Source organism: Thamnophis sirtalis, unplaced genomic scaffold (assembly GCF_051295495.1).
Source record: "Thamnophis sirtalis isolate CommonGarterSnake01/CBP01778 unplaced genomic scaffold, rThaSir2_p1.2 scaffold_11, whole genome shotgun sequence".
Lineage (NCBI taxonomy): Eukaryota > Metazoa > Chordata > Lepidosauria > Squamata > Natricidae > Thamnophis > Thamnophis sirtalis.
In genome coordinates this window covers 41,519,089-42,006,675 of record NW_028261391.1, presented here as the reverse complement: position 1 = coordinate 42,006,675, position 487,587 = coordinate 41,519,089, and the positions used below count along the sequence as shown (strand labels likewise).

General features: G+C 38.2%; 8 protein-coding genes and 1 non-coding gene across 25 annotated transcripts; 2 read left to right on the top strand and 7 right to left on the bottom strand.

Moving 5' to 3' along the window:
- Positions 1 to 700: 700 nt before the first annotated feature.
- On the bottom strand, positions 701 to 89,587 carry DGKD (diacylglycerol kinase delta). Of its 3 annotated transcripts, XM_087725660.1 has the most exons (30): positions 89,408 to 89,587; positions 74,191 to 74,301; positions 62,620 to 62,700; positions 36,889 to 36,993; positions 35,111 to 35,243; positions 34,587 to 34,693; positions 32,201 to 32,326; positions 31,386 to 31,488; positions 30,834 to 30,996; positions 29,583 to 29,691; positions 28,529 to 28,668; positions 27,320 to 27,404; positions 26,589 to 26,683; positions 26,399 to 26,498; positions 26,028 to 26,301; positions 23,855 to 24,016; positions 22,400 to 22,528; positions 21,097 to 21,193; positions 18,675 to 18,785; positions 18,422 to 18,518; positions 17,353 to 17,460; positions 16,850 to 16,963; positions 16,366 to 16,500; positions 15,516 to 15,667; positions 11,969 to 12,080; positions 11,782 to 11,874; positions 10,142 to 10,261; positions 9,717 to 9,831; positions 7,135 to 7,265; positions 701 to 4,774 (listed from the first exon to the last, which is right to left on the bottom strand). In XM_087725660.1, exons 1-30 carry the CDS (start codon positions 89,585 to 89,587, stop codon positions 4,685 to 4,687), a joined length of 3,678 nt encoding a protein of 1,225 aa, XP_087581786.1. In that variant the 3' UTR covers positions 701 to 4,684. The 3 variants fall into 3 exon arrangements, with proteins under 3 accessions (XP_087581786.1, XP_087581788.1, XP_087581787.1); XM_087725662.1 differs by lacking the exon at positions 7,135 to 7,265 and having other exon boundaries at positions 89,408 to 89,539; XM_087725661.1 differs by lacking the exons at positions 62,620 to 62,700; positions 74,191 to 74,301; positions 89,408 to 89,587 and adding an exon at positions 41,182 to 41,237.
- A 2,712-nt stretch (positions 89,588 to 92,299) lies between these two features.
- SAG (S-antigen visual arrestin) lies at positions 92,300 to 112,785 on the bottom strand. 7 transcript variants are annotated; one of them, XM_087725657.1, is made up of 15 exons: positions 111,942 to 112,785; positions 109,583 to 109,786; positions 107,866 to 107,926; positions 107,743 to 107,787; positions 106,446 to 106,639; positions 105,587 to 105,646; positions 104,185 to 104,252; positions 103,406 to 103,541; positions 103,164 to 103,248; positions 102,283 to 102,355; positions 101,515 to 101,652; positions 101,030 to 101,107; positions 99,944 to 99,967; positions 99,230 to 99,294; positions 92,300 to 93,050 (listed from the first exon to the last, which is right to left on the bottom strand). In XM_087725657.1, the coding sequence occupies exons 2-15, from the start codon at positions 109,691 to 109,693 to the stop codon at positions 93,004 to 93,006; spliced, it is 1,185 nt and encodes a 394-aa protein (XP_087581783.1). In that variant the 5' UTR covers positions 109,694 to 109,786; positions 111,942 to 112,785; the 3' UTR covers positions 92,300 to 93,003. The 7 variants fall into 7 exon arrangements, with proteins under 7 accessions (XP_087581783.1, XP_087581784.1, XP_087581782.1 ...); XM_087725658.1 differs by having other exon boundaries at positions 109,583 to 109,710; XM_087725656.1 differs by lacking the exon at positions 111,942 to 112,785 and adding an exon at positions 111,493 to 111,932.
- Positions 112,786 to 116,155: 3,370 nt separating this feature from the next.
- Positions 116,156 to 139,320, bottom strand: ATG16L1 (autophagy related 16 like 1). 5 transcript variants are annotated; one of them, XM_087725653.1, is made up of 20 exons: positions 139,300 to 139,320; positions 138,171 to 138,395; positions 136,781 to 136,874; positions 135,334 to 135,439; positions 134,651 to 134,724; positions 134,311 to 134,562; positions 133,288 to 133,353; positions 131,843 to 131,929; positions 130,409 to 130,465; positions 130,178 to 130,225; positions 129,384 to 129,486; positions 127,158 to 127,263; positions 126,561 to 126,631; positions 124,896 to 124,967; positions 122,699 to 122,819; positions 119,519 to 119,624; positions 118,724 to 118,873; positions 118,380 to 118,427; positions 117,855 to 117,956; positions 116,156 to 117,520 (listed from the first exon to the last, which is right to left on the bottom strand). In XM_087725653.1, the coding sequence occupies exons 2-20, from the start codon at positions 138,283 to 138,285 to the stop codon at positions 117,427 to 117,429; spliced, it is 1,872 nt and encodes a 623-aa protein (XP_087581779.1). In that variant the 5' UTR covers positions 138,286 to 138,395; positions 139,300 to 139,320; the 3' UTR covers positions 116,156 to 117,426. The 5 variants fall into 5 exon arrangements, with proteins under 5 accessions (XP_087581779.1, XP_013929617.2, XP_087581780.1 ...); XM_014074142.2 differs by lacking the exon at positions 139,300 to 139,320 and adding an exon at positions 138,735 to 139,129; XM_087725654.1 differs by lacking the exons at positions 134,311 to 134,562; positions 139,300 to 139,320 and adding an exon at positions 138,735 to 139,130.
- Positions 125,282 to 125,549, bottom strand: LOC148043627 (small Cajal body-specific RNA 6). Its single transcript, XR_015698113.1, has one exon.
- Positions 139,321 to 150,374: 11,054 nt separating the features above from the next.
- INPP5D (inositol polyphosphate-5-phosphatase D) lies at positions 150,375 to 235,748 on the bottom strand. The gene is made up of 28 exons (XM_087725652.1): positions 235,517 to 235,748; positions 230,579 to 230,642; positions 213,490 to 213,640; positions 207,025 to 207,190; positions 198,134 to 198,274; positions 197,517 to 197,601; positions 196,183 to 196,251; positions 195,554 to 195,625; positions 194,574 to 194,697; positions 189,220 to 189,326; positions 186,204 to 186,306; positions 181,443 to 181,639; positions 180,003 to 180,120; positions 175,949 to 176,045; positions 170,307 to 170,445; positions 168,474 to 168,582; positions 167,929 to 168,017; positions 167,685 to 167,766; positions 166,350 to 166,439; positions 166,116 to 166,229; positions 163,873 to 163,955; positions 162,671 to 162,758; positions 161,813 to 161,962; positions 158,659 to 158,755; positions 156,375 to 156,491; positions 154,217 to 154,468; positions 153,157 to 153,721; positions 150,375 to 152,398 (listed from the first exon to the last, which is right to left on the bottom strand). Exons 1-28 carry the CDS (start codon positions 235,648 to 235,650, stop codon positions 152,396 to 152,398), a joined length of 3,606 nt encoding a protein of 1,201 aa, XP_087581778.1. The 5' UTR covers positions 235,651 to 235,748; the 3' UTR covers positions 150,375 to 152,395.
- A 19,810-nt stretch (positions 235,749 to 255,558) lies between these two features.
- NGEF (neuronal guanine nucleotide exchange factor) lies at positions 255,559 to 326,239 on the top strand. 2 transcript variants are annotated; one of them, XM_087725651.1, is made up of 16 exons: positions 255,559 to 255,747; positions 272,691 to 273,030; positions 279,826 to 279,955; positions 287,178 to 287,426; positions 288,101 to 288,243; positions 294,920 to 295,194; positions 307,019 to 307,179; positions 308,430 to 308,582; positions 312,978 to 313,107; positions 313,467 to 313,541; positions 316,287 to 316,376; positions 317,265 to 317,428; positions 319,219 to 319,374; positions 322,754 to 322,833; positions 323,324 to 323,428; positions 324,200 to 326,239. In XM_087725651.1, the coding sequence occupies exons 2-16, from the start codon at positions 272,763 to 272,765 to the stop codon at positions 324,370 to 324,372; spliced, it is 2,352 nt and encodes a 783-aa protein (XP_087581777.1). In that variant the 5' UTR covers positions 255,559 to 255,747; positions 272,691 to 272,762; the 3' UTR covers positions 324,373 to 326,239. The 2 variants fall into 2 exon arrangements, with proteins under 2 accessions (XP_087581777.1, XP_013928584.1); XM_014073109.2 differs by lacking the exons at positions 255,559 to 255,747; positions 272,691 to 273,030; positions 279,826 to 279,955; positions 287,178 to 287,426 and adding an exon at positions 287,736 to 287,882.
- A 24,952-nt stretch (positions 326,240 to 351,191) lies between these two features.
- Positions 351,192 to 444,298, bottom strand: GIGYF2 (GRB10 interacting GYF protein 2). Of its 4 annotated transcripts, none has more exons than XM_087725646.1 (28): positions 444,208 to 444,298; positions 433,588 to 433,645; positions 419,208 to 419,337; positions 413,122 to 413,217; positions 410,173 to 410,290; positions 407,685 to 407,796; positions 406,478 to 406,518; positions 385,331 to 385,510; positions 377,881 to 378,098; positions 377,634 to 377,796; positions 377,361 to 377,549; positions 376,186 to 376,370; positions 373,449 to 373,608; positions 372,224 to 372,390; positions 369,170 to 369,261; positions 367,308 to 367,415; positions 366,316 to 366,410; positions 363,766 to 363,866; positions 362,979 to 363,137; positions 359,823 to 359,978; positions 358,956 to 359,189; positions 356,136 to 356,258; positions 355,668 to 355,907; positions 355,375 to 355,583; positions 354,271 to 354,425; positions 353,619 to 353,779; positions 353,146 to 353,293; positions 351,192 to 352,323 (listed from the first exon to the last, which is right to left on the bottom strand). In XM_087725646.1, the coding sequence occupies exons 2-28, from the start codon at positions 433,626 to 433,628 to the stop codon at positions 352,256 to 352,258; spliced, it is 3,849 nt and encodes a 1,282-aa protein (XP_087581772.1). In that variant the 5' UTR covers positions 433,629 to 433,645; positions 444,208 to 444,298; the 3' UTR covers positions 351,192 to 352,255. The 4 variants fall into 4 exon arrangements, with proteins under 4 accessions (XP_087581772.1, XP_087581771.1, XP_087581774.1 ...); XM_087725645.1 differs by having other exon boundaries at positions 359,823 to 359,981; positions 444,208 to 444,297; XM_087725648.1 differs by lacking the exon at positions 362,979 to 363,137 and having other exon boundaries at positions 359,823 to 359,981.
- Positions 393,147 to 403,929, top strand: KCNJ13 (potassium inwardly rectifying channel subfamily J member 13). Its single transcript, XM_087725650.1, has 3 exons — positions 393,147 to 393,344; positions 401,238 to 401,718; positions 402,557 to 403,929. The coding sequence occupies exons 2-3, from the start codon at positions 401,241 to 401,243 to the stop codon at positions 403,174 to 403,176; spliced, it is 1,098 nt and encodes a 365-aa protein (XP_087581776.1). The 5' UTR covers positions 393,147 to 393,344; positions 401,238 to 401,240; the 3' UTR covers positions 403,177 to 403,929.
- Positions 444,299 to 448,991: 4,693 nt separating the features above from the next.
- EFHD1 (EF-hand domain family member D1) lies at positions 448,992 to 481,057 on the bottom strand. The gene is made up of 4 exons (XM_014052856.2): positions 480,624 to 481,057; positions 460,419 to 460,566; positions 451,727 to 451,861; positions 448,992 to 451,439 (listed from the first exon to the last, which is right to left on the bottom strand). The coding sequence occupies exons 1-4, from the start codon at positions 480,953 to 480,955 to the stop codon at positions 451,305 to 451,307; spliced, it is 750 nt and encodes a 249-aa protein (XP_013908331.2). The 5' UTR covers positions 480,956 to 481,057; the 3' UTR covers positions 448,992 to 451,304.
- Positions 481,058 to 487,587: the final 6,530 nt, after the last annotated feature.

Sequence of the window (487,587 nt, the reverse complement as noted above, 5' to 3'; positions counted from 1 at the left end):
ATATAATCTATTATAGGAATTCCTACCTGCCAGTATGATAATAGCCTTGAAATTGAAACAGAGTAAAGCCTGCAACATCAGAAACTTTTCACTGCTTATGAGATGAACATAATAACCACCACCACCCTTTGTTTTAAACAAGAAATAACTGGAATCAGTTAAACAACTCCTAATAATCACAATAAGCTCAGTACTTTGGCCTATTTCCTCTTTCCAACTATATTATGAAACCAAAAATGTAATTGTGCTAGTTAAAATGATGCAGTGGTAGATATCTTGTAACATTCAGACAACCAAGTTTGATTATGTGACTACTTTCTCACCATGAGCTAGGAAATGGCATCATTGTTTGCAAGAATAGGAGCTTGTTTATTAACTTATTTCCCACAATAGACCATATGGCTTGGTTTTGGCTGAAATTGCATGAATCCAATATACTAAGAGAGTTTGTTAAGCTATGGTTTAGCATGCTAATAGCACCCATAAACTCTGCATTATTTTTAATTTTATACCATACTACCAAAATGAATAAATTGCATTATGTATGATTCAGTCCATAACAGAAAAGAACAATTATAAAAAATCATCAGTACCCAGAGTAGGTGAATGTGAATCTCCATGCAATTAAGTATTTTAGAGCTACACCTCACAAGTCTTGATGTTATCAATAATGTATCTTATTTGTTTTTAACCACAAGAGTAGAGAAAAACATATTTTATTTATCAGACACTTGGGAGTTTGAGACTTAGAAAAATAACCGGTGATATTCTCATATACTGTATTATAAGGATTAAAGTTAGAAATGCAGGTCCAGCTTCTTCTTTTTTCCCCCCTTCTCAGGTTTTAGAATGGAGATCATTCAGTAAGGCACCTTTTGTGTCTCTAAACAAATTATGGTTGCTAGGGTTGCTAGAGGCTGTAATCCAAAATCCAAAATGTGATATTAAAGTGCCCAGTTCAGGATGTTTCAAAAATATTTTTTCCTTCTTCTAATTTAAGATGTCTAAAAGAGAAAAGTAAAAAACCAATATTCTCCATAGGGAAAAAGTATTGAGAATTGCCTAAGAAAATATATGAAAAGCTGCAATTGCAATTGTCAGACACAGAAAATCATGTCAGTCATCTGAATTAAAATCCCCATTTTTAACAGTGAAATTCACGACAATCTGGCTATAAACAACAATGAGCAAGAAAATTGGCTATATATATATATTCTCCTAATAAACCATCCGTTGCATGTGGTTACAGTTAGGCATCTTTATTGTTCTTCTTAAAACCAAGCTTACATTTTTCTATTTGTTTTACTTTGTTGTTGTATTTTTAAAATACTTTGTGTACTTCATCTCAATAATAAAGCAAATTATAAAATTACATTTACCAACTTTAAGCTAATCTACTTTGTGTGGTATTTTATGGATAAATATTCCTTGAATTTCTTAGATGAAAAATTGATACACTTCTAATGAAATGCTTCCAAGTTCTTTACAGAGAATCACAATGCATATCATAAAGTACAAAGTATTAAGGACTACAACTATGGTTTCAGGCAGCCTCTCTCCCTTTCTCTCCCTCCCCCCATTCTCTCCACCTCTGCCCATAAATTGGTGGGCATTACAGATGCTATTCAGTCTAGTTATACTTCAAGATCCTTCTATAATTTTAAGGTCAGTTTTACTTAATACATTTGCATTTCTCTCACTACTGACAAGCCATATTAAATACTGTTTCTCTAATTACTATAGCAACAAATCAATTATTTACAGCAAGATCAGAAAGAGATTGTCTTTATATACAAGAACATTATATTTACAACAATCAACTGCAAAATATGTACAAACAAGAGATGCTTTCACGGTAATGACAGTATAAATTAAATAATAAATAGCATGTTATATTCTTAAGGCACAATACCTTCTTTCCCAAACTGTACAGGAATTAAATGTTTCCCTATGCTTTTGTCTGATCACTGCAATAGTTATATTTCCCCTGTAGAACAGTTATCACGGTTAACAATACACACATCAAATGACTTATAAAAACAACTCTTTTTTTTACATCACAAATATCTGTTAAGATACGAGTTTTGTGTAAACAGTCTTTAATTTACCATTCATACTATATTCACTTTTAAATAATACTCAAATCATTTCAAAATAATACAGGTGTTAGAGGTTTTCAAGGGACAGCCAGCAATGTGTGCCTTTTCAGTTCCTATTGGAGAAGTAAAATTAGTGGAATTTTACTTGGTGAGAAACCATTGCCAAAAATGTGAATAATTTCATTCAATTTAAACATATTAATAATTTGGCGGGAATCCTATGCATATACTGAGAATTTCTTAAATAACCAAGCATGGAAGTGTATTTCACTTTCATGTAGTTGTCAAATAACTGCAATGAATTCAAAAGTGATCTTTCAGGAGCAAAAAATATAACCAGATTAAAGCAAACACAAATAGATTTTATCCAGTTAATTGTCCCTGTCAATGGAATCCCTTTGATAAGCATAAATAGGGATAGGGACAATTCTTTCATCTGCAGTCTGTGCTATGTCCTTAAAACCTCACTGTTAAACAATATGGTTTCCCGGAACAACTTTTGGTGAGTACAGGAGTTTGGTTGCAAACTATATTCTGCAGAAAGGACCATTTATTTAGATCTTTACTTAAAAACCTTTTAATCATATCATTATCAAGATTGTAATTTTTATATCAAAAGCCATTTCAAAGAGAACAGACTATATAGAACAGATTACGTGTTGTAGAGGTAATGTTTGTTATTCCTGTCCTACTCTTTTTTCTGTACTGGTTTTGTAGTTTTTTGATATGGTTAGATGACTAATCAATAAAGTTTGTTGATTGTGGTAAGTCCAGGAGATTTTATTTACAATTGAAATGTTAATTTTTTTTCAAATTCACAGTATGTTATTAAAATACAGTTACTTCCGACGTTGGCACTTTCTAGGGTAAATACTTTTTCTTATTATATTCTACCAAGTTCTCTGAAATTTAATGGACCAATTCAAATGTTATGGCTCACAATTTAATGAAGTGCCAAGAAACATTAGCTTGAGCAATCCAACTGTGTATTTTTGCCCTCAAAACAGAACACCTTATACTTTTTTATAAAATAAAAAATACAATAAAATAGAAACTTTACATTGCCAAATTGAAAGCTCTGGTATATCATGGCACTTTTTAATACTTCCTTCCTTAAGGAAAAAACTCAGCTTCAAATAAACAATACTAGATACTCCAAATACCATGTAAGGCAGATAAATAACACATAGTGTCAATCTGATGCAGCTATACTGTTCATGAAATTTGGGATTCAGGACTTCCATTATGTAGAAAGGGATTTAACTATATAGGTCAACAAAAAAGAGGCCAAGATAGAAAATTATCCTTACTTATTAATATCTTGGAATGCGATGGTGTTAATACAAGTTTAAAAGCTAATTTATTATGAAAACTCAAATTATGACAGAACTCTGCAAATGCAGATATTGAAAGAGTGATGACTCTCAAATTCAGCATAGATTAAAAAGGGGGGAAATGCCAGGTTATGTCAAAAGAGAAAGGTAAGACTATTCAGGATAAGAACAATTTAGTCAAACATTCCTAATTTCACATGATTTTTAAAAGAAACACATAGCAAGCACTATAATTCTTCTATGGTTAAAGTTTAGAAATTCATCCCTTTTTACTGCATTTTTCCTAAAATTATATATTGATTTTATTCCCTGAGGTGTTCAATGGGAAATGGAAGAAATTGCCATATGTTTATCATCAACAATAAAGTGCTGTTTTCTACTTGACTGACATATTTTCATTATAATCATAGCAATTTTTTTTAAAAAATACTGGAGAATTAACTTTCTGATGTATATGCATTGAACAACAGTACTGTTAAGGGTCAGCATATTCTGCTAACTTGGAGCATTTCTGGGTCCTTCCCACGTTTCTCCAGGGACTGATGTTTTAAACAACAATATTAGTATCCATGAATATTAGACAGCAGAACCAGAAAAGAACAAGGCAGATTTAGACAAGTGGTTATATGCATTTCTGGCACCGAAAAAAAACTGTCAGGAAAATGCATGATAAAAGAGTCTCTTCCTAATTTAAGTCCTATGGCAGTTATTACAAAGGTTATGTATTAACTGTATAATCGGTGAATTAATTTTTAAAAATTTCCTAAATAGTAGATTTACAAATGCCCTTTTTTCATTTTTGACATCTAATTTTATAGTTGTGCATGCTTGAAAAACAGGTGTTTTCATTACTCTTAATGCCTGTCACAATTCTTAAATCATGGTGTCTTTAGCATTGACTTTGGTGACTTAACTCTCCCTCAAAAGTTGTGGATCCATAGGCTGGTTTACCAATCTTGACTGACAGAAATCAGTGAGGATGCTCAGCATCAAGAGTATTCAAGTTTGAATAAAGGACACTGAGACTGAGGAAGTCAAGTAACACCTAGTCTAGCAAAGTGTGACTTGTAGAGTAGATTGCACTCTATGCCACATCAGAACAGTAGCACCATAAAAAGCTGGATGTGAGCTCTGAACACTGATACTATTTGGCTGTTCCACAGGGACAACCTCCTGAGCATATGTGCCCTGTCAGCTTTCAATTGTGCAGAGATCAGGAGGAATGGTAGAAGCAGGCTCCAAAAACAGTGTTTAAGCCTCGGTGACAGGAATATTCTTGCTCAGCTCCTTGATCCCATGTAATATTCTCTTCATGTGACCCACTTTGGTTACTCCTAGATCCTGAAAAAAAATGATAAGGATAAATTTAGTTCATGAAAAACTAGTCAACTGTAGAATACATATTAGTTGAATCATCCCCATAATGAGAAAAAAACAGAAGCATCTCAGAAATCAGTGCTTGAGAAAACAAGATATATTACAGAATATACTTTAAGTAGACATTATTCAGAGGCACAAATTTATCAACTGCACAGGAACAAAACTAGGAATGCAAAAAGCTTAATTCAAACAGCAATCAAGCTACACACACAAACACATTATTTCATAAAATGAATCAGGAAAACATGTAATTCAATGCAAATAAAAGCCACAGTTTTTATTATTACCCATATCCTCCCCAGATACTTCTATGTTCATAGGAATCGTATCTTCCCAATGCTAAATAAATCTTAGCATATTATGTTTACTTAGTGTGAAAACCTATACAGATAGTCAAAGTCAAAATAGAACTATACAGACTCAGTAAGGTATTTAATGCTAATCCAGGTATACATAACCTCATAAATTGCAAAATATATTTCCAATCATCATTTATAATGAGTTTATTAAGGCAGAGCTTCTTTGAATGATTTGAACTGCCTCTTCCTAGATTTCTTGTCACCTGAGTTGAATTGCTATTCCTAAGATAACCTGCCAATAGGTTTATATTCTATCTCTTGATGGTTTATGTCTAGTCCCTTCTGTTATTTTCCCTTTCTCCCTTTTTCCTTCTCATACTTGGATCTAGTTTTGATTTCCTGCTAGATTTGTAGCTTTGCTGTTACCGTTTGATGGTAATAAGAAGCAGAAATCTACAAGAGAATTTTATGATGATATTCATTGTCCACAAAAATGTGGATTCATTCGGAACAGGTGTGATAGTCATATTAACAGTTGTACTTCCCTGAATCCTATTATTAGTGGAGTTGAATTCTGCATAGAAACAAAATTCATTTGTCTTGCACTAACCTAAAACTATATTATGTATCCTAGAATAGGATACATTTCCTCATAGCAATAATTAAAATATGGCTACTACTTAATAACAATATATACCGTATATTTTGGAATATAAGACGTACCTTTTTGCCTCAAAAAAGAGGCTGAAAATCTAGGTGCGTCTTATACATCGAATACAGCATTTTTTGCCTCCTGAAGCCCCACCCCCTTCACCAAAATGGCTGTGCACACCCATATGGAGGCTATCAGAGAGCTCCTGGGGGCTGAGGAGGTAAGAAATGAGCAAAAAATGGGTTGTTTTTGCCCCCCCCCCCGGTGCCCAGCAATACTCTATAAGCCTCTGTAAGGCTATGCATGCATTTTTTTTGACAAAAAAGGGCCCGTTTTCACAAAAATGGGGCATTTTTTGCTCATTTTTGGCCTCCCCCACCAAGGAGCACTCTGCACCCCTCCCCAGGCTATTCGTGCCTTTTTAAAAAAAAACAACGGGCCATTTTCGGGAGGTTTGCAGAGTGCAAAAACTTTTTTTTCTTTTTGGAAAGCTCTTTAACTGATTGATGAGAATTACATTGATCAAGTGCTCTGCCAGTAGAAACAAAGTCTTAGGTGCTGCAGATTGTCAGAGATTTCCTTCTCCAGCACATGGATAAATATACCTGGAAACATCTAGAGCCGAGGTGGCGCAGTGGTTAGGGTGCAGTACTGCAGGCCACTTCAGCTGACTGTTATCTGCAGTTCAGTGGTTCAAATTTCACCGGCTCAAGGTTTACTCAGCCTTCCATCCTTCTGAGGTGGGTGAAATGAGGACCCAGACTGTGGGGGCAATATATTGACTCTGTAAACTGCTTAGAGAGGGCTGAAAGCCCTATGAAGCGGTATATAAGTCTAACTGCTATTGCTATTGCTATCTACCTACCTATCTACTTTCTGTCTCTTTCTCTCCCTACCTATCTACTGTATTTCTATCTCTCTCTATTTCTCTCTCTTCCTTTATCTGTCTACCTAGCTATGTAACTACTCTCTCTTCCTACCTACCTACTGTATTTCTCTCTCTTTCTCTACGACTCTACCTACCTACTTTTTTTTTTAAAAAAAATCATCTTCAAAACCTTGGTGCATCTTATACTCCGGTGCATCTTATACTCCAAAAAATATGGTACTTTATCAAGGAATTGTACAGGAATAGTATATTTCAAGCAATGGCAGTTGATTCTAGGAGATGCAATAGTGCTGAATTTCAGGTATACTCTATACCCTAAGGTTTGGTGTGTATATTTTACCAAAAACCTCTTCTTTTATATCCTAAAAACAAATATATTACTCTGTCTAAAACCACCTCTGCAGACCAGCTCCAAGGACAGTCAGCAGTGGATGCCATGTAAATGCAAATGGCTATTTTGATGAATTCTTTATGAAAGTACCTTGAGATCTCTCCGTTCCAGATGCAGGAGCTCAGAGCCCCGGACGTCATGCCGGATGAATATATCTTTATACTCACAAAGACTGAGATGTTCAAGCCAGGCTGCAACCTCCTCTGTTCCCCAGAGGTGAACTGTCAGAGATGGAAAAGCAGGGACATTGAGTACCCCAAAGCCCAGAGGAAAGATAAGTGAAAAAGGTGATCAGCAGCAAAGACCAAAGAAGCACGAAAGTGAAAGGCAAAACAGTACTAACATATCTTAGAAAGAATAGTTCACTGATTCCAAAATAAGGAAAAGCTAAAAAGTTGAAGACACTGTCTTAAATGGAGGCCAGATAATTTCTGAGATCAAGGAAGTAACTTGCCAATAGCTTGCACTTCCAATTCAGGGACACATGCTTTTGCTCTACATGGGGCAGCCCTTGAAGAGCATTCGGAGACTTCAACTTGTCCAGAATGCAGCCGCGCGAGCGATTGTGGGTGTACCTCGATACACCCACGTTACACCTATCCTCCGCGAGCTGCACTGGCTTCCAATCGGTCTCCGGATACGCTTCAAGGTGCTAGTTATCACTTATAAAGCCCTTCATGGTATTGGACCTGGGTACTTGAGAGACCGCCTGCTGCCAATTACCTCCCAAAGACCCATTAGATCGCACAGGGTTGGCCTCCTCCGGGTTCCGTCTACCAGCCAATGCCATCTGGCTACGACCCGGGGGAGGACCTTCTCTGTTGCAGCTCCGGCCCTTTGGAACGAACTCCCCGCGGAGATTCGGACCCTCACCTCTCTCCTGGCCTTCCGAAAAGCCGTTAAAACCTGGCTGTGTCGGCAGGCCTGGGATTGATGAGCTCCCTTCCCCTCTCGACAGGTGTGGTTGTTGGCTATCTTAAATGCTTGTCTTGTATTTGTGTGTTCCCTTTCCCGCTTGAGTTGTTCGCCACCCTGAGTCCCTTTTGGGAATAGGGCGGCATATAAATAAAACAAACCTCAACCTCAACCTACTCAAAAGCAAATACTAAGAAGTTTGGATGTTTGCAATACTAAGAAGTGTCTACCTATATTAATAAAGTTTATTCAGGAAAAATATGATGCAAAATGTAAGGGATTTGTTTATCCAAGTTTACTTTTGTCATCAAAATAGATCAACATTGACAGAATGTAAAATTCCACCTTTTAAAATGTGTGCCCTAAATTTTTAGCCCAAACATATTTAGTTAATTCTGACACAATGAACTTCCTTTGCTGTATGAAAAGTCTACAATCCTATGTTCAAGATCTTGTTATCCACATACTGTCTGGAGATGGCTTTTTCCATATAGTACCTTTTGGTAATCAATTCTTAAAGAATTTAATCTCTGAGACTCATCCTTAATGAGCCTCTGACAGAGAAAACCCATGTTCAGATAGATGCATTATAATAACCATGTGTCTGAAATTGGTTTAAAGAAGAAATTATTAAGATTCCTACATTTCATTTAGATTTGTTATTAACCAACATTAACCTGTTATTATTAATTGACAGGCTAATTAACCAATTAGCTTGCGAAACCTTGGTAAAAGGCTTAGTTATAACACATCATAAATATTAATAAAGGTTTCAATCCAATCAGTAAATTTTCTTTAATATACAATAATGGCTCATGAATAGAGGAAACTTAAGAATTAATGGTCTTTATAGTTCCTTATATCAAAGAAACAGATATTGTGAATGTCTTATTGCATGCATCTGAACCAAGAAATCCCTTGCATCTGCCTAGAAAATCAACATATCTATGTGGGCACTATTTTTGTGGTTTAGGGAGAAAAAATGCCTGGACAAAAACAGCCAGCTATCCAGCCTTTCTATTAGCTTTTAAATAAGAAATAGAATAACAGAATCTAAAAAGCTAAAGGCAAAAGAGAGAACACTGAAATGTCAGAAAACCAGTAGGAAGATAAATAACATCATTAGCTCCATAGAATGCTGAAAGATATAAGCCAACAAATCAACTAAGATAATTGGGAAAAGATTACCCTGATTCCATTTTAACTTTGATTTGAAAAGGTGTTTTTTTTAAATGTCATACTAAAAATGAAAATTAAAGCTCAGGATGCATAAATGAAGATGCAGAATCCTGGGACAATGAGATATAAGATGTAATTAAAGCTTGGTAGAGAATCAATGAGAGAAAATCAATAACCAAATCTGGAAACATTAGCATGGGGGATATGGAGTTATGCAGGCTTGGGTTCAACAATCACTTCAGTTTTTAAAATTTCCAAATTTCCAATAAACCTCTTTGACCATCCAAAAATGTCCAGTATTTCAAAGTCCTAAATTCTATTTGCGGTGTGTTCTTAGTTTCTATACTTTATTCAGTCTAGTAGTATGATACAAATACAAATACAGTAATCTGCTCCAGAAAAGTAAAACACATGTTTAATATAAAAGAAAAGAAGACCTATAGCAGAAAAGTATGGAATATATAAGGAATCAGAAGAGACGCATTGTTTCTTGTGGAAAGCACATCAAAATGCATGGGCACATTTGGATATATAGGGATGTAAAGAAAGGCAAAGAGGAATGCAAAAACAGATGGTACCCGGCAATCCCAAGCTACTGCTTGTCTCCTTATTCTTGTTGTTTTTATCCTTTTTAAATTTCACCAGACGAAATTTGCCGCTTCGGCTGCGTTTAGAATAATCCAGCATTTGGTTCTACAGAAAAGAGAAACCACAATATTTTTGTAGACTTTCAATTTATATAGGAAACCCCCCCCCCCCAAATGTTCATTCATTTTATCAGACTCTTCTGCTGCCCATCTTGCCATAAGGTAACTCTGGACAGCTTACAGTCATAAAATATATCTACATAAATAACTACAAATTAAGGACACGTGGGGAGGGTGGGAGTGGAATGGGGGGAGATGGAATCTGTTGTTAATCAACTGCTTCCATTGTGTTGTTCCCCACTTGGGGCCCTAAAACACCCTGAGCATAACCATAGATACTCCCTCTAACAAGTTACCTCTTCATCACTGGGCTCCATGAGTTGCCACAGCCATGGAATATCTGCTAGTTTCCTTATGTGAAAGTCCATATCTGTCAATGCAGCTTGGAGCTGTTCTTTCTGGGGAGGATCCAACTGCTACATCAGAAATGAAAATGTGAGGACACAGTTAAGACCTATAATCTGAACCGAGACCTGTCTAACCTGTAACAGAACTACCATAAAGTACATTAATATCATGATTTTTTCTGTTTTGTTGCTTAAATATTCTTCTCTAAATGTTCAAACATGGCATAGAAACAATATGGCAAAAAATACCAAAGGTTAAGAAAAGCTGGCCTTATGCCACCAAGGTGGCGCAGTGATTAAATGCAGCACTGCAGGCTACTTCAGCTGACTGCAGTTCAGCAGTTCGGCTGTTCAAATCTCACTGGCTCAGGGTTGATTCAGCCTTCCATCCTTCCGAGGTGGGTAAAATGAGGACCCAGATTGTTGGGGGCAATATGCTGACTCTGTAAACCGCTTAGAGAGGGCTGAAAGCCCTATGAAGCGGTATATAAGTCTAACTGCTATTGCTATTGCTATTCCCATAACAAAGGTATTTTTTTGTGACAAAAGAAAAATATACCAAATCTGGCTTAACCCAACCATTCAACGCAGCACTTCATATCTTCTTACCCTTATGAACGATCCTTGCTTTCTCCACAGCAATACCATGCTGCATACATTACCTTTTTCTCTTTAAACTTTTAATCTATGGACAAACAACTATACTCTGCACAAATTCTACTTCAGGCAATTGTACCTTGATGTGAAAAATAAATCTTAATAGACTTATTGTCCAAGAATACAGAAATCCTTTTGCTCTTTGCTTCAGTTTTGCATCTAATTAATTTCATTAAATTCAAATGAAGCATTACGAGTTTTGTAACAAGTTAGACCTTACATTCATTAATTAACTTTGATTTTAGAAGATGATTCTGGCTAATGCAGAATTTATAATGAATCTTATGAAAATTAATATTAAATGATCGTTCTCAATAGCTGTTTCCTTTTCTAAATTCATTTAACACGTTTGAATATGTATTCTGAGAAAAATTTAGTAACAATTTGTTTAGAAATTAAAATATCTGAAAGCTAAGGCATAAATAAGTGTAAAGAATAGCTCAACCACCTTTTTTAAAGCCTCTGCCCAATTATAAACAGATCCTATGTTTACAAAGTGATAGGTGATCTTATGCTAGAATTACTGTCTGTTGTTGTTGGCAGGTTTTGTGCTCGACTTTCAATTGTGAACAATTCCTGGAATTATGTCGCAAGTGCAAACATTTCAATGAAAGAGACCCAAATGGACTTTATAATGTCAAATGATCTTTTGTGGAATACAGAATTTATAAATGGAAACGAGGAGAGCAAGGGAGCGGATTCAAGGACAGATCAGACAGGTACTCATTCACACACCTTTTAACCATTAACTTTATGAAGAATGAACAGCCAATGTCAGAATAATGTACCTAGTATTTACAGAGAGGAGAATGATAAGTGTTGTCCAGTATTAAAGGCCAGTACTTCAATAATGAAGCAAATTATTCTTAGTGAGGACAAGTAAGATAAATAACACAACCAAACATAAATATTTCATGGTATTTTTTTCTTACCAGAGCCATTTTTCCAGCCAGAAGAAGTTCTGTTTCATTGTGCAAGGCTTTCACATTATTTACCATTTCTACTACAAGGTTGCAGTTCAGGCCCTGTAGAAAGATTGTATACATAAGAACTGGAAGCTACAAACCCAATCAGGCAATGTAAGACAGTCAAAATGCACTGCAAATTACAAAGTAGTACCTCTGTAGACTTGGATTTTGCATACACTTTGTCCATAGATTTGGAGCTAGCATTGACAGCATGAGCAAGTTCTTGTTCCATATCCTGGAATGCTTGGGCTATTTCTCGAATGCTGTAGGAAAAAGTAAGAGAATGACTATTGGGTTACCTGAAGGGTCGTTCTCTGTGCATTATGGAAGTGTCCAAGCATGGGGTTAACTGTCACACTGCCCAAGGACTTGATTGAAATTCTTGGCCATGCCTCCTGGCTTCCTGTAGCTTTTCAGCTTTTTCAATGAAGGCATGGTCCCGTCGGAACTCAGGTTCACATGGATGCAAATCCTCCGACAAATAAGGAAACAGTCTAGTCTGGAAGTCTGTACCCCAGGATGGGGTTGGACACTCCCGCAGTGCACAGAGAAAAACCCTTCAGGTAAGCCAATGATCATTCTCCTATGCACTGCTTGGAGGGTCCAAGCATGGGACATACCCAAGCTAAATGTCACTTGGCGGGTCGAACTCAATTGTCATTAGAAAGAATACTCTATAAGACCGGAATGATTAACTCCATTTGACGTGATCACCTCCCAACAGTCGGCAAACAGTTGTAGCCAGCCCCCTATGGGAGGGTCCGTCTGGTGGTCATTTGTTGCGACGGTAGGGCCTGTTAGCCGAACCGCCTCAAAATAGCCAACTGTGGAAGGGTTGGTAATGACCCCTGTCATAAAATGGTTGTCTATTCTGTACCCAGTCCGATCCTTGGGGGTAGGGACGCTGGAAGGAGAAGGAAGCGACTTGTGAATCTGATGCTCAAAATAATTGTTTGTGAAAGGAAGGGGACCTACGGTCAGGTTTGCGGGAGACTGAAGGCATCACCTTTTTATTATCTTAATTCTCAATTAAAATTGGATCTAAAGATTTCCCAAATAGTTTGCCACCTTAAAGGGAGCGGAGGCCAGCTTCCACTTGGACCTCATGTCCGCATTCCAATGGCAAAAGCCAGAAGGGCCAGCAGGTGGTAACATTAGATGTCAAGATCCTGGACATAAATTTCACCACATTGAGGGACGCATCTGCGGTATACTAGGCTGCGGCCACTATCTTGTTAACATCTTGATGCAGCCTGGTGTCCCCTGGATGAAAACAAGTGAGAAGTTAGCAAAGCCAGGCAATGGAGGCCCTGCTAAAAAAGGAAGCCGAGGTGGAAGCCCCAATAGCCCACACCGCAGCCTGGTGGGTCTTGTGGCAGACTTTCTCGGCTTACTTATACTCCGCCTTAAGGCCCTCCAACAGCTTGGGCGGGAGAACAGACATGGAGGTAAGAGCAGCTGTGGGAGCGTCTATTGCAAGGAGCTTGAGAAGATCCTCCAGGCTGCGGTCAATGGCATAAAGTCGCTTGTCATTGCCCCCTGGGGTAGCCCAGGTAGCCAGCTGCACCCACTGGCGCTGCGCTACTAGGAGCCGAGGTGCTCAGTGCTTAGGGTGCAGTACTGCAGGCCATTTCAGCTGACTGTTATCTGCAGTTCAGCAGTTCTAATCTCACCGGCTCAAGGTTGACTCAGCCTTCCATCCTTCTGAGGTGGGTGAAATGAGGACCCAGACTGTAGGGGCGATATGCTGACTCTGTAAACCGCTTACAGAGGGCTGAAAGCCCTATGAAGCGGTATATAAGTCTAACTGCTATTGCTATTGCTACTACATCCTTGAAAAGTTTAGGGGCTGGGACCAAGTCCTGGGCCTGAATGTTGTCATCAAACAGCCCCCCCACTGGGATCAGAGAGATCGATGATCCCCTGGTAGCTGGTGGGGAAACCTCCTGATGAGTGATCACCTTAGACTTATGCAAAATAGATTTGAACAATGAGGGTTTAAACAACCCACAAAGGCAGGTTGTCTGGAACCAATCCTTCATCTCCAGACAGGTCAGGTTCCACCAGATCGTCTTCCTCCAAGACAGCGCTAGCCACTGAGGGAGGAGGCAAAGCACGCTCATGTGCTCTGGACCTGCTTCTATGCCCCTTGGCTGATCTATTGTCATGTTCTTTCATCCCCTGGGCGATGCCCTGAGAGATTGCTGTGGTGACTACCTCCCGAATCTCTGCTAATAAGGATGGGCTCTGGTCTGCCACCGGGCGGGTCCCTGCCATGGTGGCAGAAGAAGAAGATGGGGTCCTAGGGAGCACTGGAAGAGAAGGAGAAGGGGAATCCCTGTCCTCCATAACATCACAGCCAAAAAGATCTGCTCCCTCCCCAAGGTAAGGAGAATGGGGCCTGGAGTCCCCAAAGGATCTATCTGGGGACAAGCCTTGAAGATCTCCCCCACAGGAAGACAAAGGGGGTTCAGATGGATCAGGGTCCTAGCTCCCTGGGGACTCAGGTGTATCAGCTTGATGAACTTGAGCTACAGCCAGTGTGCCTTTGGGCCCTGCTAGGTTGATGATCTGGGGCCCGCTGGTGCCTGGAGGCCTCTCTATCTTGGCCTGCAGCCACCTGTCTGGTATAGAGGCGCTGTCTATTCTCCTTAAGGGCCTCCCTAGCAGCCTGCCTGCCTTCCTGTGCATGGCCTATCCTGCACTGAGGTTGGGTCTTCAGGCTCTGGAGCTTCCATGATGGCCTCCTCTTCCATTGCTGCCCGATTTGGCAGCCGAAAACCCCCAAGGATGAAAGATAGCCTAAGATGTGGGGAGGGGGGAGGATGGCAGCCCCACTCACCACCACACCAAAGGGCAAGCGTGTGCCAGCCAGTCACAATGCTGCTTGAACAGGGCTGGAACAAGTGTGGTGAGTCACAGGTAGGTACACAGCACGTGGAGGGTGGCAGCAGCCAAGGCCTCCGAAAGCTGCTCTGATCCAAAGCCTCCTCTCTGATATGTTCGGCTGCTAAAAAACCTGGGAATTAGTCAAACAAAATGGCCACCGGAAGTGTGGCAAAATGGCCACGCCCAGTAAGCCATGCGGCCCAACTGAGACCTTCTCAAAATGGCCGTGCTCAGGAGATATGCAGCAGGGCCTCAGGGCTTCCCAAACAGTCGAGCCCAACAGAAAACTTACTGCATGGTCTGGAACCTTGCCACTGGTTGCACTGAAGCTGGACGGGTTGCTGAAGCCTTGGACAAGCCCACTGGTGAAGAGAAACAGTCCCGGTGCGAGGCGCAGCCCCAGAGAAGGCAATAAAGCCGCTGGGGGCTGAAGGCTAGCACCTCTAACCAGAGAGGTAAATACAACCTATCAATCAACTAAAACACTAGGAAAGAAAGGAAGTAAAAGTAAAACACTCTAAGGAGCCAAACACAATAGGAAAAGAGGGGGAAAAAACTCTCAAACTAAGGAGCTATAGTAAAATGTGCCCTGATGGGCTTTAGAATGAATTGAAAAACTGAAGCTAAGGGAAGTCAGGAGGCATGGCCAAGAATTTCAATCCAGTTCTTGGGCAGTGTGACAGAATTTAACCCCATGCTTAGACACTCCAAGAAGTGCACAGGAGAATAGGTGAAATGCAAAGAACAAACTTTCTAGGATGTCTTATTCTGGTGCTACCTTCTCTACTGGTGACAGGAAAGGGCCTTACCTGTGAATCAGAGTTCCAGCTGCTCTGCAAAACTGATTAATGAGAGTTGATTCTTCCTCAGATATAATCTCAGGATGCAGAGTGAAAGAGGGAGGTCTGGGCAGTTCACACTTTTGTTTGTCTTCCCAAGACTTTAGGGTATTTTCAAATGCCTAGGGGGAGAGGAAAGGGACAAGAGCCCATTTGCTTTTTAGAAGAAAATATATTTGTGTATGTGTGTGTACCAGGGGTGGGTTCCAGCTGCCACTACTGCTGGTTCACTCATGGACGTGCTGCGCGCCCACACACGCGCTCATGGACGTGCTGCGCCCCAGAGCTGCGTGCTCTGTGCATGCACAGAAGGCAAAAACAAGATGGCGCTGCCGAGAGAACCGGTTTGGGGGCGTGGCACGCCTGGGTCACTGCCAGTGACCTAGGCTGCCAAGTTACTACCGGTTCGGCCGAATCGGCCCAAACCAGTAGGGACCCACCTCTGGTGTGTACAGTATATGTATAGTTTTTTCCTTATAGAATAATCCATTTATATAATAAAAATTACATCCAAACCTTTGGGCATGGGCATGTTTGGAGATTGAGATGGAGTTAGTTTTACTTTGCTGAAAAAATAACAGAGTGATAGGACATATGAATGAGTAACAAATTATTATTATATGAGCTTCTGTGGGGGGGGGGGAGCCCACTTCATCAAATACATGTTACAGAAATATGTGTTTTAGAAAATGCAAATAGTGGTGGCAATCAACTTAACAGGGGTTATCTACTATTGATGTTATAAATATTTTGCCACTGGATAAGGAAATTCACAAAGTGGGATATCTAACCCATATTCTTATTAGGTGGATTCTCTTACCCTGTCTCTGGTTAATGTTTGTGCCCTGTTTTTATGAACAATCCAAATATATCCTGGGGGCTGAATCCAAGCCTCTCCATCAACTTGCACAGGGACTCCCTCATCTCCGAGGATTGCAATCTTCACAGTTCGGCACTAAAAAAAAAAAATCTAGTTTTAATTACATCCTAAAATTGTAAAAGCAACTTACAAAACGATGTCTGCTTTATGCTACCCAAAATATATTTTATATGTCCAATATAAATAAAAGATTTCCCCCAAAATGGTATTACTGCTCATACTAAGTGTACGGATTTCTAAGATCTAACTAAAATAGAACATTATTTAGAAACCAACCTATATGGAACTTCGTTGATTACTGTCTTTACTAATCTTTGAACCTTTAACATAGAACTGTCAGGTTTAACTTTTATATAATACTTAATTTTCTATAGTCCTCTCAAAGGAAATCATCTTATAGATAAAAAATAAACTTAGTAAACACCTGGGCTATCCGATGATGCTGAAGATTAATTACACGAGAGACAGCCATCTGCATACTTCCAAATACTGCAACCACTTCTAGGATCTTATCATCAAAAGAAGGAGCTGTAAATGTCTACAGTAGCAAAGAGAATTAAACAAATTAGAGTTGCTTCAATGGATTCTTTTTGCTCTCAATCATGACAAACGAGGAAGCAATATATAGACATGTTGTACTTTAAAAGGCATATGTGTATTGTAATTCTACAGAAAATGGAACAAAATAATACATTCTTCATTCTTAAAGTAAAAAAAAAAGACAAATGCAAAAGAAGCAGATTTTACTTTTCATGTCACCACTGGTGACTTCATGTTACTGCTAGTCAAAAAAAAAATTAAAACCATAGAAACAATAAGAATATTCTTATGAGTTCATGAAATTATGAAAAGATGAAAACGAATGCTTTGTTTCAGTATTCAGTATCAAAAAAGGTCAAAAAAGATGGAAAGGTGAGAAATACTCACATCATCTTCTTTAGTTCCTCCCCAGAAGTTTGTGCCTCCTGCATAGCTGGGGATGTTGAGGACAGCAATTCCTTGAAGACTGGGCAAAGGGATTGGACGCCCATCACACTATACAATATAAAGCCAATTTTATGTAAAGTTTTAACCACAGTTTCATAGTCTTGATTAGTAAAACATCTTTAAAATGCTAGAGAACGAAGGCAACTGATCAGAATTAATTTGGGAACTTTCTACATGGTATCACTGCTGATGGGAGGAAATATTTATAATTAGAATTTTTAAAGAAATATCATAATATTTCTCACCAATGAGCTAATCCCCGTGTAGACATTAGCATTTGGTTAAAAAAGAACCTGAAATCTTTCTACCAAAATAAAATAATGAAGGGGAATTCATTGCAATCTTTCTTAAAAATTCTAAAGTCATTTCTAAATAACTTCTATTATGAATATATGAAAATGAATTAAAGATCCAATACATTTTAAATATTGTGAACGGGTCCATAAATTTTAATGTGATTTTATTTAACATAATTTTGCATTAAAATATATAAATGATTTCTAATGCTCATCAAATTCAGCAATTCTGTATTTGTATCAGTAAGTATCAGTGAAATACAGCAAAAAATTAGGCGGTGCAGAACATTCAAAGAGCACTTCATAAAGTGTCAAAATGCATTTCCTCAAAGCACTGAGACAGCTGAGTCCTCCAGTAGTTTCAGGCTGACTGTTTTAGGTTCTTTCTCAGATTGTTTAAACTTATCTGCTCATGTACAGCTATTCTGTTTAACCAGCGGTCTCAGTGGAAGTGTTGTCCATGCAGCCTGGGAAGGCCTCTAAAACAGGTATGCTGAGCTTTGTAGAGAACATGGCTGTTTCAGGAAAGGTACTCCATTCACATAGGTATGTTTTACAAAACCCTAATAGCTAACAGAAAACTATTTGCAATTTTAAGGCACTCAAGTATGTTTAAAAGATATAACATGAAAATCACAAACCATAGCGCACAATCAAAAAGTTCATCTGTTCACTTCAAATAATTTTTCAAAAGGCTATTTTAAATACATTACCTCTAACAAAACCTTCTGTTCTAAGTTTTTGTAAGTTCTGTGTAGCAGTTCCTTTGTCCCAAGAACTCCGTACCACATCATATTTTTTGTACGACTTCTAATAAAGGGAAATAGAAGTAAAATTAAATATATGAAAATTATCACTAAAAATGTCACAATTACTTATAAAACAAGAAGTATTAAAGGAAGTATAGATGTATATTTGCAGTTAATAGGGAAAAGGTTTAAAACAATATAAAATAGATTGTACTACCTGCATTTCTCTGGATGTTCATCACGCTTGTTGTTGAAATCCAAAGAAATTTTTGCATCCAAGCCAATTCCAAAATAATTATTCATGACACATTTCTCTATGTAGCAATCACTGCAAGATGAATGATATCATAAACAAATTGTTTTCATGTGATGGAATAGTGTAGCATCCTTTCTATTTTCTATCCATATTGCAACACTGTATTTATTTATTTACTTAATTACTTAACTTATATTCCACCAAACTCACTGTTACAGTAACTCTGGGTGGAAACACACACACACACACACACACACACACACACACACACACACACACACACACGAATATGATTTCCATTGAATAAAGAAACAACAGAACTAAAAACAAAGTAGAAGCTGAATGAATAATAATATATGAATTTGTTCTTGAAGATATCAGAAACATGGCTGGCCATGAATTGAACGATAAAGAAAAATATTGTGAACAATGGTGGTGTAGACTACATCCTCTAGCTTAATTCTGGCTTCTAATTTCTTTTGCTTACTCCTTCCTATTCTTTTTCTGAACTCAATGTGCTCAACCTGAATGTTGTAATGGCTACCTACCTACCTACCTACCTACCTACCTACCTACCTACCTACCTACCTACCTACCTATAAATCTATCTATGTATCTATCTATCAGTGACGTGCGGTGAGGATTACGTTTGGTGAGGTAAGAGCCTGGCAGTGGCAAGAACGTCCCCGCCACTGCTGCGCTCCCCCACCTCGCCCCCCGCCTCCTCCTCTTTTCTTCAACTCCTGCCAACCTCCCTGCTTCCCCGCGTCTCCATTTCCATATGAATCGCGCCCGCACGAAGCGAGCCCACTGCTGACAAAGCCATAAAGAAGCCGGAAAACAGCCGCCTACATTCAGGGCTCAGCCAGTTGCAGGAAAGCCCCCGCCCCATGCCCTCTCCTCATGAAACCTGCTCGGGGCGCCCTCGGTGCCAACCAAGAGCCAACCCAATTAATTCCCCTTCGCCTCCATAGCCCATTTCCCCCTGGCACATTGCTCTCTACTTGGCAATGCCATTCTTTATTTTTTTAAAAAATAAGTAAAAAGGGGGAAACCGGTTGGAAGTGGGAGGTTTTTTTGGGGTTGGGAGGCGGAGAAGGGCGCCTCGAAAAGAAAAGCAGAGGTTGAATCATGCCGTGACTGGCGGGGGCCTGATTCTTCGTTAGCGGCCGTTCATGAAACGGCTTGGGGGGAGGGAACACCCGCAGCGGACGGGGATGGAGGTGGCGGGTCGAGGCGGGGGAGTGCAGCAGTGGCGGGGACATCCCCGTCTCTGTGTCCGCCAGGTGTCTCACGTTTATGCCCGCCATAAATGCGAGATGCCTAGCGGACACAGTGGCGGGGGTGCTGCTTCTCGCCGCTGCCGCGCTCTGCCGCCTCGCTCCCACCTCCTCCGTCCCCCCTGTGTCCGCCAGGCGTCTTGCGTTTATGGCGGACATAAACATGAGATGCCTGTGGGACACAGCGGCGGGGACGGCGAGGTGGCAGCCGGCGAAGAAAGGGAAGAGAAAGGGAAGAAAGGGAAGAGGGGAGCAGGAAGGGACTCCCGTTGGGGGGTGGGAGAGGGCTGCCCCTCTCTTCTCAAACAAGGCTGCTGTCCCTGCCTCCGCCCCTTCCCTCTCTTCTCAAACAAACTCTCTCTCAAATTGAGAGAGTTTGTTTGAGTGAAGTGAAGAAAGAAACACACACACACACAAATTACTCACAATAAAACATTACTTACAAATTACAATAACTTTGAATTCCTCCCCCCTGCCCTCTCCCTCTGACCCACATACCTTCCAGCTGCGTCAAAAATGCAAGATTTGGTCTAGCCAGGGCCAGGCAGGCTAGGATAGTTGCTGCTAGAGTCACCACGTGGATGACTCTGCTTAAATGTTTTTAAAAAGCCTCTAAGCCCTCTGCAGCAGGAGGCGAGAGAATCACGTGCCTCATTTGCATAAGAAATTTTTCGCTTTTTAACCCTTGCTTAACTCTTAAAAGGCGAAAAATTCCTTATGCAAAGGAGGCCCATAGTTCTCTAGCCTCCCCCTACAGTTAACACTAAGCAGACTCAAAGTCACTGTGACTTGGAGTCTGGCAGCAACTACCTTGGCCTTTTTAATTATTTTAAAAAATTCTTTCCTATTCTTCCTGAGACTGGTGAGGCCCCACCTCCCCTGCCTCCAGTGACTGCACATCCCTGCTATCTATGTATCTATTTATGTATCCATCCATCCATCCATCCATCCATCCATCCATCCACCCACATAATTTAAAGATATTTTCAGTCTTCTTTGTACTCCAGCTAGTAACAAATATTAAATATATAACATCCTTATTTTAACTTATGTAGTGAGTAATGGGAAGATCTATTTCCTTTATTCCTATCTTAAACACTCACAGATTTTCTGGTTCAGGGTTAAATGGATCTGCGTTGATCAACAACCGGCTGATGACAGAACCTCCTGGTAGAGAGCCAGATGTCCCAGCACGGATATCTGCCAATAGAATGCAGAAGTTACAGGAAATACTATACAAGTTAAGAAGTGTGGCAGAACAAAGCAGATTTACAAATTAAGTTTACCTGCAAAATCAACAAGATATTACTTCTAAGTATGAAACATCATTTCATGTTTCTATGATTGTTGAAAGGTAATGAAGAAACAGAACTTGATTTTTTAATTTAAAAAACTACATTTAGTGCTAGTCCAGGGGTGGGTTCCTGCCAGTTCTAACCTTTTCTATAGAAGAGGTTCCACAAATCTACAGTGCCGTTTAGAACCGGTTCCAGCTCCCTCCCCCCACCCATCCGCACATAATCAAGATGAAGAGTGAGAAGAGGAATTCTGGGAGTTGACGTCCACAAGTCTTAAAGCTTTCAAGTTTGAACACCTCTGGGGGTTTTTTTTCTAAAGGGTTAGGGGTGCAAGGATCTTATAACTTGACAGATTTAAGACTCGCATACTTCAATGCCAGAGTTCCTGAGCCAACATGACTGGAGAAAGAATTCTGGGAGTTGAAGTCCACAAGTCTTAAAGCTGTCAAGTTTGAACACCCCTGGGGTTTTTTTTCCTAAAGGGTTAGGGATGCAAGGGTCTTGTAACTTGACAGCTTTAAGACTTGCATGCTTCAAATGCCAGAGTTTCTGAGCCAACATTTTGGTTGCTAAGAACCTTGTTAAGTGAGTTTCACCACATTTTACAAGTTGGCCACGCCCACCTAGTCACATGGCTGGCAAGCCACTCCCACCAGGTCACATGACTGGCAGGCCACTCCCACAAAGCAGGCCACACCTACAGAAGAGGTTCTAAAAAAATTTGAAACCCACCACTGTGCTAGTCCTATACAAAAAGAGATTCAAGCACAGTTTCAGTACACAAAAATTGATTCCAACACTTTTTCCTGTGTTTTCCCGTATCATCCAATGGAAAGCTGTGAATGATTTCCACATATCTTTGAAAGCAAAGTTTGTTTCATCATTTAAAAAGTCTTAATTTAAAACATAGCACAATATACAGGTATTAATTGTACCTGTATTTAACAAGGATGATTTTTTAACGTATGCAAAACAACTGTAACGACTGATACATTTTCTGGACCTAAAGTGATTAAAGTTACTTGATTTATGTGCTCACCACTGACTGTGAAACATATAATCATGCAATCCTATTTTGATTAAATGGAAAGAGGGTTATTGAACTCACAGGGGTAGATGATCTTTGCATTCAACATTGGCAAGCTGTCTCGGGTTCCTGCTTGTGGAGGGAGAGAGGCAGAGCTTCCTACTGATATACTTCCTTTATTTATTAGTCTTTCACAAGGAGACTTGATAACTGAAAAATATAAAAAAGACTTTAGAAACTACAGCATACTATCTATCTTTGCTGCAATGCTGTCTATGCTCCTTGAGAGACATCTAGTTCACTATGAATCCTCACCAGATATTGTTTTCTTTTTGAGTAAACAGCAAAAGGATAATTAGGAGTTTGATTTCACAAATTTACAAACAAATCTAATAAGATTTCAAATAAAAGAGTTTGAAATAAAATTTTGAAATCAATAAGAATCCTTCCTATGCTGTCATTTTAAATTCTTTTAAAAAGACCTGCAAAAGTAATAGCACTTAGACTTATATACCGCTTCACAGTGTTTTACAGCTCTCTCTAAGCAGTTTAGAGTCAGCATGTTGCCCCCAACAATCTGGGTCCTCATTTTACCGACCTTGGAAGAATGGAAGGCTGAGTCAACTTTGAGCTGGTGAGAATCAAACGGCAATCAGCAAAATTAGCCTGCAATACTGCATTGTAACCACTGCACCAGCAGGGTTCTTAAGATAGTAATATGAAGGTTGAACATTAGAGCTAACCCGAAAGAATTAAAGATTGCAACTGAAGGAGAAGTATACTTAAATTTGACTTAACAGAACAGAGCAAAATGCTTTAACATTGGATACACTGAAGTACAGGTACCACTTGACTTACGACCATTCATTTAACAACAGTCTGAAATTATGAGGGCCATAGAATGCGGGTTTCATGTCCTGTAAAGTACCTTTGACCATTGAAAAATGTTGCAGCACTACCATCCCAGCAGTCAGTTTTGCGATCTGACAGCTTGGCAACCTGTTCGCATTTATGGTTAGTTGTCAAGTGCCCTGTGATCATGTGATTGCCACTTGCATTATTCTCTGCTAGCTTCCCCAGAAAGCTAATTAGGAAGTCAACAGGGAAGGTTGCAAGCTGCTGCTACCTACCGTAGAATTGTGAGTCTCTCCTAGCAGGCACATCTTTGAGAGAGAAAAGGACTACCTGCTGGGACGGAATTTTAGCTATGTATAGAGCTGAAATCACACTTCCAGCTTTAGGCAGCCCTTTAAGAGTAAAAGGGTTCTTTACTATCTGAGGGAAGGAGAACTCCTCTGGCAGAAACAGAGATCCTGAAGATCTAAGCTCTATTCCTTTAAAAGTGTTTCCTTTTTTTGTAGCTCTTTTGTTCTATTAAAACAAAATCTATTAGAGTATAATCATTCAGTTGACCATCCAACAGAGATCATATAGCACTTGATAAATTTTTTTAAAATGAAATTTGACAAGTAGGTTCTGGAAATAGGCTTATAAGGAAACGGGAGATAAATAACCTGGTGTACAGAAGAGGTTTACCTTTCCGATGGCTTCTCCCTTTTGGAAATCCATAGTTGCCAATGTGTGAAGACTGTAAATTGATTTTGTTCTCATTCCTTAGATCCTTTCCTTCTTCAGGGGTGGAAAAGCCCAGAAGAAAGCTTGTCTGTTCTTGGGTTTGAGCATTCTGTTCATCAACAGCTACAAAGTAAAACAGAAACAGAGTCAGGTATCTTTGCTCATGCTATCCTGGGGGAACTAGCCAAGCAAAATATTTTCTTCAAGGTAGTAACTCAAGTGTGCTTTATTGGATGGAAGAATGCTCGAATCACTTGCTTTTATCATTTGCTTTTAACAATACTCCATAAAAAAAAGATCAGGTTGCTTATTATTTTTTGGTAAATATGCAGGGCAGTGTAAAGTTGTTTTTGTGAAAGTTATAGTATGGTGGACTGGGACATATTATTAGCAGCAACAACTATAGGTAAGGATGAAATATTTCAATCCCATTCTATACAAACTATCTGCATCATTTGGGAAGATAGTTCCCTCAAGAAAGGAACGAGATAATAGAACATAGCAGTGCCCCAGAAGTAGCCTTTTAGTGATGAAAGAAAAATATATAATATTTTATATTTTATAAAAATATAGGAGTGTTTGCTTTCAAGAATAAATAAATATATCTTCCAGAGATTGAAGGTATTATTTCAATCTGGAATATAACTCCCTGTACTGTACATGGATAATATGAGGTCCCAGTGCTGAAAGTTGTTCTAAACAATCATGTGAGAGAACATCCAGCCACAAGAGGACACTTAAGAGCAATTTACAAAATCATTTTGAAAATGCAAACAATTTTGAAAGTGCAAACAAATGAGGGAAACTTCTGGCATACCTAACAGAAGGGAAGAAGGAAAGTGATTAAAAAATGAACACTGGAAATGGGCTTCTGTACATACATAGTACAAATACAGAAGCTCTTTAAGTATCTGGACTGAAATAGCATATCTGAAAGAGCTTTTTAACTAGAGCATCATAAATTGAAGCACCCTTTTGAAACTCTACACAGCACTTCTGGAAACCAAATGAAAGATATTTTAGGGGGAAAAGCTTCTTTTTCTAAAACCTTTTTTATAGAAAAAACACCATGTAAAACTGGATTACAATAGTAATAAATGCATGATTATACTATTTATTATTTATTTGGAATTAAAAATTAATAAATCACCAGGTGCAAATGTCACATTATCAAGAATTTCAATATGAGTAATTATTTATATATAGCATTTGATTCTACGGGAAAGTATTATTATAGACCTTAAATGGATACAAAAAGTGCAACTATTTACTATTGCTTCCACTCACATAATTTTAATGTTATTGTTATCTCTTATTAGTTATTGATCTTATTGTTATTATGTTTTATTTTAAAAAAATATTATTTATGTATTGAATCATTATATTGTAAAGTACCATAACAATGCCTGCTTCATAATAAGCGACCCGATATTGTAATACAAAAAGCAATGATTTATTAACAGCTTCATTAGGCATTCTTAATTAGGCATTTTTTATTCGCAGCCAACTTTTTTGCTTTCTTTATCTACTTTTGAACTTTGCCCATGTTTCTGTCTTCTCTTCAGTCTGTCATAAATCTCGTTATCCAATAGCTTTATTCATCTCAACCCAGCTATTGTAATCTGAGATCCCGCTCTGCTGATGCTCTGCATGGAATGTCAACACAGAGAGTTGACATATATATTGGAATCTGACTTGGAAAATCCTTAAAAAGCTGGTATAAATAAATAAAATATAACCATGGTGAATCTTCTGACAAAAAAGCATTAATTAAAACCAGTGCCATTATTCTCAGCAAATTACAAACATTTTGTAAATTATTGTCTGAAGACACTGGAGGGCACTTACTTGACAAATGTGAAACAATACCTATTGAAAGCAAATTAGCATGGCTTTTATAAAGGGAATTCTTGCCTTGTTAGAACTTCTGTTAGAACTTCAAGAATTGGTAAATATGAAGATATGAAGCTTTGGTCTACATAGGACAATGTGACATTAGAGGGATAGGTAATTAGTTGCTTTAGAAAAATAAAATTTTTAGAACACAGCACTTCTATTTTAAGAATACAGCTCTTAAATCCCAAGTCTATAGAAAGACAATAGAGGTAGTTATTTCAGGCAGTAGCTGAATTACCTTTTTCTGCATGCTCAATAATTTGACGAATGGCTTTTTTTAGACTGTTGGCTCTCAACATTAGCTGTTCACGTGGTCTAAATATCTGAGTACGAGCAATACAGGAAGACCCTGCTGACAGTTCAGTAGAAGTATCACAAGCAATGCCAGAACCATCACCATCTTCTGTTTCTTCTGCAATGGTGGGAGGTGGGTTTGGCAAAGATGATGAAGCTTGAGATTCTTCATTCAGTGTCTTCAAAAGTGAGTCCAGCTTCTCTTTCAAAACAGAGCACTACAAGGAGAAAGAAAAATGTGTACAGTGATTGTATAGCATAGGTCTATGTGTGTATGAGAGAAAGAAAATGACACCCCCCCCGCCCCCAAAATACCTTTCTGGCCATCACTTCTGACTCCTCCGAACTTTCTGGTGCTCTTTCATATGCTTTCCCTACTCGAGCTACAAAATCTTTCACAGTCTCACAGAGCACCCTAAAGAAGGCAGAAGAAATATACAGTAATAATCAATTCTCATTCACAACATCTAGCTTCTATCAGATAAGCTTTCTTCTTAATACTTACTTGGCTGATGAGATGACTACTGAGTGTTGGTCAGATGTCAAAATTTTAGATAAATGAGCAGCCACAGAGTCTTCATAGAAAAGTATCTGTTGTACCTTGTGAAAGTAAACAGAGAAAATTGTATTATTTCTGCCAATAATGCAAAGCACAAAATTAGAATTTATACATGCTCAATAAAAATGCAGTCATGATTTCAATTTATTCTATGGGGAACATTATACAAGATTGTACAAGGTGATAGAAAAGCATCTTTTCTGATGGGGGCAGGTTACAGATATTTTTTTAAAAAAACTAAAATAAAAGTTACAGCATATTCAGACCAGTGAAATGACTGTAGTAAAACAAGAATGGGGAACATGTAAACCTTTAGATCAGGGGTGTAAAACTTGTGTCATATTGTCATCACGTGACGTATCATGACTTTCCCCCCCTTTGCTAAAACAGGAATGAGCGTGGTCGATGTGTGATGCATTTGGCCTGCAGGCTTTGAGTTTGATACTCCTACTTTATATCTAACTTTACCTTCTCCTATTTTAAACTTCAAATCTGTTCAATTGTTTTGTTTGAACTTCTGTGAATACCTTTCATCTACATAAAGCACCATATCCCTCTTTAGTGCTCTAAAGATTATATATTTTAAAGTTCGTATGAATTTTTGCTTTATTTTATTACCTCAGTTTCCAGTTTAATTTTTTCCCCTTACAATTTCTCCTTGTTTAATAATTACCTACCTCGGAACTTTCACTGAAATCTTCAAGAACTGTAGTAGCTGATGTTTGACGCGGGAGTTTTGTTTCGTATACCATAATGCTCCATCTAGTAAAAAATATTTATTACACATATTACTACAAATCAGATTCTGTTTACTATTAAAATGCATAGCAGATACAACTGATTTTGATCTTTTAAAATGATAAAAAATGTGTGAATTCAGGATCAGTAAGCATGAATATTCACAGGCCCACATATGTATACTTACATATAGATAACATCAGAGTGGGTTGCTCCCGGTTTGGCCCAAATTGGGCAAACCGGTAGTAGTGGCGGCAGTAGGCTCCGCACGGGAGCGTGCCCGAACCGGTAGTAAAAAATTTGGCAACCCACCACTGGATAACATACATAAATACACATGCATTATATTCATGCAGAGTAAGCACTGAAGTTCATTTTCCCTACATCCAGTAAAATGGCCTTAAATTACTAGCAAAAGATCACAGTAATATTTACTCAAAGCAATTCCTAATCTTAAGAAATTCTAAATACACATGGTACATAATTACATAAGTATTGACTGCTACAGAAATCATAAAATTTTAAATACCATACTAAAAACAGAGTTAATGCTTTTTAGTTTAACATTTAATGCATAACTATTAAGTAGGATGTAACTAATATTGTTACAGAGCAAGGCACATATCCTCATAAAATTTTCAGACTTTACTATTCTGAATATTACCATTTATAATACCCAAGTAAATCAGATAATGCACATTAAAATTATAAATCAAACAAATTAGATTAATACTCTCTTTAAAAATACCCCTTCCAGTATTAAACTTGAACACATTCTGCCAATGTACAAAAGGCAGACATATACTTTTTTAGCTTGGAATATAAAAGCTTTTACTTAAACAGCATTTTCAGGACTGCAGAATGGCACACTATAGTGACACAACTGATCCTCCTACATAACCAAGCTTTGTTAACACACTTGTAAAATTTAAGACATCTAAACATAATGCACAAATGCCAACCATGCTGAAAGTCAGATTCCATCAGGTAATAAAGAACGATATTCAAGCTTGCATATAAAAATATGTATCTCTAGGCCTTTTATATCAACTTATGTAAAAGGAAGTTTCGAAGACCTAGGTCTTCTAAAGTGACTGATCTTTTTGGGTGTTAAGTTCAGATAGTGAATGGCAATATATGTCATTTACCTATCAAGCATTTTGGTACTGGCCCTTTCCAGCTTTTCCAATATTTGAGGAAGTTGAGTATCATCATCACAAGCAGATCCCCAGCCTAGCACACGTGCAAGGTCGTTGCCAGTACCTAAAGGCAAGACACCCAACTGACACTACATATAGGAAGGAAAAAGAAAAACAAAGCATAACCAAAAGAGCTTTATTGAAAACAGTCACAAAAGAGAAACACTGAAGAAACACTTTCTAATTTTATTAAGGCATAAAGATGCATGAAATAATATTACCTGATAAAAAGATTAATATGTCATTCATACTATATCCACATTTTTGCATATTCTCCCTTTTATTCTCTGCCAACTGGAGTTTCCTCAGTGAATATCTAATTTGTGTGCTCCCTTTACACATAAAGTATTTATTAAAATATTTTTTCTGCATCATTCTTTTAACAGATTTGTTCAAAAGGCCCTATTTGAAGTCTTTTTCATTATCTCTTCAATCCTCACTGTAATTATGGGGTTGCATGAATGCATGAATGCATTATTATATAACTTTCATTTTAAAACTTTTCTAAGTATCTAAAGTTTTTGTTTTCCTTCTTTATAGGGCTGGCAACAATCAGAACAAAGCTGCTATTTCTTAATACTGAATGAGTGGATGATTAACTAATTTTAATTACAGATGTTATTAACGATGCATTTAACCTCTGGCCAAAGTTTAACATTTTAGTTTTATTGCTATGATGCTGTTGTTATTTTGATACAATAAATAATTGCACTTAATTGGCAGTATCTTTTAAGAAAATAGCTATTTAAGGCTAATGAAATAGCAGCCTAGGAATCCTTTTAAATATGTCAGGACAGAATTCTATTTGCCAGGCTATTTATGCACTATTAATTAATAACAAGGGGCTTCCCAATTTTATCATGAAAGTGTGAAAACCCCATGTTTGCCATATAAACTTTCAACACTTCATTGTTTTTCTTAACATTTTGGCATAAATGTTTGTCCTTTGGGGGGATTTATCCTTTTTCACATAGAGATAAACACTCTTGGATTAGAAAGTCACCTGTTTATGGAGACTGAGGCTATCAATTTCAGAGAGAACCCATCCAACGCTTCCATCCCCACCACACACCAGAATTCGGAAAGTGTCAAATTTCTGAAATAAACGTAAACTGAACAGGGAAAAAAATACCATTAAAGATATTATTCAAATTTTAGAATGCTATTAATTAAAATCCATTTTTTGCATTTTCTGCATTTTCAGGAATAATGAAAACATTTATTGAATTTTTAATTAATCTGAATAGGTGCTGAATTACAGGGTCATATAATGAACACAAAGTACTGTTCTTTATTAAGTGGCTATGTCTAAAAAAAACCAATTTTGTGCATTTCAACAAACAAATGATGTTATGGAGCCTTGTAAAGGACAAGTTATTATTTTTATGTAGATGTGAATGGAACACATTGGACAACTGCTCAATGAATGAGCACTTCCTTTGCATGCAGAAGATGTTAAATTAAAGGCCTTCAGTGGCAAATGTTATGGTACTAGGCTAGATAAATAATTTGAAATTATCTAAAATATCTTCATACATATGAAATCATTCTTATTCAAAAAATAATTAAATGTCAATTAAAACAATTAAATATAAGAAAATGACAACAGTTCTGAGAAGACTGTGTTAATGTTTAACATTGTCCATACCTATTGATAAAATATACTCACAGAAATAACCTAAATAATAATGGCAGTGCAATATTTCTTATGGACAAATGTTTATATAAAAGTAAGCTCAATATAAATGTGCGCAAAACAAAAAGTCTTGTTTTGAATCTAAAACAAACAAGTTGCATTTCAAAAGTTCAGTCAAACCATTTTAGGAAGATTGTGATTTGATAGAAGTACCAGGTTTCAGCCAATAAAAAACCTGGAAGGTTGCTGTAACAGAATAGGGCAATGCTGTTGCTGTTGCACCCTCTCTTCTCTTCCACTGTCTCTTCCCAATCCTCATTATTCACTCTTAGCCAGCACCCATTTATTTGCTTGTTCTTACCTACAAATTCAACCCCTCAATTTCCCAGCAATTGCTGTTTCCTATCTCTTCTGAAAGACGTGCCATCATCCAATAGTCCTAATATTTTTTCTGTTCCTCCACTGCTGAAAAACTGTGGTCTGTAACACAACTCCATCTCCAGATCAAACATATGCACTTTAGCTGTATGCCCACACCAAAACCAATGTTTCAAATTGGTTATTCTGAGCACAAGATAAGAATGGTTAATTTTCAAAACTAGAATACAATTTGCCTACCCAAGATGAGGTCCTCCATTCATAAGATCAAAGACTTGCGCAGGATTTAACAGTTGTTTGAATCTTCGTAGGAACTTTACACCCTGGTTGTCTCCACTTTTTGAGTTGACAAAGACCAACAAAGGGCTTGTACAAGAAGGGGGACAAGTGGCTTTCCAAAAACCTGGAGGAAAAAAACAATGGTTGAGGAAGATTAATCATTAAACTATTTACAGAAGATTTATTCTAACTCTTGTTTTACCATTATGGCCTAACCTAAAAGATAAGACAAACTGATTTTTAAAAATTATTTTACAAATAATTAGTTTGAAACTGAAGTATATAAAATACAGATCTGATCTGCAATAAAATGCTGTAGTACAAATCTTTTTTAAGGGTCCAGATAGCCAGAATATTCTATTTCTTCCTTCCCATCACCGGGTATTCCAGTTCTTTTATCTAACTGTAACTCAGTGTGCCATAAGCAATAAATATGTTCAGTCATCAGAGAATACTTCTTAATTCCTGCTCTTGTGACAATACTGACACATAATAGCAACTGCAATGACTTACCATCAGAATCAATGCTGTTGAGAGCTGTGGGAGGGATGACAGACACTTTACAAAGGCCAAGGGGGCATTTTGTTGGTAATAGGTCTCTGCATGAGGTATGTACCTGTAACAATAAAATCACACACATTAAATTTTGTAGTGCTTGGTTTCTGACTTTTCATTTGCTTTTCTAATATTTTCCCACACAATAATACAGATATAAAATATCAGGAAATTTATTATGTTTAAGATTTGCATTGAAGATACAGTGATACATTGTCCTGTATTAGTGTACTTCATAATTAAGGTATGCCTTGCCAAAACACAAGACAGCCTATTAAGGCAAGGCCTTAGTTAAGTTTCAAATTCCAAATTTGAAAGGATTCAAGAATATTTATTAATTTTTCAAATGGGATTTTTTTAAACAAGGCACTTGTAAACAAGCCAACCATTTATTAAATCTCCTTTATTCAACGTAAGAAAATTATTGGTTCTAACATTTATTGCAGCTTGACGCTCCTGGTCATAATTGTTCCACATTTTATTATGAATGGCATTTTCTCATAACTACTTAGAACAGTGGTTCCCAAACTTGGCAACTTTAAGACTTGTGGACTTCAACTCCCAGAGATCTCCAGCCAGAAGAGCTAGCTGGAGAATTCTGGGAGTTGAAGTCCACAAGTCTTAAAGTTGCCAAGTTTGGGAACCACTGACTTAGAAGAAGGGTATTTGGCAAAAAAGAAAAAAACGAAATGCTTCCTCAACTTATGAAAATACACCTGTAACATATACCAAAGGAGAGCTAAATCGCTCAACAATGCACCATAATTACATACCATGGCTTTGCACCAAAGACAACGCCAGTCTTGCAAGCGTAGGACACTGCCACATGTTTTATCACACACTGTACATTTGGCACTCACAGGTAGATTTCCTTCCAGCCACTGATGTGGCATTGAAATCTGTTCAACCAAAATTAATTTTTCAACAAGACAGTTTTAAGAGCCATTACAATATAAACAGATATTGCTTCTTATGTTGAATACACAAATCCCTTATTTTATAACACTTTCAATAATAGCATATATTCATGTAGTTTGGAATACAGATCTGCCTTCTTAAATGCCTAAAATAGCTCTGGTGGATTAAATCAGGATTGTAGGATAGAATGCATATTTCCGGGCAAATTTTTAGAAATCTGACAGTCAGCTTACCAGTTCATCTTGTGGGTTCCCATGAAAACTAAATACCGTATTTTTGGGAGTATAGGACACACATAAGACGCACCAAGGTTTTGAAGAGGCAAATTTAAAAAAAGTAGGTAGGTAGGTAGATAGAAGGATAAGAGAGGGAGAGAAAGAGAGACAAATACAGTAGGTAGGGAGGGAGGGAGGGAGAGAGAGTAATTAGGTAGGTAGGTAGATAGATAAACGGATAGAGAGAGCAAAATAGAGAGAGATAGAGAGGGAGTGAGTGTAGGTAGGTAGGTAGAGGGAGAGAGAGAGAAATAAAGAGATAGAGAGAGAGAAATACAGTAGATAGGTAGGGAGGGAGGGAGAGTAGGTAGGTTGGTAGGTAGAGGGATAGAGAGAGAAATACAGTAGATAGGTAAGGAGAGAGTAGTTAGGTAGGTAGGTAGGTAGAGAAAGGGATAGAGAGAGAGAAATAGAGAGAAATACAGTAGGTAAGTAGGGAGAGGGAGTGTAGGTGGGTAGGTAGAGAGATAGAGAAAGAGAAATAGAGAGAAATACAGTAGACAGGGAGAGAGAGAGAGAGTAGTTAGTTAGGTAGGTAGGTAGGTAGGTAGATAAAAGGATATATAGAGAGAAAATAGAGTGAGAGAGAGAGAAATACAATAGATAGGTAGGGAGTGTGTGTTTGTGTGTAGGTAGGTAGGTAGATAGGTAGGTAGAGGGATAGAGAGAGAAAAATAGAGGTAGACAGAAATACAGTAGATAGCTAGGTGTTTCTGCTGGTACAGCACTTGATCAATATAATTCTCATCAATCAGTCAAACAGCTTTCCAAAAGGGGGGAAACGTTTTTGCACTCTGCAAACCTCCCCAAAATGGCCCATTTTTCACGAAAACGGGCCTGTTCCCCCTCGCGCAAAAAGACATGAATAGCCTTGGGAGGGCTTGCAGAGTGCTCGGGGGGGGGGGGGAAGCAAAAACAAGCAAAAATTGGCCCATTTTTTGTCAAAAATATTGCATGCATAGCCTTTTGGAGGTTTATAGAGTGCTGCTGGGGGCTGTGGGGAAATGGCCTGTTTTTTGCTCATTTCTACCTCCCCAGCCCTCAGGAGCTCTCTAAAAGCCTCCATAATGGTATGCACGGCCATTTTGGTGAAGCGGCGGGGCTTCGGGATGCAAAAAATGCTGTATTCAGTATATAAGACACACCCACCAATTTTCAGCCTTTTGGGGGGGGGGGGGAAGGTGAATCTTATACCGAAAAATACGACAGTCAACTATACTTTCTTCTTTTCCTAAAATTTCTCTTATGTTCTTATTTAGAGAAGAAGAGAAATGAGGAACTCTTTCCCTGCTTCTTAACATATTCAAATATTAGTGCAACTTACAGAAATCAATCTCTCTCTCTCTCAAACTCTTTAAATCAGGTTAAACAAACAAGACAGGATGAATTTCTGCAAGAGTTTAAAGAAGGTAGGAAGCAGCAGCAGAGATTTTACTTGAAGCTCTTTTTTTACAGCAGTATCAGTTAGAGAAGCACTTCTATACCACACTTTATACATCTATCATGGGGCTCAAAGAACATAAAATATCTTTTTTCAGTCTCACTATTGCTAGGTATGATTTATTGTTTAGTCAAAGATGAATGAAAAAAGTTATCACCTCTTCTTCAAGGCTTATTGAATTCCAAAGAACTTGGAAAGAGCCAGGCAAGATATTCTTCAAATGTCTGTTTGGCATTTCTTTGATTATTGGATTGATATATTTCCATCATTTCAAGATCACCAACAATTTCTAACCTCAGGAGTAGCTGCCATTTTTAAGTAAACAGCATACAATAGTTTCTGAACTGGATGAAGTGGGAGCATCATAGAAATGTTAGAAAAAAATAAATACTCATGCACTCCAGAAAGTTAAAAATATTCCTCACTGAAACCTTCAGACTGTCTTAGCAGGGAAGTTCCCTATTCATTGTGCTTTCAATACCCTTGGTAAAAAAAACACCCTTTGAAAAATGTTATTTTACATACCCCATCTTCCTCTTCAATGATATCCTTCCCAATGGATGCCAGCGTTGTCCATTTGCAGTTATTAGTTGCCCGGACAGCACATCTCTTATGAGCCTTAAATTTGCACACTAACAACAACAAAAAAAGCGTGTGTGTATTGGGAAAAGCACATAATGAATTAAGCTGTGAGAAATTGTATTTCTTGTCTTTTGCATTCTTCATTTTTGGTGTCGGATTTTGTTTATTTATTTTTGGTTTTGGGCCAGTTTCTTACTTATTGGCAGAATCAAGAATCCATAAACTGGAAGCACCTATAGAATCAAATCCTAACATGTTTTACTCATTACTATTTATAACTACAGCCATTTAATTTTTTATGAGTTTTATGAGCCTCTTTGCCAAATATCAGAGTATAAAATAAAACACTTCACTTCTATTAAAATTATTTTTACTATTATTATCTAATTAATGGATAATAGATTTTATAAGTTAATGTAAGCCCATAATTTCATGTGCCAACGAAGTTATTATAAATAAATATTTACCTTCACAGGACAGCCCATGAGATGTGACCCCAGATAATGCCTCTCGACACACATTGCAGTATGTTGGACGTGCATGCGAGCAAGCATACCAGTTATGCATTCCTGAAAAATGGTCCATACTGTACTGGGTAGACTGCAAATTAAATTTTAAAAAAAAACTGAAGATGATTTAAAAATAAATATAACTTAAAATAAAATACTCATTTCAGTTTTATGAATCACGTTTTGTTTCAATACAAAGTTTATTAAATACAGAAAAACTGAGGAGTAGAGGTTTAGAGGTTTATTAACATTTATAGGCCGCCCTTTTCCCTGAGGGGACTCAGGGCGGCTTACATAAAATCAAGGGGGGGGGGAAATACAAACAATCACGTAGACAAACATAAAGTAAAATAATGAGCAACATTCATTCATCATTCAGGAGGGGCAATTATCTTTGTCCCCAGGCCTGACGGGCTAGCCAGGTCTTAAGGGCTATGCGGAAGGCCTGGACGGTGGTGAGAGTACGAATCTCCACGGGGAGATCATTCCAAAGGGTCGGAGCTACAACTGAAAAGGCTCTCCTCCTTGTAGTTGCCAGCCGGCACTGGCTGGCAGATGGAACTCGGAGGAGGCCCAGTCTGTGAGATCTAATTGGTCGCAGGGAGGTAATTGGCAGAAGGCAGTCTCTCAAGTACGCAGATCCACTACCATGGAGGGCTTTATGGGTGACTAGTAGCACCTTGAAGCGCACCCGGAGATCGACAGGTAGCCAGCGCAGCTCGCGGAGGATAGGTGTTATGTGGGTGAACCAAGGTGCACCCACGATCACTCGCGCGGCCGCGTTCTGGACTAGCTGAAGTCGCCGGATGCTCTTCAAGGGCAGCCCCATGTAGAGCACATTGCAGTATTCCAGCCTAGAGGTCACAAGGGCCCGAGTGACTGTTGTGAGAGCCTCCCGATTCAGGTAGGGTCGCAACTGGCGCACCAGGCGAACCTGGGCAAATGCCCCCCTGGTCACAGCCGTCAGATGGTGGTCAAAGGACAGCTGTGGATCCAGGAGGACTCCCAAGTTGCGAACCCTCTCTGAGGGGTATAGAATTTGACCCCCCAGCCTGAGCGATGGAGTACTGGTCGAATTGTTGGGAGGGAAGCACAACAGCCACTCGGTCTTTTCCGGGTTGAGTACAAGCTTGTTAGCCCTCATCCAGTCCATAATGGCCTCAAGGCCTCGGTTCATCACGTCCGCCGCTTCATTGAGTTGGCACGGGGCGGACAGATACAACTGGGTATCGTCCGCATATTGATGGTATCTTATCCCGTGCCTGCGAATGATCTCTCCCAGTGGTTTCATGTAGATGTTGAATAGTAGGGGGGATAAGACCGAACCCTGAGGCACCCCATATGTTAGGGGCCTAGGGGTCGATCTCTGCCCCCCCACTAACACCGACTGCGACCTGTCTGAGAGGTAGGAGGAGAACCACCGCAGCACGGTGCCTCCCACTCCCACCTCCCGCAGTCATCGCAGAAGGATACCATGGTCGATGGTATCGAAAGCCACTGAGAGGTCAAGGAGAACCAGGATGGAGGGATGTCCTCCATCTCTGGCTCTCCAAAGATCATCGGTCAATGCGACCAAAGCGGTTTCTGTGCTGTAACCGGGTCTGAAGCCTGACTGGAAGGGGTCAAGATAAGTAAGAATGTCATTTCATAATTCAAGTGAGGAAAAAAGGTAAATAAACTGAACAGTACAGTGGGGAGAATGTAAGAAATGGATCTATATTTTTAACAAACATTACCTCAAAATGTTCACGATTCTGTACAGTTTTTAGTGCAGCAATCCAGTCTTCCATTTCTTTTCTGTTGTCAGCACATAAAATGAGTTTTCGACATGGGGTAATAACCTGTAAGGTAAGAACATTGTGTCCAAATCCCAGAAATACTAGATGAGAAGGGAAACAACAAACACCTACCTTATTAGAGTTTCAATTTCCAAAACAGCAGACTACTTTATCAGAGATTCTGATTCTGGAGAGATAAAAGTATGCTATGATACTCTAGGATAACACTTTTTGTATAGTTTATGGGAAACTGTCCAGAGTGACTCTAAGTAAATGTGTCAGTGCAACATTTAATCATAGTATTAGTATATGATTAGAGATACAAGTGAGCAGAGATATCCTATTGCGCACATTCATTAACAGTCTGCCCCCCCCCAATTCTACATAATATTTCATTCAAACTTAACATGGCCCCTGAGACATGAAGACACATTTACATACTATAATTAGAGTTTAAAACAATGTCTGAGGAAACAAAGTAAGCTATTTTGAAGGTTTACACAAAAAGAGTTAAAACTCAAGAGATTCTCTTGAGGATAGAAACAATAACAACTATAAAACCCCCAAGACTATCCCTTTCCCAACTTTGAACTGCTCCAAACATTCTCCATTCATTGTAACATAGCAGCATGATACTCTCCCAACCACTTTTATCACCATAGGTATGCAATTTGCCTTGGTTCAATTGATAAAACTTCCCTTTTCAAACAGTAAAAATTTGCATTCCTATATTAGAGAAATGAATCCATGTCTTCAGCTTTTGAAATATGTGTCATGCAATTTTCAATATATACACAGATAAATAATGCTATGTGTTTCACAGATACACATACAAAGAGGGGTCAATCAAAGTAATGAGCTACAGTGCAATATAATTACACACACCAAAAACCGGTGGTGCACAGTGGTTAGAATGCAGTATTGCAGGCTAAATCTGCCAACTGCTAGCAATTCGATCCTGACCGATTCAAGGTTGACTGAGCCTTCATCTTCTGAGATAAGTCAAATGAGGACCAAGATTGTTGGGGGCAATTTGCTGATTCTGTAAATCACTTAGAGAAGTCTGCAAAGCAATGTGAAGTGGTATATAAATTTAAGTGCTATTGTTATTGCTATATTTCTCATTTGTGTGACTATATTATCTAATATGGCCTAACAGATTCTGGCTAGTTCCCAAACAAGAACCTATGTTAACTAACATACACACTTTACAGAAACATAATAATAATAATAATAATAATATCCATTCTCTGACTTCTGTTTTACTTACCAATCATCCTAAATATAACAGAACAATTACTCTTCTGTGTTCTTGTTTTGAAAACTGGGAATCACAAATCTTGTTTATATAGAGCCAAGGTGGCGCAGTGGTTAAATGCAGCACTGCAGGCTACTTCAGCTGACTGTAGTTCTGCAGTTTGGCTGTTCAAATCTCACAGGCTCAGGGTTGACTCAGCCTTCCATCCTTCCGAGGTGGGTAAAATGAGGACCCGGATTGTTGTTGGGGGCAATATGCTGACTCTGTAAACTGCTTAGAGAGGGCTGAAAGCCCTATGAAGCGGTATATAAGTCTAACTGCTATTGTTATAGGGAAACTGGCAATGAATCTGATCTACAATAAATCCTGAACCATCTTTTGCCTATTTGTGAAGCAAAGAGCACAAGAACAATGCATTCTTTCCACATTGTTTAAACTATATTACTTTAGTAGAAGCCAAACAATCTAATGTACTGAGCCATACATTAAATAAGCTATATGCTCAACCCTACAAAGACCAAAGGATTTCTTTATCCAAAGCTCCTGAGCTGCCAAATAATAGATAATAAGTATGGAAGTAGCGACAGAAGGTAGCATTCTGTGAGGCATATATAATTTGCCACAGAAAGACAAAGATACAATGAAATTAGCACATTAAGAATTTGTAATATCAACCTGACAGAGGACTCCTGACAGAAAACAGTGACTGTTGCTTGAATGTGTTACATTTTCTTTGTATTTTATAATCTCTAATTTCTGAATTTTGTAATTTATAGTAAGATAAATCTATGACAATATTTAGCAATTTTTAAAGATAGGATTTATCCCAGAATCAACACAATCTGGGACTGAATAGTTTGAGTTACCATGACCAACTTAATTGGGAAGTAAAATTATGGCTACAAAAGGCAGATTATGCCTTTTCTCAATCTGAATTGCAATTCTATTTCCTAGTATGTGTTAATGAGAATGCATTAAAATTAAAGGAAAAGGTCAATTAATGAAAAGAAATGAGATGGAAAATCATGTAGAATACATAAAATTGTGATAGAACATAGTAGTCTGGATTCCCAGGAGAGAGGGGATACAGTTCAGAGCACTAAGAGGCAGCTCAGTTCAGATAGTTTGTATAATACAAAGAGGGTGAAGATAGACCCTTTCTAATAGTTTTCAAAATATATGCTTAATGTAGATACTTGAATGCTTCACTTTGGCAAGATTCTGTGTACAGGTATGGAATAATAAAATAATCTGCTTAGAAGTATCATCATGAGTTTCCCATTTTTGGATCCAACAAAAAATAGATTATTCCCAGTATAAGATTATTAAACACACACTGTAGAGCACTAAGTGGCAGAACCAAGGGCTTTCTAAAAGATATGGCCCTGAAGCAAGGTATCATAATCTCAGGCCTACTAAATCCCAACACAGGCCACAGCCAAAACATATACTAAACAGGTAAATCAAGACAGTAAGTCATCCAGCAGGCTAATGACCAAATCAAACACAAGCATGCCATCAAAAAAGAAATGTATAGGACACATTTTTCTGGAAGATTACTTTATAAACAGGAAAAGTTACAGATGAGATTAATCTCAAATGCAATCTGGGAATCCATGACAGGATATAAAAATAACCATGTACCCTTTATCGCTATTAGTCCCCCTTTACAGACATCATACAGATACAGGAAACATACAGACAAAAATATCCTGCAAAATAAATACACAAAAGGGTTGATCTAATTAAGCAATCCTAAAATTAGAATGCATACATAAAAACAGTCTATATATACAGACAGCTGAATTCCAGCATGTTCTATAATAAGAGCCTACTATTTTTTTGGCTAGAAATGATGAAGATTGTAGTCCAAGTCATCTGAGTGGCACCAAATTACAAAAGACAGACCAAGTGAAAATATTTTAAAAAATTACTGTACAGGAATATAGACTAAATATTTTCTAAAAGTATTTTATTATGATAAAAAGGGAAAAAATTGGAAAATTCTCCTAAAAATAAAGAAAAATACTACCTACTTTACAATTGTGTTGAAGAGTTTAGATGGGTTTAGTCAATTTTTAAAATTCTGAATGAATTTGAAATTGCTTCAATGATTTTAAATTTTTCTACTGACAGGTTTTATATAAATTATTTTTAAATGTGATTATTAACAATCTGATTTGAATATGAAAAAGTAACTAGATCAATCTTTATGTGCTTATAATGTAAAACAATTGTCATCTATGATTAAAACATAAGATTCATGACCGAAATGTATCAGATTCAAATTCTTTCAATTCTTATTTGTCTTTCACTATCATACACACAACGTATTTACTAATTCATGTTGAAAAACCAGTATGAAGCACAGAGAATAAAATATAAGAATACAAAACATATATAACAATCATCATATTGCTTCCATGCTCAATTAGCTTATTGAAGATAAAATGCATATTAAGCCAAAACTTAAATGCTGTTTTAGATTGAAAGTCACCACCATCTGACACAAATTTTATGTATACTGTCATTCTACCTCAGAGCAATCTAAATATATTCAATAATCAAAATTTTCTTATCATTGCTAATCTCATTCAAATAAACATAAGCCTTTAAAGAAAAAAACTGAAGAAAAATGAATAAGAGTAAAATGAGTATGTGAAATAACTTTCCCTATTTCAAAATACTAAATTAAACTCTATGTTCCCCATTTTATTTTTATTGTTAAAACAATCTCTTTTTAAAAATTCATTTCCAAAGAGAAAGAAATTTAAGATTTATTGTTTCATTTTGATTCTTTCACTGTATCAGTATAATTTTCCCAATATTTGTCAAGTGCTCTGAACATTTTCCAAAAAGAAATAAGGGCTTTGTAAAACATGTAATAAAATGTCCTTTTATCGAGACAAATGACACAATGACCAAGAGAGAGAAAAGCAAATAAATGTTACATTCGCTGGGTCTAGATTGGCTTAAAATATGTAGAAACATACCTCACACAAGGTAGTCAAAATGAATCTGCTAAATATAGCTATCCTGATGCAGCCGGCTTCTGAAAACAACCAATACTGTGTGTGACAGAGACTGATAAGTATAGCTGTTTCCTCTTTACTCACATCCTGCTTCAACATAGCTTTGTGTCTTATTTGGAGTTCCCAAGAATTTCAGAACTTTAAAAACAAGCTATAAGTAGGATATAAAATAAAATGCAATTCTGCAAATAAAATTGACTAATAACTTTTGTGTTTAACAGCCACGTTATTCATGTCAAAGTTAGAACTACACACTTCTGTTACTTCAATTACTATTCAGGTCCCATTTAATATTTTTTTTATCAGTGAGGACATAAGGAAAATCAGGAAATTCTCACCAGCACAATTATAAAATAAAAGATTTGATGGGACAAAGACATCAAAGTAGTAACCAAAGAGTAGATGGAAGCCTCTAACATAAGACTAACAATTTAATTAAACATAGCATTAAAGATATATCCATCTCACAAAAGGAAAACAGAGAATGACAACTGTTGGGGCTCAAATTTGTGTCACTATCTAAGAAACTCACCACAAGGAAAAGAACCCAAGTGATAAATCACAGATCTGACTCCAAAAGCACATAAAGAATGGAATTAAAAACAATTCATAGAGTAAAAGCCGTGATTTGGAGAAAAATCTCAAAAGATACATACATATAAACATGAACTATTGAAATAAACTGAGGCAAAACTAATCTTGCCCTCCAATGGAAAAATGGATCCATTTTGAGGAATTAGTCCAAAGCACAAAAAAATCAAGTTTCAAAAGAAACATTTCAGAACTAAAAACTACTGAACTTTCTACAATTGCTCATATACAAAGGCAAAAGGCCACAGAGTTATTTTTCCTTCCTTTTCTCTTTTTTAAAAGAAAAATTGAACTGGTTGGCTGGGCATATTAAAAAAAATGAATTTCCAATCTGCTTCTTTTTCAGAGAATATGTATTCATTTGAGACTCGGGAATGCTACAGAATGGAAGGCATGAGGACACAGTATCACAGTTGAGCTTCAGGGCATATAAAAAATTAAACAGGAGTACAGGATTCAGCAGGTAAGGGCAGAGATGATGGGATACAGTGGTATTCACAGATACAAATGACTGATCTTAAGCTTACTTTATCTAAATAATGTAAAATGCATGATTTTATTACAATTGTCAAATACATTCTCTAGTACAGTGGTGGCTAACCCTTTTCTAAAGCTGTGACAAAACTGTGTGTGTGTGCGTGCAATTGTGCACGCGTCCCCACCCACCTGCGTGAGCAACCCCCAACCTGCACATGCGCAAGCAACCCTCCCACTGTGCATGTGAAAATGGCCTCCCCCGGCCTTCTGGAAAGCCGAAAATTAGCTGGCCTGTGCATGCATGCACGCCAGAGCTGAGGACTGCCATGCTGGCAAATATGGTATCCATGTGCCACCTGTGACATGTGTGTCAAAGGTTCGCCATCATGGTTCTAGTATAATGAAAACCTGGAGCAGTTGCTGACTTGTAATCAGATTAGTTTTTACTATGATATAATTTTCTAAAATATGCCAATAAACAGTGATGTAAGTGATATTTCTACGCGGAGATTAAAATATAAGAAAGTAATCCCCAAATGTATACAAATTTATATAAAATTAACAATAAATAGAATACTATAATCCAAATATAAAAATGAATAGGCAGTTATAAATCATTTTCCTACAACACCTTCATCAAATTGAAAAAATTGCTATAAAAACATCCAAAATATTGGATGCTTTGAGAGTTATATGTGAAATGAGCCTTAAATATAGAATTTAATATTTTTGCAAGCTTATCTTTTATCAGTCATTTAATATCTTTTGCAAAAAACTTCAACTTACTATGGTATGTAATTATTTTTCTCTAGACTCAAACTCTCCAAATATGTCATAGCTCATCATCTCAATTATAGCTTATCCTGGTAATTATTTCTGTAAAGTTAAAATTGGTGACTTCTTTTACATTGAGAACTTCAACTGAAGATCATCTATTAAATACTATAAGCCAAAAATATGTAAAAACATCTGTTTTTCCCTCTTTTTGACAACTTCCTCTGTCCAAGACAAATACATAACTAGTTTCTTTTATCCTTGTCCCTCAACTTCTTTCCCCAGAGATCTGAACTGATCACTTAGACATGCTAGGTTTTTATGGTAAAGCTTAGGATGTCAGTTTGCCAACTTCCACTACAAAACAAAGCTTTGCCTCCCAATGAAGTTCAATGCAAATCAATATTCCCGGGGGGGAGGGGGAAGACTATACAAATTGGCAAATAGATTCTGATCTACCATTAAATTTTACTAGAAAAGAATTAAACAATTATTTAGGGTAGCTATTTTGCCTCTATTACCATGAATAAGCAAAAACACTTTCTTTAGCCACAGAGACAAAAATGTGATCTGATTAACATTACTCATAATGTTACAACTGCTATTGGGTATGTATACTTACAATAATGCTAAGCATATCTAGTGCAGCATTGCAGGTTTCATTTTATGTAGTAAAAAAAATAATACTTAAAACATAAGTAAACTTACAAAACTTGCTTGACCTGGAAAAAAAAAAGAATGACAAAGAACTGTTTGAACAGGAAGTAATGAGGGTTTTAAAACATTACCTTTAGCTCTTTGAAAAACTCTCTGTACCTCACCTTAATTCGTTCAAATAAAATGTGAGACTGTAGTAACAAGTGAAACAACTTTCTGATTGCTTCCTTGTTAATATTTATCATTCAGCCTCACCCATAGTTAATTCCATATTCCATATTGCTCTCTCTGTCTTATCTTTTCTTATTTTGCAGTAAAGTTGCTGACATGAGACTGCATTCTCTGGGAAGAGAGTCCTCTCCCAGCTCAGGGTCAAATTCCTTTCTCTAGCTCTAAGACAATTTTAAACAAACCAGAGTTGTAGCAAAACTAATAAAAGATCCATACAGTAGTTGGAAAAATGCAAAAGAAACAGTCTCTTTCTAACCCAAATCTCAGAAAACTAAAATATGATTTAGAAATCCCTAAGCATATTCCTCATTTTGAAACTTAAATTTCAGTAGCCAAATAAGTTTCATTTTCTTATGGATTTAGATCTGGCATGTTCCTTTCAAATTAGTTGCATGAGTAACCAACACTTCTTCCTGAAGTGGTTCCTATGTCTTAATGGGTTAGAACAGGGGTGTCAAATTTGATTTAATCAGGTTGTGTTTGACCTTGGGGGCAGGGGTGGTCGTGGCCAGGGTACGTGTGGCCAGCTCGACATTCAATCATGTCAGGGGCACCTGTGATGGCCCAAACACTCTGCCAGCGAAAATGGGCTCCCAAGCTCCGTTTTCAGATGCGACGTTCTCCTGCAACCCTCTGCCAGTGAAAATGGAGCTCATAAAGGCCGCAGGTGGCCCTCCTGAGTTCTGTTTCGGCTGACAGAGGCACTGTGGCTTGGTCCTTGGTCCCCCCCAACGTGGGGATTGCTTGAGTGTATAAATGAGTGTGCTTGATTCGGAGGACCTGCCGGGAATTGCGGGGGCTATGGGGGTGGTTGAGGGGACCAAAGACACGGGAGAGGGTCGGGGTATTGCGGTCGTAACGGGGAGGGGCAGATACGGCGGGGACTTCAGGGCGGGCCATTACCGGGGAAGGAGGGTTCGCTATATTACAGAGATCCCTCCTTCCGGCCCTGGGAGTCCCACTCCAAGACCAGATGGCGTAAGTAGTCAGGACCCTGGTCTCAGGCTGTTGTCGCTAAATGCCAGGTCTGTTGTCCATAAAGCTCCTCTCGTCCGGGACTTAATTTTAGACGAGAGGGCAGACCTGGCATGTATTACTGAGACCTGGCTGGGCCCAGAGGGAGGAGTCCCCCTTGTAGAGCTGTGCCCAGAAGGATTTCAGGTGCTGCATCAGCCGAGAGCCCAGGGAAGGGGTGGGGGTGTGGCCGCCGTTATCCGGGAGTCGTTAGTTCCTCGTAGGGTCCCTGCCCCGAAGATTGTCGGGTGTGAGTCTTTGCTGTTAAAGTTGGACCTCAAGGGTCAAGTGGGTTTGCTGCTAACGTACCTGCCTCCCAACAGCGTTGCAGCAGCCCTCCCCTCGCTCCTCGAGTCGGTAGCCGAGCTGGCAGTTGAGTTCCCTAGGTTGATGGTCCTGGGGGACTTTAATTTGCCATCGCTCGGTGAAAACTCTGATGGGGCGCAGGAGTTCATGGCCTCCATGACAGCCATGGGCTTGACCCAAGTAATTCGAGGCCCAACCCACTCAGCGGGACACATGCTTGACCTTGTATTTCTCTCGGAGCAGTGGATTTATGACCTTGGTCTGAGGGGGAGCGACATCATACCCCTGTCGTGGTCAGACCACTGCCTACTGAGGCTCGACTTCCGGAGGCCAAACCCCCACTGTAGGGAGGAGGAACCGACCAGGTGGTTCCGCCCCAGGCGTCTTATGGAACCATCAAGGTTCCAGACAGAGCTTGAGGTTATTCCTGACACTTTCGCCCACAGTCCGGTGGAGACTCTGGCTGCTGCGTGGCACTCGGCAGCGTCAGAGGCCCTCGACCGGATTGCGCCACTGCGGCTCCTCCGTGGCGGCGGATCCCGGAGACCACCTTGGTTCACCGAGGAGCTCCGGGAGATGAAGCGCCGGAGGAGATGCCTAGAGCACCGTTGGAGGTCCGATAAGTCCGAATCGAACCGAGCAATGGTAACCACCTGCACCAGGGAATATACTAGGGCACTTAGGACAGCTAAGAGATCACATATAGCCACCCTGGTTGCATCCGCTGAGTCCCGTCCAGCCGCCCTGTTCAGGATAACCCGCTCCCTATTGAATAAAAGGGAGACGGGGGAACCCCTGCAGGGCAGAGCTGAAGAATATGCCCAATTCTTAGCGGACAAAATTGCTCGGTTTCGGTCGGACTTGGACTCCACACCTGCAGTTCCAGCCGAGGCACAGGGGGACCAAGTAGAACAGCTCTGGGTTGAGTTTCAGGACGTTACCCCCGGGGATGTGGACAAGGCCATGAGAGCTGTAAGTTCCTCCACCTGTGTTCTGGATCCGTGTCCCTCATGGCTGGTTGCTAACTGCAGTGAGGTGACACGAGGCTGGATCCAGGCGGTTGTAACCGCCTCCCTTCGGGAGGGGAACTTCCCCGCCGCACTGAAAGCGGCGGTGGTGAGACCCCTCCTGAAGAAACCATCTTTGGATCCAGCTGTTCTTAACAGCTATCGCCCGGTCTCCAACCTCCCCTTTCTGGGGAAGGTTGTTGAGAAGGTGGTGGCCTTCCAGCTCCAACGGTCCTTGGAGGAAGCAAACTATCTAGACCCCTTCCAGTCAGGCTTCAGACCCGGTTACAGCACAGAAACCGCTTTGGTCGCATTGATGGATGATCTCTGGAGGGCCAGAGATGAAGGACACTCCTCCATCCTGGTTCTCCTTGACCTCTCAGCGGCTTTCGATACCATCGACCATGGTATCCTTCTGCGACGACTGCGGGAGGTGGGAGTGGGAGGCACCGTGTTACGGTGGTTCTCCTCCTACCTCTCGGACAGGTCGCAGTCGGTGTTAGTGGGAGGGCAGAGATCGTCCCCAAGGCCCCTAAATTATGGGGTGCCGCAGGGTTCGGTCTTATCCCCCCTACTATTTAACATCTACATGAAACCGCTGGGAGAGATCATCCGCAGGCATGGGATTAGATACCATCAATATGCGGACGATACTCAATTGTATCTGTCCGCCCCGTGCCAAATCAATGAAGCGGTTGACGTGATGGGCCGGGGTCTTGAGGCCGTCATGGACTGGATGAGGATTAACAAGCTTGTGCTCAACCCAGAAAAGACCGAGTGGCTGTTGTGTTTTCCTCCCAAAGATTTGGCCAATATTCCAACACTCAGGCTGGGGGGTCAAATTTTACACCCCTCAGAGAGGGTCCGCAACTTGGGAGTCCTCCTGGATCCACAGCTGTCATTCGACCACCATTTAACGGCTGTGACCAGGGGGGCATTCGCCCAGGTACGCCTGGTGCGCCAGTTGCGACCCTACCTGAATCGGGAGGCCCTCACAACAGTCACTCGGGCCCTTGTGACCTCTAGGCTGGAATACTGCAATGTGCTCTACATGGGGCTGCCCTTGAGGAGCATCCGGCGACTTCAGTTAGTGCAGAACGCAGCCGCGCGAGTGATTGCGGGTGCACCTCGATTCACCCGCATAACACCTATCCTCCGCGAGCTGCGCTGGCTACCTGTCGATCTCCGGATGCGCTTCAAGGTGCTATTAATCACCCATAAAGCCCTACATGGCAGTGGATCTGGATACTTGAGAGACCGCCTTCTGCCGATTACCTCCCTACGACCTATAAGATCTCATAGACTAGGCCTCCTCCGTATTCCATCGGCCAGCCAATGTCGGCTGGCAACTACAAGGAGGAGGGCCTTCTCAGCAGTAGCCCCGACCCTTTGGAACGAGCTCCCCGTGGAGATTCGTACCCTCTCCACCGTCCAAGCCTTCCGCATAGCCTTGAAGAACTGGCTCGCCCGTCAGGCCTGGGGATAAGGATCGCTACCCCGCCCGAATGATGTATGCATGTTGTTTACTATTTTATTATATGTTGTTGTCTCAATGTTGTATTCCCCCCTCCCTGGTTTTCTGTGAGCCGCCCTGAGTCCCCTCAGGGAAAAGGGCGGCCTACAAATGCAAATAAAACCTCTAAAACCTCTAAACCTCCTTCACTGTTTTCAGGGTGGCCCTGTGGGCCAGATCTAAGCACCCTGCAGGCCAGATCAGGTCCCTGGGCCTTGAGTTTGACACCCTTGGGTTAGAATGATATTCCTAAAAATTACAAATACAGACCAAATTCACTTGTTATATAAGTTAACACAGCCTTCAGGATGGAAGTCTCATGCCCTGCAGATATTTTGCTCTTCAATTTCAGCAATTTTTTGCCGTTCTCCATTCTGGCTGATGGAGGTCAATGTAAAATAGCTGGAGGATATCTATATCTATCTATATCTATATCATCTATATCTATATCTATATCTATATCTATATCTATATCTATATCTAATCTAATCTAATCTATATCTATCTATCTATCTATCTATCTATCTATCTATCTATCTATCTATCTATCATCTATCTATCTATCTATCTATCTATCATCTATCATCTATCTATCTATCTATCTATCATCTATCTATCTATCTATCTATCTATCTATCATCTATCTATCTATCTATCTATCTATCTATCTATCTATCTAATCTATCTAATCTATCTATCATCTATCTATCTATCTATCTATCTATCTATCTATCTATCTATCTATCTATCTATCTATCTATCTATCTATCTATCTATCATCTATCCATATATCCATATATATCCATATATATACACACGTTGTGGCCCGGCAGGAGCTGTTGGAGCTGCTGCCAGACTCCGACAGCGAAGGGTCTTATGAGTCGGCCCTGGACAGGGTGCCGACTCCGAGCAGGGTGAGGAGAGACTGGTTGGCCACCAGGTGGCGGCAGAGCATTGGATCAGAGGGAGTGTTCAGGAAAACATGTGTGAGTTGTTTTAGGATGCACGCCGTCGAAGGGCTACTCGGCGAAAGAAGCAACTGCGTAATTGTAGGAGATGATTGCGCTTAGCTGATGGTGATTAAGATCCTCTCCTGATTATAAAAGAGACTGTTTGTGCCACGCCCTGTTGGCAGGAGTCAACGTTCATGAGTCAGAGAAACCAATTTGGAGAAGTGGTTTGCTGTGAGAGCTTGTTTGTATTGACTAGGTTTGTAAGAATTACTGTCAGAGTGCTTATCTCTTGTTTATTTTGGGCTTGCAGCCAATGAGAGTCTGGACTGATTAAAAGTATTCTTATTTACGTTTCCTTGTGGCTTTCATTCCTGAACGGAGAAGGGGGGGTCATACACATACACACACACACACACACACACACACACACACACACACACACACTTTATTTACGGTCACAGACCAAAACACGAGTACTACAAAAGAGACATAAGAAAATTGATCATAGCATCATAGCAATCAGTCACCAAAAGCTTAACTAAGGGAAGTTACAGTGTTCTCCTCTAATGGTTACAGCTCTTAAGAAAAAATTGGAAACCTGAGAGGTGATGTATGAGGAGCCATCTCCAAGGCTATATACAAACAAATTATAGCCATTAGGTCTAGAAGGGACAATTTGAAGAAGAGACAGTAACTTAGATCTGTCTGCGTTATACTGGGGCAAAATAGAAGGATGTGCTCCACAGTTTCGACCTCGGCTCTGTCACAAGAGCATAGCCACTCATTAATCGGGAGCCTCTTAACACGACCATCCAAAAGTGCTGAGGGCAAGACATTAAAGCGAGCTAGGGAAAAAGCTCTTCTATACTTGGGAATAGTTAAAGTATAAAAATTGGAAACCATCCTCAATCCATAATTATTAAGTTGGTTGAGAGTCAGGGAGGAGCAAGTTTTGTTGGCTCCGGCTCATAGATATTGTAAATCAATGTCCACAAGCCGTTGGACTACCCTAGATTGGGCGTCCTTAAGGCTGTAGTTTACCAAGGCATCCTCCGTAAAACTTAGCAGATGTAGTTTCTTCAGCAGCTCTTTCTCCCAGCGAGAAATATGGGACTCCACAAACGGCAGGGAGAGGTAACTGCCAGGAACTGCCAGAAAAACCATTTAAAGGTGTTAGTCCAGCCATACATTCCACCAATTGAATGCCCAGTTCCAGGTACATCGGGGCAAAACCAACACAAGGGGGAAGACCCAGAAGTTTTCTGAGAAAAGCAGCCTTGGATCTTTCAATGCAATCCTTGAAGCCCCATATCCATATGGGAATACCGTGAAGGGTTTGGGCCAAAGTTTTGGCTTTGTAAATACGTAGGGCAGAAGGAATGAACTGGCCATCCTGGGTATAAAAGAATCTTAAAATCTGCTGGTGACTACAGGAGGCCAAGTTCAGCACCTTGGTTCGCTGTCTAGTCCAGGCACCGGTGTTCTGAAGGAGAACCGCATCATCAGCGTAAAGAAGCAGGATCTTTGTAGTTGTTAGCTTTGGGGCGTGGGACTCAATATGTCCAATGTAACCGGCAAGGTCAGATTAAAATATATTAAACAAAAGAGGAACCAGAACACATCCCTGCCTTACTCCATTCTTAATTGGGCTAGGATTAGAGAGTTCTCCCTGCAGACCACACCTGACCTGGCTGGAGGTCTGATTGTACAAGGACCTAATTAAGAACAACAAACATCTGTCAATAGAACTTTTAAGCAGTTTTGACCACAACAGATCCCTAGGGACTGAGTCAAACGCTGACTTTAGGTTGATGAAAGCAGTGAAGAGTTTGCCACCTGGTATAGTAATATATTTGTCGACCAGGTGTGCTAGGACAAAGCAGTGATCCAGTGTGGCACAACCCGCTTTAAACCCAATTTGTTTGGCACCAATAATATTGGATTCCTCAACCCAAGTGAGGAGTCTGTGATGGAGATATTTAGCATACAATTTCCCAACAATGGAGAGCAGGCTTATGGGGCGATAGTCAGCTGGGTTGTTTCTATTTCCTCGTTTAAAAACTGGCACAATAATTGCTAAGCTCCAGGAGGTAGGTACCCTGCCAGAGGAATTAATATACATAAAGAGTCTTGCCAAAAGAGGAATGCACCATTCAGGATTGGATTTTAGCAGATCAGGGGGAATAGCATCAGGGCCAGGAGCTTTGCCTGACTTGAGTTCGGAGATAATCTCGGTGATCTCAGCATGGGTCACAGGTTGCCAGTCAGGGGGGCTACAGGAGACAGCTGTGGGTCAGGCACGGTCGAACTTGCTGACGCCTGATAAATTGCCAAGAAATGGTTTTCCTAGTCTCTGTTAGAGATACAGCAGAGAGGGAGTTCCTGATGGCCCGGCAAAGAGCTGGCAGCAATTTGCCAAAATAATCAGGTGTCCTTCTGCTGGATGGAGGAGAAGTAGATCCCATTTCTCTCTCTCTTTAGCTTTCTTTTTCTTAGCAATTAATCCTTTGTACTCCTGCTTCAGGCGGTAGTAGTCCTCTGGTGGGCGTTTGTCCCCTCGGTTGCGGTAGAGCAGGTAAATCCGTTTAATCTGGTTCCTAAGCATCAGGCAATCTTTGTCAAACCAAGAGTAACTTTGTGATTGATATAGACTACTCAGCCCACAGATGGTTCCAAGCTTCCTTTGGACACTGTTAATTAGTGATTCAAAGGCCAAGACTATCTCCAAGCCACTACTTGCTAGTACCTGAGTATACAAGTTGAGACACTCCGGAGATGATGAAAAGGAGTGAAACTTTCTTTCAGTATTGGGAGACCATTTGATCCTCCTTGTGTACGAGGCCACATAGGGATCTAATATCTGAGGGCCCCTAGGGAGATGTACATTTGAAAAAAGCTCAATAATTGTAACCAGGGGGTAGTGGTCGCTCTCCAGAAGACAGTCCACATAAAAAGCACGACTGCCTCTCTTAAAGGTTGAGATACCAGCACAAAATCAATAACACTACTCCCACATAAGGAACTAAAGGTAAATTTGCCAGCCAGATCACCTAGGACACGCCCATTAAGAATTATCTTGTTATGTTGGGCTGCTAGAAGGGCTAACTGAATGCCAGCAAAATTTGTTAATTCGTCCTTAGAATGTCTGGCTGAAGTCAGATGACCTATGGCCTGGAGTGTTTCTTGGGGTAGCCTCTATCGCTGGGGGGATTTGAGCTCCCAGATGGGCGTTAAAGTCACTCCCTATAAGGATGCATAATGCTGGGAATTTAGTTTTCATATAAGTAACATAGTTCTCCAGCGTGCCCCATTGAGCCTTGATATCGGCTTGCCTCCTCGTCGGGGTAAGATAAATACTGAACACTAACAGTTTGCTTTGTCCTTTCTTAATTAAAAGCACCATAGCTAAAGAGCCACAGGGGGGTAGTTCCTGTCTCCACTTTCATAGAAGTACAGACCAAACAAGCTAGACCACCCTTAGGCCTCCCTGCCGTAGATTGTCTAATAGCGGCCAATGAAATGGCCGTAAACTCTGGAAAGGATATCTTATCATAAGCCCAGGTCTCCTGGAGCAGGATCACATCACATGAATGGATATAGTTAGCAAATTCTGTAGTACCACACCTTTGCCTCCAGCCTGCAATGTTCCACGAAAGGCATTTGAGTATGGGGGGGGGGGGGGCACCAGGTTTACTAGTCATTCTGTGTGGTTAATTTTCTCCAGAGCACCCTTTGGATCCCAAAAAATACATCCATTATTAGATGGCAGGGTCATTCTCTTGCGAGGCAAAAGCAGGGGAAAAGAGAGGGGAGGCGAGCCTTGCTCATGGAGCTGTAAGGCTCTAAATGCACTCCAGTTCGTACTTGACTGGTTGCTTAGCTGGAAGGTATTCAGCAGTATCATCAAGCGGAGTTGCCCTGCATCTCCAGATTTACGAATTAAACATTTTGGAGAAAATGCCAATGGAGCTTCTGCTGGTAAATTAGTATAAACTCCCTGAGGTCCAAAGGAATCCTTGTCAGAGAGTGATAGACTCCAAAGCTTGAACTTAACTGCATCCGGATGCTTTATGATTTGGGCTCTTTCCGATTGAGGAAGCGCACTAAAGGAGCCAAAGAGCCGTGTCTCCTCCTGGTTCCAGAAGCCGTCCTGACACAGATCAGTCCCATAGATAGGTGGAATCCCAGAGACGTAGATGGAACCCATCTACGAAGAGACCTTGGGTGCCCTGAGCTGATGTCGCTTCTTTTGGGGCCACCTCTTCCCAGCTGATCAAATCAAGGGAAACTTCCTGGTAAGTTGTTACATGCTGTGAGGGGCTGATTTGGCCAGTTGTAGGAGGAGCAGTTAGCCTACCGTCTGACAGAACGCCAGCTGAGGGTTTTGCAGAAGTAGGTATATAACTAATACATGGTGCAATATCCAGAATAGCATTCAAAGTTGGCTCATTAATATATGCCACTGAGGATTTTTGGGGGGCAATAAATCTCCTGCCACTCACAAGTTGTTGATTACTCAAAAGTGGCTTAATCAATATATCTTTGAAGACTCTTCTTGACAAAATGCCAAAGGATCTTAACCAGGATCCTCTTCTGAACAGTAGTTTTGGAATGTTAGAATTATCGAAACTAAGTAGCACTCTGGTACAGTATTCAGGAGAGGGTAAAGGTTCAACCTTCTTCAAATCATCAGCTTTTAGCCCCAATAACTTTAATAGATGACCTCTCACCAGCTATATTGAACTCCAGTAAGGTAAATTGCCGTTAATGGGATTAATGATGAGGGCCACCTGTTTTGGCTGTAAGACCAGGCGGCTATTCGCGCCATAGGATGCGGAATTCAGTCTGTTGGTAGAATTTCGTTGACCAGGATTTCATTGGCCAGTGCTTTTATTAAAGCTTTTCCTGGGATTTGGCTGGGAACGCCCTGTCGCCTCCACAGACTGCCGAGCGATCATCCCAGAACACCCATTGGTAGTCCAGGAGACTAAGTAGTTTAAAGTACTTACTATTCTATCAAGCTGGAGCTGAATGCTTGCTGTAGTTTCTGCAACGAGAAAAGATTGCTGAGCCAAAAGTTCTACAAGGGTAGGCTCATGCAAGAGGTGGTTAGGAGCCGCAGTTTTCAAGTAAGTCTTCATTCTCAGCTTGGGGGCGACGCCTTCAGAAGCTCCCTGACCAGAAGACCAAGCCAAAACAAAGTCCTCAATCTTAGATTGCTTCAAGAAAGGCTGAAAAGCCAAGTCAACAGGAGATCTGCTCCTTTTCCTTGTCTGCTGCCCAGCTTCTTCTCCCATCCTTTTTAGGGCCTCCATTGGGGCAGGCACTCATAGTTTCCTCCTTCTCATTCCTTTCAACTCGGCGTAGTCCGAGAAGATTCTGTTGCTCCTGGGAGTTGTGTGGCTCTTCTGCAGCATCCGCATCCCGCCTCAAACTGAAGGATATTAGATTGACTATCCAGACAATCTCTCATGAGAATTAGGTAAGAATATACCAAATTTGTAAAACTGAAATATATTCTACCATTGCAGCTTTTTAAAAAAGGCAATGGCAATAAGGACTTTGTAGACCATATCTGCATTATCATTATAAATTAGATTATTAAACACAATCTACTCATTTATTGAAGTTGATTCTGAATTGTTTGTTATATAAATCGCCATTACAAATGTCAATCTAGGATAGGGGTAGTCAACCTTTTAATACCTACCGCCCACTTTTGTATCTCTGTTAGTAGTAAAATTTTCTAACCGCCCACCGGTTCCACAGTAATGGTGATTTATAAAGTAGGGAAGTCAATTAAATTTAAAAAAGGAAAGTGCTTCAGTATCGGACAAAACCCCTACCGCCCACCATGAAAGCTGGAACGCCCACAAGTGGGCGGTAGTGACCAGGTTGACTACCACTGATCTAGGATATCTATATCGCTGGTTTAGGTGTTAAAATGCCACCCTGACATCCTTGAAAGAAGTTTAGTATACTCGAGGATAAAAGGAAAACAGAGAGATAAGCCAAGTGACCCAAACAGGAAATGTAATATAATATAAAATAAAAACTGGCTCTTGCTCTATTTGCAGCTTTGCAAACAAATTACAAAGATATGCCGAGAACAAAAGAACATAACACAGTTCAATGTTCCTGTTTAATTCCATTCACATTTTAAAGTATATTTTAATGTAAAATTTAAATTTAAAATTAATTATTTCATTGGGTTAATGATGGTAAAAAAATAAATATCTTTCATAAATATATTGCCAACAGAAAACAATATATATAGCTCAGGGTTGAACTGTAGAGTCCTTAGTAATCTCTGAACACCAATCAAGCTTGGAGAGCACCAAGGACTCCATAATAAATATATTAAAACCTATATATCACATACAATGGAACCATGATGTTTATAAAATTATGATGTTTATAATATTAAAACGTTCTTATTAGAAAGGAACAATAAACCAAATAAAAAAGCTATATTAAAAATAAGGCTGTGCTTGTTCAGTTTTATACAGTTTCTAGAATCTGGGTTTCTTATTTTATATTTACAGGATTAAATGTATAAGTATAATCTTTATTGTCATTGTATTTAAGTACAACAAAATTGGTTATGTAGAGAATTTGTACTTTACTGCTTTATATTATTCATAAAATAAAATAGTAAAAATAAAATAAAATAAAATGTGATATGATTCACATTTCAAAAACTTCTAGCATATTGTGCTTTTTTCTTGTTTCAAAGAATAAATTCAATATTAAGCAGCAAAATGGGTATTTTATTCTCAAGGAAATATACCCACTCTACTACTAATGTAAGAATATGCCAGATGTATTGTTTCGTAGATTAAACATACTGAGAAAAAAGCAGGAAGAATTAGAGAATACTACAGCTGAAATCATTTTAAATGTTTTAAATGTTATAGTTAATAATGGCATAAATGCCCAAAAAATTACTGTTTGTTCTGCAGATAGAACTCCAGGTACCCACTATTTGATAAACAATTTTAAAGGTATCAAAATTTATAGAAATAAATGTTTTAAGTCGCTTAAATGTGGAAATTAGGTGTTACTTTATAATAAGAGTGCAAACTTCGGATCTGATCTTCCTCTCTTTCTGTGTTGGAAAATACAACATTTCTCTGGAAGCAATATTTTCTCTCATGTACTTTCAGTCCTAAAATGCATTCATTTATGCCATAACACAGAATAGAATAACACAGTGAAATCCATCAATGTTATCACTACAAAGTAACACAAAAAAACTGATAAACTTACTCTAAAATATCTGCTTCCTGATGGATTCTAATAATTAAGAGTATGAGGTCTTCTCTTTTCTTAAATAAAGTCACAATATCACCATCAATATTTTTCTATTCTATGTCCCTGAATTTGTGTCTTCTTTCTTTTAAAGAAAGTAAGTTATTAAAAATGTGGAACAATAACTAACAGGAATATTTCTTCCCTCAAACAAATTCTGGGAAATCTGATTCAAACTGATTAGCTTTATACTGAAGGAAAAGCAGGGGCAGAAATCTCCTGCTGGTAGAAAACTCAGGACACAGTCACTGCTGGGAAAACATGTTGTTTCCGGTCTGTGGTAGAGTCAAGAGGTGCTTCCTAGAAGAGAGTGCATGAAGACTTCCAGAGATGAACTCCACCCCTACCAGAAACACAGACTTCAGTTGTGGAGGGCAGTCCTTAAATAATGAACATAGTGGAAAACTCTGCCCATTGGCACAAGAGATTCTGTCTGCTTCTATACTATAAGCCTTAATCTGTGGCTGGGAACATTTCCCCTGGATTTTCCCTAACCTCAGAGGTAGCAAATATAGACTTGGTCTTGATATTTCAATGAAAGTAATTCAGAACAGATGAAAATGACATTCTTGGTGGACAAAAAAACTATCAACACATTTCCTCAGTTTTATTTTTAAATAATGATTTAATAGCAATAGCAGTTAGACTTATATACCGCTTCATAGGGCTTTCAGCCCTCTCTAAGCGGTTTACAGAGTCAGCATATTGCCCCCAACAACAATCCGGGTCCTCATTTTACCCACCTCGGAAGGATGGAAGGCTGAGTCAACCCTGAGCCGGTGAGATTTGAACAGCCGAACTGCAGAACTGCAGTCAGCTGAAGTAGCCTGCAGTGCTGCATTTAACCACTGCACCACCTCGGCAACAATTTAATGGGAGTAGAAACAGTTAATACTATCCAGTTTCTACAAAGTAGATATATATTATAGCTGTTTATGCTTTAAGAGTAATATTAACTATATAAAGTGGCTTCTTTAATAAAAAGCTTATTCATAAAATTAATTCAAGTTTTAAAGCACTATTTGTTTATCCAGTTCAGGAGGAGGCCTGAAAAAAGTCAGGATGCTTTAATGAGTAACAAGTTCATTAGATGCAGATACAGATACACATATACATACATACATACATACATACATACATACATACATACATACCAGTGGTGGGTTGCAAATCCCGTTTCAACCTCTATGGTTGGAATGGGACCGGGAGTGTTGTCATGGATGCGCGCAGCACGCGCACGCATGCGTTCAAGCGCCTCCATGATGCTCCAGTTGCTCCACGGAGCGTCACGCAGGCGCTGTAGGCGCCATGCGCCTGCACGGAGGCTTTTAAACTCCGGTAAGGAGCTTGGACAGGTGGGTGGGCTCTCCGGAGCATTGTACTGGAACGGTATCCGGTGCTCCAGGCTGGCTCCAGTACACTCGTACCAGGGCATACCACCTGCAACCCACCACTGATGCATACATCAGTGGTGGGTTGCAGGTGGCATTGTCCTCTGTGTTGCCTATGTAATTATGTATGTATATACATAATTACATAGGCAACACAGAGGACAATTTTTTTTTAATTCCACAAAACACATAGAAAGTATATACATTTTTGTATCTTCCTTATATCCTCTTATTTTCTCTCAACAAAATGACAGTTTTCAAGCAGAGAAAACTTTCTATTATCAAAGAAATATATAGTTGCTTGCAAGTCAAAAGTTTTATTTATTAATTAAATTTTGTCCAACTCCATAGCGTTTCCTGGCAATTTATAACAATAAAAAGAGTACAGTATTAAAATAACATAATAAAAAAGAAAGAATAGTGGTGTCAAAATAAAGCCACAGAATATAAAATCTTGCATACATACAGTATTTCGATAGGAGACCTATTACCCCCCCCAGGAAAAGGAAAAGTCATATTTTTAAAGACTATCCCTATGAGAATTAGATAAGTGCCATATGACAGTCTGAAGGGGATGCTGTTCTAGATGGCAAGCAACATGACAGAGAAAGCCAACAGTATTTGGCTAATAAATCAAATACACGCCCAACTTAAACCATATTCTAGTTGGTTTATAGCCAAGAATAAAGCATAATAAGAACAAAATAAACAATAACAGGAAAAAACAACAGAAAAACCTGGAACTACAGTCACAGTTCCTTGATTCAATCTACAACATTCTCCTCTCAATCTGACCTCACCATTTCTCAAGCTTTCAGAAGATAGCCAGATCTTAAGTCCTTTCCTGAAGGTTAAAAGTTGGAAATCTGTTGGATCTGGGAGAGGTGTTTCTTAAGGCATGGACTGCAATGGAGAAGGCGTGCTTCTAAAAGCAAGATAGCAATGTTTAAGGGAAGGGACCTATCTAGATACTTCACTGGGAAATGGTTTGCAGATAACCTAGTTCTAAATTAGATTAAAAAGAAAACTTGAGCAAAAGTTATCCTTTCCAATTACATTATTATGGGATTATTTACTTTTGTACCACCAATGTGTATAGAAGTTTATATTCCAACAGTAACACAATATGGCTGGGTGTCAATATGTATGGATTTTGGTCAGTTTAAGGATAATTATCTTATATGCTCCAGATGCTCTTTTGTCTGTGCTTTTTCTTCCTAAGGAAGCCATCTCAAATTTTTCATGGTATTTTGACTACAAAAAATTCTAAGGAAGAAAAAGCACAGACAAAAGACTAGCCTTTTGACAGTGAAATCAATTCCCTAATACTCTTCAGGTAAGAATCAATTTTATTATCTTTAGAAAAGGAGGGAGTTGACCACAGCTGGGAAAAATTGTTATTTAGCCAGTCACATAGTACGTAGATATTCCTTTTAAAATTGTATTTATTTTTAAATATTGATAATTGTTTGCACATCTCTGAGATTATGCATAAAATAGTTGATGACTTGTAACTATCTCATTTTTTTTGCATTTTAACTTATTTTATTAGGTTGTTTTGTTTTTTTAATTGATTATCCCATGGGTATAATATGGATAATATCAAACTGCAGTGTCCTGCAACCCTTTGGACCCCATGGACCTTTCTGTGGAGGAAGGTTTTTCTGTGGACCGGAGGGAGCATGGTTTTGCCTGCTGCCTGCATGCCACAAATGGGCTTTGCTTGTTTGTGTAGCCCAGGTGCTGGAATGCCACGGATCGGTGCCACTCCATGGATCAGGGGTTGGGCACTCCTACCATACTGCATTAACAATAGTGATAGCACTTAGACTTATATGTCACTTCATAGTACTTTACAGGCCGCTCTAAGTGATTTACAGAATCAGCATATGGCCCCCAACAATTTGGGTCTTCATTTTACTGACTTTGGAAGGATGGCTAAATTAACCTTGAGCCGGTGAAAATCGAACTGCTGGCAGTCAGCAGAATTAGTTGCAATACTGCATTCTAACCACTGTGCCACCATGGTTCAGTAGAAATATGGATACATGGGTAACTGGGTTTGGCTTATCTATGGATGGGCATATCCCTGAGTATGTACAATAACACTTTTTAAAGTGCCTGTATATCCTGCATATACGTGCTATAAATCTATCCAGGGATGAAGTGACCCTTGATTTTTTTAGCCAAAATACCATGAAAAACATGAGATGGCTTATCCCTGGGTTATACATTCTTAATAGTGTTTTGGTTGTAAATTCAAGGCTCACTTATCTACAAATGGATCTTATACACAAGTATATCATCATCATTATCATCATCATCATCCCATTGTCTATACCAGAGCTGTCAAACTCCCAGCCCGCAGGCGGGATGCATCATGTGCTGGCCACACCCACGCCCAGTTTAGCAAAGGGGGGGGAAGTCCTGATATATCACATGACGCTGCCGTGACAGTATGATTTTGACACCCCTGGTCTATTTACTGCAGGATGAAGGCCCTTTCCGTATGTTTTCAACCAATATGTTTGGAGTGTGTAATGTAATGTATGTATGTATGTATGTATGTATGTATGTATGTATGTATGTACGTACAAATATGTAATGATGTGAATCTTGAACTGTTTGACTTGTTTCTCGTGTTATATTAAGAAATGTTGAAAACTCATGGATATAGAGATATTCAGAGCTATTTTCCAGCTCTTCACAAATTACTCCCATTCTTTCTCCTGATACCACATAGAAATATTATATGCTTATGTTGTGATAGCAATAGCATTTATACACTTGCTTCACAGCCTTCTTTAAGCAGTTTACAGAGTCAGCATATTGCCCCCAACAATCTGGGCCCTCATTTTACCGACCTCGGAAGGATGGAAAACTGAGTCAACCTTGAGCCTGGTGAGATTTGAACTGCCAAACTGGAGTCAGCTGACAGTCAGCAGAAGTAGCCTGTAGTACTGCATTCTAACCACTGTGTCACCATAGTGATGATTCCTTTAGCAAACTTTTAAACTACAGATTACTTATTAACTTTTAAAATCTAAGCAAGAGATCTTCATATTTTATAGAGACTACAACCAAATTGAAATCAAAATTATAAACAAAATGATAGATTGTAATAAACTAAGCTTATGAGTCCTTCCTTCTTCTTTTTCTTCCTACAATTTTAAACACTGCCAAGCATGATAACTATCTGTGAGCAGCAGAACTGCATTGATTCAACAGGAAGTTCAACTGAATCCAAAATGAACTGTAGAAAGCTCCTAAACCAACATGTCTCATTTCTAAGTGTATCTAAAATGGTATGCCTTTTCTGTTCATGTACCTTCAAAGTATACAAATAACAAAGCTACAGAAAAACAAATTGAGAAGAAAATGCTACTCTTTAAAGATAAAACTACAGATTACCATATTTTTTTGGAGTATAAGATGCACTGGAGTATAAAACACACCAAGGTTTTAAAGAGGCAAATTAAAAAAAAAGTTTTTGTACTCTGCAAACCTCAAAAAAACATCCCATTTTTCACAAAAATGGGCCTATTTCCCCCCTTTAGGGGGCTTGCAGAGTGCTCGGGGGGGGGGGAATGGCTTGTTTTTTGTTTTAAAAAAGGGCATGGATAGCCTTTAGGAAGCTTATAAAGTGCTCCATGGGCAGGGGGGCGGTAAAATTGAGCAAAAAACAGGCCGTTTTTTGCTCATTTCTATCCTCCCCAGCCCCCAGGAGCTCTCTAAAAGCTTCCTACAAGCTATGCATGGCCATTCAGGAGGCAAAAAATGCTGTATTCAGTGTATAAGACACACCAAGATTTTCAGCCTCTTTTTTGAGGGGAAAAAGGTGCGTCTTATACTCCGAAAAATACAGTATATAAATGCTACCAAAGAAACTCAGTGGTATTGTCTTTTTATTTGTTAGGCAATTTTATAAGAGGTATTAATAAAATAACGATTTATTTTCCAGGCTAAAAACTATAATTTCATTTATTTTTATTCAACCTTTATTATGGAATCATTTTATGCAGTGATTGCAAGGGATCATAGAACTTATCTAGTCTATTCCTTTCCTAGTGAAGCAACCCATTGTTACAGCATTCTGGACAGTCTCTGTTTAAATATCTCCAGTGAAGGAGAATTCACTGCTTCTGAGGTAATCTGTTTCATTATTAAATAGTTCTTATGGTTAGAAACAATTTCTTGATGTTCAGCTGAAAGCTTATTTCTTGCAATTTAAAACTCTCATCTTTTGTCTTATGTTCTGAATTAATTCTGGTAGGTTATTTCCCATTTAACATGTGAAAGCCTTCAGATACTTGAAGGTAACCACCATATCTCCCCAAGGCCTTCTCTTCTCTAGGCTAAACATATCCACTGTCTCTGACTGTTCTTCCAGTCTTTCCTTCCAGGAACTTATCATTATAGTTGTTCTCGTCTGGACATGTTCCATTTGTCAATGTCCTTCTTAAAATGCACTGCATAGAAGCAGCCACTAAAAATTGTTATGCTATTCCCAAAGCTTGAAATAGTATGCTATACAGTAAGGTGCTTCAGCTTGTTGAGAGAATTTAAGAATTAATATAAATATAAAAGGAGAAACATTCACTTTTGAAAATCACTTTCCATTTTTAAAATAAAATAATTATATAACCATGCAAGATTATGGTACTGCAATAATGTTTAGAAACAGACTTCAAAATTAAAGTGTGGATCCATAAACACTCTTACAACATATTTTGGCAAGGTTTCATAGTTCTGGTGAATCCCTAGTTCCATTCATCAAATAATATTCTTTAAAAAGTATTTATTCCTATGGCACAGTATAAGTATCATATTTAAGACAAAAAATAAAACATCTAATAAATATAGAAACGGAATGAATTAAGGTAATATCTTATTAGCTTGCAGAATGGGAATTTGAACATATGCTAATTACATTTTGCCATACCCAGATATCAACAAGTCTGCAATATTAAAAGCAACTAGAGCTGCTAAGCACTTTTGTTTCATAATCTAAGCAACAGAATTACACACCACTATTCATAAAGAAAAATATACCTTCAAGCAAAATAATCCTTCCTGCCTTTGACCTTCCTTTGCTTTTCACTTTATGCTATCCCAAATAAGAATAATAAAACAAAGATATGCTTAATCGTGATATACATTGCATGAAATCTTACCGTGAAACTATTGTTGACATTTTTAGTGCTAGATTCTGCCACACTGGCATCTGTCAGATCCACCTCATCAAAAATAATTGACTGGAAAAATTTAAAAAGGTAAGAATTAATGCCAAGAACAAAAAGAAAATCTAATACATAAAATTTGGAGATTAACAGAACTATTAGAAGTAATTTCTTCACAGGAGATTTTCTCACCTATTTTACCAGACGGATAGCTAAATCTTTTAGAAGTGGCTGATGGACTGGAGGAATGGTAACATGACCTGTCCAAATGGTGCAATTAGGGTCTATGCTCTATGATGACACTCTATATCCATTTATCCCAGACATGTTCTATGAGTCAAAACACCATATAAAATCAGAGAAGCAGAATGCTGCCTATGCCTAGGATTATACTGGATATAATGATTTTATACTTCTACTCCCCACCATCTCTTTTGTTCACCAGCAGACATTTCATCTGCCCTCTGTTGTTACTGTGGAAGCTGGCTCTTGAAAGTTCCCTATGCATAAAACAGATGCCAGACTTGTTAAAAAGAACGTTGGTCCTTACCTGAATGTTTCTTTTCTGCAGCAAAGGCAGAAGGGGCTACAGCAGGGTTTAGTCACAGCCTGATTGGTCCAGAGACTGAGGGAATTTTCTTAAAGTCACAATCCTTTCCTATTGGCTCCCAGTTTCCTCGAGATCGAATGGAAGAGCTGTAATCTTATGTAAGGCAATAACCGGAGACACATTCAGAACCATACATACACCTCCCCCCGACCGCCCCTCGCCGGGCCTATCTGAACTTCCTAGGGTGGGATGTAGACCCCCATCTTCGCTGCAGAAAAGAAACATTCAGGTAAGGAACGTTCTTTTTCCCACAGCTTGGTGGGAGGGGCTACAGCAGGGACATACCCAAGCTAAGGGGATGAAGACCCTGGGATGAAGACCCTGGGAGAGGGGAGGTTGCCACCTGCTGAAGGAAACAATGCCCGAAAGACGCATCCGCCGAGGTGAAACGGTCCAAAAGGTAGTGTCGGATAAAGGGTGTCGGGGAGGCCCAGGTGGCTATCCTACAAATGTCCTCCAGGGGGGCCCTAGTGGCCCAAATGGCCGTGATAGCGGCACTGCGGGTGGAATGGGCCGTGATCCCTTGGGGCTAAATAGGCCTCACTAATGGCTTGTCTCAATCATCTACCAATGGTGGCAGACAAAACCCTAGCACCCAGTGTGCTGGGCTGAAAGGATAGAAAGAGTGCCTCTGACCGGCAGAAAGAGGATATGCACCTAAGGTAGATACGCAAGGCGCATCGTACATCCAGCCGGTGCCATAGGTATTCCCTCTCGTGAGAAGGAGAGGGGCAGAAGTTGGGAAGTATGATTTCCTGCGATCTATGAAACAGAGAGTTCACCTTCGGGATGAAGGTAGGGTCTAATCTAAGGACGACTCTGTCCTGGTGAAATTGGCAAAGGTCGTCCCTGGATGACAAAGCTCCCAACTCTGACATGCGTTGAGCGAGGTGACTGCGACGAGGAAAACTACCTTCAAGGTGAGGAATCTGAGGTGAACCGTCTTCAGAGGTTCGTAAGGGGCGCCCATGAGGGGCCTGAGTATGGTAGAAAGGTCCCATGTCAGGAAACGATGCATGGGGGGGGGGTGGATGCAACTTCGCCATCCCCCTGAGGAACCGCTTAACTAAGGGAACTTGGGACAACGAAAAATGACCATCCCCTGCCAGGATAGAGGAGAGGGCCGCCAACTGCCTACATAGGGTGTTATGGAAGAGGCCAAAATCCAGGCTCTGTTGAAGAAACTCTAGGACCTGGGTGACAAATGCATGGACAGGGGAGAGATGAAGTCTCTCGCACCAGGAGGCGAATGCCGACCACATGGAATTATATATCCGTGTGGTTGATGGTCGTCTGGCCGCTTCGATGGTGGAAAGAACCTTAGCTGAGAGGTGAGCCCCCCTTAGGAGGTGCCGCTCAAGTGCCAGGCAATCAGTTGGAGCCACTGGTGCTCCGGATAAACTAGGACCCCTTGGCACAGGGCCATCTCCTCGTGTGGAATCTCCACGGGGGAGAAATGGACAGCTGCCGGAGGTCTGCAAACCAAGACCACCTCGGCCAATACGGGGCTACTAGGATGATGTGTGCCCTCTCTAACATTACCTTCCTCAGGGCCCCTTGGATGAGAGGGAGGTGGGGAAAAGGCATAAAGGAGTCCCGGAGGCCAAGGGCTTCTGAGTGCGTCCGTCCCCTCCGCATTGCGCACTGGGAAGCAGGAGAAAAACCGGGACAGTTGTGCATTGTTCAGACTCGCGAACAGATCCACCAGCGGGTGGGCGAAGCGGTGGCAAATCTTGTGGAACGAGTGTCCTGCTTCTTGGTATTAGAAGGGAGAACCTTCTTCTTATCCTTGTTCTTCACAAGAATTGGTTCAAGTGAGTCCCTGAAAAGGTTAGCACCTGTAAAAGGAGCAGCAGCCAACCCTCACTTGGACTTGTCCATTTGCCAATTGCAAAGCCACAAGAGGCATCTAGATGTGACTGAAGTGGCCAACGCTCTGGATGCAAACTTGATGGAATCTAGGGTGGCATCTGCTGAAAACTGGGTGGCCGCAATAATTTTTGTCAGATCCTGATGGACCCGTTCATCTTGGATCGGGATGCGATCCTGTAACTGGCGCAGCCACATGACGGTTGTCTGGTTAAAATAGGAAGCAGCGGCCGCTGACTTAATCGCCCAGGCGGAAGCTATAAAATTTTTGTGTAAGATGAGTTCTGCTCGTTTATCCTCGGGCTTTAGTTTATCTGCCACATCACTGGAAATGATGGTGGAGGCGTTGGCCAGGAGTGCAATGGGAGGAGATATGGTTGGTAACTGAAGAGCCTTGGAAAATGCCTGCTCCATATTGTAGAAGCGGCGATCATTACTAGATTGGGCAAGGAGGATGGCCGGGCCCATTGGTTCTGAACTACCTCCAGGAAGAGGGGAGGAGCTGGAACCTCCTCTTTATCTGTATTGGGATTAATAAACATAGCAAGATTAGGGTCCCTCTGTTGAGAGACTGGTGGGGGCCCCGTGCCAATATGAGTAGTCTTCTTGGCCTTGTGTAAGAGGGGCTTGAAGGCCGGAGGTGTAAAGAGGCCTGGAAAGGGCCTGGGAGTCTGGATGGATAGCCTCCTCCTTGTCTGAGAAGCCTAATTCTGGATGAGCACCCTCCCCCAATGCTGAGGCCTCGCTGACCACCATGGGGAATGGGCCCTAGCCTGGCCTAGGCCCCGGGCCGGAGAAGGAGACCTGTGATGTCTATTGTCAAAATGGGATATAGATGTCTTTTGGGAGGACCTATCCCTTTGGACTAACCCTGATGTGATGCCCCTAGATACTGCTGAGGCAATAAGCCTTCTGATGCTCTCAGGCAGGTCTAGATCCTTCAAGTCCTCCTCCGAGGGTCGCCTGGCAGACGGACCCTGTGGAGCTAGAAGGGAGGGAGGAAGATTATCCCCAGATTCCCTATCTGAAGGCTCGCCATCCCCATCCCTAAATGATCTAATGGAGATGGGGGGAGAAGGAAAGGTCACCTGCCTGCAAAGTCTAGCCGGGGAGACAGAGGGAGAAGAAGGACTGAAACCCCTAGGGGGGAGGGAGAAAGAGGAGGGATGGGTCTCACGGAGACCTGGATCTGTCTGGAGATGCAGGCTGAACATGGTGAGATTGTTTCTCAGCTCTGGCCACTCTCTTCTCCAAGGCCTTCTGTCTGTGGAGTTCATCTCTCACTGTGGCTCTAGAGGGGCGCTGATCTGCAAAGGCTTAGAAGTCGTGGTCATAGGCCTCAATCTGGCCTGGCCTTCCTCTCTCTTCTCCCCATTGCTCCCTTCAGGGGCCTGTGCCGCCCCGGTGCTTGGAGAGGCCATGCCTCACTCACATGGCTGGTCTGCGCAGGGAGTCGAACCAGAGCCCCCTCGGCCTCGATATGTGGTCGCGCTGCCAGATGGCTTCCAAGCCGCTCTTAGGACTGTGTTCACTAAAGCGGCAAGGCTAGAATGACGTGTCCAATTTCCTCTGCTGTGGCAAGCTGTTAAGGTGCGGCGGCTTAGGACACGTCTGGGATAATCCCAGCGACGCGGACTGTGATTTTGGTTGGATCTCCGCGATCGTACCTCGTCACCTTAGAGCCTCCAGGAATCTCAGCTGCGATGGGAGCCCATCACCCCTGCATACCAGGAGTCGGACAAGCCCCTTCAGCCCAGAGGCAAGGACCAGGAGCCCTGCTTTCTTATGAGACTGACTACCAGACTCGATGGCCGGCAGTCTGATAATTTAAGAATTTAGAGTATCCAATTAATCAAATTAATACAGCAATTATCAGTATCTCAAAGAGCCAAAAACCAGTACTTGGAGAGGAAACAGGGAGCCAATAGGGAAGGATGGTGACTTTAAGAAAATTCCCTCAGTCTCTGGATCAATCAGGCTGTGACTAAACCCTGCTATAGCCCCTCCCGCCAAACTGCGGGAAAACAGAACCATTCAAACTAAAAGTAGGTTAAAGAGTATTTATGAATAATTTTTAAAACAATAGTCTTAGTGCAAAGAGTCATCTTTTGCACCTCTTTCATTGGAAGTTTCACCCTTTCTTGTATGGTGATTGGTATGTATGGTTGAAAAAGAACTGCTTTAGTAGGCTTTGCAGTTGAAAAAGGATCTCAATAGAGGGAACTTGAGAGGAAGAGACAAATAAGCTGATTCACCCTTGAAATAGGTAAATGGAATAAAATTCTGAAGTCCATCTGCCCATCTCATCCTATTTGCTCTTTTGAGCAGTGGAAGTTGGGTACTTCTCAAAGCTATATCTGTCTCTTAATTTGTACCAATCACCATACAAGAAAGGGTGGGACTTCCAATGGAAGAGGTGCACAAAGCATAGCCTGCAATCGAGTCTATCACCGCCCCAGATGACGAATCTTTATTGTGGGGGAGAGATTACTTTTGAGAAAGTTGACAGAGAACCCCAGGGACTATAATGTCTGCACGGTCAGGTGGAGAACGTGAACTGCCTGTCCATGCGAGTGGGACTGCATGAGCATGTCGTCAAGGTAGCATTGGAGACTCACCAGAACGGAGCGGAGGTGAGCCGCCAATGCCGCCAGGACCTTCGTGAATGTGCGCGGAACTGAGGTTAGGCCGAAGGGGAGATCCCTGTATTGGAAGTGGAGCCCATTGTGGGAGAACCAAAGGTACCTGCGATGGGTGCAGGATCAGGATGTGGAGATAGGCCTCCATTAGGTCCGCAGATGCCAAGTAATCCCCCCGCCTGATCCCCTGAAGAATAGATCTGAGGGAGAACATTTTGAAACGCCTGTAAGCCAGATATCGATTGAGGCAAGTCCAAAATTGCCCTCCAGCTTCCTGCCCTCTTCGGGACAGTGAACAGGTTGGAGTAGTGGCCCAACCCATGCTCCATCTCTGGGACCGGTTCTACCGCATGGATATCCAGCGGATGTTGTATGGCTAGAGACATCAGTCGGCGATGTTTTGGATCCCGGGATGCTGGAAAGGTCCTGAAGAAGTTTGGGGGCATGGAGAGGAATTCTAGGTGAAGGCCATTCCTGACCGTGGATTTTACCCAGGTATCTGATGTTATTTGATCCCACTGATCCACAAATAGTTCCAGGCAGCTGCCTATGGGAATGCTCGGGTTGGAGTCATTTCCCTTTATGAAAGGGATGGCCGCCCTCCGCCCCCATGAAAGGGCTGCCTGGACTGGCTCTGGTACCTGCCCCCGTCCTAGTAGTAAGGTCTCTGGGGCTGCCTATCTGACCTATAGGGGAAATATCTGTGTTGCTGGTACTCCGGCTCCAGAGCCTTATAAGAATGCCTGCGGTATGAAGACAGACAATTGTCCATCTTCTTGGTGTTAGTCAGTAAGACCTTCTTTTTCTCTTTATTCTCTATGAGAATCAGATCTAATGATTCGCCAAAAAGGTTAGTCCCTGTGTATGGGGTAGATGCTAAGTTCCATTTGTCCATTTGCCAGTTACGTAGCAAGAATAGACGCCTAGAAGTCACCGAGGTAGAACGGGCTCGGGACGAATATTTCACAGCATCCAGAGTGGCGTCCGCAGAAAACTGTATGGCATTAATCATCTTTGTAATAACTTGCTGCAGCCGCTCATCCTGAACAGGGATGCAATCCTGCAGCTGATGTAGCCACATGACCGCTGATCGGTTAAAGTAGGAGGCTGCAGCAGCAGATTTTCTCGCCCAAGTGGAAGCGTTAAAATTCTTATGCAAGGTAATTTCCGCTCGCTTGACTTCAAGCTTTAACTTATCAGCCACATCACCTGACACGACAGAAGAAGAGTTAACTAGGGTGGTTACTGGAGTGTCCACAGTGGGTAATTGAAGTGCCTGGGAGAAGGCCTGCTCCATGTTGTAGAAGCAGCGATCATTGCTCCCAGGCTTGGGAAAGGTGGAAGGGCGAGCCCACTGATTCTTTACCACCTCCAGAAACAGAGGGCCTGGAACCTCCTTCTTATTGGTGGCCGTATTGGAAAACATGACCAGGTTCGGATCCCTAGGTTAAGGAACAGCAGGCTCCCCGGTCCCCACCTTAGTGGTTTTTCTGGCCTTGTGTAGCAAGGTTTTAAACATTGGAGGGGAAAAGAGATTGGGAAAGGCAGGAGGGTCAGGAAGGACAGTCTCTTCGTCTTCTGAAAACCCTATGTCCTGGTGAGGGTCATCCCCAAATACCGATCCCTCACTAACCACTGAGGGGAAAGGGGGTCTCGCAGTCTAATGTCTATGGCCAGAGGAGGGCCTCCTGGACTGTTGTGAACATGACTTATGATCCCCTGGAGGAAGATGTTCCCTCTGGGTGAGGGCTGAGGCAACCTCTTTTGAAATTTCTGAGGAGATAAGCCTCTTTTTTTAAAAGTTTTTTTTAATTTTCAAAACAAACACAACACATAAAATCTTCCTGTTTTACATACTGTAGAAAGTGTATCAGTTGGTTACAAAAGACTTTCGTGCATCTCTTCCACAGTCTAGAGCATAATTCATATTAACTCAAGTATTTTAACTCAGATATTTATACATGTTACCGTCATCCTACCTCCATTTTCATTTGACTATAGTTGTTTAAACATCCTTCATCATAAGATATACCAAGATTTAATACATAACCACATACTGGCATTTCATTTACTATTTCTAAAATCCTCCAATAACACTAAATCCTTATGTCCTATTCTAGCTAAACATTCATAGTATTTAATAACAAAGTTTTCTATCCTTTTCAAATCACTGTTTACAATTTACATCTCATTTCCTTATGTTGTACCCATACATATATATACATTATTATCATCATCCCTCCTTTATTTAACCATATCCTGCATCGTATCATTTCCCCCCTAGTAATTAAGACTTAACTGAATCTAACTTAATTCATTATTATTATTATTATACAATTGTATCACAGCGGCCAGTTGTTTCGCCGGATTTGGCATTGGTTACTAGTCGGGCCCCACCCAGGGGCCTATGATGTCAAAATGTATTTTTGTAATATGCGTGCAGATCCAAGCAGTGCAGCTTTTTGCATTTGACTGATGGTGATTTTGTCAATTTTTAACTGTTTTAAATGTAATTCCAGTGCTTTTGGAATAGCACCCAGTGTGCCAATTACCACTGGAATTACCACTGCTGGTTTGTGCCATAATAGTTGAATTTTGATTTTTAAGTCCTGGTATTTCGCGATTTTTTCATGTTCCTTCTCGTCGACCCTGCTATCACCTGGTATTGCGATGTCTATGATTGTAACCTTAATTTTCTCAACCAGTGTGATGTCTGGTGTATTATGCGCCAGTATTTTGTCCGTTTGTATGCGAAAATCCCACAAGATCTTGACCATCTGATTTTCGGTGACTTTTTCAGGCTTATGTTCCCACCAGTTTGTTGCTGTTTTAATATTATAATTTTTGCACAAATTCCAATGAATCATTTCTGCTACTGAATTGTGCTGCAATTTATATACTCTTTCCAGTAATAAAACAGTGTCATGTCTTCTGCCATTTGTGGCATCAGTCCTCTAATCATCTCCTTAATCAACTTTGTATGGACTCCTCTTAGCAATTCTTTTCTTATAAAATCTCTCATGTAATTTCGATGCTCTTCTTCTGTTTCCTTAATCAGCTTATCGTTGATTATCGGTAGTGTTATCAAAACTATTGTTAATAAGATTTCTCTCTTTAAATCCATAAATTCTTTTATTTTTTCCTCTTCTGTATCTTCCTATCTGGGGTAGGTTTCCCCTCCATTTAATTCCACTTTCAGTATTCCACTCTTTCCGTTTTCAGAAACAAACCAATCACCATTAATATCAGCAATTTTAATTTCTTTATATTCATTTTCCTTTTCAATTTTTGGGATTTTAACCGCCACTTTTTCCATTTGATGAACATCTTCAACATCTCCATCATATTTTACTGTTAGATGCACTAAGTAATCCAACTTCTTCTCTATCCTCTCCCTTGTATTTGATAATTTCTGTATTTCTGAGAGTATCTTTTACAGATTTAAAACTTCTTTCTGGTGTTGAAATTGCGCCATGATTTCCAGCTGACAAACACTACTGCTCTAGCTTAGAAGGTTTTAACAAAATTAAGCATCACAATAACATTTCACCTTTCTCTGGTTAAGAATCTACTTCAAAGGAACCAATGTGTGCTTTTCTTCTTCTTTTTATCACTCTCTATAAACAAGCTGTGAGTCCTTGAAGTGCCAAGCCAGGATAATCAGTGAAAAAAGTATTTCGTTTCAATACGCAAACATTTAGCCTCTGAGTAGCAGTGTTACAATATTACAATGTTACCATTTCTTTTTGTACCTTTTTGTATTTCAAGTTAAAAAAAAGGTCCGATTCTTAAATGAGTTAGAAAAACATCCACAGTAATGAAAGAGGAGAGTTTTAGTCCATAGATTACAGAGAATAGTCAAAGAAAAAAATAGGAAACTTAATCCATTCATTTTAAAAGGCTTGCATAAATTCCATCCGTAAAAATAGCATTTAAAAATTAAGATAACCCATTGTTCAAAACCAGTCCAAATTTAATTCCGCAGCTTATTTCTTCTGTTCTCCAATTTAAATTAATTTTAAGTTTTTTTTTATAGGCACCAGCTGAAAACACTTTCTCTTTCCATATACTTCTGTTTTGGAGCCACCCAGACTTCATCAGCCATTTGGCTGGATGTTTTGTCACCATCTTGAAGAGCTTCTCTTGAATCAAACACAGACTTTGTGATGTCCCTGTGATCAGCAAGATGTATTTTTCCTGTTCACTATCTCTGCGGGACAGTTTAGATCCGTTTGGACCACCCAGAGACAAAAGTATCGACTGCGATCTCAGAGCATTGAGATCACACATCGTGTCATCGCGACTTCAGCTCCTCCCCAGGAGATAAGATTGTCCTGTAAGAGGGCCCTGAGGAGCTAGGGTATAAGGGGGAAGAAAATCCTGAGATGAACCCTCTAAGGGATCCCCTTCATCCTCCCTAACCCTCTGGGGAGATATGGGTGGGGGGGGATAGAGAAATCTCCTGCCCGGTTTGCCTGGAAGGCCTAGCATGGGAGATAGAGGGGGAAGAACGGCTGAAACCCCTGCGGGGAGAGCCAGATTGATGAGATCCAGGCCTTAATGGAGATCTGGATCTGCTGGGGGAGGAGGGCCTGGTGGCCTGGGCCTGTCTTTCTGCCCTGGTAATTCTCTTTTCCAGGGCATGCTGGCATCTCAATTCATCCCTCTTAGCAGCTCTGGATGGGCGCTGGGCAGCTGAGGGCTTAGATGCCGCTGCCCTGGCCCCAGGGCCATCCACCACCCCGTTTCCGGCCTCGTTAAGGGCTCCTCTGGGGCCTGTAAAGTGGTGGTGTTCTCCACCATTCATGCACTCACATGTCCAGATAATTTTGTTTTTGGGAGCCTTGAGGTCACCAGCCGGTGCAGAGATCCTGCGGGAGAACAGCAGGCTGCGTAGATCAAAACTTGCCGGCCTGACTCTGACCACAATGTAAACAGTGGTATGAGTGCCATAAAATGGCTGCATCCACGTGCGCGCTCCAAAATAGCCACAGGAGGCTTCCTGTGCCATTTACAGTACTTTTGCCTTGCCGCTCTTGCCTTTATCAGCCGCGGCTCGCTTGCTCAGGCACGACTCTCATAAGGGAATTTGAAGTCGCCCTCAGCTTACCGGCGTCTTAGAAACTTCGCAGCCACTCCTGCGGAGCTGTCGAAAGAAGCCTGACACCCCCGCAGTCCCAGGGACCAGTCAGAGATCCTGATGCCCACGAGAAGAGTGGATTGTAAATTAATTCTCCCTCTACACGCTGCGAGATGAAGGACCCTGTCCCTGCAAGGCAGCAGCTCAAATCTTAGAATTTAAGGTAGCCAATTGATCAAATTGTAAAAAAAATGAATAAATCTACCTACTCACACATTAATTTTCTCTGGGAACCAAAGCAGTTGTTTGGACCAAAGACTGAGAGGAACTGGAAGCCAACAGGGAAAGGAGGATATTAAAAGAGATTTTCCTCAGTCTTTGGACCAATCAGGCTTTAACAATACCAGGAGTAGCCACTCCCTCGATTCTACTGGAAAATGACTCCTTGCATTAAGACTGTATTATTTTAAAAATTATTCATAAATATTTTAGGCCTCTTTAACTTACTTTTGTTGAAACCGTATGACATTTTCCAGGCTTCTGTATAAGCTTGCAAAAAGATGCCACTGTTTCAAGAAACCCGTTAAAATTGGTGTAACTATTAAGATCTGGAACAAATCTTCTCAAGTATCTAGAGGGATTTGATTCCTAGCATATCTGCTCACTTATAAAAATGCAAGCTGTTCATATCTAGAAGTATTTTTATAGAGAAATACACTTCAAAACAAAGAACCTTAATGTTGTATTCATTACATGACACATGGTCAAAACTTGAACAGAAGCTCACTAGAATTCTCCACTCCAATCTACTGCTATATGAAGTCCTGACACAGTCAGGCAACTTGTTTCAACTGAAGAGATCTCCACATATCTAGAAGATACTAACAGTTCAACTTCATTTGGTAAATATTCAAGTTACCATCCATGATAATTAATATAATTATATATATAATTATAAATATAATTATAATTAATTTTTTTGAAAACTAATTTTTGCCAAGGGATTGTGAAAGAACGCCAGGTTCATGAAGTTATTGCTCTTAATGACTACGTAACTACTTTATCAAGTGCTTCCAATACCCAGCATAAGAATTCTGTATTAGTTTCAGTTTTGTTATATAAAATAAAACTTGAAAGAGCATAGGCCCTATTGCATAGAATTGTTATTTATAATTAAATACAATGTTATACCATATATCCTATTTTTCTGATTTAATGTTGTCAAGATTTTGCAGTATCTCCAAAGTCACACCACATTAGGAGCATTTCAATATTATTGTTCTAAAACTAACTGTATTCCTATGGGTAATAAAAATGAAATGTGTGATCCTATTTTAATATTTATACTTAATGTATAAATAACATACCTTAGCAGTTTTTGCGTAGTACAAAGTCCGTCCTCTCAATTTGAAATATCGTCTTTTCCACCGCTGGAAAGAATTGGTTTGCTTCATCAATATGCCCTCTTTAATAATAGTCTGGAAGCCAAAAAAAAAATTCAATAATGTTTTACATACAGCTCATTTATCAGTACTTGCTCCTCTTCCATAATAAAGTATTGCTGAGGTTGATAAAAATATTATTTGACTGCCCTCTGCTGGAAATAACTAGCACATATTTGATCTGTAAATCTTTTCTATATCCAAATGCAAGAAGCAATTGCTTCTATGTATAGAAGACACTATCATGCTATGAGAATACAGTTCATTGAGCAAAAATTATCTTATAGTCATAATATCAGACTGTAAAGAAAGGTCAGGCTAAGGCCAGCCCTGTCAATCCAGCCTAAGCTTTGATGTGACTTTTTAAAATAAAATTAGCACACAGCAGGATGTCTCATAAACCTATCAGCCTTTGACTGCCACAGGAAACAATCTGCATAATTAAGAAATGAGAAGGACAACAATGAAGAAGCAGAGAGGCAATCTATCCAGCTGTTTTTTTTCCAGATATTCTTGGCCCTGTCCCCTTGCTCATTGGCTGGCTGGCCGCCATTTCTCAGGCTGAAGTGCCAAGCCTATCTTTACACAGTTCCTCCACATTTAGCCACACTTACACAGACATTCTCTATCCCCTTTCACATAATATGCATATCCAGCAATAATGATATTTTTATCTGCATTCATTTAGACACTTTAATTTAAATAAGAAAATTAGCTCAATGGGAAAAAGTCAATAAATAATCAAAGATAGGTAAATCTTTAAAACAGATGGAAGTTTTCAAACCAAATACAATGGGTCTGGCATTAACTGACCAATGCAGAGCTTCTATCAGCAGGAAGTGGCACAATATCTAGTTTAAATACTTCACTTTAGCACTCTCTCCTCTTCCCAATTCAAGCAGTTCAGCCCAAAAATGAAAAAAAAAAATGAAAAGATATTGAAAGAATTCCATAACATATTTTGTTAGTTCATTCTTTATTTGAAAATAAGAACGCAAGAAGTATGAAATATGGCAGTGTTTTCAATTTAAAAGGAGTGATTTAAAAATCATTGCTGCTTAACAATGAATGTAATCACTAAAATCAATAGTATAAACCTTACTACATCATCCTACTGAATTCATGTCCTACCATAGGAAAAAAATCTATAATTTAAGATTGTTATATAGTTTGAAGATTCTTTTAAAATAATTTAATGTTAAATTTAAAAAATTAACTAGGTCCAAACTATTTTCTTTAGATAGTCTATACATGCCCACCTATTTTGATATGTTGTTGCATATCAAGGTCTCCAACACTTAAAAGTACCCTTTAATAGAGGGACAAATTATCTAAAATGTCTTCTTAATTGCTGCAAATTTTCATGGTTTCCCTTGCCAACTGTTTTCTCGGTAATCATGGAGGAAAAAGCAGTATAAAATCATCATTTGTAATTTGTTTACAGAAGAATATACATTCTAATTTTATTAAATAAAAACCAAATCAGAACTTTTAGGACAAAAAAAAAAGAATCACCACTATAACCTACCAGGCAGCCTATATATGCCTTCTAAGTCAAGATAATCTAAACTAGAAACATTGAAATATTACCATAACTAATTTCCTGTTAATGGCATTAAATGGGACAGAAACCTTGGATTTCCTATTTTTATTAGTGATGAAATGGGGAAAACTCATTCATACTTTTCAGAGACAAAATATAGAAGAGTTAGCAAATAGGGTTTGCTTAGTTGACCTGAGCTGACCTCAATGAAGCTAAGCATATTCAGACCTGATTATATTCAGAACACGGCTCTGAACTAGACTGGAAAGTTAAAAAAAACTTCAGAAAAAGGGAATACTGAATGGCTTTTTATAAGAAAACAAAACAGTTACTGTATTCATAGGCACCAGTTCAACATGAGACACTACCTTTTTATATTCTAGGATAATCACTATCAGATGGTATCCATTATTATAATCCTCAAAATTATATAATACAGTACATTAAAGCACTAAAAATGGATGTCATTAAGCCTGACTGCCATTAATTTCCCACACACCCATGTATTTTTCAAGGCAATAGCACAGAAATTATTTGCTTCTAATCTGTGTCCATATATATTTGATAACATCTCAGTTTAGCCTACAATCTTGGTATCTCCTGATAATCTCTCACCATCTATAGAGCTTTGATTAGATTTGAAAGAGGATTTTAGAAATATAATCTCTTTGTGCATCTCTTGAAAGCAATAATGTCCGAAAAAGAAATTACTTTAAAGAGTTGTATACAGGTGCTTTATTCTAATTCTGAGGCACCTTTTTACTTTGATGCACTGTAATAAATAAAGTCCAGATCTGTTTAGCTTATGATGATTAGCTATGCTCAATTAGATGCTGCCCCCTAGTTGGGCTCTACTAAAGTAAAGCGCTATAGAACTGACATACAAAAATCTCTTTTTAAGAATTTTTTCAACTCTTCACAGGAAGTGTATATTTAAAAATCAGCCAACTTTGTTAAAATTATGACATAGGGCCATATGTATTCTTCTTCCCTATAGCTAAAACAGACAAAAAGGGCAGCTACCCTGACTACTATAAGTATACTCACATCATAATGAAGTCACGTCTTAGGTTAAATTATATATGCAATTCATACTACAATTTGCCATAAATCAGCAATATGAGTCAGCAAAATGCATAAATGAGCGATTAGATGAAATTAACAAAAATCAAATATTTTTCAAACAAATTTTAATAATTGCTTCCACCCCACTAAAGTAAGAATAAGCTATATTTGGGATGAAACAATAGAAAAACATGTATTATTGCAAGTATTTAAAACAGGTGAAACATAATCGAAGCTTAAATGCTAAAAAAGATTGATAGAGGAACAAGTGGAAGTACAAGGTGAATTATTTAGCTCTTATAAATGATCACAGAACTAAATTTGTTTCTAATTTGATTTTACATTTTATTAGCCTGAAATTTGCTAATATTAATATTTGTATCCTACTACTACTTCATTCTCTTTAAATTTATGTCCACCCATGTTTCCTAGCCAGCCAGGGTGTTTATTAACATTTACAGAACAAACTCACCTGTGCAAATGTTGAATACTCTTCCATCTCTTTTAAATGTTGGCTTTTCAAAACAAAACAAAAATCACTGCTATTTCCCCAAAATTGTGGAGACCAGCATGCACTTCCCCTTAACTGAAAATAAACCAGGGGATTTTTCCAGTATTAGAATATTTATAGGACCTCCATAGGTGCATGACTTAGATATGAAAAACTAGCAAAAATGATGTCACTGTGATTAGACTGCCTCTTTCAAAACACAGATGCTGCTGGGGGAGAAAAATGAGATTGTAGTTTACAGCTGCCCATCTCTGCAAGAGAGCTGCTGTTCTATTTATAGCCAGGCTGCTTAGAAAAGACTTTGGTGGGTTTGGGCGGAAAAGGCTGGTGATAAGATCAAAATGACTTTATAGTGTTTTTCTTTTTTTATACGTTGCTCCTTTTCTATAGTTTGTTCATTTCCCAGTTAACAGTTTTTGGTCTTTTCAATTCTAGGGAATGTTTTTTGAGCCACCAAGAGTTGAGGTGAAAGAAAAGTAGCAGTTTTCGTCTCCCTAAACAATCTTTAAAAGAAATAGGACTCCATGTTCACAGCATATTTTTAGGTATCATATGTGGGCAGTTATCCACAGCCAATGGCTAAAGAGGAGAAATCTATTACTCTGCCTCCTCACTCAAAAATGAGCAAGCACTATTATAAGAAATTTTACACACTCCCAGTAGCTATCAACTAATCATAAAAAAATAATGCATTTTAATTATATTGGTCATTGTTGGTAGCCAATGCAAGCACCAATTAAAAGTTAAAATCATTATCAAGAATTTGCATTCCAGCAATGCTACTTGGGTCCCAAAGAATGCAATGAGGTTCCCACATAAGAATAATTGTTAAAAATCATGCTGTGTCTTCTTTCCTGTTTCACAACCAAGATCTTGCATTGTGTTGTAGTTAAGTGAAGGTCTAAAGTCTAGACTGCCCAAGTAATAATACTTTCCTTTTCAGATGAAAAGGAAGAAAATAATGTTTACTTTAAAAAAAGCCCTTCTGGTTAATTGATCTTCTCTAGGAGATAACAGATGAGAAATAATTTATATTTACAACTTGACCATTGTGTAGATTCAAATAGCTGTGGCTAGATTCAAGTAATAGTGATTTGTCTGATTCAGCAAATAACATTGAGGCATAAAACAACAAATTATGCAATATAAACACACATGCTGTTACTTATGAATAATAATTTAGGATATTCTAATCAAATGATACTCCTATGAGTTCTGCAATGTTTTCTAATAAAGAAGAAAAAAATCATTTTGGGAAAAATGTATTTTTGCAATGTCTTCTGAGCAAGGTGAAAAATAACCCGTTTGAAAAAGAGCTCAAGAAAAGAAATTGTTCCTGCTTCCTGAATATATGCATTGTTACAGTATCTCTTCTGCAGTTGCAAGATTTTTCTTTCAATCTATCTCTTTTCAATAATGGATACAATATAAAGTACTGTAGGAACATCTTCATTATCTGAGCAAAAGCCACTTCTTCACATAGATGAGCATAAAACCATCCCTTGAATTTAGGAATCTGAATGCTAAGCAGGTGGGGAAAAAACCCATAAAGCAACTGTGAATATGTTTTACTCACTGGGATTGGAAAGTTAATTCAAACTGTAATGTAAGTCTTTGCAAATAGAGAGCACAAACTACATTGTGTCTGAACCCTATTATTGTTTCTACTTTCTGCAAGGTATGGATGGTAAGAAGTAGAACAATCTGAAAAATCTGAAACAAATGTATGGTCATTTTGACAACCCTGCACAAAACCTCACATACATCAATTAAACAATAAAAACTGTCTAAATTCCTTACAGTAATACCTTAATTTCTATTTTCAGCTAAGAACCTACTATTTTTTACGTTCTGGATATATTCTGGATTCCTATTGTTCTTCACCATATCCTGCTGCCATATGTTCCGCAGGTAAACTATGCTGCTTGAATATAGCAGAGAAATTAAATAAAGAGAACTAAGTTTGTAATAAATTTATTTCTGCACCAGTGGTGAAAAGTAACACAAATTTTACTTTTAACAGCAAAATAATAGATTGTAAAGCACTACTCGAAATTATTAAGAATTTATTTAGGCTAAATTGCAAAACAAAAATCCCCTCTGCCTTATATGTTCAGTAGTTTATAATGCTTATTGTGGCTAAACTCCCACAAGATACTTTATCATTTATTTTCTTTCTTGTGGTATGTAATGGTATTTTTCAATAAACAAAACAGAATTCAATCTAGTAACATCTTTTATTTCAATTTAATTATAACTAATATTCAGCGATGCAACATATGACCTGCATGGAAAATATTCTAGAATTCACTGTGACTCTCCAATATATGGTCTAGAAAAGGTCCCTGTCCAAGGCCCTTCAGAAAATAAAGCTGGACAGATCAATGTTCTGATATTTCTATATTCTAAATCAATCATTGCAGCATTACTTTTTTCCCTTCGCAGAGTAGGGGTGGATATGGCCTATGCGTGATGGATCTGGCCTGCAGGCCACCCTGTTCTAAATTTACAATGCATAACATACTTTCCACTAGATAATAATGCATGTGGCAATAAGTATTTTGTTATGTTCTAGGTTCCATACCAAATGTGATTTTATTTATTTTTTTAAAATGCAGTTACAACAAACAAAAACATGGGTAAGATGGTAATATCATCTTTATTTCCATGAATATTTCAAAGTCTTACATAGACCCAGAAGTAATTTAAGAAACTAAAAAGTGCATCAGTAATCATAGCTGCATGTCTTGTTTGGGAGTCTATCAATCTTATTAGAACTTTTTCTAGCACTATGACTTGATTTACTCACATTTCTAAATAGTTTCAGTGCAGTGTTGATTGGAGGCGGTATGCCCCAGTACGGGCGCACCGGAGCCAGCCCGGAGCACCGGATACCATTCCGGTATGGTGCTCCGGAGGGCCCGCCCACCCGAGCTCCTTACCGGTGTTTAAAGGCTTCTGCGCTTCCGCGCAGGCGCACGACACATACAGCACCTGCGCAATACTCCATGGAGCAGCTGGAGTGTCGCAGAGGTGCTAAGATGCATGCGCGTGCTGCGCACATTTGCACATGTCCAGTAGGACGCTGGCCGCGTTCCAACCGTACCGGTTGGAACACAATTTGCAACCCACAACTGTTTTAATGAACCAAAACATTTGGGGAACACTGCTTTGAACTTTTGGAATTAGAATTTATCAGAGCTTATGGACAAATACATCTTTGATACAATGTAACTGTACGATCATTTGTGGAAAACATAGCCACAGGATTTTGGTATTTGTGTGGCTGTGAACTGAGTGAGTACAGCTGTGATAGCTCCTTTGGATGCTAGCTTAGACAAGAAAGAGCAGCTGGTTTCAGAGTTATCCAATGGGAATAATGTTGAGGACTCAGAGCCTGAAATGTCTTCAGTGGACAACTCAGTGTAGCCAGTTGGAAATGGCACAGATGCCTTATCAAGGCAAAGCTGCTCGGGACACCAAGTTAGAATCACTGGGTACATGGCAGCTGCGCAGACTGGGGAGGAAATGTACCTGCAACCAGTCAATTCAGACAAAGAGTTGCTGCCAATCCATGGGCCAAGCAGAGAGAGGAGCAATAGAGATCAGTGAGGCTACTCACGAGGAGGCAGACTTACTTTTCTTAATGAGGCACACAAGGCGGTGCCCATTTAATCAGGCATTAGAACTTAGTCAGTTGCTGTGTATGTCCTGAAGATTTCATCCTGCCTTATTGTGTCTTGAATTCTGTGATGCTGCTGTTACGTTTGTTATGTCTTTGTGACGCTGTCATTGTGCCTTTGTTTTGCCCGGCCATGGTGTAACACATGTTGTGCTTATAACATCCTTTTTAAAATTACCTGTTACAACTTTACTTGTTTTCATTCATGGAACAATTCCCCCCCCCCCACACACACAGATGGTTAATGACATTGCCTGTCTCACACATAAAATCTCATTGTACTATATAGTACTTCAGATTTACAATTTTTTAAAGACAACTAGTTAGACTTCTCAGTGTATGCTGATAAATACCCAGGAGCAGAATATTTGCTTTGTGAAAGAAACAGAAATGAAATAGAAAAGTTTAAGACTGAACACATTTCAGGCTTTAAGAAGCTTAATGTTTTCTTGCCAATATATGAGATAAAAGGAAAATACTGTCTTAGCACATGAGATTTATTGCAGTGAATACTTAAGATCTAACTCGCTGATAAATTCAAGAGACCAAATTCTTGGCTACAGAACTAACACTTACTATAATACCATAAAACTCTCCAAAGCTTATAACCATTCAGAAGAATTAGAAGAACAATCCTACAGTGACTAGGAGGAAATTGGATTAGGAAAACAAATCCTATACTCATGGTTAATTGGAATACTGAGTATTTCTCATTGCTCTAAAGAAATGTCTCAAAGTCAAATCGCAAATGCCCCATGGAAACTAGCCCATTTGCCTGAGGGCTGAAACACTGAAGCCTTTTCATCTAATGGTAGAAAACTTACTTTTTAATGCTCACATTTCAGTCTATAATCTGTACATTGCATATGTTGCTGACATGCAACTCTCATTCAGACTGGCAAGGATGAGTGATGTTGGATATAACAATTCAGCACCATTAAATAGCCATAAGCTATCTGTTGCCCATCCAATTTCAAAAGAAGATTCAATTTCCAAAAAAGATATATTTATTTCAAATCCCCACCCTACAGAGTGTCTGTCAAATTTCCAAGCCTGTTGTTACCAGGAGCAAAAGTGGAACAACTACAGAATTTCTCCCCCCACACCCCATCTCCACATTTTTTACAGATATTCCCAGCCAAGGATCTATTCCCAGATCTAGCCTTTTGCTTCTCAATTCCATGGATAGCCCCCAAAAGACTTTCCAGTTCTCAACTTGCAAAAACAACCTGCATATCTGCAAAGCCTGCATATCTGCAAAAACAATCCCCCCCAACCCACCCATTATAAAATTACACCAGAGTCTCTTTTACCAAGACAGGACTTCCGATTCTTGCTCACCCCATTTTCTTCCTGTGGTCACATTTTTTTCTTATTTTGCAGAAAAGGGATCATTTTCACAAGGTAACTTTGTTGTCCTGAAATACTAATATGAAGTGTATGAAGGGAAAATCAAAGCACCACACTTTGTTACTCCTCCCAGCTCATATTCTTCAAGAAGAAGATGAAGGATTGAAGAGGAGATTGCAATGCAGCCAACTCAAAGCTGGTGGATGTTACAGCCTTTGTGGCTTCACATGACCTTATTTCTTTTCCTCCCTTATGGTATGTTGGAAAGGTACTGTTTTAATTAGCAGCTAACCTGCAGGCAGTAGTTTCCTCAAACAAAAAACAGAATGCCAGTTATCTATGTTCTGGCAGATGAGTTCACCCTCCAGAAGCCTCGCCTATCCTGGCCACCTAAAAAAACTGCATCTCCCCTCAAATTTTATTGAAAAGCTCGTCTGCATAGATTAGTACAAGTACACGTCTATTTATTATTTTTTCAGTGCTACTGCTAAATAAGTATTGTTGTAATCTACAAAAAATGACCCGGAGAGTTTCATGTTTAAAATCTCTATTCTAGAGAACCTAACCTAATCTAGAGAGCATTTTTCTGTATCTTAAACAGCTGGCTTTATATGATTAGTGAGTACATATTACATATAATTTTCAATTTTTTTCAAAAAAAAATCTTTCTAAGATCAAAACCTAACCCTAACCCAAATATGTAACTGAAGACAGATTTCATCACTAAGATGCTTAACTGCACAGCAGCTTCTACTCTATTTTCTCTGGAATGGCCATACTTTATCTGGTCAATTTTAATGGGAAATAATTAAAACATTGTTACCCCACTTTTGTTATTTCCCTCTTTTCCATTTTTCTGCCTTATATTTATTCAGACATTATTTGTAGTCATTTTATTTTGAACACAATAGCAGTACCAGTCTACAGAGTTTAGAGATGCACCACATTATTCCAGCATTTAAGAGGAGTTCTTCCTTTTTAAATGAATGGGGAGGTTGGGTGGCAGACTCACTTATACATATTAGCAACTCAACGTACACGTATCATTACATTAAACCCTTTTAAGAGAATAAAACATGAGGTAAGAAAATGAAGCAAAGCTAAAAGTTTTGAATCACTTTGTGGTGAGATCAGCAGCAAACAAATTTAATAAGTAAAAGTACTTTATACCAGCACTATTCCTTATTACCTTCCATATTTTCTATTCTATGTAGTCAAGTCTTCTTTCAATAAACATTTATTTCTCACAGCAGAACTATTACCTTTCCAACAATATTTGCACAATTAAAATTTCGCCATTTTCCCCAACTTTAGTAAACATTTTATGAAGGTACACAAAATGTATCTATTTATTTTATTTTTTGCTATTTATGTATTACTTGCAATTATTAGCTTGCAACTCCATTTCCCCAGGCAAACAATTACCTGCATCTAAGATCCACTAATTGTTAGAGCCACACTCCCTGTTGCCTCATATAGTTATGTATCTCTCATGCTATAACCATGTAATCTACATACAAAATAAATGAATGTTCATATCTTGAATCAACACACTGCATTCATTATTTATTACTTATGAATGCTATACATTAAACTATCAAGGATACATTGCGTATTCTCGTCTTAAAGTCAAACCATTTTCTAATTCATTTATTCTGATGTATTTGTATGCTTTACTTCAATCATACCACTCAGTGCATTCAGCCACCATCTTTTATATATTCATCAACACATACCATAATTCAAGACAATTCACTTAATCATATACTTTCTCTCTAAATCAAAAAAGTACAATAAATTTTACTTTGTAACAAAATTTTCACTCTGTTCCTAGGAATTCTTTTTTCCTCAAGCCTACTTTCTATTCACTCGAACAATTTTTTATTTTCTCTTCCTGCAGTCACTGCACTGTACTTTTATTCATCTAATTACTTTCACTTTTCATTTTTTGATGTCCATTTTTCTCACAAATCTATTGTTGACACTTGACAAAAATGATTGGTGTTACATTCATAACCATTCATTACTCTTGTAACCTTCACTCATTCAGTCTTTCATCATAAATAAATCAAAGCAACCACACCTTAAACATGTTTCTTTGCAGTTTATATGTTCAAATAGATTTATATTCACACCATGTACATCGAATAAACAAGATCTTTTTCTAAGTAAATACTTGTGATAATTCTTATTCATTCTTAGGTCTTCAAATGGCCAGATCCTTATTTTGTATGCTTGCATCTCACTCCTACTCATCCATTCATATTGCTTAACAGATTGTTTTTGTCCTGGACTGCATTCGTTGAGAAAGTCCAGCTTTTTTTCCTTTATCACTTTTATCACCAATATGCAACTATCACTAACTATAGATGTCTAGTTTTGTAGATACACATAAAAATCTAAATTGATATCAATTCATACCTATTTATATTTTAGTTCTTGCATTCATATTTAAAAATGCACTTCATTTCCATGCATGTACTTCCCATCTCTACTCCATAAAAATGAACAAGCAACACTTTAATCTACAAATACTTGTGCAAATTTACTCAATACTGGCTTGTCACTGTTCAGGAGTATCTCTGTGATAAAAATGAATGTTTTGCCAATAATTATTGTAATCTTCCACAAACATTATGCAAAAATTGTAATTATGTAAAAAGGAACTGATAGGTAAGGAAGAACAGAAAATGTTTTTAAAATGTTTGCTTTATTCTACTTCCATTTAAATAAATGTTTTAACAGTATTAGAAACTTTGTTATTACAACTGAAGTCCTTCTCTATTATGCTGAGTCATATAACATGCACATTTTCTACAAGCCCTTCAAAAGAGATGCATCATAATGCATGGAAGTTACACTGCAGATAGTAAGGACAATGGCTGTGCCTGGAACATGCATGCCAAAACAACTGGGAACAGCTTCCAGACAATCACGTGATTGTGGGAAAATATGTTGTTACTTTCTATGTTTAATATATATTATTGTGTATTTTGAAGCACTTTTTTCAAAGGATTTACACAGTCCTATAACATATGTTCCAATCACGCTATCTCTCACTTTTCATTGGATGAATGTAAGGAAAGCAGGAGCAATAAGGGTTGGATTAAAGGTCACAAAGCATTTTGATTGATTGTTCTGAAATCTTGAGTTGCCTTGGAAATGATACTTAGTTTAGCTAAAGATTTTCAAGCAGATTAAAGCAATGGAAGCTTAATGGCTGTACATAATTTCTGTTTATACTCCTTGTACTTAAAATGTTTATATTCACATACCACAAGCAAAGTGTTTGAGTTCTGTTACAGCTATATTGACGTAGGAAATGATGCAAAACATAGTAAGTGATTCATAGTTGGTTTCTGCCTTATTTGAACTCTCTCAAAAATATGGTATTCATCAATGTTAAAATTAAAACTTATTCCACTTAAAGTATTCTCATATGAGGAAGTTGCCATACCACAATGTTCTCCCTCAGTAATGCTTGCATCCTAAAATTGCACTCATGAGACTGATATACCCTTTTTCATAATTGTAATAGAATTGCTTTTTCACAGTTTAAATGTATTGTTTAAACATTATCAAAATATTTAAGGAGGAACATTTCAAATATTTGTCATTCAGTTTTATATAACTGAAGGCTTGATCATTACTTTTTTTCACAAATATAAATAATAATGCATCTGTACAAAATGTATGGTTTCCTATGAAACAAGCAATTAGGAACATTTGATATACACTGCCAGGAACTCTAAATTGGCACCCAAATGAAAAGAAAAACGACACACCAATATTAAAAGATAAATAATGGGCTTGGAAAATGTTTTATGAAGCTTCCACCATATCTGTTATGTTTTATATTTTTTATGAATTATGTGCCAGACAAATTAATCAAGTTACTTTGTGTTTACTATAGGTTTGACTATTGCATTACAAATAAACATTCATTCATCTGTTTCATTTGTCACATGCCCTCATTTGAAAGAAACTTTTTTTATAGCTAATAGTCCTGATTTTCTCTATTTTATGTATTTGGAAAGTGAGAAGCCTAGAATAACTCTTCTCAGTCCTCAATTAAATATTATACCATGTATACTTGGATTAATTGTTTTGTTGGAAACAAGTATATGTTCAATGTACTTGATCCCATACAAGGACTACATTGTTCCTGCATTCAAGCTGTGCAGCTTCCCTGCCCATTTGTGTTGCAGATTGAAACAATGATCAGGAAATAGATATTCTGAAACACCTGAAAAAGTTTTCATGTGAAGGAGTCCCTTCCTCAACCAAAGAAAAAAATAAAATTCAGAGGAAGAAACTCACGGCAGCTTCTAGGCAGCCTTCCCTTAGCCTGGATCCATGGAAGCAGCAGAGGGTCTATTCAGGTGAAAAGACCCCGGTAGGATAGACCAGACAGATGGACAGGTTGTGCCTACAAGGCAAGACCTAGAAAAATATCTTTGAAACCACTGTTGGAGTTTAGGAAGCAGACTTAACTGAGCTGCTTGGGATACCTGCTAAGAAGTAAAGGGCTTCAAAAATTGTGCGTTCAACAATTGCCTTCAATAGCAAAACTCCAAAGACGGTGGAAGGAGATCCGGACATAAATGTATCTTCTTTGGAAACTGAAGGACAACTTGTGTGCAACCTGTGTCTAATAATGCTCAATTGCAGCACCCAATATTCTTCACCCTGGACTAGACTAGCTGGATCTGCTAGAAGTAGCATTTATCAATGGCTGGAAAGCCAGATGATTTAAATGTAATTGTTCAAAGTTAATTTCTTTTGTATTAATTTCTTGTTCCTACCCCAAAAAACTTATCCACATGTGACACTTGTAACAGATTAGATTTAAGAACCCAGATATAATGCTGGTGTGAAATCAGAAATTCATTGCTGCAATTCTCCCTAGTAGGGAAAGGCAGCTAAATTTATCTAATTTAAGATTTAAGATAATCATGGATCTTTTGCCAAAACAGTGATGGTTTTATTCATACTTATAAGAACTTCAAGTACTGGATTCAAACCAGAAAATATAACACTCCTCTCTCTTTCTAAGGAGCTTACCTTTTTACAGTTGCGCTATAAAAATGCTGGCAGAAAATCCAGGAAGATTGTGTGATACTACTTTCTAAATTCTGGACATTCTGAACCAAAACAGTTACATAGTGTACATTTGTGAACAGTATGTATATTATGTATGACTAATAAAACTCAATTATGTCAGACAGCTACCAAGTTTGTACCCCTAACAAGTTGGCCATTGAGGAGTGGCAGTCATTAATGTTCATAGGCAGAATCTTCAGAACACTTTATGCTGCAACTAAATACAACATTGCCTCCCATTGAGGGAGACTCGTATAAGTTTCTTAACTCTTAAAACAGTGGAAAGATCAGTGATTGGGTTCACTCTCTTTTTTCTTTTGAAAAAAAAAGAGAGCAACTATTTGCTGCCACCTAGACAGGGAGTAAATATAAATTATTTTATCCTAGTCATCAACCCCATGTAAGATAAAGATTAAGGCTTTCTCTGTCCAGCTGTGTCCAACTCCAGGAGGCATTGCTCATCTCAATTTCTTAGCTGAGGGGGCCAATGTGTCGAAGGTCCTGAAATGATACCTAATTATTTATTTGCATTTGCATGCTTTCAAATTGCTAGGTGTGCAGGAGCTGGGGCAAATAACAGAAGCTAACCCCATTGTGCTGTGCTCCGGTTTTGAACTTTCTAGGTGAAAAGCTCAGTCTATATATATGAATGATTCAGAAGAAATGATGGGGTGGGGGGAGGCACGATGGCTGAGCTGAGCTTATCTTTTTTTACTGGTCAGGATGTACCTAGTTGACTGTTCAATATTTTAGACAGACTCTCTGAAAAAAGCTTGGACTGAATAAGCAACCAGATAGAAGCCAGTCAGTAATGACAAGTTAGCCTACTGAACTCAGTTTAATTTATCCTTATTAAACAGATAATAATGTTTGGGCACATTCAAAGAGCATTCAAAGCACTCATCGGATCAAACTATCACATCACCCAAAGGAAACATTGGTAGAAACTTTGGTTTAGCTGTAATCCTTTTGGGGAGTTCACCCAACCACTATGCTGCCTAAAGGGGGAGTTTGCTCACAGGATCAAGGATGAGCAAGCTAAAGAGAGGATTCTTTATGCCAAAACCTGGTTTCCCATGGAGAAGGTGAGAATAGTTTGGTTTCAATCTAGAAGGATGTCACAGTTTAAACTAAGTGCTTTAACATGCCACAGAAACCCACACACTCCTATGCTGGCTCTCAAACCACGATGGCTAGATTTCCGTACTTTGCTAAGCCAAAACCCAACATATGAGTTCGAAGCAAGTATAAACCTTGCCAGCGGGGACGGGCCATCTTTACCCAGTCTCAAGTCCAACATTCCCCCAAACTCCCCAAGAGAATCGAGGCTGCGGTGCCAGGGGCTCCTCTCGCCTTTGTGCACGATGCAGTGACGAGCCCCAGCGCTTGAGCGTCCATGCCGAGAAGCAAGCGCATCTGCTCCGGGCAAGCCAACTCCACCGCGCTCCTTTGCTAGCAAAGGCGCAGCCCCACCGCTGTCACCTTCACTGGCTCACCTGGGCTCCTTCTCTGCCTGCGTGACCCTGTGGCCGCGCTCCGATCCGTTACGGAGAACGGGAGGAAAGGATGAGGCTTGGAAGGACAAGGCTCCCACGAGAGAAGAGAGCCCACAGGCTCTCCCCCCCCTCGCCCGCCCTGGGGGTCCTGGAGGGAATGTGCGGGGGGGGGAGAAAGGGGGGGGACTCCGAAGGGAGGTCTTCCCCTTGCATACCACCCCACGGTTGGGGCTGGAAGTGAGAACCGAGCTGGGAGGTTGCAGGCCCCGCGCGTTTTCCGCCTGGAAAAGGCAGAGTGGGGATGAAATGGAGGGTGGGAAGCCTCGGGAGGAGGGGGGGAGAGGCAACCGTCGCCTCTGCTCCCCTCAAGGCCCGACCCTCGTAGCCCTCACCTTCTGGCGGATCTGGCCGGAGGTGGAGACTTTGCGGATGAGCTTCTGTGGCGAACCGGATTCTTGCTCCGGCTCGCTGTCCGACGACTCTTCTGCCGCCGCCGTAGGAGCAGCGGCGGTGGCCCCGGCCTGGGGCTGCGAGGCGCCCGTCGCCGCCGCCACCGCCGCCGCTGCCGCCATGCTGCACGGTGAGGCGCGGAGCGGGCAGCACCACCTAGTGCCTCGAGCGACGCTGTGCAAGCGCCTGCCCTGCGTGGGCTCCGCAACAGCAGGGGAGAGAGAGAGAGAGAGCGAGAGCGAGAGAGATGCCGGCAGGCTCGTGGGCGGGCCGTGTCCGCGCTTGCCCTCTGGCGGGCCGGCTTTTTATTGGCCCGAAGCAACCGCCCACTCAGTGAGTGGGAGCTCGAGATTCACGTGAATTAACGGACGGGATGTTCAGCTCGATGACTAAAGCGTCTTTAGATTCTGAGTGGGGCAGAGTAATTAATCTACACCTTTTATTCAGGGTTTATTTCTCTGCCATGAATCATTCTCCACTTCGGTAACCTGAAATGATACAGATTATTCAGCGAGGGCACAACTCTGCCATCCACTGTTAAAAAGTTTAGATCAGGTTGCTTTCTGCCTACACAGTTCCTGCCCTTGCGAAGTGGATTCATTCAGGGTACCTCTCCACCTTTCTTTGATTCTATTATAATTCGGTTCTATTGTAGTTTCTAATATACTGCTGCTTAAATTGTCTCTTCAATATTGTGGAACCACAGACTACAGATTTAGCTTTATATTGGGAAAGAACTATCACAGAACAATTTCCAATGGGGCCATCTGTCCATGCTTTTAAGCAGTAACTTTTGAGGTAGGTTTCAAGTCAATTACTCACTTTTCTCACTCTCATCAGCTTTATTTATTATTTTAAAAGCACACATTTCGTATGCGAATCTCTGCAACAACAAATGCACCAGCAATAACACAGATACATAACTATAACAGCAACCAGCACATTACTATGGTTTTGAGGTCTGAGTCAAAGACTCTGAACATTTAGACAAATGCAAATATTACTATGCAGGGTCATCCAACATCTTAGCCCAAATTTCGTAGGTCTTTAAGGCCTTACAGAATGCCAGCCAAGTCGCATGACAGAGTGTCCCGAGTATATACTAAGTCCCACTAGGTCAGTGTTTTTCAACCTTTTTTGTGCAAAGGCACACTTTTTTCATGAAAAAAATCACGAGGCACACCACCATTAGAAAATGTTTAAAAAATTTAACTCTGTGCCTATATTGACTATATATAAAGTGTTTTATACACTTTACACCTTACACTATGTCACGGCACACTAGTGTGCCGCGGCACAGTGGTTGAAAAACACTGCACTAGGTGACAGTGCCTCATAGAGAGGACCTGAAGGATGTTTAACTCTGTTTGCTCTGTTGGTATGGGCAGAAACAGTTGGAGATAGTTGGTTCCAGAAATAAACTGGGTTTATGCCATGATGGGCTTTTCAGATGATTACCTGTAGCTTGTATTGCTGGAGGACTATTGGAAGTGCAGTTTGAGAAGCAGTGATGATATATGGGCAGACCAGGGTGTCCTCAGAAGTGTCCATACTGCTGTATTGTAGCAGGACAATTGAAATACAATACTGTTTAAAGGCAGCCTCTGTAGAATATATTGTAATAATCTAAATGGGAGGAAACTAATGTATGAATGACTATGAATAGGACTTCCATGTTTTTAAGAAAGAGACAATTGATACCCAACATAGATTTGTGCTAAGGTCCTCTTGGCCAAAGTAGTAACCTTCTTTGAGCAGAAGCTGTGAGTCCAAGTGGATGTCCAAGTTGCACATCAACTGTGCCTTAGGGAGTTCAAGCCCATTCAGACTTAAGACTGCAAAATCTCCAAATTCCAGATTGCTTAAAACCCACAGCTGCTTCTTCTGAAAATCAAATCAGTAGCCATTTAATTCACCTTCTTCCTATAATGCATCAACTCAGACATTTTGACGTAAACACTTGAATAGTGTTCAATACATTTTTTTTTAAAACATGATTTGGTGCTGTGATATAGAGAATGTGAGAAACTGGCTAAGAAATGTTGTTTAACCTCACAGAAAATGTATTGTTGCATTATGTGTGCATCCAACAGAGAGGTCTGGTCTATCCTGACTTCCTTCCCACATATACTTCCAAGATATTCATTTTTATCGAAGAACATTTGCTAATTGTTATTCACTTTAAAATTTTATATGAACATATACAAAACATGATGTATAAAGTTGCATTAGAATTATTCCTTATATTTTCTTTTTCAAGTAAAAGGCATGATTAAATAAATAAAAATTATAATTCAGCAAGACAGATACAGTACTCTGATTCCTCTTCAGGTTCCCTCAAGTCAGTTCCTGCTAGAATGCTGTAGTTCAATTGTTATAATTCAGCAGGATGAGGGATGATAGTAGTTGACATTCAACACAATTAGAATTCACAAAATTGAAGAAAGCTGCTTATAAATTTCCTAGTTATGTAAAAACAGTTTATAATTTTATAATAAAATGGAATCTACTTTCCTTACTGTAACTAAATGTAATGGTTTTATTTTATCTCCAGTGCACAATAAACTGCGTTTAAAGATGATAGAAGAACTAAATGATGGTGTGAGAAAACCTTATACTTTTTTTTTTTTTTTTTACAAATTCTGTGGAAATGGTGAAGTGCCAGGTGGCTGAATGTGTGCAAATGTTGATTCTCTGTTCAAATGGGAAAATCCACCAAACTGCAAACCAAGAAGTTTCATCAATATGTGGGAAGATTTTAGACCAGGTCACAAAGCAAGCCTTGAAAGTAAAGTGATAATTATGAGAAATGTGTTAGAACAAATCTTGCTTAATTAATTTCATCTCATTTGTTTATTTGATACATTCTTTAATAATTTGAATATATAGGCAGGGAGGTATCTTAATTGGTAGTGGTACTTGTGAAGATGATAGTAGACTGCTAACTGTATATAATCCAACATATATAGTTTTATTGCAAAACAGCAAATACAATTAATAAGCTGAGCTACAAAAATATAACTTTCAAATCAAGACAATTAATTGTGCCACTTTATTAGGCTTTTTCAGACCCACATAGATTATAATGTTGTGTTCAGAGATATCGGAGCATACTCAGAGAAGAGCAACAAAGATGATCAAATAACTAGAAATTAGATCCTATGAACATAAATCAGAGAAGCTGGATATGTTTAACCTTGAGAAAAAAGAATGATTGAGAGGGGAAAATAATTGCTCTTTTCAAAGTGAACATTAGAAAAATAGTAAGAACAGTTTGACAGTGGAACACCCGTTTGGAGAAGTGGCAGGGTCTCCTTAATTGGATGGATTCAACTGCTAATAACTAGTCTGTACTTCTACATTTATAGTGAGGCAAGAAGCTTAAGTAAAAAGACAAGAACCACACATCAACTCAATTTAACTATTCTGTTTCTTAACAAATACAAAAGTTATGGCCTCTGCTAAATTTGTCCCTTCTCCCTCTTTCATTCAGTATTTGGATACTCCATTTTGCTTTCTTCTACAGAAGCTTCATCTTTCAGTTGCTGCCGAGCAAACTCCTCAAACACCAGGTCATCTTGGCCACTAACGAAAAGATAAGGACTCTTTGAATATTACACTTTCCTAATATTTGATATTAGGAAACTCATTATTTTCTTTTTGCCATGTTAAATGTATAATTTGTCTATTCTAGGAAGTGGAAGTTCTGCAAAAATGCTGTGGAGAGAGAAAAGAAAGGAAACAAAAAAGGAAGGAAAAGAAAGAAAGGAAAGAAAGAAAGACAGACAGACAGACAGACAGACAGAAGGAAAGAAAGAAAAGAAAAGAAAAGAAAAGAAAAGAAAGTGGTTTCCTGTAGTTTCTTATACACTGCAGTTTGGCTTCCAGATTTTATGTGATAATATTTTGGCCAGGGTGATTAGCTGTAAAGGAGTAAAGATTTTCATCCCAGAAATGCTCTGGGATCCTTCAATAATAAGGAAGGCTGTATAAACTATATTATAGGTATTATGTCTGCAGCTTTATTCCTCACTAGCATTCATCTCCATTGTTCTGTGATGCATTTTCTGCCACTCTAGGATTTACCTTTATCTGTTCCTGTGAGGCACTTCCTGTTCCTGTTGGATATACATACATACATACATACATACATACATACATACATACATACACATACATACATCATACATACATAATCACACACACACACACACACACACACTCTCTCTCTCAATGATGGCTTGTATAGTCTGTTAACTGCTTTTTGATTAAATTACTTGAAACATGGTGTCACTTTGCACTACTGAAAGACTGGTAATCTGAAAGTACCCAGAGTGAGCTATTGATCACTGATGTTGGATTGAAATCTGCAACAGAAGTCAAATTCGTTGTTACATTCAACTGAATCCAGAGTTGAAAGGTATAAAAATAATAATCAAATACTCAGTTTCTTTGATCATGGATCCCACATAGAGAGGCCCTTTGATGCATTGTTCCAATAAGAGATTTGGTTGATTGAGGCTTAATCCATTCTTTGTGATCTACAGCTCTTTCTATCCAACACTCAATGGCCACAGTTCATTTTGGTTTTGCTTGGACTGACATGGATGCCCAGAAAGACAAAAATCTTGTTTGTCTATTCAATGACTTAGATAGATATATAACAATGAAAGGTAGTTTGACAGTTGGCTTTTTGAAATAAATTTACCTTAAGATTGGCAATGGTTATCAAGTTTTATGCATATGGTTTTTGCACTAGGTTCTGTGAGGTGCATTTTGAGAACTGCTGAGTATACATTTTTGACATCCTATTCGATGAAGCAATAGGCCTACAGATTGTCCTCAACTTATGGCCATAATTGGGACCAGAATTTATGTTGATAAGCAAAGTAGTTGTTAAATGATCCACACCCAATTTTATGACCTTTTTTGTTACATTTGTTAAGCAAATCACTGTAATTGTTAAGTGAATCATCTGGCTTCCCCCATTGTCTTTGCTTGTTGGAGCTGGCTGAAGGCCAAAATTTATGTCATGTCATGTTATTTTACATTTTTGGGGGAAATTCCACTAAACTCAGAGAAATTCCATTCTGAAATTTGTATCTGAAAAAATTAAGTTCCCACTCTTCTTCATCACAGATAATACAGAAAGTTCTGTCCTGCAGGATACAGAATTATCAGCTTCATGTGAATACTTAAGAGCGGAATAGGAAGAGAAAACTAATGAAATAATTCTTACCTTTCCTTTTCTGTAATCACATTGAAAAAAAGAAAAAGGGAGAGGCTTAGCTAAACATGCTTCTACAAATATCTGAAGTTAAGAACAAAAACGTAAAGAAGTGCCAATATGAGTGAGAAGAAGGTTGCAATACAACCAAAGAAATGAACTAGCAATTTATTCTGAGTCCCAGAGACACCTGGTGATTTCCTATTATGTGACTGATATATTACCGGGATGGTCTCACAGTAACAGCCAGAATTCAACATTACTGGAACGTGGAGTTCTTTTTAGTTAGTCACCACTGTTCATTTAAACAAGCTGATCACAGCAGGAGTCTCTTTGGAGTTCTTAAAGCCAGCAAATCAACTGCCAGGTAAAGCTAGGCAGGAAGTAAAAAGCATAGTACATCCATTTGTGTGTTTTTGACTCAGTAAATTGTCTTTAAAACATCAAGAAACTGATATTTTGCACAGACTTAAGTACATTCAACTATCTGTTGAATGTACTATTAAGTACATTCAACTAAGAGCCAAGGTGGCGCAGTGGTTAAATGCAGCACTGCAGGCTACTGCTAGATCAGCAGGTCAGCGGTTCAAATCTCACCGGCTCAGGGTTGACTCAGCCTTCCATCCTTCCGAGGTGGGTAAAATGAGGACCCAGATTGTTGGGGGCAATATGCTGACTCTCTGTAAACCGCTTAGAGAGGCCTGAAAGGCCTATGAAGCGGTATATAAGTCTACTGCTATTGCTGCTATATCTGTTGCAGTCAAAATGTTTCTATCTTGGAAATGGGGGGCATTATGAAGTCTAAAAACACCAGGCTCTTGCTGCCACTCTTTGGTTTAATTTAGAGATGTCCTAATAAAGAAAGTGTGGTTGAAAATGCAAATAGTGTTTGCTTTTTCAGTAATTTCTGTGGAAGATTCTGTGAAAGAGGATGCTTGCTTTAAAAAAAAACATCTTGCAGCCAGTTAATTTTATAATAAGGTTATTTTTAACTCCTATAACTTTAATAAGAGTATAACATACATTAAGTAACCATACAATATGTCAAATTTTCCATTGTTTATCATCATGCCTTCAAGTCTCAAAGCTTGAACTAACACATTGTCACCAATCACAGTAAATAACCAACTCTTCCTTTTAACATATCAAGGTCTTTGTTATTGTTAATATTATTTTTAGTGTAATTTCATACTAGCAAATGCACATTGCCCTCAAAACTTGTAAGAAGCATTCACTGCAGTATTATATAAAAATGAGCAAGGCTGCATGTGTTCACTAAATTTATAGACAATCCTAACAGCTAAGCTTGCTGCATAAGAATTAAAAAAGAAATCATACTGAATTCATTAAGGGTAAATTACAGAAAGTATGTTTTATTAATTCATCTATATTTCCTATTTCTAAATTGCCTATCTCCCTCAGGGACAGTCCCTGTTTCTAAATATATGATATTTATATTTAAATATTTCATTATCTTTTTATAGCTATGAAATATAGCTGCTCTAAAGATGGCAATTGAATCACAGTTTTTATTATTATTATTATTATACAATTGTATCACAGCGGCCAGTTGTTTCGCCGGATTTGGCATTGGTTACTAGTCGGGCCCCACCCAGGGGCCTAGGACGTCGTAACATATTTTCGTAATATGCGTGCAGATCCAAGCAGTGCGGCTTTTTGCATTTGACTGATGGTGATTTTGTCAATTTTTAACTGTTTTAAATGTAATTCCAGTGCTTTTGGAATAGCACCCAGTGTGCCAATTACCACTGGAATTACCACTGCTGGTTTGTGCCATAGTCTTTGAATTTCGATTTTTAAGTCCTGGTATCTTGCTATTTTTTCATGTTCCTTCTCGGCGACCCTGCTATCACCTGGAATTGCGATGTCTATGATTGTGACCTTATTTTTCTCAACCAGTGTGATGTCTGGTGTATTATGCGCCAGTATTTTGTCGGTTTGTATACGGAAATCCCACAAGATCTTGACCATCTGATTTTCGGTGACTTTTTCAGGCTGATGTTCCCACCAGTTTGTTGCTGTTTTAATATTATAATTTTTGCACAAATTCCAATGGATCATTTGTGCTACTGAATTGTGCCGCAATTTATAATCAGTCTGCGCGATTTTTTTACAGCAGCTGAGTATGTGATCAACAGTTTCATCAGCTTCTTTGCAAAGTCTGCATTTGGCATCATCAGAGGATTTTTCGATTTTGGCCTTGATGGCATTTGTGCGGATAGCTTGTTCTTGCGCAGCCAGGATTAGTGACTCTGTTTCTTTCTTTAATGTACCTGTTGTTAACCATAACCAAGTTTGTTCACTGTCCACTTTATCTTTTATTTTTTCCAGAAATTGGCCATGCAGTGCTTTGTTCTGCCAACTCTCCATTCTTGATTTTATCACATCTTTTCTGTATTCTTGTTTCGTCTGTTGGGCCTTCAGTAGATTTTTGTTCTTTACTTCGATTAATAGATGTTCTTGACTTTCTTTTAAATAATCAGCCAGTGCATGTTTTTCTTCTTCAACTGTTTGCTTCACTTGTAATAATCCTCTGCCACCTGATTTTCGGGGCAGATATAGTCTATCAGTATCACCACGTGGATGTAAACTGTAGTGCATTGTCATTAGTTTCCTGGTTTTTCGGTCCAAAAGGTCCAAATCAGCTTGTGTCCAGTTAACTATACCAGCTGTGTATCTTATAACTGGTATTGCCCAGGTATTTATGGCCTTGATTGTATTTCCACCATTCAATTTAGATTTCAAAATTTTCCTAACTCTGTTGGTGTACTCTCTCCTGACAATAGTTTTTACTTCTCCATGCTTGATGTTATCCAACTGCAGAATGCCTAAGTATTTGTAGGCTTCATTTTCTTTGCATTTAATTAATTGGCCATTGGGCATTTCAATTCCCTCACATGCAGTGATTTTGCCCCTTTTTATGGATACAGTGGCGCATTTTTCCATGGCAAACTGCATTGAAATATTGGTGCTGAATACTCGGACTGTGTTTGTCAATGATTGGATTTCTATTTCTGACTTTCCATAGAGTTTCAAATCATCCATATATAGTAAATGCGAAATTTTTTCAGCTTCTTTGGCTGTTTGGTAGCCTAATTTCATTTTTTTTAAGATTACTGATAGTGGGATCATTGCGATGATGAAGAGAAGAGGTGAAAGTGAATCACCCTGGAAAATTCCTCGCTTGATATTAACCATTCCGTAGATCTCATTCCCTACTGCCAACTCAGTTCTCCATTGTTTCATTGCCTTTTCAGTAAAGGATGTAATATTTTTGCTAATGCCAGTTGTTTCTAAGCATTTTATGATCCAACTATTTTATTATTATTATTATACAATTGTATCACAGCGGCCAGTTGTTTCGCCGGATTTGGCATTGGTTACTAGTCGGGCCCCACCCAGGGGCCTAGGACGTCGTAACATATTTTCGTCATATGCGTGCAGATCGAAGCATGCGTGCTTTTTGCATTTGACTGATGGTGATTTTGTCAATTTTTAACTGTTTTAAATGTAATTCCAGTGCTTTTGGAATAGCACCCAGTGTGCCAATTACCACTGGAATTATCACTGCTGGTTTGTGCCATAGTCTTTGAATTTCGATTTTTAAGTCCTGGTATCTTGCTATTTTTTCATGTTCCTTCTCGGCGACCCTGCTATCACCTGGAATTGCGATGTCTATGATTGTGACCTTATTTTTCTCATCCAGTGTGATGTCTGGTGTATTATGCGCCAGTATTTTGTCGGTTTGTATATGGAAATCCCACAAGATCTTGACCATCTGATTTTCGGTGACTTTTTCAGGCTGATGTTCCCACCAGTTTGTTGCTGTTTTAATATTATAATTTTTGCACAAATTCCAATGGATCATTTGTGCTTCTGAATTCTGCCGCAATTTATAATCAGTCTGTGCGCTTTTTTTACAGCAGCTGAGTATGTGATCAACAGTTTCATCAGCTTCTTTGCAAAGTCTGCATTTGGCATCATCAAAGGATTTTTCGATTTTGGCCTTAATGGCATTTGTGCGGATAGCTTGTTCTATTATTATTATTATTATTATTATTATTATTATTATTATTATTATTATTATTATTATTTAGTGGTAGTACTATTATTACTATTACTATTATTATTTTCCATAATACCATTAATTATGGGAAATAATTTTAATGGGAAATATATGAAGGATAAGTATTTCAAAGATCCATGTACAATGGAAGTTTTAATTTCACCAGAACCATAGATAGAGAAGGCCCATGAGTGACCCCGTATTTAGGGGATGAGGCGGCAGAATGATGGCATATATGTCATGAATATACCCAAATTCATCAAATTCCACAGGTTTCAGAAAACACTGGAAGGGTAAATAAAGAGAATCCAAAATAAATTTGTTTTTTCTTGTCAAAGGGAAAAATCTACATTTCAACAGAAAAAGAAGGCTATCACATCACCAAAGTATCACTAGCAATAAGAGGAAAATAAAACAAGAGCAGGAAGTAACCACTTGTATGCTACCGACCTGCTATATTGGTCTTGTCTTGCATGGGGTGCATCAGACGGAAAGGCAACTCCATGCTCACATCACTTTCGAAACAAGAAAAAAGAGAGGTGATTCAGGATACCACTGTTCCAAAGCAAAATCTGATCATTTCTTATACACCATTCCTAAATATTTTCTGCTAATTTTTCACCAGTATTTGAAAATGTAAACTAGATTACTATACTGTATATTGGAAGTAATCAGAACCTAAATAAGTAAACCTAATTTTTTTTAGTATCATAGCTGCCTAAGATTTTAAGTTAGAATTATTATAATTGTAGCCTAGAATATGTGAAATAGGCCCCTTTTGGATTTATTTTTTAATTTTTAAATCACAGATGAAACCCTGAAGCTGAAAAATGCGAAAACATGGAAATGTTTCTCAGAACATTTGTCTTTTAAATAGTATGCCTTGTCAGTCACCTAGTTAACTAGGTAGCTTATATATTAGTGTTTAAAAAACAGATAAAAATAGAAATAGAAAACTTAGAAACAAAGTACCTACTACACATCAGGGAGAAGGAAGTAAACTCTGACATATTTCAAACAATTAAAAAAAACCCATCAGGGAACAGGTTATAGAAGCCTAGCAGTGTGAGGGAGCAGAAGTTTTATTTCCCAAAAAATCTGAAAATATAAATGGATGTTGCAGGAGAGAATAATGTTTACAAAGAGGAAATTTCAAAGATTTACCTGGAAGTGAAATCTCCCAGCAGGCTAAAATATAAACAACATTAACTGTACAATGAAACTTACTATATTCCATAGCACACATTCTTAAGCTCAGAAAGCACCAAGAACTCCACAGTTCAATTCAGAGCTATGCATTGTCTTATCATATTCTGAAACTGGTCAGGGTTATTAAAAGCCGTATATGCAACCCCAAATGGTGAATTGTTTTTGGAACAATCCAACATTTTCACAATTCAGGTGTTTTTCATTATATTTAGATACATATTCCATCCTCTTTTACAATGCAAGGCACATACGAAGTACATTTTCCATTTAATCTCACAATCTCATTTTTATGAATAGGCTATAAAGAAATACTGAATGACCCCAATCATCTAACTGCTAGATGCTGGTGATTCTGTGTCTCTTTGGTCATACTTCGGTACCTGATCCATTATACCATGTATTGGCCACCATATTTGAAATACCTAAAATCACAATTTAAAGACATCTGGGGACCATCCTATGAGACTGCAGATTTGTGTACTAACTCTTTCTAATAAATGATCATGCAAGTATACTAAAACTGTTTAATCTGGCTTCACAATACATATTGCTTTAAATAATAGTATCCAGACAAATTTAGAGCAACCAGTGACATTCTATACAGTTGTTCCTTGGTACTCGAATGCTTCAAAACTCATCAAATTGGTACTTGACACATTTTGACATAAAAAAATTGTTCTGGTACTTGTTGTTTGCTTGGTACTTGACATGCTCTGATAGGAAAAGGGAGACAGCTGCAAAGAATGGACAGGAAGTCGACCATGATGGGAAGGTTACTGACATAAGAAAAGGGATAGGTATGAAGTGCTTCCCAGCTGAAACAAAGGGTCATGTAGTAAGTCACGTGGTTTGGGTTGCACTTGTTATTTTTAGTACTTGTTGCACGTCCTGGAATCAATTAACAAGGATCAAGGAGCCACTGTAATGTATTGAATTTGAAAAGGCTATTTAAAATTGCTTATGCAATTTATCTTTATTTCATAAAAGGCAATAACATAAAAATGCTTATAATTATAGCATACCAACTCTGATTGCTCTTACCCTGAGACAGTAAGCTTCACCTTGATCTTGTAAGCAACCAGGATTCCTAGAACTGTCCGGTCCATTCCATCTTTTATACTGTAGGGATTTTTAAAAAAATCTGTGTCATTGCACATTTGCTAAAAATAATGTAGTTGCCTAGTATAGTGTCTCAAGTATTATAACATATTCTCATATCCCATATCAATATTTCTACATTTTTAGGAACTCATTCTAGACACACAGTTGCATTTACTGCTTAACACAGCATTCACTGCTGTGCGGCTTTTGGATTTGTTTGAAATAAAAATTATCTATTTACTAAATCCATATGTCTATAAAACTATTCATATTGTAATATTAGCAGAAAAGTCTGACAGTTAAATTCCTAAAACATTTGACACTTGCAATAAAGGGATAAAGGGAAAGTGGCTGAATGCAAAATGAAACAAGTGTTTTTCTATACTTCCTCTTCGGTTCCAGTTAGTGTTCCATTTTGGACTTACATAGTAGTAGAAGCCAGGTTAGTGTCTTCATCCTTTAGTTTCCCATCTAGTGCTATGCCTTTCTTCACTCGATTGTTTGCCAGCAAAGGAAGAACAGTTATTATCTTTGTAAGCTTGCTGTTTGGTTGGACCTTTTCTCTGAAGAAGAAATAATGAATTTTAGATCCATTCTGGAAGAATGAATTTTGGCTGTCCTTTCTCAGTCAATCTTGGCCAAGTCAGAAAAAGTCAAACTACTACTACTGTAAGGACAAAGCAGACCTTATAATTCTGAAGAACAAAATCTTAATGGATCCCAAAAGAAATCAAGAAACCATACAATACTCTACTCACACATAAACTGTACTATACTACACTAAACTATACTACAGTAAAATGTAGTTCATTCATTGGCTTAGCATAATAAATGAATTCAGCCAATGTTTTGTACCTAATATATAACATAGCATTATATATCTATGTATATATGTATGAATCAGTGCATTTTGGCTTATTCAGTGTAATAGTTAAACCATGGGAGTAGATAATACAGGTAGAGCTATCACATCTGGGCTGCAAAAATTCAGATAACCATAAAATGACAGCAAGGAATTAGAGCTTTCTGTATCTTTTTGATGCCATCCCATGGTCAACTGGGCATTTACAGCTGCACCCAGTTATGGTAGCCCCACATATGTGAACCCAGTTAATATAAATTTTTAATTTCTACGTTGCAATAAAAATAACAACAACAACAAAGCAAAGGAGCCTAAAGCACAGTGCACTTACTCTGATTCTTCAAAAGCCACTGTCTTGGTATAGAAGTCACTGGAGTATAATATCACATTAGCAACTTGTTCTACTGAAGAAGGAATGAAATATCAAATAATCAAATAACAGAAAGAAGAATGGGATCTAGAATATTTTTCAGCATTGCCTAATATGAATACAAGGATAATTATTCAGGATCAAGGATATTATGCAGCTGTTGCTTTTTTTTGTGGTTCAAACACACCTTTCTTACAGAATGATAAACATTTTCTTTGCAGAATGTGCATAACATCTAGCATTTATATGATATTGGCCGATCTTTTAAAAAAATGAATAGGAAGTCACTAGGAAATCCTAGGTCATCATCAGCAGGATGAAGGCAAATACAAAATATTTTCATATTATTACTAAGTCTACATGAATATGTAGAGTATTTAGTAATTGAGTTGAGCTCAACTCAAGAGATTTTTAAAATGTTTTTAAATGCAATATAAATAGCAGTTCTTATAAATTAGACTCAAGTAGACCAGACTAGGAAACCAAAGTTATAAATGCTAACACTTTTATAGTACAATAACAGAATTTTGCAAGTGTGAATGCATCTCTCTCCTCCCTCCCTTTATCCTCAAGAGAATGAGGGAAGGTCAAGTCTGAGATGCTTTCTCAAATTATATTTCTGCTTCAGACTTGCAACTCTTCTTCCTGTTTTTCAAGATAACTCTTACCACCAATTGCAGAAACTGTTTACATGGATAACATATGGTTATTATAACTCTTTCAATCATGGTGCTTTATTAAACCAATAATAAAGGTGAGGACAGAATTGGAATTGCTATCTAACAGACCAGGAAAAAAACAAGGGCCTACATCAGACTTGTTTGTCAAAATGAGTATTATACCTGACACAGTGATCTTCTTCACCGTTTTTTCTGTATTATTTATCACTGTCACTGTAACAGGGATTGGTTCACCATGATAAAATACCTGGAAGAATTTGATTAGTTTAGCAAAAAGTTCATCACACAGTATTTTTTTACATCTAGTTTTGTAAAGTAGGATAGTTTGAAACAAAATGATTGTGTCTTCTCTACAAGTCTTGAATGTACTAATTTATCCTATTAGTAATTCAAGAACACCTCACCTCTTTACTGACGCAAGCTTTCAAGTGCAATGGCTTCTTGGATAGGAAAAACTGCCAGGTGGTTTCTGCATGAGGCTGAGGTCCTGCTACTTCTGGAGCATATTGGATTTTGCGTATAAGCAGGCGCACAGAATGTCTAAGGATAGAAATTGGGTTTAATAGCAATAGCACTTAGACTTATATACCACTTCACAGTGCTTTACAGCCCTCTCTAAACAGTTTACAGAGTCAGCATATTGTCCCCAAGAATCTGGGTCCTCATTTAACCCACTTCGGAAGGATGGAAGGCTGAGGCAACCTTGACATCCAAAATATAAGTAATTAAACTCTATTATTAGTGATTATGAAAGCCACAAAACCCATAAAGATGAAGAAAACAGCATCTGTATAGCAGCACTGATTGACAGCACTTATTGCTGTAGGATCCGTGGTTACAGGACAGCACCCTCTGAGTTATGTGTGAAGCAACAGCAATGTTGCTGATCATTCTGTTCAACAGGAAATGGGACATACTGACTTCCTTTTTGCTTCTACATTTTCAAGGCTATATCTCGCATACAGTAAAGAAGTTGAGATGGAAAAGATATAGAAAAAAAGAAAATAACAAGGGGAAGAGAACAAGGCATTTTATCCGTATGTTTCCTTTTTACAAATGACATGTTTCATTTTTTTTCATCTCCATCTTCTGAGTCTGATAGTTTAATATAAAATAAGGTCTATCTTGTCTATGTTTCTGAGCTTTTCCAGTTTTGGTTTTTTTCAAAGAAACAAGATATTACTTCTTGAGAATCCTTTCTTCTGGATCGTCTGTAGAAAAAGCTTTGACCTCAAAGTCCACTCCGCAGCACTATACGAAAAAGATGGAGAGACAAACAGTTTAAACAATAAATTATTGTTGTTGAATGTATTAAACATCTGTGTATGAAAGAACTCACATTTTAAAATTCAAAAAATACGCCCATCCAAAATTTCAACATAAAACTCATGCTTAATGTTTTCTTCAATGTATGTATGCATGTATGTATGTATGTATGTATGTTATTTTTCTAATTTTACTTTTTGCATATCTTTTTTAAAAAACTAAACAGAAACTTCTGAAGGCAACCCACTATTTTCCATACATACCTTATTGGTCTGTGATACAGTTGGGAAATACTATTTGAGGATTATTTTCTTGTCATTGTTCAGGAGAACAAGGAAAGGCATAGTTCTCTCATACATACAAACATATTTGCTCACTTACAACAATATTATTTGTTTCTATGGTTTTAAATTATTTTAATAAATACTGGTGTTATTTTGATCCCAAACCAAACATATGTCTTCTCCTACAAATACAGTAGTGTTTTTAGGGAAGGCTGATCCTTCATATATATATATATATGTGTGTGTGTGTGTGTGTGTGTGTGTGTGTGTGTGTGTGTGTGTGTGTGTGTGTGTGTATATATATATATATATATATATATATATATATATATATATATATATATATATATATATATATATATATATATATATATATATAAAGTCACAACCCCTGGTATGCCCAAATATGGGAGGGAGGTCACACTTCCATTCTCTGTCCTTCAGCTCATCACAAGAGACCATCCAGACAGAAACCCAATATTTTTTACTGTTGCCTTTTTGTTACATTTGTTATATTTGTGCTGATAAATAAATAAAGGGAGACTAGTATAGATCTATTTCAAGCTATTTAGCTCTCATCAGCTAGCCATACCCTTGCTGGGAATCGAACCTGTGCTCTATTGCCTCTTAGGCAGATGTGTTAACCATTGAGCTACAGAGCTCGACTCCTTATATATATATATATATATATATATATATATATATATATATATATATATATATATATATATATGTATATATATGTATGTATGTAGAGGTTTGTATTGTGCAATAATTCTTGGAGATTTACAGAAGTTTGAGACAAGATTTAAACATTGTCACTCCCATTTTTTCCTAGTAATTCTCTGTATTTTTTAATATCAAAAACCCATTAAGAATGAAAAATGAAACTAATGCAATGTTTTTTTGAATAGCAGAACTAAGAGCTGTTCATTTAAAAGCACTTCTTGCTCTTGTATTTTATTCTATATGACCACAACTTACTTAGTTTATTTCTTAATATAAAACATTGCAATGCATACTGTGAATTCTCACCTTTTCAACTTCATGGGGAGCTGGCTGCAGACACACTGAGCAAGGCAGATAATCTGGGAACTGCAGGGAAACAAAAAATAATACACTTAAAGCATTTTGATTGCAATGTCTTTCATTGCCATAGCAGTATTAGCTATTGGATATAAGATATTATATCTTATATCTAAGATATTAGATATTATATCTTATATCTTGGTATTAGATATTAGATAGCAGTATTAGCTATTAGATATAAGAGGAGGAGGAGGAGGACAACCCCTCCCCATTTCATACAACTTTCCAAAGATTACCCATGTAATTTTTTACTAGTGATTTACTAGAGTCATTTATCATCAGCCAGCCATCACTGTGGTGATAAATCACTAATGAAGACAAGTTTTACTTTGCTTGAGTGAATGAAGTGGGTGGGTGACACTATAAATCAAGAAACAACTTCAATGTTCTGTTTTTTGAAATGCTTTTTAAAAACCTAAATGTTCCTAAACTCAGGTGTTATTCTTAAATATTTACCTATCTATCAAATTTTGAAACTACTCATCTCAGTTACAGAGCGATCCTGAGTGGAATACAATTGAAACATAAAATTATACTTTTATTTGCAAGAGCCCAGTATTATTAGAGATATAATGGATATGTCCCCAGTATTTGCTGGAATATAAGAGGAATAATAGTTCAACTCATTTGGAAGGCATCAGGTCAGGGAAGGCTGTTGTGGGAGGAAATTACTGTTTGAATTAGGGATGAATAGATACTGTATCTGTGAACCTAGGTTGCATATATACAACAACCGTCTAAGCACCCATATCATAGTTGCAAATTGGGAAATGAACCAAAAGGAATAATGATTCAAAATACTCACAGTTAACACAAAGGGGTATGCATTTTTCCCCAGTTTATTTATCAGGCTTTCCTGCAACGTAGTGAGGGGTCCTGGTTTGTCTAGTGATGGATAAATCTGAACTCTGTGAAAGTACAGATCCTTTCTAAAAGTCAGACCTATAATATCAATATCTTCTTGTCCATATCGAAATGCACACGTGAGTGTCACATATACTAGGAAAAGCATATAGAAAATGTTATGGATACCAAAAGTTAAAATCATAAACACCATTACTTGTGTAGAAAAGTCTCTTACTCATTAGTTTAAAGTACCTATTTACAAGCTAAGTCCTTTCAGCAACAAAAACTAGATTGTGTTTGCCCAGTCAACAAAAGCTGGTTAGAAAAAGCCAGTTTCAATTTCTGGCTGAAGTTACTGATGACTTTTTCTTAAGCAAAACTGCAGGATGAGAACAAGGCAAGGGCGAAGAAAGGATATAATTTGTAATTAGCAGCTGATAAAGCATATACTTTGCCAGATAATATCCTCAGGGAAGCTTTGAAAGACTCTTGTTTAAAACCACAAAGGATAGCTATATCAAAGAAAGGATGAGTTGACCAATGGGCCTTATCAACAAGAAAACAACATAATATTGTATGAGTGTGTCCACTGTGAAAACTAGTTGGAAGCTTCAGCTGGAGTGAGTTGCAGGCCATTTACCTCAGTGTGATAGTAAATGGCAAAATGGATTTAGTGGCAGTATTTGATTTAATTAGGATCTATCTATCTTCACCTATCACTATTGTCATTTAAATAACTTCATTAAATACTAACCTGTTTTATATATTAAGTTAAATAATGATAAATGAATAAAAATTTGCTGAATCAGCCACAGTTGGCTGGTTCACTGATAATTCTGACAATAAATATTACAAACTACAATGTTGAACAGAATGGATAACTCTGGCAGTCTTATTATCATTATCAGTAATATAAGGCTCCCAGAACTGGGGGTAAATTCCAGATGACCATTAGATGACAGCAAAGAGTTTAGAAGCAATGTTCTAACTCTTCACTGCCAAGTACTGAATGTCTGGTGTTTGGCAGAAAGGAAATCTAACTTACTACACTCTAATGAATTATTGATTAAAACAACATTTGAGGTTAGAATGATTATAGATCTTTTTTCATAGCAGAGTTCTTAAGCACCTTCAGAAATACCAGTCATCATCAGCTTTGGCTGACAGAGTCAATTGACACAAATCCGAAATCATTCTAATTTTAAATCATATTAATAATACTTTAAGTACTTTAAGAAGTGATTAAGTGTTCTGACCTTTTTTTTCCTTCACAATATCAGGATCCACCAATACAACTCCATCTACAATGAAGAAGATATGATAATAAACCACTCAAGTTACTAAAAAGTTTAAAGTTGAAACTTGCAACTTGAACTCACCTACGGATTCCACAGATTCCACATGATCAATGAAATCTCGCTTTCCTAAGTAGATTGTAACCTGAAGGATGGAATGATTGAACAAAATTACAGTTCAATAAATCAGTTTAAAGATGCTATACCAATTGCTATTGGTGTAAAAGTAAAAAAGAGCAGTTTAGATATCTTTCTTTATTTGATACATTTATAGTGGCACTTTCCTCTACAAACTCAGTATGGCTAATCATGTAAATCAAAGTAGTAAACTTAACCAGTTGAAAAAGACCCCTTAATAAGTTGCAAGTTGAAATGCAATAAAATTTTGATTATCCAGAGGTAAAACTAGAAGAGAAGGAACTCTTACATTTAAAACAACTATTCATAAAAACATTTTGAGAGTTGTGTTTGTCTAGCTTAGAATGGTTGTATCTCTTAAATAATTTGTTTTATTTTTTCATCAGAAATATTTTCTTTTCAAGTACAAAGAGTGCACAATAGAATTTGATTATGCATTTGGCAAGGCAAAAGAAGCAACTCGAATGGATTGACTGGAACACATTTTACTTTCTACTTGGGGCCAAGTTACATTTGTCTCTTCCTGGACAAAATTGAGATGAGGATAAATGACGTATGCCTGCATTCTTACTAACAAGCTTTAATTGATTCCAATTATTATTAAAATAGCTCCCTTCTACATCTACTCAGAGTTTTCAAACTTTATAATTTTAAGATGTGTACATTTTAACTCTTGGAATTTGCCAGCCTGTATGCTACTTGCTACTGCAATTTAAATTAGTTTTTCTCAGTTTCAGCAATTTTAAAATGTGTGGCTTTCACTTCCACAATTTCCCCATGCTGACAGGAGGATTCTGAGAGTTCAAGTCTACACCATCCACGCAGTCCTTCCTGACAGTTTGGGCTGCTGCATTTTATTTCAATACCTGACTGAAGAAGTTCACTGGTTACTTTGCAGAGGAAGGATGGTCCCCTCCACTCATTTTGAAAATATTTATTCAAGGAAGTTTTTTTTTGCTTTCCCTGTTGTAATGCTAGATTAATGGTGTGGTGAATAAAGTGCTGGCTGTATTTAAGATGCAGACTATTCCCTGTTTAAATATTAGCACAAAGTATTTTTTTTAATTAACACTTTTCTTTGTCTAATTTCCTTATTTTTCCTTTTCCTTCCTTCCTTGGATTCTTTAAAAATTAAGTCATGGTACATCATTTCATTTTTTCCTTCAGTCACTTGAGGTACAGGAGTTATTTTTTTTAAAAAAATATTCCAGGAAAAATAAGGAGGCAAGGGACATGAACACAGCTGGGAGAATGCTGCAGGAAAATTATTTAGTGGTGGGGCATGGTAGCTGCAGTGCACACTAAATCTTTTATAAGATGTTGCAAACAATCTCAATCTGGGCAATTTTTTTTTTTAAAAAAAACTGGTTTGGACTTAAACTGCCTTGAGCAGCTTAATTATGCAATACATTATATCAGTGTTTCTCAACCTTGGCGACTTTCAGTCCTGTGGACTTCAACTCCCAGAATTCCCCCAGCCAGCTATGCTGGGAGTTGAAGTCCACAGGACTGAAAGTCGCCAAGGTTGAGAAACATTGCATTATATAGTACACCCTTAGTATCACTATAGCTTGATTTCTAAAGAGGCAAGTATATCAAATCCCTATCTAGTTTCAGTCTCACATTCTTACAGGTATATAATAGTTTATTGCTAAATACTTACAGCTTTGTCATGTGATACCTTCCTGTAGATAACATGCCTTTTAGTGGTTTTGACGTATTTCACACTGATGTCAGAGATTGAGTGATGCCTTGAAGCATCAGTGCAGCTCATCTTTTGATTTATATTACCTGGTAAGGATCAAATGGTCCTACCTCAATAAATTTTTAGACCAGGACCAGGGAATGAATAGTCAAACTGTAAGATCTACAAACAAACAATGGATGTGAATGTAAACATTTTTAATAATATTTTCCTTTTTTTCTTTTCTTTTTGGTTGAAAAGTTTTTCAATGTTTTAAATAATATTATCTGAGGAATCATACAATAACCTATTTAGGAAGTTGCCCATTGGATTAACCCTCTAAAAGTCTGGACTTTAACTTTTCTAATTTCTTTCAGAATTCTCCGTTGCTGTGGATCCTGTCAGTCAAGGAATTCCAGCTGGCAGAGTCCAGAAGAAGAGCCTTCTCTGACGAGACCCCTGACCTTTTGAACATATTTCCCCCTGGAGTGAAATTGGTTCCCACCCTCCTAACTTTCTGAAAGAGCTTGAAGACCTGGCTTTGCCAGGTTGTTTGGGGTCCCAGTGGGGGAATATACTGGAGGTGGTTGATCAACTACTAGCAATTCTCATCCCCCACCACACACACAATGTTACACTTACCCCACCCACCCACATATAAAATTATGGTTGTATTGTAAGCCTTGCAGTGAGATGGAGGGCAAACAAATTTAATAAGCAAACAAATAAATAAATGTATTTGAAAAGCAACAGAATGAGGAAGACATGTCAGGAAGAGCTTTGTACATAAATGCTTCCTTTCTGTTCCTTCCCTTTTTACTTTCTGAAATGTGTTCTTGAGTTCAATATAAATAAACTATGCCGTATACTGTGAAGATTTCATACTTATTTAATACAGGCAGTCCTCTACTTATAACCAAAAGTGAGCCCAAAATTTCCATTGCTGAACAATGCAGTTGTTAAGTGAGATTCGCCCCATTTTATGATACTTTATGCCACCGTTGTTAATTGAATCACTGCAGTGAATCACGAGGTCATTAAACAGTCAGATTCTGATTTTGTTTGTCACAATCTGGCTGGGAAGGTTACAAATGGTGATCACATGATCCTGGGATAGTGCAACTGTCATAAATACATGCCAGTTGCCAAACGCTGAATTTTGATCATGTGACCATGGGGATGCTACAATGGTTGTAAGTGTGAAAACAAGTCATAAATCAGTGCCATTGTAACTTTAAATGGTCACTAAATGAATAGTTGTAAATCAAGGACTACATGGATATTGATCTGCAATTCTTCAATTTTTTTTTCAATGAGAAGTTTCTATGAAGGTTATTATGTTTTAGCTTCCTACATAAGGAGAGGCCATTGGAGACTTGCAACATATTATAATTGTCATTTCTTTTACTAATATATGAATGGAACATAGCTAACAAACAGTATCCCAGTTCAATTTCTAATAAAAAGATTCCTAATTTATTTTTTATTTATTGTATCTTGCCTTTACATTTTTTTTTGCAAATAACTCAGGGCAGCAAACATATTCAACACAACTTCCACCTTATTTTTTCTCCACAACAACCTTGTGAGGTGAGTTGGGTTGAGAGAAAGACAGAACTAGAATTCATGGTCTCCTGCTTTTAAGCTCGATGCCTTAATCACCTACCAAATCTGTATGCTTGCTGCAATTTTTTGAATGATAGGAATAAAAATCAAAGAACCATGAAATAAAAAGTTTTCTATGAGAAATGCAAAACTCAAAGCAACAATTTTCATCATATTATCTGTCAATAATAACCAATTATATATGGATAATATAACATACTGTTGTCATATTTTATGGTTTTAGGTTCAATAATTTAGAAGCTTAAAACAACAACTTATCTCACCTTTTTCCTATGGAAGCTATTAGCAAAATTTATTTTTCAATTATTAATATTCTTTCTTTTTTAATGAGTACAATTCAGTTCATTGTTATGCCAGTAAAAATGGATTCCAGCTGTTCACCTTAGTCTTGAGAATGCAGAACAAGGATGAACCATCAATGCATTTTCAAAATGCTTTCTGCAGTTACAATGACATGTTAGCTCTCATTTTCCCAAGATGGAAGCAATATTATTGAATAAATGACAAGATTTCTTCTGCAATTCTGAAATACCTTCTATACTGTATGTTTAGCATTAGGATCAATGCACTGGATAAATCAGGAACAAGAATAACTATATGCATATTTTCTTAGGAATTATGTTTCACTTCATTCAACAGGTCATACGGATACTTAGGGTGCCTAGGACTGCAGTCTTTAAGTGGCCAAATCTGCAAGAAAAAAGAAAATTACCTGTAAATGTTCCAAATGCTTCAGCAATTCCAAAGAACAGAAAGTTTCACGAGCTATAAAATAAAAATCTATCACAAATAACAAATTTACAGGACCCAGGCAGCAAAATAAAAGTTTGATCTTCTTGCTACGGATGAAGCATTACCTCCTTTAGAGCCTAGACTAGCAATTTGTAGGGACTCTGAAAATCAGATTTGGTGCTTAGGCGGAGCCAAGTTTCAATAATTGAACCCAAGACCAGAATATTTGATGTGGATTATCAGCTTGCGTTAGGTATTATCTAAGGGTTCTAAATTCTACAGTGTCAACATTTCTAATTTCATAAAGCACAAAGACAACAGACAGAAGATTTAATGAGGTTATTGAAAGCAGCTTTATTTTAAACCTCTTCCTCATCTTGTCCTTATTAGGGCTGTGATTCATCCTAGTCAATAAGGAGTAAAGCCTTGTTTATTATGTTTGCGTAACACAATATATCCTTTTGCGCACATTCTTCAGACTTCTATATATATCATTGATCAGAACCATTTCTCCAGTTGAAAAATCCTATTTTTCTTAGAATAGGATTTTAAAATCCAGTTGTCAAATTACAACAACATCTATCACAATAGGCACCTGCTAGGAGTTAGATATGCATCAACAGAATTCAAGAATTGGACTTAATTTGCTTGTGGCTAGGTAGAGATTCTAGGCTGATCCCTCTTTTAACCCCAGGTTCTGCCATTCTTTCCTTTACATCTGTTTATAATATATAATATAATATAATTAATTTTGCTACATTTGTTGTTGCTCCCTTTTGCACCCTCCCTCTATTTTCTTTTATGCGCTGCTTCACTGCCTTACCTTTTTCTATTCGAAGGTTAGCAATCAATTGAGTTACCAAAAATACAATTTACTAAGATTCCACCATATTCATGGCTCTTTATATAGAGAAACATGCTTAAAATTATAGAATACATAACCACATACACATTATCTACAGAAAATAATGTAATAATAAAATAGCAACCAAAACAGCAGTAATATTATCATCCAGTTGGGACTCCAGTTCCCAAAGGCCCAGAGAAACAGCCTATGTCACAAAGACGATCATTCTATCAGTGATAACCAGCCCCTGGAATTCTACCTGAACGCCCATTTGGAATCAGGGTAGCCGGTATATTCAGTTACCATTTAGGGACAAATATGTATATGTTTTTACTTTTGTACTCAACATTTATCTAAGACCCGGGTGTCAAACTCGCCACGTCACATTGCTGTCATGTGACATTTCATGACGTTTTCCCCATTTGTGGACTGGGATGGGCATGGCTTGCCCTTGACACAATTTGACACCCCTGATCTAAGAGAAACTGAGTTATAAAACCAAGGTTCCATATCTATAGATGTTTCCTTTCCCTATGATTTAAGGTACAATTGAATTTGTTTGGAATTTGAGATTTGAAAGTGAAGTTAAACTGAATTAATGAAGAACAATCTAAGAATGAAGAAAACATGCTTTCTTAGTTTTGCATCACCTAGCCTGAGGACAAATCTTGGGGAGGTAAGAAATTTGCATCTTTTTTAGAGCACTTTCATTGCTCTGGAAAATATTGCCAGATTTTGTATTTCATGAAAAGCACTTGGATTATTTTCTATCATTCAGTGTGTTTAGTCAGAGTATCTGACTAAACATACTTAATGTGTTACACAAGACCTACAGTGTTCCTCTGTAGAAACTAAGCATAATCTTGGATAAGCCTTCCGCTCACTGATTCAGCATTAGAATCTTTCATGAGCATATATCCTTGAAGTGTCAGAAGATACCTTTGCCAGATGGACATATGAAAACATTTTTGCATAGAGGGCATTAAATTATTTCAAGCAGATGCAAACGTTCGACTAGTACTAAAATTGTATCAGTTACCTTGTATATGAAGAGACTCAAGATATAATTCCCTGGATTTCTTTCTGTAGAGTTGAAAATGCAGTTATGACCAAATCATGGTTGGGAGCAGTGGTGAACCTGATACAGATGTTAAAGGTGACAGGGCACGATGTTATAGGTGACACACCACCATTCACCCAAATCCAGCAATTAATTTAGAAAGCATGTCCTTTCTTTGTGTGATTTTTGGAGGCTGCAGAAACTGTGAGAATGAGTGTGCTGTGCTCTTGCAAAACCTCTGGATCTTCTGAAAATGGCACAAAAATGAAGAGTTTTCATCTGGCTTCCAGAACATTCAGAAGAACATTCTCCAAAGCTGCTTCAAGAGTCAAAGCCTTATGTGAAGCAGAGCAGTATCGGGTTGGTACCAGGGGCATCAACAGAAAAAGAATACTGCCTGAAGGTAAGCAGATGTTATGAAGCACCCAGCCAGGCAGGAAAAAGACTCATGTGGGGAATTAGCTTTGAATCCTTGCGCAGACGCAAGAGATCCTGAACGGATCCCCCCAAACTCCATAAAGCCTTATCTATCTGATCCCAAAAGAAGGCAAGCAGTCTGGAAAGATTCCTGTATATTAGGCAGAATTGAACACAGTCATTTTCAACTCTACACATGTGGATCTGATTTCTTTTGCACAACAAATTCCGGGAAGCACTGTATCACAAAGCACTTTTTAAAAACATAGACAGATATATTTACTATTGGTTCTGCTGTGCTCAAATTTATTTATATGAAGTATGTGGAAATATCAAGTTTGCAAGCCTTTCACCTAGAAAGTATCATCACAGATTTAGAAAGGCTGAGGGTAACCCAAGTTGGAGGCAATATTGTTAAGACTGTAGTAAACCATCAGAGAAAATAAAATTAAATATTTAGTAACTGTACATGTACAGTATAATTCTCTGCCCTTTAGCATATTAAGTGTTCAGTTGATGAGCTGTCTTCTTCACAAATACATTTTCTGATGGGATGCTGGTATCAGAGGTAAACTGCAAGCAATAACATTGGCTTTGCCTCCTAATGATGATAAAATTATAGAATGTACCAAAATCTTGTTGCTGACATGAATATCCTAAAGACATTCCTAGAACATAAGCAATGCCCTGCTGAATCAGAACCCAGGTCCAGCAGTTAGTTCTTGCAATGGTCAACTGCAGAAGCCCACAGGTTTCCCAGCCGATGGCCTTCAGAAGCAGTCATCCTGCCATCAAAGCTAACAGCCATTGATCCCCATGACTACCATGAACTGGTCCACATTTTGAATGCCAGTGAAGCTGGAAATCAGCACCATTTCTTGTGATAGCAATTTCCAAAGTTGAAATATAAGCAGTTCTCGACTTAAAACAGTTCATTTGGTGACCAAAGCTATGGCACTGAAAAAGTGACCTATGACGGTTTTTCACATGACTGTTGCAGCATCCCCATGGTCACATGATCAAAATTCTGATGCTTGGCAACTATTTCATATTTATGACAGTTGCAGTGACCTGGAGTCATGCCACCACTTTTTGTGACTTTGTGACAAGCAAAGTTTCAAAGACAGATTCATTTAATAATGACTAACTTATCATTAACTTAGCAATTGCAGTGATTCACTTAACTGTGGCAAGAAAGGTCATAAAATGGAGCAAACTCAGTTAACAAGTTTCTCGCTTAGTAACATAATTTTGGGCTCAACTGTGGTCATAGCTCAAGGACTACACATATGTATTACATAAAAAAACACTTTTTGTCTCTCCCGATTTTTTCAGGATTCCATCGAATATCCTCTGGTTCTTGTATTTTCGGAAGGGGAAAATAGCTACTCTTCATCCATTTTATGTACAGTATGCAGTTTTGTACACTTTGATCATATCCCCTCTCCTTTGCAGACTAACACCCCCCCCCCCGAATGTTGCAACCTTTATAGGGAAACAGTTTGAGCCCCATGATCATCTTAGTTGCCCTCCTCGGAACTACCTCTATTAGATCCTTTATGAGGTTGAGGCAACCAGAACTACATATATATTCCTGATGTGGTCACACCACTGAATTACATTACAATGTTGGCAGTCTATTTTCAAAACTGTTTCTGATTATCCCTACTGTGCTTTTGGGCTTTTTTTTCTTTTCTTTTTTTGAAACAGTAGATGCATTATTGCTTCTGCCCCAGCATCTCATTGTAGGTTTTGCAAATATATTTGCTGCTGAAACTTTATATAGAGCCTTTGGTAGTCTCTTCAAACTGTTTTCCATTCCTATGACTGTATCCAAAGCAGATAAAAAATAAAGAAAAAGCAATGAAGATTTAGAAGCAGGATATTGGTTTATTTATAATCAGTCAAGTACTAGTGGACAGATTAGTACAATAAATAAAGTTTGTCCCATGTACTTTCCATGTTCCTCTGCATACGTTGCCATAGTGAAGGGATCTAATGAGAACTCCAGATCCAAAAGAATCCTGCTCACCTGCCCTCCAATACAAGCAATACAAAATAAGTTGTGGAAGGAAGAAAAATTAAAGTGCAAATTAAAAGGCAATTTAATGCTGGTGGCTTGTATCACAGCCCACTGAATATGGAAAATATTTGGCTGATGAATCTTCAATGCCACAAATTCTCCTCAAACCATATTGTGCATTTAACCACCGAAGGATGCAGACACCCCCCTCCCCCCGAAACCTCCTCCATGGAAGGGAGAGAGAGAGAGAGAGAGCTCCAACACAGAAAGAATATTGCACATTTAAGTCAGAGGCAAATGATAAGGATTTGCCAGCACCAGGACATTCCGCTTCAGGTGTTTATTTCCTTTCATGTCCTTTGCCCTCAATATAAAACTGCAAGAGAGCAGAAGTTGCTCTGGATTTGGTTTTTGTGCTCAAGTCGTGCTATCATACATTCTTTATTACAGCAGAACCTCTGGTTGTATCCCACAATTAAAACCCAAAATGCACAAATTAAAATGCTTCTGTATCATTGCTGCCTGGATAAGCTTTTGAGGATACAACTTCAGACAGTTCGGCCTGCCACAAATCAAGCTGGTACAAGAAGCTGTGATTTGCTAAGTACTAGAAGTCCCACAGATGCAACTGCCAAATTCATGGCTTACTCAAATGAGATAACACTTCAGATCCCAACCGTTCTATGTCTTAGGATCCTTCACCTCCTCTCTTAGCTAGATCAGAGAAGACGACACATGTATGAATACATGCATAAAGTCAGGACATACAGGAACTTTTGCTACAGCACTCAACAGTGAAATGCTATAGAATATTGTTTCAGGAGTGCTGCTATCTGGTGTAAGAAACTTTCCAGTGTGCAGATGGTGCATTTTAAAAATGACCGGTTCCACACCCAAACCTTTATGAAAGTTAGATAGCAGCAACATACTGTAATCAGGATCCACTTTTCTTCCTGATGGATGCATCAATAATTCTTTGCTAAAGGCAAGCTTATGCACTGGGCAAATAAACTTAGATGAGAGCCAGGTATGGGACTTCTCTCCTCTCTAGACAGACAGACACTTCGCCTTCTCATGCATTTTTTTTTTTTGGCAAGCTAGTGTTTTGCACTTTCAGGTCAAAATTCAGACCACAGCACCGCCTTGTTTCCTTTGTCCACACTGACCACATGGGCTCCAGATGGTGACCATGCCACAGCATTGATGGGATTGCTGAAACAAAAAAGATGACATAAATGTTATTAGATCCCCAAAAGACATAAAATTTGAAGTAAGGAGGAAATGTTACTCAGTCTCCACAGAGTTATTTTAGAAGATTATTGTTATTCACTAAGTAGAACGAGAAACATTTGGCTCAAAGATGCATTGCCATTGACCTCTTCATGTTTTCCAGTAATGTTTTGAGCACTTAACATTAGCCTTGCAGTCTGGAAGTAATAGCCCCAATACATGTAGGGAACATCAGCTTCTGGAAGGCTGCCTTGTAGGCTAGTTTCCCCTCCAAAATGTAGAAGGTTCAGATTTTAACAGCATTATCTTGACTCACCTGTGATGCTTGGAAAGTGTCCTTTCCACTTTTCCAGTGAGCACACTCCATATATAAAGTGATCCATCTGCTGAGCCAGCCGCAACATAATTTCCATCAGGGCTGAAAAATCATAGATTTGGAACAGAGAAAAAACGTGTTATTGCTGCGTGTAGTACAATGTGTCATTACTTGATGGAAATCACCCAAAAATCTAAAACAGACTTTTAACCAAATGGAATGAATATATTTAACTGCAAAAGTGACACTAAATTAGTTTTCCTCCTACCTAAACCACTAAAAATAAGTGTAAAATGAACACCTACAAACACTACAACTAATTAGATGCTCTGAATTTTCTTTTCTTCTGACCAGTGGGAACAGAATGTAGTTCTGTTCTTGAAGTTTCATACCGATATAGAATAACTTCATGTAATTATCTAATCTAATATGCTAAGCAAGTAGCGCTATATACTGTATACAAATAATAAAAAGCCAGAAGGAAATACCACACCCAACCCAAGTTTTGGTATCTCAGCTTCTTACCTGAATACAACTCTAGTCCAATCAGACCCACATTTAAATCCTGGAGCACTGGAAGAAAAAACCCACCACAAAATGTTAAATGCATCTTTCCAGTTCATTTTATCAGCAGCTACAAAAAGACAGCTCAGCTACACAAACCTGAAAAATAATAATCAAACCAATCAGGTCTTTTTCTTACTTTTATTAAGCACAAACATCTATATTAGAATGTCATGGACTGTCGACAAAGATATTTTTCAAGAACAGGCTGCTTATTACCATTAAATGTCAACCGAACAAGCTCTGAATGTTTGGCTTTTGACAAAGATGAGAAATCTACAACTCATTTGCAGAGCCATAATCACCTGAATGTATGTTTGACAGCGTTGATTCTGAGATCAATAATTTTCAACAGATCATCACGAGAACATGTAAGAAGCTCTGTTCTCTCAGGGTTGAGATCTAGAGCTGTAATCCTTCCCAGCAATTCCATTTCCTGTACCACACTTTCAGTTCTAAAAAAAAAAAATGTAGCACAGGTTAACATTTCCTTAATGGTACTTTGCTTGGTACTGTACAAAAAGCCTCATTAAAAATGTTGCAGGGGATAAAGGCTGTAATCAGTAGCATAATTTATGTGCTCATTAGATTAAGTGATGTATTGCTTTGCCGCTTAGAACAAAAATCTAACCTTTTTAAAATAGCAATAGGTAAATTTACTTTAGAACACTAGCATTCTTGTGGCTGCCACTGGAGAAAAGTATTTTTCCCTGTTGGCCTAAGTGCATTATATTTTTCACCAGAGTAGAGCTTCCTAAAAGCTGAATGTGAAGGTGTTAGTCATTAAACCACCTATATTGTTGGGATTTCCTAGGTTTGGAAGCAGGACCATTTTTCTAACTTAAGTTCTTTGATCCGGGTGAACCAAAAATCTAATAGTGTGGCTTTAGGTATTGTTTATGTATTGCTCCTCATGTCTGATTAATTACATTGCTCTTCAAAGTGTATGAGTTCACATTGCAGGACAATCACTTTTCATTTGAAACATGTAAAATCTTTTGTAGTCAAAAGGTTCTGAATCTGAACCTCCATTTTATCTACATGGAATCATTGTGACTTCAAAATGGTCTGTCCCTATTTCAAAAGGAAGTTGCACTCACCTAATATCCCAAAAGCGAATTTTCTTATCAAAGTGTCCACTCATTACACATTGTTCTGTACAGACAAGATCATTGCAGCTGGAGCCAGCAAATACTGTTTTTATACCTTTAAAAAAATGAAGTTACTCATCATGTAATTGAATCCACAATCTTTCTTCTGCAAAAGCCTCCTAAAATTGTTATTTAAACTAGTGTTAGAACACAAGATTTTACTGTATATTCTTCCTTACTATATATTATTGAATTTGATGGCAGATAATTTGTTTTGAAGATATTGCAATCAGAACAAAATTCTGGAGATATTCTCATGGGGGAGTACACTTATGTAGTTTTGAGTTAGACAAGGGATGGATCACTGTATTATCATATTTCCAGGGATGACAAGAGTCCTTGTCTTTATATGCTTATATTCAATTTCAAATCCTGAGAAAAACAAATTCTGTTAAGAAGTTGGTGCAGAATTGCTTCTTCAATTATAGAAATTCAGAGAAACCACCCATAAAATTCCTCCATCTATATTTAGAAGAGAATTTTGAAAGGTATTTCTCTAATTTATAGATCAAAAACTACTGTATGCCTTTATTAGGTTTTTACCTTTCAAGGTTATTACCTTGAAAGAACTAAAAAAGCTAGGAATATGAACTTACATTAGCTAGCTAAGTAATTTTCTGAAGCACAAGGGGGAAAAAGAGAGGCTAGACATAAAGAGCAATTTCCTCATTTTTTAAAGAATATATTAGATTGGTCCATCCCTTCTCATATTCCGAAAGGCCCGAAAGATGATGTGACCAAGCCTGAGGCTCCCATGGAACTGGAGACTTGTTTAGATAGCTCCACTGTTCAGGGGTTCATTTTGTATGCTTCCTTCACATATGCTTGTATTTTTAAGATATTCAGTAATTAACTATGATTTTTATATTTGTATTTGCTGTTCTTGTATCTTTTGTTTTATCTATTGTTATGCACTGCCCAGTCACTTCTGATGAGATAAGCAGCTATATAAACTAATTAATAAATAAAAACATTTTTCTTTTATACTTGGTAGCAGTGACTAGCTGGTAGGTAACAGATTCTATGGGTTTGGAGAAAATGGCTGCAATTCAGAGCAAATTATTTAATATTTTTCTCCACTTTTATTATTTTTATAATTAGCTCAAGGCAACTAACATATCTAATACTTCTTCCTTCTCCTATTTTCCCCACAACAACCAACCCATGAAGTAAATTGAGCTGAAATAGAATAAATGTTTAAAATTTCAATTTTTATATAAGATTTAAAAGTTAAAAAGTTCTTAATCTATATCGTTCCAGATTATTAGGAACACTAGAGAAATAGTAGTAGAGGGACCTCTTAAACTAGCTGGAAGCTGCATAACAACTTTATCTGCTTGTTTATCAAACTTAAATGCCACCCATCTTACCAAAGGCAACTCTGGGCAGCTTACAGACATTGACTAAAATACACAATAAAACATTAAAATAATATGTTAAATTTAAAGATTTAATTAAAAAAAACTAAGCAGGATGGAGAGGAAGGGCACAAAGTGCACCCAGAGACGAAGTGGACTGTTCTCTATTCCAGTATTTCTCAGCCTGGGCCATTTTAAGATGGGTGGACTTCAACTCCCAGAATTCCCCTGCTCTACTCCATTAGCCATCTCCCTGGATCTTCTGATCTAGGCTAAGATTTAAGGCCCCTAGAGGCTTTTGCCATCCATTTATACTTTTCTTACGGAAGTATACAATCACATCTACAGATAGCTTGGTAATACAACTTCAGATAATTGGCCCACTGCTAGGGATACTTTTAAGTAACACACATCCCTAGCCCATAACATCTGGGATGGTCTGATGGTCTACTTTATAAATAACCCCAGATAAATGTCCCTTTGCCAAAAATATCTTTATATGTTGTCCTCTTTATTTTAATTATTACAAGTAGCAATCTAAATAACAGCTCACAATGATTTATAATGAAGTAATCCACAAAGCTTGCTAAATTGTTTCTTCCATGAACTTGGAGGAATTTGCAATACAAAGCTTGCAAGCTATACACAATTTGCAACAGCTAGCTAGAGTATCATATGTGCAGAAGGAAAAAGGGTTCAATGCCACTAACTCCTCACCAATCTTTTGCAGTGCCACTACATCAAATCATTCAAAGTATGAACACTATTATAAACAGAATTTAGAAACAAAATCTATATATTGAAAAAAGCATCAACGGATGAGGCCACTTCCTCAACTGCTTAAAGGTTTAGAAGCTCTTCCTGTATGTTATAGTATAAGGTTAGTCTTTGCTGACAGCAGTACTGTTTAATATAAATTTTTATTTGAGCACCTATTTCAAAAGACAGAAGTCAATCTCAGCCCAATAGGAGGAAATATACTTTTCTTAAACCAGCATATTTTTCTGGTTGTGAAAACAATGAATACAATGAACTGTGGGTCACAGTAATATTTGCGCAAACACACAGAAAGAGACCTGCACACTTTATGCCTGGATAATATTTGGATCAATGTTATATTAGCAGACCGATAAATAGAAATTAGCTGAGATAGATGGTAGCTACCACTTGTGCCTATCTGCATTATCAGGAGGAAAACCACTAACCAAGTGGGAGAATGCCAATTGCTGTAACAGCAAAGTTAGCCTAGGTCTACCACGGCCTAGAGAATATGTGTTACTATTTTAATAGCATCATATAGATACTATGAAAAGAAACTTATTACCAATTGCTATGGGTAAGAGTAATAGGTAATCAAACAATATAAGAGCTTTTAAATGCTGGTATCTGATCATGTCTTTTTATAGTAACAGACTAGCCATTTTTCTCCAATGACTGATATGGCTTCAAAGTCAAGAAAATTTAGAAATCAAAACCTATTTCACTTATTATTAGGAAATCATTTTTTAAAAAACATCAGTCAGTGGTGACTACCAAAATGACACTTGGGGCAACAGTAAAATGTTTAGTTCCACTGATCAATGGAATGAGTCTTTAGTAACATTCCTCATTTTCAGTGTCCTACCCCAAGGGAAGAAGCCAGCTTTGAATCCATATACATATCAGAAGATTAACAGAACAGCAATTTTGAATGCTTTGAGAGGTAATCAGTCAATGAGTGTTCTTCTTGTCCCTTTGATGCATGTGGGAAACTGTGAAACGGCTTCCTTACAGACTTTGCTGCGCAGGTCCCATAGCTTGAGTGTTCTGTCATGACTCCCAGATACAATGCGAGCTTTGTCCAGAAGGAATTTTGCTGATAAAACCTTTCCACTATGCCCCGTGAGCGTGTGCTAGAGAAATTGACATTATATAAGAAAACAAATTTTTACAACACTTGGTCTCACATTTCAATAGTTTAACAGAAATAGAATTTTAAAGAATTACCTAGCCTTCATTCTACACTGAGAATTAAGAAACAGTCTTGATATACAAGTATGGTTTTGGTATCTGAAATAGACCCCCAAAAGGTTGCATATACAGGTAGTCCTTGACTTAATTAACAGTTTGTTTAGTGATTGTTGAAAGACACAACAGCACTGAAAAAAGTGACTTATGCTTTCACGCTTACGACCGTTGCAGCATCCCCATGGTTACATGATCAAAATTCAGATGCTTGGCAACCGATTCATATTTATGAAGGTTGCAGTGACCTGGGTCATGTGATCATCTTTTGTGAACTGGCAAGTTAAGTCAATGTGGAAGCCAGATTCATTAACAATCGTATTACTAATTGAACAACTGCAGTGATTCATTTAACAACTGTGGCAAGAAAAGTAATAAAATGGGACAAAACTCACTTGAGGAATGTTTCACTTAACAATATAAATTTTTGGCTCAAATGTGGTCGTAAGTCGAAACTACCTATATTTTTTTCTTTCATTACCGTTATATTTAACAATGAAGCACAGGTATGGTTGGTAAATGAAACCTACAATTGTCTATGCTGTGAATATGCAACAAGATATGGCTCACTGTTATATCCTGTTTCCATTTGTTTCCTAGGAATATTTGGTTAACTGTCTTCAGAAAACCATTATCTGGCCTCTGGCTCATCCGTGAAGTTCTACAATTTGAAGTCCTTTCCAACTTCCTATAATTTAATACAATAGTCCCTTGATTTACAAGTGTTTATTTAGGGCCCATTAAAATTTAAAATGACATCAAAGGAACCTATGATCTCTGCCTAAAGTTACACCCTGTACCCCCCCCCCCCAAGTCACATAAACAAAATTTGGGCATTTGACAATCCAACTGTCTTTAGACCAATCGCAGGGATGCTGCAGCAGTCCCCCCAACTATCCCACTCCACTGGATCCTTGCAGTACCAAAACCTTCTTCCCACTCCCAAAATGGCTCCACATGATCTCCACTGTGTAGGAAGGCTGTTTGGTAGAGAGGCTACTTGCTCAAGGAGATATTTCAGAAAAGTAAGTGGTCAAGCTGTGATGGGAAGAAGGGTACGGGAAACAATGGGGTGGTAAAATTGGCCCAAGACCAGTGCTGAACCTGTGAGGCAGGAAAGAAGGCCCAAGGCCTGCAGGAATCCACAGGTGGGAAGAAGAGCATGGACTGCCTGAGGGGATATAGGAGTCGCTGGGAGGTTTGGGGAGCCGGAGGTGCTGCAGTGTAGGCTTGGGCCTGCACTAGATCAGAGGCAGAACAAAGATTGGAGTCGTTAAGTGAGGTGATCAAATGCATGGTTTTCTTAATTACTATCATGACTTGTGACTGAAATCGGCAAGTTCCATTACGGTCGTTAAGTCGAGGACTACCTGTACTTACTAGTAAATAAGGTGTAATATACAGAAGATCATTAACAAATCTAGTAACAGTTCATAGTCTATGGCAGAGCAGTTCTAGAAGCTTGCTAATTTTTAATGCAGGGTTCTCGGGGACTGAAGCTAAAGCTGTCTGCATATAAAACATGCTCCTACCTTCTGAGCTATGGTAAAAAAAAAAGGAATGGATTAGAGAAGGAAAGTAATGAATACGGAATATATTTTTAGGTTTACCAAACCAGTTTTAAAAATTTGGCAACCTAGTGCTGTTACTAACCATTTTTATAGTGTTTAGTTACTATTAAAATATATACACAGTTATAAAATTATATAATTCTTTCAAAATCATATTAATTTGGAAAAAATACTTAATATCTGTTTCCAAATAGTATGTTCAAATCACTTAGTGTTGGAAATATCAAACAAGTCACATAAATAAAAATAGATAAAAGATGATTAAAGGGAAACTCAAAATTTAATATATTGAGGGTTAACATCCATTATCACACCACATTTCTAACGTTTTTTTTACAGCTATAACCTTGTCAGAATCAGGCACATGTGCCATGTCTTGGAAGAAATACTCACACGTAACCGATGATCATCCATTGTCCAGATCCTACTGGCATAGTCATTTGAAGCTGCTAATAAGTAGGAACCCTAAGGAAATGATTTTTAAAATGTTTTCTATAATAACCATTTTTATAATCTGCAATTTCTAAGTAATTTTGTTTCACCTTATTTTATGATCTCTTATCGCAATCTAGGCCATTGCCTAATCTTATCCCTTCATTTGGGGTTTATTTACATGTTTTTAAGCTTCATTACCATTACATATTCTCTTGTCTCATCTACCCCGATTCAATTTTCCCCTCCATTATCTTCCCATTTATTTGCCTCATCCATTCCTTCTCCCATTCCTAATTCTTCTTTCTGTTGCTAGTGTTCTGCAGAGATGTTTTGTTGCATTAAGAGGTCTCAGTTTAAAAAGATGAGATCAAATACCCATCTAATTGCCTCCAATACTTAAAACTCCTTTATTGTTTTATGTTGGATAACAATTTCAGCGGTGTCTACTCAATACTCTACAAGGACACAAGCTGAATATATCACAATGTATCAGCAAATATTGTTCCACACATAGCATTTCTATAGCTTGATGGCAAAGTGACTGCTGGGAGTTAGATGGCATGGGAAGCAATATTCTGGGCAAATCAGACCTTTTACTATTCATCACTGACCTCAGCAAAACATTGTTGCCCTCTCTTGTAGAAGTAGTGCAGACTTAAGTTATATGCTTCAGCGTTATTAAAAAATAACCTGCTCATGGTATTTGCTCAAAGTACATATATCGTTTATTTTTACAGGCAACAGGCCTAAACGTTTGCAGGTACTTCCAAAAGGAAAAAAAAATAGAATAAAATAATGTTACTAAAAAGATGATAATTTTATACCATTTCTAAGCAATTGCTTAATTTTCAAGATGATTTGACTTTTAATGTACATTGGTATTAATTAAAGAAGAGGATGGGCATATCAGAAACTATGGGTTCAGAAAATTTTGGAAATCAGACATGAAATTAAAACCAAAGCTTTTCTTTTAGGGAGGACAGATAATCAGTTGGGGGGGGGGCATGGAACTTTGTTTGGTACATGACATCAGTGGGAAGGTTGCTATCTGCCCAAAAATGGAAAGAAGAAAATAAGGAGGGATTAGAATTCATGGTCTCTGCTTTCTAGTCTGGTGCCTTAACCACTGAACCAAACTGGCTTTTAAAAGTGATGGAGCCAGTTGAGATGGTGAAATTAACTGCTTTGCTTGGAGACAATAATTTGATCACATTTCTTTTGACTTGGAGGCCACTGTTAGATTTCTTATGACAAGGGGAAAAAGTCAACTTGACTTTGGAATTTGAGGACTGGATTGAATTAGGGAAATATTACAGCTTTTTAAATATAGAATTATTCATATTTTTCAATTCCTTACCTTTGGATTAAAATCAAGAGAATATTTTATGAACTGAGTATTTTAGAAAGTTGATTATTAGTGTTTTAAGGTATCAATATCTAACACTTATGGTATTTCCAGAACAGTCAATATATACTGATACCAAGCAAACTGCATTGTGCAGTAATTCAATCCTATTCCATTATTTATTTTTATGTTTACTGTTTTTCTGAAAATGCCATAAATGATGGGCTAGTGAAGCAGGGCAGAATATATTTGCAAAAAAGAAACACACCCATACTCACAGCGTTATCAAACTCTACACTAGTAATCCCTGCATTACTGCCAGATAGGGAGGCTTTAAATTCACACTTATCTGTAATACAAAAGAAAAGATTTAGGAGGCAAGAAAAAGCATGAATGCCATCAGTTTCATTCACTCTAGCTAAGAAACATATCTCAAAGATATAAACCACAGAACTGATCATTTAGAATTAATGATACGTCATTTCTATTTCTTGTTTCATAAAACTGATTTATATCTAAGGCAGGCCATAAGACTCAGTTTTGACTACTCTGTCTTATAATGATACTCTTCAGAATTTGGGCACAAATTTTCTTTCCCAAAAGTATTTCACTATATTCTTCTAATGGAAATGGTAGGGATTATCAAACCAAGATTGTGCTGCATCACTAGACCCATATATCTTCTCCTATTGTCTGGAAAAGACATTTTATCTCTCCAACGCACTAAAAAATTTATTTCAGGATTCCTACATTAATTTCTTAGTTCAGAATTGTAGCTACCTTTTAAAGATATCAACTCTGGAATCAACCTCTGAAGCAAAAAAGCATGTTTCCACTAATTAAAACTTCTTGTCCCTTTTATCTATATTTCTTACCACCAAAAACGTCCCAAATTTTGACCCTCCGGTCCAAGCCTCCTGTTGCTAATAAACGAGAACCAGGGCTGAATTGGACTGCGTTAACCTCCCCATCGTGTGCATCCTAAGAAGATAAAAAACAATACAGACAACAATTACTGATGATTTCAGGACCCAGATCTGTCAGCCTCTAGAAACATACATAAAAGAACTGAACGAGGTTCTAACAAAGTGACAACAACCACAAAAGTATAAACTTCAGTATACATTTCCTGTTCAAAGCTAACTATAAGAAACTTTATGAGACCCCGTTTGGTTAAGACATCAGACTAGAAATCATGACACTGTGAGTTCAATCTTGCCTTGGGTATGAAGCCAGCTAGGTGACTTTGGGCCAGTGGTGGGTTCCGAGTCCTGTTCCATCCGGTACGGTTGGAATGGGCCCGACGTCATCCACAAGGATGTGCGCAGGGCACGCAGTGCACACATGTATCTTACTGCATCTGCGAGCCTCCAGCTGCTCAGCAAAGTGTCGCACAGGGGCTGTACACACTGTGTGCGTGCTTGGAAGCGCTGAAGACTTAAAAGACTGGTAAGGAGCTCAGGCGGATGGGTGGGCCCTCTGGAGCACTGTGCCGGAATGGTATCCGGTGCTCCGGGCAGGTTCTGGTACGCCTGTACCGGGGCGTACTGCCTGCAACCCACCACTGCTTTGGGCCAGTTACTTTCTCTTAGCTCTAGGCAGAAAGCAATGGCTAACCACTTCAAAAAAATGTTATCAAGAAGACTTCAAGAACCTGTCCAGGCAGATTGGACATGATTGAATGAAAGAAAAAAAAGAAACTAAATACATTTACAACTTATCTTTCAAAAAAAAAATCAGAATAAAGGCCTAGGGAGTGTTTTTGGCATTTACCTCCTAAAATGCTGCATTCAGCAAAATGCTGATGAAATGATAAAAAATACATGCTGAAAAGCAGTCAAGAAAAGAATGGGATATTAGTAAAAGAAGTAGATCTGACTATCTTATATATCAGAATGAAAAATAAAATTTGAGCTAATTTTGCATTTATAAGGTTAAAAGGTAAAGGTCCATTGCTCTAGGGGGCAATGCTCATCTCGGTTTCTTAGCCAAGGAAACCAGCATTGTCCAAAGACTTTTCTGTGGTCATGTGGCCAGCATGATTATATGCAGAGGCACACAGAATGCTGTTACTTCCCACTAAAGTGATACTTATTTACCTACTTGCATTTGCATGTTTTCAAACTGCTAGGTGGGTAGGAGCTGGAGAAGTAACTGGAGTTCACCCTCGTGCACAGCACTCCGGTCTTGAACCCAGCTGACAAGCTCAGGATTGTTAATGGCTGAGCCACCACATCCCCTTTATAAAGTAAAACAACTGCTAACTGTATTTGTGCCTGCATGTTTGCATGTATTTTTCCTAGATTATGTTTAGTACTTGTACAATATGAAATGATTTCACATTGTTTAGAATCAAATGCTTACATTGTAGAAATATATTTGTTGTGTGTTTATTTCATGTCATTCATACAAGTATTCTATATGTGATCATATTTTTAATGACTTTATGCATTTAATAAGAAAAAAAACTACTACAGAAGTTAAAAGTAGAAAAGTGATACTGAGTCAGAAAAAAATATTTGCAGGAAATAAAGAGGTCTCAGCTTGAAAACTAAAGATCATGCACGTTAGAACACATTCCAGAACTGTCAGCTCCTTGATTGGTTTTGTTGGGAGAGAGTCAACTCTAAGTGCTTTCGACTGCAAGCAACATGAACTGACGATACCCACATAATGTCAGCAGCTTCATAACATCTGACAGCATTATTGGAGCATGGATGGGAAAAAAGAAAAGAAAACTGTTGGGAGCTCTGAAAGTTGTGGATGTGCAATTTCACTAGTGCAATCAGATCATTCTGTAATCATCATTGACCTCACTATTTATTCGCATTTCTCAGGTTTTGGCTGGTTTAAAAGACCCCATTTCTTGTTGCAAAAACTACACTACAATTCTTTCCAAAGTCGCAAAAGCCCTTCTGGCTAGCCAGGTCAGGAGCATGCAGCATCTCATCAGGAAAACAAAGAAATAATTGACTGAACATGAAGAACAACTTGAAGCACTTTACACGCTTAAACTGCAAAGTATCACCCAAAAGTAAATGGGAAAATTACTAAGTAAAACATATTAATTTTTTAAGATAGTGAATCCAGGACATACTTACAAAGACATACACTGCTGTGTTGGGTAGTCGGACCTCTCTGCTTGCAGTAGGATGTTCATCAGTATTATCTTGAGGGATAGGACATGAGGATAAAGAACGTCTCCTGAGAAAGTTACATCGATATGCAAATAAATATATAAGGAAAATTAGCTATGTCTCCAGACTATAGGCAGGAGGATGACCTCAACTACACAATAAGTAAAAATGGAAGGAAAGGCAAGGAGTCTTAAAACAAATTTAAGTATTCAACAAAAACAGGGAATCAATACCCAGATATGGTTCTGCACATTAGGGACTCCTCTATAGCCTTTGCATCTAGTTTCTCACATGAAGCCAAACAACTGCATAAAAACTCCCCAAAGTGAGGAGAAAGTTCTCACCATTACAACTATTGCATTGAATCCCAAATTAAAATTGTTTGAGTTGAGGTACACCAATATTTATTTGTTAAATATCTACTATTGTTAAGTCCTTTTTCTTATATGAGGTAAATTCTGTTTAGTTGCTAAGGTACATAATCTATGATGAATGCCTAATTTAAAACTCACATTTTATTATTAACAGAGAGGTTCTACATAACATAAAAAAATAACTAAAATGACCGGACACAGCAATCATGTAGATTATGTCCAGCATTTCTTCCCTAAGTAGTTATACCTCATGCATCCATGATGTATCTATGTATTATTTAACTGGAATGTCTTTTTAATTCTACAGAAATAACACGAGACAATTATTCAGCAACCCTCATCACATGCTAAATTAAATGTGAATAATTTCAAGCAAATTTTCACCTGGCAGTATCAGAAGAGTGATGTCCCAAAAGGGGAGACTCAGACAGACTGGAGGGAAAGATCAGAGGTCAGCACACAGCAGAAGTAAGGAGTTGAACACAAAAGAAAAGGAGAGATAGGAGCTAGAAGAAGGCTTGACATAAGAAAAAATGTTTGAATGCCTAGTATCACTGAAGTGTTGCTGTATATTGAACTAATATGTAACGAAAAGGTAAATGCATACCAACCTACCCAAAGATATTATTGATAGAATCCAGAAGGCCTCCAGTGGGCTGGGAGAGTCGCTTACTAAAGAGAAGGGAGGACAGTTTTCAAGGAGATCAGAACACACAAGCCCATAACTCTCAATTTTGAAGCCCCACATTCAGCAAGGAAAGCAAATGGCAACAGGACAGCACAAAAAGCCACCATCTTGGTTCTAAGTCAAAAGCTTGCATAAACAATTATGAACTGAACCCATGAGCAGAAGAAAAAGGCTCCCTAAAAGATAATTCACTGGAATTTTGAGAATAAAATTAAAGGAATATTTATATGAAAGCAGAACATATTCACAAGTATTCTCATGACTAATGTGATGGTTGGCCAATATAATAGCCTTTAACAGGAAGTGTAAATGTTTTTGCTTTTAAGCCAGTTTAAATGGAAAGACTTCAGGTTCTGCATGCTTTGTTTGCAGATTCAATTGCAATGTAGAATTGGAAAGAAATTTGTCAAATAATCTATTATTTGCAGCTGTCACCAACATTAGATGGACTAACTGTCCAAAAAGGCAATATTTTATAAAGCCTGCAGTTTTACTAGCATAGTCCTTAACAATTGCAACCTTTATAATTTTGATCTTGTTAATATTTACACAGAGAGGATTTGAGTCTCCCTTTGCTATTACCATGACATGGGTCTGCCATAAAGAAACTGAGAATGTTGGTAGAAACCCAACTCTTGAAAGCTGCAAGACAGGTGTGTCAAACTCGTGGTGTCACGGTGGCATCATGTCAGGACTTTCCCCCCCTTTGCTAAACCAGATGTGGGCTGGGCGAGCATGTGACGCATCTGGCTCCCGGGCCGGGAGTTTGACAGCCCTGCTGTAAGAGACCCTTTCCTAACTGATAAAGCACATTTAAATTCAAGGCCACAAAAGCTTTATTTACACTGCTCTTTCCAATGTCAGGAATAAAGGCTGCTATGGTAAAAAGCAGATGTGGATAGAAAAAGAGAGACACCTTCCTTATATTTATTTGTGAGCCCTATAACTCGGAAGCATTCCCAGCTAATGATACTGAAAAATAGACATTTCCACAAAGAAATTCAGTAGAAATAACATCACTCTATAAGTATTGGAGTGTTTCCTCTGGGCGTAATTCACTAGTTAATTTTCCCATTTGTATCCCATTAAAAATAAATGGGAGCAAAAAACATCAGCTGTGCAATTCTCATTTTATTACAATAGGGCATATAGCTGATAAATTATTTTCATACTGGCATCTGTTATCAATTAATTTATAATTCATCTATCCAGGAAAGAATAATTTCTTCTCAATATATTTTCTTCTCAAAATGAATTTCCTGAAGCAAATCAGGAATGCCTATGAATTTTTTTCCTCATGTAAAAATATTTCATAAACTCTTTCAAAAATATATTTCAAAACATCTCTGCTCATATATTACCTTGCTGTTCGTGTGACAGCACGAACTGGAGATGTCTCCTCAGCTGGATCGGAGGTTTCATCAGCAAGGACTTCAATATCATCATCCCTGAAGACAGATCATTCCTTGAATATTCATGAACCCCAGGCATTTCATATTAAACAGACCTCTTGCCCTACTATTTCAAATACAGTATTTCACTTCCATTTTTAATAGCATAGGTCTTACAGATGATAGGAACAATAACTGAACAACAGAATTAGCTATGTCATGGCTGTATTTTATTTGCCTCTTATAATTTCTAATCATATTATTTGCCCTCTTGTAATATTATTCATAATACATTGAGGAAATTAAGCTGGGGTCTGGTGCGAAGAATCAGGATCACAGGTTAGGTATTGCTCAATCCTATACTAATCATCAGCACTAGATAAGAATTAACATGATTCAGGGAAGGGGGGCCTTGGCTTGGATTGTTGAAAGAACGTAATTATTCCAGATTGATTCCTCTCTTGATTTCATCTCCAGGCTCTGCCTTTTCTTTTACAGTTAGAAGGAATAAACTTTTTGTACTTTAAAATAATTTTAGAACTGTATCAATATACTAAAACAAATAAACTTTAAAATACAAATAAACTTTAAAATAAACTTAATTAATGGTTAACCCAAACAAATACACTTAGTACACAATGCAATAAAATAAGCTCACGTGAAACAAAGAAAAGTTATGTTCTGTATACAGTAACTTCTAAACTAAACAGTCAGATGCCTATATAATTATTTAACGGGGAAAAATAATGATTGGTTAATCTGATGAATTGCTAATTCTTCCACTTGATGCAGCCATTGAGTTCTAAGGAACGTGTTAAGCTCAGAAGACCAAGATAAAAAAGCCAAATAAAGAAAAACAACCTGAGTCAATATAGAACCAATAAAACTATTGCAAATTGTAACTCTAAAGTCAGTAAATATCTGAAGTTACAAAAATTAAGTGATATAAAAATAATAATTAAAGTATTGCTGAAAAGTTAAAAATGATACTTTTTTAAAAATCAGAATTTAAGCTTGGCAGAAGAAATCCTATTATGGTTCAGTTAAAAAAGGAGATGAAAACATTAGTGAACATTAATAAATGCTCATCCGTAGCAGCTGCTAATAAATAATTTGCTCTTCTATTTCTGATTCTTAACAATTTTCTAGGAACGCATACTATCACAGTTGGGAAAGGGGAAGATAATTCCCCCTGCCAACCTAATAAAATAGTCACCATCTTTATCTCCAGTCTCCACAGTTGTTGCTAGTTAAATTAGGAATCTTTTATCATTTGACCACACGGTTTACATTGGAATGCTGATGAACAGTAAGAAGACAATAAACATGTAACTTGGATAATTCATTTTTATATTTTCAGCCGGAAATGGAAATAATGTTGTCATTAGGAAGTAATTAGACTGATGAATGCTTACTGTTCAATTGGCAGTGGTTCTTTAGCAGCTTCTGCTAGTTCTTTCTGAAGCCGAGCTTGCCTTCTTCTAATAGACAGATATTAGGAAATATATGTCAACTCTGTAATATTTATCAACATTCATTTGAACAGCTGTATTCAAAGTATATTAAGGAATTGATAATTAGGAGAAATTATTGCCTTAAGCTCCCTGGGATAGAAATCTCAGTGGATAGAATTGTTGCCTCAAAATGTATTTATATCTTGACACTAGTAAAATGTAAAGCTCATCAGAATATGCTGGTTGTCATGTCTCTAGGCCCAAGTGAAAACTTAACTGCCCAGAAATGTTTATCTTAACTAGGCAGTTTTAAGACGTTTGAAGTCATTCTGTAATTCTTACAGGGTACTCAGTTTCTTAAATAAAATAGTTCTAGTCAGTGCATCATATGTTAAGAGCAGACTCCATACTGATATATTGTGAATTATCAGATATTATTTCCATCACAGAAACTGATGTTAATTCTAGATTGAGTCTATTGGTTTAGATATAATAGCCACTCCTCATTATGGGAAAAAAACACCAAGAAAAATGAGGCTAATCTGATATTATGAGTTAATATATAGTAATAATATATAGTGAAAGCCAGTCTAAACCTCACATCAAAATTTTTATGAACATAAGGATTTAAAGATCTCAGAAGGTGGTTTAATTCAAAATCCAAGTCAAGTCAAAGCCTGGTTAATAACTGGATAAATTATCAAAAAAATCAGATCAGATTAAGAAATTGAAAAACATTCCCAGAAAGGCAACAGAAAACCATTTTTATACTGTATGGATGAGTCACTAGGACTTGAGCTCAACTTGAAGAAACTCTATAGTTTAAAGGATTCAAAATCACATCCAAACATTCTGTTAGTAATAATAAGAAAAGACATACAGGGCACACACATGGGAGGGAAGAAAGAAAGAAAGAAATGTTCTGGATGGGTTCTAATAGATTTAGTTTGAACTCACACACTTACGTGGAAAATACTATCATACCTTAAATCTTTCTCATTTTCTGCATTGAGGCGATTAGCTTCTTGAGCCTTTTCTGCCATCCAACGGGTTACCAGTTCTTGGTTATCTTCAGTGGTTTTTCTTAATTTTTCTTCAAGAGCATTAAAGGTGATTTGGAGAGCATCATATTCATCCTTAAGAGTTTGATTAGCTTGTTCAAGATCTTGAAGCTTGTTGCATAAATCATGGCACTCAGTCTCCAGTTCAGATATCTTCTGTAAATATTCTGCAATTCTTCAATGGAAGCAACTAATATAATGAAAATCTGAAGCTAGCTAGGACCAAGATAAAGTTCTATTGGTAATAAATGGATTTTACTCACTTGACATTATTTATTTGTATTTCTTTGTCCTTCTGTTGTATTTGATTGTTTAGGTCAATCACAGTTTGAGCCAACTACAAAAAAAGGGGGGGGGGATGATAGTTAATGTTAATGTCAAATTAATATTAATAATAATTAACAATCTTAATTATGTGAAGGAAGATCCACAATTATTAATATAGACAATGTTTTTTGTGTCTCTTTCGGTGCATGCACTTTATTAAGAATGTATCTTATGGTTCTCAATCAGAAACAAGATTTTCTGTATTTATTTGGCAGATTCACAAACCCATATGGAACAAACTTAAACAATCAATATATACAAAAATGAAAAGAAAATCATGACTACATGATGTAGCTGAAAAGTACCATAAGGTGTACCTTTCTAAGCTTCTAAACACAGAATCATAAAAGAAATAAGCATCACAAAATCATTTTCCAGGTTTCTAGTAACAGATGAAGAAAGGCATCACAAAAGCAAAGTATCTTAATTAAAAATGGAATATATGATGCACTGTCTACAATAATAAATATGTATTTTTTATTACAATGAAAGCAGCATAAAAGCTGAAAGTCTGACTGCTTAGACATATTTTTTATTGTTTTGAAACTTATTGAATAGACAAAAATACATAACAGTATGTGCATTGTACTGTTGCAAGCAAGCACAATTTTTTCCTAACCTCGCCCCGTTTCTTGTGCAGCTCTGTCAATTCCTCTTGATGTTTAATCCTTAATTGAGCGACTTCTTGAAGATGAGCATCATTTCTTGCACCATCATGTCCTGGGCTGAATTTTCCAAAGGAACAGTAGGTAAGAGTAAATAAACCTATTTAATCATACAGATGTTCAACCTATAAATGGCAATTGGGACCAGAATTTCCATCACTAAATTTTCAGGTTATAAAGTATGAAGCCATGTGACTACAATGCTTAGCAAAGCAATTCTGAAGTCCTGGTTGCTGTTATTATACACAGACCTCACAGGACAGTGACTTCTGACTTACTGCTGGCTTTTCTATTGACTTTACTTGTGGAAAGCCAGCAGTGAATGCTGGAAATTGCATTCAACAGGGACACTGCAATGGCTGGAATTCTCAGAACTCAGTACCATTTGTTCATTGCCAGAGTAACTTTGAACTGTAGCTGAATGGCCATTAAGCAAGGACCTATACTGAACAAGAATATCTCTGTATGTAGTATTGATTTTCCAGACATTCCATTGAGATTACATTAAGCAATTACCATTCATCTTGATACTGTATGCTACTGATCTCTATTTAAAAGAAAAAATAATAAAAAAAATCTAAAATAAATAAATAAATAAAAGAATGATGTCCCTGTTTAAGGACGATCTGGATGTCTGGTGAGAAGAGAGCTTATCTATCATTCCAAATGTCCAAAAAAATTGAAATCATTCAGTATACTATGAACAGCATTTTAATAATATAATACTTCACATGAATTTATATATTCACAAGACATTACATAATTTGATGTAATTTGCATCAGTTGCATAACTTATCACAGGTAGTCCTTGCCCTAGGACCACAATTGGAACCAGAATTTCCACTATTAAGCAAGGCAGTTAAGTGAGTCACTGTACTTGTTAAGTGTATTATGTAATCATTAAGTGAATCCGGCTTCCCCCATTGACTTTGCTTGTTGGAAGCCTGCTGGGAAGGCTGCAAATGGCAATCACATGATCTCAGGATGCTACAATGATTGTAAATGCAGACTGGTTGCAAAGCACCAGAATTCTGATCACTTGACCATGGAGAATGCTGGGACAATGTGAAGATTATTGTCATTGTACATCATGCATACAATGAAATTGGTGTGTATACAACAAAATTGATCATGTAACTTATTTCAGTGCCATTTTAACTTCAAATAATCACAAATTGAATGGTTATAAGCTGAGGATTACTTATATAGTACATATGTTATAAAATTAAGATTACATTAACATAATAAAGCGTGTATAATATGTACAGCACAAAGTTTTGCAGCAGCTATTAATAGTAAAAAAATAGTAATGAATATTACACAGAAGAGCAAAATGCCCTTTTATATTGTTGGTTTTAAAGAAGCCACAATAAGTCTCACTAGAATTGATTCAACAAGTACCTGATCTCATGCCGGCTTGGCAAATCATACTTTTCCACTTGTAGCTTGTCAGCCAGCACTGAATGGAAATCTGACTTCTCCAAGAGCTTATTATCTAATATTTAATTTTTTAAAATGGGAAAAGAACGCTATTAGTTGTACAGTCGATTAATAAGTTTGCTATGTCATTATACTCTTTGGACTGATGTAAACATTTATAGAGAAATTATACCTATTTCAGACATGCTCTTGTATTGCAGTGAAAACATGCCTAACCAAGAAGACATTCTTTCACAGTACACAATAGGATTATAAGTCCAACTTGTACAACTAGATTTATGTAAATGAATGAGTCATTTAATAAGGCACTGTTCTACTTTATAACCTGGCATTTTGAATAACAGAATCTGGAAGGGGATTCTCTGATGTAATCACAAAAGATTGTTTCAGATTGCAAAATCTCTCTTTCACCAAAAGGGTGCTGGCCTGAGAACAAATATATCAAGCAATCAAGTAATTCTCCCTATGCTATTGAACCAATGAGAAGGTTCCTTGTCCCTGAGCAGAATGTAAACAAGAAGTATTCAAAGTTCAGGGTTGGGAATCTATATTTTATTACAAATCCAAGCCCACAAAAATGGGCCACTTTGGTGTAGTGATTAAAGCACCAGGCTAAACTCCAGGAGACAAAGAGTTATAGTTGTGTTTTAGCATGAAGCCAGCTGAGTAACTCTCTTGGTCCTTGGAAGGAGGCAATGACAAACCATTTCTGAAACTCTTTCCAAACTCTTGATTCAAAGGCACGTGCACACACACACACAATATAATATGCAAATAGCATTATGCTTCATTGGAGTGAACATTCTAAAACTTTGTTTATATAATACATTAATCCAGTTAATTGAATTCATCAATTGTCTGGGTTTCTATAACATAGAAGTGCTACAAAAAACCTCAAAATGACAGTTTGCACAACACAGAGAATCACAAACCAGTGAACAAATTTTAGCCTAATGTATTATGTGAACCTGGCCTTAGAAACAATAATGTATTTATAAATTTATGCATAAAATTATAGGTGAAGATAAAATTAGTAATACACACTCCTTTTTTCATACAACATATCATTCCTGGTTTTCTCTTTGGGATTTATTTTCTGGAATCTATTGAAGAAAAATTGTACTTAATTCAATTGCATTATAAAATAGTTAATTGGGAAATTTTGCTAGTTTACTGAAACTTTACTTAAGTGGGCCCAAAACCTCATCAACCAAACTAATTAAACTACAGTAGCAAAAAAACCATCCTTTATCTAGTCGAGCAATCACAATATTTATAAGTGAATTCACTGGCAATTCTGGACTGCTGCTTAAAGTGAGGATTTTCAGTTGATTCTTCCGAAAACTCTTACATTGCAAGATGATCTCTTCAAAGGCCTGTCTTTGTAACCGGTCTCGACGCTTCAGTTCGTCCAGGATATGCCGCTTCCAGGTGGGGAAGCTCGAGGTCTTAAGTCCAACAGACATGTTGCCGGAGATCCGGGGATGTTACACTCTGCCCCCCAAAACCCAAGTCATCTGGCTGCGGGTTTCCCCTGTGGCAGAGTGGGTGTAGTAGGACAGCTGGATCCAGGATTCTATAAAGAATAGGATAGCGATAACAAGGCAATTGGAGGCAAGTCAGGCAGCCAGATCGGGGTTGGAAAAGAAAGAGGAAGGGGTCACGTCCGAGAAGACCATAAGAGAAAGTGGAAGGGGACCAAGAAGATTGGGAGGCGTCTAGTCATCCTGACTGACGGGCCCACCCAGGAACAGACAGTAACAGAGTTGGAAGGTACCTTGGAGATCATCTAGTCCAACCCCCTGCTCACGCATCTGTACTAGGGATTCGAACCGCCGACCTTTCTGATCGACAAGCTTACCTACTTACCTACTGAGCCACCTAGTCAAATACCAAACCAACGGGAGAAACTCACCGCTGACCATCAAGGAGAAGGAGCGGGGGCAGTTGAGTGCTGCCTTCACCTGGAAGGCCTCTCCGCGCGCCCCTCGATCGGGCCGCAGCCCCCATCCATTTCCGCGACAGTCTTTCACAGAGTTTCCCTTGGTCCGAGAGAGATGGCGTCACTAGCGGGCTTTCTCTTCCTTGCGTCGCAGGCTAATCACATTTAGGCTCCAACCTCGGTGCCTGACTCACAAGGCCGCCCTTCCTGCAGAGAACGCGGATCGCGCGTCGCTAAATCAGTTAACTACCTCGCTGGCCCGTCCTTTGCGAGTGCCCTTTCTGGTTAAAATGTGGCTGGCGACAACCGCCGAGGCCAAAGCGGGGTAGAAAATGGCTGCAGACGAGGCTCGTCAGGGCCCCCTGGATATACGCCATTTTAGGCGAGGATGCTGGGAAGAGGCGCCTTTGCTGCGCGCCACTTTGGGCGGGGAATTGGGGCAGCGTTATCCTCGGCTACACAGATCTATAGAGAAGCGCTCTTTGGGATGCATACACTGGGCTCAGTTTCACCTCCAGCGAGCCGCGGACGACGTTACCTTTCCCCTCCTCTTCCACGCGGTGCTCAGCCCAACTTCTCTGCCAGCAGATACCGCGTAGATTATAGGGGTCTCCAACCCTGGCAACTTTAAGCCTCGAGGACTTCAACTCCCAGAGTTCCCCAGCCAGCGAAGCCCACTTAAGTAAATTCCAGGGATTCTGGGAGTTGAAGTCCACACAATTTAAAGCCGCCAAGGTCGAGAAGCACCGAAATAAACCACAGTGCTATAAATGTTAGCTCTGTGTTGTAATTGGCGCATTGTTTTTATAGCGCCGAGTTTGTATCCTCCATGTGTTTTTTCCTTCAACTCCGGTCGGTTTATCCAGTGCTAGTGATGACAACGGATCGTGCAACTCCGCTTTCGGGAAACGGGTGCTGCCCAGCGTTTCAGTTTGTTTGGTTTTCCTCCCAAACAAGGATGGCAGGGAAAGTTTGTTTCCTTTTAAAAATGGGGCGATTTTAACAGACTGCTCCAGGAGTCCAGCAAAAGAAAATGTCAGCTGTAATTTTATGTCGGCTTTATAGAGTGAAGTAGAAACAGGTGGTAGAAAACAATATGCTCCAAATATCTTTTTTTTTTGCCATAATCTTTATTTTCCAGTAGCTTTAAATATTTTATGTTTTGAAAACATTTGAGGGATTGTATTGATTTGAGGGATTGTATTGATTTGAGCTTCCTTGACATTATAGAATTTTAATTTACATACATGGGTAAATTTTGTCTGTGGTAAATAACCTTCCTGTGCAGTGCGCACCTACCTTCCATCCATCCATCCATCCATCCAATCTCTGCACACACACTTCAGTAGTTATTTACAGCATTCTCACAAACAGGCTAGGTATTACTAGGCAAGAAATTTTCATAAATTATATTCATGTGAAACTTTATTGTACTAAACTGTAATATTCATATTAAACAAACATACTATACATAACTTTTGCACTCATTTTATATTTTTCAGGTCTGGACCTCAGTTGAACACCATTTTGAAGATTTAGAAACTTGGCTTGATCACTTAGGTTTATCATTGGTTACAAGGTCATTTTCTAATTTTTCAAGATAAAACTGTTTGCATGTTTGTTTATACCATTTATGTCACTCCATTTTCTAAAGCTCTTAGAAAGCTCTTAGCTCTTGCATTACTGATACAATAAGATTAAAAACTATTCAATGTAATTATAACTAATCAATTTGATGTGCCACCATTTGGGGGTAGCATAATCTTATTAATCTCCAAATGCTTTTTTGAAGAGACATGACTTTACAGCTCCCCCCAAAAGGAGGGGGTGATTCAGATATTCAGGAATAAGCTGTTCCAAAGTAGGGCCATCATAAAGAAGGCTTGAATGTGGAGTCCCTGAGGTTGGTATTCTGGTGGTGATGAGTTCCTCAGCAAACCTTTTCTCCTCAGTAAATCTTTTCTCCCATATCTAATTGGATTGGAAAAGCAATCAAACATATCCCACAGCATGTACAGTAGAATGTCACAAGTAATAACATCTTGACTTATACCTGGAAACAAACTGGTGGCTCAAAGTAGTGAATGTTGCAGTATTTTAGTTGTGGGGTGACAAGGGCATGTGTAGGCATGAAACGTCCTGAGTTATAAAAGGATGTTGTCCCACCTGTAATGGCTTCCATCTGTTTTCATGCAGGTATCAGCCCTGCTAGGTAGCTCAGGCCAGCAACCACATTCTACAAAAAATGCTAAAGCTCAGCTTTATTGATACAGGCTATAATTGTGAAGGTCTGACAGTGTTTCTTTTCCTGTTGTCTTACATTAAAAGAGTCAAGATGAAGTAATTTAAGTTACTTGTGTGTTCTTGTTTTCTACTATACTGGTGTTTGATCAATGGACAAAGCTCAAATTGTGCTAATGGTCTCCACATATCTTTTCTAAGGTTATCTCTATGTTCCGTATGAGACACGAGTCCATGAGGAACCTCAAGATCAGCTCTATCTACTTAAGCATGTCAAAAGTGGTCTGCCTTTAAGATAGCTTCCAAATCCTCAGCACTCTGCCTTAGCAAGATTTAATCTAAGCTTATTTCTCTCCATCTAGATCTTAATAGCTTTATAGCACTAAGTCAGGATCTCCATATCTAGCCATCCTTGGTCGGAGGTTCCTCCCCTGTGTTGGTGGTTGACCTCTCCCATTTTCAGGGATGTGTCAAACAACAGAAAAGACCCAGGCCCTACAGCAGTCCACGATGGAGTGATCCAAGGCTCATTCTTTCACCAGAATTGGAAAAAGTTAAAATGTTAAAGAGCCATTTACAAAGGAGACTAATAAAGTGGTATACATTATAACTTAGCTTTTCATGTGGAACAGACAAAAAATACTGTGTGTATTTAAAATTTATAAAATTAATAAGCTTCATTGTGAGAGGAAAGGATAACTTTATAGCTAGTCTGAATGTTACAAGTACTCTAGAGACCTTCAAACTGGAAGCCCTCAATCAGTCATATATGGTGATGAAAAGTTGGGTGCACTGAGCATTAGTCTGTAGAGTATCATAAAAGGATCTTTTGTATTGATTTCAGTAATTTGGGGCTCTACTATTGAAAACCGAAGCAAAAGGTCTCCTTGAAGTAGAACGATCGGTGTGGTAGCTTTTGTAGGAATTAATGGTGCTTCTAATTTTTAATAGGCAAGGAAAGAGCCAAGAAACATGACTCAGAGTTAAAAATAGCTCTCCTGAGAGCACAACAAAAGCTTTGTAACTGTCTTGCACAGTAGAGCCAGAGTAAGTGACAGTATAATGAGTGTTTAGTGCAATAAACAGCTAATATATGTATACCATTAAGCATGGTATATATTGCTTTACAGAAGTTTCGACTATCACTAGCTTTTAACTATTTTTAGTCTGAAATGTACAAAAAAAAAATCCCCCTCAACCCTCCTTCCTGTAATTCTACAACTAAGACTGTACAAATTGTCTCTGATGGATAACGGATTATGAGGAAGTAAGCCCAACCTATAAATGTAAGTCATATAGTATGAGGAGAACCTAAATCACTATTAAGTTTGATCAGAACCATCTAGTTCCAATATATAGTGTACTGCTAAAACAAATTTCTTTCTCCTTCCTGAGAGGCATTCAACCTTCTGGCCAAAGGCTGCACTTTTAAAAGTGGTTAGGGAAAGAAAAGGTAGTTTTGATTATATTTAAATTAATTGTAATTCACTGTGGCAGCAGCTAGCTAAAATCTTGAAAAATAAACATTGTACCTAACAAGTACTTGAATGGGAAACCACCAGGAAATATCAGTAAATACCACTGGTAGGCTAAACTGGAAAATTAAAAAACAGTGACCAAACACTTCCATATGCTTGCCAAAAAAATGAAATGGATTTCTAGGAATCGAACTCCACTCAAGCGACATTTTACTTTTATATAATTATGTCTGAACTTTCTCTTCTGCCACATTAATAATCAAGATTGGGAAACAACTTTTGAAGGATCCTGGTGGTTACAGCTATGGTTTGGGAGAGTTTGGGTATACTGGACTGTTCAAATACAATCACAGATACCAACTGTTTTCAATTTAATTTATCCAATTAGTAAGGCTACCCAGTTCAAAATAATTGTTAGGTCTTAAAAGAGATTGGTTCAAGAAACCCATACTTGCAGTTCTACTTAGAAAAAGTTAAAAGTCAAGACTTGTCAAAATAAGTCACACTATTCTGGTGAAGGAATTCATAGAGTATAGGACTATACATTTTAATGTTGGTGAGGTTGACAAATAACTACTCTAAACCCCTACAATTTAATAACGCTATGTGTCTGAATTGGAATAGCAAAATTTTAATTCTGTGGTGTGTACTTTTAAATATTCTCTATGTAGTAATATCTGCTGGAAAAAGAAAGTTTAAATATATCTTGGGCCATGTTAAAAGTAGCTGGGAGCAATTCTGCTACTGTTACCACCAACAGCTTTTGGCAGATTTTCATAGAAAGGAATTGCTGGATATGAAGAAAATAACTTCTTTTTGTGGATGCCTTACCATTAAGCTTATACTAGGGCACAGATAGATAGATGGTTGTTGCTTTGAGGGCATGAATAATGGATTTTTTTAAAAAAGTAATCAACGAATTACAAATTAGTCAATCTAACTGAATTCTTAGATATACTGTATGTTAAAGGTGGGGAGAGTGTTATGGCTGAAATAAAAGCTGTGAATTGTCAGAGACCAGATTTTGCTTCCCTATTTGCATATGCCCATCATACCCAAGGAAACTATTCCTTTCGTAGAACAAAGTCCCATCATCTTCCTTGTTTGCTGAAAAGGAAGAAGTATTGGTCATTTTTAACAGAATGAAATTCACTAGAGGCAATGGCAGTGACGTGCAGGGGAGGTAGGGCCTCACCACTGTCATGATGAAAAGAAAAACAAAATTAAAAGGAAAAAGGCAGAGGTAGTTGCTGTCAGAGTCACAGTAGATGATCTGGTTAGTGCTTAACTGCAGGGGGTGGCGAGAAAACAATGGGCCTCCTTTACCCTAGCTTTATGATTACTTGAACAGAGTTAAGCAAGGGTTAAAAGGCGAAAAATTCCTTATGCAAAGGAGGCACGTGGTTCTCTCACCTCCTCCTGCAGAGGGCACTTTGTTTAGAGGCTTTTTTTAAACAATTAAGCAGAGTCATCCACGTGGTGACTCTAGCAGCAACTATCCTAGCCTGGCTAGAGCAGCTCTTGCTTTTTTCTTTTTACATTTTCATCGTGGGGGACAAGAGGAGAGTTGAAATCCTCTGACACAGCTGGAAAAGGTATGTGGGTCGGAGGGAGGGGGCAGGGGGAGGAAGTCAAAATTATTTGTAAGTAATTGTAATTTGTTTTATTATAAGTAGTGTGTGTGTGTGTGTGTGTGTGTGTGTGTGTGTGTGTGTGTGTTTACCCGCCTCGGCATGTGGGCTGGCATTTTTTATTTTTTAAAGCAATGCTGCCGCGCCTTGCCATAGAGCGAGGCATGCCGGCTTCCGGCCATACAGCGCGTCCCGTTGTATGGCTGGGATGGCGGCATGCACTTTAAAGTGCCAGCACGCCTCCTGGCCATAAAGCAGGACATTTTTCGCTCTATGGCGGGGCGCGGCAGCATGCATTTTAAAGTCCCGGTATGCCTTCCGGCCATTCAGTAGGTCCCGCTGTATGGCCGGGACAGCGGCATGCACTTTAAAGTGCCAGCATGCCTCCTGGCCATAAAGCAGGACATGTTTTGCTCTATGGCGGAGCGCAGCGGCATGCACTTTAAAGTGCCGGTGTGCCTTCCGGCCATAAAGCAGGTCCCGCTGTATGGCCGGGGTAACGGCATGCACTTTAAAGTGCCGTGCGCCGGGCTGGGCGAGTCCCGGAAGACAGGCGGGAGACGGCGCAGGCGTCTGGAGCCCCTTCTGTCACCGTCCCTGAGGAGCCACTGCCTCACTCCTCCTAGTCTTCACCTCACGTCACTGGGCTATGGAGATGCGGCCCCCTGCCATTCTTTAAAGCAGGTTTCTCAACTCCATCTACTGCCTGTAGAATTCTGAGATCACACATCTTAAAATTGCCAAGGTTGAGATTTAGTGGTTAAAGGCAAACCTAATAAGGAGCAGCTAACAATGTACAATACCTGTACAAAACTGCAGACTTATTTAACTGCAGATATTAGTCTTTTAAGGATTTGTGCCTAATCCCATTGGCCTCCCTCCACTCATTAACAAGAGGCAAGGCTATTTCTGGCACTGCTGATGCATCTAAAACACAAGCAGTTCCATAACAGCAACAGCTCTTTATAAAATCAAATTTGTCTGGCTTTCTCTATATGGATCAAGGTCCTGATTGCAGATCAGAGCCCTAGAATTTCCAGCTCTACAATTCAAATTCTTATAAAATATTGTATCTTTTTGTTGCTTGCTCTTCCCCTCTATTTGCTTATGTACAAGCTAACATGTTTGTTTTCTTTAAAAAAAAACACAGTACACAAATGCTGCATTAGTTTCTGTTATCCAATCAGATTACAATAAACAGTTTAATGAAAGCTACCAAGTCTGTGCCCTTAATTAAAATATTGAGGATGAAACTGATTTGGGTTGTTGTTAGCCACAACAAAAAATAAAGAACAAGGAGAATTAAAATTAAGCATAATTGTATGAGACTTTATCATAAACCTACAGATAAATTTGGATGTGTGAATTTCACAGCTGTTGCAATATGAACTGTAAATAAAATGTGCAAAAAAGATAAATTAGTAAGAATTTTTTTTGCTATATAGCAAAGTACATCTGTTCACAGCAATTTATAGCACAGATTCATCTGTTGTCTTCTATCCTGTGTTGTATATTGTCGAATATGACAGTATATGGCTGAAATCCTAACTACTTACAGGAAAATTTATTTTCACAAACCTCTTAATGTTACTTTTTAACATTCATCTTTGATACCAGTCCTATTTAGTTTGTTTTTACATTGTTTTTAATGTTTCTTAAATGCTGCCTAGGATCGTTAAGGGAGCAAGGCGATACACCATGGTCTATAGAATTTATAGGCACATCTCACTCATAATGGTATTTCTAAATCAGTGACGTGTGGTGAAGACGAGGAGGAGTGAGGCAGCGGCAGTGGCTCCTCAGAGACGGTGACAGAAGGGGCTTCGGACGCCTGCGCCATCGCCCGCCCGTCTTCCGGGACTCGCCCAGCCCGGCGCGTGGCACTTTAAAGTGCATGCCGCCGCCCCGGCCATACAGCAGGCAGTATGGTCAGGCCCAGGGCGGTGGCCTGCATTTTAACGTGCCAGCGCGCCTCCTGGCCATAAAGCAGGACATGTTTTGCTCTATGGCGGGGTGTGGTGGCATGCACTTTAAAGTGCACACTGGCACTTTAAAGTGCATGCCGCCGCGCCCTGCCATAGAGCGAAATGTTCTGCTTTATGGCCGGGAGGCGCGCCGGCACTTTAAAGTGCATGCCGCTACCCCGGCCATACAGCGTGACCTGCTGTATGGCCAGAAGCCGACGTGTCCCGCTCTATGGCAAGGCGCGGCGGCATGGCTTTAAAAAATAAAGTGCCAGCCCGCGTGCCAGCAGAGGCGGGTAATACACACACACACACACACACACACACAAATTACTTATAATAAAACAAATTACAATTACTTACAAATAATTTTGAATTCCTCCCCCCTGCCCCCTCCCTCCGACCCACATACCTTTTCCAGCTGTGTCAGAGGATTTCAACTCTCCTCTTGTCCCCCACGATGAAAATGCAAAAAGAAAAAGGCAAGAACTGCTCTAGCTAGGCTAGGATAGTTGCTGCTAGAGTCACCACACGGATGACTCTGCTTAACTGTTTAAAAAAAGCCACTAAACAAAGTGCCCTCTGCAGGAGGAGGCGAGAGAACCACGTGCCTCCTTTGCATAAGGAATTTTTCGCCTTTTAACCCTTGCTTAACTCTGCTCAAGTAATCATAAAGCTAGAGTAAAGGAGGCCCATTGTTCTCTCGCCTCCCCCTGCAGTTAAGCACTAACCAGAGTCATCCACTGTGACTCTGGCAGCAACTACCTCTGCCTTTTTCCTTTTAATTTTGTTTTTCTTTTCATCATGACAGTGGTGAGGCCCTGCCTCCCCTGCCTGCACGTCACTGTTCTAAATCATTCATCACTAGAAGCAAAGAACCAAAAGGAAAGCTGTAACTGCAGCACCTCAGATGTTGTCAAATGCAAGTCCTAATATCCCTATTTGCTATACCAAGCATTCCGAAGTGCTTCACAAAGTATATTAGTATAAAACAAATGTCTCTGCAAAACAACTAAACAATTGTAATACTTGCAGAGATGCCCACAAGATGTGGTCAAAAACGTAATGATAGTGCCAGGGGTTGGGTTCTGGCCAGCACTATTGCTGGTTCATTTGTACGTGTGCTTTGCACTCATGCACGTGCTGGATACTTGCTGTGCGTGTATGCGCAATGCAATAGAAATTGTTCTGCGCATGTACAGAAGTGAAAAACAAAATGGTGACAGCGGTGACTGGGGAACCGGTTCAGGGGTGTGGCAGGCCTGGATTGCTGCTAGTTCCAGTGACCCAGGCCGTTATACTACTACCAGTTCGGCTGAACCAGTAGGAACCCACCAGTGTGTAAGGCAGAGAGAGAGAAGTTTCATATTGTATGTTGTTTGTTTGCACTATTGTGGCTGCCATCTTGAGTTTCTGACTATACTCTATGAACATCTCTGAAAATTTGTGTGTAGCTGGTTTGAAGGCTGTCCTCAATTTTTTCATGTGCATTCCCAAGAAAGGAACAAGCTGGCAAGTGGAATTCATAGGTTCCCTAGGTGCAATTCATAGGTTGCCTGGCCTCCAAACCAGTTGGCATTGTTTTCAATTACTAATGCATGACATACAAAATACACAACTGATTTAAGATCCCAAAGAGAAATACTTCATTTGCATTAATGCATCCTGAGAAATATTTCTTCATAATGCTTTGCATTACGCAACTATAGCTATTAATCACTGAATTTCAGAATCATGTGGACGCCCACATAATTCATTCCTGCAATAAAAGCTACCTTTGCATCAAACATTATTATGAACAAGTTGGAGTGGGCTGTGTAGTATACATAATCAGAATTCTTACTGTATAATTTTTACTTTTCCATAATTAAGTATGGTGGGTGTTTATCCCTGGATGCAGTGCTGTATTGGAAGCTAGCATTTTCACCTACATTCAAAATCCCTTCTATGTTTCCAAATCTGCACCACAGAGCTGCCTGTAAGAAACCTTAGTAGGTAAGTCTGGGTGGAAACCTTATTTTAGGAAAGAGGTATATTCAGTTTTACAACTTACCTTTGTATTCCAATTGTTTAGAATTCATAGTAAAACCATGATTGTAAAATCATATTGCTTTTCAACAAAGATGGTTAAAGGTAAAGGTAATGGTTCCCCTCGCACATATGTGCTAGTCGTTCCCAATTCTAGGGGGCGGTGCTCATCTCCATTTCAAAACTGAAGAGCCAGCGCTGTCTAAAGACGTCTCTGGTTATGTGGCCGACATGACTAAATGCCGAAGGCACACGGAACACTGTTACCTTCCCATCAAAGGTGGTTCCTATTTTTCTACTTGCATGTTTACATGCTTTTGAATGGCTAGGTTGGCAGAAGCTGGGACAAGTAACGGGAGCTCACTCCATTACGCGGTGCTAGGAATTCGAACTGCCGACCTTTCTGATCGACAAGCTCAGGGTCTTAGCCACTGAGCCCCTGTTATATACTCTGTTGTACTCTGTTAATATGATTTAAAATCTAGCTAAATCTAGCTGTTCTAGTTAAATCTTAGAATGGGAATGGCAAGATAGGCTGTATAGTTAGAACTGGGGTAGTGGTAGAGAGAAGCAACCACGCTTTTAAAACATTATTCTGTATGTTACAAATTGTAGCTAAAACCATTAAGCGTTCATGACAGCTGGATCTCCATGGAAATTTAACACACTAAAAGAACATGGCTATTTTTAGATCTGAGAAGTTGGGAAATCTATCTGTGGGAAACAAGCTGCTTTTCAGTCTTCACAGTAATTCAATGGAAAGTGGCTAGGATTAATTAGGTGAAAAAATTAACATATCTGATTCTCAGAAAGAATGTTCTCTCAGTTGGAGATAATCTTTCTAAATCAAGAATTGCAATGGTCCTTATATTCTCTGTCCTGGTATACAATTTCAGTATATTCTGATCCTTGATTCAGATAAATGAAATTACGTAAAACAAAACACATTGTTATTATTAATATGTAACACACATAGGGAGTTGTAAAACTCTGACAATTATATCAGATCAGTCCTTTTGTAAAACAATAATATCTCAGTAGGACTTTCCCTTCATAGATATGGTTTTGCAGATACAGAACCTCAGTTTGAAGATAAGAGCAGCTCCAGTTGAATCAGATCAGCGTTCTATCTAAAATCAACCACCTTTTCCCATAATTGTCAGGTCATATTCAGATTGCCTTCCAGGTCACTGGTATCACTCTATGAAGGGAGGGCCATTTGATTGGACTCTTCAAGTAACCAGCAAATCCAATGGGTTTCCAAGGGATCTGTTGGGCTAGGGTTAGGGTGTCTGCAGCGCTATAGGAATATCACCTGGGGCAAATCTGATCAAAGCCAGGGAAGAGCATTGGTACTCCATTATCCTGCCATCTACACTTTTTTTCTTTTTACTCCCTCCCCTTCAAGCCATGGCTCATTAAGTACAGTATTTATAAATATTGAATCCCAAAACATTATTATAAGGAAAAAGGATGAAATAGTACCTAAAAGCAACAACTATTATGTGCAGAGAAACACTGATAAACAGAAAGTATAGTAAAACATTGGATAATTTCAACACACAATGAAAATTCTAGAGCCAAGGTGGCGCAGTGGTTAAATGCAGCACTGCAGGCTACTGCTAGATCAGCAGTTCAGCGGTTCAAATCTCACCGGCTCAGGGTTGACTCAGCCTTCCATCCTTCCGAGGTGGGTAAAATGAGGACCCAGATTGTTGGGGGCAATATGCTGACTCTCTGTAAACCGCTTAGAGAGGGCTGAAAGCCCTATGAAGCGGTATATAAGTCTACTGCTATTGCTATTGTTTGGGATGAAGTTCATTATTGCCTGAAATCCAGATTTTTATCTTGTTATTTCCAATATTTACTGGATCAACATCCATAAACTCAAGAGTTTGTAAAATCAGGCATTGCCTAGACCCAAATTGCTTTGTTTCAGTAAACTTTTTGCATGAAGGAATCTTAAAAATTCCTGAGTACCAGCACTGCTACTTACTCTGTCAATGGGGCCTTTAAAAAAAAATCTGCACAGCCTTTCCCCCATTTACTCTTCTTTAATTATGTTCTGGAGCAATGTGAGAAAATAAATTGACCCTAGTACAACAGGCTGGCATTTGCTACCTTCCACCAATGAAGTTTCACCAGGCACTTTGTTTATAGCTCCGTTCAGCAGCATAAAATGTCTCCTTCAAATTTCTTCAAGTCATGGAAACATAACAGATAACAGAAGGCAAATGGAACTTAGTTCATATAAATCTATTGAACAGTAGCAATCAGAGATGAGGATGTCAATATGTTATTTAATAACCTTAAACAATCTGCAGTGGCCAATCATAATAACTTGCTTCTTTTGCTGCTTTTTTTAAAATTAGCAATGAGCACAGAAAATCAAAAACACTATTCACTGCATAATTTTATTGCAAAGTTTTTTACCTAAAGTCTCAGATGGATACAAAAATAAAAATAATCATTGTGGTCAATAAGATAATACAACTTTAGAAATAATTTTAATTATGTTGTTGCAGTTTAATATATATATACAAAACCAATTAAGAGGAAGACATTAATGTACACAAATCCAACAAATTAGTTATTAAGTTATAATACTAAAATAAAAGAAAAAAAGAAACAAATTAACATACTAATTTAATATAAATCACCTAAATGGATGACATATTCATTTAATAACAATATATCAAATTACACATAGAAGCGTGTCTACTTTAGCAAAATATTATGAAATCTATAACATAGAAACATATTGTGTCTTAATTGGTATATAAAAATATTCTTTTAAAATGTGATACATTTCTTGAATCCAGTCTGTGATATCCAGATAATAGGAGTTTTCTTGTCCCTCTGTATAAATCTCTGGACTATTCCACACATTTGATATAACCAATTTATTCGTCCATCTACTAATACATATTATTACTCCAAAAAGAAACCAGAACTTGCCACAGCCAAATATATTACATTGCCAACAGAGATACAGTCCATTCTTTTGATACATTCTTGAGGTGGCTAATATACTTGGAATAAACTTCTTCATGAATTAATTTTAATTTCAACTTTAAGACTTGCAGGCAATGATATTCCATGACCTGATATCCCAATACTTTTTCCATCAGTCAGAAATATCAATAATTTCTACTTCAAAGTTGTTTTTAAACCTCTGATATATTTCCAATTTAATTTTAAAAGATTCCATAAAAATGATAGCATTTTAGCCTCCTTTGAAGAGGTTAAGACACATGAGCCTGAATAATTACAACATGCTGAAATTGGATAGACTGCCACTGTTGTGCACTAGGCAAAAAGAATTCTATGTGTAGTTATTGAAATTCCTTAAAATAAACATTGCCAAGTTGTTAATTTAGAAACTATTCCAGATTCTATCACATTTTGCACCAGAATGGAAACTTATTTTAAAAGAAGAATAGATTATTCATTAGACTCACCATCAAAATCTAATTGTAATTAAGCTCAAATATGTTTAGCTGCTTAAACCAGGATGAGAGATTGTTTTTATTATATTTTGACTCAAGTAATTGCCAAAGTGATATTATAATGAAGTCAATATAAATTGAATATGTATACTATATAAAGCAAACTACAAGACCCCCCCCCCGCCCACACACACACAAAACACACAACACACACACTCTTAAATCTTTCTGGAAGTTTTCAGTTCCTCATGTGTACTGTTCTTTATTCACATTATAAATAAAAAATAAGGAATTATCTGGAAAATAAGGCAATCATTATGGTCCAAAGGAAATTTTATAGTTGCTGAAAATTCATACTCACTGTGTTCTCTTAAAGAACCAAGTTAGCATTTTGTGCATGGTCAGAAATTATACATTTTTGGTTTTTATTGCCCCTCAATAAACCACCAGGTAATAATATTTAGGAAACTGGGCTATTATCTAAAAATATATATTTGTCTTAATCTGAAAAATACCACAGTAATCTGAATAATACCTTCACATGCATCCAACTCATATAATTTCCAAATCCCATAATTATTCACAACTTTCTTGCCCTTGAAGGAATTGACAGTTTTAAGCTTTATAGCACTCATTCATCTCAGTCTTTTGAAATCAATTTTGGTCTTAATTAATTTTACCTTATGTTTCATAATGTGTACTTCCATAACAGAGAAAGGCAGAAAGATTTATTCTTCTTTAAACATTCAATGGCTTGTGTACCTAGTCAAAGGATATTCTGAGAAATGTTCGTGCTATTTCTTTTCAGGATTCATCTGGGTTTTTCATCAGTAATAGTTTCTTTCACTAGAAAGACAAGAATAACATCCATCCTTATGACAGAATAATCAATGAAAAGTTACATTGCTCAGGAATAGGCAACACACATTTAACTTCCTTGTCTCTGTCAGTTCACAGGGAGATACTTTTATTTCAGCCATATCACTCTCCTCAATTAACAAACAGTACTTAATTGTCTGTATATCTGTTTTAAGTGTGCAAAAAAGTACACTTGTGGTCTACATTGCAAAAGGCAGTAGTATCTCCATTAAACTTAGAGATATTTAAAGATTATGAAGTAGTGTTATGATCACCTGGTTTAGCATATTAATTTACATGAGTTAATGATGGGTCAGATGCTGACCAGCAGAAAACTGAGTGCTATTTGCTTAGTTTACAAAAAGAAACAAAAATGTCCCACAGTAAATTGTCCTACTACTGCCACTATTTCAAATTATCTCCTCAAAAATTTGTGGCAACTTTTTCCGTGATTGGATTCGAGCAAATTATTACTGGAATAGTTGTATGGTTCCAAGAAAGCTTTGGTACCATCTATGGCTTCCTTAATCTGCCTCCCATTTTATATAAAAACATGTATAATTATACATTATAACAACACTGAAATAGACTTGGTTACTCAATCACCACATATATACTTGGTATACAAAAGCTTCCATACTCAATCATTAGCATTTCCAGATTGGGCTGAAAAAGGACATAACCCATTTCTAAAATTCTGAAGAACTGTTTCCTGTTTCCAAATGTATATGCTATATTAAACTTACCGGCACAGCTGCTCTGCCAAAAGTCCCATCCTCATTTTGGTGTTTCCTTTGAGATGGAAGTTCTGAGCTTTCTCGATAATCTCGGCCCTTGATGTGCTGCATATCAAGCACCACCTGGCTTTTAGATGGAAGTGGTGGTTTATTCTGCACTACTTCAGATCTTGTTAATTTAATGGGATTCTTGAAAGTTGGCAGAGAAGGATCTAAATTGGAACAAGGCTTCTGCTTGTTTTGAATCTTTTCCTTCACTGAACTGTTTTCCTCAGATTGATTAGAACAGGTATAAGAACGAAATCTATGTGTGGGGAGAAAGAAAGGTGGGGAAGATTGTTGCTTGCAAGGTTTGTTGCCATCGGTCTCTTGTAGCTTGGTAAAAGGAAAGTTTTGATCAGGAATGGTTGGGAGTTCTTTCCGGGAGACCTTAAACAACTCCTGTTCTCTCTTAATTGGAAGCTTGTCCTTGGATTTTGTGAAGTCATAGAGAGGATTATCAAACATTTCTGGTTTTGAATATGCTTCATCTTGCAGCAATGGTTCTATCATGCTTTTCCTCACCTCACTGTACCTGCCGAGGTTAGTAAATTAAGAGAAAAAGGAAGGTTATATAACCATTATACAAAGTTTGGGAATGTTTTGAAAAGGTTATATCAATTAATTATTTTTTCTATTTATTATTGTTCTATATTGTTGGAAAGGGAAGAGAGCCACATGGGTTTATAAATTCTATGTTCAAAAATAATTTGATTTGCCTTGAGTTTTATGCACCTTCAGTTGAATGGATTTGGCATGATTTTATCTTTGGCAGCACAGTGCCTGGCACTGGCCAAGGAAAGATTCAAAATGATGGTGAATGCATATGAAAATAAAATATTGATTAAGCAGAAAAATAGAAATACTGGAGTTTATAAAATAGCAGTGATTATGGTTGTCCTGTTAGATAATCCTGTTACCTGAAGTCTAGAAATAATATGATTTATTGAATGCTAAAGGAAAAGCAAAATATGGGAAATCTAGGTTATCTCAGTGGTCTAAATTTAGACCAAAGGGGTATAAAACTTACAGTTGATCTTTTTGATTAGTTGCAAAAGCAGCAGAAAGTCTTGGAGATACAGGAGACAGAGTGGAAGGTGTAGTAGGAGATTCTAATCCCAATAGTGGAGTATTATCTTTTGGCTGTGGATCGTAATTCCAAAGGGTAGGTTGTTGATCTGGTGAAGGGATCTGCTTAAACTGGGTTGTTGTAGTGAATGGTTGAGAGGCAGAAGCCATCCGTAAGTAGGTGACAGTGTTGATCTCTGGGGGCACTGTGTTCCTGAAGAAAAAATTAAGAGAGGAGGAATGAATTAGTATGTTAGAATGTATAATTATTCTGGAGACTTTGGAGGAGTTAAGGCAAAATCAATTTATTTTTCTTTTTAACACTTTTTCCATTTCTTAGGCTTAAAACATGTTTTACAGACAATCACTGCATAGTTTATCTAAGGTCATCTCTGTGGGTCTCAACACAAGAATTCTAGAACAGGATTATTGGATTCCTTTGATTAAGTTCTTAGGCCCAGACATGGGACAGAAGAGCAATAGTCACAAAAGTAGATGATCATCAGAATCTAATTAGAGAGTATCAGAATCTGAACTGGAGAGTACACCCTTCCTGGAAACCTCTGACACTCACCTACTGTGGTATTACTCTGATGATGATGATTGCTCCAGTGCAGGGGAACCACACTGATCATTTCTCTCTCCCATATTTTTAACATCTATATGAAATCTTTGGGAGAGATCAGTTTGGGTTCTGTAATCCAGCAAGATGGAAATGATGTTTTCTCATAAACATCAAGGCTTTTCAAAGGAGGAGAATACCTATGATTAGGTGATCCTCCTGAACTTGCAGCCCCTGTTTAGCTTTGGCTGGTTTACAAGTTGCAATCCTAATACCTGAAAATAGCAACTAATTTCTTTCTCACCACATAGTTGGATTATTACAACATGGTCTACACATGCCTTTCTTTGAAGACAATAAAGTACATCAGAGACTTCCCAACCTGCACATCCTGTGCAAACACAAGAAAAAAAATCTTCTTAGTGTGTTGCCTCTGTAAAAGGGCTTTGAAGCACTTAATCACTTAACAAACTTGTTATTAACTTAACAGCAGTGATCTACTTAAAAAACTGGGGTGAGAAAGGTTGTAAAATGGGGCAGAACTCCCCTAAAAACTGTCTTGCTTAGCAATGGAAATTTTTGGGACTACCTATAGTCCTCAACTTACACAGGTAGAGCAAAAATACATTCATATTATAAATTTTAACTTTTGCTGACAGTTCAGCCATAAAGTGGATAAGATGAAAACTAGGAGCAAGATTATGTCTTATTCAAATATCTGTTCACTTAATTAATTTTCTTCCATTTTAAAATAACCCTCTATTTTTATACTATGTAGTTTTTTCAATAAGAGCTCATATAAGTAGTTTTTTCAATAAGAGCTATGTAGTTTTTTCAATAAGAGCTCATATAAGTGCCTTCAGATGTATTATATGAGTGTCCTGCCTAACTCATAGAATTATTGCAAAAATCCAGATTACAATATATTTTATTTTCAACCATCCTGTATTTTCCCACTTTTCCCATTATTTTTCTTACTATTAAAAAAAATCCATTCAGAAGATAAATGTTTTTGATAGAAGCCATTTGAAAGCACACAGGATTAAAAAAAAAACTGACCTTTCTGCTAAAAATAACCCATATAGAATATGTAAAATGTTACAGTGCCAGCTGTAATTAAAGCCAGGCCAACTGTAAATTTTGAAATTGAAGTCACCAAAAGAAAAAATAAAGCCAGTAGTCAAAAACTAAAGTCTTACTATATGTGTCCACAAATAATTTAGAACAGCTTTCAAGTTTATTTTTTTTAAAAATACTGTTCTCTCTTCAATAGTGAAGCAAAACATCTCATTTGTCTTCAGATTATTGGTTATACAGTAAATACAGCCAATCTAGCAAAGAAAACATTTCCTTGCATTTTTGCTTGAAGAAGTAATTGACATTATGGGATTACATCTGGAGAGAGAAGAGCTAAGCCTTCCTTCCTTTGAAGCATTATGCCTTAAACAGAAATCTCATGATTAAGATAACAGAAATGAATCCCATCATCATGTGAGAAGAAGCCACACAAGTGTAAATACACAATGAGGCTTCCTCAAAAGTGAAATTCTGTGCTTACCGTCCAATATCATCTCTGCAAGGCTCATCAAGAGTTACTGCAGTTCCACGAAACCGAGCAATGGCGGCTGCTTCTTTGGCTACCAAATGAGTGGGCCTCCTGCTAGAAATAGTAACCCTTTCAGAGAAAATACAGGTTAGAGGATTTTGAATTTTCTGCACGAGAATATTTTCATATTGCCTTTTTAAAACATCAGTGAACAATGAAACAATTAGAAGTCTTACAACCTTGGCAATTTACAAGAATAGCCTCAAGTATGTCTAAATATATGTTCAGTTTTTAAGTTTCTAGGTTCTATCATATCTCAAGACTTAAAATGGTCACCTAACATCAAAAACATCATCAAAAAAGCATGTCCTTTCTGTGCCAACTCAGAAAGCTCAAACTGCCCAAAGAGCTGGTGATTCAGTTCAATAGAGGAATTATTGAGTCTGTCACCTGCACCTCTATAACTGTGTGGTTTGACTCAACCAAACAAGACAGACACAGACTTCAACGGATTGAAGTGCAGAAAAAAAACAATTGCTACCAATCTGCCTTCCATTGAGGACCTGTATACTGCACAAGTCAAAAAGAGGGCTGTGAAAATATCTACAGACCCCTCACATCCTGGACATAAATTGTTTCAACTTCTGCCCTCAAAATGTGCTATAGGGCACTGCACACTAGAGCAACTAGATAAAAGGACAGTTTTACCCCAAATGCCATCACTCTGCTAAGCAACTAATTTCCACAACATGGTCAAATTATAACTAAGACTGTATTACTATTATTCTTCTCATCCTTGCTAGTACCTATCTCTTCTCACTTATGACTATATATATTTACAATTTATATTGTTTTATTTGTTTCCTGGTATGATTTGGTTGCTTATTAGTAACCTATGATTATCACTAAGTGTTGTATCTTATGATTCTTGATAAATATATTTTAATTTTCCTGCTGTACACTAAGAACATATGCACCAAAGACAAATTCCCTGTGTGTTCAATCACACTTGGCCAATAAAGAATTCTATTTATTAGTACAGTACATATTTGTTATATTAATATCTTGCATTTCCTCCAGGATCTCAAGGCAAAATTACCAATGGAACTTCCTAGATGGGGCGAATCTGAACATGGATCAGTCCAGCCTTTTGCAACATTTTAAACCATCATTCAAATACTATTGCTGAAAACTGGATTAAGTGGCACTAAATAAACATAAAAAAAGATTTAGAAGGAGGAGGAGAATGGGATGCTGTTTGGGAATTAAAAATACTTTCATTTAAAATGGAAGAGAATTCTGTTAAAACTCATAGCTAAGGCTATAACTATAAACTATAGACTATAAACTATATTTACAAAGAAATCAACCCCATATGTTTGAGAGAATCTGACAGATTCTATCATTTCTGGTGAGAACGTAAAGTTAATAGATGGCTGTGATGCTATGTCTTTAAGGAATACATGATTACAGAACAAAAAATTATGTTCTCTTATAATTAGTGTTAAATGAGGTGAGAATGATAACATATTATGTAAAGAAATACTACTATTCTTGTTGACAGCTGTGAGACAAACAACTGCTAAAAACTGGAAGATGAACATTGAAATTGCTGAATTGAGGTCACAGAGATGTGGGATATAGCAGTTATAAAAACACTATGATTAAAGATGATGAATGTTCTGGGATCAACATGGAAAAATTAGCGTTGTACTATCTACGTAGTATATCAACAATCAAAATGATCCTAGATTATTGGTATGTCATGGATCACATTAAAACAGACTATAAATATTATTTTGGGTATAATGTTTTTACAAATATCAGTATCTTTTTCTACAATCATAACCTTGGGTTTACTTAGAAAAATATTTGACATTTTTCATTATATTTTTATTATCTGCCAGGTAACGGTCCATGGAGCCAACTTTCTTAGTTCTTTACTTCTCTATACTGCACTACGTCTATAGTATATCGCATTACAGACTACATCTATAGTGAAACCCAAGGTTATGAATGGAGAAAGAGTGAGATACTAATATTTTGAAAAATATTAAACTGTAGTGCAATCTGTAATGCAATTGCATTCTATAGTGCAATATAGATGTAGTGCAGGGCTGTCAAAGTCCTGGCCCATGATCCAGATACAGCATGCTGGCCATGCCCACACCCGGTTTAGTGAAAGGGAAAAAAGTCCTGATACGTCATGTGATGTTGCCATGAGGATGTTTATGACACCCCTGTTTTAGTGTATCAATCATGTTTGCATATAGACAATTAGTTGTCTTCAACCTACTTGTTGATTTGTTCCCATTCTTTGGCATGGTCTATACAGCTCAAGCCTCTGATTGATTTTTGTCCAGCAGTTTCATCTCGTTCAATTTTCACAAAATCTGAAGGTAAATAGATCCAAATCAAATATCAGTGCATCTTTATACCTTTATAATGCTATAATCATAACTAAATAACCTAAAGTATTCAGGAAGTATACATTTAACTTAAGGTCCAAATAACTATAGTAGATGATCTGTACGGTGAAAATAAGAAAAATACATTTGGGATACTATCGATCAAATAAAACTACTAAACTCTGACAAGACCCAACTGCTGCCTGGGAGAGTGGTAAGCAAGAAAGCAATTTGAAATCAGATGCTAATCACTGCCAACTGTGCAACTTCTTGTTCATCTCAGATGAAGCATGAATATCTCACAGGTCGTTCCATATTTGGGTAAGCAACATTATGCATGGTGCAGAAAAAGAGTAAGTAGTCAGCAAATGAAATTAAAAGCAGGAGATTAAAAAAAAACATGGAAATCTAACTAACTCTTATTTTATACCAATTCCAATCACTGTGCTACCTATATCTTTTCTATCTCTGCAAAGCATACTTGCTTCTAACACATCTGCATACCAATTCATGTATTGCTTTTTTGTTCTTTAAACTTTGACCTCTTTTTTGAGGATCTCATCAACTCCATTCAAGATCTTCCTTGATCCTTCTTTGCTCTTGATCCATTTACTTTTCTTTCACTAATATTTGTTTCATTCTTCTTACATGGCAAAACCACCTCAGTTCTTTCAGATTTGCTATTTCACTTTTGTATCCAATCCACATTCATTCATCATCTACTCATATTTTTATTTCATCTTGTTTTACCAAACACACATTCAACTGCATATTTTGCATAAATATATTTTGACTGCATCAAATAGACTTGTGTGTTTCTTTATAACATACCCAACATGTCACAATGTTAGAAGAAACTTGGTTTATTTTTTTCTTTTTACCATCCTATAATCTCTTAATACTGGATAGAGTTGGGGCAACTGGATGGAGTTGAGTGTTTATTGGCTAGATGTTTTTCCTGATCCCTACATGGAGTTTGAAGCAGATATTTTCTCTTCGTGTCCTGAGAGAGAAATGACAGCTGCTACCTAGGATTGAATTCTCAACCTTCTGAGTGAGACACAAGTGCCTTCACCACTAGGCCCCCACACCACTCACAAAAGAAGATGCTCTTATACACAGTCATTTTCACTTATTTCATTGCAACATACTATCTATTACCACCCGCTTTCCACCACTGTTTTCATGTTTTAACAACTTTCCACTTTAGCATCTTAATTTTCTGTAAATATTCTACTAAGCTGCACAAATTCATCTACTTCTTCTCTCTTCTTTTTGCCATGTATGTGCAACTTGCAGTCATGCACTGTGTATTCTCTATTAATTGCAATTATTTAATCTTCAATTCATTAATTCAGATACTTATTTTTATTGGATACAAACATTCAGTACAAATCATTAAGGATTTCAGTGAATAACATGGTATAATTTGCGTTAAAAGTATGATATTTTCTCATCTTTAACCAGTACTGAATATCTCTAATCCCTCACCACAAGCATGTCTTGCGTATTTATCCAGAATGCACTGAACAGTCAAGGGGATATTACAGAATGTCTCTTCCTTCCTGCTCAATGTTGACTCCTTCACTGTGCATTCGATTTGTTTTGATACATTCTTTATTTCTATCATATATTGCTGTTCCCATACCTAAAAATCAACTATATATCCATGTACAGTATTCTATAATTCAAACTTTATTTACCATTTTTCTAAGTATTCAAACCTTTTTCTGTCCATAGTGTCACAATTGAAACATATTACAAATCTATATCATAGATAGTCAGGCAGATGGCACCCTTTCTCTCATTTGTTTGGAAGCAGGAAGGGAAGGACTAAAACTAGATCCTGTAAATTTCTATGTATCCAAGGTCATTGTTTTGATAATGAGAAATGTTTTATTGCTAAAAATGCTTTATTTAATGGCATGATCTTTTCAATCATTCTAATTTCTTTCTTTCCTATATTTGCTATTTGTCAGTCTTTATAGAATGAGTATACAACTCTGATGTCACCACTCTGACAAGCGTCATCCATACCTAAGCTCTATACCAGGTGTGTCAAACTCAAGGCCCATGGGCTGGATCCAGCCCACAGGGTGCTTAGAAGTGGCTCGTGGGGCCGCCCTCGATACAGGGAAGGACTAGCCCACAGTGCCCCTGCCAGTAAAAATGGAGCTCGGGAGGGCTGAGCATGGCCTCTTCGGGCTCCATTTTTGCTGGCAGAGGGCTGCAGGAGGCCGTCGTGGCCAAAAACGGAGCCTGGTCAGGCCACACACAGCTCCCCCAGGTTTTATTTTCGACCACCACAGCCACCTGCAATGGATTCTCCCAACACCACCAGGGCCACCACAGGTCGAATGGGCCACACCCCCAGCCACCCCATCCCCATCCCACCCCAAGGTCAAGCACAACCCTGATGTGGGGCTCAATGAAATCAAGTTTGACACCCCTGCTCTACACAGACTATTTCTAAGGAGATGAATTTCCTGCTGGGAAAACAAGCCCTGTTATTGGAATAAATGTTGGGAAATCTGATGAAATTGATATTCATGAACTATTTAAAACTACTGGATTAGGCCCAGGTTGGACTTGTGTATTCCATGACATACCAACATATTCCTGATGTCATGGCCACACTTTAAAAGGTTTGTGTTTTTTTAGAGTTTAAAATGGCTAACATAAAAACATTTCCCTCTGCCAGTTTGCTGAACATCTTTTCATTGATGTTTCCTTAATATTACATGCTCACAATCTTTCACAAACATTTATGGGTCTTGCCCCATATTGCAGACGACAGCTTAGTTTTCTGGTGCAGCCAAGTTTATATCCTGAACTAGGCAGGTGTGTTAAACAAGCCCAGGTCAGTTTCCCAGCACCATAGAAGGAGTCTGAAATTGAACAACACTAGTTTATGAAACAAGTATATAACCCATTCTCTTACATAACCATTTTTGGCTGGTTTTAGCTACTAGAAAAACAAAAACAGCTCTTTCAATTGCCCTTCTTGGCCAAAAGTATGACTGGCTTGGAGTACTGGCTTACCATATAATTTTTCTCTCTGTTTCCCTTGGGATGTCTGTAGCTTGAATTGACCTTGGAAGATCCCTGTCTTTTCTCCATGGTGTGTTAACACAGTTTGAATAGGGACTTGGGATTCTGCAGCTCCACTTCGAAGTGCGATACAGCCTTCACCTAGAGAACAGTAAGGGACTTGATTTCTATCAGATAACAAGGGACAATTGTTTTTGTTTTTGTTTTGCTCGCTAATCAATCAGGAATATATTGCAATCCTATACATTCTTCCTTAAGACTCGGAGAGTAGACTTGCATAGAATTATACTGAATGCAAAACAATGTGCACAGCACATACCAGTAGAAGCTTATGGAGTATTGATGGTTGTGATTAATTCCCAGAGGTATTTTTCAGAGGTTAGAAGATAGATAGATACTGGTACTAAATGTTGGTCAGATGTAGAGCGATTCCATATTTCACCCTAAACTGCTCATCTCCCCTACTGCCTGCTTTTTAAGACACATTCAGAAATTCCAGTCCAGACAGCAATTGGTTAGCAATGGGTTAGATTGATGAGAAAAGAGAAAAGAAGGACTAGGAGTGACATTATAGCAGTATTCCAGTATTTAAGGGTCTATCACAAAGAACATCTACTTATTTTCCAAAGAACCAAAAGGCAAGTCAAGAAACAATGGATAGAAACTACTCAAGGAGAGAAGCAACCTGGAATTAAGGAGAAACTTCCTAACAGTGAGGACAATTAACCAGTGGAACAGCTTGCCTTCAGAAGTTATAGGTGCTTCACCAGTGGAGGTTTTAAAGAAAATATGGACATCCACCTGTCTGAAATAGTGTGGGGTATTAGCATACATTTCTTTAAATCTTACCGTAGGATTCATCACTGTCTGAAGATTTAATGCAAATCAAAATGTGTTGGTCTAGCAGATATTCTGGGTCCGAAATAATTGGAGTTAGCTGCAAATAAAACTCAAGAATTCAGTAAAACTAGAGGAAGAAATATATTTATGAAATCTAATACTAGTAAACAGTATGGAATCTTTTTCTATGAAGTGTCTACACCTAAGTTGCTCTCTTATATGCATTGTACATAAATTCTGGATTTCAAGAGTTGTTCTTTTCCTGGTCAAATATGTGCAAAATATGTACCTTTGCTCTTGATGATTTGTCTTATTTTCTATTATACTAAACATAAATGTAACAAGGGCAACAGTAAAAATATTGGGTTTCTGTCTGGATGGTCTCTGGTGACGAGCTGACAGAGAATGGAAGCAGTAAGCTTCCTCCCATATTTGGGCATACCAGGGGTTGCAACACTAAATATATATATATGTTATATTTGTGCAACAGTAAAAAATATTGGGTTTCTGTCTGGATGGTCTCTTGTGACGAGCCGAAGGACAGAGAATAGAAGCAGTGAGCTTCCTCCCATATTTGGGCATACCAGGGGTTGTGACACTAATTACATATATATATATATATATATATGTATATACACACACACACACACACACACACAAACACATATATATACATATACATATATATACATATATATATATATATATATATATATATATATATATATATATATATATATATATATATATATATATTATATGTGTGTTTGTATGTGTGTGTGTATGTGTGTGTATATATATATATACATATATATACATACATACACATACATATATACATATATACATGTACACATACACACACACTGTGTGTGTGTCTCTGTGTGTGTGTTTGTTTGTTTTCGTAGATTTTCATGGGTGTAGGTATGCTGGTCTTGTTGTATTTGGGTCTTTTCCAGTGTAAGATTGAGATTGTCTTGGCAACGTTTCAGCAAGGTCTCACTCGCCATCTTCAGGCTGAAGATGGCGAGTGAGACCTCGCTAAAACATTTATATATTCTCTTTTATTAAGGACTATCTGAAAGACTACAATGAATCTGATATTGGTCTGAGATGGGAATAAAATCCACTGGTTGATCTGCATCATTGATTGTATACAAATTAAATCAATTATTATGTAAGTTGCATTCAAACAAAACCCATCAACTGACCTTAGGAAGGGCTTCGACAAATTTTACCACCAGTTCCCCTTCGTTTCCTTCCTCATTTTCTCCCTCTTGACTCTTTACAAAGCCTGTAAAAGTGTTAGAAAAGAAAATTAGTTGCCAGCTGAAAAAGCACAAGCAATACCACAGACATTTGCAAAACTTAAAAAAAAAACCCGATAATAAACAAAACTTGGCAGCAAAGGGAAACTCATTATTATTTCTGTTTGTGAACAGCAGAATGGAAAGCACTTGTAACTTTCAGCTTATAATCCTAAATGAGTGTTTACAAAGTGCTGTTGCATATGAACTTATTGGTTGTCTTCTCAATATTTTATTCTGGTTAAGAAAATCATTAGAAAACTCAGTACTTGTATGGACGAGGAGAGAAGGAAAATATGACAGGTCTTCCTACGCCACTCAAGATAGCACACTTGACATTCTAATTTAAGATCCTTAACACATGGTTTCCATAGAAATATATGCAAATCTCTGTACAGTCTTTTTTGTGTGGAACATGGTTAACAGAACTACACGGCATATAAATAATGGAAATGGGATAACACCCCACCCCACCCCACCATGCAGTTTTGGCCCTTTGACAAAGCACAACATAAATAACCCATTCTGGATATATATTATTTCAAACACGAGCTCAGAATTAAGAATCTAGAAAGATAATCTTAAGCACAAATGTATATTTGTGTTTATAGAATCATTGCAGAACAATAATTTGATCTTACGTGTACATATTAATTCTTGATTTTGTAAATCACAATTACTGTTAAGCTTCAAATTTATAATGATATTAAGCTTCAGCCCTTTAATTTGGATTTCAAAGATGTAAAATATACTCATAAATAGTGATTTTTGTAGCCATTGTAAAGTAAATATACCGTATGTGATTTTATGTATGAACAAATATCAAATAGTAACCATTTAAAATGAATCATTTTTTCCTCAAAACTCAATCCAAAACACATGGCTTCTTATGTGTTCCTCTCAGAACAGTTCTGCAGATATTCTAGGACATGTTAATTTGAAGATCTAATGTGGAAACTGGTGAACACAAAGGATTAGTCAATTTATGAATAGGAAAGGGCCTTTTAGAAGATTTACTTAATATGGAAGAAAAGTAGGTTAAATAGGTCACAAATACACTCAAAAGGCAGAGATCTGTGACTAGGTGAACATTTTGCATTTATTTCATATATAGCTGAGGTTTGTTCCTTGTCCCTGGGAGAAGTTCCACATGAATGATAACGTCTTGCAAATATAAATTTTATAGCATCTCTCTCTCTCCCTCTCTCTCTCTCTCTCTCTCTCTCTCTCTCTCCCTCCCTCCCTCCCTCCCTCCCTCCCTCCCTCCCTCTCTCTCTTCTGGTCTTGTTATATTCGGGTCTTTTCCCGTGTAAGATTGAGATTGTCTTGGCAACGTTTCGGCAAGGTCCCACTCGCCATCTTCAGGCTGGTGTTTTTGGCTTAGTCCTTGTGCAAGTAAAGAATGGTCGGAGCTGCCGTCTCTCTATAGATCTTGGTTTGTGTGTATGGAGTGCTGGCTTTGTTGCTGTAAGTGGGTTGATTGGCTGTGGAGTTGCCTCCTGATTGCTAGATGGAGTTGATGTTTGTAGATTGGTCGGCTGTTTTGGCTGTTTCGTATCATCCTGTCTGCCTGAGGTGCTGGCTGTGCGTCCGTTGCTCTTTTGTGTTGTAAACACCGAAAACACCAGCCTGTAGATGGTGAGTGGGACCTTGCCGAAACATTGCCAAGACAATCTCAATCTTACATGGGAAAAGATATATGTATGTATGTATGTATGTATGTATGTATGTATGTATGTATGTATGTATGTATATATAGTACATCACATGTTCAGATGTTTATATTAAATCTTTCACTTTCATCACTTGGTCTGTGTTATAAGCAAAATTGTATTATAATATCCTTTTGGATTTTTGTCTGGAAATATAAAAGTGCTTGTAAAAAAATAAAAGCAAACAAATAAGAATATATTGTCTAAAACAATAATGAAGACCAGAAATTTTCTGCAACAAAGATTCTTGCCTTTGAAATGACAATATAAACAAGATACACCAAGAAGCTTTTAAGTAGCAAATTATTTCATACTTAATATAAATATTCAGTAAAACATGAATGGTATATCATCTAGAACAGCCTTATTTCTCCCATTAATGTCTTCAATGCAATTTATAGATAACATAACAACAACATGAGAAACAGCACTTACTTTCTAGGCAGCTGGAGTAAAATTCAATGTAAAATTTAGTCTGAGACTTTGTCTTGAGGACAGCACTGCAATGGAGAAATTCAATCTGTCCTAGAGAGTCTGTGTACTTATCGTCTGAGGAAAAGAGGGCATATGTTAAATTTGGCAATAACAGCGTTCTGCAAAATTGTTAAAGACATAAAAACAATGGTGTAAAGAATTGCATTTTTACTTAGAAGGGAGGGGGATGCTCACCATTCTTAGAAACAAACTGAGATGTGACAGCAACTTCAAATGTAGCAAAAACAGGACTATGATCGCTTGTCATGATGTCAGTTGTGCATCCTATGATAGGAAAGACAGTTAAGGTTTGTATTCTTAACTTTCTAAGTGAGGAAAGAATATGATAATTACTTGGCCTAACTGATCCTTAACAGAACAAAGCTTCTATTTTCAAGTGAAAGAAAGAGAAAAGAACTCAATAGAAGAAAAGCACACAACTCCCATGACCCTAGCAACTAGGACTAGGTTACTTGAAAAATAATATGAATCCTCCCATGTATTGCCTTTCCTACAATTTTCCCACTTGCTGAAAAGAGTCAAAGGTACAGCATATTCTCTTTGGCATTATCTTCCTAGAGTTGTCTTTCAGTATTACACTTAAATTAATTTATCCTCTTTGTATGTATGTATGTATGTATGTATGTATGTATGTATGTATGTATGTATATATGTATGTATATATGTATATATACACATACATACATACATACACATACATACATACATACATACATACATACATACATACATATATCTGCTGGTCTTGTTGTATTCAGATCTTTTCCTATGTAAGATTGAGATTGTCTTGGCAACGTTTCGGCGAGGTCTCACTCGCCATCCTCAGGCTGGTGTTTTCGGATATCAGACCTCAAGCTGAAAACACCAGCTTGAAGATGGCGAGTGAAACCTCGCCAAAACGTTGCCAAGACAATCTCAATCCAGCATACCTACACCCGTGAAAATCTACGAAAACACACACACACACACACATATACACACAGTATACACACACAGTATACACACAAACATACACACACACATATAGATATATACATACATACACATATTTATGTGTTATTAAGAGCTGATGAGGAATAACCTATAAACTTTCTAATCTCATATCTGACCAGGAACCAAAATTCCCAAAGAAATAATTACACACACACACACCTGTGCTTTGAATATAATTTCATTTGGACATCAGACCTCAGCTACTTCACAATTTTAACTGAGGAAAACAGAATATCCTAGAAATAATTGCTACAACTGAAAACCTTTTCTAGCTTAGTTTCAGTGTCCCCACTTCAGTGTCCCTCCCCTCCCCAAATACATGATGTATTTCTCCTACAATTATTCACAGCCTATTCTGTTTCTCCCACATATCTTAGTTTAAGGAGAAAGCATTTATCAAAGATAGGATGTCTCTTGTTGAGAACTTGGCAATGAAAGGCAATTCTACAGATTCTGCTCTGAATCATTTCCGCTCAAGCCAGCTTTGCTGCTATTTTCAATCTGTTATCTACCCACCATAAGACTGGCACACCACATGCACCAAGGGATATGATTTCCAGAGTACTCGATCACACCAGGATGGCAAATTGTACTTCATCTGCAAACAAAAGACGACTCAATATCAAGAACACATCTCTCTGGAGGTTGCCAAAAAGCCATTGATTTTATTTTCTTCACTGCAATGTCTATCAAAAGAGAAAATGGTGCTGGCAACAGTTATCAATTGAAATGCTACAATATGCTAGAAGTTATGGCATACCCCTGTGGCTTTCTGCTTGGTGTAGACATAATTCTCCCGAGTGTTTCTTTCAAAGCGATAGGTTGGGGCAAATGTTATTTCTTCCTCCTCTGAAATAGACAGATGGCTGATTATTGTTTTAACTCGGTATCAAAAATCACTACAGCAACCTCCTGCAGATCATTCTAATCGTCTCCTAAAGCAGTTTTTAGCACATGTTTAGTTATTTGTGTGCAGTCTCTCACCATATGGAGCAACGTTCTTTATGCCATTACATAAAGAGGAGAGACAATGAGAGAGACAGAAATGTTGGGTTCATATATCACATAAAGCATAATTGGGTTTACATTTGTGCAATGATTCATCTAATTTGGTTCAGAAAGGAAACTATGGCTTAATATGAATCATCAGTCTGTGGTGTCACATTACATGATGCTATTTTTTATATCAAGTAATTACTCTGACAATAATGGATCAATTAATCCTTCAATTTTCTCTCTCTTATCAACTAATTTTTCAGGATATTTGACTCAAGGCTTAATGAATGAACCTAGTAACAATCTTACCTAACTGCAGAAATACCTTCTGATCCTTCTTTTCAATGAGGAGCTGGTCAAAATTAAGCAGTTCTGTATACTGCTGCTGCTTGATTTTCTGAATGATATTTTCTGCTTCCTGAGACGAAGGGAAGCGTTATAATTAATGATAACCTTATGTTTCTTACATGTTTTGTTTAATCAATGCTCAATTATATATAATTAAACTTAGTACAAAAATGTATTCAGGTCAAACAAAATTTTTATATAAGATTAAGTCTTAATACTTGAATTCTGAAAATAGCACTAAAACATTCTGAAAATGTTTTAGTGCTATTTAATACCATAAGGAAATATTGCCTTCATTTCTTTTATTTGAAGGCACTAAACCAAATTATTGTTAAGAAGACATTAGAGTAAAATGAAGACAAAGGTGTTTTTTAAAACAAAACAAAACTGTTTCAAAGCATTGTGGCTCTGGTTTCTACTCAAGTCTTCTGTATCTGTTGATAGCTAAAAACTAGAACATATAATTTATAGGACAGAATCCCATGCCATTGCTAAATCAGAATAAACTTTACTGTAACACCCAGGGGAAAAGACCTGTGAGGGTCTGATGCTCGGAAATTCACTATGATTTAGGGACAGGGATGGCTATGTTATTAATGGAAACAGCAACACGATACAAATCCTTTTTTACATGGATGGTGTAAACAGCTCAATAAATCAGCATTCTTCAGTTACTTTCCTTCGGAGCAATCTGTCCTTTTTATATTAACTGCTCAAAATTCCAATAAAGAAAGATGGATTGAGGCTTTTTGAGGGGTCTATGGAATGAATCTGTTACACAGTTGTGATTAAAGTCAACACGTGTGCTCTTGTGTTTTCAACTCACTCTTTCTATCTATTTATGTAATTTCTATCATCTTTACTCTTTTTGCTTTTGTTGTTTCCTTGTTTCTAAATGTTTTTAATAAATTGTAAACCACCCAAGGCCCTAGGAACCAGGCAGCATGCACAGTTTAATAATAATAATAATAATAATAATAATAATAATAATAATAATAACAACAACAACAACAACAACAACAGCAGCAGCAGCAGCAGCAGCAGCAGCAGCAGCTTGAGGCTATTGAATATATGTGTATGTACAGTATATCCTTTGAAGTGAATGCCCTGTAAGGAAGTAGTATATACTTCTTCACTGAATATGTCCAAACAGAGGCTGGATAACATCTGGGTTTCTGTACTAAGGAACTTTTTCCTGTTTTTACACTTGAAAATGTAGAACATGAAATAACAAGGTTTCATGATTTATACAATATGTTTTCCGTTCTTTTTACACTTTTAATTCTTCTTTTTCTTTCTTTTTTCTTTTTAAAACATTTCCTTTTTAATATTCTATATTTTATCAGTTTTTAAAAAATTCAAGTCATTTCTTTTTCATAAGAGAGACTGCCAATTAATATAGTGCAAATTTAATTTCTACTGAAAACCAAAACTGATATACCCTAACTACTATGCAGAGAAGTTTTTATTTTGCACAAAACATTTTTATGTACAAAACAAGATATTGGTAGGAAGAATTTAGTGACAATGTTTGCAACTACAAATGTACATTATATTCCCATATGATTCATAAGAGTACATTTGTGAGCAATAAATTTCTGGTTCAAATCTCATTTAGACTATGAACTTTCTTAGTCTCGGATTTTTATTTGCAATATCTGAGAAGTTAATAGAAACTTAATTTGCAGATCAGCTAAATAGTAAGGATTATCAAAGTAATGCAAGCGATATAAATATAAATATTCTGGACACTTTAAAATAACTTTACATAAATGTTAAGTTTGGTTCTCTAACCATTGGGGATAATTCTAAGCGATAATTCAGATCTCCCAGCCAGAAGAAATGAGTAAAACGATGAGTGATGTTAAATGGACCCAAATTCTTGCCTCCCACCGACATAAAGCGAAGAATACTCATGTAGTTCTGATTTCTCCTGATAAAAATAAGAAAAGGGTGCTCAATATAGGTTAAATTGCATAGATCCTGACCACAACCACCAATAAAGACAGTTTATACAAACAGTGTTAAACTAGATAATCTCAGAATATTTTAAAATATATACTCAAATTATACCAAGATAATGTACAAACAATTATTTTTATGCAACTGTTTCCCCTAAACTGACACTCCCTATATGTATAATTGTATGGTAGGATTGTTATCCAATACATCTGGAGAGCATCATGTATAGGGAAGCCTGCAAGGAAAGAGTTGCTTTTAATTGAGTTATCTTTTAGCATCTGTGATAACTGACCTCAGCACTATTTAATGCACAATTTTCAATAGTGGAAAAAAGATTGTAAGTCACTTTTTTCAGTGCCATTGTAACTTTGAATGGTCACTAAACAAACTGTTGTTAAATCGAGGACTAATTTCAAGCTCTCTTCTCTTGTCCCCCTGTCCCCAGTTCTTTCAGATCTGCCCAATACAAACGTGCACACATCACAAATACACAAGATATTAAATTGCTAGAATTTCCCCTCTTCAATTTTCCACCTGCTTGTGAAAATTTGATTGCTGTTTTGCAATAAAACAATACATTCTCAAAATAATTTTGACAAAAATTGGTTGTTAAAAATGCATTGAGAATTCTCAGAACCATGATTTCAAATGAAGAGCAAGTAATGTATGGTAAAATGGGCAAACATGTTGGTTATAATACTGAAATGTATCAATGGGAGACAATGTGCTTAAAAGAACAATAATTCACATTGTCGTTCAATTTAAAAGAAAACTTTTTTTAGAATGCTGTACCATTGATATAGGACATCAGAGAAAATGTCCAAGGTACTTATAATCACTGTTGGTAATGTGAAAAAGCAACAAGTTACTGGACACAAATACATATGATGATACGGAGTGTTTTAAAAATTAATATTCAGATGGAATTGGCACTTTTCTTATTAGGAGGTACGGACAGTATGTTTTAACTGCTGCAAAGAATGGAAATCACTTCTTTAAATATCTTCCTTTTTCTTCCTTTTATATTCTTTTCCTTTTTTCTACTTTTTCTTCTATGTTTCTGTGGTTGTTTTTTAAACATTGGTAAAATTTTCTTCTTACAAGAAAGAAAGAAAATCCTCTGATCCATCTGTCAATATCATGTGATAAACAGGAGGTTTATCCTGCTCAAGTACCACAATGGTTCTTTTGTCTAAAAGACCTTCACATTTGAACACAAAAAGGATTGTGTATCCATTTGTCAAACTATTTTTCTACACTTCCAAATCTCTAAATAGTTGAATCAGTAAAATTCTGGAATAGCAAGTTATGACTGTAGATCATTCCTTGTGTGAATAAGTAATAAAATCTGCTTGTGATACACATCATGTTACTTCATTCCCTGTGAAAAGGAACAGTAGCCAGTTATTTTCGGTCATCAGAGTAGCTGTGCTAAAACAGGTTCAAGGGCAAATTTCATTTCTCCCTTTTAATACAGAACCAACCCCGGTACAGGCCATCCTTTAAGCAATGAACATGCCAGGTGGACAGAAGGAAGGACCTGTAGTTTGTGTTGCCATGGGAATGTGGAAGTGCGAAAGGAAGCTGAAACTGGGCCATAGAAAGGAGGGAGCTTATGGTGATTTAACACAGCTCTTCTACTTTCCTTTATATAGGCACATGAGTTGGATTTCTAGATTTAATTCGAGTTCCAATTCCACAGAGCCAAAAAGTTATAGAGGTAACATACAAATCAGAGGTGGGTTCCTACCAGTTCGCACCTATTCGGTAGAACCGGTTCGTCAAATCTACCGAACCGGTTAGAAGAGGTTCCACTAGTGGACCCGGAAAGCAGGCCACACCTACAGAAGAGGTTCCAAACTTTTTTGAAACCCACCACTGGTCCTTGGATTATTCTATACTATCATGCTCATATTTATAAAACTCAGTGCCTCTGTGAAAGGTAAGGATGACTACTGCGTTTGTGGTGCAATCAGAACATTGCGTGTGTTGAAGTTGTGTTAACGCAAACCAAAGTTGCCTTTTAAAAAAGAAGTTTACATCATTTTCTTATGCATGCCAGTGCTGTGTGTGAGGTAATTTAAGGTGGTTCTGACAAGTGTCGTCGGCATCTTCATATCCGGTCACATGGGTGGCAAGCCACTCCCACCCGGTCACATGGGCGGCAAGCCACTCCCACAAAGGAGGCCACACCCACAGAGTAGGTTCGAACAATTTTTGAAACCCACCACTGATACAAATCTAAATGATTAAGATATATAATGGTCCTGGAAGAGAAATCTTCCCTGTTGACCTTTAGCAAAAGGACACACAAACAGAACAAAACAAAACAAAACAATCATCTAGTATTTTCTTTGATGAAGAGACTTTACAATTTCAATGATCTATATTCTTTCCCTATATATGAGCCTGGGAACGGTATGCCACTTAGTAACTTTGGCACACTGACTTTCTTACTCCAGAAAAAAAAGCATAAGGGACTGCATACAGATCTCTCATTTAGTCAATGTTTGAGAGCTTTGTTTACATCTCTGTTTTGACTATGATTTTTGAAATTACTGAATTCAGCAAAGTTAAGAAAAAAGTGTATTTTTGTAGTGTTTTATTCTCATCATATACGTGTTTTTGTATTGTTTTATTCTTTTTAATATTATAAACTGCCCAGAGTCACCTGAGGGTGACAAACAAATTTAATAGCAATAGTACTTAGACTTATATACCATTTCATAGTACTTTACCACCCTCTCTAAGCAGTTTACAGAGTCAGGATATTGTCCCCAATAATCTGGGTCTTCATTTTATGGACGTTGAAAGGATGGAAGGCTGAGTCAACTTTGAGCTGCTCAGGATCGAACTCGTGGCATGAGCAGTGAGTTAGCTTGCAATACTGCGTTCTAACTACTACACCATCATAGCACTTAGATAATAAATATATCTGTGGATAAGAAAAAGAAAACCTGTTCTATATTTAAACATGGTTTCTTGAGTCTATATATGTAGCACATGTTCTAATTTGGTATTAAAAACATATCTTTGACTCTTCAAGAAAAAAGAAAAGAAAAGGGGAGGAACAATTACACAGTGCTCCGGGCCTGATGAGAACACCACAGTGCATGGAAAGGATTTTCCCACTCAATTTGTTTGTGTCTGTGTCTTTTTACTGTTGTTGGTAAGAGTTGTTATAAATTGTTATTTCTTACCAAAGGTGCTATTTGAATAAAATTCTGTTTTGAGAAGAAAATAGCAGCATGGGGGTATAATGTAATGCGGCATCTCCCAAAGTCCACCTGAGATGTGTTTCTTTACAAATGCCAGCCTTTTGTCAGCACAGCCAGCTTAAGCCAACACATTTGTGTCCAAACCAAGAAATCTGACCTAACTATGTGCTTTCATGTAACATAGTCCCACATTATGTTGCACACTAAAATTATCTCATTACTGAGGCAGAATAGAGATTGGTGGTAATAAGGGCAAGGTAATTTATGCAGCATACTGTCTACCAACTGACAAATTGGATTACACCTTAACACAGTAGTCTGTATCCTTAGTAAATGTTACGTACTGATGTGTCCCGCCCACTTCTGTCAATCAGGCATGGTGTTAGTTGATTGGACTATTTTATGGCTGCATTCAGGCGGGAGAATTGGCACGTTCCTATTGGTTAACGCTCTGACAGCTGGGAGTATAAAAGAACTGTCAGAGCATAAGTTCTATTCTTGTTATGGTTAACGTTCTGAATAAACCTGTTGTATCAACACAGGTCTCCTCATTACTTCAGACGCAAATACATTATAGTAAATATATTAAACATGTTCAGTCTTGCAATGGGAGAGAAGAAATGTAGCTCAGGTTTAGTTATTGGATGGTTTTCTGATCATGGTTTTCATCTGCAGATTTTTTAAACTTCCGAGGTAACATCTTCAGTGCTGTGATCTTGGAGAAATAATTTTGGTTGCTTAGCTGTGAAATATATAGTTGCCTATCCTATGAAGCTTGTATGTGATGGGTAAAGTATGTGTCAGTCACATAGCACCAACATCTAACAGCACAGCTGAGATCCTTCTAATAACCCAACATGCTCAGATTTCATCACCTAATTTTGTGATATTCCACTTAGATGGCATTTTCCTCCTAAAGACATTTTAATAAATCTGCAACAGTGGAATCTCTCTGAGTTTCCTAATCCAAAGATCATGCTATTTTATTCATCACTTTTCTACATTGCCCATCTCACCTAAGTGACTCTGAGAGACTTGACATTATAAGGATATTTACTTTAAAAAATGAACATCGTTCAGTATGCTGAATTCATATATCAAAAAGTATTGAGAAGTAAAAAACAAAAGAGGTATTGTTTCTCACACCACCTGCTGAGATGATACAGAACCAATGAAAGATGCATAACTAAAGAAGGGGTGGATGCAGCCACCGCTATAAAACTGATACTAAATTGTAGTTTTTAATTTTATATCAGTTTTTATAAGTTTCTTATGACTGTCTCTAAAGCTCCAAAGCTTTTAGTAATTGTGACAGATGGGGAAAGTTATTAAACACTTGGTTGCCGTGTACTGTAATCATTGAAGATGTTTGATTTTCATGTAAGTAACATAAAGCAGGTATTTTATTTCCATCTACTATTTTTTTGTAGTGGGATCCATAGAATGCTACTCTAAATCAGGGGTGTCAAACTCGATTTCATTGAGGGTCGCATCAGGGTTGTGTTTAACCTTGGGGGCCAGGTGGGCGTGACTGGGGTGGATGCGGCCAGCTCAACGTCACTTGTGGTGGTCCGAGTGCTCTGCCAATGAAAACGGAGCTTGGGAGGCTGCGACAGCCTCCTGCAACTCTCTGCCAGCAAAAAACGAGCTTGTTTTCACTGGCAGAGGGTTGCAGTAGACCGTCACAACCTCCCAAGCTCCCTTTTCGCTGGCAGAGGCACTGTGGGCCAGATCTAAGCACCCCGCAGGCCAGATTTGGCCTGCGGGCCTTAAGTTTGACACCCCTGCTCTAAATCCTTCAGTTCTCAGTAAAGGATATTGGTAGCCTCTGGGAAAACAGACCTTTTGACAAGCCAAGTCAATGGGGAAGCCAGATTCACTTAACAACTGTGGCAAGAAAGGTCATAAAATGGTACAAAACTCACTTAACAACAGAAATTTTGGGCTCAGTTGTGGTCATAAGTCAAAGACTACCTGTATACCACTCATCATATTGGTTAGGGCAACATCTGAAACATTCCGTATTTCTCATGCCTAGAGATGAATCTTCTAGTTATCTTTTCTGGAAAAAAATGCCTTCAGCAATTCATCAACAGGAGGAAAAAGGAAGTGCCCTGGCCTTCACAGTGATAAGCTTCACACTTCTAGCTTTTTGAATCTGATTATCCATTTGTACTCAGTGGAAGCAATTACTGTAGTACTTGTAGTAAGCAACTGGTGCCTCAGGTGGCCCTTAGGAAGGTAATAATAATTTACCTCTGTTTCTTCTCACTTCCTGAAGTCAAATGGCTGTTCACAAACCCAAAGGAGGTTCCATTAAACATGAATGATACCCCCACAGCTCCTTTGTTGCCTGTTGGAAAGAGAAAACAAAAGAAGAAACAGAACAGTTTTAAAAATAAATCCTTCCTCTTGCTACTTAAGCTAAAACATTTCTTTGAGGATGCAGAACTGAGGAACAGAAACTTCCTGACGGTTTTCTCAAAAACCTTCTAAAAAGCAAAAATTGAATCTCTCTTTTCCACTCTACAAAACTCAATCAATCTATTAGTGTTTTGAAAATAGACCAAGAATCCCTTATAATGTTAATTTTAATTGAAAACATAGCATACTGCCTTGCCAAGTTATTTCTGAAAGTAAACTGTAATACGAAGATACATATACCTGCAAAGATACTAAGCATCCCTAGATTCCCATCATATCTGTATAAGCATGCACGATTTTATAATTTATCATTCAACTAAGAGACAGTTGTTGATTGTAATATTTGTGGAAGGACTTCTATGAGCCAAATCTTAGTATGAATAGTAGTGTAGATTTCTATGATGTTTTTGGTTGGTTGGGTATATTTTCCCCCACCCTCCATTATGTCTTGGGTCACATATACATTATACATTATCTACTGTCCTTTCAAATGGGTCCTGTTTTTCTTCTAATGAAAATATTATGTAATATGTATGTACCATATTTTTAGAGTATAAGACTCACCTTCCCCCCACCCCAAAGAGGTTGAAAATCTGTGTGCGTCTTATACACAGAATACAGCATTTTTGGCCTACTGAAACCCTGCCCCTTTTGCAAAAATGGATGTGCAGAGGGTTTGGGAAGCTTGCAAAGTGCTCTTGGGGGCTGGGGAGGGCAAACATGAGCAAAGAATGGACCATTTTTGCTTGATTTTGCCCCCCTAGCCCCCAGGAGCACTCTACAAGCCTCCCAAAGCCTCCGCATAGCCCCCCTTTTTTGCAAAAAGCAGCCCATTTTTTGCAAAAATAGGCCGTTTTTGGCTCGTTTGGGGGGGCAGCCCCCAGGAGCACTCTAAAAGCCTCCCAAAGCTTTGCATGCCCCCCTTTTTTGCATAAAACAAGGCATACAGAGGGTTTGGGAAACCTGTAGAGTGTAAAAACTTTTTTTTTTAAATTTACCTCTTTAAAATCATGATGCATCTTATACTCCAGTGTGTCTTATAGTGCAAAAAATAAGGTATGTGTGTATATGTATCAGAGGTGGGTTGCTCTTGGTTCGGCCCTGTTTGGCCGAACTGGTAGTGGAATTGAGGCCTAGGTCACAGAACCGGCAGTGACCAAGGCCTGCCATGCCCCCAAACCAGTTCCCTCGCTGCCGCTGGGCCGCTGCCATGTTCTTTTCTAGTGACTGTGTGTGCACAGTTCACTATAAATTGTTCTGCACATGTGCAAAGAACAATTTACAATGAATAGTGCATGCGTGCGCGTTGCAAACCAGTAGTAAAACTGGCAGCAGCCCACCCCTGGTATGTATGTATGTACTGTATGGATATATAGCAATTATTTATTTTATAAACACTGGGTAGAGATATTTCATAGAAAAAAAAATACATCTGAAAAAAATCTATCAGAGTGGCATCAATGGAGTTCCAGGGGAAATTGTAATTCAGGAAACAATTGCATATCTCACCAATTGCTATGGAAACCATAAACAGATTTTTTAGTATTTAATTGTATCCAAATAATATCTTCATAAGCACATTTCTATTTTAGTTGCATTCATTTTCATATTGAGGTGAATAGTTGTAAAAAGGTATATATGGGAAACTTGCAAATTAATTAATTAATTATTATTTTTTACTAATGTTGTAGAGAGTCTGATTAGTAGTTCCCCTTGTACTCAACATTTAGCTTGCTAGTTAAGGATTGAGCTTTTTGTATCTATTTCTTCTTTTATGCTTTTTCATTTCCATTTTTTACTGTTTCAATTTTCTTTTCTGCATCTGGTTAATTTTTTTAATTAAAATAAGACATTTTAAAATGAAGCACACCATGTTTTTTAGATTTTGGGAAGCAGAAAAAGTAAAGTTATGGTTATATGATCAGGTTATATGAAGAAACAATGTGATGGATAGATCACGAGGACTGATCAAAACTGGGAAGGCTTAGATTGACAGAATAGCTCAATTGCCTGGTTTAGGGCCATCTTCACAATATAGAGCAGTTCGTGAGCCTTAAAATCTAATGCTAACTTACATCAACCCCAAATCCTGTTGTGGTGGAATGTAATCTGGATTCCCAGGAAGTAGGGCTGCGTTCCAGAAGGCAAAGTGACAACAAAAGTTTAGGTAGTTTGTTGGGAGACAGAGAGTTAAGACGGTTCTGCCCTAGCAATTCTCAGAATATATCTTTAGTTATGCAAATACTTGTTTAGTTTTGCAAAATTTCTGTCTATAGGTGAGAAATAATATAAGAAACTGTTCCGAAGTAATTCTACATGTCTTTCTTAGCTCTTGGGGGCCCGACATTTATTTCAATATGTTTTGTCTAAAAGCCTCATGGGTTCTATTCACAGAAACACAAGGAAAACCACAGGTTTTCTAACCATGGAATTTTCCGTGAATGAAATCTGATCAGCAGGATAAATTGAACTCTATATCAGTATGAGATTCCTTGCATCCCAAGGTATGGTGTTATGAGCTTGAGCTGTTCTATCATTAAAGACTGAATTACAAAAGATATTACTGTATAGAACTTTGGGATTTTTTCCTATAGTATAAAATAGTTTTAGAAGTATGTTCATGATAACTTCCAACTGAACAGGCTCAGTTGTTTAAGACCCAATTTAATGAAGATATTCCAAATCTATTTCCATTTTTTATGGGGATAACCAATATTTTCCTCATCTTTATTAAAATTGCCTTTTAAGAACAATTTAGCGGATTGAGAATGGGAAGTACCATTATGCAGTTATTTTTTTCTACTTTGAGGTTGGTTCCATTAGTGATAGTGGTAGGGAAAGCTCTAGCCCTAGGCTCTTCTTTATAAAGTGGCTTAGACTCTGTTCTCTTCCTGCTGTCTTAAACATCTGCATGAAACCACTAGATGAGATCATCAACTGACCTCATGGTATAAAATATAATCAGTGCTGCTGGTACATAATTATACATCTTTGTTCTTGATCAACCAAGTCATGCTGTTGGTGGGATTTTTTTTTGGTACTCAGAAGCTGTAGGTAAGGCTTCAGCACAACCCCAGCAAGATTAAGTAGTTATGGCCTTTGGGGTCTCCTTCCATCATTACAGTTGGTTCACAATATGTGGGTTGTTTGCAAACCTCTATGTTCCTATTGAGTTTATTCCTAAAGGAATAAGGGCTTGGAATAAAGCAACAAAGGCAGTTTGATGGACAGTGCAGAATAACTATATAATACCATAACTCCATGAGCTGCACTGGACCCAAGAGGCTTCTGGGTGCAATTCAGAGTGCTGCTTGTCACCTATAAAATCTTCCATGGCATGTAATTATCCAGCGGATCACCAATCTCCAATTTTCTCTGCTCATCCCATTAGATCTGGCATACTACGGGCAAGCTTCAGATCCCTTTATTCTATCCTCTTTGTTATGGCAACTGCTGTCCAAAACAGTGTTTCCCCTGCAATTTGGATGGCCCCCCCAATTCCATTAGTCTTTAGAAAGACTTTAAACACAGGATTCTTCCTCAAGGTGCTGAGGCCATAAACCTAGTTGAATCAGACTTTATGACTGAATGAGATACCTTGCTTTTTGTAGGCCTTGGCACTTTGTATACTCTTTAGTGGTTTTTATAGGTTTTACTTTAGCTTTTAAGTTGAATTTGTTAACAACAAGTGAGAGTAAAATGGGTTACCATATAAAATGAATAAATGAATAAACATTTATTTGTTTGCAATTTCATTAGTAAATAACTAGAGACCTATATATAAAACAAAGGCAACTTTGTTCCAGTTTATTTTATAGCATAGGAGAGTCAACATCTGAAAAATAGCAATTTAAAATGCATTTTTGGATGTTTGCCCAAATCTTACCCAGCCTGTTTGCAATTCCAGTCTTTACAGTATCCACACAGAGGTGACTTATGCGATTTTCATGTTCGGGTTTCGCCAGTACAACAGTCCTGATGTTCCAGAGAGTATGGGTTGCTATCTAATTTTTTAAAAAAGTAAAAATCAGCTGCCGTACACCTCCATTAAATCTCGGTATCTGAACTATAAAAACTAGGGAGTCCTATATATAACCCTTCTCCAATAACTTATATTGAGTTTGTTTTATTGTTGTCATGATCAGAATTCTAATGAGAACCAATTATATACAGAAACAATATACTGAACAGAAGCAGAAAGCTGAAGAGGTGTTAACACTATATTTTCTATACATATTTTTCATTTAAGAATGGTGGAATGAATCCAGGGGTGGGTTCCTGCCAGTTCTAACCTCTTCTATAGAAGAGGTTCCACAAATCTACAGTGCTGTTTAGAACCGGTTCCAGCTCCCTCCCCCTGCCTGTCCGCACGTCATCAAGATGAAGAACGAGAGGAGGAATTCTGGAAGTTGAAGTCCACAAGTCTTAAAGCTGTCAAGTTTGAACACCCCTGGGGTTTTTTTTCTAAAGGGTTAGGGGTGCAAGGGTCTTGTAACTTGACAGCTTTAAGACTTGCGTGCTTCAAATGCCAGAGTTTCTGAGCCAACATTTTGGTTGCTAAGCAAGAGCATTGTTAAGTGAGTTTCACCCCATTTTACAAGTTGGCCACGCCCACCCAGTCACATGAATGGCAAGCCACTCCCTCCAGTCACATGGCCAGCAAGCCACTCCCACAAAGTAGGCCACACCTACAGAGGAGGTTCTAAAAAATTTTTGAAACCCACCACTGAATGAATCTAACTACATAGTCCCACTATTATAATGGAGATGTTTTAACTAACGTTGTAGCTGAATGATAAAAGCAATTTTATCATACTATAGTATAGTATCTTGCTGTTTGTGTATTGGTAGTCCTTGCCTTGCAACATTTCATTTAGTGACCATTTAACATTACAACAGCAGTGAAAAAAGTGATTTATGACCATTTTTCACACTCACGACCACTGCAAGTGATCAAAATTCAAATGCTTAGTAACTGATTCATATTTATAATGGTTGCAGTGTCCTGGGGCTATGTAATCATCTTTTTCATCCTTCTGACAAGCAAAGTCAATGAGGAAGCCAGATTCACTTAACAACCATATTACCATGATTCACTAACTGTGATTCACTTACCAACTGTGGCAAGTAAGTTCATAAAATTGGGCAAAATTACCTTAATAACTGTTTCACTTAGCAGCATAAATTTTGGGCTCAATTGTAAGTCAAGGACTACCTGTATTAAAAACAGGCTGTGTTTGTTAGGTTATGTTATCTAACTAGGCAATTTGAAGAATATGAAGTCTAGTGTCCAACCACAATTTGAAACATTAATAAAAATTCTTACCACTTTGAAGCTGATACTGGTAATCTCCTGTAAGGAATGCCTTAGAATCTCTTGCCATTCTTTTTCCCCCAAGGAGTCTTCCTGTGTTCCAATCACATATATGTCATGTGGAATATAGTCAGCTGTCTCATCACGGGTTTTACCCTGTCCCTTGGAGAGAAACCAGGAACTGATCTTCTTTGGTGGAGGAGCATCACCTTGATTAGCAAATCCCAAACCAAAATGAGGATAAGAAACTACCATAATAATGAATCTAGTTCAATCTTTACTAGGGTAGAACAACCTTCTTTGAAGCTAGTGCTGGTTCACTTTTAAGTCATAGGTTTTCTGCCTCTGAAGACCACCGATTGCAAAGTGGACTAAGTTTAGTAAAAAATCCATGAAACTGAGTTCTCCAGTTTACTATATTAAATAAAGTAAGTTGCATTAAAGCTACCTAAACCCCAGCCAAGTTGGAGGCTTTAAAAAGTAACTAAAAATCAAACCACACAAAAAAAAATCATTTTCTCACTATGAATTAGTAGTGCTCAGTGGCTGCAAAATGGGGCAAGAGGATCACAGATTAATAGATTATATTGTGCAACTTTCCTATTAAAAGACTTATTATAGCCCTATTTGATAACTTTCAGGTATTAAAACTGGAACAAACACGGCCTTATTTTCCCATCCAGTAGACCCTGAAGAAATATACTGTATGTAAAATCCCATTTGATTATGGACGTAACCATATATAGAACTATTTATTTATTGCCTTATTCTACCTTTATTGTTGTTGAACAGGGTACCCGGCATCTCCCAGCAGATAGTTTCATAATTAAATAAAAGGTAAAGGGAGGAGAATCAACCAGCTTTTATAAAATTTGCAGTTCTGACAGAAAACTACACTGTAGATTATTTTATTTTGCTATCCAATTTTAAAACAAATAAAGAACAAATAGGAGGAAATAAGCCCACAAAGCTGTGGAGAAGCTGATTACTCTGCCATGTAAAAGAAGAGTAGGGGATCATCTATATGTTACATGCATTCACTTTAAAGCAATTGAGCAATATAACAATGAGGTGGCTGGAAAATCTATCACAGGGATGTAGAAAATAATTTTATCACAGATTCTGTTTTAAGCATTCTGCTTTCAGTACATTCCATACCAGCACAAATGTTAGCAATAGCCAAAGTCTAGATAGCATTTGTTACTTCCCATTCAAAAATATCCACAAACATGCACAGGCACACACTTCTGAAAAGAAAGTATACTATTCTCTAAAGAACAGTTCAATAACTGTGTTATTGACACTGGGAAAAGAAGCTGCATTAGGGAATAGTACATTATCAGAGAAGTGTGATGTGAATTACCGAAAATATTTTCTGGCAATTTATATTAACATCTACATAAAGTAACAGAAGCTTTAAAGAAAGGCTCAATACAGTTAAGTCAGGAACCATTATATCTATCTATATCTGTCTGTCTGTCTGTCTGTCTGTCTGTCTGTCTGTCTGTCTCTCTCTCCCTCCCTCCCTCCCTCCCTCCCTAGATACATACATACATACATACATACATACATACATACATACATACATACATACATATGTTTTCTGAGGTTTTCGCGGGTGTTAGTATGTAGGTCTTTGGTTGTTCGGGCTTTCTCCCGTGTAAAATTGGAAGTGTCTTGGCGACGTTTTGACGAAGTCTCATTCGTCATCTTCAGGCTTCGTGCTTCCAGGAGCAATGTGAGATCTCAGCTGTTCCTTCCTTTTAACTGCCAGTGGGGGTTTGAGCTGATTGGGTGGGAGCTTGGCTGTGCTCTGATTGGGTGGAGGTGTGTTCTGCTTGGTTGGGGGTTTGTGTTTCATGTAAGGATACCCCCTATTTAAAAGAAACCCCCACTAAAATCCAGGACAGAGAACAAGAAAACCGAAAAGCCCTCCTCCCATACATAAAAGGCACTACAGACAGAATCAGCAAAATCCTCCACAAACACAACATCAAGACAGCATTCTGCACTAACCGAAAAATATCCACAATCCTAAGAAACCCCAAAGACAAAATTGAGTTAGAAAATCAAGGAGTATATGAAATCAAGGAGTATATGAAATCCCATGCCCCACCTGCCCCACCACATACATCGGACAAACCAACAGAAGAATAAGTGCACGCATTGAAGAACAGAAAAACGCAATCAGAAAAGAGGACTTCTTCCCTGGTCCATCACCTTAAAGCCACAGGACATAAAATTGACTTCAAAAAGACCAGAACTATTGTCAAGGCTGAACATTTTAACAACAGAATAATCAGAGAAGCCATTGAGATAGAAAAACGCCCAAACAGCATGAACAGGTGGGACGATACCTCCTGCCTGCCAGTCATTTGGAAGCCTGCCCTTATTGATAAACGAGTCCCTAACATGATGAATGACACCAGGCCCACACTCACAAGAGCCACACAGGATGTCACCACCAAACATCCACAAAGAAAGCAGACAAAAACCCACACTGATCCATTAGCCACTTTAAACCCCTCCTATCCTTACATGAAACACAAACCCCCAACCAATCAGAACACACCTCCACCCAATCAGAACACAGCCAAGCTCTGACCCAATCAGCTCCAACCCCCACTGGCAGTTAAAAGGAATAAACAGCTGAGATCTCACATTGCTCCTGGAAGCATGAAGCCTGAAGATGACGAATGAGACTTTGTCAAAATGTCGCCAAGACACTTCCAATTTTACACGGGAGAAAACCCGAACAACCAAAGACCTACATCTACATCTACATCTACATCTACATCTACATCTACATCTACATCTACATCTACATCTACATCTACATCTACATCTACATCTACATCTACATCTATCTATCTATCTATCTATCTATCTATCTATCTATCTATCTATCTATCTATCTATCTATCTATCTTCAGGCTGGGTTTTGGGCTTAAAGTGAAATTGGAGCTGCCGTCTTTCTTGGGGGGTGGGGTGGAGTGCTGGCTTTGTTTCAGTAAGTGGAATGATTGGTTGTGTGGTTGTATCATGATTGGTAGATTGGTGCTGATTGGTGCTGGCTGTGTGTCTATTGTTGTTTTGTGTTGTAATGGCTTGGGTGGTGGGTGGGGCTCGTTTGTTGACTAGGGCTGGTTTCCAGATGTCTGGTAGGCAGGAAGTATCATCATGTTTATTCATGTTGTGGGGGTGTTTCTTTATTTCGATAGCTTCCATAATTATTCTCTTGTTGAAATGTTCTGTTTTGGAGATTAACCTGGTTTCTTCAAAATTAATTTCATGTCCTGTAGCTTTAAGGTGCTAGAAAAGGGAGGAAGTTTTTTCTTTTTTTCTTACTGTGTTCGTATGTTCTGTGATGCGTGCATTTATTTTCCTGTTCGTTTGTCCTATGTATGTTGCAGGACAGATTTTGCATGGTATTTCGTAGACTCCTTGGTTTTCTAGCTAGATTTTGTCTTTGGAGTTTCTTAAGATGTTGGCTATTTTTTGGTCAGTGTTGAAGTCTGTCTTGATATTGTGTTTGTGGAGAATTTTGCTGATTTTATCTGTGGTGCCTTTGATGTAAGGGAGGAGGGCGATGCCGTTGTCTGTTCTGTATCTTGTTTTTTGAGGGGAGTCTCCCTTTGGATTAGGTTGGTAATTGTTTCTATTTGGAATCCGTTGGAGATTAATACATTTGTGAGAGTGTGTAATTCAGTTTTCAGGTGGTCTTTGTTGGCTAGGCGTTTGGTTCTAGAGATGAGGGTCTTGGCTACAGAGTTTATCTGTGCAGGGGGGTGATGGGATTGTGCGTTTAAGTAGCGGTTGGTGTGTGTTTTTTTCCGGTAGATGGTGTGTCCTAGGGAGCCATTGGGTTTTTTTGTAGATTAGGATGTCCAGAAAGGGAAGTTGGTTGTTTGCTTCTATTTCCATTGTGAATTGTATTTTGGGGTATAGGCTGTTGAGATGTGTGAGGAAGTTGTCCAGTTTTTCTTTCCCGTGTGGCTAAATAATGAAAGTGTCATCAACATATCTAAGGCAGAGTTTGGGTTTGGGTTCAAATTTATCTAAGGCGTTAGTTTCAAAATGTTCCATGCATAAGTTTGCGATGACGGGTGAGAGGGGTGATCCCATGGGTGCTCCTTCCATCTGTTTGTAACTTTGTCCATTATGGATGAAGTATGTGTTGTGTTTGTTCTGTCAAGGCTTCTTTTATAGGCACATGGGTGAAGACAGATATGACATCGAAACTCACAAGTAGGCCGCTGGGTTGTAGGTTTTGTTTCTTTATTGTTTCTATGAAGTGGAGTGAGTTTTGTACGTGTGAGGTGATGGATTCTGCGTAGGGTTGGAGTTGTTTGGTGAGGAATTTGGCAAGATTCTGTAGAGGTGAGCCTATGGAGCTGACTATGGAACTGAGTGGTGTTCCTTCTTTGTGTATCTTGGGGAGGCCATAGAGTTTGGGGCATCTGGAAGATTTCTCTCTGGGTCACATATTGTATATATATAAATAAATAGAAAATTTTCAAGTTTTTTTAAAAAAAGAATCTCTAATAAACTTGCCAGATCAGAATATTGCTGTACTAAGGCAGACAATAAAATGGATGCACCTCAAATTATCACAGGTTGCTAGTTATCATTTTCTGATAGAATATCAGACTATCTGACCCAGAGACCTGTCCTATCTCCCTTTCCCCATTGGAAACTCATCCTTTTCCTCTTTTTTTTTGTTAAGACAGTAATTTGTATACAGAAGCTAGGACATAAATTTGAAATGTATACCCATATTCCAGGTCCCAATGAAGACAGTGATCATGTCAGGCTCTGATTGTTCCGAATGTTTGTTCTTCATTTGCTGTAGAAGCTGGCAGAAGCCTTCTCTTTTCTGAAAAACGGAGGAGTAAAAGAACAAAAGAAAAAATAAACATTATAACTAATTCAGTGTTATTGATCAAAGAGCCCCTTTGTTTCTTATATGTAAGCTGAAAAAATGCTTTCACAATGACATGTGTCAATAGAAAGTTTCAACCGAAGCAGCAACTTGTAAGTGATCTCTTTGATTTGGTAACATTTCAATCAGTAAGACTATTTTTAATTATTTAGAATCTGGAGAAAATGCTAAACACAGAAATGTTTAGATCAGTTCAAACCCTTCCTTAATTTTGCTTCTGTCATGGTATAATAGCATGGTATAATTCAAAAAAATTTCAGTAAACTGCCGAGATAAAACATTTGATTTTGTTGTCTTTAATTTATTAGAATTTTAATCCAAATTAGTCAGTTTCTTGCATTCATAAATAGAACAGGTATTGAGATAATATTATTTTTTATGGTATTTTTTAATGAAATGTTCTCTAGATGTACTTGGCATTTCTTTCCATGGATAACAAAATTTTTAAAAAAATGTGAGTTCATATTTTCTGTTTTGAGTGGGCATAAACAGAAAAAGAGAAAGATTATATTATATCACTTTAAAAAAAAACAATAGTTGAAGTACAATCCACTTAGAAGCCAATAATGGGATAGTCAGTCATACTGGGATGCCATAGGTTAGATTACCATAAACCCTGTTCAAGCAATAAGCACACCCATAGATCTCCATACACAATGAGTATGAATAGTTCCTTTCCTAAAACAATGTAGAGATATCATAGAGAGCTTATCTTAATGGATAAATGTGTGCAATAGGAGGCTTTTAAGACATGCAAAAAATGCATCCATTTGAACTGATGGTGTTCTGGTAGAATAGAGTCCCAGCACAAATACAGAAACCTTTATTATTCATAGGCACATGTTGCAGATATGATTGCCGATTCACTGACATCACAGTCTGAGTGCAAAAGTGGGAAGGGCTCCTCTTACTTATCTTGGACTATATGAGAAAATATAGTGCCTGATTATAGTGCTTGAGACAATAGGAGTCTGGCCCTCCAGTTCTGATGAAAAGAGTCAGGTGATGGGGGCATCCAGATGAAGATAACAAAATGACTTTCTCAGTTTCAGGATTCATGGAATGACCTCCACAGGGAGACAGACCTTGAATCCAATGCAATGTCCACAGTGCAAGCAAAAAGATTCTTCTTTTTCCCAGGGATTTATTATGTACTGTTTTAAGCGTTCATGTGATATCATAATAGCAGCATTTATTTATTGAGTCCATTTATATCTTAAGTATCTTTCCTTCAGGGGCAAACATGTCTTTAAATTTTGTCCTTATATATATGCTTGTATTAACTGGTTTTAAATAGTTTTAAAAACCACCCAGAGAACTATAGCAATGGGAAGATAACTATTAATACACTATGAAGTATTTATAGCAACCATTCTTAATTTGGATATATATGGCAATTCAGGTTATGTCTTATACCTATGGAGAAAGATAGGTATCTTTTTTAGAGAAAATATATAATCTCCTTAAAAACTGGATTTGATTCAGTGTTTAAGATTAATTGGAATTCGTTCTACTGTCCAACTGAGCACATTTCCATAAGAACGAAACAAGTTACTAGTGACTACGCTGAGTTGGCTATGTAAAACTTTTAATTATTACCCTGCATTCTAAGTATAATTTACCCAAACAATTTGGAGGATGGAAACCCCCTGGATTGTTTTATAAGAAATACATAAACATTCATTCTTTGCCAATAGAAAATAAGTCTGGAACAAGGAACTGATATTTAAACAAATTCAAGTCAATAGCTTGAAGTAACTTGATCAAGTGACCTTCCCTGTATATATTTAACATGAGCCTGAATCAAGATGAGCAGGAAAACAAGGTTAACATATCAAATAATAGACATCTGGGCATACCTGGGAATGTCCTTTACTGCTAGGTATCCTGACCATTCTGACACTATTTATCTCCAGTGGCTGCTTAACAATCCATAACTACAGTGCAGGTGGCCACATTCTGTGCAGCAGCACTGCGGATTCATCACTAACATGTGTCTTCTCCACCATAGTGATATTATATAACAACTGTGTCAAACCCTTTGCACTGCTTAGTCACTTCCTTTAAGCATTGAACCTACAATGGGCCACACAGTTTGGGGATTGTAACAATCTTATAGTCAGACATGTATAATTGACACTGGATTTTATTATAGATTTTAGTTGTTATTTATTATTTTACACTATAATTTTTAAGTGTATATACACTGAGTGCTTTTATTTGTTCTGGTCACTGGTCTAAGACTGTAATAATAAATTGTTATTGTTGTTTTATTCAGAAGTGTCAAGAATATGTTTATTCCATATTCTATTTAATATCATCTGTATGACTTGCCAGTATGTGGTACCTACCACATAATTCTGAAGTTATATTGTTTATTGTTCATTAATTTAATTGAACATCCACTTTATTTTAGTATTTCCTGAATACCTCTCCCATAGGCCTTCAGATCTATCTTGAGGAGTTTTTGTGTATTTATTTATTGTGCATACACAATAAAATGCAGTTGCAACAGCATCCTATCTAATGTACACAGATATGTCAGAGTTAAGTTGTCTCGACCTCTTAAACAATTATACTGAGCATTCTTCTCTTCTGGTTCACAGTTTATTTTCTTTGTTTCTGATAATCCAAGCTGAACAGCTAGAGATAATATTTATTTATCATCAAATACATCCCTTGAAAACCTCTATAAATTGTCTCAGTACCAATTTCTGTAACAGAAAGAAGGAATATTTTTTAAATAAATAAATGCATCATTTTGCATTTGTAATTAATAAAAAAAATGCCATAAAATAAATAGTAATGTTTCTGCTATGTTAAAACACTCAGAAGGGAGCATTTTACCTTAGAATCAGCAAAGACATATTCTTTCCTTTGTGCTTTTTCTTTTTCTGTCTCTAGTACAATGACCAGCTTGTTAGGAAACTTCTGAGACTTGATGAGCTGTAGGACTAAACAGGAGAAAAACTAAGTCAATCTTAGAAATTTTGAAACCAAAAGAGCCAATGCTAACAATATGTCTTCCTTCTCAGAACTTGACTTGCACAATCCAATCGTACTGGACTATGAAAGGCATTTAAAAAATTGACAGTGACTCAGAACTAAGCCTCAGGTGCAAATCTATTGTGGTTTCGAAACCTCATCACGCTGGAATAACTTCTGCTCATTAAACTATAGGATTGCCTAAGTAGGAGAACTCTTGATTGAGTCGTATGTCTCACACAGACATACAACATGCATGTGTCAATTCACCATTTCGTAAAAAGATATGAGATTGTCACAGAAGTCAGCATTGATGATTAGGAAAGCTAATGATGTGCATTTCTTTTACAACCAGCAGAAACTAAAATCAAATCTAAACTCCAATTAAAGGAACAATTCACATTAGAAGAGAACCATGTTAGTAGGGATGTAGCTGTTGATGTGATTTCGCTGACATGGAAAATATCTCGCATGCAATAATTCTCCATTTTGCATCCCAAGTTAAATGTTAAACATATCATTTATTAGAGCAAGATATTTGTAGAGCTTAATCTTGATAATTTAAAAATGAGTATAGAGGATGTAATTAGTGACAGTACTCAAAGTGGTTGACTTAGATTTGGGTACATTGAGGCAACTGGTTTAATGTGCTTTTCTACAGTTTAGGAAGCAACAGAAAGTATACCAGCATAAATATGCCATATGCCTACTGCTGATTTCTGCTCTGTTTCTTTTAACAGTTTAGTGTGGAACAATTTAAGATGCCCAGGCAATGGATCCTTCTTCCCTGTGGATCTGGTGCTGGGGATCAAGAGCCTTGCCCAATTCTGGTTCAACCTGACCCTGCCAAACAATGTATCTATCAGTTATAGTATTTTTTCCTACACAGGTTACCATATGACAGGCAAGTTTAACTGAGTGGAAATTTTCTGCTACACAGACCCCAACCCCCAATGCACCATCACCACAGTTGCTGTTGAAACACTGTACTTACATAGTCTGTATATTACATAGGTGGAAAGCATCATTTTGGTGGAAAGGTGGAAAAGAAAATTCTAAAGACTTTAAAGTTAGAAACTTTAAATATAGACAACAGTACTGTTGTCCTTTGTGGGTGACCAGACAACCTGTCAAGTTGCCAGGGCAAATTATCACTTTGAAAGCAATAAAAGCTTACAAACTTTAATAAAACAGCAATTTTACTTGTTGTAGGAGTGCTACCTCAATCACAATTGCTAAAATAGATTTTAAAAAAGACTGAACTAAACATATTGTATAGATTCTCCTACTTGAGCAAGGGAATTGGACTAGAAGGTCCCTTCCAGCTCTATTCTATTGTACATTGTGCTATTACCCAGATCAGATAAAAATAAGTTATAGGTAGTGGAACACCACATTATATTACTTACTGATTGCAATAATATTAATTATTGTATGTTGGCTTCTTAGTTATACTCCAGCATACTTTATGCAAGAGTTATTTTTAAAAAACCTGTCAATTGTCCATTTGTGTACTAAAAGTGCCTGCTATCTTCCCTCACCGGAAGATATGTAGTCTGCTACAATGCAGCCGGAGCTGAAATGCTACTGTTCTAAAGTACGTAAATAGCATTACATACAAAGGCCTGAAGCTTTTAATGTTTCCTCCTGTTGTATGATTCATATTTTAATTAATGAATCTATATTGAGTAAGAGTTGTAAAACATAACAGATATAAAACATATGTGCAGTGAGGAGTACTACTTTTGGTAATGTTTACTTCCTACATAAATTAGAAGATAATGTAAAAGCCAGATCTGGGCTTTATCCAATTCCTGTTGACCTTCCTAAGGAAATCTCTGGAATCTCTTCTCCTTGAGCAGCTGTGAAGATGAAAGATATGCAGATTCTGAAAATAAACCTCTTTTCTGGCTAGACTATCCTGTGTAAAAATGTAAACGGTTTCAGAATTTATGATTCTGAATCATCATTCATTGATTTTGGTGACTATACATGCATGCATTTTAATTCTTGTATTATTTCAATTGTTTTTACATTTCTAATTTTGTTCACTGCCTAGAGTCGTGGGTGGCCAAACAAATCACGCAATCAATACAAGAACAATTTTGTATTGCAGCTCTCCTCTGGAACAAAGGCTTTTGGTCCTGAGGAAGGAAGAGCATTATCATGGGTCCCAAGAATAAGAAAAGCTGCTTTAAAGCATTTTTTGTTCTGGGAAGCATCACATGGAATATTGTAAATAAAGTAGAAAATAGTAGACAGATATGTTCAGTATTGAAATGCATGTGGATTAAAGGTAATCAAATTGAGAACAATTAAATGAAGCATCATTTATGAAAACACTAAGGGAAACTGTATATATTCTTGATTTGATTTTTCTGCTGGCAAAACGTTTGAACTAATGGTAAAAAATTGGAATCAATATATCAATGAAATATCTCAAAACTGCATGTTTGTCTCCCTTCAAAAATACCTTAAGGATAATAACACTTTTACATTGTGCTTTATTATCCAGAACAATTCAATGTTTTGTTTAAACAACCTTGGTACATGATCTCTTTTCAATTAAAATGAAGAATGATTCTCAGTTACTTATTTCAACTTCAACAATTTCTTATTTTATTTAAAAAGTCCACATGCTCTCTCAGTAGGCTTTGGAACACTCCAAATGTTCTATTTATGTAAGTCTTCTCCAGTCTTGTGGAGTTAGTATATTGACTACTAACAAGTTCTTAGCTGTTGGTTTTGTAACTGAGACTTCCAGTAGTTTTGCTAACTGTATTCCATTTCTAATTTGTGCAATAACCAATGTTCTTGAAGGATTAGGCAGTTACTAAAATAAATCTAAAACTTCAGGGGGGGAGTTCCATAACAATAAGAGCATAAAATGCAAACAAAACTGGAAAATAAAGATTGATCTAAAATAAGTCCTTTGCTTATTAATGGCAATACAATCCTGGATCATTACCCCAAGAGGTTCCATGTAAGATAAAATAACACTGAGACTAAAATTGAGTCCCAAGCAAATACCACAAAGCAGAACTATAATCTCCCACTATTCCCTTCTAGAAACACCTTTTTTCACTCTGTGTCAATTACTCTGATGCTATGTTACTTACTGCAGAAAATCACTGAGGAGAGCAGAATGATTCAGCTTTTAATAACCTTACTTAGTCCAGCATGATAGAGTTAAGCAGCACTAATTGGTGTTAACTTTGAAATTTTTATTTACTCTTATGTTACCAATCTCCTTTCAATTTTCTTTTTATTATTTGGCCTTTTTTGCCTTTTCATTTGTTTCTGTTTGTTTTAAACAGTTAAATAAATTAAATGAGACCATAATTGATAGTATTATGCTGAAAGATCTGAAAGAACCTATAGGCATCTACGCTTCGTTTTTTTCTGATGAAAGGTCATTTCATAGGCCAATCAAAGCACTTTCTGTCCCAAAGCTCAGCCTAAAACCGGACGGAAGAGGATCTATAAGTGCCAAACAACAGGGTACAGAAAGCTGTTCTCATCACTACCAGCCTAACCCTTGTTTATTTCAAAAATATTTTGCTTAATAAACTCAGCTACATAATAAAATTTAACCATGATTAAAAATGTATGTCCCAACTTTGGCCATAACAATGACCAGGTGTTCTCTCTGAACTGCAGTAACCCAGTCCCTGTTTGGTAGATCTTCCATCCTCTTTTCCCCTTCTAGCCAAGCCAGGAAAGCACATACCACCATTTCCCTCTTCTCTGGGCATAACTTTTGTGTTGGCAATAAAGAAATGGCCTCTCTCTGCTGAACCTGCTAAACAAGCAAAGAATCTACTTTTCATTATTTCCTGTTTGTGCTGATGGGAGGAGGACATAAGGTTGTCTCTCAGCAGGCAGCCCACTACACCAGTAGGGAATGGCCAAGGAAAATGGGGAAGGCATACCTGCCAGAATGCACACCGCTATTTGCAATTGAGGCATTTGCCTAAGATATACAGCAAACTCTTTGCTTGCTAGTACCAGCAAAGAGGGGAAATCTACACTTGGCACTGAGGAGCAAAATACTGTTTGATCATCTTCAAAGCAACTATGGGCTGGGCTGATAATCCTACTCTTTCGAAATGAAAAGTAGGCTATTCTTGCATTAGGGCAAACAAGAAAGGTAGATCAGCCCTAAAAAGATCTATTGTTAGGCACAAACAACCAGAGCAATACATGTAGAGTTTAAACCAGCTGCTTCATTGTTCTATGCCACTTTCACAGGAATCTTCCCAGACTGGCAGATATGCCTGGGAAAGGCTAGATATGGTTCAAAGACCTTGCCTCCTTGCGTTTATGAATCCATGCTAATTCCTCATTTGATCCCTCCTCCTGACTGAGATGGGTGCTCTCCAACATCTACTAGGCAAATTAAAAAAACTCCATTAAACAAACATATATGTCTGTCAAACCAACAATAAAATAACAGCTGAACATAAAATAAGAATTTAGATACTGTATTGGTTGTTAGAACACTCTAAATTATATGTTCATGTCACAAACTGATTGCTCCATATCAGTTCCTCTAATGTTCTTTCTAGAACAAAATTCTTCATAGTTCACGATTCACTTGCTCTCATGCTTCATTTGAACCTTTAAATAAAATAGAGAAGTAGGAACTAGGAACTAACTTCAGCCTCCCTGTTGTACCATATTATTTCTTTTCATGAAGGTTTAAAATACTGTACATTCGACCTCCTTCCTATGCTTCTATGATGAAACAGCAATCAGAAGTAGGAAGTACCCTACAGTTTCTCTTTAAAGCTAGCTCTTAAATAATGCCACAGTAAGTTTATTTCTTTATCACCTGCAGTTTTAGTCTGATTACCTAAATAAAATTATCATCACCACCAATCAAAATAATCAATCTTCTTTCTTTGAAGGCACAAAATGTAACAACTATTTATGATGAAAGCAGACTTCCTTCTGAACTGCTAAGGCATTTCATGTATAAAATTTCACTTTCAGGTTTGTACGCCCATGTCTATTGCTCAATCAAAACACTATCTGAACATGTTTGCTACAAAAGTATCAGAAAGCTACAGTGTAACCTCTGCAGTCATATATTTGCATATTCAAATTTTATGTCTGAAGCAAATCTGAAAAAAACGTAATTCCACATACTCTTGTTCCCAGGTGAGCAAAAGTACTGAGTGAATGCAAATGGGACAAGTGATTTACCCACTTACTTTTTTTGTGGGTGTAGAATTTATCTTCAGGACCATCCTTAGCTTTCTTAATAATAAGTTTTCCCATCTCAACATCAACTTTAAGATGAATCTTGGAAGAAATCCCAAGGCAATCTGCTTTCACCTATGAGAACAGAAGAAATGTTATTTATATATAGTTTCCATATTACATGGCTAACTTGCAGAGGCATAACATAGAAGTTTAGAACATAGAGCATAGAATAATAAAGTTGGAAGGGACTTTGGAGGTCTTCTAGTCCAATGTCCTGCTCAAGCAGGAGACCCTATAACTGAAATGTTAAATGATTGTCCAATCGCTTTTTGAAAGCCTCTAGTGATGGAGCATGCACATCTTCTAAAAGCAAGCAGTTCCATTGATTGATTGCTTTCACTATTAGGAATTTTTTTCTTAGTTCTAGGTTGCTTCTCTCCTTGGTTAGTTTCCATCATTTCTCATCTTGCCTTTTGGTGCTTTGAAAATGAGTTTGATTCCCCTCATCTTTGTGGGAGCCCCTCATATATTGCAACACTGCTGTCATGTCTCCCTTACATCTTCTTTTCATTAGACATAACCAATTCCTGTAACCGTCCGTCATATCTTTTAACCTCCAGCCCCTGATTATTCTTGTTGCTCTTCTCTGTAATCTTTCCTGAGTCTCAAAGTTTTTTTAAAATATTGTATTTTGTTTTTCATATTGGCCAGAACTGGATCCAGTATTCCAAGGGTGGTCTTACTAAGGCTTTGTAAAGCGGTACTGGAACCTCAAGTGATCTTGATGCTATCCCTCTAATGCTATCATTATATTAATTGTACAGTGATTTTATTAATGTTATATTAGGCATTTCTTCAGAGAGTATGTGTTGCCTTTGCACTGTATCACTTTCAGTATGAACATGGTTTATTTTTTTTAATAGGCGAGAGCATTGTAGCAAGTATTTTAAGTAGTTGTCTATGTGACAAGATAATACTTAAAATTCACCTCAAAGGTAACAGGAGGGATAAGTGAACGTCGATGTGTTGGATCAGGCCCCTCAATCAATACTCTTTTCACCTGTAAAAATATAAGAATAAATAGTTCTACCTGACAATCTCAAACTTCAACAGAAGGAGACTTTAGGAGATTTAGGAACACTTTATTGTAAACTGTACAATAGATTACACTTATTATAAATAAGCTGACCGATTTAGCTATGACAATGGTCAGTGAAATGAAAAGGGGGAAAAAACCGTTCTAACTTCTTTTGAGCTCCAGACTGTAACTGTATGAAGTTCAATTTTCATATAATAAAGTAATGAATGCTTATCTACAATTTCTAGTCTTCAGCATCTCTAAGGACCTTAAATGCATATGACACATAACCAGGTTATTTTCCGAATTAATTTTTAGTTCACACAACAGGAACAAACTTCTAAATAAATAACTGGCAATTGGCAATTTGGCACATAAGTTGTTAGGAAGATTACAGATCTCAATTCCTATGTAGTATAAAAACAATGGGACATTTTAAAAAACCAAGTATTAAAAACAAACAAAAGTATTTAAATAAGAAGATATAGTACATCTAAAGATTAAGTGGCAGCCAGAGAGATATCTAGAATTCACTGTACCTTATCCTCTAGGGAAGAAAGCAAACTTGTCAATTGAACCAATTTTGTACGATTGACATCAAACGATGGCTGGTAAGAGTGTCATAGAAAAAGAAAAGTATAAGAACTAAAGAAATACCATTTTCTCAATAAGTCTGGCATTTTATCATCTGTGTATATATTTCAGAAAACATTGTAAACGTATATTATCCCACTGAGATATCAGTAGTTTGAATATCAGACTAGAATGGAATTGAATTTGCTTAACTGAAAGGTTAAGCACAAAAGAACCATTTCAAATCGAGTGCTTTAATGAGAAGAAGTTGCAAATGATGGAAAGTGATCTTGTAATTATGGGTCTAGAGCTAAGCCGTGCAGACAAAATAGTAACATTATACGGTTGCAAGTAAGATTTTCCAGGGCTTCAGACACAAAAGAACTTTAGATGCTTCATTTATCAGGGTGGGCGGAAAGAAAGTATTTCCAGCAGAAACAGGAAGAGGTGAGCATATGAAATGGTGAAGCTATTTTATATATACCAAGACAGTCTATTTGGGCAGATAGTTGTGGACCATTCTAGAACTGTCTGTATCAGTTTTCTTCAAACTGAATCACATTGTAACTCCCAGAATAGCTAGCTTCCACTAAACTACAGGCCATCATCTTCAGCAACAATGAAAAATATACCATTCAGAGATGGAATAACTAACCTGCAGTGCTGGGTCATTGACCAAAAATTTATTAAGATGAGAGAAAATAGTAGTGCTATAGATCATTCACCTATAAGTTTAAAACAGTTAAATTCTTCCATCATGCTAAGTATTTCCAGACAGTGTGAATGTGGGAATAAGTGTCTAGAGTTTCATACTTTAATATTAACATTTTAAAATTGGCTGAGTAGAAAACTGCAATCTAATGCAGGTCTTTTAATATTAGTGTTAGGGGACAATGGCTAGGTACACATCCCATACTATCAAATTATTATCAACACATGATAATAATGAAGATACGAGGTTATCAATCCATGACACCTTGTGATTAGGTTATCCATATCCAGGAAGCATTCTAGCTGACATTGCAATCTAATATAGAAAAGAGGCTAATGACATTAAAATCATTGCATACTTCTCCATACCATGATCTATCTGCTCCTGAAGAATGAATGCAGCTCCTACCTATTTCTAGATTACTGGTAGGTAGCCCATATGAAACATAATACAATTAAGAAACAAATTGGGGGCGGGGGGAAAGCTAAGAAGAATGCTTTGCTAACTATTGCCATATATTATGCAACCCCTCCTCTTTAAGTTCATATGGATTCTGAGACATATATTGCCAATTCCATGAAATCATACCTGAGAATGTCGATGGGTACCCGGGGAAAGTTGATCAAACACCATCTGTATAGATTCCAGAGAAGGTAACGTCCGAGACAACTCACTGAAATGCAAAAGGCACATATATAAAGACTTCATTTTTATAACAATTTGGTTATGCAGTAATACATTAGAATTCTCCAATATTGTCCTCTCTAAATCCATTAGGATGACAGATTCCAAAATTGTCCAGTCAACCAGCAAATGGCTATGAAAGAGTATAAGATGCTTTACCAGTTTTCAAATAGCTTCAAACTTCCATAATCTAACAACATATTCTGCATTTCTTTTTGGTTCAGCTGCAATTTGGTTGAAAGTAAGCAACATTGGCTTAGTTAAGTGGAGGTTTAGCTTGGTTGTATGGCCTATGGCCTTTGCTTCTGCATTGGACAAGATTCCTCCCTCAGCCTTACTCTTATTTCTTAAGCTTTAGCACATGTAATGCTGGTCTAATGATTTTGAATCCCCATGGTAAGAGCTCAGGCCAAAGGAGCAATGACTTCTAACTAGGTAGTCAAGAATTTATATAAATATTTATAAACAGATTTCCCAAACTGCTGATATTGAAATATGCCTACAAATGAACATGTGATTACTTGAAGAGTCCTTTGCAGAGTCCTGTAAGTAGTTTCTTCAGCTGAGGGAGATTCCACGAGCCCAGTTGTACATTTTCAATATCATTAGTTATATGAACTCTCAGATAATCTTGGATAAGTTTGAGATGCTCTTCTGGAACACTGTGGAAGAAAGAAACAGCTTGAAAACCAAATCAAGTATTAAGTTTATGTATCTAACTTTGGGCAAATGGGAGAAAAAGTCCTTGATGAGAGGGAATTACAACAGTTTTGTATAGCTCCTATTTCAATTTTTTACTAGTAAGGAATAAAAGTAGGAGAGAGACAAACGGCAAGAATTGTGTCAGAAAGGAGCCCTGCTGACAAGGAGGGGCAATATGTGGCTCTCTAGATGTTTTAGATTGCCAATTGCTATTTTGTCAATAATGTAGGATGATGGGACATTTAGTCCCATAACATCTAGAAGAGCTGGATCAGATGCTGTCTATTAATGATTTAAAAATTAATTTTCAAAAGACTGATAAGCTCAGGGCAAAACACAAGCTAACTATGTACATTTAAACAATTATAGAGCAGCATCTATCTTTTGCTTTCAAAGTGCTTCAGTAATACTAATAAAGACGATTAGTACAATTATTCCATTGCTAAAGTTAGTTTAAGAGGAGCTTGTCTAAGCCTCCTTATACATTTACAGAAGGAACCCAAATTAAAGAACTCCCTGATTTGAACTAGTGTGATTTGAGTGTGTTATTCTGAACAATTTTGGAAGTAAAAGGGTGGGGTGGAGGAAGGATAGAATCATCTAAGCTTTCTCCCAAGGAAGCGCATATAAGATTGCAACCAAAGGCATACATTTTCTTTCATCAGTTTTTTTGTTTGCTGATAAATCGTGCAAGAATAGTTTGTTTTACCAAAGGAGGAAGGCTTTCTTCCTGTCTACCACCCACACAAAACCAAACCTCCTAACCTTTTCCTGAGAGAACATCCAGCCAGCAAATTTGCTGCTATCTATAAGATAATTTTTCACCCCACCCTCCTGTCAAGTGGGACCACCCTTTTGAGTTATTTGCTTCTAATATGATCACTAAAATTGCTGGATTCTTAATCATTTTAGAAATGAACAGAAAATGGATCATTTCCAGTTTCCATTTCTGCTATCACTGCAGAAGTACAAGCAGAAACATTTACCTAGTAAAAATTGGTCTTCTATTTTTATAAAATACCACTTAGTAACAGAAAAGCATAAGAACAGTCTGGTTGTATCAGCCAAGACTCATTTTTGATTCTCACAACGCATAACCAAATGGGGTACTTCTAAGCAAGATGTGGAGACAAACTCTTCCTAAGCTGTTGTTTCCCTGTATAGAGAGTACAGCCCTGATGGACAGAAGGAAGGAAGATCTGTTACCAAGGCAACAACCAGATAAACATGAGTTGAGCCCAGAGCAAGAGAGATTTATGAAGATGCTCCTCTCCCCTATTCACATGAAAATAAAAGAGGCTGAAGAGGCCGAACAGTCAAACTTGCATGGTTCTGTGTTACTATAGCTGTTCTAATAAAAGTAGCTTTAGGCCCACACTGTGCCTGTTTATACATTTGATATATGTATAAGGCTGGCATCCTGCATTCTGGAATTATGTTGCCCCAACATCCATTCCTCAAGACCAAAATATCATAAAGATGTGACTTATGTGAATTTATTCAATTTTAACATCACCTCTATTAAAACCATTCAATTGTATGGCTGTCCCTATGTTGTATAGTAATGACTTTCACTGATTAATTATATGCTGTGTGAAGAGCTGCTTCCTTCCTTCCTGCTAAAAACTCTTTCCAAACAACTTTGCTTGTTGGCTCTGGTCTTTGAGTATTTTTCTTGTCTGTTTTTTTCAGTCCCATGCATGACTTTATATACCCCAGTTACATCTCCTCTCAAGTGATTTTTTTCTGAACTAAAGAGTCACAAGCATTCTGACCTTTTTCATATGGAAAGTGTTCTGCACTCCCCTCCCCCCATTACATCTATTATATTTTGTGAAGTACCCAACCAGACTTGGGCATAGTACTCTGGATGAAGATGTAGCGTACATTTGTCTAAGGAGATTATGATGTTGGAATTTTCAGTTTAAATCCCTCTTCTTATTACCATAGCATGACATTTGCCTTTTCCACAGCTGTCACAGAATGAGCTGACATCTTCATTGAGCTACATCCTGACTAGTTTAAAACAGCTTGGACACCATCAATGTTTATATAATGTTAAAAGTTTTGCCTCATGTTATTTTTCACTTATAATTTGACTTCCATCTGCCATTTCATGCATTTTAAAAAGATGCTTATGAAATTGCCTACAATTGCTTTTGGCTTTTATCACTCTGCATAGTATTATGTGCAAACTTACACAATTTGCTGCTTGTCTATAAGTCAAGATAATTTAAGAACAATTTTAAAGCTTATATTTTAGGCACTCAATTTCTTACTTTTTCCACAAACAAAATTGTCCACTTATTCCTATTCATTGCTTTCTGCTTTTTAACCAAGTAGCAATTCAATAAAAATAGTATATCTTATCTTACAACTGATAAATTTAGACACTTGTACCCATGTTGATGAGCCATAAAAACTTAATAAAGCAAGATCTGGATATTTCTCCAGCATGACTTCTTCTCTGTGCCTAGTTATTCATTCTTTGATTGCTACTTGGACTAATTTGTCTGGAACAGATGTTAAACTCACGTGTCAGATTTCCCAGACCTCCCTTTTTAAAAAATCTTGTATTCCATGGATTATCATCTGGTCTTCTGCATTGAGTTAGATTTAAGGGATCAGTTACATCTTTAAGAACTCTTGGTGGGGTGCCAGAAGTGAGTTAGTACAAAAAATGTCCTAGAATTTTTGTGTCTTGGAGCGAAGGGAAGGACGCGACAAGAAAGTATGAGGAAGTGACTTTATTCAGCTCATAGTAAACTGCGATTCAACGTGGCGTGGTTCGCGCCAAACATTTATACCCCCGGGTTTGAACGAGGAGCCAATGGGGCGTCGAGTAGCTCGACCAATCAGGGTGAAGATTGAACCGGCTCCGCCCGGGAACCAATCAGGAAAGGAGTCCTTTATTCACGCGTTCGTATTTCCCGCGCTAGTATTCAACACCCCTCCCCCCCCAGTCAAAGAGTTCTTTTAGGAAGGGCAAACATAGTCTTGTAGGTAGGCGGGACGGTGGCGTTCTCGTCCCGATCTTCGTGGCTCCCCGGCGGCCGTCGTCGGGGGGGAAGCCGCCGGTGGAGGCGTGTCTGTGGTGGGGCGGTGAACCTGCGGTGCGGCCCCATGAGAGAGCGCTGGCCCCGGGCCCCGTGCCCGAAGTCCATCTGTCCGGGGCGGTGTTTCCGTGGCGGCCGGAGTGTCCGGTAGCGGCTCCGTGCAGTCCGGTAGGGGTGTAGGTTCAGAGTCTCGATAAGGGGTTCGAGGAAGGGAATAGCCGGGTGAGGTGCGCCTGTCCGGAAAGTTCGCATCGGCTTGTCTCCCGTTCCCCGGTTGGAAACGGTCCGTAGGGAAAAGAGTCAACGAAGGTGGCTCCGGCTGAGAGCGGGTGTCTGAGGGACTTGGGCCGTCTGTTTCCGCGGGAAGGCGACGCCTTAATTGGTCCACGTGGCGCCTCCATTGTATTCCGTCGGCCAGGCCGACCCTGAAGGAACAGGGGCCAGTCAGGGCTGTGATGGTTGCGGGAACCCACCGTGGATCCCCAGAAAAAGAGCGGGCCCATACAGGATCCCCTAACTTAAACGCGTGGGAAGGGAGGGCCCCCAGGTTGCTCGGCAGATCCCCTGCGTAAAGTGGATGGAGCCTGTCTAGGGGTGTTCGCAATCTCCTACCCATCAAGAGCTCCGCGGGACTTTTATTAGTCGTTGGGCAGGGTATGGAGTGCTGGCTCAAGAGGTAAGCCGCCACTCTTTCTTGCCAGTCGCCCTGGCCCATGCGGCCCAAGGCTTCTTTCGCTGAGCGAACTGCGCGCTCCGCCCGGCCATTACTAGCTGGGTGATAGGGGGCTGTGGCCGCGTGTCTGATTCCTTGCTCGGCCAGGAATTCTTGGAACGTGGTGGAGGTAAACTGGGGCCCGTTATCGGAAACTATCACATCCGGTAACCCATGGGTAGCGAACATCTTACGCAAGGCCCTCACTGTACTCTCCGCTGTGGTGGAGGTCATGATTACCAGCTCCACCCACTTAGAGTAAGCATCTACCACTATCATAAAGTTTCGGCCGTGAAAGGGACCGGCGAAATCAATATGTAAACGGGACCATGGGCCTCTAGGGATTTCCCACTCGCGAGGGGCGGCTGTGGGGGGATTCGGCCTAGAATTTTGGCATATTCTACATCGGCCTACATAATCTGCGATTTCGGAATCTAGCAAGGGCCACCACACATAGCTACGGGCTAACGCTTTCATTCGCGCTATGCCTGGGTGGTTTTTATGGAGTGCAGGCAGGATTCGTGCCCGCAGGGCTGTGGGGATCACTACCCTATCCCCCCAGACAAGACACCCCCCGTGCAGGGCGAGTTCGGCTTGTCGCACTTTAAATGGACGGAATTCTTCCGCTACCTTTTCCGTGGGCCACCCCCTCAAAACCCATGAAGCAACCTGAGATAGGACGGGGTCAGCCTTTGTGCAGGCTGCAACGTCCGCGGCCGAGACGGGGAGGTCGGATTCGGCGATGGACAGAACAGAGAGCGCGGGCACGTGGGCTGTGTCCGTCTCTGGCAGAGGGCAACGGCTTAGAGCGTCTGCGTGCCCTAGCTGTTTGCCCGGACGGTATAACAGCGTATACGAATACGCTGTTAGGAACTCCGTCCACCGAGTCATGCGGGGGGACAAAATGGGGGGAGTTGGCTTGTCGCCCGCCAGTAGCCCCAGGAGGGGCTTGTGATCCGTGACCAGGGTGAAATTCCTACCGTAGAGGTAGTCATGGAACCGCTTAATGCCGGAGACTGCAGCCAGGGCCTCTTTATCGATTTGGCTGTAGTTCCGCTCCGTGGAGGAGAGTGTCCGGGAATAGAAAGCTATGGGGGCTTCTGAGCCGTTCGGGAGGATGTGGCTCAGGACCGCCCCTACGCCATAGGGGGAGGCGTCGCAAGTCAGAATTAGAGGCATCCTATCGCTGTACTGGATTAGGACTGCCGATGAAGTTAAAATATCCTTTATAGCCGCGAACGCGTGTGCTTCACGGCTACCCCATTTCCAGGCCGCTGACCGGTCCAGTAGTCGGTGTAGCGGCTCAGCTAGTGACGCCTTGTGGGGGATAAAAGGGGCGTAGAAGTTTAAAAGCCCCAGGAAGGCCTGTAATTCCGCCCTAGAGGTGGGTGCGGGTGCGTTTTTGATGGCGGCAACTTTGGAAGGAGTGGGGTGGATGCCTTGCGCATCAATGAGGAACCCCAAGAATTCGACTTTAGGAACAGCAATTTCGCATTTGCTGCGCTTTAATTTCAGTCCTGCCTCCCTAAAACGTGTGAGGACCTCCCGCAGTGTTTTCAGGAGTTCCGAGTGACTGGGGGCTGCGACCAGGACGTCGTCGAAGTAGGGAACGACGCCTGGGAGCCCATGGAGCAACCGCTCCATGAGGCTCTGGAAAATCCCAGGGGCGACCGAGACGCCGAATTGTAGGCGGCGGCAACGGAAGGCCCCACGGTGGGTGACGATGGTCTGGGCTGTAGCCGCATCGTCGTCTACGGGAAGCTGCTGGTAGGCCTGTGCCATGTCTAGCTTGGCGAAAATGCGGCCCTGTCCTAAAGAGTGGAGTAGGTGCTGCACTACGGGAACCGGATACGGGTTTGCCTGCAGGGCCAAATTGATGGTCGACTTGTAGTCGGCACATATCCTCACCGATCCGTCGGGTTTGACCGGGAGGACTATGGGGGTTTCCCAACGGGCGTGATCTACGGGCTCGAGTACCCCCTGCTCGATAAGTTTATCCAGTTCAGCGTCTACCTTTGCTCTCAATGCGAAAGGGACCCTGCGTGCCTTCAGCCTAACGGGAGCGACCTGGGGATCAAGGCAGAGGGAAATGGGGGTGCCCTTGTAACAACCCAATCTCCCATCGAACACATCCGCGAACTCATCTAGGACGCTATCTGCGGAGAGGGGAACTACCCTGTGCACCCCTTCTATGGTGAGGCCCAAGGCGGGAAACCATTCCAACCCCAGGAGAGCGGGCAGGTCGTTCCTGACGATTAGGACTGGGAGTTTCCCCTTAAAATTCCCGTATTCCACCCGGATGTGGAATATCCCAGCTGTGGGAATCCCATTTCCCTGGTAGTCTAGGAGGGAGACCCCGACGGGGCGCAATCTGCTCTGGGGAACCCCGGGACAAAGGCGGGAAAACAAAGCCCAAGATAGGAGAGAACGGGAAGACCCGGAGTCCACCTCCATTTGACAAAGCTGACCTTCGAGTCGGACGGCGGTGCTTATCTTGCGGCTACCAGCGGGAACGTGGGATGCCTGGTAGACCACGCAGTCGGCGCTGGAGGGCTGGTAGGTTGAATGGCAGTCCTCAGCTCGCCTCGCGGAACGTGGCTGTTGGCGGCGTTGCGGTTGCGATGCCTGGCGCTGGTCGCTGGGCTGCATGAACGATGGGGCTGGCAGGAGAGCCCGGCAGACCCTGGCGAGGTGCCCTTCTCCTCGGCAGCGGCGGCAGACGGCAGAACGGAACGGGCAGGCTGCGCGGCTGTGGCGGCCGCCGCATCCGCGGCAAGGTGCGTTTACGGCTGGCTGAGCGGGCGTCGGTGGTTGCTGGGGTGGCCTCCGCTTCGGCTGCGTCCTCATTTGTCCGACGATTTCTTCCTCCTCCTCCTCCTCGTCTTCGGCAGGGGAGAGGTCGTCGACGAGGTGCGTCTGGGTGGACGGCCCCGCGGCGGCTTGCGCAGGGGGGTTCAGCTGTAGGCGTTCCATGTCGGCCGTGGATTGTTCGGATAGTTCGGCTGCTCGCGCTGTCTCCACGGCTTGCAACAGGGTGATTTTGTGATTCCGGAGCATGCGGCTGCGCAATTGCACGTCGCGGACCCCGCACACAAACTGCTCCGCGAGGTTCTCCTCCAGGTCTGCAAAATCACACTGGGCGGCCACAGTGCGCAAGGCCTCCAGGAACTGGCTGATGGATTCATTGGGCTTTTGCACTCGGCGGCGGAAAGCGAAACGGCGTGCAAATAGAGAGGGTGAGGGAGCGTAGTGGTTCCTCAGCCTGGACATCAGCTCATCCCACCCAAGTTTGTAGGCTGGCCTTGGGGCGGCCAGGGCTCTCGCAGAGGCGAACATGGAAGGCTCACAGCAGGACAGGAAGAAGCTGCATTTCTCCTCGTCGGTCTGAGCCTGGTTCTTCGAGGCGATCAGGTAACACTCGAACCGCTCCATGAACCCGTCCCATGATTCTCCGGTGGCTACGCCGAATGGCGCGAAAGGAGGAAGCGACGATGCCATCGTGGTGTGGAGGCGGAGAGAGAGAGAGGAAAGGCGGAGAAAATTTCGCGTTCGCTGCCGGGGTTCTCAGTCTGAGATAGCGTTCGAGCTGGTTCAGACGCGGTGGCAGCTGGCTGTTCTTTTCCGTGGTCGCGGGAATCGGAATCCCACCCTCGTCGCCAGTTTTGTGTCTTGGAGCGAAGGGAAGGACGCGACAAGAAAGTATGAGGAAGTGACTTTATTCAGCTCATAGTAAACTGCGATTCAACGTGGCGTGGTTCGCGCCAAACATTTATACCCCCGGGTTTGAACGAGGAGCCAATGGGGCGTCGAGTAGCTCGACCAATCAGGGTGAAGATTGAACCGGCTCCGCCCGGGAACCAATCAGGAAAGGAGTCCTTTATTCACGCGTTCGTATTTCCCGCGCTAGTATTCAACAAGAATAGTGGTTTTTAAACTGTTTCAGACCAAGGGAACATCATTATTTAAAAAAACAAAAATCCTGGAATACCCATTCAAGAGAGATGGGGCTTCTGAATGTCAGCTGATAAGCACTGCCATTTCTGCTGTACCTTAACTACTAAGGGGAAAAAAACTCTCTGCAAGAGACTAAGGAGGGAAAAAGAAAACTCTCTCTAAAAGTCTTTTTCCTGCCTTGGTCCTGCAAAACTCTTCAAGTTCTTGAATTCATGGAACTCTATTAGGAAAACAAATTCCTAGAAAATGTTATCTTTCTTCCTGAGAAAATCATACTGCAATATTTTAGATTAATTATTACTCCTGAATGTCCATTACAGTATAAATTATATCATTTATGTCAATTTACATTGCTCACACATTATGGAAAAATGCAATTTGTGTAATGAAGTTATGATGTAAATGATATAAATTACTATGAAAGACATAAAACAAAAGCAAATTTTACTCCCTCATCTGGATACTTTGGTTGAAACAAAGAGCTCATGGATTATTTGGGGAGGATATTTACACAGAAATTTGGTCCATTGCATCTGTAGTCCACTAAGAAAAAGGTTTATTAAAGTTTTGTTGTACATAATTCTTCAGTAAAAAAGGCAAAGATTCATTCCATTTCTCTGTGAGTTCCTCATCCTCTCTGAGGAAACATTTAACAACTTTGTCATCTAAAAACTCAACTTTTAGAAATTCTTATTGTTCTCTTTGATTTTTGTTTGCCTCTGGATTTTTTGTTTCTGTTTTTTGGCATTCCATATTACCACTATACACTTTTTTGCCAGAGGTTCCCCCCCCCCCATTAAAACAGGCTTTCCACTTCCTGAAGGAAGGCCTTCTTAGCTTTTACAGTTTCCCGGACACCTTTACAAAGAAATGCTCTGGCCTGTTCCTAGAGTTGTCTGGAAACCGTTTTTTAAGAGAACTGTGAAAAGAAATGTGGAAAATTCTAGACTTTCTAATTCTTCTTAAGGGAAATGGTGATAGATCTTACTTGCTGGTATCGTGCTGCTGTAATCGCTGAAGCAAGGTTTCAGAAAGAGGTGGTTTGCTAATTTCTGCCATCTGGATATTATCATTGGATAAAAGCTCTTCCTTTGTTTCACTTACTGGAACTGATATGCTGCGTGGAGGTAATACAGGTGGAGTAGGCAAATAATCTGTCACCAAAACAAGATATGCACACACTGTGAATTAGGGATTCAAAATGCTATTTTAATTAAAACATTCTATTTTTCAATAGGATACTATTCTTACTAGAGAATACTTCTCTATAGAGTAACCTCTGTGTATGTTGATATGGTACAATGACAGCTCGATAAAGATTTTGGTGACTTAAGTATAAATCTTCACATAGACATGAAAGTAAGTGAATGACTATGGTATAATCAGTATGTTTCAGTTTAATCTATTTGGGATAAATTATCACAATTTATCAGATAATGGAAAAAGAAACAGGTGGTAGCAAATAACAGAATAGAATAGAATAGAATAGAATAGAATAGAATAGAATAGAATAGAATAGAATAGAATTCTTTATTGGCCAAGTTTGATTGGACACACAAGGAATTTGTCTTTGGTGCATATAATTTTCCCTAAGAATTCTGAATTTGTCCTGAAAAGTCAAAGAAGCCAGAAAACCTGGATTGAAAATTACTTTGAGCCAATTATTCAGATATCGGTTTTAAGTTTTAATTAGAACTATTTCAGCTTAAGAGTTGAGTTAGGAACACAACAAGGAATCAAAGATAGGTTCCTTAAGAAGCTTCATTGTACAGCTTCTAATGGTTCTTATATGCACATATTTGGAATCCATATGACAGCTATGGTATTATTTTGAACTTCTTGTATACCAGGAAATAATCACCTCTTGTTGCATACATGTACATGTACATGCACGCACACACAAAACCTCAATATAACAACTTCACTTTTGACCTTTTTTAGGAACTGAATTTGGGTCAATGGGATAAAAAGAGTTCTGATATATTTGAAGGCCTTAACTTATTCTATAGCATTCTCATTTATCTCTCATGTATGATTGCATATAAAAGCTTTAAAAGACCATAACTTCAGTTTCTTCATAATTAATGATTTAATAATTGACCATGCAGTAAGAAGCAATTGATTTTAGACCTCTCTGCAAACCAATGGGTGAAATAGAAATGATGGCTGCTCCAGTTGCATATAAGAGATGTGTGATACGTCTACCAGTCATGTTTGGAGGAGGATGTTCTAATTTTCTGAGATGTGCCCCATATCATTAACATAGAAATTAAATTTAAAGGGGACTAGAATATAACTTTGTTTTATACCCTTATAAGTAGGCACCAGGCCAGAAAAATATCTTGGCTCTCAAGTCTTATTTGGATAAGTAACGCTATGCCCTAATACAGGTAAGCCCTAATAAGTATCAACAGAAGATCTGTTCAGTTTCAACCACAATCATTTACCGGAAACTAAGTTGAAGATTGTTTTAAAAAGAATTAAAGCTATATACAACATCTCCCCCACAAGTTGGAATATATATTTCTTAGTTAGATGTTGTAAGGCTAAGCATTCGTCCATGACTGATCTCTCTATCATGATCCCAGCTGGCTCTTCTGACCAGTCAATGAATTTTCAGTAAAGATTCCTATGTGCAAGGATCTATAATTCAGTGGCATAAAATACGACTGAATCTGAAGGAAGAACCTTTAACAGACAATTGAAAGCTAACATTACATATTATTTAAAAAGCTGAAGCTCACTTCATCAGATGCATTACCTAGATGAACTGATGCAGATTTAAATTTAGATGAGCATGCAGGGAGAAAAGGAAAAAAAATTGTTTTAAAAATAAATATGTTTTAGACTTCGAGGCGTTGTCCCGTACTTTGACGACGTCCTCATTTCTGCGGCCACCCATGAAGAACTCATGGCGTGACTACGAGCGGTGCTTCTCAAGTTCCAGCAAGTCGGGCTTAAAGTCAAGCGGGACAAGTGTCAAATTGCCGTCCCTCAGGTGGAGTTCCTGGGGTTCCTGGTCGACGCTCGCGGCATTCACCCGACTGCTGCCAAGAGTAAAGCCATCGTAGAGGCTCTTCCTCCAACAAACAGAGCTGAACTATAGGCCTTTTTAGGCCTCCTGAAGTTTTATGCTGTGTTCCTCCCCCACAAGGCCTCTGTCGCCGAACGCTCCACCGCCTCTTGGACTCCGGTGCGCCCTAGCTGTGGGGCCGCTGTGAGGCTACCGCTTTCCAGGCTGTCAAGCACCTCCTGGTCTCCAACGATGTGCTTGCCCAGTATAGCGAGCACTTGCCTCTTGTGCTCGCCTGCGATGCCTCACCCTATTGGGTGGGCGCCGTCCTGTGCCACCAACTGCCCAGCGGCGCAGAGGTTCCTGTGGCCTTCTTCTCCCGCACCCTGTCTGCCTCTGAACGAAACTATGCCCAGATAGATAAAGAGGCCCTCGCTATCGTGGCCAGGGTGCACTGTTTCCACCACTACATCTATGGCCATCGCTTCCTCATCGTCACTGACCACAAGCCGCTCCTCGGCTTGCTGGCCGGTGACCGGCAGGCCCACAGGTCATGTCCCCTCGCATGACCTGCTGGTCTGACTTCCTAGAAGCCTATGACTACTCGCTCCAGCACCACCCCGGCAAACAGATCGCTCACGCTGATGCCCTCAGCCGATGCCCCCTGCCTGTTGGCCTAGAAGATCCTGCTGCCATTTCCCCGGTGTTCCTGGTTGACGACCTCAACCTGCCGGTCTTTGCCACCGACATTGCCCGGTTGTCCACAAAGGATCAGGTAATTTCCCGAGTCCTAGATTGGGTTAGGCGAGGGTGGCCCAAGGACCCCATGGAACCCGAGTTCCTTCTGTACAAATCGAGATTTGTGGAGCTCTTGGTCCAACCCGGCTGCCTTCTGTGGGGCCATCGTGTAATCGTACCGGCCTCACTGAGGACTACTGTCTTGACGCAACTACATAGCACTCATCCTGGCATTGTCCGGATGAAAGCCCTGGGCCGTAGTTATGTATGGTGGCCTAAGTTAGACCAGGACATCTCTGCCCATTTTGCAGGATGCCCTCAGTGCCAGGACGCCCAAGCACTACCACCCAAGGCAGAGCCCCGGGTTTGGGAGCCACCCTCTGCCCCCTGCCGCATGCTCCTCCTTGCTGTGGATGCCTTCTCCAAATGGGTTGAGGTCATCCACATGCCCTCGACTACCGCTGATGCCTTGATAGCGGCCCTCCGCCGCTTGTTCTCTGTTTCTGTTTCTGTTTCACTTTATTTGTATGCCGCCCTTTTCCCTGGCGGGACTCAGGGCGGCTCACAGTTCAAAAGGGGGAAGGGAAGGACAAACAATTTACAACATAAAACATAAAAGCACTACACCATTTAAGAACTCAACAGTCATACAATTCGAGTAGGGGTTAAAGTCTTTAACCCCAGGCCAGTCGGGATAGCCAGATTTTAAGTGCGGCGCAGAAGGTCTGGAGGGTGGTGAGGGTCCGGATCTCCACGGGGAGTGGCCATGGCCTCCCTGACATGCTGGTGTCCGACAACGGACCTCAGCTGACGTCTGCCAAATTCGAGGCTTACCTTGCCTCATTGGGTATCCACCATGCCCTTATCTCCACATTCCACCTGGCTAGCAATGGGCTGGCCGAACACATGGTGCGTTCCGTTAAAGAGGTGCTTGCCAAAATGGGTCACCTAGGTTGGCAGGAATGCATTGACATCTTCCTATTGGCCCATCATGCCACCCCATCCCCGGACACCAATACCAGCCCTGCAGAACTCTTAATGGGTCGCCGCATCAGAACATCCATTGACTGCATGCACCCCTCCTATTCCACTCCGGCGCCCCTGGACTCCCATGGGGGTACCCACTCTTTCGCCCAGGGGGAGGCAGTGCATGCCAGAAACTATGTAGGGCACCCCTTGTGGCTACCAGGTGTTGTGACTGACCAGACCGGACCCTGCTCCTACAGGGTCAGGCTGGACGACGGCAGAACCTGGAAGCGCCATTGCGACCAGTTACGGAGCAGACGAAGAGCACCGACCAACCAACAACTAGCACCGACCAACCAACAACCAATAGCGAACAGCGCAGGGCCCAGAAACGAGGAAGCCGTCACAGATCAAGCAGCCAACGCAGAAGTCCAAAGCGGAGACTTACTTGGTGGGCCAGCCCAGTCCTTGGTACCTCTGCAGCCCGTGCTGTTGCCATCCTGCGAAGCAAGGTCCTCGGCAGATCGACCAGTCTCCCCAGGCGGCGACAGAGGGCCTTGCGCTTTCAGCCGCGTTAGGCGGCGCCCAGCCTATCTACAGGACTACGCTTGCACAAGCGTAGGGGAAAGGAGTGTCACGTTCTGAACATACTCAATAAAAGTTGTTTTAAGCGGGAGTTACTCGACAGCTGATTGGCTGGTACACAATAATAAACTATTGTTGAAATTAAAGACTTTTGAATATTAAATTGTAAGGGTTAAAGGGTGCATGGAAAATAAAAGCAGAAAGGAAAGAAGATTAGAAGATATAAAAATAGAGAGTCAGTGGGCAAAGTGGGGTGGAGCACAGATGTTTGGCCATGAAGGAAAAATGAGCCACTACAAGGAAGGAAAGGAATAAATGGGTACCATAAAACAAACAATTAAAAAAAAATCAAACTGACAAAGCAGATCTTTTTCTTTCCTGCAGCAGGAAAACACAAAGAGAAGAAATTTGGGGGTTTTATTTTTGAGCTGTTGACGCAACAGATTCCCCTTTCAAACAGCAAACAGTGTGCCCAAGGATGGGTCTGGTCACCTGCTTTAGAGGCAAGACTTTAGTTTCTAACAGCTCTAGCATTATCTCTACATTGTGATTAAAGGTTTATTTCTTTTTTAGTCACTTGTATTTCCACCCAGCTGCTGGAATAATATTAATAGAAAAATCTATTAATATGTACAGCCACAAGATCTCTATTATTTTAATTGGGATTTCCCTGGGAGAGAGAGGGAAGAGTATTACTGAACACTCCCATCTGGATGAAGCCAGCATGTTAAAAGGACTATGTGTAAGAACCAGAACAACTACATAGGACTCACATGGAAACCAGTTCTCCAATTCAGGATTAGTCTGATTTAGGTTGAGGCTATAGCTGTGCCAAATGTATAATCTTGTGAGCATCTGAAACATAGTTAAAATCTTTCTCCTCTGAAAAGTTTTGTACATTATAATTAGAATTATAGATGCTGTTTTTATCTGTTTGCTGTTAATTGGAATTTAATTAGAATTCTTTTTTTTTGCAATTTGTTTTAAACATAAAAAAACCAACATAAAAAAAAATTCTCATCCATTACATACAGCATGTCGTTTGGTTACAGGTGTTTTTGCATCCATATTTTCAATTACATTTACAATCACAGATTTTTCATCTAATATAACTAAATACCTCACTTTCATTGTACAACGTATATTCAATTCAATTACGATTAATATTTTTTTCAATAAACCTAATTTCCTTACATTCTTGATTGTCTGTTTGATAACAATATATCTTTATATAATCACATATCCCGATATGAAAAAGATTTACCAACCATTTATATTTGTATATCACTGTTTTTATGTATAATCCCACCAGTCAACTATTGAGTATGCTTATGTTCATTATTGTCCTTGTACATCATACATTCAAACAAAGATGTTATTCCTTCATTTTTTAACAAGGTATTCTAAATAGTCACTTCATATATATACCAATTTTTAATTAGGAATTTAATTAGAATTCTATTGCTTTAACCTTGTTTTGGAGTTTTAACTTTGTAAACCATTAGAAGAGTATATTGCCAAATATGTTTCTACTGTCATGTCAGAAGAAGCAAGACAGAAACTTGCTTCAAGTTACATTTTGTGCTTGCATACATCTAAAATATACTGCTAGAGAAACTTTAAAAAATTAATAAAAGGAGTATTAAATAGGTATCAGTTGACAGTATGATTGGTGAAGAGAATAACCTACACACACAGTACAATTCAAAAGTAAAAATAAACATTTTAAAAAGAATTATGGTATAGCTTTATATTTATGACTAAAAGGAAGACAATACTCCAAAACTAGTAGAACAATAGATCTTCTTGGGTTATTTTATTATATTTTTTGACACATAACAGGGAAATACCTCAACGTATATAATTAGAAGACTAATAAAATGCTTTGCATTTTCCCAGGACATTCTCTACTGTTTGAAGGACAGAATGAGATAATATTCTTGAATTATATTCATTATAGTTGGTTGATTGATAGGCAGTGTTCTGTTTCAAAGAATTGTTAAAGATGTATATAGTAAGCGGTAAAGTTAAGTATTCAACAGTCCTTAATTCAAAATGTCAATTCAATTCCACTGTAAAACTAACTACTTCCTGTAAATTGGCAACTTTAGATTAGTAATAATGTAAATTACTATTTTTTGAACTTCTTACCCAAGTCTTCTTCTAAATCATCTGTTGTCTCCTCTTCTTCATGCGGGACTGGGAATTTAAGGCTCCGGACCAGCCCCATGTTCTCTTTCTTGTAAAACTCTATCAGTTCATCTAAGGAGTTGAAATATTGCACTGGAACACCGTCACATGCCTAAAGGTGTCATTCATAGATAGATAGATAGATAGATAGATAGATAGATAGATAGATAGATAGATAAGGAGGGAGGGAGGGAGGGAGGGAGGGAGGAGGGGAGTACATGCATCAAATATTGCTGTAGATTTTCAACCAAATAAGTAGTAGTTAATAAGACACTTAGCAATACATTAAATCCCAGCATTTCTTTTTAAATAAACCTTTCCCCATATTTTCAGCCACATTTAGGTTTTTTAACAATTTTACATCTAAGCAGGAATTCTTATTAAGTGCTTCCTTTGGATCCTAAAGCCCATTCTTCATATTCTTCCTCTGTTTTTCTTCTGCCTACATTTTCCTTACTGTACTTATAGATTGATCCCCAAAAGAGCTTTAAAAATGGATAATTAAAACAGAGAGATGAGCACCATATAAATTTAATGAATAATAATAACTAATTTGATTTAATTTATTAGTCACATTACTTTAAGGTATGTAAGCTGTATCAGTAAGTGACTCATTTTATTTCCTGGTCTCTTTCATCCAGACCAGTGTCAGATACCATGCTAAAAACCATAGAAGCTGAACATGCGGAATTCCAATCCAAGGGGAAAAATAACCCCTCTTTGTTTTGAAAGATGAATGGCATTAAGCAAGACTATCTTACAGGTACCTGTAGCAAGATCACAGGCACATCTTGTCTATACATGTGTTTCATTTCATCAGTGCAAATTCTGCATTCTATCTCCTCCCCACCTGCCAGTCTCAGCTTCAGTGGAGACCCTTTGAGGTTGTTGTATGCAATCTAATTTCATTTTAATGTATGCCGATTGGTGTGCATTCAAAGTGACAATAGAGTCTATTCTATTCTATGCTATGCTGTGCTGTTCTCTTCTATTCTGTTGCCAACTGTGAAAGGTGATTGTGTTCTTTCTAAACGGGAGAATAACACAACTAGTTCTTTTCTGACATAAGAGTCAGTCCATCTTTTTGCACCAGGGCTTCATATTAAACTGTTTGACTGTTCAGGACCTCAGAAGGTAGCAGTGATACTGGATGAGCCTAGAGCGAAGATAAATGAACATTTAGCTCATCCCCACCCACACACCCATGCTTCTTTGGGTTGAGAGAGACAAAAGATGGTTAACAAGTTTTACTGCATTTTGATAACAAGTGGAAATTTGGATGTCCACAATTTGGCAGCATGACCTTTGAGCATTTAGGATGCAAAAAAAGATGCTGAGATGCAGATGTGGGCATGCTTGTGTGTGCATATTAATGTGTGCAGGTTGTCTGTTGTTCGCTCTGGGCTAGATGAGGTGAAACATCTCATCTACTGCATCTTGTTAGGTTTTAACTTGTTGGGAATAGCAGCTGAAACTGTTGCATGTCTTGGCGTACCGGGAAGAGCAAATCATGCACAGTTTTCCATTTTAGCTGAACTTCAGTTTATATCTGCAAGCGCAGCTATTTACTGTTTCATAGACCCTCCCCCCCCGTCCCTTCCTCTCTATTTTTATTTTCCATTTTCAAATACTAACTCAATTCTTTGTAATTATGAATCAGATACAAACAAACTTCCTCATTTTTGTTTCACTTTTTTAAAAGATTCAAAAGATTTTTTAAAAAAGACCACTAGCTTTTGGACCTGAAGATGTCAAATTTACAAATTAAAGTTTCACTCGGTTTATTTATTAATTCCATTTTATTTATTTATTTATTTCAAACATTTTGTATAACCTGTTAATCTATATGACTTTTATTTTTTTTACATCTTCATTGTTAGGCTTCATGCAGATTATTACTTGAACTCAAAGGCTATCAGACAAATAACCACAGTCATAGATGGTGGACAGCTATTTAAAGAAAATAAAACTTCCTCAAGTTTCTTATATTTATTCAAAAGCTATAATGTTGCAAGAGATATCTGGAACCATTGAACTGATAGAACCAGTGCAGGGCTGGGAACCAGAATAGTTTATAAACATCAAAGAAGCTTCACTCGTCCACTGTTAGAGATACGTTGTTTTTTAAAGGTGTTCTTTCTTTTTCATTCTACAGTATATGGTTTCTTTGAAAAAACAGAAAAGACCATAAAATTATCATTGCTAAATTGCTGCAATTCTACAATTATGCCAGTGTACATAAATAGAAAATATCCACCATATGATTAAATATATAAAAATATAGCCATAACAATTTTCAATTTTATAAAAGACTGCCAAGTTTCTAATAATTTCAGATTATTAGTAGATTTTGAAAATGAAGAAATGGCTGTAGTGGCTTCTCTGGATGCAGATATGTACCAATTAAATTTTTGGAAAATTTATGAAAAATGATTGCTGTGTTTTATTTTTAATAAGGTGTTTTTATTATTATTTAATAATTTGAGAACTCTCTTCTGGAGATTGTAAAACAATAGTGCAAATATTTTGATCATAAAAGAAATAGTAATAAATAAAACACTTTTCCAGTAGGCAACAAAACACCTTTGTGTCTTTTGCTGAGATTTAATTAAACATTTAAGGATCATTATTCCTAGGAAAATATTCTTGGGAGCTCTGAATACTTCCGATTGTAAAATATAGATACAGTAATGGTATTAATAGATGGTTGAAAATATCTATGGAGCTATATGGAATTAAAAAGGCTATGAATATGAATATCTCCTCATAGCTGATATGTATTCTGAGAAGGATGTTAATTCTACTTAGTTATTATAAACCAGTTGTTAAATTATAGATTAATTGTGATGGAATGGTCAAATAGTCTCCCTTTTAAATTTAAAACTTTCTTAAGAAGGTTTAGTTTTAAATTAGATCATTGGATAAGGTAAGAGGTACAAAGGTAAGAGTAACAAGTCAGCCATAAAGAATGTGGAATCAGGAAACAGAGCATGATGGTTGCCTCATTTTTTTTTAAAACCAGCAGTGTTGGTTGCAGACTTGAGTGGGGGAAGAGAAAAGGGGCATAGAGTTGTCATCTCTATTCTATTATTTTAATTGAAATGCTTGGTCTCACGTTCTTTGTGTTTCACCCTGGTCTTAAATTATTTATCCCTTTGTTTTTAATCATCTAATTTCCCATTTGTTTTGTTTAATACTCTGCTTAATAATGTCTTGCAAACTTTTGACAATACTTGTTTGAGTAAATTTAATTTTGGCACTTTTTTTAAAATGATGTTCTACTACCCATCAACTGTGCAGTCTTTCTCAACAGGAAATGAACTGGGCTTCCCAGTTGATTCCGATATGTTTCCAAGTGACTTGGAAATATTAAAAAAAGATTGTGTGGATATCTTTCAAACATTGATAGAATATCAGCATGCTAAACTAACTTACTATACATATTCCTTCCTCTAATAGCTGCACTTTTCCTAAGTGGTGAATTTTGGTGATTGTCTCTTATTAATTTCTCCCTAGAAAACATCACAGTGAAACCTAATTGATCCAGCATTTGCTCAGGGATGCTCATAAGCAGGACATAATCACAATAGCAGCTTCTGTCTTACAATCCTCCAGCAATGGCATTTCACTGCATAGTATTTCCTACTGAAGATAATATATATCATATTTTTTGGAGTATAAAATGCTCTGAAGTATAAGATGCACCTAGCTTTTGGGGAGGAAAACAAGAAAAAAATCTACCTCTGCCTCCCAGCAATTTGCCTCCTTACAGCAAACAGCAATCAGCCTGTTTCAGTTTCAGTTTAGCCTGATTAGCACAAGGGGAAAAAAAAATCTGCCTCTGCCTCCCAGCTATTTCCCTTCTTGCAGCAAACAGTGTGTTTCAGTTTCAATTTCAATTTCAGCACAGCCTGATTAGCACAAGCAGCTGATTGTTGGTTGGATCAGCCTCTTCAAGCTGCAGAGATTTCCATAGCCTATTGCTGCCTTAGACTCCTCGTTTTCAGCCTCCACATGCCCTGTTTTTGGCCTCTGCACACTCCATTTTCTGCCCGTTCCAGGCAGCAGGGATCGGAATGGGGGGAAAATGGAGCACGCGGAGGCCGAAAATGGAGCGCATGGAGGCAGCAATAGGCAATGGCAATCCCTACAACTTGAAACAGCTGATGGTCGGGAGGCCAATCCAACCGACTATCACTGCTTATGCTAATCAAGCTGTGCTGAAGCTGAAACTGAAACAGGCTGTTTACTATTTACTGCAAGGAGGCAAATTACTGGGAGGCAGAGGCCAAAGGTTGGGGGCTGGTGGATGGGCAAAACTACATTCGGTGTATAAGATGCACCCAGATTTTCCCCCTCTTTTAGGGGGGGAAGTGTGTCTTATACTCCGAAAAATACAGTAATTGTCACAACTAGGAACTAATGACAGCATTCCTTATTAATTTGTCTAATCTCCTTTTTAAAAAGCTTGAATATCACCTGAGCAATGTTTATGTTTAGGTTTTTTCCCCTCACCCAGGAAAAAAGATTGAAAGGATTAGCCAGAGACATCACCTTTGCCCAGGGAGGTCCATTTGGAGGTTCCTTTCATGTCCCTGACAGGAGCTGGAGTGAAGAACAAGAGCTCAACCCACCCAAAGCAGTTCTTGGGTCTAGAACGCGGGCTTGCTAACCTCCTGCCTAGCGTTCCAATCACTTCAGCCACTAAGCTCCTATGTTTAGTTTTATACCTAATTACTTTTTGAAGTAATAGTAACCCCTTAGATATGAGATGCCTTTCAAATTTGGACTCGACCCTAGTTTACTATTATTATGGCATTAGGAAAATAGATAAGAAGCTTTTAAAAATAATTATAAATGGAATGTTTTTGTATCTTTTAAAATTATGTAATAGTTGTGATTTTGAGTTTATGGGATGCTTGTTATATTTTACTGAGTGGTGATTAAAACCATTCGTTTTACTAAGTGGATTTGTTTCGTATTATTTTTCTGGCAATAACTTTGCCCCCAAAGCAATTCTGCAATGGGTTATAGGTTAGGTTATAGGTTTATTTCATTTATATGCCGCCCTATTCCCGGAGGGACTCAGGGCGGCTAACAAACCCAAGAGAGTAGGTAATACAGACAAGGCAAAAACAACAAACAGGATACAGAGAAAATTTAAAAACAATCAGCAGTCACACAATTCAAGCAGGGAGGGGAACTCGTCAACCCCAGGCCTGTCGGAATAGCAAGGTTTTAACGGCTTTACGGAAAGCCTGAAGGGAGGTGAGGGTCCGGATCTCCGTGGGGAGTTCGTTCCAAAGGGCCGGAGCAGCCACAGAGAAGGCCCTCCTCTGGGTGGTTGCAAATCGACATTGGCGGGTAGATGGAATCCAGAGGAGACCTAATCTGTGGGATCTAATGGGTCTTTGGGAGGTAATTGGCAGCAGGCGGTCTCTCAAGTACCCAGGTCCAATACCATGAAGGGCTATAGAACAATAAACAAATGAATTCCAATTTAACAACAGTTGGTGGAATCCAATGAAACTCCTTTTGTTGGTAGAGGTTTTTTTCAATAAGAAAAAGAGAGATAACACCTTGAACCTGTGTTATATTGCACTATTCTGTGTAACTTAGGATATATATCATCTTGACTGACCATGTCAATGAAATTTCAGATAGAACTGTCACTCCATCTAAATCTATTGTTGCAATTTTCAGCAATTAAAATTCATTACAAGAAAGCAGCCTTGCCAGTAGAATGTTGAAAGAAGCACAATCTACTAATGGAGTTTCAGATATGTCTTTTATCTGTTTCTTGAGAAATCATCCATCATTGTTGCACAGAAAGTAACAGTTGAAATAATATTAAACGTAAAACATATAAGAAGTTGTGATGAGAAATGAAATCAACCCTCCTTCTCTTAATACTTCCATCATGGCTATTTATCAGCCTCTGGACAAAGTGGGTTATTAAAGAATGTGACAATATCCCATCAACATATACATACAGTATATACCAGTGTTGGTGAACCTTTTTGGCACAGAGTGACAAAACAGGAGCATGCACAGGAGGGGGGGGGCGGGAAACACCAGAAACCAAAAGAGCAGCTCCCTGGCATGCGCATGTGCGGCGGTTACCTGGTATACAGGTTTCTGGCATGCCATGTCCACATGAAAACCAACTGGCCAGTGTGCATGCTCAGTTTCCCGGCGCATGCATGCGTGCCAGGTAGCTTCTCTTCTAGTTTCTGGTGCTCCCACATGCACAAAGACCAGCTGGCCAGCACACATGTGTGCGCCGGAACCCGGAAGAATGATGGCTGGTGTGTCCCGGAGAAATGGCTCTGTGTGCCACTTCTTGCACACATGTCAAAGATTTGCCATCACTGGTATATACACTTATACGCACTTGGTTCTGGTTTTATGAAATAGTTTTTCGAAATGAGGATCAGAAATAGAAACAAGCAGTTTGCACAGAAGTGAGAAATAACCACAGAAAACAATCTGGAATGCCAGCTGAAGTCCATAAAAGTCACTATCACAAGATGAAAGTCCCTGGGCAGCTTCTTCTTTTCTTTCTATTACTGACTTGGCACATAAATGGTTCAGTAATACTAAGTTTAAGAATAAGTTTGTGAGTTTAAAATAAACCAGGCTATCCAAAATAAAAACCTGTTAACTGTTCTTCGGTGCTCCTTTAGGTCAAATAGATCTAAAACTTTGAAGTTCCACATGTATCACCTTACTAAGAAAACAACTGGATAAACCATGTAGAGAGGGAGTAAAAGTGCCACGGAGAAGAGAGATTTGGTGTGGAGTAGGTAGATAAGTGATTTAGGTGCTTTTCATCACTTAAAGCTGGTGATGTATAATTTATAATCAAGTAAAATTGCCTGCCTATCTTATCTAATGCTACAATGAATGAGGCTATTGCAATGCATTGTTCCTATCAGGAGGCTGAGTTCGATCCTAGGTATCAGCAGATATGTCTTTCTCTGGGCGAGAAAATATCTGCTGTGAGATCTACATAGGTATCAGAAAAGGTATCCGGCCAGTAAACACAGTTCCATTCAGTCGCCCATGCTCCCCCCCGCCCCGATGCAAGGGATTACAGGGTTGTTAAAACCAAAAGAATTAGGTAAAAAGCAGCAGCTAAATGTTAAAAGCTAGGCACAAAAAAACCATGTATCTATAGTACTTAACCAGATATATTAATTCCTTCTTCATTTCTTTAAAATATATAATTCAAAGTATATTTTTTCTCTTTTTCACATTTATAATCTAGGACTAGGATACCAGCAGATACGTTGTGTCTTCTGCTCATAGTGTTACTTTTGTGAGGCAATAAAGAAAGCCAACTGTAACTATTTAGATGTTTACTGTTTTTTTTTCTGGCATGGAATTAGATAAAAAGAACCTAAAGCTGAAACCATTAAGGTGAAACAATATATTTTTTAATCCCTATTCTGAAATTAGTTTAGTAATTTCTGTGGAATTGATAGAGAACAAATCCACTATAAAATGGCCAGGATATAGTCACACTGGCAGATTTTCATGAAATTTATTTTAGTCTTCCTTAAAACCACTCTCAAGTAGTAGTGTACAATTTGGGAATAATGAGTGCAAACAGTTCAGGAATGGACTTCCAGTTTGTTCCTAGGGTCAATTTAAGTCCGGAGGCTTCAGGGACCTTCAGGAGGCTTCCCTGAAGCCTTGTGACTTCCAGTTTGCTCATAGGGTTATTTTCTGCCCTTCAGAAGAACTGGAGATGAATTAGTAACAGATGACATTAGTAACAGAGATGACATTAGTTATATTTTGATCTACAGATTAGTTTATGGTGCTTTGCTAGCCATCGAGACAATCTTTTTCTAAAAAAACGGTACATTTAATGTCTACCTTCCCCAACATAATGCCTTTCAGATGTGTTGAACCACAAATAACATCATTGGACAAAGCCGCTATGGATGGACCACTCAATTACCCTAGTACCCCAAATCCTTGTTTTTCAAAGTACTCCTTTGAAAATAAGAAAATACCATTACAAAGTAGCCAAAACAAACAAACCACCTGAAACTAATCAAGGTTGGAAAAATAAGCTTTTTCTTACTTGTTATCATTTGTACACACACACACACACACACACACACACACATATATATATACACATACATACACCCATTATCACAAATTAAAATGGGAACAAATCCACTATTCCTGCCATAGGAATGGTAAATCTGGAGGGAATGATGGGGTTTAGGATCTGGGGATAGCAACTTCAACACAGATTATTTGGATTGCCATTACTGACACAACACTTACGGTATGTTTGGTTTGTGGCAGTGGTGAAACTTTCTGTTCACATACTGGGGATGGAAAACTACCATCCCACCAGCGGTTTCCACTTTCTGCCAGCAGAGAATCGTGGGAAGGTAAAGTCTCCACCTGAAGCTTGACTGTTGATTACATTAATTAATGTAATAATTAATAATTAATCAGTGGAACAGCTTGCCTCCAGAAGTTATGAATGCCCCAACACTGGAAGTCTTTAAGAAGATGTTGGATAGCCATTGTCTGGAACGATATAGGATTTCCTACCTAGGCAGGGGGTTGGACTAGAAGACCTCCAAGGTCCCTTCCAACTCTGCTGTATTGTATTGTATTGTATTGTATTGTATTGTATTGTATTGTATTGTATTGTATTGTATTGTATTGTATTGTATTGTATTGTATTGAATTGAATGTATTGACACTGGAAGTATTTTAACATCTTAAAGATGTGTTTCCTTCCATAGTATCTATACAAGCATTTAGGCCTCAGAAATAAAGCAGGGTTCTTGACAGGTGCTTTAAAACTTTTCTTCAGCTAAACGGCTTACATTAACATTATCTTAAACCAGGGGTGGGTGCCGGCCAGTTCTAACCTCTTCTAAAGAAGAGGTTCCACAAATCTACAGTGTCATTTAGAACCGGTTCCAGATCCCTCCCCCTGCCTGTCTGCACATCATCAAGATGAAGAGCGAGAGGAGGAATTCTGGAGTCCACAAGCCTTAAAGCTGTCAAGTTTGAACACCCCTGGGGTTTTTTTTCTAAAGGGTAAGGGGTGCAAAGGTCTTGTAACTTGACAGCTTTAAGACTTGCACACTTCAATGCCAGAGTTTCTGAGCCAACATTTTGGTTGCTAAGCAAGAGTGTTGTTAAGTGAGTTTCACCACATTTTATAAGTTGGCCACGTCCACCCAGTCACATGGCTGGCAAGCCACTCCCTCCAGGTCACATGGCCAGCAAGCCACTCCCACAAAGCAGGCCACACCTACAGAAGAGGTTCTAAAAAAATTTGAAACCCACCACTATCTTAAACATTCTGTTGTAATCCTATAACCTTAGAAAGATTTGCAGCTGGGGAAAAAGAGCTTCTTCCCAAAATAAAAGCCAACCATAAATTAGACTATTTTTAAAAATCTATGCGGAGAAAAGGAAAGCAGAATGGGGATGACAAGGAGTGTGATGTAGGCTGGAATGTTTGACAGCAAACTGCTCATAACTTGTCTCAAGATTAGCTGTTCCTGAAAGACATATATTTTTAAAAACTGCTATTCACATTATATAAAGGAAGTCAACACAAAACATGGTACTACTGACATTTTAAAGATATTTTATCTTTCACTTTTAACTAGCTGTGGAAATAAAAGAAAATTATGAAAGGATGGCGTGAAAAAAGAATGGATTAGGATTTGAAAATGGAAATATTCCTCAACATACTTCAGGCTGTATGTTATCCAGGCATGTAAACTTATATTCAGTTTCTACTTCCATGAATTTACTCATAAATACATAAATCAATGGATTTTATTCATTTATTTACTCTACAGAAGTATAACCGGAAATTTGAAACAAGTTGGAAAAAAATTAATTAAATGGATGAAATTCAGGATGATAGACAATGATGTCAAAGGGAATATTATCTACCAGTGTAAATACTACAGAATTATAATTACATGATACTATACAATATTGTGTAAACACATTCCCAATGCATTTTTTAAAACCTGATTTAATGCTCTGTATTTAAAGTTCTGGAATATCAAACAGATTCTATAACAAATGAATTGAGCTACGGCTCATAAAATTTTCTTCCCCAATAGAGCTGTTTGGTTTTGAAGATGCTAATCCAAAATCACCCCTTACACAGTAGCTTTTGTTTGACATATAACAATTGTTATCCATAGGTGTTGGTATCCTTGTGTTTTTTTCAATTATTATCATCATTTTCATGATAGTTTTTAAAATTCATGACCTGTTATAATCATTTGTATTTTCAAATTGCCATGAACTTAGCATTACAAACAATATAGAATCTCTTAAACCTTTTAAAAAGAATTTTAAATTGCTTCCTACTGTGATATCTATTCTCCAATATCCTACAAAGCACTTGAGACAAGGTCTCAAGGGAGACAACTTGAGATAGCTACATGTAGCTATGGCTTAGGATAACACGGCATTGTTCTTATTAAAATTACTTCAGCAACTGCAAAGAGCAGGTATTTGCTTTTAGGGCAAATGCTTAGTTAGTATGACAAGATTTTAAATAAAATCCACTTGTCTCTAAAAATCTTCTAGTTTCCCAGTGTTATCAGGAAAAATATGTCCATCCTGTATATGTCAGTGGTAATCACCTAAAATGTGTTAAAAGCAGACTATAATTAAATCACATAGTATTTTCTCTTTGCAACAACTATTGACAAAAGATTAGCCCTATCCTTCTTTGTATTTCTTATGTTCAATTCTGTAACTGGAAAGACCATTGTGTTATATTTTCTGCACATTGTATTAGCCAGTGCATAAAACAAATGAAGGAAGTCATTTTGGGCAGCTTTATTCTGCATCAGATTTTTTCAATATAATTTTCAAATATGTGGAACTACAACTAGCATAAATCTCAGCCAACTATTCAAGCCAATAATAACACTATGGATGATATAAGTTATGTATGTCATTTACAGAATTGGAGAAAGTTAATCTGCATGAAGAAGAGGTGCATTTTTAAAATTCCCTTTAATAGTTAAACTTTCAATTCTCTATCCTCTTTCATTAGATGGTCTCTAAGTGATTTAAAATATAAACAATAAAATATAATTAAAGCAATAGCAAAAAGTAGATATAAATAAACAATTAGAACCAACATTTAGAAGTCTAAATAAAGCGATCATAAATGTAATTACATCAATTGTCAATACAACTAAAATCTGATTAACTTGATTAATTAAATATATTGTTTAATATCAGAATAGATTAGCTGGCATTTTAAAGATTTAAAATAAGATCCTAAAAGATCTTGTGGGAGGAAAGAGGCAGGGAGTATTCTCATAGTACTATCTAAACATAAGATTCTTTTATCTAGGATCTCCCGGCTAACTCTATAATAGAGAAAAGGGCCACGGGAATTCTTAACTAAGAGACAAGAATATGTGGGAAGAGATCTAGATTATACACCGATATAAAAAGCCAAAATACTCTTGCTAATTTATGACTGTTTGGATTTTTAACAGTAACGAAAGTTTGTTTTACCCAATACAATGCAACCCTTTGCTCTCCAGATGTTTAGGACCTAAACTTTTAGTTGGTCCAGAAAACATAGTCGAATATAGGGAATTACAAAACACTGTGAGGCAGGCACCAGTAAGGCTGAAGTTCATGATTGCAAACTATATCTTATTGTGAATTCATAGACATAGAATTCATAGTTATCAATTACTGAAGATATAGAACGTTGGTCCTTACCTGAACATTTCTTTTATGTAGATAAGGCGGGAGGGGCTACAGCTGGGTTTAGTCACAGTCTGATTGGTCCAGAGACTGAGGGAATTTTCTTAAAGTATCCTTCCTTCCCTATTGTTTCCCAGTTTCCTCGAGGTCAAATGAAAAAGCTGCAAAAAATATAATGCAGGCAACAACAAACAAACACCCCGACCGCCCCTCACCCAACTACAATGACTAGGGCCCAACTACAATGACTAGGGCAGGATGTAGCCCCTCCTGCCTTAACTACATAAAAGAAATGTTCAGGTAAGTTCAGCAGTCCGAATTTTAAAAGAATTTAGAATATCCAATTAACCGAATCAGAATAAGATAATTCCAATAAATAGAATAAATTCAATACCTCAAGGAGCCAAACTAGTGCTTGGACCAAGAGACTGAGAGGAAACTGGAAGCCAAAAGGGAATTTAAGAAAATTCCCTGTCTCTGGACCAATCAGGCTGTGACTAAACCCAGCTGTAGCCCCTCCCACCGTATCTACAGGAAAAGAAACATTTATAACATTTCTAGTCCCTCTACTTCTTCATCTCTCAAAAGCTTCCCTGAGAATCAAAACTTTAGCTTTCCACTTCTGCTTACGTGTTAATAACCACTGCAAAGAACCATTACATTCTCTACATTCTTGCTGTGTCAATAATCGCTTGTAATTGAAGTGATTGAATCTGATAGTAATTTTCTTAGCCTGCTGCAATGTCTTCTTTCCTCTTTCAGCACATTCAAAAAAGTTGAATTTAATATTGTGTGCATTCTATTAGATTAAGGTTTTCAAATCCAGACAAAATGTCAGATCATATAAGTAAAAAAAAAAACAAAAAACCATTAGTTCTGCATATCAAAAACAAAAAGATAATGCATTATTATTCATGTGACCGGTTCTAAGTTGTGCCCTGGCATGCACTCACATGGGCAAATGTAGGGATAGCATGCATTCTGGGCTGGATTCTGAATTAGCCATAATTAGCATAGGACTATAAAAGTTTAATTCAAATAGGATTAAATCTGTATCTGCACCAATATTCTTGATTGCTGCTGTTAACAAAAAACAAGTTAGATTGGGCTAGATTAATAGAAAGTTAAATGCAGAGAGTGACATTGTTCCTACGTAGCCTATATTATCTACAACAGTTCACAGGAGATCTGACACACTCTGTATCCTCTGCACAGCTCAAATCTGTTGGTGACGTCAGTAAGGCCAGTTGCAGGAAATGCAGAATATAGTTCAAGTTACCACTTGTCACACTAGAAGAACTCATTATTTCTACAAAAGGCTAGGGAAAAAAGTCAGATCGTTGCTGTTGGCTAATTTTTGTTTGCACAGGATAAATTTTATAGATACCGTACTTTATAGTTCTTGTAATGTATTTTGTATATTTTCAATTTCACATAAGTTAAACCTTATATAACTAAAATACTACTACTTTGCTTATTCCCACAAATTTACAGGTCCTATTTCTTACACTAGAACTTATCAAATGTTTAACCGACTAACTTATTATGCAACAAAGTTTCCCCTGATATTAGAGGAAAATCCATCATGTCATGTCATTAACCTTTTAGTAAGGTTCACAGAAAGTAATAGTACTAAGTAATATATACTGGAAGCCATAAGCCAACTACTTCCTGCGTGATAAGAAAGCACAATCACACCACTCACTTGGAGCTTCCTCAGATCAACAAGGATCCTGATTATTGGGCTGCTTTTCAGACTATGCATCACTTTTACACACAGTTATAGTCTCAGAGACAAAGAAAAATGAAGAATGACCACATGTTCAAAACGAGCCCATGGTTTTGCCTCCCTGCATACAACCCTAATGTTCTGTTGAAAGAAATGTCCTTCTGGACATCTGGATTGTGGGAAGTTATCATCCAGCCCTCTCCCAGAAAAATGAAATATCCTAGGAAATATTGAAAAGGCAGAATATTTCTCTGGATGTGAAAAGAAAGAAACATGCTTTAAAAGTCAGAATAGTTGTCTGTAGCTTCCTGCCCATTCACACTTTGTCAATGGGCCTTTGAGATGGCCAGACTATCCCACTTTACATAATAAAGACTTCTCCTCCACTGCAGCTGTAGGGGGAAGGGATATTACTCAACTGACCACAAGGCATCTGAGAACTCATCACAGCCTAGAGAGTAGCCCCCTGCATGGCACCATGGGAGTCTGACAACCAATCAGAATACATTTCTTACACAGGAACAGGAAACAGAGAGGTGGCGACTAAGCAGGGTATAAAAAGCCTAGCAAGCCCCTTCCTCAGCCCTTCTCTTCTTCTTCTCCATCAACATTGAAACATGTGATCACCTTTTCTGTTCAGGGCTCAAGCCATGTGGCCCTGTCCAACAATAAACCATCTTTCCAAGCAGCCTCCATGTCTCCAGTGTCTTCTTCCCCACTTGGAGCTGAACCCAGAAGGACATTTCTTTTAACAGTCCTGAGATCAATTAGTGATGAAGAACAAAATGAAAAGACCTCTTTGCCAAAATATGACATAGCAACAATGAATGAAGGGCTAATGGCTAATGCTAAATAAAATAATTGTTTCAGGATACAAGCATGAGAGGCATTTAGCCTGTGTTAGGCTACTCATCTTATGTAACCTTGGGTTGCAAATTAGGCTTTCTTCCTTTAGATATCATGATGCAAGGAAAGGACTTTGCTATAAAAGCTAAAAAAAACACCAGTCTTGAACATTACACAAAATGTACTGTGGTGATACGGAAGCCTTAAAGAAGTTAAAACTAATTGTGCATAATTTTTAAACAGGCAAACTAATTTGAAGTAGTAAGAGAGACACAGATATAAATTTAACACTCTAACTACAAAAATGTTCTAGGGTCCAAATAAAAGACCCCCTCCTCCAACAGTCTGGAAACTTCTTACTCCATAAGGTGGATTTAGAACTCTTGTCATTCTATTTACTGGGAAAGCTGGGAATTGAAATTCAGGGGACGGTTTTTCACCCAACCTTAGAATAATGTTTCTTCTCTGTCCTCAGAAAAATAATTCAGCAAGAAATCTGGGCCATCTGGAAGCCTTTCCAGAAGAGAAGGAAATTCCATCTTGGAATCAGAATCCAAACAGAATGACTTCCATTGTCCTAGGCTAGTAAGTCCTGCTCAGAGCACCAAAGCAACAGAACAAGATTTTTAGAAACCCAACGTTTGGCCCCAGATACAGGTAATCCTTGATTTACAACAATTTATTTAGTGATCATTTGAAGTTACAACAGCACTGAAAAAAGTGAATTCTTACCATTTTCACACTTAACGGACTGTTGTAACATAATAAAAATTTGGCACCTGGCAACTAGCCTGCAATGTCATTACCATTTGTAGCCTTCACAACAGCTTCCAACAAGCAAAGCTAATGAGGGAAGCCAGGTTCACCTAACGACTATGAGTTGCTTAACAACTTCAGCAATTCGCTTAAGCCAGTGTTTCTCAACCTTGGCAACTTGAAGATGTCCGGACTTCAACTCCCAGAATTCGCTGGCTGGGGAATTCTGGGAGTTGAAGTCTGGACATCTTCAAGTTGCCAAGGTTGAGAAACACTGGCTTAAGAACTGTGAGAAAAGAGGTGGTAAAACAACTTAACAACTGTCCCGCTTAGGAATGGAGGTTTTTTACAAAAGTTTTGTTTGTCAGTTGAAGACTACCTGTAAAGGATTTCAGATTAATTTCCCCCCCAAAAAGCAGACTTTAGTGCAAAGATAATATGTCACTGTGGTAACCAAATATACACAGACAGATCAGCTGCAAAGAATTTCTATATATTTAGAACTATTGACCTCACAAGTCCATCTCTGTAACAATATTTAGTATTATCAAAACACTGTTTTGGTGTCTTTTCCAAAGCACTTCTGCTCGGTGGGCATATAAAGATGAATACCATGCAGTAACTTTATAATCAAATATAGCATCACATCTCAAGGCTCACGTGTGTTCCTGTGAAATAACCAGGATGGGTATGAAAAGTTCCTTGTGTCTAAATGCAAAAGTAATTTGCAGCTTTGCAGAAATAAATATTTCAAACAATTGTGTAATTATTCAGAATCGCTCATTTGTTTAGATGTAAACTGAAATACAGGCAAGGAAAAAGCCCTAACATTTTTTTTTTGCTCTATATGTCTTTCTCTTGCCTGAGAGCAAAAGAAAACACGAAGAAAACATTGGAAAGCAAATGTTGTTACTTTATAACCCTTATTAGTGGGGATATCTCTGGATTGAAATAAACATATAACTGGTTTAATTGTTTTACAGAAATACAGTGCGGAGGGGGGGCCCTCCAAAAACAAAAGATAAATAGAATAGCAAGAACAGGATTGAAAGAGTGCTATAAAATGTACAAGTAAGGCAGATGTTTTATTAGAAAAAAAATATTGCTGCAGATTCATGGCAACACAGTAATAGCTGTGAATGACATCCAAGAACCATTAATGCCATATGAGACAAAATGCTTCAGACGCCTGCTTCACTTATTCTGATTATGAAAATACTGGAAGATTTTAATAAATAAAATTGTTCACCAAACAATTGCCAAACAGCAACATCTAAGGGAAGGAGAAGGGAGATAAAAGTAGCATCACACTAATATAATGGAAGCACCACCCTTTTTGTTTATGCATTTTGGACTTTGTTCAGGTATGAAAGAAGTGGAATTTCCATCACAACAATGTGGCACAGCTTTTATGGGTTGGACAACGGCAATGGATTGTGCAGACCACTCTACTGCCAACGCCCCCCGTATTCAAAAATGGTTGAGGGCGAGGAAGGATAAACAGTCAGATATTACCCACCCCCATACCTTGAAATTGTGTTTGATACAACAGCACTTACTTTAGCACTGGCTTGAAAAATAGATTCTGTTCTGAGCTGGAAAAATATATAAAGGCAATCTACACCACCCGTGTTTAGATGTTGACTGACAATTAACTGAATGAAAGGATAGCTAAGATACTGCAGCTTTTTATGTTGCCTATTTTCAAAACAGAACCTCAAGATACTTTCAGTCATCCAAACAAGAAGCCAGAAAAGGAGGCAGAGTCTGATAAGCTTGGGAGAAGGTAAAAACTGATCCTTGTGCTCCGCTAAGCAGACTTTCAGTATCAGAACCAGTGCTTGTAAGTGATGTGGAACAGGTGCCCGAGTTGTATACAAGCCTTTATTTTGCGGAAAGAAAGTTACGTTTCTCTGCTGACTTCATAGAAGAGAGCAGACACAGGAAAAGCATTCAACTTAGGCTTACCTGGATCACTAGTTTATTTTCTTTATTTGGTAGAATCCTGTAGGTATATACGCAGTTCCGATACCTGGAATACATGAGGAGAAAACCTTAAAATAGTTCAGAAAGAAAAAAAATCATCCTAGGAAACCATCCAATATTCTCAACAATCCTCAGATTTATTTTAAGGTCTGCAGCTACACTAGTTTTCCATATGAAAGGGTTTCTGTCAATTCTCAGACACTATACTTTTAGTTCTGTCTTGCCAATAGCCAATATCAGTCTATTGCTAAAGGTTTTTGTCCTTTAAAAACCCTTCTTTTTGTAAAACAAAAGTCTTGTCAACTGACGTAAGAAAACCTAGACTATTTTAGTACAGTACTGTAGTATTTTGATCTGAAAAGATTCGATATTTATTTCTATTTTTTCCTTACATACTTGTAAAAATAAATCTGAAGATTTATATTAATATTTTGTCTCCAAGAACATTGTTTTTTTAAAGAATAGAAATTCTAAAAGTTTAATAAATTCATATGATGAATTTCAAGCTTGTTTTAAAAAAATTTAAATCAAAATATTTTTAATATCAGGCAGTACACACAAAACATCTCTGGACATGTGTATCCTGCTTTTTTCATTTCTGACCACAAAATATTTTCCAATCTTTTTAAGAGCAGTTATCAAATTAAACAATCAAAGAATGCTTGGAAAAGTATTACAGTGAAAATCAGCTGACAAAGCCATTTTTCACTCAACTATAAAGGAAGAGAAAGTAGTTGCGTCTGGTTGTACATACACAGCCTGAGTCACAGAATCAGTCATCAGTGTATCATTGTATAGCTGTGGCTCCATGGTGTGCATAGTTATGACACATGCATTCAAATCCTTTACAACCATGAAACAGAGCACGGCTCTTGACACAAATTGCTTGGCTTCCTCTGGCTGGATTGGATTCACACTTTTGTCCAATTAAGAACTCTCTCCAGTTGGAGTGTGTGCTGATGCTTCAGCTGCTTAAACAAATTGTGCGCTGAATAAATGCCAAAGGTGCACTGAATAAATGGCAAAAAATGACATATACTGCCAGATTTGCAATCTGCATTTTTAGTTTAAGTTGCTGAAGATTCATTGACTGCATTTCCACCAGTGGTTACGAAGATTGTTTATTAAATGCAAATGTTAAGTCAAAGTTAATAATGCCACAGGATTGCTCACAGAAAGCTGATTTTGGCTTGTTTCTTTGGGACCTATTATGCCAACTGCCAATGATTTCCACCTATTTGTATACACACACATACACACACCTCCCTTTCATGGATTGATTTTGGTTTATTTTTTCTGATAGTCATAGAATATATCCCTAACAATATAATCCAAATAACTTTTTACATTTTCCTAATATGTGAGTGATACTATGTGAGTAATACGATTATTATTATTCATTAATAATCACATTTTATATTCTCTTTATTTTTACTTATAAATCTGAGTTAACTCTTCTTTATCTTAAATAATGATTTTCCATTAGAAGGGGAATGACCTTACTAGAGAAAGATTTGTGTTTGCATTGTATTCATATTCTAGTAAAACCCAAGAGACATCTGCTATGTCTCACTTTCATCTGGTAGCAATATTCATAGTGTGGATAACAATCTAACAGGACCTTGTGTCTTATATCTGTACAGTTAAGATGTTTAATGGAAATGAAGTTTAAGTAGAGAAAGTAGGAAACTTCCTGTTTCAGAAGAAAAAAGCAGAGAGCAGGATTGCTTTGTATAAATTTCATTAAATGTGAATTCATTCATAACTTTAAAAAAATACCGGTAGAAAACTATTGATTGGCCATGTTTCATGAAATATGTTTCAAGTCACAATTTTAGGAAAAGTTGCTATTTCTCAGAGGAGAAAAATAAAAATTGGGAAATGATAGAGGTTTAGAAATAAGAAATAATGTTAGTTTCTTTCATAAAACGCTGAATGAGGGAAGGTAATACTCTCTATCTCTATCTCTATCTCTATCTATCTCTATTTCTAGGTCTAGCTCTCCAACCATCCATCTATCCATCCATTCACACACACACACATAGTAAAAAATGACCAGAATCTGATTAAAGGATTAAGTCCGGGATGTTGGCTTTGGTTCTTCTCAGAGCCATGAGTTTCTATGATGTGCCAGGGTCTGATAGGGTTGAGCAGAAGTGTCTGTATATTTTTAAGTAATAGAGCTGTTTGTTCATGATAAAATTTCACAACAATACACTATTATATATTCCATCGAAGGAAAGAACACTAAATATTAAAACAAATAAAATATTTCCTTATTATAAATAAAGATAAATCACTAAATTGATGGCAAAGTTTTATCATTCTATAAGAGGACACCTTTTAAACACTTGCGATTAAATAAAAAAGACAATGAGCAAATATTTCTTTTATATATGATAATGTAATGTATAGATTTTGTCATTTTTTATCTACGAAACTCTCTGAGAATAGAGCATTAAGAGTAATGGATCCATAAATACCTTGAAAAAGTGGAACTGAAATGTAGATAAAATGTTCTTTTCAACCTCTAGTGAAGCTGAGGAGGCATTCCTGCCATGTTTAAAATTGAATTTAGGACGTTATTTTGACTTTATATTTACTTTAAAAATTTGAACAAAGATGGTGATATAAAAAAATTGGATGGAAATGGGGATATTGATTTTGGGCCAACTGATACATTGTGTTAAAAATTCATCATCTATCAGGTGGTCCAAAGTATATATCAGATATTGAAATATTTACAGGTACAATATTTGCTAACAATATTATTTGGACTAGCAGCATTTTCAGTGTCTGAGACATCTGAAATAATAGGACAAATTGTTGATTCCTTTAAACTTAAAAAAAAATTATTAGTTTTTGTAGATATTTGTTTTATCAATAACTCAATTTGATATGCAGGTGCTAAGAAAACAGTCGGATAAAGAATTAGAGTTCCTATATTGTCTAGCCAACAGGAGAATGTCTTAACTTCTATAGCAAGAGGGTTAATGGACCTCAAATTACAACTCACATAACAAAATATTAGAAGGTATTGATTTCCATTACATTTGGATAGAAAAGGATTGTGAACACCAGCATTTTGTTGGAAATGTAATACGGGTATTTTTTAATACACATATACTTACTAAGTTTTGGGAGTAAGTAGTGCATTATATAAACATGATTGTGTGACAAAAGCTAACATTTTAGAGTATAATATTCTCTTGAATTACATACCTAGTACATGAAATTTGATAGCTGGTCAACTAAATGGATTCCCATGTTCATAGTTTAACTAAAACATAGATATTGCACCATTGGACAAATAAATGTACAGTCCAGTGGTGGGATTCAAATAATTTAACAACCGGTCCTCTGCCCTAATGACCAGCTGGGTAGGTGTGGCTCAGTGGTCATGTGACCGTGTGGCCAACTTAACATCACTCAAGTCAATGGGCGCTTTGCCTTAGCTGTTACAATGTAATCAGGGTTAACCGAAGAGGCAGTTTCTATAAGCAGGGCAATAAAAATTAGACTAGAAACAACACCAGAATGTTTCCTTCCTGCCTTCCTTACAGGATTAGCCTTGTAAAGTGGGGGGAAAAACAAAAGGAGATTTCATCCAGCAACCAGTTCTCCGGACTGCTTAGAAAGTTAACAACCGGTTCTCCCAAATAAGTGCGAACTGGCTGAATCCCACCACTGGTACAGTCTCTTTCACTCAATGGATTAAAAACCTGACTGACACCTATGAGTGGATTGCCTGTATAAACTTTGCATGAACAAAGACTAATTTGGTGATACTAAGCTACAATGTATATATTTGCATGAGTGGAAAATTTAGTTTTGATAAAACATAATGTTTAAACATTTTGTTGTCATTTAGTGTAATATTTGAACCAACCATCATAATAGAACTATGACCAACTCCAGTGGAAATGTGAGTTGATCTCACTCATAATTTGGAGGTTTTATTTAGAATTAATCAGTTGTTCATTGAGAAAAGTATTTTTAAAGGCTACCCTACTGAGGATCAACATCTTTCAGTCATAAATCATTGAATTTCTTCTGTAGAGTGCAGTGGGGAAAAAAACATTACTGGCAAAAATGCAAATTTTATGCATAGTTTTCTCATTAAATTGTGTGTGAGGGTCTCTGTGTATGAACAGTTTTGAATTAGAACTGGTTTTTTATTATTCCTTGTTCTTCACATCACGCATAACAAAAATTGCACAACTACAAGAAGGAGGTACTTTTGCCACTTAGATTTTGCTGAACTTCTGCACCTGGGAAATTTTGAAGAATATAGTTTGCCTATCCTTCTACTGCTGAGTTACAACATTTATATCAACTGACTTTCTATATAACTGGAAATAAATGGTCTAGAAATAAAAGAATGTTTTTCTTCAGATGTTTTCCTATATTCCCAGGTATATAGTCCACCAGCATAACACCCCCCCCCCCAAAGCAATATCTCATTGATCTAAGGTAAATAAAGCCAACATCCCTTATCAGGTTTTTGCCTACACAGTACGTATCATTACATCAATCACACCTCAGTTCCTAAGAAAATTCAATTCCTGGGTACTAAATCTAGTGCTTATTCTGACCACAGTTTGCTAAAATCAAAATAACAAAATGAAATCATATGGATAACTCCATAAATGTTCTAAAATTACCCTTTTACTACTGCTTACCTTTAAATATGTTTATTAAGACATTTATTTTACCATATATATGGTAAATGTGTTAGCATTTTTTCAGATAATTTATTCTATAACAACATTTATTTGACCAAGTACTTTTAATGCTCCTTCCATACTCTTAACTGTCATCACCCATCATATAAAGACAAGATCCTGCTTCCAATTCTCTGTGAATTAAATCAGTAAAAGAGCAGGTGAACTGTGGCAAAAAAACAACAGCCATACTTACAGCAAACAGAGGGCGTAAGCTGAAGAGATAGATTCACTGGCCCTGACGAGAAAACTTCCATCCTTGCCTACTTTAGAAAGTAAGTCCTCAGCTTTTGAACGAGTGATGCTTCCATGGTACCAGCACTGATCCATGCCTTCGATTTAAAAAAGAGAAAACCCAACATAAAAAATAAAATTTAAAATGAAGAAACATTAACTACTCAGCAGTTAAGAAAAGATCCCAAAGCTGTCTGTTCACAGAGCTCAGCAGCTGCTTGCAACTCACTCAGCTTCCTGTTTAATGGTGCTGAGAGAGAAAGGAAACAGAGCAGAGAACTTCCTCATACAAATTAAGCCAAATGAAATGGGCCAACCACACACACCTCCCCATTCACTCTCTCAATACAACTCTACGGTACTGCCTTCGCCAAGTAGTTGGGATTCCATCTTAGTTCTTCCTGTTAACTTTGCAGAAATTTGAAAGGATTCATTTATTCTTACTCACATTGCCCCTAAATGAAATTGTCATTAATAAAACATGACAGTCTAATTTCTTCATATGTTCTGCTTCTATTTTCCTTGCTTGTCATCTATTATATTTGATTTGCAATGTGAATTTTCATAGAGCAAGAGGAGAGAAAAGTGAGTAAGTCTCCAGGGATATCAGTAGCAGCTAATTGTAGCTAGTGGTTCTTGATTGTGCTAGAAGAGTTTAACCTGTTGGTAAAGGATATACCATCTTTGAATATCTTAGGGCATTCTGGCTTCTTTGCTAATGTTAGATTATCCTAAATAATGGATCAATACTTGGATGATCTGAAGGAAAAAACTGACTCTGCACTTCTGGGAAATGCCAGCAAGAGGAAATAAGCGTCCCAGTATTTATGACAGAATGAATATAGTCTATGATATAAGTCAATTAGACTGAAGCATTTTCTCTGGTGTTGAGAATCCATGAATCTCTTCCTTCAATAATTATGCTGGTTCCTACTCCCTTTGCCTTTATCACTGCAGCAAACATACATGTCCTTTGCTAAGAACTTTGATTAGTAACTGATTTTTGTACAGATTTTTTCTTATGCTGCTGAACTTGGTTTGTTTTGTATTTCTCATTTTAAGCATTGTTAGCCGTCTTAAGAGCTCAAATGGAGTAGAAAGAATAGCTGAAGAAGCTTCTTGGATGAGAAGCAAAATGTTTTCAAAGAAAAGCCTGAAAGTCCAACTGCTTCTTGAAAAAGCAGCTTTGGGACAGCTATGACCTGGATGACTGAAAATCTCCATAGACATAGGATAAAATAAGATTAAAAAGGCACATGATTTTTTTTACTGGGTTCCTGGTAGTATTCATATCTCCAAATATGTGGTCTAAAATTTCCTGTAAAACCCTTTCGCTCTAATCTAGAGGAAGCTTTGTTGTTGTCCTCAGCAATTCACATGGCAGGTTGGACTCTATATTTGTCATTGCCTCTGATTTTGCTGACATGTGAAGAATAGCAGGTTGACCAAAGATCTTGCTCCAGTGTTTCTCCTCCAGTTGGTCATTCATTGCAGCATTCCTTTGTTTTACAAACTACCTCAAAGGGATTTAGCAGTAGGCTGGTTTATTTAGGTGCCAAGATAACTACTATAGATTATTTTTGGAACATTGTGTGATGATGGAAGTTAGAAAGATATTTCCCTCCTGTTGCCATTGAGCTGGAAATGTGCCCTCCAGCAAAATTATTATTTTTTCCAACCCAGTGGAATTTTGGAAAGAAACTATAAAGGGCTGTTGGGACTCTGACTGTCTGCACAATGATTTTCTGAAACTGAACAGAATAGAACCAAATTTGGTATGGAGAGAGAAACTGGCAAACAAAAGGTTGAGTTAATACTGGGCTGGTTCAAGCCAGGGCCCTACCCAAGGCAAAGGAAGCTAGGGGGCTGAACCATTCCTCCAATGCCTCTCCTGGGACAGGCTCCAAATGTTGTGACTGCTCCATTGTAGGCCACTTCTCATTCTTCCTTCCTGGTCATGTGACTGAAAGCAGAGCAGCCTCATGCTTTCCAATGAATACACACAAGCACAAACAGATGGAATATAACAAAAAGAAGGAACAAACACAGAGATATATAACATAGAAGAAAATACAAATAACTCATATGGCCATTCTTGGTAAAGAATTGGAAAGATTCTCAGAAGCCACAATTGAATGGTGTTCCCATCTACTTCCAAATTATGCAAAAATTGTGTATTTAATGGGTCCCTTTTATCAATACAATTTGGTTAATATGGCTCAAAGTAAAGATGGAAAGGGCAACCAACCACTTACTGTATGTCTCCTGGCTTGAGAAAAGAATGCATTTCTCACAATGAGTTAAATACTATAAAGAATCCAAATGAAGACTTCTTAATTTTTTGAGTGATCAGGTGCATCATAGATTTTGGATGAGGTTCAAGCACAGATTGAGTTGGTAACATGAACTTTGGTTGATGTTTATCTAAAGGCTGAGATCAAAGGCTGAACCTGGCTACAGCACGGAAACCGCTTTGGTCGCGCTGACCGATGATCTCTGGAGAGCCAGGGATGGAGGTCATGCCTCCGTCCTAGTGCTCCTTGACCTCTCAGTGGCCTTCGATACCATCAACCATGGTATCCTTCTGCGACGACTGCGGGAGGTGGGGGTGGGAGGCACTGTCCTACGGTGGTTCTCCTCTTACCTCTCGGACAGGTCGCAGTCGGTGTTGGTCGGAGGGCAGAGATCGACCCCTAGGCCCCTGAATTATGGGGTGCCGCAGGGTTCGATCCTGTCCCCCCTCCTGTTTAATATTTACATGAAGCCGCTGGGTGAGATCATTCGATGGTACGGGATAAAATACCATCAGTATGCGGACGATACACAGTTGTATCTGTCCGCCCTGTGCCAACTCAGTGAAGCGGTTGACGTGATGTGCCAGTGCCTTGAGGCTGTTAGGGTCTGGATGGGGGATAACAAGCTTGCACTCAATCCGGATAAGACCGAGTGGCTGGTGTGTTTCCCTCCCACTAATTGGCCAGGTTTTCCATCTCTCAGGCTGGGCGGTCAAACAGTACGCCCCTCAGAAAGGGTTCACAATTTGGGAGTCCTCCTGGACCCACAGCTGACTTTTGAACACCACTTGTCGGCTGTGACCAGGGGGGCATTTGCCCAGGTTCGCCTGGTGCACCAGTTGCGTCCCTACCTGAACCGGGAGGCCCTCACAACAGTCACTCGTGCCCTTGTGACCTCTAGACTGGACTACTGCAACGTGCTCTACATGGGGCAGCCCTTGAAGAGCATTCGGAGACTTCAGCTTGTCCAGAATGCAGCCGCGCGAGCGATCGTGGGTGCACCTCGGTTCACCCACATAACACCTATCCTCCGCGAGCTGCACTGGCTGCCTATTGGTCTTCGGATACACTTCAAGGCGCTAGTCGTCACTTATAAAGCCCTTCATGGTATTGGACCTGGGTACTTGAGAGACTGCCTGCTGCCAATTACCTCCAATAGACCGATCAGATCCCACAGATTAGGCCCCCTCCGAATTCCATCCGCTGGCCAATGCCGACTGGCGACTACCCAGAGGAGAGCCTTCTCTGTGGCTGCTCTGACCCTCTGGAACGAGCTCCCCGTGGGGATTCGAACCCTCACCACCCTCCAGGCCTTCCGCAAAGCCCTTAAAACCTGGCTGTTCCGACAGGCCTGGGGCTAAAGAGTTTTTGCCCCCCTTCTCGAATGGTATGGTTGTTGTGTGTTTTTAAATTTTGTATTGTTATGTCTCGTCTTTTTATTCCCCTGTCTGTACCCCCTTCCCTGATTGAATTGTGAGCTGCCCTGAGTCCCCTTCGGGGGAAAGGGCAGCATATAAATGTAATAAATCCAAATCCAAATCCAAACCTCATTAATTCTCTTGCATTTGTTCCCAGACCTTCAGTGCTACAAACTAAGAACAAGATTTCGGTGAGATTCTTTACAAATGAGTTCCACAGTGTACATTGTGTGTGCCGGGGGTGGGGGGGAGCTTGTGCTATATTTGGTAAGAAAGCTGACAGGTCAATAATATTTGCATAACTGTAAAATCTGTGGTTTCCTGTCTACAGTGGATAGCAACTATACTAAAGGCACTGTCCCAAGTGTTTCAAGCAGGGTTTGCAAAACATGGACTAAAATTAATTTTAAAAACATTGAATGCTTGTGTTTTGCATCACCACTCTATATGTAAAGACTGTATATTCTATAAAATGTTTTCTAAACATCTGTTCAGGCACAACAAGGAACCTTATTATTATTCTGTATCTTGAGAATAAGAAAAGATATGTCACTTCAAGAGGTCTTGTGGTTGCTGTTGCTATAGGTTCAGTACTATGAAGCTGCATCAGGTAGCAGCATAGGTCAGTGAGACAAAGTTCCATGGAGTGAGAATATATAGAGAGCTAAATAATAGACTTGAAACAAACAGACATATTAATGATTAAGATCTACAATTTTCTGCCGTAGGATGATCATGTCCATAATCGCATAAAGGAATTTTGCAAACTAATGTCAAAGATATAAATGTTCAGCCTTCTGAATTGGAATTCTGTTGAGTTTTATGCTGTCCGGAAAGTAGCATTGCTACTGGCAAAGCCGGCAAATACGATTTCAGCATAAGACATTGTGACACTTTCATGACGCTTTACATAGCCACTTATACTAAATGATTCAGTTCCATGTCATTTTCATATTAACTTTCTTATAGTCTAATAACTTCTTGTTTTATAGATGGCTTATGGCAAGTGTTTATATTATGCAATCAGTAAAATACATGCAATATTTCAAACAAAACACCTCCTATAATTAAACAACTCTCCAGTGGCCCTTGTGACTTTATCCCATTGTAGAATATGAGGTTATATTAACTAGCATATGTTCAGTGGGGTACCTGCAAATAAAGTAGACTTCAAATTATTCCCCTAATATATATGGACTTTTTCTGCTGTAATACTGAGAAGTTGCATTTCAAGAGAAATAGATGCAATGATGCAAATTAGGAAAGATTTCTTAAGAAACCATGTGTTGCCAAACCTGCCAATTTTCTAAGAACTGATCCCCTTACTTTAGAAGACAATACACAACTATATCAAATAATTAAAAAAATATAACATCAGATACTTTCTTCCTAGATTTCTACTGACAATTTCATTGTACCTTGCTGGAACTACAAAAGGTAGCTATTTTTTGCAGAAGCTTGCAAATGGAAAGCAGATGGGACTATCCCATCATTTCAAGAAAGTCATATATAGGAGATCATGTCTCTGTGGAGCAATCCTTTCCATCATACATTTTAGATAAACCCATTTACTATGTATTTATTTATTATATATCTACATCACCCATCTCAGCCAGGTGACTCTGGATGGATTATAACAATATAATAAAACAATTTAAATATGTGAATAAAAACACACAGAGTTAAGGACAAAATTAAAAGTTAGAAGGTAAAAGTGAAAAGGCAAAAGGACATTCAAGCCACCAGTCATCCCCAGGGTTGCATCTTACTCTTGAATCCATTTCCTATATGTTAATTGGCAAAGTCAGGTCTTTACCCACTTCTGGAAAACCAGAAATGGGAGAGGTTGCCTCTCTTCTGAGAGTAAGATGTTGCAAATGGTGGGGCAACAGCAGAGAAAGCCCTTCTCTTAGATCCAGCCATTGGAATTCCTTGACCAGCGGAATAATAATGAGGCCTCTCTCTGCTGGCAATTACATGGTTGAAGTAAGCAAGTGAAAATGTAAATCTGAAAAGAAAATATTAGTGCAAATATTATGTGAAGGACAAATTTTATGCATACATATACATATACATATACATATACATATACATATACATATACATATACATATACATATACATATACATATACATATACATATACATATACATATACATATACATATACATATACATATACATATACATATACATATACATATACATATACATATACACATATATGCAGTGTTTACACATCAAAGTCACTCTGTCATTCAGTGTGATACATGAACCCAGACATGCTGGTTTGTAAACCATGACTTATTATAGTATATCTCCTATTGCTATAGTTTCTTGATTCTTAACAAACCATTGTTAAAAGAAACCTGCTTTGTATGATGTATAAATGCTCTCTATAGCTAGAGATAATAATTAAATTTTATTCCCATTTATTCCTATTGCATGAGATGGGTGGCCATATAAATTTCTGAAATAAATAAAATATTCAGTTTTCATTGCCCTTATTCAACTCAAAGCTATTAATAGCTTCTTTTTGTAAATGACACCATTTGGGCTATATAAGGAGCCACATATATACATGAATAAAGATAATTAATCACACAACTGCTCTTAAAATATTGTGCTATTTTTCTTATAAATTGACCATGATCTTACAGCATTTGAATTTTGTTTTTTATTCTTCCCCCAATTTGCTTGCCTAGATGGTATTCTTGTTGATGCCATAGAAACTGAGGGAAATCCTCTGACCCATCACTTTGCATGGAGGACTTCACATAAAGGGTATAAAGTCATACATTCAAAATACAGGAAGAGCACTATTTTAAGAGTTTCAGTTTCCGTTCACAGTTCAAAGATTTTCAGATAGATTTGTTTTATTTCAGATAAACCAGTATTGAACAATATGATACATTTCTCCCAACAATGCCTGTTCTCTTAGCATCCCATGAATGATTACACCACCTTTTATGCACATTTCATAGATACAGTTAATCATCTGTCAATAATAAAGATTCTCCCACCATCATTGTTTTTGACAATGATTCAAGTTTAGAAAGAACAAAGCAAACTACAGAAAACAATAATAACTATGGTCAGATAAACTAATATTTTGATTTCCTGTGATAAATAAATTAGGGGAAAATGGAAAAAAACAGAATTTTAATATAACCATGATAATGTATACTTCCCAATAATGTGTTTTTCCCAAAGCAAAAATTGGTGAAAATGATAGGAATTCTTGAGGGTTTCTTTTTTGCTTCAGGTTTAATTTTATGCCAAATTGTTAATATTTCTGTGTTTGCTATTATCCTGCCTCTTACTGTGTTTCTTCCTTTAATCTTAGGAAAATACAGTTGCAGGGAAGTTATTAAGCTGACTGGAGCAATCATATGCATAGCAGAGAATGGAAGATAAGAATAGACTAATTGATGTACAGAAAATTAGGGCTGCTATACAAAATTAGGGCTGCTATTTTTGAAATATGCAGTTGGATATATTCATACTGATTAGGGATATTTATAAAGAGTTACATAATTTTTGCTGAAAAAATGGAAGCAGGCGGGCACAGAGAATAACATTGTGGTTATTAAGAAATATGTCACAATTAATGTTTTCTTCATATTCTTCTTGCTTTTCAACAATCTAATACTGAATTTGTCCACGTATAAGCATTTAGATTTTGACTGCTGCAACCAAATATCTGAACTACCAGGCATATTCTTACATCAAATGTAGCATAAAGATTTACAGTAAAAAACAACAACACCTGGTCACTGATTAATACAATTTGACCTATATTCATGATTTTGTTAGATCTGGACTGTTTTTTTTTCTGTTTGCTATCAATTTATCATACAAATAAAGTTTAATTTTCCTGACAATTTCATGTTATACCATTTGCCTTTTGATTATTATGCTTATGTCAGACACACAGGTAATTGGTATTCCTGGGTCCACAGCTTATATCTGCGTATGTCTGTTTCATAAACCTTACTATGAGTTTTGAATCCCCCAACTCAGGACAAGCACTCCTACATAGAGACTCCTACATACAATACATTCAGATAGAAACAAATGAATCTTTGCTTCTATAAATAATTTGTTTTGGATATATTTAGTTTTAGAATTAGGAGCAAAGAAGATACTTAAGTGCTCTTTTTATTTGTGTAAAATAATTCTGCAAAATTTATATAAGAGTGCAACTTATTACAAATAAGTAACAGTAAGAAACCTTGAGAATAGACACAGATACAAGTGTCATGGCCAATTCTGCTTTTAAATAATATTGTAAATAGTTTGTTTCTGTTTCATAAAATTTCTATATAACAGCAGTCAATCAGTGCCACATATCATGGTACAATAATCAGTAGAGTTGATTATTGAAGTCAATCCAAGTCAAATTCTAGAACCAGAACAAACAAAGAAATACATATCAAGTAACATTCAGGTAAAATTAGGGTTACCAGATATCTGAACAGGCAAAGGAGGACATAAAGAATAGGAAAGAAGGATAAATGGGGAGGCTGAGAGGCTGATATTGTAACTGTTTATAGGAAGGAAGGAAGGAAGGGGGTCTATATGTGTATTCAATTAATTTTCCAGTATAAGAAAGACTAGTTTTTCAGTGACAGGACTGGCTAGCTTTCAACATGTAACTGATTAAGGTCTTGTCAGTTTCAAGAAGCATATAAACTTAATTAAGGTGGCAGAGCAATAGCAATAGAACTTAGAGTTTACTTAGTGCTTCACAGCCCTCTCTAAGCGGTTTACAGAGTTAACATATTGTTCCCAGCAACCTAGGTCTTCATTTTACCAACCCTGAAAAGGATTGAAGTCTGTGTTAAATTTGAGCCAGTAAGAATCAAACTGCTGGCAGTTAGCAGAATTAGCCTGCAATACTGCATTCTAACCACTGTGCTGCCACAGTAATGCTTATTAACTTGCATTAGCACTTATTAAGAAACTGCTGGACTGAGAAAAAGGCTGCTCAGGAACTCAGAAACATTGGCAATATTTTAAGACTGTGCTTACTGGACAAGGGACATGAGGAGAAAAAGGAAGACATCTCCTACTTTTGCTGGATGCCTGGTAATTCTAGATACTATGCACCTTGAAGGCCTAATGCAATTCCCAGCAGTAAAGAAAGGTATTTAAATCAGATTCAGTTCAGGGATAAGTAAAATTTTATTATACCTATAGAACAGTGGTGGGTTTCAAATTTTTTTAGAACCTCTTCTGTAGGTGTGGCCTGCTTTGTGGGAGTGGCTTGCCAGCCATGTGACCGGGTGGGAGTTGAAGTCCACAAGTCTTAAAGCTGTCACGTTTGAACACCCCTGAGGTCTTGTAACTTGACAGCTTTAAGACTTGCGTGCTTCAAATGCCAGAGTTTCTGAGCCAACATTTTGGTTGCTAAGCAAGAGCGTTGTTAAGTGAGTTTCACCACATTTTACAAGTTGGCCATGCCCTCCCAGTCACATGGCTGGCAAGCCACTCCCACAAAACAGACCACGCCTACAGAAGAGATTCTAAAAATTTTTGAAACCCAACACTGCTTCAAACAGTCACTAAACAAATGTTGTTAAGTCAAGGACTATCTGTATCCCTAAAATATCAATGGAAAGTTTACTTTCTGTATCTATTTCTTGTCTTTTTGTGCTTATTTAGTTTTTTGCAGCAAAGATCTGATAAACCTATGTAGGAACTAAGGACCAGGTCTGTAAGGTTTTTTTTCTCTCCTTTTGATGGGTCTGTGTGTGTGTGTCTATGTGTGTGTTTGTGTGTGTGTGTGTGTGTGTTGCCTTTGAGTCCGTCTTAAATCCTGATGACTTCACTGACAAGTCCATTCAGGTTTTTTGATGACTTTATTCAGAAGTGGTTTGTTTTTGTCTTCTTCCTAGAGCTAAAAATGAGTGACTAGTCCAAAGTCAACCATCTGGCTTTGTGACTAAGGCAGGACCAGAATTATCCTCATTTTTAGCTCAGTGCTTTTAGCTACTATACCAAACTGGCTGCCTAATAACAAGTGGGGTTGGACTAGAAGACCTCCAAGGTCCCTTCCAACTCTGCTATTGTATTGTATTAAGTTACTTCCAAAAAATAATATACAGGTAGTCCTCAACTTACGACCACAATTGAAGCATAATTGTTGCTAAGCAAAACATTGTTAAGTTAATTTTGCCTCATTTTATGACCTTTCTTGCCACTGTTGTTAAGTAAGGCACCACAGTTCTTAAGTTAGTAACACGGTTGTTAAGTGAATCTTGGTTGAACTTTAAGTAGCACAGTTGTTAAGTGAATTTTGCCCCATATTACAACTTTTCTTGCCACCTTTATTAAGTGAACCACTGCAGTTTTAAAATTACTAACATGATTGTTAAGTGAATCTGGCTTCCCCATTGACTTTGCTTGTCAGAAGTTCTCAAAAGGTGATCCCATGACCCTGGGGCACTGCAAACGTCAACAATATGAGTCAGTTGCCAAGCATCTGAATTTTGATCACCTGAGCATGGGAATGCTGCCACGATCATAAGTATAGCCAGCATAACTAGCACTGATGAGGTTACCTAATTAGGATAATGAAACATCTGCAATAAAACAAGCAACATTAGAGAGCACCAGGGACCCCTCATATCATCCCTGAGCTACAAATATTATCCTTTATTAATCATAAATATGAAAAAAACAATCATAAATCACTTTTTCAGTGCCGTTGTAACTTTGAATGGTCATTAAATAAACTGTTGTAAGTGGTGGACTACCTGTATTTTTTAATATAAGATTCATAGAAATTAATCTCAACATTATTCAATAAGAAAAGACTTTGCTAGTCTTTAAACAGCCCTTGGGCGTTTAAGGTACGGGCAGGTCTTGGCAATAACGAGTTGACCACCAGAGGGCATTCTGATCTTTGCCCATATATGGAAAACTACCAAAATTAATGTAGCAATCTCACCCAGCTTAGTTTATTAGTGGTAAAGTAATTCTGGACTTTTAACATTTGCAGTATGATGAGAGTGGCTTTGTTTGAGGGATAAGAAGCTGTTTGTGGTCTACTGGGATTTTATTTATTATAAATCTATTTCTTGGTTTTCTTCTCCAGTACCATATTTAGTCTGATTCGTTGTGTATGATTTGTTGATATGAATGGAAATGGCAACACTCAATTAAGACAATGTCAGTGTAATACTAGAAGGTGAACTTCCCAAGATAGAAGATATCTACAGTAATGAACTGCTGAAGAAAACCAGAAGTATGAATTCAACTTTTTCTTATGTAGTGGTTGGATTAAAAACTGTGATGATGCCTAACTGTTGATCAAAGGCAAAGTGCTAAACATGATGCTGCAAAGTCTTTGGTACATGGAGAAATGTCACAACTGTGAACTAGCACAAACTTAATATTGTCATCGCAGAAATCTCAAGACGAGACATTCTGAAAATCAATGCTGAAACAATTCCTTTACTTTTTACCAGAGGAGCATCAAAACTTCTGAGTGGGTGTGGCCAGTTTAACATCACTTGTGTTGGGGATGACTGTGGTGGCCGGAGCACTCTGCCAGCAAAAACGGGCTCCTGGGCTCGGGACAACTCTTTTGCAACCCTCTGCCAGGGAAAGCGCAGCTCAGGAGGGCCATGTGCTGCCCTCCAAGCTCCGTTTTCATTGACAGAGGCATCATGGGCCGGTTCTTCGCTGTTTCCAGGGCGGTTCTGTGGACCAGATCTAAACACCCCACAAGCCAGATGCGGCCCGTGGGCCTTGAGTTTGACACCCCTGGTGTAAACAAACATCATCCAAAAGAGCACAAAGATAAAGGTAAATTCTGGGGGAGAAATGAAGCAGAGATGTGAATTGTAACCTGGACTATTATTATAATCTCCTATTGTCTATTCTAACACAGTGGTTCCCAAACTTGGCAACTTTAAGACTTGTGGACTTCAACTCCCAGCAGAGCTGGCTGGAGAATTCTGGGAGTTGAAATCCACAAGTCTTAAAGTTGCCAAGTTTGGGAACCACTGTTCTAACAGAAACCTTTTTTTGCAAGCACTCTCTCCATTCTCTTCTGTGCCAGCCAATTCACACTATAAACCTCTCAATTGTTCACCATCTTACCCACACATTCTTTTAACCTGTGTTTTAGTCAACACTTCTCAGATTTCTCCTTCTTAGATTTGGTCATCATCTAGGCCAGTGTTTCTCGACCTTAGCGACTTTAAGTCCTATGGACTTCAACTCCCAGAATTCCCCAGCCAACTCTGCTGGGAGTTGAAGTCCACAAGTCTTAAAGTTGCCTAGGTTGAGAAACACTGATCTAGGCCAACCTACCTGCTAAATGTTTCTCTTTGTATTTTCGTTTCCATGTGCAGTTGTCTGTGTATGTATATACAGTACGTCCTGACAATCTCATTTCCCTGCATTGTTAAACCAGGGAGCGGATTCTCTGTCCTTCCCATTACTTTTTCCCTATCCAAAGGAACTTTTGTAATCCTATTCCACTTAATTTTCTCTTTCTTCCACTTTTCCTCCTTGAGTCCTAGATATCCAGGCACAGTTTATCCTGTATTTATCACCCCTTCTCTATGTCTTCCAAACGCCAGGACTATTCAAGTAGGACCGAAATGGATCTAGGCGTAAAAGGTCCTGTCCAAATCAATAAGCAGCAGAGAAACTCCATAGCCAAAAAGACCATTTTAGTTAAGGTTCCAAGGACATGCTGGATAATACAGTACTGTAAAGAAAGAGAGTTGGGAATTTTTAATCTATAGTCCCCCCCAGAAGCACAATAGTAGAGACAGGCTTAAGAGAGTATCCAGTCTTTGGCTTTCTATCTGCCACTAAAATGTATGTGTAAGGTTTCTTGCTGAGAAATGTTCTTCTCATCTTTCTTCCCCTATTATTCTGATGCATGAGGAGATCAGCCTAGATTCAACACAATAATGAGTCTCTTCCACTTGGATTAAAGTTTCCCTCCTACACAGAACATTTTGGCTTTTCTGCACCGTGGCAGAAATGCCCCAGGATTTAACATTTCAGAACCTTGAGAGAACGGCAGTTGGAATGTGGGGATGTAGGGAAGGAAGGCAGCCAATTAGCCAAAGACAAATTATTCCAGGTTTCATATGATATGAGGGGACGGAGACCAGTGACAAACCCAAAGTACTGAAATGAGTACACTGAGATAAGACAGAAGTTTTAAAACTGTTTTAAAAGCATTGATGAACTTTGCTACATTTCCTTATATCAGCATGGCTGCAAAGAAAATTGAGCAATAACTACAGGACATTGAGACTATTTTGTCATTCAAAAGGCTCTACTTTGCCAGGTCGGGACGTGCAGTCAGGGGAGGCAGGGGAGGCAGAGCCTCACCACTGTCGTCATGAAAAGAAAAAAAATGTAAAAGGAAAAAGGCAAGAGCTGAGGTCAGGCTGACCTAGTTGCTGCCAGAGTCACCATGGATGACTCTGCTTGGTGCTTAACTGTTTAAAAAAGCCTCTAAAAAAGCACCCTCTACAGGAGGCGGCAGGAGAACGACGAGCCTCATCTAGTCTTACTTTTTATGATCACTCGAGCAGAACTAAGCAAGGGTTAAAAGCTGAAAAATTCCTGACGTAGATGAGGCACCTCATTCCCCTGCCTCCTTAAACAGTTAAGCAGAGTCATCCACGGTCATGAACTAGCTCAGCCTGACCTCAGCTCTCACCTTTTTCCTTTTATATTTTTTTTCTTTTCATGATGGCAGGCAAGAGCAGAGTTGAAATCCTCTCTGAAACAGCTGGAAAAAGTACGTGTGGATCGGAGGGAGGGGGAGGAATTCAAACTTCATCCTCCTGGTGCAACTTTGTACATGTGTGTGTTTGTGTGTGTGTGTTTGAGAGGGGGAAGGAGCATATTGAGACAGTTCTTTAGTTTATGCCCTATGTAACACTCTAATACTATGCCTTTGGGTCTTCTGAAATTTTAATAACCAAGCAAAAACAATGTTTTCAGTAGAATGAATTTCCACTTCAACTTACACCTGCCAGCCGAAACGCTGCTAGTGGTATTGCTAACATGGGCTGAGGAGCAAAACCTAAATTTTCTGAATCCTGGTGCAACTTTGTGTGTTTGTGTGTGTGTGTGTGTGTGTTTCAGAGAGGGAGGAAGGAGGGGAAGGGAGAAGAAAAAGAAAAAGCAAGAAGGAAACTTACTTAGCAAAGGAGAAAAACAAATGCTGTCACTTTAAATCGGAACTGAGCATGCCTGGCTGTGGAATTCTGGGAGTTGAAGTCCACAAGTCTAAAAAAATTGCTACCTCACCAGCCATAAACCTCACTGCACGTCACTGTAATGCCAGGGTATAATTTCTACCTATAAGATACAACTTGGACACCACATTTAAAAGTGCCCTGGCCATCATATGCAAAGCTCTGGGCCAAAGCTCTTCCTGACATAAGACAATATTCTGATGCAGGTAAAAGATATTAACACATTAAGCACATTCTTCACATTGTTTACCTGAACTCATTTTATGTAACTGACTGAAAAGATTGAAAATAGCCACTAGTTATCTCATTTCTTTTGAAGCAGATATACTGTCCTACTCTTGATCTTTTGTACAATGGGCTGATGCATTTTTTATGAGAACTAATCTGAACAAATCTGAGTTAAATACTACATCTTTATTTATTATGTACAAGGAAAAATTCCATTGGGATTAAGTAACTCTAAAAACAGGCCAGGCATTGTAAATCATACTGAGACTTCTAAATCATACTGAGATTAAGAGCTCTAAAATGCATCTGTGATGGATGTTTTGAATCAGACAATGAAAATGGTTGATAAATATTAACTATTCCAATTATCTTTTAAAAGTATTGTCTTGTATCTTTGTATAACACTTGCTTAATTGATTGTGGTCATCTTTACCTGTCTCTAAACATTTTCATTACTTTCTTTTACTGACATAATTAGCTTAAATTGTAGCCTTACCGTAGCATAAAATCTTATTGTCATTAACAATGAGTAATCCCTAAGGTTGTTCATAATGATAGTAATAACAATGTTCTAACCTCACATCAAAGTTAATACAGATAATTCTTCTGTTCCTACTGCCTCATTTAGCATCCATTTGTAGTTGTTGACAGTAATGAAAAAGTAACTTAGTGACAAATCCTTGCATTCACAATCTTTGCAGGTCTGTAAAGCAAAAGAAAACTGCAATAAACACAGCCATGGTTTCACTCAGTGACCCCTTCACTTAACTACCAAGCTGCTGGCCCCAATTGTGGTTGTTAAATGAGGTCTACATGTAGAAGGTAATAGAAGATAAAGAAACCTGGACACTGCAACCGTCATAAAAACTGTATGAATTTGTTGCCAAGTGTCAGCATTTCATGTCACCATGGGGACGCTGCAATGGTTGTAAGTGTGAGAACTAGTCATAAGTTCACTTTTTCAGTGCCCTTGTATCTTCAAAAGGTCACTGTTGTAAGTCTAGGACTACCTAGGACTCTGCAATGGTTGTAAGTGTGAGAACTGGTCATAAATTCACTTTTTCAGTGCCCTTGTAATTTCAAGCAGTAACTAAATGAATTATTTTAAGTTGAGGACTATCTATATATGAATCCACAAGTGCAAGTGTAAATCCTGTAGCCACCATGACCAAATGAGGGATACTTCCCACTGAAACCCCAAAGCACAAAATCTGTATAAGTTTCATTTAACATAAATATGCTTAACATAAATGTTTGTGGACTAAATGGAAAAATATCTCATCACATTGGTATCCCAATTTGACATTTTAAAATTATCTCTGATGGCAGGTTCATACATTATCTCTGATGGCAGGTTCATACAAGTGGTCCAGTGATCACTTTTTGTGACTTTCTGACAAGCAAAGACAATGGAGAAGCCAGATTCAACCTAAGACAGTGTTTCTCAACCTTGGTGACTTGAAGTCCTTTGGACTTCAACTTCCAGAATCCCCCAGCCAGCATAGCTGGCTGGGGAATTCTGGGAGTTGAAGTCCACAAGACTTCAAGACATCAAGGTTGAGAAACATTGACCTAAGAACTGTGCTGCTAACTTGACAACAGATGTGATTCGCTTAACAACTGTGGCAAGAAAGGTAATCTAATGAGACAAAGCTAACTTAGCAACAGTCTCGCTTAGCAACAGAAATGTTTAGGCTCAATTGTCAGGGGATACCCGTACACTTATGGCCGTTGCAGCATCCCTGTGGTCACATGATCAAAATTTGGACCCTTGGCAACTGGCAGGTATTTATGACAGTTGTTGCAGTGTCCTGTAACCTTCTGACAAGCAGTCAATGGGAAAGCCATATGCACCACAACCAGTGACGTGCGGTGAGGTTTATGGCTGGTGAGGCACTGACACAGGGGTTTCAAATTTTTTTAGACTTGTGGACTTCACCTCCCAGAATTCCACAGCCAGGGATGCTCAGTTCCGATTTAAAGCGACAGCATTTGTTTTTCTCCTTTGCGAAAAAGTTTTCCTTCATTCTTTTTCTTCTCCCCCCCTCCTTCCTCCCTCTCTCCCTCCCTCCCCCCGTTCTCAAACAGACACATGCACACAGAAAAGTTGGATCCCTCTCTCACTCACTCAATTTCAAACAAACACAAACACAGAAGTTGGATTGGATATATTTTCCAATAGCTTGAAAGCAGCTCCTCTGCCATACCCCCCACATTCCCCTGCTGCCTTCCGATCCGAGCCTTTGATTGCAGGTGGAGCCACGTTGCCTTTTCAAACTTGTAATCAGTGAAGCTGGGCTTATATACTTTTATCCGTGTGTGTTTGTGTGTGTGTGTGTGTGTTTGTGTGTGTGTGTGTGTGTGTAAAGGCAACGTAGTTCTGCATGCAATCAAACTACACTTGGGGAGGGATCTACACTTGAGGATGAAGTTTGAATTCCTCCCCCTCCCTCCGACCCACACACGTACCTTTTCCAGCTGTTTCAGAGAGGATTTCAACTCTGCTCTTGCCTGCCATCATGAAAAGAAAAAAAATGTAAAAGGAAAAAGGCAAGAGCTGAGATCAGGCTGAGCTAGTTGCTGCCAGAGTCACCGTGTGGATGACTCTGCTTAACTGTTTAAAAAAGCCTCTAAAAAAATGCCTTCTACAGGAGGCAGGCTAACGACGTGCCTCATTATGTCAGGAATTTTTCGGCTTTTAACCCTTGCTTATCTCTGCTCGAGTGATCATAAAGTCAGACTGGATGAGGCACCTCGCTCTCCCGCCTCCTCCTGCAGAGGGCACTTTTTAGAGGCTTTTTTAAACAGTTAAGCACTAAGCAGAGTCATCCACGGTGACTCTGGCAGCAACTAGCTCAGCCTTTTTCCTTTTATATTTTTTTTCTTTTCATGATGACAGTGGTGAGGCTCTGCCTCCCCTGCCTCCCCTGACTACACGTCCCTGACCACAGCCATATTACTAACTTAACTTCAGCGATTCACTTAACAACTGTGGCAAGAGAAGTCATAAAAGGGAGCAAAATTCACTTAACAACTGTCTTACTTAACAATGGAAATTTTAGACACAATTGTCGTCATAGGCTGAGGACTATCTGTATGCCAGGGTGGGTTCCTGCCAGTTCTTCTATAGAAGAGGTTCCACAAATCTACAGTGCCGTTTAGAACCGGTTCCAGCTTCCCTCTCCCTGCCCATCCACACATCATCAAGATGAAGAGCGAGAGGAGGAATTCTGGGAGTTGAAGTCCACAAGTCTTAAAGCTGTCAAGTTTGAATATCCTTGGGGTTTTTTTTCTAAAGGGTTAGGGGTGCAAGGGTCTTGTAACTTGACAGCTTTAAGACTTGCATGCTTCAAATGCCAGAGTTTCTGAACCAACATTTTGGTTGCTAAGCAAAGCATTGTTAAGTGAGTTTCACCACATTTTACAAGTTGGCCACTCCCACCCAGTCACATGGCTGGCAAGCCAGTCCCACCCGGTCACATGGCTGGCAAGCCATTCCCACCCAGTCACATGGCCAGCTAGCCACTCCCACATAGAGCCGAGATGGCGCAGTGGTTAGGGTGCAGTATCTCAGGCCACTTCAGCTGACTGTTATCTGCAGTTCAGCGGTTCTAATCTCACTGGCTCAAGGTTGACTCAGCCTTCCATCCTTCCGAGGTGGGTGAAATGAGGACCCAGACTGTGGGGGCGATATGCTGACTCTGTAAACCGCTTAGAGAGAGCTGAAAGCCCTATGAAGCGGTATATAAGTCTAACTGCTATTGCTATTGCTAAAGCAGGCCACACCTACAGAAGAGGTTGTAAAAAAAATTGAAACCCACCACTGCTGTATGCCCACGTGACAAGAGATCCTACAAGAAAACTGCATGCATCAAATACTGCATTAATGGCATTTGCTGTATATAATCCCTTAGAGACAAAAGATAATAAACCACAAGAGTTCACAGGAATTTTCTGATTTCCCTTGGTAGATTATGGACAACATATGTTAATCTCTTTTCCTCCATCCAACCTGTTACCTTTTCAGTAAAAAAGCAAATTGCCAAATGCTGTAATTATAAATTCTTTTTAAGCTAATGAAAAGCTTCCTTCTATAGACTTGATTCCTCACTGGCTTTATTGAGATAAACTAAGAATGAGCCATTTGGAAATGGAATAATATGCCATCCAACAAGTGAGGACAAAATCAAGCTCTTCAACATCCATTAATTTTTATTTGTTACTTTGCTGATCTCAAATTAAGGTGGTTGCAGTGATTCTCTTTTAGTTATAAAATGCAAATTAGATGTGTGGGTGCACTAATAAAAGGATTCAGAAATAATCCGAACAAGAATGTAATGACAGCATATCGAACAATGGAGCACTCATTTGTAATATTGTATTCCACTTGTAGTGTCATTTGTTATGAAAGAGGCATCAGTAGTTCCCGTTTTTTTTTAAATAAAAAATAAATAAAACTGGTGAGTGGGTTACGAATATAAAGCATTGGTAATTTTTGAAATAGGTTGATAATGGGGCAATAACTTTAAAAAAGGTATTTTGATTTATAACACAGCCTATCTTGGTGTAAATTCCTATGATTAGATTTCTCTTTTAAAAGTCTGTGCTTTCATAAAAGAGTATGTTTTTTCCCCCTGAATCAACTATACATCTAGTTTTCTTCCAACATGTCATTGCAGTGAACATATTTTCGATACATTAGAAAAGGCACCCCAGCAATCCAGCCTCTCCTTCAAACATTCCCCATCTTATGATTTTGAGTGAATTTATCATTCAACTCTTGCCCAGTTAATAGATATATTTAGTTAACCATGATGGTTTTTATGGTCTTACTTCAGCTTTCCTTTGCTTTACCAACCTGAAAAGGTAAGAAATGCAAGGATTGGTGTCAAAGCTACTTTTTCATCATTGTCATAACTGCAAATGATCACTATGTGAGACAGTTGCTAAGCAAGGTCTACCTGTATTGGAAAAGCAGTCAAATATCAGTATGTTTAATAGCTATATCTCCACTTTGCCTTCATCATATATAGCCATGATGTCACAGGTGGCACGCGGAGCCATACCTGCCGGCACGCGAGCCATCAGCTCCAGTGTGCATGTGTACTCTGGCAAGCTGATTTTCAGCCTTCTGTAGGGCTGGGGGAGGCCGTTTTCACCCTCCCCAGGCTTCAGGAAAGCCTCCGGAGTCTGGGGAGGGTGAAAAACAGGCACAATGGGCGAAAGGCCTCCCCCGGGCCCCCAGAAGCCAGAAACGGATTGTTTCCGAACTTCCTGTAGGCCCGTTGGGCCCGTTTTTCACCCTCCCCAGACTCTGCAGGCTTTCCTGAAACTTGGGGAGGGTGAAAACGGCCTTCCACAGACCCCCAGAGGAAATACCAAGCTCAGCTTGGAGCGTGCAATGCAGCGCACATGGAGGGGAGTGTGTGTGGGGAGGTTGTGTGCGCATGGACATGTGGGGGTGCTTTGCATTATGGGTGCTGGCATGCACACACGCTATTGCACTCGCTCACATTTTTGGCACCCAACATCAAAAAGGTTGATGAATGATTTCAAAATATGATGAATAAATAAAAAATAAATAGTATACCTTCCTTCTTTGCAGTCTTCACATGTCAATACAGTGGCTTTAGGTTCTCACCCAGACATTATTTCAATGGCTTGACAAAGCCTGATGACTAAACTCTTAAACAGCGCAAATGACGCTTGGCATTGTGTTTGCATTCAAATGAATAAAAGAAACCTGTTGCTTTAAATCAGGCTTGCTGTGACTCTGGAGACAAAGTAAACAGTGTCTTGGTAAAACCTTGTTCCAAACACATAAGTCTGATGACAGGTGCTCTGACTGAAGGTCACTGCTGTTCTCCAAAAGGATTTTCCCAGTCCAGGCCTCAGAACTTCACTGTAAGCTCTTTAAATAACGAGTGAACAGAATTTGCAACTGTAGGTGAAAAGCTGTTGGTAGAAGATTTGAGCTGAAAGAGGAAACGGCTTAAACAGCAAAACTAGGTAAGTGAAAATGTTCTGTCTCTATTGTGGAGAAGTGAGAATGGAATCTCAGGCAGCTAGGAAGGATACAAGTCTAGAAATTCAGTCTGTATCAGGGAAAAGAAGCCAGTTCAAGGTCTGAGATTTCCATGTTTTAATCTAGTTTTTCATCTTTTCAATATTTACTCTGTTTCGTTCCATTTTTCTCTTACCATAGGACAGTGGTTCCCAAACTTGGCAACTTTAAGACTCTGTTGGCTGGAGAATTCTGGGAGTTGAAGTCCACAAGTCTTAAAGTTGCCAAGTTTGGGAACCACTGCCGTAGGATATTTGTTATAACAGAAAAGATGAAATGGTTGTGTGATGGTTTTTGATTGATGATGAAGGCAGCTCTCCATCTACAATAGGGTTTCTCAATCTCAGCATTTTAAGTTGTGTACAATTGCAGTCCACATATGTTAAAGTTGAAGAGATTGAGAAGTACTGATCTGTCAGGTCTTTTAAAAAGATAACCCCCATTCCTATGGGATGATAAGAATAAAACGCACAAATACTTTCAAAATCATTTAATCAGAAGAGCGTTATTGCAAAAATGGCTCAAAAAAAAAAAATCCACTATGTGAAAATCCCGAATTGGCTATCACCGACAGAAAGGACGATTCACCCAGATTTTATAGATTTGAAAAAAATGCTAAGATACAGAGACTTAATTGATAGACAGGGAAATTTAAAAACAATTGAAGAATTGGCAAATCAGAACATGAAAGTTGACTGGCTAACGTACCTCCAAATCAAAACTAAATACAATAAAGATACTAAATTATATGACATCGAAACAGAACCACACGAATTGTATAAACTTATTCAAAGCCCAGATAGAAAGATGATAGGGAGAAGATATAAATTCCTCCTGAAGTGGAAAATGGAAGAGGAAATTGTGAAAGAACAAATGATAAAATGGGCGCAGAACTTTGGCTATAATATTGAATTAGGCAAATGGGAAAATTTTTGGGGAACAAACTTAAAAATGACACTATCAGTTGCATACAAGGAAAACCAGTACAAAATGTTTTACAGATGGCACCTGGCACCAACAAGGTTAGCTAAAACCTTAACAAATACCTCCCCAAAATGTTGGAAATGCGAATCAATACATGGAACATATTACCATTTATGGTGGACCTGTGAGGAGGCTAAAAGATTTTGAAAAAGGATCAAAAATTGGCTGGAGGCAATAACAGGGGTTAAAATAGAAAGGAAAGCTGAAGTTTTTTTATTGGGAATAATGTCTGTGAAATACAAAAAAGAAATCCAGTATTTAATACTACATATAATTATGGTGGCAAGGATTGCCTTTGCCCAGAAATGGAAAAACAAATTAATTCCAAGCGAAGATGAAATAATAAGAAAGGTTATGGATTGTGCTGACAAACTAACTAAAGAAATCCAGGGAAAAGAAGAATCAGAATTCTACCAGATATGGGATAAATGGTATAGGTGGATGGAGGAAAGAAACAAGAATCAATGAAGGAATATAACAAAACTCAAAAAATAATAGTTATGAGTAAAATAAGAGGGTTAAGAATGGTGAAATCCAAATGAAATACAATAGAAGGGGAAATAATATAAAGTGAGCGGTATCAAGTGATAATTGCTATTAGAAAGAACAGGAAGTTCCTGTTCGTATTGTATTGTGTAAATGTGGTGTACGTCTAGGTTTTGTGTGTGTGTATTTTACATGTTTGATAATAAAAAATAAAAAAGATACCCCCCCAAAAAAGTTTCCCCCTATTGCGGCTCTTTTGTTTGCTTAGACACCCCCCCCCGTTTTTAAATCACCTGGCAGGCTCTGACATCATTTATGAAATACCAAAATGAGCATTCTACTTTTTCAAAAGAGTCTGCAGTTTGCTTGTGTGTGTGTGTGTTTGTGTGTGTGTGTGTGTGTGCGCGTGCACGAGCGCGCAATCGCGCAATCTGTGCGCATATGTGAAAGGAATCAAAGTTGATCCTTTGTTAGGCAGCATTTTAATGCCTGAGAGAGAAGACTGCATTTATGGAGTAAAAGTAATTTTTGAAATTGCGTGTAAGGCAATGGTAATGACAAATGTGATGGTTAACAGAAGAGCAAAAATGAAAATCTCTTAAATTTATAGTTTAATTGTGTATTTTCATTGAACTTGGAATAACCACCCTGAATTCAACAATCCTGTAAGTCAGCATCTTACTTTGAGTAAGCATGTATTCCTGTTATTAAAATATTATTCACTTTAAATTTGGTAGGTATGAATGTACACATATGTAAATATTGCTACATTACAGAGTTAACAGGTTGGGATAAAGGCATACCGAGAACTTACTGTTCTGACAACTCTATGAATAACTTCAGTCCACACCCATTAATGTTCACATAGTTAAATAATCCAAAGTAATGCATAAAGAAATGCACAACTAAAAAGGTGTCTAAAACAAAGTGAAATGTTAACAGTTGTATCCATGTGCACAAGATTAGTTGACAATATTCTGGACCAGAAGGCCTAGCTTATGATCACTCATGCTTGGTCACTTCCCTGTTGGACTATTACCACATTCTTCATATAGAGCTATCCTTGAAGACTATCCATATATTAATATGCAGTAGCTAAAATGGGGTTGAGCACCTCCTGGTTGGGCATCGGCCTTCTGGAATGCTGGAAAAAAACTAGCTCTTCCACCCAAGCAGGGGGAAACAGTTCAGGGACTATATATATTAATACATTGAAAAGCTTTGGTTGAGGCACCATGTTCTGCTTTTACTTTTTTTTTGAGGGGGAGAATTATTGTTGTTGAACATAGCAAAGTTGTGACAATGAAGATGGATGGCCATATAAATAAATATCCTATTAATTACAGTGTATATTATAAATGAAATTCACACAGAGCATTTAAAATAATCTGTTTTCCCTTGGAGCTCAGCCAACTCTGTGTCTTCATGTTTACTAGAATGCTTTTGAAATGAACATGTCTAGACTTGCTTTTAAGAGACACAGTGACGCTATCGTGCAGAAACCTAAAGAAGCGGGTAACATTGCCAGCTCTTTCTCCTGTTTCTCACCCATACTTTTCCACCTTACACAGGAATGCTCATAACACATTGTAATGATGTCAACATGACAAAACATGCACATCATGCAAAAGCTGCAGTTGTGTACTTGCCTCACATCTGAAGCAAATGATGAAATAATGATATCATCATGCACATGTCATCATTTGCCCCTACCATGCCCTCCGCAGCTGCCCATGGTCTTACATATTTCTTTATGTTTGCAGCATCTTCTAATCCATCGCTATTTTGTCCTTCTCTCTCACACCACTTTCTCCTATATCTATTTCTGTCTGCCCGATCTCATCCATGCTTCATATTTGTGAGCCTAGTTCACTGCTACAGGTCATCATAGGATAGTAGATCTTTTCAGATCCTACAATAAAACAACCTGCCTTGGAGAATGGGAAAATCTCCTTGGAGGAATATGTTGGATGACTATCTGTCAGAGATATTGTAATAACATATTTCTCTTCTGCACAGAAGATTGAACTAATTTCCAGTATCCCTAGCAATCCCGCAACTCAATATTTTGAAGAGCAAGCATCCCTGTCCTTTCCAAATGGTACTAGTGACATCACTGAGGTTCTGATCTCCATGCTTACAAGAGAGGACCTTTGTATATATTAAAAGGTTTCCACATGAGTTGGAGTTTGAGAGTTTAATTAAAGTTTTATTACATTACCTGGTAATGTGAAGTAGTGTTCAGTTTCATAGAGTAGAGAGAGCAAAGCATTCAGTGTTATTCCTGATTTTAAAAATTTTTAATGGCTTAGAACCTTAGTTACAGAGGCTGTGACTCTTGTAGCATGAGTCAGACTGCTATAAGATCACTTGAGGAACTACTATTATGCAAACTTCAGGTGAATAATAAACTTCTGGTTTTTTCCTTGAAGACTTCCTGTTGAAAAATGCACCCTCTGGAGTTGATCCCAAGGATCAAGACCTTCCTTCCTTCCTTCCTTCCTTCCTTCCTTCCTTCCTTCCTTCCTTCCTTCCCTCCCTCCCTCCCTCCCTCCTTCCTTCCTTCCTAATAAAAACTAAGGTGCTTCTCAGGGACTTTTTGCACAGTTTTCTATAAATAGGCTTATGCTGCTTTTACCAATGACCCAAAGAATAATGAAATAAAAACAAGGCAGAATTCAGATATGAACTTTTTTGTGCTGAAGTTAGGCTCTATACATTTTGACTTTAAGAAAAATGTTAGTCTCATACTGACATATTTATTGTATTTATATAATAGAATAAGCTTTAGCAGATCTCTGATCTATAACTGGATAACACAGGAGGAATTGTTTGATGTAGGGAGGCAATCAGAAGAATATATTTAGTAAATGGAAAAGAAAGAAAAAATTTATACTTTATTTCATATAAGGCCCAAAATGTTGCCCTGTTTGCTGCAACTAGCTCTCAAGTCTTAAGCAAAACATTATCCAAGTCCATCATGTTGTCCTGAAATATCATCTGCTGACTGGACAGGAAAAATGTATCACTTCATAGCCTGCAGCAGTGCCCTTCACCTAATGTAGAATAATATACCACATTTATTTCTTTGATATTGCTAAATCTATTTCATGTTGCCAATCAGGTATTTGTAGTAATTTAGAAGTAAACAAATTCACTTAAGATGATTCACTAATTTATTTACACACACACACACACACACACACACACACACACACACACACATACATATATATATATATATATATATGTGTGTGTGTGTGTTTTTTTATTTTTTTTATTTGTGCTGATAAATAAATAAAGGAAGACTAGTATAGATATAACACAAATATAACATTATTATTATACACAAATATAACAAAGGCAACAGTAAAAATATTGGGTTTCTGTCTGGATGGACTCTTGTGACGAGCCTAATGACAGAGAGTGGAAGTGTGACCTTCCTCCCACATTTGGGCATACCAGGGGTTGTGACTTTAAATATATATATATATATATATATATATATATATATATATATATATATATATATATATATATATATATATATATATATATATATATATATATATATATATATATATATATATATATATATATATATATATATATATATATATATATATATATATATATATATATATATATATATAAAGTCACAACCCCTGGTATGCCCCAATTATGGGATGAAGCTAACTGCTTCCATTCTCTGTCCATCAGCTCGTCACAAGAGACCATCCAGACAGAAAGCCCAATATTTTACTGTTGCCTTTTGTTACATTTGTGTAGTATTTGTGTTGATAAATATGGCTAGCTGATGAGAGCTAAATTGCTTGAAATAGATCTATACTAGTCTCCCTTTATTTATTTATCAGCACAAATACTACACACACACACACACACACACACACACACACACACATATATATATATATATACACCATATATATATATATATATATATATATATATATATATATATATATATATATATATATATATATATATATATATATATATATATATATATATATATATATATATATATATATATATATATATATATATATATACACCATCCTATATATAGTTTTTTATGGTTTTATTAGCATTTGTAGGCCGCCCTTTTCCCTGAGGGGACTCAGGGCGGCTCACAGAAAACCAGGGAAGGGGGAATACAACGTTAAGACAACAACATATAGTAAAATAGTAAACAACACGCATTCATCATTCGGGCGGGGTAACGATCCTTATCCCCAGGCCTGACGGGCGAGCCAGTTCTTCAAGGCTATGCGGAAGGCTTGGACGGTGGAGAGGGTACGAATCTCCACGGGGAGCTCGTTCCAAAGGGTCGGGGCTACTGCTGAGAAGGCCCTCCTCCTTGTAGTTGCCAGCCGACATTGGCTGGCCGATGGAATGCGGAGGAGGCCTAATCTATGGGATCTTATAGGTCGTAGGGAGGTAACTGGCAGAAGGCGGTCTCTCAAGTATCCAGATCCACTGCCATGTAGGGCTTTATGGGTGATCAATAGCACCTTGAAGCGCATCCGGAGATCGACAGGTAGCCAGCGCAGCTCGCGGAGGATTGGTGTTATGCGGGCGAATCGGGGTGCACCCGCAATCACTCGCGCGGCTGCGTTCTGCACTAACTGAAGTCGCCGGATGCTCTTCAAGGGCAGCCCCATGTAGAGCACATTGCAGTATTCCAGCCTAGAGGTCACAAGGGCCCGAATGCAGCCTTGAATGTTTGTAGAGCATTTGGAAAGAACAAAAAAACAGAAATTAGATGGGCAGTTTTAAGCTAACAGCACAGAGCAATTAGTTCCTTATTGTAAGTAAGAGGAAGGAACCTGAAATTGCTAGTGCATGTTTTATGCAACTGAAAATCTAGCTGTATTTTTCCCCTGTCATCAGGGTGTGGACAGGGTGATAGGTAACATAACAATTCATACTTTGAATTCTTGTAGACATTTCCTGAAGTCTGGTCAGAATAAGCTGAAGAAAAAATATGCACAGGTGTAGCTTGAGGAATAAGGATGAATACAATTAAAATAATGACAAACGCTTCTAAAATTTGAAAACATACATATGGCCTGTCCCTTTTAGGAAATAATGCTATATTTATTGAACTATTAGACTGAAAAAAGATGTGAACATGAAAAAAGGGGGATAATTTTGCTTCTTATTTTAATGCAAACCTACTAAATTCATACTTCCTAAATTAACAAGATAGAACGCTATCTTTTAGCATTTGCATTTCTCCAAATTATGAGAGGCAATTAATTGATCCAAGTATGAATATAAAAAAGCATGAAGTAGAAAAATTGTGTAAAATACAACTTCATAAATAATTAAGTATATGAAAATGGTTGTAAATAGATTATCTAAATTTTGTGCACTTTTAAATTTGTTATGATTTACTTTGAACATTTAGAAAAGAACGCTGCTATTAATAGGAACCAGCTTGGAATAGTCAAGAATAAATCCTTATCTCTTTATGCCAGTGATTAGTTCAATAGTCCAAGGAATGCTGAAGATGCATCTTACTTTGATCTCTATAAATTGTATGATAATGATATGACAACCTTATTTGACAAGATGGATAAGTATAAGCTAAATGGCATTGCAGTTCAGAGTATTTGCAACTGATTAAACATCTGTAATCAAAAGTAGTTTAAGCATGGTTTTGCAGCAGCTTGGGACAAAGTATTGAGAAGAAACCCCCAGGGCTTAATCCTTCATCCTGTGCGATTTAGTATTTTTATAAAGAATTTATGGAATGAAGGAATGTAGGAATGTTTATCAGATTTCCAAGTGACAGCAAGCTATGGGAATATCTTAGAGGACAAAAATCATAATTCAAAATTACCTTAATATGCTTGAACATTAGCCAAACCAATAAGATGAGATCTGTGACAAGACTAAGGACATATATCTCAACAGGAAAAGCCTAATAAATTATAAGCTTGGGGAGATTTATTTTGGAGATGTGCGTGAAATCTACATGTACTATTTGTCAGGCACAAACAACCAGGTCCACGTGTAAAGATTAAAAATTAATGATTTATTGCTTAAGTCTGTGTACAGGAGTCTTCTCAGACCAATAGTTTACACCAGTGGTGGGTTTCTGCCGGTTCGCACCGGCTTGGGAGAACCGGATGGTGAAATTTACCGATTCGGTGAGAGGAGGTTCGACCGGTGGACCCGGAAGTAATTTCCGGAGTGCCTGCCCCGGCCTTGTCGCTCGCTCGCTCACCCCTGCCCATCCGGAAGCAGCTCCATCGCTCGCTCCCCCCGCCAGTCCGCCCTATCCTAGCCCAATTCGGTGTCAAGTCCCATACCTGGGAGTGGAGGTGGTGAACGGAGAAGCATGGAGAGGTTCAGCAGAACAATCCACCAGACAGCAGCCGCAAGCTCAGGAGTTTTCTCATGGATTACTCTCTGTCCTGCCTCCTCTGATCTCCCAAAGTTCTTTCCCCAGCGTGTGATAGCTTTCTACTGGATTCCCCTCTGCCCTGCCTCCTCCAATCTCCCAAAGTTCTTTCTCCAGAGTGTCATAGCTTTCTACTGGATTCCCCTTTGTCCTGCCTCCTCCGATCTCCCAAAGTTTTTTCCCCAGCGTGTGATAGCTTTCTACTGGATTCCCCTCTGTCCTGCCTCCTCCAATCTCCCAAAGTTCTTTCTCCAGAGTGTCATAGCTTTCTACTGGATTCTCCTCTGTCCTGCCTCCTCCGATCTCCCAAAGTTCTTTCCCCAGCATGTGAAAGCTTTCTACTGGATTCCCCTTTGTCCTGCCTCCTTCAATCTCCCGAAGTTCTTTCCCCAGCGTGCAATAGCTTTCTACTGGATTCCCCTCTGTCCTGCCTTTTCAAATCTCCCAAACTTCTTTCCCCAACGCGTGATAGCTTTCTACTGGATTCCCCTCTGTCCTGCCTTCTCCGATATCCCTAATTTCGGCCCTTTATCCTCCAGTTGTCTATTTGGGGAAGGTTTTCACTCCCCCCCCCCCCCCGCTTCATAGGAGTCCCAAAAAAGTTTGCCACATGGCTTGGGTGGTGGTGGTCATGTGACTGAATGTACATGAGTGATGTCAAGTTGTCCATACCCGCCCGGTCACATGACTGCCAAGCCACACCCACAAAATAGACCACACCCACATAATAGGTTCTAAAAAAAAATTGAAACCCACCGCTGGTTTACACCATGTAAAATTAGATAAGGGTCAACAGCATTCGAGAGGGGGTTGGACTTTGTCCTTCTGTCCCATGTAGAGAGTCTAAACTGATGCCTTGCTTGATTCCTCCCCTGACTCTGCCAGTCTCCCCTACACAAATGGACCTGTAAGTAGCAAGGGAGCAAGTGTGCTACAATGGTATGACACAGACTCTATCCTTTATGTATATCCATGTGACATTGCAGCACAAGTACAAAAAGGCAGGTGGCGCTACAATGTACATTTCATCATTTTGTTGTCATAATAAATAAGTATGGCTATCTAAACATGTACAGCGCAGCAACTTAATGACTCAGTGTAATCTTGGCCTGCACCAAATTTCTATATGCAGAGTTTGAGACATACCATGCTTGCTTCCTCTAGAGCTGAAAAATAACCTTAAAGTATTTGAAAGACTGCTTAACTGTGCTATTATCAGGCATTAATCATTTATGTTTGTGCCTAACAAATCTCTCAGTGAAGATTGTGACCCTCATTTTTGTACAATTAATCGATGTTTTCCCCTAAACAGTAAGAGATTCCACATGAGTTGTTGAGAAGGCAGCAAATGCATTAGTACACTGATGCACGTCTATTGGTTTAGTTTTGGAGGATGAAACTCCATTTATTTCACTGCTAGCACCATGGAGACAACATAGATTATAAATAGAATGGGGCTCAGAATATACTGATGCTTAACACTTGCTGAATGAGGATATAAACTAACAAACTATCTTGGCTGTAACATCTATCTTGCATAAAAATCAGGTCTGACTCACTTAATAACAACCTTGCTTAGCAACGGAACTTCTGGTCTCAGTTGTAGTTGTAAATCGAGGGCTACTTGCATGGGAACCACCAATCAATATTCACTTCCAATGACTTAGCAACTGAAAGTTTAATATAGTAATTTCTGAGGGGCAGATAGTGTCATGGCTCTGCTGGACATGTCCTTTGAATGTTACACTTCGAGAGGCTATCATAGAGATAAGCAGAGGTGCCTAGAAAAATAGTCTTGGTGTGACTCAAAGGTGCTTTTTCAAGAGGCAACTGGACTTTCTGGTTTTTCCTTGAAGACATTTTGCTTCTCATCCAAAAAGCTTCTTCAGCTCTCTCTGAAGAAGCTTCTTGGATGAGAAGTGAAATGTCTTCAAAGAAAAAACAGAAAGTTCAGTTGCCTCTTGAAAAAGCACCTTTCGGACAACCATGACCTGGATGACTCAGAATCTTCATAGACAGTCTTGGTGTGAATTATTCAAGTAATGATGCAACCAATGACTCCATTCTGACTGAGGAAATTCCTACAAGCCCCCAACATGCCTTGTTTATCTCTATGATAGCCTCTCGAAGTGTAAAATTCATGAACTCTATCCTAAGCAGAGGAGTGTGATAAAGATTTAATACCAGAAAGCAGAACTTAGTAGATCTGAGAAATTTGCCAAGAAGCAAGCCTACAGAAGAGCCAATGTTGAAGAATAAACTTCCCCAGTTATGTATGGGGTAGAGATACAGCAGGGGTATCAAACTCAAGGCCCGGGGGGCAGATTTGGCCTGCGGGGTACTTAGATCTGGCCCGTGTGGTCTCCCTTGAAATAACAAAGAACCAGCTTGCGATGCCTCTGCCAGAGAAAGCAGAGCTCACAAGGGCTGCATGTGGCCCTCCCGAGCTCTGTTTTTGCTGGCAGAGGGTTGCAGGAGGCAATCACAGCTGAAAATGGAACTCGGAAACCCATTTTCACTGGCAGAGCGCTCAGGCCACCACAGGTGCCCCCCAACACAAGTGTTGTCATGCTAGCGATGCCCCAGGCCACCACCACCCCGGTCCCCCTGAGGTCAAACACAACGTTGCTGCGGTCCTCAATGAAATCAAGTTTGACACCCCTGAGATACAGCATGGCTGATTTCTTGGCCTTCCGCCCTAAGAATGTTTCAGGCCACAGTTGTCATGTTTGTGAGTCACCCAGAGTTTGTTGGAAGGATGAGGGACGGGCTATATAAATATTTTAAATAGATAAACGGCTTTTTTGTTTTTTTTATTTTTGTACTAGGCATTCTACTTTGTTGACTATATTCAGAGTTACTATTTTAAAATATTGGTAAAAAGAATTATTTTCTTCTTAAAGTTCAACCAGAGTTTGCATATCACTGGACTGAGACAGGCATCCAGTTTCCCATCTTCTTGGCTGGCAGCCAGTATTTCCAGCACATAAAAGACAAGGAGTAATCTAGCGTACAGTCTACAGGTAGTCCTTGACTTATGACTGATTGCTTAACCAGTCAAAGTTATGATGGACTTAAAAAGAGAGAGAGAGGGAGAGAAAGAGCTACTTTTGAACCTTCCTCAAAGTTACTATTGCCACCCTTTTGTAAATCCTTTTCAGTGTATGATCACACTACCCCAATGTCTTATTTCATATTATTTTTTTATTCACTACAATTCATTTGGTGCCCATTCATTCCCGGTCCTATCTCTTCTTGTTTTATTACATACGATTTTTAAATCTTTACCATAAACCATACATTTAACCCCTTCTGCATCAGTTTCTCCTGATACTTCCATGTAACCAAGTGGGAAGAAGCAAAAAGTTTATATGTAGTTGTTTTTATTTTTGACAAACATTTATTCCTTAAAACAGATCACACATTTACACTAACTCATTTGAAAATGTTTATAGCTAGTCCCCACCTCACAACAGTAAGAATCTCCCTTCAGTTATGTAGCCCTTTAATAGACTCTGAATTAAAGTACTTAACCATGCCCTTCTCCAGTGTTCCTGTCTAACTTAGCTATTCCAAAAATCAAATAATTTTCACATGGAATTCATTTAGAATTCATGTTTCAGTAACACATACTGTCACAATGGCACAAATACTTTTAGAAATATAACACTGATGCACTCTCCAATTTCCCATTCCCTGTGAAATTTGCTGTGAGACCTGTATTTGCATACCTATTGATTATCATAGATTTTCTGAAATGGCCAAAGGCTGAGCCTTCAGGAAAATCCTTCTCAATCCCGCCCCCCAAGTGATGGGTTCTGGATCCTGGTGCAACTGGTATGGTGCAACGGAGCCAGGCACCCACCACATGAATGCCGCAGTATGCGCACACATGATCGCAGTGCGCGCATGCATACTTACCGCCCGCAATGCTCTGTGACGCCTCTGCAATGCCTCTGCAACGCCTCCGCGATGCTCCAGCTGCTCGGCAGAGCATTGTGCATGTGCCGTGCACTCTGTGCACCTGCACGGAAGCCCCGAAAACTTCAAATACCAGTAAGGAGCATAGGCAGGTGGGTGGGCCCTCCAGAGCACCATACTGGAACGGTACCTGGTGCTCCCAGCAGGCACCAGTACGCCTGTACCGGAGCGTACCGGTTGTAACCTACCACTGCTGCCCCCCCCCCCCCAGTAAAAATACATCTCCTGAAGTTTGTTCTTTGCTAGGAATATAACAAAGAAATTTGTGAGCAAACCAGCTACCTTTGGTGTAAAGCTTGATATTGAGAAAGAAGGAAAGTGGAGATCAGGGGTGGGATTCTACCGGTTTGGACCGGTTCGAGTGAACCGGTACCTCTGATGATCAGCTGGGAGTGAACCAGTTCGCCCCGACGATCAGATGGTCCCACCTGCCCACCCGCGCTATTTTCCTACCTTTAGCTTCTCAGCTGATTTGCGTGGCAGAGCAGATTGCCAAGCGAATCAGCTGTGTTACTTCTCTGAAGAAACCCAGAAGTGAAGATTTTTTTCAAACTGCGCATGCACACAGGGGCAGCAAATTGCATGATCATTGAACCGGTTGTTAAACCTGGAGGATCCCACCACTGGTGGAGATGAAGGATGCATCTACCCCCCCCCCAAAGAGGTGTGAAAAGTTGTCTGATTCTATTTGTTTTCTTTAATTCATTTTAAGAAGATTGCAGTTTTACTACCATCTTACTTGAACAAAAAGCCTCCCTGAATTCAAGTGGCTTCATATCTGAGTAGGTGTTCATAGGATTGCAAGGATCAATTTAGCCAAACATTTTATATAGTTTTACATTTGTTAGAAGAAGAAAAAGGAAGGAGGGAGTTGGGGCAATCTGCTGTGTTCTTTGAATAGATGTTTTCTTGTTTAAGCCTCTTCACTGTAATATAGCGTTACCTGGAATTAAGTTACATTCTGGGTTCTTCCTATTCACTAGTTCTTTAGGTAGCATAAAAGATACCAGCATTATGTACTGCCTGAAAAGGATTGATGAAGCACATCATAGTAAAACTGCTATTAATTTAAGGGGAAAGCATTATTGTAACTAGCAATGTTTGACTTAGGACTGCCTAAAGTATTTGCTGGAGATGGAAGGCAAGAAAAAAGAAGTTTCTGGGACATGTTGTGGTGATGTACAAGTCAGGAAAGACCATGGACCATTAATAGATACATAAAATGCAGGTTTTTTGACTTAGGCTCTTCCATGGACAGGCACGTGGAGCTGATGTGCATAGAAGTGGTACACCTGATTCAGTGGTCCCCAACCTTTTGAGCACCAGGACCCAGTTCCATGGAGAAAAGTTTTTCCACGGACCGGAGGGGGTGTGGTTTTGCATGCTGCCTGCATCCTGTGGAAGGGGCTTTACTTAGTTTCACAGACCAGTTGCTAGCATGCCGTGGACCAGTGCTAGTCCATGGACCGGGGGTTGGGGACCCCTGACCTAATTGATATCTGTCTTATTACTAAATGTACAAATATTATTTCTTTAGGGCTTCAGGGACCAAATGTGTATCTTGGGGGAGGAAAGAGCAAAGCAAATAGTGTGTATTATGCTACCCTGGAAAGCAAAATGAAATAACCAGGAGCCTGTACCAGATTTTTAAAATGTTGGCAGGCTTGACTTATTCCTTAGTATTCTTACCAGTAAGTAGTGATAAGCCCCACCCAGATAACATTCCTAACTACTGGTACTCCTCTTGAGATAAAATATATATATATTTATTTATCAATTAAATATCCACAAAGATATGGGGATCACACAGGATTGTTACATTGTATGGAAGATAGATGTATTTGTGTTTAACTGGTGTTAATTGAGTAAAATTAAAAACAGTTAAACCCAGAAAGTTGTTTTAATAATTGGCCACCCAGAATCACACTTTTTAGATAGGCAATTATATAAACCTGATTGATCAATCAATCGATAAATGTTCTACCAAGTAGAATCCAATTCTCTCCTTTACCTTACCTTCCACTATGTATAATTCACTTGAGGCTGAATACACAGGTAGTCCTCAACTTTGAACAGTTCATTTAGTGACCATTTGAAGTTACAACAGCACTGAGAAAAGTGACTTATGACCATTTTTCACACTTGTGAGCATTGCAACATCTCCATAATCATGTGATCAAAATTCAGATGTATTTATGACAGTTGCAGTGTCCCATGGTCATGTGATCACGTTTTCAGATCTTCTGAGAAGCAAAATCAATGGGGAAGCCAGATTTACTTAACAATGGTGTGGTTAACCTATCAACTGCAGTGATTCACTTAACAACTGTGGCAAGAAAGATCATAAAATGGGGCAAAACTGACTTAACAACTGTCTAGATTAGCAACAAAAATTTAGAGTTCAATTATGGTCGTAAGTCAAAGTATACCTATACTGTACAAATCTTTGAATGTTGAGGGTGGTTGGCACTCTGAGGGCCTCCCCTCCCCACCTTTTAACATAACTATTTATTTGAAGAAATTGAAACCAATAAAGCATTTCTGACCATTCCAGAGAAATAGAAAGAGAGAGAGAGAGAGAGAGAGAGACTAAAAAGTTTTCAACTTTGTGTTACTAAAGGTTAAAACCAGAGGTGGATTCCTACCGGTTTGGGCGAACCAGTAATGGTATGCTGGCCTGGGTCACAGAACAGGCAGTGACCCAGGCCAACCATGCCCCCAAACCGGTTTCCAGGTCACCGCCATGCGCAGAAGAATTTCCATTGAACTGTGCATGCACACCCAGCATGCATCCAGTGCCCACATGAGCGAACTGGCAGTAATGCCGGCTAGAACTCACCCCTGGTTAAAACATAATCCTGATACTTTTTGCATTCATTCTCAAGACAATCAATGTTTAGCATTGAAGGAGGGGATAAATAATCTAGACTTCTTTTATTCTGTACATTTAATATGTTATTTTAATTAAGTAATCTCTGTAGAGGACCAGGGGAATTTCTGCTACCAATGATCAGACAAGCACAGGATGAACCCATGCCAAGAAACAAACTGCCTCCCTGATTCAATGAGGGAGGAAGGAAGTTAATTCAGATTTGCAAGATCCTGGTACAATTGCTGTTTCAATGAAAATAGTCTCTCCCCTCCCCCCTCTACCTACCTACCTACCTACCTATCTATCTATCTATCTATCTATCTATCTATCTATCTATCTATCTATCTATCTATCTAATTGATTTCTTAGTCTGGTCTGCCTTAAGGACTGACAGGCACAGTATAGTCCCATTCTACATGTACATTGAGGGCACTTGGGGGGGGGGGTCAGCCCAATTTATGTCAGCATTTCTTTTGACTCCAGAATGGGAAGAGATATGATAAAGTATCACTGAATATGAAAGCTTTATTTGTGAAGTATTTATAAAATATGGTGACATAAACATTACATGAAATAATAAAAATCTCCTTGGTTTGTGATCAGGCAGCAAAATTAACTTTAATTTGAAGTGAGTTTGGACGTTATGGTTTATGCTAACTATGGTTTGTCATGGTATGTGTTTTGATAAATTGTGTTTAGCTCTCTGTCTCCAGAAGCAATTCCACTATATCACAAGGAGGGACCTTGTGAGTTCTGAGAGGATAAGAGGAAAATAACACTCCATATATTGCCATATATTTGCAATCTCAAACCATATTATCAATTAATTACCTATAATTAACTCAATTAGTATTTGATGCAATATTGTGGTGAGATGGATGGCAAACAAATAAATTAATAAAAAGAAAGCATTAATCATTAATGCATACTGTAAAGATATTAACTGCATCTGGAAGTAAAGGCTTTAAAATAAACAGACTTTCTAATCCTTGAGATTGGGATTTGACAATTATTGCTACTAACCATTTTGGTGAACTAGAAAAAGACAGGGTTACCAGATATCTGAGCGGGCAAAAGAAGACACTCACAGTTAGAAAGGAAGACAAACTGAGATGGGGAAGGAAGACACATTGTTTAACTTTCTTGGCATCTGTGATAAATACTACATTATAAAACTGCTCCAGAAGTACTTAGACCTATATTTTCCAACATCAGAAAGACTGGTTTTTCAATGGCAGGAATGTGCTGGAGGGTTAAGAGACAAACGTCTTTAGCCACTAACTGATTATGGTTTAGTAACTTTCAGGTAGCAGAACAGGCTGGGAAAGGAAGGGTAGAAATCATCTAATTGAGGTCACAAAAGGGATCTTGTTAGCTCGCCTTAGTTTCTTATTACAGAAGTGATGTTGTGAAGAAAAGCTGCTCATGAAGAGATACTCAAAACCTGGACAATATTTGATTTTAAGACTATGCCTACTGAACAGAGGACATAAAGATAAAAAGGAAGATATGTTCTCCTTTCATTGGATTTCTGGTAACCCTGGTGGAAACAGGCTTCCCCATTGCTTTGGCTGACTTATTGTACCAGTATATTGTATGTCATTTAACCTTGCTGAAGGAAAAGAGGCACATGGAATAAGAGATGAACATTGGGAAACAGAATTTTGGTTTAGGATTTTAAATCTGGTTACCTGATTTTTTTTTCTATTTCCAGCCTCTGTTTAGCTTATTGTTGAAGATAATCCTAGATGAGAAATGTGTTTCTTCAAGGACCTTGTGTTTGAATATTTTAAAACATTATTTGTACTGTTTTCCATTTTAAAAAAGTAAATTCTATTGAAGTGTAAACTAAATTGCAATGCTAATTCATAACTTTTCCATGTAAATGCAGTTCATAGTAGTACAGATTGTGGGATCAAGATAGTTGTGAATCATATCCACATTAATGTTTTGAAAGTATTATGAATGATTTTTCTTTCAATTAATGTGTGTCAAACTGTTTAATGATCTTAAAGCATTATAGAATAATAAAGAATCAAAAAGAGTATCAATTTCTAAATTGGTATCAAGCAACGATTTATTCTTCATATAAATATACATTGTACTCTCTCTTTTTTTTTTTAATTCTCAAGCCGAGAGATCTGATGGAATGTACGAAGCTTTCTCGTTTGCTTCCTTGTTATTAAAGAATAAAAATTGTTGCTATGGAGAAAGAAAACCTGGAAGAGGTACAACGACACCACCGTGGGAGATCAGCCAATGGTATCCAGAAAGATAGTCCTCCACAGGCAATATCAAGCCTGGACTTGATCTCTGATGATGAATCTGAGCCATCTGACAGTATAACTGAGAAAGAACCAAAGACACATTACATTCCTATTCGAAGAAATTCCATATATTATCGTTCTATCAGACGTCGAAACAAAAAGAAACCAAGGAGTAGTAAAGAAGTTCAAACAGAACATTTTGAAGGTAAGTAGCTGGCTAAGTGATAGCCTTACTTCTTTTCCCACTGAGATTGAAAATTATGGATACTAGTAGGAACAGCCGTGAGACAATATCAGTCTACAAAGACTCTAGAACAGTGTTTCTCAACCTTGGCAACTTGAAGATGTCTGGACTTCAACTCCCAGAATTCCCCAGCCAGCATTTGCAAATGCTGGCTGGGGAATTCTGGGAGTTGAAGTCCAGACATCTTCAAGTTGCCAAGGTTGAGAAACACTGCTCTAGAATCTGGGTGTCTGCCTTCAGACAGCTCTTGAGTATCAAGTTACAGTAAGTCTGAAAGGACAAAAAAAAAAGGTTTGAAAAGAGGAAGCCAAGCACAGCAAGATATGACAAGTTTTATTTAAATTGAGTTTTAATTTACTTGGCCAAACCTGCCACAGAGGAAGGAAAAGAAATCACCACAATATTTTATACAATTGAGGAACCCTCATATTTTTACTCAAAAGTAGAAATGGGAATCATAGAAATGAATCTTCAAAAGCGTAATAGAATATTATTTTTAAAAATTGAGTTATAAGTAACTCAAATCCATATGGATTTCTGCCCGACACTACAAATATTTTTAGAGTTTATGTACACAATTCAGTGATTCAAAATGATTTACATATTCATTTATTTATATCTTGCCTTTATTTTTTTTATAAATAACTCTGGGTGGTCAATATATCAAATTCCTTCTTCTTTTTTTTCTCCCTAACAACAGCCCTGTGAGGTGGGTTGGGCTGAGAGAATGACTGACCCAAAGTCATCCAGCTGGCTTTCATGCCTAAAGCAGAACTTGAACTCATAGTTTTCTGGTTTCTAGCCTGGTGCCTTCATGACTAGACCAAACTAATGATTTGGTTCCTGCCAAGAAGTGTTACTCTGATACCCACTTAAAGTCCATTATTTTTCCAAACAAGGAAGGAGACCGCCTAAGAAGCAGCAGTGTTTTTTCCTTCCTTGGGTCAGAGGTTCATCTGGCTCTGTATGACAATATGGGTAGTCCTCATTTGTTTAGGGACCATTCAAACTTACAATGGCATTGAAAAAACTGAGTTAGGACCAGTTCTTGCGCTTACCCCAGCATCCTCACAGTCTTGTGAATCAAAACGTGGAAACTGGCATGTATTTACAGTGGCTGCAATGTCTCAGAATCATTGCCATTTGTAATCTTCCCAGCTAGTTCCAACAAGCAAAGACAATGGGCAAAACTGGATTTGCTTAATGACCACGTAATTCATTAAGCAACTGCAGTGATTCATTTAGCAACTGTAGCCAAAAAAAAAAAAAGATTGCAAAAATCCACTTAGCAGCTGCATTACCAATTGTGGTCATAAGTTCAAGACTTCCTCTATCATTTATTATAAATGACCAGACCCATTCCTTATTCCTATGGCATACAATGTCCATCTCTCTGTCATTGTAATATTGCAAGCAGACAGCCAAAAACTAAAACCTACTATTTAATATTCTGCTACTGTCTTGAATATAGTCTCTGGATAAAATAAGCTTTTCTATGTGCAAGGCAGACATCTCCTCCACCCTTTCAAGGCAGTGTGTTGACAGGATACCATACAGCTTTTCTCATTGAATCAGCTGGATTCCTGCACCAAGCCTCTGCACCAAGCCTCTGACCTGCATTCAGCAGAGTCATTGCAATTGAAAAAACCCAACCCTTTTGGAGTCAAGAACTGTAGAATACTCTATTTAGGAAAAAAAAAGCCTGCTCTCCAGTGGATGGAGGGTATAGCTTTGAAGTTTTGCTGTCCTGCGTAGTCTCTGCCGAACCTAAAATCTGTTTACTTTAAAAGCTGAAGAAGGATCCATACATTCTCCAGAACTCCTGGCTTCATTAGGAGGCAGTGAGTCTCTGTCTTTCTCTCTCAGACAGTTAATATTATTTAAACTAGGGAAGAGTAAGTTTCAGATTTCCAATCTCAGTGGATTACTGCCTGCCCCCATAAGACATAAACATTTGGCCAATGTGGAATCGCGTCTTGCAGTATTGGCTAGAATGAATGGACAATAAGAATGGGTGAGCTTTTTATCTTTCAGCTAATTCTTTGAGAACATTGAAATATTGTTTGTTTACAAAACTGCATCAGGCTCTGTTATTATACTATTGAAAGGGGGCATTTGGTTTCTTTGGAGATGAGATCTGATCCTATTTGTTTAAATTTATTTGTTTATGATTTATATTCATCTTTCCTGCCAATAAGAAGCCATTGCTCTTTTTGTGGGGATGATAGTAGGAGAAATAATGTTGTCTACTGCCAAGGTTAAATCCAAATGAAGAATTATTGTCTTGTACCATATAAAACGTATAAAATGTACAAAAAATAATGAGTTTGGCACAGGGAGGGTGGAATAGCATGGCTAATTGCCACAGAATCAATTGTGTCCTAGTATCAAGGTCAAAGGGGTAGCTGATTCTGTATTTACACTTTTGTTGATCAAGAATAAGGACAAACAGGATACATACAGTGAAATGAAAATGTATTCTAGACTTATAGGAGGAGATGTAGTGTGTAAAGAAAGCAGGTTTAACAGTAAATAAATTATGCAAATGCTAAATTAAACATGTACATTTTAAAAGTAGCTGAGAAAAAACAAGTTTCTTTTTACTAGTTTTATTTTAAAAGGTTCATTTGAGTCTTATTACCTTATGTAACATATTCAGTGCTGCAGTCATAAGAATGAACACACCTCTCAAGAGAATAGTATATTTCTAAAGCACCAAACCTTGCTTGCAGAATGTTGCATTCATATTAGAAAGGCATCAAAGGCCACATAAAGGTGATGTGCAACAAATGACCAACAAATGTATATTTAATTGCAAAATAAACTATGTTAATAAAGGGCCCTAAAATATAACGTGTCACAGTACATTTCCCCCATGAATCAGATTAGGTTACATTTAGTGCTCATTTTAACAAGAACAGACTTTTAAAATAATATTGTCTTGCATAGAGTAAGGCTGCCAGGCTGCCGGTAACTAGATGAAAAAGGCACAAAAATCAATAACTGACAGGGGGCTTATGCATAAGATTCAAAGGAGAAGGTAGGAAAAAGCAGCCACTTCCAAAGGTAGTTTCTGTGGTCAGTTCAAGAACTGGAATACCAGCGGAAAGGGAGGATAGGAGCATGACAGAACACAATAATGAAGTGATTCAGAACTGAGTTCTTGTAAAGTTAGAATTGTGCCAGACATATTCCAATTGTCAGCTACTAAGGAAGTGTCAGCTTCTTTGTGAACAACCAGAGGATGATTTATCTGGCTTTTGGGGAACTGCCAACCTCCAGGTTTTGGCATGAGATGGCATCAGGAATGAGAACAGGTAGGATTAGCCTATGTTCTGCAGCTGCATGGACCAGGGGCCATTTTGCCAGTTTCTTCCGTCTTGGTGGATTGCAGCTCTTGTAGATTGGTGGGGCTCCTCCCCTCCCAGATGAAAACAGGATGGTCTAGGGTGAGCTGGATTGGGTAGAGAGGGTAGCATTGACATGAGGTTTTGCAAGATGATGGTGAATTGGTTCCTGAGTAAAGGGATGTTGCGTGTGAGGCAGAAGCATCCCCGAGGCTGGCACCAGTCAGTGTTAGTATCATTGATATGTTGGATGCCTTTTGGCATAAAAGTAGAGAAGCTAGGATCAGAAAAGATTGGGTGGGTAGAGAAGGAGGGGCAGGCAAGGGTAATGATTAGAAGAGGGGAATAGAGCACAAGACAGAGGATTGGCTGTTCTTAGGGAAAATGATCTCAATGTTTTGAATCAGAGCATCTTCCAGTCCCTTGTAGTGTGCCCCAAGGCCTGGTAATCAAGGCTGCAGATACACTGGCTCCTGACTGCTGTTTAATACACAGTTAGCCTGTAATAAAATTGGCCTCGCCCATGATTTAATTGTGGGTGAGAAAGCTGACCTTGTTTGCAACACCAAAACTTGCCTGGGTCCAGAGGGAGAGTTTCCCTCTCTAAAGTTGCCCTATTGAATTTTGTGTGTAGCATCAGCTGCAAAGCCAGAGTCAGGATGTAGGTATGGCAATTGTTACCTGAGCATTCATAACAGCTGTCAGAGGCACTGCTCCACAGATTGTCCAGTGTAAGACCCTCTTTGTAATATTATATTGTAAGGATCAGAAGGGACTGTTGCTAGCATTGGTTATCTATGTTAGGTATTGAAACATTTGCAACACAACAATCAAGCTCAGAGAGCACCAAGGATGCCTCATTTTAACCTTGAGCAATAAATATTCTACTTTATTGGTATTCTTGTGTAGCAGCTTTCCTGCTATACAGCAACCTCCCTAGTGGAACTGCTAAAATCTGTGGCTTGGTTGGCCTTGGAGTTCCTCAATCTTAAATTTGCAGGGGACTTTGGGGAACTATTAGCCATCCTTGGGTGTTGACCTGGCTTATGAAGTGGCTTATGAATTCATGGTTACCATGGCAATTGTGGACCTAACCCAAATTATCTCTGACTTGATTACAACAAAGGGCTTATAGTAGACCTTGTTTTTAATCTAAAGGCACTTGGAATGGGATGTGGAACTGATGATGTTACCATTAGTCCCTTGCCACAAATAGATCACTCTCTCCTGTCTCTGGAGTTCTGTGGCATCATCCCTGCCTATAGTGAAGCAGGGCCTATCAAGTTGCTTACCTCGGTATCTGATAGACCCTACTAAGTCCCACAGGGAACTTAGGGTTGTTCCTGGGATTCTGGTAGGGTTCGACTGAAGCTTTAGTTGCTGCTTGAAATACAGGTAGTCCTCTCCTTACAACAGTTCATTTAGTGACCATTCCAAGTTATAACAACAGTGAAAAATTGACTTATAAACTGTTTTTCACACTTATGACTGTTGCAGCATCCCCATGGTCATGTGATCAAAATTCAGAGACTTGGCAACTGAATCATATTTATGATGGCTGCAGTGTCCTAGGGTCCTGTGATCAGTTTATGTGACCTTACAAGAAAAGTCAATGGAGAAGTAACTTAACAACTAGGTTACTAACTTAGCAACTCCAGTGATTCACGTAACAATTGTGACAAGAAAGATTGTAAAAATGAGGGGGGGGGGGGAAATCACTTAACAAATGTTTCATTTAGCTACAGAAAGTTTAGCCTCAATTGTGGTTGTAAGTAAAAGACTACCTGTAATAAGGTAACTTTGGCTTTAGTTTTAAGACATGCCTACGCAGTCCCTATGCCCATGGACTCCAGAAGGCTTCCTGGTTTTCAAAAGAATCCCAGGTGATGAATTGATGTAAGAAACACCAAGAATGTTTCTGGAAGAAAACAAAGAACAACACGGGAAAGAGTATTATTTAAGGATTAGCTCATGTCAGTAAAGGTGACACAATATAGTTATTTCTCCACCTGTATTGCATCTGCAGAGTACCAACCAATAGCTCTGTTTAGGGTAACCAGGACCTTCCTGGGTAGGGTAATCCATAAAGATTATTTTAGGTATCCGTCAGATGAAGTTACTCAGATTCAATAGGAGCTGTAGAGGTCTATGAAGTTGCCAGAAGCAGTTGTCTTGGAGGAGTTTAATATGAGATCTTTTTATCTGTAACTTTGGCCAACTGTGTATTAGATCCATGTCCCTCCTGGTTGATTAAATTTTCCCAGCAGAAGACAAGCAGTTGGATTCAGGAGATGAGGAATGCTTCTCATTCCTGGACAAGGAGGCCTTAATCACCTCTCATTTTGATTACTGTAACACACTTTACATGGGGTTCCCCCTGAAGAGCATTTTAAAGGTGAAGAAGATCCTGAAGGTTGCAGCACAGTTAGTTTATGGTGTCTCTCGATACACTAATATGACACCTCTGCTCGGTGAGCTGTGATAGCTCTCAATAGGCTTCTAGTTATGATTCAAAGTGTTAGATACTACCTAAAAGGTTCTATAAAGCATAGGACCAGGTTATTTATGGGATTGCCTGTCCCCAACTGTTTTTGCCTGCTCCCTAATTCTAGCAGGGAGGGAATACTCTGGATCCCTTCGATCAATCAATGCCAACTTGTTGGACGTGCAGCTGTACTTTCTCCATGGCTGCATCTGCAGAGAACAGCATCTCCTCCCAGAGATCCAGATGGCTATAAACCTGTTAGCCTTTCATAAAGCACTGAAAACCTGGTTGTTCTCCCAGGCATTTGAGCTAGTAGGTTAAATGCATTCTCTTGGCGATGTGGCTTTTTATTTTGAGTTGTATTGTTTAAACCAGGGCATCATTGGTTATGTTGTGTTTATGGTTTAAATCTTTGTATGGCACTCAGAATTACTGCTGTGACATAGGCAGCTTTATAAATCATATACATGTATTTTTTTTTTTAAAAAAAAACAATGTTGTCCTTACTTTTCCATTTGAGCAAATTTGACCATGACCATGACCATCTGACTCCATTCTACTTCTGTTTCTGGGACTACTGCGCTCTACAGTACATCCAATTGTTAGCTTTTTCCTCTGAAAGCATCACAACACACATTACTTTCAACCTTGTTCTGTAAAGCAAAAGATTTTGAAAGCTGCAATCAAGAGGAAACCTTTCAAACGATGTAGTTCATTATCTGAAAAGAATGAGGTCTTAAAGCTTGGGGATTTTGTAGGATAATAGCAACCTACCCAGCTAAATATATTATGTTTTTTTCAGTATTTTGGAGCATGTATAAAAAGATGCATAAGTGTTGCCCACTGAACATAATTATCATCTCTTTCTTGTTCCTCTTCATTGCAAATACTTACTTATAAACCACTTTTTTCTTGAATGCAAAGGCTCACTCAAAAATGGTAATACCAAAAATGAGCTTCTGAACAAAGAAGAATTGTTGCATATATTTCACAAGAGCCTGTCACTACACGTAAAACCGAATATGACAGCCACAGAAGAACAATGGTTTCAAAGGTAAGAAAAATAGTATCTTATTTCCCAAAAATACAGAAATAAAACAGAAAGGGTGACATTATTTTTATTTTATTAAAATTAGTTAATTGATATTGTCATACCATTTTGATTTCTCTGTTTCTTTAAATTTGTTTCTCCATCCTCCATCCTCTTACCACTGCCACAACCCAACCTTCTCCACTCTTCTGGGACTATTAAGGTCTACAATACATCCACTCCACCACTCAATCTGCCTTCTTGCCCATCCCTATATAAGATAAGGTACACTTTGATTGTGCCTGTTGACTACCTATGGGAATGATGGTCTAGGACCGAAGTGGGCAATCCAAGGTGGTTTCCAAAGTGTGCAGGGAGGGCCAAAATATTTGCCCCAATTCTTCCCCTAAAAAAGACACTTTTTTGATTCTGATCACCCTCCAATAATTCCTCAATTCATTCAACTGGTTTTCAGCACTGTCGTGCATGCAAAGGACAGCTGATCATCATGAGTGCATGCACGCCAGAACCCTGGAAGTCAAATAGGCAAGGCTGCGCATGCTGGGTGCTTCGAGTGCCACTTTGAGCACACGTGCTATAAGTTCGCCATCACGGGGTTAGGCATTAATGTAAAAGTTGTACTGTTTCTAGAAACAAAAGCTGACCCTGTTGTTTTTATTTCCATTATTTCATATCTGCCCATAAAAATGCATGAAATTAAGAATATGCATATTTTTATATCTGGGTAAATTTACAAACCTGCTTAAATATTTCATTTGATTAGGAAGCTTATAAATCTTATTTTAACCTTAATATAATTACTACTATGACATAGATAACAATGGACTATTTAAAAGAGATATATGCATGATATTAGACTTATTTTGCATTTGGATCATAATAAGATTTCATTTGGGAAAATTGAGGACCTAGAAAAGTGGCCATTCAGTTATTTATTTTTGTCTTCCATTTGTTCCATTACAATACAGAGAGATAAATGATTAGACCTCAGCTGATATGACAAGATAAATTAAATTGTGTAAGTTTATATAAGAGTTCAAAATGGAACTAAGCTTCAGTTTCATGTCTGGGTTTGAAAGAAGAATCCTGGATACACGAAATGTACTGAAACCAGTCACTGAAGTAACCACATTGTGGATAAATTAGAATCCATTATTTATGATCTAAAGCAATTTTTAGGCAATTATTTCAAAAGCATTCATAAGATACAGTCATATTATCTCTGGAAGAGTGTAGGAAAGAGAGCTTATCCTTTGACATGAAAGGAAGGAGTATCAGTAGGAGTCCCATTGAAGGTAGAGGCATGGAGGAGAATTCTCAGGTAGATTAAGAGAGGCTTAAGATTCATGCATTGCAAATATGAGGGTGACACCCATTCCTTTTTCATGAATATAGCTGAGGCTAACAGTCTTTTAGGCTAGTGCCTAAGCAGAGTAATGGATTGTATTTAGGACAATAAAGACAGATTTAGGGCTTGTCTTCATGTCCCGTTAACTGTGGCATAAATATGCCCTGGCAATGGTTCATTAATGCCGTTTCTTTAGAATATTGCCTGAAGGCACTGACTTGCACAGAGGCATCTGCTTGTTTGATTCCTGTCTGCCATTTTCTAAACCAGGTCTTAAATGGGCTTCACGTATATGCAGTTTTGATCTATTTTATTACTTTAAAAAGTGTTAAGCAGGGATTTCTGCCCAAGAGTTGGGAAAGGCAAATGATAATATTCTGTGTTGAGACACACAATGCACATCCTTCTCTTTTTGTACATACATCATCACATCACCTATTAAAAAAATTCTGACAATATGGTGCTGCTTTTGTCAAAATGAGAGAGCTAGTACAAGGTGCATTTAAGGAAAGAGAACAGAGCATGCTGCCAGCTGTTTGTTGCTCATTATGTCACCACTGAGTGAATTACAATGTTTGCACTGCTTCTGCCAACAAGGAGGCAGTCCTTCTTACCATTTTTTATTGCTTTGGTTGATGGAATGCCATTTTGCCTACTCTTGTCCAGCTTCATGGTCCTCCATGGGTTACTTATCGATCTACCAATTATAGGGAGAGGACTGGATTCACTGAATAGTTCTATTACCTCGGTGCAACAGTGTTTGAAAATGGGGCACAGTCATTATTGATCTCTTCCTCCAATCCACTTCCATGTCAGCAACTTCTTAGATGAGCAATTTCTAGACATAGAGCTAGACCTGTATTGTCACCTGACTAACAGGTCTGGCCAAAATGTCAAGCTTTTCATGAGAATAATTATTATATAGCTAAAGAAGCTGACCATTGCTTGAATAGGAATATGCCCTGTTCCTCAAATGTATTTGATGTAAAACAAAGCAAGCAAGTTTAATTGTTGAGTTTTAAAACATAGAACCCTGTTCAGAAATTATATTTTGTAACTTCGCTTATATTTTTTCCAAATAGACATACCATTTTTATTTTCATCTGTAAGAAATATGACTACAACATTCATTAACCAAATGCCAAACTAGTGATATCATCTCACTCTTTTCTCTGAAATCCTTTTAAGCATTGCCAGATTTTTAAAGAAAAAAATAAGCCTCTTCACATAATGCATTCTCTCTCAAATACATGTATAAAATGGCCCCAACTCGATTTTATACTGCACCTGTTTAACTCAGGTTTGTGCCAATGAAATGTAACAGAATAATTTTAATCTAAAATTTGTAACGTGGAATATATTTAAGCCCCACCAGCCTAATTTAAATAGACACGGAAGAAGAATTATAAGCATTTATTTGAAAAATAACACCACAAAAGCAAAGCAATACTTGAAAAATATCTGTGAAGTAAAAATGTTGTTAAAGAGTTGTCCCCCAACTCTCTGGAGAAATATATAAGAGAGGGCCATAGAAACTATCTCAACTCCAAATCTGTATGTAATAATCACATATAACTAAAACAGTTTGTCTATAAACATTACTATATGTCAGGAATTCCACATGGGGTGGAAGACGTTGGCCAAATCAGAACCCACTCTTCAGTGGTAGGTTGCAGGCGGTATGCCCCAGTATAGGCATACCAGAACCTGCCCAGAGCACCGGGTACCGTTCTGGTATGATGCTCTGGAGGGCCCACCCGCCCACCCGAGTTCCTTACCTGTCCTTTAAGCCTTTGGCGCTTCTGCTCACACGCATGCCACGTACGGCACCTGCATGACGCTACGTCGAGCAGCTGGAGCATCATGGAGGCTTGCGGAAGTGTTGCAGGCAAGTATGACGCATGAGCGCGCCATGCGCGTCCATGTGGGTGACGTCGGGGCTGTTCCAACCATACCTGTTGGAATGGAATCTGGAACCCACCAATGCCCCTCTTATACAAGGATCTTAGTATGTATATGTGTTGAGTAAAGGAACACATGGTATAACATGTTTATGCCATAATTATATATGTGCAGCCATGACATGGATTAGCTGTATAATTCTACAATCCCCCTCCCATGTTCTCTAAAGGTTGGACAAAAGGAGTTGTGATCTGCCTCTCTCTTTTACCTAAATCCAATTCCAGAAGGATTTGAAATGCTAATGTATCTGCATCCACTCTTTTCCAGGGGAACTATTTCTGCAGAACTGGTAAATCTATGGAAGCAAATTATATCAAAAAGAAAATGAGAGTAATTACTAGAATTCTAAAATCCCAGTAATGGATCTGTCTTTATGTAGTTTATATCTGGATGTCTCTGTGTTGATGGAAAAGAGTGGATTCAATTCTTAATTTTCATTGTATAAAAATAAATGCCCAATATGTGCTAAAATAGGGGGGAAATGAAAATAGTGCCCCTTCTACATTGCAGCATGTAAAAAAAATTAAGCTGGACAGCAAACGAATATAATAATTGCACTGCTGGCTCAGACCTAAATGCCATCTAATCCACCATCTCAATACCTCTGAGAAACATAAAAGGAAATTGGTTGAGACCATGGAGAATCTCTCTAACAAAAAAAAAAGTGGAGAACACAGAAATGGGTTAATGGTCTGGCAGTAAATGGACAACTATATAAGAAACAATGTAACATATTAATAATAAAAATAGTTTAGTTTATAAGAATATTCATGACAATCCAAACCCTTATCCTCTTGACTGCATAAAAAAACTTTAGGCTACCATAAGATGCTTTCAAAGTCATCTTTAGGTGTCTTTTTTTAATACCATAATCTAATGATGGGATGTCTGAGAAAGTTGTATGATTATGAGTGACATCTCAGTAGGGGAATCATAGGCAATTGGGGGAGTGAAAAGGTGCATTATGCATGTGGAAAACCTCTCAGTGATTGTTTCATCCCCAATCATTATATCCTTTTGAAACATCTCTATAGATTGGAACATGGGGCATGGTGAGACAGTGGGTTCAATTCAATTTAGAGGAAAGACTCAGAAGACAGTTTTACTAATGAGGAATATATTCCCAACTTCCTGGCCATTACTTCCATTTTGTTCTTTCCTGTGGCTTAATTATCTGCAGGCAAGGTTTTCTAGTCATGGCTGAGGAATCACCAAAGTTTGTACTGTAAATAACATGTTCCATAGAATAGTAAAAGTCCTAAGTTGGGATGAATATGGACATATACACTAATCTGTTCTGCTATTTTCCCTCTAAATTCATTTTATCTTTCATTGCATTTACTAAAGGTCTCCTGCACATTTTTTAATTTTTGTTTATTGCCTAATTCAATATGTTGCAAAATTGTGATACTTGTAGGAAATATATGTGGGGAAAATTCTAGCAGCATGGTAGAATTGGTTATGAAATTAGTTAAATTGGGTTTTCTTATAAAATATTTTGAGATTGATTAGAGATGGTATAGAATATGCAACTTCCAGCTACCCAGAATAAGTTATTCTGTCAAGCCCACTTAAGTACCCCTATAAATTCCCATTTACTAGGGAATTTCATTTGTGAATGTTCATTCTGTATTCATTTTACAAACTTCTAGCAAGTTCCAGCTTTATCTCTTCTGGTCAGTTTCACAACAGGGAAAGAAAACTTCTAGATTTAAAGAAGTAGTACAGGTTGTCCTCGACTTATGGCCACAACTGAGTCCAAAATTTGCCCCATTTCGTGACCTTTCTTGCTGGAGTTGTTAAGTGAATCACAGCACTTAAGTTAGTAACAGGATTGTTAAGTGAATCTGGCTTCCCCATTGCCTTTGCTTGTCAGAAGGTTGCAAAAGGTGATCACATGTCCCCAGGGCACTGCAGCCTTCACAAATAAATAGCCTTTCTCCCAGGGAGATGGATGCTTAAGAAATATGAAATATAAATAAAATAAATGAATACATACCAGTGGCCAAATATCCAAATTTTTATCACATGACCACAAAGATACTGCAATGGTCATGTCATAAGTCACATTTACCTTTGAATGGTCAGCAAACAAGTGGTTGAAAGTCGAGAATTATCTGTGTATGTCTTTCACCATTATCCTACACATTTTTGAGGAAGAAAGAATATCAGAAAGATGGATTGGGAGTATGCAACTTTTATTTTATTAGCTCTTTTATTCTTGACAAGATATGGCCAAAGCTATTTTGGCATGTATTAATTTGCTTTGCCCAAGCACTATTTTCAGTTCCAGGCCCAGTTCTTGGCAATGCAGTCTATTATGGACAAAGAACAAGTTCAGAGGATGTCTACCAGGATCAAAGGACTGGAAATTAAGTCTTAGAAGGAATAGTTAAAGGAACTGGCTACATTTAGTCTATCTAGTGCAATCTTTAGTTATCCAAAGAGCCTTTGAGTAGTGTAGGCAGACTAGTTCTTTGTCATTCTGAAGGACTAAACCAGAACCAGTGATTTGAAACCATAATGAAATAGATTCAGATATGAAATAGATTCAGATATGAAATAGATTCAGATATGAAATAGTAAACGCCTTCAACCAGTGGAATTGAATATTATCATATTTATGTGCTGTCCAATTCACAGTTCAAAGCGACTCTGAGCAGTTGCCTCCTGAAGTGCTTAGTAGCATGTTCTCTTCTGTGGACATCTTCAAAGAAAGGCTGAAAAGCCAACATTGTGTAGTGGATTCTGCATTAAGGAGGAGGCTGGACTTGAAAGGACTCTCAGGTCCTTTCAAGATGGATGGATATCTCCCCTCTATCTGTTCATCTCTACCTTACACTGACTGTCCTTCTTCCTAATTCTTATCTTCATCCCCTGTTTCTGTTAGCTTGTTCCTAGTCACAAAGCCAGCAATTTGTCCACCTTGAGGCTGCAAGGTACAACTATAGAAGACTTAAGCTTTGTCTGAACTTGTTGCCTAGATTAAGATGATGTCATGGGATAAGAGGAAAAATAAGTCTTACCACTACATGATTGTGCTGTGGCTAGGTGCAAATGGGGACATGGATTATGATTTGTAGTTGTTTCAGTGAATCCCAGTCCTGTAAAATTATGACAATCTGTGCATCAGATTCAGGGTTTTGTGTTGGTTCTGCATCTCAATAACTATGCCCTCAATAACTATGCCCCCAAGTCAAGTGGTAATATGCAGCTATTATAGCTCTTTTTCCATAGAAAGATGCTATCTGGAGTTTTACAATAGGCTCAAGTGGTTCATGACAAACTGAGATTATCTATTAGAATTGATGCCTTGGATTCACTTTTTGTCCTCTTGACAGCCCCAGATTTAATCAGATCTGTGATTCTTATGGTTCTTTCCATGCTGGATTCCATGTAAAACAGATAAATCTATTTTGGTTCCATGTTTTCCCACGATGTAATGCCAGCAACGATTAGGAACTCCAAACCATTACAACCCGTTCTTTATAGATAAATGTATTTTTGTACTTTTAAAGTAGCTGAGATGGATCCATTTTGGGAAATGAAAACGCCATAATGCTGGAAGCTGGCAATTTGCTCCCTATATATTTTGTTTTATTGAAAGTAAGCCACCATTCAGTACGGGCAGGAAAACTGACGGGGCTTAGAAAGCTCTCTGAGCGACCCCCAGCGCTCCCCTGCGAGGACCCTCTGTCTGAGGAAACCTTTAGACCCTCACCGGGTCGTTTAGAAAAACACCTCTACAGGGGAAGAGTTTCAACTTCCACTTCGACGGAAGAAGTGGGTGCCTGGGAGCTGTACAAGTACAAGACAAGGAAAAGTGTGAGGGGGCGGCTGCTGCCTTTTTTCCCCCCCGCCACCGATCTTTCGCTCTCTCTCTTTCTCTCTCCCCCATTTTCCCCTCCTGCGCAGGCTGCTCCCTTCCTACCCCGGTTACCGTGGCAACCGTCCGGACTTCCCCGGTCCCGCGTCGGCTGCGGAATCGCTCGGCAGCAGCAGCAGCAGCAGTCGCCGCCGCCGCCCGCTGCCGGAATCGCTCCTGCTGCCGCTGTCCTCCTCGCCGCCTGGCATGGAGCTGCTGGCTGCCGCGCTCAGCGCCGCCTGCGCCTTGGACCACGAAGGATCCGCCGAGAACGTGGCCGCAGGCCGCTCAGCTGACAGGTGAGGGATTCCAAAAAGTGGGATGAGTTCGCGCGTCCTCGGCGGGGGCGCCCCTTCCGTCCCAGCCACCACGCGCATCGCCGCCCGCTTCTTCTCGCCAACTCCGGCTGCTGCGCCTTTCCTGCTAGAAGCTCCCGAAGTTCAGTTTGTTTTCGGGCCCGGCTGACTTCCGCAGGGAAAGGGGAGGCTCTGCAGCCCCAAGCCAGCTGGCCGACGCCAGGTGTCCTCAGGCTCTCCCGAGCCCCGGGTCCTCTCTCTGAAAGCCCCAAGGGCGCGCAAGAGTTAACTCCGCCGTCTCTGGAGCCTCGCCCCCGCTTGGCTACTTTCCCTCCTTTTTCGTTTGCCCGCGACTAGCGCGGTTACGTTTGCTCCGCGAAAGAATACCCGAGTCCCCCTCCTGTCCCGGGGACCAGGACGAAGGACTTCTAGTGAAGGAGAGCTTCTGCCTCTTGCCAGGTAACCTGCAAGGAAGGGCAGCCGGCGGTTGATGGCTGAAGCCCTGGTTAACTCACTTTGATTTGCCATAATTCCGCAAGCACTCACACAACCCGGCTAGCCGCTGCCTTGGGAAAGCGGAGATTCCGGGCAAAGATTGGGAAAGAGGCTCGAAAGAGATCCTGACGCTTTCGGTATTGTTTCCCTCTCTCTCTCTTCTCTCTCTCCGTCTACCAAAGCGAATCCCCTTCCATGGCGGGGCCAACTTCTTTTCCGGAAGAGACCCCTGAGCAGACTGAATGCCCGGCTGCTTTCCCCGAAGCCCTGCAAATGATCCACCCCATGACCGCAGACTCTTGGAAGAACTTCATTGAGCAAATAGGTAAGGGGACTCTTTCCATGCAATCCTGAGAACTGGGAGCTACGTTGGAGAGGGCAGACATATTTAAAGACCTCAATGCTTGCCCCGTTTGAGAAAAGCAGTTTAAGGAAAAGGATAATTAAGAACGGGGATTCATAACATTTGGTTCCAAGGGTGCCCACCGGGAAGGGCTTTTATTTTTTTGCTTGCTTGCTTGCTTGTTTATATTTACCATGTGGCGTCTACAGGAGGCGTGCAATATTAGTTGATGTACAAAACTGGTAAGGGAAGGGTTAAAAAAAGTGGAGTTGCTGCCCCGCTACAAAAAAAGGGGGTGGGGCCATGATTGCAGGGTTGCAGCTGCCATCTTGCCTTTTTTGACCCCTGTCCCTGCAGCTCTCCCCAAACATAGGCTTTCTTTGAATTGTTCCCATTCTGTGCTGCCATGAGTTTATGCAGATAAAAGTTTGGGCTTCTTATTGGATGGAGATTAGGAGAAGTTGATTCTGAATGACTGTTTTGAAGCAGAACAACATGCAGAGAAGGAGATAAGCCCCAAAGTACATTGCACAATGTAAATACCATTTGAATGGCTGAAGATAACTTGTATTATTAATATCCAGCAGAAACACATCAATAATAATATAAAAAAACTTTAAATATATGCTATCCTTTATACCACAGTATTATATTAACTTCATTCATATCTAACATCACTTTCAAACATAAAATAATTTTCCTATCTCCCATCTTTCACTATTCAATGCCCACATTAATGCTAAGCAAAATCTTGATTATTAAGTCAATTTTCAACAAATATTGAAAATATGTTTTTTTTTAAAGGTACTTCAAGGGACGTTATGTATCATTCCATAACATGTCGAAAAGCAATTTCTCTTTCCCAGTTATGTGTGGGAAGCTAGCATGGTTTCCAAGATACAGTTCTCCTACTGCTATTTTAATCTCACTTTGACTACTGTTCCAAAATCAAAGTGATTGCGGCATATACTTACAGTTTGTAAGAAAACCATTTTTATGGTGACTTTCCCGTGACAAACTATGAATGTTTCTAAAAATAGTTATGTCGTATGTACAATATTAGTGTTATGCATTGATCCATACAAGTAACTTCTGAATAGATGCTTACAACTTCAGATAAAATGTAAAGCTTTATTAAAATATGTATTTAAATATACAATGTCAATACAACACTTTATAAAATTGAAAAAGAAAATTATTTAAGCATTGCTAAACTTTAAAATGGAGAGAACTTCACAGAAACCTAGCAGAAATTTGAATGATTTTAGAATGAATGCTTTTAGAATTTTGAAATTCACATTTAGATTTGTTTAAAATAGCATTTATATGGTGAGGGACATGTCTTCATATTTTCAGTGATGCTTACTGCAAGATTTCATTCTATAGAGCAGGGCCAATAAAAATTCAATACCAAATTTTTGCAATTTCTAAGAAAGATGAAAATGATGACGATGATACATATTTTACTTGTTTTTGATGTTTTTAGTGGTCTTTGATGTTTAAGTGTGAAGGAGTTCTGATATTTCTGCAGCATTTCATAACATACAGAAGACTGGTCCTATATTGTTATAGCTTAAATTTGAAGACACTAAACATGCAGTAAAACCTGAATTGATTACTTAGATTTGTATGTAGTTTTGGCTTATTTAAATAGTAATGGTTCATTTTGGCTTTTTTAATGTAGTGATTTTGTCGCAGTTTTATATCATATTTTGCTCTGATGAGCAGAAAACAACTAATATTACTGAATTTCTTCAAACCTTTGGAAGTGAGATCTTAAAAAGTTTTCACTATATAATTTTTCTTCATGTGTCTGTGTAATTCCAGGTCAGATTACATGTGAATTTGATAGAGGGGAACAAAATACTGTTGTTGTGTTTCATTTATTATGTTATTTAAATAATTCCATTAACCACTTTATGGAGAGAGAGTTTCATCCCTAGTCCTATTCTGTGCCAGGAAAATAATGTATCTTTTATGTAAGAGTAAGAATGGTGCAATTAGAGATGTAATTACAAAGAATAAAATTGTAACTTTATTGGAAATCATTGAAGTAAAGTAGTTTTGGATGTTGGTGCGTATTGCTTGGTTACAATTACAAATCCTTTGTATGTAAGAGAGGAGGACTGTTTGGAAATATTCTAAACCTAATTCAAAATACTTAATAGATGGTCCAAATTCCATTTCCCAAATCAAATGTTATAAGCTTATTTCTGTTTTATCTGCTGTCTTTCACTCATGCACATCCTGAAATGGGGTTCATATAGTATTCTAAGCTGTAATTTACTTTTTATTCCTTTTCTTTCTGTGTTTCTTGCAAACCCAACCATGTTTTATTCAATAAAGCATGGTGGCTGTATATTAACTCCAGACCCTCTGAGCAATCTTCCCCCAAAATAAAAGTATGGAGACCAGCCAGTAATTATCCAAAATTCCTAGGCCAAGTAGTGGCTTCTTAAAGAAGGGGGTACATTACTTCCTCCTTCAAAGCAGGGAAAACCAGCCCCTCACCAAAGTAGGCATCCATCACTATGGTCCCTCAGCTCCCTCTTGATAATAATTTCCAGACTTTTTTGATTTTCATATTAAGAGTTTTAAGTTTGGGGTGTTAGGTGGCAGATAATAGTCTGTTTGAATTCTATAGTCCCAGAACACTTGAACTTCTCCATTTTCTATTACTTTGTGTATTTTGTTGGTCCCACCAGTTCTTAGAGCCGAGGTGGCGCAGTGGTTAGAGTGCAGTACTGCAGGCCACTTCAGCTGACTGCTATCTGCAGTTCAGCGGTTCAAATCTCACCGGCTCAAGGTTGACTCAGCCTTCCATCCTTCCGAGGTGGGTAAAATGAGGACCCAGACTGTGGGGGCAATATGCTGACTCTGTAAACCGCTTAGAGAGGGCTGAAAGCCCTAGGAAGCGGTATATAAGTCTAACTGCTATTGCTATTGCTATTCTTCCTTGCAGGCAAATAGTATTTTTTGCAGATGTTCCAATGCACCATTGTTGCTACTTTGTATTGTTTGTACTCAATTTATGCACTCTCCTTGCAATGGCTAACTGGATGGTCCACTGTTTCTTCAGCTTCTTTGTAGACATGACATTTACTGGATGGATAAAAGAATAAGATGAATTTAGTAAAAATCAAATTGAAAAACTAATAATAGCAGACATGGTTATAATGGAGTGAAAAAGATTACAAACTGGAGATCTCTAAATTGCATGGCTTTTGGTTCAAATATATGACAGCCTACATTCAATTATAACTAAACAGCTTAATGATATTGCATAAAGGAGTCATCAGAGATTGGTTAGTAGCTGGCAAAGCTAATTCAAAACAATCCAGCAAAAAGACACTATCAGAAAATTATAGGACAATAACATGCTTGCCTAAAATGTATAAAGTACTAATGGACATCTGAAATTATTTAGAACACGGGTGTCAAACCCATGGCATCACATTGCCATCATGTGATGTATCACAATCTTTTTCCCCTTCACAGAGCGGGTGGGATCTGGCCCGCGGGCTGCCAGTTTAACATCCCTGATTTTGACGAAAATAACTATTCCAATATTTCAAATCCCAGTAGAAAAGAAATGAAATAAAAGGAAATACAGAAATGGAAAAGATCAACTTCTGATTGATAAAATTGTTTTAGAGCATTGCAAGGCAAAAAACCAATGTACATATAGTTTAGATTCATTATTAAAAAACAGTTTGATTAATTACCACATAGTTGGACCATCACATGTTTGGAAACAGGTGGTATCAGTAAAACATTACAATATTTATAGAAAAAATAATGAAGCAATGGAAGACAGAATTGGTGGCTGAAAATAAAAAATGTGACCTTAATATGAGCTTATCAACAATAGGAGAAGCATCTTCCAGGATGAGTGATTATCACCCTTGTTATTTATCATTGCTATGATCCCAATTTCAGTGATTTTGAAAAAAAATAAATCTTGGTCATCAAACAACAAAAATGGTAATAAAGCTTTTATATAATATTTATTTAAATAAATAAATAATTTGCTTTATATTGATGATATATAGTATTATGAAAAATCAGAAATCAAAATTTAGTCATTGACAAATATCTAAGAATGTTTAGCACAGATGTAGCAATGGATTTGGCCTAGATAAATGTGCTTCAGTAAGAATAAATCAAGATAAAATCACAAAACAGTAATGGAATTTAAATGTTGAATGACAAACCATCAGGATGAAGCCTGTCTGGGAATTTTACAGTTTGATAACATGAAGCATGAATAAAGTTAAAATGTGATAAATAACATTTTAGACATCCAAAAATAATTGGTAAAGACAAAATTTATGGAGACATCATCAAAGTTATCAATACCTAGACCATATCTGTGATATTATACACTGCTTTGATTATTAACTGGACACAAGCTGAACTGAACTGTTTGGATCAAAAAAACAAGAAAACTATTTACTATTTACTATGCATAACAACTTCGTAGTAATATTGATAGATTATACCTGCCTTGCAGAAATGGAGGCAAAGATTTACTTCAAAGAACAGCATGCATTGGCTGATTATGTAAAAGACAAAATGTGAATATTGAAATAATATAATAAAGAACAGAATGCTGGCAAAGAAATGCAGTACATGGTCATGTTTTACAAAAGATTGTGCGAAAAGTGGATGAAGATAACACCTAGTAAATGGAACATTAAAACAGAAGAAATGGAAGACTTGATTTTGGTTATTCAAGGGCAAGTTATTCAAAATAATTTCATCAAAGCCAGAATAGAAAAATCATCAAATTATTGAAAGTGTAGATTGTCCAAAGAAGCAGAAGAAATAGCATTTCATATATTCAGCTTGTGCAAAAAGATCTCAACTGATTATAAATAAAAACAAATAAATTGATTATAAATGAAAAAAAACACAGTCAGCAAAATGATTCGTTGGAACATCTATAAAATTACCATGTGCCAGTAAAGAAAAAATGGTGGCAATATACATAGTTGAAAAAGTAGTCACGTTAAAATACCATGTGATTTCTGAATACACACCAGATTTATCTCTGGTGGAAAAGAAGAAAGTGCAGATAATCAATGTGGCAATTTCAAGGGGTAATAGAATAGAAAATAAGAACTGGAAAAGATCACAAAGTATTAAGATCTGGAAAATTGAAGTTGAAAGATTATGGCATAAAATGGCTGTTGAGGTTCCAGTAGTTATCAAAACTATTATACCAAAAAATCTTGAATGACACTTAGAAAATTTGCAAATATACAAAATTTCCCCTTTTGTCAATTACTAAAGGCCACACTGCTTGGATATGCAGATATACAATACTAATATATTTGCTATCCTAGGTTCTTGAGAAGAACTCAATGCATATGAAGACCAACGCCAACTAAAGGACTGGCAGCTATGATTTATATAATAACAATTCATTAGATTTATATGTTACCTCACTGCCAATGCCTCTGGGCAGTTTACAAATTGTTAAAAATGTTTTTTTTTTAAAAAAACACAAAACAAAGAAAAAAAGATGGCAGAAAAAAAAATCCAGGAGAGAATAAAGAAAAAGGTTTGTCTGCTACTCCCAGTTAAAGATGACTTCACCCATCCCCAAACACACACACATTTTAAAGAGCAGTTAATTATTTTCTTGCTGGTAGGTGAAATTGTTGGGGAAGAGGGAAAAGAGAAATTTACACAGAGGAAACCAGACTGCTCTGAAACTATCTCACATTAAATTGCCTAAGAACAGAATCAGTGCCCAGTTTCGTAGTTGAGACATATTAAAAGCTGACCATAGGTGTATCAGTATAAACTCTGATGCACTTTTCTCCAATCTCCAGGATGATGGAAGAGCAAATTGATATGAGAATCATATCAAGAACCTATAGAATCTATAGAAGTGGTCAGCAGTACACTGCCCTACAATTATCTCAAGTTGCATTGTTTTTTTTTATATGATGCCTGTTGTTAGTTGGGAAGTCATGTCCAACCCATGGACAATGTTCCTCCAGGCCCTCCTGCCCTCTACCATCCTCTGGAGTGCATTTAAGCTCATGCCTATTGTTTCGGTGACTCCATCCAGCCAACTCATTCTCTGTCGTCTCTTTCTTCTTTTGCTCTCAATCTTTCCCAGCATTAGGCTCTTCAGTGAGTCCTTCCTTCTCATTTGTTGGCCAAAGTACTTGAGTTTCATCTTCAGGATCTGGCCTTCTAAAGAGCAGTCAGGGTTGATCTCCCTAGGACTGACCCATTTGATTGCCTTGCAGTCCAGGGGACTTGCAGGACTTCTCCATAGTTCAAAGCCTCAATTCTTTGGCGCTCAGCCTTTCTTATGGTCCAATTTTCACAGCCATACATTGCAACTGGAAAAACCATAGCCTATACTATACACACTTTTGTTGACAGGGTAATATTTCTGCTTTTTAGTATGCTGTCTAGATCTGCCATAGCTTTCCTCCCCAGGAGCAAGCGTCTTTTAATTTCTTGGCTGCAGTCCCCATCTGCAGTGATCTTGGAACCCACAGATGCCTACAATTGGTGCTTACATTTTGGTTATTTCCACTTATGGATTTGTCTTCAGAAAATTCTGAAACATCTTCATTTCACATACAATATGGGGCTAATTCAGTAACAGTCTATGCGTTCTCTGACTTTCTAGGTCTGTTGTATCAAGAATATCGGGATAAATCCACACGTCATGAAATTGAAACCAGACGGCTGCAGGATTCCCAGACAGATACTGAAGAAGGCTCAACTACTGAAGAGTCACCAACAGAAACAGAAACTGAAAATGTGTTAGAAAACAAAACTGTCCCCCAGATGAACTTGCTCAGGAATTCCACATCAAGGTTCAATTTATGGCAAGATCTTCCAGAAATCAGAAGCAGTGGTGTTCTGAATATTCTCCAGCCAGATGAAGTCAAGCTTCAAGAGGTAATATCAATTTAAGCGGAGGAGATAGAAAGGGGAAACCCTCTTGATCTTTCATGGAAATAACTATTGGTTGACTCATTTATGTCAGTTTCAAATATTTAACATTGCTAGAATGTTTACAGCTTTATGTAATTTTGAACTAATTTCATATTGTTTTTTCTTTAAAAAAATTAAACAACATTCTGATCCTGCTCAGCCTTGGCTCTAGCTGTTCCATCAGGAGTGAGCTGCTAGTGAATAAGTAACATCAATGTGTAAAGGTCATAGTCCAGGCGCAGGTTGTTAAAAGAGAAAAATCTGCTAATTAAAAAAGGACTTATTGGGATAGTTTGACAAATTCCGCAGCAGATGTCATTGAAGGTCAATCACCCCAAACCATTCTAAAACCTTGAATATTACATTGTTGATGGTCTTAACTAAAATATATAACGTATTACTAAAATGCCGATCCTTTGACACAACACATTCCTATTTTGCAAAGAAGTTTTAGAAAAACCCAGAGAATTGCAAAAATCAGAGCCTCAGTAGTTTGATAGAAAGTAACATTAGGATCTATCTATCTATCTATCTATCTATCTATCTATCTATCTATCTATCTATCTATCTATCTATCATCTACCTACCTACCTACCTACCTACCTACCTACCTACCTACCTACCTACCTACCTAAGGCGGGATAAAAAAACAAATGCAGACTTTAGGGATTATTGATTCCAGTACAGCAGGGTCCCCCAGCCCCAGGCTGTGGTCCATTACCGCTTCATGGCCTATTTGTAACTAGGCTGCATGAGCTGCGGGCCAGCACGCTTGCACATGCACACACAGCTCGACTTGTGCAAGTCCAGCAGCACATGCAATCCAGTTCTCCCACCACCCCAAAGCCAGACTCCCCAAGCTGCAAAGGTTGGAGATTACTGCAGTAGAGAAATTAGGGACACCAGTGTTAGAAAATCATCTCTAAAAGGTGAATATAATATTATACATTCTAAAATCATATATTGTGTATTTTTGAATCATTGTTCTTTCTTAGCATGATCTTTTTTTTTCTTGCACAAATTCATTCATAGCTTTATTGTAGCAAAGTTTTGGAATATGATTATTGGGCTCTGAATTGCACATCATGAGAATCTCTACATCGTGATTAAATACGTATCAGCACGTTTATATCCTGTAAAAAAGCTGAGAAATTATTCATTATTTCTGGATATTGCATTTAGGTCACTCTTACATAATTTTTAAAATTATGTTATGATTGAGAATAGACATTTTATAGCTTTAATTTATTGCAGAAGCCAAGATTTCTGTTATAAATAGAATTTTATTCCATATTAGACCCCACTCTTGCTAATTTATGTATTATGTGTAAGATTTAACTATTCCTTTCCCATTGCCCCTAAAACTACCTATAAAATAATCCCAGATACCCTTCTTTCAAAAGGCATAAAGACAGATATATCACATTGTCACTTTCACCATAATCTTCAAATCAACTACACATCAGTCAATGACATCTCAGTCAATGACATCTCATTGTAATAATTGCAGTGATTCATTTAACAACTGTGCCAAGAAAGGTAAAAAAATGGGGCAAAACTCAGTTAACAAATATTTCAACAATTTGCAACATAAATTTTGGACTCAATTGTGGTCATAAGCTGATGCTCAATCAGATCCTATCACTGTCTTTTCCCTATGATCCAGGCTGTTCTGGATAAGAACTTGCACATCTGCAGCACTTTCAATATTTGCTCTGCTTTAATTCTATTTTTGTTGTTGCTTTTTCTTCTCTTGTCTTAACGTATCTCTACAAATATGGAGACCTATATGATAGATGTTGGTTTCCAGTCAAGCTGTAATCAGTGATTTGTAATACATATTTCCACTTTATGTTATTTTTAATCTGGCACTGAGAAACAGGAAGTGAGAAATAGAGTGAGATGTTTTTTCTTTTCATTAAAGCTCCACTTTGTCTTGTTTAAAGTGCTGTGAACAATTTGATATAACAAGTAAAATGTAGGCTTGAAGATCTGCTTTGGGGTGATTGAATGAATCAAGAACCCCACCCTATACCAACGGTCCTCAGCTTGGGGCCATTCATCCAGCAACTGTTCAAAGGTGCTGAAAAAATGGAAAGAGGACCAGCCCTCAAAGTTGCAGGCATCATAGCATTCCTGAAGTCATATGATGGCAATCCGAGTGCCAGTGTGCCTGGCTTGCAACTCCAGTGTTGCAGATAACCATGGCCATGTGATCACCATTTGCAACCTTTCCTGCCCTCTTCCCACAATCAAATTCAATGGGGAATCTGGCAGGGAAAGTTGCAAGTTATCCCAATAAGTCGTTCCCATTTTTATCTCCTCCCACAGCACCTCCCTGTTGATACATAACCTCTGGTGGCTCTTTCCTGGCCTCCTGTGATTCTCACATACGATTTGTACCAGCCTCTCCTGGCCTCCTTTGGCTTCTCAATCCTTCTCAATCCTTTCAGACACTCTCTTGGCCTCTCCCCACCACTGATATCCCTGCATCACCCCCAAGTTCCATACTTGTAACTTTACACCTCTTCCCACCTAAAAATGCACATGTCTTGAGTTATGACGGCAACCAGGACTGCCTGGGATTGCTGTCCCTAAGTGATGTGGTTATGTGATGTTGCCCTTTACTACTGCATAGGTTAGTGATGGCAATCCTGGTCCCAATTGCTGTTATAACTCAAGAACTACCTGTCCATCATTTTTGCATCCTTATTTTAAAGTTATTTGACTCTTTCTTGTCTGGTGTTTTCCTTAGGTCCACATGCATGTAAGCGCTGTTTTCAGTAAGATCAGCCCTTATTAAATTCATTTAATTCCAAAAGAAGTTACAAGTGAAAAGAAAGCGGTTGGAAAGTATATTCAGTCATGGAAGAAAAAATTGCTTAGAAGGACGATATGTTCCTTTGGAATTATGCCAGGGTTTATCGGTATCACATAAATAGACAATTGCCTGCTAAAATACTATCTGAAAACAACATTTTTTTTGGCTTGCTAAAGACTTGCCAAACAGGTTGGGCATAAGACCACAGTATATGAGGAAGCTATGACTTTATCTTTTCAGTAAACCTTGAAATTAGGCTAACTGCCAGTGACAATAAGTGCACACTGTAGCAGGTTGAATTATATTTTAGATGAACTTAAATAATGAGAGAAACATTATTGAATAATGATAAAAATGACTATATCACTAATGGATAGGTTTAATTATCTAGACATCTGTTGAGCATCAAGTACAAAAAAAAACCCCATGAATCACCAGGACTTCCTTGCGCTAAACAGGAGTAATTTAATGATGCAAAAAAAATAATAAGACAAGTTAAGAGGTATTACTCAGATTCTTGTACCGTGCTGGAGGAAATGACCAAGAATGTGACTATAATGGAGATGGTTTGAAAAGGCACCTAACAATTATATGAATTTACAATTTAATTATTAGCATGTGAAAATATTTTTGCAATGATTCTAAACAATTACATTTAAATATCTTATCAGTATTCTGCCCTGGGGACCATGCCAGGAGGGTATATTTAATCCTCTTCTGAAAACCTGAATAAGTTTTATTATATCTTACTTAAGAATATACCTGTCATACTCTGACCTCATATATTGACTTTTTATCCTAGTGTTAATCCTTACTTCAAGGGAGTTGATGGATTTATTTTACCTCACTGGAATATTTTTAGAGACATATATATTGCTAACTTTGGAATTAAAAGTTCTACAGTTTGTTTCATAACTATGCAATTATGTAAGAATCTAGTTTATATAACATGTTACCCATAGTTAACCATGATTTTTTAAAAAAAATCTAATGTTTTGTGTTTGCATAAGATGCTGTGCAATACTCCTAAACCATATGAATAAGTTCACACATTTACCAATATTAAAATGTGGTTAGTTAGTTTGTCGTTCAGTGCAGCTGATTAATGTTAACAATTTTACATGTTAAAGTTCTTCTGAGTGACCTATAAAACTCCACATGTGATATATAAAATTCTATAAACCCCTAGACAAGATGAGCAGCACGTAGTATATCTAATAAATAATTATTTTTTAAAAAGCAGTGTGCTTGGTACTCTTTGACCTTGTTGGTTTTCTTGCCAATGTTTCATTAACAAACTAGGTAACATCAACAGTGCACTAAAACTTAAAAACCACAGTCATGACTGACTTTTTTTAGGGTAAATTGATAATTTGCCATTTAAAATCTTTTTGAAATATTGTTAGTTTTGTGCCAATTTTGGCATTCCAACATTTTTTCAATATGTGGTTATACATAGTGCATTTCTCAACTACAGAATATAATGATGACAAGTGTCATATAGGCAATTATATTTAGCTGTTTGACACTGTCATTGAATGTTAGCAAAGATTTTGAGTTGCTTTCTGTGTGATTGGAGGGGAACGAGGGAATGCATCCCTGTTGCCATAGAAACTAGGCCATTATTTCTTGCTTTGCCATCCTGTACTGGTAGGTTCATTGCTGGGAGCAAGACTTTTGTTTTGATTCAGTTCTAGTTATTGACTATTTGCAATGGAATGCAGATGTGTCTTCGTGTTTGGATAGGCAACCCATGAGCAACAGTGCATTGTAAATAGATCATTTTTCCTTTCAACACGTAACTATATGCAATCTTTACCTGAATCAAGTAGGATTATTTATGTTTACTTAGACAGTGCAATATAATAACTATATCTAAAGAAAAGGTTATATGAATATGTATGTGCACAGGAGGCTGCTAAGTGACCTTATTCATTGCCATGAGGTGAGATATCATCAGTACACTGATGATGCCCAACTATGCATCTCGCCCCCTGTAAATCGAGCAATACTGTGAACGTCTTATCCAGGTATCTGGAGGCTCTGAGGATCTGAATGGGAAGAACCTGCTTGAACTGAATTCTGTTAAAATTAAGTGACTCTGGGTTTTGGGCCTTACTGATTCTAAGACTTTGCCATCTTGGGTGCTGGATGCTCCAGACAGATCCTGTAAGCAATCAAGAATCCTGCTTGAGGACCAGGAAGGCCTTTGCACGGCTTCAGCTCATGCCCCAGGCATCCCCAGAACTATTGTGTGACTATTGTGACTACTTCATGGGGCTGGCCTTGAAGAGCATTCAGAAACTTCTGCTCAGAGGTGGGTTCCTACTGATTCGGACCAATTTGGCCGAACTGGTAGTAACTTGCCAGCCTGGGTCATGAACTGGCAATAACCCAGGCCTGCCATGCCCCCGAACCAGTTTTCTTGGCCAGAGCCATAGCTGTATCTTGTTTTTGGCTTCTGTGCATGCACAGAAGCATTTTTAGTACTGTGCATTGCTGCACAAAGCCGGTGCGGGCAGCATGTCCCTGAGCAAACTGACAGTAGCAGCAGCCAGAACCCAACCCTGCTTCTGCTGGTGCAGAATGCAGCATGCAGACAGTAATGTGTGCTGCTAGTGCAGCATATATAAACCTCTGTTCTGTTCTGTGATTTGCATTGGTTGCCAGTTTGCTTTTCGGTTCAATTCAAGGAGTTGTTTTTCGCTTTTAAAGACCTTCATGGCACGGAACAAGGTGGGGACCACCTCTCCCCAATTATATTAACCCATTCCATTAGGCAGGAAGGGCATGCTGCTGACACCATCAGCCAGGAATCTATGTTTGATGGGTCCCAAGCAATAGGCCTTCTGGGCTGTGGTACCTGCCTTAGGGAACATCCCTCCTTTTCCAACATTAAATTAGCTCTCTCTCTCTCTCTGTTGATGTTCTGAACTCCCTCAAGACCTGGTTTTACCGATTTGACCGGAGGTTCTCCAGCTGGACAGATGAGGGAGATGTGAGCTCTGAAGTGTCTCACGTGAAATCTGTCTGACAAACCAATTCTGAGATCCTTTTTGGATCCCTTGGACCCTCCTGGGGAGGGTGAAGAAGGGGCAACCTCTCATCAGACCCAGAGGGAGTGCAACAGGTCCCTCGTAGGTTGGAGATTTGCCCTCTGAATCTGAGTCGGGGTAGCAGCATGGCAACATGGCTGCACAAGAAGCTGGCTTCCAGCCAAAGCAACTGAACAGGAGCATCCAGGATGAGATGAAAGCCCGGTAAGAAGATCTAATTAACCCATAGTCATAAATCAGAACTTGGAAAAGGCAAAGAACCTTGAGAGTATAAATAATAATAATGGACAGATTTGGATTTTGGCAAAAAGAAAGAAAGAAGGGGAAAAAATGGAGGGTTGAACCATTAGCCCAAAAAGAGCCATTTGCCTGAAACGCGTGTGGACAGAAATCTGGACAGAAAAGGAGAAAGTAGAGAAGTGATAAACCCACTCAAATACAAACTCTAAATTTGGTCTTGGACTTGAAAAGATTGTGTTTTTAAAAGAGACTAGGAGGTTGAAATGAAAATCAAAACATACAGAGGAGATTTGCTCCATTCAAATATCTTCTAATATATCTCAAGCAACTCCAATTAATGAGAGGTGGAATGTAACAAAGGGGAAAAAAATCAAGAAAAAAATCACTATTTTCTCACTGATAACCTAACCTTGCCTATGCGGTGAATGGAATGTGAAACCCTGACGCGGAAAATTTAATTAACCAATTGCCATAAATCAGAACTTGGAAAAGCAGGAGGTGAAGAGAATCATACCGGAATTTGGCCATATGCATGTTTGTTCCAATTAATATATTTTGAGCAACTATAACCAACAAGAGGTGGAAGGTAACAAGGGAAAAAAGAATAAAACCAAGAACTGGGAAAATACTAAGTTTTTTCGCTTTGCAAAAGATCAAGATGACTCCCGCTTCTCTTCCTTTTTACATTAGCTGAATTAGCTAAATTTAAGGTGGACCAGAACTTTGAAATAAGAACAGACAATTTTGGAACTGGACATTAAGGAAGAACAAAAGATTAAGATGGCTCCCGTCTTTCTTCCTCTCCACATCAGCTGAACTAGCCAAATTTAAGGTGGACCAGAACTCTGAAATAAGAACTGTATAACTAACTGTAACTTTGGAACTGGACATTATGGAAAGGTGGGAATTTGAAGAACTATGTGAAATTATAAAAAATATGCATAAATCATTAAAATCAAGTCTAAATAGAATTTTGAACTCAGACAACAAAAACTCATTGGGTTTGACAGTGGTATAGGGAAAATTGAAAGGGGGGATGTGTCCCAAAAAAAGGAAATAAAAAGCAGACAAAAGATTTTATTGAGGTTGACAGTGGCATAGGGAAAACTGTAGAGAGGGGTTTGTCCCAACAAAGGGAAATACAAAAGATTTCATTGGGTTTGACAGTGGCTTGGGGAAAATTGACGAGGGTGGACGTGTCCAAATAAAGAAAAGGGAGAAGACAGGAATAGAGAAGTGGGACAAAAGACTTACTAGGAAAAAATCAGATAATTAGAAACTGTTATATGGGGAAATATAAAGGTGATATACGTGGTTTACTCGTATACATGATAATAAAATTGAGTTCTAACTGAATATTACAATGGAAACATAATTAAATAAAGGTTAAAATATATGGAATAGGGACAAATATGAAACTGTTGTGGGGACAACATAAAGCAGAGGTATGTGATTCACTTTTATACATGATAATTAAACTGAGTTGCTAATTGATTGAATGTGGCAATGGAAGGAGAATTAAGTATGGGTTAAAATATATGATACATATACATGTATATGTATACGTATATGTATATGTATACATATATATACATATAAGATATATATATACATATATATATATAGATAGATAGATATAGATATAGATATAGATATAGATATAGATATAGATATAGATATAGATATAGATATAGATAAATAAATATATAAAACCACAACCCCTGGTATGCCCAAATATGGGAGGAAGTTCACTACTTCCATTCTCTGTCCATCGGCTCGTCACAAGAGACCATCCAGACATATTTTTACTGTTGCCTTTTGTTACATTTGTGTTGTATTTGTGCCTTTATATTATTTATCAGCACAAATACAACATTATATATATATATATATATCCATCCAAAGATGATGAACAGAGTGAGATGTGTACCACTTGTTATGCTATATAGTAGATTAAGGGAATTGTAATGAACATTGAACAGTAAGGATTGTTATTTAAAGACAAGGGTAACCTAAGCCAAGATATGGAAAAATTGAGAGGGAACATGAAATATACCTACAATGGGAAATTATTGAGATTACAGAGACAGAATCACAAATTTGGGGCGTGTAAGGATGCATAATTATATAAATATAATGATGAGAATAACTGGGAATTGTAACCAGATTTACATCTCGCCTAAAATAGGCTGGTGTGTGTGTGTGTGTTAAAAATGCAATTACTATATATGTATACTTTTTTTCCTCTCTTTTAAAAAAGAAAGGGGAAGATATATGTTAATATATATATATAAATTAAATATGTATATTGAAAAGGAATTATAAATACCATCAACATAAAATGGAGTTCACTCAGAGGCTGAAATAGAACAAGTAAATGAGATGAAGACTGTGAAGTAGAGGGGAGAGGGAAGGGAAGAAGAGGGGAGAGAGGAGAGAGGGTGGGGGGAAGAGGAGGAGAGAAAGAAGGAATGGAAAGGGGAGAGAGGAGAAGGAGAGAGGAATGGGAAGTAGAGAAGAGAAGGAGGGCAGAGGGAAGAAAGGTAGGGAAAAGGAGGAGAGAGGGAGAAGAAAGTGATGGATAAGGTACAAATATAATGTGTGGAGAGTAGAAGGGCCAATAATTGTTTTTGGGAGTTGATGGTAAGACGAATTGATGTAAACAGTTAATATAATAAGATGTTGGTTATGTAATAGTATACATGTGATTATTTGTTATGAAAATGAAAAAAATAAAAAAAAACTCTGTGTACCTTATTTTTCGGAATATAAGATGCACCTTTTTCTCTCAAAAAAAGATTAAAAATCTGGGTGCGTCTTATACACTGAATAGCACCCCTTCACCAAAATGGCTGTGCAGAGCTTGTAGGAGGCTTTCAGAGAGCTCCTGGGGGCTATGGGGGCAGAAATGAGCAAAAAATGGGCCATTTTTTGCTCAATCTTGCCTCCCCAGGCCCCAGGAGCACTCTATAAACCTTTTTTTTTAAAGGGCCCATTTTTGCGAAAAAAAGAGCTGTTTTTTCCTTGTTTCTGCCCCCTCCCCCCCCCCGGAGCACTCTACAAGCCTCCTAAGGGCTATTCGTGCCCTTTTTTGGGGGGGAAAAATGGGCCCGTTTTTGTGAAAAAAGAACCGTTTTTGGGGAGGTTTTCAGAGTGCAAACTTTTTTTTACATTTGTCTCTTTAAAACCTTAGTGCGTCTTATACTCCGGTGCATCATATTCCAAAACATATGATATATATACCTGGTTTTACCATCAGGACTAGGGAACTAGAGACTTGTTTAGATGGTTCCACTATTCCACTTTTTCTGTTAAGGGTTTATATACATTTTTATTTTTAATTATCTGCAATGCTAATGTTGATTTTTGTATTTTAAATGTTATTTTTTTAAATAAAGTATTTTATTTTTTCATTTTCATAACATATAACCACATGTATACTATTACATAACCAACATCATATTGTATTATTAAATGTTTACATCAATTCATTTTACCAACAACTCCCCAAAACCAATTATTGGCTCTTCTACTCTCTATAAACCATACTTGTACTTTATCCATAACTTTATTCCCCCTCTCTCCTCCTCCTCCCTACCTCCTTTATTCCCTCTGTCATCCTTCCCTTCTCAACTTCCCTTTCCTCTCTCCTCCTCCCTCCCCTTACCACTCCTCATTTCTCTCTTCCTCTTCCCTACGCCCCTGCCCTCTCTACTATCCCACTCTTCTTCCCTTCCCTTTCTCCTCTACTTCCCACTCTTCATCTCATTTACTTGGTGTATTTCAGTTTCTGAGCGAGCTCCATTTTATGTTGATGGTATTTACAATTCCTTTTCAATATACATATTCAATTTTAACCTGTATTTGCCTCCTTTTTAATAAAAAAACAATATAACAGAAAAGTATACATATATAGTCATTGTGCTTTTAACCCTCCCTCCCCCGCCTAATTTTGGTCGAGATATAGACCGGGTTACTATTCTCATCATTATCTTTATGTGCCTCCAATTTGTGATTCTGTCTTTTTATCTCAATAGTTTCCCATTGTAGGTATATTTCATATTCCCTCTCCATTTTTCCATATCTTGGATTAGATTACCCTTAATTGTCTCTAGATGGCAATCCTCACTGTTCGATGTTCATTACACTTCCCTTAAACTATTATATAAAATAACAAGCAGTAAACATCTCACTTTATTTACCATCTTATCTTCTTCTTCTCCTTCATCTTTTAAATGTTATTTTTTATGCATGTATTATTTTTCTTGACCATTGTACACATCCCAGAGTCACTTCTCATGAGATGCGCAGATATTTGAATTGGATGGATGGATGGATGGATGGATGGAACTAACTATGTCTAGCTTTATTAAGCAAACATGATTCCCATCAATGCATAATTAATACAATGAGGTAATTAAATGAAGGGGAATGTTTTAATGGTATTCAGAAAGGGAGAATAGCCTCCTTTTCAGTTCAGTACTGATTATTTAGGACGGTTGTGCTGGAGTAAATCAAGACACCTTCCATTCTTGCTATCCGTTTCAGAATTTTACTTAAATGTATTTGAAGTGTTAAAGAAATGTGACATATATATTTAAATAATTTTCTGAAAAGGATAGCTTGGAGAAACCCCAATTATGAGCAATCTTCTTTGCTTTGTCTTTCAGATGTTTTGCTGCTTCATTTTGTCTGTTCTGTTATGAAACAGTATTCTCATACTAGACAATTAAGGAACTATCTGCTTTATGTGAATCTATGATAATTAAAAGCTGGCAATAATGCTGAAATGGAATGTTTATCTTCAGTCTATTTCATACAGCTTCTTTTCATAAGCTGTTTTTTTCCCCACTGTTACAACACTTACCACTTCCATTTCTTTCCCAATTAAAACTCATGTAATTCTTATCAATTTACACAGGGACATTTTTTCTATTTAAAGTGTGATGAAAAACACTAAACAATGGAACCTTTGCATCCTAAGACTGATTTAGAAAATATTTTCAGGTTGTAAGAAAAAGTACATTGTTCTTTTAGATCTACAGTCTGATTCAACTGCTTAAAATTTCCCAACAAGATGTTCTGTTTCATCTGCATAGATGAACATCAATAGAAGTCTATGGGGCTGGCTATAAGTGTAGATATCAATAGCTGACTTATATATTGCTTTACAGTGCTTTACATCCCTCTATAAGCAATTTACAAAGTCAGCATATTGCCCCCAACAATCTGGGTCCACATTTTACCCACCTCGGAAGGATGGAAGGTTAACCTTGAGCCTGGTGAGATTTGAATTGCCAAATTGCAGGCAGCCAGCAGTCAGCATAAGTAGCCTGGAGTACGGTATTCCAACCACTGTGCCACTGTGGCTCATGCCAATCACTGGACCAGAATAACAGTCTTGAGAATCTACATTTTTATTCCAGTGTGCATAAACCATCCTAGCAAGCTCTCATTTATTCAGCCATTATTTATATGGGTTTTTTATATATGTATTTTCCATTGCTTTATATTCTTCTGAAGCAGCTGACATGGTAGTGAATCAATTATACTGTATATTCAGAGATTTGTTAAATTTCATCCTGTCCCTCTGATAAAACTAAGTTAACTAACGATAATGGAGGGATTCAGAACCATGACTTCATAATATAGTTTTGGAATTCTCCTACAGGCTATGTTTGAACTGGTCACTTCAGAAGCCTCATACTACAAAAGTTTGAATTTATTGATATGTCATTTCATGGAAAATGATCGACTGAAAAAGATTTTGCATCCTTCAGAGGCTCACATCCTCTTCTCCAATGTTTTGGATGTCATGGCAGTCAGTGAACGGTAAATCCTTAAATGATTGTTATCGTGGGTAGAAACTTCCTCATCTTCTCTGAAAGGGACACATAGTGATACTGAAATGGTAAGATTGATAAATCTTATATCTTTTGCATCAGAAGCAGCCACATTAAAAAAACTACATCAGATGAGTCTACTTTCTTGCTGCTGTAGGAAAGTGTGGACTTAGTAGGTTGTGGATATTATAGATGTCACCTCACTGCTTACTTCCACAGTCCTGTTGAACTCCTCCTGCAGGCACAGTCAGAAGGGGCAATGTGTTTAAGAACAGCCCTGTTTATCCCATATATTATCTCTAGAATTAAAGACAGTGTGTCTTTTCAGTTGAACATTGTGGGAAAACAATGCTTGGTTAGTTAGGTCTCTCAATTTTCAAGGATTAGATAGATTCATATGACATAAATAATTCCAGAGTAGCAATGTTTCAGAATTAATTCAATTAAATTTTATGGCTTTATCCCTATATATTTACCAGGTTCTTACTGCAGCTGTTATGTGAATATCAGTCATAATGTATATTAGTTAATTCCTACAGACAGACAGACAGACACACACACACACACACACACAAATAGGATTATATTACTCCTCATTATACAGCTACATCTTTTCCTGGGAATCAGGTCTAACCAGGGGTATATGGTCATGTATGCATGCTGTTCTCCCTACCCATGAAATGAGGGCAAAAATCTTTAATTTACAGAGAATAGTGTCAAGAATTGGTCATTAATTAAAAAAACAAAAACAAGAATCTTTCACTAAATTCTTGACACATTATTTTTCCACAATCTGTCTAGGGATTAGTTTGTCTCAGCTTGAAAATTGTGCCATCAGTATATTTTGCTCACATTTTGTAATAAGTTACTTAAGCTTATTTATCAGATAAAGTGAAAATGACTAGATAATCATGTGTTAGTTTGCGCTGAATAATATTTTTTAAAAATAATGAACTTTCAAATATAATACATGGCTCAAATGTGGTCTAAAACAAATAAAGAGATATCTCCTCCAGCAATGCAATAAAAATGAATAAATGAAATGAATATTTCATTTTAAATGAATAAAAATGAAAATATTTTAGAATCTATATTTTACAAATTTCTATGCTTTTTGCTGGAAAGAATTGAAGCAAAACACAAACTGAAGATTCTGTTGCAATCCTTTGCTTTCCCTCTTTGTTGACTGCATGTTTTTTAATATTTATTTGAATGATTATTTGTTGATTTCTCATTTAGATTTCTCTTAGATCTTGAGAAACGAGTAGAAGAGAACATTGTAATCTCTGATGTCTGCGACATTGTCCATCAGCATACTGTTAGCTACTTCTCAGTATATGTCACTTATGTGTCGAACCAGACCTACCAGGAAAGAGCTTACAAGCAACTTCTGTGAGTGTAATTTCTCAAGCATGCAAGCCATCTTTTCTTTTGGACCTCAGGCCTGCCACACTTTCTATTATTCTACTATGTATTTTTCTATTGTGGGAAAATGGGAGGGGGGATTATACAGAGTTGGGTGATATGTAGCCATAACAAAATTATTTCTAGAAAGCCAAGGTCATCCCTTGTCTCTGCACCTGGCCGGAACTGGATGGGTGGAAGCTGCTAGCATGATAGTGGAAGATTGGACCAAGTGATGGACTTGTGGGTGTAGGGAGAGGATCTTGAACTGTCAACTGGGTGGGAAAACCTGGAAGCTTTCAGATTCAGGTTAACGTCAGGATCCAAAAGTATCCACAAGTAAATCAGTTTGAGGCAAAGGATTTCTCAAAGTTCCAATTTATTAAGAGAGCCATGTTGGCACATCTGGGAAAACCTGGATCTGAAAGCCAGTTGAAAGTTCAAGATCCTGCCTCTACACCCACAAGTCCATCACATGGTCCAGTCTTCCACTGCCATGCTGGCAGATTCCACCCATCCAGTTCTGACCAGGTGCAGAGACACATGGCTTTGCTAATGAAACGATTTAACTCCATAATAGGAACTGGATAAGCTTCAGGATCTTAATAGTTAGTTCATAGGGGGAATTTATTTTCCTCAGGTTTTAGGAACTCATGTGTTCAATGTATAATTAAGTTAAATAATACAGCCAAAAACTGAACAGAGGTAGATGCAAGCATTTCATATTGACTCATCAGTACCTACATTACAATAACACGATTAAATCAGCCTCAAATATAAGATCTAGCAAGAGCATTAATTAATTAAGCCTATAACGTATGCAGGAAAGCAACCAATGGCAAGCCTTATGCCCATGGGAGGCGTAGATTGACATAAAGCCATTTGTGCACACACAACAGGGGCTTCAAACGGTTAATGGCAACCACCTCAGCAAAACACAGGACACGAGAGTTCCAATGGCACAGTAGAGCTTTAAATGCAGAGTTTTGATCCACCTGGTGACCTGTAGATAGTAAGTGTCTCACAGTGGCCAGAGAAGGCATTTTATGGCCATGATTTGCTGTTGTTGTTGGATTACTCAAGGACCCATTTCAGAAGATCTTCTTTATTCTGAAAGCCAAACATCTTTTAGTTCTGCCGATGTAATTGTCTCTGCAATTACAAACAATGAAGTGCTAAATATGTGATTCATTTCATACCAGAATAAAAGGCAAAAAGACATGAAAGAGAGATATTACCTTTGGGCATTGTTCTGTTCCTCAGTCTGCATGGCACAATTTTTATAACAGATAAATAAAGGCAGGTGGGGGGGGGGGAATGCATCGCCTTGCCTTGATTTGATTTTGATTTGATTTTATTAAACTTGTATGCCACCCTATTCCCCAAGGGGACTCAGGGCGGCTAACAAACCAAATAGGGAAAGGGGGAGTACAAAAGACACAAGACAAAACAAATACAAAAAACAAATTAAAAACAAATTAAAACTCATCAACAGCCACAACCATTTGAGTGGGGTTGGGAACTCATCAGCCCCAGGCCTGCCGGAACAGCCAGGTTTTAATGGCTTTGCAGAAAGCCTGAAGGGTGGTGAGGGTCCGAATCTCCACAGGGAGATCATTCCAGAGGGCCGGAGCAGCCACAGAGAAGGCCCTCCCCGGGGGGGTCGACAGTCGACACTGGCTAGTTGATGGAATCCGGAGGAGGCCTAATCTGTGGGATCTAATTGGTCGTAGGGGTCGCCTTCCTTTAATCTTGGCAGGATACCTTTTCTTCATACTTACAGTATTGATGGAAGGACAGAATCTCTTTTAAGCTGTGAGCTCATGAAATTATGAGATCCTTTTCATTGTGAGCCTTTTTGTGACTGATAACACATCTCATTTTACTAGGTTAATGAAGATTGGTTTAGAACATTGGATCAGACCATAAATGTTGCAGATAATTCTAGTCTTTTAGAAAAAAATCTTCATTATATTAAGAAGTGAACTAACAATTGTGAGCACATAGATAAAAATAACAATAAAAACACAGCTTGTAGGTTCCCTAATAATCGCAGCACCTTGCTCTTCTTGAACCAAGAGGTATCCTGGTAAGGTCAGGAACATTTTTACCAAAGTCATTTAAGAAAAGCTAGGTGGAATCATATTTACAGTTAACATTCACAGTTAAAAATTGAATTGTTCATTGTGATTCATGCTGAAGTCCTCTGTACCAAATATAAAGATGGTTTTGTATTTTAGAAATTAAGTCAAATTGAGGTCCAGAGGAGGGTTAATAAATTGTGGACACTCCAAAACTGTGCCTGCTTCCAGGACAGTGCCTCATGGCCTAGGGGTAGGCAGAGGGGCAGAACGACCTGCTCTCCTTCCCCAACACCATCTCTGTAGCCCAAGGTCGGCCGGGACCCAGCAGGGTGGGATGGCGGGAGATAGGCGAGGGCTCCTTATGGGTTGGTCATTAAGGAAGATGAATTGCCAAGTGCCTGAATTTTGTTCAGACATTTGTGTGGGTGTTGCAGCAACTGCAACTTCAGGCAGGGGTTAAGTCCTTTCATAGTATAGCGTAGTGTAGTATAGCATAGCCTTTATTGTCATTGTACATCATGTATATAATGAAATTGGTTCATCCAGCACCATTGTAATTTTGAATGGTTGCTGAATGAATGGTCTTAAGTTGAGGACTATCTATACAAGCAGACTTCTGTTACTGCCATTCTGACTAAAATTTATTCCTGTGATTCAAGATTAAATTACTCCTTAATAAGTATTTAATAGCAGGGAACAGTATTTCTTGGAGATCTGTTACAGGATGGAAATTATTCTTGTTTTGAGAACAGTTTTTGCATAGGAAAGATAAATTCAGGAATTAGTACCATTGGAAAGAAAGTGGACTGAAGTAGATAAATGTGGTAAGCATGGTGTTATGGGACTTTACCCCTTCTTGCATCACTTCTGGTCAAAACATCGAATGACAGTGCAAACCATTAAAAAAGATCAATTGTAATTAGATGAGAGGTAGTGCATTCTCTGATTTTCTTTTACAGTGACTCCATTTGAAGTTGCTTCATAACCGAGAATTAAGCAACAAAACAGGGATATAAAGTCAATGGGAAACTTTCAAAGAAAAGCTATTGTTATAATAGGTGTTCCATTATATATACAAATATATGTGTTGCATAATTATATTCCTGTTCCAATTCCGGGGCCCAATTGGCCTGTGGTTTTTTTCATCCATTCCTTCTCTTCTTTTTTTTTTTAAAAAAAATGGTGGCTCATCTGGATCTCATCAGGCCCAGGCTTTGCTTGAGCCAGAGTTTAGGATTTGCCTCAACTGTCTCCCAGTGATGATGGTGCAACCTGTTTGAACCTATAAACCAGAAGTGCTCAATCAGAAATTTGTATTTGTATTTGTATTTGTTTATTATTTATCACTGACAGTCTGGGATGCAGCTTTCAGAGATGTCCGAATTATTATCAAACTGTAATTTTAAATGTGAATGAAGAGGGAAATTAGTAAATACATGATTGAGGAATAAAGGCTTATCTGTACTTAGTTTTACTTACATTTAAAAATAAGTTAAATTAAATTAAGTTTTTCTCCTGGTCCACCTGCTATTTTTTGGATTCTGGCCTGCGACATACCAAGTGCAGCACTAACTGAAAAGAGCTGTTTTGCGCTTTGACCTTTATATCTTTTTATTCCAGATGCTTCCCTCTATTGTAGTTCATTGTGAACACAAGGTTCCCTTACAATGCTGCCTTTTCTTGGCTGTGAGGAATCCAATAACATGAGCTTCCTTGCAACATAAACAAAAATTGTGAGCTGCTCTTCTGTACCACTGAATGACAGTAGCCATATCACTGACAGACTGTGCCTGCCAATGTGAGCTTCCCATCTGGGTCAGGTGCATTCTTCATTTCAATATTTCCAGCAAAGTTTCCTTCAGTCAAAGCACCTTATAGAAAGCTGTCTTCTATGACTATATGCACTTCACCATACCACAATAATCTGACTGTGTAAAAATGTATAATTAAGTCTCTGACTCAACTGCTTGGACACACTCTCCATTCACATACACCCCCACACACAGCATAGGCAGCTAGGTCTGCATATGTTACGCATGGGAAGCCATTACTTTTGCTTGCACATAAAAAGTCTATTTTTCCATTCTCCAATACTATAAATAGATTCAACCAAAAACCAACATTCAGAGTGCTAATATTTTTTGCACCACAATTTTCAAAACAAGACCCAAACCAAAGGCCAGGAGTAGTGAGAAAGAGAGTGCCATGGATTAAAAGAATAACATAGAGGAGATCAGCTACTCCTACAGGTTTGAAGCAAAAGGAAATAACAAACACCTCTCTCAATCTGTTTCGGCAGCCAAGACAAGCCAGCTTTCCGGGAGGTGATCTTACAATTGGAACTGGATCCAAAATGCAAAGGCCTGCCTTTCTCATCTTTCTTGATTTTGCCTTTTCAAAGAATCACTAGACTGAAGCTACTGGTACAGGTACAATAAATTTTTATTCTTCTTTTCATTCTTATGTGGGGCCACTTGTGAAGAAGATGACAGCATTCAAATGGGAAATGAAAAGCCAATAAGAAACATTTACACGTATTAGACTGTGAATTGAAAATCTGTACTAAATTAGCACCAAAGTCTTACACATGTATTCAAGTAGTGTTGTTCAACAATAATATCAACTTAACAATACATACCATATATACATATGTACAGACAGATAGACAATATTTGATCTTGAATTGGAAAACAAAGAAAATCCCTATTAAAAATATCCTACTGTATTAGAACAAACTATACGGTTTCTATAAAGCAAGTTAATAACATTTTCCCTGTTCTTTGTGCAGAATATCCTGAAGAAAGTGGAAGAAAAATCTGAACGTGAAATCACTGCTCTTGAGGCTCACAAGGAACTGGAAATAGTAAGCTTGTTTACGTTTTTCACTTTCTTTTTTAAGGAAATGCAGTTTTTAATGAACTGAAAGTCTGGAAAATGTCTGACCATTCAAGCAAGTGTCTAAGCAGGAGTTGATTAGTGATGAGTTGACACACCTGTGAGGATCTTTAGAGGAAATGCATTTTCTGAGGAAAACAGATTCAGACTTTCAGATCCAAAGCTTTTGTCAAACACTTGAAGGTGATAAAAATCCATGGAGAGCAGTTAATTTAATTAGCTGCCACCATTCAAAGACTGTTAATAGGTCAGATTTGCATCTAGAAGTGCAGAATTAACTTTTATGATCCCAAAATTGTAGAGTCATGGCACATATTTTTTAAAGTGTTTCATTTCATTCGAACTCCATTTTAGGAATCCCCTGAGCATGCGTCCTTTCTGATTAAATACGTACATATTTCTGGGCTAGGCCAAATTACAAATTTTACTATTAAACTGAACCAGTGTCTGATAAGTGAAGTATTAAGGTATCTGCCTGCCCCCCTTGGCCATGCAGGATGAGAACTCTGCCTCCGGTCTAGTCCATCGAGGTATACATATGACCTACACATATAGGCAACCAGTTTGGTCGAGTGGGGAAAGTGCTGGCCTAGAAAGTAGGAGAACCTGAATCCCAGTCTTGCCTTAGGTATGAAAGCCAGCTGGGTTACTTTGAGCCAGGCACACACTTTCAGCCCAATCCATCTAACAAGGTGGTTATTGTGGAAAAAAATAGTAAGAGGATGGAGTATAGTATATTTGCTGCCTTGAGTTACTTATAATATAATGAAGGTGGGATAAAAATCTAATAATAAATACAAATAAATAAAAAACTAAACACTTATTTCTATTTAAAACTTGTTACAAGCTACTGTGTGATTTTTACCACACACAAAAACCATTTATGACTTTACCTGGAGTGGGAGTACCTTATGACAGTGACTCATGTGCTTATCACCATTCAGTTGAAATGCTACAATTTACTCTACATGAGCTGCTTTCAGAAACCACTCAGAAAGTGGGCTTGGTTCAAAACACAGCAGCCCATCATTCATTAGCTAAGATGCTAGGGTTATATTCCCCTTGTGCTGCTGGCATTACTTTGATTGTCAGTAAATTTCATGGTACAATTAAATAATTGGCTTTGATTTATAGAGCCCTATATTGTATCACCTAGTTTAATCCTCCATTGTCAGGCATTACAAGCCTGAGACCAAAAGAAGATCAATCTTGCTAGCATTATGAAAGCAAGTTAAAATGGAGCTCTTTGTAAAGCTTTTGATTAGTTGGATACCATCATGTTATTTTATATAACTATGCATTCTCTATTTCAAATTTGGTAGAATTATTTTATATTTTATTTACATTATGGATGTTATACGCATATACTACTGACAGTTCTATGATTGGGTCACTATAAAAACTATATTTATTTAACAAATTTATGTAGCCACCCAACTCACATATTCTGACCTTGGCATGGTTTAATAATGAGAACTAAATTGCAATTTGACAGAATCCTAGTATGTTGAACAGTTCATAACATATTGCCAGATACATACCAAAAGTAGCAAGTAAAAATATAGCTTTGAAAGCATTGAAAAATGATTTTTTGATTAGCTCTCTATATCACTGGGGCCAGGATCTTAATAGCATAGTATTAAGTCTTACAGCCAAATATTTTAGTGCAATTGAATTAGTTTGCTAATCCTGTTTGAATGAAACATTCATTTTAGAGGCATTTTATATGTCTTTGCCCATACATTAAAATCATATAGTTAAAGAATATTTTTAAATGTGTCTATTTGCATAGTGAAAAAGAGTGACCAATCGCTATCCAATCTAGGTTAGAAGATTTTTTAAATAAAAATATAAAAAATGAACAAAAGAAAAACAAAGTTTCCCTTGAGTTGAGCTCAACCTGTGGTGACTCATGAACTTATCCATGTTATGTGTTTAACAGTAATATGGAAGAGATTTACCACTGCCTTCTCCCAGTGAATGAAATTATGACAATGGGAAGAATTTGAGTGACAGGAAGTTCTTAGAAGATCTTGGGGAATTTCGATATCACGCCACTCCTGCATGTTGAATGGGCTGGCAAATGCACCTACAATTATAGTAAAGGCAAATAGAAAAAGACTTCATTCATTCATTTCATTCATTTATTAAATTTCTATGCCGCCCAATCCCAGAGGACTCCGGCCGGCTTACAGAAATGAAAAAAATTAAAAAGAATTATTAAAAACAATTGGACACAACAAGGTTAAAAAGGGAAACACAACAAACACCCAATCAGGAGGGGGCTGGACCTCAATCAAGGGGTCAACAGCCCCAAGCCTGCCGGAAAAGCCAGGTTTTAATGGCTTTGCGAAAGGCCATGAGAGTGGGTAGGGCCCGGATCTCAGGGGGCAGCTCATTCCACAGGACCGGAGCAGCAACAGAGAAGGCCCTACTCCTAGGCTTCGCCAGCCGGCATTATCCCGCTGACGGCACCCGGAGAAGGCCCATCCTGTGCGATCTTATTGGTCTGAGGGAGGTATGTGGCAGAAGACAGTCTCGCAGACTTACTTAACTATAAATTAATCTAAGTATTGCTCTATTTAGATTGCCCTGTATTGCTTGCCAATTGCTGTTATAATGCCCCTTTCATTTTTACTGCTGTGAAAGCTCCAAGGCAGGATCTTAGGACAAAAAACGCTATTTCTGAAGTTTCTTTATCTTTCTCTTTTAGATAGTGAAGGCATGTAATGAAGGTGTTAGAAAGATGAGCCGGACAGAACAGATGATCAGCATCCAGAAGAAATTGGAATTTAAGATCAAGGTATAAATATAAGCTGGTAAATCATGATGAGAAGATAATTGGCTTTTAAGGAACATACAGAATTTTATGGAAGCAGGTTATCTGGAAAGTAGGATTTGGGGCTGTCTTTCCTTGATGAAAATAAATTGTGATCTGATGAATTTTGAGAAAAAAATATGAATGTAATTGTTCTAGTTTTCACTAAGTAGAACATTATTTATATTCCCTTTTCTTGGCTTATATTATAGAAGGACTAGCTAGAGTGAAATGGCTAACCTTTATACGGAATAATGAATTGAGGATTCAAATCCCACTTCTTTGTATTGTTTATTTTGTTGTGAGGAAATATTGGAGAAAGGAATGCAATTCATGCTGCTTTGAGTTCCTGACGGAGTTAGGGAAGATAAATCAAACAACAGATTCAGGATGTATTTTGAGGAATTAAAAATCTATTGTGAAATTCTAGGGAAATGGACTAATCATAAATCCTCCAGTGATTACTTGTTACTTGTTCAGATCTATACTATACTAACATTAAAAACTGGCACTGCATTTCACCTCTTCAAAGAGTGTAACTCTTGTTAATATAGGTCCCATCCATTCTGGGGTAGTGAGTAATAGTCCTTTAGTATCATTTTGTAGCCATGAAGACCACAGTCATGCTATTAAAATTTGGAAGCTAACCAATTTTGAATACAAAATCTCCAGACAGATCACACTTTCAGCCCTTTTGATTATGTTGTTATCCCACTGTGATACCCTATTTTTATTATGCCCCTGTTATACCTGTGAATTTCTTCAAGGACCATAATGCCCCAAAGATCTTAGCCCTTATTTTAAGGTGGCAACTTTCCTTTCTTATCAGTAAATTCTGCTTGATTATGATCTCTGTTTTATTTTCATCATTAGTCTGTGCCCATCATCTCTCATTCCCGCTGGCTGCTAAAGCAGGGAGAACTCCAGCAGATGAATGGCCCTAAAACATCCCGTACACTTCGTACAAAGAAACTCTTTAGAGAAATCTACTTGTTCCTTTTCAACGACTTACTAGTACTGTGCAGACAAATTAATGGGTAAGTCTCAATTAGATATGTTTAACAATTCTGGGAGAAATTATTCTTCATTAGTAATTGATGTTTATTAATATATTAATAATTACAAACAATAACAATATATAAGTACAGGGTGGGGCATAACCTTTTCCTAGGGGGTCACAGCAAGATCGACAGCAGTTTACAACTTCCGTGACACCTCATTTTAAAGCCCATAAAAAACTGAATTGAATGAGCTATTAAATGTTACATTTGCTTTAAGAATGGCTGGAAAATTCGATTCGGAAATGCAAATGCGACTCAGCAATTGTTAAAGGAAAACAATGTCGAATTTTGGGGCAATGACGTCTGGCCGGGAAATTCGCCAGATCTCAATCCGGCAGAGAACATTGGGGCCATAATTAAGGATTAAGGATGAAGTGGAAGCTCTGATGATTCAGGAGCAAGGTCAAAATCGATATTCGGTTGAAACTTTGAGAATGAATTTGGAAACTGTGTTGAAAAATCTGGAAAATCGAACGGAACTGTTTGGAGATTTGTTGTGTTCTTATCCACCTCGTTTGAATGCTGTTCGAAGGGCTAATGGTGGTCATACTGACTATTAAATCGTGTCAATAAACTCAGTTTTTGATGGGCTTTCGAATGGTGTATGAATTATTTGTGTTGTTATTACAAGTGTTGCTGTGACCCCCTAGGAAAAGGTTATGCCCCGCCCTGTATATTATTTATTTACAACAATAATATTTTAGAGCCTGTCTATCACACAAAGGATCTCATGTTACTATAGCCCTAGCTGTAGGCATAAATTGTTAGACAAATCCCTGGAAATGAGCCAGGGGTTAATGGAATATAGGTAGTCCTCAATTTAAGACTGGTCACTTAGTAACCATTTGAAGTTATGACAGACTGCTTATGGGCCAGTTTCAAAATTAAAACGTTTGCACAATCTTCCCTATGATCAAATGCAAAAATGCTACAATACCCTCTGCCTATCTATGCCACCATCCTACCCCACCAGGTTCCCGCAGGCCTAGCCGGATCACGATCAAACATTGCTTTAATCAGAACTGAAGAAGCTTCTTGGCTGAGAAGTGAAACGTCTTTAAAGAAAAAACAGAAAGTCCAGTTGCCTTTTGGAAAAGCACATTTGGGACAACCATGACCTAGATGACTGAGAATATCCATAGACATTGCTGAATCTGTTATCCCATTCTAATAGAAAACAAAGACGTTAAAGGCATTTTAGGTGCTTTATATTTTTTTTGAAGCAATATCATAAATAGTTTTCCCAAATCAAAACAAATCAAATCTATATTATGACATGACAGCATATATTTCCCATATTCCCAATAATCACCTAGACCAGTGGTTCCCAAACTTGGCAACTTTAAGACTTGTGGACTTAAACTCCCTCTGCAGAGCTGGCTGGAGAATTCTGGGAGTTGAAGTCCGCAAGTCTTAAAGTTGCCAAGTTTGGGAATCACTGACCTAGACTCAGGAAACCCTCCCCCACCCCAACTCCCAGAGCAATACAAGGTGAATTGGGCTACTTTCCAAGCTGTGAATTCAGTCATAAACCAGGTCATCTGATTCTTGCTTTTTATTGAAGTAACCCTTTAGGAGAACCTTGCAACAGAGAAGGGATCTTCTTATGTCCAGGTCTCTTTAATTTATAATTGAGATTAAGTCATTTATTGAGAAATATTTTATTCTGGTTCATCTCTGACAAGTATATTCTGTCTGTTTCTCTCCCATTTTAAAAGAAATTGTAACCCAGCCAATAATAATAACAACTGTATTATTTGCCTCAGTGACAAGTACCAAGTATTTGATTCTGCTTCTCGAGGCCTTCTTCGAGTGGAAGAGTTGGAGGACCAAGGACAGAGCTTGGCCAATGTGTTTATTTTGAGGCTGCTAGAAAATGCAGATGACCGTGAAGTCAGCTATATGTTGAAGGCATTATCCCAGTGAGTACAGCAAGTGATATGCATGCAAGTGTGTGTGGATTCTTTGAGTGAACCCATTCAGTTTGTTCCAGCTTAATGGATTACGGATATTTAGCTTTTCCAGGCTAATTGGTGAGAAACTGCTTGTATGCAACTCATCCATATTCCATTTTTTCATTTGCATGCATGCATGCTCAGAAATCAGTTCAGAAATTGCTCTGCGTATAAATCTTAGCAGAAACTACCTTGTAATTTATTTTTATCACTAAAATGAGCTCCCCTTAATGTAATTGCCTGTTTTACAATCCCCATGATTAGGCATAGAAAAATTTACTCTCTAATTCTTGGGCAGAGCAAGAATGGTTTAGTTTCCTCCTCCCCCAAAATAGTGCATTTTTTCCCTCCATACTGAAATTAGAAAACCAAATGAAATTGCAACACCACCACCACCACCACCCCGGTACCCCCTTTGCTAGGAGCTTTTTATTCTCATTCTTGAATACATGGTTCCATAACATTCCTAAAATGAATATAAAATGTGCTAAGGAGCTGTTTTTTTCCCCTCCTTTTGGCTCCAAAACTATTGTTTGAGAGTAATTTTTTTTGTGGACATCCTGTATGCAAAGAAAGCTAATGCCACCCCATGATAATTGAATTTCAAGAAAAGGTCACATTGGGACTTTTTGTGGTAACTCCTTTTAAATTTCTTTTTGTTTTTATATATAAACAAACCTATTACGCTCAATTTCTGAAAACATTAAGCTTTGACTACATGGAATAATATTAATTAGTATTTCCAGTGCATCAGTAGATAATCATCTCCCAATAAGAAAGTGAACCCACATCATCAATCATATGTTTGGGCAGGGGGTTGGACTAGAAGACCTCCAAGCTGATTCTATGATATGTGTAACTGGAGGGTAATACTGAGGTTACTCTGTCCTTCTAGTGTTGAAACATAATCTTTTTTGCAACATCCTTCCACGCCTGGTAATTCCATGTCTCTTTGGGAAGTGATACATGTTAAAAGTACATTCATATATTAAAGGATGTTGACCATATTACAATATTAACACATAATCGGTATTAAGCCAGATGGGCAGCAGTGGGTCTGAGTCAGATTCCTTTATGCATTTTATCCTTATAGAATAATGAGACAGCCAGATTTTCTTCTGAGGTGTTTAATAAACGTAGACAATTTTTTGTGTGGAATTAATCCCATTTAAAATCATAAGAAACATACTTGGTACTTTTTGATCCCCATATATTTGTTAATAGGAGCTTTTGCAACTCTTTATTTCAGGTTTTTGGAAAAAGTCATATCCAAAATAAATTTCAATGCTGACAATAATTCAGGGATTTAGGAGGGTGTTAAAGCATGTGGACTAGTTTTTTCCCAGGGTAATTTGACCATTTCATTTGCTGAGGTCTGCTTCAAAAGGCAGATGGAACATTTTATGAGAGGTTTAGAAATCTATAGATTTAGTCTAATAAACATGATTATGATTGTTTATGCAGTTCTGTAGAACTCCTTATATAATTGAATTTGATCTTCTTTAAACCTTGGTTATTTATGTACAGGATAGTTTTAACTACTGAAACAATTAGCACTCAAGTCGTTGCATTTAATTCTTCTATTTTATTCCTACTTTAGTTAGCATGTATTTATATAGCTTGGATAATTTTTATAGCTTGGATTTACATCCAAGCCATATAAATTCAGGCTAGGCACCATAGTAAATATTGTATATTCTGTTCTGAAATAAAAGTACATGCTCTTCATGGCCAGTCCTTTATGTCTGAGTTACAGGTTTATTGTATCCTGTATAATTTGAAATTAGGAAAGGGAAACCACCAGTGGTGAAATTCATTTTTTTTTACTACTGGTTCTGTGGGCATGCCTTGGTGGGCGTGGCAGGGGAAGGATACTGCAAAATCCCCATTTCCTCCCCACTCTGGGGCCGGCCATAGGTGGTATTTGCCGATTCTCTAAACTACTCAAAATTTCCACTACCAATTCTCCATAACCTGTCAGAACCTGATGAATTTCACCCTGGAAACAACTGCTTTATTTTCAGAAAGCAATGCATACTTTAAGCAAGAGTTGACAAGTAAGAGAAGTATGTGGTGGAATTTACATTTTTGTAGTCTATGTTTCTGAAATATGTTCCATTTTCACAGATATTTGTAGCTGTGCACCGCTTATTGCATTACATTCTGCAAGGCATTCTAACAAACTGTCAGTTGTTGTGAGACACCCAGAGTTCCTTAAGATGGGTGGCCATATATATGTTTTAAATACATAAGTGCAGATGAGTCATTTTGCAGATGCATGGCGTGAGAAGGGGAATGATAAAGTGCCTATAGATTTACAAATATGTTTACAGATGCTGAAGCATCTGTAAACATATTTGTATGTTTGTATGTTTGGGGGCTGCCCTTGAGGAACATATTTGTATGTTTGGGGCTGCCCTTGAGGAACATCCGGCGACTTCAGCTAGTACAGAACGCAGCCGCGCGAGTGATCGCGGGTGCACCCCGATTCACCCGCATTACACCTATCCTCCGCGAGCTGCGCTGGCTACCTGTCGATCTCCGGATGCGCTTCAAGGTGCTATTGACCACCCATAAAGCCCTACATGGCAGTGGATCTGGATACTTGAGAGACCGCCTTCTGCCAATTACCTCCCTACGGCCTATAAGATCTCATAGGTTGGGCCTCCTCCGCATCCCATCGGCCAGCCAATGTCGGCTGGCAACCACAAGGAGGAGGGCCTTCTCAGTAGCGGCCCCGACCCTTTGGAACGAACTCCCCGTAGAGATCCGTACCCTCACCACCGTCCAGGCCTTCCGCACAGCCTTGAAGAACTGGCTCGCCCGTCAGGCCTGGGGATAAGGACCATTACCCCGCCCGAATGTTGTATGCATGTTGCGTATTATTTTATTATGTGTTGTCGTCTTAGTACTGTATTGTATTGTATTCCCCTCTCCCTGGTTTCTGTGAGCCGCCCTGAGTCCCCTCAGGGAAAAGGGCGGCCTACAAATAAAATCAATTCCAATTCCAATTCCAATTCCAATTCCAAGCATTCAGTATTAAGGTGAAGACCTACTGCTGTGTATGCAGCAAGAAAAAATATTTTAAGTGAAGGAATAATAATGATGATGATGATGATGTAACTGCATTATTGCATATCTTATGGTCACTGGACTTATAGAAAAGAAGTGTTACGAGCTTTCTGATTCCTCCATAAACGGACTAAAATATATATTTCTCTAAACAGAAGAAAAATGTACAAATTGGCAGGAACAATTAATTGTAAGAGTTGCATGATTTCTAACCCTTCCAAAAGTGCATGGAAAACTCTGACTGCTGTGATCTCTTCCTGTATGTGTCACATAGAAGTGAAATGAAACGCTGGATGATTTTGCTGGCTCCAAATCGAAGAACAAAGTTTGTTTCCTTCACATCCAGGCTTATGGGTAAGTGAAAAAGAAGGTGCTATCCAAACAGGTTGGAAAAAGATGCTATACTTTAGCAATGTCAGTTCTAGACTTTAAATCAGGATGGGTATCATTGATTGGGAAAGCCAGTTGGGTGTAGTGGTTAAGGCACCACACTAGAAACAAGGAATTGCTGAGTTCTAGTTGTTCCTTAGGGACAGAGCCAACCTCTGTGCCTAAGAGGGATTCTGGATCAGCCTCACTCTAGAACAGTGTTTCTCAACCTTGGCAACTTGAAGATGTCCGGACTTCAACTCCCAGAATTCCCCAGCCAGCACAAGGTTGAGAAACACTGCTCTAGAAGAAGTCAGTAACAAACTACTTATGATTCCCGCACACTATGTTTTTCATGCAAACTGTTCAAAGTGGACACCAGCATTTCATTAACTCCTAATTCTGTTAAAGATACCCATGCAGTTCCCTCTCATAAATGATTAGCAAGCTAAATTAATTTCCTTCCCTTTAACAGATTGCCCTCAAGTACAATGTGTCCATCCTTACGTGGCCCAGCAACCAGATGAGCTTTCATTGGAATTGGCTGATGTTCTCAACATTCTGGAAAAGACAGACGACGGTAAGAGCAACAAGACTTATGCAGAGTCATGTCTGACTAAGAGCCGAGGTGGCGCAGTGGTTAGGGTGCAGTACTGAAGGCCACTTCAGCTGACTGTTATCTGCAGTTCAGCGGTAGTAATCTCACCGGCTCAAGGTTGACTCAGCCTTCCATCCTTCTGAGGTGGGTGAAATGAGGACCCAGACTGTGGGGGCGATATGCTGACTCTGTAAACCGCTTAGAGAGGGCTGAAAGCCCTATGAAGCGGTATATAAGTCTAACTGCTATTGCTATTGCTATGTCCCCGTTCCATTACAATGGAAACTATTTTATTTGCATCATTAAGGATGGGAGACTGCAGTATATTTGAGCATTCCAGTAGTCGTGGCCCAAGGAAATGAATATGTGTATACTTTGTCATACTCTTAATTAAAACTACAGTAACACTAAGATATTTCAGTGTAATGAAACTGTATTCTTACATTTTCTTTATGTAGGATCTGTTTCATACTTAAGATGGTATAGTCCAGTGCTTCTCAACCTTGGCAACTTGAAGATGTCTGGACTTCAACTCCCAGAATTCCCCAGCCAGCATTCGCTGGCTGGGGAATTCTGGGAGTTGAAGTCCGGACATCTTCAAGTTGTCAAGGTTGAGAAACACTGCTATAGTCACCTTCACAAAACATCCTAATTAATAAAATACTTTCTGCATATTGAATTATTAAGCTGATATGAATTTGATCTCTTATTAGTACATTTCTTCTACCATCACTATCTTGTCTTTTATTCTAGGTTGGATATTTGGGGAACGTTTGCATGATCAAGAAAGAGGTTGGTTCCCCAGTTCTATGGGTGAAGAGATTATGAATCCCAAGATTCGATCTCAAAATTTAAAGGAATGTTTCCGAGTGCACAAAACTGATGACAGTCAGAGGAGGAAGATGGGCAGCAGGAATAAACAATGATCATTGCGGAGTCGTCTGGTTTTCAGAAGTTATTTATGGCAGAAGCTGAGACAATGAAATGTTGTGCTTGAGAGAATGCACATGAATCATATTTTGGCAAGCAAATCCTTTCACCTATGAACCATCGGGCTTCCTTGCATTCTCATTACAAGTTGCACAGTCTTTCTGAAGACAGACTGAAAAGAAGAGGGGCTGTCATTCACCTGTACAGATGTAGAAGCTGTAAATGTCTTTCCTAATGTACTGCATACTCTGAAGATTGTAAATTTATTAACTCTGCATGATGAAGAAACTAATCACTTGAGCAACTGGGAAAATTGTGTCACTGTCCGTAAATCCAGCAACTTGGTTCTTTAGCATCTTATCCAATGGTACAAAAAAGTGCAGCATTTGATTTTAAGGAAAGATAATGAAGTTGTGGACAATACTACATTGAAAGTTTATACTATAAATGGTCAACTTCCATATTTCTATACTTAGGAAGTTTCTCCTAGGACCTGAGTTTGAATTGCTCATGTGATAAACTAGTTTCTTCTTACGTTTTGGAAGAAAGGTGGAGGTAACAAAAAGATTAGGCAGTGCAATGCTATGTAGTTAAAATGCACCACAATATTTATTTTGTCTTGGTTATGAACTTCAAAGTTCTAGAAGGTAAGATTGAATCATGCAAAGTACATTTTCTAAAATAGGGATCACTTGGTTCCAAATGGGAACTCAGATTATCATCCTTCTATTTTATTGACCTGTGTAGTCTACTCTTCTCAAAATGATGTATGTCAAACCACATTATGCAGGGACAATACTGAATTAATTATTCTGTTATATAAGAACCATTACTCCCTGTCTAAGCAATCACTAACTGCACTTACTTATCCAAACACCAGTTATCTCATACATTTACCACTGGCAACCAGACAGAGTATAGCTGTGTTTGGAGTTAGTGCCAGAATGGGGAGTATATTAAGGTAGGGGTTCCCAACCTCGGGGCCACAGCTCAGTACTTGCTGTGGCTTATTTGGAATTGGGCCATGTGAGTGGCTTGCCAGAACACAAGTGGTGTGCTGGTAGGCAATCGCATGTGTGTATGCCGGCCCTCTGCTGTGTAAGTCGAGCTGCACCCATGCATGTTGGCCCACCACTTGCACAAGGGCTGCATGTCCGTGCACATTGGCCAGCCACTCACACAGCTCAGTTCCCCTCCCCAACCAAGCCGCCAAGTCACAAAGATTGGGGACCAATGTATTAAGGGGTTTGTCCTAAGCAAATGCTGCACTAAACTGTATAAGAGAATTCAATATTTGAGACAATATCCCTTGAAGAGTTTTCTCTGCTTGAGTCTCTTGCATACACTGAAGCGTTTGCATATGCTGAAAAAAGTAAAAGAAAAGCAGAGAACATGTTTTCACAGCCAAATAAGCTATTCATAACATTCCAGATGGGTGCTACATCTGGGAAGCATCGGTAACTCATTGAGAGTCAGAACAATAAAGTTCTGTCTTTTGCTCCTTTGCTCTGCCATTGTGCACCAATAACAGCCAATGCCCATGCAAAGAAATTCAGTGGACCTGAGACAAAAGGTGGATGTTTGTATTAAATGTCTCCAAAGTTGTATCAAAGTAATAGAAATGTGGTTTTACTCATTTGTTGTGCACCCTTAGCAAAGTGCATGAAGTCTGTACTTTAAACTTGTGTACAGGAAAGTCTTGAGCCAAAAGAACAAGAAATGTCTGATCATTTTAATACAGAGCCATAAACAGCATCAAGATCCTTTTCATTTTGGAAAAGCCACATGGTCAGCTATGGTGCCGAGCCTAATAGATTAAAAGGTTGTAAAACATTTTGCATATTAAAAATGTTACAGAAGCAATTATCAAGAAGTATTTATTTATACATTCCTAAAATAATTTATTAAATGCCCTTTCTGCAAGGCACAAATATAATGAAGTCTTAATTTGCTCAAAAACGAGAGGGTTTTTGAAGAGATGAAACTGCTGCATAATATGAAAAGCCATTGGTCCAAATGATTCTTTTCTATATTATCACTAACACCAATTTTTAGAAGTAAGACTGTTCAGCTTGAAAGGGTAGAGCGTGAATATATGAAAACTTTTGTAATCATTATATTAGGAAAAACCCTCACTCACTCATGTTCCCAGCCAATGTAGTTGTGACCAGTATTATTAAAATATGATCCTAGTGTTTCATTATTACCAAAATTAGAATTTTCCAAATTGCATTAAGGTATTTTTTTTTTTAGCTATACTGATACATGTCTAAAAATACTAAAGTGGCTGAGTTTTGGAGGGAAGCGTCCATTCCCGTCTCACAATGTTAATCTAATGCCAGCCATGTGTTGCTTGTGCCATTGCTGTGCCTTTGAGTAATTTACTTGCAAAATAATTACAGAGATAAGATTGTATAAAAACATGAAAATATCACCTAAAAATTGTAGCAATGTACAAGTCAGCTCCTATAAGTTGAACAAGTATGTCTTTATAAAAGGATGACTTGGTAATGTTAGCTGGACTTTATGGAAGTTTAACCCCATATACATTCATAGGGTTAGGTTTGGGGAAGAATCCTGTAAGCAATAGAAAAAAGCCATCTTTCAAAGGATCTCTTGTTATGCATGAATAAATATTAGGTATATTAATATCTGTGATATATTAATATTTTAGAGAAGGAATGAGGAACCTATGATTCTCTGGATGTTCAACTATAATTCCCAGAACCCATGACAATTCATCAGGATGGCTGGAACTGGGGAAAATTTGGAGCCCAACAATTGCGATCCACGTCAACATACTTTTAAGAACAATTTAAGATTGAATACTCTGAGAAGCTATTCCAATATCTAAGGGAGCATAGATAAATCCTGGCAGAGAAAGCTCTTTGTAAATGGAAAGAAGAACTCATTTTAGGTTAGCTGATGTGATACAGTATAAAGTCTAAGGATGGTTTAAGCCAAATCTACCACTGGAAAGTTTCAACCTCCTTTTTAAATCTACCAAACCTATGCAACAGAACTGTGCAAAAGCTTATCTTAAGTGGCTGCATGGCTCATAGGAATGGCCAGAGTGGTTCTAACTTCACAAGCCAGTAATCAAGTACCCCTTGACACAAACTAATCTACAACAGATAATATGCTACTTCACAATGAACTCCCAAACCAATTTGAGAGATGTGAGTAGAGTTTCACACTGATGTTTATAGTAGTTGCACCACTCGGTCATATATTATTGGTCAAATAAATAGAAGTGCATGTTCGTAAGGGTATGCAATAAATGATGCTGTTGTTCTACACAAACAAAGGAAAAGTTTGTATAGTTTTTTTTTCAACCTTAGTGTTTCTCATCTCTCCCCCAAATTATATTCAATGTTAACAAAACTTGGCTCCTTTAAAAAAAAGCCAGGGCAAACATAGTATTTGGGGAGGGAGGAGGCTTGTTTCATTATAACAGAACAGTATATAAAATCAGGCCATCTGAAAATAAATACAGAACAGCTTGTTCTTACTCCCCAGCAATAGTATTTCAGGAATCAAAAGCTAAGCTGCTGGTTATGGGTTTATTTTTGCTTTAGCAATCAAGCCTTTATAGTGATTTTTAATACGTGCCTTTAAATACTTGCATGAACATAATGTGGCCTTTCAGTAATGCATGGGCTTCATATTTGGTGGTGCAAAGCTTCTTCTTGTCAGGAACTTGATGCTTGTAGCAGCTTCTCGGTCAGTATAGATGTATCTCCCACCCAACTTCCAACTGTGCAATTATTAGATCTTGCATTTCAAAGGCCTTTTGTCTGAAAGGAAAGAAGCACCAGGACCATGGTCCAAGGTGGCTTGTGGACAGGTTGACCTTTGAAATCCAGGTGTACCTTTATTCTTCCTATCCTCTCCCAAAATAAGCAAGCCTGGAGGAAAGAGGAAGGTTCAACAAAAGTATACTTGGGAGACGAAAGCACTTTTTATTAATTTTAGGAAGTAGAACATTTCCGTAGAGTGATAACAATCAAGGCCACAATCACAGACGCTCCCAGCAGAGCAGCAATCACTATGGCACCGATAGCTCCAGGACCCAGAGACTCTGCAGATGAGATGAGAGAGAACAGAAGAGCACTTGGATTTGGCATGTACAGCAAACAATGCAATAATAAATTAGTTAAATATGAGATACACTCAAAAGGCCAAAATAATTTAGTAGATTATGCCTAAAACCGCAGTTGCAGGAGGAGAATACGGTACTCCTGCAGTTGCTCAACTAGATTGAATCTATAATGATTCTATCATATTTTCTAAATGAGTGGCTGATACCTACATTTAAGGGTGGGGCTAAAGAGCTCTGGCTTTTCCCCTCCATTTTTATATTGCATAAGACTACAGTAGTGGGGAAAGAAAGCGCCAGGCTAGTATGTTGCATTCCCAGTCCTGGGTCACCACTAGGTGAGCCTTGGAAGAGCTCAAAAGATAAGCAGCTGCTGTCCAAGATAGGGAATCATTGCTCCCTCAAGGATGCCCATGATACATATTTAAAAAGAATGCAATCACATGGTTATTATGATCATCCTTTTGATCCCCTCTGAGGGAAAACCCTGATCAACTGGGAAGGCCAGTACTTTAAAATACAAAGTTGAAAGGATATTGCAGAATATTGCAATAACAAGCCACTTCATCATGCCAAGATAACTGTTAATATTCAGGTGTTTTATTATTTTAAAATATGCATGTTATACTCCAACTCAAGTTGTGATATGTTGCCTTCTATCTCCTTGAATTCAAATTGGCAAAATTTAACCAGACTAAATTTTCCTAAACTAGAGATGAAATAACATAAAATGGATATATAGTTAATATATGAAAAATAAAAATAATTGGATAACCTTTTGTTTATGTGTGTTTAAAGCTAAACCAGTGAGTCATAGCAAAAGTAGAGTTGAAGTCCCTGAACAGAGCCAGATTATGATCTGAATTGCACAAGTCAGAGATGGGTTGCTCCCGGTTCAGCCTGGATCGGCCAAAGTGGTAATGGCGGCGGCAGCAGGCTCTGACCACCCACCCACCCACCCAGACGCAACATATGCTTCGAGCACACGTACAAGCGAACTGGTAGCGCTGGGATTTGAAACCCACCTCTGGCACAAGCCTAGCTTTATTAAATGTGATAGCTTCCATTTTTCAATTTCTCATTGCTAATTATGATTAAAGCTAAATACATTTTTATTTATGATAATGCATTTTAAAAACAAGTCAAAATAGAGGACAGTATTCTATGTTTGTTGATCCATACTGGAATGTTCAGAATAACTTAAATCATTTCTAGTCTGAACAATTTACTCCTGGACAATTATCAACTGACCACTAAAAAGCCTGGCCTAGAGGAGGCACATCATGGGTCTGAACAAGATATCTCTTGTTCTTTAGAACATTCTATCCCCAGATCTCTCATGTTTTGCATTTGCCTACTAAGATATCAGGTGTACCTTTGTCATAAGCAGCATTCCTGCTTTACCCCAGGTCTGGTCGCATTGTCCAGCACATAAAACCATGCCCCCTCCTCTCTGCAGAAAAACCTTTCTCCATTGAACCTGATACCTGATACACAAAAGGTTGGGGGCCACTGCCTTAAACTGTTGTAAACATAATTGTAATAGAGGAACAAAAATGATCCTAAAAGATCCCATTGGTATAGTCAGCAAGAATGAAAAGTGCTATATGTATATTCAGGACCCACTCAACAATAATGCATAGCTTTATTCTTTCCTTGATAGGCATGTGGCCCCAGGGGAATCTGTAAATTCTGCCACCCTTCATTAGAAGGCCTGACGAGATGTCACTAGGACCCGCCCAATAATCAGCCTGGTTGCCAAGTACGGATACCATTGTTATTATCCAGCTGGTGGTGATGGGTTGTGTCCTCTAGTTCATAATCAGATGTATAGGATGGGAATCCTGTAGAATCTGAGAAGTGGGCAGGAGGGGTGGTTTCTACAGCTCCTCCACCTGATGGCAGCTCTGGTGAATCATTCCACAATGTTGGGATAGGTTCTTGCGAGTATTCTGCTGGGAAAAAAACGTACAAATCATTTAGGGATTGTTGGGGTTTTTTTTTTGCAATCCAAAGCAGGCCAAAACCTGTGCTAAAGAATGCCAGTACAGCTGAGCATAAATAAGTAGAGAAAATGGAAAGGAAGTTTTTCTGAATTTCTCCAAGAGAATAAGGTCTTCTCTAAAAGAATACTTTTTAAATAGGTGTCTCCTTTAGCAGCCCTTGCAGCACAGCTGCAAAAAAAAAAAAAAAAAAAAAAAAAGCCCACGGGAGGACTCTCCTGGATTAAAAAATAAAAAATAAAAGTCAGAAAATTTGGTCTGCCTGTCATTAGTCTAAGCCACAATCAGTAGTGTCTACCCCAAAAACATCTTCTAATAGGAAGTGTTGCAAAAAAAAATAGAGAGCACTGCCCTCTGCTGCTTAAAGTCTGAAAGGCTGTAAGTAACTCAGCAACTGGTGTGCCGGTGATTTTTTCATAGGCAAGAAGGCTAGATAGATAAAAGAGCGAGAAAAAGAGAGATGATAGATGATAGAATGATTGTTTTGAAGGGGAAAACATAGGCGATGCTCAAGTCTGCTTGATTTGAAATGAATTTTTGAACAATCCAATTATATTTTATGCAATTTTTATGTACTCTATATTTTCATATATTTTTATCTTAATAGTATATCACATGTGGACTACTTCAGGATATTAAAGTTGGCAAACAAATATATTTATTTTTAATAATTAAATAGAATTCTATATAATAAATAACACCTTGAAACTTTATAAAATAAATATTTATTAACCGGAAAATAATGAAAAATATCAAAATTTAAACTTTTTTTTTTAAATGGGAAGGATTAATTTCTTAACTTTTATAGTGACCAGTGGAATAGGAGCAAATTCCAGGTTTTCCTTTTTGCTTCATCTTGCTTTATCCATGCAGAGGAAGAGTGAATTCTGGTCATTATTCTGTTTTGCACGCACAAGCCCCCCCCCCCCATGTAGACTTTTTCAAATTTGCTTGTCAGCCTCCAAAAGCATGTAACCAGAGTAATTTTTAAAATCCACAGCTGCATTTAGTTAAAATTTTAGGTAGCATGTGGAAGACCACTAAGGCTATGTAGTAAACTGGAAAACATCAAATATACATGTCAGATCAGATTGAGGTACCTAATTCAAATAATTTTGAAAATATCTAGCCCATCCCAACAAACAAAGGATGATAAAAATAGGCATCACATTAAGGAAATATTTTTCAATTTGTTTGTGAGCACATACTGTATAGCAAATTTGAGCATACTTCTTATACTGGAATGATGAAGAACACCTAAAAAGAGGCCTGTGAACTGAAATTTTAAAACAAACAAACAAACAAACAAACAAAGAAACACACACACACACACACACACACACACACACACACATTTTGTGTTACAACCCCTGCTATGCCCAAATATGGGAGGAAGCATACTGCTTCCTTTCTCTGTCTATCGGCTCATCCCAAGAGACCATCCAGACAGAAAGCCATTATTTTTACTGTTGCCTTTGTTACATTTGTGTTGCATTTGTGCTTTATTTATTTATCAGCACAAATACAACACACACACACACACACACATGTATGTATGTATGTATGTATGTGTATATGTATGTGTGCGTATACGTATACATAGATATATAAATTTAAAAAATGTGGCTCTGGGTAGGTATCATTTGTTACCTGAATATGTCAGCTTTTTACATAGCTTGCTAGATACTCTACTGACTGCCCTTCTGAAGTGTCTTATACAATACAATAGCAGAGTTGGAAGGAACCTTGGAGGTCTTCTAGTCCAACTCTCTGCCTAGGCAGGAAACCCTATACCGTTTCAGACAAATGGCTATCCGACATCATCTTAAAGACTACCAGTGTTGGGGCATTCAAAACTTCTGGAGGCAAGCTGTTCCACTGATTAATTGTTCTAACTGTCAGGAAATTTCTCCTCAGTTCTAAGTTGCTTCTCTCCTTGATTAGTTTCCACCCATTGCTTCTTGTTCTACCCTCAGGCGCCTTGGAGAATAGTTTGACTCACTCTTCTTTGTGCAACCCCAGAGATATTGGAACACTGCTATCATGTCTCCCCTAGTCCTTCTTTTCATTAAACTAGACATACCCAGTTCCTGCTATAAGTTAAAATACATCAAATAGCCACATAAGGTTTTGCACAGCTTCATTACAAGTAATAACTTATTATATGACATACACATAGTAGGGAAAATGCAAATTCCTACTTACAAATGATATGGACGTATACACTGGGAAAAATATTTAAGTAACAATGCAATGATTGCACTGGGAAGCTAGGGAAAGGGCTCTGTAGTGAAGCAGATTCAATGGGCAAAATGCAATTTGTAGCAATGAACACTTCTAGGAATGTTGTGTGTGTGTGTGTGTGTGTGTGTGTGTGTGCATCACATATTGCCCTTTAGATCTGGATCTCTCCCTAGCTCTGTTAAAAACCTTCAGTGTAAGAGGAAGTACTCAACTTACCATTCATTTGTCAACAGTTCAAAGTTACAATGGCTATGAAAAAGTGACTTTCAACTGGTCCTCATATTAATGAGAATTGCAGCATTCCTGTGATCATGTGATCAAAATTCAGGTGGTTAGCAACTGGAATATGGCCATAACCTGGGGACTACTACTATTTTGAAGCTAAACATTGTTTTTATTGTGTTTTGCACCATGAAAGACAAAAGGCAATGTTTGTATTAGTCCTTCCTGCTGGGAACTGAAATCAAACATTCTGGAGGATTTCAGGCTGGGAACAGTTGGCATAAGGGGAAGCAACATTTTCAGGAATGGCCATCATAGACAACAACTTCAATCTCAATTCAGGCATCTGCAGTGGGAATTAATTTTCACTGCAGGGTTTCTGAACACAAACCTTTATTTCTGGCTAGTGACCTGCAGTGTTTCTTTATTGGCTGTGTTAATCAGGCATGTCTGATCTTTGCCTTCTTGGAGAACTCAAAGAGATGGTGACACACATTTCTAATGACTGGGGTTCCCCCCCCCACGTGTGTTCAGTTCTTGTCCAATGTTGCTTCAATTCTCCAAATAACTTAAGAAAACTGATGTATCTCCTGGAGATACATGGAATTCTATGGAGCTTTGTCCTCATAGCTTTTGATTTGCTAGATTAGATTAGATATTTACTTTATAGATTAGATATTTAGTTGGATTTGGTTTGCCCTCTGAAAGTCTCTGCTTGCTGATAATGTACAATTTGAAAAAGTTCATCATACGAAAAGAAAAGCCAACTGGCCCACGGAGACGACAGGCACTGAGGACAGTGGTGGACTTACTGAAACATCTGTCCTCACATTCTCCCCCCCCTTTTTTTTTTGCAAAGGGAGCTTGCCTTGGATAGAGCAGTTTAACTGCCAGGAAAATCAAGGCAGATGACCAAGTGCTAGAACCAGGGAAGACTAGGGGCAGAGTCTCCTCCCCCGTTGCAATTATGAGGTGAGATTCCAAAAAAATTACATTTTCTTTGATACTGCAATTCATGTTCATTCCACCCACCCACCCAAGCATCCCTGAAGAAACTGAAATGCCATTTGTGTTTGTATATGGGTAGACCAAGAAGGCAGGAATCAAAGCTCGTTTTGTTAGGCAGCTTGAAACAGAGGCCCTAGCAAGAACTGGAGACATTCTACAGAGCCCTGTTGAAGCACTGGAAATATCACACCCAGATGAAAACTGGAACCACCCTTCAGAACTGCCTAATCATGTTACAAAATCTGTGTAAAAATAAGGCCTGGAGCAAAGGACTGCAGGAGTAGCAGGAACACAGCCTCAATCTGTGTGCGGGTGCACATTTATATAGACAAACTGATCCTTCCAAAGGGTTAGGTTAGTTGAATTGGACCAAACAAGAGGAAGGAAGGAAGGAAGGAAGGAAGGAAGGAAGGAAGGAAGGAAGGAAGGAAGGAAGGAAGGAAGGGACAAATCATTGTCCTATTCTTTTGGGACTTGCTTAATGATGCTAAAACAGTCCACTCCTTTGATTGTACAAGTAATTGTTGGGAAAGATGCCCCCCTCTGAAAGCCACATGGTTGTACTTCTATCTATCCTAGATGGCCCATATGCAGGACTTTGCCCTGGCCAACCTGAATTTACAGATATATGGACATGCCAAAAAGATCTCTTTAAAAGTATGCAGCCCTTCAAGTTACCTAGTCACTGGAGTATGTATGATGCAGGGATTGGGGTTTCCATTTTTTTTACTACCGGTTTGCTCATGCGCACACTTGTGCTCGCACGATGCTTCTGTACATGTGCAGAAGTGTCCAAGTGGGGTACGGAGCCGCTGCCACTACCAGTTTGCCTAATCCGGGCCGAACCGGGAGCAACCCACCTCTGGTATGATGGTTAGAAAAAACCCATTTCTCTATGCCACTGTCAATGAATAGCCACTTGGAGGTGGTGTGAAGTAAGGGATTGTGGCCTTGTGCTTTGAAAGAAAGTATCCTCTGTGGTGTATCAAGCTCCAATGTTGGTGTACTTTAGACATATTTTAAAAAGCTACCTTCTTATGTTGGTCTTCCCATGCCTCCGTCAGTAATTCCACCAGCAATTCTATTCTAATGAACATTTTTCATTTTATTTGGTTTTGCTTTGCAATTTTTATAACATATTTTATACATTGCTTATGAGTCTTCTTATGTTTAAGGGCAAATGCAGTCATGTAATTGTAAAAAAGATAAAATAGTAACTGTAATCATCTACTGCCTACGCCCCCCCCTCCCCACCCCATATTTTAGGGCAGGTGATTCCTATTGCATCCAGGACCTCAGAAGTTTATTATTTGCTTAAATAATGAAGAGCAGACCAGAATAACTTCATATATAAAAAAGCCTAGCTATGCTGATGCATGCAACATGAAGCACAAATTATGTTTTCACAGATGGCAGTTTGTTTCTATATTGTGAGCCGATGATCATAATTGGGGAGAGAGGTAGAAGTGAGGGAATTCTTCCTTTGCTGCTTAATAAAGCTGCAATTTTATTACTTTCTTACTTAGGAATAAGCCTAATGGAATTCACATTGGAATAGTCACATGTAAGATTACATTAGGTAAATAATAATGCAGCTAAACATTGTATACAAAAGCTTGTTCCCAAGAACGGTTTTACTGAGTAGGGGCAAGGACGGATGGTGTTTGTGGTTGTATACACTGTGTATACAAACTAGCCTAGAAATATATTCCAGTCCATCTAGTACAGTGGTTCCCAAACTTGGCAACTTTAAGACTTGTGGACTGGCTGGAGAATTCTGGGAGTTGAAGTCCACAAGTCTTAAAGTTGCCAAGTTTGGGAACCACTGATCTAGTAAGACTCATAAGTACATGTGTTGACAAAGAGTTTTTTTTCAACTGATGTTCTAGCTAACTTCTAAGCCAACAAATAAAGGTCAGTCGGATAACTTTCCTTATTATCTGCTCTATCCACTTAATCAAAACTGATACATGGCCCTTGAAATATTTGCAAATTGGACGGTAAAAGCTACACTTCAACTTTAAAGAAGGAATATAAGAAACTATCATTTGGATGCCTTGTTTGATTCAACCTGCACAAAGTGGAAAGCTAGTTTGGTGTACTGGTTAAAGCAGTTGGATTAGAAACTGGAAGAAGGCTAGGAGTTCTATTTCTGATTCAGGCACAACTGGATGAATTTGGAACATTTTTTTCTCTCAATCCTCAGAGGAAAGGGCAAAACTGTTTTTGAACAATGGCTTGGATTTGTCCAGGCAGTCATCGAGAGTCAATAATGACTGGAAGGCACACAAAAACCACAAAACAAAACCCAGCCCCAATAGATTACCCATATTTTTTAGAATATAAGACACACTTTTTCCCCCCTAAAAGAAGAATTTGGGTGCAAATATAGCTTTTTCGAACCTGTTTTTCAGCCCTAATGAGGCGCTAATGAGTGAAGCCATCGTCTATGCTTTCCCTGCTTTTCTCATTGCTTCTCTGTCTGAGACGATCAGCTGTGCTTTAGAAGCTGTTTTTTATCCCCAACCAGGGAATAAAAAGCACACACGCTAGCTCTAAACCGGCAAACTTATATTCTGAAGCTGACCAGAGTGACTAGCAAGCCAGTTGAAAACCTTGGTAGGCAGAATTTTTTTCTCCTATTTTCTTTCCCAAAAACCAAGGTGCGTCTTATACTCCAAAAAATACAGTATCTCATGAGAGACAACCCTGCCCTGGAAGAAAATACAGGAGCAAAACAATTTTGTTTTGCTATCCAGAGCATCTTGAAATTACCAACCAGGTGCTTTCTGAAATATTGTCAGCTGTGAAATTTATTATATGGAATTGATCATCTCCATTCCACTAAATATTCTGATATATAGGATTGTCTCCTTATTTGAGCATTAAGCAGGAATTTGAAGTAACCATCACTGCAATACTGTTTTAATGCAGAGTGCTTTGAATTATTTTTAGCTTTTTTTTCAGATTTATTGATACAGGAAAAATAGTGACTACAGTAGTTAGGAAAAAGGATCTATTGGTTTTGAAAAAAATAGGTGTGCTGAATTTAAATATACAAAATATCAACAGTCAGCTTTTGCTTAGCTGGCTCTTCGGCTTTGAAACGGAGATGAGCACCGCCCCCTAGAGTCGGGAACAACTAGTACATATGTTCGAGGGGAACCTTTACCTTTACCTTTTTAAGCCTGCTTATTTCAAGTTAGCCTTTATTACCGCAAATAAAATAGATAATACAACTATTATTTTATTATTTGCTTTCTCTTGATCGACTTGTGACTGAGCAAGGGAAAAACTGCATAAACCCTTGACTCAACTGCTTCCATGTCCCCTTTGGGGCTCACTGGAATATCTCCTTGCTCAGCTTGGGTGTCTCTGCTTCTGAAAGCTGAGCAATCGGCACAGAAAAGCAGGGACCAAAATGCTCTTGGAAACCAAGAGTGGGCTGTCTGGATCCAGGTAGCCACCATGGGCACGTGGCCAGTATGCAGATGAATGAAGCCCTTCTTCGGAGGCACAAGGGAAGACTGTGGTGCAGTTCTCAGTCCTGGGTCGGCAGAGGCTGAACTTGTTAAACAAAACTTGTTTACAAGAAGTCTGTCTATAATGCCCCATCTAGCATATCACCACGCTGGTCCTACCCTTTCCATCATTCTGTTTGAGCTCGGCAGCATTTCCCCCACCCACCCCCGAACCAAGCTGGAAAAAATTCATTTGAAAAAAATAATAATCAAAACACAATGGGCAAAAAGTAATCTTCATAATGCATACTATACAGGTAGCCCTCACCTTATAACCACAGTTGAGCCCAAAATTTGTTTGCTGAGAAATTTGTTAATTGAGTTAATTGAATTTTACAACTTTTCTCACCACATTTGTTAAATGAATCAATGCAGTTCTTAAATTAGCACCACGGTTATTAAGTGAACCTGGTTTCCCCTTTGACTTTGCTTGTCAGAAGGTCACAAAAGAGGAAAACATGAGTCTGGGACACAGCAACTATCATCAATGTGAGTCAGTTGTCAAGCATCCAAATGTAAATCACATGACCATGGGGATGCGGCAATGGTCATAAGTATGAAAAATGGTCATAAGTCACTTTTTCAGTGCCGTTGTAACTTTGAACAGTCACTAAATGAATTGTTGTAAGTTGAGGACTATCTGTATAATTAAATTAAACTGAATTAAACCTAAACCTAATTAAACTGATTATTATTTTTCAGAACTCTATGCAGATGTGCACTGGTAAGATTGTACACTTCAGTTACAAGTACACCTGAATTGAAATTAGTTAAAACAGCCAGTTGGTAAATGCATGCTAATTATATTACTATATTCAAATTCTGCATGAACAAAATGAAACAGAAAAACTAGACACATAATTTATTCCCCTACAAATAGAAAGACCTTCCATTTGGCCATGGAATTTTGTATGTAGGAAAAATTGTAGAATAGATCATAAAGTGATTAGTATAAGTAGCTTGAAAACAATGCAGTTGCTTGCCAGAATTTAACCCAGATTTATAAAAAGCAACACTTGCCGGATTAGCTTGATCTAGTTTTTCTTAGATAACTTTAAGATCCATTACACATATTTCAGCATACAATTTCACAAAAAACCCTTTGATTACAAATTCCCAACTCCTGGTTGATCTTGATTGGATTTAGAAGCTAAGAAAGGACTTATACTTGGTCAAAAGACCACCAGTAAATATAAAGGCTGTCAGTCAGCGAGTTAAAAAGCATCCAGATTGAAGGCAATGGCAGACCATGCCCATATTGTTGCAAAGAAAATTAATGATTATTTTCCTCTAAGTGAGAGTTGAGAGTGAATCAGGGTGTCTTTCCTTGACAGAAACAAACAAACAAAAATCTTTCTTCTTGGCCGTCTTCTAAATTTTTTTACATTAAAAGTAAATCATCCTCATATATTTTGTTCTTCTGCTCGTGTCCAGTTTTTAGAAACTGCTTGGGCAAGTCCCCACAGTGTTCTTGGCAAGGTTTTTCAGAAGTGATTTACCACTGCCTCCTTCCAAAGGCTGAGAAAAAATGACTGGCCCAAGTTATGCAACTACCTTTATGCCTAAAATGGGACTAAATTCAGTCTCATGGTTTCTAGCCCGATGCCTTAACTACTACATCAAACTGGTTCCCATTCATTATCATGATATTATTATCAAATATTTAAGAAACATTTTTGCAAACAACTTCGATTTGTTTTTAAAAAATGTCATAATTGTACAGAAATTAGTTTTTGGTGTATTTAATTTCTTATGTGAAAAATAGAGATTAGTCTTCTCTGCTGTTTAATAGGAAACTGTCCAATTTTTAAGAGTGCTAAAAATAGCAAGACAAATGTACAATGCTGAATAAAAAACTAAGTAGCTTAAATCTGCTGAGCTTTGAATCCAAATGACAGAAAAAAGATACATCTCTTCAAAATATATTTACTATGATATTCTGAAACCTCTTCCACTTTCATATTCTTTTCCCACTTCTACTTGTAATTGAAATAACATTTATTTCCAGCAATATCTGCAGAGCCTATATTTTTTGCGCTGGACAGAGAACCTTGAAATCAGAGTCTGAATCAAAATTCTTCTCTAGGACACAAGAAGCAACAAAGCACTATAGATCAGTGGTACAATGCATATTCTTTTATTTAAAGATTTCAGGGCGATTCCCACCAAATAATCCAAGGCAAAAAAATCTTAAACATGGTTAATATCTGAATGCATATTCTATTCTGCATTTATTTTCCAGGAACACCCACAGACACACACACCCATACACACAACCTTCTACGCTAACACTTTTTATAGTAATATCTGTTTCAGATGCGATGGCTCAGTGGCTAAGACACTGAGCTTGTCGATCAGAAAGGTTGGCAGTTTGGCGGTTTGAATCCCTAGCACCGCGTAACAGAGTGAGCTCCCTTTACTTGTCCCAGCTTCTGCCAACCTAGCAGTTAAGAGTAGAAAAGTAAAAAAAACGCAAGTAGAAAAATAGGGACCACCTTTGGTGGAAAGTTAACAGCGTTCTGTGCGTCTTTGGCGTTTAGTCATTGCGCTGGCTCTTCGACTTTGAAAGGGAGATGAGCACACACACTCCAGAGTCGGGAACGACTAGCACATATGAAGGGAACCTTTACCTTTTTCTATAAATTTTTATAATACTGAATCTCACTGATATTTTAATTATAATTTCCATAATATTGCGCAAATTGGAGAAATTAATCTATCCACAAATCAGTTCTGCAATCTATTATTTGAACTAAGCATTCTGAAATAGATCTGGTATCATAAATTCATAATTCTTTCTGCTAACCATGTGGAGATAAAACTCCCAAGAATGTCATAGAAACCTACATGTGGCTCGGACATCTTACTACAACAATTTTTTTTTACATTTCAGCAAATACTTTCTCGGTCTCATCTTCACAGATAAAGAATTAAAAACTTCCATCAAAAATGGAATAATTCACAGTGTAAAATTATACCCAAAAATATGTCCATGGTTTATAAACCATGTTTATAAAACCATGGACATGTTTATATGATGACTTTTTCTGAACACACCCAAGTTAACTGTATCAATAAAAATTTAAGGAGTTCCAGCCTCTTCAAGGGTTTAAAACTGAATTATGTTCCAGCTGACCAAACTGAAACTAGTTACACAACCTGACTCATAAACATGTAAATTTTAATCTCATCCCAGTTTATTATCATTATAACATGTTAGTTATCCATATGCTGTCTTTATAGAAAAGAAATTTAGAATTCTGAGAATGCACAGGGAAAGGGGAAAATGCTATATGAAATATGTTGGCCAGAAATAAATTCAACTTACCAGGTTTTACAAAAGAGATCAGGACTCCAGACAGTGTCAGTAGGATGAGGTGAAATGTCTTGGTATTGGGCATTGCCTCTTCAAAAAGTGAGATGCTTCTGGGAATGCTCAAACTCTCTAAATTCTTAATCAGGAATCGATTTTCTGAAGTTTAATCAAAACCTTGTCCAGTCAGTTCTCAAATCTTTAGACATGTAGAATACATAAGCAGAATGGCAAATATGCTACAGCCTCATTTACGCATGCAGTCTGGCTGATTAACTGATTTAAGCCAGAAGGCAGTTCCACCTTCTAACAATTTTGTCTTATTTCTCCACCCCCCAAGTTCTACAGTTGGCCCTTGGAAACTCAATCCTCCCCCAACAGAGTAAGGTATATGTTATTTGGCCGTTAACTGCAAAACCCCAAAGGCTGCACTAGGCTTCCAATAACTGGACTACGTATTTTAAGTTTAGGATAGCAATGAATAACCCTATTCATTAAACAGTTCTATCCTTAAAATAGGCATATGTTTGCATAGGGTGTGAGAGTGTAAAACAGAAGGATACCAATCACATAATGTTTAAAGTAATGATGGAAGATTAAAGATACTAAAAAGTTTCTGAATTCAACGTTATCTACCAATTCTTGATTGAGTTTAAAATATATCCCAGGTATCAGATCCATGTTTATTAACCATTCTTCGATTTAAATTCTGAACATTTTGTGAAAGATCTTTTCCTGTTTGCTAAGAGATGACTGAATGTCTTTAACCTGAAAGAATCATATAAATGATGAGGGGATATTTGAATCTTCCAGAAATGCTCAATGCCTTGAAAACCTGGAATCCTTATGTTGAAATATATATATCCCAAAGTATTTTTGAATAAATTAGAGGTAAAAGTCAAATTTTCATTAGGAAGAAAATTGCTTCAGCATACTTATTTACATGAGCACTTAGAAAATAGGCTAAAATCAGTTAGGCACTTGAAATTATTTGCAGCAACTTTACATTCAACCTGCAGTGAATGACTTTTGTTTAGTTGAATTTACTGGAAAAAAACCATGCATTGTTCAAATAACTTAGTTTCATTCTGGTGAACTTTTATTTTTGATAAAAGTGTGAAAAAATATTTTAAGAACCAATACACATCCTTGATCTAACTTCAGGTTTATAAGATTCAGTTTTGAAAAGTGGATTGTTGTAAATTGTTATATAGAGGCACAATGGTAGTTTTTAAATATATGTTTCATTTTCTATTTATTCCTATTAAAGACTAATGATTTTGTTTTGTAAGAGTTCCATTTGAGTTTTTATAGGCATTTTATTTATATTATTAAATATATTACAAATATATTTTTTCCCTTGCAAATTTTGCACGTCAGCTCCAGTTCAGTAGCCAAACTAATAGTCAAATGATAAAATCACTATTTGAATTTCCTTCAAATAAATTTAAATTACTTCTTGTTGAATTCTAATTTATATCAGTATGCATATAAAAGCTTGCTACCTTTGCAAGGAAAAACTTCACTGTGTTTCTGTAGTCAATCTGAAATCCAAGGCTAAGATCCTCTATGCCACTTAGGCCACTCAAACTGTTTTGATTCAAATTATTTGCATGTGAAACTGCAAACTTTTCCATTTCATATGTAAAACTACTGTTCCAAGCATTTTGGAAGTGCTTTGGGTTTGAAACATTTCCAAAATCCTCAAAACAGTCTGTTTTGAACTCACAAAGTTTCAGTCAAAAATTTTCCACATCTCTAACTGCCATATTTGTTCCCCTCGCAAATACTCACTTTTATTCACACCTGACCACAACTGGAAAAATGTGAAAAGATGTTTCTTATTACTTGGCACTACAGTAGACAACAGTTAGCCTAGCACAGGCTACCACTGCTGTATGTTAGTTTGATGAACTGATATTTAAAAGGTAATATATAAACTTATTTGGTATATTGGCACAAACTCAACGTGGCTTATAAAATAAAATAAAACGTAAATAACAGTAGCAGCAAAAATCATAGCCCATCCTACAATGCCATCATCTGAACATCTGTGATCTCGAGCATTATTCATTTTTTCAGCAAGGTAAAATTTCTGAAATGACTTACATTAAAACTAGCACCATGGAACATTGTAAATTGAAATACTAAATAGTTGTATCACATTTGCCAAGATTATTATTCTAGAGGGTTTCAGTTCAAAAATCAGTTTGTACTTGTTAAGGGAGAAAGCTGCCTGTGTGATGATCATTATGTTAAGGTAATTAATTGGCATTTGGATAACTATCAGTATTAATTCTGCAGAGAATTGACTTTAAACATTAAAATCTATCCAAATTAAAATTCAAAAAGCTTCTAATAAATCACAGCTTGTGAGTCTTATCCATTATAGTACAGAGTTTAAGTTGCAAACATCCATTTCATACCAGAATGGGGCGTTGGTTTTTACCTGATACGCCCCTTCTCTAGGCAGGTACATGGGTTAAATCAGCCAGTAACCAATAGAACTGAGTCTACCAAAGTGATGTCATTGCCTCTGAGGAGTGTCCTGCTTTTCTTGACGAAGGAGATAAGTACACTGCTGTGCGCTATTCGATTGCTCTCAATCCCTTGATGATCCAGTATTTCTCTCAAAACTCCCTCTGCGAACTAGGCCAGGACTGGAAAGGGTGGGGATGACCGCTGTCTCCACCTGCCCAGAGAAGGGGCATATCAGGTAAGAACCAATGCCCCATTCTCCAAAGTTGGTGGAGACAGCGGTCATGCAGGGGATGTACCAAAGCTAGGCCGGACCCTGGGTGGGAAAAGACTGGCCAAGGAGCTGAAAGAGGGAAGAACCTGTTGTAGGACCCGCCATCCAAATGTTGAATCCACTGATGCATATCTATCCCCCTTGTAATGGCGGATAAAGGGGGTAGTAGTAGTCCAGGTATCCGCCTTGCAGATCTCTTCCACCGAGTCCATGCCGCCGATGTAGCCGCACTGAGTGTGGAATGTGCCATGATGTTGGATGGAGGAGTGAGGTGATGTGCCAGGTAGGCCCTGGAAATGGCAGATCAGATCCAGCACTCAACCATTGATGGAGAAGCCTTTAGCCCTTTATTTGTGGGATGGAAAGACACGAAGAGAGCTTCAGTGCGTCTGAAGGTGGCTGTTTTGGTGATATAGATCTTAAGAGCACGCAGCATGTCTAACCTGTGCCATTTGCGTTCAAGTCTGTGAGAAGGATTAGGACAGAAATTTGGAAGAGTGAGGTCTAGAGATCGATGATACATCGAATTTATCTTTGGAATAAAGGTGGAATCAAGGCGAAGGACCACACGATCTGGGTGAAATACACATAGGTCAGATCGGATGGAAAGGACCGCCAATTCCAAAACCCGCCGTGCCAACATAATGGCCACCAGAAAGGCCATCTTCAGAGTAAGGTGATGCAATGAGGTTGACCTGAAATGCTTGAAAGGCGGTTGAGTGAGAAAGTCAAGTACTTTGGCTAGATCCCATGAGGAGAAACGATGTATGACAGGAGGGCAGAGATTAGACGCGCCCTTAATGAAATGGCAGACATGAGGGTGCAAGGAGAGGAGTTCATCCCAGTGAAGAGAGAAGATGGAAGAGAGGGCCGACACCTGACGCTGAAGGGTGTTAGATGAGAGCCCTCTATCAAGCCCCTGCTGCAAGAACTCTTAAAACCTGGGGAACTGAGGCCTCCAGGGAGTGGCATCTCGAGAAAGGCACCATGTAATGAAAAGTCTGCCACATAGATTCGTAAATTCTGTTAGTGGCTGGGTGGCGGGAAGCCTGGATAGTTTGAATTACAGTCTCAGAAAGGTTAGCCACCCTCACGACCGCCCGCTCAGCCTCCAAGCGGTTCGGCGGAGCCAGGGCAGGTCGGGATGGTGGATGGATCCCTGATGAAGAAGGGATGTTATCATTGGAAGACCTACTGAGAGATTGATCAGGTCCGCATACCAGGGTCGGCGCAGCCAATGAGGAGCGATCAGGATGAGCTCAGTCCCTTCCTCTATCATTTTCTGAATTACCCTCTGTATCAGAGGGAAGGGAGGTAAGGCGTACAGGAGACCGCAAGGCCACCTGCCCCTTAAGGCATCCATCCCTTCTGCGCCTGGTGTCATGTAACGAGACAGGTACCTGGGCAGCTGCTTCTTGGACGCCATTGCGAAGAGATCTAGCACCTGAGTCCCGTACCTGGACGACAGCTGTCTGAAGATGCGACGGTTCATGTTCCATTCCGCAGGGTCGATTGTTGTGCGGCTCAGCCAGTCTGCCCTGGTGTTATCGATGCCTGAGATGTGTTTGGCATGGAGAGAGAGAAGGTTGGCTTCCGCCCAGATTCCTAGGCGAAAGGCAGACTCCCTGAGAGATACTGCCCTCGTCCCCCCTTGGTGGTTGACGTGCGCCTTGGCCGTTGTGTTGTCTGTCTGAATCAGTACGTGTGTGTTGCGAAGCAAGGATTGGAAGTGGAGGAGAGCCAGATGAATGGCCCTCAACTCTAGCCAATTCATACTCTGGGAAAGGTCAGAATCGGACCAGAGACCCTGAGCTACTTAATTCTCCAGGTGGGCGCCCCATCCCATAATGCTCGCATCCATCGTGACTACGAGACGTGGAGGTTCTCTGAAGAGAGATCCCTGAGAAATGACCGGGGATATACACCAGTCCAGAGATTGAAATACCTCTGGAGTCAACCTGACTTTCACTAGGGAACAGCTGCTGTTGGTTTTCTGGAATGGCAGAAGAAACCACTGAAGGCTACGGCTGTGAAGCTGTGCCCAAGGAACGATGGAGAAGCAGAGACCATCTTCCCCAGCAGTTGAGACAGCTGGAGAAAAGGGACCAGCTGCCTCCTCTGCATCTCCTTGGCCAAGTCCCTGAGGCTGATCTGGTGTTCCTGAGAGAAGGAAGACCCTCCCCTGAGAAGAATCGATGAGGGCTCCTAGGTGCACTAATCGTGAGGTGGGGACAAGGTGACTCTTCTCCTGATTGATGGAGAATCCCACCCCCTGAAGCACCTGTAAGGTATCCTGGAGCTCCTGAAGAGCCTGTTGTGTGACCTTGACAATAAGAGGATGTTGTCCAGGTAGCACGTGATCCGAATGGGTCTGGCTTGCAAGTGGGCTGCTATGACTGCCAGGAGTTTGGTGAACACCCTTGGGGCTGATGATAGCCCGAAGGGGAGGGCACGATACTAAAAGTGACAGGCCCGCATAGACAAAGCGGAGGAACTGTCTGTATTGCCTGTGAATGGGCACATGGAGGTAAGCCTCTGTGAGGTCCACTGATATGAGGAGATTCTGTTTGCATACACTCTCTAGGATTGATAGGAGAGAGTGCATTTTGAATCTCCTGTACCTGATGATTGAGAAATTTGAGATTGAGGATTGCTCTCCAGCCCCCCGAAGACTTTGGCACGATAAAGAGACAAGAATAAAACCCCATCCCACTTGGCCTGGAGGCACAGGTTGAATGGCCTGAATGTGGAGCAGATGATAGATGGCCTGCTCTACTAGGAGCCTCTTGTGAGGATCCTTGGAGATTAGGCACGTGACAAAGTGGTTCGGAGGAGCGGAGCGCAAGTCCAAGAGAAGGCCGAATCTGATAATGGACCTGACCCACGCATCGTTGGTGATGTCGTCCCAACGATCCGTGTAGGATGCCAGACGACCCCAGGCCAGAAGATCCTCCAGGCAGTCATTTCTGCCTCTGGTTGTTATTGTCACTGAATGACTTTCTGGGCTGGAATCTCTGGTTGTTCCTGCCTGATCTGTTGGAGAAGGAGGGGCCCTGTCTGGGAGGAGCCTGGCGTTGAGGGCGGAAATTGGAGGAACCCCCATCCTAACCACAAAAGGGCTGCCTATGGTAAAAAGGCTGACTCCGATCCTCCTGTTTCTGGGTGGCCGGTTGTAGGATCTTTAGCTTATCCTTGGACTCTACTAGTAGAGGCTCCAAGGGAGGACCAAAGAGAAGGGAGGAAGAATAGGGAGAGGAGGCAAGTCTCCACTTGGCTCAGGCTTCCACCTGCCACTGCTTTAGCCAAAGAAGTCGGCGGATGGAGATAGAGGATGCTATGGCCTTGGATGCGAAATGGGCTGCGTTCAAGGAAGCATCTGCAGTATATTCCAGGACTGCCTTCAATTTGTTAATGTCCGTGCAAGCCCTAGAATCCTGGGCCAGAAGCCTCCCTTGGAGTTATCTTAGCCATAGAAGAGCCGAGCAACTAAAGAATGAAGCAGAGGTAGCTGCCCTGAAGGCCCAGGCCCGGTGTTCCTTGACCAGAGTCTGTTCTATTATCTTGTCTTCAGGGCCAAGAGCTTCCTCAGGAGTTGCTGAGGCTGCGTTAGGAGAGAAGAGGCTAATGATAGGTAAGTCAATAAGGTACTTCTAAAGCTTTGGTGAGTTCTGGTCCCACATTATACAGCCGCTTGTCCAAGGTATTGGGGAGGGGGCTGTACCTGGTGATGTCCATTGGTTCTGGAATACTCTATGAAGAGTCTGGGTGATGGAATCACCTCCTTTTCCACCTTAGGTTGGACAAAGAGGGGGTCAGTGGTGTCTGTCTTGTCCGCTTCCACTCCCTGAGATGTCTTGGGTGAAGAAATGTCCACGATCTTCTTGGCCTTAAAGAGAAGAGACCGAAAGACAGCAGGTTTAAAGAGACCGACAAAGGTAGGAGGGTCGGGAGGAAGGCCCTCATCTTCCGAGAGATTTGAATCTGTTGCAGGGTGTTTCTCTTCTCCGAAAACTGACGGTTGACTGGACGTGCCAGGTAGCTCATGCGATGAAGAGGCTGAGAGTTCGCCATCCCTGCCTCTGGAACCAGAAGAAGCAGACCTGCGAGGAGTAGAATGGTTAGAAGACTTGTGTTTAAGTCCTGCTGCTATGCCTCGTTTGATGACCTCAGGTATCATATTAGCCATGCCAGGTGAGTATGAATGGCAGCGGGATGGGGGAGATGTTCTCCTGATAGAGGGGCTCCTCATCAGGTGTGATTCTCTTGCCACCCTCAGATTCATCCCCACTGTAGACCATATCACCCATGCCCCTGGCTTCCTCAGGTTGGATAATGGAAGCAGCAGGGGAGAGATCATCCTCCGAGTCAGAAGACAGGTCAGGAGGATTGGGAGGAACAGACCTCTGGGGATGAAACAGATGGGATTCTGTATGCTTAGTCTTGCTCCTGGCCTGAACTGCATTGCCATCTTCTAGAGCAGGTGGATTAGCTGAATTCCTATGGCTAGGCCTAGGAGTCTTGGGAGGGGGCCCAGTGGGGGGAACCTCTGAGGCAGGCCTGCTCTTATGGGTCACAAAGGGATTCGTTGGTGGGGGCAGGGGCCCGGGCAATTGGAGGCACTTGTGGTTCCTGGGTAGGAGAGGAGGCCATGGCCTGTACTCATGACTTGTTGACTCAAAATAGCCGCCAGAGCTTCTTCGCGCCAAAACAAAATGGCCACTGAAGTTACAGAGCCTATGGGCCGGGTGCCACGAGGTATCCGAGGCTGCGGGAGAGATAAGGGCGCTGGTGGCCCTACGGAGAGGCTGCAGAAGTGAAGGGCAGCTGCAGCGGTCTGGCGGTGGCGGGAGCGCTGAGTAGCGGCGTCGGCGTGCAGCGGTGACGCTGTCCCAGAGGCAGCAGCAGCATTTGGTGGCGGGGGAGAGCCAGCAGAGGTGGCAGCACTAAGCAGAGCCTCCAACGGCCAGTTCAGGACATCTGTGCAAACCGCCAGCAAGGTCAGGAGGCTGAAGCCTCAAAGACACCCTGGCAATCCCCCTCAAGAAGCCCTGGGGCTAAGAGAGAGAGCCTTGGCTCTGAGGGGAGCTATCAGCGACGATCTGACCTCCACCAGTAATTTAGAAGATAAATTTGAGAGGAAATTCCAATTAAATCTAATTAGAGTAGCCAATTCAGAATTTTTAAGTAGAAATGTTGAGGAGAGAGCAATTAGCACAGTCAGTTCTGATCAAACTAAGTCTAAAAAAGCGGGAGGACACTCCTCTACTTTGATAGACTCAGTTCTATTGGTTACTGGCTGAGTTAACCCATGCATGACTGCTGTCTCTACCAACTTTGGAGAATCTTGAGATCACCAACTACAAATGGTGGCTCAAAGAAAAAGATTATTTATTATTTATTAAATTAATATCATTTAGTTCTAATCCTACTTATTTTACATCTTCTAAATGTGCTATGTTTTTATCACCTATTTTATGCCCATTTTACTTGTTCAGTATTGAATATTCTATGTCTGTATGTTTGTAGGGCTTCTGACATGAATGAAGAAAATTATTTACAAGTTCATATAGTGGAATGTTTTGCATAGATAAGTATCAATCTACTCCATTGTTGACGAAACCTTTCAGCACTGAGTGGTGAAATGGGAGCGGGTGTGTGGAGGAGGGAAGCGCCAGAAACAGGAAGAGTAGTTCTCTGGTGTGCAAACGCTGGAGCACCGGAAAGCGGAAGAACAGTTCTGCAGCGTGTATGCATGCGCCAGGGAGCTGAACTTCCTGTTCCCAGCGGTCACATGCATGCCAGTCACCTAGTCTTCCGGTTTCTGGTGTGCATGTGCGCAAGACCAGCTGGTTGGCACGCATGTATGCGCTGGAAACCTGAAGCTCAACTTCCTGACGCATGCATGCGTGTCAAGGTGCTGCTCTTCCTGTTTCCAGCGCTCCCCTGTGCATGAAGACCAGCTGGCCAGTGTGCATGTGCACGATGGAACCTGGAAGAGCAACGAGCGATGGCTGGTGTGCCCAGAGAGATGGCTCTGTGTGCCACTTCCGGCACATGTGCCATAGGTTTGCCATCATGGGTCTACTCTGTCTAATTTAAGTCTGAGATCTTTGTCAATTGACTGCAAATCAGTCAAGTTCTATTTAGAGATCTCAATCTGTCCTCCGTCTCTCCATGAATTATAAGATTATACAAAAGAAGGGTTATTATTAATAGCAGTATAGTAGTAGTAGTAGTAATATTCAAATAAGGCAGTGGTTTCCTGAGCTTCAAATTTTATCCATGCCAATTTTTACTAAAATTAATTCAATTCAGAACTCGCTTCTTACATATTCAGAATTGTCTGTATACACGTTCTTGGACTAGCAAACATCCCTATTTACATAATTTATTTACATCTCACTTTTAAAAAATTGGGGCTTATGCGAAGACAGCAATTCTAAAACCTAAGTAAATCTAATAAAATTTAATAGGACTTACTTTTGAGATGAGATGCACAGAACTGTTCTATAGGGCTCTATAAAAATATTTGGTTACACTAATTAAGGGAAGTGGAAATTCTAAAATGTTTATACAAAATTTGAAACATAGTTAATCTGACTTTTTTATTTCCTTAACTCATCCTAAAACAGCTATTGAAATCTAGCACAAAAACTAAGTGTTAAGGAGTGCAGACCTAGGTGTTAAGTCTACATTTAAAAGTCACATAAAATCACCGCTGTTCCCAAGAGACAGCATCTTTTACAAATAGATTAGAGAACCATTTTTTAGTTTGAAAAAAAACAACCACCACTGTTGATACAGTACTTGCCATTTTGATCACACTGGGCTTATTAAAGTCTCTATTCTAGATGTTTACAACTGTAAAAGGAACTACCCAAACCTACGTCTCTTGCATAAACGAAACAAGAGTGTGAATAAGCGAATGTCTTCAAATGGAAAAAAGTGAAGAGTGAATCTTTGTTAAACATTTGCAGCCTTGATGTTTATTTCCACCTCTAAAATTATCAAGTAGAAAAACCAGCAACATTCCTCTAGGATTACAAAATAAAGCATCTTCTGTCCCTCCAGCTCCTCTGTACTTGCTTGTCAATTAAGCAAATGGGTATTTGTAGCACTTCAAGGCTGAGTTTAGCACCACAAAAGATTGCCAAAACTGGTTTTGACAAAAGCAAACAATATGTGCAATAATACAACCAGGTTTTATTTTTTTTAAACTTCTTATCCCCACTCCCTCTTACTATGTAGAGTTCAGAGGGAATTTAAAGATCTGTTGTAAACATAACTACCCGCTCTCCCTGCTTCATAAGTGTACAAAGTAAAGGAGAGCAGATTTGTGACAGGTTTCTCTGTGCTAGTAGATGCAAAACTATTTACAAGTCTACAACCATCTCTATACAGTTATTGTACAAATTTGCATTTGAAAGATGAGAAAAGGAGAAGAAAATCAATTGAAATAAAAATTAAAGCAACTTCGGTTGTTTTCTTCAGGGGATGACAAAAAAAATCTTCACACAGCAACTTCACTGCGCAAGTGGGAGATTGGGGTGGAGGACAAGGGTGAAGGTACCTAAGTGCACTGGATTCTGGAATATAACTGGGAAAAGATGGATGGTATAAATATGGGCAGAGTTAAAGTAATGGGAGAGGGTACTATGTAACAAAAACCAGCACACTGCATTTTATTCATATGATTTTTTTTACAAACATAGACACTGCCAATGCTCAAATTCCTTGTGTCATTTATTTTTCTTTGAAGACGACATCTCCTGTTTATTGGCATAATGCTGCTGCAGAACTTACAAAATCCTGAATCACCATCATATGTAACCAGATGAAAATCTGGCTACATTTCATGCTCCAAAGGTAGTGTCAAATCCTCATACAAAGCCAACTGATGAACATACATATGGTAAAGATCCTATGTGCCTCTGAAACGAGACAAATTCACAGCAGAAGGGTCCAAAATAACTGGCCCAATCACAATGGAGGAAAGAGAATTACAGGAGAAATTCAGCCTGAAGTAAGTGCCTCCTCCCACAACTTGAGTCCCCAATTGTTCAAGAAGGCTGGATGCACCGAAGCCTGAACTCAAGTAGCGTTGACAACACCACTTAATGAAGACAGACTTGAGCTTCCCCAAATGCAATGTGCTGAAGATAGGCTGACAGGGATGTGCAATGCCAGACCAATCCAAGCTGAATGCTGCCCACCACAAAAAAATTCTGCTGTTGGCAGTTTTACAGTTTATTTATGAATGCACCTCCTGAAATTGGAAGGCATGGAAGTCAGTATCTGCATGGCATTTTGGTTCTGAATGACATCTGTTAACCATGAGCTCTCCACCATGATTGCACGGGCTTATTGTTGTGAAAGTAATGACAAAAGGGAAGGAAGCTACCATATGTAGACCTCCAGATGGCTTTCCAAATAGCTTGGGAGAAAAAAAAATCACTCACAGTGCTTTGAATTGAACCTCTGAATAAATCTTCTTTTCTGTCTACCCAGTACAAAAACCAAAGGCCAATATAAATGAAGGTGGCTGTGCAATCCTGGGCAGAAAGCATTTGTTGAAGCTAAAAACAGCAGCCTGATATGATTGATTCTGTGATCCATTTGCAAGGCAAAGATGACAGCAGTGAAGAGAAAGGACTCAGTCCAGCAGTGGAGAATGCATGGTTAACAGACACTGGAAAAGCCAGGTGAGTGGTATTTACTCAGTAGTCATCCAAAGTCTCTATTTCTCCCATATTGAGCCGTTCTGATGAAGCATTGACTGAGAAACCTGAAAAACACAGATCCAAGTTTACAGTTTATCAGTTCACAGATGAATCATGTTTCATACTTGCCAATTGACATCTAATTAAACAACCATACAAAATTATAGATCGTAGTTAAGAAAAAAAACTTTCTAGTATATCAGTTCAGTACTTTTAAAACATTGATTCATTTAATAAAAGTATTATTGAAGAATTTTCTTGATAATCACATATTTCATTTAAAAAATACATGCCCACTATCTACTGTTTTTAGGAATCTAACAAATCAACAAGATGGAGCATATGAAATTTAAATGCACAGATATGTACATAAAACTTTAGCAGCTGTTTTCTTGCATACATCTGATTGTAGAACTAATAAAATAATCTGTGTAGCAAACTCTGGGGACTAAAGGGGCGTTGACTGATAAATAAAACTGCAATCCCAAGAGGAGAAAAAATAGTTATCACCAACTCTTTTATCTTAGTTTCTATGTTCTCTGTGGGTCTCCATTTATTTAACATACCATATTAAATTTCTGGTTTATGCAGAAAAATGTGTAAGATATTTAGAGCAATGATGTTATATTGTGAGAGCCAGTCTGATGTGATGAAGGCTTCAGGTTAGAAACTGGGAAATCCTGCCTTAGGCCCAAAAACTCCTGGATAATTTTAGGTCAGTTGCTCTCCCTAAGCTCTAGGAAGGGGGAAGCAGCAAACTACTTCCAAAAAGCTTTGCCAAGAAAACTGCAGGGATTAGTCCAGGGATTAGCTGTCAGAAGTTAAGGCTGACTGGAAGGCACACCAATGTTACAAATTAATTATAATTTGAAGGTTCTAAAACTCACCTAACAAGCTTGGATCTGCGCGAACCATTTTTTGTTTCTTCTTCTTTTTGCCACTCTGCACTGCTTCAAAACTGGACTGCTGATTGTTGCTCTGATTAGTTTGAAAGACAGTATGCAAAGAACTATGGTTCATCCCCCATACAGAATCCTGGAAATAAAGGACATATTTTAAGATAAAATTAAGTTTTTTATGTACTTGCCTAAGAAGCATTTCCCCTATTGTAGGAATGTATCAGAAGATATTTTCATACACTATCAGTTACCTGATAAACATTTTCCATATGTTCATTTCCTTTTTATCTACATACAGTTTTAAGAAAAGCTTCAAGATGAATAGTTTCTATATTAATACATCCATGCTCAAATATGCTCTCCTTTTCAGGAACAATTCCCATCTATCTGATGCATTTTTCTCTGCCCGAGTAATATCTACTTCTGACTTGGAAATATTTCCCCAAAACAGAAATATGAACCTGCTGCTGCCGTTGTTGGTTGGCTTTTTGTTTGGCACGGCGCTCAAGAAACTGCTTGGCAAATTCCTTGGCTTCAGGGGTGTCCCCAAGATAAGCTCTGATGTAATCATGAACCTCATAAGGAGATTCCACTTCTTTCAGGAAAGAAACAAATGTGGGAACTAGAACAAGAAGAGAGATTCAATTGTGAGAACTCTGTAAAGAATGTTAAGGAAAGCAATGCAATGCAATGGACAAGAGCTTTCCAGTACGAACTATCTGATAAACGTCTTTAGAAACTTTATGTAAAACAAAATTATTTCTGCTTGAATAAAAAAACAAAAAATGTTTCCTATCGTCACTGAATTACTTGCTAATGAAAACAACAGACTACTTCTACTTCATTTAATTTTCAGCAATGCAGAAAGTCCTGTGCTAAGATCTACAATTCAAAAATATAAGCGGTATTATGCAACACAATTTATATATCCACGCACTTATATATTTATATATTGGGCAATGAGTATTGGATCTCCTATAATTTTCTCATATTTATTTATACTACAAAACAGTATCATGGATTTCGAATGCAACTATGATATAATTCCTTGTAATATGTGGTAGCATGCATGGTATATATTGTAAGATGCTTGTACCTTTTACTACTGCTTACCATCCAAGTTGTTAGCTGAGTTGAGTGCATGAAGCATTTGTTCACACCACTGAGTGAATCCATCCTGAGGTTTATTAACTCCCTGAAACAATTTCAATAACTTTTCTTCTTCTTCTACCTTCTTGTTATGCCTGCTTGTAACATCTATAGATTTACTGGGACAAAGAAAAACACTATCACTGCAGAGTATAAAGAAGGGATGTAGGTTGCCAGGAACAGGATAGGAAGTATGTAACTCTAGAAACCAGAAAACACTAGCAATCTATCAATTATATTTAAAAAAATCATATGGGTGTACAATAAGGTATAATCTTAATAGATGCAGCCAGCTGGACTTACTATCTATCCATTTACTTCTACTCATACTTACTTGACTCCATACTAGGCTGGATTAACCTGCCCTACCTGTTCAATGACTACCTTCCATCTTTCTATCCTGAAAAACATGTGTCACAGGGAGATGGTCACAGGAGAAGTCTTGCCCTGTGTAAATCATCCTGGATATTTCTGGACCTAACATATATGATAGAGTAGGTTGTAAGCCACCCAAGGTTCAGTATTAAGATGGGTGGCTATACAAAGGCAGGCAGGCAGGCAGGCAGGCAAGGCCTTGCTAAAAACCAGGAAAATGTGAATTCTAGTCCCATCTTACTCATGAAAGCCATGAGGAAGGCTGTGGACCAGTACTCTCTCTTAGCCCAACTCATGTGACAGGGTTGGTTGTTGTTGTTGTTGTTGGGGGGGATAGAATGAGGAAGGAGTATAAGGGATGTTCTCTGCCTTGAGTTATTTATAAACATAACACAGGTAGGATCAATAAATATTTATTTAAAAGCCAGACTTAGCTTTTGGAAATGCATAAATGACTCCAGGTTCTTCTTAAGACAAAGCTGGATAGCTCACTGCATGTAATGGTCTTTTACCATGCCTAATACTTTCCCCAGTTATTTATACCGGCTAACCTAAAATATGATGAAATAAGCAATCCTGGTTGTGCTGTGGTTTGATAGAAAACTTTCGTCCACTGAGCCATTTTTAAGAAATGCCGCAAGCTTTGGCACTATCGAACAGAAGAAAGAAAAATTCAACCACACACATTCTTACCTGATGCTAGCATTGTTCTTGTTTTTATTAGTTGCATTACGAGGGCCCACTTCTTTGATTGCATCATCCCAGAATCCCATGTTTGAATTTTTTGTATCAGCATTACTCCAAATACTACTGACAAGATCTGATGCCCACTGGCTGCTAGGATTTGTGCTTAAAGAGCCCCATACCGAATTGCCAATGCTGGTATGCCGATTTGAATGTTGCTGGGGAACAAAAAGGATGAAGTATTTAAATCTGCCTTGACTTCAATGAGAAATTATAAACATTAAAATGTAGGAGCTACTCACTGTAGTGCTGCGGGGTCTGCTCTGCTGCTGCTGCTGCGGCTGCTGCTGGTGGTGTTGCTGCGGCTGCTGCTGCTGGTGTTGCTGCTTCTGCATCTGCCTTGCCTCTTCCTGCTGTATCTCCAAGAGAGATTTTGTAGTGCCGGCAGACTTGGCAACATTTCCCCAACCAGACAGCTTCTGTTGCTGTTGCTGCTGCTGCTGCTGGAGAGCTTTCACTAGTTCACGCTGTTGACGCCTTTGCTAGAAGATAGTAAGTGCAAAACTTGATTGCAAAACATCACAGGAGTGCCCTCTAGTAGCCACACTCATATTAGCAAGCAACAGTGGATTTTTCAGAAGCAGAAAGAAGTGAGTAGAATCATGTAATGTCTTTCCCAATGCAGATCCCAGGCTTAAGGAAACAAGTTCCGAAGTTCTTGCTCAGCAGATACCCAAAACTGTTTATTGTTTGGAAACTATAACATTTACCTCTTCTCGAAGTTGTTTCTCTCTCTCTTCTTCAAGCTTTTGGATTTCTGCTAATGATAATGTTGCTTGTGACTGACAAGCTCTTGAACTGGATTGCTGACCCCATGTTGAAGAAGAAGGGAGCTAGGAAGAGATGTACACAGAAAAACCAATTAACAGAGACAAGAAATACATCAAAAAATGAGATAAAGAATAAAGAAAGGGTAACAACAAGACTACAGGTATTAACTTAACCACAATTTGATTATTGCTCTCTTATACTGTACAATTGCAATCTTTTTCTGTATGACACCCAAGCTTGTAGCTCAGTAAAAATTTCATATTGCTGACAAAGAGAAATAGTTTCTACAGCAGTAAGGTTCAGACTAAAGGTTGAGGCAGAGAACTGTGAAAAATAAATGGATTTTATTGAACTTAAATATCCCATGTAAAAGAACAGGAAACAGCTAAAACAGTTGAAGAACCAGTAATTCAGAAGGGGGAATTAAAAAAGATGTATTAACAAAAGCAAGACCATGAGACAGAGCATTTGGGCAAACTTTTTATCTAGAATGATTAAATGTGGTTTGCCATACAGGGCAGCCTTGAAAAACAGGGGGTGGGGGGGGGGGGAACCAGTATAGTATAATGCATAAAATACAACATTGCTTATTATACACAAATAACTTACGCCCAGTTGTTGAGTGATCATTCAAAATTACAGTGGCACTAAATGAAGGGACATGATTGGTCCGCAAGATTACAGCTATTGCAGTGCCTCACCATCACATGATCAAAATTAAGACAATTAGCAGCCTGCATCACTTAACAACCACAGGGATACTTTAACTCCCCTGACTCACCTACCTATCCCTGGCATTTATATCCTTTTGACCCTCTGTACTCCATGGTCCCTGTCCTGACCCTTCACAAGGCATCTGCTAGCTGCACGAGATTTTCTTTCCCAGATTGCACATAGTGGCTTCCTCGTGAGACGTGAGGTAGATCAACTCACGTGGTCAGCAGCTGCTTTAGGAAGGGGCAGGATGCTGCAGGACCAGATTTTGAAGGTCAGTTGGGTTGGCAGGGGACTTGTAGTACAGGGTATAAAGACAAGCACGGCTGGAACTGGGGCACTTCCTGGGATGTTGAGGCTTTGGGGATATTGTTGTTGGAGCTTCCTGGGGTTAGACAGTATTGCACTATCCTGCTTCCAGGTGCAAGACAGGGCAGCCAAAATGGCAGAGATGGGGGGGGAGGGGAATAAATAGTTGGGGAGAGTTGAAGGGGAAGCAACAGAAGAATCAAGGTTTGAGGCTGGGAGGGATCAAACCTGGAATAGTTTGGATTGGGATGGGTTCTCACCTAACAACCACTGAAATTGCTTAACAGCAGCAGTGGGGAATGTCAGGTTTGCTGTTACTAAGCGATGTAGTCAGATGACATCGCATGTTATGATCGCATTGCTTAGCAATGGAAATTCTGGACCTAACTGTGGTCATAAGTCATGGAATACCTGTATTTGTTCTGCTGGAGTTGTAGATTTCTCCACCCATCAAGGGTAGTAGAGATTCAGAAAAGAATTACAATCTGTCTTTAAAATAATCACATTCTGTAAATTATATGTTTGCATCTTTTGCGTGAACTATTCAGTTTCAGCTTCTTGTAGAAAAAAATATATGGTGGTATTAAAACCCAATGTTGTGAACACCAAAAATATTGCACAAGTAGTCTTTGCTTAATGACCCAAATAAGGGCCAGAATTTCCATCGCTAAGTGAAGTGGTCATTAAGTGAAACATATGACCGCACTGCTTAGCAATAGCTGCTCCAATTGTTCCTGCTTCTGGTCATTAGACAAGGACCAGGCTGTCTAGGAACTCAGATTTCTCTTAGCCTGCACAAATTACCAGTTCTGTCCTACCACCTTCTCCTCCTCCAGGCCTGGTGAGCTCTCTTTGGCAGATGAGGTTCTGCTGTACTGCCAAGCTTACCTCTCATTCAATCCCTCCCATCTGTCTATCTCCACTGCATTTCTAATTTTTTAGCTGCCCTCACTCCACATCCCACCCGCAGTTGACCTTCTGTGTCTTCCTCCTCCTGCTGATACTGCAGAAGGCTTTGCTAAGGGCCAGCAGTTGCCTCAGCTGACAAGGTCTTATGAACAGCAGGAGGAGGAAGATGGCAAAGGCCAGCTGGGGGTTGCAGTCAAATGCAGGGTGCTACGCAAGGCAAAGGGCCAAGAGCTGGATCAGCTGGGTGCGCTCTGTCAGTAGGCAGGAGGAAGAAGAGGATAAAGGTTAGTTGGAGTAGCAAAGGGCAGAGCAGCGGGAATGGCAGAGGAGGGGGGTAGGTAAACAGGCGGGGGGAGCTGAAGCACACGCTATGGTTGCAAATGTAGGCAAGCTGCCAAATGTCTGAATTTTGATCAAATGGCTGTGGGGAGGCTGCCATAGCTAACTTCTAAAGTGCTATTGTAACTAAGCTCACTAAAGGAATGGTCATTAAACCAAGACTACCTGTTCCCTCTCATAGCTCTAGACTTAGAACTAACACGTGGTACTTGACAAATTTAAAAATTTTTGTTTAGGGAGTAAAGAAATAATACTATGGGCTTCCTTTGGAGCTCAAAAGAGGGCTTATTCTCTGTCTACTGGAAACACTGAATGGCAAACCCGCTGCTCATTGAAATACGAGATATATTTATTCTGATCTGAAGTTAAAAACGGCAACAATTGTACAGGTTTTGCAGAATTAACAGGATGAATTTCTAGTCTCGTTATGAGCATAATTCATATTCATTTGATAACAAGACAAAAGTTGCACTGAGAAGAATTGGTACCTTCATCTGCGCGAGTTGCTGCTGCTGCTGTTGCTGCTGCAATCGACGCAAAGCTTCCTGTTGCTGCTGCCTCAGCCTCATAATTTCCTTCTGGCGTTGGAGTTCCAGCTCTTTCCGCTTCCGTTCTTCCTCTTCTTGCCGCTGCTGAGCTGCTTCTTCTTCCATGCGCAGTCGGTTTTCTTCTACCTGACGCTTGGCCTCTTCTTCACGTGCCCATTTGGCAGCCTCCTCTTCCTTTCCAGGTCAGAAAAAAAGCAAATCCTCTAAATTTCTAGATTAAAATGTTTACTTTCAAAGCAATTCTACAGACATGTAGATATTCTCTGCTTTAAATAATGCAACTTGCTCCAAAACATAACTATTGGGTAGAATAGAACTAATTTCAAATAATTCAACTAAACGGTCCTCAAAAATGCATTACATCCTAGTGTATTTATATATTAGTTATATAACTTCATCCATCTATCCCCAACTGGGTGACTTAAATGCAAAAACAGATACAACTTCTGGAAAAAAAACAGATAAACAAAAAGTAAACATGATAGTACATGTAACAGGGAAAAAAGAAACACACTCAAAGTAAACAAAAACTGCACACCAAACACAACACTACCCCAGTGTTGGGAAAACAGGTTTTCAAAGTTCATTTAAAAGCTTCTTCAGTTGAGGTAGTTTCTTCATTTATCAATTTTGAATTGCTAAAATTCTTGTGTTTAATCAATAACAATCTCTTTTCTGTGTCATCTATAATGACCTGTTAAAAATATAATGATTACTCGGGAGGAAAAATGCAATATCTATTGCCATGAAGGCAGCAGAGATTATCAGGTCTACTCATTCTGAACAGATCAGCATCTTTCTCTTCACCTGTTTCCGAAGCAACTCTTCTCGCTGCCGTCTTTCCTCTTCTTCTCTTCTCCTTTCTTCCAACCTTCTAAGTGCTTCTTCCTGTTGTTGCCGTTCCTCTTCCTCTCGCTGCCTCCTTAGTGCAATTTCTTGTTCCCGTTGTCGCCTGAGAGCTTCCTCCTTACACAAAAAGAAAAGTTAGACTGCACCATTAGTACCTACCCGAAAATACGACATGTCCTGATAAGGCCATGCCACATTTTTCTGGTGGGCAAAAATATAAGCTCTCCCCCGCAAATAAGACCTGGACAACCCCCCACCTCCGACCAGGCAGAGTGCTGCTCATTAACCCAGCGGTATCCCGAAGGTGCCAAGCTGCGGGAACCAGGTGTGTGTGTGTTAAAGGTGATCGCTTTGCTTGGTGCCTTCGGGATACCACTAGGTTGATGAGCGGCACTGTGCCCAGCTGAAGAGGGGGATTGCCGGGTGGCTGCTCTCTTACGAGCGGGCTCCCAAAGAGCCGGGCACGGCAGCCACCCGGCAAACCCCCTTTCCAGCCGTGCAAAGCGCCATTCACTGACCTAGGGGTATTGCCAAGCCGCGTGAGTGCTTGTTCGCTGTTGCTTGGTTCCCGTGGCTTGGCGCCTTCGAAATGCCAGTGATTGGCACTCTGCACCGCTGGCAGTGGCTGCTCTGGGTGTATGCTTTAAGGTTGTGGGCTAGCTGTTGGCAGAATGTACAACCATAGAGCGTACGCCCAGAGCTGCCACTGCTGGAAGACTCGGTTTGGAAGCCGCCGAAAAAGCCATGCTGAGATGGCGGTGGTGGTGGTGGCACCAGAGGTGCCCTGGCTCTGCAGGGAGAGCTGGGCCAGGGTATCATGAGGCTGGGAGGCACATGAGAGAGAGAAAGGAACATCCGCTCACGCAACCCCCCTCTCCAGCCATGCAGAGCGCCATTCACTGGCATTTTGAAGGCGCCAAGCTGCGGGAGCCGGGCGGTGGCGAACAGGCGCTCACGCGGCTTGGCAATACCCCTAGGTCAGTGAATGGCGTTGTGTCTGGCTGGAAAGGGGGTTTGCCAGGTGGCTGCTCGTGAGCGTGCAATAGAGCAGCCGCCCGGCAACCCCAAAACAATAAACCCTCCCCTCATAATAAGGCCCAAGCCATATTTTGTGTGTAAAAAGAAAATAAGACTTATTGCCTTATTTTCGGGGAAACGTGACAGTAAGACTATGTAGCCATGTCTCTCTATTTGTAACATAATCATCCTTAATGATGATTATATACTTGAAAGTATAAGACATCCTCCTAATCTAGTTGCTCATAGTGAAATCTGAAGTGAGAAATCTTGACTACTAAAAAACTGGTAGCATCCTGAAAAAAATGTGTTGTTATACATCTTTTATTGATTGGATAAAGGCTGGGCTTGGAGTGATGCAGTACGATTAGTAAGTTATTCTCAGCACTGATGCTGATTAAAGCTTTCCTTCCAGGGTTAATAGCAACTTAGAATAACTTTAGCACACGAGGAAGAAAATTATCCTTCTCCTTTTGTATCAGTTCTGTCCTCTTGCCAATAGAACAATTTAAATTTAGTAACAAGAAACCCACCAAGAACGCTCCCTCCAACACAAGCCACCAGTAAAAATACTGATAGCACTGATAATGTTACCTAGTTTGGTAATGAAACGTCTGCAAGAAAACCACCAAGCTCAAAGACCATCAAGGACCCCACACATTTATTCAGCTTCATTTCTTTTTAGCCCCCTAAAGGTTATTTGTGCATTCTTTATTTAAAATCTACAAGGAACATGAGGAGGTAAAATTACTATTCAAAAATTATTTTTTCTTGTAAATTAGTATACATAATTCATATACGGGCACTATCTGCCCACTCTGATGCCTCACTGCCCTAGAGTGTGGTGCATATTCTGCTGGTTGTTTTCTTGCTGGACAAAATGTTTCAACAAGAAAGCTCCTTGGCTCCTTCCAAATGAAGCACTCTGGATGGAGGAACTGATGAATAGAAGTACAGTGTGTTTTCTTTAACCATTGCTGTTCATGTTGTTTTTTTTTAAAAAAAAAATTAAGCTAGCAAATTTTATTGGCATCATCTGAAATCTCTGTCTGCCTTTTGGAAAGAGAAAACCTTGTAACTATCAAGTAATTATTACATGCAGAGTATAAATAAACAGACTACAATATTTGTTTTTCAGGAAATTATGTTATAGTTTTAAAAATACAAACAGAAGATAATTGGAATGTTGGTTAAATTATTGCTTTTAAATATTTGGATGTTTTCCCATTTAATACTTATTTCTCCTTTTTTGAAACTATAGAAATAGCATTTAGATTTATATATCCCCCATGGTGCTTTATAGCACTCTCTGGGTGGTTTACAAGGTCAGCATTCTTTGCATATTGCTCCCAACAATCTGGGATCTCATTTTACCAACTTCCAAAGGATGGCAGGTTGAGTCAATCTTGAGCCCTGTCAGGATCAAACTTCATGCTATGGGCAGAGTTTTGTTGCAATACTACACTTGAGTACTGCGCTAGTATGAAACATATTTTTATTTATTTGATTTCTATAGCCACCTATCTCAACAAGTGACTCTTAAGTGGCATAACCATAAAAATAATTAAAATCATACAAATAAATATATATGGCTGCTGAGTAAAGTTACCACCATAGATGTATGGATGTTAGTATGGTCAAGAAATGAGGCCCCTAATACACGTCTGGGGACATTGTTAGGTCACCCCGGCCTTATGAAAGCCACATTTATGGTCATCGTAATTCTGAAGACAGAATGCTCAAGAGGGCAAGGGCTATAGCAGAGAAGACACACTTGCTGGTGCTTGCAAGCCAGTTCTGTCTACTTCATCAAAGTCAGGTAAATCTACAAAATCATGCTTCAGGCAGTTCAATCAATCTTGCCCAGTCAGGTTCAATTCTGAGTGAATCTGAACATCTTTATCTGACAGACAGTTACAATATTCTTCAGAGCAGTCCTGAAGATGTTCCTATGGCTTTACTGATATAAGGTAGAAAAGTGTAAGAATAAAATTAAATTCTACAATGTTTCTTTCTTACACACATGCACGATACTGGAAAAATGGCATCTTTTTTAAACATGGCAATAATAATAATTTAACATATTTGAATTGTCACCTGCTTCCTACGAGCTAACTCTTCTTCTTCTCTTCTTTTTCTTTCTTCCTCTTGTCTCCTAATTAGTTCTTCCTGTTGCCTCCGGAGCTCCTCCTGCCTCTTACGCTCTTCTTCTTCTCTTTTGGCCCTTAATTCAGCTTCCCTCCGTTCCTGCTCTAGCTAAAATTTAAGAGCAATACTGGAAATATGACAATAGAATTATCTCTATAAATAACTGCATGATTCTTGCTAGTATATGGTTTTGCCTTAGCACCCTTCCCTACAAGTATAGTAGTGAATGCCTTCCCAGTATTTTGTCTTCACAATGTGCTAAAACAGTATCTGCTCCAGAATTAACTATTCTTTATTTAATGTCCAACCAAGAAAACAAACAGATCATTGAACAAATCAACGCAGAGTTTTCATTCAAGGCACAACTGACCAAGTTCAAATTATCCTACTTTGGACACATAATGTGACGATCTAATTCTCCCATAAAAGCTCTGATTCTGGGAAAGGTGGAAAGAAAGAGAAGACAACCAGAACAAGGTGGATGTGGTTATCAATGCACCACTGAAAGAGCTGAAGGACCACGTTAGGATAGAGTGTCATGGAGAAAATCTATCTTTGTGATTACTAAGAGTCAATCCCAATTTGATAGCACATAATCAACCAATTGTAAAATATTGCACTCTATTTATGGCAAATAGCATCTGCCACATCACAGTAAACTGCTATAAAAAGATAAATTAGAGGTTGAAGTAAAAACAATTTCACCCCATATAATAAAATATACACTGCTCCTTACCTTTGCAACTTTGGCCTTTTCAAGCTGCTGTAACTGTTCTAAAGCTGGTCCCTGAGCTGCAGTATCGATTGGGAGATCCCAGACACTACTTCCTTCCCAGACTTCAAAGCAAACAGAGAAAAAATAGAGACTGCAGATGTGTAATGTATATAACACAAGTCTATTAAAAATAACAAATATTTAAATTGGGAATAAGCCTAAATTAGTACCAGTAGTAGTACATTCTCTAGTCAATTAATTGAATTTACAGTTCATAGCTTTGGCAAATTCTTATATTAGAAACCTTTTTTTGTTCCTAAGGATTATAGTCCCATGTAGTCTAAAGATATGGGAAATAAAATCCAGCTGGATTTCTCAAGGAAAAAATGTAGAAAGGGGTTATTGTTGAGAAGGATGCTGAGACAATGGTATAAATCAATCAGTAACAATAAAAATGCAGAAGAAATTATATCAAAATAAATATTTAGAAAGCATTTTATATTAAAAGAGACATATTAAGGCCAATAAGCTGAACAGCTGATTCAGTAACATTCCCTTCCTTACTTTAAATTATTTAAGGTCTTATGTATATAAATCTAAGACAGCATTATGTTAACTACCATATTTTTCGGAATATAAGACGTATCGGAGTATAAGATGCACCAAGATTTTGAAGAGGTAAATTTTTTTAAAAAATTTTTTGCCCTCCCCGAGCACTCTGCAGGCTTCCCAAACCCTCTAAAAACTGAGGCATGCAGAGAGTTTGGGAGGCCTGTGAAGTGCTTCTGGGGGCCAGGGAGGGCAAAAACATAATGTGTGGGGGCTTGATCACCCTAAAGGGTAAGGCTTTTATCAATCTCAAATCCGCTTTTCTCTACTCCTCCCCAGGGCAGGACTAAACATATCTCTCTGCACTTTATTTTTCTCCTCTTCCCTCTGACTGGTGACCACGCAGAGCTGCTTGGCCCAAGGAGCAGCAGTCGGCTCGCTTCTTCTCTTCAGTGAGGAGAGAAAGACACGTGGGGGCTGCTGAACCGCCACTGATGCGCTCGACCGGGAATGGCCTATTGGGCGAGGGGGGATTGGGAATCCCTTTCATTTGGATTAATGGTTCTTCGTGGTGGTCCCTGAGCCACAAAAGGGAAGCCCAAAGAGACGACCTGGCAAGACTGCCTCCTTGAACAACTGGGCTTGTTCACAGCCCTCTTCGCAACCCCACTTCCTTAATCTTGGTGCAAAAGCAGGTGCCAGGCTCTCAGTACTATATCTCTTTGCTGCATGCCAAGTCCGGGCAGATTGGAGGTGGGGGTGGAGGAAGAGAAGAGGAACAGATTGGGAAGTTAAAAACCTGGAATGGGGTACAATCAAGCTCCTGAGATCACTTCAGTGCCACCCCAAAACGCTGTTATGGCGATCTCTACCGCCTGGAACTGCCCAAGAAGGGGCAGGTGAAGTGGACTCTGCAGAGATCACTGTAACAGCATTTTTGGGTGGCAGCACAATGATCCAAAGCCAAAGCTTTGAATCAAGCTTGATTGAACCCCACTCCAGATTTTTAACTTCCCAATCTAGCATCCAGAGAAATCTAGCATCTCTGAGGCACCTCTCCTGTGCGGAAGAGGAGGAGGGAGGCATATACAAAAGCCTCTGAGTAACTGGGAAAGAAAGCAGTGCTTTTCGGGCGGCGGTTTTTGGCAGGTTCCAAACGTGGCTTTCTTTGAAAGCTTGATTCAAAGCCTTTTTTGAACTCTTGAGCTAAGCCTCCTTTGTGCTTCCTGAGCTGTGGGAAGCGGCTTCCAAGCAATGCCCTCAGGGCAATGACGTTGCGAGCGGAGAAGGCTCAACCCCCTTAGGAGCCGCCAAACCCTTGCTGGCCTTCTGACACCTGTGAGGATTGTGGAGGAAAGCATTTTCAGGCGGCAAATCCCCTCCCTGATTCCAAAAACGGTGCGTGCGGAAGGTACTGCCACCTAAAAGCTCTTTCTTCCATGATCCTCATGTTTCAGGTGGTGGATCTGGCCAGGGGAAAAGAGAAGGTGCATCAGTGGTGGGAGGAGCTTCAGCGGGTGTCAGAGGAGCGGCAAGCATTTGATGGCTCCTGAGGGGGCCTTCAAAAGGCTTTCAATGCAATTCCCTGGCCTGCTTCGGGAATCAGTCTCCATGTGGAAGTGAGGATCCTCGCTGCCTGGAACCACCCAAAAATCTGACGCGCAGACCAGGTGGGCGGGGCTACATTTGGAGTATAAGACACACCCAGATTTTCACCCTCTTTTGGGGGGTAAAAAGGTGCGTCTTATACTCTGTAAGTATTTTACTCAGTAAAATACGTAAGTAACTTCTAAGAGCACAGAATATCTCAGTAACAATTATCGTTTATTATATCCAAATCCCACAAATCATTGGTTCATAACTGCTTAAAATTCTGGTTGCAGATCATGGCTTGCTATGAATTTCAAGCCACAGCTTTGGAACATGTTACTTATAATGCCACTGAAACTTTGGTTTCATAAATAACTTTAATATTCAATCTAAATGCAGCCAATATAAACACATTCAAAAACGGTTTCCTACCAGTAGTTTGTGGAGCAGTTGATTGAAGTTCCCAAATTGAACTAGTGTCTGACATTGATCTTGTTACAGGTGGCACCATGTTCTGTTCAACTTTTCTATAACATAAAGACTGAGAGTAAACACACTCTCTCAAGACAAAGGTTATCATGTTTTAATACATTTGTTTTCTTTCCTTCCAGAAAGCCAGTTTTAAGGTAGTATTGTACTTCTCTGTATTTTCCAAGCTTGAACAAAATCTAGAAGTTTCATAAAAATGTTGACTACTATCAGCTGGAAATTAAGTACAAAGTCTGCATTATTGAAAATAAATATATTGCAGGAAGATACAAATTAATAAATATGATATAAATGGTCCTCCAAATCCCAGATTTCTAGTACAGATTTCTAGTCAGGTAATCTTCAACTTACGACCAGCCACTTAGTGAAAGTCAAAAAGACACTGAAAATGGGACTTAACAACAGTTCAGTGATTACAATTTATTGGTTTACTTTTGGTGAACAATGAATTTGCTTAACAGCAGCGTTTGCTTAACAACCAGCATAAAAAAAGTTTATAAAATCAGATCCAGTCATATGGTGACCTGCTTTATAACCATCATAGCTATAATTGCAGGTTCAATTACAGGAATAACTTGAGGACTACCTGCAAGACTTTCAAGAAGAATCTTGAAAGTACATGTTACTCTGTGATTTAATTCTGCAGAGGCTTCAGTGGAATGAGGACATGATATTCAGGAAGATCCCTTATCACAGCCCTCCAAACACCAGAATATGAACTCGTGAGAGAAAAGGAATCCCAGGAAATTCTACCCATCCCATTCAGTGGACAAAATTCTCTGCTTGATCAATAAGCATTCCTTCAATTATATGATACACTGGTAACATACAATGTAAATAATGTAAAGCACGAATGAGACAGATGGTTGCATGCAAATAAAGAGATGTATTTGTCAGAGAAAACACATTAGTGGCCTTGGAACCGGCATATTTACCTCATTTTAAGTGCCTGGAATTGTTGCAAAAGGAGAGCCAGCTGCTGCTGCTGCTGAGATGAGACAGCTGCTTTTTGATGTTGTGCCATCACCTGTGCATATTGTTGTCTTCAAAAGGAAATGCAAAAAATCATTCTGACTTATAAAATCATTTTTTAAACTTCATTAATACATGCACATATAACACACACACACATCTGATTCTGGAAACACGCAATAGTCTGACTATATGTATACATAAGCTACAGAAGCTAGTATCTCTACATCTTCCCTTTGCAGCCCTTAGAGCAGTGTTTCTCAACCTTGGCAGCTTTAAGTCCTGTGGACTTCAATTTCCAGAATTCCCCAGCCAGCTGTGCTGGCTGGGGGATTCTGGGAGTTGAAGTCCACGGAACTTAAAGTCGCCAAGCTTGAGAAACACTGCCTTAGAGAATCAAGAAAATCCTGATATATGCTATGGTGTATTGGGATGGAAGTCACGTTAACTGGTACCTTAAAACAAAAAATACTAAATTAATGGGAAGACTAATATCAGATCACAGAACTATATTGTTTTGAAATATTCTGATGTTTGCTTTTATTTGCCATGTGTCTTTATTCCATTTCTTTATCATCATCTTTATATTTCACTTTCTGAAAAGATATACTTAAAAGAAGAAAACATTTAAATTATTACAAAAGTTCAATATGACTCTCCTCTATGTTAGTTATCTATTTTTTTAAATTTGTATTATGTATAACATATTACACTGTATTCTTCAATGTAAATAAAGTTTTTAAAAATGAGGTCTATGTCCTATGAATTGCGATTCTCAATTTTTCTAATAAAATAAGAGCAAAATGTGTACTTTGAAAAAGACTAACAATAAATAAGCTTACAAAAAAATTACAAATTGATGTGGACGAATAGATAGATATTTAACAGATATGACTCCAGACCTCTAATAGCAGAACTAATAGCAGAAAAAAACTTAGTGGTCCATTGAACCTACCCTTTGAGTTTGTTTTTTGTTTTCTTTTTAATTAATCTATCCATTATTTTTAATTATTATTTTCATATTTTATTCAATTTTATTTTAAATTGTTGGATGATGGACACATGTGTATCCAAAACACATTTAAACTCAGTTACTGATGACGGCTAGAAATTGGTTCCAAGCTTCCACTTCTTTTTCTGTGAAGTAATATTTTCTTACATCACTTTTGAACTTCCCTCCTGTTTTGAACTTCCCTCATGTTCTTAATTTTTGCTTAATATTGAAAATACTGCCTTCTAGAATCTTATTCATACCCTTAATATATTTAAAGGTTTCAATTATGTCATCCCTTTTCTTCTTTCCTCCACGTTGTACATACTCAGTTCCTCTTGCTCTCCTGATGTCTTTTGTTCTTCAGATCTTGCACCATTTTTATTGCCCATCTCTGGACTCAATCAGTCTTATCAATATCTTTTTTAAAATAAGGTCTACAGAACTGATACAGTATTCCAAATGGGCTTTGACTAAATCCCTACATAGAATTAGAACCTCCTTTTTCCTTCTGGTGATGGATGCAACCCAGAATTGTATTTGCCTTCACAGCTGCATGGCCAGAATGTTTGCTCATTTTGCAATCAGCTGCTATGGGCACACCTAAATTCTTTCCTTCCATTGCTCTGTACCCCCAATATTGTACCCTACCAAAGGATTTCTTTTTCGCTAAATGTAAATGATCATACATTTTGAAACAGTGAACTGCATTCCACATTTTTGACCAATTTTCCAACAATTGTTTTCTGTGTTACGAATACCCCCAGGAACATCAAATCTATTACACACCTTTGAGTCATCGGCAAAAAACCCATAGACTTTCAATAGACTTACTGTAACAAAAATTGCTGGTACTGGAGATGCTGCATTTGATACATGGCCGTAAATTCCTGTTGTCTAGTCAGACGTTCTTGGTCCAACTCACCCTGAGGGTGTAAACAAATCAGTTACCAGACTTGGAGGAAACTGTACCACTTGTTTGATCACATGAATAATGATCAATCGTTCAGTGACCATTCAAAGTTGCAACAACTCTGAATGGATAGCGTATCTGACTGGTCCCTAAAACTATGGCCTTTGCAGCATCTCGTCTGCAGAGGGACTTGTTGTGGCTCGGTAGGAGCCTTTGGAGCTGCTATCAGACTCTGACACAGAAAGCTCCTGTGAGTGGTTTCAGGATGCTCACAGGAGAAGATAACAAGCAGCTGTGGCCCGTTAAGGATCTCCTCCTGCGGATAAAAGACTGATGGTGCCACGCTCTAGTTGCAGAAGTCAACGTTCGTTCTCCGTTCGTGTGTAACCATTGAGAAAAGCATTTGGATAAGTGTTTTGATTTATGTAATTTTGTTTGGTATTAGTTTGAGTGAAGACTTTTTGCCAGAGCCTTTTATCTGTGTTTATTTTGGGCTCGCAGCCAGCTTGAGCCGGGACTGATAAAGACATTCCTTTGCAAGCTTCATTTGGCTTTCGTTTCTGAACGAACAAGGTGGGGGTCAGAATAGGGACTTAAATTCTCTTCCCCCACTTATCTCTTCTCATCTCAGCCCTTTTAGCCTCCCTGCAGAGTGGCTATTCTCGATGGCAGCAGACCCTGAAGTAGAAGCCTGGGGTCTTCAGCGATCTCAGTTGGCCTCCACTGATCTATTTCAGCACCACTACCATCAAACAGTGCCAACTCCAACCACACCATGGTCAGCCAGCCCAGCACCACAATGTAAAGACCCAACTGCTTCTGCCGCCCTGCTATGCCCAACTGACTCTCCTACTGCTGATGAGATGTAGCTAGCCTGGGCCTATGCAAAGCAGCTGCCAATCATGTCAGGCATTTTCCCCCCAAGTCCATTTGCATCATTATTACAATGCTTCAGAAAGCATTACGAGAAAGCTGCATCCGCTGTTCTCGCAAAGCTTCAGAAAACCTTCAGAAAGCTTCCGAAACATTACAAGAATGCTGCAAGAGAATTGAGAAGAAGGCCTGGCACAGTCAGCAGCTGCCTTGTATAGGGCCAGACCAGGCACACCGCATCAGTAGGAGGAATATGGCCAAGGTCAGCTGAGTGTGGCAGGACCTGCAAAGCACAGGGCAGTGGGGTGGCTAGGATGTTGTGCTGTAGTGGCTGCCATGGCATGGAGATTGAGTTGGTACGCCTCAGCAGTGGCAGGGGAGCTGGTGCTGAAGTAGAAGCCCAATGGGTGGGCTACTAAGACTGCTGAAGGGTGTGGGCTTCTATTTGAGCCCCAGCACCACTATTGCCAAGAACGACCACTGTTTGTGGCAGCCAAAAGGGCAGATTTTTTTGGGGGGTGGGGCAGATGAGAAGAGTTCAAGAAGAGGCGATCCCTTGCCTTACAGGCACTAAAATAGCAATAGAAATTCTCATCCAATTACTGTTGTGACCTGAGAACTATCTGTATTACGTATTTCATGGAGAAGGAAGGCTCAGCATTAGTTCATTTTCTGTGTATATATGTACCACATGTAAAATGATAAAGACATTCACAGATAAACAAAACAACAGTTCTACAATGGCAACTAAAATTCTGCAAGTAGAACTCAATTGTGTACGATATATATTAAGCAATGTAAATAAATATGCAAATATATTTGCTATGATATCTGATTTAGATTAATGCAATGCTCTTTAATTGGGCTTAATCTTGAACAGCATTCTCTAAAATCTGGTGGCTAAGTTGTTCACTAATTCACACTTTACTGGAAATACGCTTTCTCTTATCAAGAGCTGCTAATTTGTTTTTGGGCACAAGCCACTTTTCTCAAACATTTGCTCATTTCAAAAGATCTGCTTCAGATGGACTTTTTGAACATTTAAAGTAAGGTTACACTGGTAGGAATAGAAGAAAGATATTTTCTGTTGTGGCACAACTGTTGAACTTTTCCATTAATTGCATGGATCTACTTTATTTTCAAATAAATTGTTAAAGCAATTTGTTTTTATGAGATATAGGAGATTGTTTTACTAAACAATTTCTCTTTTTAAAAATATTGCTGCATGTGAAAAAACAAAGTTTCCTGTATAAGTTTACTCAGCAATACTTTTTGAACCCATAGCCAATTCAGCAATACTTCTATAAAAAATAGGAATATAAAATAAATATAAGATTAGTTTATTCAATGAAAAGGAGAAGAAAATGTAAATTATACCATAGTATTGCCAAGAAATAGTCAGTCACCAGAAATGATCTGCTAAAGTTACATATCTGAGCCCAGATACGCTGCATTTGCCAAAATTATCCCTATATCCCCTTCCTGTAAATTGACAAGGGCCATCATAGCTCATAAAGCTAGGAACACTGTAAAAATCTCAATGTTAAGGGTTCAATTTCCAGCAGAGGCATCTGAATCACATAAGATCTAATACCAACTGTAATCATTGTGAGTATCTTACAAGTTCCCATAAGGATAAAATCATATGTTGCCTTGTTTTTTTCAGGTAATGTGTAAATCCATAAGAACATATACTGAAATAGTCTCTCCTCTATGGTGTGCAATCAATCTCTAGTATGAGGGCATGCTATAAGGGATCATTCTAGTTGGAGAGCTCAAATAAGAATGATATATATCATTCATTGATACCCATGGTAAAGTAATACCTGAAGCAATTTTACTTAAAAGCTTATTGAAAATAAGCTTTTGAATTTGAATTTCATTGAAAATCAATGAAAATGAAAGCTAACTCTGCCTTAATAGTAAGTACTATGCATACAACTCTCTTGCTCCACACGAGGCTTTTCGCACCTCTTTCTTAAAAATAAACATGGAAAATTGAGGCAGTCTCCCTAAAGTTCACTAGAGTACAAAAACATATAAATAAATTCCTACAATTGTCTTGTCATGTCTAATTGTTTTAATTCAGTATATGAATTTACCATATGCAGAGGTGATGCTGGCCCTGGAGTGAAAGGGACCCTGCCCCATATTTTCATGATGTCTCCAAGGGGCTGGAAGCTGTCATCACATGCTCTTTTCACCAATAACGACATTGTAAAGTATCCAGCTTGGAACCACTCTGTCATCTCCTGATTACTGAATGGACCTGTAAAATTACCCACCAAACATATACAAAGTTGAAATCCACAGAAATAAGCGAGAAAGCATACAATCAATGTCGTACGAACAATCACAGACGCATGTAAATTTATTAGGGATCATTTTAAATATTTTACCTATTTATTTATTGTTGCCCTTGAGTCAGTTTTGACTCATGATGATTTTCTGGACTACAAGTAATCTTTGACTTACAAATAATTACTTAATGACCATTCAAAGTCCTGACATATCAAGCTGGAGGGTGGGAGGAGAGAACATACTTTTGATCTGGATTTCATGGTCACATATTCCATCGTCATGTGACCGCATTTCAAATGCTTGGCCACTTATGTAATTACATTTTATGACAGTTTTGCCAAAAACCAGCATTTACTTCCTGTTTTCAGCAAAACTGTACTCTTAGTGAACTATTAGTTCATGTAACTGTAGTGTTTGCTGAACAACCACAGTGACTTTCTTAATAGTCACCACAAAAACGATCATAAAATTAGATTGGTCATGTGAGTGATCCGCTTTATGACTATAACGAGTTATGACTGTGATAGTCAGGCTTCATTATGGTTGTAACTCACGGATTACCCGAGTCTCTGCAATTTTTTGGCAAGGATTTTTCAGAATTAGTTTGCTATTGCCTACTGAGAAAGATATATATATAATATATGTATATATATTCTTATCATGACTTTTCTTCAAGGAGCTAAGTAATATACATTGTGGTATATCAAAATGCATGACTAATCCAATGTAATCTCCTAAATAGTATTGACTGAATGAAGTTTTAAATCAGATTCTCCATAGACCTCTTCTGACATTCTAATCACTACAATTACATTGGCTTTCAGAAATGGCTAGACATGCCACATTTGGTGACATGTTTAACAGTATAGCTGATAATCTTCCCAACGGAAATTCTGTCTGTCCATCCATCCATCCTGTATGTGATTTCTCTCGTTTGTAACAAAACAAAATGAAACAAAAAAACCAAACCAAACCAAATTTTAAAAAACCAAACCCCCAAAACCCACCCCAACCCAAAACACTTACCCTGAATTTCTCCTTGAGGATCTTTGTAGAACCATTTTTGCATGGACTCATGGTGTAGTGGTATTGACGTACCCTTTCCTCTCTGCTCTTGAAGTTTGGCTGCTAATCTTTCATCATCCAAGGCACTATCTTGCAAATATGCCACCATTTTTTCTGCTTGCTATAATTAAAAGAGAATTTGCTATGAAGAATATAGCTGGTAAGCAATCACTGAAACATAGTGAAAATACATTTGTAATTAATATGGTTGGGGGTAGAAAAGAAAAAAAGCTGTTTAAAATCCTTAAGACTGGTCTTACATTGCACATCATTATATATGTTAGGATGCTCAATGAAAACCGATCAGATAATCAATGAAATCAACAAATGAGTCTCTGCATTAAAAGGCAGTTTGAAAGAATGTTGTTTGTTAGTCAATACAACACTGATTTAGCAGACAACAATAAGTGTGCATTAGAACTTGAATGTGAACTACTTATTAAATTAAGTTTACTGTAAATCACAAATCAGTGAAAAGAACTTTGAGGTCACTAGCATCAAGAGAGACGGTCAATTACATGAATTCACATTTGGTCACACAAAGGTTCTATTTACAACCAAGTAACTAGGTGATATTCAGGGTGGTCTCTATAAGTCCCAAATATGACTTAAGGTAAGCGAAGAAAGGCCTACTGAGCCCTCATCCACTCTGTATCAGAAATTGGATCAAGGAAAGGTGGGCTCACAGCTACTACAAATGCAAACTTCTATGAGAGAAGATGAAAGGATTGATATTCATTATTTTGACATCAGTGTGGGGTAAACTAGAGAAATCAGGGACTAGAAGAAATATTATTGGGTAGATGCAGACCAAGTCTCTCATGATTTACTACATCTGCAGATTGTTTTTTAAGGAATACCTTCCACTGAGCATAAAATGAAGAAATGCCAAAAGGTATCACTTTGAAAATTCAAAGTGAATACCAAAGTGTATAAACTTGATAGTGAAGAGACCATGTTTAATATGATCTCCAAACAAACTGTTTAGCTACTAAGACGTTCTTATGGAAGACTACCAAGAAAAAAGAGAAGACATAACTATCTGAGGCATAAGGGAAGACTGAGGTGCTGGGGCTAGATTGAATGGCAAAATGCAAATCTACTGTGTTGTATCATCTACTAATAAAGCAGATGAAGGTATAATACAGCACTATAGGATTATGAAACTAGCAAATTATAGATCAATAAATGAAAACTGTTTATTCTCAAGCAAGACACTTCCAGGAAGTAATTAAAATACAGATGAAGAATCACTATAGATCTGACGTCTCTTTCCTTTTTGTTAGAGTGGTGAGATCACTCCATTTTATGTAGCACCAAGTGTAGATACTTTTTAAAGTCTATTAAAATGGCATCAATCATAACTGTTATAAATAACAAAATCATATTGATGTTCTCCCCAATTCTCCCCAACTTTCTGAGTTAGCAAAACCTCCCTTTTTCTAACTCTGCTATTCTTCTCATATTGCCTAAATTAATGAAAGTAGGATAATAGTTTAATACTTTATTTATTCTAAAATATTTTAGTTCTAGATCAAGACTTCATTGTATAATATTTCATTTTTGCTTTGCCTATTTGAAATCTATACTTGTTTTTATCTGCTAAGTGCTGGCATTTCATTATTTTTCTATCAGAAGTCCTGGGTGGGTACAGGAGCCAGAGGGAAGTGGGAAACAAGAAAGTATTGTACACTTCCCATCTTCACTTGTGCTGCACCACCTACAGGTTTCTGGGAAGAGTAATTGAAAGATGCGCTTGCACTGAAACAGCCACAACTTCCCCAAATTTCATTGCCATGGGATCATTCTGTAAGTTAGCTCATTTGAGTTACTATGGTTTGATATTTGTTGTCCTTACATCTTCCATTTTCACCCAACTGAACGTTACAAACAGACAGATATGAAAGTTTTAGGGGTTTTTGATAGCTGTACAATACAATAGCAGAGTTGGAAGGGACCTTGGAGGTCTTCTAGTCCAACCCCCTGCCTAGGCAAGAAACCCTACACTGTTCCAGACAAATGGCTATCCAACATCTTCTTAAAGACTTCCAGTGTTGGGGCATTCACAACTTCTGGAGGCAAGCTGTTCCACTGATTAATTGTTCTAACTGCCAGGAAATTTCTCCTCAGTTCTAAGTTGCTTCTCTCCTTGATTAGTTTCCACCCATTGCTTCTTGTTCTACCCTCAGGTGCCTTGGAGAATAGTTTGACTCCCTCTTCTTTGTGGCAACCCCTGAGATATTGGAACACTGCTATCATGTCTCCCCTAGTCCTTCTTTCTCTTAAACTAGACATACCCAGTTCCTGCAACCGTTCTTCAAGTTTTAGTCTCCAATCCCTTAATCATCTTTGTTGCTCTTCTCTGCACTCTTTCTAGAGTCTCCACACATCTTTTCTACATCGTGGTGACCAAAACTGAATGTATTCCAAGTGTGGCCTTACCAAGGCATTATAAAGTGGTATTAACACTTCACGTAATCTTGATTCTATCCCTCTGTTTATGCAGCCTAGAACTGTGTTGGCCTTTTTGGCAGCTGCTGCACACTGCTGGATCTTATTTAAATGGTTGTCCACTAGGACTCCAAGATCCCTTTCACAGTTACTACTGATGAGCAAGGTACCATCTATATTGTACCTGTGCTGTATCCAAGGGAAGTACAAATTAACTGAAAAAGTAATAATTTACAGATATTTTTACCTGTTCTAAATGTTTGAGGCCCTCTTCATCATCAGGGTCAGTAAGAGCATTTCCCATACCAGGAGCAGCCATAACTGATGCTTGAACACACCTTAAGGCCGAATTTGGACTAGAATCTGAAGAAGGGATAGTGGAAACTGCTTCTGAAGGAATTTGTGGCAAAGACTGGACAGTAGAAGGAGAGTCTAGAAGGAGGAAAACAACAGATACAAAATTATTTTGGGTAGTATTACATAATTCATCAGAAATAACATTCTCTTTTCTATCATCTTTATATCTGCTTCCCATATGTGAAATTTATTTTTAAAGAAAGTAACAGGAAAAAATGCCCTTTGAGCTTCCCGCCCTTAACATTCTCTAGCTAGCTTTCATTATACTGACTGAATAACATATTCAAACCCCACTTTTAGAGTAAAAACTTATAAAATAAATATATTATACTACTGATAGGCCGTAAGCAATCTGCAAGCCAAATCTGGTTCATAATTACTATTTGTTTAGAAGAACCATGAAAACCTGGCTCTTAACCCCAGGTTTTGGTGATGGAGAGTGAGATGCCTGGCTTCATTGCACTTGCAATTTTTTTTTTATCTTTTAATGATTTCAATTTCTTTGATTATGATCTATTCAGGACCACTGAGATTTGGATGACATATATGTTTAATATATGATGGTTGATTGCACAGCCAGTCAAATGTGGAGACTGGATTTAGCATTTTTGTCCAGCTATCCAGTGTTTCCCAAAGACTTGGGTTAATTGCTATTATTATTCCTAGACTCACCATCCACCTAAGTCCTTGTTTAAAAAATACTCTCTCTTTACAGATGACTTTGAGGGACAGGGCAATCTTCTCAAGCGATAAAGCTATCACCAAATACAGTGTATTAATACATGTATAAAATATGCATTAACCAGCCTATTTTTTTAAAAAAATCATTTTTTTTGTAGCACGTCATCTATGAAATATACTAAAAATCACATTAATTTTTCAAGTCTATCCAAGAGTGAAATGCTGCTATATCTGAGTAAACAGTTACAATGAAGCAGTTAATGTTGTTGGTAATCACTCAAAAGTGCTTAAACCATCTTTTCATTCTTTCTGAACCATTTTTCAGATGGTTCCAATTTCAATTGTATTTAAATTTCTCGTATCTTCCACGCTTATTTTTATTACCTTCTCTATTGGGCACTTTGGATAGTGGAATATTCTCCATTTGGCTTTCTTCAAATTCTGATTTTTCTGTTGCTACCGGAATACAGTCTTCCTCCCTTTCAACACAGCTTGTTGGTAATGGCTCTTGTGACTGTGATTTTGGTGAGGTACCTGACCTGGTGCATGGTGAAGATTCTTTTTCTGTTTCTTCTGAAATGGAAGGAATAAATCTATGTAACTAATTTGACAGTTCAGAACAACAGATGAAGCATAAATCTGATAAATCCCACTAACCTGCTATTATTCGGTCTGTCGTAACTCCTTCTCTCAAAAGGGTCTTATCTAATTCTTTGGCTTCTTCATTATGATTTTCTTCTGAATCTGACTGATCTTCTCTTTCCTCTATAGGATGGAAATCCATTTCCTGTTCCTCAGGAATTGGTTCCTTTTGCACTTTCTAAGGATGATATATACATCAAAATTTATTCTACCAGCTGCACATATTTCATGTCACGTATCAAATCAACAGAAAGTTCCTTACTTTTAAGGACAGGAATGCCCCAGATGAGTCAAAAGTCCCCATTTCCTCCTCAGCATCTTCTAAGCACCATTCAGGAAGGTTATCCCTATCATCCTCCATACTGCCACTGCCACATCGTACTCTTCGGTAACCCCTTTCATCATCTCGGTCTCGAAAATCAAATTCAAATCTTCGCCGTCGTTCCAAATGCTCTCTCCAGCCTGCAGAACGAGGGCCGTCTAAGGGGGGCGGGAAAGTAACTTTACAAAAGAGTTCCATAGGGCAAGAACTTATTTGGAAGGAGAAAGGAATAGAGGAAAAGAGGACAGGGAAAAGAGAGGACAAAGTGACAGAACTTCAGAACGCCACTACAGTCTATGGTCCACGTTGACAGAGGCAGTTTATAAATGATCACTGTACCATTCCAGAACATGCTACCCCAAAATACTAGTGTTTAAAGCCATAGTAATATAAGTAAAGGTGGTTCTTGTATGAGCATCACTTGTTCAATGAACATTCAACTTACAACAGTGGTAGTGACAGGTCATCAATGAGTGGTAGTTAAGATAGGTCAGTGGTTCCCAAACTTGGCAACTTTAAGACTTGTGGACTTCAACTCCCAGAATTCTCCAGCCAGCAGAGCAGAGCTGGCTGGAGAATTCTGGGAGTTGAAGTCCACAAGTCTTAAAGTTGCCAAGTTTGGGAACCAGAGATAGATCATCAGAGTTCTGGCCATTGCAGTGTTCACCCGGGTCATGCATTCCAGGTGCTCAGTGCACAGCTCACAATTGCAACATTGCAGCATCCCATAGTCATGTGATTGTTTTTTGCAATCTTCCCTGCTGGCTTCTCATAAGGAAAGTCAATGGAGAAGCAGGTGGTCAGAGGAGGTCCTTGCTTAACAATCTGTACAATTCTTGCTTAATGACAGCAAGTGCAAGTGCTGGAATTGCCATTACTAAATAATGAGATCACCTGACATCATACTATACAACCACATCACTTCGCAATAGCAATTACATTCCAACTGCTGTTGTTAATCAAGGACTACCTGTGTCTTGTGGACTACAACTAAGGCCACAAGAACTATATCAACTCATCACTCAGTTAATGTCCCAGTAGTTTTATTTAGTCCACAGAATTGCTAAACCTCATTATCTCTTCAGTCATAACAATCAATTTCTACTAATAGGATAATTTCACTAGACTATGAAATCTAATAGCTCATTTTGGTGAGATTATAAAAAAAAACGTTTACTTTCCTTTGAGATCTGACACATACATTCTATCACTCCACAAAAAGAGAAATGAAATTCTTTTTGTTATCTACTCTCTACTCCAAATAGACAGTCACCTCTTTCTCTCTACTAGTTGTATTCCTCTTTTTTCTGGAGTTTGAAGTATGGTGTATAATCTGTGGCATCTGATTCTATTATAAAGTCACTCCTTGCTTTGGGATGAGGTGCCAGTAATAATGTTCTGTGAAAATATATGCGGTTGATACATTTATTCCAAACTTTAGCTTTGAAGATGACTATGTAACTGTGACTTAATTTCATAAGAATGAGTAGGCAGAGGGTGGTAAATTATATTATTGTATATTCTAGGAAAGAGGTAACATTTTGAGGAAGGTCAATATCTCTGATTCTGTAGTTTTTAAAAATATAATTTTAATATATATATTTAATATAATTCTTATCAAAACCTTTAAACAAGGTAAAACTAAGAAACTATAGGAAGAAAAACAAAAATGAAAAAATCAAAGAACAAGTGCAAGAAAAAAAAAGTTGAAAAAAGTAAAAATGAAAGTAGCTTCTGACATCCCACACATCAATACAACTGTACCCGGACTTGGGGCTCAGAATGTGTTAAGGTCCCATTATTTGGCCTTAGTACTAATTGATTAATCATCACAGGTGCTGTTTCTACTTATTTTGTGGATGCTCCTATTGTTTTAATGTTTTTTTTAATTCTTTAAATTGTTTTATAATTTTGGAATGCAAGTTGCCCAAAGTCGCTTGGTTGAGATGGGCGGTTATAGTAATTGAATCAATAAAATAATTAAATGAATTTGGTCTGTCTAAAATTACTCATACTGCTCTTCTTTCTATAATGTACACTGTCTAATCAAAATCCCCAACCCCATTTTTGTACAAAAAGTCCATAACAGGTTTCCAGTCATCAATAAGTATAGAGAATATCTTTTCTCTAATCATTCTATAATTTTGAATGCAGCAATATTCCATGTGTCTGAACGTTAGCCACAAGCTTTGGTAACTCAGTTTGTGGTCATCAAAAGTGGTAGCTTACAATTAGTCATCGTGATAGTAGCTTTTGAGTTACTTTAGTTAAAAATTATTTATTCTTGTTGACTAAGTGTAAGGCATGATTAAATAAGCTTATAAAGAACACACAGTTGAATGTATATTAAATCACATATGCTTGAAGTGATCAATGATTATATTACTTGTAGTGAGTACAACCTGCATTTTATAAGAACTTATTCTTTTATTACTTAATTTCCCCCCTTTCTACTGTGTCTTATGACATGGCTACATAGCTCAGGATCAAGGAACTATATTTAATATTAGCTTAAGCAATCAATTCTGTGAATATATAACTTAAATTCAGATAAAATTTATCTTTACGATCTGTACTGGAATAATTACATTATAATTAATATAGGTAAATGTATAGCTACAGCAAAGGTTTCCTAGATTGAACATCTGGAATTTATTTGAGTCTGAGTTTTAATATTTGAGATAGAGGAGCTTGAAATAAACTCTGTGTTGTATCACTATACATATAAAAATATTTCAATACCATATAAGGTATCTGATAGCCAAACTGATACAACAATCAATATTTAGAATATTAACTAATACAAATCACGGTTCTGTTTTGCATCAATCGCTTTCTTTCAGTCTAACCCTCTCCTACGTTGTGCACTCTCCTAGCATTCCATTGGGAGAATAAAAATGTTATGAAAATTCTCCTTTAACTACTACTTTTCAATCATGCAGCATAGAAAGAAACAAAAGTTTCATAGCTGAGGGTACAGAAAGCTCAACTTTGAATATGTCACTTTATAGACTCCCTATTAAATAAGAAATATAAATTATGCAGTAAATATATAAATAAATAAATGCATATTACATAAATATAACAGAAAATAAGCTTGGAACTTGGAATGTTGGCATGGAACTTACTAAAGATCAAGGCTCTACATTAGTGATACACAGCTATTCTGATCTGTGGAATAGCTTTTGTTACCTCCACAGTGCCTATCCAAGTGCCTAACCCAAGAAAGGCATAGCTACCTCAAACATCTTTACAGTCAATGTGCCCATGATAGACAAAAGTACCTTTCATGTTTCAGATCAGACTAGCTCCATATCTCCAATGTAAATTAATAACAAAATTATTAATAGAGCTAACAGTATTGTACAACAGCTTCAGAGAAGTTGGAGAGGAAAGATTCTGCCATTTGCCCGTACTATGTGGAGTGTCTCAGGGTTTGATGCTCTCTCCTTTCCTATTTAATATCAACATGAGAGTGCTGGGTGAGCACATCTGTCATCACGGTGAAATACTATCAGTATGCTGATGATCCCAATTTTACATCTCTGCCCCGATAAATGAAGTGATTGCCAGGAAGACCTTATTCTGATGGTTAGAAGTTGTAAGGGTTTGGATGGGGAACAAAGGCTTCAGTTTAAATTTGGCAAGACTGGGAAAGTTTTGGAGCCTGACAATTCTAGATATACAGTATTGGTGTTGGATAGGGTAGGGTTGCACTCCTGATTTGTGCAATCTAGCATTCATGACTTCTGCTTGAGGAGCAAGTGGCATTTGTGGCTAGAAAGGCCTTTGAACAGCTGCAGGTTGTGCTCCAGTTGCACCCATTCTAGGATCTGGAGGCTCTGTTCACAGTTATCCTTGATCTTGTTACATCCTAGTTGGACTACTTCATATGCTCTACATGGGGCTGCCCTGGAAGAGTATCTGAAGAGGGGACTTCTGGCTGATGTCACAGCGAGATCGGGCACGTGGAACTCTCGTGTTGAGCTCTCCCCACTGGAGCAATAGCAGTAGACTTATATACCGCTTCATAGGGCTTTCAGCCCTCTCTAAGCGGTTTACAGAGAGTCAGCATATTGCCCCCAACAATCCGGGTCCTCAGAAAGGAGCTAAAGCCACCCTATAGGGGTGGTGAAGAAAAAAGGGGTGCCTTGCAGGTTGTGTAGAGCAGTGGTCTCCAACCTTGGCAACTTTAAGACCTGGCTAAAAGCTGGCTGAGGAACTCTGGAAGTTGAAGTCCACAGGTCTTAAAGTTGCCAAGGTTGGAGACCACTGGTGTAGAGCATCAACTCTTCTGCTTCACCCAACAAAAAGAGGCAGTCATCATGGCTGTCACGAAGCTGGGACAGCCGAGGCAACAAAGAAATGTGCAGGTGTGGTGTAGAAGAGCAGTGACTGGAGCTGGGTGAGAAGGTTCTTTTTTATTTAGACCTTAACTTTAAAAGAAAAAAAGAAGAAAATCCAGGAAAAGAGACTCTTAGAACTATTTCTTAAAGCGGCGAACAACCATAGAAAGAAAAAGGGGAGAAAAAATACCTTTTAAAACATAGAAAATTGGATTTTTAAACTGGGCAGGTGTTGTTTTGGACAAGCATTATAAAATGCTGGAATTATCTACCTGAATAGCCAACTTTGCTTCCATAAACTGAACTAAAATTGGATTAATCCATTTATCAGACTAGAAACAATGCTGAAACTTAGGCTGAGGGTGCAATCTACTGGTGAATGGAAAATATACCAAACACCTACAAGCCTGGGAAAATTCCTGGTAAGAGAAATAAACAATATTCATCTGGAAGACTGTGGTAATACTTATTGTTCTTATAACTAACTCTTTAGGATTACTGGAGACCCTATTGTGAGAATAAAGAAGACTCTTAAGTAAAGTAAAGTGACTTTTGATTTATGGAAGCTGCCTGGACTACTTAAATGGAACTGATTAATAATCATGAGATGTAAAGAACTATGATTATTGAACTTTCTGAGGAGCAACATTGGACTTGAATAATACCATTGTTTTGGGACTATTGAGTAACAGCGAGACTTACTAAAATAAGACAAGATGCTCCATCAAGGGGAAATGAGTGAGATTTCAAAAGAGATGGCGTTGATGTTTCAAAGCATTAGGGATACCATCACAAAGAATCAGAGAGAGATAACCTATTGTAAGGCATAAATGGGAAAATAGAAAATATCCTACAATTGATAATGAATGAAGATAAAAGAGTGCAGGAAAGAGAGGAGACAGCAGAAAGAATGGAGGAAAAGATAAAGCAGACAAACCAGCAAACGAAACAAGATAAGAAGGAGAAGATGATAAAGATAGTAATGACTGAAGAAATATACCAAGGAAAAAGTACTTTAAGAGATTTGAAATGGAATCGTACAACCTGGAAGATACCCATATTTTTCGGACTATAAGACGCACCTAGATTTAGAGTAAGTAAACAAGAAAAAAATAGTTTTTGGCCTCTGTGCATTCCATTTCCATCCTCCCTGGCCTCTAGAAGCACTTTGCAGGTCAAAAACAGGCCTGTATTAAGTGTATAAGACACACAGACTTTTCCATCCATTTTGTGTGTGTGTGTGCATCTTATAGTCCAAAAATATGGTACTTATGAAAGGGAGATAGGGGTTTGGGTGGACACTCTGGAGACTTAGCAGCTTAGGAGGATAGAGATGGGAGAAATATTCAGTGGTCATGACACAGATGCTGATAGAGACAAAGACCCAAGAGAGGAGTATGGGAGGCAAGCTAAAAAACAAATAAGAACTGAAGTATTGAAACGGGAAAGAGATGATAGATAGAAAGGAATTATTATTTTTCCCCTCTTTTTTTCTAATGTAGTGATGGCCTGATTAAAAACTAGAATCGAGGTAGAAATAAGAATACACATCTTTATATAAAGCAATAATTAGATGGAAAGATTGGAGGTTGAAAGATGGTATTATTATGTACACTCAATAATATCATTGGCATTAAAATAGAACATTGAAATATTGAATAATTACTCTAAAACAAACATGTATATCAATACTAGGATTATATGTTTGATTAATGTAACAATCACTATTGTTGTTGTTGTTGTTGTTATTGTATCAAAATGAATTATACCCAGTAGCCACACTGTTCATGTATTGATATTGATGTATATTTAAAAAATAAAAATTCAATAAAACCGTAAAAAAAGAGTATCTGGAAGCTTCATCTTGTGCAGAATGCATGGGTAATTAAGTGTGCTTCTATAACAACACACATTACATCTCAGTATTGCAGACTGCATTGGTTATTGGTCTGTTGCTGGGTCCAATTCAAGGTATTGATTTTGTCCTTTAAAACCCTACATGGCATGAGCCAAGGTTATTTGAGAACTCACATCTCCCTGATTACATCTACTAGGTCCAGCAGAGAAGGTATGTTATGGTTCACTTGTTAGAGAATTTCATTTTAATCTATTTTAAATTTCTGGAGGTCCTTCAAAATCTGGTTCTGTCAGCAGGCCTGGTGACACAAGAACTTGTAAAATATTGAGATCCAGTGTAATTAATACCTGCCAATCTCTTTCATTCTGGGTTTGTTTTTTTTTGCACTTTTTATTTTTAAAGTTTTTAATATTAAATTTTTAAACTTTATTGTACACCACCTTGTGTCACTTAATTAATGGGCAGCTGTATAAATATGACAAATAAATAAGTTAACAACATTAATATTTCATAAGGAAATATATTCAGTTCAAGACCATTATAAGCAAAGTATGCTAAAAATGTTTTATAGCTGAAAGAAAAATTGGAAGAATCTCTATAATGGAGCATTTTCTAAGACAAACATGTCTTAGACTTCTTTTCAACTAGCAGAATTTCCCCCCAAGTTTTTTAACCTCAGGATGTATCTTTGATATTTAGGTTTTACTTCTTAATAAATGAGATTGCTTGTCTTTTTGTTAAACAAGATCTTACTAAATGAATTATTCAAGTCTTAAGCAAAACTTTCACATCTGATCATCATGTGGTACTGATTCAACTTTTTAAAATTCTATTTAAGCTAAGAAAGACTGCTTTTTTTGTATTTTTACTGTTCATATTTGATGTCAGGAAGAACACAATGAATTATTCTCTTATCACAAGTATTTCTTTCCACACCAATCCAAAAACCCTGGAAATACTTCTCAGGATCTAAGGTAAAATAAATAAATTTGAGAACACCTTGGAAGAAAATGAATTTTAAGGCCAAGAAAGCTGTCATTGCCTAGTTATTTGTAAGTGTTATTTGCAAAATATGATTTAATCCTCCACTAGACTATCAACACAGTCATATCTTTTTGATTTTCTTTTTCTCTTGGTTAATTTCTAAATTGTGTACTGACTTATTTATTAGCCTGAATTGCCTCACCTGGACTATGAGGTCGCCACCTCTCACCGTCCCTTCTCGAACCAGCAAGTCGCCAACCTCCATCATCCTCTTCACCATTTTGTTCTTCTCTGAAAATGCGCCAATTTTCACTTTCAGAGCGTATAAATTCATGTTTCCTTCCTACTGTTGCAGTTCCAGCTTCTTCAAAATTTGGTCTCACTAAAAAAAACAACCCTATTTTGTGATAAGTATGTATAACATGAAATAAATTTGGCATATAAACAAAAGTGTACAATTATCACATCACCTTTGGCTAAAAGTATAAAAGATCAAATGCATATTTCCTTGTGTTTGCTTTAAAATTCAATGTTAAGGCAATTTTCATTTTTCATAGGGGGAAAACAAGCTGTGTTTTCAAAAAGATTTCATAAAGCCGTTACCACACAGCTGCAACATCCATCGAGGAGCATCTGCAAAGTTTGTTTCCATAAACAAATGCCACCTGATGTTCACCGAGATTGCTTTATCATAGTTGAGAAGTATCAAGATACTATTCCTGGTCACACTGAAATTTACAATGGCACAAAGATTCTGTTGTTTTTCATATGGGAGGTGTTTTAAGAGCTGCATCTAGTTTCTGTTTAAAGTACCTATATAATGTTATTCATCCCAGTCTACTTGCCTACATTAAGTCAAATCTAGAAACAGCATTTGTAAAAATGTGCATCAGAGGCAGCTACATGAATTACTGTATATCTTTTATCATTGTGTACAAAATGCTACATTTCAAATAATATAGTAGTGGCTTAAGAATAAAGAGGGTATTTATATGTGGTTTGGGTATAATTTATTTATAGATAGCTTTTGTAGGACATTGAAATAGTCACGATGGAGACCTGTTTGCATCAATGTAGGGATCCATTGGAGAGAGTTGCTGCATATGAAGTGAATGCTGAACAGAATGTGGAACAGAAATGAGTTTGTAAGAATTATACTGTATAACCTTCTGAAAATGTGATTTGCAAGGAAAGTAATGATTTGGCTAAGTAACATAAGAGTACTTGGAACAAATAAAAAGAATACAAAAAAGGAGTTAGTCAGAGATCCAGAGCTAGTGAAAGATAGAAGAGTCATGAGGTTTTGAATATCTTTTGGTAGCAGAGATCATGAAGAAAAATGGACATGAAAGAAATGGAAATAAGTGGCTGTGAAAGTACCATGACTGCAGAAAGAGACAACATGGGGCCTATTTGAAAAAGTATTACAATGCTGATTAATCTCCCAAGATAATAAATGGAAAGCAGATGTACAAAATGTGAATGTGGAAGTTGCTTGGAGCAAAGTGACAACACCCACCTCACAGAATTGTTGTGAGGAAAATAGGAGGAGGAAAGTGTGTTGGATAGGTTCACCACTTTCAGTAATTTATAATAATAATAATAATAATAATATTTATAATAATATTTATAATAATATATATAATATAGTAATAATAATATATAATTATTAATTTATAATTATTATTATTAATTTATAATAATATATATAATATAGTAAATAATAATAATAATAATAATAATAATAATAATAATAATAATACGTTACGACGTCCTAGGCCCCTGGGTGGGGCCCGACTAGTAACCAATGCCAAATCTGGCGAAACAACTGGCCGCTGTGATACAATTGTATAATAATAATAATAATAATAATAATAATAATAATAATAATAATAATAATAATAATAGGGGCATAAAAAGGGGCAAAATCACTGCATGTGAGGGAATTAAAATGCCCAATGGCCAACTAATTAAATGCAATGAAAATGAAGCCTACAAATACTTAGGCATTCTGCAGTTGGATAACATCAAGCATGGAGAAGTAAAAACTATTGTCAGGCGAGAGTACACCAACAGAATTAGGAAAATTTTGAAAACTAAATTGAATAATAGCAGTAGACTTATATACCGCTTCATAGGGCTTTCAGCCCTCTCTAAGCGGTTTACAGAGAGTCAGCATATTGCCCCCAACAATCTGGGTCCTCATTTTACCCACCTCGGAAGGATGGAAGGCTGAGTCAACCCTGAGCCGGTGAGATTTGAACCGCTGAACTGCTGATCTAGCAGTAGCCTGCAGTGCTGCATTTAACCACTGCGCCACCTTGGCTGGTGGAAATACAATCAAGGCCATAAATACCTGGGCAATACCAGTTATAAGATACACAGCTGGTATAGTTAACTGGACACAAGCTGATTTGGACATTTTGGACCGAAAAACCAGGAAACTAATGACAATGCACTACAGTTTACATCCACGTGGTGATACTGATAGACTATACCTGCCCCGAAAACCAGGTGGCAGAGGATTATTACAAGTGAAGCAAACAGTTGAAGAAGAAAAACATGCACTGGCTGACTATTTAAAAAAAAGTCAAGAACATCTATTAATCGAAGTAAAGAACAAAAATCTATTGAAGGTCCAACAGACGAAACAAGAATACAGAAAAGATGTGATAAAATCAAGAATGGAGAGTTGGCAGAACAAAGCACTGCATGGCCAATTTCTGGAAAAAATAAAAGATAAAGTGGACAGTGAACAAACTTGGTTATGGTTAACAACAGGTACATTAAAGAAAGAAACAGAGTCACTAATCCTGGCTGCGCAAGAACAAGCTATCCGCACAAATGCATTAAGGCCAAAATCGAAAAATCCTCTGATGATGCCAAATGCAGACTTTGCAAAGAAGCTGATGAAACTGTTGATCACATACTCAGCTGCTGTAAAAAAAATTGCGCAGACTGATTATAAATTGCGGCACAATTCAGTAGCACAAATGATCCATTGGAATTTGTGCAAAAATTATAATATTAAAACAGCAACAAACTGGTGGGAACATCAGCCTGAAAAAGTCACCGAAAATCAGATGGCCAAGATCTTGTGGGATTTTCGTATACAAATGGACAAAATACTGGCGCATAATACACCAGACATCACACTGGTTGAGAAAAATAAGGTCACAATCATAGACATCGCAATACCAGGTGATAGCAGGGTCGCCGAGAAGGAACATGAAAAAATTGCAAAATACCAGGACTTAAAAATCAAAATTCAACGACTATGGCACAAACCAGCAGTGGTAATTCCAGTAGTAATTGGCACACTGGGTGCTATTCCAAAAGCACTGGAATTACATTTAAAATAGTTAAAAATTGACAAAATCACCATCAGTCAAATGCAAAAAGCCGCACTGCTTGGATCTGCACGCATATTACGAAAATACGTTACGACGTCCTAGGCCCCTAGGTGGGGCCCGACTAGTAACCAATGCCAAATCCGGTGAAACAACTGGCCACTGTGATACAATTGTATAATAATAATAATGGCAGATACAAACAAATGCAATAATAGAGTGCTAAATCTATCTATCTATCTATCTATCTATCTATCTATCTATCTATCTATCTATCTATCTATCTATCAATCATCAGCATATTGTACATGTACTTGCAATATATGAAAATGTCTAAATAACATAAAGAATACCACAGATGTATACTATTGGAAAATATAAAAAAGGATACTTAATAAAATGAGGAAACAAAAGACACCATGGATGAGAAAAATGAGAGAAGGATTGCTGCAAATAATAATGAAAAAGACAAATGCAATGCAAGATAGTAGCAGTCAAGAAGAACATGAGATGGTTAAGAGGAGTGAAGAAAATGCAGAGGGATTTTGATAGAAATAAAACTGGTTTGAAAATAGGTGAAAAAGACTAAACAAGGAGAACCCTGGAGTGATTGGAATTAAAAATAAAAGTGATGAAATGATTTGGATTGAAGCCGAAGAAAGGGAATGTTGGAATAAACATTTTAGAAACTTGTGTCAGAGGTATCTTGTAGAGTTGAGTTGAATTGAAATAAACACTAGAAAAGTTAATGTTGAAAAAAATGGATGAACAAAAACCCTTAAAAGTTGTGAGCCTGTTGAAAAATAATAAGGCTACATTTGCAAATGGCATTACTAGAAAGACATATTAAAATATGTAGTTTGCTTGAGAATTAGTTATGTGATTTCTTCATCATATCTGTGAAGGCTGCACCTCTACCTCATGACTAGAAGAATATTATTCTCTGAATAGAAGTATAAGAAACGGCATTGGCAGAATTCTAATTAAAGGGATATAAAATGTGATAATGAGCAAAATTTGAGAAGAGAAATACAATTTTATGCTAAGCAGCTGGTAAACAGAACTTTTTTCTCCTCCACAGCGGGTCACTGAAAAATGAATGTACGAATTTTTTTTGTTGATTTAGAGAAAGCATATGAAAAAGTAAATAAGTTGAATTATAGAAAATTTTGCACAATGTTGGTTGATAAATATGGTAAGATCAGTTTATGACTGAACAAAAATTTTTATGAGAATAAATGGAGTAGTTAGCAAATAGTTCAATATTGACTAAGGAGTAATGTATTTACGGATGCACATGAAAATGTTAGAAATACATTGTTTGAGAATGAGAAGGTATGTGTGATGGCATGGCTCCGTAATTAGTATTTTTCTTTCTTCTATATTGCAAAAAATAAAAATATTACAAAGATGGATGAATACTTAATGCCTTGGTAGAATGTTTACTAAAGATGGGGAAAAGGTTGGAGAAATTTTAATATGTACAAATGCTAACAGAAAGATAACAGGATAGCATATAGATTGTTGCAAGAAATAAAAGTAAAAATTATTGTGTAAAGGAACTGAGAACTGCTCAGAAGAGACAAAAAAATGAAAATAGGGTACTTAGGAACTATGAGTGATAAAATAAAACACGATTAACAAGTGCTGAATAAATGTGGAGTGAATAAAAATGAATGTCAAATATGAGAACGGTACATTGAGGTGGGTTGATACAGAGAGAAATGAATAAATGCAGCTGCAAAACAAATATACAAAGGAAGCATGAATACATTGAATAGATAATTAAATGAAGATGTATTGGTTGGATGGAGCCAATCTTTAAAAAAAGCAAACCAGTGATGACTTTAAAGAACAAAAGCAATAAATGAGGAAATTTTGGGGTACGTAGTTTTCAAAAACAAAAAAAGGTACAGAAGGATAAAATAAATGGTGTTATATTAACTACTTTCAGTTATTTATATATTTCTTTTATTTTTTTCAAGGCTTTAAATTTTAAGTTTCCTTTCTGCACTTTGCATAATATTGTTTATCTTATAAAATATGATATTTGTGTTCATTTGTATGAATTGTTATTCTACTTCTGCCCAAATTCAGTAGAGTATAATCCCATTTTAGGGAAAGCTTCAGTGCCACCTTATTCAGTAAATCACATTTCATTAAAATTAAAAGAAATTTGGGGTTGGGCTTAGCATACCTATATTTATAACTAAAGCACTAAACAGTAAGTTGTATTAAATTTACTGTAATTTTCTTCTGAATAAAAATGGATGTGGCTGGAATATATGACTCTTAATTCTGTAGCAATACAAATTTGTCCATCAACAGTATAGAAGCTTTATAAAACAGATATAGAAAAATTGGTATGGATGACATAATTTTTCAAAATCTATTTAATAAGATTCAGATGTATTATGCTGTGAAGTTTCTAGAAAGTGGGAGGCCAACATACTCAGTGGCTAGTTAACTCTAAATATATGTACTTAAATTTCTGTAAACATCCATGAATTTTATATTCCTAGTATGTTCATTTTATTGGGCTTAGATTACTTGGCACGTGGTTGGTGTTTCGCCATGATTTCCCAGGATGAAAGGAAAAGAGAAAAAGATCTGTGACTTTGCCTCAAACTAATTGACTGGACTTCCTGAGGAGAAGGAGCAGTTAAAGGGCACCTGCATTCCATGTCTGACCCAAAGCCTGTGATGGTGTTTATGGAAAAGTTCAGATACAACAAAGACATCCAGCCAACAAAGTCTACAGCTATGTAATTTGAAGTTTTAAAAGGACCAACTTCAAAGTGTTGTATTTTGGAATACAAACCTTTCAGAACTTGTTTATTGAAGGTTAAAAAAAACTAGGATAGCAAATAACAGTGTCAACAATCTTTCTATACGATATATAAACACCCATACTGTTTTCCTCTATAGTAACAAGGAGGAGGGGTTTCCTGACAACTTTCTTAATTTGAGATAATAAATAGCATTTATCCAAGGAAATATATAAACAACAAAAAGTTGTAAAGCTGTGGAAGGTTTTTTTATGGGAAAATTATACTGTGTACCTATGAAACCATGTATACAATTATAATTACTGTAACTATAATTTCTAAAGTGCATTCAACCACATTTTAACATGCATACCATTGTTCATTTCTGTTTCTGAAGATATAATCATAACTTTTCAACTATACATGCTTTTCCATAGAATTGTAGGGAGTATTCCGTAGTATAATCTAATTGTACACAACTTTCATACGTTGCACAATAGCCAAGCCCTACCACATATACAGATCAACATTTCACGGTATCTCTCAAATTGGATTAAAGAGATTAGTGTATGGAACTAATTATTAAGAACACATGTAAGGAAAAAACATACTATATAGAAAAGTTAGGGAAGTAATCTGTTGTAGTTCCATTTGCTTGAATGAAAACTATCTCCTTGTCCTTGTAGATACAAAAGTCATTGTGCCTACCTCAGTTTTATAGTGCTATGTCTCAACATGTATTAACACTTTTTCTACTAATGAAATAAAGAATTAATGATTTATATTTTGTGGATTTTTAAAGGAAATACATGGGAGAGATTTTCGGTTTCTAAGTAGCATTATATTGGTCTACATTAATAATTTTCACAGCAGGTCTTCCGTAGTTTTACTGCAAACAATCACAGTCTTTGTTTCTCAGATCCTCTTAGGTCTGACGTTCGATCAAAGTCCCTACATTAGCAACTAACTAAAGAAAAATGTGAAATGCATTATAAAACTACTGACAGATCATATAAGTAGTTCTAGATTGATAGGAACCTCATTGTAGCTATTTCTTTACTAGTCACTAATTAATTAGATTTAACTAATTCCAGATACCACAAATTTTAAATGCTACATAAACATATCTCAACAAATCTTGTAAATGTTTCTAAAAAGTGGCCATTGTGGGCCTCATCTGAGCTATTTTTTTTACTAATCAGATTACTCTAGACTAATTCCACACAGTATAAAGTCTGAATGCCATAGATTTATTCACTGTAAAATTGTGCTTCATTTTGTGAAGCAATTATGTTCCATCCTCATAACACTTTTCTATTAAATCCAATAAAGACAATCTTATGAGCAAAGTTGACTTTAGGAGCAAAATATAGAATGATTAGATACTAAATCTTGGAATATTTGGTTACAAACTATTTAAAGGTAACAAATCTGTATCAATCTACAAATGATATTATTTTCCAAGTCTAAGATAAAGCATATTTCCAGCTCTTAAGATTAAAAAAAAAAAACTAAAAGGAAGAAAGTGAAACGGAAAGTACATCTTCACCTGCCTGCCTTTTGTTAGGAAGAAAATATTTTTAGTAGTGTGAACTTTATGAACAGTACCCTCAAGAAAATGAATGGAAAACAATTCTGAGGAATGTCATTCCTTTGAACCAGCAAGTAAAGCTTTAAGTAAGATTATGCAAACCTAAAAGCCCTATCCTGATTAAGAGAAAAAAATGCACCCCTTTCTCCAAGTAAGGTCTTGTGTATTTCTCCATAGCAGCTAGGTTATTATTGGGTAAAGAAAGTTCTAACAAATCAGCATTCTTTTCCACATGACCACAGCTAATTGGCCCCCCTGCAGATGAAATGACCAATCAAATCAGCTTCATATGAAAACCAACCCCCCACATTATATACTGTGGAATGAGATCTTTAAGCCCATTCTGAACAAATATCCTTCCAAACTAGAAAAACTGGTTTTTTTTTCCTTCCTACCTTTTGGACCACTGTATACAGACAGATACAAGATCTTGGTGCATATTCCATATTCAAGATACCCACCTTTCTCCCTTTCCCTGCCACACAGATAAAAGCTACAAAGAAACGGGTAAGTACAGAATGCTAACAAAACATATTAAGTTTTCCAATTCTGTGTTTTAATTTTTCCAAAGAAAAACTTCCAGTATTTAATAATTTCCAGTATTTCAAAACCTATAAAGATTTTTTTTTCCTTGCAAGTCATGACTATTGATAGAAACATTAGAATAAAATATAGCTTTCCAGTTCAACCGAAGTATAAAGCTCGGCAGTTATCACAATTGATTGCCTGAATTAAATTGACATTATATGATAAAATTGCCAGTGAAATCTATAGCCATGTGAGCATTATTTTATGGTAAGATGTAAAGTGTATAGTTCTTTAATAAGAAATAAAACACAAGCAATTATTTAACAATTATGTGTTTGAATATTGGAAATGTGATTATTTTCAGAAAAGCTAGAATTTTATATAGTATAATAGTGCTTAATAGTTAAATTTCAAGCTCTACTCAGTGAAGTTTATCTCCAAAGGATTGTGAATCTTTACGTTTTTATTTGAATTTCAATATGTCTTAAAGAATTTAACAGCACAAGAATTTTTCCCTAAATCTTCTCCATTTCTTTTATTTTCAATAATAATTTAAGTGACTTTGGAAGGTGTTTTTTAAAAACACATATTATTCTTTACTCCACTGAATGCAAAACAGTGGAAGATGTGATGCAGATTTAAATTAATTTTTCTTTGGCTATTCAAATGACCTCATATTATTGAAATATCTCATGCCAATCTGCTGATAGAAAACTTTAAAAATAAATCTTCAGAATTTTATCATTCAGTTCACAGATCTTAAACCATATTGATGTTTAAGGAACATGGAATGTATATTAAACTTCCTTGCTCACACAAAACAATCAGTTTCTAAAAGATACATAGTTAGAACAAGACAAATTAACATTGCACATATTTTAATTATGCATAGCAACATTTTCTGGGGGGAAATTACCGGCATTGGAGTAAAAAAAGTTTTACAATTGGGTAAAGTTGTATGTAGTTGTTTTAAATCTGATGGTAAAAGATTGGTATAATACTGGTTATACTATTGAATTTGTAAATTTGCTTACCTTTTTATATTAAAAGTATATCTTACTATTCTCAAGAGTTTATTCAACACAGCATATCATTAAAAAGATAAAGTTAATGAGACATATTCCATGTAAGACTAATGACATTTGAATGTATCTTATTTACCTTTTAAATCTATAACTAATAGATTTGCGTGGTTTCAATTTGCACCAACTTAGATTCATTCCATCTCAGTAGAAGCTTAGTGACATTGGTCCTAGTTATTATTTGGATAGTAAACCACAATGAACTGAAATATTGGAAAAACTTTTGAGAAATAAAGCATAGGCCAATACCATTGGTTAAAAAAAAACCTCAGCATAGATTTGAAGATTCAACTTCAAGATGAATTTATGCCTACATCTACTTTATCTTCCATGGCTCCTGTACTTTATAAATTACCACCCCACATATGTATGAAAACAGAAAATAATTCAAAATGTGATATATAATTCTATGAAGATATCTAAGAATTTGTGCATACATGCTAATTTCTGGTTTTATTAAGCAAGATTATTTAACACATGCAATATTTACTAATAGCTGAGCAACATCAGGAATGGTAAAGAGGGTGACAATGGGAGGAGATAGTACTCCCTGTAAGCCATGTGTAATATTTATTATGGAATGGGTAATGGAAGGTGGGGAAAATAGTGTCATATATCACTGAGCAAATTTGATTTTAAGTGAAAATGTAAAGTATTATGTATTATGTACAATTTACTTAATAGCAATGCAACATATTCAGAATAACATGACAGGCCATTAATAAATAGAATTTACTGTAACACTATATCCTTAGAACATTGTAGTAAAACTTCAGTCCAAAGCTATAATTTTAACTACTTTCTGTAAATATGGTTTTTCCAACCAATTTCATTAAGAATTATACACGTAACAAATAAAAGTCAATACGAAGTATAAAAGTTACAAACAAAAAATACAAAAATGGAAGTGGGGATTAAAAAGGAGGGGGAAAGGGACAAAAATTACTCTTCTTCGCCCATAGCTCATATCTTAAGTAAAGAAAGCAAAATCAAAATGCTACATATATCAATATTTACCAGCAAAAGTCCAATAAGGGCAACCAGATATACAGTAACTTTTTTCTTCTTTTAACCCTGATCAAACAAGCCGAAAGCCCACCTTATACATCTTCCTAGATTTTTAAAAAAATCTTTGTTGTCTTCAAATAATGGGCATTTTTAAAAATAGTTTGCTACTTATTTGTATTTCAAGGCTTTAGAACTTTAACAGGTTTCTCTTGATCTGTAAATAAAATTAATCATTTTATCACCTCTACAAAAAGTCCTTCCCAGTCTTAGTAGAATCTTAGCCAGAGGAGAAAAAAAAATATCCATATCAATTTTCTGATGTAGTATATTTTTATCTCTTTTAGGGAATAAGTCATCCATCAAAACCAGTTATATCCCTTTAAATTAGTTTCATAAACATCAATTGCAACTTGTTTTTGTTTTATAACTTCATAAAACATGTTCTGTCAATTTCATGAAGTATCTGATCCTGGCTGCCTAAAAACTTGGCTGAAAGATATTCAAAGTTTGCACTAAGAATTCTCTTCATTCTTTGTTAAGAATGATGAATTAAGAACACAGGTTAATATTCTTCCAGCAACAGCTCAAAATATCACTTTCTTCAGCCAATAGTATTTTTGATAAATAATAAATTCATTACTTATTAAGGTACGATGTAATATTCTGGCAAGCACCTGAATATGAAAGTTAAGCTGGAACTACTATAAATACTGAAAATATCATTATTAAAGCAACTAACATTTTGAAGATGGAAAAACATTTTGAGGGATTAATTGGACTATTACATGTTAAGGAAAACATAATTTCACATGCTATGAAAAATATTTCCTTCACAAAACAGTGTAGCGTCTAAATAATTTTATTTTCAAAGTGACAGTTTAAAGATATTTTTAAAACCACATTTTGTTAATTAAATGATGCAAAGACTTTGAATACAAAATGCTTCAAACTATTACAGATGAACAGCTGTATTATTTCTCTTAAAATACTGTGCTCTGATTCTGAATTATCTAAGCTTATTTAGCTGCTTCAATAAAATATGATCCATTATTCTTGCTTCCGTTTTCTGGACTCCATTTTAACTACTATATGTTATAGTTTGTTGACATATCCAGTTTTTGTGTATTTATGCGAAATTTAAAATTGCTTTCTGCCAATTAAAGTAGAAAACAGAAAACAGTTAATGACAAGAGATGGCATTCAATTATTCTTTGATTTAATTATTTTATGTTCTATTTATAGAACCATAAATGTTTAGCATTTGGTTATATGTGAAAATGTTCTGAATGTTGAGCTTTTAACTCAAAAAAAGACAGAAGTGTCACATCTGCTTCCAGCAGATCATAGCTTGAATTATTATTATGCATAATGTGGCTACTGGAAACTGTCTTCTTTGCTTAGAACTCTACCTATAACCTCCTCTATTTTTGGAAAATCTCTAGTTTTGGATGATTCTGCTGAATGGCACTTATTGTACAGGAAACAATGGGAGAAGATTACTCAATATTGGAAAATAGAGGATGAATGTGTAGTTTAAACAGTGAAGGAAATATTCAGGTGGTTCCCAAGAATCTGTATTGGGAATAATTAATTTTAAGATGCAATTTGGAACCAGTACACAATAAAAGCACAATGTCTTTAGAATTAGTGTCCTAGTTTTTTTCCTTGAAAACATTAAATTCAAAACTGCTATACTGCAAAACACATACAACCTCCACTATTATAATACATGAGATGAATGGCTACCATGTCAGCCATTTTGTAAAAAGAAAATGTAGCCATTTATATAAATGCTTATTGGTCAATTCTCAAAATTCCAAATGTGTCAAAAAGATAGTATTTGTGGACACTACTCAATTATACACAATGATATAAAAACTGTGAAGAATATTGTGAGGAATGTCCAAACTGAATGCATAATTTAAAAACTGGCTGTGTCATTTAAAGTCAATATGTATATAACAAAACAAAGACAAAAAACCCAGTTACATATCTACTCCACAACCAAAAACACTAAGATTATGGTAGGATATTTCAAAGAAAGTATCAACTGTCTGGCAAGTGAAAATGACAAAAAAAATTGTTAAGAATTTTTAGGACAGGGATAAAAATAGCTGTTTTGTAAATCTGTATAACAGATGAAAATGAAAGATTATATAGAATTTTGAGAACTATTTCTCAAATCACAAGTGTAAAAGTGCTGTTAAAATTATCCCCTTAAATTAAGCTTCTGAAATGACTGAAATCTTTGAGTGAAATCCAGTAGTGGAAGAGAAAATGCTTGTTTATTCAGATGCTCTTGTTTCTCTTGTACTATTTAAAGTAATCTTCTACTATTAATTTGTTTCTGACTCATATTGGTACATATCAGAATTTGCTAAAATTTTGGATAGATTTTGCATGTTTGAACTTGCTTAAAAGGGGAACATTTTGTAGAAGGTATTACTCATTTATCTTGCCTTAATGCTGGCAAAGTTGTACCAACAGTACACCCTTACCGCCCAAAGAAAATTCCTAGCACTTATCTCTGTCCAGCCCCTTTCCTTTATCCAGTTCATATCAATACAAACAAAACATAGATAGATGGATAGATAGGTAAGTAGATAGGTAGGTAGGTAGGTAGGTAGGTAGGTAGGTAGGTAGGTAGGTAGATAGATAGATAGATAGATAGATAGATAGATAGATAGATAGATAGATAGATAGATAGATAGATAGATAGATAGATAGAACATATCAAAAATGGAGGGACACAAGTGAATGTTAGAACTCTTTGTTCACTTCTGAGCACAGGACCACTAAAATATCACAATTCACTTTAACTGTTCCTAGGAGTTAATGAAAAAAATGTTAATACACTAACATTTATTTTAGTAGGGACCTGTTGTGTACCTCCAGATCCTACAAAATTTATAGAAGCAGTTTACTGGTCTGCTGGAAATACACAGTATATGCCTTAATTATGTTTGGCCTATAATGTCTGCTAGATAAAGAAACCAAAATCTTGAAAATTTCATTACGTCATATATTATTTTTTCTACATTGATGAAAGCTAGACTGAATCAATGTGAATTTAGTAACAAAACTGCACATTTTAATAATTTAATGATAATTTAATTCAAAATGGTTTTTTTACTAGTTTCATTCTCTCTCCATCTTTAGCTACTTAAAAAAGCAGAACATATCTTTACTACATAAATAAGGAAGACCCAAATTTTAATAGATTAAGTGATTTTCAGAGGTGTAATTTAAAATATAATTGATGAATAGCAATTCCAAAAACTCTTTTATCAAGTGTCCTAGCTAGCTGCAACACATGAAAAATAACAAAAAGCTTAAGAGGCCTAGTGGCCTTAGCTAGAGACATCTATAGTAATACAATACACACTGTAGAAATTGTTCTTTATTTCTGATAAGAACTTAATGGATATGGCTTATTTACTTCGCTGAAGATTTCCATATTCCATATTACAATTTTAAAACTATATAAACTCATATTTCATATAATTAAGCTATTCATTTGTTTGTTTATATTTCATATTTTTAAACCAACCATCTCCCTCACAGAAGGGCTCTTAATGGTGTACAATATAACTGATAAATAAAACATATAAAAATTAACATTAGTTAAATTAGGGTTAACATTTTAAAATTTTAAAACACTTTGAAATTCATACCATTTCTGAATAGAAAAACTTTTTAAATCAAGGGACATAACTTATTCTCGGATGAAATTGAGGCACAATTCTAAAGTCAGTTTTTTTGCATTGCTACTATAGCATAATATATAAAGGTACTGTGCTGTGAATTGTATAACTTGTTAATCTTGCTTTTGCTACAAATACAGAGCCCTTACCTGTAATATAACAGTAATAATATTGACTTATTTTATATAATTGTTGCAAATATAACAGTCTATGAGTTACTCTGTTAATACGCAAACAAGTAAATATTACTGCTATTATTTTCATTGTTCCATCAGATTATCAGTAGGCCATAGTTTTGCCTTCAATATTCCCAGCTACAGACCATTGACTTTTATGGATACATATTCCAGTTTTTTAAATACAGATTCCAGAATTTTTAACCTTCTTTGCCACTTATGTAAAACAATCTTTTTTTGTGATTCTAGATGATCAGACTTCAAACGCACTGTATGACAATATGAGGCATTAATGGCATCTAAGCAACTGCTTATATTTTGCAGTTACTGGACTTTATTCCTTATCTTTAAGAATGTGTTAGTATGTAGCGGAATCTATTTTCATAGATTTCCTCATAAGATTGATAAAAATATGTTTAAATCTATTAGTGATCACATTATGCCTCTATATGAGCCAAGGTGGCGCAGTGGTTAAATGCAGCACTGCAGGCTACTGCTAGATCAGCAGGTCAGCGGTTCAAATCTCACCGGCTCAGGGTTGACTCAGCCTTCCATCCTTCCGAGGTGGGTAAAATGAGGACCCAGATTGTTGGGGGCAATATGCTGACTCTCTGTAAACCGCTTAGAGAGGCCTGATAGGCCTATGAAGCGGTATATAAGTCTACTGCTATTGCTATATAAGATTAAAATATAATTTAGATCTATTGATCTACTGATCTATTGATGTTTAAAGCAGTTTTAAAATATAAACATATTAGATAAACTATGTTCAGCTTATGTTCATAATAAGCTATTCTATTCTTTAAATTAAAGAATAAAAGGAAAGGACAACTGATGAGTGTTTCTAGAGTAGTCTAGCACTACAGAGGGAAATAAAGAGCAGAATATTAAACATAATTATATTTCAAAAGAAGTAATCATGAGGAAGCAAAACAATGTAATTTACAAGTTACTAAGTATTTCTAAAAATATTTCGTTTAGCCTCACCAAAATCTCTAATTTTGAAGAGCACGAGCAAAATCTATACACTGCACTGTGTCTAAGTACTACACACTATTTATTTACATGGCCTTCTTATGCATATGTGTCATTCATATAAAGAACAACTGATGACAACATGGAAACAATGAATATTCCAAAGTCTCTAATAACAAGAAACCATGATGAATATTTCTTATATTTCTGAAATTATATGAGCTCCTTTTAAAATATGAATGAGCTTATGACATGGAATTTAGCACTAGCATTTTTTCCTCAGGACTTCTTAATAGTTTATATAACTGCATAATATTTTCCGTATTATTCTCTGTCCCCTTTTTAATACAGCTTTACATCAGCAGTGGCCTGAGTATGTTCAGCAGAAGAGGCTACATCCCAGGTACCACAATTCTAGACAATAAGAATACCATGGTTGGAAGCAGTGAAAATGTAGACAGAAACTCATAGAAATTTGTGAGGGAAATTTTATGCAACAGGTGTGAGATGACAGCCTTAAGATTGCCACCAAAAGAACAGAATTTATAATATTACAAATAGTTATTATCAAATACTTTGTTTCGTAAACACATTATTTAATTCAGATGATGAACACTTGCAATACTCCTTTTCTACTTTAGAACTAAACTTTCAAACACACAAGTAAATCTAAATTGGCTAACATTTCTAAATTGAAGTCTGAAAAAGTTATCTGACATTTAGGATTTTGTTTTGTTTTTTAAGGTAACAATTATTCCATCGTGACTAACCTGGCTCTCCAAAATTAATTTTCTCAGAAGTGCATGTTTTAAAACTTCCTTGGCTAGCTGCATGTGGCATCCAGTCCACTGCCAATATGTCAGAATCTCTGATCATCATGCAAATAGATAAACAAGTGTCCCACAGTTTTTTACTTTTCATTTTCAGAAGATGAGGACAGAAGCAATAGAAGGCAACAACACTAAACCTAATGCTCCTCTTCTGACTCAACGGTACCCAAGGATGGTCACTAAAGATGGGCATAGCACGCTCCAGATGGATGGTGCCCAAGGAAAAGGAATTGCATACTTAAAAGACGCTTGGGGAATACTAATGGATATGCGCTGGAGATGGATGATGTTGGTATTTTCGGCTTCTTTTGTCCTCCATTGGCTTGTTTTTGCAATTCTATGGTACTTCTTAGCTGAAATGAATGGAGATCTGGAGATTGATCATGATGCCCCACCTGAAAACCATACTATTTGTGTAAAGTACATCACTAGCTTTACAGCTGCTTTTTCTTTTTCACTGGAGACACAGCTCACAATCGGTTATGGCACAATGTTCCCAAGTGGAGACTGTCCAAGTGCAATTGCTCTACTTGCTATACAAATGGTACTGGGTCTAATGCTGGAGGCTTTTATCACAGGTAAATAGATGTCAACTTCATAACTAAGTGTTTCAATAGTGTGGTTTCATATGAAAATTCTGTTGTGAAGTTAGAAAAGAGAAAGAAGGAAAAGGCTGTGCTGCTGACTATTAAAATTATTTTCAGAACAGCTTGACAAGCTATATTTCCATTTAATGTAAGTAAAATAATAGTACAAAGGATTTTAAATTAGCAGTGTTATCTATTGTACAGATGGGGTCCGCCCCCACAAAATTAAATGGTTTTAAACTAACAAGATGCAAAGCAGCTGTACAAACAAAGTAAATCCTACTTAGTTCAATAAGACATTTCTCTGTAAATATGCTTAGTACATTTTTAAAAAAAATCTAAAAAGATGATTATACATACTGGGTTATTTTGAACTCAGTATATATTACAATATAAGCAAGCATTCTTCTACAAATTATATTGCATAGCTATATATTTTTTGGTCAGTATCTGTAATTTTCTATTATACATATATTCATTGTAAATACACATATGTATTTATAATAATGTAAAATAAAACAATAAATAGAAAATTAACATTTTCATATTACTTATAATTAAACAATGGTTTATCATAATAAAATTTATTGCAACACAAATCTATTGAGAGATGATACAAACATTAGCTTTAAAAATTACATCATAGGAAATAATAACTCTTGTCCTAAAAATAAATATTAACATATTTTAATCAACATTTAAAATTTATATTTATATTATTCCGCTTCAAATAATGTGATATACTTATTTGTGCTTCATTTCTATCAACTTGCACCAAAACAATCACATCTACATGCATGATCTATATTTAAATTATCTTTTTATCTAGGTGCATTTGTAGCAAAAATTGCCCGACCAAAGAACCGAGCTCTATCCATCCGGTTCACTTATCTTGCAGTGGTGACACACAAAGAAGGAAAGCCATACTTAATGTTCCAAGTGGCTAATACTCGCCCAAGTCCACTCACCAGTGTTCGGATCTCTGCAGTTCTTTATGAAGAACGTGAAACTGGCCAACTGCATCAAACTACTGTGGATTTTCATTTGGATAGCATAACTTCTGAAGAGTGCCCATTTTTTATTTTTCCCTTAACATATTACCATTCTATTACACCATCAAGTCCTCTAGCCATTCTTCTACAAAGGGAGGCTCATCATCACTTTGAGCTAGTAGTCTTTCTTTCAGCCACCCAAGAAGGCACAGGAGAAACATGTCAAAGGAGGACGTCCTATCTCCCATCAGAGATTGTATTATATCATCACTTTGCCTCTATGCTCGCTCGTGGTGCCAAAGGGGAGTATCAAATCAAAATGGAAAATTTTGATAAAACAATTCCAGAACTTCCAGCAACAGACACTAAAAGTTCAAAAAGGACTGAAATGGAGATTCGCATCAATGGACAGCACATTGACAGCTTCCAAATCTGTGAGACACAGATAACAGAATAAACTCTGAATGTGTGCCACTTTTTAAACACAACAAAATGCCACTATCACATCAATGCTGTCTTTATCCTCTCAAGTTTCTCATGTTTGTTTTATTCTATGAGTACCTTCGACTTCAGAACAATGTGCAGAACAACGAGCATATTATCCATTGTACTGGATGAGCCACTAAGAACTGCACAAAAAAGTCAGGGACAAGAACCATTGCACAAATCCTTAGAAAACAAGAAGAAGAAGAAGAACAACAACAACAACACTTCCTGCCAATTTCAATGGACTATGATTAAATCTGCACTGACCTAAAATAGAAGACTGTTAAATCCAGAGAATTGTTCAAGGAATTAAATGAAATGAGAGTAAATACTATGGAAAAATGGGCACAACTTTATTAAAGATATCTCCTCTAAAAAGAATGATCACCTGAAATTCTCAAGTTCCCATAGGACCTCAAATTCACCTTTCCTTGCTATACAGTTACAACAGAATATGCTGATGCCTAAACATGCTATGAAGAATGTTGCTAGTATTTTCTGTGGCACTGAAATTGCAATCCTGCTGTGCTTGTTTATTAAGGAAAAATCGCAAGCATTTGCCAAATCTCTTTGTTCCAACAGCTAAGAACAAGTTCAACATCCCTAGGCAGTTTTGTGATGAAAATGAACGAGAAGAATTTTAAGACACATTGGGCACTAATACTCTGCATTGAGACATTAACAGACATCAGGAAACATCAATCTGTATTCATAATTATTCTGTCAAGAATAATTCTTCTTTTTCTGTCTTGAAAGATAATTCCATCATCAGAAAGTCCTGCATTTCCCACAATTATTTATCTTTTCATATTACTATGTTCATTAAGTGCAGATAAACATTAGACTTGACAAAATAATTGAGCAAACATGAAATCTAATTACCAGACTTTGAGCATTAGACGTTATGCCAACTGATTCATGATTATTACCAGACCAGTTTATCAGAACTAATACTGTTGCTGTTTCTAAGTTTAAAAGAACCATTTGGTGGATTTTCAACTTTTTTTCAGCTGGAGAAGTCAATAAATTCCTATGTATACACACATAAGAAAGACTACAAAGCATCATCAGAACTTCCAAGTGCTTTTATGTAAAGGATAATTAAAAGATTCTTCTCAGAAGAACATGGTATAGGTTTTAATAGTTTTATTTTCAAATGGCTTTATTTCTAACTTACGGTTATGAAGAGTTTAGCTTTTTTGCTCTTGAACCTGGATAAATGTATTTATATGTATATACTGGTGTTGCTGTTGAGATTTGTTTTATTGTTGCGATTTGTTACCAATTATAAAGTACTTTTTATGAAGCTTATTCTTATTCCCAAATCTAAGGAATGGGTTATACCTGACAATTATGGAAGCTATGATCTACTGGGAACATGGTAGGGCTCTGGACAATTAATTAATTTCACAATTATATTAGCTGCCAATTCAAAGCTGCTAAGTTTTTAAAGCATATGAGATCCAATATTTTATTAAGGTTATTAATGATATTCATGTATGTAATCTTAAGCGTAATCATACCATATTCTCAGGATGGAAAAATGTGTTTTACAATTGAGGAAAAGAGATGTGAGTTATGACAAACCATGCTTTAGAAAAAATAATCTGGAATATCATCACAATAGACCACTAAACTCATGTTCTCTTACAATGTTTTGGAAGTAATTTTGCCCTTATCTGTGCTGAGATTTTAATCTTTTCATTTACTGAGTACTGTGATTATGGCTTAGCTCAATGCAGAAACCAAACAGCAATAGTAATTATCACTTTGAAAATTCATTAAATTGCATTTGTACTTTACCTTTTTATCGATCATTTTAAACAACTGTCTCCCTTCTACATTGTAGTGATTATGAAAGCTTTTCCTTTTGATCTATGTACCCAATTTTTATCAAATTCTGGCTTAACTGTACTAATTTTATAATATTTAAATTTTACATTTCTAATATATAGATATGTACAATAAAACAAATGCAAATTTTCAATCTACAAGTAAACAGTCCAGATAAAATGTCATATGCTTCCAAATTCAAGTAGAAGCATTAATTTTATTTGCCTCAAAAGTCTTTTACAATTTAAATATTAGTTAACAAAAGCAACTTGCTCTTGTAATGCAACATTAGCAATGTGAGATACCGTTAAAAGATTTTGTAGTAAAGTCCTTATGCTGAAAACAAAATACACATTTGATTGGCCAATTTCAGCATTACCAAGTACAAATGGCATTCAGATTTCAAACATAAAGCGATAATTCTAATTCTAACATCAGCTTTACTAATCCCAGTTATACTCTACCTTGAATGCATTATTTCTAATTTTCATTTCCTAAGAGGAAATCAGTAATTTCTCCCTCAATCCTGTCTCCATTTCAGCCCCTTGTTTTCATTGGTAATTCTTACAATTCATTAGATTTTAAAGTATTCTTGGACCTCCCAGTGCTTTCATTCATGTATAATTATTAATGGAAAAATCCTCCTGTATCTTTTAGGTAATATGGTTCTTGGTCCAGTATTTATTCTAGAAACTTTAGGAATTATTTTTTTAAAATCAGATGTTGAACTAAATATTTCCTTTGTTCAGTTTCTCAAATTAATATATATAATATTTGTAAGCTCTATATTTGATTAACAAAGAAATGCCATATGGGTTGAAAACTCCTTTTATTAGAACAACTATAGTAACAGAATCTTAAAAGTGTGAATGTGCTTTTCTCTCTCCTCCCTCACTTTAGTGTCATGTAAATTAGGGAGGGGCTTTCTGAGATATTTTCTTAAATTTATTTCTTGGAATGGGTTCAATCTGTGCTTGTCTGAGCATTATCTTAGTAATGGATCTTCCTGCTGTCCTTCAAGGGCATTCTCCTTTTGCCTTTTCTCTCTCTCTTTTTTTTAGCATAGCTATTACTTCTGTGAGACAGATCAGGCTGAGAGAGAATGACTTGCTCACAGTCATCCAGTGACTTTCATGGCTTAGAGTTGACCAGAATGTAACATACCCCAGTAATAAGAATCAGTGCAACTCTGTCCCCCAACTCTCCTCATTTTTTTTCAAGTGACAATATACAATTTATATAAATGCTTCGAAACGTAACACTCCCGAATCTGGAAAGGCTTCAAAATGTGCCCAGATGGAAAGGGTTTTTGCACAAGGAAACTATTCCTGGGTTGGATAATTTCATATTCGAATATATGAATTTAAGTAACAACTACTGACTACAGAGAGTATTGACTGTTATACCTCTAAAGTTTTCAGAGAAAAGATCCTACATACCTGGTTCTTTTCTGCCTGTTTTTTCAAACCTTCTGTCTCCTCTAAAAAAATTAGAAAAACAAATATACAAACATGCTTTTTTAGGAGAAATGCTTCATTTTCGCAACTTAAAAGAAAATTCAAACTAGAAATCCAAGAATGTATGGAGACAGAATAATGAAAACGATTTTGGAGATAACTTATTAAAACACTTGCATTATATCAATTTGTTCAATATTTAGTTATATTAAACAGGTTCTTAGAATTCATTCATATTATCAATACATTTATTCTATTTTACTGCACATTAATGCATAACATGCTTGTTGTTTTCAGCCTCTGCTTTGCTGTGTTTTTGCATGCTTTTATAAGATCAAATGTAACCAATGTGAACAGAACTCTCCACCAATTACTCTTTTCTCCTTATATTTAAATTATATATGATTCAATTATTTTCTCCCATAATGTTGTTCTCCCATAATTGTTTGTTCCTTTGAACTACAAATTCACATGACATTTTTCCAATGCCACAGATATATCTACTAGTGAAACAAATCTAAAGCCCTTTTGAGTTAACATGCTGTTCTGTTTACTGAATATCAACTTACAGTAGATTTCCAGGATACACAAGAACCAACACTATTAGCAAGTTTAATTCTTGTTCATGCTCTTGGATAAACATGAAAATAAGTACTAATCTATGTTCCTCAGAAAACCATCACTAATATAATTTCTAAGGAATAACATTTTAATGTAATTTTCTGAATCACCAATACTACATAATACCTTCCATTTTAATATAGTTATTTAAGAAATATTCTGTATCTTGTTAAAGCAATATATTTTACAAAATAATCTGGACCTCATGATTCCATACTTCTCAAGAATAATAAGTCTTAGGGCTATTTTATTATAAAACAATTTTATTATGAATATAGCATATGCTACCAGTTCTAAATATAAAATTCATTCATTTCTTTACTTGTAATTTGAACGGTAGTAAAATTACTCAGGATAATATACATTAAAAGTACAAAAGTTGTAATAAAATAAAGCTTATTTTTATATACACAAATAGAGACAAACACTGGTCACGTTCTGATTTAATATTTTAGAAATATATTCTTAGAAAAAAATCTAACCGAGGCATAAACATCAAAGCACAGCCAGGACTGCTCCATTAAAAAAGCAAACAATTTCATTACACTGTATATGATTTTAGAATTACCTTTCCTCCCAGCTCTGTGACCTATGCATTTCTCTGCCCCCTCCTCTTCCAAATCCACCTTCCACATCGTCAAAACTTCTTTGGTAGAAAGCACTTTCTCCTCGACCTCTGCCTAAAAAATAAAACAGAAATGTTTCCTCATTACCTTTCACAGTTTTCAGAACTGAATTCAAATATTCTTTTAGAAGATATAGAGATGAGACATATTAAAAGGTACAGATGCTATATGTCCCTACAAAATTTAGCAGAGGAAGGGTGTGAAAATATAGTTCATCTCCATCATCCATTACATTTTTCTACATAGGTTTTCCTTAATTTGGTGCTCTCTGGAGATAGGGGCTCAGCTCTTAGTAGTGTCCATTTATTTGAAAGGCACTCAAATTGGGAAAGTGCGCCATAGATTTCCTATCTAACCTACACAGAGTCTATTGATTTCTTTGCAGATATTCTTCATATAGATACAGAACTCTCAACTCCTTTTCTTTCAATCATTTGCTGAATTCAATATTACCCAGCTAATCTACATGAGAGACAGTCAACCACTGGGCCATGACTGACAATTTATCAAAGAAAAGTATGTGTTGGCAATGTCTCAGTGCTGAGATCTCAGCACTTCTCCCACCATGACTATCCATTTTATTTTTATAAACATTTTCAATATATTACTCTTCCATTTCTCAAACCAAACATCCCATCTCATTCTTTTATCTCTGATGAAACAAGCAAGAAACGCCAAGTCCTGCAACATCAACATGCCAGCATATAAAGAAAACTTTGAAATCAACTTTCTTCTGCTTGACTTGATGTAACATTTATTATTTATTTTTAAAGAATGATAAAACATCTTTGTTATATTTGTGGTTCTGAGCACACTATGAATAGATTTAGAGAAAGGCAAGAAAATAAGCATGGGTGAGGATGGTTGCTGGTCAATCATAGAAACACTCCTTAACGTAGAAGTAGGCAGATTCAATTATGGACTGAAGTGAGCAAGGTGGTGGTGCTGCAACTTCACAGAAATTAGGACTTGTATTTTAAGCTATATTTCTTTTCCATTTTATAAATATGTTAGACTTGTTAGATGGTTTAGCAAACATTTTATTTTCTACTGGAAATTAGAGAGAAGCTGTCCTCCTATTATTAGGCAGTCTGCTGCCAAATTTCAGCAATTAAATACTTAGGGTGAGCACTAAAAGGTGCAAAAAAGGAGTGTAGCTTCATACAGCATAGCATTTGCAGGTTTTCACATTTCTAAACTTCTCATCTCTCTCAAAGGAGGACTTTGGGCAATGTACAACAAAATATCAGTATATAAAAATTAAAATGTTAAGAGCTAAAATAGCAGGTGACTGAACTCACAGTCTTAAGAAACCTGTACACTTTGTCAGGCCCAATATGTTCAAACTGATTCCAGATAACTAGGCAAGACAGATCAGGCATCTCCCCTAGACCGGCAACAAGGCCAGCATCGAACTGTGAGAGAATATGAATAACTTTGGCAGATCCTGAATAAATTCTTCTGCATACTCCTGCAAGGGGTTCTCTGAGCCCACTCTACCCAAGAGGATAGTCACATGAAACAGGGCTGCAAGATGGCTGTCCACAGACAAAATATGGGGAAATACTGACGCTTACCACCAAAAGGTAGGCCTTGTAGTGGCTTTAACCCTTGTCTGGTCAGGTTCATCTCCTGAAGAATGCCAGTAACATTCTACATTTTCCTTCTCTCATTTCATCTGCCTAAACTTTTCCCTAAACTACGGGATGATCTAAAAGAGGGGATAGGTTGCATAGGTATAATCTGATTCAGCCACCATCTTATTCTGAAGTGGCAACCAACACTTCAGATTAATCATGCAACAGACCAATGGAAACAACCCCCATCTCCTTCTGAAACCCATCAGGGTCCATCAGTTACTGGGGGCAGACTGATCTAATGATCTGGCTTCTCTGTAGTGGATGGTGGTGCCAGAGAATCCCATGGTAATCAGGGTGGGATCTGATCATGACAAGGGGAAGACCAAAACCTCCCCCAATGTCAGATCTCATAAGCACTGCTACGACAGGAATACGAGATCCTCATTCAGCAGGTTTTAGGTGACTATGCTACCCAATGAGAGCAGAAATGATTTATTTCCACATCACAAATGCAGCATTTAGGAATATGTTTACGACATTCCAATTATAAAGCCATTTCTAGATAGATCACATGTTTAATATTAGTACATTAGAACAATTGAGCATTGGCTAGAAACATTATGAATTACCCTTCAGAACTATAGCACTCATTTTTTCACATGTTGTAATTTTTTAACTTTCCATTACAAATGTTTGGGGTACATTCTCTGTGTTGGTTTATATTTATTATTTTTAACTTTTCATTTTTCTTTCATTTAAGGACAGAAAAAAAATCTAAGGTATATTTATAGCAAAAATATCATTTAATTCTTTTAAAAAAGACATCATTTTGTTTATTAAATAATCTCACCTCGACCTCTAGAGGAACTTCGACCTCGAGGAGCCCCTACTACTGTTCCTCCTCCTCCTCCTCCTCGTCCCATCAATCGTAGGACAGCAGTACTATTTACAGATAATGAAAAATTTCTCTGCCAAAAGTAAGAAAGAAGTAACAAAAACATTTCTGAAGATATCATCAAATGAAAGCATATTTCATACTATACTCCAATATTATTCTGCAACTGAAAACACAATGAAGCACCAAATCAATATTAGAGAAGTAATGACAAAGCAAATGAATAATGACTGAACTATTAAACTTTTTTTATTAAAAAATACTTTAAAGCATTTAAGACTGAAATAAATTATTGCACAGAAAAAATAAATTAGAGAAGGCAGCGTATAGAAGATAAAATATCAGTAAACAAACAAAATGTATAATTATATTTAAAATTCTTGTTTCATTATTTGAATAATTAAATAATTGATCATATAAAACAAACTCCTAATTGCAAATCACTGCAAAACTCAAAATATAGTTAAGTTTATTAATATCACCACTATTAATCACTCAGAAATTAATGCAAATAATCTTAGTTTAAAAGAAATGAAAAAAAGAAAAAATACTAAAACATTAACTATGAACTGAAGGAGCTTCTTGAGAAGTGAAATATCTTCAAGGAAAATAAAACCCAAAGAAAGTCCAGTTGCCTTTTGAAAAAGCACCAGGTCAACCACGACCTGGATGACTGAGAATCTCCACAGACTAAAACATTAAATAAAAACAATATTGAGTGCTAGATTATTTGTACTCAAATGGTGGTCTCAGGTAGTCTTCGACTTACAACCATTCAATTAACAGCCATTTGAAGGTGCAATGGCACTGAAAAAAATGAACTGTGACCAGTCTTTACACTTACAACCTTTGCAACATCCCCTTGGTCATGTGATCAAACTTAGGCATGTATTCACAATGTTGCAGCTTTGGGGGGGGGATGTTGTCACATGATCACTATTTGCAATCTTCCCAAGGGGTGTCTCATAAGTAAAGTCAAAGAGGAAAGCCACATGATTTGCTTAACAGCCATGGTGATTAATGACCAAAGCAAATAAAGTCATAAAATCAAGCATGACTCATTTAACACCCATATCGCTTAACAAATGAAGTTCTGATCCTAATTCTGGCCATAGGTTGAGTATTATCTGTATATCAAATTATTTATCAATATTAAAATGATTAAATTTCTGGTTGTTTTCCTTCCATTGCCAATTATAAAAACAGCTATTTGTACAAGCTTCTAAAACAAAGTCTTGAATCTAAAATAGATTCAGTGAGAAGGGTACACACACAAAAATTTAAAATTAAATTACCACAATCCAATTATAAAGAAAGTTTATTTAGAAACAGTTGCATATACATCAGCGGTCTCCAACCCCCAGACCACAGCCCAATACTTCCAGTTTATTCATAGGGTAGTTTTTAGTCCTCCGAAGGTCCCTGAAGCCTCCAGAGAGTTTTAACTGACCCTACAAGCAAACCGAAAGTCACTTCTGGTTTGCTCGTAGGGTCCTTTTTAGTCCTCCTGAAGGTCCCTGAAGCCTCCGGAGGGCCTCCTGGGGGGCGGGGGAGGCTGTTTTCACCCTCCCCAGGCTCCTATAAAGCCTCTGGAGCCTGGGAGGGCGAAAAAAGCATGCAAAAAATGGGGGGGGGGGGGTCGGTCGCGCCTCTCATAAGCGCATGCGCACTGGGGGATCACGCATTGCATTATGGATACGGCACACCATTGCATGATCCCCCTGCACTCCCCCCCCCCATTATGGCACACGAGCCAAAAAAGGTTCGCCATCGCTGCTCTAGACAGACTTGGGTGCTTTCGTTTTATGCAAATATCAGGATGATTCGTAAAGTTGCAGCATAGATTTATTCAAACCTGTACATAAGAATATGGTCAACTAATAGTCAGAACCAAATTGGCACTTTATAAAGGTCAACAGAATTCAAAAAGGGATGGACTTGGATCTCTTGTGGCAATGCAAAGACTCTAAAAGGATAATACATTTACCTCTGTCCCGGGGGTCTTCTCCTACATCTACCCCGTAAATACTTCTAATAACAGTAATGTCAGAATGAAAATGAAAATAATGTACTATAATTACTAAAATTATTGTTAAATATATAATAACTTCAGATTTAAAGATGAATTTGTGTTGGTTATCAGAAAGGTTTAAAAAAATGAAATGAAATAAACAATGTCTAATATATACTCTGTGTGTGTTTTCCCGAAAATAAGATCAGGTCTTATATTAATTTTCACTCAAAAGATGCATTAGTGTTTGTTTTCCGATTAGGTCTTATTTTGGGGAAAATATGGTACCAAATGTGTTTGTCTGACGATATTAACAGGGAGTTATTTTTGGGTTAGGGCTTATATTACGAGCATCCTTAAAAATCATGCTAGGGCTTATTTTCCGGTTGGGTCTTATTTTTTGGAAACACGGTGTGGTGTGTGTGTGTGTGTGTGTAAAATATTCTTACCTTGTACTTTATCAGAATGACACTGACTAAATAGAACGAGTTAAATGTAATGTAATGTAATGAATGTAAAATCAGAATTACCATATATTTTTTACTCTGTGATACATTGTTTAAACAAGAAATTTTCTGAATATTTGAAAATGGCATTAAAGACTTTTTAGATCAACACAGATATTTGAAATATAATTTACAATTCTTTAATTTTAATATTGGCCAATATGAAATTTGATAAGGGACAGTAGATGTATTTAAATATATGGGGAGAATATTTAATTTTTAAATTATAAAATATTAATGTGGTATATATTACCATGCATGACAATAAGGAAATGTTTTATAGCTGTTAATGTTTTATATTAACCTGAGTGTTAAATGTGCTATAATGAATAATCTACTTTTCTATCATTACATTCTCATAAAAATACCCATTTTTTTTAAACTAACCTGTTCTTCTTCTGTAAAAGGTACTAGTGCCAAAGGTAGTAGGGGCTCCTCTTGTAGAATAGGTAGAAACTCCTTATCCAGAAGGTCTGAGGGTATCTAAAGGGGAAATTTTAAAAAAAGGAGAGGTTGCAGACCTGTAACAATAGAACTTTGAGTGGTCATCTACACCATCATACATATGGATTTTAATGCTGTACATCAACTTGTTGATACTATTTTAGAACAAATGGAAAGTTTGAGGGAAACATGCCCCTGGCTCCCAGTGTGCATATCTCAACAATGTGATTCCTATTTTCTCCTGAGTTCTTAACAACGACCACAGCAGGTAAATAGGGAATAGAATGACCAACAGAAGAAAACATAAGCCATAGGGGGAAAGGTATATTATGTAACTTCACAGATGGCCACTCAGAGAGCTATAATTTCAGGTAACCAACTTATCCTTCTACTTTGTGGTCTCTGCTAACAAAATATGGATGAGTAGGAATCTTACATGCTGGGCAAAAAGGCAGATATATAAGAAAGAAAGAAGGCCATGGTCAATCCATGAAATATAATGTCTGTTTTTATTTGTATACCAAGTCAATAGTTTTTAAATAAGGAGAAGAGTTATCACAGAATGATTATAAAAGCTCTCTGGCAGAAAACTTATGGAGAACATGATTGTTGTATTGCTGTCCACTGTCTCAGTGTTTCCACTCTAACAATGGAACATTCAAAACTTGCCACAGAGGACTTACTTTTCAAACTATTTAGTAAATATGACAAAAATCCCATAACCATCTGCAATAGCTAATTTCCATGGCTTACAGAAAGATCTTATCTAGTCTAGACAGAAAACCTATACATCTTCAGACAGTAAAGAGAGATTTCTAGTAGAATAATCAGTATTGAAAAGAAGAATGGAATAGAAATACCCAAATTCAAACGAAAAAGCAAAATCACTTGGACAATTAGGGTGAAGTACAGCAAATGCACACATGCAGTGCAGAGCATACTGGCAGAGAAATGGCAATCAAGAATGCCAGTGAGCCAGTTCAGCAGTCTGAGATTGAATGTTGTTAGGGTTAAAGGGTCTGGACATAAATAGATTCAAAACTACAGAAAGGTTCTCTTAATTGCCAGGATTGGTTACCTAAGCAAATATAGTTTGAGCAAACCTTTTAGAAATATTTAAGCTATATGCTGAACATGGAAATCCCATCAACAAAATGGGAATCTAAAATGGCTCTTAAAGTCGGAAGAAAGGAACAGAAAAGCCATCTATTTCCAAAGAGAATAGAAACTGGAGGATATTTTGCAGCAAGCAAACAGCTGATCCAATGTGCTTATCTGCAAAAGCCATAAAATAAGTACATTTCATCTACTAGAAACGAATGTTATCTGCTGCATACCAAGCAAAATGGGTTCTCTAGAATTTCCCTAATGTTGTAATAGGCCTGGCTAACATGAGAACCTGATACAGATGTCTTGATTCAAAATACCACCGTAGAAAACCATTGCTGGCAACAAAATGCAAATAAAATCAGTATTGTCCTTCTGCACTTATTCATACAGGAGACAATTCCTCTGGTTACAAAATTTAGTGCTCTAATATTTTTCTCTAAATATGAAGATATCTATTTGAATTATAGCTACTGGTGGATATTACTTGGCTTAGAAAGATGCTGATATTCCCCTTAATAATTAGATGAAACTACTTGGGATATTAATGATATAGGCACTAATCCCACAGATTGTAATCCTAAAATACATAAGCAGCAGGCTTTCACAAAATTATGTTACACCGAACAACTTGAACTCGCCATCTTCAGGCTGGGTTTTGGGCTTAAAGCGTGGGAGGAGCTGCCTTCTTTCTATAAATCTTGGTGGGGGGTGGAGGTGGAGTGCTGACTTTGTTTCAGTAAATGGAATGATTGGTCGTGTGGTTGTATCATGATTGGTAGATTGGTGCTGATTGGTACTGCCTGTGTGTCCATTGTTGTTTCGTGTTGTAACTGCCTGGGTGGTGGGTGAGGATCGTTTGTTGACTAGGGCTGGTTTCCAGATGTCTGGTAGGCAAGAGGTATCATTATGTTTATTCATGTTGTGGGGGTGTTTCTCTATTTCGATAGCTTCCATAATTATTATCTTGTTGAAGTGTTCAGCGGCTGATCAGGAAGCTCCCCCCCCCCGCCATTCCCCCTCCGTTCGCCGGCCTCCGCCGGGCGAAGGACTCACAGTTCACCCCGCTTGCGACCAGCGGCAGGCAGCGATCCCGTCAATCTCTCAGCCTCGGGAAGCAGTGACAGACTCTGTAAAACGTCCAATCCTTTCCTGGTGGTCTTGAGGATGGCAAATTCTACTTTTTGACTCCAAAGCACAATGGGAAGTTCAGTCTATCTGCACTAAGACCAAGGAACTCCCCAAATTCAAGTCCTCTCAGGCGGACTGAGTTTTTAAACTGAGATATTAGAGGCAAAGGGAGGCGTGGTCAAAGGAAAAAAGACATTCAGTCCTAGGGCAGATAGACTGTGTTAACCCCATGCTTGGACTCTCCAAACAGCACTCAGGAGAATAACTTGATTTCTTCAAAATTAATTTCATATCCTGTAGCTTTAAGGTGCTGGAAAAGGGAGGAAGTTTTTTCTTTTTTTCTTACTGCGTGCTTGTGTTCTGCGATGCGTGCATTTATTCTCCTGTTCGTTTGTCCTATGTATGTTGCAGGGCAGATTTTGCATCATATTTCGTAGACTCCTTGGTTTTCTAGCTGGATTTTGTCTTTGGGGTTTCTTAAGATGTTGGGTATTTTTGGGTCAGTGTTGAAGGCTGTCTTGATATTGTGTTTGTGGAGAATTTTGCTGATTTTATCTGTGGTGTCTTTGATGTAAGGGAGGAGGGCGATGCCGTTGTCCTGTTCTGTGTCTTGGTTTTTTGGGGGGAGTCTCCCTTTGGATTAGGTTGGTAATTGTTTTTCTTTGGAATCCGTTGGAGATTAATACGTTTGGGAGTGTGTGTGTGTGTGTGTGTGTGTGTGTGTGTGTGTGTGTGTGTGTGTATGTCACTTTCATGAAAAAAATGCTATTTGTATATTAAAAATCAACTCTGTTTCTTCAAACATTATAACTATCAGAAGTAAAAGTCAGAGGAGATAATATGGAACACTCCCAGTGTGATTATACTCCACTGCTGCATTTTTTTAAAAAAAGAATGGGAATTTAATTCCCAGAAGAAAACCATCAATTAAAAGCAAATTAAAACACAGAATTCAAGATCAAGTGAATAGGCTGATCACTAAAATATATATTAAGAGTCCTGAAGGTCTGAGTTCATTATTGTAAGTTTGTGTGTGTATATTTACTTCTATTGTGTGTGTGTATGTGTGTGTTCATTATTGTAAGCTTGTGTGTGTATATTTACTTCTATTGTGTGTGTGTGTGTGTGTGTGTGTGTGTGTGTGGTCTTCTACATATGACATAGGACTTCTATTGCTAAGTGAGGCAGTCATTACATGAGTCACACTCAATTTTACAATCTTTCTGCCTTGATCTTTAAGCAAATCACATGGATTTCAAGTGAACCTGACTTCCCCTATTGACTTTGCTTGTTGGAAGCCCTCTGAGGTGATTACAAATGACAATCACATGATCTGGGATGCAGCAATTGACATAAATACATTACCGAGCGCACAAACTTTAATCATGTGACTATAGGAGCAGTGCAATGGTTATTAAGTGTGTGGACTGTTCATTAATCACTTTTCCAGTTACATCATAACTTCAAACGGTCATTAAACAAATTGTCAAAAGGCAAGGATTACCTGTATCTTAAATTAGAATAATCCCAATTCTCATAGTTTTTCATAGCTTTTGAAAGAGCTGTGCCCAGGTCTGGAACCCCAAGTATTTGCAGCGACCTGTTTCTTGATTAATTTAGGGATTATGATGGGTGATTTATTCTCAATTGCCATATATTTTAGTTTTTGTATTATTATAATTGTTTTTATTTTTTAAATTTAATTTACTTTTTAAATTTCACCTAGTGAGAGAGGCAGCTATAAAAATTGAATGAAAACAGTTTACTCCAAGGAGAAGCAAGTAGTAAAAAAAAATCTCAACACCTAAAAAACTTGCAATCAAAATATGGGTAGAGTATGTTACCATTAGATGGCCAGAGCTAGTTGAACAATTGTACTGAAGGAGTATTCATTAAGAGCTCCATGTCAAACTGAAAGAAAAATTGAGTGGTGTACCACAGGCTATGTTCTAGGCCTATCCTGTTCAATCAAATTAGAAGTTAGAAAATATGATTATTAATTTTATATGGTATAAAATTAGGAGAAATAGCAAACATTAGGAAGACAGTGCCAAGATTCAAAGAACGTAGACAAGGAGGAACAACGGGCAGAAGTCAACAAGATGAATTTCAACAGGAATAAATAGAGAGGTAGAAAAAAAATCAAAGGCATGAATATAGGATGAAAATACCTGTATTGGGCAGCAGTACACATTACAAGAAAACCAATTTGGTATATAGTTAAGGCACTAGACTAGAAACCAAGACATAATGTGTTATAATCCCATTTTAGGCATGAAGTTGCTGAGTGACTTTGGATCAGTCACTCACTCTCTGTCCTTGGAAAGCAATAGTAAACCACTTACAAAAACCTTCCCAAGAAAACTGTAGGGACTAGTCCAGCAGTAGCCAGGAATCAACCTGATTTGAAGGTACCAAAACAAACAAAATACATGAAAAGCTATGTGTCTTGGTGGATCACAAACTGAACATGAGCCAACAATTTACTGATTGTTAAATGTGTGTGCCGCCTATTTCACTATCAAGCAACTCGGGCGGCTCTGATGCATTTGCAAAATACAAATGAAGTGTTAGGCTGCCTCAGCATATACTGTAGTACCAAGACCAAGAAAGTCATGATTGCTCTCTATTTAGCACTGGTTAGGCAATAGCTGGAATACTGCATCCAGTTGTGGCACCACATTTTGGAAAGAACTTCAACAAACTAAAATCTGTTCAGAGGTAAGCAACCAAGATGATAAGGGACTTATGTAAAAAAAATATCTGGAATGGTTGGAAATTATGTTTACAGAAGAGAAAATTGCAAGAAGGTAAAATAGCTATTTTCAACTATCTAAAAGATGGCATAGCCATGTAGATGGCAGAGCTGAATTGTTTACAGCTGCCCTATGAACAGGATAAGAATATGTTTAAATCATGAAAAAGTAGATTTTGGTTGAACATCATAAAAAAAATCCTAATAGTAAGAGCTGTTCAACAATAGAATAGACTTCTTCAGGAGTTGGTGGACTGTCTTTTTCTGTAGTTTTTTTATATAGAGCTTAGATAGCCATGTATTGGAGATGCTGTAGTAGGATTCCTGCACTGGATAGAAGCTTGGACTAAATTATATTCAAGTCCTTCCTATTTTTTCATTCTATGTTTCAATAACCTGTGATTTCAGCAGACAAGTATTCCAGGCCACTAGCTTTGTTCAGTTGGTCTGCAACTATCATCAATAGTGGAAGAATTGGTGCTGCTGATACAAATATTTCTGTTACTGGCTGTGTATGCCCAGATAATCATTCTATGAGCTGCAGTTACAGCTAAGTAACAAATTTATGCGAGTTCTCTTAGTGAATTCTCTAGACAGCGGAGCAGTATAATAAAAACTAGCCATGGCAGCAGTGGAGCCAGCCCACAAAATATTCATAACTTTAAGTGGCTTAGTCCACATATCAAAGTAAACAATGTAATCAATAATTTATGGAATAAAAAAAAATATGAGTGGATGAATCTAAAGAATATTTACATTCAACTAAGACATTTTGATACAATTCAATTAATTTACTAATCTTTTCATATGTATTAGTTAAAACAGGACTACACAATCTTTACCTTTAAAAAACAAGCAACATAATGTTGTTGATTAGAGGAACATAAACCTTTTCATAGTTTAATCAATCATTATTTAAGATCTCCATTTAGCACGTTTGAGTTTAAGGTGTTTAACTCCTGTTTTGTAGTAACATAACCTAACAATTATGCACAGATTTCAATATAATCAGATATGACTATTTTCCCGTACTTACCTTACTATCTTTCAGAAAAAGTGCTAACATTTCTTCTCTCCCATAACGATAATCAGCTAATTTATACTTTGGCAAAGCTGGAGAGAGAGGAGGAGATGTCACACTCCCACCACTTGATAGAGCTCGAAGCCTAGAGAGGAAAGAAATCAATGAAACTAGGTATTTTATACATGTAATTTTCTCATTAGTACAATGGATATGAAGATTCATGTCACACCGGAATCCTTTTTCTTTTTGCCCTATTTGAAATCATACGATGCAAGCTTATACTATGAGTCCTTCATAGGCAATATCTGTAGGAGCCTGCATATTAAGAAACACACTTTTTGTAAGGTATGTTTTGTTCCATCTTCCTTATTACAAGCATAATAAAAAATATATTATTCCAGTATGCCTTGCTCTGAATTGATTGTGACCTTCCATCTTGGTTACATATTCTGTTTTTCATATTAGAATTATTGTCATTTATTATTGCTGTTTTTCTTTACCTAGAATGTTAGGTAATGTGGTAGTTTATTAACAATGCTAAATAAATAAATGCCAGTGATAGTGGCACACATCTAAATATCCTTTCTCTATGATGGAGAATTTGATCACCAGAATATATTTAGAATATTATGATATTTAGCACATTGCAAGAATAAGAATTTAAGGGAAAAATAAGAGCTATAATAGGTTAAGAGTTCGTCACTCTTGTCTCCAGACAATGGTTTGCGAGTGCAAAGAACAACTGCAATTCCTGCAAGTTTTTTCAGTGGATAAATAGCAGTGTTTATAATAATTTTAATAAAGCAGGAGAATAATCAGCTGAACAACAAACATGCTGATGCTGCAGTGATCACAAGCTGAAATGGTTTAGCTGGACTGATGCCCAATTGCATACTATGAGTTAAGGACATGACTCTTGCTAAACAATTTTTTAAATTGTAGAAGGTTCCAAACAGGCCTCTATATAAACATAGGACTCATGTGAGCCAACATACCCTGGCAAAAAATTATAACACTGTAAGATTACTTAAAAGCTTCTTGCCCAAGTGTCCTCATATCTGTCATGCCTGTTATACTGTATTCAACATGAAATGTTCTGTGATCAAATATGGAGAAAAGATGAAATGTGAAGTTGCTATAACTCAAGAAAGCAATGAAACTGGCTGTCGGTCCGGTCCACCAGAACTCCAGACCTGCTTTTCCATTCATATTAGTTTTGTAACTATTTTGTCATACAAAGCTTTGACAACCTTCTATAGTACAGAAGCCACTTGAAAAAAGTTACCGTAAGTCCTTCAAAAAAGCAATCAGATAAATTGAATTAGAGTTTCAGAGTGTTGTAACTAACCTGCTTGTTTCCCAGTCATTTCTATATTGTCAAATTCTATCTGTTCGATATAACTTTTTTGAGTCTACCACTAGACACTTTACTCTTGATTGGTTGGGCTTCCAAAGGCTTCATCATTACAAAAGAACCTAACAAAAAGACCACTGTTTTTTAAAAATTCCATATTGACTCTTATACAGTGTTTCCCCGAAAATACGACCTGTCCTGAAACTAAAGCTTTGCCACATATTTCGGGTGGGCAAAAGTATTAGCCCCCCTGAAAATAAGCCCCCCCTGACAACCCCCCCTCCAGCCAGCCAGAGCACCGCTCTCCAACCTAGTGGTATCCCGAAGGCGCCAAGCCATAGGAACAAGTTGGGGGCAAAGGCGCTTGCGTTGCTTGGTGACTTTGGGCTAGGTCGATCAGCGGCACTGTGCCCAGCTGAAGAGGGGGGTTTCTGGACAGCTGCTATCTTATGAGCAGGCTCCCGAAGAGCTGGGCACAGCCTCAGGGTCGAATGGCTGTGTTGCGCTGTCGCAGCAACAACACAACAGCCATGAGGTGACCATGCTTGCGAGCAGCTGCCCAGCAACCCCCCTTTCCAGCCGGGCACAGCACCGCTGACCGACCTAGTGGTACCCAGAAGTCACCAAGCAACGTGAGTGCCTGTGCACCGCCCTCCGCCTCCCACGGGTCGACGCCTTTGGAATACCCCTAGGTGAGTGAATGGAGCTCTGCATGGCTAGAGAGAGGGGTTGCGTGAGCGGCTTTTCCGCTCCCCACTCGCGCAACTCCCAGGTTCACGATGCCCTTGGCTAGCTCTACAGTACCTGCAGAACCAGGGCATCTTTGCTGCTGGCGCCGCCCACTGTTTTTTTTTTTTTTTGCGGCTGCAGAGTGTACAACCATAGAGCGTATTCCCAGAGCGGCATCCGTCCTCCATTGTGGCTTCCAAAGCACGGAGGTAGGATACCACTCTGGGAGTATGCTCTATGGTTGTACACTACCATAGAGCGTACTTCCACAGCTGTATCCATCCTCTGGGCTTTGAAAGCCACCAAAAAAAACCCAAGCGGTGGGCGGCGCCAGCAGCGGAGATGCCCTGGCTCTGCAGGTATTGTAGAGTTAGCCAAGGGGATTGTGAGCCTGCGAGTCGCACGAGTGGGGAACGGAAAAGCCGCTCGCGCAACCCCCCTCTCCAGCCATGCAGAACCCCATTCACTCACCTAGGGGCATCCCGAAGGCGCCAAGCCGCAGGAGGCGGAGGGCGGCGAACAGTCACTTGCGTTGCTTGGTGCCTTCCAGGTATCGCTAGGTCGGTCAGCGGTACTGTGTCTGGCTGGAAAGGGGGGTTGCCAGGTGGCTGCTCACGAGCGTGGTCACCTCATGGCTGCTGTGTTGCTGCTGCCACAGCGCAACACAGCCATTCGACCCTGAGGCTGTGCCCAGCTCTTCGGGAGCCCAGTCTCAAGGGAGCAGCTGCCCAGCAACCCAAAAACAATAACCCCTCCCCTTTAATAAGCCCAAGGCCATATTTGGGTCAAAAAATATAAGACTCTGTTGTATTTTGGGGGAAACACGGTAGTAGAGGCTGTACTAAGAACTTCCAACAGCATCTTGTAAAAGTTAGAGACTAGCTGAGCATGCAGAAAGCATTCCAGAGCTAACCTCTTCCCTTTCTTTATCTAGCTATTTATCTTCACAGCCTGATCTTCAATGGATTGCAGTATTAAAGCAGCAGGCGTCGATCCTGCCTGCTGCTTTCCTAGCATTTGAAGAAAGAAGAATATAGACCTAAAATGTATATCAAATCAACTATCCGAAATATGCATATTTAGTCCATTATAACTAAGACCTGCTTAGAAGAATTACTTTTAGTCTGAATTATTAACTTGAATCATGTGATGAGGTCAGGTAAGTTGTCTCAATTGAACACAGTTTTTCAGTAATAATGTTTGAAGCTTTGAAATAATCATGTACAATCATTATTTCAAAAGCTGTGATAACTTTCTAAACAGGTCTATTACTCTTAAGTTTGTGTGTTGTTATCATACTTGAATTCCCTCTTAGATTTCAATGCTGCGCTAAACATAATCTCTTCAATTGGATTAGCAAACAACACAATAAGCATGAGTACAATACAAAAATCTTTTTGTGCTTTGTATTTTAATGGGCCAAAACTACATAATTTTCTAACTTTTATATCATAAATGCCCCATTTTTTTAAAAAAAAGCTGATTAAACAATGAATTACATGATAAATTTAATAAATATGTCTAATTTAAATTAAACTATGGATTTAAAAGGAGTTTTAATTGGAAGTTCATCATATAGACTGTTAACCAAACAGAGTAAAACCTACCCACTTTCAATTTTTAAATTATAGTGAAAATACGCTCACTGATATTTAGGTATCATTCCGTGTTGTCAATGAGTCTTCTTTAATCAAACTAAACAATTTGTTACTATATGGGTTCTTAATAGTAAAAAATCAAATATTAATAATAAAATAACAGAATAATAGAGTTGGAATGGGTCTTGGAGGTCTTTTAGTCCAACCCCCTGCTCAAGTAGGAAACGTTATACCATTTCAGACATGGCGTAGGCTGTTCAATCTCTTCTTGAAATCCTCCAGTGATGGAGTGCCAACAACTTCTGTAGGCAAATCATTCCACTCATTAATTGTTCTGTCAGGAAATTTCTCCTCAGTTCTAAGTTGCTTCTCTCCTTGGTTAGTTTCCATCCACTGCTTCTTGTTCTGCCTTCAGTGCTTTGGAGAATAGCTTGACCCCTTATTCTTTGTCACAGCCCCTTAGATATTGGAACACTGCTATCATTCATCACTATCATGAATGAATGAATGAATGAATGAATGAATGAATGAATGAATGAATGAATGAAAGAAAGAAATTGTGGGTCCCCATGTACAAAGGATATAGTTAAGACAGTTTCAGGCTAGGTCATTAAAGGAGTGCAATCCTACATTTGCATCTGTTATTGTTCTAAACTAGCATATTACATCTCTGATTGTTCTAAACTAGCATTTGTTCCTTGATTCCCCCACCCCCCTCAATCAACTTTCCCAGAAGATAGGTGGAGTTTGATATCCAGTAATTTAAATAAACTTTCCAAAACTCCTCTGAATCATTAGGCCATGGCTTTGGAAGATTTGTTGAATTAAGTATCTCAGGGCAGAGGCGATGCCACAACAGGGAATTAAGTAAACCATCTTACAAAGCATATCAATTACAAAGAGAAAGGCATGTAATCCTTTGACACAAGATAGTTCAATGTCCAAAAATCCTGTTTAGAACAAAAAAGATGTGATGCATTTGCTTATTGCATGGCAGCAAGGATGGCATAACAAATAAAATTCATGACATCTGCTATAAAGAAAATCTATCCAAAGTCAGGAGGAGATACAATCTTTACATACTCCAAATTGTCTGTTGGTTGCTGTCATGACAGAGGAATCATTTTCTTATATATAATTTTCCTTATTCATAACCACTTTCATTTCATCAAGCATCTTTTTTATACTTCCCACTAATGTACTAATATTCTGAAGCCTCATTGTAGATATTAAATAAAAGTAGCAAACTATTGTTGAATAATACAGTAACTATTAAAATGAGATCTATTAAAAGTATCAAGTGACGTTTCATCTGTTATTAAAAGAAATGAAGAAAGATTTAGCAAGCAAATTAGAATTTTATCCTATTAATCTGCTACCACCTTGTGGCCACTGTTTTCATGGCAATAAATAAAAATAAAAGCAATGTTCAATTACTTGAATATTATTTCTCTATCTATTCAAATAATCAGTCTAGCTATTTTATGCCAACCATGAAACTTTGAAATACTGTTATAGGGTAGCTTTATTACAAACACAAAGTAATATTTACTTATTTATTTACTTATTTACTTACTTGCTAAGTTTCTAAAATTGCTCAACTTTAACAATGTGACTCGGGATGATGTATCACAACAACAAAAGCAACATATTCTCCTGAAACCCACATAAATTAAAACACGTAAAAGATATAAATATAAAATACAAAAATAAAAATGATGGGCCACACAGTATAACAGAATCAAAAGGAAACTACACTCAAATTGGCCCCTGTTGCCTAAAGCTAAGGTGACCAGATTTTCAGATTGGTAAAGAGGGACACCTTTGACCGGGGGAGGGGGTGTTGATTACGGAGCAACAAAATTTTTCATACAACGCAAAAATAGTATTGTAATATTTTTTTTATTTCAACATAACTACAATTTACAAATATAAATTGTAACTGTTGCCAAACATCAAAATTTTGATCACGTGACCATGAGGATGCTGCAATGGTCGCTAAGTGTGAAAATGGTCGCTAAGTGTGAAAAATGGTCATCAGTCACTTTTTTCAATGCCATTGTAACTTTGGTCACTAAGCCCATTATACCACCTTTCTTGCCACAGTTCTTAAGTGAATAACTGCAGCTGGTATTTTGTATTTTGGATAGAATCTTTTTTTAAATAGCCTAAGACAATTTAAAAAAAGAATCCACACAGAATAAATTGAAGTAAAACATTTCAAACTATTCTTTCTATGCACAATATATTTCAAAGTATTGTGCATAGAATTTTTAAACATGGTTTCACTTCAATTTATTTTGGATAGAATCTTTTTTTAAATAGTCTAAGACAATTTTAAAAAAGGATCCACACAGAATTTTTAAAAATCCTATGCACAATAAATAAAATATTATTTTAAAATACATTAAAAAAATAAAAGAAAAAAAACCCAGCTCACTTACCAGCAGGCTTGCACTACAAGTCAACCCAGAATGATGTAGATCTTAATACAAAGAACTGAGCAAATTGAAATGGTGAAATTAGTCAGGGAAATATTTTTCAAAGAAACTTTGTCACCATTTTGGAACAGGCCTCCAACCTCCGTGCCCCTCCCCTCCGGAAAATCCAGGAAGTAACAGTCGCTTCCTTCTCTAGCCAAGTGTTTCCTGGAGCTCTATGGTACTTGGTCATTTTTTCTTATAAAAGTGAGTAAAAGGGGCGCGGGGGGGGTCTGTTTTGTTGCTTTAACGTTTTAATATCTTCAATGAAAGTACTGAGACAGAGACAGAGAGGGATTAGACAGGGTGTCTTTTGTCTTGCCCCGGTTAGGATTTCTTAAGCAAATCCACTGGGCTTTCAACATGAAGCCAGAAAATCGGGACTTTTTAAAAACGGCCCGGGACACGGGATAAATTGTTATAAAGCGTGACCATCCAGCTGAAATCGGGACGTCTGGTCACCTTACCTAAAACAATAGTCTAAAAACTCTAAAGCATGGTATCATCAGCATGACTTTGTTTCCAGATTAGACCAACTATCTCAGAAAATATCATAAACATTTGATAGTTCAGAAACGTCTCCTGGGGAAATTTAAAGGCATCTGGATTGATCTCAATGCAGCCACCCCAAAGCAGGTAGGAGGGAAGCTAGTGGACACAAAATATTTTTTCTAGGGAATATCAGGGCCTGCAGCCTCTACATTACTTATGCTTTCCCCAAATGTAACAAATTATGATTTTATTAATTCCAAGACCAACACAATACAACAACGGCAAAAAGCCAAAAACCAGTCATAGCAGTCTTGTCTTTACACTTTTTTTTTCTAAAACAAACTACCGTATTTTTCAAACTATAAGACACATCTTTTTCCTTTAAAAAGAGGCTGAAAATCTGGGTGCGTCCTATACATCGAATACAGCATTTTTTGCCTCCCTTCACTAAAATGGCCGTGCATAGCATTATGGAGGCTTTCAGAGAACTCCCAGGGGCTGGGGAGGGCAGAAATGAGCAAAAACCAGGGCATTTTTACCCCCCTAGCCCCCAGCAGCACTCTATAAGCCTCCATAAGCCTATGCATGCAATCTTTTTGACAAAAAATGGGCCCGTTTTCACAAAAAATGGGCCATTTATTACTCATTTTTGCCCCCCAGGAGCACTCTGCAAGCCCCCCAAGGCTATTCATCCTGTTTTTAAAAAAAGAAAACGGGCCCATTTTGGTGAAAAGCGGGGTGTTTTTGGGAGGTTTGTAGAGTGCAAAAACTTTTTTTTTCCTTTCGGAAAGCTCTTTAACTGATTGATGAGAATTACATTGATCAAGCACTGTGCCAGCCGAAACAAAGTCTTAGGTACTGCAGATTGTCAGCGATTTCCTTCTCCAGCACATGGATAAATACACCTGGAAACATCTACCTACCTACCTACCAGTGACCTGTGGTGAGGTTTATGGCTGGTGAGGCACTGACATAATCACAATCAGATTTACAAACATTAAAATCCTACAAATTATCTTATCCAATATTTGATTGGCAGCAGTTAATGGGTTATGTTTAAAGTCTCATATCAGCATTCTTTACACATACTCAACTTACAACTGTTCATTTAGTGACTATTTAAAGTTACACCACTGAAAAAAGTGACTTAAGACCGTTTTTCATTTATGACCATTGCAGCATCCCCATGGTCACATGATCAAAATTCAGATGCTTAGCAACTGGTTCATATTTATGATGGTTGCAGTGTCCTGGAGTCACGTGATCAGTTTGTTCAACCATCTGACATTTTGCAACCTTCTGACAGTAGACAAGCAAAGTCCATGAAGGAAGCCAGATTCACTTAATAACCGTGTTAATAACTTAACACCTGCAGTGATTCACTTAATAACAGTGGCAAAAGGCCACTGTAGCAGAACCCTTGCACCGCCTACTGGATAGCTCACCCTCGTAGGTCTGGATGGACCGCGAATCTCAGGCATTTGCAGCTGTTAAGAATTTACTGACCTCTTTCGCCGTGTTGGTTTCAGACCCCACTCTTGTTTCCACTGTTTTTCTAGTGGACAACGGCGATCTACCCCTTTCCGCCATCAACATTGCCTGTTATTCTAGGAAGGATGCTCTGTTGTCCAGGGTGCTGGAGTGGGTCCAGCGGGGGTGGCCTAAGAGGCCAGTGGCACCGGCCTTTTCCCCTTTCCTCCGCTGCCATAGGGAGCTCTCTGAGCTCCAAGGGTGTTTGTTATGGGGGACCAGGATTGTAGTGCCGCCGGAACTGAAGGCTATTGTCCTCGCCCGCCTCTACGATGGCCATCCGTGCATAGTGCGGATGAAGGCACTTGGCCGCGCCTAAGCCTGGTAGCCTAATATGGACGCTGACATTGCGTCCTGGGTTCAGCGATGCCATCCGTGCCAACAAAGCCTGCTGGTTCTCCCCGCTGTACCGGTTCATGACTGAGAGATGCCACGGAGCCCATGGTCTAGGCTCCATCTTGATTTTGTGGGGCTGTTGGAGGGACATACGTATCTCTTCGTGGTGGTGGATACGTTGTCTAAGCAGATAGACGTTTATCCCCATGACATCCATCACCTCAGATGCTATCATCAGGCTGCTGGGCAAGCTCTTCACGATGCATGGGCTGCCAGATACTACTGTATCTGACAATGGCCCGCAGTTTACATCCGCTACCTTTCAGACGTATTTAGCCTCCTTGGGTATTAGACAAGTTTTTGTGGCTCCTTATCATCCGGCAGGGAACAGTTTGGCAGAGCAAGCAGTGTGCTCGATTAAGTACGCATTACGTCGCCTTGGCCCTGGTAGCTGGCACACTCGCCTCGCCATGTTCTTGCTAGCGCAACATACCACCCTGTGCCAGAGCATGGGCAAAAGCCCAGCTGAGATTTTGATGGGTCGCTGGCTTCGCACTACATTGGACAGAATTCATCCTGAGTATTTTGATATCAGGCCGCCACGGCTGTCCCGTCTGTAGGGTTTTTCAGGTGGGGGATTGGGTTTTTGCACAGAATTTCGTGGGAGACCTTAAGTGGCTGCCAGATCAGGTAATTGCTGTCACTGGGCCCTGTTCTTACAGGATATGCCTTGATGATGGCAGGCAATGGCGGCATCATGTAAATCAATTACGGCGGCAGGGTTCTGAAGACCCTCTTGATTTCCAGTCCCAAGAGGATGCCAACCTGGCCTCTGACAATGCCTGCCGGCCATGCTCTTCACCATTTCCAGCTTCGCCTCCTTTACAGCCCGACTCGCTTACGCCGGCTCCCATACCAGAAATGGGTCATTCTGTTCCGGGGACGGAGTTTTCCGTGGGCAATCTTTGCCCATCGGGTCCGTTGCCGGAGACCTGTGAGACTCCTCCATCAGTATCGCCTCCCCAAACTCTGCAGGTCGGGGCGGATCCACCATTGGCCTGCCTATCTGTCCAACTACGCTTGTGCGATCTGGGGGGAAGGAGTGTTAAGTCCTTGGACTTCCGACCTGGGCTGAGCCGAGTTTCACTGATTGGTTCCAGCTAAACGTAGCCCTGGATTGGCTGGCCGCCTGATAGTGGTCTTACAAATAGCCATCAGACAGTCTTTTGTCTGGCTGTCGTAGTTCTATGCTAGCTTGTTAATAAATGGTTCAACTGCAACTTGGCGTCTGGTGTTATCTCGGCTTGCGAACAAAGCACCACCTCTCTAATTATTTCTGCTTGTCTTATCAGATCTGTCCTAAGAGAGGCATGCTGTGGATCCCATCTCTCAGAATTGGCAGGCCTGAGGAAATGGGCCTTCTCTGCTGTGGCATCTGCCTTATGGAACATTCGATTCCCTGAAGTGAGGTCAGCTCCATCTCTATTTTTCAGAAGTTCCTCAAGACCTGACCTGGGGCTCTCAGGGAATCAGTGAGAACTTGAGGTGGCTCTGGTGCAGGGGTGAAATGCTCTGACATCTGCTACCGGTTCACTTTGTGCACACATGCACGCTTTGCATGTATGCATACCACAGGTGCTACGAAACCTTTTCTGAGTCTGCAAAGGTAAGTAGAACAGCGAAGGGGGGGGGACAGCTGTGCTGCTTTCTAGCTGATATAAATTGCACGGCACAGCTGATTTTCACACAGCGGATTGTCAGAACTTTGGCAAACCGGTAGCAAAAAAGTTTTAAAAACTTTTTTAAAAGTTCCCACAATCAATTGTGCCACACTAACCTTGTAATTTTTTTTTTTACTACCGGTTCAGGCAAACCAGTAGTAAAAAAACGCTTTAAAAAGTTTTTTAAAAAGTTACAATGATCAGCTGTACGACAATCAGCTGGGCTGTGTAATCATCGGAACTTTGAAAAAACTTTTTAAAGCATTGTTTTACTACTGGTTCAGGCGAACCAGTAGCATTTTTTACTATCAGTTTGGGCGAACCAGTCGAAACCGGTAGCAGTTCATCCCTGTTCTGGTGCTTAATCATATGTATGTGGATATAATATGATTGTGTTTTCTTGTGAGATGAGTGGCCATACAAATTTGATAAATAAATATGTACCACAATTTCACTTATACGGTATATTTAAAGAATGCTGAAAAAGGGGAAGGATGTGAATGATGCAATGGAGTCTTCAATGAGTCAAGTACCAGCCAATTATTTTACTATCTTATTAAATTTTGTTGCTTATCAACATTATTTTAGGGTAGCAAGGCTATTATGTGGATTTCATTCATTTTAAAACTTCTCTTTCCCTGCTTTTAATTTTTCAACGTGGTCTGCCCTAAGCACTTCTTTTCTGCCATTATAAATACGATATACCTCTGTGTGAGTCTGCCAGCACTTCTGGAATTCAACTCTGCTACACTCAAGGCAAATAAACTGTGATTCTTTCTTGTATCAAACTACGTTTAAATTCTCAATGACTGGGGCAGATGTAAGTCTCTCAAAAAAAGAGTGAACGGGTGTCTAGGGCTGACATAAATGTTTTTAAGAGCAAGAGATGGTAAGAAATTGTACCTTGTGTGTCAGCCTCTTTCTCTGTGGCCTATTTTTGTGGAACTGTGTCTCACTATCAACCTGTTTTGCTACTTTTCACTAATAACTAAAATAAAACAATGTCAGCAAGCCATAATTTTAGTACAATGGAATATTGCCACTTCCCTGTTTCCCTGAAAATAAGACCTCCCTGGAAAATAAACCGAATTGGGCTTTTGAGCACATGAGCTAAAATAAGCCCTCCCCTGAAAATAAGCCCTCCCTGAAAATATTGCAACACAATAGCAGCCATGAGGTGACCACGCTCGCCGCCTCCTGCATCTCAAAAATAATAAAACCTCTCTGAAAATAAAGCCAAGCATTTATTTTGGGGGTCAAAAGAAAATAAGGCCCTGTCTTATTTTTGGGAAAACACAGTAATAATGGGCCAACTTTGACAAATAATTATGACAACTCTTCTGCAATTCCCCAAAGGCCAATTATGAGACACAGTAAAGCTTCACTGTTTGTAAAGAAAAGGCAACAGTCATTCTTCCGACTGCTATCCAAAAGAAGAAATTTGCCTATTTGCCTTGGGTATCCTTGAACATCAAGGCCAGTGTCAGTCACAATACTAGCATTAGTGGGTGGCATAAGCTAGCTAATCAACTATGATAATCATTGTGGTGCCTGAGAATTTCACAAGGAGCACGAGAAGAACTCAACCCCACAAAACAAGGTTAATGGTAATTCATCAGTACCATTCTAAAACGGGCACTCCAAAAAGCCTATGGAAACATCAGAGCTGTAACTGTAGACAGTCATCATTTAACAACCATTTGTTCTGTAGCTGTCTGAAATTACAATAGTGCCAAATGACCAGTTATGTTTATGACAAGTTCTCAGAGTTCTATACATGACATGCCCCTCATCATATGATTTCAATCCGGGTGCTGAGTACCCAGTTTGCAATTCTAACATTTCAAACAGCCACAGTCATGTGATCATTTTTGATATTCCCTGCTGGCTTTCCAAAGTAAAGGACCCACGTGCTGCTTGATTAATGGTAAAACTGGGATTGCTGGAATTACTGTTACTAAGTACTTTTAACATCACTCTTTACAATCACATTGCTTAGCGACATCAATTCTACTCACAATTGCCATCATAAACCAAGAACTACCTGTAGTTTTCAAATATTGTACTATTCAATTGGAGTATTATGCTTCTCAGTTCAGAGACTGTTGAACAATCAGGAGCAGTGGTATCCTTAAGATTCTGCTACTTGCATCAGGATGGTGAAAGCAGTATTGTGCTGCAATTATATGCATGAAAAATTACAATATATGGAAAAGGGGTGGTGCTTGAACTAACACATTGCTACTTTTGTTATTCTGTACTCCACGCCCATTCCTGGAGACACTACTGATTTAGAACCTTTTGTGCTGTTCTTGTTTCATCTCTTGTTTAAAGAAGATGTAAGGCAAAAATTTACCATGAAACCATTCAAAATGGTGTCCATGAAATATTACAATATTTACAACTCACTAAAACTTGGTAGGGTTAATTCACCTTAAACATCCTATGATTCCTATTTTTATCCACTTGGCCCAAAATTGATTCTGGCATTATTGTCTATATCTATGATGGCGAACCTATGGCACACGTGCCACCAGTAGCATGCAGAGCCCTCTCTGCGGACACGCAAGCTGTTGCCCCAGCTCAGCTCCACTGTGCATGTGCGCAGGCCTCCCTCCGGCCAGCTGATTTCAGGTCTCTGCTGCACATGTGCAGGGTGCATGCTGGAGGTGCATGCACAAGCATAGTGGGGGTTCATGTGCACAAGCATGGGGGTTGGGGAAAGCACAAGGAATGGGGTGCACCCCCAACCTGTTTTTGGTCCGAGGCTGTAGGGACGCCTGCTAGGCCAAAAACAAGGTGCCGGAAGGGGGGGAGGGTTCCTTGCACACATGCGTGGGGGGGCCACACATGCATGCATGGGATGTGGGGGGGATATGCACACGTGCATGGGGGCAGGCGCAGCACAGGGGTGTCTCAGGTACATGCACAAGAGGGTGGGGGAGTTGAGGGCGCATTGCATTATGGATGCGGGCACTCACGTGTGCATGCCAGCACAAGCTTTTGGCACCCGATGACAAAAAGGTTAGCTGGTCTATATACTGTACAGTCTAAATTCGAATTCTCTCAAAACCAGTGTGCCCCAGAATCTCTTTGACAGCTTGAATCATACCCTTTTTGTGTTAAATATCAATTTGAATCCGGTCTGATTCACAGCATTCTACTCTTTAAGCTCAACCATCTACTTATTTGTTTTCTTTTCTACTTCCCTCAATCTAATCAAGCAGGCTTTTTTATTCTTTCTTGCTTGTCATCTGTTTAAATCATATGCCCATAACATGCAAGCTTCTACTTGCTGATTACCACCTCAAGTAATCTCCTTTTATTTAGAGTGACCTCAAAAGAGGACCATCATCCTATTGTATATTATGCAACTTTCAGAAGGCACCTAACTGGCTTTATACACCATAAGAGTGGTGAATTAGATGGACAACTGGCTAATTCAATATTTACTTACTGACTATTGTGAAGCCCAAAACCATAGTCAGTTTTACTGTATTTAGGTCTAATACAGAAATGACTCATCACTTTTTTCAGATAATGTACAAGAAACAATGAGAAATAAACCAGGGAAATATCTCACAGGTTTCCCTAAGTTGTATAATATGGCAGGAAATAGCAAAGTGACTATCAATATTTTCTTCAAGTAAGAAAGACGGTTAAGGGAAAAAAACATTTAATTATATCACCATGGGACATCATAAAATTGATGTGAGATTTCTCCAATACAGCACAACACAATTCAAACTAAAAAATCTGATTTAGAATAGTCTCCCACCTGATATTTGGGGGGGGGTATTCTTTTAGCCCTCTGAAAGGCCATGAACCCTAGCTCTCCTTCCCCCCCGGCACAGGATTGTGTTGAGTTGGGGGTCAGTAGTGTGGATGGTTATGGAGACTTGATGAGACGGTGCTTTATGTAATGTTTTTAGTAGTTGTTGGGAACAGCCTAAGATCACTATCTTAATGAGATAGGGAGCCATATAAATTCTTTAAACAAACAACTTACATAATTGCAATTTAACAAAAATAATTCAACACCTTATGTATTTTTCTAAGGAGCCATTTGAAGCAATATATTGATAAACCAGCTATTATCAACATTCATAGAAAAAAAATCTTTTGGAAAAATAAAGAGAAAGACAGACTTACCATTCAGGCCCAAAGTTAAGTGTCTGAGTTTCTGCTGCCATTTTTGAAAAATATTAACCTGAAAAAGAAAACACAAGCTATGAATACATAATAGTATATATGAGTTCTAGTGCCACCTTAGAGCTGGAAGGGAGGTCTTGGAGGTCTTCTAGTCCAATAAATGCATAAAACATAGTATCCACTAAAATTCAACTGTTCCATTTTCAATATTAGGAAAGATGCTTCCTTTAAAAGAACTCAATCAACTTGGAAGAACCCAGCATGACTCTCAGCATGTTCTATAGTGCAGTGTTTTTCAACCACTGTGCCGCGGCACACTAGTGTGCCGTGACAAAGTGTAAGGTGTGCCGTGGGAAAAAGACTTTATATATAGTCAATATAGGCACAGAGTTAAATTTTTTTAACATTTTCTAATGGTGGTGTGCCTCGTGATTTTTTTCATGAAAAAAGTGTGCCTTTGCACAAAAAAGGTTGAAAAACACTGCTATAGTGAACACCTAATTTTTGCTACCAATCCAATTCTCTCTACCTTAAAACCTGGGGCAGCGATGGCAGAGAATGTTTGTCAATGTTTAAGTTGGGAGAGCAGAAGTAACTAACCTTTTTTCTAACTTTGTATTCCAAAATATAGCAATATAACATACAAGTCAGAAGACAGATGTACCATCTTGTGTGAATGAGAAAGATTCTTGCCTTTGCTATATATCCATAAATGTATAATTACAAACAAATGTCTATTTCACACACTTCACAAATAGCCCGATTGCGACGACACAACGTGCGATCTTGTTGCTTCGGAATTGCAGTCAATACTTTTGTCGCTGGATGGTCCTTTTGGACCTAGACCATTCCGCAGAGGCGGTGACAGGGAAGAGTATGTCCTGCTGATCTCAGGGACATCGCAAAGTCCCTGATTGATCCAGGAGATAGAAGCGCAGTCACTGAAGCTGCTGAAGTTGGGACAGCTCCGGAACGGGAGGAAAGCAGAAAGAGAAAGTGTGCCATTTGATGAGGAAATTGTATTATTAGACAAGAGATTACCCCAAAAAATTAAAGTTAAATTAAATTTGAAAACAGAAAAAAGTAAGCGGCGAAATTAAGCTACATTAGACAGTGTGTTATCCTTGTTTTTTTAAATCTTTTTTCATGGATGGAACTTTTGCAAATATTTCCTATTTTTTAAACTGAATGGATTAGTTTTTCTTCTACTACTTTTTATTTCTTTTTATATACCAATGGATTAAGATTTTTTCCTTTATTTTTACAATGCTGGACTGAATGGTTTTTTTCTCCATTTAAGAAGTTTTTTTCTCTCTGTAAGTTTGGATTATAAAAAAGATATTAAAAGGAATACAAAGAAGTCTGTAACAATAGAAGGAAAGGAAGTAGCACTGCCACTTGGAGACTGGAGGCTGGAAATATTGTTTTTTTTTCTTCCCTTTGATTATTTGCTTTACACTTCAAGGTCTCTCTGCTTGTTTATAGTGTGATAGTGAGAAGAGCACGGGTTGTTTATACAGGTGCTCTTCGGGAGCTCTTTCAATAGCTGGAGTGGAGAGACCTTGACTTTGAAAGATTATAAATGAACTCGCTTCAAATCTAACAAAAAGCTTCGAATGTTATAGTGGCAGTGTTTACAAATTGGAAAATTGTACAACAAGAAAAAGAAACCTTAACATTGCAAATGATTATGTTTGGAATTCAAAATATCTTTGTAGTAACAGAAAAAATTGAGAAGAGATTGGAGAATATAGAACGCAGCACAGTAAAATTTGATGGAAAAATTGAGGATGTTTATGAATTGGAAAAAGTGGAGGACAGAGTTCTAAAAATTGAAGGGAAAAATAATCAAAGAAACAAGAAAACTGTTGATATTGATAGTAAATTGAGCCTGGCTGGAAATGATAAGAGTGGAATATGGAAAGAGGAAATAGATGGACTGGAACTCTATCCCAGACTTCAAAGTACAGAAGAAGAAAAGAGAGAAAAATTGATGGAAATAGGGAGAGAAGCTTTATCAGAAGCACGAATGATAACTAAAGATAAGCTGATTGAAAAAACAAATGGAGGGTTTCGAGTTTACATAAGAAATGAAATGAACAATAACTTGTGAAGAGAAGTCTATATAAGACTTACCAAAATATTAATCAGAATGCTAATGCTACAAATGGCAAAAGACAGAAGACTGCTCTTTTACTGGAAAGACACAGGTTGATGTAATGAAAGCTGATAATAAAAATTAAGTTAAATTTAGTTAGAGTATTATGTATAAAATGAAGTGATAATGGTTATAGTTAAATAAATGATTGATAATGATAATAATGCATATATATGTATTGGTTTGTTAAGAGGAAATTCTATATAAATTGCAAATGGAGACTATGAAAGGAAATTTAGAAATTAAACATATTTTATTTAGAACATGTTATAAACATGCAATTTTATTGTAGGATGTTGGGAGGAGTTAATGGAATGCCATTATGTGGTTTTGCTTTCAATTGGAATATTTCATATAAAAGGATGTAAAAACAATTACAGTCAAATGAAGGCTGAGGTATGATGAAAGCAATGTATATAAATACTGCATACTTGATTTAAAAATATGTGATTCGATATGAATTGTAGGTGATGACTGTGGAAGGAACGCATGGAAGTTTTTGTAACCAACCGCCACACTTTCTACAATTTGTAATGGAAGATGGTTTTGTGTTTTTTGTTTTTGTCTGTGTTCATTTAAAAAATAAAACAGACTTCTTCAAAAAAAACAAAAAGCCCCTGATCTACTAGCCTATGATTTCCACGGTTACTAAGGGTTTTTCTTCTAAGATAAATGCAACAAACAATATAAACCATGGGGATATATGGATTCTCCTTTACTAGAGACCTCAGAGTTTGATTTTTCTGCATAGGATCTTAGCTGCTCCTAGCACTGCACTCTTTAGGACAGAGAGTGCTGATGTTCCTGGGATCTGTTGGAACCACTCTCCATACTCTGTACCTTTGGTCCTGTCTAATAGATCCCTACTTTTATGAATCTGGTGCTTAGTGCCTGTTCTTGTGCTGCTATGATCAAGTGTCTGGGTGCTTTTAGTCCAGCCCTTTTCAGCCATTAAAAAAAAAACCATTCAAAGAAAAAAAATCAATCCAAAGTGATGAGATGAACCCTGACCAAATTTAAAGTCCATATAGGTGACATTAGCAGCTATAAGCATGAAGAAATCCCGCAAGTCCCAACCAATCACAAACCAACTACAAAAAACAGCATATGCACTAAAATACCTTTCTGCCATGGGTCAGTGCAATGATGCAAAGGCAGGAATAGTCTTTTAATCGGCCCCTCTCGGTGGCAAATTATATCCAACCAAAGGAGCAAAAACATTCAATGAAGAAAGAATACAATACAGTCGAAGATTATCTAAAAAGAGCCGAGGTGGCGCAGTGGTTAGGGTGCAGTACTGCAGCCACTTCAGCTGACTGCTAGTTCTGCAGTTCGGCGGTTCAAATCTTACCGGCTCAGGGTTGACTCAGCCTTCCATCCTTCTGAAGTGGGTAAAATGAGGACCCAGATTGTGGGGGCAATATGCCGACTCTGTAAACTGCTTAGAGAGGGCTGAAAGCCCTATGAAGCGGTATATAAGTCTAACTGCTATTGCTGTTGCTATCTTAATTGTTCTGTTGCTTTGAGTGAATGCTTACACTTATAAAGGTAAAGGTTTCCTTCGCACATATGTGCTAGTCATTCCCGACTCCAAGAGGTGGTGCTCACCTCTGTTTCAAAGCCAGAGCCAACACTGTTTGAAGACATCTCCATGGTCCGTGACTCGACAAATGCGCGCACAACAAAACCGCGCCAACAAAATTGCGATGTCATCAACGCGACATCATCAATGCGGCGCCAACGGGGCGCCAACAGAAGCACGATTTAAGTTAAGGTAAGGGTTAGATTTAGGGTTAGGTTTAGGGTTAGGTTTAGGGTTAGGTTTACAGCACGCTTCTGTCACCGTGGTTCAGCGCTCATTCATCGGCGCGCGTTAGAACTCACAGTTTTGTCACCACGGTTTAGTCGGGCGCGCTTTTGTTGTTCGCCCTTTTGTCGATGAACCTCCGTGGTCATGTGGCCAGCATGACTAAATACCAAAGGCACACGGAACATTGTTACCTTCCCACCAAATGTGGTTCCTATTTTTCTACATGCATTTTTACATGCTTTCAAACTGCTAGGTTGGCAGAAGCTAGGACAAGTAACAGGAGCTCACTCCATTATGCGGCACTAGGAATTCGAACAGCCAAACTGCCAAACTTTCTGATCGACAACCTCAGCATGTTGGCCACTGAGCCACTTATACTCCTCTACAAATCTACACTAACCTGAGTTTGGAGACTTCTTAAAATAGGAGGACACTCCCCCAGCAACTCTCCCTCGCTAGCACACATGCCTCTCTGCTAACTCACTCAGAAAACATAGCAATAGGTCCGTCATACTGTAATGAAAAGTGCATGAAAGGTAGAGGGAGGGATAAGGGAGATGGGGGGAGGGAGAGAGCAAACACCATGACTAGAAAGTTAAAGTACAGCTCTATTTAACTTTATAAAAAATAAAATCTACAATTAAATTTGTCTGAGAATTATAAGGTACATTGTATTATTAAATAGAAACTAACAGATTTTAACACTTAACCCGTCATTGTTACCTAGGGAGGCAGCAATATAGGATCCTGGTCATTTTTCAATACCAAAGAGACTCTGCAAAAAGATGGAGACTTGTGTATACGGGAGATTACATTAATAACCACAGAAAGTAACAGCAGCATTAAAAAAATGTTGGTGATAGACTTTAAAATATTCTGGGAGTGAGGGATAACTACCATATTTTTGGAGTATAAGATGCACCTTTCCCCTCCCTAAAAGAGGGTGAAAATTTGGGTGCGTCTTATACACTGAATGTAGCCCCGCTCACCCACCAACCCCCACACTTTGGCCTCTGCCTCCCAGCAGTTTACCTCCTTGCAGCAAATGGAGAAAATGGGGCTTGCAGCTATGCAATCTCTGCAGCCTGAAACAGCTGATGATTGGGAGGCCCATGCTCAAATTGAAAGTGAAACTTGTTGTTTCCTGCACCAAGCAAATTGCTGGAAGGCAGAGGCAGATTTTTTGTCTTGTGCTAATCAGGATGTTTGCTGCAAGGAGGTAAGTCATAACTATAAATGCCTGTATAGAATGCTCAAATTATTAAACTTATTTTTTAAAAAAACTGCTTTATTATTGTGCTAGACAACTTAACAAAATGAAGAAGCTTTTTAAAATAAATGCTTGGTCTGAAGAGGCCCAGTGCTATTGAATCTTCTTTTAAATAGCAGAGAATAATGTATACTTCCAGAAAGCCACATCAATTTTAAGTTTCTGTACAAGTATAGTCTGAAATGTAATAGTGTCCTGTTGTTTAATTACACCCTGACTTAGTCATGTTTGGAGAATTACTTAAATAATTGGGAGGAGTTAGGGTTAGGGTTAAATTGCTGGGAGGCAGATTTTTTCCCCTTGTTTTTCTCCCCAAAAGTTAGATGTGTCTTATACTTCAGAGCATCTTATACTCTGAAAAATACTGTATGTATCTGAGCTCTTAACTGTTTTCAATTCTCTCCAGCAGCTCCCATTGCTTTTCAAGTCTGTATTCTGTAGTAGTTACCTAAGAAAAACTACTTTTTTGGACCCAAAATCTGAAGGACTGAATATTGTATGGTAGACCTGCAAAAACCACAAAAGGATGCACAGTAGAAGAAGAAGATTCCTTCTTTCACAATCAAGCCTCAAAGTAAATAAATCTATGGTATGACTACAATCAGAAGATGGATTAGTTTTGTTCACTGTATCTGAAAAATACTGCAGAAGAAAAAAATGGTGCAGAAAAGGTAATCGATCATGGATTTCAGGCTGCTCCCCAGTGAAGAAATTATAGCACATAGGAATTTTAGTCTGAAATAAGTAAAAGATAAAAAGTTCTTTAAACCTGCATAGCTCTCTCTCTCTCTTTTCAAGAATCTCATCATTTTCATTCAATTGCTTCCTCTAGACCCATTCAGTCTTCTTATATACACTTTTTGGCAATACAATCCTCATTCATTCTGTCTATGTTACAAAACCATCTCAAAGTATTTCTTTCATATTGGCCACTCATTTCGGTATTCAATCCATATACATTCAGCACCTATATATTCCTGACTCCATCTCTTTCTTTATTATCACATACACTCTTAAGTATGACATTCCACTTACTTTTATGTTTCTCTTAGCATACACAATTCATGCTTTCATATAATCAGATGACAGAAGCATGCTCTTATTAACAGCTATTTTCATTTCTTCACTACTTCTTGAAATAGATAACATGCCACCCACTATGTTTCTATCAGCATTCAAATGGATTGGTTGGCTATTTTATGGATAATTTCATGGATAAATAAGTAAATAATAAAGTAATAATAAATAATAATAAAATAATAAAGAAAGTAAATAAAAGTCAATACAGACAATCACATTTTCAACTTAATCTATAGTCCTTGTAGCAAAATTGATAAAATATTTTAAATATGCTGTTGTACCCTTCCTGGAATATGGTATGAAACTGGAAGAGACTGGATAATTTTGTTTGGATTATCAATACTTCAAAGGAAAAAAAGTTTCACTTCTTAAAACCAGGAAATAATTAGAATTATGTTTAGGAAATTATGCACAGCCAGCTAAAGTGAATGTGTGAGGAATGAACAGTCTTTAAGGCTTTCAAGATGAGTCATTACAAGACAGCATTAATAGTTAAGACTATTAATCCTTCCAATCATCTCTAGCTTTTTTAGGTCATTATAGTTTATCACACTGGTTATTTTATGAACAAAGGAGAAGCTCTTAAATGCTTACATTCACAGATGGCTATGCTTGTGTGCAGTTTTGTAATAAAAGCATGTTTACTGACATAAATCACCAATTATGGTAATTAACATTCAATTATTGTAATTATTATTTTTGTATAAAGCAGATACATGAGTAAACTATGGAGTCAACAGTATGCTTAATTGATATGAAACAGTATTAAGAACCTAAGAATATTTTCTATCTCAATGAAGTATCTTGGATATAGGATATATATCCAAGGATATAGTCAAAAAGATATTAACAAATTTATAGAGGCAGATGTGGACAAGCTTGATGTATTCTTGCAAAAATCACTACTGTGACTATGTGGAATATGAGGTTCTATTAAGGAGTACCTAGCAGCAACAGACCTCTGTAAAATAATAACAGATGAAAGTTTTGACTAATATAGCCTACTTTCAACTATTCCAATTTGAAGAATGTTATCTATGCTTTTGAAATCTGAAGGCTTGTTGCAATGAATAAGATATATTGCATTGTTCATGAAGACTAAATGCTGTTTAGTCTTCATAAACAGTCCAATAAATTAGTAGTACTAGTAGCAATGCTAGTAATATTATAATCTAGCAGTTTATGTGGAAAGACAAAAGTATTTCACTAAGTTCCTGATTCTACAAGTTCGCAGCAGATATTTTTTCTTTGGGTCCTAAACATCTACTGCTACCTAGAATTGAACTGTCAACCTTCTGAGTGGGAGGTGAATGTTTTCAACATTAGGCTACCACGCTATTCAAATTCCCTTCAGGATAAATAATACCACCCCCACCACCCCAAATCCACTTCTTCAGATTTGTATTACAAGGTTAAAGTTTTGTTGCTGGAATTGTACTGGGATTATCAGGACCACCATGCCAAGCATCATTCTGCCTGCCTAAATGTCTAAAGATTGCCTGTTAAATTAGGTCAGGGAGAAGGCCTTCTCAACCACCACACTTTAAAATATGTCCTTGCAAGTATGCTTGACCCTTATCCTTCTCTCATTCAGGAAAGTCCTAGACATCATTTTGTATCAATAGAAATTTGGCCTGAGTGTCAACTGTTGCCATCTTCTATATTATATTCTTATTGTGGTTATTTTTAATATGTTTGAGATATTGTTTCTGGTTTGCTCCTTATATACTACCATTGATTGTAGCAGTGTATGTATATTATCAAATAAATAAAATGATAAAAGCATAATAAATTGAAAGTCTGCTGTAGCTTTTAAAATGGAAGATTATGAAACAAAGGTAAAAAGTATTTTAAATAGACTGAGCATGAAATAATACAATCTAAACAGGATTACAATAAAAATAAACCTGAAATTGTCTTGTTCACACCCTTGCCAACTTCTAAGCATGGGTTCTAAATTTCCTCAGTTAAACTATATTACAGTTAAAGCTCATCTCAATTCCAAATCATGACACAGCAAATTGCGATAAACTGAAACAGATGGAAATATTCCTAATCTTTCCCTTACAGCAGTAGTAAAGAATAACAAAGTTCATTCACATATCTACACACTACACTATGGTTTAACAGTCTCCACATATGTAGCTAAATATTTCATACATGTGCAACTGCCATGTGAGAAAAATGTCAGATATTATAAAGCTAGCTTTGCACATATTCACATACTTTACATTCAAAAGGAACTAATTCCTTATGTATTTTCTGATATTTTCACAACTCAACTTTACTGGGAAAACCTGCAAGAATGCTCTGATTTTTGAACTCCATGTTTTAAAAACCATCTAGTTCTTTCCTGTTCAACCAAGTTTTGTCATACTTTGTTTCCCGGAATTGCACTGTATATATTCTATCTTCCAAACCTATTTGTTTGCCTATGTCATATTCCTGATCATTATTTAATCAAAGATGGACTTTCTTTCAACAATCAGTACTGCTAAGCCTTTGTAGCAAATTCCCTAGTTGTTGCACTGTTACTATTATCATTGAGATAATAAATCATTTGTTATTATTTATTTTGATTATTTATTAAACAAATTCCTGGCAGATTTCAAAATTTAAAAAAATCTACCATATGATAAAAACCCTTTATCCCCCCACCTTCTACCCATCCCCATAGCAGCAGCAACACAATCAAATTAGTGGCTTCATTCATTCTCCACAGGCCTCCTGACAAAACTGTTTTTAACTTCTTATGGAAAATCAACAGAGTGGAGACCATTTACTAGATTTTTATTTGCCTGTATTACTTCTTATGTAAATGAAGGAAGCAAACACACATAATACTCCTTCCTATTTTCCTAGCAACAAGCCTGTAAGGTTGGCCAGACTGAGACAGTGTGACTAGCCCAAAAAACATCCAGCCAGTTTTCATGCCTATCGTGGGATTATAATTCAAGTCTATCAGTTTCTACGAAAATTGGGCCAACAGCCTTCATACCTAGTCAACCTATAATGGTTTTACACCTATGACAAAGTTCACATACTATACTTAGCCAAAACATTTTTTCCCTATCTTAAGAGTGTTGTGTGAATACATTCATTGAGATTTGTAAGCTATAGTACATGATTTTGTGTAAACCCAATCAATTAAAGTTTAGTTAGGAGAGGGATAATATGTATGAGTTACATTTATGCCTATTTTACATTAGTTTGGATACATAACTAATTGAAGAGAATGATTTTCCAGTTGATCTCTTGCAGAAGGTGTGGCAAATTTAGCCTAAACAGGCTAGGAAAAAGTAATTTCTATTGTATTATGAAAATAGGCATATGGAATTTAGCGGTATTCTAGTTCTTTCACTGTATCTATTAAGTTCATAAAATTCTAGATAGAATACAAATATTAAACATATAAATAAGTAACTATAAAGCTGTTTCCCCCTTTTTGAGAATTTATCAATAAATCTCTATTTGCTTAAATTATTTACATTTCCAACATCTGTGTACAGTATTAAGCACAACTGCCTGTCATTCTTCCTAGATGTATTCTGACTGTATTCTTATTCATTAAATAATAGGAGTTACCAAACATTATCAGTTGCTCTATAATGCCTAGGCTGGTACATTATTAAAAACTACACAACCATCCATTTAGAGTACACCCTACTACCTAACTCACAGATATTAAACGCCATTCCTACGCTCGACAAATTGGTCAAGGGGTTCCTCCTTCTTGGACTTGGTAAAATGTGTACTTGGAAAGTTAGAACTGTTTCCTTTTTTTAAAAAAAATGTAGACCCAATCCCGTACTGAAGAAAATAACACAACTGTGTTTCGAGTTAAAAGAGAGGAATACACAGCAATTGGGAATATAAACACGCTTCTCTGTGAATGCAGAGCCCAGAGTTTCGTCCACCCAGCCAGCCAGCCTCAGAAATGTTATCGATATGCCGCATGGAGAGGGAGAAGCCCCTCTCTGCTTGGTGACCTGTCAGTGCCAAGTGAGCCTTCGCCTCACTGAAGCTTCGTTTCGCTCACCCGGACCCTGAAAACTATCTAAGTAACTCACATGCCACAGCTAATAAACCCCAACGCCAGTCTCCAGCTCATTTCGCCCGTCTCCGGGCGCTTCCCCCGGATACGAGACATATGGGAAGCCGGTGCTCAGCGAAAGGCCTAGGTGTGTTCAGGCCAAAAAAAACCCGTGGCAGTGAGTCAGAGACTAGGGGGAGAAAACCAAGAACCTCAGCAAGAAGCCGCGTCCGAAAGAAGAGAGGCAAGCCTACGAACAGCCGGTTTACCTGAGGTCGCGGACAGAGAGCCTCTCGGATCCAAAGCCAAACCTCAGCACCAACAACACAAGATGGCTACCGCGCTACCACGCAAGGTCATGTGACCTCACTGCCGTGGCCCCGCCCTCTTTCGGTAAGCTGGGTAAGAGGAAGCGGCTCACGGAACAAGGAAGAGGCTTCTAAATGCGGCGTTCGCGGGTGTAGAATCGATTGTCCGAGCTTTCTTTCTCTCCCGTCCTTTTACGGGACAGCCGCGCTCTCCAAACTCCTGAACCAAAAGAAAGTGGTGACTTAGGTTCTTAGCGGCCGGGCTCACACAATCCACGACGTCAAACCTAGGAAGCCGACTGTGGTTTAGCGATGTGTGATCCTATGGAAGAATTCCCTCTCCCGAAGAGGAAACGCCTTGTTCTGTCGCCTTTTTTAAGATCCGTGTGATATATATTCTTTTCCAGTCTATCTAACTTTCGTTAAGAAACGAAAGTCGCGTGTGTCTGTTTTTTTAATTTTATTTTATTACGTTGTATTAGGATTTTCATCGTCAACTTTTGATAGAAGGTAGTTTGTTTTCAACACATAGCAAAGGATTCCCACACAGCACGCTAAGTAATCTTTCATTTATTTTATTGGAAAAGGCATATTCCAAGAGCAAAGACCCTTAGATACTTCCAAAACAGTTCAGTAATTGGGTGATCACACGTGGTAGCTGCAAATTATAAGGTTCACCTGTAATGTTGGTCATCCAGCAAAATTTCTATCTAGTTGTTCTTGCCTAGTTTCTGTCTTCAAGCAAGAACAGCCTATAATTTTATTTCAGGACAGATGGAGTCGGGAACTCCCCACACTTGGTTACACCCAATTTGCCCATCGTATGTTACTCTTTCCTGTCGTTTGCCAAGTTGCTCCCACTTTACAGATACAGGTGCTAACACTGCTCTACCTCTTTATTTTCTAGCATGCAATCTTATTTGCCATGTTGCATCTTGTTTGCATATTAAGAGTGGCTTTTCTGCCCTCTCTAGTCTTCTTATACTGTACTTTGGGCTGCAGAGGAAAGGAGTAAATAGGTTCAGAGAGCTATTGTAGGAGAATCATGGATATTCAAAATTATGAACATTTATAGTTAATTATGACAAGTTTACACACTGTGCTCAAATATATTTTCCCATTTTATTTTAAAGCTTTTGTTAATAATTGTTAATACTGTCTTTTACCATTGTTGTATGTTGCCCAGAGTCACTTGTTTATGAGATGGGTGGCCATATAAATTTGGCAAAGCCATAGGTTGAATAACCATGGCTTGGATAAAGTAAAGCTATGTTGCCTGAGTTCATAATTGCATTAATCAATGAATCTTAATTTATCAATGAATCTTAACAGCTGAATTCAAATAGTATGCTATGTCAAAACCAAATGATCATTTGATGTGTATGAATCTAGTCTGTTACTGAAAGACTTCAACATTATCTATCTATATCTATATATGTATGTATGTATGTATGTATCTATCTATCTATCTATCTCTATCTATCTATCTATCTATCTATCTATCTATCTATCTATCTATCTATCTATCTAATCTATCTAATCTATCTACACTATTTAATGGATACTCCTTTCTACCTAAAACTTGATGTTGCAATAGATCGGGTGTCGCTCCCCCCCCCCCTCCGGCTGCTGTGACTCCCAGGTGAACCCATACTGGCTGGCCCCTCTCAGTCATTCTTCGCCTGGCCTGAGAAGATGAAGGCAACAGTGAGGGATAGAGACCATATTTCAGAGCAGAAGCGAAGTGCCCCTGTACTTGCTACGTCTTAAGGGCGCTTCTTCTGGCAGCTCACTCTCATCTCCCAGATGTCAGTTGCTGTGATGCCCTGCCTTCCAGCTGATCATTAGTGTCCTGCTTGTCTGCCATCCTCGGTGGACTCCGAAGCAGCAGCAGCAGCGCTAGAGCAATCAGCATGCACAGTTTCAAGACATGGACATTTCTTCCAGCCTCCTCCTATGGCAGGACAGGTGACAGTCTGTAGCTGCCAAGTGCGGAGGTCACACCTTGGATATAAGGGGGAGACGCCTAAGTTGCCAGTGTGCTCCTTGTTTGTCCTGCACCTGATCTGCTTCTGAGATGCTGTGGCTCCTGTCACTCCATTCGCGCATTGGCTCATCCCGGAAATTGAGTACTGAACTAGTGTAACGATCTGTCCCTATCTCTGCCTGGCCCACCAGACCTTGCCAGGTGCACAAGAATTGTTTATGTGCCCAATTTGTTCCAGATAAGTGGCTTTGCACCTGCATGGGCAAGTTACATTATTTGGTCTCTTGTGCACGCACACACAGACAGACATACAGAGATTTAATGGGAAAGAGCTGTTTTTTACATCCAAACATATTCTTGCGGCAGCCTGCTCTTGCATGTGGATGCAGAATAGCTGGGAAGGAGGCTGCTTTACAAACATGTTCTCTCTCTCTCTCTCTCTCTCTCTCTCTCTCTCTCTCTCTCTCTCTCTCTCTCTCTCTCTCTCCTCTCTCCTCTCTCCTCTCTCCCTCCCTCCCTCCCTCCCTCCCTCCGTCAGATTCCCATCACCAGTTCAGGGGTTCCTTCTCTCTCTCTCTCTCTCTCTCTCTCTCTCTCTCTCTCTCTCTCTCTCTCTCTCTCTCTCTCTCTCTCTCTCTCTCTCTCTCTCTCTCCTCTCTCCTCTCTCCTCTCTCCCTCCCTCCCTCCGTCAGATTCCCATCACCAGTTCAGGGGTTCCTTCACTCCCCTGGGGGGCAGGGAAGAAAGAAAAGATACACAGAAACAGGAGACCGCAGTTTTGTGGCTCACGTGTTTTCTGTGGGAAAGGGATTTAAATGGCTCTTTTAAGGTTGCAGACACCTGCAATAAACTAAGTATTACACCAGAAATAAAAATTATATGCCCATCACTATTTTTTCAATACTGTATCCTTTTATAGTAAAAAATTTTAGCTCAACCATCTTAATATGTTCTTGTTTAAGGGACTGTTTGTAGCAAAAAAATAATCCCTTCCCAATTTAGGTTTGTGCTTGTTCTCATTTAGATCATAACAATGTGTAATATGTATTGGACTATTATAACAAGAATATAATGTAAACCACGGGTGTCAAATTTGCTGCATCCCGTTGCCGTCACATGACGTATTGCAACGTTTTTTCCCTTCGTGGAGGTGTGGGTATGGCCTGCATGTGATGCATTTGTCCTGGGGTCACATGATCATTTGTGAATTTCTAACAAGCAAAGTCAATGGGGAAACCAAAATCACTAAACAAACATGTTACTAACTTAAGAAGTGCAATTATTTACTTAACTGTGGCAGAAAGGTCATAAAATGGAGCAAAACTTACTTAACCATCTTGCTTAACGATGGAATTTTTGGATTCAGTTATGATTATAAATCAAGGATTACCTGTAATTCCAACTAAATAAATGAACAAAGCATTTTGTTCATAAGGATACATTGCAGTCATCTAGTCTAAATAATGCAAGAGTTTTAATTAATTGCAATCAGATCTTCCTAATTTATTACAAAGAGAATATCACTATCTGCTGATAAGAGGAGCTAAATGTTACTTGTATTTTAGGATTTGTGTTCTTTTTCTTTCTTTGATCTATCAATAGCATGTCTTTCACTTTATTTGAAATACATCGACAATTTGGTAAGAATGCCATTCTTCATTTTCCATATAACCCTTGCTGGCAGTAAGTTATTCAGAAATGAGACTAAGCATTCTTTAAAAAGTATTTGCCATTTATAAGGATATCCATTTCTTCATAGTTTTTAGGAGCTCAAAGCAGCACATTTTCTATCCCCTCCATCAAATAACCCTATGAGATTGGCAGGGTACAAAACACTAGGTTTCTATAGCTGCAGGTGAACCTGATGTTCTGATGCCAAACCAGTTCCTGACTGACATTACATTGGCTGTCAACAATTGTTAAATGTTTATATCTTTCCCCCAGGATCTCTTGAGGACAAACACACCAGTCCCTTCTCCCATTTTAACATTTGAGGATGGACTGAGCATTGTGTGATTGGCCCAAAGTTATCAGTGAACTTTAGTGATAGGATTAAACCTGAGGCTCCCTACCCTTAGTTCAGCATGTTAACTGCTATGCTACACTGACAACTCAGCTCTCTTATGGTTATAAATAATTATAAATAATGGGATGATGTAATGGTTATGGTGCCACCTAGAAATCAGCAAACCCGAGTTCTATTCTCCTTACGCATGAAAGATGGCTGGATGACTTTGGGCCACTTTCACTTTCTCAGCCCAACCTATTTTGCAGGTTATTATTGTGGGGAAAAGAGAAGGAGGAAGAAGCATTAGGTTATGTCCACCGCCTCGAGTTACTTATAAAGGGATAAAAGTGGGATAAAATTAAATAAATATAGTTGAATATAAATATCAGGGACTTCTTATATCCTCTGCTAAATAATTTTTTCTCATCTCAAATTTTTCTACTTCATTAGGCATGGTATTTAAAATGGAAAGGATTTGCACATTCAAAGCTCACTTTCCAAAAAATAATTGTGTCACTGATGCATGCCCGTAGCAAACAATCTATTTCCTTCTCCTCCACGGCCATCTTACAACACCTTCCCAATTGACAAAAATTAACTGCGAAAAAACTCCTCTCAAATATAACTGTAAATGTTTTTAATAATCAGAACAATGAGCATAACATAGAATAAGATTTAAACACTGGGTGTTTTTTTTTTTGTTAGTTGTTCATTGGGTTATTTAAAGTTTCAGCAAAAGAAAAATATAGCTTGCAAAGAGAAAGGATTTTTAATTGTTTCTCCCATTCCATTTATTGGCTGGTATTTATAGGAAATTTCTATATAAAATAATATTTGCAGTTCAAACTGAGTACAGAAACAATCCACTAGGCGGAGCTCAAAGGAAAGAAGTTTAAGCATCTTTCAATGAAATCTGATATAATTTGCCATTTATATTTCCTCAGACTGCCTTCCTGTCTCTGTTTTCTCAAAGGCATTTTCAACAAACAATGACCTATCACAGACTTTAAAAGAAAAATTTCCAAAAACATAAACTCTTTGTTAGCTTTCTAGAAAAGGATCTCTGATGTTTTGATGCCTGCTACCTCTGGAGTAAACCAAATTAAGAAGGCTAGTTATATTTCATTAAACAGAAGCTTCAGCATGGTTGTACTAATACATACTCATTTTAGATCATGTCAAAGCAATTTTATAAACAGTGGAAATAGTTGACATTACAGTCAATACTAAATAACAGAACACTTCAAAAGCAAATGAGAACAATTCAGTCTTGGGCTCATGAGTATTAAGAAGTATCCTTTCTGGGATTCATACCAGATATATTCATGCAATCATACCAATCATTCTAATGGTATTGATAAAACAACAGAGTTAATGTGAATTCCACAAATTACTTTTGATCTTTCTAATAACTATTGATTCATATTTTTCAGAGCATAAATGTAAAGCCATTTTCCCTAAAGGAGGCAAATTTTGATACAGAATTTCAAATTTAGTCCCCACCAATTTTTTAAAACATTTATTTACATATGTAACACAAAAAACCCGAAACTTTGTGATATATAAAAAACATTTATTATAAATATTTTAGGTAAAACATGCAATTTTTATCAAATATAATCTGTGGATTTGCAAATACAGTTTCAATTACTAGCAATTCTTTTATCCACTATTATATATTCAACAGGCTGCTTTTTTTAATTATTCTGCACACATAGTTTAGTATCTCAGTATAAAAAGCTAAATGTGAAAACAAAGAAACAACATATTTGTTTGCAATCTGATGGCAAGATTAGTAAAGCAGCAAGCATTTTTCTTCTCTATGTATGTAGACATACATGTGTAAATTCTGTATCCAATAGAAGCTTGTTGAACTATATTACAGGTTCTGCTTTGAAATCTAGTTTTCCTTGCGAATAAACTGTTGGAACTGGCAAATAATTTCACCATCTTATGAAAGTGGTAACTCTTCAAAAAGGAGTTTAATTCTCAATAAGGATCCACAAGTAGTATGAGGATTTCCAGAGTGGAAAGCTAATGTGTCCTAAATTATACTGCTCCCTTAATCTCTTACAGATAGAAATTTCGTTACTTGTTAAAACTCAATGACTAAAATACACAAAAAGGAAAAAAAGGTTCTGGTCCCCATGCAAATCATATAAACGAATGTGACCACAAAAGTACAGAACTAAGTAAGGCAGAAGATCTAAGATCAAAACGGTTCCTTGCTTTGTTACAGAGAAAAGAGGAAAAACTGAAGGGTGAATATTGTATTCTTGATATGTATTCAGCACTCTTAAATAGCAGCTTGGATTCAGAAAAATATACAGAGAATTTCGCTTGTGCAGTTTGGATTTCCTGTCTCCTCTTTCCAGCTGTAGCCTGTGGTGTCCCTTAAACATTTTCTCATGACTGTCATGGAAAAATTGAGAGGTATTTAAGTCTAACTTGGGGGAGAACTTGAATCAGCAGAATGAAAAAAACATAACCGTCATTTAGATAAGAATATATTTGGACTGCAGCAAAAATCTAATAACTAGAAATTTCCTTTATCCCATCCTCCCCAGCACCACCATCAGCTCAGTTTCCTAATATACAGAGTTCTTGGAATTAAAGCATTTCAGCTTATCTGAGAAACAAGGTCTTATTGTGAAAGTAAAGCAGAGCCAAGCATTATGTAGAAAGGAATTCTGAAGAATATTTTATAACGTTTGAAGCAGGATTGTTTAGAATGACAAAAAAAAAATGAAATTGCCAGTATTCAATTTATTTATGAGGAGTTTTGGCATCTGCCAATGGGACTTCATTATTAGGACATTTAATTCTTCTAAGCAACTATTATTAGAGTGTAAGGCCTATTGGAATTACATCTAGCATTTGCAATTTCTGAATGCTACCATTGGTGGCACATCCTCCAGCACCTAAACAGGAGCTTCAAAAAGGAAAAAGAAAAAAGAAAGAAAAAGAGGCATCATAACACTTCTGTTTCCATTTAGGTAGATGTCTAATCACAGACAAAGCTTTTAAGGATGTACACCAATTTCTGGTGACTGATTGCTTCCACTACTGACTAAATGCTGACTTGAGTTCTCGGAAGGCTGCTCTGCGGTGCCGTCTTTCCTCTTCCTCACGCTTTCGCTCATCTTGTTCTGCTTTTATTTCTGCTTCAAACTTGCTTGATGAAGACAAAGCTTGAACCTAAAATTCAGGTATGAAATGGTTAATATCATTGCAACAATTGTAAAAAAAAAAAAACCACTGTATTCAGTGGAGCTTATCTCATTATCACAAGTACACAGCTTGTGCAGAGAGAAAAAAATTCACATTATTTGTGAGTAGCATTACAATGGCCACATTCCAGGGTCAGGACAAATATTTGATTTGATTTAAATAACAAAATTCACTTTGTGTCATTATTTTCTATACACTCAACAATTTGTGGTAACTTGGAAAAACCCCAAGACACCTTACACATATTTTTTTACCTTTGCTTCAAAAAAGTTTTTGGCTCCTTTTACTCCTTCAAGAGCCACGTCTATTTCAGAAAGCTTTGCTAAAGCCATCAATCCACTGTCTTCTTCAAGTTCTCCAGCTGCAGCTTTATGGAAAATCAGAAGAAACTAGGGGAAATAATACAATGGGAAACTATTTAGAAAAACTAAATAAGATTAAACTCCAAGTCTAAGACTGGAGATTCAAAATTAAACTTCTGCATTTATTCTGAAAATGTATTTGTTTAGAGTCCAAATAGATAAAGATTTGTGGCTAGATCATAACCTTATTTAAATGTTTATTTAAAAGCTCCCATAACTATAGCAACTGTAGACATATATACCCAAGAGGACACTACACTGGGGAAGATTAGGTTAACATTTTTCTGCAATGTTACTTCCCTTTACTCCTCCCACTCAAAAGTTGGCAGCAGCAATTGGTATCTGTGAGCAACTGCTCAGTACTTCAAGCAGCACCAGGTAGCTGTAATATAGCCAACCCCATAAAATAGTTCCCATTAATGCCTTTATGGCAACATTAGTCTAGGACATTGATTGAAAGCCTCATTCTGCTGAAACATTGCCATTACAGTCTGGTAAATCCATTAGAGCCTACTGACAGAGGAGGAGACCCATCAGATAAATGTTTTGTCCCAACTTCCCCACAAACAACTAAGAAGAACATATAACCTACAGCTTCTCTAAGGAAGGCTATTAAAAATAAATAATTTATGACAGAGGAATAAAGATTGCACTTCTATCTCCCTTTTTCTGATGAGAAACCCAACACCAAAGAGAAGTTTAAAAGAAGACCAAAGATGCTATTAAATTTTAGAGTGATACTTTATTCAAAGTTATTGCTTCTAGTTAGTTTATATTCCAAATTTCAACATATCCATATATTCAATGGATTCAATTGTATTTCCACTTTACATAGAGACAAAATTATAAACCCTTAGCATAGAAAACCACAAAATAATTTTTCAAGTTCTACAGACAATTCTGGCTGCAACTTTTACTACATATAATTGATAGCACTGATTTCACTATTATTCTGTGCAGAATTCATATTTTTTCACTAGGGGACAGTAGAATCTAATGATACTAATAATGTGATATATATATATATATATATATATATATATATATATATATATATATATATATATATATATATATATATAATCACATTATTAGTATATATATATATCAGGAAGTTAGGCATCTGGCAGAACTGTTTGTTCCCAAGTTTTCGTTCTTTTTCCTACTAGCTTACTAATATAGCATCTGAAATAAAAAAAATAAAACTCCCTAAATGCCCCAGGGATGGGTGGGAGAAGATTACAAAACTGCTAAACTGTTTCAGGCCATAGTTAGAATGGGTGTATTCATCCAACCATGTAGTACTATTTGCTAGGACAGTACTTAACAATTCCTCAGTGAATCACATTCTCTGGCTCAACTTGTGCCTATAAACAAAGGCTGTGCCACGATGATGAAGTCATTACTCATTGCAATACAGTACAGAGACTAAAGACTACTGTAGGATAGAGGGACTGAGCTAACACATCAAATCTCTAGATTTCCCTCTCAGAATACCAGTTTGTTCCTAATATTAAACTATCTACAGAAACTTTCATGCAGTGGGAAAAACAAACAATTATGAAGATGTCTTCTTGGAGGAAATTGGTAATTTAATCCCCTTGTGTATTTCGGCATGTTTCCCCTAACAAATAGAGGACTTAAAATCTCCTACCCGTGGTGTCTTATTTCAAGAGAAATCATGAGTCATCCTATCTTAATGTTGTGCTTTCCCCGATAGCTTGGTTAAGTTATAGCACCATCTACCATTCCTAAACTGTCAGAAAATTAAATTTGCATAAAATGTCTCTATTGGCAATATCTATCCTGCCTCTATAGCATCTGTTCAACCTTACTGCCAAATGGTAATGCCTTAATTCCAATTGTGCAATAATGGAAAGCCATTAAATGAATCATCTCCCCCATTTCCCTCCCTCTCTCCCCCCCCCTCTCTCACCACACACAAAATTTTTAAATATGATAAAAAATATATAAAATTAAAATATTAAGATAGGTGGCTGATAAATGCCTAGATGGCTAAGCCATCTGTTAAAATCTGGTATTTTCCAAGCCATTAAATGGTGATCAGTGGAAAGAATGTACTCATCAATAAAATGGGATAGACCTTTAATCTTGTTGGATCCGGGGTCCCCAACCCCCAGTCCACGAACCAGGACCAGTTCGCAGCATGCCAGAAATCAGGCCACGCAAACAAACAGCCCCATCTGCAAGATGCAGACAGTACATGAAACCACACCCCCTTCAGTCCACGGAAAAACATCTCTCTAGGGAATCAGACCCTGATGCCCAAAAGTTTGGGGGCTGCTTAGCTAGATAGTTCTCCCAGCATGACAATAAGCAGGATAGCAGGTTTCCTTTGATCATAGGTTTGTTTTTTTTAAACAGGGCTCAGCCTGCCTCAAACCAAGCTTATCAAACAGCCAATCTCCTACCTTTCATGCAACTCTGGCAATTAGCTTCTGGATAAGCTCCTTTCTGCTATAGAAGTAGGCCCACATGGCAGCTGATTGTCAGAGCTGCCCAGTGCAGCCTCTCTTGCTTTACTGACAACTCACCTCATTAATCAGATGACAGGTTGTTTTAACAGTAAGTTGTTTTATAGTCTTTTAAAACTGGAGTTTCTTTCTGGAGGATTAAAAAAATGGAGTAGAGGAAATTGCCCAAAGTAAAGTGTGTCAGAATATACTCACCATTACACTTTCATGGATCACTGCTGGCTTAATGGACAAAAAACTATTTTAGAGGATTCTGCCTGTTTCATTCATGGGCTGGAATGCGATAAAGGCAAAGTCAAGGAAACTGGGCAGATAGTCTAGTGGTTAAGGCACTAGAGGGAGTTCTAGACCGTCTTAAGCACGAAAGCCAGAGGGGTGAATTTGGGTTAATCTCAGTCCAATCCACCTCACAGGGTTGTAGTTGTTGTGGGAAAATTAGAAGGATGTAGAAGTATTGGGTATGCTTGCAACCTTGAGTATATATCATTACTAAGATCTAGGTGGCTGAGCTGGGAAGGTAATTTATAGCAATTGTACACACCTGGAATGCTAGTGTGGTATCAATACAGACTCAATATTTGAAGAGAGGAAATTTTGAAGTTACCGTAATGGCTGACAACCACAAAGCCACTGAATGTCATCATCTCAACCCTTGTTTCAGATTTTTCTTAGCATGATAAAGATGTTCTTGACTAAGGGAGTTTACTTTCTGCCATAGTTGCCATGACAAGCCCATAGAAATAGAACAATATGGTTTATTTCTTGATATAAAGAGGACAAGAAACTGCCTTTTGTAAGAAACTAGTTATAGAATTGACTTGGAATATTTTAAACATGTAGGCCAGCTTCTGAAACCCTTTGCTGGAGAACAGAATATGTAGTTGGCCAAATTAAAGCTATTTTGCCAGTTCCTGCATCTAAATCATGTTCATTACTCCTGAATTGATGCATTTTCTCCAATTTATTGGTCTAATTCATGAATAAACAGACCTTCACACCAATTTTGTTATATTTAAGTACAATGACAATAAAGATTATACTTATACTTCAGTGCAAGGAAGCTGATACAAACATAAAGTTTAGCAGTTTAACCATGCTGGCAATCTCGTATCAATAATAATTCATTAATTGAAAAATTGTACAGAATCTAACTGAGAAAGCATCCTCATTATATTGTGAAAGTCCTTGACAATAATGACTTGCTTAGCAACTATTCAACATTATGGTGGACTCCCCAAAAGCTACTTAGACCCAATTCCAAAGGTATAACTGCCGTAGGGTGCCTGCGATCATTCACTCTTGAATTGCAGGGATGCTACAGTGTCCCGTCCCCCCCAACCTTCCTCCCCCTATTGGGTTCCTGTAGGCTTTGGGCCTGCTTCACCACTGGGCCCACGGCCTCCTCCTCACTTGCCTTTCGAAGATTTCCAAAGCATGGATTAGGGAAGGGAGGATAGGCCATTCTGTTCCTGGGCCATGTGGCGCATTTCCAGAAGTGACTGCCATTCTTAGGATAGTCTCATTGAATTGTGGCTGCTCTGAAAATGGTGCTTACTTTCAGGATCTCAATACATAGCCCAGGAATGGAGCAGCCTGCACTCCTTCCCTAAGCCAAGCAACAGAGATCTTTGAAACATAAGCATAATTAGTGACATGGGATGAGGAGAAGGGTGTGGAGCCTGGTGGAGAGGGAAGCAGACCCAAGGCTTGCAGAGACCCTGAGGAGCAGGAAGCGGAGCACAGGGTGCCTCTGGGTGGTGGTGGTGGAAGATCTGGCATGAATCAAAATTAACATCTTCATACAACACCTTCACAAGAAAGCTTCCTTATATATTTATTATTAACAAGAAGCTCTTCAAATTCAGTGTCACTCTAGTTCACAGAATACAAATCTAGCCAGTATGTACACAGGCATAGCTGTTTGTAGGGGAATTATAGTCCTCAGAATTATCAGGCAGATTTTCCCCCTTTGGCCACAAGAATAGAGAAACACATTGTAATACCACTTGACAGAGCAAAAAGGAGAGGCACATGGGAATGACTCATCTAAACAGCTGGAAGAGGCCAGATGGGAGCTGCCAAATCCAGATCATCTCTATGCACAGGAATAGAAAAAGTTCTCTCTAGATAAGTAGCTAGTGATTTCACAATGTTCACATTGACATGACTTTTTAGAGATTCTTCACAATATTATATCAGTATTTACGGATATAATTTGTACAATCTGTATATGTTCAGGTACCAAATCAAATCACTCTTCAGAAAATAAAGAAAGCAACATATCTGTAGCAAAGCTTCAAATCAAGACACATCATATTCTACTGTTTAAAGGTACTAGAATAAGATACCCTTTAGAATTCTCAGAGAACAACTGTCATTCCAGAAACCTCTGACATGAACAAATTTCCCCTTGAAAGAATCTAAGACAACTAGCATTTGCAAGTCTATATATTACTAGATTCCATTTTACTCTGCTAGTAAGGTTACATTTTCTGAGCTGCAAAATTAAGGATGACCACCAGGTGGTAGTAAAATACTAGACTTTTCAGTATGGTTTTGCAAAATCTAGTGCCTATAGCCCAGATCTGGTAGCCCCAGGGGTAGTGACAATCTTTTTAGGAAAAAAGGGAGAGCCCAAAGAACAAATCAAACATTTCACAACAAAAAATAGACGTTTAGACGAAACATAGAACAGATATGTAGTCATTATTCGTGATGAAATAAATTACTTGTAGCAAGTGTGTTGTTTTATATGCATGTTATTCACTTTGAGAGTTGGTCTGGAATGGTATGTGGCAATTAGTTATACATTGATGGAGTGATAATTGAAAGAAGTAAAAATTAACTTTATTAAATACCAGATGTAAAAATAGATCGGAATAAATTACCGTTGCAAAACTATAGAACACAACTAAGGGAATTTCCCTGCTCTTTCCCTAGTAGCACACATTCAATGTGGATGAAATATAAAGTGCTTGCTAATATGCAAGATGATTTTTTTTTGTTCTTCTTTCATCTTTGAACAACAATGCTTTCATCTCATCCTTAACCCACATCTGAGTTACCCCTAAGTTTTCCTTAAGTGTTCTGATGCTAAACTGGTGCTTTTTGCATAGCAAGCCTTGTCTATCCTTCCATATGGGCTTAGTGTTCTTTCAAAATTGCACCCCTTGTATATCCATGCTGTGATTAACAAATATCCACCCCAAGGCTTGTGACAATTATAAACAGGAGGATAGCAAAGTAGCTTTACCTAACCTGCTCTGCATACCCAAAATCAGGACTCTGCCATAGGACAGAAAGTAGGACAGGGATCAGCAGTAAGGTAGTAATGTGTAATATTGCCATTACAATTGAATTGTTTACTCAAGATCAAGTGAATAATGCTTTAGAGGAACTATACTGAAAGGCTTTAAGAGTTCTTTTTATTATTACAGTAACACATCAACATAAAGTCGTAACTTCCAATTATTTTGACTATTACATTTCAAAGTAGTCATTTATGAATTAAAACAAAAGATGAGAAATAAATATTCAGGTTAGTCCACAAACCAATTGATTAGTCTTTTTATTTGCTCCACATTAACTCTAATGCTGCAGAAATACTACATTTCAAAAAATGATCTATCCCTTTATTATACCATTTCCCTGCTGCACAACATCTATGCTACAGCTATACCAGAGTGGTAGGAATTTCCTTTGCCCTTCAAGGTAGATCAATTAGTAGTACGTAGATTAGTACTACTTTACTACAATAGTACTTCAGAACTACTGTAAAGTTATAGTAACAGAATTTTCCAAGTATGAATGTGCCTCCGCCCTTTCCCTTCTTTCATTTGACTGTTGTCTTGGTAGTAGCTCTTCCTGATGTCCCTCAAGATCAGGCCTATCAAACTGGCGTGCGCGGTTCGGCGGGGCCATTCCCCTTTTCCCGCTGCCCTGAGATTCTTTACTCCTCCAACTGAGCGGTGCCACTGCCGGCATTAGGGTGCTTTCAATCAATGCCACCACTGGCACTGCTCAGCTGGAGGAGTGAAGAAGCTCAGGACAGCGGGAAAAGGGGGCTGGCCCCGCCGAACCTTGCATGCACACCCTGAGGATCAGGCTCAGAGAAAGCCAGTCAAACTGTCTGCTCTGTGCACCTTCACTGCGCTTTGGCTGAGCCTGGCCACTCACTTGAGGATATCCTGATGCTTGCCCCGATCATGCGCCTTCCTAGCCCCGCAACAGCTGGCCAGAGGTTTGCGTGAGGAGGAGGATCATTTTCGGGAAAGCTGCCACTGCGGTTCATGCTCGCTCCTCAGCTGCAGGCCTGTCCCCTTTTCCATCATACCCTTCTCCCAGATCCCATTCCCATCCCGCCAGCCCTCATATTAGTGAGGTTGCTATCAGCCACAGCCAGTTTGGGCCAGTGTCTTGGGGTGGAGAACAGGTCATGCAACCAGGTCAGCAGGGAGCTGCAGGAGATGGGTCAAAGAGCTGCATGTGCCTCTGGAGCTGTGGGTTGCCGACACCCACCTTAAACTTTTGTTCCATAAAGAATGGTTTTCACAATGCATATACGATATCTGAATCAAAGAGGCACTTGCTTTGTGCAGAACTATCCACTTTGTACCATGCCATAGAATCTGAAGTTGGAAAACACTGTTTGGATGTCTTTGGGTAGTACCCAACAAGTGAATATTGCTTATTTTTGCAGGGAATAAGAGGCTCTTCCTGTCCTCCTAAATGCAGATCAGATACAAAACTCAACTTCACAGGAAGATGAGAACGATGCTTTATTGTAGGCTAAAATAACAAAATTTCACAAGTTGATTGTACTTCTTCTTCCTTCCCTCTTATGCTTCACTGAGTCATGCAGGAGCCAACCGGATTCTTTTCTTAATATTACTTCTGTTCCAAGGACTTAAGTAACACTTTTGTCTTTTTTGCTTAATATTTCTTAACATTTCTTCCAAGTTCCCTTCCCTGACTCTGTGCATATATACAATTCACCCCTTAGTTCTTAATTTCAATAAATGAATGGCTCTGATGTGGATAACATTATTTATGTGCCAAAATTGGTTCAGAAAATACCATTTGAATTGTCTTCTGATTTTTCTTTGGATATTACAGTAATCCCTATTGTGCTCAATGCAGAATGTGCCTGAGTGATTGAAGCATACAAGGGGAAAGAGGAAGTGGAGGAGACTAAGAGGCTTATAAATCCATGGCATGTTCCCTACAGTCCAACTATAGTTCTTACCCAATATGCCGAGTCAAAACCAAGCAAATTCAAGCATATCAGTGTTTAGTAAGAACAAAAGCAATGTATTATTTATTTATTTATTTAATATTCCACTTTTATTATTTTTATAAATAACTCAAGGTGATAAACACAATGATATTCATTCTTCCTCCCGTTTTCTCACAACAACCCTCTGAAGTGGTATGGGCTGACAGAGAGTAACCCAGTCACCTTTCATGTCTAAGGTGGAAGTAGAATTCAGTGTCCTAGTTTCTAGCGTCATACCTTAACCACTGCACCAAACTGGTTCTACACCAAACTGTTTTATATTCCATTGTTTCGTGCAGGGCTTAATGCAATCGGTATTCTCAGGATTTAAAGTACATTTTAATCCTCCCTTAGGCATAGAAGCCAGCTTGGTGGCTTTGCATCACTTTTTTTCAGCTCAATCTAACTCACAGGGTTCTAGTAAGAAAAAATCCACTCTGAATCTCACAAAATAAAGGCAGAATATAAATCTAATAAATAAGTAGAAGATTACTACCAAGTAAGCATGACTTAACATGCTATGCAAGTCAGGTAGTACTGCAGAGTTTGGATTTCAATATCTTTAAAACATAAGATTCCCATAGTTTAAATTTGGGAATGGATAGGGAAGATGTATAAATAGCAAGTTCTAATACTTGGGAATTCCTTTGGGAAATTATGTCCTTGAATAACCTCTTGTGTTACTGTAAATAGGGTACTGAAATCTTATTCTTAATGTACTGCACATTATTTTTTTCCTAAAACCTGAAAAGCAGAAGTAGTAGCTAAGTTCCACATTCTTATTGCATTGCATATCTTTCTTACTAGCACGTACCTCACGGAAACTGAGCTTGCCATCAAAGTCTTCATCCACTTCCTTGATCATATTCTTCAGACCCAAATGTGTCTGAGGTGCACCAAGTTTCTCCATCATCAGCTTCAATTCCATCAGGTCAATGTATCCATCCTTTCCAGAGTCATACCTAAGCAGAAAAAGAAATATTAAAAGGACACTGTTAGGCTGCCTGGCTGACAAGGTGAAGTTCACACAAAATATAACACAGCTCAAGCTAATCAGCGTAAACCCCTAATATTTTGTCAAAATCAGTCCAAATACCACCCTCTAACCAGGGCCATTTTCATGCATTGTTCAGCCAACAATTCCCGTGTTTTATTTATCTCTCCCACCACATGGTGTTACCTTAGCAGGATCAGACTTGAAGCAAATAGCTCCATATGACTGAAATTTGTCATTTGATTGCTTTCTATGCCGAAAGAGAAATGATAATTAGAATATAAGGTTGCAATTTTTTCTTTTTTAGATTTTTTTTAATCCCACCTTTATTACTTTTATAAATATGATGGCTGGCTTGGCCCGAAGTCACTCAGACAGCTTTCATGCCTAAAGCAGGATTAGAACTCACTGTTTCTTGCCTTCTAGTCTGCTGTCTTAACCAACAGGCGGAATTGCTATTTGATCTTTGTAATATAGACAGTCATTTTGATATAGTGGTTAAGAAACCAGATATCATGGGTTCTAGTCCCACCATGGGCACAAATCCAGGCGGGTGATCTTGGGCTAGCACTTTCTCTCAGTCCTAGGAAGGAGGACTTCTGAATATGCTTGCCAAGAAAACTGCAGGGACTTGTCCAGGCAGTGTCAAAGAATCTAACAAGATTGAATGAAAATCGTCTGCATAATTAAACATACCACCTGAGATAAAAAATGAAGCATAGCCTGTCACTCATACATAAAAGGGAAAAAATGTTTTCCTTGGATGTCCTATTCATCCCTTAATCCTCAATATGGTATTATTCTTTTAAATAGAGTGATTTTTAAAAAAAGCCTCTCAGTGTCATCCAAATTTTAACTGAATCAGAAAAAGATTGACAGGAAGTGGAAAAGATTCACTTAGTTCTGATATGACAGTTGGCAGAGACTTGGACAAAGAGGTGGCTTTAAAAGGAACCCAAAATCATACCAAGCAAGAAAGCCATTTAGCATGGTAGCTCTGCACTGAGAGCCATTGTGGAGCAAAAGAGGGCTTCAGGTACTGGACTTTCCCAAGCTCTAAAAAGAAACTCTGTACCTTCTATAGTAGAAGTTTGTATACAATAATAAACAATTTTATTGGCATGTCAACCATGAAAGCCTGGATTAATTATTGTCCTCAAACAGACATATGTAAAAGAGAGAGGGGGAGGGAGAGATCTATACAACAATTGCAAAACATAATCCAGATATGTAAAAAGAATTTTAGAAATTAAAATATTATTTTTAAGAGGCATTTATTTTTGAAAGAAACACCATACTAGTATTTTTGTTATGATTTCTTCTTAAAAATATCCTCTGTGGATTTTAAAGTGCCTTCTCTCAATTTGAGAAAATTGAAAAAATATGTTTCTCATTGAAAGACCTTTAGCTTCTTTATTTAAAATGTTAATAAAGAATTCTAGGCCTACAACATAATTAGCTTGTGGGTTTCTAGATGAACCGAAATCTAAAATTGGATGATATAATGTTTAGCAACACAAAAGCACTTCACATACATAAAATTCCTTGCCACTGGCAGCAAAAATAAGATGAATCATTACTAAATTTTATTGTTCCTCTTTAGTCTGAATGTCCCTTTGGCTACACACCCCCACTTCCTGTAACTGAAAAAAAAAACTACAAAGAGAAAAACCAGTTTTGTAGATAAGAAGGGCTGATTCACAAGAAATAAAAAAGCCAAGTGGATCAGGGAACAATTAAGAAACAAAGATAATATGCACAGATCAGTCTGGGCCAAACACCCTAGGAGTCATAAAGTCAGGTATTATTCTTAGACTTAAGTCTTTCAAATGTCTGCTATATAAATATATTTTAGGATAGAAAAAATCCACAATTAACTACTTTTTCAGAGCCCTAATTTTAACTAATAGGAAATTCATTAAAGTGTTGATTTATTTTTAAAGCAGCTAATATATTTTAATGCAAATAGAGAAAAAACAATCTAAAATAAACCCCAAATCTGATGCTAAAATCAGTTAAGAATCTGGCAAAAGACATGCAGCTTTTTAAAAATCAAATTTTCTAAATACTAAAAGAGATGATCCAAATGCAACACAGGAGCATACTAGCAGCAATGCCAAAGGAAATTTTCTTTGGCTTGTTATAAAGACAGGTCTTTGACAGCAGAAACATTTTCAAAAAAGCTTCCTCTGCAAAACTTAAAACCTGGGTGTATTCATAATGGGAGAGGTGATCCTTTAAACAATTATCCTTTAACAGCCTTAAGTCATTTAAGGTTTTTAAATTCAATGCTCCACTACAGAAATTGCGCCCAATCAGCAAGTGATAATCAATGCAGATCCTACATTAAAGGTGTATGATCCTAGTACCTTGCTACCAGTAAACAGCCTAGTTGTCACCAACTGCCAACTTAGAGACACTTTTCCCTAATATAGGGTGACCAGACATCCCGCATTTGGCGGGACAGGCACGCCTTTTCATAAATTTTCCCGCATCCCGCGCCATTCTTAAAAAAAAACACTTTTTTGGGCGCTCGCAGCTCCCTCGCTCCCCCGCCCATCAGCTGCTAGCTCGCTGGGTTGGCTCATCATTCTGTTCTATCCTACAAATTTAAGCCAGCCCAGCCTGCCGCTCACTGGTTGGATTGGCCTGGACTCCAGCCAATCAGTGAGCTGGCTGGGATGGAAAATTTTCAGCACGGCGCGTGCTGAAAATTTTCCATCCCAACCAGCTCACTGATTGGCTGGACTCCGCTTAGCTGAGCACGCCTGTGCGAGTCTCCATTTCATTTCATCTTTTGGGGTTGCAGCTGCGCTTACTCACTGGTGAGTAATCATGTTATGGATTGGTACCGGTGGGAATCGGGAGGCGCTGGGGGGAGGAGACAGCCCTCCTCTCCTCCTTCTCCCCCTTTGCGGAGTTCATTTCACCTCCTCGCGTCACAGCCAGTCCCTGTGCTGCGCCGCCATGGGCGGCAGAAGCTCCGTGACCCAGTGGAAGTTCTCTGCGCGAGTGAAACAGCTGCCGCCACTCGCACAAAGAACTTCCACTCAGTCACGGACTCATGGAGCTTCTGCTGGCGTGGCGGCGCCTGTGCTGTGCGGTTCCCAGTGACCACGCTGCGAGTCTGCGAGGTGTGGTCGCGTCCCACCACCCTCCCCTGCGGCTCCCCTGCGGCAGCGGCCGTTTCAGTCGCGCAGAGAACTTCCACCCGGTTCCGGGGCTTCTGCCGCCCAGAACCGAGTGGAAGTTCTCTGCGCGAGGTGAAACGGCACGCCGCCGCCTCACTCTCCTGCCAGATGCATAGAGGCAAGTTTAGTTAAGATATGTCCATAGTGGCCCTAAAGGATATAAAATCTTAATCTAGTCCTAATTGTGCAGCTTCAGCAATCCCCAAAGGAAAGAAGCCTAGAGTAATCCATTGTTATGTATGAAGATAAGACTGTTAGGCAGTGCATGATAGTCTGTTCAGGACTTCTTCAAAGTAATTCTGATGGCCCATACATTAGGCCCAGGACAGTGGCCTCAGCAGTCCTATTGGCTCACTCCTCCAAACAGTCTCAGGAAAATGAATTACCCACCCCTTCTCTGAAGTCAGGATGATAAATAATCACACAGTAGGGATATAAGTAACCATCACAGTTCATACACTTTATGATAATGCCTCCAGTCCAAAAACAAAAACATGGACATAAATGATTTCAGTAAAGATAATAGGCTATACTATGCCCTGAAGATAGTTAGCAGTTATGAATTTCAGCTAGCAGATAAGAACGTCAACCATGCCAAATTCTGTAAAAGTAACACATAAGCCTTAAACACTTGCAGAACACACAGAAAAATAGGATACTTCCCCCCTCTCTCTTATAACAATGATGTACTTGCAATGATAGAAGAATTGCAATAAGGTATTTCCTATATTCTGAGAAGGGCTGTAACACAGAAGTAGTCGTTACAATCCCAGGAAATTTCATTCTCATTCTCTCTCCGCTTACTGGGTCACTGCCCAAATCAAAATTTCACAAACAAAAACTACAAAAGCGAAGTCTGGCATCCTGCCACTCTGAAAAAGAGTTTTTTATGGGAGCTGCACGAATTGTAAGGCAGTTTTGCGAGAACAGCAATAGCTCCAGAAGGGTTAACTGACTCAGGGTCCACAGCCAACGAGCAGTCTCTCATATCCATCATTCCAGCACAGAAACAACACAAAGCAAGGATTGTGAGAAACTGGGTCTTGCCAGAAGTGGGTTGAGATGGCAAAGCATTGCTCTATCACAGTATTACAATAGGTGTTCAGTATGCTGTGCCAGATCTTTCTTTCAAAGCATAGCTTTCCAATGTTACACTGCCACAAAAAGCAAAGTGGCTGCAGAATATTCAATCTGTTTTCAATTCAGCCAGAGCAAACCGTACATGAAACAGCTCAGCAATACAAACACAAATTAAAGGAACATTTTTTCTTCTGAGACCACTTTAAAAAGTACAGTGAGTAGCCAGTGAGCTTGTGAAGCAAGGAAGGCAAACTTGTTTTTCGAGACAAGAAAGAGCTCAATGATAACCTAAGTAAAGGGTGAGGATTTCATCATACCTCAGTAGCAGCATTCAGCCAGCCATTTTCTTTTACTTTTTTAATCTAAATTAAATCTAAAATTTTACACTTGTTTTCATACTAAACCTTTAATACACATTAAGACAGGATATGTCAAATAAATAAATGGAAAGTTTATAATTTATTATATTTCCTTCTCTTACCACACATTGCCTATGAGAATATCTGAAACAACAAACTACCAATCATTATCTTTAGTACAATCAGCTGTATTTCTTGTATGACAGAGGCCATATAAAAGATAATGCCTCTTTTGAGTTTCAGTAAAAAATAGTTATGAATTCCATAGATGAAATAAATTGCAATCAAGTAAACTTGAGTGTTAACTCTTCCTTAATGTTGATCACAATCCAAGAAACTCATTCTAGATGACCCATACCAAGTTAAAAAATGCAAGGAGCCTAACTGTAATACTGAAAAATCTATTTGCCCTCTCAGAATTTTAACAAAAAGTCAAAATTGGGGACGGGGGTGGGGGATGGACGGACAGTAGAACAACTGAATTACTGTGGAGGAGGAAGTGAGTCTAATAAAATATATAAGCAAAATTAGAATATATCACACCTTAACAACCACCAACAGTTCCACAAAAAAATCATCACCCTTGTTTCAGTATATACACACAGTTTCTAAGAGTGGTAAAAAGAGACAAGCCAGTAGACAGAATTGTTTCATCATATCCTTTTCCTCCTTTGGGGGTAGCGGGGTGGGGTTCCTTAGAATCAGTTTTTGTCTTCTGGTGACCTCCTATACAAGTCCCAGCAGTTTTCTTGACAAGATTTCAGTTGCCTTTGCCTGCTTCCCAAAGCTGAGAGAGCAACTGGCCCAAAGTTATCCAGCTGACTTCATGTCAAGGCAGGACTAGATGGTCTCCTATTTCTAGCTTGGTGCCTTAACCACTATACCAAAGTGACTTATTTCTTTTCGTAGGAAAATATAACTGCAAAAAGAAATATGCTATTAAAAAGGAAGTTTATATTTAGTTGGTTTAATTGAAACAAAATGCAAGTAATATGTTTAGTCTCAGGATATAGGAAGGATTCATGAAATCCTGACAGAATGACATTGAGAGATCCAATAGGAGTAGGAGGGCTATACCTTCCAATTCAGGTTTTCCAAAATGACCTATAGAATTTCAGTCCCATTCCTGAATATGAAACTCAGCTAAAACCAATCTACATAATTTGCTTCATCTACATAATTGGCACTAAGATTCTTTGTAGTTGTAGTCTTAATATCTTCTCCACAAACTTTTCCATGAAGGGTGAATACTGATTGGAAGCTATTTAAGCTGGTTGTATCAAGAGATGACCTATTTTATATTGCCAGCCCATCCACCCCCTTTCAAGTGACCATTTAATACCTCTGATCCAAAAGTATATGATTCACCCAGCTTCCTGACTTCTGCTATCTCTGCAGGCATTGATACATCCCACAGATAGCAGAAGTCATTTTCGAGAATCCTATCTATTTTCTCGGAAAGTACAAAGATAACCCCACAAAATGTTGCCTGAGTTATCCAACTTGTTTCTGTAAAAGTGGAATCTATATCAGAGCAAACACAATAAATTGTGTTGATAAATTGTCTTGTAAACATATCTCAGCAGGCTCAAGGTATCCTATCTATCCTTCTCTAATAGGTTATAAGGCATCCTGAGAGCTGCCATTGGACAATTTTCAATCAAGGCAGTGAGAGAGAAAAATACTGGTATTTTGCTATTCTCATTATGTGATACAGGTTCAAAGTTGGGCTTGTATCTATACAGTAATATTTATTCTTCATTTTCTAACAAATAAGTTAAGACATTAGTTGTGGTACTTCATATCTAGATCTCCTTAATAAATTATGAAATGCCCCAGGGATTATATCATTACCATTCTTTATATTGCCACATATTGCAAAAAATTCATAAAAATGATATGCCATATACAACAAATAGATAGTAATTTGAGTGTATTTTATTCATTATTTATTAAATTTATATGCTACCCATCTCACTATATAGTGAGCTTTAGAGAGTAGAATTCAATGAAAATCAATATGATATAACAAACCCATTTCCAACTGCTACCTGTTAAGAAGTGAGAAGTCTGAACACTAGAAAGGAAGAGGTTAGGGCAGTGATGGCAAATCTTTTTTGGCTTATGTGCCAAAAGCGGGGGGAAGTGCAGGGGGGGTTGTACGCAGGCGTGCCACACCCATAATGCTTTGTGCATGACCCAGTTCCAGCTCCCTCCCCCCACCTGTCCGCACATCATCAAGATGAAGAGCGAGAGGAGGAATTCTGGGAGTTTAAGTCCACAAGTCTTAAAGCTGTCAAGTTTGAACACCCCTGGGTTTTTTTCTAAAGGATTAGGGGTGCAAGAGTCTTGTAACTTGACAGCTTTAAGACTTGCGTGCTTCAAATGCCAGAGTTTTTGAGTGAACATTTTGGTTGCTAAGCAAGAGTGTTGTTAAGTCAGTTTCACGTTTTACAAGTTTGCCACACTCACCCAGTGACATAACTACCAAGCCACTGCCACTCAGTCACATGGCTGGCAAGCTGCTCCCACCCGGTCACATGGCCAGCAAGCCACTCCCACAAAGCAGGCCACACCTACAGAAGAGGTTCTAAAAAATTTTGATACCCACCACTGGTTGAGAACCACCAGTATTTAAAGAATTGCAATATATAATCTGAAATTCCTGCATGAGGATGAAATGGTGGTATCAGTGCAGAACTTCAGTATGTACTTGGATTTTCAGTTAAAATACTGTTTTTAAAAAAATGGGTCATTTGTGATAATGGATAGGATTTCAATGTTATATTATTATGTTTTTCCTGCCCTGAAGTAGAGCTGAAACTACAGATAGTCCTCGATTTACAACTAAAATCCAGCCCTAAATTTATGTTGCTGTGAGAAATTTGTTGAGTTTTGCCCCATTTTACAACTTTTCTTGTTATGTTTGTTAAGTGAGCCACTGCAGTTGTTAAATTAGTAACATGGTTGTTAAGTGAATCTGATTTCCCCATAGACTTTGCTTGTCAGAAGGTTGCAAAAGATAATTAAATCACCCCATGACACTACAACCGTCACAAATGTGTGTCAGTTGTCAAGCATCCAAATATAAATCACGTGATTATGGGGGTGCTGCAATGGTCACAAGTGTGAAAAATGGTCATAAGTCACTTTTTTAGTGCCGGTGTAACTTCGAACCGTCTCTAAATGAACTGTTGTAAGTCAAGGACAACCTGTATTTAAATTTTAGGTCTGTGGATTGAATACATTCTATATATAATTCAAGAGAGCTGTTTCAATAAATCAAGGAGGTTAGGAGGTTGTAGTAATATAAGGGCCTGTTTATATAAATTTCTTTTTCTCATACATTCTCTCTCTTAATACAGATTCTGACTGAAAGAATTGCAAGGTACATCATTACAATAATTAACAACTCAATTAAATAGCAGAAGCATGTTTGTAAAAATATATTGCTTTTTTACTAGTACATTTTCCAGACTGCTGGTAGCTGTGAATAAAGGAGATTACTGTAATAGAAAATCCAGCTCCCTTTTTGATAAGAGAATTTTTTTTTCATGTTTCTTACTAGATTAACCAAGAAAGAACTTCATACCACAGAGACTAGCTGACTCAAAGAGCACAAAGACAAAGGAGAGAGACAAGCCACAGCACCAGAGATTGGATCATAGCCAAAAAGAAACGAAAAAGATGAAGTGTGGCTCCACTCCCAAAACTAAGCAGTAAAACAACTGCATAGAAAACAAAATCCATATCAAAGTTCCATCTAACTCACTCCCTATTCCTAAAGTGGGTGTGTTGTTGACTGTATCATACACAAGGGAAACTGCTGCTCCCAGAAAGCAGGTCTTACTGACTGCTGTAAATGCTGCACCCAACGCTAGAATTTTGTATCAGATCCCAAAGACAGTATTTATTTCACTTGGTTTTGGCAAGGGAATCCTAGTGTTCCTTTCAAATGAGCAGTAATTTCTTCTTGCTCCTTTGTTTTTATTCCCATTATAGAAGAGGCTAATTTTCTTTGGCTAAAGGCCTCCAGCTAATCAGACTGTTTACACTGAGAACTGTTGCTGTAATTGTATTGGTAATTACTTATTAGTAATCCTCATGACCAATCCAAGGCATCTGAATTTAACCAGGATTATGCATTCATATTCCCAGTTCTGAGATGGCACATGAACCTGTGTGCAAAATGAAAAATAAAGTTTCCCCAGCATTTGGAGAAATAAATATGAAACTATTTGCATGATTCTTCCTTTTTCTAGTGGTATTAGATTGAACAAATCTCCTAGTACACAGGTAGTCCTCAACTTACGATCACAATTGATCTTGTTGCTAAGTGAAACAGCTGTTAAGTGAATTTTGCCCCATTTTATGAGATGTCACAGTTGTTAAGTGAATCACTGCAGTTGTTAAGTTAGTAACACGGTTGTTAAATGCACTTGGCTTCCCCATTGACTTTGCTTGTCAGAAGGTTGCAAAAAGTGATCACATGACCCCAGGACATTGCAACTCTCATAAATATGAATCAGTTGCAAAACATCTGAATTTTGATCACATGACTATGGGGATGATGCAATGGTCATAAGTGTAAAAACAGTCATAAGTCACTTTTTTCAATGTTATTGTAACTGTGAACAGTTATTAAATGGACTGTTGTAGGTTGAGGACTACCTATACATATTTATCCTGTCTCCATTTTTTTTAAATAAGCCTGTCAAAATATTTTTAAAAGTTATATAGCAAATAGATTACAGCCATTCAATGCTTAGCGCTTATTTAAAGATTAAAATGCTATCTTCATTCACAATTTCTGTATGACTGAGGCATTCCTAAATTCATAGTCATGGACCTGCTGTGATTACATGCAACTTAACATGCAATTAAAAAATGAAAGAAGTGTTGGTCATTCAAACTCTTTTTCTGTGTATCACACTTGGGAAGAAACAGAACAATCAAGTTATTATTTGTTATGTTCTTATTTGTTAAATATTCTAAATATATCTATTTTTTTAAAATATGTTCTTCAGTCTGCCTTAAGTACCACTTTCATTATTCAGAATAATTAAAAATACTTAGTCCACAGAACCTATGTTCTGAGAACAGAAAATGAAAGTTTTAAATATAATTTTTTGAAAGTATTCCAGTAGAAAAAGAAGACAAATATACTAGCCATAGCATGCATAAATGACAACGGATCTGTATTAAGAATATTACAGACAATAAAGCCTATGAACCTATGAGCTTAATTTTCCTATGAACAGAAATATTTATGTTGAAGCTAGAAGAGCTACTAATGTTTAAAAAAATAAGCTAACTGAGCATTTTGCTAGTTAAGATAGTATGACTAATAGAGAAATCACCATGCTGTGACTGAAGAGCCTAATCGATACAAAATTTTGTGAATTATATTACAAGGCTCTTCTCCTAAACCAAAAAGTAAAGAAGACCCACTGTAAAGTTGCCACTGTAGCAATTTTCACTTTCTTATTCTAGTGTTTACATTCTTTATAAACTAAACTGCCCCATGAATACTTTAAAAAGACAAAGGTTCAGGTATGTAGTCTGGTTCAAAATGGCAATGCCCTTGACTATTTCAATATCAAGCACTATCATGGTTTAATTGTAGAATGAGAAGAAGTCATGATCTGAATTTTGTAATGTTTCTGATTTTCAGACAGCGAAGGAATATTACACACCTAACAATACAGGTTTTTTTTTAAGTAAATGTGGTTGAATGTTAAAATTAATTAATTATTATTATTATCACTAGATAGTCAGGGCTGAAAATAATCTTGATGAGTAATCCCAGGGGCAAAGGTGCTCCAATTAAAGGGCTCTGTTGTCAGTAATTTCTTCTAAGAAATGGTCAGGTTGTTAAACTTAGCTGAAAGTCCATATCTCACCTTTCACCATTTCTTGAACACAAAAATGGGTGTTGCCTTTCGCCTACTCCAAACCTATCACAAATTTACCCCTCCACTCAACTGTTGAAGCTCTGTTTCAAAATTACTTTTGTTATCTTAAGTCCTTTTGTGTTATCAATCTATTGTGCTTCATTCCAATTTAGCAAAATTTCCCACTGTGATCAGGAATAGTGCCTGGCAAGTCCCCTCCCTTCCAGCAGTTGCTTGCTGCCCTACATGGCCATTTCATCTTGGACTGCTATGTTCCCTCTTACTCAGCAGCTTCCTTTTTAATTCTTTAGTTAATTCAGTGAAGTTCTATAAATACCATGGAGTCCAATAAAGTGTCATGGTCATTACGTTTTCTCCAACTCTTCCACCACCATACCTCCATTCTACCCTTAACAACTGCCAAGAAGGCACCTTTTTTATTTCTACCCACCATACTTTCTGTTTTTTTTTTAAATGTACACAAATCACCTTTAACCTGTGGCTTAGGAATTTTGGAATAAAGCTGTAAAATTCCAACAACTCTAAATCTTTTCTTTTATGGACTTAAACTATCAGTATTTCACTGCTACACAAAGCTAAATGAAAGAACATGTTCTTTTTCTCTCAATCATTGTACCATCAAAGCAATGATTGAACAATTCAGAATGGGGAAAGAAAAGCTCTGTGTGAGTTTCATAGAAGAAAAGAAGAGAAGAGAGTATGAGGGCATACAGGTGCACAAATAACTGGGAAAGCAAAGGGAAAGGCAAAGAGATCACGAAGGAGGGAACAACTGCTGAAAAGAAAAGGCAAACTTTAAGAGACCCATTAACACAGAAAATATCTAGAAAGGGTTGACTCTCCTATATGAATTGGTAGGACAAGAAGCAAGAGAACTACCAGCCAGGGCCTACTGTGGCTGCTGTCCTGTATGAACATCAACTTAGCCCAGTTACAAAACCAGAGCAATCCAGATGGAATTTTTTAAGGCAGCTTAGGAACAGCTAGGAGCAGCAGGGGAGACAATCAGCTTAGGTTGTCATAAGGAATTACCCTTACAGCGAAGATGCTAGGCTTTATACAGCAACATTTTGATTACATAAACAAATGTGTAAGTTATCATTCTAAAAAATGCCCGATTATCATTTTAAAGTATAAAATACTTTATACTGAAAAGATATAAAATACTGAAGTAGTTGGTGAACGTTTAAGCCATGGTTTGGCTAAAATTCTAGTTATGTGCATTTATGACGTTTTTTTACTCAAACTGACTAAATCTCTTGCGGAATTCCCATGCTGAATAATAATTGCTTTGTTTTTCCACATGTTATTTCATCTGGAAGAGACTTATTAGCATTTTCTCTCTTGGAATTATCTATCCTCTCTCCCCAGCTTGTCTCTAGGCCATGATTAAGTTTAATTAGTAACTGTATGTTTTCCTTTCTAAAAAGTCCTCATTTTAAGTTAAGGGTGACTATGAGCAAAGGTTATACACATTTAATTAGGATCAAATAATGAAAGTTGCATAAGCAGCTATTTGCATAAAAAATACCCCCGTAGTGTGTTTCAAATTTCCTTACTTTTCTTCAAATATCCACCAAACTGGCACTTTAGCTTTTTTAGTTGACCCAATGTTGGCAATTATATTTACTACTTAATATCTATCCCACTGACAAATAAAGTAGGGAAAAGACCAAATTTTTACATCAAAAGAAATTAACATTGCCCTATACTAGTACCTATTTATTTATATTTAAATTTTAAAATTTAATAATTTCTTAAATTACTTAAATCACTCAAGGCTTTGGATGTTAAATATGGTCCTAAGACATTAGGCTGCGTTCCTCTGCTGTAGGATTCAGAACACAAATAAATCCCCTGGGGTACACAGTGAATGTTATGCAAACTCTAAAACTACTGGTAAATTAACTGATAGAGACAATTAATCCAGAAAGGATAGATTTAGCCCACAACAGATCCCCATCTCTAAATATTAGGAGTCATTTCACTATCTACTGCTACAAGGCTAGAAAGTTAGTGAAAGCCATTGTTCTGAAGGCTAAAAATCTTTCTTGCCTTCAAAACAATGGCATTCCCAGTGTTCTTCTATATGCGGAAGATAACACCTCAGCTAGGTTACAGATCCAAGCCTGGTTTCTACAGTCCAGCAGAGGGCTGAGCCTACTCAGCAGGCAGCTTTCAGCCAGCCCCAGAGACAAAAAGGGAGGCCTTTCGGCTATTGGCAGCAACTTGCAACTTTCCTTGCTGGCTTCTCCACTGACTTTCTGGGGAAACCAGCAAAAAAAGATTGATAAGATATTAATAAGAGAACACTTATTTGCTTTGAATGAGTTCAAATCTCCAGAACCAAATGGTTAAAATCAGATCATGCCAGACAAACTTTATTCCCATATTTGATAAAGTACTAAATTAATGGATCAGGGAAATGCTATGGATATAGTACACTTCGACCTCAGTAATGCTTTTGACTAAGTAGACTACAGCCTACGTCTTGGTAAGGGAGAACAATGTGGGATAGACAGTGCTACGACCAGACGGATTCACAGTTGGCTGACCAACTGCACTCAGCATGTAGTTCTCAATTGAGCTATATCTACACGGAGAGAAATATGCAGTAGGATATCTCAGGGGTCTGTCTTGGGCCTGCTCTTCATCATCTTCACAAATGATCTAGATAAAGGGATAGAAGGGGAAATTAAATTTACAGACAACACTAAACTTGGGGTGGAGGTGGGGATTGCCAATGCTTTGGAAGATGAACTCAAGTTTCAGAAGGATCTTGACAGACCTGAACATTAGGTCCTATCCAACAAGAAGCAGTTCAGTGATGAGAGAAGTAAGGTCCTGCACTTAGACAGGAAAAACCAAATGCACAGATATAGAATAGGAGGTGGCTGGCTCAACAGTAGTAACTGTGAGAGGGATCTAGGTGTCCTGGTGGATTATCGCTTAAGGATCAGTCAGTAGCATGCAGCTGCCAAAAAAGCTAATACAGTTCTGGGCTGCATCAACAGAGAAATAGCATTAAAATCATGATAAGTAATAATACTCCACGGTGAGACCACACTTGGACTAGTGCCTTGCATAAAACCAATTCGTTGTATACATGAGGTACAATGACAATAAAGGCTATACTACTACTATCTAGTTTTGGTTACCACAATTCTAAAATGATGCTCACACCCTAGAAAGAGTGCAGAGTAGAACAACGAAAATGATAAGGAATCTGGAGACTAAATCATACAATAAACTGCTAAGGGAACTAGGTATGTTTAGCCTAGTGAAGAGAAGGCTCAGAGAAGAATGATATCAGTCTTCTAATACTTGAAGGGCTGTCAGGAAGAGGATGTTGATTTATTCTCCATAGCACCTGAGGGCAGGACAAGAAGCAATGGATGGAAACTTGTCAGAGGGAGATTCAACCGGGAAATAAGAAAGAATTTCCTAACAGTAAGAACAATTAATCAAAGGAAAAGCTTGCCTCCAGGAGTTGTGATGCTTTTCAAGGTTTTCAAGAAAAGATATGTCATCCATTTGTCAGGGATGGTATAAAAACTCCTGCCTTGGGCAGGGGGTTGGACTAGAAGACCTCCAAGGTCCCTTCCAGCCCTATGATTCTGTGAAAAGATTGCAAATAATGACCACCCAATCATAGAGGGGCTTGGCAACTGGTCATAAGTGCAAACAGTTTGCCAAAGAACCCAAATTATAATCATGGGATCGTGGATACGTGGCACAATATTTTACATTAGCTGGAAGTGCTTTACAGGTTATAAAAAAAAACTTTTCCAAAGCTATTCTAACTTTGATGACTACCTATGGTGATTTTTTTTGCTTTATTTTACTTTTAAATATGTTTTAAGAAACATAGGCATAAACATATGCATTCAATAATTTTCTTTTTTCTTTTCATATAAACGTCTGTTCTTGGTCAACCAAGGGTGAAGCTTTCTTACCACAGATAAGTAAATAACATGGAATGTTTAACAGACTCTAGGAAGATGAAGGCAGAGCAGGATCATTACAAAAAAGATATATTTAGTTCAGAAGACTAAATACTCCACCTGATTTGCACAGAGTATAAGCTGACTTGGAGAATGGATTTTGCAGGTTTTAAGATTCTGTTACATTATCTACTAACAATAAATGCATTTTGGAAATCCAGGTAGGTTTTGTTTTTGAGTTTTGTTTCTGAGAATTTGATGTAAAGTATGGTATCTTATTATCTATTCACTATTTACATATTAGCATCTATTTACATGTCTGAGTGAAATAAACGCACTGAACCAAGGCCTGTTAAGGTGGCTTTCACAAAACAGTGCAAGCTGGAAAAAAAAAGAAAAAAACATTGTTGAGCACTTGTTCACAGCCTATTTGTGGTCTACAGCTACAAATACAGGTTTGTATTTGTTACAACTTACAACCACAATTGAGTCCAAAACATATGTCATTAAATGAGACATTTGTTAAGTGAGTTGTGTCCCATTTTATGACTTTTCTTGCCACAGTTATTAAGTGAATCACTGCAGTTGATAAGTCAGTAACCCAGTTGTTAAATTAACATAGCTTCCATATTGACTTTGCTTGTGAGAAGGTCGCACTTGGGGCACAGCAAGTCATAAATATGAACCAGTTACCAAGCATCTGAATTTTGATCACATGATCATGGGGATGCTGCAATTACAAGGTTGTAACTGTGAAAAACGGTCATAAGTCACATTTTTAGTGCCATTGTAACTATGAACAGTCATTAAACGAACTGTTGTAAGTTTTGGGCAACTTGTGTCTTGTGGCTATCATATTCTCAATCAGAAACTTCAGTTAGCATGGCAACATATGGAAGCATTTTTAATCAACTACAAAGACTTACATTGGCTGCTGAAGGATTGGATGAGGAAGGTAGGGGAAAAAAACATTAGTTTCAATTTCTCTAGGAGAGCTGAGCAGACAAGTTTTTTTTTCCATGAGTTTTACAGATTGCACAATTTTTCTTCCTTAAGCATGGAATGTTCTTTATGAGTCTAGATGTCTATCTCAAAGGTGTGAATTTAACTCCTAACTCAGCAGAAACATCTCCTGTAAGATACATGTCAGAGAGGAATCTCTGTATTATTGCAGCTGTCATACCACATGTTGTAAAGCCATTGATTCTTCAACCTCATAAGCTGTTTCATTTTTCTCTTCTGGGAATCATTGTTCCTGCAACTGCATCAAGCAAATTTTGATAATGTTAACATAAAATTTCAACAACTGTCACACACTTATGAATTGGATGGCCATATAAGTCAAATAAATAAGCACTGTACTTTCTCTCACCTCCGCAGGCTAAGTGATAGTGATAAGAGTGACAAGGTTAACACATCATGGTAAACCACTGATAACCAGGACACATAATAGTTTAATGTCCCTGGACCCGTGTCCCTCCTGGCTGGTGGCTAACAGCAGGGAGGTGACACATGGCTGGATCCAGGCGGTTGTCACCGCCTCCCTTCGGGAGGGGCACTTCCCCGCCGTACTCAAAACGGCGGTGGTGAGACCCCTCCTAAAGAAACCATCGTTAGATCCAGCCATCTTAAACAACTTTCGTCCTGTCTCCAACCTTCCCTTTATTGGGAAGGTTGTTGAGAAGGTGGTGGCCTTTCAGCTTCGACGGGCCTTGGAGGAAGCTAGCTATCTTGACCCCTTCCAGTCCGGCTTCAGACCCGGTTACAGCACAGAAACCGCTTTGGTCGCATTGACCGATGATCTCTGGAGGGCCAGAGATGGAGGCTATGCGTCCATCCTGGTTCTCCTTGACCTCTCAGCGGCTTTCGATACCATCGACCATGGTATCCTTCTGCGACGACTGCGGGAGGTGGGAGTGGGAGGCACTGTTTTGCGGTGGTTCTCCTCCTACCTCTCGGACAGGTCGCAGTCGGTGTTAGTGGGGGGGCAGAGATCGTCCCTGAGGCCCCTAACATGTGGAGTACCTCAGGGTTCGGTCCTATCCCCCCTACTATTTAACATATACATGAAACCGCTGGGCGAGATCATTCGGAGGCACGGGATAAAATACCATCAATATGCGGACGATACACAATTGTATCTGTCCGCCCCGTGCCAACTCAATGAAGCGGTGGACGTGATGAACCGGGGTCTGGAGGCCGTTAAGGACTGGATGAGTGCTAACAAACTGGTGCTCAACCCGGATAAGACCGAGTGGCTGTTGTGTTTCCCCCCCAATAATTTGGCTAATATACCAACGCTTAGGCTGGGGGGTCAAATTCTACACCCCTCAGATAGGGTCCGCAACTTAGGAGTCCTCCTGGATCCACAGCTGACTTTTGATCACCAGCTGTCAGCTGTGACCAGGGGGGCATTTGCCCAGGTTCGCCTGGTCCGCCAGTTGCGGCCCTACCTAGATCGGGGGGCCCTCACAACAGTCACTCGAGCCCTTGTGATCTCTAGACTGGAATACTGCAATGGGCTCTACATGGGGTTGCCCCTGAAGTGCATCCGGCGACTACAGCTAGTCCAAAATGCAGCCGCGCGAGTGATAGTGGGCGCACCTCGGTTCGCCCACGTTACACCTGTCCTCCGCGAGCTGCACTGGCTGCCTGTTGGTCTCCGGGTGCGCTTCAGGATACTGATGACCACCTTTAAAGCACTCCATGGTAGTGGATCTGGGTACTTGAGAGACCGCCTTCTGCCGATCACCTCCCTAAATCGACCAATTAGATCTCACAGACTGGGCCTCCTCCGAATTCCATCTGCCAGTCAATACCGACTGGCGACCACGCGGAGGAGAGCCTTTTCTGTTGCTGCTCCGACCCTATGGAATGAGCTCCCCATGGAGATCCGCACCCTCACCACTATCCAGACCTTCCGCGCAGCCCTCAAGATCTGGCTCTCCCAGCAGGCCTGGGGATAGGTTCCTAATTACCCGCCCGAGTGTTTGACTGTTTGACTGTTGAATGAAAGTTGGGTTTTATTATTTTTCTGTTGTTCACATATTGTTTTATTTTGACCTTGCACCTCCCCTCCCTTGTCGTTGTAAGCCGCCCTGAGTCCCCTCAGGGAAAAGGGCGGCATATAAATCCCAATAAATACAAATACAAATACAAATACAAATAATGTAACATGTAAACTGCTATGTTCAGGTTTAGCTTAGTAACTAATAACATCTTAGTATATAATCTGAATTCAGTCACTACTGTATGATCTGTAAATCATTTATTCAACAAGCCAATGGCATACCACAATGTGTATGCTCAGTCAAGGAGCGGCCCAAAGTAACTCAGTGACTAAGTAGGTATCTGAACCAGGATTTTGCAATTCCAGTATGACAATCAAGATAACATAAATACTTTTCCTGCTACTAAAATCTAGCCAACTATATCTGAGTCAGCAAAAAATCACTCAGTTTCAAAACCTGAAATTTGCCACTCCCGCTGCTGATCCATATCCTGCTACTACCTCTGTTCTGACTCACTGCAGAAAGTTGCCATCCTAATTTTGTGCATTCACGATCAGCAAAATGACAGGTTCATTTCTCTCTCTTCTGCCTATCACCAGGCTACAGGAAAAATATCTACCAATCATAGTGCTGCAACAGAAATGAGGAGGGTCTGTCTCCTTCCTGTGCTCTCCACCTATATCCCATTCTGAATAAAGTTTTAAAAAACAATCATGAAAATAGTTACCGTAAGTCACAGGCACTTAAAATTTCTCTTTCCTTTCTTTATACAGTTGACCAATAGCAACTTACAGTTTCCACATCAGGAAGCAATGGGAAAGAAGCATATCAACATTTCTCTATAATGCTATTTCAGCCTGTTATGCCACTTCACCCTGGTACCATTATAAGCCCTGGCAAGAAGTTATTTTTCCTTATATACCATGCACCATCATGTCCAGCAGATTGACAGCAGAAAAGTAGATTGGGAAAGGGAAGGCAAAAATAGCTTGAAACAGGCAGTAAACACCTCTCTAATCCCTCTTACTACTGGTCATGTGATTCTATCTCTGACATAGTGGGTGGCAAAGCAAAATGGATTTCTTGCAGCTTCCACTAGATGTTCACAATGATTTAAATTTGTCTCACTCATGGGGTGGGGATAGAATGAAGACATCCCAGGGATGTCATTAAAAAAAAGATGTCGCCAAGGCATGTCTGTATTACAGTTAGGAACAAGGATGAAAAGGCCAATCAGAATTCAGAAGTCAATTCAGAAGTCAATTCAGAAGCCAATCCCATTAAATTCAATCAAGCAAAGATTATAATATTAATTTAGTTTACTATCCCATTAAACATATATTGAACTCTATGACTTGCTTTATTAATAGCAGCTATAAGGCTACATAATTAATAAGTTGGAATAGCAATAGTACAGCAAATCAGGCCAAAGTTTTTTTCAATTCCTCTTTTAGTAACATAATTGGAACAAGTGACAAACAGTACATCTTTTATTACTTAAAAGCACAAGCTAAATATAACCATGGTTGACTTTGCAGGGGTGGGGAAGGTTAGGTTTTTTGTTGCAGTGTGATTTTTAAGGCCAAATATAAACTGCTGCTCCAATCCTGACCACAGAGATAAGATACCAAGCCTAACAATAGGAAGACTTAACTTGACCCTTCCAGTTCTGTGGACTAAATTTTTTTTTTAATTTAGCAAGTGAATGTATTTTTTTTCACCATACAGATAATTGGCAGAAAGAAACACTACAGGTTTCCATTTTGCAAGAACAGCAAAAGAAGGAACTGGAAATTTGAGAATTAACTAATATACACGAGGGAAAAGATTGGTGAAGTTTATCTTTTTAAAATGATAAACACAGAAGCACAAAAGCAAACCAGTCATACCAACGTTTTGAAAAGAGAATCTGGATCTGCAGAATTTGCTCTAAATTTTAGTCTGCAATCCTGTGAATGCTGATTTAAATTCCATTGAATCTAGCCAGCTTTATTGTGACTTTTCACATTACCTTTCAATTTATCAGAGCAGTTGAGGAAAGTGTGATACATAGGACAGTTCTGTAAAAGTTTACTCAAAAGTAAACCTTACTACTACAATTAAATTTCTCCAGGAAAGCACGTATCTAGCATATAGGTATTATGCACTCTTCTGTTCTGGAGTCAATCATACTCTCATTAAACATTGACCTCCACCTCAGTCAGTGCAGGTACAGTTATAACCAACTTTTTCCAAGTTTTTCCTCTACTGCCTCATGATTGAGTCATATCAGAAATTTTGAACTTCCGCATAAAAGGTTGGAAACTTTGAATTTCAACGATTCCACAGACTTCATCGATACTAAGAAACCACTGTTGGAACCGAGCTTCACGAGTGGATTGTTTTAAAAACACGTGGATCCTCGAATCCGTCAAGGATTTAGAAATAAATACTACAGAAAACTACTCAGGCGTTTCAAGTTCGCCAAGATCGAAAATTACAAAGAGGAACTGTAAAGGGATAGTGCGGGCTAAGACGATGCTTACAGTCTAAATAAGCGCTCCATATCCTTGATCTGCCGACGAGTGAACTCTTTAAACTCAGTGTAGGGATTGAAGACCTGGGTGAGGCGGGGCTGTGCCGCGCCCGCGTTGATGTCCTGCCGGCGAGTCAGCTTGGCGCTCAGCTCCGGGTCAGCGGCGGCATTCAGCGCATCGCGGTCTTCGGCCGGATCGTCGGCCGGGTCCTCGGGGCTCGTTTCGGAGCCGGCCGGCTCAGGGGCAAGGCTGTCTTCCTCTTCTGCAGGAGGCGCCTCCGAGGTGCTGCCGTCTCGAAGCAGTCGCCTCTGCAACTTTTGGGCCAGTTCGGACGAGGCCATGGTCGAGAAAGAACGAGCGTGCCCTGCAACCGCCGTCGCCGCTGGGCTCGCTTCCTTTCTTTGCTAAAAGCTTACCCGCCCCGCTAACAGCAAACTTTATTCTAGGACTTTGGCGAATTGGCGGGGAAGGAGGGCCGGGGGCGGGGAAGCGGCGAGAGGCCGGGCTGAGACTTAAGGAGGCGCCGGGGATTGGCGCGCCATCGCAGTAAAGTCTCTTTCTCTGGGGTTGTCCCTGTCGCGGAAGCTCAAACTCTACAGACAGAGTTTCCTCCATTATTATTTTTTTCCGCTGCACCTGTCATCGAATCCGGCGTTGATCCTTTATTTCTCTCTGGCTGTAACAAACACCTGTTGTTGCACTTTTATGATAGCTGAGGAACCGCTGTATTCCACCTCCGAGTAAAATGTGGATTGGCCTGGGTCTTAATACTGAAAGTGTATAATGTATAACAGTGATTAAAGCTACACTCTAATGTGCATTTGGTTTTCCCTTTCTCTTTCCATCTCCTGTCTTCTGTTAGGGGCTGTCAGATGTCAGAAATGCCTTTTCAAACCTGATGGAAGAGAGGAAAAGTATATAACAAACCTTCCTTGGATAGATTTAAGATTACATTGTAAACAGTATATTTTAAAACAGGAGTGCCATATCTCTTGGAGCTGCTGTGAAATTTTGGGGATATGTTCTGGTACACTCCAAATAATAGTTTGAGGATTTGCCTGTTCATAAAATGGCTGACAAGAACACTTGCAGAGCACGGGTTCCCTAAAATGCTTTGCAACTAGTAGAGCAGTTCCTGTTTCTTATGTTTACACTTTCCTTTTTCAGTGTATCTGGGAACATTTCCAAATAAAGCACTGGCCTGCAGTTATCCATTTTTATTCCTTTGGAAAGCTTATGGGACTCTGAAACATACTTGGAAATAAATGTTATGCCAGGTTCACATTTCATTTTGCAACATGCCAACACATTTTAAATCAAATGGAATAGGAAACCTGGTGCCAAAATGCCTGTTGGCCTCAACATCAGCCATTCAGGATAATGATGGATCTTTTTTTCTTAGAAAATAAATGTTCCTGTTATGTCATCATTTTTGGTCTACAGCCCAAAGAGCCTACAGCTATAACCTAACTATACACTATATTCATTCCTGTTTGAAGTGTTATGTCAGAACCTAACCAGATATATCATTGCCAATTTGTCAGTGCAAGTTGAAGTGTGGCTCCATTTTTTGTTCTAATATTCTATATATGACATCTTTAGTGAATTGTGTATGCTTAGACGTACAGATAAGATTGGCTTTTGTCATATGCATTTACCTGGCAATACAGTTAAATAGAGTAATCTTAGACTCAGAATGAATTCACTGGAAATTATCACCAGGTAAATATGTATAATATGGGACTTATGCTCATAAATGACAGTCATGCAAATCAATAGAGAGCAGGCACAATATATGTTAACCTAAACCATTAACACTTTACTTTCTGTTAATTTTAGGAGTAGGATACTAAAGTTGCAATATGTACACTAACTTGGAATTTAAATTTCACTAAACTTGTTTGTTCTGCATGTAACATTTTTTGTAATCTATTTTACAAGTGCAGGACATAATAGTAGTAAAAGCAACAACCACGTTTTCTATGTGCTACTAATAAGGAAGAGAAGGCTTGTTTCCTTTTTAATCCTTTTAAAAATTAGGTTTAGTAATCCCAAATGATGCAGGAGAAAAGAAAGTGATGCAACGGTGAGAATTACTATTTTTATAGACGTTTAAAGATGCTTGTCTTTTTAGCCTATTCTTTAGTATGGAAAGTAAAAATTATTGAGAATAATTAGGATAGGAGTTAACACTATATATAGAATTTGTACAACCGAATATTTTAGTCCCTATTTCTGCTTTTGCAGGCATGTGCAGAGATTATGGGAAGAAAGGAAATTGCTTATACTTACATATGTATACATCAGGGGTGGGTTTCTCGCCCCGTTCCAACCGGTTCGGTTGGAACGGGGCCGGTGGCGTCCTCGTGCACGCGCATGGCGCACGCATGTGTACTAGCATCTGTGCGATGCTCCAGCTGCTCCTGGAGGATCGCGCAGGCGCTGTATGCGTCCTGCGCATGCGTGGAAGCGCAGAACTAGTCAAAACCGGGTAAGGAGGGCGGGCGGGTGGGCCCGTCACCGTTCCCGGAAGTTACTTACTTCCGGGTTCGCCGACCAACCGGTTCACAGGGACCGCCGCGAACCAGTTGAAACCCACCCCTGGTATACATGTACATACATACACACTGTAATAACAGTGTAAAGTAAGTGGTAACTTTAAAGTAATATCCTTTAGTGTGAAGGTTATTTTTAGCTAAAAAATTACCATTGAAATTCTGATCCATATCACTACTTGGAGAAATAATTAAAAATCTAATTAGAACAAATGTTGAAAAAGCAGGAAAGTATTCTTTTAAGAATGCCCTTTTTATAATTCATGTTTTTACATATTAATCCAGAATGATTACCATTCAAGAATATGTGTACTTGTGTATAAAATCTCTACAGTTTTAAATTTTTACTAATTAAATTGTTTCATGCAACATTGGTATTAAGCAATTTGATCTTGAAGTTAAACCCCCAAAATGGCATGTAAATTAATTTTAATAATTTCCTTAGATTTTTATTACGTTCCTTAATAAAATGTTTCCCCATCCTTTCCTTTAATAGCACACAGCAGTTGTGAAATTCAATTTTTTTTACTACCGGTTTTGTGGGTGTGGCAGGGGAAGGATACTGCAAAATCCCCATTCCCTCCCCAGTCCTGGGGAAGGATATTGCAAAATCTCCATTCCCACCCCACTCTGGGCCAGCCAAAAGTGGTATTTGCCAGTTCTCCAAACTATTCAAAATTTCCACTACCAGTTCTCCAGAACCTGTCAGAACCTGCTGAATTCCACCCCTGGCACACAGGATAGGTAAAAAAAATGTCAGAGGATAGGTTTTCTTTAATTTTTCCAATATACCTTTTCATGTGGAAATTATTGTGACTAGAAGTTAAGAGAACAATGATTATCAGTGGGTTCTAGAATAATGTAATAATTTTATCACAAGAGAAATGAAAACATAATCTTGTTATAGATAACATAGCTGTTGAAAAAAAGAATAATGTGCTTCAGATATCAGAGAAAAGCTTTATGTTTTCTAAAACATCTATAGAGCTATTTTAATGTGAATTTTTGCACTAAATAGAAAATTGGCCTTAACCTAAATGGCTCCTATTATATTTTTCAAAGCAAGAGTTTGCAATTTGTCTATCCCGGGAGGGAACTTCCTTAAATTTACAGAGGCACATCTCTCACATTTTTCCCGAGATCTAAAATAATCTAGAATGAAGTCACAAATTTAACATTATTAACATCATGCTTTGACTTTCTGTCCTCCAGACGAAATCAGCAGAGATTTTCTTTTCTGTATGAAAGTACAGTAACCATAATCTTTTTACACTTTGATTCTACCAGTATCTTTGGCACAAGAAATCAATCTGATAAGCCACTAAATTTTCCGACATACATTTTTCCTTTAAAAAAAAAGTAGCTAGCCAGTCAGAACTGGTAGAAAGTAATGCCTTTATCTAAAATCCTATTAAGTGCTTGCTTCAAACAGCAATTGCAAGCTTATCAACAATACTTTTTGAGATGATTTTTATTTTTGTTAAGATAACCAGAATTCCTGAAAATAAATGCTGAGTATCAGAAAAGCCCACACAGCAAAAAAATACCAACACAGTATTCAGGTTCAGGTTTCCCTTCCTAGTAATTATATACTAGTTTTCTTTTCTAGCCCCAGAGCACTGGTGTTCATCATAAATAATGTTGATCTTGAGGAAGTCCAGACGGACAAAAATGCCAAAGGAGTGAAAATTCCGAAGGAGCATATTTTAGCCCTTTTTCTTTGCTTATTCCACATAATAAGAGTTTTGTTAAATGAGCCCTTAAAGTCTTTGTTAAGAGTTTATGTATCTCTAAGGGCATCAGCAGAAGGGTCAGAGAAGTATAAGAAAAGAACAGACATAGTCATTGCCCGAAGTATAATTTTGAAGAGTTAGGTCTAAACTGGGTGAGCACATGCACACAAGGCTTATCTGGAATATGTGAAGAAATTTTTAAAAAAAATCTTTGATCATGTACATATGCCCCAGCACAGACTAACAACATTCCCTGCTTCTAACATGAGTAAGAAAGCACAACCTTTATGTCAAAAGATGTGATTTTATTTACCTTTGGATCATCTTTTTATTCCTTGTGTTCATTTAATTGTTGATTCCAAACTATTTGGTAGCATCTCATATAGCATATATAAGGGTAGTTTCAGCCAATTAAAAATGGAGAATTGAGAAGGAAATTGTTCAATTTTTAGCTAGTCAGTGGTTAATGAATCATCATACTGTATAATGGTAACAGGAAGCTAAAGTTAGCTAGTCAGCCCTTGTGTTGTTTTGTCAACGAGCCAAGTATTAATAACTTTGCCAAATTATTGGAGAACATGTTTCTGTTTCTTGGGCATGGATTGTGTGTGCCTATGTATGTATGTAAATAATCAGACTTTAATTCTCCTAACCATCCTCCAACTTTTTAATTGTCATGTAAAAAAAGTTAAGAGAAATGATAATAAAAATGATAATACTTTTATAGATCAATTGGCAAAGAAATGGAAAAGTCAGTAGTCAAAATCTTATAGAAAAATATGAGGATTCTGCAAATATGAATGTCACTAAGTCAAAACTTGCACTGTTGCACTGGCAACAGCCTGAAGGTTGATGTCATGTTGCACTTTGCCTATGGCGCTCCTTTTCATAAGTACTATGGTAATTGCTGTATCAAAAGGTGTGTATTTCTTGTAGTGGGTGACTAGAATAATGGAATCACTGATTCTTCTTTAGACTGGGGTAAATGATCATCTGCATTCTATAGGGAATTCTTCAGACCAAAATATAATTACAGAATGGACTTGAGATCTTATCTTTTTCTACAGACCTACTGTAAACAATAAATAATATATATTCCAATCATCATATTGTATAATATTCAAATTATCCAAAACATTGTGAGCTCAGTCAGATATATTACTTCTTTTCTTCTAGGGTACAACAGAGCAAGGGTCATTGACTACAAATTACTGTTGTTTGTAATTCATACATTTATGTTTTTATTACCTGTGTATTTAGTGCCCCAATATATTTGCATATTTGGGGTGATGCATCACTCCCCAACTGCTAATAATTAATGTACTATATAGTCATATCATGTTTTGAGTTGAAGACTACACTCATTCTAATCCAAAATATTATACTCAGTATGGTCCAGATATTTAATAATAAATTGCATTCCACCATTATCCATATACGAATGACATAGTTAGGAACAGATTTGCACTATTTGACATTGAGCAAATTATATGTCATCCTTAAATCATTAGTTTTTATTCTAAGTTTTAAAGAAGCAGTGGGAACAGATCAGCATATCTTCTCTCAGACAATTCTAAAATTATTATTCTTGGTTTGAATCCTACTAAAAGTATGTTGCCCAGAATTGGAAACAATGCACATTGAAAGGCCTAACATAGAATAATATAGAACAATGTTTCTTCAACATTTTTAACAAAAAATGAGAACAGTGATATTGTTTTACATTTTTGCAAATATTGTCAATTTCTGGCAAATAATTTTGATTTCTAAGAAAAAATGGTGTAGGTTATTACTTAAATTATTTAGAAGCTATATTAAATGCCTCCCTAAAAACCTTTTGACTTCATTTACTATCAACTATTATTCCCAGATCACTTTCACATGTACACATATTTCAATCTCTCTCTCTAAAGTTCCATCAAGCAACTCTGAAGTTGCATCTTTCCTTGGTCTATCTTGTCTAATCATCAAAACCATAAATCAGAAATTATTTTTTCATTTTTACCCATAAAAGGTTTCCAATCTCCAATAAATGTAGACATTGTTTTTCTTTTAATCCAAGAAGTCAAAATCAGTTTATTTATCTCAGCAAGATTTATCAATTTCATCAAACATCCCTCTATAGTGAGTACAATAGTGCAAAATCATTTCATTTTTGTTCATATAATCTTGCTGTAATACAAGTAGTCATATATTGAAATAACCTTATATGTATCCTTTCTAACTGTGTATCCATCAACCCTAAAAGGAAATGTTCTTGCTTCAATTGAATATCAATATTTAAAATCATCTCTATCAATGTATATATTTGAATACACAACTTTTTAGCGTTTTTACATATTCTTGAACATAAACATCCATTCATGTTCACATTTCCAACATACATTTGAAGTGTTTTATACATTCTAGATAATTTCTCTCATGTCCATTACCAACAGTATATCATTTTATAAACATTCTCTTTAAGATAATATAATGTAAATTTTAAGCATTTTAGCCACATATTTTCCATTGATCCATCTGTATATTATAATCAAAATTCTTAGCCCACTTTATCATATATTGTTTAATCTATTCTTCCTGTTTCCAAATGTAACAAAACTTAATACATTTCAGCAATTACATGTTTGTCATCTGTGCAGAACTGTACTTCAAATTCTATCCTACTTTGTTCCATATCATGTC

Coding starts and splice junctions, on each gene's coding strand:
- EFHD1 (XM_014052856.2), bottom strand. CDS start 480,955: ATGGCCTCGTCCGAACTGGCCCAAAAGTTGCAGAGGCGACTGCTTCGA. Junction 451,862..460,418: donor GCAAGCTCAGTTTCCGTGAG/GTACGTGCTAGT, acceptor TATTTCCCCTAG/TTTCTTCTGATTTTCCATAA. Junction 451,440..451,726: donor AAAACTTTTTTGAAGCAAAG/GTAAAAAAATAT, acceptor CCTGAATTTTAG/GTTCAAGCTTTGTCTTCATC.
- GIGYF2 (XM_087725645.1), bottom strand. CDS start 433,628: ATGGCAGCAGAAACTCAGACACTTAACTTTGGGCCTGAATG. Junction 385,511..406,477: donor AACAGGCAGAAAAGAACCAG/GTATGTAGGATC, acceptor TGTTTTTTTTAG/TGAGACCAAATTTTGAAGAA. Junction 353,780..354,270: donor CTCAGCTAACAACTTGGATG/GTAAGCAGTAGT, acceptor TTCTTGTTCTAG/TTCCCACATTTGTTTCTTTC.
- ATG16L1 (XM_087725653.1), bottom strand. CDS start 138,285: ATGTCTGTTGGACTTAAGACCTCGAGCTTCCCCACCTGGAAGCGGCAT. Junction 134,563..134,650: donor ATACAAATAAATAATGTCAA/GTGAGTAAAATC, acceptor CTTCCATTGAAG/AATTGCAGAATATTTACAGA. Junction 129,487..130,177: donor CACTCTTCTGATACTGCCAG/GTGAAAATTTGC, acceptor TAACTTTCTCAG/GAGACGTTCTTTATCCTCAT.
- KCNJ13 (XM_087725650.1), top strand. CDS start 401,241: ATGAGGACAGAAGCAATAGAAGGCAACAACACTAAACCTAATGCTCCT. Junction 401,719..402,556: donor GCTGGAGGCTTTTATCACAG/GTAAATAGATGT, acceptor CTTTTTATCTAG/GTGCATTTGTAGCAAAAATT.
- NGEF (XM_087725651.1), top strand. CDS start 272,763: ATGGAGAAAGAAAACCTGGAAGAGGTACAACGACACCACCGTGGGAGA. Junction 287,427..288,100: donor GCAGGCCGCTCAGCTGACAG/GTGAGGGATTCC, acceptor CGTCTACCAAAG/CGAATCCCCTTCCATGGCGG. Junction 319,375..322,753: donor ATGTTGAAGGCATTATCCCA/GTGAGTACAGCA, acceptor TGTGTCACATAG/AAGTGAAATGAAACGCTGGA.
- SAG (XM_014074481.2), bottom strand. CDS start 109,693: ATGAGCTGCACTGATGCTTCAAGGCATCACTCAATCTCTGACATCAGT. Junction 103,542..104,184: donor GAAGAAAGGATTCTCAAGAA/GTAATATCTTGT, acceptor TTCTATCCTTAG/ACATTCTGTGCGCCTGCTTA. Junction 99,295..99,943: donor CTGGGAGATTTCACTTCCAG/GTAAATCTTTGA, acceptor TTGTTTCGAAAG/TGATGTGAGCATGGAGTTGC.
- INPP5D (XM_087725652.1), bottom strand. CDS start 235,650: ATGGATCAGTGCTGGTACCATGGAAGCATCACTCGTTCAAAAGCTGAG. Junction 230,643..235,516: donor GCTTACGCCCTCTGTTTGCT/GTAAGTATGGCT, acceptor CATGTATTCCAG/GTATCGGAACTGCGTATATA. Junction 196,252..197,516: donor GTACCCATCGACATTCTCAG/GTATGATTTCAT, acceptor CACTCTTACCAG/CCATCGTTTGATGTCAATCG.
- DGKD (XM_087725660.1), bottom strand. CDS start 89,587: ATGGCGGCAGCGGCGGCGGTGGCGGCGGCGACGGGCGCCTCGCAGCCC. Junction 26,302..26,398: donor CAGAAGTGATGGCCAGAAAG/GTATTTTGGGGG, acceptor TTCTCCTTGTAG/TGCTCTGTTTTGAAAGAGAA. Junction 9,832..10,141: donor TGGAGCCCAGTGATGAAGAG/GTAACTTGTTAG, acceptor TCTTTTCTGTAG/AACCAAATGCTGGATTATTC.